The 543,643-nt window shown below is 46.6% G+C and overlaps 3 protein-coding genes and 3 long non-coding RNA genes across 10 annotated transcripts; 2 read left to right on the plus strand and 4 right to left on the minus strand.

Moving 5' to 3' along the window:
- Positions 1-25,795: 25,795 nt before the first annotated feature.
- On the minus strand, positions 25,796-114,101 carry sea (mitochondrial citrate transporter scheggia). Of its 3 annotated transcripts, XR_011511934.1 has the most exons (8): positions 113,849-114,101; positions 113,619-113,776; positions 107,492-107,699; positions 103,822-104,045; positions 74,436-74,656; positions 65,893-65,966; positions 44,105-44,394; positions 25,796-38,540 (listed from the first exon to the last, which is right to left on the minus strand). XR_011511934.1 is itself a non-coding variant. In XM_070533403.1 (7 exons), the coding sequence occupies exons 2-7, from the start codon at positions 113,740-113,742 to the stop codon at positions 44,280-44,282; spliced, it is 966 nt and encodes a 321-aa protein (XP_070389504.1). In that variant the 5' UTR covers positions 113,743-113,776; positions 113,902-114,101; the 3' UTR covers positions 43,008-44,279. The 3 variants fall into 3 exon arrangements, 2 of the variants coding, with proteins under 2 accessions (XP_070389504.1, XP_070389503.1); XM_070533403.1 differs by lacking the exon at positions 25,796-38,540 and having other exon boundaries at positions 43,008-44,394; positions 113,902-114,101; XM_070533402.1 differs by lacking the exon at positions 25,796-38,540 and having other exon boundaries at positions 43,008-44,394.
- Positions 114,102-114,375: 274 nt separating this feature from the next.
- LOC139055847 (sedoheptulokinase-like) lies at positions 114,376-405,235 on the plus strand. Of its 2 annotated transcripts, XM_070533404.1 has the most exons (4): positions 114,377-115,459; positions 288,047-288,222; positions 381,619-381,819; positions 403,793-405,235. In XM_070533404.1, exons 1-4 carry the CDS (start codon positions 114,816-114,818, stop codon positions 404,260-404,262), a joined length of 1,491 nt encoding a protein of 496 aa, XP_070389505.1. In that variant the 5' UTR covers positions 114,377-114,815; the 3' UTR covers positions 404,263-405,235. The 2 variants fall into 2 exon arrangements, with proteins under 2 accessions (XP_070389506.1, XP_070389505.1); XM_070533405.1 differs by lacking the exon at positions 381,619-381,819 and having other exon boundaries at positions 114,376-115,459.
- On the plus strand, positions 133,863-146,921 carry LOC139055849 (uncharacterized). The gene is made up of 4 exons (XR_011511936.1): positions 133,863-134,043; positions 135,538-135,579; positions 138,701-138,905; positions 141,587-146,921. It is a non-coding gene; the product is annotated as an uncharacterized lncRNA (long non-coding RNA).
- LOC139055848 (uncharacterized) lies at positions 161,683-205,318 on the minus strand. Of its 2 annotated transcripts, XR_011511935.1 has the most exons (4): positions 205,004-205,318; positions 204,502-204,753; positions 183,147-183,215; positions 182,737-182,833 (listed from the first exon to the last, which is right to left on the minus strand). XR_011511935.1 is itself a non-coding variant. In XM_070533406.1 (3 exons), exons 1-3 carry the CDS (start codon positions 205,049-205,051, stop codon positions 162,020-162,022), a joined length of 948 nt encoding a protein of 315 aa, XP_070389507.1. In that variant the 5' UTR covers positions 205,052-205,318; the 3' UTR covers positions 161,683-162,019. The 2 variants fall into 2 exon arrangements, 1 of the variants encoding a protein (XP_070389507.1); XM_070533406.1 differs by lacking the exons at positions 182,737-182,833; positions 183,147-183,215 and adding an exon at positions 161,683-162,667.
- LOC139055850 (uncharacterized) lies at positions 167,803-168,735 on the minus strand. The gene is made up of 2 exons (XR_011511938.1): positions 168,249-168,735; positions 167,803-168,184 (listed from the first exon to the last, which is right to left on the minus strand). It is a non-coding gene; the product is annotated as an uncharacterized lncRNA (long non-coding RNA).
- LOC135898229 (uncharacterized) lies at positions 171,784-176,135 on the minus strand. The gene is made up of 2 exons (XR_011511937.1): positions 175,947-176,135; positions 171,784-172,221 (listed from the first exon to the last, which is right to left on the minus strand). It is a non-coding gene; the product is annotated as an uncharacterized lncRNA (long non-coding RNA).
- Positions 405,236-543,643: the final 138,408 nt, after the last annotated feature.

A 543,643-nucleotide genomic window follows, 5' to 3' on the forward strand; every position in this document is an offset into this window, starting at 1 on the left:
AGTTCTTACGGTATAATGGAAAGAGCTCTGACTGAAAAATCAGGGTATCACAAGTGTTGTGCTCGATGGGTACTGCGGCTATTAACATCAGACCACAAGGAGAAACGCCTTGACCGTGTTCGCCAGTTTCTTCAAAAGTGTCAAGAAGTAAGGAAGGATTGTTGGACTCCATTGTTACAGAAAACGAAACATGGGTGTTTCGTCTTCCGTAACAATCGAAACAAAAATCCAAACAGTGGTGTCACCCAGAGTCACCAGAAGTAGTTCAAACAAACTCCTACTGCTGGCAAAGCCATGGCCAGTGTTTTTTGGGATCATAAGGGGATACTGCTGATTGATTTCGTGGAACATGGGACAACAATCAACTCAGACAGTTATTGTGCAACACTAAGAAAACTCAGTTGAGCTATCCAGAACTGCCAGCGAGGATGGCTGGCAGCCGGTGTAATGCTTTGCTGGTGAAGCAGTGCATTGACACGGACACAGTGAAGACACACAAGAAACGACGACACTCGACAAGGTGTATTGGTGCTTCATGACAATGCTCGACCTCATGTCTCCCGTCAAACTCGGGAACTTTCAACAAACTTTGGCTGGAGTGTCATGCCCCATCCACCCTACAATCCAGACCTCGCACCTAGTGATTACCACTTGCTCCCCAAGTTAAAGGAACGTTTCAGTGGCCGTTTCCGGAGCGACAATGAAGTCAAAGAAGAGGTGAAACGCTTCCTTGATGGATTGGTGGCTGAGTTCTATGACATTGGGATACAGAAATTGGAGCACCGCCTACAAAAATGCGTAGAAAGAGATGGCGATTATCTAGAAAAATAGAGCTAAGTTTCATCTTTCCAAGGATATAAATTTCTATGAGAATAAACAATGTTTTCTATTTCTAAAATTGAATGGAACCTTATTTCTGGATCGACCCTCGTATGTTGCTCTTGCTGCTACCCCTGGAGAATTGTGTGTCCGCTCCTAGCATCCTTGCATAAACATGTTCTGAAAGAATTGCTTAATGTACAGCACAGGTAGGCTACTAGTCAGAGAAGGTTAAAGTCCTTGTCAAAAGTTCCGGGCCACTTCAGTTCATCAAGGATGAAGTTCATATACTGTAGCTTGTCTTCCATTCAATGCCCAAAAGAGACAACGGCAGTCTCTTTTCACTCCACACTCGGAGTGCCCGAAGTGTTGCAGCAGCACCATCACACAGCCCAAAGTCAATGTGTTGCCCCCACTGGGAACTTTTTGCCAAAACTGTACATGCAGGAATAGATCAATCCAGATTCACAGAGATCACCAGTTAAAATAGTATACGATAACATTAGGACTAGTAGCGTTGCTCTTTCTCATTATTGAGCAAGTTGAAGGCTTGCTTTGTTTCCCCCCTCAATATTGGGACTTTTCTTAGTGTGTGCAAGCACAGGACAATTATTGACTGATGGCCATTGCCTGATTTATGCCTTGTAGCATCGCCTGAAATTGTAGCAAGTTGAGTGCAGCAGTCCCTGTAAGCTACAAAGTGGCACATCTTCACACCAGTTTCTCAAGTACCACGGAGAAGCAACTTTGAAGGAAGCACTCCTTGTGTATTGCATTGTATCTGCCTGGCGCTGTGCTGTTGACTGATTATTTTCAATGACATCACATTCAGTGTGCAACGATTGTCTAGCCTGGCAAAAACAGATGCAGCACGAGTAATGGCGCATGTCCCATCACTGTTATTCTCACACTACATAGTTCTCGGGCTCGTCAACAGGATGTCCGTTGCTTTGGTGAGCTGCTGCAGTGGACATTATTACACTGTGCAGATGCAAAAATGAACATGTTCCCAACGATGACTGACTAATAATGCAGCATCTGTAAAACAATGTTACTCTTGTGCAAATAATGTGCTCTCGTGTGAGAAAGAATTTTATTATTTTAGGACCACAAGCCAGTGGATCGATCATCGGTTGAGTGGTACAGCCAGTTGAACAGTCGCAAGTCTCTTGCTGTTTGTATGCTGCCGTTGTGCTGGGTATCCTCAGCATGTGCAGAAGTATTCACGATTCTGTGTGTCATGTAGTGTTTAAATGTGGCACTTGATAAATGAAAATATTAAGCCTATGACAGCTGGTTGATTGTGCTTGTAAAACAGCTACTGGATGATACATAGGTGAAGCACAAGTGGTAGAGTCACTTTAGAAGCTCAAATCAGTGTGGCATTATGATGCTGACTTTTCAAAGCTTTTTCTTTGGGGTTTCAGACCCATGTGCTGGACATGAGCCACGCTTGAGTAGCTAGAGGCACAGTGTTTACTTCGAGCCGCTTGGGATTTTCAGTTTTGCTGCAGTTTACTGTAGTATACAGAGCTGCTTAGTGCTAGGCAGCTATCCGTACATTGTCATCAAATGTGTTGTGTCGGCTGTGTCTGGTGCCCAGCACAGGTGCTGTGAACGTCTGCAGGTACATTTAAATTGTTTAATGCTTCTATAGTTTTATGCCAGACGGACCATTTTTCATCCAGGTGGTATAAGCAGCATTTCAGTTGCAATATAAAGGTTGAAGGGGCCTATGCAGCACTTTTTTAATATGTTAAGGTGTCTGGTGTCGTTAACCAAAGGTCATCACCTCACAATTCTTTCAAACAAAATGTCCCTGTTCTTTAATGTGTCTTGAATTAATGGAGTTACAGACTATCAGGTGTTCTCTGTCACAGTTTTGGAGCCTTTTCTTTCATTTTGCCGTTGCTATTAAGTTGGAGGTTTGTAGTCAAGACAACCTAGAGAGTGACAACATCAATCTCCGCCCAGATGAACACATCATCATGCGGAACTTTCTCACTGATGAATTCCATTACAGCACATGATTACTGTGGCAGTGCTTGTGGGGAGGGACAGCGATAGCTTCCCAATAATGATGATTATCATTTGATTTGATTTATTGATTTCCATTTACACACACACCCACATACAGAGGAGTGGTAAATGGAGGTGGATGAGGGATAACAGCTGCACAGACGCGGCTTGAGGTAACCTCACCCCCTGCATGTTATAATGTTCATGTATAATCATCATGTTATAATGTCAATAAACAAAATTTACTTGAAGCTGAAAGAAGTTGGGAGCAAGAAAAAGAAGAAAAAAGCCTCCGTAAACAAAAGTTTTGAGCTTGGCATATTTCACTATGCAAAGAAGAGGTGAGGCGTGCAGACAGGACACAAGAGTAGAGAAGTGGACAACACGAACGCTGTGTTGGAAATTGGCTCTGGAAATTGACATGCCCACCAACTAAGTCATTACAATGTTCTTCTTTTTACTTCTTTATTGCAGAGAAGCAAAAGGTGGTAACTTTAGTAGTGTCCAAAGCCCAAAGTCAACTGTCGTACAAAGACGAGCGCAAGTCAAGAATGAGAAACGAATCAAGAGTATTGCTAAAGTTAGTGACAAACTAAAAAATTCAGTGCAAATAAACCACAGTTTAACTTGCAATTTTTATTGATGCGCCAATAAATTACACTCACTTGGTTCTGAACGAGAAGAAAGGGGGTTAACCGAGAGGCCCGATTTTTTATTAATATTAATACATGCACATTGTGCGTTTATTGTGGACGATGCACGCTGGCGCCCCGAGGAAGACAACGAATGCTCTCTGGCTGTCGGCTGAACTGGCCAGCGCTGCAGTTATCCTTTGTAAATAGGCTCCAGTTCTTAATCCTTGGTTCGCGTAACATTTTGGTGGAGGATGCCCTTCCCCGTCCTCACCATGGAGCTCAGCAGCGTCTGCACCGTCCTGCTTTCAGCCATGGCTGCTTCTACTCCTGTGACCCCGACAACAATGTACGTTACAGTTACCAATCCCTGCGATCCTGGCATATTCTCTGGCCAAGATATCGATGTTGAGGACAGGCTCAGTCTGTATGAGCGCGGTAGCCGAAACAACTGCTGGGGCCCTATCATTATGCTAACAAATGTCCTATTCTACTTGGGTAGAACTCCTCATGTCTGGTTTTGGGCACATGAGGACGAGATCTCCAACTGCGATGCTTTCAAGGAGAAGCTCAGTGACCTCTTTGGAAATCCCACCGGTCGGCAGCTGGCTGCTAGAAAAGAGCTTGCTACCCGAGTTCAGTCTTCTACTGAATCGTATGTCTCGTACATACAAGACGTGCTTGCTCTTTGCCAGAAAGTCGACGAGAAAAAGGCCGAGGTTGACAAAGTCGGCTACATACTCAAAGGTATCACAGACGACGCATTCAGCTTGTTGGTCTTCAACAATGTGTCAGCCATCGACATTATTGTCAAGGAATGCCATTGCTTTGAGCTCTCCAAAAGCCGCCGCATCATTCGACAGTTCTCCTAGCTCCCTAACACGGCTGCGACGTCGTCTTGCATCGACCTTACCGCTTAACCACCCTTAAATGAGCACGTCACACGTATTGTTTGCCGCAAGCTCGAGGCTACAAGTCCTGTGTCGTTCCATCCACGCCCACTTGACCCCACCATTGACTAACCAGCTCCAGTGATCTCTCTCATTCAGGCAGTTGTGCGGCAGGAATCTGCAAACCTAGGTTTTCCTGCTGCCTGCTCCGTCTCCCGACCTGACGCCCAACCGGTGCCGACAGCTAAGCCTCATAGCGATCTGAGGCGTAGCTTCCAGATACCCTTCCAGCTACCACAACCCTACAGAGTGGAGAACTCCTGATGACAAGCCCATTTCCTTCCGTTGCATCGGCATTGGCCACGTCTCTCGCCAATGCCGCTCCTCCTGGACATTGCCGTAGTCAAGCTCCTTTTCCCTGTCTCCTCGCCCATATGCCGACCCATGCCGTTACTCATCTCGCTCTATGCCTCCTTCCTCTGACGTATCTGTCGATGACAGTCGTCCTGCTCGCTCGCTGGTGGTCCCCGTCATCTCAGCCATGCGGCTATTTGTCGCCGACCAATTATGAACCCTCCCGAACGGAAAACTAGACCGTGCAGCTTCTGGGGATAGTGCTGCATTATCTTCGTCGTGTCGAAATCCTCCATTGACGCTCCCAGTGAACCAGAACTCACTTGATGTTCACATTGACTGGAGCCCAGGTGTCCATAATGAGTTGTAACCTCCGTCGTTGACTGAGGAAGGTTCTCACGCCTGCTACTACTCGAGCCGGACGCGTGACCAATGGCAGCACTGTTGACGTCACTGGAATGTGTACTTCCCATATAAGTATCACCGACTGCCACGTTCCTGTTCTTTTTACAGTGCTGACCAATTGTCCCCATGACCTAATCCTCGGACTCGACTTTGTTACTGTGCATTCAGCTTTGTTAGACTGTTCTGCCAGTACCCTTTGCATCTAACTTCCTCTACTCGTGCATATTCGTGCCAAAGTGCTGAACAACTTTTAGTACGACAGCCTTCGTCCTCCTGCGGCCTAAAGCCTTGACTTTCGTTGATTTGCTATCATCTTTTCCTGTGCCTAATGGTGATTATGTCGCCACACATGTTCCTGATGTCCTTTTGATGTGTAATATCATTGTGCCCCACTCTGCTGTCACCATCGCCAAAAACAGGACATGCCTCCCCGTCGTCTATTTTTGCCTGATACAGGAAGTTCTAGACCAAGGCATATCGGTTGCAATGCTGGGTGTTATAGGCGATGACCACGTCGCAACGTTTTCAGTAAACATCTGTTCAGATTCTTCACCATGTCCACAGAATGTCATTTACCCTGACACCACATTTCGTCCCATGGTTGCTGTGGACCTCTGTCTGAACAAGCAACAGCTCTGTGTCCCCTTTGGTTTCCTACCATAACATCTTCGACCTCAACAATCACCAATTAGGCCAGACTTCTATTGTTAAGCATCACATAAATACTGGCAATGCCAGTCCTATTCATCGCCGGCCAAATCGAGTTTCTGCTTCAGCGTGTAAGGTTATTCAAGATGAAGTGAACGAGATGCTTGCCAAAGGCATTGTTGAACCTTCGTCGAGCCCTTGGGCGTCACCAGTGGTGCTTGTTAAAAAGAAAGATGGCACATGGCGTTTCTGTGTAGATTATCGTCATCTAAACCACATTATCGAGGGCCTCGCATTGACTACGCCCTTGATTGTCTCCACGGTGCCAACTACTTTTCATCAATAGACCTGTGGTCTGGTTATTGGCAGTTTTCTGTGGATGAAAAAGACCAAGAGAAGACCGCATTCGTCACTCCTGATGGTCTATATCAATTCAAAATTATGCCATTCAGTCTATGCAACACCCTGGCTACGTTCGAATGTGTGATGGACTCTTTGCTTCAAGGGTTCAAATGGTCAACATGCCTCTGCTACCTAGACGACATTCTCGTATTTTTGCCTACATTTGAGACACCTGGAGTGCTTCTCAGCTGTTCTTCAAGTCTTCCGTGAGGCTGGGCTGCAACTAAATTCGTTGAAGTGTCACTTCGGTCGCTGGCAGATTACAGTGCTGGGCCACCTCGTCTACGCTTCCGGTATTCAACCAGACCCGGAAGAGCCAGTGCTGTCATGTTGTTTCCTGTACCTCAGTGTGTCAGAGATGTCCGAAGTTTTGTGTGACTCTGCTCCTACTTCTGACGCTTAATTAATGACTTCGCAACGATTGCCCGACCACTTACTGATCTTATGAAAAAGGATGTGCCACTTACTAGGGGCCCCGCTCAAACTGCCGCATTTGCCCACCTCACCAACATTCTCACCATGCCACCTACACTGTCCCACTTTGACCCATCCTCTCCTACAGAGGTGCGCACCGATGCTAGTGGTCATGATATCGGAGCCGTCTTAGCTCAGCGCGAACAGGGTCAAGATCATGTTATCGACTATGCTAGCCACCTCCTCAAAGCAGTGGAGCGCAACTATTCAATTACAAATCGTGAATGCCTGGCTCTCGTCTGGGCAGTTTCCAAATTCCGCCCCTACTTGTATGGCATGCACTTCTCTGTAATCATGGACCACCATGCACTCTTCTGGCTATCCTCGCTCAAAGATTTTACTAGCCAGCTTGGTTGCTGGGCTCTGTGGCTGCAAGAATATTCCTATGCAGTAGTCAGGCCAATTACATCAAGACGCAGACTGTTTATCATGCTATCCATTGGACAAACCACCCGTCGACCCTGACCCCAATGCAGATGCTTGCGTTTTCTTCGTTTCTCAGCTGCTACACATTGCAGACGAGCAACGCAAAGATGCCACCTTGCGCGCTATCATTGATGGCTTGGAATCTTCACCTTCCGATTCGTCCCCTCACCTGTTTGTTCTCTGGGATGGTGTATTATACCACCACAATGTATGCCCAGACGGTCCTGCCCTACTCCTCGTCATTCCTAAGCATCTCCCGTCACCTGTTCTCCAAGAACTTCACGATTTACCAACGGCAGGTCACCTTGGTGCCTCCCGCACTTATGACCGGATTCGATGACACTTCTTTTGGCCAGGCCTTTCCCGCTTTGTACGGAAATACATTGCGACGTGCAAGAAATGCCAGCGCCTTCAACCACTTGACATTCCTTCAGAGCTGTTCTTTCACATTGGCTTGAACTTACTTGGCCCTTTCCCTCTATCCATGTCTGGGAACAAGTGGTTAGCTGTGGTGACAGATTATGCCACGCACTGTGCCATCACCAGAGCGCTTCCAACAAGCTGCGCCACAGATGTCGCCGATTTTCTTTTACGTGATGTGATTCTGCAGCATGGTGCTCCACACCAACTGCTCGCTGACCATGGTCAGACATTTCTTTCTGAAGTCATCGCCGACATCCTGCAATCCTGCTCAATCAAGCACAAGTTGACAATGTTTTACCATCCACAAACTAACTGTCTCACGGAGTGTCTGAATCAGACCCTAACAGACATGCTTGCAAAGTATGTCTCGTCCGACCATACTGATTGGGACCTTGCCCTACCTTATGTCACTTTTGCATATAATTCCTTGTGTCATGACACTGTCGGTTATTATCCATTCTTTCTGTTGTTCGGCCAAGAACCCACATTGCCACTGGACGCACCCCTTCCATCCGCTACAGCAGAGACCAGTGAGTATGCACTTAACGCCATTGCCAGAGCAGCCCAAGCATGAGAAATTGCGCGCGCTTGCCTCATGACCTCCCAAGAGAAGCAACAACGTTTGCACGATCACCAACACAGAGACGTCCACTTTTCGCCTGGATCTCTCGTAGTCCTGTGGTCCCTGACTCGTCACGTTAGCCTGTCAGAAAAACTCCTGTCTCACTACACAGGCCCATTTCGACTGCTGCGTGCTGTGACTCCAGTTACGTACGAAATCGCCCCAGTCAGTACCAGTGTCTCATCTGCCCCGAATTCCAGTGACGTTGTGCATGTCGCACGCCTCAAACCATATTACTCTCCTGTTATCACTGATATTTAGACGCACTGGGATGGTGCTTCTGCCGCCGGGGATAATGATACATGCATATTGCGCGTTTCTTGTGGACGATGCATGGGGCGCCCTGACAAAGACAACGAATGCTCTCTGGCTCTCGAGTTGTTGGTTGAACTGGCCAGCGCTGCAGTTGTCCTTTGTAAATAATTTCCAGTTCTTAATCCTTCATTTGCATAACAATATCATAAGAAGCCAACAAAGACACCAAAGACAATACACAAGAAATTAATTCTATTTACTAACTGGAATAAAGAAATTATAAATTAATGGAAATGAAGGTGCATGAAAAAACAACTTGCCACAGGTGAGGAACGATTCGTCTTCGCATTACGCGTGTGGTGGTCTACCAATAGAGCTACCACGGCGCCGCGTTCCCATCCACTTTCCAGGGTATTTATGTGTTTCTACTACAACTAACCCTGGGAGTGTTAGCCAGTGCCACCACTGATAAACTTTGGCGGCGGATGTGGAACATCCTTTCTGACGCAAGCATCACGAGTACGTGACCTTTTTGGCTGCAGGCAACTGGTCAATAAACCCACACGTGCTACCTGAAGGCATCGATGTTGCTGAATTCGAGACCCTCGTTATGTCATAAACGAGAAGAAACAAGGTTAACCGAGGGGCCTGATTTTTATTAATATTATAAGAAGCCAAGGCCAGTACTTGCAAAATGCAAAATTCAATGTAAGGATTGCAAAATGCAATCCTTACAGTGTGGTGACATGACATGAAGTCATGTCACCACACTGTAAGGATTGCATTTTTTGAGCAAGTTGACAGGTTGAGAAAGGCTGGGTACCCGCTCGCTGTGATGCTGGCAACGTGTGCTAGACTAATGAAAGAACTTAACAAGGATAAAGGACAATGCACAAAGAATCAAAGGCAGAAGGATGGAGATTCCAATGTTTCAGTGATTCCGTAAGTGCACGGCCTTTCACACAGACTTAAGAAGGTGGCTGGTAGTTATGAAGTAAAAGTGGTATTTTCGGCAAAAAAACAAGATAGGTAGTGTGTGTTCCAAGGTTAAAAAGAAGTTCGAAAGTAAGGATGATGTACAGAAGGAATGCATGTTAAACATCCGCGCAAGAACCAATTTGTTGCTTGCGCGAAGCACGTTGTTTACCAGATTCCTATGACGTGTGGTCACGTGTACGTAGGGCAGACTGGGAGATGCATTAACACTAGGTTAAGGGAGCACTTGTCTAGCCTGAAAGGTCGCCCTAGTACGCATTTGGCAATGCATTGCCAAGAACATGGTTGCTCCCCTTGTGTTACTAGCACAGACATTTTGTACAGGCATAGGAATCAAACCGCTAGGGAAATCGTGGAAGCATACTGGATTGAACAACAAAAAGAAAAATGCATCAGCCATCCTTCTGTTTCATTGTTAGATAAAGAAAATTCGCTTCTATCATCACACCTTTAACGCATTTTATTGTAAGTGGTTGTTTTTATGCACTTTGCTGTCTTTAGTATGACCGGGTGGCTTCTGTCCACGTCATTATTATTATTTTTTTTCATCACAAGTGTTATATGTAATATTGACGTTGCTCTTTTGACTTGATCGCGCAGATCAGCAGGTATCATATGCGCTCTAGGCGTGCTCTGTTCACTAGATCGCGCAGTTCTGTGGGTATTTAAGTAAGTAGTTCTTCAAAAATAAAACCAGTTGTTAGAAAGCGCTCGTCCTTGTGTTGCCCCTATTCTTCGTCCCTGTTTGTTTGCGCACAAAAAGTATAAATATGAATATGTTCCAACTAGGCCGACTCGCAGTTATCTTATTTCATCCCCAACCTGCATTTCACCTCGCATTGATCATCATCACAAAGTTGGAGTTTTGCAGTGTCGCACTAGAGCTTGTCACGAGTCTTTTCTTCCTAGGACATGTCAAGAATGGAAACACCTTCCCGCCACACTGATTGCAATTGAAGACCGGGCACAATTTCGTACGGCCATAATCAACACCATCGCTTCGGGCTTCACATGTCTACGACTACATCACTTGCTGCCTTCTTTGCTTTCTTTGTTATGTAACTTTTTTTTTTATCCCACTACCCTCTGCAATACCTTGTGGTCTTGAGGGTATAATAAATGAAATGAAATGAAATGAGAAGCCTTTCAGTTTTTAAAACATTAAGTGGCTGGATGGCACACTTTCGCTGTTGCCCCTTGAAGGGCTATATCAATGCGGTATGTTTTTCAATTGAGACTGCAACAAGTAAAGGTAAGATTAGCCGATTTACAGAAGTTCAAGAGTATTGTGCCGCCAAAGTTACTCATCGCTGTTACGCTAGTGGCAGTGAAGGCAATAACAGCGTGCTGTTCGAGTGTAGCAGTCGCGGCATATTGGCTTGTGACAATGCTTGCCAGCACTAAGTTAATGACTACTGTCATTCAAATAACACTGCATTTGTTTTAAGTAGAGTTTCAACATAAAGTATGCCAATACTTTTATGCCAAAGTATGCCAAGACTAAAATTGATGCCCTTACTAATTTTAGGGCACTGCTACTACAAGTCACTGAATTAAGTGGTGTACGTAGTGTGTGGCAAATGCACTTGACAGCTTTAACTGGGACTGAGGATGTCCCAATTACAACTACTACAACTGCTAACATGACACTGACCCTTACAGAAGTAAATATTTATGTATTTAAAAAGCAAAGAAATATCCTACAAACTTTGGCAGAGGACAAGTGGTACTCGGTAGAATGTGCACAAACACAGTGTCATGCATGTGACAGCAGAAATGTACGTACATCTCTACACAGCACAATGAACGAGTTGGTAAGCAGAGAAAAAGCACACTGCCTTGCTACAGGCCATGCCTCACAAGATGCAGCTCTGGGTGCCAGCAACAAGTTTCCACGCCATCTACGATTTGTGCCACAAAGCAGCTGGCTTGCCGGGAAACAAGTTGGAACGCCTTATCTGGCGAGTCGGCGCTGCCGTTTATCATATCTATGTGGTACAGCTCATACTGTGCCATATTTAGCAGTGAGATAGCTGCTAGTGGTGTAGCTAGAAAAAAACTGACTGTTTTACAGCAAAGCTGTATACCTCTACCCCCCCCCCCCCCCCCCAATGCATTTGCTGTGTCCATGGGCAAACACTCAACCAATCACAGTGGGAGACGTGTGCCGCTGGGTTCCTTGCAGCACTACCAGACGGTGCGCTTGAACGCCGTCTGGTAGCTGTGTCAGGAAAAGAAAAGAAAAAAAAACCAAACATGAAGCTCGCCTTCGCTCATAGCGTTCGCCGTAAGTGCTTCCCGGTTGCATAAGCTGCAGTTGCCGGGAAGTGGCAACTGTAGCATATGAAGCAGGGTGTGACATATCTACACTTTGATATGTAAAAGAACAACCTGCCTAGTAACTGATTTCATTTGTGTTCTGACAACGCTATGGAAAGGCCATGTGTAGTTAGGATTCCCAAATAACAGTGTGAACACGATGAACAGAGACGGGAACAGCAACGTCAACATGCACAACAGGTTGTGCTCAGGCTTGGCAGGACCCAGTTGAAGACTAATGTCACATTGGTGGATCGAATCAGGTGATGCCACAGCTTCGCTGGCCAACTACCTTCACAGCGTGGATTGGAGCCCATTTCTTTACATTATGCTAGCAAACAGCCACGAATCATTGTAGCTTAAGCTAGTGAGTTCATCAACTGGGATCAATAGCTTTAAATTGATTAATTAATAGGGTTTAAAACAACTGAGGCATTGGAAGATAAAACAGTAGGAGGAGGTTCTAGATTGTATTTGAAAACACAGGGGTATTCAACAAGTATGTGCACACAAAGCACAGTAGCTGAGCATTACTGCGTTCCACCTTTATTCGAATTCAGTCATCGCAGCTGGGAATTGTTACGTTTCGCCTACGACGCGCGGTAAAGCCAGCGCGGATGCAACGTACGCCGGAGCTTCGTTCAAAGCGGCGGACATTTTGGCCCGTTCGGAGCGGCCGCGACGCATCCCCGCCGAGCGCGTCCCGGCATGTTCAGTGCCACGTGTCTTTGTGTGTGCGTGTGTGTGTGTGCCCACGCTTGTCACAGCGCGGCAGCCGGGGAGAGGAGCTCCCCCAGTGTGAAGCGAGGAGGTCTGACCGGCGCCGGCCCGGCTGATGCGTCACCTCCTTGTCTCTACATGTCTTTCAGTCCGTCCGTGCCTCGCTGTCACGTGGTGTCATCTCGTGACCTTCCTTCTTGCCCGCGACGCCAAGAGTATTGGCGGCGAGTAGTTACGGAGTCGCCATCTATCGGAAGCGCCTCGCTGGCGTAGTATGAGGGATCACGTGGCGCGCTCCTCATAGGATTTGCTGTCAGCGCTCACTGAAAACACCACGCGCGAGCTCTCCCGGACATTTCTGTAAGTACTTTTGAAACGAGATAAGTTTTTTTACTGTCTAAATAATAACCTTGGGCAAACTGGATTTAATACAAACTGACACAGTAAAATATTTAGGCATAACCTTTACAAGCGCGTTAAAATGGAATACCCATATCGAAAATACATGCACGAAGGCCTTCCGAACACTCGGTTTCTTGCGAAGAAAATTAACTGCAGCACCATCCCACGTGAAACTAACAGCATATAGAACTTTATTAAGGCCAATTCTTGAGTATGGTAGCATAGTGTGGAACCCGCACCAGAAAGGACTCTCACAGAAATTAGAAAGCATTCAAAATAAAGCGTTGCGATTTATTTACCATAAGTATTCTCGACACGAAAGCGTAAGTGCTCTTAGAAGCCAGGCAGCACTGCCTACCCTTGTTTGTCGGCGTCGTGTAGCTGCCATGAAATTTCTTTTTATGCTATGTAATGACAAAATTAATATAGATAAGCGAGATTACGTGCAGCCACCACACCGACACTCCAATAGAACCTGTCATAATAAACACATCAGGCAATATATCCGACACAGTGCGACACGTTCAGCTATTCATATTTCCCATGGGCAATTGAAATCTGGAATTCGTTACCAAAGGAAATTGTAGACTCAGATTCTGTGGATGGCTTTGTCGCAAAATTGGAGTCATATTTTGGCTGTTCATGAAAGTAGTTGAGCGCATAGTTTAAAGGTAATGCGTTGGTTGATTGACTGGACACTAGTGCACGTGTGATTGCATTTCAAATGTAAATATATATTGCAATGTGCTGAGTAGTGGTGTTATATAGATCCACAATAACTACAAGAATATTATAAGACAAATATTGCAATTGTTTTGAGTACCTTTTCCCTGATTCATGTGAAACAAAAAAGGGTGTCTTGCGTTGTATACCAGTGCTGTTGTATGGCATTTCATTTGCTTTATATATTTTTTGTTTTTCTTTTTTCCTGTTTTTCCCATGCTCGTGTGTATATTGTACAATCCACTTCCTGTTTGGGCCTGTGCAAAGGCCTACAGTATTGTTAAATAAATAAATAAATAAATAAATAACTGAAAGCACAGAATCGTTTACAGACGCTATGTCTCTTTACCGAATACGTACAGTGAACGCCACTGCGCGCGGTCGCCGCGATGGAGTCTCCTGAACCGGCTTCTTGCGTGAAAGGTAGGCAAACGCTGAGAGCAGAGTATGTGAAATATGTTCTTATAGTGTTTGTATAACTAAATGGAGCGTAATAGAACGAAGCCTCAATGCAGCGATCGCGCAGATTCCCAGCGACCGGCGCGTCGGGATGCTTGTCCGCGCACTGTTTCGCTTTCACCGCGTGCGCGTTTTCGCACCGTGCCATGAGCTTTAGGCCGCAGAATATGAGCATTTGACAGTATACAAGCAACCATTGTTGCGTGGGCGCTATCAGAACTATTCAAAAATAATTTCATTGTAGAGGCTTCGACGCCTACGGGGACGTGATGTGCCGTCGCGACGATTCAATGTTTCTTTCTCCTAAATTCTTGGACGTTTCAATATTACTTCTCGAGTTGCGCCGCACTGTATGTTTATCGGCGTTCACAGCGTGCGATTTCCCGCTGCTTCTCTTTTGGTAATCCAGCGCATTAATCCATAACACAAACATGACCATATGCCATGCTTTTTTAATGTACTTCTTACCACTCCCTTTCCACTCCAGTGAACTTGCCAGTATCTATACCATCGACAAGTTCATAGACCAAACCGTCATGACATTAGTCGGGCAGCGGACTCGGGCGAGCGTCTCAGTACGCGTTTTCCGAACATCGCATACCCGGCGGCGTAGCAGAAATCTTTCTCGCGTCTGTGCTTGCTGCATACCCGAGTTGCAGCCGATGACCGTTTGCCGGTTTTATGTTTCGCGAGCCAAGCTTCACGCAGCTTCTTGTCCTGCGGCTACGTGTGAATAAGGCTGACACCGGGCTCCGCTGCGTAAGTCCGGCACTGCGGCACCGAGCAGTAGCCTACATGTTGTGCGCCTTCAAAGGCAGCCACTACCTATTGAAGTGCTTTCAAGCGTTGTAAAGGAGACACTCGAAGCGGGAAAATCTCACCACTAAATGAGGACCGCAGCGTACGAGGGAATTTAAACTCTCGTTTTCAGCTCGCTTCGGCGCTCCCGAAGCAGCCGACGCGGCCGCTATGTCCACGTGATCCCTCCTAGCACGTCACGCCGACGGTGGCGCTAGGTCATCGCTTGCGGTAGGAGGCACCCTAGCTTGCGGCTCACGCTGCGGCGATTCAGGGGCTACTCCAAGTTGTTGTTGGAGTTCCTCGCGCACGGCGTCGGCAATCGAAGCCACTTGAGGCTGTGATGATGGGAACAGCTTTTGTAGCTCCTCCCGCACGACAGCTCGGATAGTCTCGCGTAGGTCGTCGGCGGCCAGTGACGGAACTCCGGCGTAGTTTGTCGAGGTCGTGCGGCGGTCGAATTGCCGGTTTCGCATCTCGAGTGTCTTCTCGATGCTCGTGGCCTCGCGAAGAAACTCGTCGACGGTCTTCGGAGGGCTTCGTATCATTCCGGCAAAAAGTTCCTCCTTCGCACCACGCATGAGTAGGCGGACTTTCTTCTCCTCGGGCATTTCAGGGTCGGCGTGGCGGAAGAGACGGCTCATTTCCTCCGTGAAGATCGTGGTTGTCTCATTTGGTAGCTGCACCCGGGTTTCTAATAGCGCTTGGGCTCGTTCTCGGCGCACGACGCTTGCGAATGTCTGCAGGAAGCCGCTACGGAAAAGTTCCCAGGTTGTTAAGGCGGCTTCTCGGTTCTCAAACCACGTCCTGGCCGCGTCTTCTAATGCGAAAAAGACATGTCACAGTTTGTCGTCGCTGTTCCAGTTGCTAAACGCGGCGACTCTCTCATACGTCTCAAGCCAGCTTTCCGGGTCCTCGAAAGTTGAACCGCGGAACGTCGGAGGCTCCCTGGGCTGCTGCAGCACGACGGGGGACGCTGGTGCTGCCATTGGGGTGGACTTGGTGGCGATCTTCCTAGTCGTCTCAGGCAAAAGTCCGTGCTCCGGGGGCAGTCCTTGCAGCCTGCGGCTACCTCGCTGGTTGTTGGCGACGTTGGTGTTTTCCGCGTGAGGGCTTGGGTCACGGCTTTGTGTGGGCGTCCGGTACATGAACGCAAAGTACCTCCACGAGATGTGACGTGGTCATGACGTCAAAGAACACAGTAGCAATACTGCGAATGAGAAAACTAACTTTTATTGGGCGAACCTGTGCCCACAAAACAGGCTACACTTATAGCACAACGGTAGCGGCGAACATGCTCGGCAATCGTCGAAAATCTGATCAGCAGGTCAAGCGCGTCGACTTTTATACAGTAGTCATCGAATTTTCCAGACTAATCGTCGGGACCCGCATGCCTTCTACAAAGTTCTACACCATTCGCGTCAAGCGATGAAATCAGATAACCCAAGGTTCGGCGACAACAGACTGCGGATAGAAGCATCGATAACTTTCCAGAAACTTCGGATACATGCAGGCGCGTCCCGCGCTGTGCGATAACATTTGTTAGGCGGCAAAACGTGTCGCCCGATAAAAACAAGTACACGTACGTGTCAATATTACCGTGTGGTGCATGGGAGGGTCTGACGCTGCAGTTGAGAGTGCGCTCCAAGAGGCGCTCGACATCACAGAACACTTCCTACTAGACACGGGCCTGAGTCTGTCACCAACCAAGTCCGAACTTCTATTGTATAGGCCCACCCGACAGGGGGTTACGTGCTCCACACCCTTAGATCAAGTTCCCATAGCCCTCTATACGAAGGACGGACAACAAATCCACAGATTGGATACCATCAGGGTCCTCGGACTCTTGCTGGAATCTCGCGGGGGCAACTCACAGACTATAGCCCACATTACCTCCAAGACGGAGAATATGCTTTGGCTTATCCTCAGGGTCTCGAACCGCAGAGGGGGTTTAAGCGAGAGCAATCTCCTCGTACTCTACTACGCGCTTCTGATGAGCCACGTTAACTATGTAGCCTCCGCGTTACGCTGGTCTAAACGGGATGAGGCCAAAATCGACGCCCTCATGCGCAAAAGCATCAAGCGCGTGCTGGGTTTACCACTCACTACCAGCACCGTGCATCTCATGCAACAGGCATGCACAACACTCTATCAGAGGTGATCGAGGCCCAACGAGTGGCCCAAATGATACGATTCTCATCATCGCGAGCAGGGAGACGCACCCTCGAATCCGTTGGATATATACGGTCACCAGGAAATCACAGAGCGCAACGTGACCCTATCACCCATGGTCCAAGATACGTTCAAGGTAGATCCCATACCACGTAACGTCCACCCTCAATACAATGTAGGGCACCGGGTAGCCAGGGCTCGTTCCCTGTTAAAAGCGGCTGCGGCCACTCCGAACCTGGCATGTTTCGTTGACGCCGCCCAGTACGAGTGCTCTGATCACTATGGCGCAGTTTCGGTTGGCTCCAATGGCACTCTCATTAACTCGGCATCCGGACGTGCCGAAGGTTTCTGCAACAGTCGCCGAGCAGGTTGCCATAGCTATAGCACTGAAAGACCCTCTAAGTCCCAATATCTTTACAGACTCCAGGTCCGCAGCCCGAGCTTTCGCCTCCGGCTCGATCTCAAAGGGGGCGGCAGCCATCCTCGGCAGTGAGGGAATGGGCTGCCGGTTTCCATAGCATCAAATGGTTCCCGGCCCATATGGGAATCAATGTGCACTCTGAGGTTGTTAACGCCAATGAGTTGGCCCATGACTGTCCCCGAGGTCTTACACACCGCGGCGGTTCAGCTGGACTCACGGGTGGCGACTTAGGACTGCACAGGGATTTGCTTTTCACCTTCCATGAAATCTTGGCACATTCTCAACTTGCTTGGCGGGCCTTTCTGCTACCACACCCTAATTAAACTTAGTAGACCACAATCGTTGGCCTTTCGCATGCTTCAAACGGGGTCATTCCCCTCCAGGGGCCGATTCAGTCACTTCGCGCCTAATATAGAACCCCACTGTCCAGACTATGGGGGGGCGTACTGCTCCTCATCCCATATGCTCTGGCAATGCCCTGTGTTACGCAGCTCATCGCTAATCACTCTAACCGACTGGGAGGCAGCCCTTAAGAGCGGGGACCTCTCAGAGCAAATACGGGCTATCCAGAGGGCCTGCGACAGGGCGGAGGACCACAATCTTCCAACGATGTGGGTGCGGCCCGCGACGGCTATGGAGACTCCCTGAAAAGGGCGGTACCCTAACGCCGGTTCCTCAGGACCATTATTAAAGTTCTTTGTCTGTCTGTCTCTCATCCTCGTATCTGAATGGCATATCTAAGATGATAAATATTCTTTGTTTTGGCAACAACTACAAACAGTTATTAGTGCAATTACTTGCAAAGGCTTGCAAAGGTTAAACAAAGTGCTTTATGATAAACAGTGCGCAATTGCCAATTCTGGAAACTAACACAGTTGTCGTTCTGTCACATGGCCACCTCAGGCTCACAGACCACGAGAACATCTGGGAAATACCCATGATATGTTCCCCTTTACTGCCGAAACATGCTGCTATTGCTTTTACTGCATTGCCCACTGAACCTTGACAATGTTTCTCCCCCATGAGCTTGTGTTGCAGCGTGCTTCTTCCCGAAAGGGGGCCACCATTGAGTGTATGAGCCCGTATTATGAAGCTTACTATTACTAACCTTTATCACTGTGCACGTAGGGGACACTCGATTTATCTCAAGATGTGTATCAAAAGAAAGCATGCAAGCAGAAAGGTGCGCAATTTGACTGTGTGCAGCTTGTCTCACCTTCGCTGAAATAAGCAGTTTCGAGGGCTGGTCTCAATGCTTCATGTTTTCAAGGCTGTCGTGACACTGTGAGACACAAAACTACTTTGTACCACACTTGCCGTAGTGCAAACACAAACACCAGTAGCATGTACTGCAATGCAGATGGGCGCATGGGTGCTCCGACGGGAAAGGAGTCCAGTTTACAAACAATCTATGTCTGAAAATGCATACAAAGAATTTCTTCAAATTTTCCTGCCGATCTACAATGACTGCTTTTCAATCATAGATATTTCACCTTGCAAAAAAAAAGAAAAAAAAGAAGCACGCAAGCGATGCATGACAGCTCAACTTATACTAGAAAAAAACGCAAACTATTTGCTAAATTTATGAATGCTGAATGAATTTATGAAACCCTGAAATTCTGGCCCAATTCAAATCTCTATGTAACAAAGTAACGTAGTGATATCTGCTCTGCTAGGAACACCTACTACAATAACTCATCTGACGTAGCCCTCTTATAGGCAAACCGAAAGATAAATGGAGACACTTGAATCTACTATTAAGCAGAGATACTCAAGCTGAGGGACTCGCATGCTTAACCATAGGCGGACAAGAACTATGCAGCTCAGTGTTAGCCGCTGCCTTCAATAAATTCTTTCCCCAGGTTGGTAGAAGCTCTTACAATCCTGACTTTTCCCGTTTTCTGCATGACCGGACACCAGTCATTACTTTTTTGAGCCAAATGATGACAATGAGGTATACTTTACGTTTAGTGCATTACGCAATAGCTTTAGCTTAAATGCATTTAATGTCCAAAGTGGGCCGGTAAAATATGTATTACCCTTTATCATCCCATGTCTAACATTTAACATTGCATTGATCACAGGACAATTTCCCCGCAGATATGCCCCTAGCAAGAGTTGCATTCATTTACAAGAAAGGCGATAGGAATATTTTGAGTAACTATAGGCCTATATCTATCCTTCCATATTTCTCGAAGGGACTGGAACGAATAATTTGCTGATGTTGCCCCAATTTGTTGTTTTAAGTACTCTGTAATTATTGACAATCAGTATGGTTTTACTTGGAATAGATCAATGGAACATGCATCACTTGATAAAAAAAACATATACTAAAAAACTGAATCCCAACTACTTACATGGGGCATAATTCTAGACTTCAGCAAAGCGTATGACACGCTCATCCGCAATGTTTTTTTTGCAAAGATAAAATACTATGGTGTACAGCGGCATGCCCTCAATGTAATTAGATCATGCTTAAACTCCCATTTCCAGTATGTAGCATTTGAAAACTATTCATCTGGAGTCCTGAAAATCAAAACTGGCATCCCACAGGGCAGTTTATTGGGACCTCCCACTCTTTAATATTTATGTCAACGACAGCACTAATATCACCAGCAAAGCAAAATTAATTATATTTGGAGATGACAAATTCCTGTTCTTTTTCGTCCGATAACATTCTGAAAGTAACTGGCACTGCCAATCGGCTTTTTTTTATTATTGGCAAAATGGTCATTGTACAATTTACTAAAAAGTAATGAAGGTAAAACAAGAGCGACAATTTTTCACTTGAGCAAGTACATATCAAATGCACCCCCTCTAGTTTTAAATGGTAGTAATATTGATTATGTTGATGAATTTACTTCTCTTGTGCAGTTGTTACTACTACTATGACATGGGACGCTCACATAAATAAAACTTGGATTACTCTCTCCAGACTTATTAGAATTTTTTCAAGCAACAGGCATAGTTAACCCATCGAGAGTAAGCCAAGCTTATACTACAGTCGAACCCACTTATAACGATACCAGTTTTAACAATACATTGGTTATAACACTGAGAAGCTGCTGCACCATCGACTTTTGTACATTTTCTATTGTGAAATAACCCGCTTACTACAATGCCCCGATGCTGCATTATCGGTTGTAACGATGAAGTCTGGCTGCTGGGTGTTTGAGCCGAAAGGATGTAGTGAAAGGCGAAATCCTTGAAAAGAAAAAAAAAATGAGAACGAGAAATTTTGGTCGCTGCATGATGGGCTGCTGCTCCAACAGCCGCCGCGCGCTCATTTTCCAGCTATCTCCGTGCGGCTCTCTCCTATCGCCCTTCGACCCCTCCGAACACGAATGGGCTGTGCCCATAGCTCTACGCCACCCCACCTTCCAAAACACGAATGGAACGCACCAACTGCAGCCGCAGTGCTCGCAGATTGCTTGCATGTTGCTCGCTGGCTCCTCGTTCCATGCAGTTCTGCGAACAGCTTAATTGCCTGCGTTCTTCTTTGCTGGTTGCGTTGAAGTCGTTGCTGGCCATGCGGTTTCTCAGTTTCGCTTGACTCGCCACCTAAACAGAGGACAGCTGATCCGCCCGCTGATCGTCGGCAATTGCACGACATTGCCTGTGAAAAGAAAGCGCATGGCTATAGATTTGAAAATGAGGTGCTTCTAGCCGATGAGGCGATCATTGCGAGCGCACTTGCATCAGACAGCGATGACAACGATGGCGGCGATGACGCAGTAGGGCACGCTGCCTCAACGTTGTCTTAAAGGAGGCCCTGCAGATGATTCAGTCCCTCTGGGGTTTCGTTTTCGCGATGAACCTTCGGCTGCACAACATGAAACACTTGGATGCCATGGAGAAGGATGCCGGCTAGCTTCGCATAAAGCATGCATGGCTGATGGACATAGGCTTTTCTTGTGCAAGCCAGTGAGAAGTACGTGGCGAGATGCTTGTGGCTATCTCTCCTCGGCATTTCTTCTGGATTTCTCAAGCTGACAGGCTGCCGCGGCAGGCTTCTTGAAATATTTTAAAGGCCCCTTTTGGGGCCGCCAAAGCGATGCCTCGGCGGTGCTTGCATATCGCTTGCCACCCCTGACGCCCATTTGCAGTTGCTATAGCAGTGCCATTCTTTACCGCCAACCGCGGCTTGTTACATGCAATCGGAGTGCCCAGGAAGCAGTTAAAACGAGTGAACACAATCAGCAGCCAGGCGGAGGATGGTATTGGGGAGGGGCACTGGCCTCCCCGCCTATATAGTTTTCTTACATCAGCTCTACGATCCCCCTATTTAAATTTTTTCATGCAACCCGGTTACAATTATGGGTTATAACAATGGAATTTTCATGGCACTTGAATATTGTTATAAGTGGGTTCAACTGTACACTTTTACTCATACCTAAATTAATGCTTTATAGTCTAGGTAAACACCTCTGTTTTGAATGTTAAAAAATTACTTGTTCAAAAAGAAATGCTCCGGATAACTGCCGATACCTCATACGATGCCCCAACACTTCCCCTACACCTGAAATATAGAAGTGTTGGTGCATATAATTTCTTTAAATACAGGTTTGCCTGTTTTTATAAATAAACTATAGCAAAGCATGATGCCTTCCTTAATTGCATAGTGAAACTCACCCCACATATTACGCCATATGACACCAGAAGATGACATACTTATATCTTGCCTCTATGTATAACTATGGTTTCGCTGTGTTGACGTACATATTGCCCAAATGCTTAAGCACTCGATTCTATGAATGCTATACGTTATTTTTTGCTATTTAAGACTCAACGTTACTTAGTTTTTGTTGACCGTATATTCTAGAGCATTTGCCTTATTTTTCATAAATATATTTGTGCCCTGTTTTATGTTAATTCAAATAATTTTCATACTGTGTATTAAATATGCGAGTATTCACGTTTTAATTGCATATGAAGTTCCACGTACCATTGTATAAAGATCTACGCCACTCTTGTAATTGCAATGTCCGAGAGGCTTCATTGCATTACACATATTGTACTCTAGTATTGCTTCACTTCCTTTTTTTTCTCCTGTCATAACTGTCAATGTTGTTAAATGGGTTCAAGAGCCTTGTCAAGCGGTTGTACAGACAGCCTTTTCCTTCTTACTCCAAATTTGTACTGCACACTGTATTGCAAACTGAAATAAAGCTTCGATTAATTGACTGATTGATTGGCAACATTGGAATCCGTCCACTAGGGGAGCAACAGGAGCTGATGTCACGGGCAGGCAATGCTCGTGTCAGAATGCAGAATGCTGTCTTGGCTTATCCACCAAGTCGATTGAATCGAGTGTTGAGGTTGCGCCACCATTCATCGTTTTGCAGCCAAACGAACATACTTGCCTCTGGAGATTATGCTGGAGACCCCTAACCCAAGTGCAAGCATTGTATGCGCTGTCGCTGTTGGGACAGCATGACAGCGGCTGTGTCATTACGCCTCGAGCGTCCACATAATTGCTACTGCAGTAATAAAGAGTACCTTGTTCTGTAGGCCCATTTATCTGTTCCCTCCACAATTCTGAGAATTCGCTGTTCTATGAAATTATGTCTGGAAATTCCTTGAAAATTTCTTGCATGGTACACTGCAGCTCATACCACGAAGTAGGTACATGTATTTATTGATTACACGTTTCGCGCACAAACTATGGGACAATAACATCTAAAGAGACAGACACTAGCACAAACTTTCAAATGAATTCTACCAGCGGGTGGGCTGAAGCCTACACAGACAGGACATGCACCAGATGACTAGTGACAAGAAAAGAACATTAAAACAAACAAGTTGATTGTAAGTGACACTAAAACATGCAACATGCAGTGAAAAAAACCTAGATATGCTCGACACGACAGGCAGAGAGAACACCACAGTCCTAGATCTCTGCACTGGTCATCTTGTAATCATCTTTCACTAGTGTTGCCAGTATTTCATGTAGTACTTCCTTTTATAATGTGTTACAAGTGATTTTTTTCTTTTTTCATTGAGATAGCAGTTATAGGGACATTCTAGGCGAATTTCCGCTGTCGCCGCGTTGTTCCCTACAAAGTCCAAGGGCAATAAGACGGCGGCTGAGCACTGTATGCTGTGGATGTGAGGGGGAAAGTGTGCGAGGGTGAGCAGAGAAGTATGGTGGTTTGATCAACGCCTCCTCTACAGCAGGCCTGTGCACTCTGCTTTGCGACGTCATGCTACTTGGACCGAACTTTCCATTGCCAAGCTCAGCGTGACTGCGGCTTACTTGGGAGCCGTAGTCATGGTGGCGTACTTGGGGCTTACCGCGGCTCACTTGGGAGCATCCTCATCAGATTCTATGGCTGTCGGGCAAGGTAGCATGATGTCATGGATCAAAGCGCACCGGCCTTGTGCTATCTAGGAGGGGTTGCTAGATCTCACCCACGCAAGGGTGAGATCCATCGTGCGCTAGGCAGCAGGAAGGGGGGAGGTTCCACTCTGGCAACTCTGGCCGCAGTTGCATATGCAGCGGCTGCACAGGCCCTATCTTGAGAGTAATCTACGGTGGCTACAAAGTCTAGGTGCACCAAGGACTGATGGCTTCCTTGCCACTTAGTTCACATTGAAGCGAGAGGTAGCACAAAGCTCAATTTGTTCACTACTCCTGCTGCTTTTCCTCAAGCCGGCGTTCTGACAGTCAGTGTCTGTGGTCATCGAGTGATATCGGTTCATGTTTGCATTTGCACACGCGAGACTACGCTTGTTAACCATTTAGCCCCCAATCTATAGCAGTAGTCGTCATGGGAGGTTGTTCCAATATTGCCAATGACGAGTCGCGCTCTTTCAGCCCGACATTGTGCTGCTCCCACTGCCAAAGACTAGTTATTGTTGAGGAAAAGCTGCCCTCAAGAGCAGCCTTTCGCACAAAGAAAATAAAAACTTATTTGGAACATTTAGATACACTTTCTAGCTAGTTCTCCACATAGTCACCGCTGCGATTGAGACATTTGTCGTAGTGTGGTAGCAACATTCCTATACCCTTGGCACAGAAGGCTGTGCTTTCAACCAATTGTGTACGCTGGTCTGCAGCTCGTTGTCCGAGTGAAACTCCTGTCCTCCTAGCCAGCGTTTCATTTGAGCGAAGAGAAGGTAAACAGAGAGAGCAAAGTCCAGGTTGTACGGTGGGTGATCAAACGCTTCTCACTGAAAACACTGCAGGAGCTTCTTTGTTGCAGCTGCACTGTACAGCCGCGCATTGTCACAGGAAGGACAATGCTTGGTGACAACATTCCTCTTGGCTTGTTCAGAATTGCCTTTCTCAGATGTTCTCAGAGCCATGCTGTATGAGGCTGCAGTGACGGTCATGCCACGTTCTAAGAAGTTTACCAAGAGAACACCATTGCTGTCCCAGAACACAGTAGCCATACACTTTCTGCTGGAGAAGGTTCATTTGAATTTCTTTGTTTTTGGAAAATCAGAATCCATCCACTATTGGGATTTCTCTTTTGTTTCCTCAGTTTCGAAACAGACCCATGTGTCGTCCCTTGTGACAATTTTCTTCAAAAAATCATCATGGTAGTGGTGGAGAAACATTAAGGCTGCACCATTCGCTGCGTTTTGTGATTGTCAGTCGGCATCTTGGAAACCTACCTCATGAGAGCTGACCGTGAAATTTTGGGAAATGAATCACTCAACACAGAAATTATGAACCAATGATTTTCTCAAATTGCCCGATCCACCCGCTGAACAAAGTCGTTGGTTGACACTCGTTTCCTGCCCGCCTGCATCACGAACGTCTGTGCATCCTGCTTCAAAGTTACTCAACCATTGCCGCACTTTGCTGTCACTCATTAAAGTTGTACTGTACACAATACTCATTGGTTGAATTTCGTCTGCATTGCACCCATCAACATGCAGAAATCGAAAGGCAGCATGCACTTCACACCTAGCAGGAGACTATTTTTTGAGCTGCGTTTATGCGTGTACTAGGGACACTGTGCAACATATCTGCACACAGCATTATCGGATTTTCACTGTGCTTTTCATTTCGAGATTGACTGGACCTTGAAAAAAAAAAAAAAAGCTTGCAGAAAAAATTTTGACTAAATATAAAACTTAGAGAGTGGTACATTTTTCTGGAATCAATATGGGGGTTAAAGTGTTAATTTAATTAGTAAGCAAATGTTTACAAGTTTATATGGCTGATACAATTACAATCCTTACTTCATATAACTGCCTAATAATTTGCTACTACAATCGAAGCTTTGCCTTTCGGGCAAAAATGACATTCGTGCACATGGAACATGCAGGAATATAAATGCCGACTTTTCTTGTACCTAGCGATGCACACTACTAGCTATTCCCTTCAGCTGTTTTTTGCAAACAAGAGCCCGTCTCAATTCTCATGTCAAAGGATGAGTTATTGACAGACAAGATATAACACCACTTATCTATTATGAGCTTTATTTTCTCGTCAATGCTTAGACACAGCCTTTCTTCTCTTTTGTACACAGCATGGAGACATACACTAGCACAGCAACACCTTGCGAAGTGCACATGCATCATAAGTAGCACATTGTGCACCTGGAGAAGTGTCCACAGATTTATGGACTGCAAAGCATTCCTATCGCCGAACATATCTACAGAGTACACACATAACACTACTACCACCACTAAGCCAACAGTATTTTGGAAAAGCTCTGTAAACCAAGTAACCAAACATCTTAAAAGTGGAGATAGACAACTATTCTGCTATAAATGGTAACAATGACAGATGCAGCAACAACTGCCTTCTCAATGCCGAACACAAAACAGCAGCACCATTAACACAACAAAACATGTCATTCACATGTGTGCACAACACATGTTCGTAACAACAATAATGAAAAAGAAAAATCAGAACAAGTTATTGCATACACAGCTTGTGCAAGGCCCAGAATGTTATTGGCAACCAAGTGACCGTGAATAATACTGCAGTTTTCCACAAAAAACTTCTAGTCCCATCCTGTGTTAAACTGTGCACAAAGCACAAACTAAGCTTGCCGAGAATTCACTATTGCAATCTATTGCTAACAATCAGGACTTGGAAGGTGTCATTGTTGAAATCTTTATGAACGTTTACAATTACAAAAACAATGTTGCACGTCGACCACCAGCACCAAGAGACCATGTTCTGTACAATCGAAAGGGTCATTATATTTCTTGCTACACTTGCAAGGCTTAAAACGAGAGACTAAATTGAACGCAAGGTAGATTTCAATGACAATGCAAAAGAACTAAACATGGAGAAAGGTGATGCATGACAGCACACTCTTGTGTTGTCTTCCTGTCTATGTTACCCTTTCACGTTGTTTATAAAGATAACCCAACCCGCCCAATGTTCAATTGTAAATTGAGTGAGGTTGCCACCTCAAATGTGCGATGTATTCAAGAGGACCATAACAACACAAAGAAAAGTGTGCAGTGTTACTTTTTGAGCTCACTTACGATGCCATTCTTGTAACACATGCTCTATTGTTATGAAAGAAGGCAGCACAATCATGATAATCTGCACTATATGAACGATGCTGTGCATCAGATGATAAATATGTGCAGGCTTGCGACTATTGAACAAGTGTTCAAAATTTACCTTGGTTGACTAGTGAAGTGACATTTGCCCCTTTTCTCCTCATTGCTGTTTGCATGTAATTACAAGCTGTGGTGGCTATCACGTTCGAATGTCCTCCGAGCAGGAGATCACAAGCTGTGTGATTTTCAGCAGCAGCAGCCATGCTACAACAGGAATAGAATGCTAAAACACTGGCGTGCAGACCAAGTTTTCTGTGGCCATTAAGGGAAGAAAAAAATGTTCTGGTGGTCAAAATTAGTACTACAATGTCTCTCACCATCATTTTTATTTGCTTATCCTACTGTCTCGTACAACTTTATAACATTGCCAGAGCACTCTGAAATAATATGCTGAAGAAAAGCTTGTGGTAAGATCAGAAATATTTCTTTTTATTTTATTAAATTTATTGCTTGTTCAAACAAACATTTTCAACCGTGTTTGAAGACAAATTTTTGGTTGCAGGCATTAAAGGGACAATAAAGGCAAATATTAAGCCAACCTAAAGTGATAGATTAGTGCTCAAGAATCTCTAAGGCATCAACATTAATGTGAACAGAGCCTTAATAATAGAGAAATTGGGGTAAATGCAGGACATGGTTAGAGACTCCCCCGGGACATTCAAGCACTTGCCCGATGATGAAAGCACTCCTCAGTTAAATTTTGTCACTAATACTCAACCATTCGTTGCAAGAAACATCCTTGTATTGTATTATAAGATTAAATAAAATGCTACTTGTCCAGTTCTATTTCATTTTTCAGTAAAAAGAACTCTAAAATGACCCTTGACAATGATGCGCTTGATCGAAAGGTTTCATTTTTGCCTGACGCCACGCCGCACACACTTTCACGTTACACTAGTTTCGTTATCGTGTGGTGCTGCGCTGGTTTTGCTGGCTCGCGAAACTCGCACAAGCTGCACGTAGCAGAGAATTCACCTTCCATGTGATGTTGCGGGATGCCTGAATGGTCTATGCCACTTGAGCAAAAAAGCAGCTGCAGCGGCGAATCCACCGCTCTGCCGTGGCTCAACAGCGACGTTTGTCGGGCAGAAGTTTACTCCTCACTGATAGCAGCAAAAGGTGGTGATGGTGTATGTGACGTCACCACACCCCCGGTTGGGTGGTGGGAGATGTGAATTTAGAGAAAGGCATTCGGGCCCTTCAGATGCAATTTTCTCATAAACTAAGTCTTTTCTTGGTGCGAAACAAATGTTGCAAGGTTTCTGTCATGGTATTTAAAAAGCCCACGTCAACTTAGTATTTGCCTTTAGTGTCTCTATAAGTAAACACTGCCAGGAAGCAACATGTGCCGATGCTCGTTATCAGGCTGTCCTCGTGCTGACAATGCCTTTGACAGCACGAAGCCATGCAGAAATGAATGCACCATTTGTGAAACTTGGGTATTTGTGAACAATGATAAAATTAAAAAAAAAAATATGAGGCTGCTGCCACTGACTGCAAAGATGATCAAAGCAGATCTAGAGCAGCTAGGTCTATAGCAGAATTTTTGGAACTGAGTACTTGCTATTAACATGTCCACGGCAGTTAATTCCCCTCGGGCAATTGTGAAAATCTGGATCGGTTTCCTGTTGTGTAGAAAATGTTATCTCCATGAAAAATCAATGAGGTAAAAAATTCTTGTTGCCCCCAAACACAAGAGTGGTGGGCACTATTCATACGAAGGTTGAAGAAGATGCAACATGACTGAACAGAGAGTTGAGACTTGCCAAGGTCTCAAAAAGTGTTCAGTAGCGGAAGTCTAGTAGAAGATGGCCAAGAAACCACCAGCTATCCAGCTTCAACCAATGTCGCAGAAGCAAACATGTGATGCCAACTCTCACCCACTTTTTTTTTAATGGTATGTTGTCAACACATTCTTGGCGCTCTTAAAAGAGTCCACTTTCAGCAAATACTCAGATGTAATGAACAAATCCTACATGACAACCAAATTAATCGCAAGTGGGCTCGACATTAGCTTTTAGCATGAATAGCGGCACAAATTGACAGTTAACGTCCACAAAAAATCAAAAGAATGGCTTATCACATGGGCAACAATCACGGACACAGCTTTAGCCGCGGACACCGGGGCAGCCTTCATGTTAAATGTAGGGTTTGTGTGAAGGAACAAAATTATGAATATGGATTAAGAAGTCTTACCTATTCAATTTAAGTTGCCAGTGGGTAATTTCATGTTCGAAACTGAAATATTTGTTCATATCCGAACATATTGTACAGCAGACATCATCACATAGCAAACGTAATGGCTGCTTATTATGGATGTGAATATTTAGCCACGCCGGCAACTTCTGTTATGAATAATGATTCTGTTGTAAGAGGCACTCCCACTGCATAAAGGCTCCATTTACTGAGAAGATATGTGGAAGAACTGATATTTTTTGTGATAACTAGTAAAGGGTGCTGTATTTTGAGACTGCTCGTAGAAAACACTACGTGGGGAAGTTTAGTGCTACTGCTAACTGCTTTCCCACACGATCATTAATTTTCAGTGTTGCCTAAATACTATATCCCCACAATTACCTCATCCTGTTAGACCACAATGATGCCAGTTTTGATTCATCCCTCCAGCAGAGACTGACATTGTTCAGCAAATGCCTGTAACCTCTCACTCTCACGCAGAAACGTCCCGAGAATGGTGCCTCAAAGCTTCTTGATTTCAAGTTGTCCTTTTTAGGCGAGCACATCCATTGGCAATATGAGCCCTGCACTAAAGAACCCCTGCTGCCTTTTGCATCAGCTCATAGTAAATTCGTTAAACGCGCATTGTTCAAGCATGCTTGAAAAACGCCTCGCTAAAATGCTGTTACCACGCAGTACAAGAGTTTCAACTCGCAGATAGCTTGTTTGAAGGCTGTTGGCTATCCCAGCAGCCACATTGTTTCTGTTTCAGATACGCTGCATTGGAAGCTGCAGTCTTCTGATGCACCTCCCGGCCCACGTGATGCTGTTTGCAGGAATCTAGCAGTCATCCCATACATCTACACCATCTCACATAAACTAAAGGAAATTGGCCAAAGGGCGGGAGTTTCGGTCGTTTTTTCCGTGCCCCACAAGTTATCCCAGTTATGCGCAAAAACCAGCACTGTCAGCAGACAGTCAAAATTTTACAACATTGTACACAGAAAGGGTTTCGTAGAATGCTCAAGAGGAGTAGAGTATAGCATACTTATTTCCTGCAGACAGTGTTGCGGGGGACAAACGGGAAGGTGCTTAAACGCGAGACTACAGGAGCCCAATCAGAAAGTTCAAAAAGGGAGAGAAGGTTTCCTTGAGATCCATTGCTCCCAATGTAAGTGTTAGCCACTCTTTGGAAAACCATACTAGCAAGGCACAAGCAGGAAAACACGAGACTCATCATTGAGTCACCAGCTATCGCAGAAAGCAACTGCGTCAGAAAACAATCCATAGCATTGACCGCTAAAGAATTTGCATTCCTGGGGACTGTCTGTGGGAGACCACCTTAAGCCCTGCTCCGCCATGGTGCGCTCTTGTCTGCTTGTGACAGCCATGTTGTCTTACATCAAGTGCGCAAGAGTATACATTCATAACCTTTTTTTGTAATAAACACCAGTTGGACGCTGCACTTGTCCTTGTCGTCCTTTTGGCTGCCCTGTGTCTACTCTTGCACTAGTCGCTTCAGAAATCCCCACAAAGCCAGTGTATTCAGTGCATCATTTTTGACACACTAAATTTGATGCCTATAATAAGTCCGATTTGTGTGCTAATAACCCAACATAGAGCCCATAATGGCATTTTCGATGTGCTGGAGGGAGTTTTCAGTTGTGGATAGTTTAGCAAATGAATTAATGCACTAATTACTTTTAATCAATTAATTCATTCACTGCTATCTTCGTACCAATATTACTCTCCCTGGTAAGAAATAAATGTGAAGTTTAGCCTTTTTTTTAACCTGAAGTGGTGTGTGGTTCCAATTTTATTTTTGTAACTGCTGTAACTGTTCTGATCACAAAAATTGTAATGAACTGATCGCTTTTTCTCACAAGTTGCCTAGTTTTCTGAAATGTTGCAAATGATATTTTCACATAAATGAGCTACATTCGCCATACATGCTCTACTGAAACATTTTCTTGTACATTGTTTTAAAATGTGGTGAAACAGTAAATTTTATAATCATACTCGATTCTATTCAAAAGTCTGATTATGCAAACAGCCCTATTTAAAACAGGAGCAATAAGGACACATGTTTTCAACAATCATTCACATGTTCCTGCAGATGCAACATCACAGCTTTGCAGAGCAACTCCTACAAATGCATGCAGATTTGTTCCATGCCATTTGACAAAGCACGCCTTTACTACAATTGACTGTCACTATTTCAGACTCCTAAGAACCAGAGCTAGTACTCACAAAAGTCCTACAGTAGACTTCCATTAATTCAACTCCACGATAGCTACAGCATGACAGATGCAGACAAAAGGAATAGAAGGGGACGCAATACAGCACTGGGTAAAGCCACCGAGTTGCCTCATGCAATTACGAGGGACGTTCCAAAAGTAAGTTTTGTCATTTTTTCAAAGAGGAGATGGTACAACAGATGAAACAAACCATTGCCATAAGAATCCACAACCGTTGTTGGTTCAACGACAGAAAGAGCATCAGTTGGGGAGGAATGACACATGCGCAGAGCGCTGAAGAAGAGAGTACCAGCTGAACGGCATGCCCGAAGCTATTCGAGTACAAATCGCAATGGCAGACAGACGTGTGCTGACACCGTTGGTCTCGCCAGTGGAAGTGCGTGCCGTTATCCGGTATGAACGGACATCTGTTCCCTGCATTGAATGCTGCACCCTTGGGATGTCACTTTCAAAACAATGCTGAGGTGCAGCAGGCTGTGCTACAATTCCTTGCATTGCAGGGCACCAAATTTCACTCAAGTGGTTTCTGCAAACTGATTGCACCCTACGACATGTTTGAATGTCGGCAACGACTATGTGAAAAAATGATGCCAAGGTGCTTTTTTTGGGGGGGGGAATAAAGTTTGTGTGAAAATAAAGGATGAAACTTACTTTTGGACTGTCCCTCATAGTTTATGTTGGTTAGTAAGCCATAACATGTGTACCATCGTTGAAACATGCACCATCTGTGATATGAAGGTTACTTTTGATTGTGTATTTGTGTATGCCAGTGGGGGAGGGGGGGTTGCATCATGTGATGCGCGTTATATATTGGATGTTTTCTTCCAAAAAGCTTCAGTTGCTAGTACAGTGCTGTACTGCGTCCCCTTCTATTCCTTTTGTCTACGTCTGTCGTCCTGTAGCTACCATGAAGTTTTACCAACTCGTCCAATTTTCTATTTTATTGAATTCAACGCCAGTCAATTGGGTTTTTCGGTTAATTTGATTTTGACCAAAGGTCCTGGGCCCCCATGCATTTCAATGGGCCAAAAATTTTTATTTCAATCCTAAAATTGGGCTTTGCTGGATAGTTTGAACACGAACAGTCGGCATGCACACGCCCGAGCCCTGTAGTGACCCCTTTACTGGCAGCGTCTGCTTTGGCAGAGCTTGGGGGACAATGAATGCATTGAACACACATCAACACCCACTGAAAACACCTATTTTCAGTCTGCTTAAGGAAAATTTTTAACCAAGAACAGTAGACCACAATGTCTAATTACTGTATTTACCCGATTCTAGCGTACACTTTCTACAGAGCAGCTCTCAGGTGCCTGTTTTGTGGCGAGCGTCGGCATCGTACCTCATAACCAAGCGAATGATGAAAGTGAATGCGCAGTGCAGCGGGAGATGGAAGACTGCAATAGCGAAGAATGTGTGAGGAGCGTATTTGATTTGGGAGCGTATTAGAATCGGGCAAGTACTGCCAAATGAATCAGTGGTGTTCTGACGTTTTCTAATTGTTTTGATGTTTAATTTAACCTGTCGATAATAACTCAATTTCATTGGTCCCGTCAGCATTGATTTGATGGAGGTTGACTGTGGAAGTGTCTAGCTACGCTCTCGCTATTACTTCAATCATCATCATGGCTGGCTTCTGCTTGAAGGTTGGCCAATGAGGAAAGACTCATGTAAGAGAAGCTTTGTGAACATAGGCACTGATTTTTGTATTATCGAAAGTTGATATCTCAAGATATCTGAAGTTGATCAAACAAGTGGTTTAACTAAAATTTTTCAATTTACCTGCATTAATAAAGATTTTGAAGAATTGCAAGTCTCAAGTGTACTTACGTAAAAATACCAAGCAAAGTGGAAAGAATAAAATGAAAGTGGGAAATGCAGATGTTGCAGCACATGCAAATAGAAATGTGCGCAATCGATAGACAGTATCTCACTATGCCATGGCACGTATTAGCAAATTGATTATCATTATAGGTTTGCCTGTGACATCAGGCACCAAATGCTTAAGTTGACAAGCTCTTGGGTATTGGTGGAACTGGCTGCGCATGTTCTGACGACTCGGAGAACATTATGTGGTGCAGCCACGTAGCCAGTTAAGAGAAAATAGAACAGTTGTGCTTCAAAGTGTTGTTTTCACTGGCTTTACTTAACAAAAAATAACAAAAACATAGACGTTTCGCCACCTATGCGGGTGGCATCGTCAGTACACAATGGCAACAAATGAGAAATACATCCTATTTATCTATGAAACTGCCGTAAACATCCGGCAGGGGGCCACGGTTAGAGTTACATGAAGATTGATTACGACGGATGAACCATGATTCTACGAACTTTCTTGGGCCCCATCGGTGTTCCCGTGCTAGTGTGGTTACATTGTTAAAATCAAACATGTGTCCCTTTGATAAACAATGATCTACCAATTCTGTCTTGGCACGTGTAGCATGGGTGGCTTTCGTAGCATCTCTTAGATGTTCCTTGATACGGGTGCGACGTCGCCGCCCTGTCTCGTTTTTGTTAAGTAAAGCCAGTGAAAACAACACTTTGAAGCATGAGTTCCCCTGGCTTTTGGAACATTTTCTCATAGAACAGTTGTACCAAGGTTGCATTAAGGATTCAAGTGAATACAAGTAATCATTGTTATGACAAACCAATCTACGGTAAAACCTCGTTAAACCATACTCGCTTAAACAGTAGTTCCGTTTTAAAGGTAGTAAAGTCAAATCTCCGATTCCGGCCATTGAACATAATGTGTTTTGTGCCCGCATAAACCATACCAGCTTACTGCGTACGCATCAGTTAACACGCAGTGTTTCCACTTTTCGTCGTGCAAACACGGTAGTACGCCGTCCCCATCGGCCGGCCTGGCAGAACAACAAGCCTCAGAGATCAGAACGGTCTCCAGGCGCCTTGTGCGTGAAGTCATATCAACATATTTCAACGCCGTGCCAGAGATCGCTGTGGCGTCATGCAAGCAAGGACTCGCATTATTGCTGAAGCTCGAATTATTAAAAAAAAAAAAACGCCGGGTGCTCAGCGTAGAGGAAAAATTAGACATTGTTCGTGCTATCGAACGTAACACGAAGAAGTCGGTGCTGGCACGCGACAGGGATCTGCTGTTGACTACAGTGTGAGGCATTTGGAATGCGAAAAAGTTGCTTGGCGGCACTGCTGCAACCGCGAAGAGATGTTGGCTGCAAGGTTAGACTTTTGCCATCATTGTCTCTGTTGTTGCCGAAGTGTCGCCTAGCGACATTGATGAAGGCGACACAGGAAGTGACAGCACGGGCGATTCAGGCCCGACAGTGGCAGAAGCTGCGCGTTACGTCAGCCTCATGAATATTGCAATCGTGGCGACGAGAACAGCACCCCGCAAAGAAAAAGGCACCCACGATTCCTGCAACACTACCGAGCCCGTGCACAGAGAATATGCAACGCCAATGAGGAATCGGCCATGCGAGTGTTTGCTGAGAAGCGGGGGCTGGCCAGAAAGCTGGCTCGCAGCTTCAGTAAGTTTGAGGCTGCGGTCATTGCTGTTAGGCCGCCGTGGCATCAAACGAAAATAACTTTTGTAACGCGAAGTGAATAAATACTGCATGTTTCTTCCCCTTTCATTGCATCTCTCCGAGTTCCATTTACGACAGGTAAGTGAGTGATCTCATGCTATTTCAGTTAAGCAGTACAGTAAAAGCTCGTTAATTCGAACCGCAAGGGGAAGCCGCTTCAGTTCGAATTAACGAAAGTTCGAACTAACGAAAGTGAAGGAGAGCAACAGTACACTGCAATTTGGAAGCAGTAGGGCATGTCAGAAATTTGGCGTGTCAGAAAGTGATCAAGTCGAAGCTCTGGGTCCGATTGTGCCACACCACCGATGTCCACCGAAACGAACGTTAGCCGAGGCTTAACACCATCACAATGAATCGTGAGGGCCGATACCTCCTAAGCTGAAAACAGAGGTGCACAGCTGATGAAGACTGCCGAGACAAAAACGCTGAACATGTGAAGGTGGCGAAGGCCCTGATTCGTTGGTTCTTGATTGCAAGCGCAGCTGCGACGTACTTGATTCGCTGTGTTTTGGCGCTTGCCGTGCCATCTCCGCACATTAGCAGCAGTACAAGATTTGCAAAGCCTCCGAGATTCGCAACGGGCTAGAAGTCTCGGAGGTTGCGTAGAACGGAAAGGCGGCAGCCGCCGCTGCCTTCTGGCTGACCCCGCGTCCGTTAGATTTTTTTCCGATTTTGCCTTCTCTCGCCGTTCTCTCCGTTTCAGCGGCAATACAGCCTTGTGTGTAGGCAGTAGGCGTGTTTCTATGGCCGTGTGCCAGGCGAGTGTAGTTCGAATTATCCGTGAGGGAACCTTCTCGCGTTCGAATTAACGAACTTTCTTATACATAGACTTCTGTGGAGCTTGGCCGGACCAAATCGTACAGTTCGAATTATCCATAAATTCGAATTATTGAAGTTCGAATTAACGAGTTTTCACTGTACTACCGTTTAGTACATACTTTTTCCAAGCTCTGGCCAACTATGGTTTAACGAGGTTTCACTGTATTAAATTATTGATTATTATATATTATTGATTATTATTATGAGATTATTGATGATGAGGTGACTCTTGGTTGGCTGTGCTCAAAGTGACACAAAAGGCAATTTTCAGGTGAAGCTATATGGTTTATTATCTCAGTGTCTCCAATGCATCACTTTTATCTATTCATATCAAAGTATTTCTGTTTTTCTCTCTCTTGACAACACTGATTTTGTAAGTGTCAAAATTAAGGGTGTGTGAATACCGAATAGTAGATTTTGAATTGACTATCGAATCTGACCAAGAAACAAGCCGAATGTTGAATCGAATATCAGAAATTCTAACACAAGGTTATAAGCTAAGAAATTTTGTGGAAAAAGAAAAGGAAAAAGATTGTGCTGCACATACTCGGGAGCCTACTCACATTATGAAAAAAGAATGTTAAAAGCTATCAGTAGCTTAGGCACCTACGAATCAAGATGTATAGTACGGCTGACACTTGGAATACAATATTAGTATGCCAGCGTTAACTCTATTCATGTGAGAAGGTCTGGAAAATGTGTGTTCTTTTTTAATGTAGAATGTCTGTAGAGTAGAATCAACTGTTTTTTCTCTATGAAGTTAAAGAAATAGTGAAGTTATGTTGTCTTGAATACCAATGAGGTTTTCAGTTTATTAGCAGGCCGTACTGTGCTTAATGTCAATCTTTAACTGCTTGAAAGTCTTGCTTTCTGGTTTCATTCCAGGAAACTTCTTTTTGTTCAGCTTTATCGCAGGTGGTTTTTGTGGGTTTTCATTAGCTTGTTAAGGCCAATCTGTTCAACAGACGGGATTGTGCATCCACATGGCTCAGCACCGCATCACATGGTCATTGGTGCAGCACGGGTAGACTGCTATCGGTGCCAACGGTATAGAGCAGGCGCTTTTTCACTGGGAACTTTCTCCGCTGCCTGTCGTAGGTTCTCAAATGAAGAATCCCATGGCAAGTTCACACTATGCCACGACTGCCAAAGGTTCTTGCTACTTAACAGCAGTGCGCTTGCATCGAAATAAGACCACTTAATTTGACCTAATCGGGACAACCAAAAACAGTCTTTTTTCTGCTCAAGGGATTTACCTGCAGCACAGCTGCACCCTTTTTTCTCAGCGTCAGCATTGGTGTTTTAATTATAAAAAAGGTACCATAAGTGTGAGCATGATTGTGTACTGATGAAGATGTTACCCTGCTTTCCAACAGTTTCCATGAAGTTCTTCACAAGGAAACAAAACACAACTTGTGATTCGTTTTGGGGTGCCTCAAGAAAGACCAGATGCTGTGTTTTTTTATGTGCAATATTACCAAGTGTTTTAATTCAGTAACCTCCATCTCATGTTCGAATTGCCTTGTGATATGGCACACGCAAACGTTGAAAATTGTCAGTGTGCTTTATTTTTTCATGACCTAGCGATGCAGTTCACTGCGGGAGTTTTGTCTCACTGACAGCTCGCTTGACTGGAGCTATAAAACAATGTGCCATTAACACGCAATGGCCGTCTGTCATTAGCAGAGTGACTAGAAACAGACACACTCCACACAACATGCTTATGCAGTGTTTAGATGGCAAAACAGCCAGGTTACAGCAGACAACATTCGGCCACACTAAAAGCATGTATCAATCAGTCAACCACAAGCATCACTCCCGATGTGGCCTGTTGCAATAACGGAATGTGCTGCAAACAGCAGCCTGACATTTTAAATTTAAGAAATGCAGCAGTACCACACAAAGCTTCGCTGAAAAAAGAAAAAAAAAAGGGACTTCTTTTGACAGGTATATAAAAATATATCTCTTTATAAAGTATAAAACACTAGAACAAGGACTGTTGTGCTGGACACGCAGAGAGGAGAATTAGATGACGCAAACTACCGACTCTTGCCATCACAATAACACAAGTACTGTAATGCCATGCTGCAAGCTCAGGCTCTCTCTTTATACTAAATACCAGCTCACCAAAGTTGTGCAGTAGCAGACTGCAGGGGTGGTGGGAAGATTTACATCAAACAATGTGGGCCTAGCACACGCTGTGTCGCAGTATGTTTGCGTCCTGGTGTACGGCAACTCGGCAACAATTTCATGAAAAAAGAAAACGATGAGCAGTCATCAGAGCGAACTAAATTAAAGATGCGAGTCATGGTGGCTTTCTTGCTGACACGCTTGACAGGAAGCCTCTGCAGCATCAGCCCATGTTGCGCACGACGAAACAAACGTCCACGACCCCAAACGATTGAGTCACATGGAGTGAAGCCACTGCTCTGTATCAAAGGTGCATAAGAAATAACTTTGGCGCTTTGCAATAATTGAGCTGTACAGTAAACTGCACAAGCGAGTGTCAAATTATAAGATAAACCAGCTATCTATACAAGCATCATGGATCTGACGGCAAATATGCACACGACAAGAAAATGTTCATACATCTGGACACAAATATCTCCCTGCACAAGCCTGATGTACCAGTTACAGGAGTGGAATTGCCTTGCATGGTACGAGAGGCAACGTGGTAAGTACTATCTGATACACACACTATGATTGTCAAGCGCAGTATGACTGCACAAAGAACCTTGACAAGCAACTTCCTGTGCAACAGCAGTCCTCGCTCATTGGGTAGGCTATGGAGCATCCTCCAAATGGACACCTGCACAAAAAAAATACACCAACCACAAAGGAACAGGTGAAGTGTCATTACTCTGTCGGCATCATTTTTTTCTGTTTGAGTGGATGTGTGTGCGCGCATGTGTGTGTGCCAGCGTTCCATCTTGACAAATGTGCTTTGAAATGCAAACATATGCACCACAAGAAACCCACAAAAATAAGCATTTATAAAAACAAATGAAACACTAAGCAAACAAATGCTGCTGTACTGCTTGCTGCAACAGAGACAGGACCTAGACTATTTTCGACGCGATCCAGCCCATCTGTTCTTTCACATGTTATCATTGCGGCGTTTTTGCACGTGAACAGGAATAAGTGGAAAGCATCAACACAAAGGCTGCAGATATGTAATATAATATCTTGGAAATCACCGGTGTGTGAAGTGTGACCACATTTGGTTCACACTTTCAAGGAAACTAAATGTGCCAGTGAAAGCACCACTCTCTGCTTCCAGAGTGAGCAAATGTGATTTTCAAAATGCTAAGAGCTCTCCCCATTGTGCTTGCACATGTCACGGCCAGACGATGTTCTAGGATTTACTTCTCACCCACCTTGCATGACGCCATACCATACCAAGTGTTTGTGCCATCCACTAAATGGCAACTGAAAGAATTAAATAACCATGCTACCACCAGCCCTAAAGCCTTGGCAAAACTGCTTTGGTGACATCCACTAGGTACTTATAACAAACAGCCAAAATAAAATTTAATTGCAGTTAGCTTTTAGGAGAGAACATGGTAGTCAATATAAAAAACACTATGCAACAAGAATGTCACGGTATTGGAGAAGGCCTTACAGAAGATCAACCGAGGCAAAACATTCATTAACAAGTGTCATTCATTGTGCAAGTGTCATTCACTCACAATGCTGGTTGTGGCACTTGTCATAAGTAAGCTCAAAGATATTCACACAGAGCACGGCAGACAAGAGTGCTCGATGAAAACTATCATGCCCAGCCGTCCAAGCTGTTCAATTTGTTTGTGGGTAATACTAAAGACAACTGCTAAGTGATTGGGGCATCGAAATGGACACTTCTGTGCTTCTTGACTGATCATACAAAATAACCATCAGCACCAAGGTTGCAACACTACTAGTTTATGTTTGTCTGCCATGGATCAGATAAAATGAGGAAACTCATTTCTGCTGCTGCCCGAGTTGACATAGTGTAGAAATGAAACACAGTGACATCAGCCTCTACTCTCAACCTGAAAACAAAGAAGCAAAGAAGATTGCTTCTGCATGTAGCCTTTTTCTCCTCTCTTACTAACAACCTGGAAATTTTCGAAACACCTTTCTCTAGGTTGCCACCCATTTTGCTTGAGTCTGAAACATGACATAAGCTAGTTAAGACTACAGTGCATAACAATGCAAGACAACTAGCAGCGATGTAAAACCAAAGTGAACAAGTTCTGATGGTTCACAAGTCTCATCATTCAAGCTGGAATGTACACTATGCAGCTCTGAAACAAAGTGCACTCTAAAAAAAAAAAAAAAAAGGTTTTTTTTCCCCCGAAGCTTCTAACAATACAAAAAAATTCAGTTCGTAAAGAACACAACACACAAAAAAGAAGCAATAAAAAAGCAGCCATTGCAAGCATGGAGTGATCAAAAAGCAATGTACAATTTATCCCATACAAACAGTGGCTTATTCCAAAGGATGATATTTAAAGACAAAAGCTAAGCCAAATCCCATTTTACTTGGAATGCTCTAAATGATTGTTAAAAAGAGGAATGCAGAGTGTGGACCATGGCCCTAGAATGTGCAAGCATTGATGTATAAATGAAAATAGTAAAGCAATAATGGCACCCATAGTGACAGAATGAAAGTAGGAATGCAAAAGATCCCCTGCTTCAATAGTGCTATTGCACCCACGCAAGTAAGAGTGATGAAGGTGTCAATAAACTGCCATAAAAAAGAAATACAGTAGAACCCCGCTGTTGCGTTCCTGGGTGCCGCGTTTTCCTGGCTGTAACATCGCTTTCGACTGGTCCTGGCATAGCTCCCACAGTAACCATTGCATCAGGAACCCCGCTGTTGCGTTGCAACTGTCAGACCGTTCCTGCATCATACGGAGTGAACTGCCACTCTGCACCGGCCTGAGTGGCCATGCTGACTTTTCATGTACAGGGGTGGGACTGCCCACCGTCATTCTGGAGCAACTTTTGAAACAAGTAAAATGCCTTTTGGAGCAGCTTGGAGCCCACTAAATTTCATTTTGGAGCAATTTGGAGCAGATAAAATTTCATTCCGAAGCAGATTGGAGCAAGGCAATCTGAATTTTGGTAGAATAATGGAATATGGAATATGACAGCGCACTTCGAGAACACGACGAAACACAGAATAAACTAACACGAAGCGCTTAGGGCAGTGATACGGTGCATGCTTTCCTGTAAAGCGGATAACATCAATGGCACTACGACAAGACTATATACTCCTGCCCCGATGCTCATGCTGATAGCGGAAAATGTTCTCAAATTATGCAGTCCCATCGATGCAGTAACATGATTTCCAAGACGCCATATGTCACCGCCGGCCCAGAGAGCCACTGTCAACCTTGGGCTGGTATAACATAAAACTATTCCCACGTGTTTTTATTGCGATAGTAATTATATGGACAGTCCAGGTGCATTCCTGCCATCAGCATCGCCGTGATGTTTCGCATGAATACCAGGGGCAATAACCTTGTCGCCGCGCGCCATATGCTGCATGTGTGAGTGAAAGCATGCAAAGATGAGCTGGCGATGGCTCAATCACGCATGTGCCAGGGAGGAAAGCGGGGAGGAAGCACGCTTTTGTCACACGCAACGTACCGAAGAGAGGGGGTTTCTACTATGGTGGCTACTGCGCAGGCCCTATTTTGAAAGCGATCTGTGATGGGGACATAGTGCGAGTGCTGATAGATTCATGTGACTGTTTTCGTCGCTTAGTTCTCGTTGAAGCGAGAGCTAGCAATTTGCTCGCTGCTGCTACTGCGCTTTCTCACTCCAGCGTTCTGACAGCAAGTTTTCAGGGTCATCGAGAGAGATGTATTTATATCTGCTTGTGCGTGCATGACGCTACGCTTGTTAATTTAGTTAGTAAGCGAATTTTTAGAAGTTTATACGGCCGATACAGCTACTATCCTTACTTTGTATGGATGTCCACTAACTTGCTATCGCAATTGATGCTTGGCCTTTCGGCCAAAACTGCAACATCTTATTCCAAATCCGGCATTAGCACTTCTTGATAGGTCAAAATGGCTCAGGCCTCACAGCCATATGGGCATAAAAACAGATTGCACTAGTTTTACCTTATACCAGCCCTGGGGACAGAGACGCCTGCTTGCTGAACTTGCTGAAACGTGTGCCTCCCTAATATCGCTCGCAGCGCCCTCAGCCTACTTTTTGTTATTTTGCGCCTCAGCTAGGGAGTGCCGCGCTGCTCAACCCACTCAACCGTATTCTGACGAGCTTTAAATAAGGCCGCCCTGGCCATTCTGACAGCAGCAACAACATCTGGGAGTAGCCCACAGCAAGCGGCTGGCCGCGCGCATACCAGCCGCTTGCCGGAAGCGCCGCAAAGTCCTGTGTTATAAGCGGGAAAATTACGAGAGACTGTGCAGGAGATGCCGTCGGCGCTTTGTGCAGCCTGTGAATGGCTGCACTCGTGTTCGGATAAAAAATTCGCTCGCTGTAAGCAGTCCTTGCCGGGGCATACATCCGAGGCCTTCTGGTGCTGTGTGCACAATTTCAGCCATTTTTCTGTGTTTGGCGCAGCTTGGCGTAAGAATTTGCATTTGTATCAAAATGGCGCAATTAGTGCAGGAGTCCTGCCCCGGTACATAGCTTAGTCTGGTGGCCTGACGATAGGACTGGCCACCCAAAGTGCCTGGCGTGACACCTATGACATGTTTTCAGTTTCCGTCAGCAAAAGCATGGCCTTTCAGATCCATATATGCTATCTAAATATGGTGTCTATGACACATTGTGGGCCTAATGTTGGTTTTGGTGCATACTACGTATATGCCAAAATATGTTCCACATAAAGTCCAAGGGTGATAACACCATTGCCGCACGCCTTATGCTGTATGTGCGAGTTAAAGCATGCGAAGGGAGCCAATGACTGTGGCTCAATCTCGTGAGTGCTAAGGTCGAAAGCGGGGAGGAAGCACGCCGTCTTCCAACACGTGCAAGGCACCGGGGGGAGGGGTGGTGGCATTGTACTTTGGCAGCAGCTGCGTACTGCAGGGTTGCGCAAGCCGTACCTTGAAAGTGATCTGCGCTGGGACCAGAGTGCACCCACGACTCATACCTCTGTGCATACTGCGCTCTCGCTGCTCAGTTTGCATTGAAGCAATAGACAGCACGAAGGTCACTGCACTCGCTGCTGCTGCTACGCTTCCTCATACCAGCGTTCTGACAGTGTGCCTGCAGTCATTGAGTCAGACGTGTTCATGGTTGCCTGCGTGTGCTGGATTCCTGCTGGATGCATGCTTGTTAATTTTGTTAGTAAGCGAATGTTTACAAGTTTATATGGACGATAAAACTACTATCCTTACTTTGTATAGCTGTCTACTAATTTGCTGTTGCAATCGATGCTTTGCCCTTTGGGTGAAACCAACTTTTTTTGAAACGCAAGAATTGAAATTGTGTGCAGTTCACCACTACTCTTATTTCTCAATTTTTGCCATTTCTCAGCTCTTAGATTTTTTGTGGTCCCATGAGAAACATATCAGCGGTGTTCTACTGTAATTAATTCGAAGAACATAGCCAAAGGGAGAAGAAGACATGCATTCTCGAGAAACAAAGAAGAAAATATAGGCACCACAAGAGGCAGAAGAGTTATCAAGGTTGCCAAGATGTTGTAAAATGATCACTCTTGGTAGATGCCAAAGTTAAGCAAACTTGGTACACATTCCTCCGCTTTCTTGAAATAAATTGAAAAAATAAAGAGAAGGCATCAAGTCATCCATGGTCAAATGCACAGGTGATACTTTGACGCAATCTCAAATAATATTTGTGAACTATCTAGACTACTATCCATCAGCTTTTCACAGATGCATCGACTGTTATGCACCAAGGCGAAGTTTACAGTGGTGTGGAAATGCAAAATTTACAAAGTTCTCAAACATCCTGTGAAGGAGCTGCTCAGTGCCCATATGACGAGCAGAAGGTTCCCCTGTCCGAGTGTAGGTGTAGCAGGCAAGCACGGCATATGGGGATTGCTTTGCACCACGAGCAGGTGCCCACAGTACCTGTGCCAAAACTACACGAGGCAGAAGGAGAGCTTTACACTTTTCATCTTTGACAGATGCCACGGACATCAAACAAATATCCGAAGACCATTGTTGAAACCTTGCTTGTTGAACCACACAACCAGAACGTCTTCTCAGATCAGGGCAGATACTGAGATGCAAGAGACAGCATGGAATACTCACAGTTAGCTAAAGAAGTGGACAAAAACAGAAGATAAAGCAGCATTGTACTAACAGCAACACTGCTATCTGCCCTTTGTAATAAACGAACATCTGACTCATCACTGAGTACTTGAAGCAATAAAAAACATACTGTTCATGTTTTCCCAAAGACAATGCAGCTTCATCCCTTCATGTCAGCACCACGAGGTGGATACTGTAACATTATGAGATGGCAACAGGAAGTGACACCAAGACCCCTGCAGTGTCATGTCAGTCAGGCTTGTGCTGTGTGTGAGTGAGTTTGCTCGGAAAGTGAGAAGGGCTGCTTAGCTTGTCGTCCAGATCTTGTTGAAAAGGTCCATGAAGGAGTCGTAGATCATAAATGTGATGGCTACGTCCAGGCAGACACGGCTTAGACGTGGAATTGTGCCCTTGTAGAAGCTGCAGCAAGAAGAAAGGAGAAGAACGCTTAGGGTAACACGTCTATAAAAACAATAGCAACAGTAATGACTTGCTCACTAAACCTGAAAAGCTCCACCAGAGAGTGACTACTGAAATAAGGCTGCAGATGGCACTTTATGAAGACGTCACAATATCACTGCCAAAACTGCTCAGCCGACTGACCGTATTCTTAATTGATAATTTTCACTTTAGCGTAGTGCAATGTTCATTGCAATGTCTAACCAAAATGATGGCGTTCTCTTAGTGCACTTGAGAATAGTACCCAAAATGAAAATGTGGGCCAGGGGACACACTTACCTCTTCATGACCCTGTATAATAGCATTTGCTTCTACTGACATGGCCAACCAATGCATGTGTTGAGAGTAACATAGCCAACAGTTATGAATCAAGAACACAACCACAGATTGTACGTTGTGCATGCACCAAGCTCAGAGGTGGCAAAGCAATGCACTGGGCATGCTGCAACACAGCATGGACAGCTTAGTCTTAGTATGCAAACAAGCTACCATGCTTGTTGCAAAGCATGACGCTTTCTACAAAAATCCCTTGAGAGAACTCCGGCACAGTGATTGTTCATCTACTATGAGAATGATCAGCAGTAGCGGTGTGCGAATAGCAAATAGTGGATTTAGAATCAAATATCAAACTGAATCAAGAAAAAAAAGCAAGCTGTATATCAAATCAAATACCACAACATTTATCAAAGTTTTGTGCTCACAAATACTGTGCTGCACATACCGAGGAGTCTACTTGCATTACATAACAAGAATGTTTCTAGCTATCAATAACTTAGGTACTTTGTATTTGAGACGCATAGTATAGTCTACTCTTGGGGTACACCGAGCTGGTATGCCAGCACTGACAACATCCGTTTGTATACAAAGGCCTGGAAAATATTTTTTTAGCGGTAGAATGTCTGTCGAATAGCATCAAGTGCTTTTAGAGCGCAGCTCTTAGGCCTCTGCTCCTGTGGTGAGCATGGGTGTGCCTCGGCGGCATAACTGAACGAGCGAGCACAGCAGCAAAAGAGCGAACGTGGAGTGCAGCTGGGAATGAAATACGGTGAGAGCAAAGAGAGCTCCAGGAGGAAAGCGGGGGGAAGCCACCCTGAAGCACCACCAGATGGCGCTCACATCAGCACAAGGCCATGGAAAAGAAACCTGCCATGAGTAACGACTGTATGTACCCGCATAATTTTCACCCTCGCATAATTTGTGCACCCCAATATTTAACCAGCTTTAAAAAAAAAAAAAAAAATTGCTTGCATATCCTGCGCTCCCCGCCCCGGCTCGAGCCAGCTCGTCGGCGCGCGCGCACTGAGAGTCTTTGGACGGCCGTGCCCCTCGCCGCGCAGGCGAGCGCAGTCATACACAAGACGGGCTGCGAGTGCGAAGTCCCTTCTTCCGAGTACTTCGTTGTTTTCTCTGGAAGCCCCCGAACTATGGTCCAAAGAATATTATATTCTAGGGACCGTACCCGAACTCGCAAACCTGTTCATGGGTTGTGGGAGCTGCTCAAGCATTTGCCTCCCTCTATCTCCCCTTCTCTGCCGGCATGAGTATAACCTAAACTAACCTAACCTGATGCAACAGTGAGCGAGCAAAGCATCTCGTCCGTTCCTATAAAGACAACCGGCTGTGAAAAGCAAACGCTGCACGGTTAAGCTTGCCGTGACAGCTGATAGGCGAAAACTACCGTCGTTCGTAATCTTCAAGCAGAAGACATTGCCCTAATTGAAGGTTGAAGGCCATATTCACACACGCGCCCAAGGAAAAAGGCTGGATGAATGAAGAACTGATGAATGACTGGCTCGACACTACCTGGGGTAAGCGACCAGGGTCCTTACTGCGACTGCCATCGCTGTTGTTACTCAACAGTTTCAAAGGCCACCTCGTGAACAGGATAAAGGAGAAGTTGCGGGACATGAGGACCAACCTGGCTATTATCCCAGGTGGACTAACATCTCTTCTGCAGCATTTGGATGTCTCCGTAAATAAACCCTTCAAGGACTACGTGCACAAGGTGTACGTGGAATGGATGGCCAGCGGAGAGCATGGGCTCACTCCCATTGGCAGAATAAAGAGACCATCACTAGAGACAGTCTGCGAGTGGATACTCGCAGCGCGCAACCTGGTTTCTCGCAGTATTGTCAAGAGCTTCAAGAAGGCCAACGCGCTCGACGGAACCAAAGACGATTCGCTTTGGGAGGGCGGTGACAGCGGCTGCGACGATGATTCCCAGTCGGCCCTCTCGACCAAGTGATTCTGACTAGACCGTGCATGACCGGATCTGGCTGGTTAAAGTATGTGCTAATTCTGTTAAATAAACAAGTACCCTTCGTTTGTGCTATAATTTATTTTCTTTTTAATGTATATACCCCGCGCGTTACTACATATTGCATGTTATTTCGGATGTGTTCGCGAAATCTCAGCGTAATTTGCGCACCCCTTTCCGGAGCTCCAGAACTGTGAAGAAAGTGTGCAAATTATGTGAGTAAATACGGTACTTAAGAGGAAAAAATGAAATCAGGAAAGAAACAATTTATGATAACTCAAAGGGAAGCTCATTAATTTTCGAAGAGAGATCAGAATGCCTTAGAACACATACTTATAAAGCGAGATATAAGGAGGAAGAAGAAGCATGTGCTTGCTGCGGTAAAGCTAGGGAAACTATGGAGCATGTTTTATTGGAATGTGAAGACGTCTACCCAGCGGTCGATTTAGGCGCCACTGGCCTCCTTGAAGCCCTTGGGTTCAGCAAGAGCAGTGGAAAAGTAAACATGTCCGCAATAGGGATTAGTAAGAGGCGATTGGAGGATTGGTGGAAGTAGGGAAACGAGAAAAAACAGACACACAAAAGCACAGTTTGCAATAGGGGATCAGAAAATTTGGTTGTGGGAGTTCAGTGTTTCTAAAGAAATTTTTTATTGTTTAACCTAGGTAGGACATTAGGCAGTATAATACCAAGAGCTTGGTGGCGCAACCCACTGCCCGGTTCCAAAGGGGACGCTCATAACATCCATCCATCCATTGGGCCGTGCAGGGGAAAGAAAACAAAGAACCAGAAAGCTCGCCTTCCCGCATAGTGTTTGCTGCAAGCATTTCCCAGCAAAGGTTACGGTTACATGAGCTGCAGTTGCCGGGAAGTGGCAAATGGTTGGCCGGTCTATGTCTAGCGCCGCGTTGTGGCCCTGCCAGTTGGTGCTGTGATTGGTGTGATTGTTCAATACAGTAAAACCCAGGTGATATGATCAAAGCCGGTACGAATTTTGGTGGGATATGAATTCATAGCATTCCCCAGGCAAAATACACTGCTTACAATACGGAAAACATTGTCTGTTCCGAACGCATTGCCACGCTGATACAGATCATGCAAATGCATGAGCAACAGTGGTGGCGGTAACCAAACCAGTGGAGTGACCAGTGCAGACAAGCCAGCACAGCTGGGCTGCGAGATCTGGGTGGGATCCACAGTTGCCAAGCAACCAGCTACATCACGCGGTTGCGCAATCTCTCATTGGTCCCTCTGTCGAGCAGACCAGATGATGGTATACGTGCATAAGGGAACGACGGTAGCAAGCGTACGAGAGCATGTCAGCCAGCCAGCCTTCTACAGCCCGCCGGTTCGTGGTCCGAGGGGTGGGACAGGCACGTACTTCCCCCATGCCGTGTTCACCTCAGTTTCTGTTTTCTTTTTTTCTTTTTACACGCAACACTCGTCTTCACTCAGTAGTTCATCACACACGCTTGAATGGTATTTGATCGTCTTGGGAGTTTGATCTATCTATGGCCAGCATGCCACGAAAGCCTCTGTCACTCAAGTAAAGGTTTAAAATCCTTCATGAGGTGGACTAAGATATAAAGAGAAAATGAACTGACCTTGCCAAAGAGTTAGGTTTAGCACCATCCATTTAGTGCATAATTGGTGGTCAGCATGACCAGAAAACAAACAATGTGCTACGATTCAGCGTCAATGCTAAAGAAGCAAAACCTGCACATCATGTGCAGCTTGAGGAAGATTTGTTATCATGGTTCGAAGAGGTGATGGCGGCGGGAGTGAACGTCAGTGGCAAGGTGTAACGCGAGAAGGCTGATGACATCGCACTCTCGCTTGACGTGAGGAATTTCCAAGCATCCGGTAGTTGGGTCCACCGATTTAAGGTGAGACATGGGAGTCGTCTACAAGTCTGCGAGTAGGGAAGCAAAAAAATAAATAAATAAATAAATAAATAATAAGAATGGACGAGGCCATTGCAAACAAATGGATGGGAACCACGCTGCCTTTACTCGTTGCTTGATATGAACCACGTGAGGTGTTCAACGTGGATGAAGCCAGTCTCTTCTATAACTTGCAGCCTGAGAAGAGCTTATGTTTTGAAGGCGAAGTGTGCCAAGGCAGTTAAAAGAGTAAGTAGCGGATTACAGTTTTGTTTTGCTGCAATTCAGACGGTTCTGAAAAGGCACAGCTGACAATTATTGGGTGTTGCTATTGGGTGTTGCAATTACTGGGCCTTGCTGCATCAAAGCTGTTTTGTGAAATGCGGCTTTGGCAAGCCATCTGAACACCATATGCAAGAGCCAGCAGTTGGAATTTAAGATTGAAGTGAGCTCGCAGTTACCTGCCCCAAGGATGATTTTGTCACTGCCAAGGGCGACCTCGTGACTTGTGGTTTGCGTACCATGGAGGCCATTGCCAAAGAGCTTTCCACATCACAGCTCGATGCTTTGACCAGCAAGGAAGAAGACGAGGATCACTGCAGCAACAACGATCGCAGCAGCAACGACGGTTGCGGCAGCAGCCACGACGGGCAACCCATAATGGCCGAAATGCTCCTTGCAGTCAATCGTGCTGAGGTGTGCACTGGCGTGCGAAAACATTCATGAGGTCACGTGTGCCAACTTTTACACCCTCCAGAAGGCGATCATTGACTATTTAGGCAAGAAGAAAATGTAGATGGGTGTTAGAAACCTGTCCTGCTGCCGATAAATTCACCATTTCTTGATTTTGTGTACGTTGCCATCACTATACGACTTTTGGGTGATATGAATATTTTGCACAACCCCGTGAAACCACACTCAAATTTCACATTAGGGAGTATTATAATCTTCAGCATTTTTTCCTTCTGAAGCTGAAGGAATAGGGATGTTCTCCTGAATATAAGGGAGGTTTATCAGTTTAATACAGTAGCTGACCGATTTTCTGGACTTCGTGGGGACCGAGAAATAGTCCGAAAAATCGAACAGTCCAAGAAACTCATTCAACCAAAAAAATTAATGTTAGCCTTATAGCGGCTTAAAAAGAAATCTAATATTGCCCTGTCTCACACTAAGCTTGGGAGCGATCAGGTTTGCTTGGTTTTGCGCAATAGTGACGTCTCCGTATACAGCCGACAAGAGCATCACCGCATTGGCAATTTCCACTGATGAAGTCCGCCATGGAGATCAAAGAAACAAGCCATGTTTCTTCGCACCACTTGGCCCTCGTGAAGGCACAGGAGGTGGCACTGATCACACAAGTGTGAAGCCGCATAAACACACACAAAAGTGCAACGACTCCGAGACGTACCTGCTCAGTGGACACACCACAAGCAAAATAGCAACCGAAACTTCAGAAAAAATATTGTGAGCATTATATTACCCCTTCATCTCCTTCATCTGTATAGATTCATCCTCATGCCCAGCGTCGTCTTTTTCAGTGCGCGAGCTGCGAAATAAACCGTTGCGGCGTAACAGCTGTCTCGCAAGTGGTGGAGGCTGCTTTCGATCCCTTGGTCCTTTACGCCATCGAGTTTCCCTGGAGCTTCATTCAGGCCGCCGCTTGCTCAGGCTTTCCGCCAGGATGCCCCAAGAAGATCCTCCAGGAGCCTCTGGCGTCACCGTCTCTGCACCACTGGCCGTTCCATCATGGACCGTCAGCACGCGGCAGCGCGATCCCACCATGTTTATTGGCCTTCGTAGTGACGGCGTTGATGACTGGCTGGAAAATTATGACCGTGTGAGTGAGTCTAACCGGCGGGATGACATGCACAAGCTTCGCAACGTCGCATTCAACCTGACTGGGCAGCATTCAAACACCAGCTTCGGCAGCTTTTTGGCTCTCCCAACATTTGCTCTGAAATCGCCAAGAAGAAGCTTGATGGACGCACGCAACTTCCCGGGGAAACATACACCTCTTATATCGAGGACATCCTCGCCCTTTGTCGCCGTGTTGACGCCACAATGACGGAGTCTGATCGTGTTCGGCACATCCTAAAAGGCATTGCCCACATCGCATTCAACGCATTGGCGATCAAGAATCCAAATACCATAAACGATGTGATCGCGACTTGCCAACACCTGGACGCACTGCAGGCCATCCGGCTACAACCTGTTGCTGGGGACGCTCCTCCTTCATCGGATACCGACCTGCGTCTGCCGATTCGGACTCTCATACGCGAAGAGCTCCAAGCGTGTGGCTTGCTCAGTCCTCCCGTTCTCCAGCCTCAGCCTTCCGTTCCTGGCCTGCGTGAAATCATCAAAGAGGTGCTATCCTCCATGACCTGCGCTGCAAGCTGTGGCCCTCCTTTGCCATCCATGCTCAAGTTGCGGCTATGCAACCAGCGTTCGCTCGGACAACGCCTCCTGCTCCTGCTACTGGCCTCAACCATCTGGCAACTCTACCACCCCGTCGGACTGCCACGGGATTTTACACTACCAGGCCTATTCCCCGCCCAATTTTTTACTATTGCGGTATTCCGGGACACATATCGCGTTTTTGCTGAACACGACAACAGGACGAACGCCGTGGCTATGATATTTATGAGAGAGACCCGTTGCTTCCTCCAAGTCCTTACCAGCGCCGGCTCTCTCCACGCTCAGTTTCTCCACCTCCCGAGGCACCTCGCAACTATCGTCCAGGTCGCCGCCGCTCGCCCTCCCCTTTCTGACGCTCGACATCACCCCTGCAACCGGCCACCCGCACTCCTGACTACCATTCGGAAAACTAGATGGTGCAGTTTTTGGAGGGAAAGCTGCATGGCTCGCACAGACTACGATTCCTCCAGCGTGCCTGGCCAATACTTTATTCATGTGGGTAGAAGGTGTACCAGTACTAGCATTGCTTGATACAGGAGCAGCTATTTCCATTATTCACGCTGGCTTGTGCGCTCGTCTACGCAAAGTTACCACCACCTTACAGTGGAGCTCTTCTTCGTGGTGCAAATAATGTGATTCGGCCATCAGCGCAATGCACCGTTAGAGTTTCGATCGACGGGATACGCCACCATATCCAGTTCGCAGTATTGACTTCCTGTGCTCACGTGCTTATACTAGGGTGGGACTTTCTCTCTTCGGCGTCTGCTTTCATTTCGCGCCGTCAATGCCTCGTTAACTTGACAGAGACCGACCATTCTGACGACGAGCACGAACCACGCCTTCGCTTACGATCTGCTGACGATTGTATGGTGCCCCCTGGTCGCGAACAACTCCTTGTAGTTAACTCTGACATCGCCGATGGCGACGTTTTAGTTGTACCGTCATCCCATTGCTTATCCAAAGGGATTGCTCTGGCACCCAGCCTTGTTCGCTTTACCAATGGCACGGCCACTTTGGCTGTACTCAACACAACTAACGAGCCAGTTCTGCTTTCTAAAGGCACCGCTCTCATGTGCATCTTGGACACACAGCCTGTCTCTGTGCTTATGACTACTGCTGTTTCACAACCACCCACAGCTATGGATCCGGTCCCTGCTTCTGTTCTCGCTAGTACCATCAGCTCCGATTTAATGCCACAGCAGACGGGGGAGTTACTGGCATTGTTATCCAAGCATAAAGACCCCTTCGACGTACACAAGAAAGACGGCTCAGTGCGCTTTTGCATAGACTACTGTGCCTTGAACAAAATAACCTGCAAAGATGTATATCCGCTGCCCCGAATCAATGATGCGTTAGATTCATTACAAGGCGCGGAGTATTTCTCCAGCCTTGATCTACGCTTCAGATGCTGGCAGATACCCATGCACGAAGCAGACAAAAAGAAAACCGCCTTTGCCACACCTGATGGACTTTATGAATTTAATGTAATGCCGTTCGGCCTGTGTAATGCTCCCACCTCATTTTAGCAAATGATTGACACCGTACTATGAGGCCTAAAGTGGAAGACTTGCTTATGCTCCCTTGATGACATCTTTTCGTCTAGCTTCTATCAGCACTAGCAGCGCCTCGACGAAGTCCTGACATGCCTCTCAGCTGCTGGCCTTCAGCTGAATACAAAAAGTGCCACTTCGCCAACAAAACCATTGAAGTGCTCGGACACCTTGTCAGCAAGGAGGGTCTTCGACCCGTCCCCGACAAGATTACCAGTGTCCTCCGCCTCCCCAGGCCTCATTGCGCCAAAGACTTGCGTAGCTTCCTTGGCCTAGCTTCGTATTTCCGGTGCTTCATACATAACTTTGCCACCATTGCGGCGCCGCTCCATCAACTCCTTCCTTCTGGAGCTCCCTACGTATGGTCGGATGAATGCCAAACTGCTTTTGACCCCCTTAAGCGTGCCCTCACATCCGAACCTGTGCTTTGTCATTTCGACAACACCGCACCCACTCTGCTACATACTGACGCCAGCGGACACAGTATCGGCGCTATTCTGCAACATCAGCAAAATTCTGAAGAACGTGTGGTTGCATACGCAAGTCGCACGCTAACAGCTGCAGAGAAAAATTATATGATTACCGAGCATGAGTGTCTCGCCATCGTTTGGGCCGTCCAAAAATTTCGGCCTTATCTACACGGCCGCCACTTTACTGTCGTTACTGACCACCACGCCTTGTGCTGGTTGGAGACGCTAAAAAAGTGAACAGGACGTCTTAGCCGTTGGATACTTCGTTTACAAGAATACGACTTCGACGTCACCTACAAGTCTGGAAAGAAACACCAGGATGCCAATGCTCTCTCTCGTTGTCCCCTACCACTGTCTTCAAACGCTGCTTGCTTACCACCTTTTGTGAGCAAACCGCAGGGCGTGTCGCCCGCATTCCCTTCGCTCGCTGCTCTCGACCGGCTCCCTTCCAGCCATTCTCATATGTTTGCCTCTAGCCAACGTAATGACTCCTACTGCTACTCCGTTATGGAACGTATTCGCGGATCATCTCGCACACCTAACACTCGGCTCCGTCGGCAGTTGAAGAACTTCAAGATCGAAAATTCGATATTATACCAGTACGTGTTTCATCCCAAAGGACACTGTTGGGTTCCTGTCGTTCCCCGATCACTTCGGGCCCAGATATTGGAGACCTTTCCCGACGATCCCACTGCCGGTCACTTTGGTTTCCATAAAACCTATGTGCGAATTCGCAGCCGCTTCTCTTGGCTTGGACTTGCAACTTGCGGAGCGAAATATGTGGCTTCCTGTTTGCTCTGCCAACACTGCAAACAACTGACCTCACCTCCGGCTGGACAGCTCCAACCTGTCCCGTGTCCTGAAGCTCCTTTCGCAGTCATTGGTATCGACCTCTATGGACTGCTACCCTTAAGCAGTGGTGGTAAACGATGGATCCTCACAGCTGTAGACCACTTGACACGGTACACTGAAACAGCCGCACTATCTTCGGGATCAGCAGAGGAGGTTGCAGCCTTTCTCTTAGAAGCCATCTTTTTACGGCACAGAGCAACATGTGTCCTTTTGAGTGACCGCGGCACGACCTTTCTCTCTAAACTCGACGATGTTCTCCGTGCGTCTAATACCATCCATAAAACGACTTCCAGCTACCACCCTCAAACTAATGGTCTCACAGAGCGCTTCCATCGCGCGCTGTCTGACATGATATCTATGTACATCAACCCTGACCACACCAATTGGGATGTCATTCGACCATTCGTCACTTTCGCATACAACACAGCCGTCCAATGCACTACGGGGTACTCGCCCTTTTTCCTTGTGTATGGTCGCCAACCGCTCACTATTCTTGACGTTTCTTTCTTCAGTGTCCCCGTGCCTTCGTCCACATCAGTGTGTGAGCAGTTTGTTTCGCGCATTGCCCGGTGTCGCGTACGTGCCCGCCTCAACACCGACGCCAGTCAACAAGACCGCAAAATTCACTATGATGCACCTCAACGTGTCGTTTCCCTCCACCCTGGAGACGAAGTGTTACTGTGGACCCCACTTTGCGCTACTGGATTGTGCGAGAAATTTCAGTCCCGTTTTATCGGATCCTACATTGTTTGGGAACAGACTTCACCAGTGAACTATCGTGTCACCAGACTTCGCCAGTGAACTATCGTGTCACTCCAGTTGTTCAGCCTTTGGACGGCCGCTGCCGTGCCACAGAGATTGTGTATGTTTTGCGTTTAAAGCCTTTCATACGGCGTTTCCCGCCATAACCAGCGGCCGGGTTAGCCGCTTCCACACGCGGGGGAAATTGTGTGAGCATTATATGACCCCTTCATCTTCTTCATCTGTATATATTCATCATCATGGCCAATGTCATCTTCTGCAGCGCGCGAGCTGCGAAATAAGCCGTTGCGGCTTAACAGCTGTCTCACAATATATATATATATCCCCATAGTGATTACGATGATAGTACTGACCGAAAAAAGACAGAAAAAAGAAGTGCCGTCCCATGGATTTTTTCGTTAGCAGGGAAAGTGGGCACGGCCTCCAACACTGGACGATGGCGTGCACTCTCTACAGGTTTATTCGATTCAGCTAAGTTTCTCTACACCTTCTGCACCTAGGCCTTCGGTTCACCGAGGTTCAGCGGTGCACCCTGCCCCCCCCCCCTGGCTACAACTCGGGTATGCAGCAAGCACAGACGTGAGGAAGATTTCTGCTACAGCGCCGGGTCTGCGATGTTCGGAAAACGTGCACTGAGACGCTCACCCGAAGTCTGCTGCCCGACTAATGTCATGATGGTTTGGTCTATGAACTTATCGATGCTATAGATACTCGCAAGTTCACTGGAATGGAAAGGGAGCGGTAAGACGCACATTAAAAGAAGGCATGGCATATGGTCATGTTTGTACGTGTTATGAATAAATGCACTGGATTACAAAAAAGAAGCAGCGGGAATCGCACGCTGAGAAAACCGCTAAACATACAGTGCGACGCAACTCGAGAAATAATATGGAAACGTCCAAGAATTTAGAAGAAAAAAAAAAGATTGAATTGTCGCGACGGCACATCACACCATCACACCGTAGGCGTCGAAGTGTCTACAACGAAATTATTTTTGAACAGCTCTGATAGCGCCCACGCAACAATGGTTGCTTGTGTACTGTCAAATGCTCATATGCTGTGGCCTAAAGCTCACAGCACGGTACGAAAACGCGCTCACAGCGAAAGCAAAACATTGTGCGTGGACATGCAGGCAGATGCGCAGTCGGTCGCTGTGAACCCGTGCGATCCATTTATGCCCCATTTGGTTATACAGACAGCCCACTATAAGAACTTATTCCACATAGTTTGCTCTCAGTGTTTGCCTACCTTTCACGCAAGAAGCCGGTTCAGTAGACTCCATCGCGGCAACCGCGCACAGTGGCGTTCACTGTACATATTCGCTAACGAGATATCGTCTCTAAACGATTCTGTGCTTACAGTTTGCCCAAGATTATAATTTCGACAGTGAAAACTTCACTCGTTTTGAGAGTACTTACAGAAATCTCCAGGAGCGCTGCTGCGTGGTGTTTATATTGAGCGCTGTAAGCGAAACCTATAAGGAGCATGCTGAGTTATCCCTCATACTACGCAAGGGAAGCACTTCCGACAGATGGCGACTCCGTAACTCCTCACTCCCAATAGTAAACTGGAACATACTATAGTGGCGCGACAGGAAGGCTGCGCCGCCTTTCTCGATGGTCAGGACTACCACGGACTGCCACTAGGGTTTCGTATGGTGCTACTGTGCCTCTTCCTAGGAACGGCACGTACAGGTGCAACTGCCTGACTCCCGAGTCTCGTGAACTGCTGAGTTGGCAGCCACAAAGTGACGACTGCACGTGTACCGGTGTGTTCTCTCAAATTACTGGAGTGCCTTGCAGACATTTAAGTCCAAAACCAAGAAAGGGGCTGAGAGATGGAATAGCACACTGTGGTATAAAGTTTGTAAACAGGGATGAGGTGCCTCAGAAAGGCTGGCCAACGTTTCGATAGGAGGACCTATCTTCGTCAAAGGCGGCCCCGTCATCCTTGGCATGTTAGTTTTTAAGGGTTAGCGCAGTGACTAGTTTTAGTGCGGCTGGTTATAAAGGCTGAGACTTCAGAGGTAATGAACGCTGTCGTCCGACGTCTGAGTTTGGTTCTAAAGACGAGGGGATAAGAGCGGGGGAGTGGGTACGCAGGGAGAAAAGAAAAGCAGAGAGAGAGAGAAAAAAAAAAAATCAGGGCGACACCAAGACGAAAAAAAAGGAGAGAAAGAACAAGATGGAAAAAAATTAAAGAAAGACGGGGGCATGTGAAGGCGTTGGGGAGGCGAGAGGTAAAGGAGCATTCAGGGGTGTCGTTGGCGGCATGTATGTGTGGCATTAGAAGAACCGGTCAGGCGGTAAGTGCACGAGTAACACAAAAGACAATAATAAAAAAAAGAAAAACATGAGTTGAAAGAGTGACTTGAGTAGCATAGCAGCAATGTGTTGAGTAATTTTGAAGTAGTTAAGATGGCGACGTGGAGTCTGCGGTGCAATTTATAGGGTGACTTGTCTTACAAGGGACATTGCCCCAGTCGCTCAACGTACGTGTCGTCACGGCGGCATCCATAAATGGTGATACCCTGGGTTGAGGCGCCAAAAAAGGCATATTGACTTCGGAATGTGTTGGCGAGGGTGTTTCATAAAATATATAGAAAAAAGGAAAAGAGAGGGGGGGGGGGGGGACCGAAACCTGAATAACAAATAGGAGTGTGACGTGCGCAGAAGCGGGTGGGGGCAAAGTGTACATGGGAGAAGGGGGTCGCACAGTTGATGGGAGAAGGGGGTCGCACAGTTGATATAAACGCAAGAACCTGAAAGAGAATATTAAATTAAGTAGTATGCAATAAATTATTTTTTTTTTGGCTCGAAATGGAAGAGTAGGCAGGGTGTCTACCAAGATGACATATTCAAATTCCCTGAGTTTTCCAGGTTATCCCTGAGTGCCTTTGCGAAATTCCGTGAGTGACGCAAAACTGTTTTATTTCAAGAGGGGCTGAAACCACGTTGCCCGATACGTCACTCTCTAGTAAGCACATGAAAAAAAAAACAAAAAAAAAAACGACTTAATTCAGTTTCAAGACTAAGGAATAGTGTTTATGCTATTCAAAAAGAGAACAGAAAGGAGGGATTAGTAATATGCACAGCCAATAAAATGTCTTCGGAAAAAATTACCAAAAGAGAAATTCCCAGGTGTTGCGTACGTTGTCCCATGCGCGGATTGCGACTACGTGTACATTGGCGAAACTGGTGACTTTGAAAGGCGTCTTAAACAGCACAATTATGACGCCAAAAAAGAAAATGTGAAATCCAGTGCTTTGGCTGAGCATGCGACTTCAAGCGGCCCTGCAATCGACTGGGGGAAGGCAGGTGTCCTTGCCAGGGAAAAAGGGCTATCTCGAAGCCTTTATCTTGAGTCCCTCATGATCCAGACTATGCCACACACTCTGAACAGGAGCGATGGCAATCTGCTGTCAGTGTATGCGCGTTGCCTGCGTCACGTGTTCAAGACTATTTAAGCGAGCTGCTCGAGCACCTTTGTTTATTTTACCTGTGAACAAGGCTCCCGTGAGGGAGCCGAAACGTCTTCTTTTCTTTTAAATCTTTATTTGGTCGGCGAAGTGCCCCGGGTTTTTGTTTACCTTTTAACCAACTGATAGCAAGCTCAGTGGCATGAGGCCCGAACTTTGTCACAATTGAAATTCTCTCTCAACAGCTCGTAGATATAAGGTCAACCTCATCTGTCCTGACATACTCGCAGCCCGCGCATGACGCCTGAGTGTTCTGTTTCACTGCTATAAAGAGTTTATTTTGGTTTGGATGAGGGAAACCTGCATCTCGGCATCAACAAATTCTTTTTTTTTTTACCTCAAGCACCTTCTAAACGCCGGCAGCACGCTTCCTTTCGTGTTCATTCCTCAATGTCTAGGTTCTTTCTGTTCTTGTTCTCCTTCCGCCACTCGTTCGCCCCATGGAACATTTGAAGCATCTTCTTGGTCAGTTGCACAGTCCACGTCCGATTTTTCGAACTCCGCGAAAACGTTCGAAAAATCGGCCAGTTCGAAAAAATAAATGCATGTTATATACTGCCCTTAAGGGCTCAAATTGCCACAGGCGCATTTGAAAACGCTCTGAAGGCCTGTCGGTACACGTATTAGGCATATCGGTGCTCGTACAGTAACAGGAGATACCGGATGGATGCATGCGTGTATAATTAAGGAATACATACTGTGTCCCGTGCCAACGGCCCCTTCCCACTCTTGTCATGCTTCACTTCAATACTTTTGCATATGCTACACCAAGTAACATTTCTGTAAAGAGACGAAGCTGACTTTCGGGAACCGGCATTATGGAACACACCGTGCTTTCCAAGCTTCTAAGCCAATCGTGAGGACCACAAAGGAGCAGTCGGTGCCATTGCTGACAGCAGCGAATCCTTCCAATGAAAAACACGGCACACAACGGCAAGAAGCTTAATAGCGAACGTCGAAGCAGCTAGGTCTAGCGTTGCCGCAGTGGTGTATTACGGCTGCCAGCGGATCTGCGTGCGAGAGCGCCGATTTGAGTTGGCAAGGTAATCAAAACGGCAGCGGTGGTGGCTTTGATTAATGCCGCTTCAGACCTGCGGTCACGGCAAAAAGTCTGGAAAATAGGACGGTGAATTGTTCTTGCATCTGAAATTTCATACGTTCCGATACATTAACTCTATGGGGTACGTGGAGGTGCCGCGAAGCCGTCCAAATTATCGGGCACCCGGAAAGTTGGTCGTTGACTGTGCACTGGAAACTCCTCCAGTCGACCACAGGGCGTCAAAGACGATTCATTACAATTCCTGTCTGTTACTTGAGCCAGCATTACCGCGACTTTCAACCCTTTCAACAAAATTATCGCTAATTTTCTCTGATAGAGGCACAGTTTCCCTGACTTTTCCCTGACTTTTTCCAGACTACTCAAAATCCCTGAGAATTTCTGGTTTTCCCGGTTTTCCCGGTTGGTAGACACCCTGGTAGGTGAGGTTAAAAGTAGGGTTAGCTGGTGGCATAGCGTGTTTTGTGTCTTGGTTGATGATATGAGAATTTCAGATTTAAGTTACCGCTTTTAATGATTCTAAGTTACCACTTGCCAAATTATATCCCCTCGGGTGTAGGCAATTAAACTTGTGTATGAGGTATGATTCCATATATTTCCTTTCACGAGGGAAACGGAAATTTGTGATATATAGAGCCTTGCTTTGTCAAATATATGACCATGTTCATTAAAGTGGCTGGCTACTGCTTTAGGTAAATTGTGTTGTGTGTCCGTGTGGTGACTGTTGAGTCTTGTATGAATTTGTTGTCCAGTCTCACCTATGTATTGTTTGCTACAAGTGGTGTATTCTAGACAGTAGACTACGTTGCTTGATGTGCAGGTGAAAGCCTAAGTTACCTTGTGTGTGTAATTCGAAGCTGTACTTTTTACTGTAGTAGTAGATTGAATATGTTTGCGTGTAGAGCACCTGGGGCGGCCACAGGGACTGGTTCCCAACTTCCTCTTTGTCTTTAGTTTGGCGTGAACAAGAACATCTTTAAAATTATTGTCACGTCTGTAGGCTACTCTGGGAGGGTCCGGAAAAATCTTATTATTAAGTTTCTGGTTGCTGGTGAGAATTGGGTAGTATTTACTGAAGATGTTATTCACGTTTGGGAGTGCATAATGCACTCCCAAACTTGCTTCTGTGCACATCCCCCTCCTATTTGTTATTCCGGTTTCGGTTCCCCCCCCCTCTCTTTTCCTTTTTTTAATATGTTTTTAAAAACACCCTCACCAACACATTCGGAAGTCAATATGCCTTGTTCGGCACCTGAACCCAGGGTATCGCCATTTCTGGATGCCGCTGTAAAGACACCAACGTTGAGCGACTGGGGCAATGCCCCTTGAAAGACCATGCCGCTGCCTTTCAGCCACCCCATACATTGCACCGCAGACTCCTCGTCGCCATCTTAACTACTTCAAGATTACTCGACATATTGCTGCTATGCTACTCAAGTCACTCTTTTAACTCATGTTCTTTTTGTCTTTTGTGTTACTCGTGCACTGACCGCCTGACTGGCTCTTCTAATGCCACAAAAACATGCCGCCAACGACACCCCTGAATGCTCCTTTACCTCTCACCTCCCCAACGCCCTCCCATGCCTCCATCTTTTTTTTTCGTTCTTGTTCTTTCTCTCTTTCTTTTCGTCTTGGTGTCACCCTGGTTTTTATTTCTTTCTGCTTTTCTTTCTTTTTTTTTCTCCCGCCTTCCCACCACTCTCCCACTCTTGTCCCCTCGTCTTGGGAACCACGCTCACAGACGTCGGGCGACAGCTCTCATTATCTCTGAAGTCTCTCCCTTTATAACAACCGCCACCGACAACAACCGCACGTGACGTCACTGCACTAACCCTTTAAAACTAACATGCCGAGGATGACGAGGACGCCTTTGACGAAGATAGGTCCTCCTATAGAAACGTTGGCCAGCCTTTCTGAGGCACCTTATCCCTGTTTACAAACTTTACATTGCAGACATTTAGAATTGCGAGGACATGTAGTTCGCGGCATGCCGAAGTGAAGGACGGACTCGCACTGTTTTACTTCAGGCTGCCGGAGGGGCTACCCTGGCACTCCGTAAGCATCGTTGTTTGCAGCTCCTAGAGAAAATCTCAGTAGAGATTGTGGGATTGTAACCATCGGAGTGATGACAAGCCTCTGACCAAGTCGTCAGTGGCGTGCGAGTACCATTTCGAACCAAGATATACAGGGTGTCCCAGCTAACCTTAGCCACACCTTAAAGATATGCGAATGCCACGTAGCTGGACAGAATCAAGGTAATGTTGTTTGCCGTCGCTTGGAGATACTTAAATAATTTTTTTTAATTTAGCTTAATTAGATAATTTGTCTTAAATAGTCAACTTCTCAAGTTTTATAATTAGATGAAAAATGTCAATGACAAAATTGTACAGCAACATGAAAAACTCCCGATACAGCTATTTGTTGCTCAATATGCGCTACTAAAAATGTTTTTCCGAGCGTGAAAGAAGCCCGCGAATACACGTAAAGTGCCTCGAGTGGTCAGTCGCGCGGCAATTTAGCGTGTATTCGCGGACTTCATCCACTTTCATTTTCTTTAATTTATCATTTCTTTAATTGAATTAGTAAGTACAAGTAATTTCCCGTGTTGTCCTTGGTGTCTTTATTTGTTGGCTTCTTATTCTATGATAAATAAATACCGGGTCCCTCGATTAACCCTCCTTTCTTGTTTATATAGCAAGCCTGCATGACAACCATATTGAATTCATGTCAAACGCGTATGACTATAATAAGCAATTAATTCTGATTGCTGTGTAGCGAAAGTTCTGAGCGCGTGTAGTAAATATGAAAAAGAAATATATATAAAGTAGAACCCCGCTGTTAGGTTCCTCACTGCTGCGTTTTCCCGGCTGCTACGTCGTTTTCATCCGGTCCCGGCATAGCTTCCATAGGATCCAATGTATAAGGAACCCCGCTGTTACGCAGTAGCTGTGAAAACGTTCCCGCATAATGCGTCGCAACCCGAACCTGCCTGGGCTAAAGTAGGCAACACGCTCCAACCGCCATTTTGGCTTTTGACAAGTTTTGACTGGGCTTGGCCGGGCTTGGCTATGGAACGGGCTGCAAGAAGCCGCACGCCAGTTCGAGAGGCCGCCACTAGGTGGCCATTCATGAATAATGCTCTCACTATCATCACTGTGATTACGGTAGCTGCATGGTTTGTTGGACGGGTGGACTCACGGAGGAAGGAAACTCGGGAGAAGCCCTGACGTCACTCTTTGTGAAGCTATAGCTAAAGGGAAGCCGGAAGTTGGCGTTGCTTATGGCGTTGCTCCGCCTATTGGGCCAGCTCTCCTCTTTTTACATTTCTCGCGAAACCACGCCGCGCTGCGTGCAAACGGGCTGCTCAGACGTGCGCGCTGCGCAGCAATACTAAACAATCGTTAGCACGTTAGCATGATTACGTCAAAGAGGGCGAAATTTCCCGCGGATATTCCTTCGTCCATTGCCGTGGCGCGATGACGACGAGGAGCACGAGCCGCATGATGCCGGGGAGTTGCCAAATCCTAGCTTTGGAGAAGCCGTCGCGGCTCTGGACCTCCTCCGCAGGTACGTCGCACCTCACAGCGACGCTGACAGCAATGCGGCCTTCCAGGCTATTGACAAACGTGTGGCAATTTCTAGCGAGCGAAAGAAACGGCAAGCCACCATTCTAGACTTTTTTAAGTCCCAAGCGCACTCTGTGGAAATAAATTGTCTATAGCTGAAGCTGCACTTTTTTCATTCGTTTTCGGAGCTTTCCTCACTGTTGCGTTTTCCCGGCTGTTACGTTTTTTTTCCCTCAGTCCGGTGAAAAACGTATGAACGGGCTTCCACTAGTCAAACCTCGATATAACGAACCTCAATTTAACTAAATTCTCGATATAACGCACTTCTTATTTTTCTCAATCTCTGCCCCATTGAAAACCATGTATTTTTTTTCGCGATTTAACGAGGTCATTTTATACTGTACTTCCGATTTAACAAAGTCCTCGCGCATCGCATGCACATACCAGGAGCCTCCTTGACAGGCAGACGAAAACTTTAGCGGGGCATACAGCGATTTGCATGCGCCCTTTAATGCTCAAATTTTCCAGCTGCGCTTCAATACGTGGAGCAGAACGTGCCGCTGCGCCATCTATCGTGTACAAATGAAACCCGCAGCGGACGCGTTCCTGTAGTGCTAGCCTAAGTGCTTCAGAAGTTCCGGAACGCGTCACGCTATGACGTCACCGGCCTGTTGGAACGGGAAAACGCCAACCGGAAGTAAGTTTACGAACAGCGGTCGTTGGGCACGTTTTCTCAGTTGGTTACCATATTTACAAGATTGTAAGTCGCCCACTTTTTTTTTTTAAATTTGAAGGTCTGAAGTTGGGGGGTTGACTTACAATCGAAACCAAAACATGGCCCCGCCAAAAAAGCGAGACCAACGGAAGCTACAACGTAGTCGCAATTTTATGTTTGCTCTATGGCCCTACCCGTATCTTTTCGCTATCCTGCATGTTCGTTCGCTTTTCGGAAGGGTTTTTCAACATTTTTGAGAGTTTTACAGTGCATGCAACACTCATGGGGGGGGTGTCGATAGTTGATGGAAACGCCGCTGTTCTCATTTGCAGTGGCACCCTCAGAACGGCGCAGCTTGCAGGAAGTATTGGTAGTTCATGGAAGAGCAGACACCGCTCAGGGGATTCTTTCTCTGTTGAAAGGCATTGGCATTGGTTTGACGTGTTCCACTTGACTGCCGGCTATGTGCTACTTCTATGCTTCCCCAGTCGTCATGAGTGCTCCAGGCCCACTAATCGTTTGGCACTCGTTCACAGCAGCGTTCAAGAGGGCTGCCATCCTTTATGCCGAAGAAACAAATCACAAATGGGTGGTGCGAGAGTGGCGACTGCAGCGAAGCGAAATTTTCACCTGTGACGCCAAGTGAGCAATTTCCCACGTGCCAAAGTCTGGATGGTTTCCGGAGCTGTAGGCTAAGCTTGCGGCGTACGTCGCTCAAATGAGTGATCGGTCCCTGCCAGTGAAGTGCGACATAGTCATGAAACAAGCCTGGACCTTCACCTTAATTTTAAGGCCCTGTTCCTGCGCGAGTACAATGATGGTGACGAAAGTATGGTGTACACAACAGATGTCGTTGACTCGTGGCAGCTGCTCTACGATCAGGAAGGTGCTCCAAGCGACGTGACAATCGAGGACTTTGTCTTCAGCGATGCTTGCGCTGTGACAACTGAAGAGCTGGACAATGACGCAATAATCTAGAGTGTCACAGATACAGAAATGCAGGACGACGACTTGGACGAAGAACTCCAGGCGGCAAGCAGCATTGCTACACCGAAGCAAGTCATGGATGCGCTGCATCTCTTACACACGTATGCGGGCGCACATTTGCAAGAGCAAGCCTTAGCAGCGCTGTCAACCTACGAGTGCCTTATAACCTTAACGCTTATTAAAAAGCGGCAGATGAAACTGATGGAGTTCTTCGCTTCCACCTGAGTTGCATAGAATTGCTCTGCGGGAAGTTAAATAAAATATTCCAGAGTTCATGAATCTATGTCGCCACTGCTTTACTGAGCGCAGTATCATCCGATGGCTGCGAGCGTTAAGCGCTCTAATGGTAAGTGGACCCTAAGTGGACCCTAATGGTAAGTGGACCCTAATGGTAATCGCACCCCTAAATTTTGTCATCAAAATTCGATTTTTTTTATTTCCCATGTAATGATCGCACCTTGAACGTGCCGCAGCGATATGTCGTGTGCCAAGTCTAGCTAATAATGATTGTGCCTACCATCTGTCAAATGCTATGCGAACGACTCTTCAAGACAAACCAAGCGGTCTGCACGCACCAAACATTCTTAAGCAGATGCCCCATTTCATTCCACTCATCACATTCCGCACTTCCATGAAAAAAAAAAAAAAAAAAGCTGCAACCAAACTTGCGTTATTATGCGTAGGCTTTATAACGGTTGGGCTCAACAACAACAACAACAACAAAAAATGCACCTTTCGATTCTTCTCGTCTACACTCGTGGGCCCGCAACAAATCGCGAGCAGCAACGACAGCTGCCACGTTTACACTGATACATTAGAAGTGTACCCTATTCATACGCCGATGCTTGTACCACAGCAAAGATATTCGCCCACCCTTAGCGGAAACTTGCCGTATTAGGATAATAGCGAAAACAAATGCCGCAGTTTCTGCAGCATGCCCACCATGTGTTGCTATGTGATTGGCAGCTAAGTGCACCCATCTGTTTCTGTTCCCTCAAAGTAGACATGGCTACGTTATTGCTGCAAACGTGCCGATATTTACGATACTATTCATTACTGATATGGAAGAAACAGTTTCAATGCATGTAATGCACTCACGAAAAGAAAAAATCATGTTCGGCTTGCTCCGCCGGCCGCCATTTATTTTTTTGTGTCCCGCACTACATACAGCGGCAGGTGCCTATTTTTTGACCTGTTGTCATCCCTCACCAAATGCGACATGAAAAACATTTTGTTTTCTTTTTGCGGGAACTTTAACCTGCGTAATGATCGCACCCCTGAAGTAGCGTCAATTTTTTTGGACAAAAAAGTGCTAGCATTATGTGAGTAAATACGGTATTGTAGCTTGCGCAAAGCAATCAGATTTTTTAATTCTCAGTGATATTCAGTTGACACAGCTACATACAAGTTCAACAACCAGAAGCATTTATGGCAAGTATCACAAAAAGGCAAAGAAAAGTAACTTACGCAGGGAAGCCCTCATGCCTGGCAATCTGCAAAATGCAGTCCAACGTATTCTTGTACTTGTGTGCATCTAAGCCCTGCAAGTAGAGTGTGGCGAACAAAGAATGAACAAAGAATTATGAAAATGTGCACTGGTAGGAGATTAAGCTTTACACTCGAGTTACCAGGGGGAATCACTGGCACTGAAATCACACAGTGCCTCTGAATTGGCAGCACAGTAAAACCCAGGTAACCTGATTTTCCCGTAACAGGAAGAAGAAATGTCTTAATTGTACAAATGTTGAATTATTGAATAGACTAAACAAAACAATAAATAAATGTTTAGTTCATCAGCATACCCTTTTGAGCAGCATGTTTTCACAGTACTCACCAGTGTTCAAATGGAACATCAATGCATTTTGCCACAAATTTCAAGGATGCATTTACCAAAGCTGATGGCAAGAGCATGATTTCTGATAATGGATACAATTTCAATGCCAATCGCTATAATTTTGCGAGTTTGACAAGTGCGCTAAAGGGAATGTGCCCGTATGAGAATTGGGAAAATATTGCGAAATGAACCAGGCAGTGTTTTCTTGATCACAATAAATTTGCAAGTTTGACAGGTGCCCTAAAGTGGATGTGCCCGTATGAGAATTGGGAAAATATTGCCAAATGAACCAGGCAGTGTTTTCTTGATCACAATAAATTTGCAAGTTTGACACGTGCCCTAAAGTGAATGTGCCCGTATGAGAATTGGGAAAATATTGCCAAATGAACCAGGCAATGTTTTCTTGATCACAATAAATTTGCTAGTTTGACACGTGCCCTAAAGTGAATGTGCCCATATGAGAATTGGGAAAATATTGCCGAATGAGCCATGCAGTGTTTTCTTGATCACAATAAATTTGCAAGTTTGACATGTGCCCTAAAGTGGATGTGCCCGTATGAGAATTGGGAAAATATTGCGAAATGAACCAGGCAGTGTTTTCTTGATCACAATGAATTTGCAAGTTTGACAAGTGCCCTAAAGTGGATGTGCCCGTATGAGAATTGGGAAAATATTGCCAAATGAACCAGGCAGTGTTTTCTTGATCACAATAAATTTGCAAGTTTGACACGTGCCCTAAAGTGAATGTGCCCGTATGAGAATTGGGAAAATATTGCCAAATGAACCAGGCAGTGTTTTCTTGATCACTATAAATTTGCAAGTTTGACACGTGCCCTAAAGTGAATGTGCCCGTACGAGAATTGGGAAAATATTGCCAAATGAACCAGGCAATGTTTTCTTGATCACAATGAATTTGCAAGTTTGACAGGTGCCCTAAAGTGAATGTGCCCGTATGAGAATTGGGAAAATATTGCCAAATGAACCAGGCAATGTTTTCTTGATCACAATAAATTTGCAAGTTTGACAGGTGCCCTAAAGTGAATGTGCCCGTATGAGAATTGGGAAAATATTGCCAAATGAACCAGGCAGTGTTTTCTTAATCACAATAAATTTCCAAGTTAGACAGGTGCCCTAAAGTGAATGTGCCCGTATGAGAATTGGGAAAATATTGCGAAATTAACCAGGCAGTGCTTTCTTGATCAGAATAAATTTGCAAGTTTGACACGTGCCCTAAAGTGAATGTGCCCGTATGACCATTGGGAAAATATTGCCAAATGAACCATGCAGTGTTTTCTTGATCACTACAATTTTTCAAGTTTGACACGTGCCCTAAAGTGAATGTGCCCATATGAGAATTGTGAAAATATAGCCAAATGAACCAGGCAGTGTTTTCTTGATCACAATAAATTTTCAAGTTTGACAAGTGCCCTGAAGGGCATGTGCCCGTATGAGAATTGGAAAAATACTGCCAAATGAACCAGGCAGTGTTTTGTAACGTTTTTTCTGCATGTCGTTTAATTCTTCCTGTTGGATAACTTAATCAATTTCGTGAGTCTCGTCAAGGTCAAGTTAATGGGAGTCGGCTGTATTTTTTCATATTCTGTTGAATGTTATGCTATACAGTATTTGCTTCGCATTGAATTTCGGTATTTGAATTTTGAATTATTGGGACCGAACCTATATCAATATTGTAATGATGTTAGTAAAACAAGGATATTTATTAAAGGCGAACTTGTGCCCACAAGTAAAAGTCACTGCAGTCGTGCAGAAATCCGCGGCAGTCGCGTTCTCAAGCTGGGCTCGAACAGTCTTCCTCTTCTCACGTGACACCTCGTGCGCGTGGCACATGCGAGCCGGCTCCAACTGGCTGCCCGTGCCACGAAGATCGCTGCCTGTTGTTGCTGAACAACACCACTGTAAGGCGTGCACAGTGCCCAATGCAAAGGGCGCGCAACTTGAATGTCACCAAGTTTGTCGTGGCATTATCTCCCTCCTTACCGCATCGGCCCGATGCGTGAGAGGAAGTAGGGGTTCCTGTGGGCGCTCACTTTTTTTTGTTGTTGTTCATGACCTCTCCTGGTAGGGTTTCATGCGAACAACATGCACAACTTCCGTGGAGTTGCGCCGTCTTGGGCTCTTGTGTCCAGCGGATTTCACTTCGTAAGTGACATCGCTTATACGACGAAGTATTTCGTAAAGGCCGAAGTATCGGCACAGAAGCTTTTCAGACAGTCCCCGGCGTCGCACTGGGGTCCATACCCACACCTTCTCATCGGGCTGGTAATGAGCTTCACTACGCCGCTGGTTGTACCGGCTGGAGTCTATGCGTTGTTGGCGGCGTATTCGGTACCTTGCCATCTGTCGTGCCTCCTCAGCTCGTTGCAAGAAATCATCTAGGTCAGATGAGTTATGGTTTTCTTCATCTAATGGCAACATAGCATCCAAAGTTGTGGATACTGCTCGGCCGAATACAAGTTCAAATGGGGTGACTCGTGTTGTTTCCTGAATGGCCGTATTATATGCGAAGGTGATGTATGGCAAAATTTTGTCCCACAGCCTATGTTCAACGTCGACATACATCGAAAGCATGTCGGTCAGTGTTCTGTTAAGGCGTTCAGTTAAACCGTTTGTCTGAGGGTGGTACGCCGTAGTTTTCCTATGATCAGTATGTGCCATTTGCAACAAGCATTTCATTAGGTCCGCAGTAAAGGCCGTTCCCCGATCGGTAATAACTGTGGGAGCGCCATGCCTGAGCACGATATTGTGGACAAAGAATTTTGCAACTTCGACAGCCGTTGCATTGTACAGGGAATCAGTTTCTGCGTAACGGGTCAGATAATCCGTGGCCACAACTATCCACTTTTTGCCTAAAGATGATGTTGGGAAGGGTCCAAAGGTCCATACCGACTTGTTGGAATGGGGCTTTTGGTGGCTCTATTGGCTGGAGGAGGCTGGCCGGCTTTACGGATGGAGTCTTGCGCCTTTGACACTCGCGACAACTCTTGACGTAGTGCTGCACTGATGCTAATAACTTGGGCCAGTAGTATTTCAGACGAATCCTGGCGACTGTACGGCTCACGCGCATGTGTCCAGACGTCGGCTCATCGTGACATGCACGCAAAATTTCTTCTCGCATAGATGTGGGTACGACAAGTAAAAACTTTGTCTCGCTGTTCTCGAAGTTTCTCTTGTAGAGGACACTTCCTCGCAGACAGAACGAGGATAGTCCCCTAGAGAAAATACGCGGCAGATGAACGTCGAGTCCCTCCAGGCGCTGTATAAGTGGAAGCAATTCCAGGTCACCTCGTTGTTGTTGAGCAATTTGTGACGCGTCAACAATGCCAAGGAACGGGAAATCCTCTTCTTCTGACACAGTTGACTCGAGGGGTGCGCGTGACAAGCAATCGGCATCGCTGTGTTTCCTCCCGGATCGGTATACGACAGTAATGTCATACTCTTGAAGCCGAAGGCTCCATCTTGCTAGTCGTCCGGATGGATCCTCGAGATTCGCCAGCCAGCAAAGCGAATGGTGATCGCTGACTGCTCTGAATGGTCTACCATAGAGGTAGGGCCGAAATTTACATATTGCCCAAATGACTGCAAGGCACTCTTTTTCGGTTGCGGAGTAGTGCCTCTGCTTTCGAGAGCTTACGGCTGGCATAAGCAATTACTTTCTCCTGGCCGTTATTCCACTGCACTAGTATGGCACCGAGGCCGACGCTACTCGCATCGGTGTGAACTTCAGTGTCGGCTGTCTCATCAAAATGGGCAAGGATTGGAGAAGCTTGCAGGCGTTTCCTTAACTCGTCAAAGGCGTCTTGTTGTTCGCTTTTCCACATGAAAGGTTGATCTTCTCTTGTCAGTATTGCAAGGGGCTCAGCAATGTTTGAAAAGTTTTCCACAAATCTTCTGTAGTATGCGTATAAACCCAAGAAACGTCGCACTGACTTTTTATCTGTGGGTGTCGGGAACCTCGCAACAGCTGCTGTCTTTTCGGGATCTGGCCGAACGCCTTCAGCACTGATGACGTGTCCGAGAAACCGAAGTGCATCGAAGCCGAATTGACATTTTTCCGGCTTAACTGTCAAGTCTGCTGCGCAAATAGCTTCTAAATACTAGTCGCAGGCGCTCTAGATGTTGGTCAAATGTGGCGGAAAATACGACTACATCATCCAAATACACTAAGCATGACTGCCATTTCAATCCTGCAAGCACAGAGTCCATCATTCGCTGGAACGTTGCGGGTGCGGAACAGAGAATGGAAGTGCTTTAAATTCGTAGAGGCCATCAGGGGTTACGAATGCTGTCTTTTCATGGTCCCGTTCATCCACCTCTATTTGCCAATATCCACTCTTGAGATCCAGGGAGGAGAAAAACTTTGCACATCGAAGCCGATCTAACGTATTGTCGATACGCAGAAGGGGGTACACATCCCGCTTGGTTAAGCTGTTCAGTTTAGGTAGTCGACGCAGAATCGAAGTGTGTTATCTTTTTTCTTAACCAGCACTACCGGAGACTCGCCCATGGACTGCTGGAAGGCTGAATAACGTCATCTGAAAGCATGCCCTTTACTTGCTTCTTGATGATCTCCCTTTCTTTTGGCGACACTCGATACGGGTGCTGGCATACCGGTCTTGTGGCGTCCTCTGTTATGATTCTGTGCTTCGCAACATACGTGCGCCGTACCTTCGAGGACGTGGAGAAGCAGTCAGAAAAATCCTTTATCAGGGCATATATCCGTTTCTTTCGGGCTTCAGGGAGTCTCGGGTTGACGGTAATTGATCTGTCGACACTGCAGGTTCCTGGCAGGGCAGTTGACGTAGTTAGGCTGCATAATTCGGTCGCTTCACAGAACTCGTGGAAATAGGCAATAGCTGTTCCTTGTGCGATGTGTTGGAATTCATTACCGAAATTTGTAAGTGCGACATTTGCATGGCCATCGCTTAAATGAACGAGGCCCCGAGCCACGCAAATACCTTTGTTGAAAAGGAGCTCTATGTTTCCATCCGCTATGCCTTCGTGGTCGGAAAATCTTTCATTCTCCATAAGAACCATTATACTGCAGTGTGGCGGCACAGTTACATCATCGTCAACAACGCGCAGTGCAGCGAGACGTTGCTCCTCCAATTCTTCCATAGGTACAGCTTGTTTTGTCGAGAAAGATACCCTGGACCTACGTAGGTTAATTATGGCGCCGTTAGCTTGTAGAAAATCCATTCCCAATATAAGTTCCCGTGAACATTCTGGCAGAATAAAGTCAGAAACATAAGTGAAGCCTTTTATTGTAAGTCTTGCGGTGCATCGGCCAAGGGGCGTAATAAGATGGCCGCCTGCCATGCGTATCTGCGCACCAGTCCACTTCGTCACAACTTTTTTAAGGTGCTTCGTCATCTTGAACCTTACTACCGAATAATCAGCGCCGGTGTTGACTAAGGCATTCAGCTCGCATCCGTCTATTATCAACCGCAAATCTGACGTAATCGTTTCGTTCCTGCACCTGTAGACTGGAATTATCTCGTCACCGCACTGGAATCGCGTTGGAGGATCTTCGTAACTCTGGTTATCAGCGGCCTCACCTCCACAGGTCGCTTGCTTCAATTTTCCTGGTGTGGGCTTGGTGAACGACGCCTAGGCAATCTTGGAGACGCGCGTGGGCTAGGCGATCGGTAGCGAATGGGCGGCGGTGCCCGTGGTTGATGTTGGAGAGGAGTAACGGGGCTTTGGCGCGTCGACAAGTATTCTATCTCCGCTGGCCATTCACCAATTCGGGGGCATGGTGCGCTTAAGGGAAAACCCCTTAACCAAACTTGACGGTACAGGCAGAACCTATACAGGTGACCCACTTCTCTGCAAGGGAAACACAAAGGCCTGCGCTCGTGGTCACGCCAGACGCCACTTTTCCGGGGCCTTTGTTCCACAAAACGAGGTGCACTACGTGCTAAAGGCTGATAGGCAGCCGGTGGTTCCAGTAGATGAGGTGCACTGCGTACTGTCGACGGGTAGGGAACGGTCGTCGCAACTGCTCCACTACTGTGTACCGCGGGTTGCCTGAGTACGTCGGCGTACGTTGGGGTGCGCCGCGTCGGCTGTGGCTCACGCTCTGGATCCCGTATGACGTTACCAAATTCGTCCCGGACAAAGTTGATGATAGATAGTGCAGCTGGAGCCTGAGGTATCTGCAACTTGTTGAGCTCTTCCCTGATCACTGACCGGACAAGCTCCCGCAGGGCTTCCAGGTAGTTTGGCAGGCCTCCAGGGAAGACATCGACAGGTGTGCAGCTTGCCTCACGGTTGTATTGCCGAGTCCGCTGTTCCAGCGTCTTTTCGATAGTCGTTGCTTCACATCTGAACTCAGCGACCGTGTGCGGTGGGTTGCGGACGAGAACTGCGAAGAGTTCCTGCTTTACTCCACGCATGAGATGGCGCAGCTTCTTATCTTCACTCATGGTGGGATCAGCACGCTTGAACAGGTGGGACATGTCCTCGATGTTTATCGCCACATTCTTGTTTATGAGCTGGTTCCTGGCTTGAAGTGCGATTTCCGCCTTTCATTACGATCCGTGCTGGCATATGTTGCTAGCAGTTGTCGAAATTCCTCCCAAGAGGTCAAAGAGGGTTCGTGGTTTTCATACCACGTTTTTGCGAAGTCTTCCAAGGCGAAATATACGTTACGGAGCTTCTGTCTTTCATTCCATTCATTAAAGCTCGCCACTCTCTCGAACAGTTCCAACCAATCTTCCACGTCTTCGAACGAGTCACCATGGAATGTTGGCGGCTTGCGAGGTTGGCTTACGACTAGCTGTGCCTGTGTTACCTGGGTAGTCATTGTGGCGGCGTCCGTTGTGGGAGTTTCTCTTGGCAAGAAGAGAAGAGGGCCAAATTCGGGCGAGTCACCTCGAAGACTGCGGCTGGTCCGCTGGTGTACAGGTGTCAGTTCCACGGGATGGACTCGCGGGTTGTCGGGGCTACGCTGACTTTCGTTCGTGGGGCTTCGACTCATACCCCGCACCTCCACCAGAAATGTAACAATGTTAGTAAAACAAGGATATTTATTAAAGGCGAACTTGTGCCCACAAGTAAAAGTCACTGCGGTCGTGCAGAAATCCGCGGCAGTCGCGTTCTCAAACTGGGCTCAAACCGTCTTCCTCTTCTCCTCGCGTGACACCTCGTGCGCGTGGCGCATGCGAGCCGGGTCCAACTGGCTGCTCATGCCACGAAGATCGCTGCCTGTTGTTGCTGAACAACACCACTGTAAGGCGTGCACAGTGCCCAATGCAAAGGGCGTGCAACTTGAATGTCATCAAGTTTGTCGTGGCAATATGAAACTATACAATCGTCAATCTTAGTTTCGGTGACCAAGTCACACTGCCACTGACATAGCTCAGTAACGACGAGCCAAAAACAAAGCTAGCAATGCCCCCATTTAATTTTTCAATTATTGAACTTTCAGATTCTGCACAGTATCTTTCTCAATTTGCCTGATAGTATTCGCACGCATGGTGTTGGAAAATCTTGAAAATGATGCCATTAAGGTTGTCTTCTATATCCTCGATTTACTTGGCGGTGTCATTTCTCGATGACAAAACAGCAACTTCGGTTGCCAACACGCGACAAAGCAGCACTGTTAAGGTCCAACAGCAAAGGGAGTGTCAACGTAATGAAAATTTGCCTAAACCGTTGCAAGAAGTTTGCCGCTCATTGAGCGACCCTGCCCAAGATTACATTACATCCACAGGATAAACTGAGGGCCGTAGAGGTGGCCTGCAGGTCTGCTGGCACAACCACCGGTGATTAGCTGTAGACTACAGCTTGCGTTAAGTTCGTCTGTGCACTTAATGAATGAAATGAGCTAAGCACTGGTGTAGGCAGAAAGCACTGAGCCTAAAACGCCGACGCCATGCAGTTGGCACAATGAAGGTCGCATGCAAAATTAGAACTCATTTTGGACTGGCAGATGTTTTTCATGTTTTTGCGGTCCCTAAGGAGGCTGAAAAATCAGACAATGACTGTAGATAGTGTTGTGCCCTTTGTGTCCTCTGCATTATATTATGTACGACTCTGAATTTAAAAAATCATATGATAGTGCATTGTCCTGTCTGTTTCACCTGTCTTGTCATCTGTGCTGTCTTGCCAAACAACCAAATGGGCCACCTTTTTAAGAATGAAGGGACCTTACCTGCATGCGTGTTTTGACCACATCGATGGGTGTGTTGCCAAAGACGGAGGCGGCTCCGGCAAATGCACCAAACATGCCAACCACCAGCTTGTTGACCGGCTTGTGAGGATCCCCACCTCGGTACCAGTCCTTGAGCGTCTCCATGACGAAGAAACGAATCGCCTGGTTGCTGCCCTGCTTCATGATTGTGGCTGTCACACCTTGATACGTGCCCTTAATGCCTGCAAGAGAAAGGGCACAAACTTGTCAGGCTTACCTGCAATATGAACAAAGGGCCACCAGGTAAAAAGGAATGAAAACTGGGCGACCATGTACGCTAGCTACAAGTCTCTCTGAAAAAAGGCTTGGTTATTTCAACCACATAGCGAGCACATCTGTTGCTTTATCACCTCAATTTTAATGTGTTGGCATTTTTAGGGTACTTCAGGCACTCTCCGCGGGCTAGCTTTTTATTATCTGTCTCTAACCGTTTTCCTGCCTACCTGGGTCACCGAGTAGTCCATGGTCAAATAGGTACCGTAAAAACCGGACTATAGGTTGGACTGGAATATAGGTTGATCCCCCAACTAACGAATTCTAAAAATAAAAAAAATCCTTTTCAATGGCAAAAGTACCGAAAGACACCCTTACCTTGAAACAAATGCGACTCAGCCGGTTGCACAATGGTGACAGTATTGAAACACTGCTCGCATGTGCACCTGGCCAAGTTTTTAACAGTATCGCGCGACCATCGACCCACATGCTTGTCAGCACCTTATTAATGGCACAGAGCGGCGAAACAAACGAAATACGCGCATGTGTACACATGCGCTTACTTTTGCTATTTCGCCGCTCCGTGCCATGATGATAAGGTGCTGACAAACGTGCGGGTCGACAATCGCGCGATACTGTTAAAAATTGGCCGGGTGTACAGCACACAGAAGGGCACGAAGTGCGCAAGCGCTACTTCGAATCAGAGCAATACCTTTGATCAGAGTTGTCCGAACTAGAGTCGAATGACGAGTGCTTCTCGCTGCCCAGTCCAGAGGGGCGCGCAATCTCTACCGCTTTCAAACAGATGCGTTCGGCAGTCACAGGAAGCTATCTTACACGCAGCTCTCGGAGGAACTCCGCAACCTTGCCTTCCAGTTCTGCGGTCTGCCCATGAAATGACGTTTTCTTTTGGTTGCTGCAAGTTGTAACACGTTGCTTCTGCCTCCGACACTACCGAATACTTTTTTCGGATACTCCAAATTCGCGCTGTGCCGCCAGGTTGCTGTGGGCTTCCGCGTACTCAATCGCTTTTTTCTTGAAGGCGACTGAGAATTGCCGTCGGCTCATTTTGAACCAAAATGTGAAAAAGCAACCTTTAACCAATATAACTTTGTGACAATGGAAACACAAAATGCCGGTGATGTCACCGCGCCGCGTTGCTGCTGATGGCGATGGCGGCTGTTTACTTCATCTGCCCATCGTTGCAAGACTTCTGTAGTTTTTCCGCCAATGTCTGGTATATAAGACGAGGGTCGACTTTTCGCAATGGTTTTTTGAAAAAAAGTTCAAACTATATTCCAGTTTTTACGGTAGCTTATTGAGCCGCTGTACTGAGACAACACGGTTCGAAACCTACACCCAGAACAATTTGGTCCACTCAGTATGTGGCATTGTGTACATATGTGCCGCTCTTGAACAAACCTCTTCCACACCGACATGGGTAGCTGAAGATGCAGGACTGGGTATGCTCTTCAATCAAACTCTTTGAAGCCAAATTGGAGCACTAGGTATGTGCCACTTGGTGTGTGGCACTGGGAATGTGCCCCTGCACAATGACAAAAAGATCCCTTAAATTTATCCAATGCTGGAATAAATCTGTAACAAGCATGTGACGCCCCCTCGGGCATAATCTTCATTGGCCTGCCAGGCTTAATAGGCAACATTGGTCACTGCACCAATAAACACCGCCGAGCACAGCTGCTCGGCGGTCAGTCATCGTTCATCACCACCACGCTGCGGAGCGTCTGTCTAAAGGAGGGTGCCACAAACCTTCCCTTGTTCACAAACCCGGGCAGATCGTGACACTGGCTACGAGTACCTACGGATCGTCCCATGCCGCCGGGAGCGGCGAAACACCGGCCCCCGATTGCTGCCGACATGCCGCTGTATGGAAGGCTCAAGCCATTCGAGGGAGATGGGTCCACCTGGCCAGTTTACGAGGAACAAGCCCACGTGTTCTTCCAGGGAAACGACCCACCCGAGGCCAAACAGTGAGACATTTACCTGGCCAGCTGGGGGACCCGCGTCTTCAGTTTCCTGCTCGACCTTCTCAAGCCAGCCATGCTGAATGTTAAGATGCTGGGTGAGCTGCTTGCCATACTGCGCTCACATTTCAACCTGGCACTGTCCACATTAAGAGCGTTTCCGCTTCAACAACTGGAGTCGCCGGGAAGGAAAGACCCTTGGGCAGTTCGTCGCTGCTCTATGAGGGTTAGTGAGTGCCTGAGTTTTCGGGCACCAACTGGACTTGCTGCACCAGGATCGTTTCATCTGCGGCATTAACAACACCGCCATGCAGACGCAACTCCTGGAGCTTCCCGACCCCTCGCTGGACGCCGCCGTGAAGCCAGCGTTGGCAATGGAAGCTGCCGCCAAGGATGCTGGCAAGATTGCCCGTGGGACTGGCTCACCATCGGCGGAAGTGGCAGTCAACAAGTTGGCGACAAAGGGCAGTACCTGCGATCACTGTGGTGTTGCCCACTCCCCCTCACAGTGCTAGTTCTCTCAAGCACAATGCTTCACATGTGGGTAAACTGGGCACCTGGCACGGGTATGCCAAAGGGAGAGGACCAACAGCGAACAGCAGCAGCAGCCTGGTTCAAGCCCAGGTACCACACAAGCCCGCAGCCAGGGTAGCTGTCGTAAGGGTACGCGGTGGGGGCGAGCGGCAGCAGGCTCGAGTTCTTCCGTGGCGAGGCTCCACGTTGTGGCCGAGGACCCGCCAATTTTCGACATGTGGCACCACAGGCTTTGTGTTATCGTTTGTGCCGTCGTATAGGGTCTGTTCTGAAAGTAGTGGGACTGGTTTTTTCCTGGGCGAACGGGCAGACAAGAGGCAGCCTGCGTGCGCAAGATTGGTGAAGAGGGATATTGGGAATGCTGGGAAAAAAATCGGCAGTCGGCTCTCGGCTGTTGAAGAGAGCAGGTCGCTTGTACTGTGAACCTCTGTCAAAATGCCTCGTCACGGAGAATCATGGAGCGCTTACTGGATCAGCGATACGCGATCAAATTTTGTGTAAGGCTTGGTGAAATGGGCAAAGAGACTCACGACGTGATTAAGGAGGCCTACGGTGATGCTGCCATGGATAGATTAGGCGATTTTGAGTGGCACAAGCTGTTCCAAGAAGGTAGGGAAACACTGAAAGATGACGACCGCTCCGCACACCCTTCGACCAGGAAGACCAACGAAAATGCGTCTCGAGTGAAAAATCTACTGAACAATGATCGTAGGATGAGTATCAGAATGAGTGCTGATGACTTGAGCATTCCTCAAGCCCAAGTTCTTGAGATCGTTACAGAAAACTTAGCCATGAGGAAAGCGTGCACAAAATTCGTGCCACGAGTGGTTGTCAGAGGAGCAAAAGGTCAACTGGAAAGCCATCTGCCAGGACTTTCTTCATCATGTGAACGAGGACCCCGACTTTTTGGACAATGTAGTGACCGGTAACAAAACGTAGGTGTTTCATTACAACCCGGAGAGCAAGCGCCAGAGCTCAGAATGGCCCATCCCTTCTTCCCCAAGCCCTAAGAAAGCACAAATGAGCAAATGCAAAAGTCCATGCTCATTTGCTTTTTTGATCGACATGAAGGCATTCACAAAGAGTTCATACCACCCTGACAAACAGTTAATGCAGTTCTTTACGTGGAAGTCCTCAAAAGACTGCGAAAACGCATTGTTCGTGGGTGGACGCCGAGCCATTACCAAGAATTGGCGGCTGCACTGTGACAATGCACCGAGCCACACAGCGTTCTGCATAGTGGAGCATCTTGCACAACACAAGGAGGCAACGCTGCCTCAGCCCCCCCTACAGCCCTGACTTGGCCCCACCAAACTTTTTTCTATTTCCGGGAATAAAATCGACATTCAAGAGGAACCATCATGGATTGGTAGAGGCAGTTCAACAGGACATGATGAGGGAGCTAAACAGCAATCCGGTCCAGGCATTCCTGGAGGCATACTGACACTTGTACTTGTATTTATCAGGCGACACGTTTTGCCGATTAACAATTGTTATCGCACAGCGCGGGACGCGCCTGCATGTATCCGAAGTTGCTGGAAAGTTATCGATGCTTCTATCCGCTGTCTGTTGTCGCCGAACCTTGTGTTATCTGATTTCATCGCTTGACACGAATGGTGTAGAACTTTGTAGAAGGCATGCAGGTCCCAACGATTAGTCTGGAACATTCGATGACTACTGTATAAAAGCCGACGCGCTTGACCCGCTGATCAGATTTTCGCCGATCGCCGACTGTGTTCACTGTTATCGTTGTGCTATAAGTGTAGCCTGTTTTGTGGGCACAGGTTTGCCCAATAAAATTTAGTTTTGTCGTTCACAGTGGTGCTACCGTGTTCTTCAATGTCAGCACTACGTGACATTTGGTGGAGGTGCTTGTACGTTCACGTACCGAACGCCCCCGCAAAGCCGCGATGCAAGCCCGAAGCCCGAGGACAAAACCAACATCGCCCAAGACCAGCGTGCTAGCCGCAGACTGCAAGGACTGCCCCCACAGCACGGACTTCTACCTGAGTCGACAAAGAAGATCGTGGTCAAAACAACCCCAATGGCTGCCCCAGCGTCCCCCGTTATCCTACAACAACCTCGCGACCCACCGACCTTCCACGGAGCAGCGACTGAAGACCCAGAATCCTGGCTGGAGACCTACGAACGAATCGCAACTTTTAACAACTGGGACTCCAACGACAAGCTGCGGCATGTATACTTTGCCTTAAAAGATGCCGCCAGAACGTGGTTTGAGAACCGGGAGTTGACCTTGACGACATGGGACCTCTTCCGTAGCGGCTTTCTGCGCACCTTTACGAGCGTCGTGCGCAAGGAAAGGGCCGAAGCCATGCTGGACGCCCGAGTGCAGCTACCTAAAGAGAACGATGCCATTTTCACGGAAGAAATGAACGCCTCTTCCGCCACGCCGACCCGGATATGACCGAGGAGAAGAAAGTCCGCCTTCTCATGCGTGGTGTGAAGGAAGAACTTTTCGGCGCGATGGTACGAAGCCCACCGAAGACCGTAGAAGAGTTCCTTCGAGAGGCAACCAGCATCGAGAAGACACTCAAAATGCGAAACCCGAAGAGTTCGCTGAACAGCAACGAGGAGACCCGGAGCTAAAAGCCCTAGTCGAGTATTTGGAAGGGCACACCGACGTTGTCCCTAGGGCATTTAAGCGTGGATTGTCTTCGTTCACGCTACAAAACAACCTGCTCGTGAAGAAGAACTTCTCACCAGTCCGTGCCAGCTACCTTTTTGTTGTAGCGTCAGCGCTGCGTCCAGAAATACTGCACGCCCTAAACGACGATCCAACCGCTGGGCACCTCGAATTCTCCCGGACGCTGTCGAGAATACAGGAAAGGTATTACTGGCCTCGTCTGACCGCCGACGTCGCCCATTACGTCAAGACATGCCGAGAGTGTCAGCGACGCAAGACACCACCGACAAGGCCAGCAGGATTACTACAGCCGGTCGAACCTCCTCACCGACCATTCCGGCAGATTGGGATGGATTTGTTGGGGCCGTTTCCGATGTCAACATCCGGGAATAAGTGGATCGTCGTGGCGACGGACTATCTCACCCGCTTTGCTGAAACTAAAGCTCTACCAAAAGGCAGTGCAGCTGAAGTGGCGAAAGTTTTCGTCGAGGACATCGCGCTGCGACATGGTGCCCCAGACGTCCTCATCACTGACAGAGGAACGGCCTTTACAGCGGAGCTCACCCAGGCCATTTTGAAATACAGTCAGACAAGGCACAGGAGGACAACTGCCTACCACCCACAGACGAATGGTCTTACGGAGCGGCTGAATAAGACCCTCGCCGACATGCTAGCAATGTATGTTGACGTCGAACACAAGACCTGGGATGCCGTCCTGCCTTACGTAACATTCGCTTACAATACGGCAGTGCAAGAAACAACACAGATCACGCCGTTCAAGTTGGTCTACGGCAGGAACCCGACGACGACGCTCGACGCCATGCTGCCACGCGTCGCTGACGAGGAGAACCTTGACATCGCTACCTACCTCCAGCGCGCCGAAGAAGCCCGACAGCTCGCCCACCTGCGGATCAAAAACCAGCAGCGTACCGACAGCCGACACTACAACCTCCGACAACGCTTTGTCGAGTACCAGCCCGGTGATCGTGTTTGGGTATGGGCCCCGATACACTGACGAGGACTGAGTGAGAAACTATTGCGACGCTATTTTGGACCCTACAAGGTCATCCGACGTATTGGCGCACTGGACTATGAGGTCGTGCCTGACGGCATTTCACATTCACAGCGACGTCGTGCACGACCTGAAGTGGTCCCCGTGGTGCGTCTTAAACCGTTTTACAGACGCTAACGAATTTTCCTTATATTGTTTTTGTTTTCTTTACTACGAGTGCTTATTTATTACTTTCGTTTGTTTGCAGCATCGGGTCGATGCTTTTTAACAGGGGGGTATTGACACGTGTACTTGTCTTTATCGGGCGACACGTTTTGGCAACTAACAAATGTTATCGCACAGCGCGGGACGCGCCTGCATGTATCCGAAGTTGCTGGAAAGTTATCGATGCTTCTATCCGCTGTCTGTTGTCGCCGAACCTTGTGTTATCTAATTTCATCGCTTGACACGAATGGTGTAGAACTTTGTAGAAGGCATGCGGGTCCCAACGATTAGTCTGGAACATTCGATGACTACTGCATAAAAGCCGACGCGCTTGACCTGCTGATCAGATTTTCGATGATCGCCGACTGTGTTCGCTGCTATCGTTCTGCTATAAGTGTAGCCTGTTTTGTGGGCACAGGTTCGCCCAATAAAATTTAGTTTTGTCGTTCACAGTGGTGCTACTGTGTTCTTCAATGTCACCCATAGAGTTTCACATTACAGTAAAACCTCGTTAAACCGTACCCGCTTAAACAGTAGTTTCGGTTTAAAAGTAGTAAAGTCAATTCCCCGACTCAGCGGCCATTGAACATAATGTATTTTGTATCCGCATTAACCGTACCAGCTTATTGCGTACGCATCGGTTAAAACGTAGCGTTTCCACTTTTCGTCGCGCAAACATGGCGGTGCGTCGTCTCCATCGGGCGGCCCGGCAGAACAACAAGCCTCGGAGATCGGTACAACGGCCTCCAAGCGCCCTGTGCGTTTGCATGTGAAGCCGCATCAACATCAACATCATTTCGACGCCGCATGGACGCCATGCCAGAGAGCGTTGTGGCGTCGTGCAAGCGAGGACTCGCGTCATGTCAAAGCTAGGATAAAAAAGACGCCGGGTGCTCAGCATAGAAGAAAAATTAGACATCGTCCGTGCTACCGAACGTGACACGAAGAAGTCGGCGCTGGACTGCGACATGGATCTGCTGTTGACTACAGTGTGTGGCATTTGGAATGCGAAGTTGCTCGGCAGCGCTGCTGCGACCGCGAAGAGATGTCGGCTACGAGGTTCGACTATTCACCATCGTTGCCGCTGTTGTTGCCGAAGTGTCAACTAGCGACAGTGATGAGGACGACACGGAAATCGACAGCACGGGCTATTCAGGCCCGACAGTGGCAGAAGCTGCGCGTTACGTCAGCCTCGTGAATGCGATCGTCGCAAGAACAGGGGCGCGATAACGTAACTATTCCAAACGAAAAGTTTTCCGAACTCCGGCACCCGGCAATGAAAAAGGCGCCACGGGACTTATGCAGCACTACTGCGCGCGTGCACGGAGAATACGTAACGGCAACGAGGAATCTGTCGTGCCGTGCGAGTGTTTGCCGAGAAGAGGGGGGCTGGCTGAGAAGCTGGCACGCAGCTTCAGTAAGTTTGAGGCCGCTGTCGTCGTGCTAGGCCGCCGTGACATCAAACGAAAATAACACTTACGTCCCGCGAAGTGAATAAATACTGCATGTTTTTTCCCCTTTCATCACACTCTCTCTGAGTTCCGTTATCGACAGGTAAGTGGGCGATCTCATGCTATTTCGCTTAAACAGTACTACCGTTTAGTACGTACTTTTTCCGAGCTCCAGCCAACTACGGTTTAACGAGGTTTCACTGTAGTATACCTAGAGGGAAATCTGGCGCTGAGATCGTTGAACCATCATGGGAATGATGGGAAGTACAGGCTTTGGATTGGCATTGTGATGACTGGCAAACTAGTCTACAAGTATATTTTGATAGTTTTGGTTTTGGTTCAAGCGCAATTGGTATAACCTGCAGTGGGACAGTGCAGCGCAAAGCTCTCCGCCTTTGTTACGCTGCTCGAAGTGGCGATAGCGTGCTGGGCCAGCAACTGGGACGATGCTTGTGTCGCGGTGTGGCGTCGAAGCCGTGACGAGAAAGCGGCGGCATCGTAAACGTTGAAAGAACATGTTTTGAGCGTTTGGACCTTTGTTAAGTGTGTTAGGTTGGCACTGTAGCGTTACGTGCTTTATGAAACTTCAGAATAGGACAAAGAAGGCACTACTGATACAAGACATATACAGTTGTACTTCTAGTGGCTTGACAATCAAATTTTATTGAGGGCTTCATTAAGTGCTCGTTTATGTGCTCATTGAAATGCGTGTTTTAGGACTTTGAGAACACAAACTTACTTGTGGTAGGAAAGGTTGCTGCTTCCTGGCTGTAGTCTAGTGTCGTAAAATGGGTACATGCAAAGCCACGCCGTAACACTTCGGAAGCGGTACGTCAATATAAAATATGATGAAGCATACTCGTAGGAGGCCACAGGCATCCCTGCTAGCAGTGCAGCAGATGTGCTTGAAAGTACTTGAAGACGTTCAGCAATTGTGACAGCTGACGCAACCTTTCGAAAGAGCGAGAGAGTTCGCAAGTGCCTGTCGTCTGCTAGAAAAGTCTCGCGTTTGCAGCGAGCAGGCGTTGCAGTAGACGACACTTGTAGTATTCCGCTCAAGGGCGCAACGCTTTGTCACAATACAACATTTTTATTTCCAGAAATACTTGATGAGTATTTTTATATAAGTACATGCACGGTTGTTTTGCTGTTGCAAAAATAAATAAATAATTATTTTTTGGCGTTAAATTGGGAACAGAATCGCACAAGTATGCATACCCTGGTGTGTCCTGGTGACAAACTATAGTAAACCATGCTTCCAACTCAATGTCATACAAAGTTTATGTAGCGTGTTGTACATTATATAACATACTGCAGAAATAGAATTAGATTTTACGCGATAATATTTGAGTATAGCTTCATTTACTGCGCCAGAAGCAAACGCCACTAGTCTAAAGACCGAAGTCTAATGACCTGTACTTCCCATCGTTCCCATGTAGATTGAGGCAACGCTCATGAGAACCCCTGTAGACACTAGCGCCACATTTCCCTCTAGGGTATTTATTTAGAAACTCTATGACGTCACCACTACGTGACAATACGAAAACTGGAAAACTCGTTGGCAGCAGTGTGTAGATGCAGAAGGGTGCTACTTTAAAAAATTCGAATCGTTTGTGCTATTATCATGAATGAAATTTTTTTAAAAAGTTAGTCCTACTACTTTCAGAACAGACCCTGTACATGCTGGCGGCCGAAGTCTGTGGGCACCCCAATTCCACGGAGCTCGACACAGGGGCTAGCGTGTCAGTAATGGCTGGGAAACTGTTCAAGCGTATATTCCCCGGCATGTCCATCAAGGCTTCGGGTGTGATGCTGTGCAGCTACTCCGAGCAGCTCTCCCAGGTCCAGGGTCAGGCCCAGGTCAGCGTTCGCTTTGGCGACAGGGACGAAACCCTTCCTCTTTACTTAACCAAGGGGTCGTCGCCAACGCTGCTGGGCTGAAATTGGATTCATGCACTGGGCGTTTGCCTGGCAGAGTACTAGGAAGCCAACCTGCATGTGGTGACCGACGTCCCCAGCCTCCTGACCGAGTTCCAGTCCCTGTTCCAGCCAGAGATGGGCACATTCGTTGGCACGACGGCTGGCATCTATGTACTCGAGGGAGCCTGGCCATGTTTTTTCAAGCCTTGCCCACTACAGTTTGCCCTGAAGGACAGGGTCACCCAGGAGCTGCAACGGTTACAGCGAGAGTGCATCCTGGTGCTTGTCAAGACGTCTGAATGGGCCGCTCCCATTGTACCAGTCTTCAAGCAAGACGGCAGTGTCAGGACCTGCGGGGATTTCAAGGTTACCATCAACCTCGTCGCTACCATCGAGAAGTACCCGTTGCCCCGGATTGGATCTCTGGTCAACGTTGTGTGGTGGACAGAAGTTTACCAAGCTTGACCTCGGAGATACTTACCAGCAGCTGGTGCTCCAGGATGCCTCCCGGAAGTATTGTCACAATATCGACAATTTTGGCGCTCTTCCAGTACACGTGCTTACCCTTAAGCGTGGCCTCAGCCCCAGCCATATTTCAGAGGGAGACGGACAACCTCTTCAGGGGCGTGAGGCACATGGCAGTATACTTGGATGACAACCTGTTTACTGGCAGCGACGAGGACCACCTGCAGAACCTGCACAATGTCCTGGCACGACTGCATGACGCTGGTTTCAAGCTCAAGCTAAAAAATTTCCTTGCCCCCAGTGTTGAATACTTGGGACATGTCATCTCCCAGGCTGGCCTAGACCTGGCTCTCAACAAAGTTGATGCTGTGCTCAAGGCGCCTAAGCCCCAGAACAAGAAGGAGCTTCAGAGCTACCTTGGCCTCATAAACTTCTACAGGAGTTTCCTGCCGAGCCTGTCAGAGCATCTACAGCCGCTCAATCATCTGCTTCAAGATGGTCAGGAATGGGTCTGGAAGAAGGAGCAGGACCGGGCCTTTCAGCGCAGCAAGAAGCTAATCGCTAAGGCTCCAGTGCTGATACACTTCGATCCTTCCAAGCCTGTCGTCCTGATCGCAGTTGCGTCGCCGTACGGCATGGGAGCCGTCCTGGCGCACTGCGACAAGGATGGCCGGCAACACTGTCTTTTGCTTCTCGTCGGCTTCATGCTGCAGAGCAACGCTACAGCCAGCTGGACAAGGAAGGCTTGGCCCTCATGTTCGGTGTCGAATGCTTCCACTAGTATCTGTGGGGCCGGAAGTTCGAGGTAGTCCCGACCCACAAGCCGCTGTTGGGGCTGCTGGGGCCTGACAAGGCTGTTTCAGTGCAGGCATCACCTTCAGTGGTATGCTAGGCCTTGAGACTGGCAGCTTACAGTTACCAGCTGGTATACCGTCCGGGAAAGGACCTAGAACCTGCTGATGTCCTGAGCCGCCTGACCCTGCCAGGGGTGTCTGAACCTGCTTAAGTGTTCATGCTGGAGTACCTGGAGGTACTCTCCAGATCTGCGGTATCGCAAGCTAGCAGCCGGGACCAAGTCCTGTCTCAGGTGGTCAAGGCGGTGTCCCGTGGGGATGAATTGGTTTAGCAGGCCTATAGCCACAAGGCTGCGTGGCAGAGCAGTAGGCAGCCCTGCGTGGCAGGGCTGCCTACTGTGGGGTTCCAGGGTGGTGATCCCACAAAGTCTCCAGTCCAGGGTCCTGCAGTTGCTGCACGTGCGTCATCCTGGCGTGGAAAAGACCAAGATGGTGGACCGGTCCCAAGTTTGGTGTCCTGGCCTAGACCAGGACATCGCTCATACAGTTCAGAGCTGCCAAATCTGCCAGGAGCATCAGCGGGTCTCATGTCATGTGGAAATCACTCCCTGACTGTTCCCAAGAGACCTGGTGGCACCTGCATGTGGATTTTGGGGGCCCCTCAAGAGCCGTTACTTCCTGGTGGTGGTGGACGTCTTTTTGAAGTGAGTGGAGGTTCTACCTGTCACCCCTCCATCAGCAGGCGCAACCATTGCAGTGCTACGACAGGTTTTCGCTACCCAGGGGTTGCCGGACGTCATCGTGGCCGACAATGGTCCTGCTTTTGCCAGCGCAGAGTACCTGGCCTGGCTGACGAAGAACGGAATCCGCCAGATGATGGTTCTGCCGTACCACCCTGCTTCAAACGGTGCAGCCGAGCGGGTGGTGCAAACCATCAAGGACAAGCTCAAGAGCCAGACGAGATTTCCGGATGCAGGTTGCCCAGATACTGTTCCAGTACTGCACCACGCCCCACGATGTTCCTGGCCGTGTCTCCTGTGAGCTCCTGCCGGGCCAGATGGTCAAGACACCCTTGGACGTCTTGCATCCGGACCTCCAATCCACAGTGCTCCTGAAGCTGCTGAAGCAGAAGCTGGCTGCTTACTGAGGGTGCCGTCTTGGGCCTTTGCCGGAGTTGGGAGCTCCAGTTTTCCCCAGGAACTTCCGTTCTGGCCCACCCTGGTCTGCCGGACAGGTGGTGTCTCCTTCCAGCGCTTCATCGCTGCTCGTCCGCATGCCAGATGGGGCCACATGGCACAGACAAGCCGACCATGTTAGGCCTCGCATCAGGACCTGGCAAGCACCCTTGACTGCCACTTCAGAGTTCCAGCCTGCATGAGGACTAGCGGCAACAGCAGTCATTTCCAGCGGAGCACCGCCCACCTCTGAGGCGGCAAGAATTGCCAGTGGTGCGGCACCCGTTGGGCCAGTGTCAAGTCCAGCACCACTCACAAGGCCGACCACTGTGGACCCTTCGGACGAAGTGAGGCTGGCTCAGGCAGCACCCGGTGTTGCCACACCCGGCCCGTCAACACCAGTGTCCAGGCGGAGTACTCGACCGCGGAGGCTGCCTAACCGTTACTCGCCTGGATAGCAGACGCCATCGTTTTGGTTGGGAAGGAGGCAGAGCCTCCGTCACAGCCAAAACCATGAAAACTTGAACTTTTTTTGTTGTCGACAAACAAACTGGGGGTAAGGGGGTGTAACAAGCATGTGACGGCCCCTCAAGCATAATCTTCGTTGCCCTGCCAAGCTCGGTAGGCAACATTGGTCCCCGCGCCAATAAACACCGGCGAGCACAGCTGCTCAGCGGTCAGTCATTGTTCATCACCACCACGCTGCGGAGCGTCTGTCTAACGGAGGGTGCCTCGAGCCCTCCCTCGTTCATGAACTCGGGCGGATCATGACAGAATCGAACCCACATAACACAGGTTCCTCAAGGACAGCAACCCAATGCATTAGCAGGCCATGCCACAAATGCACTGGGTATGTGGTGCTGTTCAATGAACGCCTGCAATGCTAGCACTTTGTTGAGCTGCACCATAAATGCACTGTGTATGTGCGACTTTTCTATAAACCTCTGGACAACTTGAGTCACTGAGTATGTGCCATTGAATGTGCGACAAGAAAGGGAACAATTCTCAGTGTTTGCATGCCACGCTTCGCATCTCAGAGGACACGTGCAGACTTCTCGGCAGTGCCACTATATGGTGCAGCGTGTCCAGAAGGAAGCGTGATAGGAGCCAGGCTGCTGCATGACGCGTTTTTAAGTGTTCGCCATGCACCAGCGTGCCACGTATTTTGGAGGCCACATGCAGGCACCACTAGGCCGCTAGGTACCACCGCGTGTTCTAAGGCAAACACAAAAGAGGAGTCCTGGTGCAATACATGCATCATACATAACTCATTCAACGCTAGCAATACATTGTGTCGCTACACTGATTCAATGCCAAACGCATTACCGTCGACAGTCATTGTGAGATGGTGCAAGTGTGCTGGACGGACGGATGCTCTGCCGAACACTTGTCATAGCAATTACACAAACGATCCAGGTTAATTTTCATATCGCTGCTGCCATGATATTCTGCACAAACTGTGAGTGCGATAAGATTGAGCTGGCCACACACCATATGCTGCGGGTGCCACAAAAAGCGTGCAAGGGTGAGCCGAGAAGGATGGTGGCTTGATGCAAATTATTTTCCTGTGCGGCCACAGCTGAAGGTTACACAAACGCGTGTGCATTAGGGGGGAAAAGGACGGGTCTCGATGCATACGCAGCGTGCATGGCTCGCGTGTCTTATGCTGGAGGTTTCACCGCTAAGTGACCATGTAGCAGTTCTGCTGACCACAAAGCCACCAGATTTGCATGTTTGAAGTTGTGCACCCTTTGGGGGCATGTACTGCAGTAATGGACATAAGGAAGTAATGATATAACAAAGTAATCTTGTCTCTCTCTTCAATATGATCATAAGGAGGTCCGAGTGTATTACAACCCAAACAGCTAGTTGTCCTTCATGAAAGCGCCGCTGCAACTTTTTTTACTCCCTTCCCATCGTGAATGCTCTCATCTGGTCCTGTTCCACAAGAAGTTCCAATCTCCTCATCCAGTGTCCAACCTGCTCTTCAATGTCACTAGCACTACTATCGCAAAGCTGGGATTTCAGTGTCACAATAGTCTTTCATTGTCAGCGTTTCACAAGAATGAAACCATCTTATTGAGTGGCTGCTGCTTTCGAACACAAAACACAAATTTTCACAATCTTGAATGAATTTATCAATGTATGCTTAACCTGAAATTTATTTTTACAAATGTGAAACTTCCTTGCTAAACTTATTTTGTAAGAAACTCTTTACCTTTGTAAAGTTCTTGTTTTCTTTTGCTGTCTTTTCTTCTTGCACATTTTTCTTGCTCCTGTTTTCCTGTTATTGCTCACTTCCCTCTGGAATTAATGCAAGACTCAGGGTATAAAAGGTAATTTTTCTACTAAGCTGAACGAAGTGAGGGCCTTTAATTTTTCAAAGATTTCATGCAATCCAGCCCAGTGATGGGGCTATCTTCTACATGCCAAATCAAGAAATTGAAAGTGAGAAATTGCCGTTTACCAAGCTTCGGACAGCGTTCGATGCGCTGTCACACAGTCAAGGCTTCCCATCTCTCAACGACAGCCTCGGCACAGGGGGCAAACCTCAATTGACAGCCGATGAAAGTTCCGCTTTGCTATCAATGGCAATGAGTAGGCACAAACATGGACATTGAGAAGGGATTCTTCTATATAGAGCAGGAGCCTGACCAATATGCCTTCAGTTTTTTCTGCGTTGACATCATTCCTGTCAGCCAAAAAAAGAACATCAAATTGCGGTGCTCTATATGGCAAACCCAACCTAACCGAGTTAGTGACTCCGGGTGTATCCATGACTCCCAGTAAGAATCGCAGCTGGTGGAGCAGACCCGAATTACAGTGTACTAGATAGGGGCAGTGTGTTTAGGCGGTGGAGCGCGCCACGCACCGCTTTGAAGCCGGGAGCGTAGACAGGTCCCAGATGTATGCGGCGGCGCTGCAGTCCCACGAGCTGTACGGACGCATTCTTCGTGTGTTGCGGCCAGTTGCAGCGTGCTTGCCATGTGCTTGCTCAGAAGGGCTCTGAAGGAATTCCTCGAGTTTCTGTCTCGTTGGGAGTCACATGCAAAAGGATTGCCGTTTGTTGGGAGTGTTGGTAGACTGACTTGGAAAGCATATTTAGCGCCGGCAAACTAGAACAGACGGGAACGACACCAGAATGCGCTAACTTCAACTTGATTTTCAAGAAACACCCACCCATTTAACTGTGCATGGGTGAAATAGGTGGGTGTTTCCTGAAAATCAAGTTGTTGAAGTTAGCGCATTGTGGTGTCGTCTCCCTTCTGTCCTTGTTCGCTGGCGCTAAATATGCTTTCCATTGCAAAAAGGACTTTGCGGCTTGAGCCAGTCGACGGCAGATAGGCTCCGTGCGACATTGTGCAGCACTTTGGCTCTGTTAGAATACTTGGAAGGAGAGAGTTTTAAATACCTATTGACATCTAGACTAAGCCAATAAAAGTTGAAGAACTTCTTGTGAGGTAATCGTGCGGATCCAACAACCACCCAACGCCGTCTCATTTTTTTTATTGTTGTGAATTGCCTTTTTATATGTTGGCGAAGGCAATGCAAACAGGGAACACAGAGGTCAGTAAAGATTTGGTATCGCTACTTCACTTACCTGATAATTCTGACAAGGAAGGGGACGTTGCGTCACAATTGACGAGTTAGTTGAAGCTGGAAATTTGACGCTGGTAGAGCAAAGGCTAAACAATCCTCTGGCAGAGCATCGGGCTTATGTGGAGGAAAGGAGCGATGACCACCTCATCTATTATATATGGCAGGGTATGTCACGAAGAAATTTTTTACTCGCAAGAAATGCGAGGACTGCCGCTCTCTTCTTTTGCAGAACTCTAGCGTCAGTAGTAGTCTCAAAATTCCCGAAATTTGTGGCAGGGGAGGATTGCTGTATCACTCCAAGTTGCTTTTCGAAGCACTAAAGAAACTTGAGGGAATGCATTTACAACCTTCTTCAGCAAAGAGGAGCTTTGCAGCGACAGCATAGTTGATGTCATGCTTTAAATTTGGCTATGTTATAGGCTGCAAAATTACATGCCGATGATTTCACATCAGCTCAGCAGTTATGCGTTTTAAAAGGTGTTACTCAGTGAAGAGAAGCCCGACGAAAAAAGAAACTGCAATTTAAAGTTAGCTATACTGTTCTTAGCAAGCTGGTGCGACATATGTACGCTGACCCTTCTTTCTCTTTTTCGTCTGAATGCACAACTTTTTCTGGTGCATTCAAAAACCTAATATCTTGTGAATATAATTAAAAATGAATCAAGTAATTTATTTGCGCATATTGATTCTGCTGTAGGTCTTCATTGTTTCGGTAGGAATGTACTTACACTGTTTTTCCGTGTTTTGGTATACTGTGTGTAGTTTTGCAGAGATCCCTTTTACTTGGCGTCTTTCCTACCTGTTTTATTCCTTCCATAGAAATGTAAGATGTCGGTGTGTCTCACACTTGCACATGAGCCTTACGTTCGGGAGCACTTCATGATGTAAAGAAAAAAAAATTCACGAATAAACTGTGCAAATGTAGTTGCGGGGGGCTTGGAAAACAGAAAGAAAGAACGAGGGACAAATGTTTATCGTGAAAGAAGGTAAATGCCAAGCAGGGAAACTCTTTGGCTTTGGGCTATGTACGTACATGTTGTTTTGCCTTCTCTTCTACAACAGCGGCTGAGGAACTAAGCGCTTGACGTTGGGTCGCGGATGCCACGGGCGTTTTTTTATGAATGCGAACCGCACAAGAAAATGTGTGCACCTGGAATCTGAGTTGGTTGAAATCAATTCGATGTCCTTCACTACGGCGTTACTTGCAGCCGACTTTTCCGTTCGAATAATTTCTGGTTACGTGGCAACGTGGCTCAAAACAAATTTAACGGCTTTATGCCACTATATATACTTCGCTGTGTGCAAAACCTTTGCTGTCAGGTTAATAAATGCGTTGAGCGTTGGGCTAATAATGGGCGCTGAGATGCACTAGGAGTGCACATACAATTCATCTCTTATATGAAGTGAGTTTCAAGGATACATCTTAACATCCGCCGAGCATTTGCACGTCTATTTGATTGCGAGAAAAAATGATTATCAAAATATCAGCATGCTGCGCTGGCGCTGCGCCGTCCGTTCCATACAGCCCATGTTCCTACAGCGCCATCTCGTGCTATCTACATGAAGCGCCTCAGCGGCGAGCGCTTCCTGAACACACTGCCCCTATTCTAGCACACTGCACCTGAATGCTTAGCTCGACCAAGATCAAACTGGCCTTTAAAACCAGCTCCATATCCACAGTTCAATGAGGAACCAGAACTTGACAGGCTACTTGTCTCTTTTCAAGTGCTAAATGAAGTTGACACGCAGATGGACTTAAAGAAGTTCAGTAAATTGTAAAACTTCCTGCGAGCCATTACATGGACATTTTGATTTGGGGATTGATGCAGTCAACTGTTGCGGCTCTACCATGTTCAACACAACTCAGGCCCACATTAGCTACACGTGTACACTCCCTTGATCCAGACCCACCAGATCCAGGCAGTAAGTGATCATGAAACTTCAAGTGCTCAGGCTACTCAGCAAGCAAGTGCAGTAACACCAGGAGCTTGTCAACCACCTGTGGACCCAATGGAAGAGAAACTATTGGGGGCGAGAACTTATGGAGTCGCCATCTGTCAGAAGCGCCTCCCTTGCGTAGTACGAGGGATCGCGCGGCACGCTCCTCATAGGTTTCACTTATGGTGCTCAATAAAAACACCGTGCAGCAGCCTTTCTGGACATTTATGTAAGTACTCTCAAAACGAGGGAAGTTTTTGACTGTCGATATAATAACATTGGGCAAACTGAAAGCACAGAATCGTTTACAGATGCTATCTCTTTACCGAATACATACAGTGAACACCACTGCGCGCGATCACCCCGATGGAGTCTCCCGAACTGGCTTCTTACATGAAAGGTAGGCAAACGCTGAGAGTAAACTATGCGAAATATGTTCTCATTGTGGGTTGTCCATATAATCAAACAGAGCATAACAGAATGAAGCCTCACTGCAGCGATGGCATGCGTTCAAAGCGACTGACTGCGTGTCTGCATGCATGTCCGCGCACAATGTTTTGCTTTTGTTGTGAGCGCGTTTTCGTACCGTGCCGTGAGCTTTAGGCCGCAGCATATGAGCATTTGACAGTACACAAGCAACCATTGTTGCGTGGAGCTATCAGAACTGTTCAAAAATAATTTTGTTATAGTGACTTCGATGCCTAGCTACGGCAACTGTGATGTGCCGTTGCGACAATTCAATCCTTTTTGTCTTCTATATTCTTGGACATTTCAATATTATTTCTCAAGTTGCGTTGCACTGCATGTTTATCGGTCTTCTCAGCGTGCGATTTCCCTCTGCTTCTTTTTCGTAATTCAGCGCATTAATTCATAACACAAACATGACCATATCCCATGCCTTTTTTTAATGTGCATCCTACCGCTCCCTTTCCGTTCCAGTGAACTTGCCAGTATCTAGCATCAACAAGTTCATAGACCAAAGGGTCATGAAATTAGCTGGGCAGCGGGTGCAGGCGAGCGTCTCAGTGCGCATTTTCTGCTACTCGTCAAACATTGCAGTTCCGGCGCAGTAGCAAAAATCTTCCTCGCGTCTGTGCTTGCTGCATATCCAAGTTAGAACCGTTAAACAGCCACCGGCTACAAGTTTCGCGAGCCAAGCTTCATGCAGCTCCTTGTCCTGTGGCTATGTGTGAATAAGGCTCACACCGGGCTCCGTTGCGTACGTCCAGCACCGCAGCACCGTGCAGTAGCCTACCATGCTGCATGCCGCCAAAGACAGCCATTACATATTATAGTACTTTCAACTGCAGAAGGGCAATGGATTGGGCGAGTTGGTGTTCCATGGTAACATTAAAATTCAAGCAGCACTAGACGACAGGACCAGAGAGAGGAGGAGACAAACAGGGCGCTGAACTTGCAACTGATTTATTTGAAGTAAGAAATCAACTTATACGTACAAAACTGGGCACGCATGCGCACAGTCATACATCGATGATCAGATACAAACTCTGGACAGTAAACATACGCACGTGATGTACCTGCCTTGCAATCTACCCTTTATGCAGCAATGCCATTTCTTTCGCTTACAAGATTAAAGATGTTTTGCTAATGCAACTATTAGATTTTCTGATGATATGGAATGCTTCAGCAACTTCTCTGGTAGTGTTGTCACTATGAAAAAATAACAATTGTGTATCGTCAAAGAAAGGTACGCATTTACAAATACTGCAATGCTTTGCCAGGTTAGTGTCTTTTTTGTCCAATGAATTGGCATGCTCCATTGAATTGGAGCATGCCAATTGAGCATGCTCAATGAATTGGTATGCTCGCCCCCAATACTTCCTCGAGCTGCGTGCACTCTAGTTCTACCTGTTACGTCCTTGTAGCAGTCCACAAGCAGAATGGTTAGTTATCATCCAGAACAATGTTTTTGGGCCATGAATGTGTCAGGGACTTCTTGTGTACCGGTGGACGTGATGGGGGAGCGCTTGTAGCGACAGGGTGATGGGGTCAAAGGTTCATTTTCTTTTCAATGAAAAAAATTAGCAACAAATATTGTGGCGTTTTTTTTTTTGTTGTTATCTTGTGCAGATTGGTGCCTCAGTTCTGGGAGCAGGTCCCAGAACCGTGAATGAGTTGAGGCTAAACTGGCAATTAAACACGCAATTAAAAAAAATTCTTAGGGGTGTGCAAATATTAAAATTTTTAACATTCAATTCAAACATAATATAGAGTAATGATGTGCACATGCACTTATTAGCAAGTTGGGTTAATTTGATATGCTGGAACACTGCAATTACATTGTCAATGTTACAAAACTAGACTAGCAAGCCATTAAACTAAAACATTGTGCATTTGGCTCGCGTTAACTTGGAAAATTGAGCAGAAGTTAGATTATGGGGCTTTATGTGCCAAAACCACTTTCCGATTATGAGGCACGCTGTAGTGGGGAATTCCAGAAATTTCGACCACTTGGGGATCTTTAACGTGCACTTAAATCTAAGTACACGGGTCTTTTCGCATTTTGCCTCCATCGAAATATGGCCGCCGTTGCTGGGATTTGATCCTGCGACCTCGTGCTCAGCAGCCCAACACCATAGCCAATGAGCAACCACAGCGGGTGGAAAATTGAATAATTCCGACTAGCTGTCCTCGCCAACTTGTGCATTAATATACCGCATCAAATGCCCGTAAACTTGGAGGCATTTGACCCTGTGCCAGTCGTCCCTCAATGCACTTGCTTTAAAGGAATAAACTCGAAATTAAGACTAACACTCACAAAAAGAAAAAGCAAACCCCTGCTCCTCGCTACTGAGAGGCTGGCTTTTCCACACAGTTTAGACGCTTAGTAGCGAAGTGTGCTTTACAGGCAAAATCTCACCAGCAGAACGAAATTATCACAAAATTCAATAACCTATTTAACAACACCTGCAGATGGGCTCCATGGTGCATTGCAGATAGGTGGAAAATAAGCACACAGGAAGACACACAAACAGCTGAACAAGTCACAGGACAGGCGCTAACCTTGTGTTCTGTGACAGGACGGCTGTTCGTGTGTGTCTTCCCGTGCACTTATTTTCCGTCGAACTGCAGTATATCACAACAATATCCTTAGATTAGATAGAACCAAATGCTAAGAGCCATGTTTGCTCCCACACAGCCAGCAACATATTGACACACGTACTTATCTTTATCGGGCGACCACGTTTCGCCACCTAACAAATGTTATCGCACAGCGCGGGACGCGCCTGCATGCATCCGAAGTTTCTGGAAAGTTATCGATGCTTCTATCCGGTTGTCTGTTGTCGCCGAACCTTCTGCTATCAGATTTCATCGCGTGACGCGAATGGTGTAGAACTTTGTGGAAGGCATGCGGGTCCCAACGATTAGTCTGGAACATTCGACGACTGTTGTATAAAAGCCGACGCGCTTGACCCGCTCATCAGATTTTCGACGATCGCCTACTGTGTTCGCCGCTATCGTTGTGCTATAAGTGTAGCCTGTTTTGTGGGCACAGGTTCGCCCAATAAAAGTTAGTTTTGTTGTTCACACTATTGCTACTGCGTTATTCAACGTCACCACCACGTGACATCTGGTGGAGGTGCTTTACGTTCATGTACAGGACGCCCCCGACAAGCCGTAATTCAAGCCCGGACCGCAAAGACAACACCAGCACCGTCCCGGAACGTCGAGCAAGCCGCCGGCTACAGCAGCTGCCCCCGGAACACGGAATTCTACCAGAGACGACCAAGAAGAGCGTCAGAGAAGTTCATCCAGAGACGACCAAGAATACAGCCCCAATGGCAGCCGGAGCAGCCCCAATAGTTCTGCAGCAGCCCAGGTAGCCACCGACGTTCCGCAGTTCCACATTTGAGGACCCGGAAAGCTGGCTGGAGACGTATGAGAGGGTCGCTAAGTTTAAGAGTTGGGACAGCGACGACAAGCTGCGGCATGTCTATTTCGCATTGGAAGACGCCGCCAGGACGTGGTTTGAGAATCGGGAAGCCACCTTAACGACGTGGGACCTGTTCCGAAGCGGCTTCTTGCAAACGTTTACAAGCGTCGTGCGAAAAGAGCGAGCCCAAGCTCTACTAGAAACCCGAGTGCAGCTGCCAAACGAGACGATCGCGATCTTCACGGAGGAGATGACCCGTCTTTTCCGGCACGCCGACCCGGAAATGTCAGAGGAGAAAAAAGTTCGCTTCCTGATGCGGGGCGTCAAGCAAGAACTTTTCGCCGGACTTTTTCGTAACCCACCGAAGACTGTGGCTGAGTTTTCTGCAGAGGCATCGATGATCGAGAAAACTCTGGAGATGCGCACCCGGCAATATAACCGCCAGGGGCACACGCCGCAGTATGCCATCCAAGGACTGGGTTCGGACGACCTTCAAGAGACCATCAGGGCCATTGTGCGCGAAGAACTGCGCAAGGTCCTGCCTTCGTCGCAGCCTCAAGTAGCTTCCATCGGTGACATCGTGAAAGATGAGGTTCAGCGATCGCTTGGGGTTCCTGAGGTGCAACCTCAATTACCGCAGCCCCAGCCAGAAGCGATGACCTACGCCGCCGTCGCACGCCGTCAAGGTCCCCCTCCGCGACCACGCCAGGGCCCTGCAACGACGCAATTCCGTCGTCTGCCGCTGCCGCCGCCAGCACGCCCACCCGTCGCCCAGTGCACCTACACGAGGAAGACGGACATTTGGCGAGCCCCCGACCACTGCCCGCTCTGCTATCACTGCGGAGAAGCCGGCCATGTGTATCGCCGATGCCCATACCGGGAGATGGGACTGCGAGGTTTCGCCGTCAACGCTTCGCGCCCACAGCAAGGTGAATGCCCTTTCAAGGTGAATGCCCTTTCGACGCGAGAACGCGAAGCTATAAGACAACAAGTCGACGAAATGCTACGCGACGACATCATCCAGCCGTCGAAAAGCCCGTGGGCGTCTCCAGTTGTTTTAGTGAAGAAAAAGGACGGAACCCTACGTTTCTGTGTCGATTATCAACTGAACAAAATCACGAAGAAAGACGTATACCCCCTCCCACGGATAGACGACGCATTGGATCGGCTCTGCAATGCTAAATACTTCTCATCGATGGACCTCAAATCTGGCTACTGGCAAATAGAAGCCGACGAAAGGGATCGCGAAAAGACCGCCTTCATCACACCAGACGGCCTCTTTGAGTTCAAGGTTATGCCATTTGGACTGTGCTCGGCGCCTGCAACGTTCCAGCGCGTGATGGACATGGTTTTAGCAGGATTGAAGTGGCAGACCTGTCTCGTTTACTTGGATGACGTCGTTGTATTCGCCGGAAATTTCGACGAACACCTTAGGCGGCTTGCCACAGTACTAGAGGCCATCAAGTCATCAGGGCTCACTCTGAAGCGAGAAAAGTGCCGCTTCGCTTACGATGAGCTTCTGTTCCTAGGCCACGTCATCAGCAAGTCTGGAGTCCGCCCTGACCCGCAGAAGACAGCTGCCATCGCAAAGTTCCCGCAGCCCACCGACAAGAAGGCAGTGCGTAGATTTCTTGGCATGTGTGCCTACTACAGGCGATTTGTCAAGGACTTTTCGCGCATCGCTGAGCCGCTGACACAGCTAACTAAATGTGACGTCGAGTTCAAGTGGGAAACGCCGCAGGCCAACGCATTTGAAGAACTAAAACGACGTATGCAGTAGCCGCCCGTACTTGCGCACTTCGACGAGCACACCGATACCGAAATCCACACTGACGCCAGTAGCCTAGGCCTCGGTGCCGTCCTAGTCCAGAGAAAAGATGGACATGAACACGTGATAGCTTACGCTAGCCGGTCGTTGTCAAAAGCGGAAGGCAATTATTCTACAACCGAAAAGGAATGCCTCGCCATCATTTGGGCTACAGCGAAATTTCGCCCTTACCTATATGGCAGGCCATTCAAAGTGGTCAGCGACCATCACGCGTTATGTTGGCTAGCTAACTTAAAGGACCCTTCAGGACGGCTGGCACGGTGGAGCCTCAGACTACAAGAATACGACATCACTGTAACATACAAGTCGGGCCGAAAACACTCAGATGCCGATTGCTTATCGCGCGCCCCCATTGACCCACCGCCGCAAGACGACGAGGACGACGACGCCTTCCTTGGAATGATAAGCGCGGAAGACTTCGCCGAACAGCAACGAGGAGACCCGGAGCTAAAAGCCCTAGTCGTGTACTTGGAAGGGCACACCGACGTTGTCCTTAGGGCATTTAAGCGTGGATTGTCTTCGTTCACGCTACAAAGCAACCTGCTCGTGAAGAAGAACTTCTCACCAGTCCGCGCCAGCTACCTTCTTGTTGTACCGTCAGCGCTGCGTCCAGAAATACTGCACGCCCTAAACGACGATCCAACCGCTGGGCACCTCGGATTCTCCCGGACACTCTCGAGAATACAGGAAAGGTATTACTGGCCGCGTCTGACTGCCGACGTCGCCCATTACGTCAAGACATGCCGAGAGTGTCAGCGACGCAAGACACCACCGACAAGGCCAGAAGGTTTACTACAGCCGATCGAACCTCCTTGCTGACCATTCCAGCAGATTGGGATGGATTTGTTGGGGCCGTTTCCGATGTCAACATCCGGGAATAAGTGGATCGTTGTGGTGACGGACTATCTCGCCCGCTTTGCTGAAACTAAAGCTCTACCAAAAGGCAGCGCAGCCGAAGTGGCGAAATTTTTCGTCGAGAACATCCTGCTGCGACATGGTGCCCCAGAAGTGCTCATCACCGACAGAGGAACGGCTTTTACAGCGGAGCTCACCCAAGCCATACTGAAATACAGTCAAACAAGGCACAGGAGGACAACGGCCTACCATCCGCAGACAAATGGTCTTACGGAGCGGCTGAATAAGACCCTCGCCGACATGCTGGCGATGTACGTCGACGTTGAACACAAGACCTGGGATGCCGTCCTGCCGTACGTAACATTCTCTTACAACACGGCGGTGCAAGAAACAGCACTGATCACGCCGTTCAAGCTGGTCTACGGCAGGAACCCGACGACGACGCTCGACGCCACGCTGCCCCATGTCACTGACGAAGAGAATGTTGACGTCGCTAGCTATCTCCAGCGCGCCGAAGAAGCCCGACAGCTCGCCCGCCTGCGAATCAAGAGCCAGCAGAGGACCGACAGCCGACACTACAACCACCGACGACGCTTCGTCGGGTACCAACCTGGCGACCGTGTTTGGGTCTGGACCCTGATACGCCGACGAGGACTCAGTGAGAAACTATTCCGACGCTATTTCGGACCCTACAAGGTCATCCGACGTATTGGCGCTCTGGACTATGAGGTCGTGCCAGACGGCATTTTGCATTCACAGCGGCGCCGCGCGCGATCTGAAGTGGTCCACGTGGCGAGTCTGAAACCCTTTTACGCACGCTGACGAACTTCCTTATTTTGTTTTGTTGTTTTCTTCGCTACGGGTGTTTTCTTTACTTTCGTTTGTATGCAGCATCGGGTCAATGCTTTTTAAGAGGGGGGTATTGACACGCGTACTTATCTTTATCGGGCGACCACGTTTCTCCACCTAACAAATGTTATCGCACAGCGCGGGACGCGCCTGCATGCATCCGAAGTTTCTGGAAAGTTATCGATGCTTCCATCCGGTTGTCTGTTGTCGCCGAACCTTCTGCTATCAGATTTCATCGCGTGACGCGAATGGTGTAGAACTTTGTGGAAGACACGCGGGTCCCAACGATTAGTCTGGAACATTCGACGACTTGTATAAAAGCCGACGCGCTTGACCCGCTGATCAGATTTTCGCCGATCGCCGACTGTGTTCGCCGCTATCGTTGTGCTATAAGTGTAGCCTGTTTTGTGGGCACAGGTTCGCCCAATAAAAGTTAGTTTTGTTGTTCACAGTATTACTACTGTGTTATTCAACGTCACCACCACGTGACAATATTCGATTTGATTCGAATGTTCGTGTCCAACCAAATATCTTTTTTTTTTAGACGAATTGAAGTTCAAAATTTTTCCCTTTTTTTTTTGTGCGGCCTTGGGTTTCGCAGACACCCCAAAATAGCTTCGCGTACCCCCTGGGGTCTGCGGACCCCCATTTGAGAACCACTGATCCGGAAGGCTAACACCTCTATAACTTCGCCATGCAACAACCCATAGAAGTCTTCCCTATCAAGATTGAGCAATACCAGCCTTCTGTAACTCCTGTAGCCTTCCCCAGTAGTTTCACAGCAGTACCGAGGTATGGGAGTATGTAGAAAAAGAATAAACATGCGCAGGCAGGCACTGTGAGAGAAAAGAGGTGGTAACGAGGAGCAGTTCATGGTTGGTCTGGTTCTTTCACTTTGGTCCTAAGGTTTCTTACACAGCTAACAGGGATAGGCGGGCTAGTTGGTGGTCGATATTGGAATGCATCATGTAACCGCAGAAAAACAAGGGACAAAGAAGGAACACACAAGACAGGCGCGGAACTTCAACTAAGATTTACTCCGGGAAATCCCACATTTATACAAGTATCATAATCACACTTGCTATGCATCAGACAGTCATCACTCGACGTTGGCATGCGGGCGTGAGTGCCACAAATTTGCTTGTAAATTTTTGAACTTTTTATCGCTCAATGACACTGAAGAGCTGCTTACGCAGATGCCAGATTGCATTTTTATACAGTAAGCTTCATAAATTTCTCGGCTCAGTTGTGACGCAAACATCTTCAAGACTTTAGTGTTGCGGAACCTAGGCGTGCAATTACGACAGTGGCGACAATGGTCAGCCAGTTTGCCACCCCCTGCCAATCCTACTCCTGCGCGGTGCTCCTGCAGTTTGACGTTTAGACACCGTCCCGTCTGCCCTATGTAGCTATTGCCATAAGGGAGAGGTATCTGGTACACTACCCCAATTCTGCATGGAACGAACCTGTCGACGTGCTTGATACCACATTCATTTCTTTTGTTCTTTCCCCCAGCCCGCCAGTTTTTTGGGCACTGTGAAAACCACCGGTACTTCACATTTTTCAGCCACCTTTTTGAGGCGGTGGGAGATTCGGTGGTTATACGGGATGGCAACAGGTCTACGACGTTGCGGCTCTACGCTTGGGCGGAGCTCTGATGGGCCCCGCGCTTCCTTGTCAAGGGTTTCTAGCACCGAGGTGACCATATCATACTGAAATCCTGCGCTATGCAGTCTTTGCAACTGTAAGAACACGCTATGTTGCATTTCATGCTGGCAGGACTTATCAAGAGCAGCACGCAGGCAGTTTTTTGCAATTCCCCCTTTTTACAAGCTTCGAATGAGCAGACTGGTAGTTTAAAATACCTTTTTTTGATCGAGGCTGATACCTCCAGCACGCATGGGATCCAGCAATAATAATGAAAATGTCCAGGAACTGCAGGCATCCATGTGAAGGCAACTCAAAGGTGAAACTCAACCGAAACGTGCTTTCTCGGAAAATTTCAAGAACACGATTTACTGCAGTTGAACCGCCTCCCTCCCCAACCCCTTTAAAAAAAAAATGGCATAATCGTCAACGTATCTAAAAATCTTAGCCGAGCAGGCTGTGTCAAGGCGTTCAGCAATTCGCTTGTCACAATATGATAAAAATATGTGACTTAGTGAAGGGGCAATACAGGAACCAATGCACACTCCGCGCTTTTGGACGAAGTTCTTTCCTTCGAAATTAACGATGGTCGATGCCAGATAAAAATGAATTTCTAAAATGTCGTCCACACTTTAGCCACATGCGTTCTGAAAGGCCACAGGGCCGTAGTCATCAATGGAATCTCTAATAGCGCATAGCAATATATCTTGTGGAATGGAATAAAATAGGTCAATGACGTCAATGGAAAACGAAAACCATGGTTCCCTCGAGCCTTCATGATCATGAAGAAATGCAATAAGCTCCTCAGAATTCCTTATCATGAACGGGTCCTCAAATCTGAGCAAGCGCAAGTGTTTGCGTACTTGCGTTTCACGAAATGGCAATAATGTTACCTAGAACGTGTGCGCATCACCACTAGTAGGTCGCGTATGTTGTCTCAAGCAAGAAAACAAGCGCGTAGGCGCCAACATGCGATGAGTGATTCCATTTTCCAGGGGCACGCATCCTAGCTATTGAAGCAGATGATGGCTTGTACGCAGCAGATGACGGAAGCGAGAATACTTTTCGACGGAATAATCATACGCTTTGAGATAGCTGCTTTATTTTTAGTGCGGAGGAAAACTGTTTTGCTTTACCGATAACGCTATATTCAGTGCCTTCATTTCAGTTTCTTAGGCGAACCGTCAAGTTGGCATCACATTACGTAAGTAAAACGGGGCCACCAGCGCCATTTTGTTTGCGTCGCGCCTACGTCACGCATCGAAAATGACGGAATGTCCAGAATAGCGCCCTTTGTCTGTTTTGCGCTGTTGATTTCCGAAGCTTAAGCATTCTTCAAGTTTTTTTTTAGGGAGTTTTAAAGGCTCTTGAATTTCCTTTACAAAATCCAGGGGTTATCAAAGATTTCAAGGAGGCATACGAACCCTGCCTGTGAGCGATTACTGCTCTTAACAACTGTATCTTCTAGCAGCTGGCTGGAAAAAAGCTATCGAAGAAAAAGGGCCCCAGTTCTAAACAAAAAGAGGCGCATTTTTTCCTTGGAACATCATATTACACAATTTTATTGTATTTACTTGATTCTAAGCACCCCCTCTTTTTCATGATCACGATGCCCAAAGTGAGGGGAGGTGCTTAGATTAGAAAAATCTAGAATGACGCCCCTCCCTCTTTTCGCTGTGACATCACAACGAGATGGGTGCAAGAAATAACATTTTATTTTGAAAACATTCAAAAGAAAAATCGGTGCAGACAATGAACCCACTGCTTGTGTCGGATGCTCAGTTACTATCACTGCCACTCGAGTTCGTCACACTGCCTGAACAGCCGCTCTCGGTATCCCACAGCAGGTCGTCTTCCATTCTGTCGAAGTGGTTTGTGATTGAGCACTTCTTAAATGATTTGACCACAACGTCCACTTGGACCCGCTTCCAAGCGTCCAAAATCCGCTTTGCAGTGGTTGATGGAGATGCTTTCTGCAGCTTTCGCCGTACAGCCGTACAGTCCGGCTGTACGGCGTAATCGCACTGCAGACGCCATGCCACCTCGGGACTCCGACGGCTCCGGCTTGATGACAGAGTGAGCAAGCGCGCTTGGTGGCCTTGGCTACCCGCTCTTCCTAACGAATGGGGGGGTGCTTAGATTCGCATGCAAACTTTTTTCTCAATTGTTTCGCAAAAATAGAGGGGGGGCGCTTAGAATCGCGAAAATACGGTATATTTACCCGATGATGATGACACTACAGTGATCCTTACTAAGGAGTTACTAGGTGATGGCAACACCATGCGGTGCAGCTGCAAATGTAGCTGGCTTTAAAACTATCGCTATAGAGTGGACTCACCCTCGGTGCGGATAATCTCACGTACACCATGGAAGAAGCCCTTGTACTTTGGGTTGGGGGAGGCCTGGTCATTGATGAACTTCACCTTGACAGTCTCCATGGGCGTGACAGCCAGGATCGCCTCAGAGACGCCTGCACCCAGCCCACACAGCAGCCGCATGTGCGGAGAGAGGTTGCCTCGTGAGTCAACACTACGCTTCTTCAGGGCCTCAAATGCCCCAAACCTGCACATAATTTGCGATGTGTCGGCACAGTGAGCTTGCCAACCCAGTATGCAAGTAGCGTTCCAAAATAGAGATTTCTCTCTAAATACAAGTGATCTAAACACATAAATGCTTTGCATTGAAAGACTTGCTTATCCTCGGAAACCAACTTAATTTGCACCAGATGCAATATACCACTGGAAATACTAAAGACTCCTTGGACAGCCGCATAATGCGTATTTTCATGCAAACCTTTTCGCATTTAGCAGGAAACCTGCAGTGAACAATGATCAAGTCATACATAACTGTTTACTAACTACAAGTAGTGCACACTGCAGTACATTTACGAGCTACTGATGGGTGCTTGTATATATAACAAATCCAAAAAGTTTCAATGGCAACAACATTGGTCTATCTTCGCTGATGTGTTTAAAGCTGCTGTCTCAGTAACAACCTGAATAGTCACCTTCCAAAGAAAACCAAATTAAGTTTGAGGGTATTGCACACGCCAAAAACAAAACTTGATAAGGAAGGCAGTAATGGGGCACCCAAATTAATTAGGGCTATCTGGGGTTCTTTAATGTGCACCTGAATCTGAGTATGTGAGCGGTTTTGCATTTCACACCATGAAAATGCAGCCGCCACAGCCAGCCCATGGAGACAGATTTAAGATTCCTTTGAGAACCTAACAGAAGACATTCTCTCGGCCTTGAAATTTATTGTTGAAAAACATTATGCCCCATCATCGGCAAAAAGAAGTTGTTACTGGTGTCGGCATGGTGGTGTTTGCTTTGTGTGCTGTGTCGAGGTTCCGGTGATCCAACGCGGCATACAGAAACATCACTTCAAGTGTCTAATGGCGCTGACAGTGCCCACGCAGACTGCGCTTGGGAATGCCGGCAAGCGGGTGAGGCTAAGCTTAGGATTTGTCGCCTTCCAATGTGCTTGCTACCGACGCGGAAAATGTTCTGCCGAGACTTGCGCAATGGTTACATTGCGATTCCGGACACCGTCTCATTTGACAGTTTCACAGGTGCTGACACTGCTGTACTGACATGCGCAGAACATTCGTCAGGTTTCTGCTGGACCGCCGGACGATGACCGAGTCGCAAGATGACGCACCATGTGCTATGGCTTCCGTCGCATGCCGAGTGTGTATTAGCAGTGACTGTGCTTTCAGCCGCCTATAGTGACTGTACGACCGCCTCCGAGATTCAGGCTTATTTGATTGCGCGTAAACAGAACAGCATGCAACGGCGCATTCACGATTTCTTTAAGCCTACTGCCGAGCCCGAATAAGTGCGTGAAAATAAAGGGTTTTTTTTTCCCCCTTAATCTGCTTTTTGGACAGCTGTTTATTCGGACATTTTCGCAGTCCCCGTGAGGTCCGAATAAACGGTCGGCGACTGTAGCTTCTTCCTGTTTGGCTTGGGGTCAGCAGAATGCGCGGATGTTTTGCGCGCTCACCAGCACGCTTCGTGGGACCATCCTGCTGAAGGCTTCAGCACGGGACACCGGGATGGATGAACACGATTGTTTGAAGGCGCCACCATTCGTGTAGCTGTACACGCAAACAATTAGGCGTTGGTGTCCAGCATGGGGGTGAACATATTCGCTCAATATCCTGTTGTGGCGAGTCGGACTTCCTTGATTCGTCAGCACCCACTGGCATGTTCTATTAATAGTAATTCAGCTGGCTAGACTGGAGTATAAAAGACATGACAAATGCCTCTTTGGTTGTTTGTACTACTGCGCTGTCGTTCCTTTGTCTCAAAAGCATGTTAGAGACCCCACAACCATTTTAGATGTTGCCACAATTACGATTACCCCTGTCACATCACACTGGCCTTTGGCACCTTCACCACTGTCTTCTTTCACATCCGACTTGTACGATTCATGTGGTTCGTAGTTTTGTCCGATTTGCAAGAACAGTGCACCTTCTTAGCTGAACGTTGATTGTCCAACCAAACCAGCATATCCTCACAACTTGCACAGTAGGAACACTAGTGCACGTTTCCACGCCATTCCAGAAGGCCGAACCAGCTGTGCAAGACGCTGCCACCACTCCAAGCCAATTAAGCATTTACAGCCAAGCACATTGTTGGCGTCCGAGAGATGCACTTTTAGAAATGCAAAACTAACGGCAGTTGCCAATTTATGCGATGCTTGAACATTGAAAATGACAATGCGACAATTTGACCACAGCAGTCTGTAAGTGACGCTCACCTTAGAGATGTCGAATCTTGCAACGGGACTAAAACCAGTTCACCCTTCTTTTACTTTTACTTTGCATTGACCAGATCAATTTTCTAAACGTTCAGTCAGTTTCAGTGTAAAGAAACAGCATCATGTGTTTCACTGCGTGTCGCTTTACTGTAAACATTCAAGGAGACCACAAGTTACCTACCGCAAGTTAGCAGTGAAACTCCTTTTAATAACAGGCCCTTAAGTGTAATAATTAAAAAAAAACTTCAGAACACTTTAGTTCACCCATTTGTCAGGAGTATAAGCTACTTTGAGAGCTGATGTGACCTTGGTGGCATGGTTGTGTGGTTCAGTGAACAAGGGATTAAAAAAATCTCTGCTCGAGGCATGGAGTTTCAGCTGCTTTTGCATGGAGGAATTCGTGCCATTTCTGTCATATCACAGCATCAAGTACAAATGCAAAAGACATGGAAGCGATTTCAGAGACATATGGCACTTGTAGTAGGGACATTGCTGTACTTGCTTAAAAGCACATATAAGACTTGACTGTTCATGGCTAATCCCTAGCCAATGTTCAAAGTTATGCAATGACTTAAGGTCAGTTCACTAACATGTTCAGGTGAATGCTACAATGGTACTTCCATGGCTCTATTTAACTGACTTAATTTTCTAGAACCTTTCGTAACATGAACAGGTTGTGGATTTCGAGAAGTTTGTCACTCCCATCGCAGACAACCTCAGGCACACAATTAGTAAACATTTCAAAATAAGCATTCACAATTCAGAATATTTCTGCCTTTTCTTTTTTTTTGAATCATGGGGTTTTACGGGGATTAATATTGACCACATGGGGTTATTCAAGGTGCACTTAAATATAAGTACACAGGTGCTTTTACATTTTGCCTCCCCCGAAATGTGGCCATTGTGGCCGGGATTTAATCCCACGGCCTCATGCTTAGCAGCGCAACATATAGCCACTAAGCAACCATGGCAGGCAAGTGTTTTTCTTGCATGTGCTTCCTTCAATGCACTCCCATCCTAAGCACACCCTTCCAAGCTTAAATTTCTGCAACCTTTTCAAGAATAGAGACCAAATGTCTGGCTTTTCAGGTGGCCATAGAGGTCAACTTCTAAGCTACTGGCCATTCAACACACCCGTGCCACACAACCCCAGCAGCCCAACTTAAGTCCGGGTCTGTACAAGGGCACAAGTCGTCAGCTTGGCCGAGTTACTGAACTGCCAGCACAAGCGTTATACTTGCCTGACAGCTGACTTTGGCACGGATCCGTAGACAAGCACACTAAGCCCCCGGTAGAGTCCCGATACGCCGTGTGAGCGCACCGTCTGGCGCACTACGTCCGCGATGCCGTTGTACCTAGGCTTTGCTGACCGTTCGTCCAGTTGCAGTTGCGTCTTCACATACTCAGTGGGAAAAGTGATGCAGATCTCAATGCCACCTGTGATGCCGCCTGCAGCCACAAGAGGGTGCACATTACATACTTATTTAAAATTTTATTCTAATTATTAGGTTTCAATAATTATGAACATCCATAGCCTTACTGCAAATGTTGAAACATCCTCGTTTAACATACTCAATCCTGAAATTTTCACATGGTGTTAGAATTGCTCGGGGCCTCTTAGCCTTTGTTGAATCCCAGAAAGTGTCCACGTGTATACGTACTGTTTAAAACAAACCACAAACATGCCATCGAATTTTTTGCTGTCGGCAGTCTAATCTTCAGGGTTTTCCTGGTAACTTTCACAAGCAATTAACAAGGGCAATGAACTCCTTTTTGACACAAACGTATTATTTAGATAAGTGAAATCATTCACAGGAACATGAAAAGGACAGCTGCCTGCCAGTAATGTAACAAACATATCTATACATAACTGAGGTTTTTAGCGCACGAAAAGGGACGAAAGACAGTGGCAAGACGCGAACACAGCGCTACTGTGCCCACGTCTTGCCACTGTCTTTCGTCCCTTTTTGTGTGCCAAAAAACCTCAGTTATGGAATACCAACACGCCCTAACCTAGGCTCTCAAGTTATATATCTATACAAATCCTCATTGGTAGGCATCATTTGCGCTCTTTAAAGGAACCACATGCAACGACAACAAACCAATGTTCTAGGTGATCCCTTGTTTACTTGGTTCTCTGCATTTGTTTTTTTTACCAAGGAATAAAAGTAAATCCGAAATAGCAACGCACATGGGCATGATTGCCGTAAGGTGTGATGCTTTGCCCCATCGTACAAGCCCTAATTAATGTAAATTATTTGTGTTTTGAACATTTTGGTGCCCCTCCTAGACCTTTCGGACCTCTGCACGCACCGTAATTAGGAAAATGTCCTCTCACAGTGAATGTTGCGATGCACAGCAATGTCAGCACTGCGTTCACTAGGTTTCAATAGTGGGCTCAGGTGTCCTGCCAGTGAACGAGTTTGCGAAAGTTGCTCTCAGGGCTTAGTTCTGGGAGATCATTAAAATTCTTTCTTCAAAAAATGCCCATCAGTACTGAAGTAATCCAGCAGAGGGATGCAGTCAGTGAATGACTGACTTTTCCAACAAGGAAGGAAAACAGAGCCGAGTCGCAATACATTAAGCTGATTGTCGTCCTTATATGACTCGAATTTTGCTCCAATGCCCTAGCCCACTGAAACCTCCTGTTGACGGTCTGGTGAAAGCAAGCAGCATGGGGCAGGTTACTATTGAAAAAAAGCAGCGGCAGGTCTGAAGGTACGGAAACCTACCACAAGGCAAACAATGTTATAGCTTTTTATGTTTTTTTACCCGCCCGAGTTGCCATGTGGCGTAACTTTAGTATGAAATCAATATAAGAGAGCAGGCCCGTTTAATGCAGATACTGCAACTGTGACTAATAGGACATGTCGTCCATAATCCGTTGTTCATAGCCTTCAGGTTGGTGCCTATTCAATTTCCCAGCTGTCATGACTTGTTTGGAGACAACGTGTGGAGAGCTGTTCCCAGGATTTGGCATTCAGTGTGCACAGTGAGCGAGCGAAAATGGCCTCAGAAGAGGTCATATTGCAAAAGCTGGCACTCCCTCCTAACTGGAGATGTGTAGTGGCATTTGGGCACACGCATTTTTTCTTGCACTTTACGAAAGGACGGAACTTTGGAGAGAAGTCCGGTTTAAGCTAAATTTCATACAGCTTGTTTGGGATGAAAAACTTAGAATTATCAGGCTTTACAGAAAAGGAAAGATCCTACTATTGAGCTAAAATATATGATGTAATGGGGGCTCCCAACTAATTATGATTACCTAGTGCTCTCTAACATGCACCCTAGCACAGTACATGAGCATTTTTTGCATTCTGCCTCCATCAAAATGGAATGCAGCCATGGTTTTAAAATTTGATCGATAGTTTGCAAAAAAGGGAAGCCACATGCTGAAGCCACCCGTTTTGAGCACTTGTTTTTGCCAGGACAACAATAAAGCCTGTTTGTTGGCTCCAGCGCCAGGCTTCCCTTATTCGCCAGCTACTGATCACTTTTCGAGTGTCTCACTTCTCAAGAACCTGAGTCTTTCTCAGCCTTAAAATGTGGCACTTATGTTGCAATGTCCCATTAATAAAAAATATGCCTGTTACCTTTCCCAATATATGCACTTGGAAATATACATGTTTATTAAAATTTATATTTTGCAAAGGAAATCTCTTGCAAAGTGTATTGCATCGGTGGTAGTCACATTTCCTACTTATGAAACATTGTTTCGTTTGCACAGTATTGCAGAGGTTATGACAAATAGCTGGGTCAGCTGTAACTCTTGAATGCTGATACTCAGGCAGGACCAATAACGAGCATCATTATATGCTAAAAATCAAAGCATTTCAGAGAGCTGTGCTTGAGCTTCCCCATTCATCAACATCACCACACAACACTTCAGTCTTACACCTCATGAATACCGACAATTACATATGTGCAACTTCAAGCTCTTGCTCACATATCCATTACAATTTACGATCTTCTGCCAGGACAGATGTATGTGCTCAATTATTCAAGGCAAGATGCAGCAGCTATATTGCATGTGGTTTGTAAAAACGAAATTCAGAGCCCCACAGTTGCATAAAATTTATGTGTGCATCGAGTAATAATCAACATTGGTCATACAAGGAAATACTGCTGTAGTCAATGCTATAAGGCACGAAAACAGCCCACTTGTCAAAATGCTGGCTCCAGGGACATCCCTTACTTGACCACCATTTATCACTTCGTCTCTGCATTCTTATGAACTGCTGCTTTGTGTGCAGTATTTAAGGTAACTTGCACTTTAATTTGAATAGGCCTGAAGACCTTTGTAAAGGGAATATAATTCACAGTATCATAAATATTGGTGGTCCAGCCATCCTTTCAAGATGACTGGTGACTTTAATGCAATTAGTAATCTATCTTATAATGGATGCATAATTCACCATCATCATCATCATCAGCCTGGTTACGCCCACTGCAGGGCAAAGGCCTCTCCCATACTTCAACAACCCCGGTCATGTACTAAATGTGGTCATGCCGTCCCTGCAAACTCCTTAATCTCATTCGCCTACCTAACTTTCTGCTGCCCCCTGCTACGTTTCCCTTCGATTCCAGTCCGTAACCCTTAATGACCATCGGTTATCTTCCCTCCTCATTACATGTACTGCCCATGCCCATTTCTTTTTCTTGATTTCAATTAAGATGTCACTAACTCACGTTTGTTCCCTCACCCAATCTGCTCTTTTCTTATCCCTTAACGTTACACCCATCATTCTTTCCATAGCTCGTTGTGCCGTCCTCAATTTAAGTAGAACCCTTTTCGTAAGCCTCCAGGTTTCTGCCCCGTATGCGAGTACTGGTAAGACACAGCTGTTATACACTTTTCTCTTGAGGGATAATGGCAACCTGCTGTTCATGATCTGAGAATGCCTGCCAAAAGCACCCCAGCCCATTCTTAGTCTTCCGATTATTTCCGTCTCATGATCTGGAGACATCGTCACTACCTACCCTAAGTAGATGTATTCCCTTACCACTTCCAGTGCCTCGCTACCTATTGTAAATTGCTGCTCTCTTCCGAGGCTCCTAAAGATTACTTTAGTTTTCTGCAGATTAATTTTTATACCCACTCTTATGCTTTGCCGCTCCAGGTCAGTGAGCATGCATTGCAGTTGGTCCCCTGAGTTGCTAAGCAAGGCAATATCATCAGTTAATTGCAAGTTACTAAGGTATTCTCCATTAACTTTTATCCCCAATTCTTCCCAATCCAGGTCTATGAATATCTCCTGTAAACACGCTGTGAATAGCATTGGAGAGATCGTATCTCCACGCCCGTCGCCTTTCTTTATTGGGATTTTGTTACTTTTTTTATGGAGGACTACGGTGGCTGTGGAGCCGCTATAGATATCTTTCAGTATTTTTACATACAGCTTGTCTACACCCCGATTCCGTAATGCCTCCATGACTGCTGCGGTTGACAGAATCAAACGCTTTCTCGTAATGCATAATTGATTATTTCTAATACTGTTATTATGAAAAGTGGCCTCTACCCAGTGCCACATACATACCCAAGTTGGCATCTAGGCGGTTTATTGAAGAGCAGCACACACCCAGTGTTGCATACTCAGTGACCCAAGTTGGTGTAATATGGCTGGTTCTGAACCTGGTTCCTTCGGCACATCAGCCTGATGTGCTACCCTTTTAACCATGAACTACGCAGTGACCCAAGTTGGCGGGAAAGAGGTTAGGCACAGACATACATACGTACACACAGACGTACCGCAAACGGTGTGAACCTCCCAAGGAATGTTAGCTGCATTAACAGTGGTCGACCACACCAGTCACATTCATTCACGACCACACCAGTCACACCAGTCAATTCCTTGTTCGACCACTGTTGATCACTCTAGAGAACAAGCTCTTCCCTAGGTGTTGTCTTTCTATACATCAAACTTTCTTTCACAGAAAATGGACAGCTGTAATTAAGCCCTAGCAAGGAATTTGACAAGTCTGGTCCTGCCTTGTCTCACTTAATATTTTTTTCCCTATCCCACAGCAGCATGCATTTCAAGAGATCAGGTATGTTGGTAGAGCTCTGAAATTTCTGGGAGAGCTATTATATTTTGATCGCACTGCCTGATAGGAAATGAAAAAGAAATATACAGCTGCAGTACAAAGACGCAGGTCAGGTTTCCCGTTCAAGCGAGCATTTTTTTTTTTTTTCGGTCATCGCAAACTTATGATGCGAGTTTCCTGGAGGCCATCTGCCTGCCAGCCGGCCAGCCAGCCCAGGAGCGTCCTCGGCAAGGGCCGAGTTTCGCTACGTGCTGACGCGCGTAAGTGAAGGTGTCGCGAGATACCTTTCCCCCTTTCGTCAGAGAGTGTGACGTCACGAGAAGCACAACAAGCCGCCGTGACGCCTGGCGGAAACCCGGGATCTCGTTATCGTCGCCATCGAGAAAGCAAGGCACGCGCGGTGTCAGTATCGCGATTCGGCTGCACAAAGCAAGCCCCTGGGGTAATATGAGTGCGGGAGACGATACAACGGCAAAGAAAGTGACAAAAAGCAGGCGGAGTGACGGGAAACTAGCTTGCAAGGAAATCAAGGCCGAGAAGTGCGACTTTCAAGGAGCTAGGTACAAATATATTTCGTCGAAGGTCGGAATACTGCCCGAAGGTCACAGCCAAATGACGGTCCTTGTTACGAAACGGCCGGGAAACCTAATAAAAAGATCCAGTGTAACCGGCGCAACCTTCGGCCGATATGAAGAAAATGAGTAGCTCTACAGCGCGCGCACGAGTTCCACAACTGCCGGCGCTTACGCGAGAATTTTCCGCGAGGCCGCACTTTTTCTACAATTAAAACAGCGTCCGCACTCGACGTTCGAACGAGGGTCTCCACACTGGAAAGTCCAGGTTCTCGGAAATTCACGCGAAGCGATCGAGGGGCCAATCAGGGGACTGGAAAGTAAACACGCGCTCAGAACATCGCGCGACCGGACTGGTGCTGATTACGCACACGGACAAGCGGTGCGGATAGACGGTCTGGAGATAAAAACCGAGAATGACTTGCGATAGACATGGCGTGAAAACAAGTAGGCTCCTAGACGGCGGGACGCGATAAAAAGCATCTGAAGTTCACTGTTCTTAAACCGGCCACTGAATGGGCAACCCAATGGGTTCGCCGTCCGATGTCAACTGCCTCTCGAATTGTCATCCCATTCCGCCAAGAATTCTTGGGAATGCAAACCTCATTCAAGCATGTGCGGTGGATCTGGGCAATGCAAAACACCCGAGCTAGACGTCACCGCGGCCAAAGCGGAAAACAATTGGAATACCGAAACTGCGTTCGCGCCAATGTGGGAGCCAAAACGAATTAGTTTTTCGTTTTCTGATTACCTGCGACAATTCCTTTCGTAGTCTTCTGCGACGGCAGAAACGAGGATGCTGCCAAAGCGGCGCCGCTGGTGGCCATGTGCGGCCTTGCGAACGGGCTGCGAAACTTGGCTCTGTCCTTGTCCATGCTTCGCCTTTCGAGTCGCCGCCTCGCCAACCACCTGCAAAGACACGACGAGGCCTTCCCCTCAACGCGCAGAAAAGATAGAACCATATGATAGAACTTTGCTGACCTTATTTGTACGCGAGTTGGAAGTGACGGAACCTCTCAGCGTAATAGACGTACTGTTTAGGGACTCTCCGACCGGCGACCCTGCACCACACGTACAGCTGCTGCACTCACGCGAGCACCTCACCGGATCACCGCCGTTGCGTGCCACACACTACAGGATCATTTGACGACCGCTCAAAGGACGAGCCTCCAGAACGAACCAATCGCGGGGCAGAAACGAACCGGCTGTCTTCTGAAACAACTAGTGAACTATCCCTACGTTTGCCAGAAATGACACCAATATTTTCATCACTGCGGAAGTGGTGGCGCTAAATTGGATAACATCACAAATGTTACATTTTTGCTGTGTTGAACATATATTATAACATATTATAATACCACAATATATATATATATATATATATATATATATATATATATATATATATATATATATATATATATATATATATATATATATACATTTATTCACGTGTTGTTTTCTATTTACGATTTAAACAACTTAGGCGTCAAAATTTTAATAAATAACGATTACGAGCAAGGCGCCGCATTATCCCTGGCGGCAAGCATTGAAGAACTTCGCTATAAAAGCGAGTAGTTGTACTTTACCCTATTTGACAACTTTCACTCGTATGCGAGAGTTCATCTGGTGGCCACTGTGCGCGTGAACGTTGGTTTCGCTTCACTGTTCCTTCGTCGGACACGCCCCCTCGCCCACCGAGAGAAGGGAAAAGAGAGAGCATGAAACCGAAAGCGGAGGGGCGGCGGCGATAACGAGGCAAACTGTCTTCGGCCGGCCGCTCGCTGCGGCAGACGCCAGCGGTGCTACGTGTGCACCCTGCGATCGACGAGTGTGCTCCGCGTACCGTGTTCGGCGCGTGTTTCGGCGTCTTTGGAGCCGCGAAGCCATCGGCGAGCCCGTCAATACAGCACCGAGAAGACGCGATCGTCGTAGCGAGGATACGACTATGGCTTCGGCGTCGCCGGATCGCGCGGTCTCTTCGAAGGGCCTGGTCTTGGGAGTGGACCTGGGCACGACCACGGTCAAGGCGTGCCTCGTATCGTCTGAAGGCGGCTCCGCGGTCTCGTCGCTGTCGCGCGAGACGAAGGCAACCATCGCCAGCGACCTGGGTTCTCTGGGCAGCGAGCAGGACGCGCACAGGATCTGCACCGCGTTGCAGTTCTGCCTGTCGCAGCTGCCCAAGGAACAGCTGGCTCGCGTGACGCGCGTGGCCGTCTCGGGACAGATGCACGGCGTCGTCCTCTGGAGACGCGAGAGCGGCTGGAAGCGCAACGCGTTCGGACGCTTTGACGTGGACGTGGTGAGCGCGCTGTACACTTGGCAGGACGGGCGCTGCTCGGCGAGCTTCCTCGAGTCCCTGCCCAGGCCCCGCTCGCACTTGCGGCTCAGCTCGGGCCACGGCTGCGCGACGCTCTTCTGGCTGCTCAGGCACCGGGCGAGCGAGCTGCTGGAGCGGTTCGACCGCGCGGGCGCCGTGCAAGACTTGGTGGTGGCCATGCTGTGCGGCCTCGACCGGCCGGTCATGTCGACGCAGACGGCTGCGTCGTGGGGCTACTTCGACACCGTCGACGGCCAGTGGAACACCGACCTGTGAGTCTGCATTCTTTCGCGCACCGGTCATCTGCGCTATGCGGTTACGCGCAGCAGTCTGCCGCCTTATCGAATAAAGAGCTCGCTCTCGCCGCTGTTCAGTTTGCTTGCCAGCGCAGGCGATGAGGCGGAAGGTATAGGGCCTTGCGCGTAAACCACTGTCACTCGCTGTACAGTTTTTTTTTCATTACGTTATTTTTCAATTTTACTGTCACGAACAGCTACATCGCGCCTTATATAGAGACAGTTGAATTATTACGAATGCACAATAATTCCTCGTCAAATGCGGCCGTGCACTACTGTCACGCTCACTGGCGACTCGCGCGTGTTTTGACCGAGGTGCTTTCCAAGCTGTAAACGCTTTTCACCGTTGCACGCGAGCTTTATGCGTTTGGCGAAGCCTCAAAAGGCAGCGGTTGCTTTTCAATCGGTGCCGCGCGCGTTCCGTGCCGAAGGCGTGTACTTGGGACAGAAGTTCCCGTCGTACATCGGACACGTGCCCAGGCTTAACGTATGCATCGGGTGGCCGAAGTACTGGAATCTGCACGGAAAGCCGTCTCGTTGCAAGGTGCAGCGCCATGTTTATCTACAACCGGGGCAAAACGTTACCTTTTTGCGCTGACACAAATTTGCGAGCGCGAATAGGGGAACTGCGCATTATGCGTTCTCGAACTTCGAAGGGAGGTTTACGCTTTCCATAGCTTCGTTACGGCAGAATTATTTTGCAGGATGATCACATTTTCTTCTTCCTATTTTTTTTTTATGGGGGGGGGGGGGGAGCTCCGTAAGGTAGTTTTGCATTGTTCACCTAAATAGAAAATGCGTTGAATAAAGGGAAAATCAGACATCCACCCGTTCGTAGCAACTGCTACAAAGGAGCAATTGTAGGAGCAAAGGAGCTTTGTAGCAATTGCTGCGAACGGGTGGATGTCTGATTTTCCCTTTATTCCTTACTTCTCTCCACCTTGCGAGTTTCCGCAGAACTACTACGTCTGAAAATGCGTTATTTGCGGTATTTGACAGTGGAGAATTAAGCTGCGACACGTACCTGCAGTGGTTCCTCCTAGTCGACCATGAAGTTAGGTGAAGGCAAACGACAATGCCAAGTCTATTATTGAAAGACATGTGGACAAAAAGAATCGCGTTTACTGCGAAGCTTGAGTGAATCGAGCGGCTGCAAGTGCGAGATCTTTAATGTTAGAATGAGAGCGCGGATATCAAAGTAGAGCACGAGTGATAAAACGACATTTTACGTTATGTTTGGTAGAAAGCTTCGTGCGATGTGTAGAGGCAGTGGGTATACATTTCGGCGTTCATAAACGGATTGCGCGTGCGTTCATAAAAAAAAGAAAGGAAGGCACTGGAATAAGGTTTGTTGTAGTACGTAGATTCCACACAAAAGTTGTCAAATCAAATAGTGCTCGAACTATAAACGCAGATAAACGGACAATACAGAACGGCGACCATGTGCATGCAGAATCTCTTTGCACGTGGTGATACTGTACGTGGTAATTAGAATAGCCGATATGACGTATAGGCCTGCATGGAGGGCAAACACCGACGCAACGGTCTCTGCGTCTTGCTGCACGTGCCGTGCTTGTGCAGCTAAGTAGTCGCTGCTGACCGCCGAGCTGGCGCACGTCCGCGAGCTGCACCGTGTGCGCTTGCGGGACCGAGGGCGGGACCTCGCAATTGGCGGAGCCATTCATCTCGCTCTGGCCGCGGCTCTTCTTGGCAGCGATCGTGTTGACACGCCCGCAGATTGACGGATGGACGCGAAGCTGCAGCACGCCAGTCCCGCGGAGCAAAGACACGGCTATACACGCCGCGCTGTGTTCTCAAAGTGCGTGATTTGCTGGGCCAGTTGGTTCGTGTCTGAAGCCAAGAACCGGCGAAAACCAAGGACCAGAAGGACGCACACGTGCGCTGTAAATCAAGTCCGGCGACTCCTTCTGGCCCTGCGTCTTGGTTATCGCCGGTTCTTTTTTTTTTTTTTTTTCGCTTGGCGAACGCTATGCAGAACGGCCGAGGAACAAACGTAGGTGGTCTCGTATAGCTCTTAGGGAATTTGTTAAAAGAACAACGAGATATGGATTATGAACAAAAAGGCATTATGCTGTGATTTTGTGTGAAAAATTCATTGCCTACGTTTCCGAGTTCTGAGTTGCTGATTTTTGGCAGTATTGTCAAGCAGGCTGCATGGTTAATTACTGCTGCTTCCGGGGATCAGAGTTTAGGAAGATGTTGTTAGCTTTATTCCTAGAAAAAAGAACTCATTTTTCACGTTCAGTCCGTATAAGCCTGTGCAGATGGCGTGCGTTACTGTGTTGTCTGCATGTAGGCGAAGAACCGCTTGTGGGAATTTGAAGTAACGCTAATTGATGCTTACAGCTATATGCAGAATAAGAAAAGGAATGTACCAATATATATTACCTTTCCCGTTCTACACGTTCAACTCACATGAGCAATTTACTGGTGTTTGTTGCTTGAGGAGTATAAATGACGAATGTGGCGAACTGACAGAGGCTGCTTGGCCCAATTTCACTCAGGGTTCACTTGGCCCAATTTCACTCAACTCCCAGGGTTCTACAAGGAAACATATATACCCAAGAAAGAGGATGGGGAAACGGTGCCGCTGTAGCTCAATTGGTTGAGCATCGCAGGCGAAATGTGAAGGTTGTGGGATCGTTCCCCACCTGCGGCAAGTTGTTTTTTCATACACTTGTCATTTCGATTAATTTATCGTTTGTTTATTTCATTTATTAAGCACAAGTAATTTTCCACATGTTGACCTTGGTGTCGGTGTTTGTTGGCTTCTTATAATATGACTAATAAAAGTCGGGCCCATCGGTTAACCGCCTTTCTTCACGTGAGCAATGTTGTGTAGGGAAGCGGCACCTCCTGCAAGCGACGGGCCATTTTCCCGCAATGGGGGTCGATTTGCTGGGCGGGAGGCTTGAAAATTCAGAGGGCCAGCAGGCACAGCGCCGATCCGCGACGACAGTGCGTCATTTTCGGTCCCGCAGATGTGGCGGATGGAAAATTCGCAGATAAAGGAAAGTTACCGAAGCTCGGGGTCTGCGAGGCACTCGCGCAGCTTTCGGAAGGGAGAGGGGGAGCCCTCGATTGCCCGCACCCGTGGCTCTTGTGGTGGAATGCCGAGAAAATCCAGGGCTTCGACTCTAAAAAATGCATTTCTGGAGATTTGGGACCAGGCCGCGTCCATCCGCTCGCTCAAATAGAAGGCGAATCTGTGCGACATGCAACGAGAATGTCGCTAAGGTGAACGGGTGTCCGCGCGTAACCTTGTCCATGAACCTTTGAAAAGTTTGCGCCGCATTCTTCAAACCGTAAGGCATACGGACAAACTCAAATAGGTCAAACGGAGTAGTGGTTGCAGTCTTCGGAGTGTCGCTGGGTTTGACAGGAATTTGGTGGTACGTGCTCATCAAATTTATTTATTTATTGATACTGCAATCCCACATTTTGGCAGGAGGGTACAAATGTTGAAAACATCACAAAAAAGTCAACCCACAAATACATAGATACATAGGAGTAAATAAACTAATGCAAACTAAAATAGGAGGCATACGTTAAGTACTAAGTTAGACTCGAGGTAAACGAGGTAAGTGAAGGCTGTTGAACTTGGGAGTTAGTAAGCTGGTTAGTAAGCTGGTCCGGACAGGCCGCCATTGGAATATGAACCTGGCAACGTTTAACGCTAGAACGTTATCTAGTGAGGCGAGTGTAGCAGTGCTATTGGAGGAATTAGAGGGCAGTAAATGGGATATAATAGGGCTCAGTGAAGTTACGAGGCCAAAAGAAGCATATACAGTGCTAAAAAGCGGGCACGTCCTGTGCTACCGGGGCTTAGCAGAGAGAAGGGAACTAGGCGTCGGATTCCTGATTAATAAGAATATAGCTGGTAACATACAGGAATTCTATAGCATTAACGAGAGGGTGGCAGGTCTTGTTGTGAAACTTAATAAGAGGTACAAATTGAAGGTCGTACAGGTCTACGCCCCTACATCCAGTCATGATGACCAGGAAGTCGAAAGCTTCTATGAAGACGTGGAATCGGCGATGGGTAGAGTGAAAACTAAATACACTATACTAATGGGTGACTTTAATGCCAAGGTAGGCAAAAAAAAGCAGGCTGGAGACAAGGCAGTGGGGGAATATGGCATAGGCACTAGGAATATCAGGGGGGAGTTATTAGTAGAGTTTGCGGAACAGAATAATATGAGGATAATGAATACCTTCTTCCGCAAGCGGGATAGCCGAAAGTGGACGTGAAGGGGCCCGAACGGCGAGACTAGAAATGAAATAGACTTCATACTCTGCGCTAACCCTGGCATCATACAAGATGTGGACGTGCTCGGCAAGGTGCGCTGCAGTGACCACAGGATGGTAAGAACTCGAATTAGCCTAGACCTGAGAAGGGAACGGAAGAAACTGGTACATCAGAAGCCGATCAATGAGTTAGCGGTAAGAGGGAAAATAGAGGAATTCCAGATCAAGCTTCAGAACAGGTATTCGGCTTTAACTCAGGAAGAGGACCTTAGTGTTGAAGCAATGAACGACAATCTTGTGGACATCATTAAGGAGTGTGCAATGGAAGTCGGTGGTAACTCCGTTAGGCAGGATACCAGTAAACTATCGCAGGAGACGAAAGATCTCATCAAGAAACGCCAATGTATGAAAGCCTCTAACCCTACAGCTAGAATAGAACTGGCAGAACTTTCAAAGTTAATCAACAAGCGTCAGGCACGTACCCAGGATTTTTTTTCGGGGGGGGGCCCACCACCCCCATCATCATCATCATCATCAGCCTGTTTTATGTCCACTGCAGGACGAAGGCCTCTCCCTGCGATCTCCAATTACCCCTGTCCTGCGCCAACCGATTCCAACTGGCGCCCGCGAATTTCCTCATTTCATCGCTCCACCTAGTGTTTTGTCGTCCTCGATTGCGTTTCCCTTCTCTTGGTACCCATTCTGTAAACCTAATGGTGCAACGGTTATCTAACCGGCGCATTACATGACCTGCCCAGGTACATTTTTTCCTCTTGATGTCAATTAGAATATCGTCTATACCCGTTCGCTCTCTGATCCAAACCACTCTCGTTCTATCTTAACGTTATGCCTAGCAGTCTTCGTTCGATCGCTTTTTGCGTGGTCCTTAACTTGCTTTCAAGTCTCTGCCCCATATGCACTGGCAAATGCATTGGCACTGGACATATTTCACTGGCAAAATGCACTGATTGCACACCTTACTTTTCAATAGTAATGGTAAGCTTCCAGTCAGGAGCTGGCAATGTCTGCCGTATGCGATCCAACCTATTTTTATTCTTCTGTGAATTTCCTTCTCATGATCAGGGTTCCCTCTGATTAATTGACCTAGGTAAACGTACGCCTTCACAGTCTCTAGTGGCCGACTGGCCATCCTGATCTCTAGTTCCTTTGCCCGGTTATTAATCATTATCTTCATCTTCTGCATAATAATATTCAACCCCACTCTTACACTCTCTCTGTTAAGGTCTCCAATGATTTGTTGTAACTCGTCTGCATTGTTATTGAATAGAACAATGTCATCGGCAAACCGAAGGTTACTGAGATATTTGCCGTCGATCTTTACTCCTAAGCCTTCCCAGTTTAATAGCTTGAATTCTTCTAAGCACGCAGAAAATAGCTTTGGAGAAATTGTGTCTCCCTGTCTGACCCCTTTCTCTCCAGGTATCTCCCTGCTTTTCTTGTGTAGAATTAAAGTAGCTGTAGACAGTGGCGTAGCCAGAAATTTTGTTCGGGGGGGGGGCTACGCCACGGGCCCAATATATATATATATATATATATATATATATATATATATATATATATATATTTATTGCTGCACGTTGCAGCTCAGCCTCCTCAAGAGGAAGCTTTACCTCGGGTGCTCCTATTTAAGTACATGTAGAAGGGGAATTCGTTTTTCCCTGCAACCACTTCACCAAATTTGAGGAGGTTTGTGGCATTTAAAAGAAAAACTTTAATTCTAGTGACTACTTGCTTCGAATTTTTCATTTAGGAGGTCAATTATTTAATAAAAATTGGCCAAAATTGAAAATTTTCAGCAAACGAAACTATCAAGTTTAAAACTCCGTGACTCAACAATGAAAAATGATATCACAATTCTGTGAATTGCATCTAATAGTACATCTACAGTGGACAAAATAGATATGTTACACATGATTCTCAAAAAAATTTAGTATTGTGGAAATACGGCTTTTGCAGAACCCCTGTACACAACGTAACCAATTCACGTAAGATACAAATTGACACAGCGAACTTGTCCGCTTTGACTGTTATAATAAATGCCGTTTACAGAACCACAATGTCTGTTCTCCATGCATAGCTACTAGTTTGTAAACGTCCTGCTTCTATTTTTTCAAACTTTCGAATTTTCCAAAGTATTTTAAACAAAATTCAGGCCCTACATCGAAGTTCTGTTTCCAACAGACACTAGGATTTAACTTTCTCTCTCAAATGCAACCAATTTCAATAAAATCGATTAGCAGGATTATCTCAGAAAAGCGTTTCTGCGTTTTACAAGTATTTGAATAGGCCGCGTCGGATTGGGCCCGAGCTAAAGCTTCCTCTTATCGAGGGATCAAATACATGAATAATAACTGCATTGTCATTGCCAAAGATGCAGCAAACGAATTCTTGAAAGCTACGCTCTGTAAATACAAGTAAAATACAGTGAAAGCTCGTTAATTCGAACTTCAATAATTCGAATTTATGGATAATTCGAACTGTACGACTTGGTCCGGCCAAGCTCCACAGAAGTCTATGAATAAAAAAGTCCGTTAATTCGAACGCGAGAAGGTTCCCTCACGGATAATTCGAACTACGCTCGCCTGGCACACGGCCAGAGAAACGCGCCTACTGCCTACACACAAGGCTGTATTGCCTCCGAAACGGAGAGAACGGCGAGAGAAGGCAAAATCGGAAAAAATCTAATCGACGCGGGGTCAGCCAGAAGGCAGCGGCGGCTGCCGCCTCTCCGTTCTACGTAACGTCCGAGACTTCTTGCCCATTGCGAATTTCGAAGGCTTTCCAAATCTTGTACAGCTGCTAATGTTGTGCGGAGATGGCACGGCAAGCTCCAAAACACAGCGAATCAAGTACGTCGCAGCTGCGCTTGCAATCAAGAACCAACGAATCAGGGCCTTCGCCACCTTCACATGTTCAGCGTCTTTGTCTCAGCAGTCTTCATCGGTTGTGCACCTCTGTTTTCAGCTTAGGAGGTGTCGGCAGTCGCGATTCATTGTGATGGTGTTAAGCCTCGGCTAACGTTCGTTTCAGTGGACATCGGTGGTGTGGCACAGTCGGACCCAGAGCTTCGACTTGAAGATGGCGTGTGCCCGCGGCACACGCCATCACTTTCTGATACGCCAAATTTCTGACATGCCCTACTGCTTCCAAATCGCAGTGTACTGTTGCCCTCCTTCACTTTCGTTAGTTCGAACTTTCGTTAATTCGAACTGAAGCGGCCTCCCCTCGCGGTTCGAATTAACGAGCTTTTACTGTATGTATTTTTTTCATAAAATATTATACTCGTATGTGCCAAAAATTGTGCCCAACATAACTGACGTCAATGCTTCCATGTTTTTTGTCTATTTATTGAGTAAAGAAAATATCACACGAGCTTTAGAACTACATCAGTTCGAAACCAGGAAAGCAGTGCATGCCGCTGATATGAAAAATTAAAAGGCAATGAACTGAACAAGTTGAGGACAAACATCTTAATGAAACTTTGTCATTCAAGAACCGTGCTTACATTCTTGTATATATGCAATGGCCAGTGAAAAATCTCAATGACGCTGTCGTTTGTTCCAATGTATTACGCAGGAGTAGCTGTCCCTTGTCGTGTATCGTGAGTAATTTCACCGAAGTTATAGTCGCGACAGAGAGCACGTACAAAAAGCAGGAGTTCTGCAAGATATATGAGGGCAAGTCAAATGAATGAGCCAACAACGGGGTACTTTATTTAAAAGTAGTCTTCATGAGAATTTAGACATTTGTCCTATTGACTAACGAGTTGCGTGATTCCCGTCTTATAAAACTCCTTGGGTTGCTGCTTCAAAAAGTCTGTATCTGGTTCCCTTGAGCTGTTTTTTCGGTTGCACCAAAATGTAGAAGTCGCAAGGTGACAGGTCTGAGCTGTATGGCGGATGTTGCAGCGTTTCCCACTTGAACTTTGCCAGTTTTGTATTAACTACATAAGCGAGGTGGGGACAGGCATTGTCATGGAACAAAATGACCCCATTCGTCAATTTTCCACGTTGTTCGTTCTTGATTGCGACACGCTGCCGTTCTGGCGTTTCACAATATCGGAAACAATTGATAGCCTCTCAAGATTTAGCAAATTCTATCAGTAATGGACCCTGTCGATCGAATAAAAAGTCAACAACACCTTTCCAGCGGAAATGATGGCCTTTACGTTATTTGGGCGTGGTAAATTCGAATGTTTCCGCTGTAAGCTTTGCCGTCGTGTTTCAGGCTCGTAGTAGTGGCACCAAGGTTCGTCCCCGATCACAGTTGCAAACAAGAAGTCGTCATGCTCATTGTGATACCCGATCAGATGAGTCAAGGCAGCGCGAAACTTCTCCGTCTTCTCGCGATGGATAAAAATCTTGGGGACCCATTGCGCACCAAAGAGCCGATAACCGAGAAGCTCATGAATTATGGCGTGAACCGAATCGTGACTGATGTTCAGACAGTCTGCCAGTTCATCGATGCTTATCCTCCGTTCTTGTTTCAGCAGCTCATGAACCATTGCAATTGTGTGGGGGGTGATTGCACGATGGTTTTGGCCCGGTCTTGGAATGTCTTTGCAACGTCCTTTGAACCGTTTGCTCCAACGCTTCACAGTGGTCAATGAAATGCAGTGTTCAACGTACACGACAGTCATATGGTGATTAATTTCTGTTTTGCAAACACCTTCAGCTGTCAAAAACTTCGCGACACCGAGTTGTTCAACTTTTGAAGTGTCCATTATGTGACGCAACCATATTCAACCCAGTGTATGAGAGCAATAAAGAACATTTATCTTCACACCTGCGTGTCACTTTTGTAAATGAGACATGCCGTTCTCCTACGCGCATGCCTCGCAGATAATGAACCAAACCATTATTGCGCGGTTAGGGTAGGCTCACTTTCATTTGACTCGCCCTCGTACATTATAAATGCAAAGATACAATGGGATATGCAAATGCGAAAATACGGCTTGATAAAGGACAAAAAAGTGTCACTGGAAACAAAGTTCACTGCATGTATACACAAAACCTCACAACAAGATATTTAAGTATACGTATAAGTCTCTAATGAGTCTATGTATGTAACTGTATAAGTTACCTGTATATAATGCGTCTAATAACTGTATAACTCTAATAACTGTATAATGCGTATATAATACTGTAATAAAGAAGTAACTGTATATAATGCGTCAAACAAGGCAAATAAACATGTTGCAGAATCCTAGATTCACAGAATCCTAGATTCCGCCCCCATTCCATCCACTCCCCCCGATGTATTGCGCGCGACGGAAGGCGGCACGCTTGCTCCCTGCTTTTCTCCTTTGCGCACACAAGACTGAGCCACCATCGCCGGCTCACCCATTCCACCTCCCCTCCTACGCTTTCACTCGCACATACAGCATGCAGCGCGTGGTCACGATGTTATCACCCTTGGACTTTATACGAAACATGAGGGCGATGGCAGGAATGCGCCTGGAGTGTCCATATAATTTCTTTCGCAATAATATAATAAGCGTATCCGGCAACTGAAGCGTCCCGTCGTCCATTACTTTCCGCGAAAGAAGTATCAAAATCGAACTTTCACCATGCGACAATTCGCTGCGCCGCAACAATGTATTTTTTTCTGTGAGGCGGAGGCACCGAAATGAAAAAAAAACGCATAGGAAAGTATGTTGGCCAGAATCTAATGCCTACTTCGGGCACCTAATGGGGCTACGGAAGGAATACCGAAGAAAACATGAGACGCTTGGTCCACTGAGAACCATACGCATACTGCTTAGTATCCTACAGCGGCGAAAGAAGACTTTCCGGAAAGGTTCCGCTCAAGGAATGCGGTGCAATCCTTCGAGTCCCCACAGTTATGGCGGCGAGCGACCATTGTTTTTTTTTTTCTCGTCTGCTAGCCAGAAAGCGTCCAAAACTCTGTCCGGTGAAAATCCACTCGGCCAGAGCAAACCGAACGCGCACCGAAGTGCACCGCACGGTGGTCGGGGCCATACGAGAAAAACGTATGCGCTCTGTTGGCTCTGGCAGTCCGCGGGTAGGGCAGCGAGAACGAAAAAAAAAAAAAAAATTGAAGAGGCTCAATGTGTCCTCGCGAATAAAAGTAAAAGTAGAAAAAATAAATAAGAACGTAGTTACTTTGGCTGGCTTTAGTGTCTTGACATGGATGTTCTGGCGTAGGTTAAAAAAAATGGCTGTGGCTTAGCTAAGGTTAAGCACAGGATGCGAAGCATACTAGCCTTTATTTTAACGCGACAGCGTTAAGGAGCTCGTGTCGCAGAAAATCCGGTGTCGTCGGCGTCGGCTCAGGCGTGCGGCGCTTGCTCAGGCGCACATTTCGTTGTCGCGCCGAACGCTGCGTTGCTCGACGCTCACCGCGTCCGATGCGGGGGCGACGCCGCGAGCGACGGCGCTAGTTGGAGCCCCGTTTCTTTTCTGTCGTGACGTCACAGTGTCACGTGGTTTCAAGGCGACACCGCCGCGCCTGAGGAGCTGGGTTGAGCTCTCGTAATATGCTTCGCATAAAATGTTGATACTTTTTTATGTGGCATGACGGCACAAATGAACCACCCCAACGTTTCGTCTCATTGGACCTCGCTGCCTGCTTTGTCAGCTCGTCTGCTAGTGTGTTGATTTGGCTTGTCTCGTTGTATGTTCCGATGTAAGACTTTAGAAAAGTCAATAGACCTTTGGCGTCAAATGTTTATAACAACATTAAACCCATAAAGTTCCGCAATTGAAAACCTAAAGCACAACTTTGGAAATGTTAATGCACCTTTCACATCAAGAGCTTATGAGATTTATACCCATAAAGTTTCGCAATTGATATCCATGCGCTCCATAGATTCCGTGGCCTCAGTGACATGCCGCGGCGAGCCCGCTCACCATCAAAGCGCCCTTGAAACTTTGTGCTCGGATGGGACTGCTTGGCGTTATGTGACTCCCGGTGTATGGGCATTGCCACAAAATCCAGCCCGAGTTTGCAATCTTCGCGGTTACATGTCTTTTCGAGCGTCAAAATGACATTCTAGACAAAATCCAGTGATTTCCGGCGCCGGGGGTCGCTTTGGTCGGCGGTGCGTGGACAGCACGAAAAAATTTCGGGGGGGGGCTGAAGCCCCATAAGCCCCCCCCCCCCCTGGCTACGCCCCTGGCTGTAGAACCTCTGTACATATTCTAACGCGAAAGACGAGTCAGTAAGACAAGAAACTATTTACAGATTATATTTACAACAACGGTTGATGCGCTGACCGGTTAGATTCACAGCGCGAGCCTAGTTCGTTCTTCCTCCTCTTTTCTGGTGTGATGGTGCCTACGCGCCTCGTTCAAACAAATACCTCACGCATGTAGCAATATTTTCCAAGTTTTTTACGTAAGCGTTCTGTACTCCTTGATTACGTAGTGCCTCTACGATTGCTGGTATCTCTACTGAATCAAATGCCTTTTTCGTAATCTATATAAGCCACATAGAGAGGCTTATTGTATTCTGCAGATTTCGCGATAACCTTATTGATGACATGGATGTGATCCATTGTAAGGTATCTCTTCCTGAAGCCAGCCTGTTCCCTTGGTTGACGAAATCCAGTGTTAACCTTATTCTATTGGAGATTATTTTGGTAAATATTTTATATAATACTGGGAGCAAGCTAATGGTCCCATAATTGTTCAATTCTTTAACGTCTCCTTTTTTGTGGGTTAGTATAATGTCTGCATTCTTCCAGTTTCCTGGGACCCTTGCAGTCGATAGACACTTCGTATAAAGAGCCGCCAGTTTTCCAAGCATTATGTCTCCTCCATCTTTGTTTAAATCGACTGCTATTCCACCTTATCCTCCCGCTCTTCATCGTTTCATGTCTTGCAGGGCCCTTCTGACCTCATCGCTAGCGATAGGAGAGTTTCTGTATCCTGTTCATTACTGTTTCTAAGTGAACTATCGTGACTCCTCTGGGTACTGTATACAGGTCAGCTTAGAATTTTTCCGCTGCTTTTACTATATCTTCGAGATAGCTGATTATATTATCCTTCTTATCTTTTAGTGCATACATCATGGTTTGTCCTATGCCAGGTTTCTTTTTTACTGATTTCAGGCTGCGTTCATCTTTTGCGGCTTCTTCAGTCTTTCTCATGTTATAGTTTCGAATATAAGTTATTTTCGCCTTCTTGATCAGTTTTGACAGTTCCGCGAATTGCGTAACGCTGTGCGGCCGCCAGTCCCATACAACCGCGTAGAGCGCAGGACTCTGCAATTCTAGACGTACTGCGCTCACTGCGAAAGGTTAGAAAAACACCCACATAAGCACAGCAGTGAAGTGGCTACGTGAGGCGGTTCGACCGATAACTGTAGAAGCGTCATTCAAAACAAGTTATTGTTCTCCACTTCCGGCGGCGTTTTCTCTACTTCCTTTTTAAATAAAAAGATGTTGATCCATAAATATTCTCATAAACAACGGTTAACTTTTTTATTATTCGCTTTTGCTTGCAGTTTGGTTGTTGCCTTGGTTTCTCCCCTAGTAGATCGCTTAATTTCTCAACTCCTTGCGATTTTTGTTTCCAGTTGCCAATTTTGCACGAAAAGTGCTATACAGTTAGGGAAAAACAGACGAGGTAACGGGCGACATTCATCTTGCTTATGGGTCTAAGGGCACATTCACACCGGCGACTTGAGGAGGTCGCGCGACCAAGTTGGTCGCTTTGCGACCAGTCGCAAATGGTCGCAAACGGTCGCCTTTCTCGAAAAGCGACCGTTTTGGGCGAGTCGCTCTCTGCGCGATTTTTCAGTCGCGCGACCGTGGTCGCAAAACTGATAAACCAATCAGCGGCGCACCGGAAGTGATCTTTCGTGTGTCTACATCCGGCCTCCTCCGGCGTCGCATTCAAATTCCGCGTAGATTCCGAGAGTTCTCGCTGAGAACGATAATTTCCGGGATTGCGACTTGCGGGTCGCGCTCAGCCGGGCTTGCCGGTGTGAACATCAGTCGCCTTCGGTCGCTTTTTGATTGCGAGTCGCAAACGGTCGCGCGACCTCGTCAAGTCGCCGGTGTGAATGTGCGCCCTAAGGGTTATTGCAGGGTTCCATGATGTACGCTCTTTCACATTATTTCATTTCCCACCTTATCTAACCCATATCACGTGTATATGGTTCCGGGCATCTACCAGCGTCGCGGCGAGCCGTAACTCAAGGAAAAAATGAAGCAAAGGGATAAGTTAAACGCAATTGGCGTTTTCTCCGGCCGCAACTCGTTCCATGAGAGTACAGACCAGCTGAGTAACAGCCGCATCCCTCTCCTTGTCCCAGGATCAGCCTTAACAAAGAAGGTTGAACTAACAAAAGCAACAGCTATGCGCGTGACGGTTGAATAGATGGTGACAACTGAACGCACCTCGAGTTAATCGCGCGGGTGCAGAATCTACGAGAAAACTGTCCTTCACTATACAAGAGATGGCGATAACTACCGCCATCTAAAAGGAGTGAAAAAGGCAGCATAATGCGGACCGATGTACAGCTGTCAAGTCTCAACATTGATCTGGTGGCGCTTTAGGAATGTGTGAGGAGTGGTGGCGTGGGTGGATGGGGGGGGGGGGGGGGGGCATGCCACTTGATTTTGGGGGGGGGGGGAGCCCGGGCCCCCCCGGGCCCCCCCTGGGTACGTGCCTGACAAGCGTGAGACAGCTGATATAAGGAAGTATAATATGGATAGAATTGAACATGCTCTCAGGAACGGAGGAAGCCTAAAAACAGTGAAGAAGAAACTAGGAATTGGCAAGAATCAGATGTATGCGTTAAGAGACAAAGTCGGCAATATCATTACTAATATGGATGAGATAGTACAAGTGGCTGAGGAGTTCTATAGAGATTTATACAGTACCTGTGCCACCCACGACAATAAAGAAAGAGAAAATAGTCTAGAGGAATTCGAAATCCCACAGGTAACGCCGGAAGAAGTAAAGAAAGCCTTGGGAGATATGCAAAGGGGGAAGGCAGCTGGGGAGGATCAGGTAACAGCAGATTTACTGAAGGATGGTGGGCAGATTGTTCTAGAGAAACTGGCCACCCTGTATACGCAATGCCTCATAACGTCGAGCGTACCGGAATCTTGGAAAAACGCTAACATAATCCTAATCCATAAGAAAGGGGACGCCAAAGACTTGAAAAATTATAGACCGATCAGCTTACTGTCCGTTGCCTACAAACTATTTACTAAGGTAATCGCGAATAGAATCAGGAACACCTTAAACTTCTGTCAAGCAAAGGACCAGGCAGGATTCCGTAAAGGCTACTCAACAATAGATCATATTCACACTATCAATCAGGTGATAGAGAAATGTGCGGAATACAACCAACCCTTATATATAGCTTTCATTGATTACGAGAAAGCATTTGATTCTGTCGAAACCTCAGCAGTCATGGAGGCATTACGGAATCAGGGTGTAGACGAGCCATATGTAAAAATACTGAAAAATATCTATAGCGGCTCCATAGCCACCGTAGTCCTCCATAAAGAACGCAACAAAATCCCAATAAAGAAAGGCGTCAGGCAGGGAGATACGATCTCTCCAATGCTATTCACAGCGTGTTTACAGGAGGTATTCAGAGACCTGGATTGGGAAGAAATGGGGATACAAGTTAATGGAAAATACCTTAGTAACTTGCGATTCGCTGATGATATTGCCTTGCTTAGTAACTCAGGGGACCAACTGCAATGCATGCTCACTGACCTGGAGAGGCAAAGCAGAGGAGTGGGTCTAAAAATTAATCTGCAGAAAACTAAAGTAATGTTTAACAGTCTCGGAAGAGAACAGCAGTTTACAATAGGCAGCGAGGCACTGGAAGTCGTAAGGGAATACATCTACTTAGGGCAGGTAGTGACTGCGGATCCGGATCATGAGACAGAAATAATCAGAAGAATAAGAATGGGCTGGGGTGCGTTTGGCAGGCATTCTCAGATCATGAACAGCAGGTTGCCATTATCCCTCAAAAGAAAAGTGTATAATAGCTGTGTCTTACCAGTACTCACCTACGGGGCAGAAACCTGGAGGCTTACGAAAAGGGTTCTACTCAAATTGAGGACGACGCAACGAGCTATGGAAAGAAGAATGATAGGTGTAACGTTAAGGGATAAGAAAAGAGCAGATTGGGTGAGGGAACAAACGCGAGTTAATGACATCTTAGTTGAAATCAAGAAAAAGAAATGGGCATGGGCAGGACATGTAATGAGGAGGGAAGATAACCGATGGTCATTAAGGGTTACGGACTGGATTCCAAGGGAAGGGAAGCGTAGCAGGGGACGGCAGAAAGTTAGGTGGGCGGATGAGATTAAGAAATTTGCAGGGACGGCATGGCCACAATTAGTACATGACCGGGGTTGTTGGAGAAATATGGGAGAGGCCTTTGCCCTGCACCCTTATGAAAATGACTGTTGAAATGTTGTTGGCATATTGTTGACGAACTGTTGACTCAATAGCCTTTCAACAATACCTCAACAATTATTGAAACCACAGAGCACTAATTCAACAGTAAAGTTGTTGGGCAGTTCACAACAAAAAAGTCGTTGACTAAATTCTGTTGGTATAGTGTTGAATAGTATTGAGTATTATTGAGCCATTGTTGAGTAGTTTTCAACAATAAAGTCGTTGACTAAATTCTCTTGATATATTGTTGAATAGTATTGAGTATTATTGAGCCATTGTTGAGTAGTTTCCAACAATAAAGTCGTTGACTATATTCTGTTGATATATTGTTGAATAGTATTGAGTATTATTGAGCTAATGTTGAGTAGTTTTCAACAATAAAGTCGTTGACTAAATTCTCTTGACGTATTGTTGAAAAGTATTGAGTATTGAACCATTGTTGAGTAGTTTCCAACAATAAAGTCGTTGACTAAATGCTGTTAACTTATTGTTGAATAACACTGAGTCACGAGCAATATTGAGTTTCGAAGTACATGTGAAAAACACACGCACATATGTATGTGTGCGTCTTTTGCACATATATGTTGCTTTACTGATCACTTGATCACCATTGCATATATACAGGGTGTTGTTTCACGTTACTTGAACCATAGACGTATATACACGGGTTTCAGCTAACTTTACTCAGAGTTTAAAAATATGCCGATGCACCATAAGACGATGCGACCAAATGCATGTTGCTCACTCTTGTACGTGTCACGCTATTCTTGTATTTTTCCTAAGTAGCTTACTAGTCAAGAAAATTAGCCATTCTGAATGAACAAAGTTAGGCGAAAAATTCCAATTAGAAAGTTCTAGAGCACTTTGCAAAACGTCCGATTAGGCAATTTCTAACTTTCTATCTATTAAGTGTTAGTGTTTTTCAGCTTACTGCGGATGCCCGAGAAATACAAGAAATATCACCTGACATACCCGCTTGCGCGCCGTGCGTGCAGCGCTCCCAAACGAGCATACCATGCAGGGTGTGTTGCCGCTTAAAAGGCGACAGGGCAGTGACGAAGGCGTTGGCTGTGGTATTGATCGCCAGCGACGTGCTTCCCTCGCTGCGGTTCATGATGGCGATAAGCAGACGGGTGTTCACACCGGTTAAATGGTATGTTTTCGTTTGTGCGCAGAAGGCTTAGGAGCCGTGCAATCACGACTCGCAGGCGGGCATGTCACGTGGTGCTTTTTGTATTTTGCGAGCATCCGCAGTAAGCTGGAAAACACTAATACTTAACAGATAAAAAGACAGAAACTGTTTATTCGGACGTGTTGCCAACTGCTCTGCAACTTTCTAATTGGAATTTCTTCGCAACTTCCTTGCTTTAGAAGTTGGTTAATTATCCTTGACTAATTAGCCAATTAAGCAATATATAGAAATAGCGCGACACGCTACATACCAAAGGGAGCAACATGCATTTAGTCGCGTCGTCATAGAGGGCATAGAGTTTACACTCGGCCTAAAGTTAGCAGAAACACCCTGCGTATATATATATATATATATATATATATATATATATATATATATATATATAGTTTGAGAAGACAAACGTCGCTACAAGCAGTGATAAACAACCGATGATTGGACGCATCCTGCATTTCTATCGGCGTCCATTATAAGGGGCCAGTGCCCTGGCTGAGTGTTAGGAAACGGCATTGCATGCCTCCATGTTAAATATGGTCAAGGTGGCGGGGAACGTTAACAAAATTCAAGTCTGGGGTTTGACGGGCCAAAACCACGCTTTGATTATGAGCCGCACCGTAGTAAGAAACTCCACATTTATTTTGACCATCTGGGGTCCTTTAACCTGCACCAAATTTGGTGCAGGTTAAACGCACAGTACGCGGGCGTTTTTGCATTTCAGCCCCATCGAAGTGCAGCCGCCGCCGCCGGCATTAGATTCCAAGCACTCGGGTTAGTAGCGCAACACCTCAGCCGCTATGCCACCACGGCGGGTGCGGCGGAGAAAGGAGTGAACATCGTTTTTACAGAGTAATTTAGCTTAGATGTTACCCGTTAACGCGCTACAGAACGAAACGAAAAGCTTGGCGGATATGTACAACATGGTGCTCATATTTCACATGGAGGCCAAATTCTTCTCTGTGACCTAGACGGGGTGCTGGCGAATGTGTTGGGAATCTGCTCGGCCACCAAGCACAACCTGCGCTGCTATACGTTCTCGGTGACAACTCGCACAGCGCAGAAGCACACGCACAAATGTTTAAAGAATGGGACGACAGACCGCCTGCAGTTTGCCATGACGTCGAAATAAGAAGCACAAACAGCGACGTTTCTGTACTTTTGTGGTCAATAGTTCAGTTCGCATGGTTGCGGCACGCATTACTTTTTTTTTTTTTAAATACAAACGACGAAAACTGTGCGCGGAAACATTAGCACGGCGTTTGCGACGTTTGAATTTGGCGCCTTTTCCCGCGCATGCCATTAGCTCCGGCCGGTGCACTGCGTTACTGCGCCAAAGAAAGTAGTTCATCAAAGAAGTGAAGCAAAAAAACTTTTATACACTTCCAAAGCGCTACAATTTTTCTGTAATAACATGACATTACAGAATTTGTTATCAAATGGTACAATTTATGATAATATAAGCGTGTATTTGTATGAGTGTACATGTATGATTGCGCGTTTGCGCTGTTGAGGCTTGTAGCATTCCGGCGTGATCGTGCATGCCGGTTGTGTGAAAACTTCCTGCGTTTTCTGCGTTCTTTGTGTGCTTCGCTGTGACATCTTTGGAATGTTCCTGCGTGTTGCTCGCTTTTTATGGGCTTGTTGCCTCGAAGATCGCCATGATCGCCTCCGACTCAGCGACATCAAAGGTGAGTTAGTGTTTCGAATTCCCCTTGTTCGTCCGCGCCGCAGGGGAATTTCAGCGCCTGTGCGTGTTTTCCGTGCGCCTCTTTTCTAGTTTTCATTCCTAGCACTATCCTTCCGTTGCCAGAATTGGTTGTACCGCACTAGATTCGTGGTATATAACATGGAGCTTTGTCCTGGTTTAACTTTACACTCCGCTTGTGGTGACGTAAGGCAGCTATGTGGTGCCAGCTAAAACAGGGCATGTTGTACGCCATGATTTCTGATACGGTATTCGAGCACCGATTGAGTTAGCCTTATTAATGAGCGCAAAACAATGCGACGTGAAACCATCCGATCTGTACTGTAATCGGAAGATATTTCGTTTGCGCCACGCTAGTACAAGACGTGGGAGCGAGCTTGTAGCGGCGTGGGGCGGTGGGATCGGCGAAAGTGTATTCTGTTGCGCTGAATTCCCTTCAGGAACGAGTGACTAGGCTGCTATCTGACACGCCGTGCGGCCGATGTTCGCGCGATCGGAAAACACAGAGGAGGCTGTCGCGCAATAATAATAAAGAATTTGAAGGGTGTACATGTGATTCTATGCGATACGTGAGATACAATAGAGGGGGATGCCACAGAGTGCTGCGAAATCATCGAGTTATACGCCTTGCTAACCGCGTGTGTTTTGTTTTCCACCAGTTCGCGCGCATTCAGCTTTCTTTTTTCATCTTCGTTCGACGCCATCGAGTGCTTCGCCCCAAACGGCTTCGCGTAGGCGCTCTTAGCATTCACGGAAAGGCAGATTTCATGTCACTCCAGGTCCTACAACATTCAAAATAACGTAATTTCGTGAAATTGCAGCTTTTCGCACTTCAGTAAGTGATTGATTTAACAAAATTTTAAAATCAGTAGAGGAACGAGATGCCTGGCATATCTGCTTTGTCGTCCCACTGGGTTTCGAGGCGGCATGTATACGTTATCGGCAACATAAACATCAATAATTAGCATTGTTTCTTGTGACCATAGAAGTAGCTAGTTATGTCGAAAAGCTATTTTTGCTTTGAATCCGAGCACTAAATAGTGAACAGATTGAAAGGGGAGCGCATAGTTGTGAACTAAATGACAACGCTTTGCCACAAGCTTGGAATAATGTATTGTCGAAAGAGCAGTTCTGTGAAATTCTTTCTTTGAGAGTAAGCAAAACTTCAGTAGCATCAGGTAGACGGGGAGTAAAAGAATGCAACACTGTGGTTTTATATGAAGGAGCATCCTTTAATATGTGGCCATAACAGTTCACTAGATGCATGGAAATAATTTTTAAAATAATAGAGGAATGTGAAATAAATTATTTGACAAGCTCACACTGCCATTGGCAAGAGCGGCCACACTTTAGTGTATTCAATGACTAGTCATTTGTATCCGTCTATTTATGTCAGCCTAATGGTCCATGTAGCTCTTTTGATTGTTGATTTTGCTGCATTGTGGCTTCACATTTTAATACTGACATCTTTTTTCAGATTCAAAATGAGCTGAGAGACACCCAAGCTGGAATGCTAAAGGTGAATTCTTTGGCCATCCATTCTGTAACGTCACCATGATCAAATACAGTGATGCCGTGAAAATGTATTGCAGGAAGCAGAAAAAACAACATTGCTGATGCAACTGCAAGGCATTTGCTCCAGTGATCAATTGGTGCAGAGTGCCTTCATTAGGAGACATGGTGCCTTTAAGCACTCAACTGAAAGACTGCAACTGCACCGGGACTGGGAGTGAATTTCAGTGTCACTTGTGAACATATTAAAGATAGAATGTGCCTTCTTCAGGGTATATGCCTGATATGGGAGGGGTGTTCAGAAACAGTGTGGACATTAGTGGTCTACGTGAGTGCACATCTTCCTAGTTTCACCTATGTCATGCAGCAGTGCACTGCTAGAGGTATCAAACCAGAGCAGCAGCACCCTTTGAGAAAGTTGGCTGAAGAACGAGCAGTGATCAAAGCTTTCTGCATTTCAAGGGCCAAATTCCAGAAAGATTGATGCCGAGCTGGACGGTGTGAAGTGCCGGTCACCACATACTGTAGCCAGCATGGCATGAATCTCCTTGGCATTATGCCTCGTTAGGATACAGAAATTGCATCACTGCTCATAAAAAAAAATTGGAAATTGGGAGGTTGAGGGGAAGTGGCAGGGCTCCCCTCTGGAGTAGCCAGTGCATGCCCATTGCTATACTGATAATCCTACCTTAATGAGAACCAGTGATGCATGTTAACCTGTTACGCAGCTAAGTGCATTCCTTGTTTTGTATTAAGGGGACACTAATGACACCTTAAATGAATTTAAAATAAAGCATCGTTTTAAATATCTACTTCTGTAAATTTCTTGGTAATTGCTTGATTATTAGAGAAAATAAAGCTCAGCGTTCAATTTTCTGAGTATCGCCCCAAAATCTTCGTGCTGACATCTCATTGTCACATCGTGGATTTCAAGTATTTTTACAAACTTGGGTTGTATTGTTTCAGTAAAAGTTCCTGACGGTTCTTATTTTAAGTTTTTGGAATACAATGAAGAACATCTTTATTTGTAAAAAAAAATTGCTGCACCTGAACAGACATCAAAATCCATGACGTCACAGCAAGCGGGTGTGGTAACTTCAAGGCAGCACTGCCACCAATCTTTCCTCTTGCTGCTTTTACAATTTACTCACCCTCTTGTCATGGTACGAGTGAATCTCTTGAATTGTAGGAAGGTCATTTACAGATACATCTAAAGTAATTTTTCTCTTTAGTGCTTTCTTGCCATAGTTGCTTAGGGGTGTTGGCACAGCGCCGCTAAGCACGAGGTCACATGATCAAACAACCGCATTTTGATGGAGGTGAAATACAAAACTGCCCATGTACCTTGCAGCCTTATTTGGTAAAAATTAATCCAGAGTTCCCCACTATGGCGTGCTTAAAGCCTGTTTCACATGCAAGCGAAAATGCTTGCAAATCCTGCCGCCGCGCCGCAGAAATCAGTTTCAACGGTGGGAGCGGCAAGGTTCGGGCAAGTTGGAATTTCATCGCAGCGGCAGAGCGGCAGCACTGCTTCCGAACGACCCACCTCGACACGTGACCAGCGGAGGATTAGTGCTGGAAAGCCTGCGCATAGGATGATGTTTATTTACTTGGTACACGTGGTACAGGCAACATGCCAAGAGAGCTTATCAACGAATTGTTAAATTGCTAAGCGCAGGATATGTATTTATAAAATAAAAATTTGAGAGGCAGAGACAAAGCTATGTTTATGTTGGTAGTCGCAAACTACCGAAACTGGATGAAAGTCCTGTGTTTTATGCCAGCAACATTGCTTTTCGCAGCAGCGGAAAATGCGCGGCGGCAATGCATATGAAACGAAACTTTGCGATAAGCTTTGCAGCGCCGCGTCGCTGTTCGCTCCATTCGCTGAATCGCTTGCATGTGAAACAAGCTTAAACATCAGATTGTCGTTTTGGCACTTAAAACGCCAAAATTTAATTAATTTAATTTTACTTTAGTGCTCCTTTAAGCGATAGAATTCATGATCTCTGCAAAAACTCATGCTCAAAGTATTTTCCGTAAAGATTAAATAAACAGTAGATATAAGTGTCTATTTATATTTTGAATTCTGTGATACGTGATGACTATTAGTGGTACGAGACAGAATTGTAATACAATGTGTGACGGCACGATGATGCACATCGAGGAAATGACCGAGTCTCCCTAGAGGTCCTTGACATGGACATCAACTGACTGTCCACAAACTTCTGAGTTCACTCCGTGATCTTGTGCAGCCTGTGCTTTGCGAGTAGATTAATTTAATTGAGGTTTAATTTAATTAATTTAATTTACTGTCCTTGCGGCTTATGTACATTTCATACAGTGGAGTGGAATCTCGCATTACTTCTGGAGCACAGCAAGCGAACGTGATGTGTAGTGGTAATCTTAGTAATGATCGACAATCATGTCCCACTTCGAGCTCCTAATGCTGCTTGCCAACACAAGCAGCAGCATCTGCTCAAGATAGCGTGAAAGAGATTCATTGAAAAGTGGCATATGCCCAGGGTCACATACCCAGTCACCCAAGCTGTTCCAACGGTTGGTATTGAACTCTTCCCTCAACATAGCAGCCCAATCTCCCCGTTAGACCATGGCTACATATTCACACAAATGGATGGGACAATCGAGACAAACACCTGAAAATATGAAGTATCCCAAGAATGGTAATCACAATAAATAGTACTAGATGTGCATTAGCGCAAGCTCTTGGACCAGTTGGTGCATGATGAACTTGAAAAAGGGGGGTACCAGCAAAACAAAGGACGCGCACACATGGAAAAGGCGTTAGACAGGGACGAACGCTGGTCCGTCCCAATGTCCGTCCATGTCTAATGCCGTTTCCTTGTGTGCGTGTCATTTGTGTTTCGCTGGTGCTCCCCTTTTTCAAGTACTAGATGTTTGGATACGTTGGTTTATTTTTCTTGTTTGTGCTGGATTGTTTTTCTGAAACATGGGGCATCCAGACAGCATCAGAAGCTTGTAAGAAGTCGAGTTTAGCATTTTAGATTTGCAACAGGTACTTTTGTAATTGATTTGCAGTAGGGCTGTTGTGTGAATGTACTTGAAAGGCTTAAAACTGTTTTGCTAACATTTACTTAAACATGCAGGTTCACATACGCTGTAAGAGTGCACATTGAGAAGGTTATCCTGGCCCAGCTTACCATGGCCTGCCATGGTGGACCAGGAAAGTTTGCAAGGGCCTTGCTTCACCATGTGTTCACAGAGGAGGAGCTCATGGGCCATTTGGGCTTTGGAAATAACACCAAGGGGCAACAGAGGCTCTTGACCCCATCAGGGTCAGTGCTGTTATAGGCAAGTACCATATACCCTTTCCGGTTGCATTTTTACATTCACATTTCTTTTCTAAATTTATGAACTTGCCATTGGCATAACAAACGACTTTCATGTAGCCTGTGTGTGCAGTTGTGTGCTACAATAGCCTACCATTTGGAATGACTGTTCATATGATCTTGAGTGCCTAATGCCGCCATACTCAAATGCTTCCAAATTTAAAAGCTGCCTTCACTGCCGAAAGTTTTTAGCATCTCCACCAAATAAAATGAGCTGCATTTGTGCATTAGCAGTGCTACTTGGCTGTCATTGCAAGGAATAGTTGTCTGTGAAGCACGCTCCAAATCTGTTGGCATGGAGGACATGGTTAAGTAGCCTGAAAGTGTTAATACACGAATTGCGGAGAAGCTATGCTCAAGTGTGGTTACTGCTCAGCTCGAGCAGGAGCACGTTCACCAAATTGCAGAAATCAAAACAAAACAGCTCTCCATGTTCTGAGATGTGAAACAGTAGTTTCACCAATTTTAACAGACCACATCAAATCAAAGTTGCTCCTATCTTGAAGCAGGTCCATGTGATCCGAGACAGCAACCTTTCAGCGGAGGGAACCTGAGTGTTGTGGCAATTTTCTTTTGGTAGTTTCAATCAAAGAAACAACAGGGACCGAGTTGCCAGCTTCACAGTCAACAGTACTATGTTTAGTGGATGCTTACTTATTCTGAGCACCTAACCTATGACTCGTATTTATTAACATGCACTGTATCACTTTGTATTCTAAGATAAGAAAAAAATATTTATGTGGCTTTTCCTCATATACTTCAATAAATGGAGAATAGGCTCTTGGGGCCTAATGTATAAAGCTTCTTACAGACCATCGGACATGTCCACTACTCCCATTCTGAAATTGTTAGAATTGTTTCCTGCTTCCTTACTTCACCTACCTGTTAACATGGTTATGAACCATTGCCAAGTAGATTATGGGCTTAAATTTTTCAAAAAGATGAATGGGCTTTTCTGTCGCTCTTGTTTAGCCCATTGAGGATCACATTTTGGGGAGAAATATGCCTCTAATTTAGGAGTTATATATCTTTTGTAGTGTGCACATACTCAAAACTTTCGACTTGAATAGTGTCCTATTCAATTTAGTCTTTGAATGGTCACTATTTGTAAATGTGAGTATTATTCTAATATTTCGAAACACCAATAAAACATGAGATTTGAGCCAAAGTACGGTAAATTTTCACCTCCAATAACATAGTATAGACGTAAAACGTAAGAACTTGTAAGAATAGCAGACCAGGCTACGTTACTAAAGTAGCTGTACTTTAGAGGCTGTACAGCAATCATTCATGCTTACTGAAGAGTCCTGTGCATGTGAAGAAACTTTTTGCTGCTCCATTTGTGCCTTTAATAAACAGCTCTTCATAACATAACAATGACAGAAACTTGCTAACTTTAAGAATACTAGTATGTGAATCTCATCTTACATTAATTGTGATATCAGCTGTTCATTATTCAGAAGCTATCCAATATTTGATTTGCTTCTGGCATTATTCGGTTCAGTCTCAAAAATCACTTTTCGCTCATCCTTAATATTGTTATTGCAGATTTAAGTTCTTCAGGGCGACTTTCCGAGAAAATAAACTGGTAAATAATTTTTTAAAATAACAATAAAGTGGCAATACCATTTCAGTATTTGCAGTTTTACATGTTTTATTGTTTTATGCAGGATAAAGCAGCATAATTTTTTCTGTAATGAAACTTACGGAAACTTGTGGCAGCACTCCCAAATTAGTGCAATGACAGACACCAAGGAGCTAAGTGAAAAATCAGTTTGGGAGAAACCCAAGGAGCGACAGCACTATAAGAATATTTTCTAGAAGTCTTAGAAGGTTGCTGCACCTCCAGTGGGAGGCTAGGCAACACTTTGTTCTGAAAAGGCAAATTTTTTCAGAACGTTCCATCACAGTGACAGATGTATGGCAGTGAACCCTAAAAGGGTTAAAGAAGTCAGTCCTATGGCATATGACTCTTAAAAGACAGCATTTCTTCGTATCTGTCACATTCTGCATGTGTCATGCTAAGCAGTTTGGCGCACAACTACACGGAATCCTCATTATAACAGTAATTCAGTCGTTGAGGAAGAAAACATACTTCGCTGTAAGCAGTGTCTTCTTTAATGTGGAAAGTCCTAAGTCATTGTAAGGCGAGAAGTACGTTCCGATTGCATGTGAACTCAGGAAACCTAACATCAAATGAAGCTACACTCAATTATAGTGACATGACACTATTGTATTTGGAGCATGGAAAAGCACAGTGAAGTGCTGCACATTTTAATTATGAAACTTACAAGAAATAATTTTAGTTGTCAGTTCAGGTTTATTTATGAACGACATGAATTTTTTTCACCATTTTGTTTATCAGCAAGCAAAGTTCACATCTTTGACATTGAAGATATTCATAAAGTTATATTGCTACAGTGTTTTGTTCCTCTTTGCCCTTTCCTGCATTTGACACTTAGTGGAGTCCTGTGCCACACTAAATAAATTTAAGTGGTCATGCTGTAAAGCTGTACCCATGGAAAATTGGAATAAAGCAACACAAATACATAAATCAATTTCATTGTAACAAGGGCATATTGCATGCCATTCTTTTGCATGTGGAAGTTGCTTTTTAAAACTTATTCTGGCTTGTTTTTGCAGGCTTCACGTGTCGCAAATTTCCTGGTACCAACATGCCCTATGTAAAGAACTCTGGCCTCGCTTCTCGCATGGGACCCTGCCCCTGAAGCAACTGCCCCTGCCCCTTCACCTCTGAAGAGCCCAAGTTGGACAGCTCAAACCAAAACACAAGTGTTGTGCTTTTGTAACTCTCGACATTTTTATGTTTTATGTTAGTCTCCTGAAGGGCCCAATTTGGATTTCTCAAATGAGCATACAAATGTTGTGCCTTCCTATGCCTTGACATTTTTATGTTAATTTTATTTATGTTAATTATGCTAGTCTCCTGAGAAGCCCACATTGGATTGCTCAATCCAGAATACAAGTGCTGTGCTTTGTTATAGTTCACTACATTTTTATGTTAGTTTTTGATATGGTTCCAGTAAGGATAGTGTTTCCTTATTAATATATTTTTTTTGTAGCTTAAGTCATTTCATGCCAAACCACCCAACAATTTTCTCAAGAACTGTTCCATTATGGCAAACCATTTCAAGTTTGCTTGATTTTGAGTAGGTACAACGAGAAAATTTTTGAGAAAATTTGCTTTCATACATACTCTTAAGTAATTCCAGGGCAACCAACCAGCGTTTTTTTGGCCATCACAGATATAGTTGAAGCTCCGAACTCTTGCTCCCCATTTATTTTCCTTCACAAAAATTTTTTTGAATTTTGGCAAAAATTTATTGTTCTTGCCCAGCTAAGCTAGAAGCCACTGATACACGTTTCTTCTGAAAGGGAAATTGTATGATCCAGATATTCAGGTGGTGTTCATGTCAAGAGACTGAAGTGGTGTGACTGCCAAAATTTGCAGTTTGAATTTTCTTCTAACGTAGGGAAATACAGAAGGCACAAAATGAATATAAAATCAGACTGCTTGACTTGGGATAGCAGCAAAATATTTCAAGCCTTGGAGGTTCAGTTGATCAGCTAAAAAAACTGTAACGTTGAAATTTTTTGCAAGCTTCGTGTTGAAGGTAAAAAATTAGCTTTGGTGGTTGGCACAAAAGTATGTCACCCATCATTACACAGCCGTACATGTCTGCTATGCATGTGACATGAAACAAAAAGTGATTATTCTTTAAGTGCGATAAGGTATTTTTTATAATGTTCCTTTGTGGATCACACATACAGCATAAATATAGCATAAATATATGAAGCCATGTCATCTAGCAAGGAAAGGTTGTTAATATATTAGCCACAAGAACTACTCAACAAACTGACTTGCCTTTTTTATCATTACGAAGGCAGGTGACGTCAAGCGCTGCTGCTGCAGTCTCAGCTCGTATTTTTTTAACATGAACGCAAAAAGTGGTCGCCAATGGTGTCTGACCACATCAGACTGAACATGGCACATATGACTTTTATAGATGAGCATGTTCCAGCTCTGAAACAGTGGTAGCAAACAACACCACAAGAATTTGTTCATACTCATGTAGGTTTTCAGTCTTAATTATGAAGGTGTTTTCTACTTGCATCATCATTGGGCTTCAGGGAGCAGGGCACAAAGTGTCCTGCTCCCTCTATGTTGCATTGCAATGTGACATGCCCTTTAGGATGCTTTGTATGAACAATATCAGTGCTCTTTATAGATTTACTGTCTACATAATAGCTGATATTTCTTTTTCTAAACTGCATGAAACATATCTTTTAGCACTGCAGGATTCCCTCACATATTTATTACGTACGAGGTCTGTTAGAAAAGTATTCGACCTTTTTTTGCGAACACCTGATGAATATGAAACAAGCGCGTTTTCATCAGCCGCCCTTGAACCTTTGTGCGCATGCATGAATTTTTTCCCACCTGCCAATAGCGTGAATTGCTGGGACGCAGCGTTTGAATGAGGTAGTACGGTGCTCTCGTCGGTTTTTTATCGCAAGGAAAATGGCAGAGCGACTGGAGCAGTGCTACTGCATCAAATTTTGACAGAAACTGGGCGACAGCCAAGTGGAAACCATCTGGAAGATTCAGAGTGCTTTTGGTGACTGTGCTATGAGCAGCACACAGATTATGGAGTGGTACAACCAGTTTAAAGATGGCCACACATCGGTGGAGAGCGAGCCACGCTCCAGTCGGCCATCAACATGCCGAAATGACCAGGTCATTGCCGAAGTGAACCCCGTGGTGATGCGGGACCGTCGTGTAACTATCCAAGAAATTGCGGAAGAGGTGGGCATCAGCACATTTTATCCACATTCCATTATCACCGAAGATTTGGCCATGAAGAGAGTTGCGCCAAAATTCGTTCACAAGCTGCTCATGGTGGAGCAAAAGCAACTTTGTGTTGAAGTCTCGCAGACATGCTGGATTCCACAAACAGTGACCCCAACTTCATGAACACCATAATCACTTGTGACAAGTCTTGGGTGTATGTTTACGACCTGGAAACCAAATCCCAGTCGTTACAGTGGAAGCATTCCACGTCACCAACCAAAGACTGCTAAGTGTGCAGCAACGTCAAAGTGTTGCTGACTGCTTTCTTTGACTCCCGCAGTGTGGTACACCACGGATACACACCACAGGGTCAAACAATCACTAAAGACTACTACAGGGATGTCCTCCATGGCCTATGTGATGCTGTATGGAGCAAGATACCGAAGCTGTCAACAGGAAATTGGCACATCCTTCAAGACAATGTTTTTCTCGCACTTGATTCAGACTTTTTTGGCGAAAAACCAGACTCCTGTAGTTCGACAGGCTCCTTGCTCTCCTGATATGGCGGCCTGCAACTTCTGGCCGTTTCCCAAAATCAAGGGGCCATTGAAACAAGCATGATTTCAAACAAGAGAAGACATTATGGCTGCAACGACAGCTGAGCTAAAGTCCATTTGGAAAGAAGCCTTCTCGGAATGCTTCTAACAACGGCAGCACCGCTGGGAGAAGTGGCTGGATTCCCAAGGAGACTACTTTGAGGGTGATTAGGTTTCCAACACTTCAGTTATGCCAGTTTTTTTTCTTCAGCCAAAGGTCGGATACTCTTCTAACAGACCTCGTATTGATATTTTATGTGCAATGGCTGTATGGTTTACCTGGCCCACACCAAACACAAGCCTCGTTGCATTAGAGCATGTGTCCCTTAGCAATAAAATGCAGACCCTAACACCGCTTATCTGTCATCTGTGCATACGAAGCCAGCTTTGTCGTCTGCATTCCCGGCCAGCAAGCTGTGCGCACATCAGAGAAAAGTCGGTGCTGACAAAATTTCAAAAAGGAATTTCTCACTTTTAAAAATGACTTTTTTAACTTCACACATGCATAGCAGACATGTAGAGCTATCCAATAATGTATCACATTTTTTCGCCAACTACGAAGGCTGTTTTTTCCTTGAACATGAAGCTTCTTGCAAAAGATTAGAATTTTTTTTTTACAGGCGATCAGCTGAACCTTCAGAGCTTCATATATTTTTCTGCTATACTATGTCACTTGGGCTACCATTCTGTATTTAATTTCTGTCCTGTGAATTTTTTCTTACGAAAAAAAAAAACTAACGGATTGCAATTTGACTCATTTTTGCCGGTGCCAAAAGCAATTGAAGTATGCAAATATTTGAAAAATTGGCTATTTTGGCAGTTGCATCACTTCACCATATTTCCACGCACACCATTTGAAGGCCTCGATCAATACAATGTGCATTTGAAAAAAAGTATTTGAAGCATTTGAAAAAAAAATGAAAAGCTAGAGGACATTTGATGCCTCTAGCTCAGCTGAACAGGAAAACTAAACTGTCACCTAAAATGCTACAAAATATCTGGCAGAAATAAATAAAAGTGGGTAACAAGCTTTGAACTCTAGTAAACATATGGCAATGTTTCAGATTTATGTGCGGTGTGAAAAAAATGCTTGTCGATTCGGCATGGAATTGCATACCTGCAAGTGCATCTGTGCCATTTCCAGAGTCCAGTAAGAACGGCATTTTACATAACTTTGTAAAAATGGTTTATTGCTATCTAAAATACATGAGTAAAATTAATAGGTATAAGTCGGCTTAAATTTAATATGCAACAAAACATCTCCAGTAATGGCAATGATGTGCCTTTCATGTTTGCATAAAACCATATCTTCTGAATTCTTTCGTTATTTTTTGTGGCAGCGAATAAAATTGAAATGGAACTCGCACAAGGAGTAACTTTGCTGTATTCCAGCACATCACTAATAGCTGTCTTTGTTTCATATGAAAATCTGAAGCAGCCAATATGAATAAGTCGCTTGATATGGAATTACCTGCGCAGCAATGTTATCATGGCAGAAAACACAACTGGATCATGCAACAGCAATGCGGCATAATAAACTGCTCCCATAGGCATCACTTATTGTGATTGCCATGTTTCAAAAGTATGTAAGGTTTACTGAAATTGGCACACACCATTCAACCAACAAATAAGGATTGTACAGTGATCCTTTTTCAGTTTTACAGATATTTAAGTTGTCTGCCAGGTAGCATAATTCTTGTTCTTGAGCTGGATTATTCAGAGGTGGACATTACTAGCACAAGAAATGGAAACATTAAACTGATTGTCATAAATTTATTAATTCACTTATAACATCACAGCACATATTTCAGTTTGCAAATTGTAGCCAGTGAGTTTGCAAGACATTCACTTGAAATTAATTTCCAGGATGACACCAGTTTCGATATTTTTCCATAAATGTGAGAGAAATACAAGGGCATTCCGGTTACTTTTGTACTTCGATGCATAGCAGTGCATTTCTACAGCCAGTTTGATGGCATGTGTCTCGTTACTAGTGTCATTCTGGAAATTCATTCTAAGTGCATACACCTTGTAAAATTACCGGCTACAATTCGTAAAAACTTTATTAGGAACCGAGTTTTTGTTAATCAGCTGACTATGGTGTCTTGTTTCTCATGCAAGTAATGTTTGGCACTCTGTATCTAGAATTATGTTAGCTGCAACAGTCAGTCTTCAATAAGTTCCATGAAACTTAAAGATTACCCCCCTGCATATCAGGTCTCAGTTGAGTGCTGTGGGCACAAGCAAATTGTGCCATGGTTATAGTACCACTGGCTACCTAATAGAGAAAGCAAGTACCTTTTTTGAGTGTTCTTATTTGCAGTCATGTCAGTCTGCTTGTACATTTATTTATTTAGGCATTTATTTTTTAAAATTTATTTCTTTTGGGAAATGTGTTTTACTTGAGAGCCACACTGACTACATCTTCAGTATTCAATTTTGTTATGGTGTCAAGCTGCAGGAAGTTTGTACTGTGCGATAGTTTTTAAGAAGTTTCTGATCTCAAACTACAAAGGGTTGTACATTTACAGAGATGTTTGGTTACAAATAAACAGTTCACCTAGAAAAATGGTTTTTGTCTGCATCAGTTCAGCACTCTTGATTTTTCGGAGGACCATTCACTCTGACAATTGAAAAAAGTGGCATAACAGTACTGCTAGCAGTTTTACAATATGGTTTATTACAGGCAATCTAGGAGCATGCTTTTGAGCCCAGGGTGACAGAGGTCTGCGGTACAAAATGCCTGTATTTAAATTTTATCCTTATCCTCTCACAGCAGACGTGCCACCGTGACATCAAAGGTAATTATATGCAACATAGCTCAGCAGTATTTTAAGGTAAGTGCAGGTTTAAACTGCTAAATACCCAGTGGGGCATAAAGGGCTTTCAACGTAATTTGTGTTGATGTTCAACAGATCTGCAACAATGCTTCCATGGGCTTTCAATATTGACGAACTACACATTTCAACAATACCTCCATGGGCTTTCAATTTTGAGGCTCAACATATCTGCAACAATGCTTCAATGGGCTGTCAACATTGACAAACAACACATTTCAACAATACCTCAATGGGCTTTCAATTTTGAGCTTCAACAATGCTTCAATGGGCTTTCAACATTGACAAACTACACATTTCAACAATAGCTCAATGGGCTTTCAACATTGACAAACAACACATCTTCAACACTGCTTCAATGGGCTTTCAAGAGTGAAATACACCATAGTTTCAACGATATGCCAACGATCTTTCAAATTGAGAGGCCACAATGATGTTTCGACAAAATGTCGCGGGCCAATTATCAACACTTGTCAACAATTTCCTCAATGATGTTTCAACAATTCGCCAATGATCTTTCAAGGTCATTTGTTGACGTTGACCAATGATATTTCAATAACCTTTCAACAATTTTTTTTGTAAGGGCAGTGGGCGTAACCAGGCTGATGATGATGATGATGATGAAGCTGGTTGCATTCAGTTATTGTCCGCGGGAAGAAAGAATATTTAAAGGAGTTTTTACGTGTTCGCAACGGAGCAATTGTTAATAGGTGTCTTTGTCTAGTGGCATACCCGGATGAAAAGCTTATTGCGTCTGAAGTGTCTAATTTATAGTGCCCATTAACTATTTGATACATAAATTTTAGCCTAGATGACCGGTTTCTTTGGGTTATTTGTGGCAAGTTTGCTCTGGTTATAAGGGCAGAAACAGAAAAACGTCCAAAGCTGTTATATATGAATCGCACACCCTTTTTCTGTACGCTTTCAATCTTGTTAATATTGGTCCTAGTGAAGGGGTCCCAGATTATGGCTGCATAATCTAATGATGGGAGAATAAGCGCTTTATATGCGGTCGTGCGGACATCAGGAGTAGTATATTTTAAAGCTCTTCGTAAAAAGAACAACTTACAGTTTGCATTCCTTACGACATAATCAATGTGTTTAGTCCAGTCTAAGTTACTTGTTATCCAGAGCCACAGATATTTGTAATGAGGTACTTTGTGAAGAACATTGCTGTTGATAGAATAGATAAAGGCTAATCGATCTTGCTGTATATTTTCGTTGCTGCGAGCCGGGACTGATGTATGTGGGGGAGGGAATATGAATCCGGAGTAGCGATGGTATTCAAAGCTCGGTAATCACCACAAGGCCGCTAGTCGCCACTGTTCTGTTTTGGAGCCAGATGGAGAGAAGACCAACTGCTGGAGGAAGGACGAAAAACGCCGAGCTGAAGCACGTGTTCGAACTCAAGGCGGGACACTCCCAACATTTGTCCAGCGAGCCTCCGTTGAACGGCAGCGACTGGTGGGGGGATGTTATGCGTCACCTTGCGTTTCACGGGCAGTGCATCGCTTCGGGGATTTGTGAGTTGCGGGTACTCAGCGAGTATATTGCCGCAAGTTGAGACCGGCCGAAAGTACGGATGCCAGGTGAGGTGAACTTGGGCCAAGTACATCGAGGGATGTGACCGATCGCGAACACTCGCACCTAGGTTGGAATGGCCGAGGAAGTTCGCTGTCGTCGGCGATCGCAAACGCCCATATCTGTGCAAGCGTCGGAGTCTGATGTCTAGCGTTATTGACCGGAGCCCATACGTCGCGATGGCAGCTGTGTTCTTCACCGCGTGGACTGGGCGTTGCGATCGCGTTTGGCGATCTGCGCCCGTGGCGGGAACGATCGACAGCTTGGTGTCGACGAGGAGGCGGGTGCCGGTGATGCGGTCGACCAGAAAGAATAGGCGGCTTGCGCGATGTCGCATGCGAATGGCCGGTGCGTTTCCCGTCCACGAACAGGGCTGAGCGCAGCGACTTGCTTGTTCGCGAAAGTGACGGTGGTGCCAGCACAACTGGCGGCGCGGCGAGTCTTTCGGTGCGACTGCGAACGGTTGCGCCGAAGTTGCTCGCCAACGTTGCCACCCGTCGTCAGCTTCTCCAATGCACTGGTAAGGGCGGTCGACTGCTTCCTCCAGAAGCGAGAGTCGGTCTACTGGCTCTGAGACTCTCGCAGCGGCGATAGCTAGGTAGCTGTGGCGCAGACGAGCAGTCGCACGTGCGGTCAGCGAGTGCAGCTAGCCGATCGAGACTCGTCGGAACCCCCCAGCACCATGCGTGCGAACTGTGGGAGGCGTTGCAAGAACAGCTCGCGCGAAGCTGGCTCTCGTTTGCGGAGTGCTGACGCAACCGGTGCAGGAGTTGTGACGGTCGGTGGTCGCCGAGTTCCTCGGAGAAGAGCTGTTGAAGCATACTCTGTTGCGATGGCTCGAGGCGCTCCAGGACCGCGCGTTTCAGGTCGTCGTATGCGGTGGCCGAATTTAAGGCGCGAGCAAGTCGTCTATGGGATCGGGGATGTCGGAGGGTAGTGCGGCAAGGACGTTGAAGAAAAGGGACCTCTACTTGTGCAAACCAAACTCGGGGATTCTTGAGCCAAAAGCTGGGAAGCTGAAGCTTTGCAGCGACAAGAGACATAATCGTGGCGTAATCTCTGTCAGCAGGAGTAGGAGCAGCGTTGTCCATTGCTAGTGTTCGTAAAAAATAAAAAATAAACGTAAATATACCTGGTCACCATTTGTTGGGAGCTCGGTTTATTGGAGGCAAGTAAATACACGTCTTGACAAGTTGAGAATGGAGAGTTGACTGGCTTTATTCAAAAGTGAGAGCAGGTTTGCCGAGTGGCACTGGTGGCGCCCCAGTCGGGCAGCCGCTCTCCCTCCCGGCGGGGAAGTGGCGGATTCCCTTCGCCTGACGCCTCTGTTGAATACATGCAGTGCCGAATTTTTTAAATATGCAGGTGCCACGCAGCTGGACCGAACCAAGATAATGTTGTTTGCCGTCGCTTGGAGCAAGTCAAACATTTCATTTTGCATTTACACTAATTACAGAATTAGTTATTAATTAATCAACATCCACCGACACGCCTCGCTCTGACTTCTTTGTGAGAGCCCCCCCCCCCCCCCCCCCCCGCCAAAAGAAGAAATTGTAGCGCTTAGGGAGAGAAAAAGTGATGAGAAGGTTTGCAGTATCACGCAAACAAATAAGGAAGAAATAACGTAACGACAACAGTTGCAAAGTTCAAATACAGATTTTCATTAAGAAAAAAAAAACAAAAAGAAAATACGATCGTAGTTCGCGTCCATTTACTTCTCTTGCACTGATATTCGCTTTCGCGGGTTTTCGTTTGTGCTCCTGCAGATCGCGAGCATGCATGCGCCACGGTGATTAACGCCTGCCCGGTATAGCCGAGTTCACGGCCGCCTGCACACGTGAGATTCCGGGCCTACAAGGCCAGAACCGTTTACAAATCGTTCTATACTCGTATTCTTATGTCGTATTCTATAAATCGAGTATATATTGCAAAGAAATCAAAGAACTTCAGTTTGTCCTAGTTGGTGTTTACTGCATATCACATTGACCGCAAATAAAGACGGGGACAGCGGGAGAGAACACATAAACAACACGGGTGGTGTGTACCGCCCGTGTTGTTTATGTTTACTCTCCCGCTGTCCCCGTCTTTATTTGCGGTCAATATGATATGAAATCAAACAAGTTTTTAGCCAAGAAAGGCCCTCTGGGCTGTACTTGTCGGCGATAAGGTAGCCTCGCCGCTTACGGTATTATCTGACTGAGCTATGTCAAATGCTCGGTTGCCATAGTCGGAAGTGCGAATCCTTCAATAAGTTTTTCTTTCTTTTTTTATTTTGACGATGGTGAGCTTGAAATTAGCCTCCTCCAGTGCACAACATCTGTAGGCTTGGAGTGACGCCTGACACCGGCAAAAGATGCCGAGAGCGAGTGGGGCTATACTAATCCAGGTACAACCAAATTAGGAAGGAAGGCCCACTAAGCTTCAACAAAGACACCCCTCCCCAGAACAGGAATTGGCCTCCCTGGTGCAGTATTCCGCCACCACCCCCCTAATGATTCCTACAATTAACCCATGGCACTCAGGCCTCAGCAGCTGCGGGGCACCTGACTAAGGCGGTGGTCAGACCTGCAACGCAGCAGAGGGTGGTGAGAATCTCTGTGTCCGGAGGACAGGCGGCCCATGGAAACTGTCGACCTTTAATTGCCGTACTCTGTGGAGTGAGGCTAGCTTAGCAGGACTCTTTGAGGAACTACCAGACATTGTTTGGGATATCGTCGGCCTTAGTGAGATTAAAAGAACTGGTGAGGCTTATACATTGCTGAATAACGGACATGTCCTCTGCTTATCTGAGTTCTCCCAGATAAGAACCAATGCAGGGTAGGATTCGACATTCATAAGGACATAGCGGGCAACATTGACAAATTCTACAGCGTTAATGAGAGGGTAGCTGTAGTCGTAATCAAACTTAATAAAAGGTAAAGATTAAAGGTAGTACAAGCATACGTAGTATAAGCAGTATTCATTTTCCCCCAGGACTTGTGAGAAGTGCAACCATCTCCCTACCACTACTGCAGAAATGAGACCATCAACGTTTCAAGAATGCTTTAACTAACAGTAACTAATTAGTTATTTACCTCATGTTATTTTTCGTTGTTTCTTCTTGTTTGCTTGTGCTTACCTGTATCATGTCATTTTACATTGTTTTGCAGTTTGGTGATTTGTATTGATTTGATTTGTTAATTGTATTTATATTATTGTATTAATATTTGTATTTTAGTACTTGTAGTATTGTATTTGTATTGGTACATTGTATAACTCCATGTATAAGTGTATTTTTCACAGAAATGTTTTTTTTTGCCACTCCCCTCTGTAGTGCTCCGGCCCAGAGGGTACAATAAATAAATGAATAAATAAATAAATAAATAAATAAATGAATAAATAAATAAATAAATAAATAAATAAATAAATAAATAAATACGCTCCGACATCCGCTCACGATGATGATGAAGTAGATCAGTTTTATGAAGATGTTGAATTAGCGATGAGAAAAGTACAAACTCACTATACTGTAGTAATGGGCGACTTCAATGCAAAAGTGGGGAAAAAGCAGACTGGTGAGCAAGCAATTGGCAACTACGACGTCGAGTCTAGGAACGCTAGAGGAAAGATGCTGGTAGAATTCGCAGAAAGGAATAGGCTTCGAATAATGAACATTTTTTTCAGAAAGCGTAGCAACAGAAAGTGGACCTGTAAAAGCCCTAATGGTGAAACAAGAAATAACATTCGTACTTTCTGCTGATCCCAGCATAGTGCAGGATGTAGAAGTGTTAGGTAGGGTAAAGGTGCAGTAATCATAGGTTAGTGAGGCCTATGATTTACCTCAATTTGAATAGAGAAAGAGTAAAATTGGTCAAGAAGAAACAGGCAAACCTAGACAAGTAAGAGTAAAAGCAGACAAATTCAGGCTGGTACTTGCAAACAAATGTGCAGCCTTAGAACAAAGAGATGAAGACGGCATAGAGATCATGAATGAAACCGTAACTAGGCTGGCTTCAGAGGCAGCAATTGAAGTGGGAGGCAAGGTACCTAGGCAACCACTAGGCTAGCTCTCCCGAGTAACAAAGGACCTAATAAAGAAACGACAAAAGAATGAAAGTGTCCAACTCAAGAGATAAGATAGAATTCGCGGAACTGTCAAAACTGATAAACAAAGCGAAAATAAGTGATATTCGAAACTATAACGTGAGAAAGACTGAAGAAGCCGTAAAAACATGGACACAGCCTGAAATCAGCGCGAAGGAAACTTGGCATAGGAGAAACCAAGATGGATGCACTGAAAGATAACCAGGGTAATATCATCAACAATCTTGAAGATATAGTAAAAGCAGCAGAAGAATTCTATACTGACCTGTACAGTACCCAGAGGAGTCGGGGTACCTCCATTAGAAACAGTAATGAACAGGTTGCAGAGACTCCTCTTATAACTAGCGATAACGTCAAAAGGGCCTTGCAAGACATGAAATGAGGAAGAGCGGCAGGGGAAGATGGAATAACAGTCGATTTGATCGAAGATGGAGGAGACATAATGCTTTAGGCAAACTGGCGGCTCTTTATACAAAGTGTCTATCGACTGCGAAGGTCCCAGAAAACTGGAAGAATGCAAACATTATACTAATCCACAAGAAGGGAGACATTAAAGAACTGAAAAATTATAGGCCCATTAGCTTACTCCCAGTATTATATAAAAATATTTACCAAAATAATCTCCAGTAGAGTAAGGGCAACACTGGACTCTAGTAAGCCAAGGGAACAGGCTGGCTTCAGGAAGGGATACACTACAACGGATCACATCCATGTCATCAATCAGGTTATCGAGAAATCCGCTGAGCACAATAAGCGCCTCTATTTGGGTATAATAGATTACGAGAAGGCATTTGATTCAGTAGAGATACCAGCAGTCATAGAGGCATTACGTAATCAAGGAGTAGAGACCGCTTACTTTCGTGAAGATCGCGACATTCACATTATATGGGCACCCGCACACTCCTCCCTTCCCGGGAACGAAATAGCGCACAACCTGGCTCGAGAACTGACAGGCCGAGCAGGTGACACGCAACAAATACTGGGAACGGAGAGAGACCGGATGACCAGCTTTAACGAGATCACCAAACACTATAAATTGGGAAGGGCCCATTTCCCCCCGGCACACTCCTCGTTAAATAGACGGCAAGCGACGGCATGGCGCCTCTTACAAACAGATACCTATCCGAACCCGGTGGCCTACCACCGCTACTACCCGGACCTTTACACGGATAGATGTAGATTCTGTGAAGAAAGGGCGGACCTACAACACATGGTATGGGCTTGTCCTCGTACACCCATACAGAATAAAATAATTAAAACCAGAGAGCAGTGGGAGACCGCGTTGCTCAGCTGTGCACCGGAAGACCAACGCAAGGCAATCCAGCAGGCCGAAGATGCCGCCAGGGCCCAAGGGCTCGAGGCCGTCATTTAGGTAGAGGCCTAGGTCTCTAATCTGCTGTGCACAAATAAAGTTTATTCCTCCTCCTCCTCCTCCGCTTACGTAAGTACATTAGAAAATATGTACAGAGGTTCCACAGCTACCTTAATTCTACACAAGAAAAGCAGGACGATTCCTATAAAGAAAGGGGTGAGACAGGGAGACACAATCTCTCCAATGCTATTCACTGCGTGCTTGGAAGAAGTATTCAAGCTATTAAACTGGGAAGGCATAGGAGTGAGGATCGACGGCGAATATCTCGGCAACCTTCGGTTTGCCGATGACATTGTTCTGTTCAGCAAGAATAGGTCACCTGAAGGTCACCTAGGTCGTTTACCTAGTTGACCACTTGCAGAAGTACGACTGCGCATGCGCCAAAACCGGCCGCGGGGCGGCGCTTCGTGAGCGCCGTCTCCGTGGTTGGAAAGCAAACTGCGCTGCTCGGGCGTGACATGCCGGCCAACTGAGTCGCTTTCGGCTGCACGAGCTATTAGTATGAAAATGGAAATAGTAATTTCTTCAGATTTCCGCCCGCGAAGGTTAAAGTGGAGAAGTTTGTGGACGGCAGCGGTGAAGCGGTCGAACCCGGACGGCACGCCGTGGCAGCTAACAGTGCATTCTAGGATCTGTGGCTTATGCAGGCGACTTCTATTCCCTTGTCATCTCCTGCCAGTTCTCCAACGCTGAACAGAAGGCCAGCGACGTGCTGGCAGGGCTCGCTGAGGCTGTAAAATATAAAGAATGCAGTTTTCCTTCGCGCTCGTCACTGAGTGACCCTGAGTATATGCGAGTACGATTAAGCGATTTGTGAAGAACGGCGCTAACAGAGGCGGCCAGTCTATGTACGTCATGTCATTTGTGAGTCTGCGCTCATCTTCTTTTTTTCCGTACATGTCAGTTGTGTTGCGCTCTCTTCCAACATGACTTCGAACCAATTCGTCAAACTATCTGCCTTGATGAGTATTCGCGAGTGAGCGGGAGCGTACTGGCCTGCGGACGCACACGCTGCCCATATTTAAGCTAGTATAACATATAATAAAATAGGTTGGCGTGAGCTTTGAGGCCTTAGCGCTCGCAAAAACAGACTGAATAACCTACCGCGTACACATAGCGCATGCGAAATTCGGGATATGGCTTCGTAAACCACAAGCATGCAACACAGCAGTTTGGTGAAACAGCACGAGATGAATATCAAATTTGCAAGCTAGAACGTGTACTTCTGTTGTTCCATGCAACAACTAAGAGTTCGGGGAATGCGACAGGCATAAAGCACTCATCCGGCCACGCATTCACAGTGCTCTCCGGCAATGTCGCCAATGGCTTTTGTGAATTCCATGCTGTAACTACGTAGATGCCCGACTTCATGGATGGCGTGTACGTAGCTCCTGTGAGGCCAAGTGGAAGGTGCACGGTGTTTACGTTCAGTTTTATGTGCTTAACTTAACCCTATTTTTTTAAAGCCCATCGGCGGTGTGCCTGACAAACGGACGAAATGTTGGCATGAAGATAACCCCACGCATTGTCGCTCATTATCCAGCGCTCTGAGAAGTCAGCTGTCCGTCCCATTTGCAAAAACAGCAAGAGAATGAAGTCCTCTTCAATCATATTTAAGGCAGGTCATATATGACAACTACCAAAGAATGTCGACGCTTTCACAAAACGTAAAAGAAGCTCTGCAAACACAACGTCGCCACTCGATGCCGCCGTACCAAAGCAAGGCTGGAGCCGGGATGTTTTCCAACCAAGCGGCGAGGCGCAAGCTTCCCGTTTTTCGCGCTAGGTGGCGCTCCGACTTCTGCAAGTGGTCAATTAATCACAGGGAACTATGATCACGAGAAGGAAATTTATAGAAGAATAAAAATGGGTTGGATTGCATATGGCAGACATTGTCAGCTCCTGAAAGGAAGCTTACCATTGTCATTGAAAAGGAAGGTGTGCAATCAGTGCATTTTACCAGTGCTGACATATGGGGCAGAGACTTGGCGACTGACAAAGAAACTTGAGAAGAAGTTAAGGACTGCGCAAAGAGTGATGGAACGAAGATTTCTTGGCATAACGTTAAGATACAGGAAGAGAGCGGTGTGGTTCAGAGAGCAAATGGGTGTAGCCGATATTCTAATGGCATTAAGAGAAAAAATGGAGCTGGAGAGACCATGTAATACGCAGGTTAGATAACTGTTGGACCATTAGAGTTACAGAATGGGTACCAAGAGAAGGGAAACGCAGTCGAGGACGTCAGAAGACAAGGTGGAGCAATGAGATTAGGACATTCGCAGGCGCTAGTTGGAATCGGTTGGCGCAGGGCAGCGGTAATTGGAGATCACAGGGAGAGTCCTTCGTCCTGCAGTAGACAGAAAACAGGCTGATGATGATGATGAATCAACATAATGAAATATTATATGCTGAGCAAAAGTGTGAATGAGAAAATTGTAGAGCATCCTGAAATGTTCGCGTTCCAGCTTTCAGTTGCTGAATACGTACTACATAAAAGCTTTTTCCGAGCCGTAAAGGAAGCTCGAGAAACAGTACTTACAAGGTGTTCCAGCTAATTTGAGCCAAGTGTTAAAAAATGAAACATTTGCGGTACGTGTATCAAATTGCCGCAGTATTGTTCTTAGCCATATGGATCACATCATATCTTTTTCAATCCGCCAAGCTGGGTAATTAACAAATTTTGCTTAATTAACTTCCTAAATATTGACTCTAGCATAAGATCTTCAATACAAAAGTTGTAGCGCTTGTTATAAGACATCGGATTACTTGATCTATGCTATAACTTCCCTGTTTATTTCTTTCCAGCCTTTCTGTAAAGCGTGTGAAATTAAAAAAAAGAAAAGAAATACCACGTGACTACCAGCTAATGCGCCGCGCTTTTAGTGTCCTCATATGTAAGTTGAACGAATTAGCAAAGGCTGCTCCGCTCACAGAGATCGGTTGAACAGGCTGTCGGTGATGCCCTTTCTGCTTTTCTCGCAGGCGCCAGTTCAATAAATTGACTGATTATCAGCGAAGATTGCATAATGAGACAGGCTGCACTGGTGGGCCTCCCCTACGATCGCACAGCGGCGTTTACCCTCAAGAAATACGAAAGGCTGTAGAAGGACAGGCAGAAAACAGGAGTGATGAAACACGTTCGCTAAGCTGCTGATATCGTTTGTCACCGCCGCGCCACATTTCTTGCAGAGCTGCCTGCTGGTAGAAGTTGTGCTCTTTCCGCCGGGAGACGACGTCGGTTTCTTCTTCTTCCTCTTTTTTTTTCAAGGAATCGGCGACGCAGGAGATGAAATACCTCGAAAGGCAGTGTATTGAATGTATTGAAGGCAACCGAGATACTTCGAGAAAAGAATGACTTCAACTGAAGCCGGGGAAATGCCCGGATGTTGCTGAACGAAACATGTTCCGCGTGGTTACCGCATGTCCTTCTTTTTAAACATTATAGCAGTTTCTTTTTAAATCAGCCATGCTTCTTTATTGTTGGCTGCGCTGTTGGTGGAAGGATCAAGAGATTTAAGATACTTTCAAGGCCCGAAGGGATTACAGAAAGGAGTGGGCGAACGTAACAAAACATTTGTGCAATATACAAAGACATATTCAACGTGGCGTTTCATGAATGCTGGTTTTGAAGGTGTCGGTATCCAGGATGGCTGCAATGGTGGCGGGAAGGTGGTTCCGATCTTTGCTTGTGCTAGGGATGAATGCATTACTACAAAGTTTAGTACGTGAAGATGGCACACCAACTTTGAAACTGTGGTCAGAGCGAGATGATATGTATGACGGTTGGGTGATAAGCTGTTCTTTCAACAAACGGTTAAGGTGGTAGATTTTATGGAATAGCGAAAGGCGGAAGCATCTACGACGGAAAGAAAGTTCTGGCAAGTGTTGTCTTCATTGAGGTAACGCTAGCATGTCGGGAGTAGTTTGATAAGATGAAACGTGCTGCACGATTTTGAATGGCTTCTATGCTGTTTATGAGTGTAATGTTAGCCGGGTCCCAAATGGCGCATGCGTATTCTAGTTTGGAGCGAACTAATGTTTTGTAGAGAGTTAGTTTCAGTGACGATGGTGCGGATGAGAAGTTGCGGCGCCCAAGATGCGATTGGCATTGCTACATATAATGTCGACATGCATGTGCGAGGAAAGGTTGCGGGTGATGTTTAGTCCAAGGTATTTGTACGACGAGAAAACTGAGAGAGGGCTATTATTTAGAAAATATGTATGCAGATTAGTAGTATTGGTACGCTGTGATACCCGCATGCATTTACATTTGCTTAAGTTAAGCTTCATAGACCACTTGTTACACCATAACAGAACGTTATTAATGTCGTCTTGAAGTTTACGAGAATCATCGAGGTCAGTAATTTTATGATATATAACGCAGTCATCAGCAAAAAGCCTAATAGTTGAAAATTTGACACAGGAAGCAAGATCATTAATATAGATTAGAAAAAGTAGAGGGCCGAGAACCGACCCTTGCGACTCTCCTGACGTTACCGACGACGAATCGTTCGCGATTACGTATTGTGTTCTATTAGCAAGAGAGTTTTTAATCCAGTCAAGTACTAGCGGGTCAATGTTAAGAAGACTAAGTTTATAGATTAGTAGGTTACGCGATACGGTATCGATGGCTGTAGCAAAATCTGTAAAGATGCAGTCGGTGTCAAATCCTAAGTCGGTGTTAGAAAAGAGGTCGTTAGTAAAGCAAGCTAGTTGCGTTTCGCAGGAGAAGGATTTCCTAAAGCCATGCTGACTGCTATTAAAAAAAGAGTTCGTCTCAAGAAAATCAACTATGTGGGAATATATTATGTGCTCCAGGATCTTACAGGGAACGCTGGTTACGGTAGTTACGGTAGTTTTCGGGACAATGTGTGTTACCTGATTTGTGAACAGGAACCACCTTCCCCACCTTCCAGTCGCTTGGTAGTGATGAGCAGTGTAATGATTGTGGGAATATTCTAGAAAGAATAATTGATGAATACAATTCAGTACACTCGAGTATTTTTTAATTGAACCCGCCGACGAAGATATTTTCAAATTACCGATTAGTTTTCTAATGCCCACCCATGCGGTCTATAAGAATTGAATCCATTGGGGTATCATAAACTTTCGTTGAAGGGGGCAAAAGCATAGTTGCAGTGTCATGAAAGCAGAAAGCGAAGACATTATTAAAAATTGTGCAACACTGATCATACTGAACAGGGGTGTTAGACTGGGACAATTGTATTGTGGCCGGTGTATTACCACGAACACCATTCCAGAATTTACGTGGGTTGACATGTAAGTATGATGGTAATGTAATGTTGAAAAAGGTTTGCTTAGCTTGGCAAACGGCGCTACAATATTCATCGTTGATGCGGTGATATAGGGACCAACGAATCGGGTTGTTAGAGTATTTTGCAGAACGAAATAACCGTTTTTTCTTGTTTCGAAGACGGCGCAAGGCGGCCGTAAACCAAGGCGACTGGGGATTACAGTGTACTTTTCGTTGGGGAACATATTTTCGAATTAGGAATAACAGCTTGCACTTATAAAGGGACCAGTTTTCAAGTGTTCGCTGGTCGAAATCTGGCATCACTGCATCCATAAAATGCTCCATTTCTTGCGTAATTGCGGGTATATCAGCTTTGGAATAATCGCAAATTGTCTTAACCTTCTTTGTGTAAGAAAAGCGTGTTTTTAAATCAAACTGCAGCAATGAATGATCACTTATCCCAGTAAGGTAAGTTAAGGAGGAAACTAGGTCGGGGGCAGTAGACAGCACTAGGTCAAGTGTGTTAGAAGATGTTGGAGTGACTCGGGTTGGTTTGTGGACCAGCTGTGTTAAGTTGAAGTCAAAGCACAAATTTAAGAATTCAATGGACTCGGCTGAAGTACGTTTAAAATTAACAGTCAGTTTCCCATATTATATCTGGAAAATTAAAGTCCCCCCCAAAAATTGGAGGACGCTTAAGCTTCGCCTTCAAGAGTGGAACGCGACAGCGTTCCCATCGACCCGCCAAGGGGTGTAAGACAATGCGCTACGGCGCAGGGATCACTTACGAGGCGCCCCGCATCGGACTTTGCGCCCACCTATCACACGGAGAGCGTCGAGCAACGCAGCGTTCGGCGCGGCAACGAAACGTGCGCCTGAGCAAACGGAACGAACCAAAGAACTCGGTGTCTCGGAGGGGGAAACGATCTACGCCAGCCAAATGTCGTGATCGGCACGGGCAGAGAGATAGATAGATAGTAATCTAAAGAAAGGAACGGCGCTTGATTCTGCAACCCGCGTGGGAGCACGGCGAAGCGTCGTCAGGGGAGAGGGAACCGGACCGCGCACAGCCACCTGTCGGGGCAGCGCCGTACATTGAGAGGAGGGGGTCTTCTGTGTTTGCCCCAAGATGGCTCTGCGTGTGCGGTAAGCGCAGAAGAAATGTAGCGAAAACGTACTTCGCTATCGTGTAAATGCGACTTCTGTAAGTTACAGGCTCATAATTACCGATATACACCGCAGTATAACTTTCTACGGCACGTTTTTAAGGCAACACCGCGTTCACTAGACGCGCGTTTGTAGCGCTTTCAAGCATCGAACTCGTGGCTGAGTGGTAAAAAAAAAGAAAAAAAACTCGTGGCTGAGTGGTAGCGTCTCCGTCTCACACTCCGGAGACCCTGGTTCGATTCCCACCAAGCCCATCTTGGAAGTTGCTTTTTATTTATGAAGTGCCTGCCGTGATATATCGCTCATGGTCAACGCCGCGGACGCCGACGCCGACGACACCGGCTTTTCTGCGACACGAGCTCCTTAACGCTATCGCGTTAATAAATAACGGAGAGTTGTGAAACGTAATAATCGATTTGTTAAGGACATCATGGAAATCTGCACAAAATGTAGAGGACAAATTTGGTGGCCTATAACATGCATAGAATATAAAGGGATGGTCTGAAATGCTCACGCGCACACAGACTAATTCTAGGGGTAATGTAATGTCAATAACAGATGAATTTAGGTTGTCTTTGATGGCAATCAAAACGCCCCCTCTTCACCGGATATTGTGGTCGCACCTGTAGATGTTATAAGCACTTTCGCAGTCGAATATTTCACTGTTCTTTACTTTCGCGGAAAGCTAAGTTTCAGTAAAGACAATGAAGTCAGCGGAGCGAGAATCGATAGTTGAAGATAAAGCTGTTCGCTTGTTGGAAACGCTACGTACATTAGTGAAAAGAACAGACACGCTATTGTGACAAGGTCGACTCGAAGATAGCTATGAAGAATGAGAGGAAGGATGGTTAAGACCTGTGGCATCGTTATTTACTTCAGCGGCTAAATCAGAAGAATGAAGTTCGCAGATAGTATCGGTGACAGAAGAATACACATAGGTTTTTTTGTTCATGACTAATTTATTTGTCCGCAAAGAAAATGATTGCCCGCTGGCTTTTCCGAATTCAATTAGTTTCTTTCGAGATTGGCGTGTAGCCCTGCAGAAATCTTCTCCCACCGATACTTTTGTGGCCTTTAGTAGGCCTTGCAGTGACAGAATCTTTTCTCTTGTTTTTAACGATGAAAAGTTGATAATAATGGGGCGAGTCTTGCCGACCACAAAAGAGCCAAGACGATGTGCCCTAGCAATCGCTTCATCAGATATTTCTAATTTTAGATGGTTTTTAATAAGATCGCGCTCGAGGATTTCAGTTTGTGCCCATGTTTCCGAAGCGTTATCAACAACCCCATAAAACAAAAGGTTGTCCCTCCGTGATCGATTCTCCAAGTCGTCAAGCCTTGATTTTAATTCAGAGTTTTCGGTACTAATGGCACTAGTAACTATTTTGGATATGTCCGTGGGAGGCGTGAAAGATTGAAGTGTTTCCACAGATGGTTAGCAATCTGGTTGACAGGTCCGACACTTTGTGCGTGAGGGCTTCTTGGGTTGCTTTAAGTTCCGAAAAGGAACGCATTACGTCTTCATGACGCGACTCAGCTAAATCAGATAAAGCAGCAGTGGCAGCAAGGACTGGGCTAGTTACATCATCAGGCCCAGGATTCATCTCTACATCCCCGCAGAGAAGGAGCAGTTGAGAAACGTGCGCATAACCACAAAAAATGGTATATAACACACTCGGGCACGGCAGGAGCAGCAAAAAGACGTTATTTGAACGCTTGCAATGTAGTGACGGACTGCCACTAACCTGCACATAGAAGAGGGAGACATTAAGCGGCGAGCGCATTTTGGCTGCTCCTCCGTGCCCACTGAAGGCGACTAGGCCGTGCCAGTCCTTTAAGTAGCGGCACCGTTGTGACGTTGCGTGTGACGTGTTGAAGAGGGAGGCGTGGCCGGTCTCGTGACGGTGACGACAGCAGAACCCACATTGCTCGTCTGATGTCGAAGATGGAAGCACTCGTGCTGACGATATCTGGTAATCAGCAGCTTGTGGTACCGAGCCTAGCGATCCGCCAAAGAAAATCTGCACATAGAAGGAGAGAGATAGAGATTCTTGGTTTGGGAAGGAAAAAATGGGGTAAAGTGCAGCGCAGTAACTGTCTCTCACATGAAGACACCTCAACCGCGCTGCACAAGAGGAATAGGGAATTGAAAGAAGGGTGAAAAAATTGGAGGACGCTAAAGCTTCGCCTTCAAGAGTGGAACGCGACAGCGTTCCCATCGACCCGCCAAGGGGTGTAAGACAATGCGCTACGGCGCAGGGATCACTTACGAGGCGCCCCGCATCGGACTTTGCGCCCACCTATCACACGGAGAGCGTCGAGCAACGCAGCGTTCGGCGCGGCAACGAAACGTGCGCCTGAGCAAACGGAACGAACCAAAGAACTCGGTGTCTCGGAGGGGGAAACGATCTACGCCAGCCAAACGTCGTGATCGGCACGGGCAGAGAGATAGATAGATAGTAATCTAAAGAAAGGAACGGCGCTTGATTCTGCAACCCGCGTGGGAGCACGGCGAAGCGTCGTCAGGGGAGAGGGAACCGGACCGCGCACAGCCCCAATGCGCGTATGGCGCGCCACCTGTCGGGGCAGCGCCTTACATTGAGAGGAGGGGGTCTTCTGTGTTTGCCCCAAGATGGCTCTGCGTGTGCGGTAAGCGCAGAAGAAATGTAGCGAAAACGTACTTCGCTATCGTGTAAATGCGACTTCTGTAAGTTACAGGCTCATAATTACCGATATACACCGCAGTATAACTTTCTACGGCACGTTTTTAAGGCAACACCGCGTTCACTAGACGCGCGTTTGTAGCGCTTTCAAGCATCGAACTCGTGGCTGAGTGGTAGCGTCTCCGTCTCACACTCCGGAGACCCTGGTTCGATTCCCACCCAGCCCATCTTGGAAGTTTCTTTTTATTTATGAAGTGCCTGCCGTGATTTATCGCTCACGGTCAACGCCGGGGACGCCGACGCCGACGACACCGGCTTTTCTGCGACACGAGCTCCTTAACGCTATCGCGTTAAAAGACGCGGCGGCCAAAACGGCGTGCGCGGGCAAGTTGGTGGCCTTCGCTGTGGCGCGGCAATGCGCCTAGTCGTGATGGAGCAGTGCTTCTTGCGCGGCGAGAGCCGCGTCACACATTTGACGCATGTTGCCGTCGATGGCTGGGCACTGGACGAGCAGGGCACGGATATTGTAATAAAGATAATTTATAAATATATTGTAAAAAGAAATTTGAAGAAAAGCCTGCAATTTTTTGATTGACGTTTTGCTCTGAGCCTAATATTTCTTGAAGTTGATTGACTAATAATTAATCATGTAATTAGACAAAACACACAAAAAATATGTATGAATTGATCCAAGCAACGGCAGACAACATTACCTTGATTCTGTGCAACTACGTGGCAATCTCATATTTGTAATCTTTGGAGCTAGTTAGGTGGGACACCCAGTATGTGTTGGCGCCCGACTTGAGGATACCGTTCTTCGCGCATCATTTCCCAAACGTCAGGCTATTTTAGTGCCTGATATAACGGCTGCGAAAAGGAATTCATGTAGACAGCTGGGTACGCGTAGCTATTTATCGAAAATGGGTGGTCACGACGACTAAGATATGCAGGCTGGTGGTTCTAAGTGAATGGCCCTATAGTTACGGCTGTGCATTTAAAGGGCCCCTGAAACGGTTCGGACAAATTTTGTAGGCGCGTAGGGTACAGCTTAAGTAGAACATTCGCACCACAATTTAAGTGAAGCGTTACGTATTAATGGAGCTGCAAGCGATTAGAAGTTACCCTCCTCCCTAGCTATGCTTTTCCTCCTCAACTCGCTCGCCGAGCGAGCGGCGCTAAGCTCCGCCTTCACTGGTTCAGCGTCACGATGCGACGTCACATCGCTCACTTCCGGTTGTTTAGGAGCACGCCCCCTCCCGCGCGAGACCTCTCCGCTAGCCGCTTGGCCGTCGACCGAGGGCTATCGAAGCAGCGTGCGTTGCGAGCATTCTGTCGTAGCGCCGAACGTGTCCGGTACTCCGCTAAAAACAGGCAAGCTGGTCATTTCGGCAAATGACTGGAGGCATAAACTCAAGCTGATGAAGGAACTTTAGCGTAGACGTACGTGAGCAGCCTGATCGGTCTGCACGGTCCAGACACTTGCTGGCGCAGCGCTTAACCAGTCAAACAAAGCGCTAACATTGCTCTAACCAAGTGTAAAGCATTTTAAACATTTATATCAACGTGCTGATGATTACACTCCTGCGAAAAATACACACCAGCAGCAAAGAATACACTTCATTGCTGCTACTGTGTATGGTTGAGCTCTGTGCCACCAGGTGGCTGCACCGTGCAGACCGTTCACATTTGCCCTTCTGCTCATCTCGTGGCTCATCCCGGCACAGTCAAGCGGCCAGACCCTGTCCCCTTGCGCTTGCGTTTGCCCTAACACTGGACTCGCGGTTTGCAGGTCGCTAGGTTTGCAGTCCACAAGGCAACAAAGTCGAATCATAGTGCTCGCGAAAAGACTGAGACCGACTCTGACCGCGGAGCTCTCGTCAAAATGGAGTACGTTGTAACACAAGCAGACGACACTTGCTGTGTGCCGGAAGTGCTGAAGTGTACTAAAAAACTATTCTTGTGTATTCTCTTTAAGTTATTTTCTTTTTACAAAAACAAAGTAACTAACATTCCAACTATTACGAGCATCATTTGTTCACCATAAAGTTGGAAAAATTATCGAGCACGCGCCCTGGTCAGCCAATCAGATAGCTCGCCCATGTGACGTAATATGGGTTATTTGCATCATATGGGTAGGGGCGGCTTAAAATTCCGCCGAGCAGTGCGCTGCGATCGGCAGCGATGTGTATTTTTAAAACCTTATAATAAATTACACGCTTTACGCAGAGCACTTATATGCATCAATTAATGATCAGAAGAACCTACTCTAACGACTCGGTACGTTTGTAGAAAATCGCCAAAATCGTTTCAGGGTCCCTTTAAGCATATGATGCGCTTCTGAGTGTAGAAGTGGGTTCCCACACAATGTAGACTGAGAATTTTCTTCCGTGAAACTTCCTCGATGCACTGCGCCGGATTTATGCAAAACAAGTTTACGCGGTGTTCCTGTCCAGCACGGTTAGTTGCTGCCGCCGTGCGCGTCCGTTTGATGTGCGCTGGCCGGCCCCGTTTCGGCGAGGTCGTCGGCTCGCGCCTCTCTCTCGCGCGGCGGCCCGAGGGTGGACAACGTTGCTCCATTTCCACCAGGAGCAGCACTCACTGGTCAGGGTTGCGCTGCTATGACCGCGACACACGAATGCCCCACCTGCGCCAAGTTGCTTTTTCGTCCACTGTCATAATTTCGTTAACTTATCGTTTCTTTATTTCGTTTACTAAGCGCAAGCAATTTCCCCTATGTTGTCTTTGGTGTCACGCTCCCTCGACACACGTCCTGCCTCTTCGAGGAGCGAAGTGCAACTGACGGTGGTGCGGAGCTGGTTCCCTCTTGAAGGCTCTGCCCTTGCACACGCTCTTGAAGGCTCCATAGAGTTACTATACTGACTCTAGAGGACAAGCTACCCATAGGGCCCATGCATTAAAATCGGGAACCTCAAGAGCGCCGCCATGTTGCTACGCGCCGAGGTTGCCAGCTCCTGAGACGCTTGCTAGACTTGGTGACAGTAGTCAGTTTTAATCCGGCAACAGTAGCAGCGTAGCAGCATGGCGTCTCGCTTGAAGTGTTGTGATGTGTGCGTGCAGCCGTGTGTTTGGGCTTCATAAGTCGGTTCTTTATTCTATGTTGCGGGATGGTGTGGGTGTGGTCCATGTTGGCCGTAGAGCTGGCAGTTATGCAACCGAGGGATGATCCTGTTCAAGCTTCTGGCGGTATGCGGTTTTCAGCGGTCACGCCTGTTGCAGGAGTGTCACTCGACGACGTTACGAGCTCGAAGCTGTGGTCAGATTCCTCGTTGGCGTTCCGTAATTATCTTCGCACGGGCGCGGTATGTTGCAAAAGCCGCTTTCGCGATCTATCGTCGTGACGATAGATCGGGTTTTTTATTATTATAAGTAATGATCCAGCTGTAGGGCACATGTAACCGACAAACGGAAGTCTCAGGAGAGCACCTGAGATGGTAGTAGAGCAGGCGGCGCAGGAACTCCAAGGCACCTGAGGGACAGTGGGGGGATCAAAGCTCGAAGCAGAACGGTACGTAGGTTGGGGCCGCCGAGGCAGGTGTGTGCCAGGGAGTGTTCGCACGGACAGCTCCCCTGGCACGCGCAGCCGTGCCTCGCAAGGTCGAGATACTTTAAAGGCACCTGCGCCCATGGTCTTTCTTTTGCCTCGGCGCAGTGAGCACGATTAACGAGAATAATGTGGAGGGCATCCGGTGCAGTCGCGAATGCATCATGACAAATGTAGCTCGCGTCGCCTGGCGTCTGTAGTAATATCAGAGTTGGTTTATTTATTTATTTATTTATTATTACCCTCAGGGCTTACAAGAAGCATTATAGAGGGGAGGGGCATTAGAATATCAGTACATATAAAATATATACAAGGAGAAGTGAAGAACAGTATATGTTGTAAACAGTTATATGTTGTTGTGAACAGTTGTATGAACTGTATGCATAATACGTTTTGTTACGGTACCTCAACGGAATGGGTCTAGAGGACGGTGTTGGTACATTTTTTCGTACCGCCCTAATCCTATACCCCCACTACAAACACACACATACCCCCTTTTTTTTATGTATACATACAATTCCTTGCCATGACGGATCATAGCCTCCTTTATTTTTGAAAAATAGAGGAGGCTATGGACCGATTGACCAGTTCAAGTTGTCAACTTGTAAGTAACTGTCGTAGGAATCACTGTAATAAACATAATTCCACGATCGGATTGTTTACTTTCATTTTTTGTTGTAACACTGAGGACTACATAGAACTTTATTTTGTATATGTGAGAGAAGTATGTGGATATCACGAGCTTAAGCCAATGTGCGATACACAGACAAAGCAGCTGCTACAACATGAACTGCATTGAGGGCCACACAACACATACGTAATTAAAGGTGCAAAATATAGGGGGAAGCTTCAAAATACGCTCTGTAGCACTGCAAAGTATAACATATATTGTATGTGTACAATAAATGTTCAAAAATACGATGCATCAATGTACCATTTGCCTTCAAGTTTATTATGAAGTTCAAGTTTACTGAAGTTTATTATGAGCATATGTACAACAGGGATCAACTAACACACCCGCAGTCGAGGTGGCTGTTCGAGGTGTGCTGGCTGCCTCAGTGTAAGAAAAAGAAATTGGGTAAATATCGACACCAGTGCCACTGCTTCTTGCCTCTGACCTGCACGTGCCTCTGCGGCATCTTTGTGCACAAGTGTGCTGGCGTGGTGAGGCGTAGGAGTCATCCGAGAGAAAGAGTATTGTTTACATGGAGGAGTGGCTGTTCACATTGCCTGTCACTTTCCCTCAAAGGTTTCCTTGGCGACTAGGGTGACACACCCGCAGTCAAGGTGGCTGTTCGAGGTGTGCTGGCTGCCTAAACGAAATAAAAAGAAATTAGATGAATGTCTATACCAGTGCTATTGCTTATTGCCTCTTACCTGCATTTGCCTCCACGGCCTCTTGGTTTGCGGAGTCTGTATGAGGGAGCTGCTGTGGCTAGGCGTAGGCATTGTCTAAGCAAAAAGAAAAGGCCATTTAAATGGGGAATTATGGAAATAAATGCAGTTATGTCTGCTTCTTGCACTCTTCTTGCCTAAAAGTTTTCAAACATAGTGTCCAGAACACACCAGCACTTTGACTGCTTCTGCTTTTTACCTGCAGGTGTTGTTGCGAGATCCTTAGTATGGCTGCGTGCAGCATTGTAACACTTGGTGGAGGCATTTGAAGTGGTAGCCAAAAATATAAAGAATCATCCTTGTCTGCACGAATGCTTTCAATTTCTAAATGCAGTGGTAACTATCACTATTGGTGCAAGGCCCCCCCCACATCTATGCGGCAACTGCCATAGCTCGAAACTGATTTGTTCCTTTATGTTTCACAAGGCATCTGATATGTCCACATTAGATGTGATGTGTTTGTTTTTATTTATCCCAGTGTGGAGAGAGCATCATTAAATGGCTGAAGTACTATAGCGCCAAACAGACGACACAAGAAGAGACACGGACGAGCGCTTATGTCCGTGTCTCTTCTTCTTGTGTCGTCTGTTTGGCGCTATAGTACTTCAGTAATATGCACCAACTAGCCCAACAAAAAGTTCTGCTGAAATATCATTAAATGTTTTGTTTATTTTTGCGTGTCTTGTTTTTTGGTTTATTTCTGAATTCATCATGATGCTAAAGTGACTTATGTAATGGCAATCAGCTTTTGTTTTGCAGAAAAACAATGCATTTCCTGACCCATTGTTTGACATCCCCTCACTCGCATAATTTTGCAGAGTATTCTACCTATATTGACTTGCTTGACCTCCACTAAAGGGTCTTGCATTTTTAAATACGACTCTTTCCTTAAAATCATTAGACACTTCTCATAATTTCTGTACCTTGGGCTTCTGATACTCTGCATTCACTATTTTTGCTTGTTTCTGACTAGAAATGTCTTCTTTAATTTAGAGCTTAAATTTTACCTTTGGAACACACGGAAGGGCTTGCCATTGCATATCTGCATAAAAGGGAAACAGGTTTCATTAAACATTTGCAAAATCCCATTGAAGATTGATGAATGCAGCTTGCAGTGTGATATGACTGAATGAGCCATAAAAGTAACTCATCTCACTTGGTAAATGAAAGCACATATTAGTGTGATGCACAAGATACGTTACACTAACGTGGTGGGTTCTCTTGCTTATAAAGCAAAATAATCGGTGCGCGAGAAAAAAATTATTTTTGCATAACCCTTGTACACACTGACTTAAGGAAAATGAGCTGGAGCTGTCCACATGATGTACTTATTTTACCTGCGAGTATGGTCAACAAAAATGTGTCCCAGCTGCTTAGTGGTATTCCGGATTATGTCAGTATTGCATATGTGCCTGTTGTCGAAAATAATTGAATTTTGAAAGTGCTCGCAGGGATCTGATGTGCATATCTGCAGTTTATGGGTACATGTAAAAGACTCAGCATCAAGTGCAAGTGAACGGTCCCACAGGCCCGGAGTCGATCATGCAAGTAGATTCGCTGCACAAATTTGTGACCAGAAAAGATATGCCACATGAAATGGCATGCAAGGAAGTGTTGGAAATATTGCACAGTTAATAAAACGCCTAAGCTATTAATATGTGGCTTGATGCACTCGTTATGCAAAACGGAGGTGAGGCGTGCAGACAGGAAACAAGAGTAGAGTATTTACAAGCAAACAACACGCGCGCCGCCCACTTCTCTACTCTTGTGTCCTGTCTGCACGCCTCACCTCTATTTTGCATAATGAATCCTTACGAACTAGCTCAGCTTTCTGTCGTTCTAAGTCTCGATGCACTCTATTTCGTCCGCATTAGGCACTCGCCTCTTGATTACTTCGTGGCACAGAAATACTCGGTCATCAGGCTGTTTTTCTGCTGTGGCCTTTGTAGAAGCATGATTGTTCAAAGTGCAACAATTAAACAGATTCTTTGAGTTGCTTGTGGCTTCGCCAGTACAATTCCGGTGCGCTGGTCCGCCTGTCCAGCAATTTCCTACTGAAGGGAAACCTGCAAATAAAAACACCGCTCCGCATGCAGAAAAATGCTCTACTGTGACGCTTCTCGAACGATTGTGATGTACCACAAGAGCTGCCTATTCGCGTGATATTTTCAACAAGGAGATAAATTCGTTTACTTACATGTGAAGGTATATGCCAGACCACTTTGGGCTTCGGTGGCACATAAGGCACGAGTGTGTCATAGCGTCCGATGTCGACGCGCGATCGCATGTCAAACGAAACTACTACGCATCCAAAAAACAGATTCGAAACCGAAATTCGCGTCATCCTTTATTGCATGAATTCGTACATCGTGATTTACATAAGTCACGGACTTAGCGATTGCTTTCTGTAAACTTAATATTAACGTACCACCTTCATAAAGCCATCAGGTATGCGTTTTTAGGTGACAAAGCATAAGGTGACCTGTACTTGTTCTCAGCTCTTTCAATAGTAATTGCGCTGGCCACATTGACCGGTAGCAACAGGGCGGCGCCCTAGAGGTTCCCACTTTTCCGGCCCAGCTTTTCCTCTAGAGTTGTTCTACTAACTCTATGGAAGGCTCTGCAATTAATTGACCAGCTATACCACGTGACTGACTTCCTACAATTCACATACATGCACTATTTTTTGTCTATTTGGCAAGCCTCATCTTAATGTACTGAAAAAAAAATACACTTCGGAAAGCTCTACGTAAGTGGATTTAACCGCGTGTAACTATGAAACTTCGGTGCTGTACTCGTGAGGGTTGTTCTTTCAGACCCAGAGCTGTGGCAGCTGCGCCCTTCGTGCGACTAGTGTCAATTTGCGCCACGCGATGGCTCTGCATACAAATATCTCACTGTAAAAATAATGTCAGCCATCAGTATAGATAACGTGGTATTTCAGTCGCAAAGTGCCGCAACTGTTAGTATTACAGTGCGTGCTTTCAGAATTCCTTTAGAACTAGTGAAATGTGACAGTGCCAGCTGGATTATATATTTGTGGCTTTTGCGGGACGTTAAACTGTAGTACGTACTACACGGTTAAAATAAGAATGAAAAAGAAACGCTGGCATAGGTAGAATGGACTGCCCGTGGGGGTGAATCAGTTGAGAATAATATTTTCAGCTAAAACAAGCAAAATAAGAACGGCTACTTCTTTTCGAGACGTTGTGCGCATCCAAATTTCTCAAGGCGTCCACCCTACAAGTAGCCCGCATGATCACGCGCATCTCACACAGACGCCACGGCATGCGAGAGGAGGACACACTCAAGCTGGTCAGAAGCCTGGTCGTCAGCCGAGTGGCATACAGCCTCCCATACTACAATCCCATCAAGAGTGATATATAACAGGCGGACGTGATTCTACGCAAAGCCTACAGAACCGCACTCCATCTTGCCCACAACACCTTGTTGTGTACTACGTGCGTGCGGGTACGCGCCCAGGTGCGCAGCGTGACGAGCAAGAAGACCAGCGGGCTCCGGAACAGAGAATGCTTTATTCGGAACAGCGCGTGCTTCTTATACACGCTGGCGGTTGCTTATCCGCTTCTGATAACAAACACTGAACGACGCCTGTCGGCGCTATCACATTCCTTCCGCCACAAATTAAGTTCCTTTGCGAAAGTCCTCCGACTCGTAACGAACAGGTCGGTGCCGCTGTCGTGAACTTCTACGTGGTACGGCAGGGGGCTCGGGTGACGTGGGCTGGACGGGTGCCTGGGCTAGGGGCCGTGCTGGTGTGGGGGTCGTGGGCTGAACGGTTGCCTCACCCATTGGCTGACGGTCTCCCTCCATGGGCTGGTCCCGCTCGTGCACACCCGCCGGGACTGCCTGGTGGCCTGCGTACGGCAGGTGCTCTGGAATGGCTGGCTGGGATGACTGGCATGGGGTAGACGTATCTGCGTGCTGAGAATACCTGGCCAAACGCAGATGATCAACGTGAACGAAATGTACTTTGCTCATCGTGTCCACCAAGTACGTGACAGGGCTAATGACCTTCACTATTCGGCCTTCAGTCCACGCTGTTTTCTCCCCTCTGACCGTTTTAACGTAGACGCGGTCCCCTTCCGTGAAGAAGCGCCATGGAGAGCGACCTCGGTCGCGTTGAGCCTTGGACTTTTGTTGCCTCTTTAGCATGTCTTCTTGAAATGATGGCTTTAGCAGCTACAGCTTTGTACGCGGTGCCCTTTTTAGAAACAGTTCGGCTGCTGAGCGGCCCGTTACTGCGCACGGAGTTGTCCGATAGGCAAGCAAAAAATGGTCTAGGCGTTCTCGTAGCGTCCTGTGGCTGCCGGAAGCGCTATCATGGAGTAGTTGCTTACGCAAGGTTTTCTTTACTGTTTGCACACACCTCTCAGCTGCTCCATTAGACTGTGGGTGATAGGGTGGGCTGTACGTGTGACGCACTCCCCATGACTCGAGAAAATCATTGAACTCTCGTGCCGTAAACTGGGGGCTATGATCTGACACTAGCTGTTCCGGCAACCTGTATGCAGCAAAGAGGGTACGAAGCCGTTCAATGGTGTTCAAGGCCGTTGTCGACTTCATGTGAAAGACATCAATCCACTTTGAATAAGAGTCAACACAGAGCAAGAATGAAGCGCCTTCGCACTCGAAAAAATCAACGTGTACTCTTTGCCAGCAGCGAACGGGAAATGGCCAGGGTTCCAAAGGGGCGCGGGGAGCGCTACTCTGCGTTGCCTGGCATATTTTGCAACTTTTCGCGATGGTTTCGATGGCTGCTTCAAGCCCAGGCCACCACACTAGGCCGCGAGCTAACATCTTCATTCGGACTATTCCGGGGTGCCCAGCATGCAGTAATGCCAACACATATTCTTGCAGTTTGGGCGGAGCCACGACCTTGCTACCCCATGTCACGCATCCTTGCTCTAGCGATAGTTCCATTCGTCTGTTGTGGTACGGTCATAGCTCGGCTTCTACTTGCAGTGGCCATCCACTACGCGTAAGTTCAGCAACCTTGCCCAGCACTTTGTCCTGTCTGGTAGCCTTGGCGACATCTCTGGCTGACAGCGGCGTCTTTTCAAAAACTGTCAAACAATCGGCCTCTTCATCCTTTGCTTGACTTGGAAGTGGCAATCTCGATAACGCATCGGGCCCTTCCATTTGGGATCCTTTCCGATACTTAAGCTCGTAACGATATCCCGCCAAGATAAGCGCCCATCGTTGCATGCGCGCAGCGGCCAAAGTTGGTATCGGCTTGCAGGCACCTAGAATGCCGAGTAATGGCTGGTGGTCCGTGAAAAGCGTAAAACGACGGCCGTACAGATAGCGATGAAACTTTTTCAACCCATATATTATGGCCAACGCTTCTCTTTCGATTTGCGAGTACGCGCGTTCCGCTGCCGATAATGTTCGAGAGGCAAACGCAATGGGCCTTTCGTCCCCTTTTGGTTGCACATGCGAAGTCACTGCGCCCAGTCCGTACTGGTATGCATCGCGACTGAGTACAAGTGGTCGCTTTGGTTTGTAGTAGCAGAGTACTGGGCTCGACTTGAGCAGCTTATTTGTTTTGTGGAAAGCAGCAGCGCATTCTTTGGACCAGTGCCACCGCAGGCCTTTCTTTAAAAGGGCGTACAGCGGTGCTGCCACGGTCGCAAAGTTCGACAGGAACTTGGAATAAAAGGTCACCATGCCCAAGAATGATTTCAATTCCGTTGCGTTTGAGGGTTCTGGCGCAGCCGTAATTGCTTTAACTTTTGATCCCAAAGGCTGGATTCCGGCTGCAGATATCCGGTGGCCCAGGTACCGAACTTCCCTTTGAAAAAAACTAGCATTTTTCCTCTTGAAGAGTTACATTGGGGGCCTGAAACCGCTGGAGTACTTGTTCTAGCCGCTCGCGACAGTCCGACGTGGTGGTACCCCCAATGATTACATCACCAATGTAGCATCGTACGTGAGGAATACCACTGAGAATTCTGTCCATAAGCGACTGGAATACTGCCGGAGCGCTTGCAATGCCAAAGGGCATACGCTGGTATTGGGAGAGCCCTTTATGCGTGTTTATCGTCAAGAGTGACTTGGAGTGTTCACACAGCTCTACTTGCTGGTATGCAGAGGCTAGATCCAAAACGCAAAAAACACTCCTCTAAAGCTGCGAACAAGTCTTCTGGTAGCGGAAGCGGGTAATGCTCTGTTTTCAGCACGGGGTTCACAGTGAGCTTATAGTCACCACACAACCGGACGTCTGCCCCTCCGTCCTTTGGCACAGCGACCAAGGGTGTTGCCCAATCGCTCCGTGTTACCCGCTTCACGACGCCGGCTTCCTCCCAAGTATCCAGCTTATTTCCCACTGGTTCCACAAGAGCGAGAGGTACCTTACGTGCTCTGCAGAACACGGGTTTTCTGTCCGGTTTTATTAGTATTTGCGCTTTGAACCGGGAAATCGGTCCTAACTGCTTCGAAAAAACAGGCGCAAATTTCTGTTTCAGCTCAGTGACAATGTCTACTGACTTTATGGCAGCGACTTCGTTCCAATTCACCTTTAGTCGACTCAGCCATGCAGTTTCTTCCCAATAGGCATGACCACTGCTTTCCTGCATCATCGACTATTATCAGGGGAAGGACGCAAGTCTACTTGTTGTATTTTACTTGCACGTCGACCGAACCAAGGACTGGGACAAGCTCGCCCGTGTACGTTCTTAACGGATCAGCCACCGCCTCCAGGGGCAGGTGCGCCCAGTTCTGCTGATAGATTGCCTTTGGCATCACCTTCACTGAGGCGCCCGTGTCTACTTGCATGGTCACGTTGTGGCCCTCTACCTCAACGGTAACATAATACGCGGACTTGTTTCTGGTGATACTACAAATTTGCAAATCATTGTCGGATTCTTCCGTGCAGTCTTCCACCCAATTTAGTTCTTTGCGTGGTTCGGTTCCCCGCCTGCACATTGTCCTGAGATGACCTTGCGTGCCACAGTTGTGGCACTTGTACCTGCGGTATCGACATGTTCTTTCCCAATGGTTGTTTCCACACCGGAAACATTCTATTGGTTCTGTCGCGACTCCTCGCCTGCGGTTCTCTCTGACGGGGCGTTGTTGGCCTGAGAGCTTGCCTATTTGCCTGCTTTCCGCTGTCAGGTCCGTCTGATGAGCTGCTTCCTCAGACTTAATTTGTTGCGACTGCTTCGATGCCATTTCGCGGTTCAGAGATATTTTGCAAGCCCCTTCAAAGGTCAAAACCTCGGCGTCAGCCGCAAACAGCTCCCGCTGGGTGTCCGCGCATCGCAGCCCCGCTGCGAGCCTGTCCCTCAAGGCTTGGTCAAGAAAGTCACCGAATGCGCAACTTCTGGCTAAATTCTTCAGCTGGAGTATGAAGTCTGTCACGCTTTCGTGTTCAACCTGTACGCGGTGGTTGAATCTGCACCGTTCCGCTACGATGGCTTTCCGGGGGCTGTAATGATTCTTCAGAACCGATTTAGCTTCATCGTACGTTTTACTGGACGGCGCATCGAGTACGAGCAGGTTTTTCAGTATTTCGTATGATTTCGGTCCTACGACCGTCAAGAATACGGCTAATTTCTTGCTGTCGGCTACCTCATTTACTTCCACATAGAACTCCAACCGTTCCACGTACGAGTCAAAACTGTCGGTCTTCTCGTCAAAGCAATCGATTCTTCCCACCTTTGACATGTTGCCGTTTCCTCGAGGTTCCGCCGCCCTGGCCTGGTTGCCTGCCGCGCTTGTTGTCAGCATCCGCCACGGTCCCGGGAAGCCACTTGCGTCGATTCCATCCTCGTCGCCATGTGTTGTTTACTACGTACGGGCGGGTACGCGCCCAGGCGCGCAGCGTGACGAGCAAGAAGACCAGCGTGCTCCGGAACAGAGAATGCTTTATTCGGAACAGCGCGTGCTTCTTATACACGCTGGCGGTTGCTTATCCACTTCTGATAACAAACACTGAACGACGCCTGTCGGCGCTGTCACACACCTCAACCGAAAAGCTCCTAGCCTTAGCACTACACAGCACTTTCGAAGAATTGAAAGAGGCGCAACTAGTCTCCCAACAGCGCAGACTACAGCAGACCCCATCTGGCAGGGAGCTCCTGAAGAAACTAGGCTGCGCCGATCAACTTCAAGAGATACAGAGGACCGAAACAATTCCAAAAGAGTATCGCAACACACTAACGTAGCACCCATACCCCGGGACATGGATCCCAACCTACACAAAGCACGCAGAGAAGCGAGGGCTGAATACCTACAAAAGACACTAGCACCCCAAGAAACGACGGTATATGTGGACGAAGCCACATACGCGAGAGCAGCGGGGCAGAGCAACAGCAGCGCGGTAGCAACGGCGATTGATTCGAACCTACGCGAGATCACCAGCACATCACTATAAGGCTGTACGATAGTCGAAACTGAAGAAGCGGCCGTCGCTCTAGCGGCAGCGGAGCGATATCGGTCTAAACGGTCTCTAACAATCCTAACAGACTCATAAACGGCGTGCCACAACTACCTACGCTGCAGAATAGGGCACGGAGCGCTCCGCATACTCCGCTCCGGAGACCACATAACACAACGAGAAACAAAAGAACCAATTAGGCATAAGGTAGTATGGACGCCGGGACACACGGGAGTGGCAGGGAACCAAGAGGCTCTAATGTCCACGATTCTGTGCTTTGGTGTGCTGTAATCAGCCGTGATTTCTAATTACTCCAGACATTTGAATAGGTCAGCTAGTAACTAAACTTCTGCTCTGATATCATACCTATAATGAAACCCATCAATTTTGTGCTGTAATGTTTTCCCTTCTTTTCTGATTTATTTCGAGTTTCGTCCCCGGTCGCCTCAGTAGGTGAACTGGAAGTGCCGCACAAACAAAGAAGGGTGTCACTCGATGCTCGCGCCGCTAAAAAAACGGAAAAGCACGGGGGCGGTGCTTCACCGAAACCTCGGAAGCGAGACTCGCCCTCAGGGAGCACGCGGGCTTCGCCATGGCGGGTCACGTGGACGCTATTAGAAATGATTAGTGAATAGCAGAGACCACAGCCGGGGACTCGCTGAAGGAACCCACGTCAAGGCGCCGCCTTACGTACATTCCTTTTTATAAATTAAGAAGGCGCCGTTGTTATAACCTCTGATGGTGTGAAAAGTTATTAATCTTGATTACTATGTCAGCGCAGCAGTGAAAAATGCAATACATCGCAGAAGTTTTGAATTGTTCAACCAATAATATTACAAGCAAACGCTTTAAAAAAATGACGGACCAAAACACGAAGGCCAACACCACCAGAGAGCGATGCAAGCACTATGAGCGCGCGTTATGAACAAAAGATTTCCATGGCGCCTAACGGCGGGAAAAATGCGGCGATACGCACACCTTTCGGGCGCCATTGCCCATGGCCGCTCATTAGCGTAATTCGCGCGGCTTGTAGCAGCACACATTATGGCGGAAAATCTCTGCAACTGCGACCCACCACAACGTCACGTACCGTCAAATTGACGCGTACGAAACGGCCCTTCCTGCGGCGCTCGTCAACGGATATTCCTTCAGCCAATCAGCAAGCTCACATGGCGGCTATCACGGACCAGCAGCCAAATATTCGCGATATTGCAGGTGCAATGCACGGACGTTTGCACGCTACCGCTCACTTTCCTTTTAAAGCATTAAACTTGCACTAATAGATTGGCTTTTGCCAAGCAGCGACAAGTTCCTCCACGCTTTCCCTGGCGGCTCTCGTCGGCCGCCATGTTCTTCCTAACGCGCATTCTTGCGGAGACAGCTGCAGCATCGAGAAGCGTCCGGAGACTTCCCGGAAACAGCGAGAGGTGTGCGGAAGTCACCTTCGCTGAATATCTGCAGCCGATACAACAGCACAAGCAAGAAAACAAGCGTGCTAGCGCCGTCGAACTCGGCCGCTGGACTGGCCCAGGAAGAACATGGCGGACGGAAGCACGTCACAGCCGGAAGTGGGCGCTGTCCAATAAAGTGCGTCGGCGGCGCCGCGAACGTTTTTGATGCTTAGCATTTTTCGAAAAGCTCGTAAAGGGTCTTTAACTCGCACTAGAGCTGCCAAGGACCAGAAAAAGGTATTAGTCGATGAAGTTTGCGGCTCCACGTCACGTTTCGTCATCTTTACGAAAAGACAAAAGTATTTCTTGCAAAACTTGTGTTTCCAGGCACAAATTTCAAGCAGCGTGACCTCTGCAAAGTCAATCGAGAAAGTCAACATGGAGGATATTGGCGGCCGTGTAACTGCCATGCGTGTCGAGAGTAGAGCCCATCAGTGTAGATATTTGGGCTTATATACTTGGTGTAATATTTCCAAGTTTTTCTTGTGGCGTAAAAAAGCGCTACAAGAAAGCTCCTGTGTGTGTCTGTTTACTCTTCTGCATCCTCGCGTTTTTTTTTGCGCTACAAGAAAAACTTGAAGTTAAGAGAATAGAGCGCCTGGTTGGGCGTGTATTTCGACGGATCGCAGTTCGTGCTGTGAAAGATGCTGCGATCCGCTGCGCAGGTTCGATGTCTTTCTGCTTGCTGGGAGCAAATAGAATGGCTATCATCGCCTATTTGTATTTACTTATTTTCGTTGCAGTAAGCTTACTTTAGGGTCACAAATAGAGCAGATGGAAGAACCGTTCACCGCTGTTGTTCAGCCTATAGCATAACTACTGTAGGCGCACATCGTAGCTGCTATGTGATTTACAAGGCAACCGATGGGAAGGAATTTGTTTCCACTGTACTGTTTGCGCATATTACAAGACTGCAGGAAATGGGCACATTGTTCTCCAGTTGAATGTCAATGTATTCCTCGTGCCTGTAGCGTACTTAGCGCAAGAAATAAAGAGGACAATATGATTCGGATGTCCATGGCAGACGTTCGCGCAACTTTGCTCCGTGTAGGAAGACGCGACGCGACGCAGGAAGCAAAGCGTTGTCTCGACCACGTGAGCGCTCGCACAGCTGTCCTTTGCAAGGGCGATAAGGATTCCTGATGGTGTCGCCCTCGAAAAGGTCCCGCAGCCTGTTTGCACTAGCCAGGCTTTACCTGTTGCGGTCTAGCATTTTGCCTGTCTATACTTCACATTATTCCTCTCTTCATTAAAACATACGCCCGCAACCACCCCGACTGCATCTCTTGCCTACTTTTTTTCCTCCACCATCACTCTAAACCTATCTTGCTGATCTCGACCGCTGACCCGTTAACCGTCCCATCTGCTTTGATTACCAGTTGCTCTGGAAAGGGGACGTTCACTATGCGCTTCCTGCTGGGTGAATGTTTTGTCATTGCAGTTCGGCGAGGAGTGTGCGCGCACTGCTCCGGCAGTATAGGCACATGCCTCGCGCTGTTGAAATGGTGCGGCACGTTTTGGTCCTCCGAGAGTAGGGCTTCAAGTATGAAGGCACCACCACTTATGTTATCGTACAGATATTCCATGCTAATTTATTTCTTGCCGTACTTGCAAATCTGCATTTTTACATTTTATTTTTCATCATTCGCATACAAGCTGCCGTCTTTGTTTCGCCAACTTTCTTTTCGACGAGTCCGGGTTTTCTGTTTACACTTTCAGTATCCTATACTTGGTTGCAGCCTCCTCGAGCTCTTTCTCCATTCCGTGTCCACTAATTCATGGTACAGATATTGCTGCACTTTGGCGCGCATTTCTTTTCATAGACGTTCCCCAGTCTTCCTCCAAAAACAATTTTGTTCTATGCTTCCCTGACTTCAAAAATGACCCATGTCACCGTGCACTTCCCCTGTACATCCTAAGGGAGTTAGTGTTCCTGTATATTATCACGTGGAGGGACGTATGAAGAACACAGTAGCAATACTGTGAAAGACGAAACTAATTTTCATTGGGCGAACCTGTGCCCACAAAAAGAGGCTACACTTAACGAACAGCGACAACGGCGAACACAGTCGGCGATCGTCAAAATCTCATCAGCGGGTCAAGCGCGTCGGCTTTTATACATCAGTCGTCAAATGCTCCAGTGTAATCGCTGGGACCCGCGTGCCTTCCACGAAGTTCTACGTTGTTCGCGTCGCGCGCACATGCGATCAGATTACACAAGGTTCGGTCACAGACAGCGGATGGAAGCATCGATAACATTCCATAAACTTCCGATATATGCAGGCGCGTCCTGCGCTTTGCGATAACATAACCAGGTCCTCATGGCATCTTCCTAGGAGAAGTACACATATCGTAGTTTATGCTCAGAGGTCCAGTTGTTGAAGGTCGAGATCCGACAATATGCTATATTTCTTAAAGACCACGATGACACTCTCGTCTCATCCGGCGGTGTTGCAATCATTGTAGACGGAGGTGTTGCTTGCCGAGAAGTAGAACTTCGTACGCCTCTAGAGGCAGTTGCTATCCGGGGGGTGTTGTTTGATAAGCTGGTCACTATCAGCTCTGTATACATTCCTCCAAATTATCAACTTAATAAAAGCGAATTTCAAAACTACATAGATGAACTTGCCGTGCCGTACATAGTTGTCGGATATTTAAACGCACACAACACTTTGTGGGGAGACTCTCGTTGCGATGCGAGAGGTCGTCTAATTGAAAACTTTGTTTTTTCCTCAGGAGCATATATAGTTAATAAAAAGCAGCCGACGTACCCCAGCGTGGCACATAATACATACTCCTCGATAGATTTAAGCATAGTGTCGAGTACACTAATGCCGTACCTTGAGTGGTCCGTTTTGAAGAACCCGTTTGGAAGCGACCACTTCCCAGTTATATTAAACTTGACCAAACAAGATGAATCCTTGCCACATGCTCTCCGGTCGAAGATCGAGTCGGCTAAGTGGGAACTTTTCCGCGAACTAACATATACAATCCGGGATGAAATCGATTCTTTCAATATAGACGATTATGTGGCGTATATTACATGCCTTATAATTGAGGCTGCGAGAAAATGCATTCGTGAAACTAATGGAATGTCGAATAAGCGTCGTATCCCATGGTGGAACGAAGAATGTAAAAAAGCACGGAAAAACCAAAACAAAGCTTGGGGACGACTTCGCGACTTTCCAACCGCCGAAAACTTGATTAATTTTAAACAAATAAAGGCTCAGGGTAGAAGAACATGTCGACGTGCTAAAAGGGAGAGCTGGGAGAAATACACCTCTGGCATCAATTCCTACACGGACGAGACGAAAGTCTGGACAAGAGTGAATATATAAATTAATAGGCCGGCAGACGCATCCTCTACCCTTGGTAAGCACCCACGGTGATAGCCTGGAGGCTCAGGCGGATTGTCTAGGTTAACAGGAACACAGTAGCAATACTGTGAAAGACGAAACTAACTTTTATTGGGCGAACCTGTGCCCACAAAAAGAGGCTAAAGAACGGCGACAACGGCGAACACAGTCGGTCATCGTCAAAATCTCATCAGCGGGTCGAGCACGTCGGCGTTTATACATCAGTCGTCGAATGCTCCAGAGTAATCACTGGGAGCCACGTGCCTTCCACAAAGTTCTACATTGTTCGCGTCGCGCACACATTCGATCAGTTTGCACAACGTTCGGTCACAGACAGCAGATGGAGGAAGCACGGACAGTATTCCATAAACTTCCGTTACATGCAGGCGCGTCCTGCGCTGTGCGATAACATTTGTTAGGCGGTGAAACGTGTCGCCCGATAAAGACAAACAAGTACACGAGTCAATATGCTCCCGCAGGGAGCAGAGTTGCGCATTGGTTCGCCCTTATGTCCCAGCTATGCAGTGAAGCCACTTCTCGCGCCCGCAGGAGACGAAAGCCGTGCGGTGTTCCATTTGCTTTTTCTGTCTGCCGGTCGCCAACTTCATGCTGCAACTGTTCGCCAGTGCTGAGCAAGGTGGCTCTCTTTAATGCAGGCTACGCTCGAATCATTGGCGTTGTTTGAGGGGGGTAGGATTCCAACCCCCCGAAATTTTTATATGTGTGTACATATATACATGCACATATACAAACACGCGCACGAACCTACATATAGGGGGGTAGGACCCTCCTCCCTCGAAATAAAATCCTGACTACGCCCGTGGCTCGAACAGCTCAAAAGTTCGCGTGCAAGCGCGCACGACCTTGCAACAAAACGCGGTGCAATGTTTGTCACAATGCATATGAAAATGTGAAATGTTTTAAAGAGTGTTTGATTAAAACTCCTCACGCGTATGGCGAACAATTGTATGAGCGCATTTTTGCTGCCGAAACCGGCCGAGTAATTCTCGTCGCCAAGAGAGCTATCGTGTCTGCAGTTATGCCAGTGACCGTTAATCGTGACCGGCATTTATTACTAACCCTCGTTCACAGCAGCAGCATGTTTTCTATGTATGCGGTGCAGACGCGTAGATTTAGACGCACTTGAAATGCTCACAAGCGCGCATTTTATGCAACGCTTACTTTTACGATTTATTCATACCGCAGAATAAACAGGTGCTTCTTAGACGCAAATCTGCGTGTAGCGAAAGATTCAAGATGCAGGAGCTTCTAGATCAAATTTATTTCGTACAAGGGAATGGATGACCAATGGCTGCTAGCAGCAGGACAAGAGCGCTGGTTCTTGCAGCATTGGGGGGCCTAATTGAAAGCAAATGAAAAGGCAATTAGCCATTAAGAGTACGAACAAGTTATTTTTATTGCACTAATCACATCAAGATGGCAAACTTGCAAAGCGATTATTCACACATTGCAGACCGTAGTATTTCAACACATTTTTCTTGATCTCTTCATACTACTCAGAGCAGAAGAACCAGTAGTTGCAGTCACTGTATCAAGTCACTAAAATGATCAAAGGAGGCTTTGGCCACAAAGCTAAGTTACAAAGCCTTGCGACCTATTGCATTAGAGGCAAGGAAAGTTTACGCCATTCAACAATGCATTCAGAACTCACAGGAAAAGATGCTTGGGAGTGCGTCTGGCTCCAGACGTTCTATTTTTTTGCAGGCTATGTGAAGTGGTCCTGCATAAAAGCAGTTTCAGTGATAAGTAAACACAACCGCAGAAGCATGTGCAGTATTTAACAGCTGTGCTTTGTCTAATACCTCGCAGAAGCCCGCGAGTCTTGTAAATATAGAACGAAATAGTGCAGATGGCAACCATCTGTATGTCAATAGGCGATCCTGCATCCCAACATAAGACTGCAGGACATTAAGGTTAATTTACTATAAAACGTCGCTTATTAAACATACAGGCAAAAGTTTACATCCCTCATTTGGACTAAGGCCGATTGAACAAGCAAGCTATTGCGAGTGGTATATGCTGAAGCTATCACGGATATATCATTAGCAGGAGCGTGCGAGGTTTTCGCTTGCTGAAAAATCATGAACACTAGTACATCATTCACCGCTACATGTAAAATCAGAACGCTACCAAAAAGAAAAAAAATCATGAGCCATTCCATTCTGTGAAGGTGGTTGACCGGCGAAGCTGTTTGACATACGACACGGACGTGACATATAATTTTGAACAAAGGTACTAACTCATTTATTGTCTTGATACGTGGTCATCGTGACGAAAGGTACGTGCACTCATTTATTGTCTTGATCGGGGGTCGTTATTTCACTCGCAACTGCAATCATATTGTTTGATAATGTCAAATTGATGCACGTACACCGCTGGGTAGTCGGTTGAGCCGGATCGGTGTGGCATCGTAAGCGATATGTCCGGAAAATCACCGACGACGACAACAGGGGTAGTGCATCGCAGCTAATTCACGTAAAGTGAGTAGCCATGAACCTTAGTGGACTACGAATCGCTTGCTTACGGGGGTATGAGCCATTGCTCACGGGGGTATGAGCCATCGCTCACGGCGGTATGAGCCATTGATGATGACGGTTTCCGACATGCTGTTCTGCATGTTGTACGCGTGATTAAAAAGAAATTAAACATCCTTCGTTTCACTTTGCTGAGGGCTTGTAGCCTCTGCCTTGTGAGGCTAGCCATTGCATTTTTTGCTTGCTTACGGGAGCATGAATGCCTACCGGGATATCAGTCATTGATCACGATAGTTTTGTTCACGGAGAACAAAAATGCACGAAACCCTAGCCACATACAGATTCGCTGTAAAAAAAAAAAAAAACACGCGGACACACACACACACAGAGGAGAGAAAAACCAGGGTGCAGTGGGCAAATTGTATGTGCTAGTATTTACTCTGTTTTAAACACACTCTTGCAGACCCACATAGTCAGAACAATCGTACAAGCCAGACAGCGAATTAGACGAGTTGGTAGGTTTACATTCTTGGCGTATGTGTGCAGCGCGACACAGACGTGTCTTTCATTATTTGTCCCACGCCTGTGTCGCGCTGCACATATACACCAGAAATCGTGCAGGTGAACAACCTCTCATGCCACGCGTACGCATCTCAGCGTTAACAGGGTCGTTACTCGAGATAAATGTTGGAGACAGAAGAAGACGACGAACCTGCTGCTAGCCTGTCTGAGTAGCTCTGCCTACATTTATTGTTATTTTCGTTATTTTTTGGTAATATTACTGGTCAGAACGGTTCAAGACGTCTGTCGACTCGAAAAGGTACCTTCCGTATCGGAGACCGACGGGTGCTGCGCTACCCGCTGCCTCACAAGGTGCTAAAAGGAACCAAGCTGGCACCGATGAGCACCCCACCATGAACTCCCAAGGGCTGACACCGGGTCAGAAACGCCAGCTGGTTTGTACAAGCCAGCCTGACTGCAAGCGACAAGACACTGGTGAATCTAAAGACGAGTCAACTATCATCGAAGACGACAGCGTGGCGAACCCTTCAGACCTAGACATGGACGAGGGTGGTTTTCGAATTGTGAGCCATCGTAAAGACAGGGTGGAGGGCATTCCAGTGTTAATCACTGCAGCATCCGAAAGAGATGATTTAAGGCAAGTAAACCCTATTATCCTGTATTCTGAGCTGGAAACGATTCTCGGTGGAGCACCAGTGAAGAGCCACTTCACAGCACAGGGAGCATTGCTCTTAGCTGTAGGGACAGAAGGACAAGCTAGCGTCCTTCTAGAGACCAAGAATATCGGCGGCATAGTTATATCTCCCCGTGTCCCACACAGTTATATGAAAAACACGTGCATTGTTAGAGGAGTCCTTAAATGGCACTCGGATGAAGAGCTGCTCACCTACCTGAGACCTCAGGGAGTATTCCATGCAAGAAGAATCATCCGTCGGGTCCAAACCTCGTCATCTGAATGGGAGTCAAGGCGCACTAACTTGGTGGTTCTCACATTTGCTCCAAATTCTGAACGCCCGGAGAAGATCAACCTTGGTTTCACCAGACACGAGCTTGTCGACTACGTGGAGACACCACCATGCTGTTTTAAGTGTCAGCGCTTCGGACATATCGCTAAGTACTGTCGTGGGGAACAGAGGTGCAAGCGCTGTGGGGGACCTCATGACTTTAAGACGTGTGCAAGTAAAGACAACTTTGTGTGTACATATTGCGGCGGTGACCATCCTGCTAGCTACTGTCGATGTCCTGCGCGGACAGCTGCTCAGCGAAGAAATAAGTTGTTTGTTCTGGGTCCAAAGAGTGCAAGCGCTCCATCGAACACGAAGAAGACGTCCAGAGTGCCACAACTAACTAGTTTGGAAACAGAGTACGCATCTCATTTCCCGCGTCTCACAACTATAAACGAAGCTATTGAGCCAACGCAAACGGTCACAGCCGCTGAGAAACCTGTTCGAAACGAGTCCGAAAAACGCACCTATGCGGCCGCAGTAAACCGACCGCAAGTATCACTTGGAAACAGTCAGCAGGAAAACTGCCAGCATGTGATACGCGCTTTGTTCACGGCACTACGTTCTCACGTCGCGAAGATGCCTGCTAGTTCAGCGAAGGATATGCTGGAAGCAGTGCTGGCTCTTGAGTCAGTAATACTCTGCTCTACTTCCACATACCCTCAGTAGCATAATGGCAATTTTTCGCCCACTTGGTCCATTCCTTCGTTCAAAAGTGCCCTTAATAATGCAATGGAACTGCGCCGGTATCCTACAGCGTCTTTCTGAACTCAGCCTTTGCCTTCGACACATACCTATACCGATTCTAGCCCTCTCGGAGGCCGGTCTCCCAAATGGAAGGACGATCCCAGGGTACATCACACATAGAAATCCGAGTATACCGTCATTTACAAATGGAAGTGCGACGATATACATCAGGCGAGAAATACCTCACGTCACCTTACCAGTGCAAGACCTTTGTTCTACCTTCTTGGAAGTCGCCGCGGTGCAAGTGTGCCTAGGAAAACGAAAACTCAGTGTGGTGTCGGCGTATATAAGTTCGCGCAGGAAGGTCTCCATGGAGGCGTTTATAAAGGACCTTTGCATTCGTTGTTCCTCTCCTAGAATAATCTGTGGCGACTTTAACGCACATAATTTGCTTTGGGGAGATAAGGCTGCAGATTCCCGAGGCAAGGAACTTGTCGCAGCCGCGGATGCTGCTGACCTATGTATCGCCAACGATGGCAAACCGACTTTCCTCAGAGCACCAGATTCATGGAGTGCCATAGACCTCGTGATCCATTCTACAGACCTTGTCGTATGGTCAACAATGGCCCCAGACAGGATGGGCAGTGACCACTTTCCAATCTTCACCAACATCGCCGGATTTCACACTGCTGGGCGACAATTCTGTGCTGTGACATGCTGGGACACATACAGAGAAGCATTGGATGAATCCCCTGGTGAGCTGTTCGCAGATATGCTGCGGAGCAAAAGAGTGGCTACCTCAGTGTTGAAACTGCCAGATCATTTCCCTACTCCTGATTTGAAACTAAAGAACCTCTGCGCAGCGCGTAGGAGAGCGGAGCGAAAACTAATGAGAAAAACGGGAAATCTATCTGCGAAAACTGAATACAACAGGATAAACGCTGTCATCCGTCGTCACACAAAAAGGTTAAGACGAGTCCAACGGGCTGCTTTCTGTGAGAGTTTATCGGCGTTTACTCCCATGACAAGGATATGGGGAGTAATGAATAGCCTATCCGGAAAGATTTGCCTACACAGGCCATTCGAAGCACTTGCTTTCAGGCAAGGAAAACATTTGCAAACCCTTGCAGAACATTTTGCAGACGTATACACATCTGGCAGATCAGCAGGAATATCGAACCCTCTGTTGTCTGAAGCACTCCATACCATGGATACGCCGTTCACCTTTCGTGAGTTGGACTTGGCGCTTAGCAAATTAAGAAGACGCTGTGCTGTGGGTGCCGATTCGATCAGCAATAAGATGCTGACAAATCTGCCATATGAACAAAAACGAGCCCTTCTGGACATATTTAATCACGTCTGGAGCACAGGAGAGATCCCAGAAGCGTGGAAGACAGCATGGGTGGTGCCAGTGCTCAAGTCCAGAAAGTATCCTGCAAATCTCACCTCATATCGGCTAGTATCGCTAACATCATGCGTATCAAAGTTGATGGAAAGACTAATATGTACGAGGTTAGCATGGTATCTTGAGCAAGGAAATAGACTGCCATCATGTATGACCGGATTTCGTCCACGGTTGAGTGCCCAGGACAGTGTCTTGGATCTACTAAGCCATATAGAGCACCATCGCGTAGACGGCCTTTCCACACTCGCCATCTTTTGAACATTGCCAAGGCATACGACTGTGTGCTTCATACAGGCATCATCAACGGACTCCGAGCCATGGGCGTCTCGGGAAATGCTCTTCGATTGGTCCATGAATTTCTCAGTGATCGATGTGTCCAAGTTAGGCTCGGAAGTATAATGAGTGACAAGCGACTAATTTCCCTCGGCGTCCCACAAGGAAGTGTCCTATCTCCCTTGCTTTTTAACGTTGCCATGGCCAGCCTTCCAGATGCCCTGAAAGTAGGTGGGATTGCAGTTAAAATATCCATCTACGCAGATGACATCTGCATTGGGATCTCGGGGTACCAACAAAAACGTTTGGCACGGATAGCCCAGGCCGCAGTCTCCACTATCGATCGCCACTTATCGACGCTTGGCCTATCTTTATCAGCAGAAAAATCTGCCTTCATGCTTTTCCTGGGAGTGAGACGCAAGTCAACACGTCTGACGCTGACTATCAGAGGGCATTCAATTCTTCGTGCAACTCATGTTCGATTCCTGGGCGTCACCATCGACAACAAGCTACTATGGCGTGGTGCGGTCGAAAGTGTTGTGGCTCCATCAGTGCAAAGAGTCAACGCACTTCGTCGATTGGCAGGTGTACGTTGGGGAAACAATCCTATATCCATGCTTCAACTGAACGCTGCACTGATAACAAGCCGCATTCTCTATCAGCTCCCTCTAATATCACCGTCATCGAGTCAATTCGAGCGCTTGGAGGCAGTGCACAGAAAGGGACTTCGCTTGGCGATGGGAGTTCTAACGGCGGCTTCAAACAAGAAAGTCACTAATGAGGCAGAGTCTTTTCCACTCCGCCTCTTGGCATCTTAGGCCTTGCTGACGCAGCTATTAAGGCTGGGCGAGTCACGCGCTGGCACGGCGCTCACATGTCTATGCGGCGCTGAACGCCTTCCGATTTTTAGGATTGGAATGGCCTAAACGAAGTCGCCTTGAGCCACCATGGTCTTTTCTGGACGTTACCTGCAGCCTCAATGTACCCCACCTACCGACGAAACGCACCATTTCAACTGCCGAAGCAAAGTTTATTGTGCTGGACCACTTGAGCACTGTGTTTCAAAGCCATGTACAAGTGTACACAGATGGTTCGGTGTGCGCACAAACAGATAGCTGTGCAGCGGCATTCTGCATACCATCCCTTGATGTGTCATGGTCTGGCCGACCGGATCGCGTAGTTTCGTCTACAACAGTAGAAAGCGCCGCAATCACCGCGGCATTGCGGAAACTACGGGCCTTTTTTGCACGAGATGTCGTGGTGCTGATAAATTCCAAGTCAGCATTACAGAGATAACATCAGGACCTACCTCTAGAGAAATTTACAAGGCAGTCTCTGGCAATGATTGTCGACCTAACGAGCAAAGGATTTAACGTAAGGTTTCAATGGATTCCATCACACGTAGGAATTGATGGAAACGAGGAAGATGACGCCCTTGCACGCCTAGCGCTGACATGTGTCCCAAAAGTGAAAGCTCCAAAAGCTTTTCACAACCCTAAGGGTGCAATCCGCCTTCACTTTAGAGAGATGCACAATACCCCACACAAATCCTGTGTGACTCATGGATTTACATGCGAACAAGCGACGCTTTTATACCGCATTAGGACCGACTCCGCATACACCCCAGCTTGGTTATTCAAGACTGGGCTTCGCACTTCCCCACTCTGTGTTTTCTGTGGCGACATTGGCGACATCGAACATTTCATTTGGCTATGCCCGCAGTTTGACACAGAAAGAAAAGCGATTGTCGACAACCTACAAAAGAGCGGTCTTACGTACAGGACCTTTGAAGACGTTCAAAGGTCCTGAAGGTTCTTCCTGAATGCCGGAGGGACCGCGGCATTCAGGAAAAGAGCGCAACGACTGCTGATAGCCTTCCTGCGAGACACGGGGCTCATCGACACCTGGTGACACACCCCTGATATCCACTCGAAGGAGGATCAGGTGGAACAATTGCCGGCTATGTATGCCAGGCTAACCCCGCTTGCTTCAATACCACCACCACCACCACCACCGAGATAAATGTTGACTTGCGCGTGAACGAGGCGAACTCACCTCGCATATCTTTCGAAGCCGGCCGGTCTCGGCCCGCACGCAGTAGCCATACTAGTCGCGGGCGCACGTCTGTCTGACGGCGCCGCCTAAAAAGCTGTGCCACCTTCCGTACGGTTTCTGCAGTTTGGTGCACTGCCCCCCGTCGTAATGGAATACTAGTGCCAATATGATGTGTTTTGTTTCACTTCATCAGGGTCTTTGACTTATTATCATCGAATACTGTACCAGCAACCCGGAGCCGATGAGTGAAACGCACGCTCGACGGTCCGCTGATTGCAATGTCGATGGCACTGACGGGAACGATGTGTCGGCGTCGCGCCCGTAAAGTTGGCTTCGCAGTGGCACAGAAGAGCTGTATAAACTTAGAGAAGGGAAACTGTACTTTCCAGAGTGCAACTAAAATAAAAGTAGCGGTGGCAATGTGAACTAAAGTATGCGACCGAGAGATGGCGCTAGCAAAATCAAAAGTAATATTGCGTAAGTGTTGATATTAAGGGTTTCGGGAATGATGCTCAAACAGGTGACATGAATGCCCACATGGAAGATTCAGATGGATGTACCGACAACAACGGGAAGTCAATGCTGGACATTTGTGAGCAACATAACCTCACTATCGTGAATACATGGCCTAAGTGTGAAGGGCAGATCACGTCGGGAAATGGGGAAACCGGCAGTCGACCATGGATTCTACTATCTGATGACAGAAGGAATTCGTGATAAGTTGAGAAAAATGGTCATTGACGTGGTAGGGTATAGCAGCATAGGGAGTAACCATAAACGCATCATTTTGAAAATGGGATATGTAGTTGAGAAAGAGCGCAATGAGTGGAAAATGGCCAGTCCGAATTTGAACGCTTCACAAATAGCAAATATAGCCACTAGAGTGGAGGAAGAACTCTGGAAATGGCCAAGTAAAGAGTGGGGATATAGTGACCTAAGTGTAATAACGACAAAAATACGGAAAGAGAAACAACGTGTTCGTTGGAAAGGAAAAAGAAGAAGCCGAAAAGCTGGTGGAACACGGAGATACGAGAAGCGATCGCCGAGCGACGTAAAGCATCCCGAGAGCAAAGGCAGGCAAAGAAGGCGCAGTTGCCGCAGGATGAAGTAGCCAGTAAATGGTAAATATATCGGGAGAAAAGGTCTACGGTTCAAGTACTGGGACAAGCAAAGACAAGTGGAGAAAGTGAACCTTGGTTGTCAGAAATATGTGAGAAAAAGAATGCCGCACCTAGAGTACTTTGGAACCACATAAAATTATTAGGCACGAAGTCAACAACAATACAACATATCCTAGAGGAAGATGGAAACGGCAAGAGAAACTGGAAGCGCAAGAGGCATTAAATACATCCGGAAATTAACAGCCGAATCTTTCCAAGACAATGACGAGGTTGTATTTGAAGAAAAAAAAAGAGCATGAAAGTTAACCAGATGGAAAAGGAGCTGGTGCTGACAAAGTTCAGCTGGAAGAAAGCCGAAGATAAAATTCCTAAGCGCACAGCCGTAGGGCTAGACGAGGTTCCCGTTAGGCTGAATTATGAACTAGGACCAAAAAGTAAGGAAGCTCTGGTGAAAACAGTGAAAAGAACTTTAAAAGATAGACGAATACCTGACAGTTGGTGACAGAGTAGGATGAATTTAATTTATAAAGGTAAGGGGAAGAAAGATAGAAATAACTCGTCTGTACGAATGAATTCTATCTCTCTTCCCCAGCAATGCAGGCAATCAAAGTAAAGCTGCAAGCATGGGCAGAGAATAATGGCATTTTGGGGGAACTTCAGCATGGCTTCAGAATAGGTAGGTGTTTGGATGATAATTTATTTGTTCTTACTCAGTGTATTGAAATATCAAGAGTAGAAAGCAGACCGGTATATGTGGCCTTTTTAGACACTACAGGGGCCGATGACAACGTACACCGCAACATTTTGTGGGATATTTTGGAAGGGGAAGGCTTAGGCGACGATTGTCTACAGCTTTTGAGATATATCTACCTATAAAATACCGTTTGCGTTGAATGGGAAGGGATAAGGAGCGAGGAGAAAGTTGATATCAACAAGGGGCTAAGGCAGAGGTGCCCTATATCGCCACTGCTGTTTATGATGTACATGGTGAGGATAGAGAGGGCGCTAGAAGGAACTAATATCGGGTCTAATGTCTCACACAAAGCGAACATTGTTTAACTGCGCGAACAAACGGACCACAAAGACAGCATGGGACATGGACGGGCGCAGACTTGCAACTGCTCTTTTTACTCTATATAAATGATATTACTACTTCAATACATCCCAGCGTGCAAATTAGGTTGTTTGCTGACGACTGTGTGCTTTTTAGGGAAATCACTTCAACCAATGATCAAACTGATTTAAATGCTTCTCTAGCTGGCATTACTGATTGGTGCAAAACATGGGGAATGCGGCTTAACGCTGAAAAGACTGTCTTTCTTCGCTTCACTCGTCAGAAAGCTCCATTAACTTTTAGTTACACATTAGGTTCGTTGGCCTTGCAGGAAGTAACAAAATATAAGTATTTGGGCGTCACAATTACTAACAACTTATCATGGAATTTACACATTGATAATATCTGTTCTTCTGCCTTGCGTAAATTATACTTTTTGCGACATAAACTTAGAAATTCCCCACCTAATGTAAGACTGCTTGCTTATTATTCATTAATTAGACCTAAACTTGAATATGCATGTGTTGTTTGGGACCCGTTTACTAAACAAAATATTAAATGTCTCGAAAGGGTACAGAAAAAAGCCGTACGATTCATATATTCTAAATTCTCTCGCTATGATTCACCCTCACGAATAATGCGTGATAATGGCATCGAAGTCCTTCAGCAGAGAAGGCAACACTTAAGAATTCGATTTCTTACCGTGCTTATTAATGGAGACTTATCAATTAATCCTGCATCGTAGTACAACGTCTAGGCTTACTCGACACCATCATCCCAATTCACTAACACCTTATTTTGCACGGACGGATGCATTCAAGTATTCTTTTTTTCCCCGAACTATAACAGACTGGAATAACTCGTTGTTGCCTGTTTCAATTGATTGACTCATTGTATTACTGTTGTGTCTTACCACCTTACTTGATTGAATAATGCATTGTAATATTGCTGTGTTTAACGACCCTGCTTGGACCTGTTTTAGGCCTGCAGTATGAAATAAACAAAAAAATAAAAAAATGTTTATTCCACAACGACCACATATAAATACACCCGCGACATACACCACTGCGCGTGCGCGAAAAAAGGCAAGATAAAAGAAAAGTAAAACCTTGTATAAGCAAAACGCGACCTATCTACGCTCGTCAATAAACCTCATCTCACTGTTGTGTTAATAAACTGAGGTGTCACTGACACATTCTTGTCCCTTCTTTCTAATATGGTACGCCTCGAGTAGCTCTCTGGCTCGGCTATCTCGGCAGCGGCACAAAATCTTTACTTCCTTCATGATCGGCTTGCACGTGCACGCTAAGCAGTGGACAGGCAGGTGTCCATTTGTTTGATTTCTAATTGACAATTCATGCTCACGCAAGCGCACATTCACACACCTTCCTGTTTGGCCTATGTAAACTTTGCCGCATGATAGAGGTATCTGATAAACTACTCCAACACTGCAATCTACGTGGAAAATGATGTGCTTTGTTCCGCACCTTTGGATCCTATCCTTACTTCTTCCTATGCGCGAGCATAGCCCTGCGAGCTTGCCGGGAGCCGAGAACGCTATCTCAACTCCATACCGTTTCACAACCTTTTTTAAGTTGTGGGAAGTCTTGTGTACATAAGGCACAACTTTACGTTTCCTATTTTTGCGCTCCCTTGCGTCTTCAGTAACATTGCCTTCCGTCTTTATCTTCTTAAGCACTGCCTCCACTACTGCTGAAATGACTGATTGCGGGAAACCTGCTTCTTCCAACCTTACAATCTACCTGTCAAAGCTTTCCTGTACTTTGTGCCTGCAGGACTTTCTTAAGGCTGATATGATACACTGGGTGGCTATTGCCCGCTTTACCGTTTTCGAATGAGCCGAATCGTAGGACAATTTCTTTGGGATCTTGGGTTATATTTCCAGCACACATGGTCGTAACAGAGGCTTATAGCGTTGTCTAAAAACTGAACAGTATTATCCTTTGTTAGTTCATGGGTGGATGTCAAAGCTTTGCCAAGGCGCTGAAAAATGTGTAGTACACCTGCGATGGCGTCGTCATATGTGTAACTGGCTTGCTTTTTTAAACGTACAAGAAAATCGTCAACATAACAGAACACGGTAACAACCAGGTCACGATCGATCCCTTCGTTTACCGCTGTGTCAAATTCCGATAAGTAAACATTGCACAATATAGGAGCAACGCAAGATCCCATACATATACCTTGTTTCTGCACGTAATAGTCTTCTTTAAACTGGATGAGGATAGATTTGAGGTAAAACTCAAGCAACGCTAAGTGAGCAGTGTCAGTGAACAGAGAGTGGCAATACAGGGCCAGGAAATACATTGGGTAGAAGAATATAAATACCTTGGTATATGGATAAACGAAGGCAATAGATATATGGAAACACAGGAAAAAACAGTAACAGTGAAGGGGAAGAGAAATGCAGCCATAATGAAGCACAGAGTGCTATTGAGATACAATAGGTACGAGGTGCTCCGAGGTATGTGGAAAGGTGCAATGGTTCCAGGACTTACTTTTGGAAATCCGGTTCTTTGTTTTAAGTCAAGGGTACCATCAGGACTCGATGGTAACCAAAGGCCAGTGGGACGCCTCGCATTGGGCGCTCATGGGAAGACTACAAATGAAGCTGTGCAGGGTGATATGGGCTGGACTAGTTTTGAAGTGACGGAAGCTCGCAGTAAAGTTGAATATGAAGAACGACTGAGGAATATGGAAGAAAGTAAATGCGCTGGGAGAGTATTGAAGTGTCGGTACAGGAAAAACATTGATTCACAGTGGAGGAAAAGGACTAGGAAACTTACCAGCAAGTATGCGGCCTGTAGAGTGGGCAACACAGGAAAAAGAACGTCAAGCGGAAAGTCAGATAGCCTGGACTAATCTTATGCGTGGCGGCAATGGCAAAGAAACTTGCGATGAATAACTTCTTAAGCGGAAGAAACGAAATCAGGAAAGAAACAATTTATGATAACTCAAAGGGAAGCTCATTACTTTTTGAAGCGAGATCGGGATGCCTTAGAACACGCACCTGTAAAGCGAGATAGAAAAAGGAAGAAGAAGCATGTGCTTGCTGCGGTAAAGCTAGGAAAACGATGGAGCATGTATTGTTAAAATGTTAAGACGTCTGCCCAGCGGTCAATTTGGGCACCACTGGCCTCTTTGTAGCCCTTGGATTCACCAAGAGCAGGGAAAAAGTAAAAATATCCGCAATAGAGATTAGTAAGAGGTAATTGGAAGATTGGTGGAAGAGAAGTGGGGAAACGACAAAAAACGGAGACGTACAAAAGCAAAGTTTCCAATACGGGGTCAGAAAGTTTGATTGTTTGAGTTCATAGTGCGTTTTTCTTGTTTTCTTTTTTATCCTAGGTAGGACATTAGGCAGTATAATAGTAAGAGCTTGGCGGTGCAACCCAAAGCCCCTTTCCAAAGGGGACGCTCATAACATCCGTCCATCCATCCTAATATCGTCATTATTACGTAGTGAGCAATACGACCGCTATGGTAGCGGCTCGTGGGGCTCGTCGCGCTGTGCGCTCGCTGGTTTCGGGCGCTTTGTTGCTGCTTTCAGGGCGGCATCCGTGTGCACGGTAGTCTTGCACGACTGCAGTCGGTCGGTTGGTCGGTCGGTCGGTCGGCAGTGCGCCATTGCGTTGGTACCTCTCCTGTTTCCCACACGTGGTTGATGTCTTTCGTGAGCAATGTAATGGATTTCGTGGCAATGTAATGAATGAATGGAAGTCGGTCGGGAACTTCAGTGAGGTCCTGAGGAGTTTTAAGCCGTTAGAGATCCCATGCGGGGGGGAGCTCCTCGGGCCGAAACTGTAGGCGACGCCCAAGTCGGGACGGGAACGTGGTGACCTTCCGCCAGCTCTTGGGCCCTCTGGACGGCCTTGAGCTGGAGTTTGAGGTCCGGGCTTTTGAGGGCTTCTTCCCATTCGGGCTCACTGGAGAGAGGGCCCTTTGGTAACGCGGTACATTGCCATAGCATGTGCGAGAGTTAGCAATAGAGTTCTTGGCAGTCTGGGCAATTTGCCGGGATGTCCGAGTTATAGTGACTCAGTGGGCCTCGTGACAGATACGAGTCTGTTTGTAGCGTTCGAAACGCGGCCGCCTGCGCGCGTTCGAGTTTGGAGTGCGGGAGCGGGTATTTCATTCTGCCTTTTCGATAGTATGAGGTGATTTCGTGATAAGTGAGTAGCGAGTCATTAAACTGAATGTCCAGCCCCTCGGAGACCGTGGGACCGTCGCGGCGGGCAAGTTCTCGCGCATGTTCGTGGGCTGTTTCATTGAGGTTTGGTTTTCGCAGGTGAATGTCTTTCCCCATGTGAGCGGGGAACCAGGAGAGGCGTCGTTTGCTCTCCTTTGAGCTCGCTAGTAGTATGTGCGCCACTTCGTTACATACGTTGCCGCTTTCGTAGGCCCGAATTGCGGCATGCGAGTCCTTGAGGACATGGGTAAATGTGGGGTCTGCCATGGGGATGGCTACGGCTATCTGTTCTGCTTTAGCGCTGGTGGTCGTTTTAACTGGTGCGGATGATCGTAAGGTTCCGTTACCGTCCACGACTGCTATCGCGAAAGTGGATGTGTTGCCGTACTGGGCCGCGTCCACAAATGCGGTGGCTTCACGATCCGCGTCGGTGCGATCGAGAAACGCCTGGGCGCGGGCCTGGCGCCTGCCCACGTTGTGTTGTGGGTGGACGTTTCTGGGAAATGGTGAGACTTTGTAGTTGTCTCTAATTTCGCTCGGTAGGGTAATCGCGTGTTGGAGATAGGGAGATGAGGAGATATTAGCTTCGTTTAGTATTAGTCTACCGGCTTTGGACGAGGATAGGCGTAGTATTTGCGCCATAGTCTGAGCCTCGATCACTTCGTCGATGTTGTTGTGCATGCCTAGCAGGTCAACCTTTGATGTACTTGCTCTTTGTGGAATGCCCAAGACCTGTTTGATGCTCTTGCGAATGAGTGTGTTTAGTTTCGTCTTTTCTATTTGCGTCCAGTTGTGGGCAGAGACGACGTAATTAATGTGGCCCATAAGGAATGCGTGGTATACGCGCAAAAGGTTATCTTCGCAGAGACCCTTCCTGCGCCCCGAGACTCTGTGGATGAGTCTGATCATGTTTTCGGTTTTGGCGGTTAAATGTTTGATCGTGTGTCCATGGCATCTGGTGGTTTCGATTAGGAGCCCAAGAATGCGTATGTGGTCGACTCGCGGAATCTGTTGTCCGTCTCTTGTGTGTAGTGCGATCGGAATTTCGTCTAGAGGTGTTACGTAGCGGACTCCTTGGCAAGACTTGCGAAATAGTAAGAGTTCCGATTTCTTGGAGGATAGTTTCATTCCTGCGTCTAGTAGGTAGTCTTCCGTGGCATCTAGGGCAGACTGTAATGCCTGCTCCATGTCTGCCAAGGAGCCTCCCGGGCTCCAAATGGTGATGTTATCTGCGTATAAAGCGCAGTTTACGTTCGGGATGTCTCGTAGTTTGTCTGCGAGTCCCTTCATCACTATGTTAAATAGTAATTGAGAGATGACAGCCTCGAGGTGTTCCGACGGAGCCCAGCGTGTAAGGGTCCGACTTAAGTTCTGAGACTCGCAGTCGGGCTTCTCTGTCTTTGAGGAAGGAGCGTACGTACTCCTGAAATCTCTGGCCAAGGCCGAGGCCTGCGACAGACTCCAGTACGAAGCGGTGCGAGACGGTATCGAATGCTTTCGTGAGGTCGAGGGTGAGGATGCCTCGAACGTCTCTTGTTTTAACGTCGTAAATCTGTCTCTTTAGGAGTAACATGACATCCTGAGTGCATAGGTGGGGTCGAAACTCTACCATGTTGTATGGGAGGAGTTCGTGTTCCTCAATGTAGCGTGACACTCGGTTGTGAATGACGTGCTCTGCTACTTTACCCACGCATGAAGTAAGAGAGATGGGTCGTAAATGGTCCAGGTTAAGGGGTTTGCCGGGTTTGGGAATGAAGACCACCGTGGCAGTGCGCCATTGCGTTGGTACCTCTCCTGTTTCCCACACGTGGTTGATGTCTTTCGTGAGCAATGTAATGGATTGGTCGTCTAAGTTACGTAACATTCGGTTGGTTACCCCGTCGGGTCCTGAGGCCGACCTGCTGTTTAGGTTTTGTAGCGCCTCTCGGACTTCTGCTTCCGTGAAGGCAGCGTCTAGTTCTGGAGTGGATTCGCACTTTATGCTTGGTAATCGTTGGGGTCGTTATACCCCCCCCCCCCTATAGCATTAACGAGAGGGTGACAGGTCTTGTTGTGAAACTTAATAAGAGGTACAAAATGAAGATTGTACAGGTCTACGCCCCTACATCCAGTCATGCTGACCAGGAAGTCGAAAGCTTCTATGAAGACGTGGAGTCGGCGATGGGTAGAGTGAAAACTAAATACACTATACTAATGGGCGACTTTAATGCCAAGGTAGGCAAGAAGCAGGCTGGAGACAAGGCAGTGCGGGAATATGGCATAGGCACTAGGAATATCAGGGAAGAGTTATTAGTAGAGTTCGCAGAAGAGAATAATATGAGGATAATGAATACCTTCTTCCGCAAGCGGGATAGCCGAAAGTGGACGTGGAGGAGCCCGAACGGCGAGACTAGAAATGAAATAGACTTCATACTCTGCGCTAACCCTGGCATCATACAAGATGTGGACGTGCTCGGCAAGGTGCGCTGCAGTGACCACAGGATGGTAAGAACTCGAATTAGCCTAGACCTGAGAAGGGAACGGAAGAAACTGGTACATAAGAAGCCGATCAATGAGTTAGCGGTAAGAGGGAAAATAGAGGAATTCCAGATCAAGCTACAGAACAGGTATTCGGCTTTAACTCAAGAAGAGGACCGTAGTGTTGAAGCAATGAACGACAATCTTGTGGGCATCATTAAGGAGTGTGCAATGGAAGTCGGTGGTAACTCCGTTAGGCAGGATACCAGTAAACTATCGCAGGAAACGAAAGATCTGATCAAGAAACGCCAATGTATGAAAGCCTCAAACCCTACAGCTAGAATAGAACTGGCAGAACTTTCGAGGTTAATCAACAAGCGTAAGACAGCTGACATAAGGAAGTATAATATGGATGGAATTGAACATGCTCTCAGGAACCGAGGAAGCCTAACAACAGTGAAGAAGGAACTAGGAATTGGCAAGAATCAGATGTATGCGTTAAGAGACAAAGCCGGCAATATCATTTCTAATATGGATGAGATAGTTCAAGTGGCTGAGGAGTTCTATAGAGATTTATACGGTACCAGTGGCACCCGCGACGACAATGGAAGAGAAAATAGTCTAGAGGAATTCGAAATCCCACAGGTAACGCCGGAAGAAGTAAAGAAAGCCTTGGGAGATATGCAAAGGGGGAAGGCAGCTGGGGAGGATCAGGTAACAGCAGATTTTTTGAAGGATGGTGGGCAGATTGTTCTAGAGAAACTGGCCACCCTGTATACGCAATGTCTCATAACGTTGAGCGTACCGGAATCTTGAAAAAACGCTAACATAATCCTGATCCGTAAGAGAGGGGACGCCAAAGACTTGAAAAATTATAGACCGATCAGCTTGCTGTCTGTTGCCTACAAAGTATTTACTAAGTTAATCGCAAATAGAATCAGGAACACCTTAGACTTCTGTCAACCAAAGGACCAGGCAGGATTCCGTAAAGGCTACTCAACAATAGACCATATTCACACTATCAATCAGGTTATAGAGAAATGTGCGGAATATAACCAACCCTTATATATAGCTTTCATTGATTACGAGAAAGCATTTGATTCTGTCGAAACCTCAGCAGTCATGGAGGCATTACGGAATCAGGGTGTAGACGAGCCGTGTGTAAATAGATACTGAAAGATATCTATAGCGGCTCCACAGCCACCGTAGTCCTCCATAAAGAAAGCAACAAAATCCCAATAAAGAAAGGCGTCAGGCAGGGAGATACGATCTCTCCAATCCTATTCACAGCGTGTTTACAGGAGGTATTAAGAGACCTGGATTGGGAAGAAATGGGGATAAAAGTTAATGGAGAATACCTTAGTAACTTGCGATTCGCTGATGATATTGCCTTGCTTAGTAACTCAGGGGACCAACTGCAATGCATGCTCACTGACCTCGAGAGGCAAAGCAGAAGAGTGGGTCTAAAAATTAATCTGCAGAAAACTAAAGTAATGTTTAACAGTCTCGGAAGAGAACAGCAATTTACAATAGGCAGCGAGGCCCTGGAAGTCGTAAGGGAATACATCTACTTAGGGCAGGCAGTGACTGCGGAACCGGATCATGAGACGGAAATAATCAGAAGAATAAGAATGAGCTGGGGTGCGTTTGGCAGACATTCTCAGAGCATGAACAGCAGGTTGCCATTATCCCTCAAGAGAAAAGTGTATAATAGCTGTGTCTTACCAGTACTCACCTACGGGGCAGAAACCTGGAGGCTTACGAAAAGGGTTCTACTCAAATTGAGGACGACGCAACGAGCTATGGAAAGAAGAATGATAGGTGTAACGTTAAGGGATAAGAAAAGAGCAGATTGGGTGAGGGAACAAACGTGAGTTAATGACATCTTAGTTGAAATCAAGAAAAAGAAATGGGCATGGGCAGGACATGTAATGAGGAGGGAAGATAACCGATGGTCATTAAGGGTTACGGACTGGATTCCAAGGGAAGAAAAGCGTAGCAGGGGGCGGCAGAAAGTTAGGTGGGCGGATGAGATTAAGAAGTTTGCAGGGACGGCATGGCAACAATTAGTACATGTCCGGGGTTGTTGGAGAAATATGGGAGAGGCCTTTGCCCTGCAGTGGGCGTAACCAGGCTGCTGCTGCTGCTGCTGATGATGACGGTGATGATGATGATGGTGAAGAATGATTCGATGGTGTCGCAGGCAACCACCGCAGCAGGAAGTACATCCCATTCCCTAATGGTTCGGGGAAAATATGAATTTCTAAAGGCTTCTGTTTTGCAGTAGTAATCGTTAAGCTGCTTAGCGCGGCTAGACCGAGTTGATCGACGAGCTAGAGGCTCGGTATACGTGTCCTTGTCGATGCATAATTTTCCATGACAGAGTAGATACATGTACTTTAATCGTTCTTTAAATCGCCGTTTTTGCAGGGTAACCAGTTCTGCTGTTTCGAGCATAGCACTTGGTGATGCATACCGGCTGAAGGAATTGAATACAAATCTTATCGCCTTTCTCTGAATTTTTTCCACCTGTTTTATGTTAATATTGCTATGTGGATCCCAGACGACGGACCCATACTCAAGAATCGGGCGGACGAAAGTTTTGTAAGCTAGTAGCTTTATCTCATGGGATGAATTTTTTAAGCAGCGCCTCAAGTAACAAAGCTTCTGCATGGCTTTCTTTTCTATGTATGACACGTGCTCATTCCACTTTAAATCCGAGCTGATAACTACACCCAAATATTTATAGCTTGTCACGCGGTCTAAAATTTGCCCATCGATCGAATACTGGTTGTTTAAAAGGTGTCGTTTCCGCGTCACGGTCATCGCTACAGTTTTTTTCGCATTGATTTTCATTTGCCATGTGCTGAACCATGATTGCACTGTAGACAGCGAGGTATTAAACAGCGATTGGTCAGCGGGACTACGGATTTCTTTATATAAAATGCAATCGTCAGCAAACAGTTTTATTTTAACTGGCAATTCCTGTGCAATATCCTTGATGAAAATTAAGAAAAATAGGGGCCCAAGCACTGATCCCTGTGGAATTCCGGATAGTACAGGTCTTGAACGTGAATGTGTTCCGTCTATGTCTACAGTTTGCCGTCTCGAAGTAAGGTATGCTTGAATCTAAGAAAGAAGGGACTCATTTTTAAGTATAGGTTTCAATTTTATCATGAGTTTGGTGTGTGATACCCGGTCAAATGCTTTCTCGAAATCTAAAAAAAATATCAATTTGCCCTTGCTCATCCAGAATAGCTGCGAAATCATGAATGGTTTCTAAAAGCTGAATAGTAGTTGAAAGCCCTTTACGAAATCCGTGCTGCCTGGGGTCAAGAAAACCATGAACTAAAGTTAAGCTGTTAGATGTTTAAAGATGTGTTCAAGAAGTTTGGAAGATGTGCAGAGTATAGAAATGAGTCGATAGGAAGAAAGCAGCGATGAGTCTCCTCCTTTTGGCACTGGAACAATCTTTCCAAACTTCCAGTCATGAGGCAATTCGTATAGTTGTAACGACTTATTAAAAATCACACATAAGAATTTAGAGCACCACTCGGCATACCGGAAGAGGAATGTGTTGGGTATCGCATCGACGCCGGAAAATTTTTTTGTATCAATGTTAAGTAAAAGCTTTAGAACACTTTCTTCCGTTATTATAATATTAATAATAGATGGAATGCTTTGCAATGTCGAAAATATGGGTTTTTCACCGTTATCAACTGTAAATACGGAACAGAAAAAGTTGTCGAGCGATTCTGCAACTTGTAATTTCTCCGACACTGTTTCACCATTAATGCAGAGGGTGGGCATGGTGTTTGATTTTGAAGAAAAATGCCCCCAGAATTTTGCAGGGGACGAAAGGAGAAATTGCTTCATAGCGACATTGTGGTAGTAGTCTTTTGCTTTTTTAATGCTTTGGCTTAAATGAGTGCGCAGCGCTGAAAGTTTGAGCATGTGACTTTCAGAGGGGTGCTTCTGCAGTTGTTTTCTTGTCTTCTTCGCCTTTCGTTCCAAGCGTACATTTCTTTTGTTATCCATGGGCGGGTTTTTCGGACAGTGATTACTTTAGTCGGTACAATGTTATTCACGCATTGCAACACAAGATTTTTAAAGTATTGCCAAAGATCCTCTACTGAGCATAAAGCAGACTGGGAGAGGGAAACAAAGTTGGAAAAAGATAAGTCCAGAGCATCTAATATGCGTACATCATCTGCTCGTGAGAAAACAAGCACTGAGCGCTTTTCATGCTCAACCCCAACGACATGGCCTAAACACATTATAAGACATACCATGCTGTGATCTGATATGCCGTTGACGACGCTAAGTCCCGTAACCTGAGGAAGCCTACTTCTGCTAACTAAAAAAAAAAGATCCAAGATAGATCCTGAGTCGTTATGTAGGCGTGTAGGTTGCTTTACTAATTGCGTTAGGTCATGATACATTAAAAGATCAACAAATGGTTCAGCGATTGGTGCACCTGGCTGGGGAAATTCACCGTCCCATACCACTGATGGAAAATTAAAATCACCGCCCAGTAGTATATTGCCAGCTGAGGCTCTGCATGAGCAGAGAAATTCATTAAGTTGGTCGCTGAAACTGCTGTCTGTGTTAGGAGGGCGGTAAAATCCCCCGATAATGAAAGTTTTGTTAACAGTATGCACTTTTGCCAGGACACATTCAACTCCAGGAATGTCTGCCAACCTTTCTATGTGCAAAGATTCCTGGAAAATGATGGTGACCCCGCCCCCTCCCGAAATTCTATCTTTACGGAAGATATTATAGCCGTTAGATGCTATTTCTTTGTCACTGACATCAGGTTGGAGCCATGATTCTGTAATAATTACAATATGCGGCCTGTACGCAAGGATTATGCTTTCAAGCTCGGAGGACTTGCCCACTATGCTGCGAGCGCTCAAGTTCAAAAACCCGCTTGTGTCATTTTTATCGATTCATTGGTTTGCTGCCGCTGCATTTTCGGGTCTGCTTGAGAGGACCATCTTTCTCTGTTCACTTTCCCAGTTGAACCATTCGCCATCGACCTTAACTTTGTCGTAAACAAGTTTCCCCTTCTTGCCCGCCCTTCTAGCGTCAGAAGCGCTCTGCCATAGCATTTTCCTTTTGTACCTAGTGGCTGCCGAGAAGTCTTCCGAGATTGAAATAGATTTGCCCTTCAATTTGTAAGAATTCTTTAACACACTTATTTTTTCTCCGTGATCGAAAACTTTTACAATTACAGGACGCGTTTTACGGTGCTGTTTTCGTCCTATTCTGTGTATTCTTTCAACTGAATGGGCTTCAACACCTAAAATATCATTAAATATTGTCGCCACACGCGCTGAAGGACCGTTTGTTTCATCATCATCAGGAACACCGAAAATAAGCAGGTTGTTTCGGCGACTCCGGTCCACCAAGTCTATGAGCTTACGCTCCAAGCATATCACAGTTTTTTCAAGGCCAGTGATCTGGCTGGGAAGTTGTTCAATTAAAGAAGCCGATTCTTCAACTGTTTTTAGTTTTGACTTGATTCCGTCAAGTCTCTTCTGAATGTTATTCTGACCATCCCGTAACTGAGCCAAGAGTTCCGCAGTGGTAGGACCGGGATTCGACTCAACATCGCCGCAGAGAATTAACAGGGACAAAAGAAAATCTTTCGCAGCAGAAAGAAATACTTAACAGCTACGAGGGCACGTCAGCTGGATGAAGCACGGATCACTAGTTTCAACTGTAGAAAATTTGTTACTGACCTGCACGTAAAAAAGAAATAGGTTGGCCATATTGCGGATCCGATTGCAGCTGACGTGCCCACTGACTGAGAGCGGGTGCAACGGGGTTACACGCGCATCCGCCGAGGTAGAGTGCGCTGTGCGCCGTGACGTCCAGGCTTCCTTGTAGAAATCCGGTGCGCATGCGTTGCCTCGAGCGCCATGTGTGAAGTTTTCGAAGCTTGTCAATCCTTGCGATATGCTGTCCTTCGTTGCCACACCGAACAGAAGTATCTGCACGTAAAAAAGAAATGGGTTGGCCATATTGCGGATCCGATTCCAGCTGACGACCACTTTGCGGCCCTGCCCGTGTGTTGTTTGTTTTGCGTAGCAACGCCTCTAAGCGTTGCATGCGTTGAATTAGGTCGTTATCCTGAGCTTTGAGTATTTTATTTTCTTCCCTGATGCGTGTACATTCTGCGGAGCATTTACTATTGTCACTGGTATTTTGAGCGGAGGAGGTACTAGACTGATTCCGGCTCACCTTATTGTTGATGGCTTGGTTCTTCTTGCCTGACTGGTTCTTCTGCATCGACCTAGATGTCGAGGTAGAAGGCTACCGCTGCTCTTGCTTCTCTCCTGGATTTGGCCACTCCAAGCGGAATCGGGACCTGGACCTCGACTGGGACTGGGATCGGGACCTGGACCCGGACCTTGACCTGGACTGGGCCCGGGACCTTGAGCGGCTCGCCGAGGACTCCGAGCTTAACCACCGCAGGAGGCTTCACCTTGGCTTTTCTCCATCATTGTCGTCGTCTTCCTTCCTCCTTCCGGGCAGAGGGTGCTTTTTGGTGGTAGTTCTGTTGTTTTTGAGCTTTTGCTTGCACTCGCGAGACCTCGCTTGCACTCGCTTGCACTCGCGTGGCATGGGCTTCGCCGCAGACGGCGCACTTGAGCGAGCACTCGTGGCCGTCCGTCGGGTCATGCGTCCCGCAAGCGAGACAGATTTGGATGTTCGGGGTAGGACAAACGTCCGATCGGTGCCCCATGCTCTGGCACACGTAGCAGATTTATTTTGTGGGCTTGTAGGGGTGGCAGTCGGTCTCCCCTCCGTGGTAGTAGACGTATCGTGGAACTTCATGAGAGCTGAACGTGATAACGGCCGTCTTGGTCGTTCCCAGCATGCAGGCCTGCGCGATTTCCACGTCTTGGGTCCTCAACCTTAGGTGAGTCATAATCTCCTCGGGCGGGGTGTCCGGGTCGATTCCACGAATGACGCCCCGGGCCACTCCGTCCGGTGCCGCAACGTAAGAGTTGACTTCGTAAAGGTTGCCGCCCAACACAATCCGCGTGATCTTGCGTGCAATATCCGCGACCTCCTGATCTGTGGTACTAAATATGATTATGTTGGAACCGGGTCTCAAGCGCACGAGGAAATGCGAATCGTCAACTTTCCCTTCGCAGGCGGCCGAGACGGCTTTCGAGATTTGGTGGTTGGGGAAACTCTTCACCTGAAAGCCTTTCTTCGGTCGAATGATGATTTTGAAGTCGCTACGTGGCAGAGGGGGGGTCGTTGCCTCTTCTTAAAAGAAGGCTTCTTTGATGCCCCAGCACCTGCAGCTGAGTAGGATGTTGATGATGACGCGGTGGCGGGGGAGGGCGATAGCGAAGAGATCACTCTGCCTGCCACGAGCACTTGCTCGCCTCTGGCGAGCTTCTTCTTCATTCTTCGCTTGAGGTGTAAAGACCAATTGGAATAAGGGCACTCCGATGGCGTCCCTTGCGAGAGGTCCTCGTCCATAATGGCAGAGTCGTCATGGCGATCTTCCGAGATGCCGTGGAAGTACATTGTTGGGGTTTCCTGCGACGAAGGCCCGGCGGTAGCTTGAACAATAGCACCGGGGATGGGTGGGGTCGTAATAACAACTCCAGCTTCACTCCCTCCGACAGAAGTAGAAGCGGCCGGCTGGGACCCGGCAATGTGAGCCATAGTGAGTGTCGAGTAACCGTAGCAAGCGTGCAAGCCGAGGCCTACCTCCGCGCTGCCACGTACGGCGGCGGCAGGCTTAACGCGGCAGCGCCACCTCGGAGAGCTTCAAGATCGAAAATAGCAAAATAGTATGCACTCACGGTCTTCAAACTTCTCATGGCCGTTCCGGATGACTTCGCGAAGTTCTTCGGACAAAGACTTCGGTCCTCCGATGTGAATTTCTTACACGAATAATGAAAGTCTACAGAGTCCATGCGAAGCACGTCTACTCCGCTCGGCTCTTCTTCTCCTCTTGTAGCCTAGCGTCGTAGCGTCATGCCCCATAATCATTTTGCGGTTTCAGCACGTAAAACCTGAGCATAGATATTTTACTGCGATAGCAGTTACATGGACGCTCCAAGTATATTCTTGCCGTCGCTGCGCGCCGTATGCTGTGCAGCCGAGTGAAAGCGCGCGCGCGTAACCGGCGGTCGCGGCTCAAGCACAAGGGAGGAAAGCAGGGAGGGAGCGCGGGAGGGCAGCGTTCTACTCCGGCGGCAACTGCGTACTTTGCGTAGTAGCACGCGCCCTATCTTGGAAGCGTTCTGCAGACGGCTCATACCTTTGTGCGTGCAATGTTCTCGCCGCTCAGTTTGCGTTGAAGCGATAGACAGCACGAAGGTCACTTCGCTCGCTGCTGCTGCTGCTGCGCTTCCTCACTCCGGCGTTTTTACAGCCAGTGTCGGCGGTCATTGAGTGTGATGTATTCATTTGTGACTCAGCGGGCTGACAGCGCGCTTGTTAATTTAATTAGCAAGCGGATGTTTCCAAGTTTACACGGCCGGTAACACTACTATCCTTACTTTGTATAGCTGTCTATTAATTTGCTATCGCAATCTATGCTTAGCCTTCCGGGCGAAGCAGCGACTTTTCTTATTGTGCTGGCAGTGGACGCTTCGCGTTCGAGATGTACAATGTACAGTTCACTTTTAGGTAGTTTTTTAAGGATATTTATTTAGTAAATTTTGCGTGATCGATATAGGAAATAGTTCTTATCAGAGTTCGTTATAAGCGGGTTCGTCTGAAAAACAAAGCGGCAGCAGTTATGTTATTTCAGCCGCTGACATGTAAAAACAGCCGTAGGCCCCGCCATGTATATTGCACAGCCTGTGTAGTTCCTTCGGGTACCTGTGGAGATGTCATTGTTTACGCAGCAGTTGTAACACTCGTAAAGTAATAATTCTATAGCAAGCGTACTTTCTTTAACCTAAAGTCGGCATTACCGTAAGGTTGAGTTCTATGTTGGATACTATGAGCTTTTTTGATATGCTGTAAATGTGATGTCACTGCCTAAGGAGAGGATGCTCCACGGTAATGTCGCTAGACAACGCTACCCGAAAAGCGATGTCACCAGAAGCGACCATATGCGTTGATCTGTCGACAACGCGAGCATGCCTGAGTGAAATAGAAAGACTTCCACAACCGTGCGCCGACGGTGAATCGGCATATATTGCCGGGAATGGAAGCTTCTGCAGGCAGCCCATCGTCGCCCAAAGGACACGCGCTGCTGGCCAATGCCCTCGCAGAGCGTGCCCAGAAGACGGGTCACGCTGTAAACTAGGGGAGACCGCGTGTCGGATATGTATAGTTACAAAGGAGAACCTTACAAGAAGGCTCAATATTTAATCTTCATTCATTAAAACCGCAAGTAACACAATCAACACATGATCTGGGACTTCGGAGCACGTGTATTCGCTAACTTTGCGTCGCACGTTCGAAGCTTAAAAAAACCTCCTGCGTTGCCAGCACTGGGAACCAAGGGTACGTCCGGATTTCGAACCATAATTTTGTTTCGACTAGGGTCAGTTCGCTGATCCTTTCCTCAAAACGGTTTTACGGGACCACACGTCATTTCGTCCAACTCGCCACTGCTTCCGCACGCCAACTACGCTACACGCACGCATGGGTCTACGGAATAAAAATTGCAAAGTGCCGCTGAAGAAGAGAGGAAGGCCTGCTAGCTTTGTCACCTATACATATCTGGGGCTGTTAGACCGCCTGGCTACAAGGTATGCATTACTTTGCTATAGCAGCAAAGTGCACATAGCAACAAAGTACTCTGTAAAAACGATGTAATTGCACAATAAAACAGGAAAACAGCGAACGGCGTTAACGATATGCCCTTCAGGTGCTGCTTTCCTGGCAACATTTCTAAATGTTGTTAGCGTGTCCTCAGGAACGAACTGTATATTGTTTCCCGTTTTTTCCTTAATTTTGTCTTGAAACTAAGCAATGTTGCCTTTAGCATCGCACCTGAAAAATCCCTTTTTGTATATGACAATCACAATATATTTGGCTATTTCAGCCTGCTATTTCAATAAGTTGTCGTATACTGCGATTCCAGAACACGCAGAAACTATACGCTTCTTAAAAATGTTATGTTCGAAAGCGTAACAGCACTACACTGCTGCTTAGGCAACGAACAGTTTGGAAATCGCGTTTGGTTTTCGAAATGGCTCGTGGCTTCAAAAGGTATTTCGGCGAGGTACAGGCTCGTCCACTCTTAGGGTGAACACGGCTCACCGTGGCCGCGCTCCGCGGGGCGCCAGTGCGTCCGGCGCGGCGGCGCATCGAAGCGAAGCGGCGCAGGCGCACACGGACCAAGGGGAGGTGCTTCGCGTCGTCTGCTCGCTGGAGCGCGCCGCTCTGGCTTTGCTGTAAAGTACGCTTCGCTAGACCCAGGTGACTGAGCGACCGAGGCGGCGTGGCGGGAAGGCGCACTTCACTTACTGGAGCATTTTCCAGCTGGTTCGGTCTACAGCTTGTGAACAGCCTGCTTAATCAATATACATTAACAGAAACAAGCTTATTACCACATAAATCACTTAGCATGTTTTTATAAGAGATGAGGGTAAAAATGGTCATTTTTTCACGCTCTTTATTGGGCTGGGGCGTAGAGGCGACGCTTGATAGTCGTGTCAGAGACGTCACCCAGCCAGAGGCTGTTATTAATTTCTCGAGCGATAAAGGTCGGGTTTGCAGCAGCCGCCGCAACAATGATCATGTATTCAGCTTCAGTGGTCACTGTTTGCCTGGCTTTACAGGGAGCATCCGCAATTCTTCTATCCTTCTTGTAAGCCTGGACTATTCGATTCACAGTTTTCAGTGGCCTTTTTGTCATCTACGATATAACGTGTTGAGAATAGTTTTGTAGGCACAGATCTACAATGCGTCGTCTTTCTTTTTCCGGTACCCGCGACATGGCCAGTTTCCGAAAGTGCACCGGGGAAATAAAATCCTGCACTGTTACAGCGTTTTTGTCGCCGAAGTGCCCCGGCAACCGACAACCGAACAAAATGCAATTCATCATGCAAGTCGATAGAAATGCGTTTAATGGAAACACCTCTGGTGTCTTTCGCGAAGTAGTGGATGTCACTTCTTAGTTGCTGTCGAAGTAATATTATTGCCCTCCTTAATGGTAAAATCGATGGCAAACATGGTGATGTATGATTGAACAATCGTTTTCTAACTTTCTGTGGAATTCATTGCGGGTTTCGGTCGCTTTTTTAGGTCAATTAAGCACATTCGTTCTAGCATCAAGACATGCGTGAAATGGCGCGCTAGGCTCATCACATGATGACTCCAACGAAGAAGAGCGCGCCTAATAGGTTTCTCGGTAGGCACTACACAGTGCTGTGAGAGTCAAATAAAATGGCACCAGCCTAATAAAGAGCGCGAAGAAATGACTGTATTTTTACCCTCATCACTTATTAAAAACATGTTAAGTGATTTATGTGATGATAAGCTTGTTTCTGTTAATGTATATTGATTAAGCAGGCTGTTCACAAGCTGTAGATCAAACCAGCTGGAAAATGCTCCAGTAAGTGAAGTGCGCCTTCCTGCCACGCCGCCTCGGTCGCTCAGTCACCTGGGTCTAGCGAAGTGTAAAGCAAAGCCAGAGCGGCGCGCTCCAGCGCTGTAGCAGACGACGCGAAGCGCCTCCCCGAGGTCCGTGTGCGCCTGCGCCGCTTAGCTTCGATGCGCCGCCGCGCCGGACGCACTGGCGCCTCGCGGAGCGCGGCCACGGGGAGCCGGAGCCTGTACATTGAGTCGGAATCCCGCACTTATGAAAAAGCGTCTGCTTCATCTTGCTGACAGCTGCGTTGATGCTGCACAAAAATAAGGATGCAGACGGGACGTCAAAGGCGGTCCCGTCAACGAGCACTTATTTCGAACGTGCGAGAGCCTTTGTCTCCTCTTCTCTTTAGTGCTTGATAAGCGCAGTCAGCGAGAAGCTCGCCCAGGTCGGTGTTTAACCACCTCCAATGCAAATCAAAGGTCATACGTTTTCATCCGGGGTTGGTGTCCCGCGTGACACTTACTAATCTGGCATTGTGTGGAAACAGCTCGCTATACGGGTCGGCCGGTGCAATAGTCTTAACATAATGGGCAGTCCCAGCTTGTCCGTTTTTTCACGCGCGAGCAGGATTGTTCAAGACTGCGCTGAAAGGGTTAGCGCGAGGGTCGTAGCTGGCACCAGCGGTGCCGTCGAAGTCGGTCCGCGAGTGGCTTTTGGCCGCATCGCTATCCTAAATCTGCGTCTGCCGACTTCCCTGATGGACGCTTTCCGTTGCACAGCATTGGCGCCGAGAGCAAACGTTTCCACGTTGTGGATCCACTCGACTTTCGCTTAAGTCATCAGGAAATCCAGCGATAACGCAGATGACACTGTTCTTCCTACAGTTTGAAGAGGCAATCTCGCGACTACGTTCGTGACTGTGACGCTTGACATGAGGTCGACGTTGCTATGTCTCAAGCACGCCGAAGAAGGTCGGCAGCTTGTCTTCCCGGCATGTGTCGACAGCTGACGTTGCAATCTGCGACGATGTGGAATACGAACCCGGAGACCTTGTTTGGGTTCGGACACCCATGCGACGAGGACTAAGTGAAAATCAACAACTTCTGTAACGTTATTTGGAGCTGTACAATATGAATTGAAGTATAAAAATAGACTTTGAAGTCGGTGCCGATGGTGCAGCTCAGCCACTGTGACATGGAGCACGACGTGAAGTTTTCAGTGCAGTACACTTCAAACTGTTCTAAGCAGGCTAACGAGCCTTAGTGATTGTTAGCTTGCTAAGAATGATAATCAGTTTATTGATGCTAGCAAAGAGGTATGAATTACAAGTGGCGTATATACAGAAGGAGGTACTGTAGTCAGAAACTGAATTGGCACATCCTGTGTATGATGGAAAGAAATGTTTGAACAAAGCAGTAGTTATAAAACATGAAACTTGCAACTATAAAATCTTGTAAAGCTTCACACGATACAGTTATCTAAATACAACTAGCGGCTGTGAATTAATAAAAACTTGAATCTACAAAGGTACAATGCTTAATAACAAAAAAAGGACAAACGAAAAAGTTTAGGGAAATTAAGGACGCGAGGAACGAAGTGATTGTTAAAAAGAAAAAAATACAGTCCTTAAGAAATCAGTCTGAAGTAGCTAATATGAAACATTTTGGTTCTGTTTGAAACTTGTAAGCTTTCTGCAATTCTAGGGGAAGAAGTATGTATTATTATTATTATTATTATTATTATTATTATTTTTGAACACATATATACAATTAACAGGAAAGGGAAAGCGAGGAGCAGGCTGGCAACTGCCACCGGAAGGGGCACAACGCCTGCCTACTCTTCAGAATGGAGGTGACAGCAACACAGAAATGGAAGAGTGACAAGGCTGAAACATGTGCTGGCTGTTTGTCGTAGTTTGTCCGAACTTACGGTAAAACAAATTTAATACTCTCTCCAAATCCCGTATTGTTAGTATTAAGAAGAGATGTCTTTCGTGTTATGGGTACTGGAACATTATCGTTTGATACCCGGAAGAAAGAGATCGCTAGGATATATTTAAAGGGAAGCTGAAAGGTTTTCCAGTAAAAATGAGTGAAGAGCTGTACGTAATGGTTTTCAACCTTCCGATTCGAATATCGCATCGAAATTGAGCGAAAGAAAGCGCGAACAGTCTTTATTTCGACGAAAAGTGTAGCAGCAGACTCGGGCCAGCTTGCGCGCCTCGTTTGCGCCTGTGATTAGTCGGGTGCCTCGTGACGTCAACAATGGTGTTCGTCAGGACCGACGGCTGCCGCTACACAAGAAACATGGTGCAAGGTGATTTGGCGCTGTTGTTTTGCTGAGACGGTCATGGAAAATTGAGAGAGCTTGCGTTTCTCTGAGGCGTTCGGCGTTGCTCCCTACAAGTACGAGCCGACTGCGAGGAGCCGGCTTCTCGAAGAAGCAAAAGATGCTGGTAGCAAGCAGTGGTTTCGACGGGAACGAAAGCGAAGTGTTAGCATCTGCTTGTGTTAGAAATGTTCTTTGGTGAGTATGTTTTTTTGCAAACCTGCATTCAGCGATCCAGTGAGTTCGTTTCCGGGCAAACAACTGTAGTTATGCTCCTACATGCCTCCTCGGGGAACTTAAGCGGGGATGTGATCGTCGGCATTTGTGCGCTGCCCCAAAGTGGTCGGCTATCTACGCAGACGGTTTACATGCGGCAAAAGTTTTCCGTCTCTTGCAGCACGTGTAGTGACCTTCATCAGCGCGCCATCCGTACGCTACTCGTAACCGAGCCCGTAAACGGCGAATTCCGTCGGCTGCGTGAGACGGCCGATTTCCCTCTGTGCGCGAGATAAGGGGGAGCGCAGCGTCCTAGCGTGCGCTGGCTTTCAAGCACATGCAAATTTTGCACTTGCACTGGGGTTATGGTAGCTGCATGTAAGCTGTTTCACAAAACATGTGCGAATAGAAAATTAACGGCGGTTTGTGACGAAACCTACGTCAAGGCTGGGGGACAAACATGCACCTTCTATTCAGCGTGCTAGCACGAAGGAGCTAGCAGTAAACCAATATCCTGGTTTGGACGAGTTCGTGTATTCATAAGGTCTTCCAAGACCAGTTACCATCCGTCCGCCCGCACCCGTCCCGTCTTTATGTGTTCGTTGCCCCGACCTTTTCGCGCTGCATTTAGAAAGCCTGCTAGCAGCAAGACGTACTCTTACTCATTTACGCATAATTGATAAACTCTGGCAGCAATCGTCGTCACGAAAGTGGTTAGAGCACAGCACTGTTGTTCTTGAGCGCTTGAAATTCTTTCACTTCACAGCAGCCTCCCACTTAGCTGGAAGTTTCTTGTCTTGCGGGAAGTAATGGAACAGCGGAACATCGTCGAGGGGCGGCCGCTGGTGTTCGTGCTACCGCAGGCTGCACAGAACGCCGGCATGATCGGCCCACCACTTCAATTGATACTGCACACGTCAACTACCACTCTACATACACACGAACAAAGGAGTGCAAGGTCGAGCGAAGCAGATTATGACGGCACGTACGCAGAAACAAGCACGGTAAGGCACGGTCGCGGAGACTGCGAAGGAGCGGAACACCAGTGCTGACGTCACTACGCCGTGGTTTCCGGTCTCCACTCGCATCGTCAGCGTCAGCAGCAGCGCGCGACGCTCGACGGGGGGCGGAGCCACAGCGCAATTTTAACCGACGATTACGTTGCTCCTAACTGAAAAATTTTACCTGCATGTTTTATAAGGTTCCCGCATCCGTATATGAGCGTCTTATTGAATTCGACAGACTCCTCAGTTTCCCTTTAACAAAATCGGTTACCCTGAAAGTACTATTTGCTTGCAGTAACTGATTCGCGCCAGTGTCACGTCAGGAAAATGGTCCTATGAGAATTGTTCGATTTTGAAGGCCTTGCAGTAATATTAGGTGACTGTTAAAAATGTCCCATAATAGAACGTTGTAGTTTATATGGGAGCGAAGGAGATTGTAATAAAGCGACATGATAGTATAACGCATGAAGCGCAAGCGCGCTTTGATTAGTACTGTGCTTGTCATCTAATATCACCTCCATTTTTTTTGTTGGCGTTGTTCTTTGATTCCACGATTAGAGCATTGCGTTCACGTACTGTCTCGCTCAAGTAGGTGACTTATCGTGATAATGTCGTGACGTAGAAATACGTCACCTTTTTTTTTGTGTGTGTCCGCACTATACATGTCTTCGCAACGAAGCGTGCATGGCGCGCAGCTCGCAAACATTGTTGGAATTTGTCAGCGTCGAGTTAGTGCAGGCCCTCGTTTTACAACCACATTTAGCGAGTCGCCCAATCGTCTGCTTTCGTTAGCAGGGCGCAGCGTTTACGCCGTCGGTAATCTGGCGACAGCGGTGTGCGAGGCGCTATGTTCTGACGATAATTTGTTATTTTGAAACGAGGGCGCCTGAATTCGGCGCCCTAAAATGATTCCTCGCCGCCTCTGAAACCGCCGCGCTTCGCTCTTTTGGCTCGTGCGCAGCTCTCGCTCCCCAGAGCTCGCCAGCACACGCTCGCCGCGAGACACCAGGGAAGGCCGGAGAGCGCCTTATCGCCGGCGGTCTGGGCACGCCGCCGCGATCCGGAGGCGTGATCCTCCTCTAGGTCGCATCGACGCTGGTCGCAGCAGCCTTCTAAAAACATCTGCTCAGCTTGTTTTCCTAGGTTGCGTCCTTTACTGGATATACTTTTAGACATACAATAGCGTGCTGGCATTCCAAGTTCTAAGCGCTGTCAGAAGTGTGTCTGCACGTATGTAGTCGACGGCCGTTTGCAAAAGCCAATTCCTGCGCAATAAGAGGTGCGTCATGCCGGAAGAAGCCGGTGCTCTGGAGCTTCCGGTATGCGCCTGTGTGCGCGTCGTGGACTGTTCGCATTGCGCGGCTAAGCGTCGTTATCCAGAAATAATAAATGCGGATCAACCTAGATGGAATGCGTGCCTTCTCGTTTCCAGATAGAGCGGTCAACTTATCCCGAGGCCGGATGTTGGTGTGCGCATTTCAGATATACCGCACCGGGCCGAATTCATGCGCTCACGATATGACTGAGTCGAAAAGCCAAACGGACCGGACCCTGTTTAACAGTCTGACTCGGGGACGTTTCTCGTTGTGTGAAAGGTTATTCGCGCACGACAACACCGAGGAGCGGCGTGCTGCTGCATGCGACAGTGCCGCCGCGTCGGTTGTTGCTACACGGTGGGTGCTGTTGACGGTGACGGAATGCGCGGACCTGAGGGACACGCACTGTACTGCACGGCTGTGGCCACCCTTAAATTTGACTTCAGTGCCGCACTATGTTCAAGCACTCTGCCTGCCTCCCCGCGTACGCGGAGGTCTCCCCTCTCCCATTTAGTTAGTGAGACCAACTCTTCTTCACAACTCTGTGAAATAATAACGAAGACGCATGCATCGTTTGTGCAATTAGTCGGCGTGCTCTCTCCTTTCTGTGCCTTGTGCACTTCTTGAAATACTTTAAAAGAGTCGAAGGAAAATTACTTTTACCTGAAAAGTTCGCGTAGGACTTGTCAGATAAGACGGGTACGTCCGCAGGTAATGCCGAGGATTGCCAGACGCTCAGCAGCAGAAAACTCCACACGTCATTTCCCGCGGCAGCCTGAGAGAGGCTGACGCAGGTGCTGCCCGGCTGAGGGGCGTCCGTGAAAGATGTTATAGGCAGTGCATATACACAAACGCACAACTGACATGTGGACGCACAGATACACACATGCGCATAGAATTGCTCCCTTACAAAAATTTTTATAGAAAGTCCATAGACAGTCCATAGACATTTGTCTATGAAGTCTATAGACTGTCTATAGACATTTCTTTAAACTAGTCTATAGACAGTCTATAGACTTATGGCCGCACACTTTTTATAGACTGGTCTATAAAAAGTCTGAGTCTATAGACTGTCTATACACTGTCTATAGACTGTCTGTAGACTTATGGCCATACACTTTATATAGACTAGTCTATAAAAAGTCTGAGTCTATAGATTGTCTATAGACTTTCGATAGACTTATGGCCATACACTTTTTATAGACTAGTCTATAAGAAGTCTAAGTCTATAGACTGTCTATAGACCGTCTATAGACTTATGGCCATACACTTTTTATGGACTATTCTATAAAAAGTCTGAGTCTAGAGTGTCTATGGATTAATTAAAATTCATGTTTGTAGACAGTTGTCTGCATAATGTCTATGGGCAAGTGTATAGGCTTACAGTTCTACTTTTGTAGACTGAAGTCTATGGAATGTCTACAGACAAATGTATATATACTATAGACATTCTATAGACTTCAGTCTACAAAAACAGAACTTTATAATCCAATACACTTTTTTCTATGACATTCTGCATACACTTGCCAACAAACATGCATTTTCATTAATTTATAGACACTCTATAGACACAGACATTTTATAGACAAGTCTACAAAGAGTGTATAAGGCCATAACTCCATAGCGGCTATCTACAAGTTAGTTTACATTTTTCATTACATGCGGTAGCAAAACGTTTGGAATGTATTTCATTTCATTTTATAGATATGAAATGCATGGAAATGCATGGAATGCAGATATTATGCATGTGCACCTGTTCCTTTTCATCTGCACTTATGCATTACCGTTAGTAGATTAATAAAGCTCCTGAACCAGCTGTACTTTCATATATGTTGCATAAACAGAAAGAATTTATATAGTGCTGAATCATGCAGTGCAAAAAATAAAACAAATGCACCGGCAATGCATTAACCGTTTTTATTGCTCGATATAATACATGAATTCCTTAAATTCTTGTTTTATGCTATTATGGAAACAGATTAAATATTTACACTACTCCTTGGCAAGCATGGTCGCCAGGCTGGCCTTGACCTTTGTGTCATTAGTCCCAAAGGTGCTGCAGGTGTATGCTGCAAATAAGTACATGCAGCAATATGAGGCAAAAATAACAGATGTGTATTCTTTGTATGTTCATTAAGCAGCTGAATATATTTACTCAAATCATCTAAGTCAATACTTAATGCGGTTTAATTATGACTAATGGCTGCTTGTCAATACAAATCAGTACCTTTATGCAATGTTCTATTGCATGGTATGGTGAACAATTAAACAGTCACAACTGCTGCTCGTGTCAGCAACAGTATGTTCCCTTTTATGACAAGTTCATATATGATGCATTAATGTACTTATCCCAAATGGTGCCTATATTTATTGTGGAAACGTTACCCAGTTGGGCTGTCTGTACAGTTTTTTTGGCCGGTAGTTAAGTATGCCCGTGCAGAGGGATGTTTTCAGAAGACGTGACTGGAATATTCCCAGTATCATGCCTAAGATTGTAATTTATTTTGCTTAGTACACATTGAAATGTATTTCTCATACTTTTAAATGAATGGGTCATTGGCCATAACTTCAACAGATGGCAGATGGGTTGATTGTATTGATATGGTACCTTAATTTCTTGCAGGTAATGAGGCCTCTTGGGCATGCTAACAGGTTTCCAAGTTAGGTATACCACATGAGCACCCGAAATACCACACGAGCACTTTGTGTCATGGCACGACAGATATGCACCTCCTAGGAAACAGAACTGATAGTATAGTTCGAATGAATTCTATCACAGTAAATTATTTAAGGTGCTTTGAAAGATGAAAATTTTTTCTAGGCTATCGAGGTTAAGGACGTTTAGTTAACGCAAAAAAAAAACATTGAGTAAGAAATGCCTTGTCAGTCTGCTTGACTTTCTTTTTTTTTTCAATAAATAGAACCAATTTCCTTCAATTTTTATGAAGTGAAACGTTTTAAAAATATATTTAACACAGAGACTTTCTGGAAACTTTGACATGTAACAAGACAGCATACCTATGTGGCCAATTTAAAGTTTCCGGATCTTTTTCCAAGCCTTTCCTGGCTGTTTTCATGAAAACTTTCTGGCAATCTATGACGCCTGCAGCTTAAGTGCAATAAAAAATACTATGGTTTAATGCTTGCCAAGTAGTGCCAGTCCATAATATTTAGATAAAACGAATAACACGTCAGTCACTTAACATGTAGTATTAGATGCAACTGACTTGAATCCCTTGTTTAATAAAGCTGACAAGGGCTTCGGCAAGTTCGTAATTGATGGCCACACGAGTACAGCACGGAAGACACAGAGACACGCGTAAAACAAATGCAACAATGTGAGGGAAAACTATACAATGAGTTATTTTTACGGTTCAATAGTAGTTTTCTATATAATTTGCTCTCACCACTTATGCCTCTAGTTAACTTTGTTTACCTATGACTAAAGACTACATGGCAATATTAATCAGTACCATTATGATGTTTCGTGATATTGTAGTATGATAAGCAGTTAGACAACCATAATCGTCGCCGTGTTAGCAACGGTACGTTTCGTTTCAAGACAGGTTCATGTGACACACAGTGTACTCATAAAAATGAAAGAAATGTGAGAATCCCAAACGATTCCTATAATAATAATTGTTGAAACAAAGATACCCTGCTGGACTGTGCACATTTTTCAGGTGTTAATGCAATGTGCCCGTGCCGATCGAACATGCTCAGCATACTGACTGCAGTTTTGAACAATCATTTTTTTTTTCATTTCATTTATTAATACTGTCAGCCTCATTGAGGGGCTATAACAGGAGTGGAAAAAAAAACGGAACTGAACAGCAAAATAAGTAGTACAGTACATATTGAAAACCATAGTTATACATTAGTTAAGAGGAAAAAAAAATATCTCGTGAAATGCACACATAAACAAAAAATGCATCACTCAGAAATCAGAACAGTAATCTTATACAGCAGCAATCTGATCTCATCGCCCTATGCTAGTGCCATAGATGAAATTTTCTAAGTGGCGTAGGAATTCATCTAATGATGTCGACCGAACAGCAGAATCTGGAAGAGAGTTCCAGTCTCTACAAGTTCGGGGAAAATAACTAAACTTGAAACAATTATTTTTTATAGTCGGTAATGGGATAAACTTACTATGACGATGCCTTGATGTTTCATTAGTTTTGATCTCAAAGTAATCCGATTTATTTATTTTGAGATAATTATTGATAATGAGGTAAAGAGTTTTTAGTCTTTCATATCTGGTTCTGGTTTCTAGCATAGGTAGTTGGGCTTGTTGGCAGGGTTCTGTTGGAGAGTGGTTCCGGCGGTATTTATTAAAGATAAACCTTACAGCGAGTCGCTGAATCCTATCAAGCTTGTGACAATTAGTTGCAGTGTGAGGATCCCATATTACTTTAGCATATTCGATTATCGGTCTGACTAGGGTTTTGTAAGCGAGGCACTTTACATCCGGAGTAGCTCTGTGCATAGTGCGTCGCAGGTACCATAGTGTTTTAAAAGCTTTGGAAATGACAATTTCAATGTGGGTGTTCCATCGTAGATCTGATGTAAATGTTATGCCTAGGTATTTATACTGATCGACTCTTTCAAGCATATAACCGTTGATTTGATAACTGAAGTCAAGAACATTTTTCTTTCTAGTTACTGACATGAACACAGACTTTGTAAAGTTTAACTCCATCTGCCAGTCGTTACACCATTTCGCTATTCTTTGCAAGTTTAAATTTAGTTTAATCTGATCATCAACTGTATTTACGGTATTGTACATCACACAGTCGTCTGCAAAAAGTCTTAATGGAACATCAATGTTATTTTGTAAATCATTAATAAAGATCAAAAATCACGTTAACAAAAATTACGTTAACATTTGTAATTTATTTCCGCTTAGAACAGTCTGCATTGTCTCTTTTCTCATACTTCGAGATGAATACATTTGCCACACTTTCAGTAGAATGCGCATGAATGGGGGCGTACTGATCAGGTCACTTATCAACTAAAACATGTTACGATCTCTTAGGTGTGTTAATAAGGGTAGAACAAATGCAATATCCACTGAATTATTTGAATAATCTGTGCGTTATCTACTAAGAAAAGACCACCAAATTGATAATCTGGCTCTTTTTTCTTTTGTACAGCGCATATAGTATGCAGTCTGTCCAAGACGACGGCACTACATGCAACAGTAATGAAAACCGGAACACTTATTGCGCACGACAAGGGCTTCATACCGTGCACGACTGGCACAATGCGAATCTGCGCCAGCAGTTGCCTAGAGCTTAAGAGCACGTAAACTGCATAACCCCGAAGCATCGAAAGGCGCTTAACGCTTTTCATATAGCTCGAAAGATAACTTCTGCTGCTAAACTGTTTAAAAAAGAGACAAAAAACAAATCTTCCAACTACCGTCAAACGCAATGCCTTCAGTCTGAAACGTGTAAAGGTGCTTCCCGGAGCGACTAATTTATTGTGCTCCAATTTTTTCGGCTAAGTTGAGAAGCTGCGAGTGACTGAGCTTATCGCTGGTTGCATGCTCCAAAAGCGTTTGTGGTTGCATATAAATAGATTGGGTGAATCTAGAGATTTTCGCTTGACATTTCTTCAAGTCTCGTGTTTTGCTTGCGGTAACTTCCCAAAATTATTTAGATTGGTTGCCAGAAACCTTAAAAATACTGCTACTTAAAAACAATGCGAAAACGGCAGTGCACACACTGCTGATGCATGCCCCGCAAACACGGCCTTTCATCCGAGTACGTTAGCAGTTATTTAACTATACGTGTCTGTCAGAACATTCTTGATGCTAACACAATTTCGAGATATATACGTAAAGCGTGTCACGAGAATTTCACTACACATGCGGCGCAGCATTCATCGCGGCCGGATCAAGCGCCACGAAATGAGATCTACCACACTGGCTGCCCAACATACACAATCCGCTTAGTGGTAGCTCAATATCAAGTTAAAACATGGTGTAGCTTCCTTCTTTACGCACCTAAACCATTATGCGAAAATCAACAAGCCCGAGCGATCGCTCGCCGTAAAACATTCCGTATAGTAGAAGCGAGAACAAGAGCGCGTTATGAAACCATGTCAACGACAACTCGAGTCGCCTGCGCTACATGCAGCCGCTTCGCGCTACGAAATGCGCTCACATAATCATGAGCTATTGACGCAAAACATCTTTGCTAAAGCTTACCGTTCAGTGTAGTTGACGTGTGATGCCACAAAGATGACACGCATACACAGACACCAACGTTCAGGCGGACACCGCACACCAGTACAACCGTTTACGTGCTCGGCGCGCTCGTTGAGATGGCGCACCGCCGCGCATGCGCAAGATCTCCGAGCGTGCGCAGGAGCTCCGCGCGCGAGGGCGCGCACGCTCGGAGGAGTGTGAGCGCCTTTTCGTCCTTCATTTTTTTTTTTCGCTCTCTCTCTGCGCGCCATGCGCGCCGGAACGGGTGGCTTATTCATCTTTATCACCATTATTCATCTTTTTTCGTGGACGAAGGAAATGCGCTGGCAGGTTGTATGACAAACGCTGTGGGCTATCGTATGAGACTGGAACGCTAACTTGAATGCGCTGTTTGTAAAAGCCATTACAGGGCCCTTCAAACGTTTCAGACGCATTATTGCCAGCGTCGATTAGTAATACAGCGTACTTGTAGCATATCTTCCAGCGTACCACCAAATGTGATGCCCGCACGTATGTTAGTGCTAATTTTCTGTTCCGCTGATAGGTCAAAGCAATCAGTACAGCATTGAGGTACTCATATGCGTGGCTGCCCAGGCATACCGCCGGCGAAATACTGGGTGGGCTCTGATAATTTGGCACCTATTTTAAGTGAATGAGAAACTTTGATGGGTTTATAGTGCAGGATATCAGTCAACAAAAAACCGCCCTATGTTAGTGACGCAGCCGAGGTATGAAGAAAATGTGAAAAGTATCCGAGAATCGGACGACACACAACGCGAACACCACATGCGCGACATCGGTTCATCGCACATTCACAAAGTCCGCGTTGTCAGCTACAAACATTACGAGTGTCCTTGCTGTTAGCTCGATGCCTGTTTGGAATCCACTTGTAGCTGAAGCTGGCGTTCATAACAACTATTATAACAATTGGATCGGCGTTTTGCTTTCTTTATTCTACTGCCGCAAAAGTGATGCGACAACTGTGAAGACTGTCTTGGGATTGCCGAGACCGACTACGTAGATCATATCATGTGGTCAACAAATGCGGAGGTATACACTATGTGTATGATAATGTCTACAAATAGGCTCTACAGCAATCTCAGCAGTATACAACTTCAGTGGCTTATATCAAACGCAGCTACGTATTATCCACCGGTACCTGCGCTTGGTTACAGCGTACACGGGTTGGGCCCAGATTAACGATGTTTGTCTATTGTTAATCTATAGACATGCAATACCACGACAACTCAGAGGCAGACCAGGTGGTGAATTCACCACCTGGTCTGCCGGCTTTCGCGACTTATTCACCACCTTTGCCACATCATCACCATCTGACCTTCACCAGCTGGTCTCGCGAAGTGTACGTCCGGGAAGCAGCCAGGATTAGGGCCTTCGGGTGCCTGGAAGACCTTTGTGACTCGGACGTTGCCTGTTCCGCCGCGATCCTCGTTCGGTGCAGCTGCACCGAATGACGACTAGCAGTCTGCATGGTTTGCCCGCCGCGCCGGGGTTGCACGCGGTGCCGGTCGCGCATGAACCAGTGCCATATCATCGCCTTCGCAGAGGGCGGGGAGTATGGGAACTCGGCATTACATATTATCCGACTTTCTTATATAGACATTCAATACACCAGGAGGGAAAAAGAAATAGAAACCTTAGCCGACTATTATTATTAACTGTCTAATATAGAGAGTCTATAGACAGAGTATGGACAAAAATAAATAGAGACTGTATCGGCTTTCGTCTATAGGTAGTCCATATAGAGGGGAAGCAGACAAAAAAGAAACAAACACTTTACGGAATTTTTTCTATAGACCGTCTATAGACTGCGCGTAGACAAAAAGAAATAAAAACCTTATTGACTTTCGTCTATAGAAAGTGTATAGACAGAGTATATGGACAAAAATAGACAGAGACATGTACCCACTTTCGTCTATAGGTAGTCCATAGAGGGGAAGTAGTCAGAAAAGAAACAAACACCTTATCGACTTTTTTCTATAGACCGTCCATAATCTACGAGTAGACGAAAACAAATAGAAACCTTATCGACTTTCGTCTTTAGAAAGTCTATAGACAAAGTATACCCGCCGTGGTTGCTCAGTGGCTATGGCGTTAGGCTGCTGAGCACGAGGTCGCGGGATCGAATCCCTGCCACGGCGGCCGCATTTCAATGGGGGCGAAATGCGAAAACACCGGTGTACTTAGATTTAGGTGCACGTTAAAGAACCCCAGGTGGTCGAAATTTCCGGAATCTTCCACTACGGCGTGCCTCATAATCAGAAAGTGGTTTTGGCACGTAAAACCCCATAATTTAATTTAATTTTATAGACAAAGTATGGACAAAAATAGATAGAGACCGTAATCCACTTTCGTCTATAAGTAGTCCATAGAGGGGAAGGATACAATAAAGAAACAAACTCCTTATGGACTTTTTTCTATAAACTGTCTATAGACTGCGAGTAGACAAAAGAAATAGAAACCTTATCGCCTTTCGTCTATAGAAAGTCTATAGACAAAGTATGGACAAAAATAGATAGAAGCTGTATCGACTTTCGTCTATAGGTAGTCCATAGAGGGGAAGTAGGCAAAAAAGAGCAAACACCTTATCGACTTTTTTCTATAGACCGTCTATAGACTGCGTATAGACAAAAAGAAATAGAAACTTTATCGACTTTCGTCTATAGACAGTCTACAGACTTTGTATCAACAAAAGTTTAAATCTATAGAAAGGAAAGGTCGTCTATAGGAAGTCTATAGACTTTCTATAGACAGTCTAAAGTCATTTTTGTAAGGGCTCACTGAGTGTCGTTAAGTGCTGTAGCTCCCAGGAAAAACCAGAACCAGTGTCGAGCCCTACGACTCGCAGGTGCTACTTGCGGACAGACCTGAAAGGCGTTTTTCTGTCAGGCGGTTCCACAACAAACCGCGGCGTCCTTATACAAGTCGTTATATATGTGAAATGCTTGTGAGATGCCACAAATGCATACATTTTAGATAGCTCAACCTTCTCCCCATCCTAATTTCACGCATCAAAACGAGAAAGGCTGGCTGATATCTGCGGTGTCTAGGCTTGCCTCGCTGTGCCTCAGCAGCCGCGCGCTGCTTTGAGTTGAACTATTCTCGTATCGGCAGCTCCCGTTCGAGCTAGAGGTTTGACACTGGCGGTCGCTTGTGAGGAAAGGTTTAGACCTCAGGTTATGTTACTCAGCATTACTTTTCGTCGAAAAGAAGCTACCGTAGCCGATTTTCGGGTCACCGGCACGCACGCAATCCCCTCTTGATTGCCACAAGGCGGCGCGACACGTGGATTGCGTGTGAACTCACCGGCCCGAGGGAGGAAAGCAGCTTTCCTTTCTCGGTTCTTTGTTTCTAAGAGTGTAACGTGAAACTTAGCCACCGCGCGCATTCTTTGAAAAACATAAGCAAGTATACTACGTTCTCGGTAGAACCCTTTAAATCCGTAAAACGGTGTAATCATCTACATGCAGAAACAATTTTTTACCGACTCGTTCAAGTTTCTTGCAACAACTTATTTATGTTGTCTAATAAAGCGTCACTCGAGATTGGCGTGACTTTACATCCACAACGAATCCCTTACAATTGGATAAAACATTTCCTTCGCATCGAACGAACAAAGACTTCAGGTACATGGATAACAACAACTTTATCTCTTTGCTTGTGACCTTTTGCGCATTAGTTGCATTGAATTGCAAGTTCGGCAAGTCGGAATGACTTGCCGAACTTGCAGTAAAAAATCTATAAACCGCATACTCAAAAATAGGAGGCAGCATTTCATAGGACGTCTGGAAGAACATCAATTTTCAGAGAAAAACCGAAAGTACATATCAACACTTCTGGCGAACTTGTCTGTATAGTATTAGTACATACAAAATATCACTTCACAGCCTATTGTGGACGATTCTACAGCTGGACAGCTGACTGGAAAAATGTGTCTTTGCACATATATTTTGCAATAAATTGCCTAATGCATTTCTCATTAATAATTTGGCTTGATTGACGGATGGGAAGCATCAGGTAACAGTAAAGCAACCTAATAGAGCTATGCTTCGCCTTGCGGCAAATGTGGGAATCGCTTCTTGAGCATGCAGTGACGTCACGCTTTCGCTCCGTGAATATTTAGAATGCACGAACCTTAAGCCGTGTTATGTACGTATTTTAATTGACTAGTTAAGTGCCTTTAATGATGCCTGAAGACAACGTGAGCATATTCAGGAGTAGGTCTTACAAGTGCCTTGTAGACAGTTAAATTAAGATGGCATAGGGTGTATACGCAGCATTCTGCGTGGAAAACGAAGTTGTTTGAGTTCTTTTGAGCATTTTGGTTTCGATATGCGCAGCCCACTTGAGTTAACCTGAGATCCTGAGATCCGTCGCGGTGGCTCAGCGAATGTGGTGTTGCGCTGCTAAGCGCGAGGTCGGGGCATAGAATCCCGGCTGCCGCTTTTCGATGGGGGCGGAATGCAGAAACGCCCGTGTTCTGTGTATTGCGCGCATGTTAAATTAATCCCCCACTACGGTGTGCCTCTTAATCAACTGGTGGTTTTGGCGCGTGAAATTTCAGGGTTGAATTCTACGTTAACTTTCAGTATTTCAGAGAGCTCGTTTCCTTTTTATCGTTAACCAATTAAGTGCATGTAAATTGCAGATGCATTTCTTTGCGTGACATGGTTGTAGACATTTTCTTGCGTACATTAATTTTACATTCTACGGGTTTTACACCAAGAAGCAATATTGTCAACGAACGCACACAAGTATGAAACAATAATCGGCAAAAAGCCTGAATGTGGCACCTGGCTAGACAAAACAATAAATATAATTTTCATACGTAAAGAAACAAGTTTTGTGACGTGATGAAATTATTGCAACAGTTTTTAAAGACCGTGTCGTCAGAGCAACTTTATTTTTCTTACCCCTAAGTACAGCAAAAAAAAGAATAAAAAACATTGGAAAGGTCGAAACAATTGGAGGTTTGTAATTCGTTTAGATTGTCACAGTGCATGTGAAGTTCTGCCTTTTAAGTACTCGGATAATGCCAGAAGAGTCTGCCTTCAAACGATGGTGCGTTCTGGAAATTGTCTCGGAATGTCATTAATTTGCGAATTTCCTAAAGGGCAAGCGTTTATGCACGACTTAAAGGCATTTCGCTGTTGTTAATAGTTCAGCGATATAAGCCTTGTACAACTGGCCATTAAAAAAAAGAGAAGAGAGAGTGAAAGAAATTCACTGGATAAAGAAATGTGGAAAATATAAGCAGGTCGAGTACAAATGCCCGAATATCTGTGAAGCGAAGGTATAGTGAATCGGTTAACGGAGTACCGTACGGACTTGTGGGAGCACATCTCTGTGGTGGAGCTAAAATGACAAAGATGAATAACATTGGGGTTTATTGACGGCGCCTAGAGCTCGACGTTATGCTTGGCTCATTTCGTGGTGCGCACTCCTGCCAGTAGGCGAGTGTTTGTGCCAGTTATTTATTTTCTATCATACTTTCACATGATGTTATACAGGGTGCCCCACGTAACTTATACAGAGTGTCGCAAGCCTGAAAGAAGCCCGCGAAAATTGCCGGGCGACCTTTTTTTTTCGTTTTGCGGGCTTTCTTTCAGGCTTAGAAAAGAAAAAGAAAAAACGTTTTGTATAGTCCGTATAGGAAGAGAAAGATGGATCGGAAATTTTCCATGATGGCCTAAAATTTTCTGTTTGATAATTTTGATGTGATTGTATCATCTCATTTAATAAATTATGGACTAATTATGTAATTAGACGAAATACAACAACTAGTCCGACTTGCTCCAAGGGACGCCAAACAGCATTACTTCGTTTCTGCCCAGCTACGTGGCAATTGCATGTTTTAGTACGACAGAAAGCTGAGCTAGTTGGTAAGGATTCATTATGCAAAAAAGAAGTGAGGCGTGCAGACAGGACACTAGAGTAGAGAAGTGGACAACATGAACGCCGACTATCAGCTGAAGGGAGCTCTGAGGCGAAAAAAGAAAGAAGACACAAAACTCATCTGCGCATGCTTAGGAATGGTAACACCACGTGTCACTCGGGTACACGTGCCGGTCTACGTGAGAGATAAATGTTAAGGCACTTAATCTCTCCCTTATGTAAAGTAATCGAAGGCTGACTCACGCACGCACTTCCACCATTATAGATATGCCATGCCTCTACCATAAGACGCGTATCTTCATTCTTATGCCTGTACAATATCGCGCATTCATTTAACTCTGGCGCGCAGTTACAATCTTGGCAACGTAGCGAAAGATTAGAAGGCGATCCACCGGTTAACGACCTTTATGTTCATAAAACATAAAAGCTCATAAACATAGCATAAAACATAACATAAAACATAAAACATAAAAGGTTGATAGCTTTCAGTTGATAGTCGGCGTTCGTGTGGTCCACCTCTCTGAACCTCTCTGAAGTGAACAGCACTCGAGATGCAATAATGTCGAAATCAAGGGCGTGCCGCATGCTTCGAACGAAAACGTCGAAGAAATCGCCAAAAAACTAGGACAAGCAGTAGGCATGCCTCTTGAGGACACCGACATTGAAATCTGCCACCGTGTTAAAACATCGGGCAATACTACTGCTCCTAACATTGTCATTCAATTTGCCCAAAGATCATCACGAGACTCGTTCCTAGACAGGGCTAGGAAACAAAAGCTGTCTTCCGATGCCTTGGGATTTTCACCAAGAGTGCCCGTTTATGTAAACGAGAATTTGTGCCCTGCCATGAAGCGCCTATTCGGTGCCGCGAATGAAAAGAGGAAATATTGTAAATGGCAGTATGCGTGGACCAGAAACGGCAAAATATTCGTTCGCAAATCGGCTGGGACGCCTGCTGTTCTCATAAATGGCCTGGATGATTTAAGGAACATCGTGTAGGAAAGCTCAGTTGTTTTTGTGTTTTCCTTTGTGTTTCTGTTTCAGTCATGGGTTTTTTATTAGATGATGTTAACATACTGATGAATGCAAAAAGACCATCGCTGTCATTTTTTCACCAAAATGTTCGTTCATTAGTAAATAAAACTGATGAAATAGAAATGCTCCTGGAAAGCATAAATGTGCCATTCACGGCTATAATGCTTACGGAAACGTGGTACACGAACACGTCACAAGTGTTTTGTCCCCTCGGCTATCAAAGTTTTTATCGAAATCGGGAAGGGAAATGCGGAGGCGGTGTTGCCATTTTTGTTAAGGAGGGCATCACATGTGAAATTATGGACGAGTTCTGTGCTATCAATTCTGATATCGAAGTACTTACACTCCTAAACCGCGACAATCTTTTTTGCGTCATCTACCGGCCAGCCTCCGGCGATTTTACTCGCTTTTTGAATTTCACCGGAAAGCTTTTCAGTCATGTTGCGGATGAAAATTTTAACTTTTTTCTAGGGGGCGACTGCAATGTAGACATGCATACGCACACACGCCTTAAACAACAATTTCAGGACCTGATAATCGCGAACAATTTGAGCAATGTAATTGCAGCGCCAACACGTGTTACTCAGGGAACTGCCACACTGTTAGATATTTTCATCACAAACACTTACTTTGATGATGTAATAGCGGATACTATTGATACAGATATCAGTGACCATTTAGGTATTGTTATGGTAATCAACAATATCTTCCGTTTAGTAAAAAAGAGCACACCAATTCGCTACGTTCAAGACATAACGGCACGTTCTCTGGAAGATTTTCGCAGCTCCATCCATTCGCAGCAGTGGGACACTGTTTCAAATTCAAGCAATAGTGAAAGTGCATATTCCGCTTTCATCATTACATTTAAAAAAATATACCATGAACATTTTCGACTAAAAAAGTTAGAAAAAGCTTCGAAAGCTTGTAAACCTTGGGTTACTTATGTATTATTAAACATGATTAAGCATAAGAATGCGCTGTACGCCCATTTTGTTAAACATAAAAATCCAGCTAGTTTGGAAGAATATAGGTCTTACCGTAATAAACTTACAAGTAAATTGAGAACGGCTAAAAACTTATACCTACAAAATTTATTTTCAAAACCGGCGCCTACGCGATCCGATGTGACATGGAGAAATTTAAACTTTCTGTTAGGCCCTGGTAAACCTCACATTATTCCCGATAACTTTATGCATCAAGGCAAACAGCTATCTGGCGCAGCACTAGCCGATGCGTTTAACGATTTCTTTATCTAACAAGTTAACCCCTGTAGTGATTTACAGAGTAGTCATTATGATGCCCTACCCATTAAAAACAAGAGTGCAAAATCATTTTTCTTCACCCCTACGAATTGTGCTGAGGTTTTTTCTTTTATAAGCTCTGTTAAAAATAGTAAATCGGAGGATACAGATCGTATTGAAATTGGACCTATAAAGCATGTCCTTGACATCATTTGTCCTGTTCTTACTCACATTTACAACTTGATTCTATCGTCTGGCCAATTTCCGAAAGGCATGCTAATTGCTCGAGTGCAGCCTGTGTTTAAAAAAGGTGACAAAAATTTGCTAGGCAATGATCGCCCAATTTAACCCTACCAGTATTCTCGAAAGGCATTGAAAAAATAATTCACGCTAAAATATCATCATATCTTGACAAAAATAATTTGTTAGGCGATTTCCAACATGGCTTTAGGAAGCATCGCTCAACCGAAACAGCTCTTTTAATTCATAAAGAAACCATTCTACAAGCGTTCAACAATAAAATATTACTTATGGGAATATATATAGATTTTTCCAAAGCATTCGATCTTGTAAATCATAAAATCTTACTTTCTAATCTGCTAGCTTATGGTATCCGTGGTATCGCTTTGGAGCTTTTTGAATCTTATTTATCGCATCGAGTACAATATGTAGAGTTGGAAAGGGAAAAGTCCAGTCTTCAGGCTGTAAGAGCTGGAGTGCCTCAGGGAAGCATCCTTGGACCACTCCTGTTCATAATCTTTGTAAACGATATGCCACAAAGTTCAAAACGGGCAAAATTTATTTCTTATGCTGATGATACAGCAATGTTTATCACTGCTACGTCAGAAACTGAACTACAGCTTCAGGGGACCAGAGCGTTAAGACAATTTAAAGATTGGGCCAATGGAAACTGTTTGAGAATAAATGCCAGCAAGACAAAAGTTGTTGTCTATATGCAAAGAGGCAAAAAGTTACGAAGCACAATAAACATGAAAATAGATACGGATCAATTAGAAATTGTTAACACGGTCTCTGTCTTAGGCGTAACATTCGCTAAAGATTTAAGTTGGAATGATCACGTGGAAAATGTAAGTAAAAAGCTATCTTCTGTTGTAGGTATCGTAGGTCGTTTGAAATCCTTTCTTCCTGTTAAAATTAAAATTTTACTTTATAATGCTTTAGTATTGTCAGTTCTGCAATATTGTAACCTCATTTGGGGCACTACTAGCAAGGTAAACCTTACGAAATTGCATTTTCTCCAGAAAAGAGCCGTGCGATACATTGCCAATGTCCCTCGTTTATTTTCTACGGCAAATCTGTTCTCAAAGTTTTAAATCTTGCCTGTATTCTCTTTATACAATTATCGTTTAATTTTGAACTACAGGTCATACTTGAAGTCTAATAACTCTATTGTGTTTAACATGGCTGGCTTAAAAGCTAGCCGTAGCACCCGTGATACTAGGCATAAAGAGGAATGGCACGTACGCACACCTCGGACCAATTACGATAAACAATCATTAACACTTACTGTACCCATTCTACTTAATCAACTCGCACAAGAAGACTTTGATCCTTTATGCAACTCCAATAAAGAAATAAGACTATTTTGTCAGTTATGCCAAATAGACTAGAATGTCAAAATATTTTACAGTCATATTAGCACACCTGTTCATATGTGTAATAGACCTGTGTGCATTGCTTGTGCATATAGTATGTATCTGAATGTGTGTATATATGCATACATGCGAAATTGTATCTGTATATGAGTATGTATGTATTTTGTGTAATTTCATACTAGGTTTTTTCCTTTGTTAAAAGTGCATTTGTTTTCCAATATTACTTTGTTGCAAGTGTTGCATCTTTTGTGATGGTTTCTGCAGTGCTCTGCTGTCAAACGTATAAGAGGGCGGGACCCTCGTCAAGCTGTACCCCAGCTTTTAGTTCTGTCTCCTCTTTTTCAATGTGAAAAGAAATAAAAACGTCATTCATCATTCATACTCTTGTGTCCTGTCGGCACGCCTCACTTCTTTTTTGCATAATGCATGTTTTGAAAATTCGGCACGAGTTTATGTGGGGCACCCTGCATACTAAACATATCGTGGTATGCCAAACCTATTGCTCGACTAACCTACCCGCCCATCAATAAAACTTCTCTGATTAGCGCGCGCGTATTTTCACTACTGGTTGATATTACGGTTTCCGTGTGATACGTTCTTGGAATACGGAGATTACGCACACAGTGGGCAATTTGGGCGGTGTCAATAAAGTATGACGTCAGTGCGTGTTCAAGAGACTATAGTCCTAGTTTAGTGGTCTGGCCTAACTTCAACAACAAGCTTCTGAGTTTAGCTCGCAGGATCCTTAGGCAAAATATCATATCTTCTTGTGCGCTACAGTAATGAAGATGAAGGCCACATCCGTATTCATCATTTGATTTCTCTGTAGGAACAAGTGCCGCTAATTGAAATAGCGAACATGTAAATGTGGTATTTCCAGGGTTCCGTGTTTTGTGATTATTAGAGAAATTGCACATATAGCGAGACATGCTTCGTTGGTTGGGAGCCGCAAAGTGTAAGGCTGATTTCTGCAGGTGTCTGTTGGGCCAAGTTCAGCGGGTCGTTAGCTGCACACGATAAAAAGAATTGCACCTGTTATTTCGCTAAACAAGTTCACGAAAATCTTGGCTGCTTTCGTTCAAAATTTTCGCCCTTGACGCAATCAATCTATATTGAAGTTAGAAACGACAGAAGTTCGAAGGATGCAGAAATTTCGGTTTGCTGGCGCCATGTTGCAAGAAACGGTTACCGCCGACTTATAGCGACAATTAAACGGGACGATCGCAGAGCGATTTGAAAGTTGCTAAAGATAAGTGCAATATTTTGCTTTCATATGAAAACATAAAGCCGTAGATGATTTATTTCGATTTAGCTCTTCTGGGATTTAGCACTGCGTGGTTCTCGGTTCTGTAAAGCAATCGGGAGAACAAATGCACAGCTACTTTGTTTTAGAATGTTTGATACTCGCATCGCGGCGTACAATGGATTTGCAGGAAGTACAGCACACAACTAGCGGGCTTCTGCGGCGTCATTTGATGGCAATTTCTCGGTGACTGTACATTCGCGTCAAAAAGTACAGACGAAGGTCTTTTATTTCTAAATTACTTGCAATTATATTTTGTAACAAAAGCTAGTTTTTTTATGCTCTTCATATTACTGCATTTTCGCCATCCGTCGTACTACCTGAAACTCTTGTAGCATGCAAATATAACGAACCTTAATTCCTTCTTTTATTGAAAAAAATTCTGAAAGGAAACTTGATCAGCGCAGGACAGCTGAACACAAATGTATTATAGTTACCGAACTCTGTCGTATGTACTTGAATATGACGGAGTAAGGCAACCATTCGTTGGCATGCTCCATGTGCATTCGTATAAAAAAGAAAAGCGCTTAGTCATCGCGCATGCCTTTTAACTGAAAGGAGATTGTTTTAGGCGAGTGTAAATATAGTCTCTTGTCGGCGATGAACGTCTCAAAGAGCTCAGCTTCGACTACAGTATCGGTGTGAAGCGATCGCGTCGAAGGACGCCGCCAAGCTCTCTCACCGACGGTCGTCACCGTCCTGCTCCGGAATGCAGCGGGGCTCCACGCCCAGGTGGCGCTGCGCTCGGCACCTGCAGTTGCGTGCCGCGTTTTGCAGACGCCGTGGCGAAAGGCTGTTTCCTCGTTGCGTTAGCCGCGGGCAAGTAAAAAGCTTCGAATGACTGAACAAATAGGTGTGGCCGATATTCTGCTCGATATTAGGATATGGAGCTGGCCGATAATGCAATGCGTAGGGCAGATAACCGGTGATGATTGGGCTTGCGCCATGGAAAGGAGAATACAATGGGAGCCCGCAGAGAAGTAGGTTGTGTGATGAGGTTCAGAAATTTGCAGGCAAATGGTGGGCTCTACTGACGCAAGGCAGGGGTAATGGGAGATCGCTGGGAGAGGCCTTCGTCCTGCAGGGACCACAAGAATAGGCTGGCGAATGGCCAAGGGGCATACCCTGCGGGGACAGCGGTGTTTTCGTCTCAACGTTGGCCTGCAAAATATCTGGATACGGGTGACTGATTCGGAAGACTACCTTTCGCACGTACGATTTCCCGTCACTGGAATGATCGATGCCGTTGGTTGAACACTGTCGCTAACAGCGGAAACGGGGCAGTATGCAAAGTTGGACGCGCGCCTCTTTGTGAAACGTTTTTCACTGGGAGGCAAGAGGGAAATGTGCCTGGTGATATATAAAAAAAAATCAGTTTCAGAATTTGTAAGTTGGGCTTTTAAGCTGTAAAAGATTTGGGCTGTCGTTTTTATATTTTCCTCATAGCCTAAATGTGTACGTTTGACTTTCCATTATTTCCTAGTTTCGTAACACCTCTAAGCTGGCCCTTTTAGCACTTCAAAAATCTCCAAGAAGATGTAAGTTGGTCTTTTCACTCTTCCCTCGTTGCTCAAAGTATGTAAATCTGGCTTTGCAGCACTTCCTAGTTTCCTAAAATGTGTTGAGCTATTCAGCACTGTGCACAACACGCAAGTTCCCTCATTCCCTGCCGAAGAATGTCCCAACCAACACACGGATGGCAGCTCTTGCCTCGAACGGGCGCACGCGCGCAGCATCGTTCAGTGTCGCCCTCATCTTCTGCCGCGCTACGAAGATGGGATTCTGCTGCGCCTGTCCCGTCTCGCTTGCTATGTGTAGTCTTTTTCGGCGCCACAACCCTCTTCTGACGTTTGCAGACCTATTCACAACTGCAAGCTCTCCAGCGTATCAGAGACGTTACTATGGGCTATACCATAAGTTTCATGTGCATAAATCAGCATTCGGAGATATCGAAAGACTGTATATAGCGCTCATGTGATACGTTGGGCATTGCACGGTGCTTTTGGCAGAACGCGCACGTGAATTTCTACCAAACGACGTGAAAAGCATGCCGATGCTGCTCTTTTTAGCACTCGCGCATGGATTTGTGCCAAAACGCGTTTTAAGCATGCACATGCATCTTTTGGTAGACGCGGACGTTGTTTTCTGCAAAACCACAAGATATGCATGCAAATGGTGCTTTTGGCAGAACGCGCACGTGGATTTCTACCAAACGACGTGCTAAGCATGTCGATGCTGCTCTTTTTAGCACCCGCACATGGATTTGTGCCAAAACACTTGTATATAGCGCTCATGTGATACGTTGGGCATTGCAGGGTTAAGGAAACCTGGTTTACGGTTTGCCCCTTCCACAGTGCAGTGAAGGAAACAGGATATCTATCTTCCGGTTAACCTCCCTGCCTTTGTCATCTATTCTGTGTGTGTATATATATATATATATATATATATATATATATATATATAATATATATATATATATATATATATATATGTACTCCTAGCTGTCAAGTATTGCTGGTTCACCCGAGTGTGACTTTACCGCTCGCATGCTACAGACACGAATTTATCATCGCGTGTCAGGAGGAAAACAGACGAATGAAGCGTACTGAACGAGAGTTAACTCTCTTTTGTGGCAAACTTCGGCACTGTATTGAGAAAAGAACGAGTCAGCGGAAGGGATAGCTAGCGACAGCATGGTTGGCAGTCCCCGAATTAAACGACAATAGCGGCCCATACCAAAGCCTGTAGATTTCGCAGCGTAGTAGCAGTGTGATACCGTGATCAGGTCTTCTCCAACAGCGGAGGCTAAACATAGATAGCAGACAAAAGACATAAGACATGACGGGCGCAGAAAAAAGGAAAGGTGGCAAGAATAAAGCAAAGTGCATTTACAATCACAAACGAAGCAATATTTTAACTCATACGGAGCTCGACCAGAATGTCCACTGATGTTCGTTGTGCTGTTAATACGCAATTGAGAATTTACGATCAAATAATTCGACCACCATTCTCAGCTTGCTGGCTGTAAACGGGAGACCCAATAACAACGGCTGTGTCTGTTTGTAGGCAAGCAAGAGGGTCGCTTGCAGCTCGACGCGGTCGATTTACGGCGGACGACATTATAGGCGGACTTCAGGTATTATTCGGAGATCGTGATCTGGCTTGACTATTTGGGGCATGGAGGAAGGAAACTGAGAAGAGGCCCTACCCCCTCCGCGCGCTAGGAGAAAAGTGGGGAGGAAATGACGTAGAAGGTTCTCCTTTGTTTTGCTGTTTTTTATTTCTTTGCTGTAGTGGTCCCGCCTTTCGGGCCACAATGGCGGCTTTGTTATTCTTCTGTGCGCTCACACGTGTTGCTCCGTAGGTTTCGTACCGTGGCAAAGGCGCCGTGCGGGCAGGTTTGCGTTGGTCTCCGTGTTGTGTTGCGCTGCGTTATCTGTACCGTGCTGTACCGGATGTTGCTCTGGCCAGGTGGGACAGGAGGAACTAAAGTTCGTTAAATGAACGCGCATGCAACGCTGTACGCAATGTACCGCGCCACGGCAATGGCAACGGACGAAGGAATATCCGCGGGAAATGTTGCCCTCTTTGGCGGAATCATGCTAACGTGCTAACAATTCTTTTAGTTTGCTGCGGAACGCGCGGGTCCGAGCAGCACAGTTGCGCGCAACGTGGCGTGGTTTCGCGAGAAATGTAAACAAGAGAGGAGAGCTCGCCCGATAGGCGGAGCAACGCCATGAGCAACGACAACTTCCGGCTTCACTTTCGCTTCACAAAGAGTGACGTCAGGGCCTCTCCTGAGTTTCCTTCCTCCGTGACGTGGCATGAGGGATCACATGGACACAGCGGCCGCGTTGGCTACTTCGGAAGCGACGAAGCGGGCTGAAAACGGAAGTTTAAAGTCCCACCTGCGCCGTGGTTCTGATTAAGTGGTGAAGCTTTCCCGCCTTGGGTGTCTGCTTGACAGCATTTGAAAGCACTATAATAGGTAGTGGCTGCCTCTGGAGGCGTGCAGCATGGTAGCCTACTGCTCGGTGCCGCAGTGCCGGACATACGCAACGGCGTCCACGGTGTCAGCCTTATTCACACGCAGCCGCAGGAAAGGAAGCTGCGTGAAGCTTGGCTCGCGAAACTTAGAACCGGCAGACAGCCGCCGGCTACAACTCGAGTGTGCAGCAAGCACAGACGCGAGGAAGATTTCTAATACGGCGTCGGGGCTGCGATGTTCGGTGAGTAGCACAAAGCGCGCACTGAGACGCTCGCCCGCGCGCTGCCCGACTGATGTCATGAGGTTTTGGCCTATGAACTTGCTGATGCTAGATACTGGCAAGTTCACAGTAATGGAAAGGTAACCATCAAAAGTACAGAAAAAGAGGCATGACATATGCTCACGCTTGTGTATAGCATACGAAATGTAGTTATGAAATGTACTAGAATAAATAAACGAAGCAGCGGGTAATTGCTCGCTGAGAAGACCAATAAACATACAGTGCGAGGGAACTTGAGGAATAATGGTATTTAAACGTCCAAGACCTTAGAAAAAAAAAAGATTCAATCATCGCGACGCGACATTCCAAGTCGCCCTGGTAGGTGTAGAAGTCCGTAGTTATAACGAAATTATTTTTTAACAACTCTGACAGTTTCCACGCAACAATGGTAGCTTGTGTGCTGTCAAATGCTCATATGCTGCTGCCTAAAGCTCCCTGCACGATGCGAAAACGCGCTCGCAGCTAAAGGGAAACATTGTGCGCGTACATGAATGCAGGCGCGCCGTCGGTCATCACGAACCCGTGCGATCGCTGCATTGAGGCCTCGTTCTGTTATACTCCATTTAGTTATACAGACAGCCCAGTATAAGAACATATTTCACATGGTTTGTTCACAGCGTTTGCCTGCCTACCTTTTACGCAAGAAGCCTGTTCGAGAGACTCCATCGCGGCGACCGTGCGCAGCAGCGTTCGCTATACATATTCGGTAAAGAGATGGTGTCCCTAAACGATTCTCCACTTTCAGTTTGCCCAAGGTCGTTATATCGACAGTCAAAAACTTCCCTCGTTTTGCGAGCAATTACAGAAATGGCCAGGAGGGCTGCCGCGTGGTGTTTTTAATGAGCGCCGTAAACGAAACCTGCCAGGAGCGCGCCGCGTGATCGCCCATACTGTACGCAAGGGAGGCGCTTCCGGCACATGGCGACTCCGCAAGTCCTCGCCCCCAATATGGTACTTTACTGGAGAAATAAAGAATTGTACGTTGTGTGTAACTTTTTGAATCTTTTTTTTTCTAAGGTCTTGCACGTTTAAGTATCATGCCGAAAGATAAAAATAAATCGTGCTTAACCATGGTTGGAAGCTAGGACGCGGTTTTCGGTACGGTAGTCAGAATAATAAATAATACTTTATTGATGACTTGAGAATCATACAGTGGACGAATCGAGCCTGCCAAAGCCACAGTGGGCTTGAACGGCAGTGCCTGGCAGACAGCGACAGAGCCATCAGTAACACGCTATTAGACAACAGTGAGAAAAAAAAAACAAAAAACACACACACACACACACATGACAGGCTTCCCATCACGCATTAATGTGTGTAAGAGCCTTTCTAAGACCATATTTCGTTTTCACATCTTGTATGCTTTGAGGAGGTAAATTAAACATTGCTGGGACATAATATTTACGAAGTCTTCGACCGTATCTCGTCTTACAGCCGGGTGTAACATAAGGATTCTTTGGTCTCAGGGAACGAACAGGCACATAAGGAATTTTATACTGGCTTATCCAAAAATGTTTTAAGATACGTTTCTAGCAGCAAAGAATTGAAATCAGGTAAAGACAAAGTTTTGAACATATCAGATTTGGGGGAGACATCATAAGCAACATGCTTCAGAATGCCACGAAGGACGGAGTTGACCCGGTTTACCAAATGTTGAGCGCCATGACCATATGTAGATATCCCATACCGGATTACACTGTAGCATAAGGCATGTACTACAAGCTTTCGGACAGACACTGGCACGTAAAATTTTATATTATACAAAACACAAGACACTGCACGAAGTTTTTGACAAATATATGCGAAATGAGAGTTCCAGGATAAATCACTGTCAGAAAAGACACCAAGGTATTTAATTGAACAAGCGTATTGCACAGGGGCACACGAACAGGGATCGCAATGTGATGTGTGCAAATATAATGGGGACGACAGGGTAACTTGCTTGGCAGGGTTGTGGAAACAGATTAGTTGAGTTTTGGACGCACTGATATGGACTACATTATTCTGAAACCAGTCCATCACTTTTGTTGTTGCCATTTGTAAAGAAGAGATGGCGTCAGTGTAACTTCGAGCGTGTGAAACAAGGACAGTGTCACATCACATCACATCACTTTATTACCTTAAAGACCCCGGTTAGGGGGTATTACATAAGGGGCGGGTTTACAAATCAAGGTTACAGAGAGTGATCTTCATGAGAAACAAATGTAGTCAAGTTGTCCGCAAAAGTTCATGAACACGTGATGGCTGCAATGTTCCGCGGAAGGCCATTCCAGTCCACTGCTGTGCGAAGAAAAAATGAGGCTGCAAAAGTAGTGGTGCGAGCACGTGCGCGTGCGATTGAGTGAGGATGGGATGTACGGGGGGATATGCGTGCCGGTGGGATGATATACGGTGCTTGATTGAGCGGACTGTGAAATAATTTGTGGAACAAACAAAGACTGGCGATGCGGCGACACACAGCAAGATTAGCAAGATCAGTTTTACGTTTTAGGGATGATATGCTTATGTCGTATGAATATGAAGAATGGATGAACCTAGTGGCACGATTTTGCACAGATTCTAGTTCGTTTCTTAAGTATGCTTGATGCGGGCTCCAGATGGGTGCTGCATATTCTAGTTTCGATCTGATGAGTGATTTGTACGCGAGAAGTTTTATGTCTGATGGTGCGTGACGCAAATGACGCTTTAAAAAACCGAGGGATCTGTTCGCGGATGATATGATATTGCTGATGTGTGCGTTCCATGAAAGGTCAGGGGATAAGGTGACGCCTAGATATTTGTATGTTTGAACTTGTTCGACAGTGGAGTGGGAGACTAGGTATGAGAATGATAGGGGATTAAGTTTGCGATGAAAGGAAACGAGCTTGCATTTAGTAGGATTAAGCTTCATTAACCAAAGATCACACTACTGTTGTACAAGGTTAAGGTCATGTTGGAGTGTAGTTTGATCAGAAATCTTTGTAATTGTGCGATAGATGACACAGTCGTCGGCAAATAAACGGATATGGGAGGATACATGTGCAGGCAGGTCGTTAATATATATGAGGAATAAGAGGGGTGCGAGTACAGATCCTTGGGGGACGCCGGATGTTACAGGGAGGGAGCTGGAGCGGCTACTTTTAATTGAAACAAACTGGGAGCGTTTGTCGAGAAATGCTATGATCCATGCGAAAACGTTAGGGTGCAAATTCAGCTGGGAGAGTTTTAGTATAAGGCGTTTGTGTGATACTGTATCGAATGCTTTAGCGAAGTCGAGAAAGATTGCATCGGTCTGAAGGTTGAGGTCGAGATTAGAGTGTAGATCATGAAGAAATATGGCAAGTTGGGTTTCACAAGATAAAGATTTACGGAATCCGTGCTGGGAAGGATGAAAAAAATTGTTAGTGTCAAGGAAGTGCATAATGTGAGAGTATATGACGTGTTCCATTATTTTTCATGGGACGCTTGTTAGAGAAATGGGGCGGTAATTTAGCGGGGATTGTTTGTTACCTGATTTGTGGACTGGAATGACCTTGCCCTCTTTCCAGTCGTCTGGTAAGATTCCTGTTTCAAGTGAAAGTGAAAAGAGCATCGAAAAATACACTGCAATAATTTCTTTAGTATTCTTTAACAGTTTTGAGTTAATGTCGTCGACACCAGCCGATGATGAAAGTTTTAATTTGTCAATGAGGGATGAAATGCCAGCGACAAAAATTTCAACAGGGGCCATCATTGGCAGTGTCGCAGTAGGTGGCGTAGGAAGAGGCAAGTCGGCTTCTGCAGTGAACACGGATGAAAACGCGATGTTAAAAGTGTCAGCACAAACAGCGTCGCTCATAATTTCGTCTTTATCGCTTGTAAGTGTGACGTCATGTGTTTGTTGCGGGTTTATGACTTCCCAAAATTTTCTAGGATTAGTTTTTAGAATTTTTGCTAAGTCGTTATGATAAAATGTTTCTCGCGCTTTCCGAATTGCAGTGTAATAAGCGTCTTCCGCAGAATAGTACCTGTCCCATGCGCTCGGAGTTCCATCACATTTCGCAGTACGAAAAAGGCGCTTTTTCTTATTTTCGAGTCTTTTTAAATTTTTACAGAACCATGGTTTATTTTTATTGGCAAGAAAGCTCGCCGTGGGGATGAATTTATTAGTCAGGTCAGTAATTTTGTCTTAAATCACTAGCCAGTTGTCATTGAGGGAACGGGAACCGAAATTGGATTGGAAAACAGGCAGAAAATCTCGTAATTCATTATTAATTGCTTCATAGTTAGCCTTATCGTACAAGTGAATTGTTTTGCGGAAGACGGGACGTGTTTTGGGGACGAAGGTAAAAGTGGTATGAATGACTTTGTGATCGCTTATTTCTCGTAAATATGCGATAGATTTTAAGCTTTCGGGGTTATTCGTTAGTACAAGGTCTAGAATGTTTGAGGATTCACAAGTGACGCGCGTCGGTTCTGTTACTTGTTGGATGAGGCCAAAGTTGAGACAAACGTTGATAAATTCGCTTGCTTCGGTGTTTCCTGAAGTTGGTGAAGCCTGATTGAGCCAATTAATGCTAGGGAAGTTGAAGTCTCCACAAAGGAGGATGTGTGCATTGGGGCGTTTTTTAGTAAGCTGGGATAATATTTCATTAAGTTCGAGGGCGAAATCTGGATCAGTTCGAGGGGGCCTGTAGCATACGCCAAGTATTATTGCTTCGGGAGGGGCACGACACATTACCCATAGCGATTCCAGTTGTGAAGATGTAATGATTAGAGAGCATGATAGTTCTTTGTTAGTGGCGATGAGTACGCCCCCGCCACGTGCATTTTTGCGGTCGTGGCGAAAAATGTTAAAGTTCGGCAAGTCAGCCAGTGCCTCCGTATCTGAAATGTCGTCATTGAGCCATGTTTCTGTTAGTATCAGTATACTACTGCCGGTTGATTGTACTAGATTAGACAGGAGCACGCGTTTCAGAAGAAAACTGCGTATGTTAGTATAAAGTACAGAAAACGAAAGATTCGCTCTTGCGCATTTATGGTGCTGATGGCGTGGTTGCTGACGGCGACATGATCCCTATGATACGGCTTTGACAATTCCTGATGCAGTGTCAAAGATATATCGCTAGGCTCCAATATGCAATGTTTTGTAACGTAATGAAAATGGTACGGATTTGCTCCTAGCAAAGGCAATGAGCTGTTTTCGGGCGGTTCGAACTGGACGCGTGAAGTCTTCCCCAATGCTGAAATTTGTGCCTTTTAGTTTTGGACCGTTTGAGAGGATAGATTCTTTAGTTTTGAAGGATGAAAGCTTCACTATGATGGGTCGTTTGCGGTTAGTGGTGTAACGCCCTAGTCGATGTGCTCGCTCTATATCTTTGGGCTCGACTATAAGACCAAAGCGTTCAAGACAGTGACTTACGATTATTTGCTCCGATTGAACGTATGTTTCCTTCGGGTTAGTGTCAGGAAAACCGTAGAATATTAAATTGTTGCGCCGGGAGCGGTTCTCGAGATCGTCAAGGCGCTCTTCGATGTCGCACATACGATGGGTTAGTTGACCGGTCTTAGTGCTAATGGCGTCAACTTCTGTTCGGAGAGCTAAAAGATTTTTGCAGAGATTTTCTAAGTCTGTGAGGCGGGTGCTTAGATTAGCAATAGTGCAGTTTGTGCTCGTTAGCTGGGTTTTGAGGCTCTGCATCTCAGATGTTAGTGTGGCCTGGCCAGTAGACAATTTTTTTTAGTTCGTCGAGGACGGCTTTTTCAGGACTGGTGTTTGTCTCTATGTCCCCTGATAGCAGTAGCAAGGCGCGTATTACTTCAATACATTCAGAAATAAGTAAAATGCAGCACTGTGGGCTTGGCAGCTGCACCAAAAAGTAATCACTTGATTTTTTAGAAGGAGCTTGATACGAACTACTAACCTGCATGATCAGGATAAACTGGTTAGCGGTCTGTGTGGTGGCACAGCCGCGAAGCCCACAGTGCGCGGTGGACGGTGGTTGCAGCTTTATAGGTTGCGCATATGATGATGTCGACGGCGATACGGTAGCTGGATTAGTTTCGATGATCGACAGCGGGGCTGGAGGCGCTGTCAAACTTCCTGAAGCATGGGCGACAGGGAGGAGGCAGACGCTGGGTTCGCTTCCGTTGGCAGCAGGCACGAAGTTTCCCGAAGTGGCAGAAGAGGCTGCCAATAAGGCAGACACGATCAGGTCGACGATGATGCGGGCGAAAACCTGCATGATCAGGATAAACTGGTTAGCGGTCTGTGTGGTGGCACAGCCGCGAAGCCCACAGTGTGCGGTGGACGGTGGTTGCAGCTTTATAGGTTGCGCAAATGATGATGTTGACGGCGATACGGTAGCTGGATTAGTTTCGATGATCCACAGCGGGGCTGGAGGCGCTGTCAAACTTCCTGAAGCATGGGCGACAGGGAGGAGGCAGACGCTGGGTTCGCTTCCGTTGGCAGCAGGCACGAAGTTTCCCGAAGTGGCAGAAGAGGCTGCCAAGAAGGCAGACACGATCAGGTCGACGATGATGCGGGCGAAAACCTGAATGATCAGGATGAGCTGGTTAGCGGTCTGTGTGGTGGCACAGCCGCGAAGCCCACAGTGCGCGGTGGACGGTGGTTGCAGCTTTATAGGTTGCGCATATGATGATGTCGACGGCGATACGGTAGCTGGATTAGTTTCGATGATCCACAGCGGGGCTGGAGGCGCTGTCAAACTTCCTGAAGCATGGGCGACAGGGAGGAGGCAGACGCTGGGTTCGCTTCCGTTGGCAGCAGGCACGAAGTTTCCCGAAGTGGCAGAAGAGGCTGCCAAGAAGGCAGACACGATCAGGTCGACGATGATGCGGGCGAAAACCTGCATGATCAGGATAAACTGGTTAGCGGTCTGTGTGGTGGCACAGCCGCGAAGCCCACAGTGTGCGGTGGACGGTGGTTGCAGCTTTATAGGTTGCGCATATGATGATGTTGACGGGGATACGGTAGCTGGATTAGTTTCGATGATCGACAGCGGGGCTGGAGGCGCTGTCAAACTTCCTGAAGCATGGGCGACAGGGAGGAGGCAGACGCTGGGTTCGCTTCCGTTGGCAGCAGGCACGAAGTTTCCCGAAGTGGCAGAAGAGGCTGCCAAGAAGGCAGACACGATCAGGTCGACGATGATGCGGGCGAAAACCTGCATGATCAGGATAAACTGGTTAGCGGTCTGTGTGGTAGCACAGCCGCGAAGCCCACAGTGTGCGGTGGACGGTGGTTGCAGCTTTATAGGTTGCGCATATGATGATGTCGACGGGGATACGGTAGCTGGATTAGTTTCGATGATCGACAGCGGGGCTGGAGGCGCTGTCAAACTTCCTGAAGCATGGGCGACAGGGAGGAGGCAGACGCTGGGTTCGCTTCCGTTGGCAGCAGGCACGAAGTTTCCCGAAGTGGCAGAAGAGGCTGCCAAGAAGGCAGACACGATCAGGCCGACGATGATGCGGGCGAAAACCTGCATGATCAGGATAAACTGGTTAGCGGTCTGTGTGGTGGCACAGCCGCGAAGCCCACAGTGTGCGGTGGATGGTGGTTGCAGCTTTATAGGTTGCGCATATGATGATGTCGACGGGGATACGGTAGCTGGATTAGTTTCGATGATCGACAGCGGGGCTGGAGGCGCTGTCAAACTTCCTGAAGCATGGGCGACAGGGAGGAGGCAGACGCTGGGTTCGCTTCCGTTGGCAGCAGGCACGAAGTTTCCCGAAGTGGCAGAAGAGGCTGCCAAGAAGGCAGACACGATCAGGTCGACGATGATGCGGGCGAAAACCTGCATGATCAGGATAAACTGGTTAGCGGTCTGTGTGGTGGCACAGCCGCGAAGCCCACAGTGTGCGGTGGACGGTGGTTGCAGCTTTATAGGTTGCGCATATGATGATGTTGACGGGGATACGGTAGCTGGATTAGTTTCGATGATCGACAGCGGGGCTGGAGGCGCTGTCAAACTTCCTGAAGCATGGGCGACAGGGAGGAGGCAGACGCTGGGTTCGCTTCCGTTGGCAGCAGGCACGAAGTTTCCCGAAGTGGCAGAAGAGGCTGCCAATAAGGCAGACACGATCAGGTCGACGATGATGCGGGCGAAAACCTGCATGATCAGGATAAACTGGTTAGCGGTCTGTGTGGTGGCACAGCCGCGAAGCCCACAGTGTGCGGTGGACGGTGGTTGCAGCTTTATAGGTTGCGCATATGATGATGTCGACGGCGATACGGCAGCTGGATTAGTTTCGATGATCCACAGCGGGGCTGGAGGCGCTGTCAAACTTCCTGAAGCATGGGCGACAGGGAGGAGGCAGACGCTGGGTTCGCTTCCGTTGGCAGCAGGCACGAAGTTTCCCGAAGTGGCAGAAGAGGCTGCCAAGAAGGCAGACACGATCAGGTCGACGATGATGCGGGCGAAAACCTGCATGATCAGGATAAACTGGTTAGCGGTCTGTGTGGTGGCACAGCCGCGAAGCCCACAGTACAATACATTCAGTACATACATGCATTCCATACATACATACATACATACATACATACATACATACATACATACATACATACATACATACATACATACATACATACATACATACATTCAATACATACTTAAATCAGCATACTGATATAATTTGACGTTCACAACATTAGATAAATCGTTAAAATATAAATTAAATAATAACGGACTTAAAATTGAACCTTAGGGGACGCCAGCTTTAATTTCGGTCAGGTTGCTACGAAATTTTCCAATAGACACAAGTTGGTGCCTATGAGATAAGAAGTTTTTCAGAAGGCGCAAAAACGCAACCCGAAAGCCTAGCAAAGAAAGTTTGGTTAGTAGTATACTATGGCAGACGCTGTCAAATGCTTTGCGGACGTCTAGAAACAGTGCACAAGCAATCTGATTGTGTTCAAATGCACAGTTTAGTGTATCGGAAAAATCTTCAAGCAGCAACTGCGTACCCCGATTCGGCACAAAACCATACTGGCTAGGAGATAACACGCCATGATTGCTTAAAAAGATGCTCATTGTCTTGAGCAGCTGTTTTTCCAATATCTGCCCAATGCATGAAAGGATTGAAATAGGCCGGTAGTTTTCGATATTGTTGCGTGCGCCACTTTTAAAAAGAGGAATGACCAGCGCATTTTTCAGATTATCGGGAATGATACCAGTGGTAATAATATTGTTTAAAATTAGTAGTAGCACATCTTTTATTGCTTCGAAAGTTCTGCGCAGCTCTAATATTGAAATACCATCAATTCCTGGAGACTTATTTGGGTTTAGACTGAAAAGAATTGATTTGAGGTCATGTTCCGAAAACATGGGAAGAAGCGCGGATTTTGAAATACTGGTTTGCAATGTGCAAATATCTGGATGAGGTCTCGCTACACCAGACATTTAGAGCGCAGCTCTTTGGCGTCCGTTCCTGGGTTTCGCGTCGTCGTCGGCGTTGTCGTCGGCGTTGTCGTCGGCGTTGTCGTCGGCCTCGTAACCAGCTCGCCGACGAATCTGCTCCGCCGCCGCGCATGCGCGCTGTCGGCTCTCCGGGCGAGGGAGGATGATGGAAGGGAGGAGGAGAGACTGTGGAGGAGGGCTGGCTACACAAATGGCTCTTTGGCGTCCGTTCCTGGGTTTCGCGTCGTCGTTGGCGTTGTCGTCGCCTCGTAACCAGCTCCGCCCCCCTTTCATCCCCCCAGCGCTAGCAGCGACCGACTGATACCGCTTTCGTGAGTCCGCTACCGCACTCACGAAAGACGTCGTGCACTTCCTGCAACTCGCATTAACCGTCCATCGATCCACACCGATGTTAGTAGTGGGGGACTTTAATGTTGACATAAAGACAAACAGCAATTTCCTAACACTTATTCGGGAGAACATCCCGTTCCTCTCGCTCGTAACGCGTCCCACGGCTGTGACAACCTCGCGAGGCACTTGTATAGATCTCGTCTTTGAGAATCAAGCATTGGTGTACCAAGTCGAACATATATCAGTCTATTTCTCCGACCACAAAGCTTCCTTCATGACTGTCAAGAACTGTTAGTGGAGTCTTTGTTAAAGGAATACGTGTGAAAAATAAAAAAAAAATTCTGTGATAGCGCATACATGTGTTGCTCGATTTCTTTGCCTCAATCTATCGAAAAGGTGAAACAGCTTATTTGCTGCGCTCAAATTTCGCATTAGGAAGTAACGTAATCGTCGGTAATTTTTTTGAAAAAAAAATGAGTTAAAATCATTAGCGGTGGCAATATCATTTGAAGAAAAACGAGACAAGAAATCAACATGGCGATTAGCGTTTACATCACCACCTCTACGATTGTTAATTAGGGACCATGTTTTCCTGCTGTCACAACGAGCGTCCGTGAATTTTGCTCGTAAGTTATTACGTTTTGCTAGACGTATCATAGCATTGACCTTATTTCGAAGCTCTTTGAACCGAAGCCGCAAAGCAGCACAATTAGGACTTCTTTTTGTTTGAACCCATAACCAGTCTTTTGCTTGTATTGCCGCGAGTATTTCTGTCGACATCCATTTTTGGTCCAATTTACGTTGTTTGATTTTACAGACCCGTGTAGCTGCAAGCCGGAAATCGGTGAACAGTGTTACAATGTTGTCATAGGCGTTGCCTGGAGCAAGAGTCATCAAAAAGTTATGCCAGTCGTTATTCATTACAAATTTTTCGAAAGCTAAAGGGTCAACAATTGAGATTTGTTTGACTTCGTTTGGAGCGACCAAGTTGGTAGTGTCATCTGTTAGAGAGCAGCAGACCATGTAATGATCAGCAAGTTTCGTTGTAATAACGGCATATTTGACACGTAAGTTATGTGCACGTATATTTATATGATCTATGCAAGATGTGACAAGATGATCAGCAAGGGATTCTTCCAGTGTAGGTTCACAGATCGTGTTTTGTAAGCCCCATTTGGAAATGACGTCCAAATAATTGCCAACTGTCGTTGCTGAAGGGCGTAGCGTATCTATGTTGACATCCCCAATTAGGCAAACATGGTCCATTGACGACATCGAGGCCAGGGCAGCATCAAGCTCATCCAGGAATATACGACCGTTGCAACACGGTGGGCGATAAACCGCAAGCAGAATTAGTGACAAGGAAGGTGCGCAAAGACGCACTGCCACAATTTCAGCTTGGGAAAACGAAAGTCAGCTCAGTTGTCGCCCGTGTGTCCCGGATGAAAACTGCCACGTCTCCTCCCCTTTTAATTGGCCTAGTGTATGAAAAAACTTGGTATCCAATAATTTGATACTGATTGCTGCAGGCGGACGGAATGTTAATCTCGGTAAGCAGGATCGCATCGTAATAGGAGTTCAAAGGAGTAATTAGGGCCTGAAAATGGTCCCAATGTTTTCTAATACTGCGAATGTTGACGTGAACAGCACGGAAAGCGCAACCATTAGGATTAGGAAAGAAACTATGAACCTCGTTTGGATTAGTACATGTCTTGAAGGCAACTTTGTTCATGCTCATGCAATACTCTCGAGATCAGATGCCTTATTGATATACAGAATAGGTGCATCTTCATCCCTCTTAGCCAGTAACCTGCCGTTTTTGGTCCAAACGAATTTGAATTTTGATTCTTTGCCTTTCTGCCTTGCCAGCCGATACAGCTCCCGTTGGGCACGCGAAAGATTATCGTTGAAGTAAAGCCGTGGAAAGGTACTATCTTGCGCAAGTTCACGTAGGATTCCTCGTACAGCGAGCCATTGCTGTTTGGCCGAAACAGTGTGCATTTGCACAAGGACTGCAGGAATGGTACTGCTGCGTGCGGGAAGTCGGTGAACGGCAGAAACATCGGTCAGTTTGAATTCGGAAATGTTTAGCTTCGCCGCCAGTCCTGACAAGAAGGAAGGCAAATCCTCGTTGGGGTTATATTGCAGGCCATGAATCTCAAAATTGCAGCGTCGGCTGTATTGCTCTAATTCGCTAAGTTCATAGCCAACCTTCTCAAGCAGCTCAGCCTGGGCAGCAAACTTAGAGGAGAGCGTATTGTCACGTGGTGGTGACGTTAAGAACACAGTAGCAATACTGTGAAAGGCAAAACTAGATTTTATTGGGCGAACCTATGCCCACAAAACAGGCTACACTTATAGCACAACGAGAGCGGCGAACACAGTCGGCGATCATCAAGAAATCTGATCAGCGGGTCAAGCGCGTCGGCTTTTATAGATCAGTCGTCGAATGTTCCAGATTAACCGATGGGACCCGCGCGTCTTCCACAAAGTTCTACACTATTCGCGTCGCGCATACATGCGATCAGATTAAACAAGTTGCGGTGAAAGACAGTGGACGGAACCATCGATAACATTCAAGAAACTTCGTTTACATGCAGGCGCGTCCTGCGCTGCGCGATAACATTTGTTAGGCGGCCAAACGTGGTCGCCCGATAAAGATAAGTGCACGTGTCATTACCCCCTCTTAAAAAGCATCGACCCGATGCTGCAAACAAACAAAAGTAATAAAAATAAAAGCACTCGTAGCAAAGAAAACAACAAAATAAGGAAGTTCGTCAGCGTCCATAAAAGGGTTTAAGGCGCACCACGTGAACCACTTCAGATCGTGCGCGGCGCCGCTGTGAATGCGAAATGCCATCTGGCACGACCACATAGTCCAGTGCGCCAATACGTCGGATAACCTTGTAGGGTCCGAAATAGCGTCGCAGTAGTTTCTCACTGAGTCCTCGTCGGCGTATCGGGGTCCATACCCAAACACAGTCGCCGGGCTGGTACTCGACGAAGCGTCGTCCTCTGCTGGTTCTTGATCCGCAGGCGGGCGAGCTGTCGAGCTTCTTCGGCGCGCTGGAGATAGGTAGCGACGTCAAGGTTCTCCTCGTCAGTGACGTGCGGCAACATGGCGTCGAGCGTCGTCGTCGGGTTCCTGCTGTAGACCAGTTTAAACGGCGTGATCTTTGTTTCTTGCACCGCCGTGTTGTAAGCGAGTGTTACGTACGGCAGGACGGCATCCCAGGTCTTGTGTTCGACGTCGACGTACATCGCTAGCATGTCGGCGAGTGTCTTATTCAGCCGCTCCGTAGGACCATTCGTCTGCGGGTTGTAGGCCGTTGTTTTCCTGTGCCTTATCTGACTGTACTTCAGAATGGCTTAGGTGAGCTCCGCTGTAAAGGCCGTTCCTCTGTCGGTGATGAGGACTTCTGGGGCGCCATGTCGCAGCAGGATGTTTTCGACAAAGAATTTCGCCACTTCAAATCAAATCAAATCGAAGTTTTATTTCATCTCTCAACAAAGAGAGAAAGGGGGTGGCGGGAAAAAGCTGCATTGCTGCAGCTTGACTAAGCCCGGCCCCCTGTGGTACATTCGACAGTGTGCAGCAGTAGTATACGTATATAACATAAGTCAAAGCACTTAATAGGCAATGTGAAAAAAAAGGTAACATGGACGTACAGGCAGTAAATTTTTTTTTCTGCAGAACAACAACAAAAGAAATTGAGGAAAATAGAATTACATACGAAATAATTTCAGAAAAATAAGCTGTATATACAGCTAAAAATGAACAAAAATTGAATACATCAGATGTATCAAACTTGATATAAATAGACAACATAAGCATATGTGCATACATACACGGATACATACACTGATACTAATGTATACCAATACCAATGTACGTACTAATATGTATACAATAATCCAATACGCCGAGAAAAGTATATAGAGAAAAGTATATAATAGCTGTGTCTTACCAGTGTCTTACCAGTACTCACCTACGGTGCAGAAACCTGGAGGCTTACGAAGAGTTCTACTCAAATTGAGGACGACGCAACGAGCTATGGAAAGAAGAATGATAGGCGTAACGTTAAGGGATAAGAAAAGAGCAGATTGGGTGAGGGAACAAACGCGAGTTAATGACATCTTAGTTGAAATCAAGAAAAAGAAATGGGCATGGGCAGGACATGTAATGAGGAGGGAAGATAACCGATGGTCATTAAGGGTTATGGACTGGATCCCAAGGAAAGGGAAGCGTAGCAGAGGGCGGCAGAAAGTTAGGTGGGCGGATGAGATTAAGAAGTTTGCAGGGACGGCGTGGCCGCAATTAGTACATCACCGGGGTTGTTGGAGAAATATGGGAGAGGCCTTTGCCCTGCAGTGGGCGTAACCATGATGATGATGATGATGATGAATCCAATACAAGTACAGGAATCACACAGCGAGATTTTGCGAGAGGAAATAAGTGAAAAAAGAACGAGGAGACATAGTATCCGGGTTTAATCCACTTGTAGTTAGGGTGTTTAGTAGATCAGCTATGCGGTAGGACATAGATTGATGTCCATAATTAGTACGACAAAAGCTTATTAACCAAATGTTGGTATGTCTCGTGTTATAGGGAATTTCGCGACGATTCAGGTTAAAGAACTTTACATAATCAACATTTCCCCTTCTCAACGTTGTTCTGTACAGGCATGCTAGACGAAATGAATAAATGAATTCAACCGGCATTATTTTGTATTCGTAAAAATATTTAGACGTGTGTTCTTTTGAGGAAAGATTAGCTACAGCACGAATTGCTCGTTTTTGGCATAATTTTACTTTAGCGATGTTTTGTTTTGATGTCGTTGCCCAGACTAGGTGACAGTAATTTAGTGTAGAAAGAAAAAGTGAGTTATATACAATTCGTTTCACAGTGGTGGGCAAGACATGTCGGTGTCTATGTAAAAGTCCCGTTATTCTGTTTAGCTTTCCGCAAAGAGATTCCACATGTTTGTTCCAAATCAGATTTTCTGAAAATATAACTCCTAGTGTTTTAACCTCGTCTAAAATTTTAATTTCCTCACTTTTTAAATACAGCCTGTCTTCAAGATTTAGGGCCTTATTCTTTGGGCGGAACATGTTCGCTTGCGTATTTTTAGCATTAATTCTTAAATACTTTCTATCACACCAATTTGCGATATCCTGGAGCACAATGTTTGCATAATTGACGAGAGTGTCCTGATTTGTGCCCCTGAAAAAAATGGTGGTATCGTCTGCATAGCCTATCCATTTGATGCTTTAAGAGGTCGAAAAACGATCATTCATGTAAACAATGAAAAGAAGTGGTCCGAGAATGCACCCTTGTGGCACACCATTTGGGATAGCTTTTATTTTTGAGTTTGAATGATTATGGCAAACGCACTGACACCGATGTTGCAGATACGAAGACAAAAGCTCGTTTGCGTGACCACGTACTCCGTGCTGTTCAAGCTTAGCTAAAAGTGTAATATGATGAACAGTATCGAATGCTTTCGTGAAATCTAAATATATAACTAAGACTAGTTCTTTTGAATCAAACGCTGTGGCTATAAATTCTTTTTGTGTTAGTAAAGCCAATTCCGTTGATTTGCCTTGGAGAAAACCATACTGTGATGTCGAGATGAGCGAGTGTTTGGCTAAGAAACCATACAATTGCTTGTGTAGGATTTTTTCTAAGCCCTTCGAAAAGACAGGCAAAATGAAAATCGGCCTAAAATTATTTGGGTCGTTTTTATTTCCACCTTTGTGGATTGCTACCACTTTTGCAATTGGCATCTCCTTCGGAAAGCAGCTCTTTTCTAAGCATAAGTTGTAGATTTCAACTAAAATGGGCGCAATTATGTCTATAACAAATTCGACTGGCCTAACTTGCATGTGATTTACATCACGTGATTTGGAATTTTTCAGGCCATAAAACACATTTTTAACTTCATTTTCACTTGTGGGAAAAAACACCATACTACCAGAAAATTGTGCTGTTTTATGAATCGAGGGTATGCCTGTCCTGTTGCAACTTGGAGGCTTTCCAACAGCTATGAAATGATCGTTCAAAACATTTGAAAGATCTGCTCCGCGGACAACGCGGTCGTTCACAAGCATGCTGTTACCATTACAATAATTGGTCTGTTTAATAAGACTGTTTAGTCGCTTCCAGAGCAGAGCCGAGTTGCTCACCACATCGTTAAAATAGGCTTTGTAATACTGTTTTTTCGCGGCGTTTAGTTTAGCGTTGAGCTTATTGCTAAACACCTTGAAGGCCTTAAACTTGTGCTACCTTTCGGTAGCACAAGCGCTACCTTTCGGCAGAGCTTTAGTTTCAGCGAAGCGGGTGAGGTAGTCCGTCGCCGTGACGATCCACTTATTTCCGGTTGTTGACGTCAGAAAGGGTCCCAGCAAGTCCATCCCGATCTGCTGGAATGGTCGGCAAAGAGGCTCGATTGGCTGTAGTAATACGGCTGGCCTTGTCGGCGGTGTCTTGCGTCGCTGACAGTCTCGGCATGTTCTGACATAACGGGCGACGTCGGCGGTCAGGCGCGGCCAATAATACTTTTCTTGTATCCTCGATAGTATCCGGGAAAATCCGAGGTGTCCAGTGGTCGGATCGTCATGTAGGGCGTGCAATACTTCTGGACGAAGTCCTGACGGGACAAGAAGAAGGAAGTTGCGCGGACTGGTGAGGAGTTCTTCTTCACGAGTAGATTGTTTTGAAGCGTGAAGGAAGCTAATCCGTGCTTAAATGCCCTGGGGACAACGTCGGTGTGCCCTTCCAAATATTCGACGAGGCCTTTTAGCTCCGGGTCTGCCCGTTGCTGTTCAGCGAAGTCTTCCGCGCTTATTATTCCAAGGAAGGCGTCGTCATTCTCGTCGTCTTGCGGCGGCGGGTCAATGGGGGCGCGTTATAGGCAGTCGGCATGGGAGTGTTTTCGTCCGGACTTGTCGGTTACAGTGATGTCGTATTCTTGTAGTCTGAGGCTCCACCACGCCAGTCGTCCTGAAGGATCCTTTATATTCGCTAGCCAACACAACGCGTGATGGTCACTGATGACTTTGAATGGCCTGCCATAAAGATAAGGGCGAAATTTAGCTGTCACCCAAACGATGGCGAGGCATTCCTTTTTGGTCGTAGAATAGTTGCCTTCCGCTTTTGACAGTGACCGGCTAGCGTAAGCTATCACCTGTTCGACTCCGTTTCTGCTCTGGACTAGAACGGCACCGAGGCCTAGGCTACTAGCGTCAGTATGGATTTCTGTATCGGCGTACTCGTCGAAGTGCGCAAGTACCGGCAGCGACTGCCTGCGTCGTTTGAGTTCTTCAAATGCGTCGGCCTACGGCGTTTCCCACTTCAACTCAACATCACATTTAGTTAGACGTGTCAATGGCTCGGCGATGCGTGAAAAGTACTTGACAAAGCGCCTGTAGTAGGCACATATGCCAAAGAATCTACGCACTGCCTTCTTGTTGATGGGTTGCGGGAACTGTGCGATTGCAGCTGTCTTCTGCGGGTCAGGGCGGACTCCAGACTTGCTGATGACGTGGCCTAGGAACAGAAGCTCATCGTAAGCGAAGCGGCACTTTTGTGGCTTTAGAGTGAGCCCCGATGACTTGATGGCCTCTATTAGTGTGGCAAGCCGCCTAAGGTGATCGTCGAAATTTCCGGCGAATACAACGACGCCATCCAAGTAAACGAGACAGGTCTGCCACTTCAATCCTGCTAAAACTGTGTCCATCATGCGCTGGAACGTTGCAGGCGCCGAGCACAGTCCAAATGGCATAACCTTGAACTCGTAGAGGCCGTCTGGGGTGATGAAGGCGGTCTTTTCGCGATCTCTTTCGTGGGCTTCTATTTGCCAATAGCTAGACTTGAGGTCCATCGAGGAGAAGTATTTAGCGTTGCAGAGCCGATCCAATGCGTCATGTATCCGTGGGAAGGGGTACACGTCCTTCTTTGTGATCTTGTTCAGACGACGATAATCGACGCAGAAACGTAAGGTTCCGTCCTTTTTCTTCTCCAGGACAACAGGGGATGCCAACGGGCTTTTCGACGGCTGGATGATGTCGTCGCGCAGCATTTCGTCGACTTGTTCTCTTATAGCTTCACGTTCTCGCGGTGAAACTCGGTAAGGGCTCTGGCGGAGTGGTCGAGCGTACTCCTCGGTGATTATGCGATGCTTGGCGACTGATGTTTGTCGAATCCTCGATGACGTCGAAAAGCAGCTTTTGTATCGATGGAGCAGACTTCTGAGCTGCTGTTGCTTAATCATGGGGAGACTTTGATTAATGTCGTAGTCTGGTTCGGGAACCATGGTCGTCGGGGTAGATGCGGCGGAATCCGAGAGGACAAACGCATTACTGGTTTCCAGAATTTCCTCGATGTACGCGATCGCCATGCCCTTGTTGATGTGCTTGAACTCCTGGCTGAAGTTTGTCAGCAACACTTCAGTTTTCCCTCCATGCAGTCGAGCGATCCCTCTTTCGACGCAAATTTCACGCTCTAGCAGTAGACGTTGGTCGCCTTCGATGACACCTTCTACGTCAGCGGGTATTTTGGTGCCAACCGAAATAACAATGCTGGAGCGAGGCGGGATGCTCACTTGATCTTCGAGCACACTCAAGGCGTTGTGACTACGAAGGCTCTCCAGCGGTATCGCTTTATCTTCCGACAGCGTTATTGACTTCGACTTCAGGTCGATGATTGCGCCGTGTTCGTTCAGGAAGTCCATACCGAGAATGACGTCTCGTGAACACTTTTGGAGGATAACGAAGGTGGCAGGGTAAGTCCTGTCATGAATGGTTATTCTTGCCGCGAAGATTTCAGTCGGCGTAATCAGGTGTCCTCCAGCGGTGCGAATTTAGGGCCTTCCCATGCAGCCTTAACCTTCTTCAACTGGGCGGCGATGTGTCCACTCATGACGGAGTAATCAGCCCCTGCGTCCACTAAGGCGGTAACTGCGTGGCCGCCGAGAAGCACGTCGAGGTCGGTGGTTCTTTGTCTGGCGTTGCAGTTAGGTCTTGGCGTCGGATCACGGCTGCGTCGTGTTGAACTGAAGCTGGAACTTCGCGTCGTCATATCGTCTTTCGTCGGTGTAGTCTTGGCTTCCTGACTTCGTCGGGACGGCGGCGGGTCGTTATTATGTCGTCGAGATGATCTCTTCGTCGTCTTCGTCGGCGACGGAGGATCTTCGTCAGTTCGACGAACAGCAACCATACCTCCATCGGTTGCTGCTTTGAGTTTTCCGGATATGGGCTCGTAGAGCGGCCCCGGGCTGGGCCGGTGTATGGTCGGCGCTGCGGCGACAGGTAGCGGCCTGGTGACGGCGAACGGGACGGCCGTCGAGGGCTCCACTGAGTAGCGGCGAGGTAATCGGCGATGTCACGTGGGCGCTCGCCAAGCTGTGGACGCGGCGCGTTGACGGCGAACCCTCTCAGTCCCAAGTCGCGGTATGGGCATCGGCGGTACACATGGCCGGCTTCTCCGCAGTGATAGCAGAGCGGGCGGTGGTCGGGGGCTCGCCAAATGTCCATCTTCTTCGCGTAGGTGCGGTGGGCGACGGGTGGGCGTGCTGGTGGCGGCGGCGGCGGACGACGGCATTGCGGCGTTACAGGGCCCTGGCGCGGTCGCGGAGGGGTGCCTTGACGGCCTGCAATGGCGGCGTAGGTCATCGCTTCTGGCTGGGGCTGTGGTGATTCTGGTTGCACCTCAGGAACTCCAAGCGATCGGTCCACCTCATCTTTCACGAGTTCGGCGATCGAGGCCACTTGAGGCTGCGACGAAGGCAAGACCTTGCGCAGTTCTTCGCGCACAATGGCCCTGATGGTCTCGCGCAGATCGTCCGCGGCCAGTGATTGAATTCCTGCGTAGTGGGTAAAGCTTGCATGGTGGTTGAATTGCCGCTTACGCATTTCGAGTGTCTTCTCGATGCTGGTGGCCTCGCGAAGGAACTCTTCTACGGTCTTCGGTGGGCTTCGTATCATTGCGCCGAAAAGTTCTTCCTTCACACCACGCATGAGAAGGCGGACTTTCTTCTCCTCGGGCATATCCGGGTCGGCGTGGCGGAACAGACGGTTCATTTCTTCCGTGAATATGGCAACGTTCTCGTTAGGTAGCTGCACTCGGACCTCCAGCATGGCTTCGGCCCTTTCCTTGCGCACGACGCTCGGAAAGGTGCGCAGGAAGCCGCTACGGCAGAGGTCCCATGTAGTCGAGGTCGACTCCCGGTTCTCCCCCGCAGGGGCGTCTGCGCAAGCAGGCGTTTGGTGTGTTGCGACACCACGGACCCGAGCACACGAGGGTTGGCCCCTCCCGCGTGTAGCCGTGCGCGGCTTAGCCGTGTCTGGGGAAAAGGGGATCCTGGGGGTTGAGCCGAAGCTGGGTGTTTGGACCTTTAAGGCCCCCCGGCGGAGGCAACACACCCCTTTGTCCTCGGTTTCACATAGACGGCACCCCCGGACTGACCCACCCGGGGGAAACCGGCAGTTGCCTCTTCCTATCCCCCTCTCCATTCTGCGTCTTTTTCTCTTCCTGTCAATCTTTCCTGTCTTCTCGTCTCTTCTGTTTACTTCCGAATTTCCTGGCAGCGAGGGTTAACCTTGTGTGGGTGGCCAACCTTGGGTACTCCAGATTGGGTTATAGCAGCACCGTACAACTGGCGAGGGCTTGTGTTATTCATAGGATCTGCTCCGTCCCCATGTTGGGCTCGGTGGTGGGCGGTTGGCGCTGCTGCCGAACTCAAGACCCCTATATGGCTTCAAGTAAACCACTATCCCTTGATCGCCCTCTGAAAAGAGGGCGCACCGATGCAAGCTTCCAATTCTTTTTGAAGAGCAATGAGGAACATTTCCCTAAGTACCATGTCATACACAGTGAAAGCAACACAAGCGTGCGCAAATTCTCCCCCTTCTTGGTGGCGAAATGCCTTGGAAGCACGATAGGACCTGGATATAAAGCCACAAAGATGTCTAATGGAGACCTACTCCTTGAATTAAAAGATAAAATCCAATATGAGAAAATGAATGACCTGAAATGCATAGGCGATGTAGCGATCACTGTGTCCGCACATCGAACCATGAACACGAGCCGTGGAGTAATCTCTGAAGACGACTTCATGGACCTTAGTAATGAAGAGCTGCTTGAAGGTTTTCAGGATCAAAATGTCATCAAAGTAGAACGAATTCTAATCCGCAGGAATAACGAACAACTTCGAACAAAGCACATTGTACTAACCTTTGGTACCCGTGTGTTGCCTAGTACAGTGGATGCAGGCTATATCAAAGTACGTGTAAGGCCGTACATTCCAAATCCTCGACGGTGCTTTAAGTGCCAGAGGTATGGGCACGGTTCCCAGACATGCCGAGGACGGCAGACTTGCGCGAAATGCAGCTCGAACGATATGCATCAGACACTTGCGACTCATCTCCACATTGCGTGAACTGTGACGGAAGCCATCCAGCTTACTCTAGAACGTGCCCTAAGTGGAAGAAAGAAAAAGAAATCATTACATTAAAGGTCAAAGAAAATATAACATTTCACGAAGCAAGAAAACGTCTGTCATACCTGAATCACACGAGCTTTTCCGAGGTGGTGCGACGGGGGGCAGCGTCACAAATCCCTCGGGAGTCTACCGCGGTCACTGACAGTGGCCCGGTAATCACTCCGCCTGCCCCCCTGGTGGCTGCAGCAAGTGCTGCTCCATCAACATCGAAAGTGGACCTGCCGACTCCAGTCCCGCAGGCCCCAAAGCTAATCCGAACTCCACGGCCTGGGACGCGAGTTTCAGCGCCTAGTTCACGATCCTCCAGCACCTCGGAAAAGGTTATGGAGGTCGATCAAAAATCGCCGGCGTCATCGACGCCGAAAGATCAGCGCTCTCAGGAGCGCGCTAGGAGAGATAAAATTCCTGTAACTACTCAAAGAAAGGGTCCGTTAACCTAAACGGTTACCGCCCTAGTATACATATCCATCTATCTTTACTACGTGCTCTTGAACACAGACAACCAAAAGCTTCCTCGATATGGCTACACAAATAATTCAATGGAATGCCAGGGGCCTATTTCGCAATCTAGATGATATCAAAGATCTACTAGCGGAATATCAGCCACGTCTGTTCTGTGTTCAAGAAACACATTTAAACTCTACGCACCAGAACTTCTTAAAACAGTACATAGTTTTCCGTAAAGATAGAAATAATGGTAATTCTTCTTCTGGCGGTGTGGCAATCACAGTCCAAAAGTCAGTTGCATGCCAGCATGTATCACTCCAAAGTTCATTTGAAGCAGTGGCTGTTCGGGCTATATTGTTTAACCAACTTATAACTATTTGCTCTATATATTTACCGCCTGATGAAAGGTTTGATATTGCTGAATTTGAAAAGCTGATTGACCAGCTTCCCGAACCTTATATAATAATCGGAGACTTCAATGCTCACAGCACATTCTGGGGTGACTCAAGATGTGATGCGATAGGACGGGCAATAGAGAACTTCCTTCTTTCTTCTGGAGCCTGCCTATTTAACAAGGCAGAGCCAACCTTTTACAGTTCCACACACAACACGTTTTCATGTATAGATTTAGCAATAGGGTCAGCGTCACTTCTTCCATACCTGGAATGGAGAGTTATCAGTAATCCATATGGGAGCGATCATTTTCCTACACTCCTAGAAACAACGAAGTGGCACGATGGACCAGCTTACCCCCAAAAGTGGAAAATTCATAGTGCAGACTGGTCAAAGTTCAGAAACATATGTAAACTGTGCTTGGAAGATGTGGACCACCTAGGTGTAGAGGAACTGGCCAGCTACATCACTGAACATATCCTCTGTTCTGCTAAAAACTGTATACCTCAGTCCTGCACAGATAAACCCAATCCGAAGCCGTGGTGGAACAAAGACTGCGAAACTGCAAAGAAACGCCAGAACAAAGCATGGAGTAGATTTTCACACTATCCAACCACAGAAAACCTAATAGAATTTAAGCGCTGCAAAGCAAATGGACGCCGTATCCGCCGAATATCCAAAAGAGAAAGCTGGACACGCTACATATCCTCAATAAACTCATACACGGACGCTAGCAAAGTATATAATAGGGTACGTAAACTAAAAGGACAACGTCCAAATCCTTTTCCTCTCGTCAATAGCTCTGGTGAGTCAATAGAAGTTCAAGCAAACACTCTTGGCGAGCACTTTGAGAGAGTATCAAGTTCAGAAAACTATTCCGAAACTTTCTTAAAGCATAAAAGAATAGCTGAAAATATTCCTCTGCGTCCAAACAAGTCATCAGAAGGGTACAATAGACCGTTAACATTCCATGAACTCAAGCTTGCCCTAGGCTCTTGTGGTAGCTCGGCTCCAGGTTCTGACGCAATAACTTATTAAATAATCAACAATCTGCCTCATGAGACCCTAAACTGCCTGTTAAGCCTAAACAATAAGATATTTGCTACTGGTCAAATACCTTCATCTTGGAAAGAAGCAATAGTCCTACCAATACTCAAACACGGCAAAGACCCTTCCTTAGTTAACAGTTACAGACCTATTGCACTCACTAGCTGCTTACTTAAAGTATTTGAAAAGATGATTAACCGACGCCTTGTCTTCTTTTTGGAATATAATGGTATATTGGACCCTCGCCAATCTGGCTTCCGAAGAGGGAGGTCTACTACCGATAATCTAGTTCTCCTTGAATCATATATACGTGATGCATTTGTACATAGCCAATACTGTCTATCTATATTCTTTGATCTTGAGAAGGCATATGATACTGCCTGGCGATACGGTATTCTGCAAGACCTGTCTTCCTATGGAATTTGTGGTAGTATGCTGAATATTTTGCAAAATTACTTATCTGAAAGGAAGTTCCGCGTTAGAATTGGCAATGTACTATCGCGTACTTTTATTCAAGAAAACGGTGTACCACAGGGAGGAGTGCTAAGTTGCACACTTTTTATAATCAAAATGAACTCTCTCCGCTCTGTTATACCTTCAATGGTATCGTATTCCGTCTACGTGGACGACATCCAAATCAGCTTTAAATCTTGCAACCTGTCCATATGTGAACGCCAGATACAGTTGAGTGTTAATCGGCTCACGAAATGGGCAGACGAAAACGGGTTTCGATTCAATGTAGAAAAGACTTCCTGTGTGCTGTTTTCCAGACGAAGAGCTGTATGTCCTGACCCTTGCATTACCATGCATGGGAGAAACCTGGTAAATAGAAAAGAACAAAAATTTCTTGGTATAATATTCGATAGTAAGCTAACCTTCACGCAGCATATAAAACAGCTGAAGCTGAAATGTCTTAAAACCATGAACCTTTTAAAGATTTTATCCCATCAGTCGGGGGGACAGATAGGTATTGCCTCCTATCTCTTTTTAAAAGCCTTGTGTTGTCACGCATAGACTATGGATGTATTGTTTACCAGTCTGCTTCAAAGACAACACTTAAGCAACTCGATCCTGTCTATCACTTAGGTATCCGCCTAGCTCTTGGTGCCTTTAGGACTAGCCCCGTCCAAAGTCTATACGCAGAATCGGATCAGTGGCCGCTGAATTACCAACGTACATATCTGGGAGTCACCTATGCAATAAGAATCATGTCACTAAAACGCCACCCATGCAAAGCACTCATAAGTGATCAGTCCACAAACCAGTTGTACTTAAACAGGCCTTCACACGCCCCAACGTTCCCGTTGGCAGTAATATCTGTTGCGGAAAAACTCGGAGTACTTTTCACAGATCTACAGGAAAGTGACAATGCTGAACCTATTCCACCCTGGGAACAATGTACAGTTACCTGTGACTTGTCCTTTAGAGAACTGAACAAAAAGAGTTGTCCAAGTGCCCTCATCCAGCAACATTTCTTGGCCCTTGAAGACAAGTATAGGTCAACGGCATTTTTCACTGATGCTTCGAAGTCGGCAACTTCGGTATCATGTGCAGCCCATGGCCCAAACTTCTCCAACGCTAAAACTTTACATAACCATAGCAGCATTTTTACAGCCGAAGCGTATGGTATCCTGATCACTGTTGAATACATAGTGCAGCACAAGATACAAAAGTCCATAATATACACAGATTCCTTAAGTGTTGTCACAGCCCTGTCCTGTGGCAAAACAAGCCGAAACCCTGTATTAAACATGCTCCTTAAACACATTCACCTAGCATATAAACAAAACCTAGCTCTTGTTGTATGCTGGGTGCCAGGACACTCTGGGATTGCAGGCAATGAAATGGCAGACAAGAATGCTGGACAAGCGGCTCATCGGGATATTATTGATGTAAGCTGGGTACCTGGTGTAGATATGGAACCTGCTGTACGAAAGGTGCTTCATAACCATTGGCAAGCTGAGTGGGACAAGCAAGTGGAAAATAAGCTGCACCTGCTTAAACCGCGATTAAGCAAACCTTTCCCACTGAAGCTTGATAGGCACACCGAAGTCGTCCTAGCACGACTCAGAATAGGACACGCTTATGGCACACACAAACACCTATTGACTGCTACTGACCCCCCGACGTGCACACGCTGCGGTGAGAACTTAACCGTCCTACATATCCTCATTCAATGTCCCGAACTTCACCAAGAGCGATTAGCTCATTTTAAGGAACTCTACACACACCATATACCGCCCCATCCCTCGATGTTCTTATCAGAAGATGCACTTTTTTACTTTAAAAGAGTGCTTAATTATCTTGCTCAAGCTAACTTTCTAGATATCATCTCATTCCATGCTAACCATCAGACTGTGCCTCACAGGTGAAGAACAGTCTGATGCACATAAGTATGTCTGAGCTCTTGCACTTCTTGCGTAGGCAAGAATTGTACAGCAAGGGACTCGGGCAATCCGCAACAATTTACCATGTGTCCCTATAACCTATAATTTTAGAATTCATCCACCAGTATTTATAGATTTCTTTTACGTGTAGGCCTCTATACAGCCTCTATTTTAAGTCACAGCACCAAACCCACAATTTTACTAAACAAAAACATATGTCCTGGCGCTCTTTGGCCTTAGATGCCCTTGCGCCATTAAACTCCAATCATCATCATCATCACTCCCGGTTCTCAAACCATGTTCTGGCGGCGTCTTCTAAGGAAAAGTATACGTGCCGCAGTTTGTCGTCGGAGTCCCAGCTGCTAAAACTCGCGATTCGTTCGTAGGTCTCCAGCCAGGATTCTGGATCTTCAGTCGCTGCTCCATGGAAGGTTGGTGGGTCCCGAGGTTGTTGTAGGATAACGGGGTACGCTGGGGCAGCAATTGGGGTTGTTTTGACCACGGTCTTTCTTGTCGACTCAGGCAGAAGTCCGTGCTTTGGGGGCAGTCCTTGCAGTCTGCGGCTAGCACGCTGGTCTTGGGCGATGTTGGTTTTGTCCTCGGGCTTCGGGCTTGGATCACGGCTTTGCGGGGGCGTTTGGTACATGAACGCACTAGCACCTCCACCAGATGCAACATATTGGTGACGTTAAGAACACAGTTGCAATACTGTGAAAGGCAAAACTAGATTTTATTGGGCGAACCTGTGCCCACAAAACAGGCTACACTTATAGCACAACGAGAGTGGCGAACACAGTCGGCGATCGTCGAAAAATCTGATCAGCGGGTCGAGCGCGTCGGCTTTTATAGATCAGTCGTCGAATGTTCCAGATTAACCGATGGGACCCGCGCGTCTTCCACAAAGTTCTACACTATTCGCGTCGCGCATACATGCAATCAGATTAAACAAATTGCGATGAAAGACAGTGGACGGAACCATCGATAACATTCAAGAAACTTCGTTTACATGCAGGCGCGTCCTGCGCTGCACGATAACATTTGTTAGGCGGCCAAACGTGGTCGCCCGATAAAGATAAGTGCACGTGTCAGTACCTACTTGCGTGCCAAGCTCGCCGAGTGCTATGTGGTTCGCAGCTACAGTGGATGACACCAATTCATATTTAACAGCAAGGGAATCGAGCGACCCCTGTAAGAATGAATGCAGCGACGAGGATCCAGCACTTAAAGCCTGTCGTTCACCTTGCCAGTCAAGCCCAACACTATGGAGATATTGGGTGCGCGCCGTTCGGAGCAATTTCGAAGTTCTGGGCTTTGCACATACAGACAGCGCAGGGGAGCTGCGGCATCGGTGTCTGCAGCTTTCTCTTGCTACCAGCAGCTGCCTCATATGAGGGACGTTCCGAAAGTAGGCTTCTTCATATATTTTCACACAGGAACTCTACTGAAAAAAAAACAACAACAACCATGGAATTATGAACTGTACACCTTGCACTATTTTTCTACATAGTCGCCACCGACATTGAGAAATTTGTCTATAGCGTTCAATCATTTGGAAGAAAGCACTCTGGTAAAACTGGGTGCCCTGCGATGCAAGGGTACGTATCACAGCCTGCTCCACCTCAGCATTGCTTTGTAAGTGACGTGCCGAGAGTGCGGCTTTCAGTGCAGAGAACAGGTGCCCATTCCTACCTTTGCATTACTATTATTTACAACGCGCACTAAAAACACGGACAAAGAAGAGAGACGAAACATGAACGCTTCCACGCACTTCCATTGGTGATTACCTTGTGAGCACACGTCTGTCTGCCATCGTGATTTGTACTCGAACAACCTAGGGCACGCCGCTCTGCTGCTACTGTCTCTTCTTCGGTGCTCTGCGCATGCGTAATTCCTCCCCGTTGACGCTCCTTCCGTCGCTGAACCAGCAACGGGCATGGAATCTTATGGCGATTGCTTGCTTCACCTGGTGTACCACCTCTTCTTCTTCTTCAAAAAAAGACGTAACTTACTTTGGGAACGTCCCTCGTCTATACATACGTCATAGTTAGGAGTGAGAGTGCAAGAGAAATGAAGTCTTTTACAGCGCATAAAAACTAGCCTGGCAATATCTAAAAACACGTGTGCCGCATTATCTGGTTGGCACTGTCGTTTTGACTGGAGCTCCTCGCTCGCACTCATGCATCTCGACACCGGTCGCTTAGCGCTTAATGCGCATGCTCTGTGACGTCGTGGCGCCACGGACGTCGAGCTGTAGCTCTCCACGTTCGCATAAAGGCTGTTTCACATGCTGCGACTGCAACGACGAAAATCGGTGCTGTCGCACGCGTCGCAATGCCATTTTTAGAGGGCTCATTTCACATGATTGCGATTTCAACAATGCGACTGGTGCGACGCCCAGGGTTGCTTAGTGCCAGGTTTCGTGACACACGGTGCATAATTCTTTTATTTTAGTGAATAAAACGTTTACACTATAATATTATTGACTTATCTTGATTAGAAGGAAATAATATGTACGTTTACTAATTTAAGAACGTTAGTTAAGATTTGTCTTGGGGTGCGCGGCGGCGGTTTCGTTTGTTCAGTGCGACATCGCGCACGTAAACAGCTGTTCGCAGGTGGTTCAGCCAGCGATTCTTTATTCTATGGTTGAGCGTTGTGTGTTGTCTTATCTACATTCTATGACCGTTTCGTTCTGACTGCGCTACAACAATTCTCAAGATGACCTATCGACAAGTTCATATAGCTACCCTCGCCGTATATGCAGTATTCGGAATTCGGCTGCCACGAAGTTGTGTCAGCCCAGCAAGATCCTCGTGCTACCCGTGCTCGGCGTCAGCTTCTGGAGAATTGATGCGTGTATATTGCCCGTCATTGCGCATATGTGGTCCCTGCTCCTAGCCATATTCTTACGCCAAACGCAACAAGAAGCACCAACCCGAACGCCCGTGTGTGCCCCTGAACGAAGCCTCAAACGATCAGTGTGATTACGACGTGGAATGAAAACTGTGTTGTGAAATTCAACCTTAGCGCTAGCCTGGTTCGTTCATCGCCGTGCTTGCGCTGCGAATATAGATATGGGAGCCCTCTCTAAATATTTCTAAAGGCGCAAAAGCCGACGCATCAAATGTTTCGAATAGTTACCGTTGCTTTTGTAGAAACCTGTAAGTTGTTATATAGCATTCTAAAAGACACGCTTCTCGTCCACTTTGTTGTCCCGTGTTTCGCGCTGGTAGTATACTTGGAACTTCTAACAAGAAGCCCATATTAATACGCGCTATTCATAATGCAGGATCGTAGGCCCACGGCAGGCGCACTTGCCGTAGAATTTTTCAGCTTTCTGCTCAGCCTCGCACGCCTCTCACGGTTAGCCTGTTTTGTGGAAATAAATATTATTATTATATTATTAATGTTATTAGATATTATAGTTTCTTCACTGTAATTTATAGCAATCATCCATATTTCTTAAGCTAGTCATGCGTTTAACCTGTATTAGGTCGACATTGTTATGACATGCTTATGGGAGTCATTTCAAACTAGATTGCTCAGCCAGAGAAAGTACAAGTGCAAGCTTCAATGTTTATTCCCATTTCGTATTCCTAAACAGATTATATTGGCAGAATTTTATGCCTGCTTGCATTTCCTGCAATTCAATGTTCAGAGCTGGAAAAACTGATTCCTTTTCCTGCTGTCGAAAGGCCGCTCCAATGTCGATAGCAAGCTATAATTATTCATTTCGAAAGTGTTAAGCAATGACTATATGTCTAAGCCTATCAATGCGTTTTTGTTCCACGAACCCAATAATGTTTTCTCTCTCCCTCTCATTGACACCCATGGAATGAAACCGTTAACTTTCATAAGTATCAGGATGCAAACATTCTGGAGATTGTCCTGAGCATTTGTCTGCATCCTATAGTGTGCATGTTTGTATTAAGTTCTCGTGTTACAATCGCAGTGATCTACACATATTGTTATATTGCAACAAACTAACTTATTTCACTTTTTTTTCAAATCCACCATGTGGCCATGCAGTAATACCATGGCCCATGCATTAATAAGCAAAAAAGAAAACTGTAGATTCAGTGTACGTGTTGGAATCTATGCAAAGTGAAGTTTCTGTCAAGTGGTCAATTAAATGCTGTTAAAGTAACTGCAATATATACAATTTGTCTTATTTTCAACAATCCAACATGTCATCTTTTGCAAGGTTTGCTTATGCACCGCATAGGTCACAACCTTAATGTCATGTAATCTTTATGCATTACACTGTTCACAAACCATACCGAAACGCAAATGGCAGTTAATGTAGATGCACACTGCGAGACATCAACGCAGTGACGTTTGTTGAGCAAGGAATGGTGCGAGGTGTAGGCAGATGAATGAATGACGTGCTTATGCACTTATTTATATACCTCGCAGGCTGCAAGGTTGGAGTATTATGCAAGGGGGAATGAAAAAGTTGGTACATAAGGAAGAAGGGCACAACATTAAGAAAAAAACCAGCAAAAAAAGCAGTACCAATACATTACACCAACTAGCCCAACGTATTTTACTGGCACAACATTATACAATACTTAACAAACAATAACAGGAAAAGTTACTGCCCATGCACCCTGTACAGACGGTAAACCAGCGAAGCTGAAATGTGCAGCCCCAGTGTTTATCACTGGGTTAATTCGAATGGTTTATTCAAGTCTTTCTATATTGTTGGTTATGTCTGTGTTTCTTAATGAGGTTATGCACATGTTTGGCTTGGGTTTATCACATTGTTTATTTGGAATGCCACACATTGACTTTGCAAGATCACCATCATGGAAAGTGCAATGAGTGGTTCATTGTGTTAATCCAGCGGGTCCATCAAAGTCTTTCTGAATTCTGTTATGCACTTGTGTTTTGTAATGCGTTAATCATAATGTTTATGACTCAGTTATGCACTGTAGTTATGAAGTGACGCACCGGGGCTGCACATTTCATTTAATTAAATACAGGGACACATTTTCGAACCTATTGGGAAGTCTGAGAGAGACTGCTGCACGCGTGCTGTGCTGCTAGAGAGAAACGACGTCACTATCGGTCTAGCCAATGCCCCACCACACCTTTGCTGCGAGATAATAATGACATCATGATCTTGTCTTAACGCCATCCCCCTCTGTGTCCCTTCCCTGCAATAATACGCAGATAAATGTATGTTTGAAATGCATAAGCATTTCTACGTCTATCCAACAAGAAATGTCTCCGTCCATAATGCAAGACGAACGCATTGGCTCACACCCCCTTAAACAATGGCTCATACCGCTACACTAGGGTTTTTGGGATCGAACCATGCGTGTTTCACATAGGCATATACAGCTTCAATGTAAAAAGAATGAACACCTTGCTGCTAGAGACCGAGACAGTCATGAGGTGTATTAACAAATGAAAGTTTATTGAACATGCCGAGTAAATGCTGTTTGACAAGCAATAAATCGAATTTACACAAAAAGCAGAAGCAAGATCTGATGTGTGTCAATACAGATCCCAACAGGAAACGCATCCATCTCTGAAAGTGTAACAGCTGCCATGCTGACACAAGATTCTTCCAGTGTATTTGCATCTACAGCATCCATAATTTCTCTAGGCAGTCGATCTCCACAGAATGCTAGCTTCTTTCTCTACAATGCACTCTCCACATCTGAGCGTGCATTGTAGAGGAAGAAGCTAGCATTCTGTGCAGATCGGCTGCCTAGAGAAGTTACGGCAGCTGTAGATCTAAAAATGCTGGATTAATCTTGTCAGCACAGCCTCCGTTAGAAATGGATGCATTTCCTGTCAGGAAACGCACATGAATTTTTGCTTCTCTTTTTTGTGTATGTTCAGTCTGTTGCTTGTCAGCGAGCATTTACTTGGTGTGTACATTAAACTTTTGCTTGTTAAATCATATCGGTTTTCTTGTCTGTCCTACGTGTTCTCTGGTGCCATTTGCAGCCAGGCTATTCGTTTTTTTTAGACTGCAACAAGTCACTTTAATGGCCCTCATGATACCTTACAAAATTTTTTATTTGGCCAATGTAGCAAGAATGTACAGTGTGAAGCAGTAAGAACAGGGTATGCTAACTTCTAATTAAAAGGTTTATTGTGAAAATGCAGTGATCTATAAAGGTTACCACGAAGTAGTACAGCAATAAAACCTGATAAAGACTAGTGCTTGATGAAACCAAACATAAAAGCAGGAAAGGGAGAAAATACATATAGATATACAAGTCCAGGGAAAAAAACATTGTGATCACCAAGTGTGCATGTGGCTACCTTCCAGGAAACTCATTTTTTTCCCAATGGCATGGAACTGGAAGAATGTGCTTGCATAAGCAAGCGGTCAGTCTGTCTATTGGGATAACAACAGTGTTTCCTGAAAGGTGCTGGCATGCAGGATTGGCAATTGTAATGATTTTTTCCTGCACTTGGAATTTTTGTCTATTTTCTTTCTGTAGCATTTTTATTTATGTTTGGCTGCATCAAGCACCAATCTTTATCTATCCTTCAAAGATGTCTTTCTTTTTGTAAGGAAAACTCGGGGAAGGCAGGAGATGGAAATTCAAGATGATGAGCAACATCAGAACAAGGTGAAAGTAGGAGCCAACGTTTCCACACGTGGACCTTGAAGAAGACAAGTCCACTTGTCGAAACGCTGGCTCCTGCTTTCACCTTGTTCTCGTCTTGCTCATCGTCCTTTTTTTTCTGGTAATTTATATGACTCGCCACATTTTTACAAATGAACCTCAGTTGAAAGTTAGTCCTCATCCATATCTAGTGTCATCGTGTTGATATTGCTTCGCGCTATGCACTCTTGCAACATTTGTGTGTGCGCGCGCACACAGGCGTGGATTTGGATGTGAAATCAGGCCCTGTGGCAGAGGTATCATTCTTCTGTGCAGCCTCGTGAATTCATTAACTATATTGCAACAGAAATGTGATGGACAGGAACGAAATGAACACACAGAGCGCTTCGTTCTTGTCTGTTGTCTATCTGTTGCACTTTAGTTAATAATGAATACACACAAACTCATCTAGTTTTCAGTTATTATGTCGGGCTTATAAGCCTGCTTGTGTCCTGGAATATCTGCATGGCTACGTATCCTGTAATTTAATTTCTGGCCATGTGCTTGCAAGTCGCGTGTCAATCACCTGATTTTCCTGACAATCTTGTGTGATGTGCAGGCACAGACAGTTTCTGGTGAATCCATGCAGGGTGTTGTGCAGGGTGTAATCTGCACTACAAGTGCTGCTTTGATTGCTTTCAGTTCAGCTTTTCTAGGTATAGGATGACCTGGAATGGTACTCACTTATATGGGGTTTAGTTTATGTAGTGTCGTACTACTGTTACACTGCTATTGCCAGATCAGTGTACTATATGTGCCTTATGTTTGCTTGCACCTTCATGATTAGCAACCTCCTCCGTGTGTTTTGCAGTTGCATATAGTCTTCTGGCCTAATTGTTTGCCCCCATATTCCACGGTATGGGCCTGTTGTGTTTCAAGTTCAGGTACTCCCGACGTTGTGTTTCTGAAGGGGGAGGTCTTTGCATCTCATATGCTAGCTGGCATAGTATCTTGGGACGAGGTTCTGAGCTCTTGAGACAAAAAATTTGTGCTGCAGGCTGCAACTCTACTCCGTCTAGGTGCTTGTTTGTTACTTTCTCATAGAGGTCTTCAAGCATGGTACAGCTGGAAAGACCTGTTATTACTACCCGATGCCTGTATTCGATGAGTTGTCTTTTTGTGTGCTGCTGGTTATTCATATCGTACGATACCTTGGACACAAGCACAGCATCTGCGATTTTCTATAGTATCCACTCGTCCACCCCCATTATCTCGAGATTATTCTTTTCACCAGATGTGGAAGTTGCGTCCATGCACTGCATAATTGTTTCACCCACGTGCTGGCTCTGCCGTCATGGGCTTACACTAGCTGAGGATTTGTGGATGTTGACTTGCGGGCATATTTGTCTAGCTATGTGGATCACAATGTGCAATCTGGGGTAGTTCTTGATTCTAGTCTTTCTTTTTTTTCCGACGTTGATATGACCTGACTTATCAGAAAGCGAGAGGCCAGACTGGCCAAGAAAGTCTGCAGTGTTGTCAAGGGCTTGTTGCATCATTCTTGATTTCTGTATAAGATAGCTTTCCCATAGACTGTAATACACCATAGGCTGTAGTGTTTCATGTAGTATGCCCGTGTTGTTGGTGTGTGTGGGCCAAATGTACCTCCAACTCTCACCTGGAATTTTCAGTCTTTCAGAAAGTTACTGTTTAAGTGCTCTACCAGAAATGTTTTTGCTCATCGTTCCTCCTATTAGCGCAGCATGAGGCACTACTGCTGTTAAAAGCCTCTTCACTCTCTTCATTCTTTCATAAGCAGTATTACATAATCTCCTGCAATAAAGTTTCTGCTGCTTATGGCCCACTCATATCTGCCAGAAGGGACAACTCTTGAAAAAGGTTTTCTTTGTGCTATGTGTGCGACATAGCATGAGCATTCATGCCTTGACATTTATAGATCTGTAGAGCCAGCTTCCTGACAGAGTACTTGCTATACCTGATCATGCTTATTTGTGCAGTGCTGTTGAACAATATATATTGATGCAATGAATATTTACACACTAGAATTATCATGAAAGATGGTTGTTTTACAATTCTGCCCTTTGCTTTCTATTGGTGTTAGATTTTGCATAAGCATGCCCCCCTATGCAATAGTATTTTGAAGTGTAAGGGTTCACTAAAAGGTGATGAACTAAATCTAAGTGCAAGAGCTTTTTTTCTCACCTATGACTCCCATCGAAATGCGACTTCCATGGCTGGCAAATCAACCCCTCGCCTTGTGTTAGCAGCAGAATGCTATAGCCACAGTGGCAGGTGAACAAATTGAAGAACAATATTTCTCTCTATAATTTTTTTCTTGCCTGTATGTAAGTAAAGCTTGGAATAAGTTTATCATTGCAAAAAAGCCCAGTTTGTGGTCTTTTATTGAATAAACCACATATTGTGTATAGTTGACTTGCAGAAATTTGTTCTAAAATCCTCGGGTGATATATGTTCTTGCGAGTAGCATGGTAATTGATTACTTATAAAGATAGTAATCGCAGCGGGTATCGTTATATGAGTTTATGCACTAATATATGTGATCGCAAGCTTATTAGAAACTTGCTAGAAACATGTAAGGCATGAATGTTTCTGCACACTTTATCAGCTGTGAACGTGCAAGAACTGCTTGTACTGGCTGACTTCACTGCACAGTTTTGATTTTTCTTCAGCGTGTCCTTTTATACTGTTTTATCCCCACAAGAACAGGCCGTTTGCCTGCTTTTCGCATTGTTGCACGAGTTCTACATAATTGTGCAGGACGGTAGTCACTGTGCCACTATAGCAAGCCATTTATTTATACTGCTAGCTGTACAGTTAATTACCTTGCAGAGCAAGTGTTCATACAGATGCAGTAAGGATACAAAGTCCGCAACATAGTCAATGTTTATTGGTTTCTGTGCAAGAAAAAAAAATTCTCCAGAGAAGAGGTGCAACTTAATGTGCATGTAATATTTTATTCAAGCCACGGATTTAATTAATGCTGTCGTAGCAAATTCATTACGATAGCCTACACTTTTGCTGTGTCAAATTTAATAAGAGGCCAGATAAGCTTTCAAGATGCATCGGGAAATTCATGCTTGAAAACCGACAAGAAAATGCAACTGAACGGTACCGCGTTCAGCACAACGTTGAAACTTCGGGTACTTTGCTGTCTTGTCATTTGCCCTTGCCGAGGTTGAGATAATTCAAGCTGCTCCGTAAGCGCGATTTTTGCATGCTACTCAACAAAAGAAAATTGTGACGACCTCGTCGTCTGCTGGGGATCGAACACCTCCTAGCACTCACAACTCGCAAAGGCGTACGAAGCAAACGTGAAAATGCACTTCATTTGCTGTGTAGCGTGTCAACAAACGCATAGCAATCGGAGAATGCAATCTGCAGTACAAGTTTTTTATTCTCTCTTCGCGTACGTACCGAATTCGACGATCCACGTCTCCGCGCATTGCACTTGTCATGTGAGGCGCCATTTGCCAAACCAAACCCATACAAACCGGCGAAATAGTTCCGTTGACAACTCTCCGCGCAATTTTGACGGAAAATCGCAGCGATCGGTGTGACTGTGCGACCAACCGTTTGGTCGCAGCCGAAAATCGGGGTGTCGGCACTGCGACTGCTAATTTCATCGCAAACGACGGAAATCGCACTTCCGGTGCGACTAAAATTGCATCATGTGAAACAGGCTTAAAGCGAAAGCCAATTCCTGGGTTTCGAAATGCGCGCGAGGCCTCCTTTGTTCAGACGCCGTTAGCAAGATTCGCGGGAATAACATCTTCCGTGAACGTAGTCTGTGCAACTATACGCGTTGTTATGGCTCGTCCTGCCTGGGCCATGGCTTGTAGTGCGAAGTATACCGCCTTACTTGGGCGCCGACTTTACAAGAACATGCCTAGCTAAAAACAATGACAAAGTTAATTTCTCAGCGCGAGAAAGAACGTGACAATAAACGCCAACTTGGGCCGCCTGTTGCCGCTGCTTGCACACATTCAACGTTGCTTCGGATTTGCAAGTAGCCCAAATCAATGACTCCTTGGAATTTGTCAGTGTAACCTCGCAAAAAATTGTGGGGGAACTCATCTCACTATGAAGGTCGATGGCAATGCAATTAGCATTGAAGGAATTAATGTAGCTACTCATTTTATTGCAGATTTTTTCGCGACTTCCAGCTTCGGTTACTTAAATCCTCAATTCTGTGTAACTCAGCGCTGCTTTCTTTGTTCACGCTCTGGTCCTGTTCTGTTCGCTTCACGTTTTTTTTTTGCTCCGCGCTCGACGACTTTTGATGCCGACTTTTTACTTGCCTTTTACTGACTGACTTTTACTTGATTTTCTGTTGCCGAGTTCTGTACTTCTTGGTTCTCGCTTTGCTTCTCTATCTGGGCACCTACGCAATGGCACATACCGTTCTGAAGTATTGGCCAAGCATGTTCACATTCTTGGCCATGGTGACCATGGTGACCATGGTGGATGGAACCCGGCGAAGGTTAGAGCAAGACACCTCGTCTTGATGAAACACTTAATCAGTAGAGCGATAGTACCTCAAACTATTGCCTAAGCAATTATTAAGTCATCGAGTGTAGTGAAACACCTTTCGCAATCACGACCTGCAAAGAGAAAAAAGTTGAAGAAATCGCGGTGGTGTTCCGACCATCCGAAGAAAGGCACAATTTTTGGCAAGTGAATCCAAATCAAGCTGCCTCAGAAATTGTTTCGGCGGCAAAGGAAAGCGTTCAGACGATCCGAGCAAACAGAGACGGCAGTTTTTCAGTGAGTGTTACCTCAGTGGCATTTGAGAAAAACCTGCTTTTACAACATGAATCAGCATGAACAAAAGTTAAGCACTACATACTGGCTTTGTATGCTCGAAGTGTCGGAAAGATTCGACACGTGCCACTTCAATGAGGAACAGCTTCTCGAATTTTCGAAGGATATTGTAGTAATGTCGCCCCGCCGACAAGTAAAATGCTACCGTCTGGTGGATGTTACAGCTGAATCCCGCTCTTTTCACAGTGTAATCTTTCACTTTAGAGATGACAAACCAAGGCCTCAGAGAATCCACTTGGGCTTCACCAGCCATGGTGGTAGAACACCTTGATGCTGCCTTGTTATAACGGTCAGAGGTTTGCATACCTGGCAAAAAGCTGTCGTGGATCACGTCGACGTAAAATCTCCGGGAACCGTGGGCATGTTTAATGCAAGTCTGTGCGACAGCCTAAATGTGCAAGTTGTGCGGGTAATCGGACGGCTTCCTTCTCAGCTAGCACGAGTGATACCTATATTAAAGCCTAGTGAAACTCTTTCTGTCGAGTCTTTTCGTTCTGTGAGTCTAATGAGCTTGTTTATACGAGGTCATGTAGAAAATGATTGACACTAGGCTACAATGGTGGTGTGAGCAAACACAAGCACTTTCCGATCACTTGACAGGATGTCGAAGGCGGTGGTGCACCATGGATGCAATTTTGGATATAGTTACCTATGTTGAACATGAACGAGCTTGGGGTAATTGTTGTATATGCTGCCATCTAGTGAAAGCGGGGAGACAGTTTTCCGTGACTACGCGTGGTCGGCTATCTGGCCGCGCGTGTTCTTCTGCTGGATGTAGAACACGTCTGAGAGACCATTAAACGTGTGCGTATGTGACTCCTCGTCTGGCCGCGTCGTTCTTCCTTCCTGGCTACAACATGGTGTCACAATAGCACTTTTTGAGACATTAAACGTGCGTTCGATACAGTGATCCATGCTCATAATGGTGCGTCCTGCTAGAACTTGAATGGTAGATCTACATTTATTCAAACAAGCGAAGGAAGACAAAGCCACACAAGTAATCCCCCAGGATGCGCAAATGGAATAGGTAGACAGTCAATTCCTACATACGCGGCAAGCTAAAGAAGGTCTCCTGAGGAGATGGAAAACTCGGACACAACAGGACGCTCCGACGCAGGCTAGCTCGGCTTAACAGAGATATAGAAGCATACGCACAACAACTTTGTGACCAACAATGGGAAGGAACATGGACCAATATGGATAATCAATTAGGATTACGCAGAACGTTGACCTTCCTCGCGCTCCTTTTGAATCATGAGGAAAGTAAAGCCACCTGAAGACAAAACATAAACAAAATCTTACATGCCTGAGACAAAACTGAAGTTTTTTATAGATGAGATAGCCACAAGGTATTGATCACGGGCTAAGCCAACAAGTCTCCTAGGTTACACAGGCACCGAAAACAGACAAATTACAGATAACACCACAAACAGACGAACCATGGATAACGCAAGTCGGAACACAAAAGCTATCCTAGGATTGAACCCAAATAACGCTTTTAACAGTGTTAACCACGATACAAACAGAATAAATGGGCTAAGACTAGGCCAGCGGGTATACAATTATATACAAGACTTCCTTACTAACAGAAAAGCATACATTAAGATAGGCGACCTTAGCTCCGAAGAACTACAAATCGGAAGCGCAGGTACGCCCCAAGGATCAGTAATATCACTGAAGCTGTTTAAACTGGCTCTGGTCGTATTACCAGCAACGCTACAGGAAATCGATGGCCTCAATCATACCAACTCCGCTGAAGATATCACCCTCTGGGTGAGCCATGGCAACGATGGACAATTTGAAAATACAATTCAACGTGTAATAGAGGCAGTTGAACAATACCTAGGAGGAACCGGACTGGCGTGTTCGGCTGAGAAATCTGAGCTCCTCATTTATAAACCATTGCGACGTGGCCGAAAACCGCGCACCTATAAGGAACGAAACAATCCGCAAATTCACCTTACTACGGCTTATGGTACGCCCGTACCCAAGGTTCAGAAGATCAGAGTATTGGGCCTCATCACTGAAAGTAGCGGCTACAATGTAGAGACCATACCCAAATTAGACAATATAACATCTCAAATCATGCGGCTACTTAAACGAATAGACAACAAGCTCAGTGGAATGAAAGAAGGCACTCTGAGTATACTAGTCGAGGCGCTCGTAGTAAGCAGAGCGGTATACGTGGCATCGTACCTACGATGATGCTTGCCTGAAAGATACAAATTAGACTGCTTAATCAGAAAAAATCTACAAGCAAGCAGTCGGACTGTCCATCACCACCAGCAATAATATACTGCGGCATCTAGGCCTACACAACACAGTGGATAAGCTAATCGAGGCACAACGCATAGAGCAATACGAACGCCTGTTCAAAACTAAAACAGGTCGGCAAATATTGGGTCGCCGAGGTATAGGGTATCTGTTATAGGAAGATGTGGGCCCAGGCCTCAAACACATAGCACAATTAACACAGAGAGGCTTTAATGACACGGGGACGGGTCTAGGGTAACGTACACGATAACACACGGACGAAGAGGAAGAAAAGGGCCGGAGTATGGGCTGAGGTGGCAGCCATGCGAGCTACCTAAGCTGTCTGGGCTGGCCTTCCGAACGAGCCGAGCAGTTCGTCTACCCAAGGCCGATGTTCCTGGGTGTGCTGGCAGAACAGGCCGGGCTGGGCTTCAACCGGCCTGCTCCACTGCTGGGCGAGCAGCCAACGCAGGCGTGTTCCGGTGCAGCTAAGCTGTCCGAACGGTCTACCCTTTGGCGGGCAGACGTCCCGACCCAGCCGCCACGCGAGTGTCTCGTCGTGTGTTGGGCATCCGCCCCGGCATCCAGCCCGTGCGCTACCCGCTGCTCCAGATTTATCTTTGCGCTTCTTCGTGCCGTGAGTGTCTGATACCGATGCGCTATCGGACGCCTTCCTACATTGACGCTGTGCTTGACTTTACCTAAGCGACAGACACTCATGAAAGGAACCGTGTGTGTTATCGTGTACGTTACCCTAGTCCCGTCCCCGTGTCATTAAGGCCTCTCTGTGTTCATTGTGCCATCCCTCTGTGGTTGAGGCATGGGCCCACGTCTTCCTATCACAATTTTGGCGAGCCTGCCAGAATTTTCAAGCGCACAGGAGACGTGATGGAGATTGATAGGTTGAGAGGGAAAGAGCTAGGAATGGCAGGAGCGGAGTTAAAGCGTTGGATTGATACAGCAATTGTGAGGGAACGCGACCATCGCGCCCACCATCGGGAAGACGTGAAAGCGCTGGCAGAACAAGTGTGTCTACGATTAGAAGCGGAAGAACGAGTACTAAAGCTCAAGATTGAGCTCCAGGAAAAGACTTCTGGCGCACAAAGCCCACAGAGTGACAGAACTACGGAACAGTCGGTTACCAGGGCGGCTCCTGAGCTATTCAGTCCCCATAAGTTGACCCCCCCTTTAACGAAGCCCGGAATGTGTCAGGCGCTTACTTGAAACGTTTTGAACGAGTGGAAACAAGACAGGAATGGCCCCGCGCAATATGGGCACCCTCCCTCAGGCTCTGCCTCACAGGAGAAGCGTTGACGGACATAGGACCGGCTTTACTCAAATGCAGCCCTAGACTACGACCAGCTGAAGGCTACTCTCCTTCAGCGCTTTCGGTGCACCGCTGAGGCATACCGAGAAAAGTTTCGAAACGCAACGCCCGAAGACAATGAGACTGGCCTGCAATATGCAGGTAGAATATCGGGCTACTTTGACCACTGGCTTGAAATGTCCCATATTGAGAGGACTTTCGACTCCCTCGGGGACACCATGGTTGCTGGACAGCTTTTGAGCAGATGTTCTGCGTCATTGCGAATATTCCTGAAAGAAAGGAATTGTAAGACCCTTGTTACGCTGTCAAAGAATGCCGATTGCTTTATAGAGGCACAAAACCTGACCAATCTAGGAAGAGAAAAGTTCTCCAAGGAGGTCCTGCTAGATTGCTCGCAAGACTGAACCTCCAACGGTGATGCCGTGCGCAACTAATTGGTGTTTCCTTTGTGATAAAGCAGAACATCGAGCTTCGGAGTGCTGGTCCCGGACTAAAGAGAACTCTGCAGGTCGCCGATGGTCCGGCAGAAAGGGCCAAGGAGCTGAAACCTCAAGAAGGAAAAATCAAGGACAAGCTTCGTGTATTCTGGCTCCGTCGCAAGTCGAAAAGCCGACAGAAGAGGGTGGCCGATACGTCGTGCTTCAAGGTGGCGAATGGTCCCAATAGTCAACATGACGTTAATGTGACAAGGCCCCAATTGTGACAGTGGAAATCTGCCAGTGGGAAGAGGCTTCCTCGAATCACAACCGGTGTATGCCTTAGGAGACACTGGCTGCAATACCGTGGTCTTGCGACTCTCTTTGGTATCTGAGGACAAAATGATAGGAACAAAAAGCCCAGTGTTCTTGCTGGACCGCACAATCCACTACTTACCGGAAGCGATAGTATATTTAGACAGTTCATTCTTTACAGGCGTCGCGCGAGTTAAATGTATGCGAGGCCCCCTGTAAGATGTGGTATTGGGAAACATTGAAGGTGCCCGTGCACCTAATGACCCGTCCAGTTCATGGTCTCCGCAGAAACATAACAGCGACAAGACGAGTTACCCTGCCAACAGGATGTCATTCACCGCTTAAGCAGAACTACCAGACGTACAGGGCCAAATGTGGTCCGCAGCTAAAAACTCAGCCGCCTTTTCGAGACATACAACAGACGACGAATCGGGTACCGAGCTCGTTGCTGTGACAAAGGAAACGAAGATACGGTCCCTGCCTACACTGCCTGTCCCGCAACCTGCAGTCACTGGAATAGAGCAAGACAAATTAAAAGCTTCACAGAGGGACGATGGGTCTCTGAGGAGGTGCTTCGAAAAGGTCGGCAAGATGATCACGGATGGCCGCGCGAGCGAATATTACTTACAGGATGACATTTTATACAGGAAGCACACAGTGTCAGGTGGGAAAAGACTCGATCAGCTAGTGGTGCCAAAGATGTCAGAGGGATGGGGATGAAGTTGGCTCATGAAGGGGTCCTCGCCGGTCATCAGGGTGTGACGAGAACGGTGGATCGAATCGTTACTGAATTTTACTGGCCAGGGGTCCAAACGGAGACGAAACCGTTTGTTAAATCGTGCGACGTTTGTCAACGAACGGTGCCGCGCCATTTAGTCGGACTCGCTCCACTAGGTACGACGCCTGTAATTGACACGCCCTCTGCTCACGTAGGCATCGATATTATTGGTGCTTAATCCCCAACTTCAGATAAAGGCAACCGTTACACCTTTACTATGGTTGACTTCACCACCAGTTACCCTGACGCTATCGCCCTGCCATCTACCGAGTCGAGAACTGTTGCGGAAAAACTCGTTGAAATGTTTTCCCTAGTGGGCTTACCGCGGGTGATTGTCAGCGACCGCGGACCCCATTTCATGTCAGCTGTAATGAAGGAGTTCAGTCGACTTCTGTCAATTAAGCAATTGCCTACCACGCCTACTACGGCAAATTGACTAGTGGAACGATTCAACGGCTCGCTAAAGCGCGCGCTAGGACCGACGTGCCAAGAGCGACCTAGATATTGGGACCGCTACCTCGGCCTGCTACTCTTCGCGTATCGAGAAGTGCCACATAGGAGCATCGGTTACTCGCCATTTGAATTATTGTATGGGCGCTATGTCCGTGGTCCGATGGCTGTGCTAAATGAATCGTGGATAAATCCCCGTTTGGATAACGACGCGAAATCTTATTAATACATCATGGAACTGCGTCAACGGCTAGAGCGTACGTGCGCCATCGCCACGCAAGGGATCACGAAAGTGAAACAGCAACAGAAAACGTATTATGACAGGAAAGCCAAGATGCGAGAGCTCAATCCCGGAGACAAAGCACTTGTTCTACTGCCTGGTGAAAGGAATAAGTTGATACTCACATGGAAGGGACCTTTCAATGTTGTAGAAAGGAAAAGTTGTAGAAAGTTGTAAAAAAGTTGTAGAAAGTTGTAAAGTTGTAGAAAGTTGTAAAAAGTTGTAGAAAGTTGTAGAAAGGAAAAGGAAAAGGAAAAGCAATGTTGTAGAAAGGAAAGGATTACGTTGTTGACCTTGGGGGCAAGACAGCAGTATTTCACATAAATATTGCTACGGCACAATATGTGCGATCACGAAAGGCCAGCAGTGTGAAGACGACGACGACGATTAGATGCTAGCGCGGGCTGTTGCCTCTTGGCCTAGCGCAGCGTATTTTCCTTGTAAATATATTTGTACATAGCTTTTCATCTGCGTCATCCCACGTAACATATCTGGTGGAGGTGGACGTTCCCTGTACCTCGTCACGGAGCTTCGCAGTGGCCGGTACGTCGAGCCTTCCTTCATGGCTCCCGGCGACGACAACCCGACTCCGCCGGCTCCGACACCTGCTGCCCCTTCGACGACCTACATCACTCTCCCCGCTACCCGTGATCCTGGCGTCTTCTCGGGCCACGATGGGGAAGACGTCGATGACTGGATCAGCCTCTATGAACACGTCAGCCGCAATAACCGGTGGGACCCTACTATTATGCTCGCCAACGTAGTCTTTTACCTCGGTGGCACACCTCGAGTTTGGTATCGCACGCACGAAGATGAGCTCACCAGTTGGGATTCACTTAAGACACAGCTTCGAGACTTGTTCGGCAACCCCTACGGTCATAAACTTGCCGCGCAGAAGGCGCTTTCCGGCCGTGTGCAGACGTCAACAGAGCCCTATGTCACGTACATTCAGGACGTCTTGGCTCTGTGCCGCAAAGTTGACACCCACATGACTGAGTCAGACAAGGTTTCCCACATCCTCAAAGGCATTGCCGATGACGCCTTCAACTTGCTCGTTTGCAACAACGTAGCCACGGTGGATGCTGTTATAAAAGAGTGCCGCCGCCTGGAACTCGCCAAAAGCCGACGTATTGACCAGCAGTTTGCCCGTCTGCCCAACACACCAGCGACATCTTCCTGTGCCGACGCTCCTCGTCCCAACAACACTGCCGATGTTACCAGGATCGTCCGGCGTGAGATCGAGGCCGCCTATCCGGCTGCCTTCGACTCCAGTCCCACCAACACATCTGCAGACACGGTTTCACTGATCCAGGCAGTTGTCCGCCAGGAGTATGAAAACATGGGTCTTCACACCATCTGCTCGGCCCATCGCCCTGCTACCCACCCGGCCCATCGCCCTGATACCCGCCCGGCTTCTTCGATTTCGCCCCGTCCCGCATCTTCTTACCCACCACGTTTCCGCAACCCATCTGAGTGGCGCACTGCTGACGACAAGCCTATTTGTTTCCACTGTCATCGAATCGGGCACATTTCTCGGCACTGTCGTAGTCGCTGGAATTCCCCGATCCGGTCTACTTATACTGCCTACTCTCACCCCTCAGGTGGCCCTTCTCGTCCCTATGCCGCACGCTCCGATAATGCCGCCACTGATTCTCCTGCAACGAACCGCCCCTATTCTCGTTCGCCTTCGCCCCAACGACGACAATCTCGCTCTCCCCAGCCCCGTCGCTCCTATTCGCCGACTCCCTTCGGGCGCCGCTCTCAGCCGGAAAACTAGACGATGCAGCGCCTCGAGGTGACGCTGCATTGCTCCCTACGCCGCCAAATCCTCTACTGACTTTGCCCACTCATCTGAACCTTCTGGACGTGCACGTCGACGGTGTTTCCGTGTCTGCTCTCATAGACACTGGGGCGCATTTGTCCGTAATGAGCGCTGACCTTCGTAACCGGCTCAAGAAAATTATCACGCCCGCCACGACGCCTGTTGTCCGTGTCGCCGATGGCGGAACAGCCCCCGTAATTGGTATGTGTACCGCCCGCGTCTCCTTCGCCGATCGCTCAACAATCGTGCTATTCACAGTCATCGCCCACTGTCCCCACGACATCATCCTCGGCTTAGACTTCCTCTCCGCACATTCTGCTCTCATCGATTGTTCCGCCAGTACTCTCCGCCTTGACCTGCCTGTTCTGGATCCTACTGAACCACACCCCAGTCGCCTCAGTTCCGCCGACTTCGTTCGCTTGCCACCTTCGGCACTGACCTACGTTGACCTAGTGTCATCCCCACCAGTCCCCGACGGTCACTACATCGCGGCTCCTATGCAAGACGTCCTCTTTACACACGGGATCACAGTACCCCATACAGTTTTATCTATTACGGCGAATTGCGTCTGCCTGCCAGTGGTCAACTTTGGCTTGACGACACAAGTGCTGCCACGTGGGATGTCTTTGGCCCAGCTTTGTTCGTTCGAGGATCACTCAGTAGCATCCATTGCAGTAGACGACACTTCATCCGATACTTCTCTACCATCGCAGTCGACAAATTGTTCCATCGCTGACTTACGGAAAATGATTGCGCCCGACTTGCCCTCCGAGCACGCTCGTGAACTCTACCGCGTTCTGTTTGCCTACCACGATATTTTTGACTTTAACGATCGCCCTTTAGCCCAAACTATAGCTGTCAAACATCGCATTAATACCGGCGATGCCCCTCCTATTCATCGCCGCCCGTATCGAGTGTCACCAGCTGAGCGTCAAGTTATTCACGCAGAAGTTCGCAAAATGCTTGCCAAGAACATTATTGAACCGTCATGTAGTCCTTGGGCGTCACCGGTTGTGCTGGTAAAAAAGAAGGATGGCTCATGGCGCTTTTGCGTGGATTATCGGCACCTTAACAGGGTTACCAAATACAAGTGCCTCGCGAGGTTGTCACAGCCGTGGGACGCGTTACGAGCGAGAGGAACGGGATGTTCTCCCGCATAAGTGTTAGGAAATTGCTGTTTGTCTTTATGTCAACATTAAAGTCCCCCACTACTAACATCGGTGTGGATCGATGGACGGTTAATGCGAGTTGCAGGAAGTGCACGACGTCTTTCGTGAGTGCGGTAGCGGACTCACGAAAGCGGTATCAGTCGGTCGCTGCTAGCGCTGGGGGGATGAAAGGGGGGCGGAGCTGGTTATGAGGCCGACGACAACGCGAAACCCAGGAACGGACGCCAAAGAGCCATTTGTGTAGCCAGCCCTCCTCCACAGTCTCTCCTCCTCCCTTCCATCATCCTCCCTCGCCCGGAGAGCCGACAGCGCGCATGCGCGGCGGCGGAGCGCGGCGGCGGAGGCGAGCTGGTTACGAGGCCGACGCCGTCGACGACGACGCCGACGACGACGCGAAACCCAGGAACGGACGCCAAAGAGCTGCGCTCTAAAAAGACGTGTACCCCCTACCTCGGATTGATGACGCCCTTGACTGCCTCTACGGTGCTCGCTATTTCTCCTCTATTGACCTTCGCTCCGGCTATTGGCAGATTGCCGTGGACGATCTCGACCGCGAGAAGACTGCCTTTGTGACACCCGACGGTCTTTATCAATTCAAGGTGATGCCGTTCGGCCTATGTAACGCTCCTGCCACTTTTGAACGCATGATGGACTCCCTTCTTCACGGTTTCAAATGGTCCACGTGCTTGTGCTACTTGGACGACGTTATCGTATTCTCCCCAACGTTCGCTACGCACCTCGAGCGCCTCTCAGCAGTCCTGGACGTTTTTCGGCGAGCCGGTCTGCAACTCAACGCATCGAAGCGCCAATTCGGCCGTCGCCAGATTACCGTCCTTGGACATCTCGTTGACGCGAACGGAGTGCAACCGGACCCAGGCAAGATCTATGCTGTTACGCACTTCCCTGTTCCGACGTGTGTCAAGGATGTGCGCAGCTTCATCGGCCTTTGTTCGTACTTCCGCCGTTTCGTGAGGAATTTCGCCGCCGTAGCACGACCACTAACCGACCTTTTGAAAAAAGACTCTCCTTTCCAGTGGGGCGATAACGAGGCCTCTGCATTCTTTCATCTAATCGACATTCTCACAACGCCTCCCGTTCTGGCCCATTTCGATCCTTCTGCGCCTACCGAAGTCCGTACTGATGCCAGCGGTCACGGAATTGGAGCAGTACTAGCACAACGCCAGCGTGGCCACGACCGTGTTATCGCTTACGCCAGCAGGCTCCTCTCACCCGCGGAGCGCAACTATTCCATCACTGAGCGTGAGTGTCTGGCCCTAGTTTGGGCGGTTGCGAAATTCCGCCCATACTTATATGGCCGATCCTTTTCCGTTGTCACAGACCATCACGCGCTTTGTTGGTTATGCTCATTGAAAGACCCTTCATGAAGACTTGGTCGCTGGGCCTTACGCCTCCAAGAATATTCGTTCTCTGTCACCTACAAATCTGGCCGACTACACAAGGACGCTGACTGCCTGTCTCGCTACCCGGTAGACGAGCCTGACGACGCCGACAGTAGTACCGCCGACGGCATTTTCTCTGCGTCTGCCTTCGCTAACATCGCTGATGAGCAGCACCGAGACCTATCGCTGCGAGTACTCATCGAGCGTCTGCGCTCTACACCTACCGACGCATCCGTTCGCCGATATGTCCTCCAGGGCGGCATTCTGTACCGAAGGAGCTTTCTCCCTGATGGCCCTGATCTTCTTCTTGTCGTGCCTAAACATCTACGACAGGCTGTGCTCTTTGAGATGCATGACGCACCCACTGCAGGACATCTTGGGGTAACCCGCACGTACGACCGCGTCCGCCGCCGCTTCTATTGGCCTGGTCTCGCTCGCTCCGTTCGACGCTATGTTGCTGCCTGTGATCCCTGCCAGCGTCGGAAGACACCTCAGGTGCTACCTGCCGGTCATCTCCAGCCGATCACCGTCCCTGTGGAACCGTTCTTTCGTGTTGGATTAGACCTGCTCGGTCCCTTTCCCACGTCATCCTCTGGGAACAAATGGGTAGCCGTCGCGACTGATTACGCCGCCCGATACGCTATCACTCGGGCTCTCCCTACCAGCTGCGCCACTGACGTCGCGGACTTTCTCTTGCGTGACATTATCTTGCTTCATGGCGCCCCGCGACAGCTGCTTACTGACCGTGGTCGAAAGTTCCTCTCAAAAGTTATCGCTGACACTGTGCGTTCCTGCTCCATTCAACACAAACTGACTACTTCATACCATCCTCAAACCAATGGCCTGACAGAGCGGTTAAACCGTACTCTTACCGATATGCTGGCCAAGTACGTTTCCAAGGACCACCACGACTGGGACATTGCCCTTCCTTACGTAACATTTGCGTACAATTCTTCCCGGCACGACACCGCCGGATTTTCTCCCTTTTATCTCCTGTACGGTCGCGAACCTACCTTGCCCCTAGACACGGCACTTCCAACAAGCGAGTATGCGCGCGACGCCATCGCCCTCGCCGACCATGCACGCCAGCTTGCCCGTGCTCGACTTACGGCCTCACAGACCACTCAGCAGTGTCAGTACAACGCCCGCCATCGTGACGTACAGTTTTCACCTGGTGCGCTCGTGCTCCTGTGGTCGCCCTCTCGTCACGTCGGACTTTCCGAGAAACTTCTTTCGCGATACACAGGGCCCTACCGCGTTCTGCGCCAGGTGACGCCTGTGACCTACGAAATTGCTCCTGTGGGCTCAACCTCGTCCTCTCCTGTGGCATCTAGTGATGTCGTACACGTCAGTAGGCTCAAGGCCTACTACACTGCTTCCGAGTCCGATCTTTAGTCGCTCCGGGACGGCGCTTTTGCAGCCGGGGGTAGTGCTACGGCACAATATCTGCGATCACGAAAGGCCAGCAGTGTGAAGACGACGACGACGATTAGATGCTAGCGCGGGCTGTTGCCTCTTGGCCTAGCGCAGCGTATTTTCCTTGTAAATATATTTGTACATAGCTTTTCATCTGCGTCATCCCACGTAACAATATGTTGAAAAAAATATGAAGAGTGACCCAACAGCGAATTGCTTGAGGTAACAACGACAACAGTGGGTACAGATAACGCGACAGATCTAGAGCTTGAAGAGACAACGCCGCCTTACCCATCACTCGCCTGAACGCAGACATCAAAAGACGTCGCCATTTCGAACCAACTGACTATGGATCAGCGACCCCAAGTTTAAGCTATGCCTACAACCTACGACGATATATTCTCTGATCTACCTGGAAAGACTGGTGTCCTGCAATGTCATGTGAAACTGATTACTACTGCGCCCATACAAGTGCGGCAATAGCCCATGCCATTTGATGTCAAAAATACCGTGGAAAAATGAGTCCAGGACATGCTGTAGTTAGGTATCATATAAAAATCAAAGTCAGCATATCAAGTACCCATTGTCGTGGTCAAAAAAAAAAAAAAAGACGGCACAGTGCGCCTCTGCGTAGACTTTCGACAACTTAATCAAACTCTAGTTCGCGACTCTGAGCCCATTCCTGGAGCAGAGATGATGTTTGCCAAGCTCACTGGAAGTTATTATTTTTCTAAATTTGACTTCACAAAAGGGTACTGGCAAGTACCCTTGGCCCCTGAGTCCAAAGAAGCCATTGCATTTTCATGCGACTCTGGACTATACCAATTTAAGTACATGCCTTTTGGCATTAAGACAGCACGTGCTGTCTTCAACCGATTGGTGACGGAGGTTATCGGAGATATACCCCATGTTTACTATTACTTCGGTGACGTTCATGTGGCCACAGAAACATGGGAAGAGCATTTAAAGACATTAAATTGCTTGTTTCACAGAGTGCGCACAGCCAAAGTAGCCATAAAACCCCAGAAAAGTGAAATCTGCTCCCCAACAACATGCTTTTTGGGGCATGTGGTAGGACAAGGCGTTTTACAGCCCTTGAAGGACACCGCCAACAAGATCCACACTGCTAAACGACATGAAACGAAGGAGGAGCTCAGGGGCTTCTTAGGACATAGGGGATATTACCGGGACTTTATTCCGAACTACGCTGAGCTTACCCATCCACTCATAAATGCATAAATGCCTCTTCGTGCGGTGTCTGCCAATTCAGCCGGTTCGGAGGGACCTTCCGAAGAAGAGCCCTCCGAACCAGCTGAATTGGCAGACACCACACGAAGAGGCATTTATGCGATTAAAGGATCTGTTGTCACAGCAGCCTGTACTAAAGGCTCCAGACTTGAGCAAACACTTTCTGCTACGCACGGACGCCTCTTCGAGAAGTCTCGGAGCAGTTCTTTCGCAAGAACACGACGGGCGTTTGCATCCCGTGTCCTACGCTAGCCGGAAGCTTTTGCCGCGTGAAGCTGCCTGCTCCACTATTGAGAGGGAGTGCCTCGCCATAGTGTGGGCTGTACAGAAATTTCATGTGTACCTTTACGGTAAACCGTTCATCCTGCAGTCCGACCACCAACCGCTGCGATACCTCAATTCGGCGAAGCACGTGAACAGTCGCATACTACGTTGGATTTTACGCCTTATGGATTGCGACTGTCATGTAGAGTATATTCGTGGCTGTGGCAACGTTGCCGCAGACTATCTAAGTAGAATAGCTACGGACCCGGACTAATGTGTCGTGAGAGTTATAGCGTGAACTGTGTGACTCGCGATACTCCGTAGTGCTACCCCCCTCGACTTCTTGAACTTGGGGGGAAATGTGATAAGAGTTTGGACTATTTGAATGGCGCGGCCGAATGCGCGTGACTGCGGTGAGGCGGCGACGGACGAAGGTTTCTGGGCTGAGGCGGCAGCCTTGCGAACTGCCTGAGCTGGCTGCGCTGGCCTTCCGAACGAGCCGAGCAGTTCGTCTAATGAATAAGAAATGGTGAACTTGCATTTTTCAGTAAAACATCTGAATAACGGCACTTTGAAAATAAGCTCACTCTAGAGATGAAGTTGTTTCCTTTTTTGAAGTGAAGAACCAACTTTTAGATATGTCGGCAAGTGACTCAAATGTGACGGTTTTATGAAAACCCCACAACAATGCCAACTATTCGCTTGGAGATTAATTCACACTAATATTAGCTTCTACTTCGCTTGCAACCAAGAGATTGATGTTTGCACAAGCCTACGTAGATTTTCATTGGCGCAAGAAATAAAAAAGCACGAACCAAATAGTGCCTGCAGAAATAATACCACCAGAAACGCACCTCAAAAACTAAAACATGTGTATATGTCGCATATTGGCTTCGCAGAATGCATTTTATTTTGTCGCCCGTCAGTGTTGCCAGATAGCTGTACAGTCGATCTGCGCTATAAAAAAGAAGCTTTCTTGCGCGCATTAATTTTACGAGCTTGCTGTAGGACGCGTATTATAGCTTAGACGCAAATAGTTGGGATGTTTGGTGTCCTGCACCCTCGGGCATGTGTGACTGTAACATTAACGAAGCACTGTGGGCTGAAAGAGTTCCTATCTGGGCAGAGCATAATATTGGTCTACAAAGTGCTAAACTAGAGCTCGTGGGAGCAGCGTACAGCTTTAGTTCTAGCCGTGCTTCGTAAAAGCGGGATCCCCGTGTTCGCAGGCTCCGCGATGCGGGCTTCCCGGTGGACCTGCTGCCGGCCGTGGTCGAGCCGGGCGCCGTGGCCGGCTGCCTGGAGCACCCCTGGTACGGCATCCCCGCGGGCACGCCCGTGCACGCCGCCCTCGGGGACATGCAGTGCTCCGCGCTGTCCGTCGGCGCCGGCGAGGGCGACGCCGGTGGGTGACATGTCCGGAGTCCGAAGCGTTTCTCGAGCGTGAAATTTGACAGTGAATGCACAGAACGTCGAAAATCCGGACAGGAAGAATAGCGGACACCCGGAGTGTAGTCCGCGTAGGTACTGAGTCTTCAGCTGTCGAGAAATGGATGCGGTAAAAAAAGAAAAGGTCTAGAGGTATTTGTGGTTGTCAAGTGCAGCCATACGCGCTTGCTACAAGCACGCATGGTGGTTCTTCAAGTGCCCCTCATTATCGCTGATGCGGCACTGCAATCGGCGTGTGAAACACTCGCTACAGGCCTGTGTCTGTCGCGCAGAAATGATATATCGTGACACAGCGTTTCGCGCTGTGCTGGAAGGCCAAGACGTCCGTCCAGTCCGAAGCGTAGGTGACGTCCGCCGAAGGGTGGTGCCCCAAAGTTCGTGGACGTGCTAGATCGGTGCGAATCGGCAAGGTGTGATTGCAGTGTTGGTTCGAAAAGTCGCAGTTTGCTCCGAAAAGCGAAGCATCTATTTCGATAGCTAATTAGTGGACACGAAGCAAGGATAGTAGTTTTATCGGCCGTATAAACATAGGCATACTTACTAAGCTAACAAGCATAGTGTCACGCGCGCATAAGCAAACATGAACACATCTGAATAGAGGACCGCTTAACCTCGCTGATAACCGATAACTTCCAGGCCTAGTTTGCCGTGCGGCTAATTATGTGCTCCACGCAGAGACGCCAAGTATAGCTGCACGTAATAGCGGTTTCACCGGTGGTCAGTTCACAATATACACTGCAAGGTGTTTAAACCCACCGATTCCCAACTTCGAAGGAAACCGCGCTCTGACTACGAAGCACGCCGTAGTGGGGGACTCCGGATGAATTTAGACCTCCTGGGGTTCGTGCACTTAAATCTAAGCACCACGGGTTTTTTTTTTGTATTTCACCGCCATCGGAATGCGGCCGCCGTGGCCGGGATTTGATCCGTCGACCTCGTGCTTAGCATCGTGACACCAAAGCCACTCAGCAATCACGGCAGGTGCAAATTGATCGACAACTTGAAGCACTGGGACATTGAATATCACAAATCAGTTCTGCCGATGCCCCCTAGGTGGACAGAAGTTCACGAATGGGAGAAATTGTCATCCACCCGAATGCAGCACGAAGCTACAAAGGAAACAAAGAGCCAAGAAAACGCCGCCGTAATACGAAAATTCTGGGTATTACAAGTTGTTCAGCCTACACTTTGGTATAAGTGTAAACCGCACCCGTGAAATGTGGATATTTTCCTTAGCTTGGCGTTTTAACTGAACGAGTGAAAATAGTTTATTTACTTATTTAAGTGCATTCAGTATTACCTCTATTTAACTGGATTGGGCCGTGAATAAGAATACAAAACGCGTCTTATTTGGTATTTACTGGTAATGGCGATAATGCCCTGCAGCTGAGAGGAATTATATGAATATTACGGAAATGGTAACTGCACACTTTTGAAAGGAAGGGTACGTGAAGGGGACTCACATTCTTGAATGTTGAAACGCAGCTTCGAACGTAGGCTCACATTAAAAGCAAAGCGTGTTTGCCAATGAAAGGAAGAGGTTGCATAGAAGACACCCTCCTTGCTCTACGAACAGCAGTAAATGACTGTGGTTGAAACAAGTGGCAGAAATGCTACTTTATAAGGCGCACATATTAAGCATCGCTGTACGTCGCTGCTATTAAGTAAGCCGTCGGTTCTGTTAAGACGAGGTATCTTTATACGCCGATATTCTAAACAATTAACAAATAGAACTTTTGATGAAGTTTCTTGCCACTTTTGGCGATGCAGGCGAAAGTTACAAAAGGTAAAAGCGAATGCATTTTTCTGATATTCTATCCCGGCTGTCGTCCTATTGGTTCATCACAAGGAAAATATTTAGTTTGCACTCGCAACGGTTTATTTCGTTCCAAAGTATTTCCATAGGGCTTATCGAGCTGCCCGCATTTTGCACAGGACAGATCCTGACACTTTGCGAATATAAATTGTTGACAACTCCAACTTCCTTCGTATTGTATTCGCTCTTTTATTTCCTTCTTTTACCTATCGGCACGGAATTCACCGCCACTGGTCAGTGCCAGCGGATAAGAACTCGTAATGTAATTGTAATTCTAAAACAGAAATAAGATTTCACTGAGAAGGATGCGCAAACGTTTAGAAGCAGTGAAAAACATAGCATGTTCGGTTATTTGTCCATTCACCGTAATGGTTATCTAACGCACCAGCGACGCCAACAAGAATAAAAATGAAAGCCGGTGGAGGTCGAGCAACACAGCAAAGAATATGGGCTGCTGTCTTCCGGGATGAAATGCGCAAAACTACAGTGCTTTCAACGGTGACGCGACGCAGAAGTTTTGACATCGACGCACTATAAATAGAAGAAGGCGTTTGCACACTCCTTGATGCACGCTTACAACCAGTTGATGCAGCCCGAAGCTATGGCTGATGACCCTTTGGAAACTCTCGTATGCCACCAAAAAAAAAAAATGTCTGGTTTACGGTTCGGTAAATCATTTAGGAGCTTCCCTTGCATTTTATATTGCTGAATCTCCATTGCACTACTTCTGGAGGCTTGGAGTGACGCCTGACACAGGCGAAAGATGCCAAGAGCGAGTGGGGCTATACTAATTCAGGTACAATAAAATTAGAGATGCCCACTAAGCTGAACAAAGACACTCCCTCATCAGAACAGGAATTGGCCTCCCTGGTGCAGTATTCGGCCACAACCTCCCTGATGATATCTTCAATTACCCAATGACCCTCAGTACCCTGCAGCTGCGGAGCATCTGACCAAGGCGGCAGTCAGACCTGTAACGCAGCAGAGGGTGCTAAGAATCTCTGGATCCGGACAGGCCGCCAATGGAAATTGACCCTTGAAACGTTTAACACCCGAGCCCTCTCGAGTGAGCCTAGCTTATGACTTTTCGAGGAACCATCAGACATTGTTTGGGATATTATCGGCCTTGTGAGATTAGAAGTACTGGTGAGGCTTACACATTGCTGAATAACGGCAAAGTCCTCTGCATAGAGTTATGTAGTGATCCCTTATAAGAAGCAATGCGGGGTAGGATTCCTAATCCATAAGGACATAGCGGGCAACCTTGACGAATTCTACAGTATTAACTAGAGGGTAGCAGTAGTCGTAATCAACCTAATAAGAGGAATAGATTAAAGGTAGTACAAGCCTATGCTCCAACATTCAGTCACGACGATGAGGAAGTAGATCAGTTTTATGAAGATGTTGAATTAGCGATGAGAAAAGTGCACTCGGTGTACGGTAGTAATGGGTGACTTCAATGCAAAAGTGGGGAAAAAGCAGGCGGGTGAACATGGCAACTACATCGTCGATTCTAGAAACGCTTGAGGAGAGATGCTGGTAGAATTCACAGAAAGAAATAAGGCGAGAATATTGAACACCTTTTTCAGGAAACATAGCAACAGAAAGTGGACCTAGAAAAGCCTTAATGGTGAAAAAAAAAATGGAATTAACTTCATACTTTCGGCCGATGCCAGCATACTGCAGGATGTAGAAGTGATAGGTAGGGTAAAGTGCAGGGATCATACGTTAGTGAGGGCTAGGATTCACCTTAATTTGAACAGAGAAAGAATAAAATTGGTCATGAAAAAACAGGTCAACTTAGAGGCAGTAAGGGTAAAACCAGGCAAATTTAGGCTGGTACTTGGAAACAAATATGCAGCCTTAGAATAATAAGATTATGATAATGACATACAGGTAACTAATGAAACCGAAACTAGGCTGGCTTCAGAGGCAGCAATTCAAGTGGGAGGCAAGGTACCAAGGCAACCAGTAGGCAGGTCATCTCAAGTAACAAAGGACATAAAAAAGAAACGAGAAAGAATGAAAGTGTCCAACTCAAGAGATAGATAGAATTCGCGGAACTGTCAAAACTAATCAACAAAGCGAAAATAAGTGTTATTCGAAATTATAACGTGAGAAAGACTAAAGAAGCTGTGAAAAAATGGAAGCAGCCAGAAATCAGTGAGAAGGAAACTTGGCATAGGACAAACCAAGATGTATGCACTGAAAGATAAGCAGGGTAATATCATCAGCAATCTTGAAGATATAATAAAAGCAGCAGAAGAATTCTATAATGACCTGTACAGTACCCAGAGGAGTCGGGATACCTCCATTAGAAACAGTAATGAACAGGTTGCAGAGACTTCTCTTATAACTAACGATGAGGTCAGAAGGGCCTTGCAAGGCATGGAACGGGGGAAAGCGGCAGGAGAGGATGGAATAACAGTCGGCTTAATCAAAGATGGAGAAGGCATAACGCTAGAAAAAGTGGTGGCTCTCTATACAAAGTGTCTATCGACGTCAAGGGTCCCAGAAAACTGCAAGAATAAACATTATACTAATCCACAAAAAGGGAGATGTTAAAGAACTGAAAAATTATGGGCCCATTAGCTTACTTCCAGTATTATATAAAGTATTTGCCAAAATAATCTCCAGTAGAATAAGGGCAACACGACTTTCGTGAACCAAGGGAACAGGCTTTCATCAGGAAAGGATACTCTACAATGGATCACATCCATGTAATTAATCAGGTTATCGAGAAATCGGCAGAGTGCAATAAGCCTCTCTATATGGCTTTCATATATTACGAAAAAGCACTTGATTCAGTAGAGATACCAGCAGTCATATAGGCATTCCGTAATCAAGGAATACAGACCGCCTACGTAAATACCCTGGAAAATATCTGCAGAGATTCCACAGCCACTCTAATTCTGCACATGAAAAGTAGGAAGATACTGTGATGTTATTGGGGCCGGATCACTCCAGAAAAAGGGTGAAGCAGCACGCGAAAGCAAAAAACAAACATCAGACTTGTATTGATGTACACGACACAGATAACGGCACACACACGTGACAATGTCCCAAAATGCCTCATAGGCGACATTCACTATATCTATGGATCGGTGGATTATGATTGGCCTACAGTTCCGGCCGAAGCGTGTGTCGCCGTGTCTGAGACCTCGAACCGATGCCGGCCAGCGGGGTCGGACAACAGTGTCGGCCGGCGGGTCGGACAGCCGTGTAGGACGGCCGGGACGGTCAGCTGGGTCGGACAGCCGGGTTGGACGGCCGAGTCGGACCGCTTCGCGGGGCTCAGGTAGCCGGCTGCAGTCACCGGGTCACGTCCACAGCTGGCGGGGTAGCCCTGTGGCCGCTCACCCGAACGCTCGAGCGCCCCGGTTCCGGACCGCCAGCCCTCCTGGACCAGTGCCCAGCGGAAGAGCGGGGCGAGGTAACCTCCCAGCGGGCGACAGTGTTGCTTCAGGTGTGGCGTATTGGCGCGGTCGGCGATAGCTCCTATGGGCCAGACGCCCAGCGAGGAAGCTGTTTTTCCGTCGACCGCCGAACCTCGCGCACTGCTCACGCCACGGGCCACGGGCCACACTCTCGCGCCACGCTTTTTGAGGCGCCACTGCCGACGCTCCCCCGTCGGCGTCGATGATGATGATGACTCTCTTGAGGGTATTTGCCAAGATTCACTGTCCTCTTCGCCCCCGCACGGCGCACAGTCTTCGTATGTTTATGTTTCCACTCCCGCGTACCATATATTATGACAGATACCTATAAAGAAAAGCGGTCAGACAGAGACACAATCTCTCCAATGCTATTCACTGCGTGCTTGGAAGAAGTATTCAAGCTACTAAACTGGGAAGGTTTAGGAGTAAGGACTGACGACGAATACCTCAGCAACCTTCGGTTTGCCGATGACATTGTTCTATTCAGTAACATTGCGGACGAGTTACAACAAATTATTGAGGATTTTAACAGGGAGAGTGCAAGAGTGGGGTCGAAGATTAATATGCAGAAGACAAAGATAATGATAAATAACCGGGCAAGGGAACAAGAGTTCAAGACCGCAAGTCAGCCTCTGGAGTCTGTGAAGGACTACGTTTACCTAGGTCAACTAATCACAGAAAACCCTCGCAATGAGAAGAAAATTCAGTGAAGAATAAGAATGGGTTGGATCGCAAACGGCAGACATTGTGAGCTCCAGACTGGACGCTCACTGTTGTCATTGAAAAGAAAGGTATACAATCAGTGCATTTTACTGGTGCTGACATATGGTGCAGAAACTTGGAGACTGACAAAGAAGCTTGAGAACAAGTTAAAGACCGCGCAAAGAGCGGTGGAGCGAAGTATGGTAGGCATAACTTTAATAGACAGAAAGAGAGTGGTTTGGATCACATAGCAAACGGGTATAGACATAAAGACATTAAGACAAAAAATGGCGCTGGGCAGGTCATGTAATGCGCAGATTAGAATAACCGTTCCACTATTAGGGTGACATAACAGATACCAAGGGAAGGGAAGAGCAGTAGAGGATGGCAGAAGACTAGGTTCTGCGATGAAATTAAGTAATTTCGGGTGCTAGTTGGAATCGGTTGGTGCAGGCCAGGGGTGAATCGGAGATCGCAGGGAGAGGCCTTCGTCCTGCAGTGAACATAGAGTAGGCTGACGATGATGATGATGATGATGATTTATATTGCTGTGATTTTCTATAAGCGCGCACTCTTAAAAGTATCTTTTCGCGTCTCTGAGAGTCCAGTCCAGAAAACTCACTGGACTGTTCTGACGATTCGCTAAAGCAGTTGGTCGGCTCGCTGCGATAGGAATTACGTTTACGCTCCATGTGCATTTCCGCCGTCGCCGTCGCCGTGAGGCATGAGGTGAGCCGGCAAACGCGGTTGGCGTGCGCGACCGAGGAACGCCGCCTGTGTGCGTGCCCTCTCCTGTGGCAGGCAAGGCAAGGGGAGGTTGAGGCGAGGGAGGAGGGGGCGTTCTTCTCCGGCGGTTTCTTTTGTGTCTCAATGTGGAGACATTGAGTGAAGATGAGTGGAGTGAGTGGAGACAACTGCGGCGTCTACTGCGGCATTGGCCACGCGAATCGTGGAACGCGTAGTAGATGCCTTTGGCGGACGCCGTAGCGACGCGTTGCCGGCGCTCTTGTGCCTTGAAAGCGATCTTCGACGTGGCCAAAATGCCCGTCCAGGTGGGCCTCATCTTCAAAGCGATCTATGATGCTTCCAAAGTACGTGTAGTGCCGGTCGCTTTGTAGCCACTGTGCTTTCGACGTTTCGTACGCGTTGATGCGACAGATAGGCGGAGGTCAATTGGCTCGCGGCTGCTGCCGCGATTCTTATCTCCAGCGTTTTCACAGACAGTTTCCGCTGTCATTGAGCGAGATGTGTTTATCTGTGCGCGCGTGACACCGTGCTGGTTAATTTAGTTAAAACAGGTTGATGGGCTAGTTGGTTTGAATCCATGATAGAATGTGCAAACTCGACTCAACAAGGACGCAGAAAGAAGTAGACACACAAAGACATCAATGTTTCTGTCTATTTCTTTATGTCCTCGTTGAGTCACGCTTCACATTCTGTCATTGTTAATTTAGTTAGTTAGCGAATGTTCACAAGCCGTAGAGCTGTAGCTGTAGCTGTAGAGTTGTAGAGCTGTAGAGTTGTAGAGCTGTAGAGACCCAGAACAACCGGTGTCGTACGCGGTCATATGTACGCAAAACGCCAAGGTGTCCCGCCGTCGGTGCATCGTCAAGTTGTTCGAGAGCGATGGATCGCAGATAACGAGGAAGGACAAGGAGCGACTCAGGGCCGTCAGAGCTGATATTGCGGCGGTAAAAGATGCTGTCGTGTAGAACGAACATGTTGCACGTGGCGTCAGTGCTGCCAAATTGCACTCCGGTGATGATGGAGTGTAAGGATTCGTCGCGTTGTTGTTCAGCGCACATGTCGGTCATGTCAGTAAATGCCATCACGCAGGTCACCGGATCATGTGCAGCAGGCTCAGGGGTATCCAGGGGGTGATGTGAGAGGCAGTAAGCGTCCTTATGCAGACGTCCAGACTCATAGTTGATAAGGAACGAAAATTCCTGGAGCCGCAAAGCCCAGCGAGCAAGCCGTCCTGTCGGGTCCGGGATGCAAAACAGCCAGCAGAGTGCGTGGTGGTCTGTAACGACCGAAAACGTGCGGCCGTACAAATATGGCCGGAACTTGGTGACAGCCCAAACTATAGCCAAGCACTCCCTCTCGGTAATGGAGTAATTTATCTCGGCAGGTGATAGCAGGTGTGGCGTAAGCTATCACGCACTCGGTATCATTCTGTTGGGCGAGAACAGCGCCGATGATATGACCGCTTCCATCAGTGTGGACTTCGCTCGGTGCAGATGAATCAAAGTGGGAAAGTATTGGAGAAGTGGTCAGAAATCCGATGAGAGCAGCGAACGCGTGAGCCTGCTCCGGGCCCTATGAGAATGGCGTGTTCTCCTTTACAACGTCGGCGACGTTCTTGACGAAACGGTGAAAGTAAGAACACAAGCCGACGAAGCAGCGCACGTCAGAAGCAGAACGTGGCACAGGGAAACTGCGTACGGCGCGAACTTTTTCCGGATCTGGTTGTACACCAGATGCGTCAACGAGGTATCCCCACACGGTACTCTGATGGCGCACGAATTGACACTTCGAGGAGTTCGGTTAGAAGCGGGCTTTTCGGAAGACCGCAAGAATGACAGCGAGTCGGGTAAAGTGGCTGCCGAACGTGGGAGAAACAACAATAACGTCGTCAAGGTAACAGAGACAGGTGGTCCAGTTGTAGCCTCGCAGAAGAGAGTCCATCATACGTTCAAATGTCGCAGGAGCACTCCATAGGCCAAAGGGCATGACTTTGAACTTTTATAAGCCATCCGGCGTGATGAAGGCCGCTTGTCGCGGTTCATTTCATCAACTAAAATCTGCCAGTAGCCGGATCGAAGATCCATGGAGGAGAAGTATTTAACTCCGTGCAAGCAGTCTTACGTCATCGATGCGTTTTAGTGGGTAAACGTCTTTTCGCGTGATCTTGTGGCGATAATCGACGCAAAAACGCCAGGTACCATCTTTCTTTTCCACAAGGACGACAGGCGATGCCCAAGGACAGGCTGCAGGTTCGATGACCCCTTCGCGGAGCATTTTGTCCACTTCTGATTGGATGACTCGACGCTCAGCATGCGATACACGATAGGGACGCCTACGAATAGGAGTGGCGTATCTAGTGTTTATACCGTGCTGAACAAGAGATGTTTGGCCTAAACGACTGTCGCCGAAATCAAAGATGTACGGTTCAAGCCAGGCACGTACCCGGGATTTTCTTCAGGATCTCCACCACCACCACCACCACCACCACCACCACCACCACCATCATCATCATCATCATCAGCCTGTTTTATGTTCACTGCAGGGCGAAGACCTCTCCCTGCGATCTCCAATTGCCCCTGTCCTGCGCCAACCGATTCCAACTAGCGCCCGCGAATTTCCTAATTTCATCGCTCCACCTAGTGTTTTGTCGTCCTCGATTGCGTTTCCCTTCTCTTGGTACCCATTCTGTAACTCTAATGGTCCAACGGTTATCTTACCGGCGCATTACATGACCTGCCCAGCTACATTTTTTCCTCTTGATGTCAATTAGAATATCGTCTATACCCGTTCGCTCTCTGATCCAAACCACTCTCTTTCTCTCTTAACGTTATGCCTAGCAATCTTCGTTCGATCACTCTTTGCGTGGTCCTTAACTTGCTCTTAAGTCTCTGCTCCATATCCACTGGCAAAATGCACTGATTGCACACCTTACTTTTCAATAATAATGGTAAGCTTCCAGTCTCCTGAGCTGGCAATGTCTGCCGTATGCGATCCAACCTATTTTTATTCTTCTGTGAATTTCCTTCTCTCTGATCAGGGTTCTCTCTGAACGTACTCCTTCACAGTCTTTAGTGGCCGACTGGCCATCCTGATTTCTTGTTCCTTTGCCCGGCTATTTATCATTATCTTCATGTTCTGCATAATAATATTCAACCCCACTCTTACACTCTCTCTGTTAAGGTCTCCAATCATTTGTTGTAACTCGTCTGCATTGTTGTTGAATAGAACAATGTCATCGGCAAACAGAAGGTTGCTGAGATATTTGCCGTCGATCTTTACTCCTAAGCCTTCCCAGTTTAATAGCTTGAATTCTTCTAAGCACGCAGAAAATAGCTTTGGTGAAATTGTGTCTCCCTGTCTGGCCCCTTTCTCTATAGGTATCTCCCTGCTTTTCTTGTGTAGAATTAAGGTAGCTGTAGAACCTCTGTAGATATTCTAACGCGAAAGACGAGCCAGTAAGACGAGAAACTATTTACAGATTATTTTTACAACAACGGTTGCAGCGCTGGCCAGTTAGATTCACAGTGCGAGCCCAGTTCGTTCTTCCTCCTCTTTTCTGGAGTGATGGCGCCCACGCACCTCGTTCGAACAAACAAATACCACACGCATGTAGCAATATTTTCCAAGCTTTTTACGTAAGCGTTCTGTACTCCTTGATTACGTAGTGCCTCTACGATTGCTGTTATCTCTACTGAATCAAATGCCTTTTCGTAATCTATATAAGCCACATAGAGAGGCTTATTGTACTCTGCAGATTTCGCGATAGCCTGATTGATAACATGGATGTGATCCATTGTAAAATATCTCTTCCTGAAGCCAGCCTGTTCCCTTGGTTGACAAAATCCAGTGTTAACCTTATTCTATTGGAGATTATTTTGGTAAATATTTTGTATAATACTGGGAGCAACCTAATGGTCCCATAATTGTTCAATTCTTTAACGTCTCCTTTTTTGTGGATTAGTATAACGTCTGCATTCTTCCAGTTTTCTGGGACCCTTGCAGTCGATAGACACTTCGTTTAAGGAGCCGCCAGTTTTCCAAGCATTATGTCTCCTCCATCTTTGATTAAATCGGCGGTTATTCCCCCTTCTCCTCCCACTCTTCATCGTTTCATGTCTTGCAGGGCCCTTCTGAACTCATCGCTAGTTATAGAAGAGTTTCTGTATCCTGTTCATTACTGTTTCTAAGTGAATTATCGTGACTCCTCTGGGTACTGTATACAGGTCAGCTTAGAATTTTTCCGCTGCATTTACTATATCTTCGAGATTGCTGATGATATTATCCTGCTTATCTTTTAGTGCATACATCATGGTTTGTCCTATGCCAGGTTTCTTTTTTACTGATTTCAGTCTGCGTTCCTTTTTTTACGGCTTCTTCAGTCTTTCTCATTTTATAGTTTCGAATATCAGTTATTTTCGCCTTGTGGATCAGTTTTGACAGTTCCGCGAATTGCGTAACGCTGCGCGGCCGCCAGTCCCATACAACCGCGTAGAGTGCAGGACTCTGCGATTCTAGACGTACTGCGCTCACCGAGAAAGGTTAGAAAAACACCCACATAAGCACAGCAGAGAAGTGGCTACGTGAGGCGGTTCGACCGATAACTGTAGAAGCGTCATTCAAAACAAGTAATTGTTCTCCACTTCCGGCGGCGTTTTGTCTACTTCCTTTTTAAATAAAAAGATGTTGATCCATAAATATTCTCATAAACAACGGTTAACTTTTTTATTATTCGCTTTTGCTTGCAGTTTGGTTGTTGCCTTGGCTCTCTCGCTTAGTAGATCGCTTAATTTCTCAACTCCTTGCGATTTTTGTTTCCAGTCGCCAATTTTGCACGAAAAGTGCTATACAGTTAGGGAAAAACAGACGAGGTAACGGGCGACAGTCATCTTGCTTATGGGTTTAAGGGTTATTGCAGGGTTTCGTGATGGACGCTCTGTCACATTATTTTACTTCCCATCTTATCTGACCCATATCACGTGTATATGGTTCCGGGCATCTGCCAGCTTCGCGCCGAGCCGTAACTCAAGGAAACAATGAAGCAAAGGGATAAGTTAAACGCAATTGGCGCTTTCTCCGGCCGCTACTCGTTCCATGAGAGTAAAGACCAGCTGAGTAAGAGCCGCATCCCTCTCCTGGTCCCAGGATCAGCCTAAACAAAGAAGGTTGAACTAACAAAAGGAACAGCTATGCGCGTGACGGTTGAATAGATGGTGACAACTGAACGTATCTCGAGTTTATCGCGCGGGTGCGGAATCTACGAGAAAACTGTCCTTTACATTACAAGAGATGCCGATAACTACCGCCATCTAAAAGGAGTGAAAAAGGCAGTATAATGCTGACCGATGAACAGCTGCGAAGTCTCAACATTGATCTGGCGGCGCTTTAGGAATGTGTGAGGAGTGGTGGCGTGGCTGGGGAGAGGGGGGGATACGCCACTTGATTCCGGGCCCCCCCGGGCCCCACCCCCCCCTCCTGGGTACGTGCCTGGTTCAAGCAGAGGCGTATGTCTGTGGCCAGTGCAGAGGTGAGGTCAGGTTCAATCATTTTCGCGAAGTCATCAGTTAAGGAACCGAAGCTGTGAGTTGCAATTGGAGCTAATAAGCCACTCTTGGCATTCATACTGTCAATGTCGAATTCGGAACCACTAGAAACGCTGGCCAAGGACATGCCGCCCTGAAGCACTTGAGGGCACAGGCTGAAATTAAGAAGCGGTTGAACGACGTCATTATTAGTAACCGTAACCAATGCATGCGGAACAGTAACGTTCTGGTTCAAAAGCATGTCGATGATGGGGTGAAGCACATATTCCCCGCCAAGAACCTGTGGCTGGGCGGTCAAACTGACGTAAGTAACTGCCTCGGGTGACATAGGCACATCTTGAAGCAAGCACAAGCGCGGTGGGGTGGTACTCGGAGCATCGGCGAGTTGAGGCAATTCTAAATGAAGAACGCCGATCTCGCAGTCGATGAGAGCAGAATGAGTGGATAAAAAGTCCAGTCCGAGGATAACGTCGTGAGGGCAGTTGTCGATAACAGCGAAGAGAAGAGAAGTAGGGCGGCTGGCTTTAATTAAACGCGCAGTACACATTCCAAGAACAACCAGCACGCCTCCATCGGCCACGCGAACCACTCGGGCAGCTGCTGGGGTAAGGACCTTCTTCAAACGTCTACGTAGGCTAGCACTCATCACAGATACGTGGGCTTGAGTGTCGACGAGTGCTTGGACAGATACGCCGTCTATATTAACGTCAGTTATACCTCTCCTTGTGGGCCCAGACAGAGGATTTGCTGCAGTAGTCGCCAATGCAGCACCACCTCCAAGGGGTGCATTTCTTAGTTGTCCGAAAAGGTGCGGCCAAAATTCACAGGGGCGAAAGGCGACGTGGTTGCGGCGGACGGGAAGATGGGCGACGTGTTAGCGGTGAGCGAGACTGGTGTCTGCGCGGCGATGGTGAGTGACTGTACTACGTTTTCCTAGCAGAGTTGTCGGCGCTGGTAGACGCGGCGGTGGGCGAAACATTGCGGGTATTTCCATCAAAACGGCTAAGGTTGGTTGGCCTGCGAGGTGTTTAGGGCACCGAGTTGTGACAGTATCTGGCGAGATGACCAATGCGGCGACAGGTGACGCATATCGGCTGGTCGTCCGCGGTTCTCCACTCAGTCAGGTTGCGATAACGCGGGGAGAAGCGTCGGAGTGTAGCGAAAATAGTAGACGGGCGTTCGTTGGCTCTGGGATTGGTGACAGCACACACAGACGGTAAGCCAATGTTTTCAAGTTCCTGGCGAACGATGGCTTGTACGGTGGGAATGGAAAATGTGGCGGCATCAGGGCTACGCGAACAGAATGCTGCGGGCGCCATCGCGTCCAATTCACGTCTAACGATTCGCACAACGTCCCCTTATGGCAACGCATGCAGCTGTGCAGGTTGATCTTCAGACGTCGACGTTGCGGCATTATTGTGAAGTCTGGCGAATGGTTGCAAGACGCGTCGGCTTCTGGCCTGCTCGAATTGTCGGCACTCCTTGATAGCATCAACTGTAGAGCAGCTTTTGCACATTAGCAGGTTAAAGGCGTCGTCAGCAATACCGTTGAGCACCTGCCCTACCTTCTCAGCTTCTTTCATGTGGGGATCGGCTTTACGACAAAGTGCCAGCACGTCCTGAATGTACGAGACATAAAACTCCGTGCGGGATGTTACAAGGGAGGCCAGTTCCTGCTTTGCGGCAATTTTACTGCCGGCTGGTTTGGCAAACAACTTTGTAAATCTTTCTTTGCATTGGTTCCAGATAGTTAGCTCTTCTTCGTGGTTTTCGTACAACACCTTTGCCGTGCCTTTTAGGTATAACAACAGGTTAGGTAGCATAAGCGTAAGGTCCCATCTGTTGATTCCACTCACGCTTTTGTGCATGGCCACCCACTCTTCAGCGTCGACGCCATCGGTCCCGCAGAAAGGTCCAGGATCCTCAGGTTGCACAATGACAACCAAAGGTGACAGCGTCGTAGCATGTGACGGTGACGTAGGAGGCGGCAGCGACGTTGATCCGGAGTGCTCACCGTCATTCATTGCGCGGACAGCGATGTCCACTGTGGAGCTTTATTTCCAGCCGTGGTACCCCGCACCTTTCACCAATATATTACGGGGATGTTAGGAGTATAGAAGATTGTATTTACAATATAAATGTATTGCTACGGACCAGTATTTGCGATGACAAAGAGGTGAGCATGGTGAAGAGGACGACGACGATTAGAGGCTAGCGCGGGTTGTTGCCTCTTGGCCAAGTTCGGCGTATTGCCTCGTAAATATACTTGTATATAGCTTTTCGTCGGCGTCTGCCTGCGTAACATATCTGGTGGAGGTGGACGTTTCCTGTACTTGGTCACGGAGCTTCGCAGTGGACAATACGTCGAGCCTTCCTTCATGACTCCCGGCGATGACAACTGGACTCCGCCGGCTCCGACACCTGCTGCCACTTCGACGACCTAGATCACTCTCCCGCTTCCCGTGATCCTGGCGTATTCTCGGGCAAAGATGGGGAAGAGGTCGAGGACTGGATCAGCCTGTACGAACACATAAGCCGCAATGACCGGTGGGACCCTACTATCATGCTCGCCAACGTAGTGTATTACCTCGGTGGCACACCTCGAGTTTTGTTTCGGACGCACGAAGATGGGCTCACCAGTTGGGATTCGCTTAAGCAAAAGCTCCGAGACTTATTCGGCAACCCCTACGGTCACCAACTTGCCGCGCAAAAGGCGCTTTCCGGCCGTGTGCAGACGTCAACAGAGCCCTACGTCACGTACATTCAGGACGTCCTGGCTCTGTGCCGCAAAGTTGACGCACACGTGACTGAGTCCGACAAGGTATCCCACATCTTCAAAGGCATTGCCGATGACGCCTTCAACTTGCTCATTTTTAACAACATGGCGACGGTGGATGCAGCTATAAGAGAGTGCCGCCGCCTGGAACTCCCTAAGAGCCGATGTATCGACCAGCAGTTTGCCCGTCTGCCCAACACCCCAACGACATCTTCCTTTGCCGACGCTTCTCGTCCCAACAACACTGGCGATGTTACCAGAATCGTCCGGCGTGAGAACAAGGCCGCCTATCCGACTGCCTTCGACTCCAGCCCCTCCAATGCACCTGCGGTCACGGTTTCCCTGATCCCGGCAGCTGTCCGCCAGGAGTTCGCAAACATGGGTCTTCACACCATCTGCTCGGCCCCACCCGGCTTCTTAGATTCCGCCCCGTCCCGCATCGTCTTACCCACCCCGTTTCCACAACCCGTCTGAATGGGGCACTGCAGACGACAAGCCGATTTGTTTTCACTGCCATGGAATCGGGCACATTTCTCGGCACTGTCGCAGTCGCTGGAGTTCCCCGAACCGGCCTACTTATACTGCCTACTCTCCACCCCCCCCCCCCCCCCCCAGGTGGCCCTTGTCGTCCCTTGCTGCCCGCTCCGAGTGCGACCACAGATTCTCCTGCGCCGCACCGCGCTATTCTCGTTCGCCTTCGCCCCCACGATGACACTCTCACTTCCCCCGGCCCCGTCGCTCCTATTCGCCGACTCCCTTGGGACGCCGCTCCCAGCCGGAAAACTAGACGATGCAGCGCCTCGAGGTGACGCTGCAATTCTCCCTACGCCGCCAAATCCTCTAATGACGTTGCCCACTCATCTGAAGCTTCTTGACGTGCAAGTCGACGGTGTTTCTGTATCTGCTCTCGTAGACACTGGGACGCATTTGTCGGTAATGAGCGCTGACCTTCGTAACCGCCTGAGGAAAATAATCACGCCCGCCACGACGCCTGTTGTCCGTGTCGCCGATGGCGGAACATACCCTGTAATTGGTATGTGTGCCGCCCGCGTCTCCTTCGCCGATCGCTCCTCTATCGTGCTATTCACAGTCATCGCCCACTGTCCCCACGACATTATCCTCGGCTTAGCCTTCCTCTCCGCACATTCTGCTCTTATCGATTGTTCCGCCAGTACTCTCTGACTTGACCCGCCTGTTCTGGATCCCGCTGAACCGCACCCCAGTGGCTTCAGTTCCGTCGACTTCGTTCGCTTGCCACCTTCGGGACTGACTTACGTTGACTTCGTGTCATGCCCACCAGTCCCCGACGGTCACTACATCGTGGCTCCTATGGAAGACGTCCTCCTTACATACGGGATAACAGTACCTTATACAGTTTTATCTATTACGGCGAATTGCGTCCGCCTGCCAGTGGTCAATTTTGGCTTGACGACACAAGTGCTGCCACGCGGGATGTCTCTGGCCCAGCTTTGTTCGTTCGAGGGTCGCTCAGTAGCACCTATTGCAGTAGACGACAATGCAGCCGATCCTCCTCTACCATTGCAGTCGGCAACTTGTGCCATCGCCGACTTGCAGAAAATGATTGCACCCGACATGCCGTCCGAGCACGCTGGTGAGCTCTACCGCGTTCTGTTTTCCTACCACGATATTTTTTTACATTAACGATCGTCCTTTGGCCCCAACTACACCTGTAAAACATAGCATTAATACCGGCGATGCCCCTCCTATTCATCGCCGCCCGTATCGAGTGTCGCCGGCTGAGCGTCAAGTTGTTAGGAGGCCGCAGCGACGTTGATCCGGAGTGCTCACCGTCATTCATTGCGCGGAACTGTGGAACTCCGTTTCCAGCCGTGGTACCCCGCACCTCTCAGCAATATATTACGGGGATGTTGGGAGTATAGAAGACTGTTTTACAATATATATATATATATATATATATATATATATATTGCTACGGAACAGTATTTGCGATGACAAAGAGGCGAGCAGTGTGAAGACGACGACGACAATTAGAGGCTAGCGCGGGCCTCTTGGCCAAGTGCGGCCTCTTGGCCAAGATGGCCTCTTGGCCAAGTGCGGCGTATTGCCTTGTAAATATGCTTGCACATATCTTTTCATCGGCGTCTTCCTATGTGACAATATACAAAATGCGTCAAAGTAGTTAAGATGGCTGACTACTAACAATACGCAGCAGCCAGCGCGCCGCGATTTTGTTCTTCCTCTCCTGTTTCATCCTTTCGTAACAATATCCTTAGGCGGGCACTGAAAATGAGCTATGTTTCGTGGTTACTCGCATGACTAATGAGCCTGAGACAGCTGCATAAGTTTGAGTATGCCGCCTAGAAGAATGAAATGGCTATTCTTCTGGGCGGCGCCTTTTCTTCGACTTTCCGCTGTCCTCAGCGCACACGCAGGATGCACTCAGGTACACGTGGCATGACGAAGTATCGGCCACCAAGGCTCAGCATGCTGGCAGTGATGTCTTCGCATGTACCTTTGGCAAAACGGAACAAAGCAGCAAAGAGGCGTTTACAGGTTTTTGTTCTTTCACTTCTCACTGTGATGCTGCATTTGCAATTAGAAATCTGTGGAGCGGAGTCACTGTAACGTTCGTTCGTGAAACCTGGCAAGGATTTGGGGAGCGATTGTTACGGCAGGATAAAAGAAGAGAAAGGAAGAAGATCGCCACACGCTGGCTTCTGCGTGTTGTTGCTGCTCGGCCATTTTAACCACATTGACTCTGCTTGTACTCTGCTTGTAATCATAGTTGAATGCACTTCTTATGTTTCACTTGAAAATATGTTGACAAAGCATCTTTTGTAAACCCTCTCCTGCTTGGGCAGCATTGCTGCCTGCAGTATTGTGTAAATAAAATAAATACGTAAATAAATAATTGAAAATACACTCTGTTTATGCTCCTAACATCCCTGTAACAATATAATAAAGTTTGGTGCCATGGGCAGAGGAAACAGGCGACTACTCATCCACTGGAGAGCAATGCTGTCCTTCCCTGAATGCTTGCCTCGAACCTTAATTCTTTCTGAGTTGAAGGTTCTTGCAAGTAGGGAATGCGTCTACTAGGCGAAAAGGTACATCGTCTGTATTAATTGCCGCTGTTAGCGTGTTGGCTGCAGTCACGATATAAAAAGGCATTTGAATAAATGCCCTTTGCTGCGTTTGGCCCGGTAGATGTATATAGAATCATAGTTTGCCTAGTCGTTGCCATTGAGGATCAACGCTTGGTGTCCCTCGTATGGCGCATTATCACTTTTTTGGGAGGGAAGCGGCAGTGCATGACGCTAGACAGCCACTGTATGTAACTAGCGAGACGCGAAGGAACCAGACACAAAGCTACTCGTCGTTCAAACTTCTTCGAAGCGCCCGCCTGCTCTGTTTATTCGTCTTTTTCTACACGCTACCCTCCAGTAGCGTTGTCCAATTCAATCTTGTACAATTTCTGCACTGGCCTTCTTATAAGCTTGCCCTCTTGAGCTTTCACACAGCAGGCTCGGATTATTCCATCTTGGCCAGGGAAGACGTCCACGACTCGTCCCAGTGGCCAAATACCTCTATAGAGATGTTAGATTCCTCGATGAGTACTACGTCATCTACTTGTAGGCTGCTGCTAGGATGCGATGGGTAGAGGTGAAGTACCCGCAGCTCGATGAGGTATTCTTTCTTCTATCGGATCAACAAGTGGTCCGCAAGCTTCTGGCGGTATCGCAACTTCTTGCTGAGGTCACGTCGCGTAGCCTGTGTACTTAGAGCTTCGTCGTCACTGGTGGTTCGCTCTGGAGAGGCAAGAAATGAGCCCCCGACCAGAAAATGAACAGGACATAGTGGAGAGGGCTCTCTAGCGTCCGTATGCGTATAGGTTAAGGGTCTTGAATCGATAACCGCCTCTACCTCCAGCAGTACAGCTTGTTTGTTCGCTGTTGAGCTTGCTCTTCCCCAGCACTTTGCGTAAAGATGACTTGACTGATCGGATAAGTATCTACCACCAGCCGCCCCTCCAAGGCGCAGCTGGCATAATCACTTTCCATTTTATGCGATGCGCCAAGAGCAAAGATGCAAATGGAGAGCTCTTCATGGTGTTCCGAATGTCCCATAGGTCTCGCAATGCTCTCTTAAATGCGAGAGCATTTTCGGAGCACAGTGTTGCGGGCACTCCTCTACGACCCGAAAACCTACGGAATGCTAGTAAGGAGGACCTTGTAGAGATTCCACTCGTAAATTCAAGGTGTACAGCTCTCGTGGTCGCAGATGTGAACAACAGAGTATAAGCTTTGTATGTAACTGCATCATTATCATGTTGCTTTACATATAGTGGGCCTGCAAAATCTAATCCCACAACTTCAAACGGCCGTGATGTGAGAAGCCTGTCTTCAGTCATTGGCGCAAATTTCACCTTTACGGGTTTACCGTTGTATTTTTTACAGAGAAAGTAAGCATTGATGATCCGTTTAACCTCTTGTCGAGCACGTATAACCCAGTAACGCTGTCGAATCTGCATCATAGTGCTTGCCACACCGCCATGTAAAACACTGCAATGGGCCTCAGTAACAAAGGCTGTGAAGGGATGCATTTGCGGTAGAATAACCGGTTGGTTTTAGTCATACGTAGCGTTCATTCTTTCAAGTCGGCCACCAACTAGAAGCTGCCCGCTGTGATCAAGGTAAGGGCGGAGATCGCGCAGTACGGAGTGTTTCTGGACAGTGTCTCTAAGCCGAAGGTGTTCAATGTCATTCGGGAATACTTCGAGCTGGACATGACAGATCCAGAACATTTCAGCCTTGTTTAGCTCCTCTGCCGAAATAGTTCCACCGAGCGACGTTTGAATACGAGGACATTGATCCACAAATCGAAATACCCAGGCGGGGACGCGCAGGAGCTTTTGTAGGTTGCCAAACTTTCTTAAGAGGAAGCTTTAGCTCGTGCCCAACTCCGACGCGGCTTATTCAAATACGTGTAAAGCACAAAAGCTTTTTTTCTGAAATATCCCCTGGACCAATTTTAGTGAAATTTGTTGCGTGTGAGAGAGAGAAAGTTAAATTCTAGTGACTGATGGAAGCGGAATTTCGATTTCGGGGTTGAAAGTTGTTAAAAAGATTTTCAAATATTTGCCCGTTTGAAAAAAATAGAAGCACGAAGTTTACAAATTCATCGCTCTGCAAAAAGAACTGATATTGCTGTTCTGTAAACGGCATCCATTAGATCATTCAAAGCGGACAAATTCGATATGTCATTTTACGTCTTACATGAATTTGTTACGTTGGTTACAAGGGTTCTGCAAAAGTTGTATTTCCCTAATACTACATTTCCTTATATTGACGTGTAACATATTACTTTTGTCCGCTTTATATGTACTATTAGGTACAATTCACAGAATTGTATTATCATTTTTCGTTGTTGAGTTAGAGTTGTAAACATTATAGTTTCGTTCTTGAAAATTTGCGCTTTTTGTGAATTTTGAGAAGAAATATACAACCTAACTCCAAAATTCGAAACCAACAGTCACTAGATTTTAAGTTTTTCTTTTAACTGCAACAAACCTCGTCAAATTTGGTGCAGGGGTTGCCGAGAAAAACGAATTCTCATTTTACTTGTATATAGATAGGAGCACCCGAGCTAAAGCTTCCTCTTAAGACATTCAGGGTGTCCACTATTCTCCGCGCTTGAAGAAGTACATGTTGCGTGTCACACTCTGACTCTTCGTAGATCGATGTGCCCATGTGGGTTTCGTTTGTGGGTTTGGTGGGCTCGGCAGCAGCACATCGGACACAATGGTCAACCCATTCTGCTTTGTCGTGCAGGTTCTAGCTTCCTTGCTATAAATGCAAGCACCGCGTATCTGCGCAGAAGAAGGAATTGCCATGAAGCGCATGGTCATCGACGCATCTGCACGAGACATTGACTGCCCCGTAGACAGCATCTTCCAGCCACTCATTGTGGCTACTACGCCTGCGCCGGCATCAGTGACGTCGCATCATAGGCTTCCACCAGCGGGTATGGGAAGCAGCAGCCTGGCGTTCGGAATCAGTGGGCTCGGCAGCAGCACATCGCACACAATGGGCAACCCATTCTGCTTTGTCGTGCAGGTTCTAGCTTCCTTGCTACAAATGCAAGCACCGCGTATCTGCGCAGAAGAAGGAATTGCCATGCAGCGCCTGGCCATCGACGCATTTGCTCGAGACATTGACTGCCCCGTAGACAGCATTTTCCAGCCACTCATTGTGGCTACTGCGCCTGCGCCGGCATCAGTGACGTCGCATCATAGGCTTCCACCAGCGGGTATAAGATGCAGCAGCCTGGCGTTCGGAATCAGTGGTCTCGGCAGCAGCACATCGGACACAATGATCAACCCATTCTGCTTTGTCGTGCAGGTTAGTGAATACTTACACGCCAAATGTTATCGCAGTTATGACCGTTTCCTACTGCTGCTGCCTTGCCCACTTAGTATAAGAAATTTACTTTTGGATGTATGTTCATTTAGGAAGAGCCTTTTGAGCTGTGGCGACATTGAGTCAAATCCAGGTCCTACTGATAAGGAAATGTTGGAGATGATTCTTTCGGGCCAGAGTAATATGACAGCCTCCATCAACAACATTTTCACAGATCAAGGAAAGATTGAAGCAGATATCGCAGGACTGAACGAAAAGATGAAGTTGTTAGAGGTTCAGTTGGCGTCCTTAAATGAACTAAAAGAGCGAATTGGCGAGTTAAAATCAACAACGACTGAGCTGGAAGATAAAGTGACATACCTGCCAGACGGGGTTGATGAACTAGAAAACAGGAGCCGGAGGAATAACTTGATTATTTTCAGAATAAAAGAAGAGGGCGATGAAACTGCTGAATCTCTTATCGCGAAGGTGAACGAGACGGTGTTCCAAGAAAAACTACATGTTACTGTTAAAGGCATAGAGAGATGCCACAGGCTTGGAAGAAAGAGCAAGAATGGTCGCCCAGTAATCATTAAGTTTTTAGACTACCGCGAAAAACATTCCATCCTAAAAGCTTGCTATAAGCTCAAGGGAACGGACTTTTCGATCACGGAAGACTTTTCTTTCGCCGTTCGAAATATTAGAAATAAGTTTTGGGAAAGCTCTGCGGAAGAGACATCGAATGGAGCTAGGGTCAAGCTTTTTTTTAACAAGCTGTGTGTAGATGGTATGATGTTTGCTTGGGACTCAGCGAACAATGCTCGCTACAAAATTTCTGAAAGAAAGAAATGACCACAAAAGGAAGATAGGAGCACTATAACAATAATTAGTATTAATTGTCGTAGTGTTGTAAACAGTCTCCCATCTGGAAGGTATGCTGTTAACGCATAATCCGGACATAGCTGTGCTAACAGAGACATGGTTAGATGAAGAAATATTTGATTCCGAATTTGTGCCAAGAAACTACAAAGTCTTTCGGAAAGACCGTGACAGAAGAGGTGGCGGAGTGGCTATACTGTTCAAAAGCACATTTCAGATTTTAACACTGCCTGATGTTGCTACAGTTGAAGCTGTCTTCTGTAAAGTATATGCTAACAATTTCCGATATATCCTTGGTGCTACCTATAGGCCTCCCGGTTCCTCTGTCGCTGTCTTAGATGAAGTTAAGAAATATCTTTATTGCTACACGAAACCAGACGATAAGTTAATTTTAGCTGGAGATGTTAACTTACCAAACATAAACTGGGCTACTTTTTCTGTTGCATCTCCGCATGCTGTAGGAGATGCTCTGCTTGATATCATGTTTCATTTCGATCTCTTACAAATCGTGAAGAACCCTACTAGAATCCAACAAGATTCTTCATCAATACTGGATTTATTCTTGGTACGAGGCAATATCAAAGAAAAACTTTCATGCAATGTAGTGGCCGGTATTTCTGATCATCAAGCTGTAATCTTGGTAATAGAAGACATATTATTGGACCGAAAGGGTGATACTCGACACTTTCCGAATTTCGCCCGTGCTGACAATGAATCGATTATTGATATTTTAGATTTTCATTATTATAGTTTTCTGCACAGCACTTGTAGCGTGGATGACCTGTGGCTTGTTTTCAAAAACATTGTTCATGACTGCATTCAGCGTTTTGTACCAGTGATATGCAAGAAGTCAGACAAAAACAATCCCTGGATTACGCGAGAAACGTTGCAATTGCAGCGCAAGCTAAAGCGATTAAACAAAAGAATAAAAAAATCAAGCTCAGTCTTTTTAGAGGCAAAAATTCATGAAGTTTCAGAGAAATTAAAACAGTGCATTCTGAAAGATACAGAAAAATACTACAATAAGCAACTTCCGGCTTTTATAAAAACTCCACCTGAAAAGTGTCGGCGGTCAATTGCACCAGTTTCTCGTTCTACCGATGCATTTATTATAAATGGACAACATGTAAGTGACAATGTCCAGGTTTCAGCAGCATTTAATAACACCTTTAAGAAAGTTTTCACGAAAGATGACGGGCGTCTCCCACCCTTTAGCATGTTCCTTCCTTCCATGCCTAATGTTATAATTTCTAAAGAGGGTGTTTTTAATCTATTGTTAAAACTGGATATTAAGAAATCACCTGGACCACATGATATTCCAAATGCCTTCCTTAAACAGTATGCAGAGTGGTGTTCAAAGTATTTGTGCGCCCTATTTGCTCGATCATTGAAAGAAGGTGTTCTACCGTGTGATTGGAAAACTGCTAGAATTAAGCCTTTGCACAAAAGTGGAGAGAAGACGTGTATTGAAAATTATCGCCCTATTTCATTAACTTCAACAACATGCAAATTATTGGAACACGTCATTCATAAGCATCTAACTAATTTCCTCGACGAGCATAATGTACTGGGAGCTGTTCAACATGGTTTCCGACGAGGGTATTCCACATGCACTCAGCTGGTCGAAACAATCCATGATTTTGCGACAGCAATCAACGAAGGAAAACAAACTGATGTTATCTTTATGGACTTTCGAAAAGCTTTCGATAAGGTATCGCACAAGAAACTACTTCATAAACTCAGTTTTATTATAAATAATAAACAGATATTAACATGGATACAATCGTACCTATCTGATCGCCGTCAGTTTGTCGAACTGCATAAAACTTGCTCCAGTTACGTTCCTGTCGATTCTGGTGTTCCCCAGGGATCCGTCCTCGGCCCCCTACTGCTCTTCTTGTTTATTAATGATATTGTTAAAAACCTGTCAGTACGTGTTAAGTGATATGCGGACGACTGCGTGCTGTATGAGAAAATAAGTTCGACTGAGGATCAAATTAGGCTGAATAATGATTTTGCAAAAATACTTTCTTGGTGTGAGAAGTGGCTAATGTCAATTCACTTTGAAAAAAACCGTATTTATGAGAATAACACTTAAAAAGATCCCTCTTCTATATTACTACACTGCTAATAATAATTTTTTTTCATGAAGTCACAGAATATAAGTATCTAGGTCTATGGATCTCTGATAATCTTTCTTGGACCAGGCATGTCGACTATGTTTCAGCAAACGCTCTCCGAAAGCTTTTTTTCTTACGACGCTCGCTTAAGCTAGCAACCCCTGCTACACGCCTCCTTGCCTACAACACTATTATTAGACCAATCTTGGAATATGCAGTAATTATTTGGGACCCTTTTACAAAGGTAAACATAAATAAACTTGAAAGAATCCAAAAGAAAGCAGTAAGGTTTATATATAACACTTACGGGCGAGCATCAGTCAGTGACCTCCTAAAAAAAAGTGGTTTACCCTCTATTCCTCATAGAAATCGCATAAGTCGCTTAAAGTTTTTCTATCAATAAATTAATAATAATTTCAAAGTTGACACCTCCAATATCCTTATCTATTCCTCGGGGTACCAAACTAGTAATCGCCATTCTCTTTCTATAACACCATTAAATCCGCGAGTTAATTGTTTTAAATATTCCTTTTTTCCAAGGACCATCACTGATTGGAATAACCTCACGGATGATGTTGTCAGACAGACATCATTACATTCATTTCAAGAGCATTTGAATTGATTGTTGTTAATTGACCTTGTCGCTGTATTGTCTTGTTGAATTTCTATGTGTAATTTTGTTCTCTTTGTGTCTGTAATTCTGTATCTTAACACAATGTTTCCCACCTGCTATGATCTTGTGAACAAGATCGCAGTATTCATAAATAAAAAAAATGTCCGAGTCTGTAGGCCCGGTTGATCTTGGCTAGGATAACCATTCAGGTCCCCTCCACCAACTGCGACATGTACAGTCGCGGACAGAATAAAATGGACCACGGGATCTCCGAAAACGTTCAATTCCCGAGCAACCGGTAGCAGTAACCAGTAAAATTGCCCACGACAACGTTGTTAGCATATTCTAGTCGAGGCCCAAAATGCAAATACCAGATTGCGTTGTGAGGTTGCGGAGATATTCAGCTTTTTCATAGATTTTATGGTCCGTTATATTCTGTCCGCGACTGTACGTAGAATATTTAAACACACGCCCCTAGTCATTAAATCTGACGGGTTGTGTTCTCCTGGACAGTAACGCTACAGCAGTGGGTCAGCAATTGCTGCGATTTCAGTCACTCTGTGCTGTACAAACTGACCCCACTTGTTATGGTCACCCCGGATTCAGCTCAGTGTTGGAGTTGGAGTTTATTTCACCACTGTATTTCAGTGTTTCTATATTCATACATGAGCCAAAGATACAATGTGTAGTGTGGAATGCGGGAAAAAAGCTGCGATATAAACGCAGCTTGAGTGGCCCCACATCCCAGCGATACAAGGCAGAAAAGTGACAGCATTCGTAGCCAGGAAAACAAGTAAACAGGCACATAAACACATAGTGAAATTGGCACAATAAGGAATATAATTATATGAAAACAAAAAAATGTAGAAAGATTTGCACTCCTCGAGAAGAAAAGACAAACATCGTCAAAATGCAGCATCTTATGCCGCATTTTTTGCGCCAAGAAAACACCACAAGAAATACATCACGTCACTAAAAAAAGACTCGACATATCCTGTCGCGAAAGAAGGCGCAGTCGCTCTAATGAAAAATTTAACTTGTTTAGTATGTGGGGGAGTGAATGTTTCAGCATTTGGAGACCATAGTTTGTTCGGCATCGCGGAACCTTCGAATAATCGCTCTGTCTAGTAGGTCGAGACGAGGTGCTGCGCTCTAAGCATGGAGGTAAGATTATTATTTCCTTTGTTAAATTCAGTTTTCAAGGACACTAATAAACAATATTCATACATGCTATCAAATCTTAATACTTTGAATTTATTGAATAAAGACGCGGTATCTGCATTATATTTGGTATTTGCTGTACAAAGTAAAGCATTTTTTTGACGCGCGAGTAATTTTTGCTTAGATTGCACGGTGCCAGTGCCCCACACCAAAAGATCATAGCATAGCATAGCATAGCATAGCTGTGAACAAAAAAGCATGTTATAGATAGTTGACGCCTGAGTAGTCGGTAGAAACGATTGACATCTCCTAAGCATGCCTAGTGCCTTACTTAGCTTTTTTCTTACCATTTCACTATGGGAATGCCATAACATATGCTCGTGCAAAATTATTCCCAATGCTTTAGCTGTCGAAGAAAAATTAATCGCGGAATTGTTCAGGTATAGCTTTGAAGTAGCTGTGTACGTTGTTCCCTTCGATCGAAGCAGAACAGCTTTGGTTTTTAAGCAGTTTATTTGTAGGGAGTTTACGGTCGACCATGCATACAAGTCACCTAGTGTCGCGTTTGCTGCTGAAAATAATGTCATTTGCGTCCACACCTGTGAAAAACAAGGAAGTGTCATCCGCATATATGACATATTGGATTGTCTGGTTTATGTTTATAATGTCGTTGACATAAGTAATGAAAAGTAGTGGCCCCAATATACTACCTTGAGGTACACCTTAGCAACGTTTTGCAAGGACGATTGTTCTTTGTTTATACTTGCACACTGTAGCCTATTGCTCAAATAACTGGCAATTAAATTCAGTGCAGTGCCTCGGATGCCGCAATAGGGTAATTTTTGTAAAAGGGTATTGTGATTTATCCGGTCAAAGGCTTTAGAGAAGTCAACAAATATACATAGTGTAAGTTTCCTGTCCTCTATAGTGCCTAATATAATTTCCTTTTGTCGTAGCAATGCTACCTCTGTCGACAGCCCTGACCTAAAACCGTACTGAGCCGGCGTAATTACCGAGTGTTTTGTAAAGAAATTCGATAATCTTATATTAATTTTTTTATGGGCTTTGAAAGCAATGATAGAACGGATATGGGCCTATAGTTTTTTAAATCATGTGTGTCTCCTCCCTTACACAGTACTGTAACATTTGCATGCTTCATACATTGTGAGAAAATACCTGTGCCTAAAATGAGGTTATAAATGTATGTTAAAGGGACGACTAATATATCTATAAAAACAGATTGGAGCGTTCTTTAAACCGTCAATATCTTCTGATTTACTTTTCTTGAGTTTTTTGAAAACACACATAACCTCATATTGATTTGTTGGGGAAAGATAAACCGACGAAGCTACTTGTGAGGTGGAAATGTAATGTAGTGCAGTGGTGTCACTGGCGCTGTCTCCCAATGAAGTAAGGTGATTATTAAATTTCTCAGCCAATGCTTTGCCCCTGTATGTTCGATCCCCTTCAGCTATCTCTTCCACAGTAAAATTAGCTTTATGTATCGTGGTAATGGAATTTAATTTGCTCCACATCTCCTTAACCCCTGCAACACACTCGCACATGCAAGAATAATAATGGCGCTTAGCTATTTTCATAAGTTTAGTTAAATTGTTTCTATACTTCCTAAACGAATCCAATGTGTCTGGATCGCGATTTTTCAAGAATAGTTGGCACATGCCATTTTTGTTATTAATCATTTTTAACAGCTTCTTTGTGACCCATGGTTTCCGTGAACGTTTCGACTTCTTTATTTCTTTATAGGGAAAATATCGCTTGTAGATACGGGAAATTATCTCCATAAAATTTTCGTATGCGGCGTTTGCTAATGAACACGAGAGCACCGCTTCCCAACTTCAAACGTGTGATCCTTGAGTCTGTCCACATGACGCAGGGAAAATGCGTTGAGTCCCACGATGAGCGGATGTATTTTAATAATCTGGCTCCTACTACCGCAGCCAAAAGCTTGAGCTTCGGCAGTGTCAAATTCTTGGTATAAGTGCTCCTCGAGACTTCGCTACTATTAGTGATGTCGATGTATTTCCGCCGTCAGCAACTGTTCTCAAATAGGCACATGCTCCATAGGGCTTCAGGCTGGCGTCGACGAATATATGCAGCTCGGCCTTCTCGACCGCTCCATATAGCACATCTCTCACGCAGCGCGGAATCTTGATGAAGCCCAGCTGGATTGCGTCTGCGCACCATGCTGTCCACGTCGTCTTGATCTCCTCTGGTAACTGGTCATGACTGGCCTAAAACGCACAGTCTGGCCTAAATTCCACAGTCGTTGAAACAAAAGCTTTGCAGTGACAGTGAAAGACGAGAAAATACCAAGAGGGTCGAAAATTCGGGAAGCAGCCTTGAGAAGTGTACGTTTTAGGTCTGGCTACACAGAGGCTAATTATTGGGCTATAGATTTGGAAGAAAATTTGAAGGAATCAGTTTTGGTATCTCATTGCATTTCCAAAACTGCAGTTGATTACCTTGATGTACCTTCCACTTGCTCCTCCTGGTTGTCGAGAATGTTCTGTAGTTGCTGGTTATTGGTCTTCCATTTTCTGACACTCATGCCTGCATCTCGCATAATAGCCTTCGATCGCTGATAGATGGCTCAGACCATCTTCGAATGTCTCTGCACCCACCAGTAAATCGTCTACATAAAAAGACTTCTTCAAAATAGAAGCAAGCGCTTTGTCCTCACTTGCGGTGTCCAAGTGGTGATGAATAGTCGCCATGAGCAAGAAAGGGCTTGATGTTGATCCAAACGGTACCCGGGTCATGCGCCATTCGACAATGTTATTGTTTTGGGTGACGGGAATGGCATCAAACCAGAGAAACCGTAGTACATCTCGGTCGGTCTCCTGTATCTCAATTTGTAAGAATGCCTTCTCGATATCAGAGTTGATGGCGACCGGAAACCATCGAAAACGAAGCAGCACTTGTAGTATCTCGGGGTTGAGGTTCACCCATTTATCCAGGCAGTCATTGTGTGATGGAAAGCCTTGAGCGTGTGACTATCCGTCGAACACGACCCGGAGCCTGGTGGTCAGCGATTCTTCTCGTATAACTTCCCGATATGGCATATAACAGGTGGCCCGATCAATATGAACATTCTTAGGTACCACTTCAGCGTGTCCTAGCTCCAGGTATTGTCGGATGACTGCGTTGTATCGCTCCAATAATCCTTGATTCATTGATAGCCTGTTTGACAATTTTTGTAGATGTGCGAGCGCGATATCATGGTTGCTTCCAAGTAGCTGTTTCTGATCTTCTTTCCAAGACAGCGCCACGGTGTATCTGGCATTTTTCTTGCGAACTGTTCCTCGGAACCGTGCAATGGACTCACGAGAGGAAGGTTCGCCAGAATCTGTGATACCCATTGCTTCGAGCTGCCAGAACGACTAGAATCTGCGAGGTTGTGTCATCGTCAGTAATCGTTTCCACTCGCAGAACGCAGACCATAACGTTAGCGTCGCAGTCAAGAAAGGCTTTTTGGCGATTCGGTCCTTGCAGTGTCCATCCGAATGCCGTGTTGATTGCGACCAGTCCTGGAATTTCTATGCTCCTTGCAACTCCCCCCGTCATGATTTCCCAAAGATGGTCAGCTCCAATCAACAAGTTGAGGCCGTTCTCAGTATCCGCTTCAAGAAAATTATTGTCGTCAGTCAGAAATTTGCCCTCACATTGCAGCTTCGGAATGAAGTTATCAGCTGTCGGTGCAGCAATGTCGTGACAGATCTCTGGAACTATAATTGCTTGAACAATATGGATGTGGGAGCAGTGCTGACTACGCAGTGGTACTTCAACAACCTTTCGTATTTCGGCAGAACTTGGGGATGCGTTGCCAAACGTGTTGAATGAAATTCTGGTTTCTCCCAGTACCTGCAGTTGCAGTTTTACCGCCACATCTTCTGTGATGAATGATCTCTGACTGCCTCCATCCATAACCTCTCTGATATATCTGGACCTGTTATTTTTAACGACAAAAGCGCGAAAAGTCTGCAGGTACACTTCTATGTCCGCCTTTGCGCAAGCGTTTGCGGAATCTCTGTCGCAAAGCATTACTGATTGCGCCGAGACTATCCCTGCTGCGCCACCTGAAGCCACAGCTGGTCTGAAAGTTTCCGCTGTAGTATTTTCCTTTCTGTAGTTCGTGTCTTCCGTAACAAGCTGAGCACGTGAGCTTGACATGACAAGACCGCGTCTGGTGACCTCGTGATTCACATCTATAACAGCGGTTATCCTTAGCTAGCTTCTCTTTTTTGGAAACAACAGATGGATTGGCGTCACAGGCGCGTGTACCGTGCTTCTTAGATCGACAGAACAAACACTCGTTCCAGTTGTATGATGCATTGTGCGGTATGGAAGCGGTGCTGCTCCCTCGAGTTCTCTCAGCACGGTCATCGACACATCGTTGTGACGATGTGTTGCACTGCTCTCGGCTTTCTAACTCAGCACGTGTGAACATGAGCAGCTCTTTTACCTCCGCTTCCGATGTTGCAGCTCCCAGCGCCAACCTCCAAGAGGTTCTTATCAGGCCCATGTTGACGTAAAGTCTGACTTCACTTTCCTCGCGTATATGCAAGAACGATCTCGTATGGCAATGCCTTCTGTAGAATATCTATCAGCATTGCAGAAAAACTGAGAGTGGGTACTTTTAGTGCAGTAAGACAGCGGATATTTAGTTGCGCGGCATCATACAGCTGCCTGAGGCCGCGTACGTCGCTTCCGGACTTTACATGAGGTAGATGGTGAAGCGCTGTCAGGTGGTGCTGCACTATCCTTTGACGATCGCCAAAACGTTCTTCGAGAGGTTCTACGGCATCTGAGTAGCAAGCTTCAGAAGTCGGTAAACCAGCAATGGCCGCTGCCGCTTCCCCGGCAAGATAATGCCGTAAATAGAAAAACTTCGTCGTTATCAATATAGCGTTACTGAGATGAACGGTGTGCTCGAACTGCTCCCAGAAAGCTGCCCATTTGTGAATGTCGCCTTTAACTCTCGGCATATCAAGATTCGGTAGCCTTGGGTCAAGACAACCCCGTCAGGAACTGTCGGGGTTGTCTTCTGAGGAGCAGACTCCGCTGTACTGTCCACGCGTCCGAAAGCGTCGATCTTGCACCGAATCTCGGCAAGCATGCTGATAGCTTGATCGTTATATTCTGCAGCAGTTATGTATTCTGCTTCGAGCTCATCGTCGCCAATGTGCTCTTCGAATGCATCGTTAAGTTTCGAGAACTCGTTGCTAGCAGATAGACGGTCAAAAATACCTGAAAGCTTGGGCTTGTCCACGGTAGGATCTGTAAGTAGCAATTGTGCTTCCTGCAGAATCTTCGTATTCTGTGCTCGTCGAGCCGACCGCTTGGTATTGAGGTGATCCATCCGATTAGCTCTTGATAGATGTCGGGTCTCCACATCGATCGTGAACGATGCGTTATCCAGTTATGCTCGCCGCTCGCAGCGCGAAGCAGTGGCGTAGAGGGAGCTCGGAGACGTGCGATGAAGGTAACGCATCCGCACGGAGGTTTTCGGCACCAAAATGTTTGAAACTAACGAGACGCGAAGAAACCAGATAAAAGGCTGCTCATTGTTCGAACTTCTTCAATTCGCAGTGCCCGCCTGCACCGTTTATTCGTCTTTTAGAGCGCAGCTCTTTGGCGTCCGTTCCTGGGTTTCGCGTCGTCGTCGGCGTTGTCGTCGGCCTCGTAACCAGCTCCGCCCCCCTTTCATCCCCCCAGCGCTAGCAGCGACCGACTGATACCGCTGGATGCCGCTGACGCCGCTAGAGAGTCAAGATAACGTGACTGCATAGAACACCGTCGCCGCCATGCAGAAAGAGGAGGAAAGGGTCCCCCCCCCTGTTCTTGTGTGGCGGATAGGGTGCTCTTCAGTTGCCGACGCGCCGGTTATTTCACGTAGGCCCCGGCACGTCGACGAATACGTGACCACCTTCCCACGGCTAGACCTGGTTCTTAGCGCTGCGGAAGCGAGGGTATCATATTGTTTGTGTCGGCATCGGCGGCGTTGTCCCTGAAACCAACTGCGCAGCTGGGGTTGACTCACTATCGGCGTCAGCGGCATCAGTCAGTCGCTGCTATCTCTTCCCTCCTCCCTTTATCGTGTTGTCCGCTTGCTGCGCGCGCTTCTGCCCCCATCGTTTGCCGCTGGGTGTACACGCCGCCCCCCTCCCCCCTCTTCCTGCGAGTCTCCGGTTGTCAAAGCGCCGGCTCGAACTTAATTCCTTTCTTCGCTCCTCCTCCAATGCAACCCCTGTGCGGTGGCAATCAGAGAGCCAGATCGGTGGCGGCGGATCTGTATATGTGCACCGCCCGAGCCGAAATTGCCGCTGCCGTTCGCCACTGCGAAATTATCTGCCAGTTCTTTCTGAGCCATGAGCGAGACGACCGATGGAAGTCCTCCGTCTGCTGCTGCTGCTGCTGCTAAACGAGCTGCCAGAGCAGAGGCCCAGCGCCGTCGCCGTCAGAATCCAGAGGTGCGTGCCGCCGAAGCAGAAGCTTACCGTCGCCGCCGTCGAGATGATCCAGGAGTACGCGTCGCCGAAGCAGAGGCTAAGCGCCGCCGCCGAGAAGACCCTGCCGTTCGCGCCGCCGAAGCGGAGGCTCATCGCCGCCGTCGAGAGCAACCAGCAGTAAGCGAGGCTGAAGCAGAAGCTCATCGCCGCCGCCGAGAAGACCCTGCAGTTCGCGCCGCCGAAGCGGAGGCTCATCGCCGCCGTCGAGAGCAACCAGCAGTAAGCGAGGCTGAAGCAGAAGCTCATCGCCGCCGCCGAGAAGACCCTGCCGTTCGCACCGCCGAAGCGGAGGCTCATCGCCGCCGTCGAGAGCAACCAGCAGTAAGCGAGGCTGAAGCAGAAGCTCATCGCCGTCGCAGAGAAGACTCTACCGTTCGCGCGGCCGAGGTAAAGACAAACAGCAATTTCCTAACACTTATGCGGGAGAACATCCCGTTCCTCTAGCTCGTAACGCGTCCCACGGCTGTGACAACCTCGCGAGGCACTTGTATAGATCTCGTCTTTGAGAATCAAGCATTGGTGTACCAAGTCGAACATATATCAGTCTATTTCTCCGACCACAAAGCTTCCTTCATGACTGTCAAGAACTGTTAGTGGAGTCTTTGTTAAAGAAATACGTGTGAAAAATAAAAAAATAAAATTCTGTGATAGCGCATACATGTGTTGCTCGATTTCTTTGCCTCAATCTATCGAAAAGGTGAAACAGCTTATTTGCTGCGCTCAAATTTCGCATTAGGAAGTAACGTAATCGTCGGTAATTTTTTCTACAGCCACTATGTATTTAAGCTGTACGTTGCATGCCACCGGTGCATAGCCTAGACCGCTGCATCTGCTAACTAGGCTCGTAGCCGTGGAAAGCTCTGCGAGAGATTATCATGACACCAGGCGGGATCGCTATCGCTGAATACGGAGTAACAAAGTGTGGGTAAGACGTGGTCCATTAAGTAATATTTAAGAATGGTGATAGCCCACAGGAATGGGCACGTGAAGTATCGCGGCCGCAGTATTGTAGCGGTGCCTTTTCCCGTAAAATCCCTTTCCACGTTTTTCCTGTGAGCGGTGCTCCGCCCTCGTACACGATACCAGCCCGACCGTGAACGGTGGGCGATCAGAGTGGGCATCGAATCGAGCGAAAGGCTGTACAGAATCGTGTGACCGTGAGTCCCCTTCTGCGTAGAGCTGACGAGAGAGTGAGATTGAACAAACGTTGAACAATCTGAATAAATGAGGCAGTTCTTTTTTCTTCTCCCAGGGCGGGTAGCCTCCTCAGTCCAGGTGGACATGGGCCTTAGCTGCTTCCCTGGCCTGGTACGCGAGCTTGCGCTGGTCCTCCAAGTCCGTGGACGGGAGCATGGCTTCCCATGATTTTTGGCGGTTTTCATCTATGCTTCAGTCTCCGGTTCTTCGCCGTTGAGCTTCCTGCTGGCGGGGATAGCTACACAAACGCGCGCGCGCGCTCTGTCATGCAGCACGCTAACATCACCATCGGTTTCGTCGGTTGCTTCAACACCAGTCAGTCGTGCGTTGGCTTTGGCCATGTCAGGTCTAACGCAACATATTTTTTGCCTCTTTGTGGAACGCTACAGTACATAGAATCCGGTCTCGCCTAGTGTGGGATCTGCCCAATAAAACAATTCGCAGTTTTGCCCGAAAGGCGAAGCACCGATTGCTAGAGCACATTGCTAGATAGCTGAATAAAGGGTAAATCAGACATCCACCCGTTCGTTGCAATTGCTACGAAGGAAACACAAGATAGCTGTATGAAGTGAGGAGAATAACTTTATCGGGCGTATCAACTTCTGAACATTCGCTTACTAATTAAATTAACATTGATAGAATGTGTAAGTGTGACTCAACGAGGACATAGAAACAGACACACAGAGACACGGCTGTCCTTGCGTGTGTACTTCTTTCTACGTCCTTGTTCAGTCACGCTTACACATTCGATCATGGATTCAAGCCAACTAGCCCGTCAACGTGTTTTAACTAAATTAACCAGCATGGTTTCACACGCGCACAGGTAAACATAAACACATCTCGCTGACAGCGGAAACTGTCTGTGAAAATGCTGGAGATAGGAATCGCGGCAAGCAGCCGCGAGCCTATTGACCTCCGCCCATCTGCCGCTTCAACGCGAACGAAACGTCGAAATAACCAAGCTACCGGCACTACGCGCAGTCTACAAACATCGCCGTTCGCTTTGAAGGTGAAACCTGCGTGGACGCGCACTTCGACCACGTCGCAGATCGCTTTCAAGACACACGAATGTTCGCAACGCGTCCCTACGGCGTCCGCCAAAAACGTCTACTACGGCGTCCACGATTCGCGTGACCAACGCCGCTCTGGACGCCGCATTTGTCTCCACTCTGTATGGAGCGGCCGGCGAGGAGGACATCGAGGTACCCTAACAACCACCGGAGAAAAAATTGGAGGACGCTTAAGCTTCGCCTTCAAGAGTGGAACGCGATAGCGTTCCCGTCGACCCGTCAATGGGGTGTAAGACAATGGGCTACAGGGCAGCCATCACTTACGAGGCGCCCCGCATCAGACGCGGTGAGCGTCGAGCCATATGGTCGAGCAACGCGGCGTTCCGCGCAGCAACGAAACGTGCGCCTGAGCAAGCGGAGCGAACCAAAGAACTCGGTATCCCGGAGGGGGAAATGATGCACGCCAGCCAAACGTCGTGATCGGCATGGGCAGAGAGATAGAGAGATAGTGATTTATAGAAAGGAAGGACGCTTGATTCTTCAGAGGGAGCAAGGCGAAGCGTTGTCAGGGGAGAGAGTCCGAGCCGCGACAGCTCCAATGCGCGCGTGGCGCGCCATCTGTCGGGGCAGCGCCGTACATAGAGAGGAGGAGGTCTTCTGTGTTTGCCGCAAGATGGCTCTCCGTGTGCGGAAAGCGCAAAAAAAAATGCAGCGAAACGCACTTCGCTACTCGTGTAATTGCGACTTCTGTAAGTTACATGTTCATAATTACCGATATACACCACAGTATAACTTTCCACGGCTCGTTTCGAAGGCAACACCGCATTCACTAGAGGCGCGTTTGTACCCTTTGGAAGCATCGAAATCGTGGCTGAGTGGTAGCGTCTCCGTCTCACACTCCGGAGACCCTGGTTCGATTCCCACCCAGCCCATCTTGGAAGTTGCCTTTTATTTATGGAGTGCCTGCCGTGATTTATCGCTCACGGTCAACGCCGACACCGACGCCGACGACACCGGCTTTTCTGCGACACGAGCTCCTTAACGCTGTCGCGTTAAAACGCCCCCTCACCCGCCCTGCCTCGCGCGCCACAGGAGAGGGCACGCATGTGGGCGTCGTTCCTCGCTCGTGCACGCAACATTGAACCGCGTTCGCCGGCTCACCCTCACACGTACCTGGAGTGTCCATATAATTGCTATTTTTTTCTTCTATAGCAATAGCAATTATATGGACACTCCAGGTGCGTTTCCGCCGGCGCCGTCGCCGTCGCCATAGCCTTGACGTTCCGTATGAGTGAGAGCGTGTGAGGGTGATGATAGTGATCTAAGGAAAGGAAAGACGCTTGGTTACCGTCATCACCTTCACACGCTCTCACTCATGCGGAACGTCACGGCTATGGCGACGGCGCCGGCGGAAACGCACCTGGAGTGTCCATATAATTGATATTGCTATAGAAGAAGAAAAAAAATTACAGAAGTGTGATTACAGTCAGTATATTTTAGTTGATAGCCGGATGCACTACCGATATACCCATGTACGCTGACTTACATAAAGCCAATAATTGTAAATGTTGTGCTTTGTGCAGCACCGATTCCTCTTTGAGTAGGATCTGCACAATAGCCTCTGTAGTTTTTAATGTAACGCCTATTTTCAATTCGTTGGAACTATGATACAATTAAACGCTGGATAAACGCTGCCAGTAAGCCCCTGTACAACGCTCAAGCCATTATTTTTTCGGCTATTCCGAGGACTATTAGTGGTGCTTGCTCGTGGCAAATGTTTGGTGGTACCCCGGCAACGTGGGAGCGGCCCGCTTCGGGCTAGGAAAGTAGCCTGACTTAATGGACCGTAATAAAGCTTTTCCATCCATCCATCCATCCATCCATCCATCCATCCATCCATCCATCCATCCATCCATCCATCCATCCATCCATCCATCCATCCATCCATCCATCAATCCATCCATCCATCCATCCATCCATCCATCCATCCATCCATCCATCCATCCATCCATCCATCCATCCATCCATCCATCCATCCATCCATCCATCCATCCATCCATCCATCCATCCGTCCGTCCGTCCGTCCGTCCGTCCGTCCGTCCGTCCGTCCGTCCGTCCGTCCGTCCATCCGTCCATCCATCCATCCATCCATCCATCCATCCATCCACCCACCCACCCACTCGTCCGTCCGTCCGTCCGTCCTTCCTTCCTTCCTTCCTTCCTATACACGAGTGCCTTGTGAATTATTTACCTTTGACTGGTACCTTTCCTAAGACAAGAGAACCGAAGCTAATTGGCCAAGAAGCACAAATATTATAATATTTTCACTCATAAGCTCATTCTTTGAGTCTTTTCATTTGTACTTCCGTTGTACGTTGGCGCATCGTGCGTTTATTGAGAGCTTCTAGCTTATTCGACGCTGTTCATGTTTGAACACTTGTATTTTATTTAGACGTGCATCCATTTGTGGTTATAAAGTACGCACCTTAAGATAACAAAACTCCGAGAAGTCGAAGTCGAATTAATGCCGTCAGGTGTTGAAGCAACCGCTCAAGCGTTCCCTGGACTTATCGTATTGGCAAGAAATATGCTGAGAAATGTCGTTTTCTACATGACTTCTGCCATCCAGCTTATAAAATCAGAAATTTGGACGTTTCCCTTGGAACAAGTATGTTTCATTACTTCTAGTATTTCATTTAACCTCCATTATCCTAGTTTATCAGTCTACTGTATGACGCTACATAGCGTTATTGTGTATAATGCTACTTGTGTCCAAAACCGTTGACTTCTTTTGGGGGCGTGGCTGCATGCTTTCGTCAGCGTCTGAGTTTTGGTTTCGCACGGATGTGGAGATTCATGGCGCTAAATAGGCGAGGGGAATTCGTAATCTAAATGCTGATGTAGCCTGTACAAACCAGTTACTTCAATTTCTTGTTTTGGCTGTCCGCGTCTTAATTGCATGTTTGTCTCTGAAGTCCGCCGCCACATACACTACCGCTCCGAAGAAAGGAAACCGTAATTGGTGGGGAAAGGGGGATAACTGCGGTGAATGACGGTGAGTGTATTTGATCAGCAAATTTTTTTTATTTATTCAATACTGCTCGCCGCCTTTTGGTAGCCAGGGCAGAAGTGGGTACATGACGTTTTACATATTAATGGTCCTTCAAGAAAACAACTGTAACAACTACAACAGAGAACCACATAGGCACACAGTAAGGTTACTGCGAAGCAAATCAGGAACAAACAAAACAAGACACAAACGCGTTACATTAAAATCCGGAAAAACGCATAAAAAAAACCGAGCACACAAAGCTTATTGGCTAGACATGACTGCTGAAAAAAATGCATCGGGTGATGATAACGTGGCTATATCGTAGGGTAACTTGTTCAAGTCTGCTATCGTTCTTGGAAAGAAGGACTGATTGTATGTGTTGGTTCTGCACTGAGGCATTATAATTGTTTTGTCGTGTTTGTGCCTAGTCTGTCGGGTTCTGTTGCAGTGCATGTAAGTATGGAATTCTATTTTGGTACGATCATTAATGATTGCAAATAACATATTCAGACGGTGCATTTTTCCACGAGATTCCAAGGTGGGAAGACCGGGGCGGCTAAGTAGATTAGATATCGACATCTGTCTTCTGTAGGCATGGTGTATAAATCGCAGTGCCTTTCTCTGAACCCGCTCAATACTTTTTACATTCGTTTTAGTGTGCGGATCCCAGATCACGTCTGCATATTCCCGTAGGGGACGCACGAGCGAAGTATAAGCTACAAGTTTTGTTTTAATGGTTGCATGTTTTAACCGGTGTCTTATTAGCCATAGTGTTTTGGATGCCACTGAAACTATGTTTTTTATGTAGGGGCTCCAACTGAGGTTCGAGCTGATCGTTACGCCGAGATACTTAAATTGTTCGACTGGTTCGAGAGAAGCGCTATTAAGTTTGTAAGAATACTTCAGTGGATCTTTCATTCAGGTTAAGGTCATTTGTTTGCATCTCGTGACATTCAATGTCATCGACAAGTTTTGGCACCAATTACTAACAGCACACAAGTAGTTATTTAGAATGAGCTGGTCACCTTCGGGGAGAATTTTGTGATAAATTACGCAGTCATCTGCAAAAAAAAAAAAAAACGGTCCCGCACAGGAGAGTGAAGCTTTAGGTCATCTAAATATATAAGAAAAAGTAGTGGCCCAATGACTGAGCCCTGTGGCACACTTGAAAATACTGGAGCGATGGGTGAACTTGAACTGGATATCTGGACGTACTGTTACCGGTGAAATAAGTATGAATCAAGCCACTGCAAAATTTGTTGATTCTGTAAGATATGTCTAAGTTTTAGCAAAAGTTTACTATGCAGTACGCGGTCGAAGGACTTTTAAGAGTCCAGAACGATGGCATCTATTCGTCCTGCTTTGTCAAGGGTTTTGCAGAAATCATTAGTAGTGTGAATTAACTGTGCCACAGTAGATAACCAGCGACGAAATTCATGTTGAGCTTCAGAAAAAAATTATTGTCTTCCAAGAATGAGACGACCTGTTTAAAAACAAGCTGTTCCATCACTTTACCTGCAGTGCACAACAAGCTAATTGACCTGTAATTAGCAACATGGAACTTGGTACCAGATTTGTGCACAGGAATACCCTTAGCCAGTTTCCAATCACTGGGGACGTCACCTTCTCGTAGACTAGTACGGAAAATAATAAAGAGGAATTTTGCACACCATTCCGCGTATCTGGAAAGAAGCGTGTTCGGAATACAATCTGTGTCAGATGAGTTATTTGTATTCAGGTGTAGAAGGGCGGAAAAAATGCCTTCTTCGCTTATGCTAAGATCAGGTACCTGGGGCGCGATCGGAGATATTTTGTTCGATACGCGTTCTGTTCGGTTGCTGCAACGTCACAGAAAGGCAGTATGCAAAATTATGGTTAACGGGGTGGAGAGAGCAGCCAATCAGGAAGCAGTGACTTCCCCGGAAGTTTACTTCCGTCGTTTGTCGTCTGCTTGCAGACAGTATACTACAAAACGAAATGTTTCTCGTCTTCCAAATGAATGAAATGTTTATCTAAAAAAAATGTATTTTTTCCTCTCAAGCCCGAACACGTTTTCAAATAGTAGTACGTGTGACTACTGCAATTTATAACTATTAGTTTCCTTGCGTCGTCCCTAGGTGGTGTCGCGCACAGCGAGAAGAAAAAATGAAAAGAAACGACGGGAAGGGTGACGCACTTTTCAAGAGGCAGCGACAACATTCCAGTGGCTCGCTGGCACCGATGATGGGGTCGATTTCGCTGAACAACCAACGAATTATTTGTTTCGAGAAACAAAAACGACGCCGGAATTCACTTTCTGCCATTTCTACAAACGCGTTTCGCACCGCCACCCGCTCTCCTCCTTCCTTTAGAAACGCCAGCGCAACAACCTAAGTTCCCAACGGAAGCGCCATTTTCTCGAATTAAACTATGGATTGGATCCAAACGTGCCTTGCCGCAGCCGCCGGTTGCATCCAATCCAATCCACCAGACGCGCCATGCGAAGCCGTATGAGCGTTCCAAACTTCCCAGCTCCCGTCGGGTTCGGCGCCTAGCAGACGAAATGATCGGTGGGAGGATGATTGGCAGGAGCGTGTCGTCATTTTGACGTCACCAAAAACGTCGACGTCGGCACGGAGTAGGCCAATCGCGCGCGCCGGCAACCGAACGAACGCGCCGAACAACCATCTCCGATCGCACCTCTGGAAGCTGGTTGATCTGAAATCGGTAGACGGACCACCACCACGCAGGAACACAGAAGAAAAATAATCGTTGAATGTTGCCGCTATTTGTTGTCTGTCACTAACGTCCACGTCATTTATTGTGAATTTATGTATAGGGTCCTTTTCTAGAGTTAGATGAGTCCAGAATTTTCGCTGGTAATTAATGAGGAAGTTGTACAGTTTTACAATAATGAAATCGAATTTTGATTGCTTTATTTTATTTCTTAGTTGTCTACGAAGTGACGCCACAGTACTGCGTGCAACCCTCGAAATGTTACGGGAAAGTCCTCTTACGCGACGTTTTAGGTGAAATATTTCTCGTGTAATCCATGGAATGTGGCTATGAATTTTCTTTTTCCTCAGCGGAACGTACCGATGATTGCACTTATGTGCCGTACTTTTGCAATCCAACAACAATTCATTCGGACCTGTGTGGCCTTCACTGTACCTTGCAAAAAATTGTCGTATTCTTCTTCAAGAAGATCTAAAATACTCTCGTCTTCAGCGTTATTGAAATCGTAAAATTGTTTTGTTGCTTGGCGTGTGTTTGGTCGTGCCATATTGGTTTTGAAAAGCACGGAATCGTGGCTAGGTTTAATACTCACCGTGAAACCCAGCCTTTCAATAGCATCAGACACAAATACAAGGTCTATAAGTGAGCCCGTGGTAGCAGTAACCCGCGATGGTTCAACCACTACCTGCCTCAAATTAAAAGTAAAAGCAATATCAAATAGCAAATCAGAATGCCGGCATGGAGTTGAGAGGTTCAAGAATTCCCAGTTGATTCTCATCATCATCATCATCATCATCATCATCATCATCATCATCATCATCAGCCTGGTTACGCCCACTGCAGGGCAAAGGCCTCTCCCATACTTCTCCAACAACCCCGGTCATGTACTAATTGTGGCCATGCTGTCCCTGCAAACTTCTTAATCTCATCCGCCCACCTAACTTTCTGCCGCCCCCTGCTACGCTTCCCTTCCCTTGGGATCCAGTCCGTAACCCTTAATGAGCATCGGTTATCCTCCCTCCTCATTACATGTCCTGCCCATGCCCATTTCTTTTTCTTGATTTCAACTAAGGTGTCATTAACTCGTGTTTGTTCCCTCACCCACTCTGCTATTTTCTTATCCCTTAACGTTACACCTATCATTCTTCTTTCCATAGCTCGTTGCGTCGTCCTCAATTTGAGTAGAACCCTTTTCGTAAGCCTCCAGGTTTCTGCTCCGTAGGTGAGTACTGGTAAGACGCAGCTATTATACACTTTCCTCTTGAGGGATAATGGCAACCTGCTGTTCATGATCTGAAAATGCCTGCCAAACGCACCCCAGCCCATTCTTATTCTTCTGATTATTTCTGTCTCATGATCCGGATCTGCCGTCACTACCTGCCCTAGGTAGATGTATTCCCTTACTACTTCCAGTGCCTCGCTGCCTATTGTAAATTGCTGTTCTCTTCCGAGACTGTTAAACATTACTTTAGTTTTCTGCAGATTAATTTTTAAACCCACTCTTCTGCTTTGCCTCTCCAGGTCAGTGAGCATGCATTGCAATTGGTGCCCTGAGTTACTAAGCAAGGCAATATCATCAGCAAATCGCAAGTTACTAAGGTATTCTCCATTAACTTTTATCCCCAATTCTTCCCAATCCAAGTCTCTGAATACCTCCTGTAAACACGCTGTGAATAGCATTGGAGAGATCGTATCTCCCTGTCTGACGCCTTTCTTTATAAGGATTTTGTTGCTTTCTTTATGGAGGACTACGGTAGCTGTGGAGCCGCTATAGATATCTTTCAGTATTTTTACATACGGCTCGTCTACACCCTGATTCCGTAATGCCTCCATGACTGCTGAGGTTTCGACAGAATCAAACGCTTTCTCGTAATCAATGAAAGCTATATATAAGGGTTGGTTATATTCCGCACATTTCTCTATCACCTGATTGATAGTGTGAATATGATCTATTGTTGAGTAGCCTTTACGGAATCCTGCCTGGTCCTTTGCTTGACAGAAGTCTAAGGTGTTCCTGATTCTATTTGCGATTACCTTAGTGAATAGTTTGTAGGCAACGGACAGTAAGCTGATCGGTCTATAATTTTTCAAGTCTTTGGCATCCCCTTTCTTATGGATTAGGATTATGTTAGCGTTCTTCCAAGATTCCGGTACGCTCGAGGTCATGAGGCATTGCGTATACAGTGTGGCCAGTTTCTCTAGAACAATCTGCCCACAATCCTTCAACAAATCTGATGTTACCTGTTCCTCCCCAGCCTCCTTCCCCCTTTGCATATCTCCTAAGGCTTTCTTTACTTCTTCCGGCGTTACCTTTGGGATTTCGAATTCCTCTAGGCTATTTTCTCTTCCATTATCGTCGTGGGTGCCACTGGTACTGTATAAATTTCTATAGAACTCCTCAGCCACTTGAGCAATCTCATCTATATTAGTAACGATATTGCCGGCTTTGTCTCTTAACGCACACATCTGATTTTTGCCTATTCCTAGGTTCTTCTTCACTGTTTTTAGGCTTCCTCCGTTCCTGGGAGCCTGTTCAATTCTATCCATATTATAGTTCCTGATGTCCGCTGTCTTACGCTTGTTGATTAACTTAGAAAGTTCTGCCAGTTCAATTTTAGCTGTAGGGTTAGAGGCTTTCATACATTGGCGTTTCTTGATCAGATCTTTCGTCTCCTGCGATAGCTTACTGATTTCCTGCCTAACGGAGTTGCCACCGACTTCCACTGCACACTCCTTAATGATGCCCACAAGATTGTCGTTCATTGCTTCAACACTAAGGTCCTCTTCCTGAGTTAAAGCCGAGTACCTGTTCTGTAGCTTCATCTGGAATTCCTGTATTTTCCCTCTTACCGCTAACTCATTGATCGGCTTCTGATGTACCAGTTTCTTCCGTTCCCTTCTCAGGTCTAGGCTAATTCGAGTTCTTACCATCCTGTGGTCACTGCAGCGCACCTTGCCGAGCACGTCCACATCTTGTATGATGCCAGGGTTAGCGCAGAGTATGAAGTCTATTTCATTTCTAGTCTCGCCGTTCGGGCTCCTCCACGTCCACTTTCGGCTATCCCGCTTGCTGAAGAAGGTATTCATTATCCTCATATTATTCTGTTCCGCAAACTCTACTAATAACTCTCCCCTGTTATTCCTAGTGCCTATGCCATATTCCCTCACTGCTTTGTCTCCAGCCTGCTTCTTGCCTACCTTGGCATTAAAGTCGCCCATTAGTATAGTGTATTTGGTTTTCACTCTACCCATCGCCGATTCCACGTCTTCATAGAAGCTTTCGACTTTCTTGTCATCATGACTGGATACAGGGGCGTAGACCTGTACAATCTTCTCAAGTCTCAAGCATACCTAGATCTGAATTTGGTGGCCTGTAAACGGCGCTAATAAAGATGCTGTTTTTGCAAGTGTGAAGTCGTATCCAGACCATTTCTATGCTAGTATGGTGTGGTACAAGAGTATAATCTGTTCCTTTGTTTATCACAATGGGTATCCCTACCCCCTCTAGCACTGCGGCCATGGCGGACAATTTCGTGCGTATGAGGTATCACGTCCTTATCGGATATGTTATCATGGAGCCACCTTTCGGTGAGCACTGCAACATCGGGCTCATACGTTAAAAGAAGACCTTCGAAGTCTTCAGTTTTATTCAGGATGCTGCGGGCAATAATGTTCAGAACAGAAATTTCGCTTTGAACTGTGTCTCTATGGCCTAAATTACGACTATTAAGTGGACTCTTTTTTTCTGCAGTTACAGTTAGGCCGTCATTGGGAAGCTAGCGGGGCTATTTTATCTTGAGTGTCGTCCCATTGGAGCAGTTTACTATTAATTTTGATTTTGTCGAATGACAGCATGACCTTTCTTCCTGTGATGCGGCAGCAGCCCAGAGCTTCTTTCGGATTGATTGTACTCGCGGGGAGAAATCTTCCGATATGCTTCAGGCTGTGCCTCTCAGTTTATTACAATTCTTCAAAATATTAGCTTTATCTATGCCATCCATAAGTTTGAATATGACGGACCGGCACCTGCTCTTGGCTGGGCGGCCAATTCTATGAATGCGCTCGATAGCCGCGTTTAGAACCTTTAAAGTGTGTGGGGATGCGCGACTCTCGCGCGTCCCCTGATATGTTTTTCCCGCATGGCGTGTCTCCTGTATTTTGGCTTCGCCGCGTGGCCTGCGTGATGCCCGCGGTGGTCGATGTGGTTGGGGCACAGTGCGAGAGATGGCGCCAGTGTTGCGCTGCTAGTGCCGCCACACGGCAGGGTTACTTGGGGGCGCAGGGGAGAACAGGCTGGCTCTTTCCCGGCGGGTCGGCGAACAGCGTGGACATCCCGCGCGCGTGGCGACCCATGCTTCTGCGAGACCGCCTCGCGTGGCCGCCTTCGAACGCGCCACGATTCGCGTGACCGTCCACGCGAATGACCAGGCGTTGGGATCCAGCATGGGGCGAGCATATTCGCTCGCTTCCGGTCGCGGTGAGTCGGGCTTTTAGATTTGTCGCGCGCCCATCGGTTTTGTGGATAGGAACTCGGCTAGCAGGCATTGATCTATGAAAGGTGCAATAAATGTCCTTGTGATTGTTTGCACTACTGTGTTGTCGTTCCTTTTTCCCACGAGCACGGTGTGAGAACCCCACAAGTGTCAGCTAGAATGCTTTTATACACGACCTGTTCGAGGGGTTGCCGATTTTCTTCGGACGATTCTTTTATGGCATATACAATCAAGTTCTCTCTTCTACTCCTATTCGCAGAGTCGGCTACTTTCAAAGCCAGTTTTCCGACTTCTGACTGAAGCTCGTCTGCACGTGTAATTAGTCACCGTAGCAGAAATACCGTCAAGCTTCTTGTCAATTGAAAACAGCTTAATACTTGTTTCGTTAATCTTGCTGTTAGTAACTTGCACAGTGTATTTGTGTTCACGAACATCATAAATTAGGGTCTGAAGCATCTCTGCAGTAGACGGTCCCGGGTTAGTCTCTACGTCACCACAGGTAGGCAATAGGTTCACAAAGCAATGGTAAATCGTAGTAAGCATATCACTCCATGACCGTGGGCACTGCAGAAGCAAGAGTCACACATTGCCGCTGCGATAGGTGTACGCTAGGCGATAGTCTCTCACCTGAACGAAAAACAGAAAAGGAATCGTGAGCGGCATTGTCGCTGTGCCCCTCCCGCGCCCACTGGCCGGAATCGGCGAAGTGGCCGGACTTTTATGCTGCCAAAACTGTGACATAACCGTGGTGAAATGCCTCCTCAGCCGTGGAGAAATTCATAGTTGTTTCCCCAAGACAGTTCTCTTCAGTTTATTTATTTATTTATTTTCTTTATTTAAAGATACCTTACAGGCCCCTAGATGCATTGTGAAAGGGGGGAGAGTACACTCACAGATTATACATAACTATAATACATATGTGAATATATATACAAGAAATACAGCGTAAGAAATGCGCTAACATGCAGCAAAAAATTGTGCAGAAGACAAACCGGAAGCTTTAGAATGCGGAAGGTCAGTGAACAAGAAATTTTCACAAAGTAAAATATAACCAATAGAATTACAGAGCAAGCGGGGCAATATCTGGCTATAATAAAACAGTATTTGGGGTAGTGGCACAATTATAACAGGAAACTCAACAAAAACTAACATGTTAGGATATGTAGAGTTTGAAAAATGCGTTGCTAGAAGATGCCGGAATGTTTCTTGGTCACTCTCATAAGCGATGGCGTTAGGAAGGTTATTCCAAAGGCGAATGGCTCTTGGAAGAGCGGAGTAGTTAAATGAATTAGTCTTTCCGTAGATACGCATGAAATTGAACTGATTGTACAGCGGTGTGACCTGTAAAGAGAAGGTTCAAGAGGCAGGACTGATGGTGCTGTATTATGGACATATTTATGAAATAATTATAGCAGGGTTATATCACGACGGATCATGCAAGGGCTCTAGTGAGAGGTCGAGTTTAATTTGTGTTGTGCTTTTGGTATAGTCATAACAACGTGAAATAAAACGCGCAGCCCTATTCTGGGTAGATTCGAGTTTTCCAGATCAAGTATTTCTGATGGGGAGACAAGACGGATGCGGCGTATTCAAGCTGAAGCTGAGTTCTTCATACTATATTATTATCTGTTTCCACATGACACTTTTACTAGTTTTTGTAATACCAACATCTTGCTAATACCATTCAAATCGTGGACAATCCCCCGCAGTGGGTACGTGCCATCGAAGAAACATGTTCTATCTTATTCTATCCTATTCTATCCTATCCTAACGTTCCGCCGTACTTTTGTACCGGCCATAACTTCTGAATAGTAAACACGCTCCCACTTATCCTGACATCTCTGCGCGTTTCATTTTTTTTGTGGATTTACTGAGGCACCGCACAAGAGGCAACTCGGGCTGGTCGGTCCTACCATGCTGACAGAAAACTAGGCCGCTGGGTCAAGCACGGCGTTAGGACCCGCGTCGCCGCAACCGTCAGTCGTTTTGGCTCATCCGTGCGATCGTGGCACCTTCTCCGGTAAAGGCGCCGACAGTGTCGACATCGAACAATGGCTTGGCATATACGAACGTGTCGTTGCAAACAACCGGGGAGACCAGTGATGCTCTCAAGTCTTGCCGTCCGCCTCCAGGGACCAGCACACCTCTAATGTGACACACATGGAGAACCAGCTGGGATTTATGTAAGCACAAAAGACGTGACCTGTTTTGCAAGCTCGCAAGGGCGCCGCTGCGAAAGACCTATCCTGTCGGGCTGAGGCAGCTGCACGTTCCATACATCCTTGACGTCCTAGTTCTTTGCCGCCACCTCGATTCCAACATGCCCGACGCTGACAAAGTTTATTCTGAAAGGCATCGTCGATGATGCGTTTAACTCGCTCGTTTGTAAAGACTGCGTGACAGTTGACGAAATTATTCGTGAGTGCAGGTGTTTCGAAGATGCAAAGAGCCGTCGCATCGTCAAACAATAAATGCGCCTTCCCAACACCGACGCATCGTCGTCATTTCTCCCTTCAGTCATCCATTGCGAATATATAGCGTTGTCCGAATCGTGCGGTGCGAAATTGAGGCTGCCATCATCTTTCGTACCTCCCTCGGAGGATACTCAATAGACGATCTCCCTCATACAGGTAGCTGTCCGCAATGAACTCGCAGACGAAGGTATTCAACCCGTGTGCTCCATAACCCGCCCTTCGGTTAGACCTCTTCGTCCACCTCCACCGACGTTTCGACGCTATCGAGATCCGGCCCAATGGCGAACACAATTGATGACAAGCCCATATGTTTCCACTGTAGCGGCGTGGCACACATTTCTCCCTATTGTTCTTATCGTGAGCCCTCGCTTTCACGCTCCACATTTTACTATCGCCAAAACGACAACCTACCATGTGGTGCTCCACGTGACCCCCCGTGCCGTGACCCTTCTGCGTTCACCGAATGCTCGAGCCGCGTCGGTCCCGCTCGCCCCAGCACCGTCGCTTTTCAGCCGTCTGTGCGCGCATGCCCGGTGAACTGGCGAATATAGGCACATAGGCAAAACATGCAAAAGAAATGAAATGTTTCCGCATAAGCTGACAAGAACACATTTGGCATGCAAACAAACAGTTTGAAATATCAGCGTTCTGATGAGCGGTCTCATGCCGCTACGGTGACTTGTTCTATACTGTAAAGCTTCGTACAAGCCTTTGAAAACCTTATACGTATACTTTTTACGTGCCCTGGAAGAACCAAATGTAGCAAGAAGTTGGAATTCTCCTAAAATAGGGACTATGTTGTAGGACATATAGACAAATTGTGTCGCTTCCTTGCAGTGAATTCTTTTTTCTGCCGCTGGAAAGAACTGTAGAAGCGCCGTACGGATGTTTTGCCGCTATTCTTTAAGACGCATGTGACAACAAGTTTAATCATGCATAAGAAGTGAGGCTTGCTCAAGGTCATATGCGGGCGAATTTTTAAAATGCGTGGTTTATTGCAGGATATAAACAATCGCTAATACAACTCATAACAAAACAGTGGCACTCGAATTTTCGTTGTAATCCTTCAGGGTTACTCAAGTATGCGATTTTTTACAGCGAGGCTGTACATGACGGACCTGTATGAATTAGCCGTAAGCGTAGTCTCGTAGCGGGGGGAAGGGAGGGTAGCTGGCTAACGTCCGTAAAATGAGCAAAAAAAGAAAATAGGAAGAGAAACTTAAGATTGCCTACGTGCGGGCATGCGAAAGCGTTGTAGCCGTTTTGGCGAAATGTTTCTTCTGCGCGTTCCTTGTCCGCGCGAGCTCTCGCCTGCGTTTTAAGTGCGCCTCGGTGAGACCCACATGAAAACGCGCTCGCTTGCCCGCGAGTTCATAGCTCGAAGGACCACTGAGTGGCATTGAACAACAAAGCTTTTTATTTTATTTTATACACTCATGACGTGGTGCCACCTCCTACCCATCGGATGCGCCTTCTCGTGCTCAACGACGCACGCATGCGTTTAGTAAGCCAGGTGGCGTGACATGCGCATTAACGCATGCACTAGGCAAACATTTAGTCAGCCAGAAGCGTGGAGCCGCCGTGGCATCGGAAGAAGAGGCTGGTTCGAATGGCCACGTCTGTGATGAGCTCCGCTGGAAATAGCGCATAGGCCTTGGCCCGAGGATCACACCCACTGTCAACTACCGATTCCGGTAATTATAAAGTCGTTCTCCCTCGTCCACCAACTGGCAACACCCTTCTCAATTTCCTGCATGCTGACTTGGCAGGGAGGCTGTGTCGGACCCCGGACATTCGCGATGCATTCCGTTTAGTGCTAAATACCACCGATATCCTCGGCGCAGGAGGAGGATACTAGATGAGCCATTTGTGGTTAGTGACATGTGTTAACAGCATCGCGAAACATAAACTTGTCGACAAAGGCGAGTTGTTGGTGAAGGGCCTCAAGTGTCTTGTCATGGACCCGGAATGTAAGAATATCAAAATGAAGCTTCATTGGCTTCTCCCACACCTCGAACAGAGACGGATTGTTGAAGCGCTAGGGCCACATGACACAGTGCAGTCTATCACGAGAGAAATGTGGCGGTGTGACGGCATGGGGGGCTTGCAAATGACTAATCGAGACGTGGCGTTTACATTGAAGAATGGAGCTTCTGCCAGTAATCTGCCACATCTATTGAGCATATACGGGCACCAGTGCCTCATCTTGGTTCCTGGCCGACCAGTGCTACAGTGCCTCGAGTGCAACAGAGTCGGGCATGTCCGGCGACAATGTAGTACACCGCGCTGCAGTAACTGTCACCGCTACGGTCATCTTGCAGATGCATGCATCTGAACCTACGCTGACAAGCTTTGTGGAAATAAACCAGCTGAGGATGAAACCATCACCGATCATCTAATGAACGTGATTGAAGTTCTGGATGCAACCGGTGAAGCACTCCCTGAGGCTCATTGATAAGAGCAGATTAAGCCTTCACCGGCTGGCAGTAGCCTTAGCCAGAAGCCTGCGAGCGAGGCTGAGACTAAGGTGCCTGACAACGAACCAACTGTGTCATGGGCAAAATCGCCACCAGTTCAAGATCGCCCACCGTCAGTGGAATTTGGATCTATGTGCGAGGCCGCTAAGAAGCGTCTAGCGCCATCAGAGAATCCATCGCCCTCGAAAAAGGAGGCTCGCGTTCCCAAATGGTGAAAGTTGACAAAACCGCTCCGGGAAAGGTCGACTCCTGCAGATGTCCTTTGTGTTAACGTGCACCAAAAGGTACATAGTGCATCACCTCATCATGAAGGGGGTGGTGCACCTCTGGAGCAGCGTTTAAACGCTGCACCTACATGGGTAATCATGGCGGGTGCTCATCCCTTCCATTTTGCTACTTCAGATGTCCGTGGCTTACGCAGTAAGCGACGGCAAGTACAGCTTCTTCATTGGTTACGCAATAGAAAATTAGATATTGCTGCTATCCAAGAAACAAAGATTGAATCTGACGAAAACACAGAAGTAGCTCTATCTCCATTCCTATCTGACTATAGTGTTTGTGTAAGCCATGCAGTAGGCGTTTCCGCGGGTTGCATGTTAGTTGTTAGAAAACATTTACAATGTGATTTGCTACATTTGTTTCCACATAGGGAAGGGCGTCTAATATGATGCGATATTGATATCAGTGGTATGAGCTTTAGATTTGTGTGTGTTTATGCCCCGAACAAGTTACGTGAACGTGAATGCTTCTTATCTCTAGAAAATCATTTCTGTACTGATCGTGCATTGGTCCTCTTTGGGAACTTTAATTGTGAATATAACGCGCAAGATCGTGCGTCATCGAAGCTGACACATGATCTAAGTAGTGATCCGTTGCAACTCTTTTTATGTGATTATCGGCTTGTAGCCATTGGGGAAAAATGAAAAGGCGGGATGTCGCTAAACGCATTTCCAAGGTACCTCGCATGCAAGGCTTTATCGATTTTACGTTTGACTTAGCGCGCTATCTCTTATTTATGGTTACACCGTCCACCCTGTATTCTTTAGTGACCATTGCCTAGTCTCAGCATCATTTGGTAGCCGTCGGTACCAAAGTCGGCGTATGTGCTGGGAGCTATGGAAGTTTAATAACCAATTACTTTCGCGTGACTGTTTCTTAAAGCGTGTTACTCAGCTTATAGCTGATCTGTCATGCCGCAAGGACTTGCCACTCTTTGCTGTGTACGAATCATTCAAACAGGAAGTTAAAATGATAGCTGTCGAAGAATCATCAATATTGGCCTTTGAAGAAGGAATAATTACGAAAGCATTGTATAGCATTCTGAGTGAATTACATGAGCTTGAATGTCTACATCCAGGTCAATATATGTATGATATTCATAGTACGAAGGCGCAGTTACAAAATTTGTGCATATAAAAATTCAGAGGTGCACTAGTGGGTGCGCGAGAGCAGCGTTTCTTGGAAGAACAGCCTTGCAGCAGGTTCCTATGTGATGAGCGCCGACACGCGCTGTCTCAACAAATACTGTATATAGAGTATGGTGGAATCATTGTTAATGTGCCGACTATAATACCTAAAGCGTTTTCCGAACATTGTCAAAACCTTTTTCGAGGCCATAAGCCTTTGGATACAGATGCTGCCAGAAAATTTGTATCGTTGCTGCCCCAGTTAAATCAGGATGATTATGATTATACAAATGAAAACATCGATAATAATGAGGCAACTGCAAGCATAGATTTGTTAACGATAGGCAAAACGCCGGGCCTGCACGGCCTTACTGCCGAATTTTATCAGTGTTTTCATTGTTTCCTCTTATCACCATTATTACTTCAGGTGTACCGTAAGGCCTTGGAAGTAATGCACCTAACGGCCACAAAGTACGACGGGCACACCGTCCTTATAGCCAAAAGTGATAATGAGACTGTAGAGAAAGCGTTTAATTCTGTCGAAACCTGAGCAGTCATGGAGGTATTACGGTATCAGGGTGTACACAAGCCGTATGTAAAAATACTGAAAGATATCTATAGCGGTTCCACAGCCACCGTAGTCCTCGACAAAGCAAGCAACAAAATTCCAATAAAGAAATTTGTCAGGCAGGGAGATATGATATCTCCAATGCTATTCACAGCGTGTTTACAGGAGGTATTCAGAGACCTGGATTGGAAAGAATTCGGGATAAAATTTAATGGAGAATACCTTAGTAACTTGCGATTCGCTGATGATATTGCCTTGCTTAGCAACTCAGGGGACCGATTGTAATGCATGCTCACTGACCTGGAGATGCAAAGCAGAAGAGTCGGTCTAAAAATTAATCTGCAGAAAACTAAAGTTGTGTTTAATAGTCTCGGAAGAGAACAGCAATTTACAATAGGTAGCAAGGCACTGGAAGTGGTAAGGGAAAACATCTACTTAGGGCAGGTAGTGACGGCGGATCCGGATCATGAGACGGAAATAATCAGAAGAATAAGAATGGGCTGGAGTGCGTTTGGCAGGCATTCTCATATCAAGAACAGCAGGTTGCCATTATCCCTCAAGAGAAAACTGTACAATAGCTGTGTCTTACCAGTACTCACATACGGGGCACAAACATCGAGGCTTACGAAAAGGGATCTACTTAAATTGAGGACGACGCAACGAGCTATGGAAAGAAGGATGATGGGTGTAACGTTATAGGATAAGAAAAAAAAGCAGATTGGGCGAGGGAACAAACGCGAGTTAATGATCATCATCATCAGCCTGGTTACGCCCACTGCAGGGCAAAGGCCTCTCCCATATTTCTCCAACAACCCCGGTCATGTACTAATTGTGGCCATGCCGTCCCTGCAAACTTCTTAATCTCATCCGCCCACCTAACTTTCTGCCGTCCCCTACTACGCTTCCCTTCCCTTGGAATCCAGTCCGTAACCCTTAATGACCATCGGTTATCTTCCCTCCTCATTACATGTCCTGCCCATGCCCATTTCTTTTTCTTGATTTCAACTAAGATGTCATTAACTCGCGTTTGTTCCCTCACCCAATTTGCTCTTTTCTTATCCCTTAACGTTACACCTATCATTCTTCTTTCCATAGCTCGTTGCGTCGTCCTCAATTTGAGTAGAACCCTTTTCGTAAGCATCCAGGTTTCTGCCCCGTAGGTGAGTACTGGTAAGACACAGCTATTATACACTTTTCTCTTGAGGGATAATGGCAACCTGCTGTTCATGATCTGGGAATGCCTGCCAAAGGCACCCCAGCCCATTCTTATTCTTCTGATTATTTCTGTCTCATGATCCGGATCCGCAGTCACTACCTGCCCTAAGTAGATGTATTCCCTTACGACTTCCAGTGCCTCGCTGCCTATTGTAAACTGCTGTTCTCTTCCGAGACTGTTAAACATTACTTTAGTTTTCTGCAGAATAATTTTTAGACCCACTCTTCTACTTTGCCTCTCCAGGTCAGTGAGCATGCATTGCAGTTGGTCCCCTGAGTTACTAAGCAAGGCAATATCATCAGCGAATCGCAAGTTACTAAGGTATTCTCCATTAACTTTTATCCCCATTTCTTCCCAATCCAGGTCTCTGAATACCTCCTGTAAACACGCTGTGAATAGCATTGGAGAGATCGTATCTCCCTGCCTGACGCCTTTCTTTATTGGGATTTTGTTGCTTTCTTTATGGAGGACTATGGTGGCTGTGGAGCCGCTATAGATGTTTTTCAGTATTTTTACATATGGCTCGTCTACACCCTGATTCCGTAATGCCTCCATGACTGCTGAGGTTTCGACAGAATCAAATGCTTTCTCGTAATCAATGAAAGCTATATATAAGGGTTGGTTATATTCCGCACATTCCTCTATCACCTGATTGATAGTGTGAATATGATCTATTGTTGAGTAGCCTTTACGGAATCCTGCCTGGTCCTTTGCTTGACAGAAGTCTAAGGTGTTCCTGATTCTATTTGCGATTACCTTAGTAAATAGTTTGTAGGCAACGGACAGTAAGCTGATTGGTCTATAATTTTTCAAGTCTTTGGCGTCCCCTTTCTTATGGATTAGGATTATGTTAGCGTTTTTCCAAGATTCTGGTACGCTCGACGTTATGAGGCATTGCGTATACAGGGTGGCCAGTTTCTCTAGAACAATGTGCCCACCATCCTTCAACAAATCCGCTGTTACCTGATCCTCCCCAGCTGCCTTCCCCCTTTGCATATCTCCCAAGGCTTTCTTTACTTCTTCCGGCGTTACCTGTGGGATTTCGATTTCCTCTAGACTACTTTCTCTTCCATTATCGTCGTGGGTGGCACTGGTACTGTACAAGTCTCTATAGAACTCCTCAGCCACTTGTACTATCTCATCCATATTAGTAATGATATTGCCGGCTTTGTCTCTCAACGCATACATCTGATTCTTGCCAATTCCTAGTTTCTTCTTCACTGTTTTTAGGCTTCCTCCGTTCCTGAGAGCATGTTCAATTCTATCCATATTATACTTCCTTATGTCAGCTGTCTTACGTTTGTTGATTAACTTCGAAAGTTCTGCCAGTTCTATTCTAGCTAACATTGTTTAACTGCGCGAACAAACGAACCACAAAGACAGCGAGGGACAAGGACGGGCGCAGACTTGCAACTAAAGTTTATTCCACGATGTACACATATAAGTACACAGCCGACATGCACCACTGCGCGTGCGCGAAAAAAGATAAACAAAGGTAAAAGAACAGTAAAACCTTGTATAAGCGAAACGCGACCTACCTACGCTCGTCAATGAACCTCATCTCACTGTGATGTAAATAAACTGAGGTGTCACTGACACATTGTTGCCCCTTCTTTCTGATGTGGTACGCCTCGAGTAGCTCTCTGGCTCGGCTATCTCGGCATCGGCACAAAATCTTCACTTCCTTCATTATCGGCTTGCACGTGCACGCCAGGCAGTGGACAGGCAGGTGCCCATTCGTTTTGTTTCTAATAGACAATTCATGTTCACGCAAGCGCACATTCACACACCTTCCTGTTTGGCCTATGTAAACTTTTCCGCATGATAGAGGTATCTGATATACTACTCCAACACAGCAATCTACGTGGGAAATGGAGTGCTTAGTTCCGCACCCTTGGAAGTTATTTTTACTGTTTCCTATGCGCGAACATAGCCTAGCGAGCTTGCCGGGAGCCGAGAACGCTATCTCAACTCCATACCGTTTCAAAACCTTCTTTAAGTTGTGGGAAGTCTTGTGAACATAAGGCACGACCGTCCTTTTCTTATTTTTGCGCTCCCTTGCGTCTTCAGCGTCATTGCCTTCTGTCTTTATCTTCTTGAGCACTGCCTCCACTACTGCTGAAATGACTGATTGCGGGAAACCGGCTTCTTCCAGCCTTACAATCTGCTTGTCAAAGCTTTCCTGTATTTTGTGCGTGCAGGACTTCCTCAAGGCTGATATGATGCACTGGGTGGCTATTGCCCGCTTTACCGTTTTTGAATGAGCCGAATCGTAGGGCAACAATTTCTTTTGGGATCTTGGGTTATACTTCCAGCACACATGGTCGTCACAGAAGCTTATAGCGTTGTCTAAAAACTGAATATTATTATCCTTTGTTAGCTCATGGGTGAATGTTAAACCTTTGCCAAGGCGCTGAAAAATGTGTAGTACACCTGCGATGGCGTCGTCATATGTGTTACTGGCTTGCTTTTTTAAAAGTACAAGAAAATAGTCAACATAACGGAACACGGAAACAACCAGGTCACGATCGATCCCTTCGTTTACCGCTCTGTCAAATTCCGATAAGTAAATATTGCACAAGATAGGTGCAACGCAAGATCCTATACATATACCTTGTTTCTGCACGTAATAGTCTTCTTTAAACTGGATTAAGGTAGATTTGAGGTAAAACTCAAGCAACGCTAAAAACCTATTAACAGTCAAGCCGGTAGAACTCTGAAAAGACACTTCGCCATTAACTTCAATACATTTCTGAACAGCCTGAAACAATGCAGCGTGAGGGATAGAATAAAACAAATCTTCTATGTCAATGGAAAAAGCATGGCCAATATCGTGATTCGACTCTATAAAGCTAGAAACAGCTTCCGAGTTTCTTGTTTCAAACGGGTCGTGCACTTTCAGGTGCGATAAACATTTCTGCAAAAACTTGCTTACTTCGTTCTGCCAAGTTCCTCTTTCACTCACGATAGACCGGAAAGGGATATCTTCTTTGTGTGTCTTGGCCGTAAAAAACACGACCAAGCCGTCACCTCTACTTTTGTTGACTGAGGTAGCCAGTTTGTGCAGTTCCATCTCCTTGCACATAGAAACGGCCTTCGCCTTTGTCCTTGCGGCTTTCACTGGCACAGGCTTGAAGTTCTTTTTCACAGCAGCCGTCGCCTTCTCGTCGAAAAGCCCCGACGGCATTACCACAAAGCCTCCTTCTTTATCCTGTTGTAGCAGTCTGAGGTCGTTCTGTCTAAAAAACCTGACGATTTCCGACGTTGGGTCCTTCCGCTTTGGCCTTTCTTCAGTCTTCTTGACTAAGCACTCCATTTCGCACGTAGATTGCTGTGTTGGAGTAGTATATCAGATACCTCTATCATGCGGAAAAGTTTACATAGGCCAAACAGGAAGGTGTGTGAATGTGCGCTTGCGTGAACATGAATTGTCTATTAGAAACAAAACGAATGGGCACCTGCCTGTCCACTGCCTGGCGTGCACGTGCAAGCCGATAATGAAGGAAGTGAAGATTTTGTGCCGATGCCGAGATAGCCGAGCCAGAGAGCTACTCGAGGCGTACCACATCAGAAAGAAGGGGCAACAATGTGTCAGTGACACCTCAGTTTATTTACATCACAGTGAGATGAGGTTTATTGACGAGCGTAGGTAGGTCGCGTTTCGCTTATACAAGGTTTTACTGTTCTTTTACCTTTGTTTATCTTTTTTCGCGCACGCGCAGTGGTGCATGTCGGCTGTGTACTTATATGTGTACATCGTGGAATAAACTTTAGTTGCAAGTCTGCGCCCGTCCTTGTCCCTCGCTGTCTTTGTGGTTCGTTTGCTCGCGCAGTTAAACAATGTTCGCTAATACCTACCAACTCGCCCAACAACAAGTTCTACTAAACTATTCTAGCTGTAGGGTTAGAGGCTTTCATACATTGGCGTTTCTTGATCAGATCTTTCGTTTCCTGCGATAGTTTACTGGTATCCTGCCTAACGGAGTTACCACCGACTTCCATTGCACACTCCTTAATGATGTCCACAAGATTGTCGTTCATTGCTCCAACACTAAGGTCCTCTTCATGACTTAAAGCCGAATACCTGTTCTGTAGCTTGATCTGGAATTGCTCTATTTTCCCTCTTACCGCTAACTCATTGATCGGCTTCTTATGTACCAGTTTCTTCCGTTCCCTTCTCAGGTCTAGGCTAAATCGAGTTCTTACCATCCTGTGGTCACTGCAGCGCACCTTGCCGAGCACGTCCGCATCTTTTATGATGCCAGGGTTAGCGCAGAGTAAGAGGTCTATTTCATTTCTAGTCTCACCGTTCGGGCCCCTCCACGTCCACTTTCGGCTATCCCGTTTGCGGAAGAATGTATTCATTATCCTCATAATATTCTGTTCCGCAAAGTCTACCAATAACTCCCCCCTGATATTCCTAGTGCCTATGCCATATTCCCCCACTGCCTTGTCTCCAGCCTGCTTTTTGCCTACCTTGGCATTAAAGTCACCCATTAGTATAGTGTATTTAGTTTTCACTCTACCCATCGCCGATTCCACGTCTTCATAGAAGCTTTCGACTTCCTGGTCATCATGACTGGATGTAGGGGCGTAGACCTGTACAATCTTCATTTTGTACCTCTTATTAAGTTTCACAACAAGACCTGCCACCCTCTCGTTAATGCTATAGAATTCCTGTATGTTACCAGCTATTTTCTTATTAATCAGGAATCCGACGCCTAGTTCCCTTCTCTCTTCTAAGCCCCGGTAGCACAGGACGTGCCCGCTTTTTAGCACTGTATATGCTTCTTTTGGCCTCCTAACTTCGCTGAGCCCTATTATATCCCATTTACTGCCCTCTAATTCCTCCAATAGCACTGCTAGACTCGCCTCACTAGATAACGTTCTAGCGTTAAACGTTGCCAGGTTCATATTCCAATGGCGGCCTGTCCGGAGCCAGTGATTCTTAGCACCCTCTGCAGCGTCGCAGGTCTGACCGCCGCCGTGGTCAGTTGCTTCGCAGCTGCTGGGGACTGAGGGCCGGGGTTTGATTGTGTTGTTCATATAGGAGGTTGTGGCCATGTACTGCACCAGGGTGGCCAATCCTGCTCTGGTGAGGGAGTGCGTTACCGGTTCTGGTCACCGGGATCAGGCCACACTCCAGGCCTGTTTAGGCAATTTTATCAACACGCGGATTATTTTTTTTAATAACCCGTGGAAAATTGCCGGCACCGGGATTCGAACCACGGACGTCTTGCAGGCGAGGCGGGTGTTCTACCTCTACGCCACCGCTGCAACCCTAATGACAGTTAATGACATCTTAGTTGAAATCAAGAAAAAGAAATGGGTATGGGCAGGACATGTAATGAGGAGGAAAGATAACCGGTGGTCATTAATGGTTACGGACTGGACTCCAAGGGAAGGGAAGCATAGCAGGGGGCAGCAGAAAGTTAGGTGGGCGGATGAGATTAAGAAGTTTGCATGGACGACATGGCCACAATTAGTACATGACCGGGGTTGTTGGAGAAGTATGGGAGAGGCCTTTGCCCTGCAGTGGGCGTAACCAGGCTGCTGCTGCTGCTGCTGATGATGATGAGACTAAATTGCAAGAAGTGGATGGATATCGGCCTATCTTCTGATGCAATGTGGATTATGAAATTTTTGCAAAGGTACTAGCTAACCGTTTACAACTCGTAATAAGATCTCTGGTCGGTTACCATCAAACATGTGGCATCAGGGCCCGGTCCATTCAAACGAACATTCATGTTGTGAGATCGCTGCCAGAGTGTGTAGCTTAGGGGAATGGGCACGTAGCAACGATACGGCTAGATCTGGCTAAGGGGTTTGACAGGGTGAATCACTCCTTCCTGTTTACTGTACTAGAGCATATAAATATCAGATCCCTGCTCCTTAGTTTTGTCAGACTATGTTATGCTAATGGGTCAACGAGGCTGATAGGGAATGGCTCTCTCTCCGTTCCGATTAGGCTTGTATCATCAGTAAGACAAGGATGCTCTTTGTCACTGCTTCTGTTCTGCTTGTATTTAGAGCCACTTTGTAAGAGCATTCTAAAAGAACAAAGTTTCCAAGGGTTTAAATTACCGACTAATGAGTTTCGGTTTCTTGCGCATGCAGACGACGTGGCCTTTTTTGTACTGATAAAAAGAGTGTAAAGACTGCTCTTACAATTACAGAATATTTTGGTGCGGCTTCTGGTGCAAGCGTTAACTTTGAAAAAAGTACACGTTTTTGGCTTGTATTATGGGCCACAATGCCATCACATTACTCAGACATTCAATGGAAACAAAGATTTGCGTTATTTAGGTTGACTCTCTCAGAGTATAGAAATAGCAACGCTCATTGGTCCGGAGAAGTAGGCAAAATGCAACGGAAAGTAAATTCATGGCGAGGGCGGAATTTCTCAATGTTCGGTCGTGCTGAAGTGTGCAACGTGTTTTTAGCTTCCCGTCTTATGTATGTGCTGCAAGTACTGCACTGCTCACGACTTCGCAATCAGGCACTGCATCACGTATTTGCAACATTTAGTTGGAGTTCGAGTTGTAAATCGATTGAAGCGGGTTCGATCGATCCCGCTTGAACGTGGTGGTCTAGGATTTGTCATCACTTCGTCAGGGAAGTGGTTTCTCGCCTGTTTTTCTTTCCAGAGTAGGAATTCAGCTGAAACCCGATGAGGTGAACTAAGGTGCGAACGTTGGCAAGTGTTGGAAAGAGGCCAAGTAGGCCCTGTGGCCGACGCCAGCGTCCGGAAAATTTCAGGCGACTGCACACATAAGCCAGATGCCTGGTCGTTAGTCGTTACATGGTAAGTCGGGGTAAAAATTATGGGCGCGGACTGTGTCACATGAGAGACAATATGATCTGTGGTGCCTTTCTTCGACGGCTGGCACCGCGCGATGAGGATGCAAATAACTTGTGTCACGTGCCGACTGTCACCTTCTGTGAACTGCTAAGATTCCTCAATGATGTCCTTGACAATCGCAAAACTCTTGAATACAAGTCTGACGGATTCTGCGCTATGCCCTTGAGCCATACGGGGGCAGCCTTTTTGGCTTTCAATATCTGCTTGTCAACATTGCAGCTGTGTTTTAAAGGTGGAATGGCAGCATGGCCGACAAGGTAGAGAGCAGAGAAATCTCGCATGTAATACAGCACAATATATTAAACAGCAGTTGTACTTCACACATATGGACAACCATGACGGGACAGTATTTCAACAACTGCAAGCAACCTATATATCATACCCAAACGTGTACCTGGCCCACTGGCATGTAAATGTGACGTATTATTGTGAGCAGCTTCGGCGATAGCATCCTAACGGACGACTACACTAAGACAGATTGCATAACTCTTGTGTAGTGCCTTTTACCTAAAGGTGCCAAACCAACTTGTTGATATGCCGAGCTTAATACTTAAGCAGATCTTTTCTCGATTTGCAGCTGCTTCGCTAGTCCATGAGGGCCGATAGGAAACTTGCATGAAAAATGGTGCCGGGCACTTTAATAAAACCGATTGGTCAAAATCATAAGCTGTCCACAATGGTGTCCCTCCTAGAAGCTGTGCGATGTTTCGACGTTGTTACCAACAAGCACAGAATGTGTTCAAAATGAAAAAAAAAGCTGCCGCGGAGTGCTTTCGACGATTTTCCTATAGCCCGTTGACTTCGTAGCAAAAATTGAGTCACTTAAGCATCCCAGCGTGAATTAAATGCGAATGCAAAAGGACTTGTCTAAGTTATCCCTTTAAATTTAAACTCCGCGTTAATAACCTTAATGCATCTTGCTCTAATTTGTACCAACCTTAATCCACTTTCATTCACGTTCATCCAATTTTGGGAGTGGGCTAGGAACGAAGCCGTGGCTGTTCATCGTGGGATTTCGCAGGGCCAGCCGCAGCATGTCCAGTGCCGTGAACGTGCCTTCATCACTTGGTCATGTTCGTTTTGGTACCTGGTCTGTGGTACCTGGTACCGTCGGACCGTAACGTACGCCGGATTTTTCGCTTCACGGGGCATATGGGGATTTTGCATTAAAAAAATTAAGAACCATGGCGCCGTTTGTGGAAGCCTCTGAAAAGCCCAGAATCAATCGTCACTCTGTCGTGTCGCGATTCCGCGCTCATAGAGTGACAAGTCTTTACCAGCCGACGAGCGGCTACACTTTATCAAGAACACCGATAACGTCGGTGGGACAATCTTTGTAGTGACATTCATTGCGCAGGGGCAGCTTTCAGTTCTTTCATTTTTTTGTTGTTGAACTCATCCCAACGTCACCGCGGGAAGTTTTAAAAGATTAAGGTCAGTATGCCACGTGGTGGCACCTATGCAAACTCAACCCTGATGTCCAGAATACTGGACATGTAATCATTTCTTTCAAAGTCGTTCAAAAATATTATAAAAACTTAGAGCGCTCTAAACACAAAGGACGCAGACAATAAAACACACACCACACTTGCTCACTCAAACAATTACGGGCTTTACTCGCCAAAACCACTTTCTGATTATGAGGCACGCCGTAGTGGAGGGTTCCGGAAATTTCGGCCACCTGGGGTTCTCTAACGTGTACCTAAATCTAAGTACACGGGTGTTTTCGCATTTCGCCCCCCATCGAAATGCGGCCGCCGTGACCGGGATTCGATCCCGTAACCTCGTGCTCAGCACCCCAACACCATAGCCACTGAGCAACCACGGCGGGCACGCGCTCACTCACAGCTGATGTTTAATGCACGACTGGAAAAATACATATATAGAAGATGAACGCATCGCACATGTCAAGACGATGTACAAAACCAGCATACGGGCATGTGTTAACATCGTTTATAAAGTTGAATTCTTTATCGTGTAATAGTGGGGATGGTTGGCGTACACACAGTTTTTTTTATTTCATTTCATTTATTATACCCTCAAGACCACAAGGTATTACAGAGGGGAGTGGGGTAGAAAAAAGTTACATAAAGAAAACAAAGAAGGCAGCAAGTGATGTAGTGATAGACATGTGAAGCCCGACGCGATGGTGTTGATTATGGCCGTACGAAATTGTGCCTGGTCTTCAATAGCAATCAAAGCGGCGGGAAGGTGGTTCCATTCTTGACACGTCCTAGGAAGATAAGACTCATGACAAGCTCTAGTGCGACACTGCAAAACTCCAACTTTGTCATGATGATCGATGCGAGGAGAAATGTAGGTTGGGGATGAAATAAGATTATCGAGCAGATATGAATTATGGAAGTATATTTTAGGAAACAAAGCCAGGCTAGAGCATTTGCGACGAGCAGAAAGTGGTGGAAGGTGGAGGAAGGTTTTCATAGAAGTTACGCTAGCCGTGCGGTTATTATTGCTTAGGATGAAACGTGAGGCATTATTTTGAACACGTTCGAGAGACTGGATTAGTGTCTCAGCATATGGGTCCCAAATTGATGAAGCGTATTTCATTTTACTCCTAATTAGCGTCTTGTACAAAATTAACTTTAATGATGACGTAGCGGGAGAGAAGTTTCGACGGATATAACCTAACATGCAATTACTTTTATTGATTAAGCTATCGATGTGTAAAGACCAGGAAAGAGTAAAGGTTAAATGGACACCTAGGTATTTGTAGGATGTAACTTCTTCCGTGGCAGTATTATTAAGTTAATAGGTTAGATAAGGAAGTTCGCGGCGGGTTACACGCATGGTTTTGCACTTAGACGGGTTTAGTTTCATTAACCGCAAGTCAGTGGGGGAATATGTCATAGGCACTAGGAATAGCAGGGGAGAGTTATTCGTAGACTTTGCAGAACAGAATAATATACGGATCATGAATACCTTCTTCCGCAAGCGGGATAGCTGAAAAAGGACGTGGAGGAGCCCGAGTGGCGAGACTAGAAATAAAATAGACATTATACTCTGCGCGAACCCTGGCATCATACATGATGTAGACGTGCTCGGCAAGGTACGCTGCAGTGACCATAGGATGGTAAGAACTCAAATTAGCCTAGACCTGAAGAGGGAACAGAAGAAACTGGTACATAAGAAGCCGATCAATGAGTTACCGGTAAGGGGGAAAATAGAGGAATTCCGCATCAAGCTACAGAACAGGTATTCGGCTTTAACTCGGGAAGATGACCTTAGTTTTGAAGCAATGAACGACAACCTTATGGGCATCATTAAGGAGTGTGCAATAGAAGTGGGTGGTAATTCCGTTAGACAGGATACAAGTAAGCTATCGCAGGAGACAAAAGAACGGATCAAGAAACGCCAATGTATGTAATACTCTAACCCTATAGCTAGAATAGAACTGGCAGAACTTTGCAAGTTAATCAACAAGCGTAAGACATCTGAAATAAGGAAATATATTATGGATCGAATTAAACATGCTCTCAGGAACGGAGGAAGCCTAAAAGCAGGGAAGAAACTAGGAATAGGCAAGAATCAGAAGAATGCTTTAGGAGACAAAGCCGGAAATATCATTACTAATATGGATGAGATAGTTCAAGCAGCTGGAGTTCTACAGAGATTTATACAGTACCAGGGCCACCCACAACAATAATGGAAGAGAGAATAGTGTAGAGGAATTTGAAATCCCACAGGTAACGCCGGAAGAAGTAAAGAAAGCCTCGGGAGCTATGCAAAGGGGGAAGGCAACTGGGGAGGATCAGGTAACAGGAGGTTTGTTTAAGGATAATGGGCAGATTGTTCTAGAAAAGCTGGCCACCCTGAATATGCACTGCCTCATGACCTCGAGTGTGCCGGAATCTTGGAAGAACGCTAACATTATCCTAATCTATGGGACGCCACGGACTTGAAAAATTATAGACCGATCAGCTTACTGTCCGTTGCCTACAAAATATTTACTAAGGTAATAGAAAATAGAATCAAGAACACCTTAGACTTCTGCCAAGCATAGGATCATGAAGGATTCCGTAAAGGCTACTCAACAATAGACCATATTCACACTATCAATCAGGTGATAAAAAAATGTGCCGAATATAACCAACCCTTATATATAGCTTTAATTGATTACGAGAAAGCGTTTGATGAAGTCGAAAACTCAGCAGTCATGGAGGCATTACGGAATCGGGATGCAGACGAGCCGTATGTAAAAATACTGAAAGATATCTATAGCGGCTCCACAGCCACCGTAGTCCTCCATAAAGAAAGCAACAAAATCCCAATAAAGAAAGGTGTCAGGCAGGGACATACGATCTCTCCAATGCTATTCGCAGCGTGTTTGCAGGAGGTATTCAGAGACCTGGATTGGGAAGAATTGGGGATAAGAGTTAATGGAGAATACCTTAGGAACTTGCGATTCGCTGATAATGTCGCCTTGCCTAGTAACTGAGAGGACCAATTGCAATGCATGCTCACTGACCTGGAGGGGCAAAGCAGAAGAGTGGGTATAAAAATTAATCTGCAGAAAAACTAAAGTAATGTTTAACAGTCTGGGAAGAGAACAGCAGTTTACGATAGGTAGCGAGGCACTGGAAGTGGTAACACTGGTAAGGGAATACATCTACTGAGGGCAGGTAATGACCGCGGATCCGGATCATGGGAGTGAAATCATCAGAAGAATAAGAATGGGCTGGGGTGGGTTTGGCAGGCATTCTCAGATCATGAACAGAAGGTTGCCATTATCCCTCAAGAGAAAAGTGTACAATAGCTGTGTGTTACCAGTACTCACGTACGGGGCAGATACCTGGAGGACGACTTGAGGACTTGAGGACGACTCAACGAGCTATGGAAAGGAGAATGATGGGTGTAACGTTAAGGGATAAGAAAAGAGCAGATTGGGCGAGGGAACAAACTCGAGTTAATGTCATCTTAGTTGAAATCAAGAAAAATAAATGGGCATGGGCAGGACATGTAATGCGGAGAGAAGATAACCGATGGTCATTAAGGGTTACGGACTGGATTCCATGGGACGGGAAGCGTACCAGGGGGCGGGAGAAGGTTAGGTGGGCGGATGAGATTAAGAAGTTTGCAGAGACGACATGGCCACAATTAGTACATGACCGGGGTTGTTGGAGAAGTATGGGAGAGGCCTTTGCCCTGCAGTGGGCGCGACCAGGCTGCTGCTGCTGCTGATGATGATGATGGTGAGAGGATGGCGCGCCGTTTAATGAATTTCTGTGTTCTCTGAGGCGTACCTTGACACGTTTGCTTGTTTGGCCAATGTGCGTGTGACAACAGCGTAAAGGAATTTTCTATACTACTCTTGAGACGCAATCGACAAAATGGTCAACATGTTTCTTGCTGCATTTTCTATCCCCAAACGACGTAGCCTGTGCCCTTCTGTGCAGAGTAGAGCAAATGCGACTAAGCCTGTGTGGTGCAGAAAATGCCACTCGAATACCACAACACTCGGCCACATTTTTCAGAGCTTGTCGAATTTTGTGTAGGTAAGGAATAACTGCACATTTTTCGTTTCACTCATGTTGAACAGAAGGACGACGCCCGCATGTTCCTTGGTTTGCAATGCGCACGAGATTTTCACAAACTGATGCGATGATGGTGGTGCATAGGGTTCAACTTGTGCACGCAAGTTTTTTCCAAGCCCGCGTGTAATCATTACAGAACAATTCCGCCTTTTACAATTTTCTTTGAGTGTCCCGATGCGAAATCTAAAATCAGTTTTGCAGATCCTGGATTTGCACCGGCAGCAAACATGAACCGCGCCAGAATTCATGCACATGTCAAGAAACGGCAATCCATTATTACTCGGCAGCTCGGAGGTGAAAGTTAGACCCATGTCTTCTTTTTCAAAGCAGTCAACAGTGTCTTCATTTCTCTGTGCCGCACGTAATTTGCCAGTAAAAATCAAGTGATCGTCGCCGTATCCGAAGACTGACACACGCGCCAAGTATCGGCCCTACAAAAGAACCTATACAAACGCCTGATTTCTGCATATACAGTTTTCCGTGCCAAACCACGAAGGTAGATTTTAAGTAGAAGGCCAAAATTTCTTAAGCAGACTGAACCGAAACACCACATCTATTCCTAAGGGCGCCGTTAGATTCTACAATACAATCTTCAATGCTGCTTAACATTTTGTGGTGCGGCAAGGAATAACCCAGATAAACTACGTCAGTGGTGAAGGCTGTGAAAATTAATGAAGTTATATGGTTTTGCGTGCCAAAACCACTTTCTGATTATGAGGCACGCCGTAGTGGAGGTCTCCGGAAATTTCGACCACTTGGGTTTCTTTAACGTGCACCTAAATCTAGGTACACGGGTTTTTTCGCATTTCGCCCCCATCGAAACGCGGCCGCCATGGCTGGGATTCGATCCCGCGACCTCGTGCTCAGCAGCCCAACACCATAGCCACTGAGCAACCACGGCGGCTGTGAAACCAGCAAGGCCATTCCTGCTAAGCTACTCTACAATAACGCCGGAGCTAGCATAAAAAGGGGCTGTTATGGTTAACGCAGAAAGCTGTTTCATAGGATACTTATTCACGCCTAGCTGCGAGGTGTCTTTTTCCGACACAATTGTTCTAAAGGGCATTACTGGTTTGTGCCTTTAATTAGTCAAAAATATTTCTACCTCTACACCTTTCGCTTTGTCAGATCTCGAGCCAAGCTTTTCTCAATTACGCGTTTTTAACAGACGTTTCGCTCTCGTTGTTACCTCCTTGCTTTTCACCGAAACTGGGGCGCTATAACGTAAAAGTATTCCAAACTTTTCTATTCCAATTCTGCAATAAGCGCTCCGCGATTGGTCAAAAACTTTTTTGAACCACCCCCAGTTCACCTGTCTGTCATGCGACGTCACGAGAACCACGATAGCTCGCCATCTGATATGACGAGCACACACTGATTATGCACGATTTGACTGAACAAAAGAAAAACAGTTACTTCTGATTCGACGCCTTTTCGCCATTAGCCGACGGCTATTGCTCCAATGGTTTCGGGCTGCACCCACTACACCTGCCTGTCCCGCGACGTCACAAAACCGCAAAACCTAACCGCGTCAAAGTGACGTGTACGTGTTAAAGGTGAATTAGTATGACAAACAAAACTTAACTTTCTTCTGAATAGCCGCAGGCGTCTCGGGCAGCGGCACGTCGCTCAGGTGTTATAGGACGCGTCCCTCGGATGGTGCTTGCCTCTTCTTGACTGGAAGTTGCGGCGGTTTCGTAGACTTTCCGTCATCTGGTCCGGGGTCTTACGCCAGTCCGTTGCGGGTGCCTAACCGTTATGGCGCAAGAGCTTGGAATGCAGGTTCTTCTTTTTGAGGCGGACGAACCGGAAAAAGTATAGAGGTAGCCTTTGAAGGTTGGTCTGCTTGGTGGACTCCCGTCACCACCCACTTGGCTGACGCTTTCGTACCTAGCTGTTCAAGAACATTAGGCGCAACGAATTCCCATTTCCGGAATATATGTTGCGTATGAAAAAAGTCGTTTACCAGAGATTTCAATGGCGGGCAAGGTCAAAGCATGTACAATCTATACGCCGGGTCTGTCCATGTTGGGGGCTATCGGGTCTTTCCGCTCGTCCCGTCCGGAATACGCTTTTTCTTTCATCGAAATGTGGCCTGCATTTTCCTCACAGCGTTATTTGATGGGCCCGTGCCCCTCAAGGTTTTTTGGTTGCGCAATCAAGAGTATCTCGTGTAACAATTTCTTTCCCGAAAGTTTGAACAAGTAATGCTGAACAGTCAAAGGAGGAGGAAGTACATTTCTCACTGATAGGTTGTTGCGTCACTTTATCTATGGCATTGGAAGTTTGTCATTTGGGTTGTAGTGAATGGTTATACTGCGCTATCCTTTAAAATATTTTCTGTTTGGAGACATTATAAAAGAATACCGAGTGAAATACACAAAACAAAAGAAGGAAGAAATCTATCAGGCCCGAAACTCTCACTACCCCTTATCTCTGCAGTGATCCAGCCAATTTCTGAACGTGTACAGTGTGCAACACCTGACGTCCGCTATTTTTTCGTACCGCAAGGCTCAAAGGACAAAGTCGTTCTCGTCGATGAACCCCTTCTGCATTTTGGTGCGTGGGGATCCCGGCTTGTAAAAGGGATACGAGTCTCCCGTGCCTCTGTCTCCACGCTGGTCACGTGTGGCACATGGTGGCGCTTCGGCAACACAGCTGGCCAAGCGCCGCACTTACACTGATGGACGCGCACAGCATGGTCATGGCGGCAGCGGTGGAGAGAAGCGCAGAGTGCCTCGTACTGTGCATGTGCATACTATAAGCTACTATAAGTTTTCAGTTACATCTCTTGTCATCGCACGTCTAGTTAGAGCTCTGTGGTCGGCCTCTATAAATATTTTAGGGCCCTAAGGGTTAGGGTGTTACCAGTGTGACAAAAACACCCTTAAGGGTGTAAACATTTTTGCAGTGTATTCACATGGAATCAACACCATACTTTCTGTTTTCAAGTAAACTATATAAAAAGAAGCTACGCATAATGAAATGCGTGAATCGTGAATGTATTCGCTGTCACTTCAGGAGTGACTGCTCATGCTTTTGTATACAGATCGCGTTCAATATTTTTGTTACGTATTTCATATGCTTTCCATTTCTTGTGTATGTTTCCACTTTATGTACAGGGTGGTCCATTATGAAAGGGAACACGCAAGCGCGTGGACTGTGCTTTGCGGAGGCTGCTTAGAGCGCCAGCAACAGGCAGCAACGGGAAGCAAGTCCACTTGTACTCTCGTCAGTTGCCGGCCAAAATAACCAGACATGCCTGATAGGCAAGTGGCTGCTGGACTGCGTCTCTCGCCAGCTGGATACGCAAGAGGTGGGGCCTGCAACGCAGCGTCTGCTGCTAGCAAGCCGTGCTCCGTACGCTGGCATATTGGATACGTAAAAGTATCAACATGTGCCGGCTGCTTGATAGGCACTGTCAGCACGTTTTAATGCGTAAGCATTCTTTGGCGCGTACCGCAGCAAGATCTGTCTGCCACGCGAAAAGTGTAATGCCTTGTATCTACACGAAAACGCGTAATATGCCAAGTTACAACGTGTAATCATTATATAGTGTAAATGTAGATTACTGGTAGCCTCATAAGCGATCAGGAACAATTAAACAAAAATTGATTAGACAGAATAACCATAGAGATATATAGGGTCCACAGAAAATTCATGGGGAAGCCTATAGTAGGAGTGGGCCAACTTGAAATTTGGGGGTGGGCCAACATGAAATTTTGGTGTAGGCCTGCATAAAATTTGGAGTGGCCAAACTTAAATTTCGCGGTGCGTCAACTTGAAGTTTTGGGGTGAGCCTACATAAGTTTTGCGCTGGGCTAACGGATATTAGATGGTGGGCCAACTTAAATTTGGCAGTGGACCACTTTTACAATCCCAATACCGTTTCTGGTTACTTTCTTGCAGTAGGGAGCTCTGGCTCCCCACTTCCCCCATAGCGCCAATAAAGCTCACCTGATTCGGAGTGGTTTAGGAGAAAAGTGCACTCAGGTGAAACTTTAGCTTAGGTAAACAAACGTAATTATTTTGTTAATGAATTATTCAAAGTTAGGGATTTTTATAATGGTGGTGTTTGTTTAATTACTTAGCTAATTAGCCTTAGTAATGTTATGACGGGGACGTTTGTATCTGTAATGAATAATTAATAATACTTAATGAGGTCTTACTCATCTCAAGCTGCCGTTAATTATTATTGATTAAGCTCAGCTGATTTAACCTTTGTAACTCTTGATTACTCTAATAATTTAAAACAAATTCAAATTATCCACGTCATTCCTAGTTACCGTTAATTAATCATCGTTGCGCTTAACTTATATTATCGCAACTAATCTTGTTAGTCTTTGTTAACCTTAATTACACTTATACCTCTCAGTATTCACTATATCTAGTCATAATCATAAATCTGAATACTCATACGTAGTCAGAAGGCATTTATATATACATATACCTCCATAAGACCTCATGTTTGCACTGCATTGTGACACGCTTTACAGACAAACGGACGGATGGATGGACGGAGTTCGAGGGAAGTAGCCCCAGAATGCTTACGCATTAATGCAGTTGCGCCGGGAGTACATAATAGCGACCGGGCATATGCTGGCGCTTCCACGTTTTCAGTGCGCTTGCGTACCCAACGCGGTTTGCTAGCAGCAGACGTGGAACGCAGGCACCGCTCCTTGCGCAGCCGTTGTCCGAGGCGGCGGGTTCCGGCTAATCCTAGCAGGCGCCTGCCCATCGGCCAAGCCTGGTTATTCTGGCCACCTATAGATGACGACACAAGCGGACGTGCTTCTCCTTGCTGCCACTTGCTGGCGCTCTAAGTAACCTCCGTATAGAGTTACTGTATATACCTGTGGTAGCATATACAGTAACTCTACCTCCGTAGAGCACAGGCACGCGCTCGCGTGTTCCCTTTCATAACGGACCGCCCTGTACCATGCTGACCCTGTGTGCTTGAGTGTTTTGTGCACAGGGAACCGGTCGGGTAAGACGACTGACCCTTAGTCAGGCATTCGTGCCTTTTTGTCAGCCTCCTTAACAGATTACACTGGAAGCAAAGCGCGCAAAGGACGATCCACAAGGACTAGGCAGGACAAGCGCTTGTCCTGTCTAGTCTTTGTGGATCATCCTTTGCGCGCTATCTTTCCAGTGTAACTATGTTTTACCAACCAGCCCAAGCCTATACTCTTCTGAAGATCTTTAACAGATATTCTTTGAATTTTTTTCAAAATAAGCATTCATTCATTCATTCATTCATTCATTCATTCATTCATTCATTCATTCATTCATTCATTCATTCATTCATTCATTCAAATCGCTCGATGCACGGGCCAGGCGCCTTTTCTGCCACTGGTGCTAGCGATTACAAAGGCCACTCAAGTGGGAACAGGAGTACTATTGATCCCAAATAACTGTATTGTTCCGAAATTCCTGCTAGCTGGTTTACTCTTCCAGAGTTCCTTGTTTTTGTGATGTTGGGCTGATTCATGCCGTCAAGTATCCTGAGGGGAAATTTCTGCAGATAATCTTGTTTGAATTTGTTAAAATGACTGCTGTGTGCATTCATTTGCTTATAGCTTCTTTAATTCTCGTGAGGTATGCTTCAATGCAGCTGCGGTATCACCGTCGATTGGGAATACAACTGCTGTTTGTATTGCAGATTATTGTGTAAGAAAAAAAATACATAGCAGTAAAGAAATGTGCTGGAACAGGATAAACGCAAGCGAAAATTATACAAATGGGATTATGTACATGGCTCGTTACAATATTGTTTGAAGCCCTTTGGCGTTTCAGCAATCAGCAGTGTCAGCGACGAATTTTCGAAATAATAGCTTCCTCTTCTTCCTCCTCTTCGTGGTGTGTGTCTCTTCTTTGTGTATCGTCAAACTGTTGCGCATTCCAACCTCCAATATGCTATACCAACACGCCCAGTCGTCAACCTTGGCAAGTTTCCTCTTGAAATAGTTATTTGCTTTCAGCTGGCTTTGTGCCCTATATAATCATTTGTTTCTTTGTAGGCAGTAGACATTTTCGCATCATCTTGATGAGAGCTACGAATTCGAGAAGTGTTTTATGCGCACCATTATTACGTGATCAGATAATATCAGCAATTTTACAATCCGTGGAAAATAAGAATCGAATTAAGCAGTTTAACATTTTTTAATTGTTTCGTTGGAACTTTATAAGTTTGAAGCGAATAAATTAAAATATCAGGCCGTCTCTCGAGAACAAGGATGGTTGACATTAGGGGATACAAACGTCGTTTCCCTATAGAGTGAACGTCGAAGTCATTTTTGAGCTTCAAACAATCGCCTCAGGCACAAAACTTTCATAGGAACTTTGGGCATGTAAAATAGTACTGCCAGCGCTTCAGTTAATAGAGAGTTATAGCTGAGCGAGCTAGCATGCCACTGCGCATGTTGTGCCGCGCATGCGCACTGGCATCTGCGCTGGCCTGCTGGTACCGCTGGCCTGCTAGCTCGCTGAGCTATAACTCTCCAATATCGTGACCTGTGGCGAGAGTTTCATCAGTGGCACGACCGTTACAAGGTGTGATAAAACGGAGTGAAAACAAATTATCATCTGCAGCTCAGCGGAAGTCGGCGATGAGTTGATGGAAATTACATTGACGAAAGCACCACGGCCAGAGCGCGGCTCAAGCAACGACTAGGCACGTAGCTCATTCCGCACGCAGCGCATGTGCAAACACGGCTGTTGACATTACTCACCGGCGCGCGCTACAAACCCATAGCTTGCATTATAATCAGCGTGCCGACGCGGCCTTTTGTGCACTAAAGCTACATGCACAGTCCACTTGATGTTAGGTCATTCTAAGGGCCATTCTAACAGGTCCTAATGGCATCTCTACAATGAGGCTCCCACACGTCCGATTCAGCTGCCGGAATCACCGTGCGTGCGTAGGAACCGCTGACGCTCGCAACGAACACGTGACTCGATGTAATCAGTGTGAAATTTATTTTCTTCAGCGGTTGATGTTCACTTATATCCCGTAAATGTAAGGAAGACGTCGGAATTGTTAGTAAAGTGAGAGTGATCCCACATTCCCTTAAATTGTCAGTGGTGGCTTTGATCACCAGAGCAGGATTGGCCACCCAGGTACAGTACTTGGCCACAACCTCCTATATGAATACAACAACCAAACCTCGGCCCTCAGTACCCAGCAGCTGCGAAGCAACTGACCACGGCGGCGGTCAGACCTGTGTTGCAGCAGAGGGTGCTAAAATCCCTGGATCCGGAGAGGCCGCCATTGGAATCTGAACCTGGCAACGTTTAACGCTAGAACCTTATGTAATGAGGTGAGTCTAGCACTGCTACTGGAGGAATAAGAGGGCAGTAAGTGGGATATAATAGGGCTCAGTGAAGTTAGGAGGACAAAAGAAGCATATACAGTCCTAAAAAGCAGGCACGTCCTGTGCTACCGGGGCTTAGCGGAGAGGCGAGAACTTGTAGTCGGATTCCTGATTAATAAGAATATAGCTGGTGCCATACAGGAATTCTATAGCATTAACGAGAGGGTGGAAGGTCTCGTGAAACTTAATAAGAGGTACAAATTGAAAATCGTACAGGTCTACGCCGCTACATCTAGTCATGATGACCAGGAAGTCGAAAGCTTCTATGAAGACGTGGAATCGGCGATGGGTAAAGTCAAAATATTATACACTATACTGAAGGGCGCCTTCAATTCCAAGGTAGGCAAGAAGCAGGCTGGAAACAAGGCAGTGAGAGAATATGGCATAGGCACTAGGAATAGCAGGGGAGAGATATCAGTGGAGTTTGCGGAAGAGAATAATATGCGGATAATGAATACCTTCTTCCGCAAGCGGGATAGCCGAAAAAGGACGTGGAGGAGCCCGAGTGGCGAGACTAGAAATAAAATAGACATTATACTCTGCGCGAACCCTGGCATCATACATGATGTAGACGTGCTCGGCAAGGTACGCTGCAGTGACCATAGGGTGGTAAGAACTCGAATTAGCCTAGACCTGAGGAGGGAACGGAAGAAACTAGTACATAAGAAGCCGATCAATGAGTTAGCAGTAAGAGGGAAAATAGAGGAATTCCAGATCAAGCTACAAACCAGGTATTCAGCTTTAACTCAGGAAGAGGGCCTTAGTGTTGAAGCAATGAACGACAACCTTATGGCCATCATTAAGGAGTGTGCAATAGAAGTGGGTGGTAACTCTGTTAGACACGATACCAGTAAGCTATCGCAGGAGACGAAAGAACGGATCAAGAAACGCCAATGCATATAAGACTCTAACCCTACAGCTAGAATAGAACTGGCAGAACTTTGCAAGTTAATCAACAAGCGTAAGACATCTGACATAAGGAAATATAATATGGATAGAATTAAACATGCTCTCAGGAACGGAGGAAGCCTAAAAGCAAAGAAGAAACTAGGAATAGGCAAGAATCAGATGAATGCTTTAGGAGACAAAGCCGGCAATATCATTGGTAATATGGATGAGATAGTTCAAGCAGCTGAGTTCTACAGAGATTTATACAGTACCAGTGGCACCCACAACGATAATGGAAGAGAGAATAGTGTAGAGGAATTGGAAATCCCACAGGTAACGCCGGAAGAAGTAAAGAAAGCCTTGGGAGCTATGCAAAGGGGAAGGCAGCTGGGGAGGATCAGGTAACAGCAGATTTGTTGAAGGATGGTGGGCAGATTGGTGGTGGTGCAGATGACCTCGAGCGTACCGGAATCTTGGAAGAACGCTAACATACTCCTAATCCATAAGAAAGGCGACGCGAAAGACTTGAAAAATTATAGACCGATCAGCTTACTGTCCGATGCCTACAACCTATTTACTAAGGTAATCGCAAATAGAATGAGGAACACCTTAGACTTCTGTCAAGCGAAGGACCAGGCAGGATTCCGTAAAGGCTAATCAACAATAGACCATACTCACACTACCAATCAGGTGATAGAAAAATGTGCGGAATATAACCAACCCTTATAAATAGCTTTAATTGATTACGAGAAAGCGTTTGATTCTGTCGAAACCTCAGCAGTCATGGAGGCATTACGGAATCGGGGTGTAGACGAGCCGTATGTAAAAATACTGAAAGATATCTATAGCGGCTCCACAGCCACCGTAGTCCTCGACAAAGCAAGCAACAAAATTCCAATAAAGAAAGTTGTCAGGCAGGGAGATTTGATCTCTCCATTGCTATTCACAGCGTGTTTACAGGAGGTATTCAGAGACCTGGATTGCGAAGAATTGGGGTAAACGTTAGCGGAGAATACCTTAGTAACTTGCGATTCGCTGATGATATTTCCTTGCTTAGTAGCTCAGGGGACCAATTGCAATGCATGCTCACTGACCTGGAGATGCAAAGCAGAAGAGTCGGTCTAAAAATTAATCTGCAGAAAACTAAAGTTGTGTTTAATAGTCTCGGAAGAGAACAGCAATTTACAATAGGTAGTAAGGCACTGGAAGTGGTAAGGGAATACATCTACTTAGGGCAGGTAGTTACGGCAGATGCGGATCATGAGACGAAAATAATCAGAAGAATAAGAATGGGCTGGGGTGCGTTTGGCAGGCATTCTCAGATCATGAACAGCAGGTTGCCATTATCCCTCAAGAGAAAAGTGTATAATAGCTGTGTCTTACCAGTACTCACCTACTGGGCAGAAACCTGGAAGCTTACGAAAAGGGTTCTACTTAAATTGAGGACGACGCAACGATCTATGGAAAGAAGAACAATGGCTGCAACGTTAAGGGATAAGAAAAGAGCAGATTGGGTGAGGGAACAAACACGAGGTAATGACATCTTAGTTGAAGTCAAGAAAAAGAAATGGGCATGGGCAGGACATGTAATGAGGAGGGAAGATAACCGATGCTCATTAAGGGTTACGGACTGGATTCCAAGGGAAGGGAAGCGTAGCAGGGGGCGGCAGAAAGTTGCGTGGGCGGACGAGGTTAAGTTTGCAGGGACGACATGGCCACAATTAGTAGATGACCGGGGTTGTTGGATAAGTATGGGATAGGCCTTTGCTCTACAGTGGGTGTAACCAGGCTGATTATTATTATTATTATTATTATTATTATTATTATTATTATTATTATTATTATTATTATTATTATTATTATTATTATTATTATTATTCAGATACCTGGATTGGGAAGAATTGGGGATAAGAGTCAATGGAGAATACCTTAGTAACTTGCGATTCGCTGATGTTATTGCCTTGCTTAGTAAGTCATGGGACCAATCGCAATGCATGCCCATTGACCTGGAGAGGTAAAGCAGAAGAGTGGGGCTAAAAATTAATCTGCAGAAAGTTAAACTAGTGTTTAACAGGGTCGGAAGAGAACGCCAATTTACAATAAGTAGCGAGGCACTGGAAATGGTAAGGGAGAACATCTACTTAGGGCAGGTAGTGACGGCGGGTCCGGATCATGAGACGGAAATAATCAGAGGAATAAGAATGGACTGGAGTGCGTTTGGCAGGCATTGTCAGATCATGAACAGCAGGTTGTCATTATCCCTCAAATGAAAAGTGTATAATAGCTGTGTTTTACCAGTACTCACCTACGGGGCTGAAAACTGGAGGTTGTCTGGTTCTTGATCTATAACCAGTAGTGGATTTTAGTCATGCTGCATTACCGTGCATAAATGCACCTGTGTGCAGAGTAAGCCTTTCCATACCTAATATGTATACGGCATGGCTGACACTTGTTAGTATTTAACTACAGTCCGCTAGCCTTATTTGGTTGGTTATTTCGCCGTAGTGGTCCCAAATCGACATGTTTCGACAGTTTCGATTTCGACATCGACGTTGCAGCTTCAGTTCAACACGACGCAGCCGTGATCCGACGCCAAGACCTAACTGCAACGCCAGACAAAGAACCACCGACCTCGACGTGCTTCTCGACGGCCACGCAGTTACCGCCTTAGTGTACACAGGGGCCGATTACTCCGTAATGAGTGGACACATCGCCGCCCAGCTGAAGAATGTTAAAACTGCATGGGAAGGCCCTCAAATTCGTACCGCTGGAGGACACATAATCACGCCGACTGGAATCTTACTTACCGTTCATGACCGGACTTACCTTGGACCTCCACCAGATGTCATGTGATAATGACTGAAGAAAGCAGCTAAACTGAGAGAGACGAAACTAGCGTTTTATTGGGTGAACTTGTGCCCTCAAAAACAGGGTGCACTCAAGGAACGGCGACAGCGGCGAACACGCTCGGCGATCGTCGAAAATCTGATGAGCGGGTCAAGCGCGTCGGCTTTTGTACGCCCGTCGTCGAATGTTCCAGAGTAATCGCTGGGACCCGCGTGCCTTCCACAAACTTCTACATTATTCCCGTCGAGTACACACGCGATCAGATCACGCAAGTTTCGGTCACAGACAGCGGATGGAAGCATCGATAACATTCCAGAAACTTCCGATACATGCAGGCGCGTCCTGCGCTGTGGGATAACATTTGTTAGGCGGTGAAACGTGTCGCCCGTTAAAGACAAACAAGTATACGTGTCAATATATGACAGTGCGAGTAAGAGAGAAATAGCATTTAGGGCAGAAAGCTGGGCTAGTTGGTGGTTATTCGTATAAGGGGACATTGCACTAGCTTGTAAAAAAGGACATGGACAGGAGCATGAAAAAAGACACACTGAACGCTAGACATCAACTGGCTTTATTCTCAGGAGGACACAAATACTTATGCAAAAGGACCCGTGCTACATTATGAGTTCCGTCAGTTGTGCCGGTGCCGTGAGTTGTGCTCACGGCACCGGATAAACACGGGAATCTTTGCAAAGGTGTCAGTGGCGCCAATTGCAGAAAACCGCCCTGCCCAATTAAGCATGAACTGCCCTATGTGGAGTGCAGGACAAATGTGGTGTACAGAATTCCGCTGTCATGCGGAAGTTGCTACATCGGCGAAACTGGCCGGTGTATCAACGTTCGTCTAATGGTATCTTCGACTGGTCGCCTGTACGCCCCGAAGCAGAGTCGGGTAGATCGGGCGTTTCCCGCGCTCAAAGATAGAGGACAAGCGCGGAAGCCGAACGTGCGACTCGCTCTCGGAGGAGGAAATAGCCGATGCGAAACCACGTGACTACTGCCAACATCCGATGATTCGCCTATCCAAAGCTCCCGGCGCTTCCGGAAAAACCGGCGGACGTGCCGGCGGGACGAGCGTTCGTCGAGACGCCAGCATGCAGTGGCCTAGGTTGCCAAGGTTACGGTGGACCGTCGCCAACAGCAGCGACGCGGCGCTGCGATGACGTTTCAATCTCGATGACTGCTCCGACGACAGGGCTCGGAGCGCCTCAGAGCGCTCCAAGATGGAGGAGAGCAATCGAGAAGAACCAGCCGAACGCAGGGCGCGCACCCTCTTTCAACCAGCCGAAGACAACGCCGCTCGCGAGAGCGCTCCAGAGCGCTCAGAAACGACCAGCCGAAGATAGCATAAGGGAGCACGAGCTGCTTGCGGACGGACCACCGGGATCTGGGCAATTGGCGGCGCATTGCAAGCGCTGCGAGAATGAATGCGTGCCGCTCTTTGATAAGACTCAAGTGATTACTTCTAGCACAGATCAGAGAGAGCGTGAAATTCTTGAGGCCTTCCTTATTCATCGGCAAGAACAGGCCTGCGTCAGCAAACCTGACGCATTTTAAACGGCAAAAGAAATAAAATTTTGCGCAATAAGGTGCCATTACGCGTGCGCTTCAGGAATTGATCATGTAACACGTGTCTTTTTGCATATGTGTTTGTGTCCTCCTGAGAATAAAGCCAGTTGATGTCTAGCGTTCGGTGACTTTTTTCATGTCCCTGTACGTCTCCTTTTTTACGCGCTGGTGCAATGTCCCTTTATACGAAGAGAAAAGGTGACGGGAAAAACTCGTTTTCACCCCACCACGTCAGATGTGCACAATGCCCTCTGGAGCTCCCTGGCCGTCGGCACTTTAGCCGCTTGATAGCTGTAATTACCCATGACTCCCCTCAAAAACATTGCAGAAACTGCAGCGCTTCCCTTTCTACTAACGTGCGAGACCGGAGGGTGCGCAGATAGCACTGTAGAGGGAAGAAGGAGAGCCAGTTCCAATATAAGAGGAGGAAGGTGAGGTGAGAAGGCAAGGAAAGCCCGCTACTATACGACAGCGGTTGCGGGGAAAGAGGATAAGCTTAAGTTGAAGATACGGTATTGCTAGAGGTCGTGGATTTGATCCCATTCGCGGCAGCCGCATTTAGACGGGGGCGAAATAGAAAACTCACGTGCCCTTAGATTTTGGGCCATGTGGATGAACATCACGGTTTCAAAATTAATCCGGAGTCTGCCACTACGGCTTGCCTCGTAATCCGATTGTGGTTTTGAAACGTACAGCCCCAGAATCCAATTCAAGCCTAATACTTCTGCCACAATGCGATGTGCCATGTGAGGAAATTAGAACGCTCAACCCTCCCAGAAGTTATAAAATATGGCGCACAACAACGCCTCAAGCAAACACCTCTCCCTATGTGTTCTGTGTACTCCACAGACAAACAGCAGTGGTGCACACAAGGTAGTGTTTAGCACCAACTAACCACTCTCGTTTTAGCCTAAACGTTGAAGAAATTAAGCTTTAGCCGTCAACATCATTTTATAGATTTCTCGAAGGCATTTGACACCGTTTTACATTCTAAACTTATTGCTAAACCTAATGCTGTACTGAATAATCCTCATTTAGTTAACTGGATTTTAAGCTTTCTCTCATTTCGATCCCAGTTCGTCTCTTACAGTTCCACTGACTCCACTACTGTTGATGTGACATCAGGTGGGCCCCAAGGCTCCGTCCTAGGGCCGCTTTTTTTTTACTATATATAAACGATTTGCCACTTCACTGCTCTTGAACAACCGTCTTTATGCTGATGACTGCGGTCTATATGAAGTGATTAACTCTTTTAATGATCATTATCGCCTTCAAGAGTCGTTTTCTAGGTTTTGCGATTGGTGCAACGCTTGGCAAATGAACATTAATTTCAATAAAACCGTTCTGATGTCTTTCTGCAACAAATCTTCCCCCTCCCTTTTTAGTTACTCGTTCAATGGCCGTGCTGTAGATAAGGTTTCTGAGTATAAGTATATTGGTGTGATTTTTACGCATAACATGTCATGATCCAAACACATTGATTACATATGCAATAAAGCACTAAAAAAATTAGGTTACTCACCCGCCGTGGTTGCTCAGTGGCTATGGTGTTGGGCTGCTGAGCACGAGGTCGCGGGATCGAATCCCGGCCACGGCGGCCGCATTTCGATGGGGGCGAAATGCGAAAACACCCGTGTGCTTAGATTTAGGTGCACGTTAAAGAACCCCAGGTGGTCAAAATTTCCGGAGTCCTCCACTACGGCGTGCCTCATAATCAGAAAGTGGTTTTGGCACGTAAAACCCCAAATATTATTATTAAATTAGGTTACTTGAGGCGAACGCTGACCCGATCTCCTAAAGACACAAAGTTACTAATGTATAAATCTCTAATCCGCCCTGTTCTTGATTATGCATCTGTAGTTTCGAGCCCGCATAAACAGTTAGAGATTAATAAGCTAGAAGCAATACAGAAAAAAAGCTATGCGATTTATATGTCATCGTTACGATCGCGACTTTTCGCCCGCTTCAACACTTTCTTCCTTGAACCTAAACACGCTGTCTTCTCGTCGCCGTGTCGAATCATTAAAATTCTTGCATTGCACTGTAATTTCTTCGGTTAGGCTCTCAAATGATAATCACATTAACTTCGCGCCAGGATCATCAACGAGAAGACATCCTGACCTAAACTTGATACCCAACTACGCACGTACTAACATGTTCAAATTCAGCTTTTTTCCCCGCTCAATCGAAGACTGGAATTCATTACCTGGGTCCATTCGCTCATGCTCATCCCGAATTTTCGCAACCGCCATCTTAGATGCATAATCATGCTCACCCATGCCCGGCAGCATTTGTATAACTTCTTTTGTATTTTCCTTTCGTCAGTGCTCTTTTGTAAAAGGGTTCTCTTGTGTTTACCGCTGTACACTCCAATGCATTTTCCGTACTTTTTCTCAACCGACTCCTGCTATAGCGCGAATTGCGCTGCAGTAGGCCGCCACTGGAATCTGAACCTGGCAACGTTTAATGTTAGAACGTTATCTAGTGAGGCGAGTCTAGCAGTGTTATTGGAGAAATTAGAGGGTAGTAAATGGGATATAATAGGGCTCAGTGAGGGTAGGAGGGCAAAAGAAGCATATACAATGCTAAAAAGCGACCACGTACTGTGCTAACGGGGCTTAGCGGAGAGATGAGAACTAGGAGTCGGATTCCTGATTAATAAGGAAATAGCTGGTAACATAAAGGAATTCTATAGCATTAACGAGAGGGTGGCAGGTCTTGTTGTGAAACTTAATAAGAGGTACAAAATGAAGATTGTACAGGTCTACGCCCCTACATCCAGTCATGATGACCAGGAAGTCGAAAGCTTCTATGAAGACGTGGAATCGGCGATGGGTAAAGTCAAAACAAAATACACTATACTGATGGGCGCCTTCCATGCCAGGGTAGGCAAGAAGCAGGCTGGCGACAAGTCCGTGGGGGAATATGGCATAGGCTCTACGAATAGCAGAGGAGAGTTATTAGTAGAGTTTGCAGAACAGAATCATCATCATCAACATCAGCCTAGTTACGGCCACTGCAGGGCAAAGGCCTCTCCCATACTTCTCCAACTACCCCGGTCATGTACTAATTGTGGCCATGTTGTCCTTGCAAACGTCGTAATGTCATCCGCCCACCTAACTTTCTGCCGCCCCCTGCTACGCTTCCCTTCCCTTGGAATCCAGTCCGTAACCCTTAATGAGCATCGGTTATCTTCCCTCCTCATTACATGTCCTGCCCATGCCCCTTTCTTTTTCTTGACTTCAACTAAGATGTCATTACCTCGCGTTTGTTCCCTCACCCAATCTGCTCTTTTCTTATCCCTTAACGTTGCAGCCATTGTTCTTCTTTCCATAGATCGTTGCGTCGTCCTCAATTTAAGTAGAACCCTTTTCGTAAGCTTCCAGGTTTCTGCCCAGTAGGTGAGTACTGGTAAGACACAGCTATTATACACTTTCCTTTTGAGGGATAGTGGCAAACTGCTGTTCATGATTTGAGAATGCCTGCCAAACGCACCCCAGCCCATTCTTATTCTTCTGGTTATTTCAGTCTCATGATCCCGATCCGTGGTCACTACCTGCCCTACGTAGATGTATTCCCTTACCACTTCCAGTGCTTCGCTACCTATCGTAAACTGCTGTTCTCTTCCGAGACCCTTAAACAATACTTTAGTTTTCTGCAGATTAATTTTCAGACCCACCCTTCTGCTTTGCCTCTCCAGGTCAGTGAGCATGCATTGCAATTGGTCTCCTGAGTTACTAAGCAAGGCAATATCATCAGCGAATCGCAGGTTGCTAAGGTATTCTCCATCAACTTTTATCCCCAATTCTTCCCACTCCAGGCCTCTGAATACCTCCTGTAAACATGCTGTGAATAGCATTGGAGATATCGTATCTCCCTGTCTGACGCCTTTCTTTATAGGGATTTTGTTGCTTTCTTTGTGGAGGACTACGGTGGCTGTGGAGCCGCTATAGATATCTTCCACTATTTTTACATATGGCTCATCTACATCCTGATTCCGTAATGCCTCCATGACTGCTGAGGTTTCCACTGAATCAAACGCTTTCTCGTAATCAATGAAAGCTATATATAAGGGTTGGTTATATTCTGCACATTTCTCTATCACTTGATTGATAGTGTGAATATGGTCTATTGTTGAGTAGCCTTTACGGAATCCTGCCTAGTCCTTAGGTTGACAGAAGTCTAAGGTGTTCCTGATTCTATTTGCGATTACCTTAGTAAATACCTTGTAGGCAACGGACAGTAAGCTGATCGGTCTATAATTTTTCAAGTCTTTGGCGTCCCCTTTCTTATGGATTAGGATTATGTTAGCCTTCTTCTAAGATTCCGGTACGCTCGAGGTTATGAGGCATTGCGTATACAGGGTGGCCAGTTTCTCTAGAACAATCTGACCACCATTTTTCAACAAATCTGCTGTTACCTGATCCTCCCCAGCTGCCTTCCCCCTTTGCATAGCTCCTAAGGCTTTCTGTACTTCTGGCGTTACCTGTAGGATTTCGAATTCCTCTAGACAATTCTCTCTTCCACTATCGTCGTGGGTGCCACTGGTACTGTATAAATCTCTATAGAACTCCTCAGCCACTTGAACTATCTCATGCATATTAGTAACGATATTGCCGGCTTTGTCTCTTAACGCACACATCTGATTTTTGCCTATTCCTAGTTTCTTCTTCACTGCTTTTAGGCTTCCTCCGTTCCTGGGAGCCTGTTCAATTCTATCCATATTATAGTTCCTGATGTCCGCTGTCTTACGCTTGTTGATTAACTTGCAAAGTTCTGCCAGTTCTATTGTAGCTGTAGGGTTAGAGTCTTATATACATTGGCGTTTCTTGATCAGATCTTTCGTCCCCTGCGATAGCTTACTGATTTCCTGTCTAACGGCGTTACCACCGACTTCTATTGCGCACTCCTTAATGATGCCCATGAGATTGTCGTTCATTGCTTCAACACTAAGGTCCTCTTCCTGAGTTGAGGCCGAATACCTGTTCTGTAGCTTGATCCGGAATTCCTGTAGTTTCCCTCTTACCGCTAACTCATTGATTTGCTTCTTGTGTACCAGTTTCTTCCGTTCCCTCCTCAAGTCTAGGCTAATTCGAGTTCTTACGATCCTATGCTCACTGCAGCGTACCTTGCCGAACACGTCTACATCTTGTATGATGCCAGGGTTTGCGCAGAGTATGACGTCGATTTCATTTCTAGTCTCACCATTCGGGCTCCTCCACGTCCACTTTCGACTAAACCGCTTGCGGAAAAAGGTATTCATTATCCGCATATTATTCTGTTCTGCAAACTCTACTAATAATTCTCCTCTGCTATTCCTAGAGCCTATGCCATATTCCCCCACTGACTTGTCTCCAGCCTGCTTCTTGCCTACCCTGGCATTGAAGTCGCCCATCAGTATAGTGTATTTTGTTTTGACTTTACCCTTCACTTCACTTCACTTTATTTCCTTAAAGACCCTCATGGGAGGGTATTACATAAGGGGTGGGACACATATAGGTTAACAACAGTAAACAGAAAAATGTTGAACGAGTTATACAAACAAAAATGATTATTGTGATGCAAGCGCACGCGTAATTTGGTTAAGGAACATAGATGGGCATGTGATGGCAGCAAGTTTTTGGGGAAGGTCGTTCCAGTCGCAAGCAGTCCGGGGGAAGAATGACGAAGCAAAAGTTTTTGTGTGTGCTCGTGGTCGAGACACCTGCTGCTGATGTCCGGTGCGAAGAGAGAAACGTGGTGGGGGAGGGCAGGTGTAGGGTTCCTGTGATAGCGCGGAATAAAAGAATTTATGAAATAAGCTCAAACTAGAAATGTGGCGACGAAGTGCAAGAGTAGGTAGGTTGGACTGCGATTTCAGAGATGATATGCTGATATCAAAAGAGTACGAGGAATGAATGAATCTAGTTGCCCTGTTTTGAACTGATTCAAGTGAATTAGCAAGGTATACTTGTTTCGGGGACCAGATGGGCGATGCGTATTCTAATTTTGATCGAACTAGTGATTTGTATGCGAGTAGCTTAACATGCAGGGGGGCAGAGTGGAGATGACGCTTTAAGAAGCCAAGCGTTTTGTTAGCAGATGAAATAATATTCGCGATATGGCTATTCCACGTAAGATCATGGCTAAGATGAACACCGAGATATTTATATGATTGGACAGGGTCGATAGGAACGTTAGAGATAGTGTAGGGAAACAGGAGAGGATTACTGTGACGGTGGAAAGATATATATTTGCATTTGTTTATATTAAGTGTCATTAGCCAGTCGTTGCACCAGTTTTCTACCAGATTTAGGTTATTTTGTAGGGATTGTTGGTTAAAGGTGTCAGTAACTGTTTTGTAAATAACGCAATCGTCGGCAAACATCCGAATATGGCAATCTAATTTCTGAGGTAGGTCGTTAATATAAATTAAAAACAAAAGAGGCCCAAGGACGGATCCTTGGGGTACCCCTGAGGAAACTGGTAGTAAGTTAGACATTTGTTTATTAATGATGACTGATTGGGAGCGGTGAGTCAAGAATTCTTTTATCCATGCTAGTATGTCACAATGCAAGTTTAGGCTGGAAAGTTTCAGAAATAGGCGGTTATGGGGTACCTTGTCAAATGCCTTAGCAATGTCGAGGAAGATTGCGTCGGTTTGGAGATTAGCGTCAAGGTTGGCATGCAGGTCATGAACGAAAATGGCTAGTTGAGTCTCACAGGAGTAACCTTTGCGAAAACCATGCTGTGATGAGTGAAAGAAATTATTTGAGTCCAGAAACTGCATTGTTAAAGAGTAAATGACGTGTTCTATGAGCTTGCAGGGTATGCTGGTAAGTGATATGGGGCGGTAGTTAAGTGGTGAATCTTTTTTACCCGACTTGTTAACTGGGACGACCTTCCCCACTTTCCAGTCGTGGGGCATGATACCTGTAGAAATGGACTGCGAAAATAGCAAGCATAAAAACTTGGTAGACGTGTGGCGAGTGTTTTTTAAGACCTTTGTGTTGATTTCATCAATGCCGGTAGATGAAGAAAGTTTTAACTTATCTATAAGAAGGGATATGCCGGTTTCTGAGAATGTAACGGCTGGCATTGCAATTGTGGGGTCACTGGCTGTCATGAGGGGTGGTGGTTTTTGTTCTTTTGTGAATACAGATGCGAAGGCAGAATTAAATATGTTAGCGCACTCAACGTCTGAAATCACACGTCCAGAATCGTCAGTCAGGGTAACAACACGCGAAGATTGGGGGTTTAAAAGCTGCCAGAATTTAGTGGGGTTATCTGTAAGTATGTTTGGCAAATCAATGTGGTAAAAGGAATGTTTAGCGTTTTTTACTGCGACCAAATACGCCTCTTCAGCAGCGTAATATTTTTCCCATGCGCAGTCGGTTCTGCTCAGTTTAGCACTACGGAAAAGGCGTTTCTTTTTATTTTCTAATCTTCGCAGTGCCTTGCTGAACCATGGCTTGTGGTGGTTAGCGCGAAAGCTGCATTTGGGAATATATTTTTTAGTCAATTCATTCATTTTATGTTTAAACATTGACCAATTTGTGTGGATGTCTTGTTCGTCAAATGACCCCTGATATGATGGAAAAAAGGCCTCTAATTCCGTGTTGAAGGCCTCATAGTTTCCTTTGTTGTAGAGAGAAATTGTTTTTTGGCAAGTTGCTTTTGTTATTGGGGTGAAGTTAAAGCATGCATGAATGACTTTATGATCGCTGATTTCACGGAGATAAGTAATAGTGTTCAGGCTGTCGGGGTGGCTAGATAGTATGAGGTCAAGAATGTTAGCAGTATCTCCGGCGATGCGTGTAGGCTGGGTGACTAGTTGGGCTAGGTTAAAAGTTAAGCAGACATCCATAAATTCACGGGATTCATCCTGTCTAAATATAGGATAATTAGGGGCACACCAATCTATGCCAGGATAGTTAAAATCCCCAAAAAGAAGAATGTGTGCCTTAGGGTGTCTAGTTTTAAGTTCGTTTAAAATGTTGTGAAGTTTACGGGGGAATTCGGGGCTATTGTGAGGGGGTCTATAACAAACGCCAATTAATATAGATACTGGTGTGGCGCGACAAAGGAGCCATAATATTTCGAGGTCTGATGAGATGTTTATGTGGGAACACTGTAGCTTATTGCTTGTAGCAATAAGGACGCCGCCCCCTCGAGAGTTTGTGCGATCAGTGCGGAAAAGATTAAAGTTAGGTAGGTTACAAAGAACTTCAGCGTCACTTATGTTATCAGTCAGCCAGGTCTCTGTCAAGATGAGCAGGTTGCTGCCCGTTGAAGACACGAGGCTGGACACAAGATCGCTCTTTGGAAGCAGGCTGCGTATGTTCGTGTAGATAACCGAGAGGCAAATATTCTCTCGAGGGGCGGTATCGCACAGATTAGGTTTGTGACGATGGCGAGGTAAGCGCTATGCTATTTCCGTAACCGTTTCTGTGGCGGCATCGAAAGTGTAACGTTTCTTTCCGAGAAACAAAGTCTTGTATCGCAGGGAGAACGGTCCGGTTTTTGCTTTTGCAAATGCGACGAGGTGTTTGCGTGCTTTACGAACTGGAAGGGAAAAGTCTTCTCCAATGCTAAAATTGGTGCCCTTTAACTTGGGCCCGTTTGAGAGGACAGTTTCTTTTGTTTTATAGGACAAAAATTTAACTATAATCGGCCGCTGACGGCCATCTTCGTAGCGGCCCAGACGATGTGCACGCTCAATTTGACATGGGTCCAAGGTTATGCGTAATTTGTCACGACAATGGCGGATTAGCAATTCTTCCGATTCAACCAACGTTTCGCGCGAATTAGAATCCGAGAGGCCATAAAATATCAAATTGTTGCGGCGTGACCTATTTTCGGCGTCATCTAACCGAGCTTCAAGGTTAGTAACAAGAGCAGCAGTCTTAGCGGATACAGATTGGGCAGACTGCAGATCAATTTTGAGAGTTGAAATACCCTGGAAAACACTTTCTAGATCTGCTACGCGCTTGCTCAAATCAGAAATAGTTGTGTCAATAGAACGCATCTGATGTTTAAGGTCCTGTACATCGGTTATTATTTGGTACTGGCCGGTTGACAACGTCTCCAGCTTAGCAAGAACACGGTCCAATTTGTCAGGACCAGGGTTCGTCTCTATATCGCCCGACAAGAGCAGGAGGGATTTCATAACGCCAAAACATTCACCAGTGACACAAATGCAACACTGCAGGCTCGGCAGCTGTACCAGACAGTAGTTGTTAGTTTTTTTAGCGAAAAGGCAGCATGGTTTACTGACCTGCATTGCGAAAGTCAGTGGATGAGAAGGCTGTGTCATGGCACAGCCACCGAGCCCACAAAGCGCAGGCGGGAAGCGGTGCTCTTTATACGCTGGCAGGAACGATGTTGTCGCTGTCGATTGCGCTTTCCATCCGATGTCGAGGATCCAGTGGGGGAGCGTGGCTTTCGTCGACGCTTCCGAGGCGCTCAAAACAAGGGCTCCGTAGTTCCCGTTGCAGAAAGGCATTTCCAGCAGTGGTACGACGACCGAGGAAACGTTGAAGAATGCTGGCAAGACGTAGGCGAAGGTAGTCACGAGTACCTGCATTGCGAAAGTCAGTGGATGAGAAGGCTGTGTCATGGCACAGCCACCGAGCCCACCCATAGCCGATTCCACGTCTTCATAAAAGCTTTCGACTTCCTGGTCATCATGACTGCATGTAGGGACACAGACTTGTACCACCTTCAATTTGTACCTCATATTAAGTTTCACAAGACCTGCCATCCTCTCGTTAATGCTATAGAATTACTGTATGTTACCAGCTATTTCCTTATTAATCAGGAATCCGACTCCTAGTTCTCGTCTCTCCGCTAAGCCCCGGTAACACAGTACATGCCCGCTTTTTAGCACTGTATATGCTTCTTTTGTCCTCCTACCCTCACTGAGCCCTATTATATCCAATTTACTACCCTCTAATTCCTCCAATAACACTGCTAGACTCGCCTCACTAGATAGCGTGCTAACGTTAAACGTTGCCAGGTTCAGATTCCAATGGCGGCCTGTCCGGAGCCAGGTATTCTTAGCACCCTTTGCAGCGTCACAGATCTGACCGCCGCCGTGGTCAGTTGCTTCGCGGCTGCTGGGGACTGAGGGCCGGGGTTTGATTGTTGTATTCATATAGGTGGTTGTGGCCAAGTACTGCACCAGGGTGGCCAATCCTGCTCTGTTGAGAGAGTGCGTTACCGGTTCTGGTCACCGGGATCAGGCCGCACTCCAGGCCTGTTTGTGCGATTTTCTCAACACACGGTTTGTTTTTGTATTTTCCGATGGAGAATTGCGCGGCACCGGGATTTGAATCTCGGTCCTCCTGCACTGGAGACGGATACTCTACCGTCCCCGCAGGAGTTAAATTAAAAATTAAATTATGGGGTTTTACGTGACAAAAGCACCTTCTGATTATGCACGCCGTAGTGGAGGACTCCGAAAATTTCGACCACCTGGGGTTCTTTAACGTGCACCTAATTCTAAGTACACAGGTGTTTTCGCATTTCGCCCCCATTGAAATGCGGCCGCCGTGGCCGGGGTCGGATCCCGCGACCTCGTGCTCAGCAGTCTAACACCATAACCACTGAGCAACCATGGCGGCTCCCGCCGGAGTTGTACGCCTCATTTAACCTACAGTGTTGCGCTATTTGATCAGTCAATGTGGACCAATCTGAGCTCGGTTATACCGCATGGATGGCACTCGGCTAGAGAACCTGGTATTTATGACCTGCACATGTGTGGCCACACACAATTGAGGATATATAATTTTTTTAGGAAGGTTTCCGTACAACAGAACAGAATAATATGCGGATAATGAATACCTTCTTCCGCAAGCGGGTTAGCCGAAAGTGGACGTGGAGGACCCGAAATGGTGAGACTGGAAATGAAATCGACTTCATACTCTGCGCGAACCCTGACATCATACATGATGTAGACGTGCTCGGCAAGGTACCCTGCAGTGACCATAGGATGGTATGAACTCGAATTAGCCTAGACTTGAGGAGGAAACGGAAGAAACTGGTACACAAGAAGTCAATCAATGAGTTAGCGGTAAGAGGGAAACTAGAGGAATACCGGATCAAGCTACAGAACAGGTATTCGGCTTTAACTCAGGAAGAGGACGTTAGTGTTGAAGCAATGAACGACAATCTCATGGGCATCATTAAGGAGTGCGCAATAGAAGTTGGTGGTAACGCCGTTAGGCGGGAAACCAGTAAGCTATCGCAGGAGACGAAAGATCTGATCAAGAAACGCCAATGTATGAAAGTCTCTAACCCTACAGCTAGAATAGAACTGGCAGAACTTTCTAAGTTAATCAAGAAGCGTAAGACAGTGGACATCAGGAACTATAATATAGATAGAATTGAACAGGCTCTCAGGAACGGAGGAAGCCTAAAAATACTGAAGAAGAAACTAGGAATAGGCAAGAATCAAAGAATCAGATGTGTGCGTTAAGAGACAAAGCCGGCAATATCGTTACTAATATGGATTAGATAGTTCAAGTGGCTGAGGAGTTCTATAGAGATTTATACAGTACCAGTGGCACCCACGACTATAGTGGAAGAGAGAATAGCCTAGAGGAATTCGAAATCCCACAAGTAACGCCGGAAGTAACGCCGGAAGAAGTAAAGAAAGCCTTGGGAGCTATGCAAAGGGGGAGGGCAGCTGGGGAGGATCAGGTAACAGCAGATTTGTTGAAGGATGGTGGTCAGATTGTTCTAAAGAAACTGGCCACCCTGTATACGCAATGCCTCATAACCTCGAGCGTACCGGAATCTTGGAAGAACGCCACCATAATCCTAATCCATAAGAAAGGGGCGCCAAAGACTTGAAAAATTATAGACCGATGAGCTTACTGTCCGTTGCCTACAAAGTATTTACTAAGGTAATCGCAAATAGAATGAGGAACACCTTAGACTTCTGTCAACCAAAGGAACAGGCAGGATTCCGTAAAGGCTACTCAACGATAGACCATATTCACACTATCAATCAAGTGATAGAAAAATGTGCAGAATATAACCAACCCTTATATATAGCTTTCATTGATTACGAGAAAGCGTTTGATTCAGTCGAAACCTCAGCAGTCATGGAGGCATTACGGAATCAGGGTGTAGATGAGCCATATGTAAAAATACTGGAAGATATCTACAGCGGCTCCACAGCCACCGTAGTCCTCCACAAAGAAAGCAACAAAATCCCAATAAAGAAAGGCGTCAGACAGGGAGATACGATCTCTCCAATGCTATTCACAGCGTGTTTACAGGAGGTATTCAGAGACCTGGAGTGGGAAGAATTGGGGATAAAAGTTGGGAGAATACCTTAGCAACTTGCGATTGGCTGAGGATATTGCCTTGGTTAGTAACTCAGGAGACCAATTGTAATGCATGCTCACTGACCTGGAGAGGGAAAGCATAAGGGTGGGTCTGAAAATTAATCTGCAGAAAACTAAAGTATTGTTTAACAGTCTCGGAAGAGAACAGCAGTTTACGATAGGTAGCGAGGCACTGGAAGTGGTAAGGGAATGCATCTACTTCGGGCATGTAGTGACCACGGAACCGGATCATGAGACTGAAATAACCAGAAGAATAAGAATGGGCTGGGGTGCGTTTGGCAGGCATTCTCAAATAATGAACAGCAGGTTGCCACTATCCCTCAAAAGGAAAGTGTATAACAGCTGTGTGTTACCAGTACTCACATATGGGGCTGAAACCTGGAGACTTACGAAAAGGGTTCTGCTGAAGTTGAGGACGACGCAACGAGCTATGGAAAAAAGACTGATGGGTATAACGTTAAGGGATTAGAAAAGAGCCAATTGGATGAGGCAACAAACGCGGGTAAATGACATCTTAGTTGAAATCAAGAAAAACAGATGGGCATGGGCTGCATATGTAATGAGGAGGGGAGATAACCGATGGTCATTAAGGGACTGAGGTGAAACAGCGCGAAAAAGACGAGGACACAAGGACACAAATACCACAGACAAGCGCTGACTGCCAACTGGAAGTTTATTTGAAAATCACCGGACATTTATACCTTCCTCAGCATAGGGATGCACACATCATTCGCAAAAAAACATCCGCAAATCATCATTTTAATCTTTCTTCCAAAAATCTTATTTCTTTACCCGACAAGGCAAGAGAGGGAGTGCTTACACATTTATCGCCTTCCTTTCTTATATGAAAGGCCTCTACTATTCCCCTTTCCTTCTTACTCTTTCCTTTCCCTATGAATTTAGTCTTTTCAAAAATGGGGGTGCATTGACACTTGCTACAGTGTCCAGCTAAATGACTCCCATAGCCATTCTTTAGGTTAGTGCTGTGCTGACGCGCTCTTTCATTGAAGCACTGTCCCGTTTGACCTATATAAGATTTCCCACAGCTTAGCGGTATTTGATAGATGACATTGCGCCTGCACTCAGTGAAACGAGTTCTATTATTAGTGGTGCACAGGTGCCTTTCGCGCTTGCTCATGCGATTGCATATCGAGGACAACTTACACGGGGCACCGAAAACCAAATTGATATTATGTCTATTGGAAACTTTCTTCAGATTGTGAGACAGCTTGTGTAGGTATGGCACCACGTGCACTAGTCTTTTGTCTTTGGTTTCTTCTCGGGAAGCATCGGAACTTCTTTTCTCTTTTTGCAAAATGGCTTCGCACACTGAAGTGATCACAGAACTGGGAAAGCCTGCGTTCTGTAGTCGCGAAATCTGATTTAAAAAACTATGATCGCACTCATGCTCACATGACTTATTAAGTGCTGCTTTAATGCACGTTGTTGCTATGCCTCTCTTAATCAATTTTGAGTGTGCGCTGTCGTAACGCAACAAGGTTTTCTTAGATCTGGCTGTTTCACCTCAGTTCTAAGTATGAACCAACTAGCCCTCATCAAGATCTTACTATTCATTAAGGGTTACGGACTGGATTCCAAGGGAAGGGAAGCGTAGCAGGGGGCGGCAGAAAGTTAGGTGGGCGGATGACATTAAGACGTTTGCAGGGACAACATGGCCACAATTAGTACATGACCGGGGTAGTTGGAGAAGTATGGGGGAGGCCTTTACCCTGCAGTGGGCGTAACTAGGCTGATGATGATGTGTAAATAACTAAATAACTAAATAAATAAATAAATAAAAATAAATAAATAAGTAAATCCGCGCTAATTATCGTCGCTCAAAGCATCCAGCACGGAAAGCTTCGCTTACATCGATTCCCACAGTGCGTGCGATCTGCATACATGTCTGTAAATAACTTTTTTGTTTCTCATCATTCATACATCCTGTCTTTCCTTCCTCACCGTTGGCTTCGTTGAAAATTTTTCGGTGCTGGTTCACGGATATGCTGCAGAGCATGTCGCGTCTACCAATCGTAGCGGGCAAGCCATGGTCATTGTGTGCATCTGGTTATACATTGAGGCCATACATTCGTGAGAAAAACTGGCGTACATGCCTTTTCAACTCGCTTGAGGCATTTCGTAGTGATCTAACCGTTTAGGAACTCGTCCATCAGAGTGTCGCTACGACATTTCAAGATCTACCGGCTCTCGCGAAGACACTTGCTGCAAGCCAGACAGTCCCATGCGAACGGACGTTCCACACTGTTCGCTGCTACAAGAACATCTGCTCGGCTTTCTTGAAAGCAGACGATTCGAGGAGACCATCTGGTTTCTCACCCGTTCGCTTCTTGTGCGTTCCACTAGCGAGGAGAAGGGCTCGCACCCGTAATGCGACAATTATTGCGCAGACGTAGTCAAGAACGCATGCCCGATTTCCAGATTACGCGGACACTATCGCGCTCAGCATTGGTCCACTCATTGGGGCACTTACTAATCAGCAACGCAGCCCGGCCTCGCGTCCATTTCTCCGGCGCACGCTCAGCCACCGCTGACGGCGTGTGGCGAGTGGCCCTCCTTGCACCTATTTTCCCCATTCCTCCTTTTCCCGCTCTCGCAGTGCTGAACATGAGCACGTCGGCGCAGCTGTCGTTCCTATTGGAGCCGTCGTTCGTGCCACGAGCCAGCGTTGAGACCGGTGGTGCCCTGGAGGCCTTTCCTTACTTTGGCGGCCGTTATTTGGCTGTGGCCGCCTCCCTCAACGGTGGCAACGTGCTTGCCATATTCGTTCGCATGCTACAGCAATGGATGCATCAGCTAGGTGAGTCTTCGTTTGCGTACGCTTTAGTTGCATTAAGGTGAGCGTTGTGATTCAGGCGGTCACGCTAACGCCTTGAGACGCCGATCAATGTGCTAAAAAATTACGTCTAGCGCAATTCTTGCGTCTTAAGAATCATTAAGAGCCGCCCTGGTAGCTCAATGGCTATGACGTTTGGCACGATGTCTCGGGTGCGATCCCGGCGCGTGGCAGCCACGTTCCCATGGGGGCGGAACGCAGGAACGCTCATGTGCTGTGCTCATGGTGCACGTCCAAGGACCCAAGCTAGCCGAAATTATTCCGCAGGCCTCCACTACCGCGTACCTCATAAACACTGTGCACTTTTCGAATGCCTCAGGTCCGGGAGCAAGTTCGATTATTTCACGTGTCGTGTGTTATATCGAAAAATAATTTGGAAATTTGCTTGTTGTGAATCGTTACTGTCAGATTTGGCCTAAAATTTGCCTGGCCCATCGCATCCTACCTCTATCTAATCTACACTAAATCTCTTTCTACTGGCGTGCTGCCCGAGGACTGGGAAATGGCACATGTAGTTCCGGTTCATAAGGGTGGTCCAAAAAAATACGCAAATAATTATAGGCCTATCTCTTTAACGTCCATTTCCTGTAAAATATTAGAGCATATTTTGTACAAAGAAATAATGAAACATGTATTACAACACAGATTATTAATTGATAATCAACATGGTCTTTCGCGATGGACTGTCCTGCACAACACAGCTAATTCAATACTATCGCGACTTAGTGGCTGATGTGGATGAGAACGGGCGAACAGATTGTGTCTTCTTATATTTTCAAAAGGCGTTTGACACGGTTGATCACTCATTGCTCCTTCAAAAACTTCATGAGGCAAATGGTAATCAAGAAGTGTGCGACTGGATTGTCAATTACTTGTTGCAGCGTCGGCAATGCGTAATACTGAGCGGCGCTATTTCTCCTTGGATCGAGGTCACATCGGGTATTCCTCAAGGGTCTGTTTTAGGGCCGCTATTGTTTCTAGTTTATATTAACGATATTCCTGCCGGGATGTCTTCGCGTTTACGCTTGTTTGTCGACGACTGCGTAGTGTATAGAAAAATAAAAGATGAACAGGAGTGCATCGATATGCAGGCTGATCTTACTAACATTGTCTCATGGTGTGAGAAGGGGAAAATGCAACTAAATTAAAAAAATGTGTTCATATGTCTTTCACGAAAAAAAGGAAAATAATAGAAAGCAATTCTTTTTTGAACACTGATATTATTGACCAGTAATCTATGTATAAATATTTGGGTGTGACGTTTTTAAGTGATTGTTCTTGGAACGCACATGTGAGTAATGTAGTTGCAAATGCTGCCAGAGCGCTAAATTTTATTCAGCGAAATGTGATATTTCCACCTTTTGCCCCCCAAAATACTGCTTATATTTCATTCGTTCGCCCGATCTTGGAGTACGCGTGTTATGTTTGGGACCCTCGCGGAAAAACCTTGTTCGACCAAATCGAGACAGAGCGGCAAGGTTCGGCTGTACAAGCGAGAGCTGCACTGCAATGAAAAGTGAGCTCGGATGGGAAGCGCTCTCGTCTCGCCGAAGAAAACTGCGTCTAAAATGCTATTTAGCATATATAATAACAAAACCGAAATTAATAGAGACACTTATTTTAAACCACCGCACAATGTATCTAAGAGAACAGATCATGACTTTAAAATTTGAGAATACTGAACTAGAAAGAACCTTTGCGCTAATTCATTTTTTGCCCAAACTGTAACAGAGTGGAAGTTATTATCTTGTGACCAAGTGTGCTGTGCGAATGAAATTGTGTTTTTTTCGAAGTTGTAACCCCCCTGCTCGCACGCCCCCGGGCAAAGGGCGGTATCTCTGAATAAAGAATAAATAGAAAAATAGCCTTCTACTTGACCATGTACATGCTCTCGCAGCAGCAACCACATGGATGCATTCTAACATTTGCACTGCGAGGCATTCATGTCAAATGCAGACCGGTTTTTCCTGTCGGGTAAGTGACCGTTTTCGTGGGCTGATCCAAAAGGCATTGTAGTCTAACATAGCACCTTAGATATCTAGGACTGTTTTTATAGTGCAGCTGCTATTAAGAGCTGAGATGGTCCTCAATGGAACTCAGACCAATTAGAGCGCCGATGAAACACTGTGTAATCACTTATAGCTTGACACACCTGGGGTCCTATAGCTTAAGACTATTTCAATTTGTTTTTATTGTAATCTCTGTCGTCAAATTTACGTAACCGCCGATGCAAGCATCGGGCGGTGACTATTAGCGTTGTTTGAACAGGCCTATGAGACGCTCTGCTGGTTCGTTTATTTATTTATTTAAAGATGTCCTTACAGGTATCGTATGAGGCATTGGGTAAGGGGGGCGTTACAGTAGGTTTAAAAGAGTATATCGGGCATATAACAAAACATAATAGACATAGATTAATAATAGTTACAGCTCTTTGCTTTCAAATCGAACCTCATTGCCTCACTTGATAGGTTTTTGTTATCTAATTGGCTGACCAAGTGGAGAGGGTTTGGGTGGGCCAGGCTAGCCTCGGCGACATGCCCGCTTCTTGCTTAACTTTCAGCGTTGGCAGAAAAAATCGCGCTGGCGTCGAACGGAAGGGCAAAAATGGAGCTAAAACGAATCCGCAGAAGAGAATCTGGCAGAGCGACGTCGTGTACGTGCTGAAAGGGCTCCACAGCGTTATACTGTCACACGAAAAAATAATTACACGCAAATAAAATCATTCTTCCCGGCAGCTCCGAGTGGTCCGTGATATATAGCGATCGGCGGGCAGCCATCTTCTATTAATTTCTGAACGGGATAGTTTCCGGATTTTTAGAAAAAAAAAGCAGCATTGTTCGGCACATTGTTCGGAATTGCCAGCCACGCAGTGTTGAGAGCCGGCTGCGCATTCCAGAGAAGAGGGCTCGCCAGTGTGCGCTACTCAGCTTTCCGTGGCGCTTCCGTTGAGTCGGCGTCCGTGTACGGTTACTTGTCAGAAGTGGACAGTGGAGGAGTCGTCCTGGTCAGAGTGTTGAGCCGAAACGTTTTTGATCAGGAATGGCCCGAAATGACTGAGGAATGACTGATGACTGATCATGATCATGATGACTGATGAATGACTGATCAGGAATGACTGAGCGAAAAGGCCAGCGCTTGTCGTCTGTAGCAGCGAAACGGCACCGAAACTCGCGTTGGCTGCGAGCTGCGCCCCTACGGCGTCGGGTGAGCGGAGGGGGCACTCTCGCACCCGGCACGAGTGCTCCTCCACGACGCCTCCTCGATGGCTGTGGCTTGATCACTTCGATCGAAATTTCCGCTGTCAAGCCCGGCACGACGAAAGCGGCGACTTCAAAATTACCGCGTCTTACTCGGAAGCATGCCCGTTAGATTCTACAGCAGTCGGGAAAGGTTGTTGCTGCCTTAGCGCGCCAGTTGTTGCGTGAGGGGACAGGGCATCACCGCGGCGGTGGCATGCGGCGCTGGTACCGCAGGCCGCTGCTACTTGCTGGCCCTGGAATTAAGTAGATGTGAATGCTTTTGCATTCACAACACATAAGTGCTTGTTTGTCCTCGGATGTTTCGTTGTGATTTTCGTTCCGGTTAAGCGAAAACGGTTCAGTTCCAGTTCAACTCCGGGGCAAAAATATAGCTGTTCAAACCGAATTCAACCAGTTCAAGTTCATCGCAAGCTGTACAGAATTATTACGCTTGTTATTCTTCAGGCAGCGCGTAGTTAGTACTTATAGTAACAAAATAATTAGGAACATCCGACACCAATGCTGGAATCTATGTGACGCGAAGCTTAAGTGAGAAAAAACAGAAAAAATGCGGAAAGTGGGACCACTAGCCTGCTACTCTCCTCTGCAGAGCAATGAGAAAGAGGGAAAAAGTGGTGTAAGGAGTCAATTCTGAGAATAGGCAGTGCAGGATGCATGTGCGTACGCGTTTTTGTCCAAAGAGCCCATTCACAGGCTTGAATCTAAGTGGTCGTTAAGTAAAAATTCTGAAAGAGCTTGGATGGCTCGCTTTGTTGAGCTTATGCCCGATCAAGCGCCCAGTATATATATGGTTTTCTTCAAAGTTCAGCACGCAGGACCCGACGTAACATACGCAGGAAAGAGACGACGAACTTTTTGGAAGACTTCTTTTACTTAACGTTTTCGGCTGGTGGACCAGCCTTCGTCAGAGTAAGGAGTACAGAGTACTGTACTCTGACGAAGGCTGGTCCACCAGCCGAAAACGTTAAGTGAAAGAAGTCTTCCAAAAAGTTCGTCGTCTCTTTCCTGCGTATATATATATATATATATATATATATATATATATATATATATATATATATATATATACATATATATATATATATATATATATATATATATATATATATATATATATATATATATATATATATATATATATATATATATTTATATATATATAAGCTTCTTTAACGGCCTTTGAATCGGTGCTAACGAAGAGGTCGACGCCACGCCTGCCGTTCAGAGTCATATGCCGGCAACAAGCAATAAGTATGTGCTCCATTTTCTCAGTAACATTGCACGTGTCACAATCTGGCAAGTCAACAGATCGCATGCGATGCGAATATTCTCGCGTAAAGTGTCACGACTATACTCGCGCAGGATTGCCGCACGGTCACGTTGCATGCTACACGGCGTCCGAAATGTCATATGGGGATCGAACATACAACTTTGTTGCGATGTTTTCTTATGCCCATTGTCCTGCGGTGGCTATCCGCACAGCTTCTGTGAGAAAATAAGTGCAGTCCGGCCTTTAAAAATGTCAATGTGACAAGCATGCTGTCCCATAGCGACATTGTGACTGTTGGGACAGCAAAATCATGCCAGTATATAATGTGGTGTGCTTTTTTTGAACTACAGTGTAGTGTTCGCAACGACTGAAGCCAGAAAGTAGTGATATGTTTGCCCCGTGATACTTTCACTTGTGATAGCTATAGTGAAGCGGTTGACACAAATGCGACGGGGGCACATAGCTGCCAATTAAGATTTTATCTTAACTTCCTCCGATTTAAGTGCTTATTTGAGGTGGACATGATTGTTTAGAGCTTGTTTAAGATAATGCGCTAGTGGTTTTACAATTCTTTATTTGCGTGCAGCTTAGAGCAGATCTATGCACCCCGACACGATACGTCGAAAACCGTAATTACGGTGCTGATACTTCTAAAATCGCGGGAAGAGGGTGTTTAATTAAAATGTCGTAGCATACACTCTAAAAACAGAGGGAGTTCCGGGCACTCTCTTTGAGGGTCTATCTGCTTGCCCCATATTTCACTGTCCTTTAAAGAGTAGATCGACCCTTTTTGAGAGAGAGTAGAATAACTCCTCCTGGCAGAGTTTTATTACTCCACCGCAAGCGAGTGCTAGTACTATTCCGCAGAGTGCTAATACTCTCCACACAAGGGTAGTAGTACTCCTCCAGACTGAGTGCTTCTACTCCTCGAAACCGAGTACTTCTACTCCTTCAAGCCGAGTATTTCTACTCCCCCAAACAGAGTGCTTGTATTCCAGAAGAGGGTGCTAGTACTCTTCCCAATAGTGTGAAAGCACGATGTAGTGCCCTGGTCACGTAAGAAGGGATTCGCAATACTTACATGTGCAGAATATTTTATTCCTTCATAAGCGGCTCCTGAGCCTATGCTTGATGAACTGGATGTAATCTGTAGTGGCCGAGTTACTCAAATGAAACATTTTCTTTCCTAAAAGGTCAGAATCTTCATTGATCAGTCACAAGACAAACTGAATAATAACTTGAGAAACATACTGACAAACACATAAAATGAGATTGCAATGATGCCCACGAACTTTACAACACATCTTGTATATAAATGTAAACAAGTATAAGTATAAATATAAACATAAGTATATTCTCCAAGGTTTCATCAGTTTTACTGTGTATAGATATCCTTTATTGTTAATTGGCTCCACCTTCTCAAAAATATACAATGTTAAAGTTAAACATAGAACAAACGTGTGCAAACTTACAAAGTGTTGACACTATGATCGAAGAGAAATATGCGCGACATTACGTTCCAGCAAACACATTTCTGGCACAAAATGAATGCACTTATATGGCAGAGGTTACCAGATGAGCTGCTAAGCATGGGGCTGGTAACGCAGATAAATTGTTCAAGAAACTTTTTTTGTGTGCCATATCCTATTCAGCAGCTCATTTGATAATGTCCTGTACAGCGTATGGGAGTTCCTGACTGAGAGTACAATGCATTTAGAAATGTGTTGTATATTCTCATGTGAGGCCGCAGGTCTACCTAGCTTTGCTTATATTTCACATAAAGTTATTGATGTATGGGCTGCACCCCATTGTTACTAAGAGTGTCTTGTCGTGGTTCTGCTGCAATACTCTGCCCGGTCTCAAGGCGGTACAAAGGCGTATCACATTTCTTATTCGGTTGGCCTCATCGCGAAAGTAGTTTCCTGGTGCTGTTAGGATTGTTCCGTTACTTTCTCATAAATAAATTAAATGTACAATATTATCTAGTGTGCAGCACATGAGTATAGAACTGCAAGGAGCATTGGCATTAAAATCTTGCGCATCAAATTTCTTCTCATATATGGTAGCTTTTCATTCCCATTACGGTAAGAATGCTGTATTTCTGAGGTGCAGCTTGCATAATTTCATGGTCGATTATTGTGACAAGTTGAAAATGCAATCTAACTAAAGCATACCATAGCTTCAGATGTGAACCAAAATGAGATGTGATGAATATGTTGCCTCAAAGGCGACATAAGCATAAGTACAGGCAGGGAACTGCACGAAAAAGACAAACAAAGAAGCAAATAATCAATTGGGAAAGGCACCATCCTGTTTCACATATCCCTTCCATGTACGTGGATTTTAAATGCGGCAATGCATACTTGCACAATGGACGAACTACTTGAAACCAAAGCTTTTTTCCTACTGAAGTGGCTAAAATGCGCTGAAGAAAAATTATCGCGCTTCGCAAAATCTTATATTTGTCTCAAAACAAGCACATATGTGTTAGGAAGATTAATACATTGCCTCACTGTGCACTCTATCTTAAGTCCGGAAATTTACCATGGGTAAGAATGCTTTATTTTATTTTGCCTTATAAAAGTTATGACTGCAGAAGCCATCAAATTAAGACACTTTTGCTTGATTAACACTATATGTTCACATCCGCCAATGGATGAACATGTGTTCCACTCAGATGTTCTCAGTTCTTTGCATTGAACACATTTCTGCCTCCACTGCATACTTGGTAGGCAAGAAGATTGAGTCACCCTAATCAAAATATCAAATACCTTCCAGAAGCTATCTAATGACTATTTCACAGCAGAAACCGCAGTTTTACGTTTTAAAAATAATTTTCAATTGCAAGTGATTCTGTGGCTTCTAAAAAAGATGTAAGGTGCACACCACGGTGTACACAGTTAAAGGCCTTAATTGCTCCCTGCTTTCACTTCGGGAAGCACAAGCGGTTTTAATAAACTGGTTTCGTGGAACTGAGGTTAAACAGCGCGAAAAAGACAAGGACACAAGGAAATAAATACCGAAGACAAGCGCTGACTGCCAACTGGATGTTTATTTGAAATTCACCGGGCATTTATGCCCATGCGCACACCAGTCGCAAAAACACCTAAAAATGAGCATAATCTTTCATCCAAAAATGTTATTTTTTTTCCCCGACAAGGCAAGATAGGGCGTGCTTACACATTTATCTCCCTCCTTTCTAATGTGATAAGCCTCTACTATTTCCCTTTCCCTCTTGCCTCTTCCTATGAATTTTGTCTTTTCAAATATGGGGGTGCAGTGACACTTGTTACAGTGTCCAGCTAAATGACTCTCATAGCCATTCTTTAGGTTATTACCCCCATATTTGAAAAAAAAAATCATACAGAAAGTAAAAGGTAAGAGGGAAAGGGAAATAGTAGAGGCTTATCACATTAGAAACGAAGGAGATAGATGTGTAAGCACTCCCTCTTTTGCCCTGTCGGGAAAAGAAATAGCATTTTTGGATGAAAGATCATAATGTTGCTGATTTGCAAATGTTCTTGCGACTGGTGTGCGCATGCTTATGCTCAAAAAAGGTATATATGTCTGGTGAACTTCAAAAAGACTTCCAGTTGGCAGTCAGCGCTTGTCTGTGGTATTTGTTTCCTTGTGTCCTTTCCTTGTCTTTTTCGCGTTGTTTAACCTCAGTTCTAAGTAGGAACCAACTAGCGCTCATCAAGATCTTACTAATGGTTTCGTGAGCATGCAAGTAAATGATGACGACTTCTTAAACGTGGGATACTCTGCCCCCAAAGCTTCCCCTTTCTGGAACCTAAGAGGAAGTCAAAGAGGAAGCCATACTTATAAAATTAGGTGTAAGAAATTGATCAAAGGGCAGACATGAAAATATGTCTACTTCATGTCAGTATTTAAAATACAGAATGACAGTGGTTTGTATTTGCACCCTTGCATTCACGTGCTGTTAAATTATGTAAGCACCTAACCAAGCATGAGCTGTTACTTTTTATAGTGAACAGAGGCACCCTGCTCATTGCAAGTATGTATTATGTCACTAAGCAAATATGCAATTTCATTGTATCACTATTTTTTAATCACATGCATATATCTTTGAGAGGCAAGACAAAAAGCAGTCATTTCTCACAAAACTAATCAGCTTTTTTAAAACGCATCTCTAAGTTTTCAATGACACTTGCCCCTATGTGTTTGCCTCCAGAGAGCATACTTGATCTTGAATTTCCCATCAGAGACATTGCATAAGTATGCCATGTTAAGATGACTGCCTAAAGCATGTGAGAATTTTGATCTTGGTGTGACATACTGTATTTTGAAAGTTTTGTTGACATTTAGGGTGCGATCTTGTACGCGTTCCAAAATAGAACGGAGGCGGTTCGTTCCACCAAGCCAAATACGATTTGTCAATTTGAACCGTGCCGAACGCCATGACGTCAATTGCGGCGTGATATCTGCTATCAATCATTCCTTGCCGTCTGCTATCGGACGAACGGAACGGAACATACCGCCTATTTCGTGACGTAAAGAACGAACCGCCTCCGTTCCATTTTGGAACGCGTACAAGATCGCACCTTTAGTGAAATGGCACAACCAATATACCCACATTCTAGTTTTCTCGTCCAAATATCCTGGCAATGTATTTCGATTGTTTGGCGTTCGCTCCTCTGCACTACGTGGAGTCGCGCTGGGCTGGCTCTTTGGCATCCTTGTGTCCTTGCAGCTGCCTTCTTGCGTTATATGAAGCGGGTGTCTGAAAAAATATCGTGCGCAAAAGTCAAAACGAGGACATGGTGTAAAACAACATCAAGACAGTTAACTAATAAGGTCACGGCACTAAAAGAAAATCTTAGCTCTTAATCTTCCTACTGAAATACATGCGAAACATCTAAATGACTGCAACAGTCAACTGCTAAACTAACTTAAATTTTTATATTTAAAGAAAAAAGCATCACCGGTGGGCATCACCGGTGGTTCTCGTCACAAAAAAAGATGGTTCCATTCGGTTCTGCGTCGATTATCGCCGTCTCAATAAGATAACGCGCAAGGACGTCTACCCTCTACCGCGCATTGACGACGCTCTGGATAGCTTGCAAAGCGCTAAATTCTTCTCTTCGTGGACGACGCTGAAGCATGTCGTCCACGTGCTCACTGATCACCTGACGCTCGTTGGCGGATACGCGGTACCGGCGCTGCCGCAATGGCGCGTTGGAGCCAGTGTCGATGTGGTGGCTGACGCTTGACGAGCGACACAGAGTAGGCTGAGCGACATAAAAAGAAGAGCGGAACTGGGCAAGCAGGTGAAGAAGCTGGGAGCGCTGCTGGGAAGTAAGGTCATCGGCAATGAAAGGTGTGAATAACTCAGGTGATGGCGTAGCAGAAGTGGAAAGTGCACAGAAGTCGGTGAGCTCTGCATACGAAGCATCCGGCACGTCGGTTATAAACATGCCATCAATAGGCTGAACATGGCCAAGTGCTTCGCCGCGAAGAGCCATCAGGGCTGTAAGAAGCGGATTGCAGACAACGATGGCGCTGAAACCGGCTGAAATGTCAAGCGCGGCGAAAGGCAGGGGAACGTCTTTGCGGGTCATGAAGAGTTCTGAAGAAGTGAAGAGGAGAGCGCCTTCAGAGACAGCGCCACACAAGACGCGAACAACGGCAGACGAGTACGGCGGTATGGCGATGTCTTCTCCAAGAACTAGCTTAGCGGGAAGAGAAGTGGCGCCGACGAGGGGCACGTCACACAGAGGCGATAATTCGACTTCAGCACGTGCACAATTGATGACGGCGTTATTTCGCGAAAGAAAGTCCCACCCAAGTATCATGTCGTGAGAACAGGACTGGAGAACCACAAACTCCACAATATAGAGAATGCCCTGAATGACAACTCTAGCTGTGCATGCTGCTGAAGGCTGAACTGGCTGGGCGCTTTCTGTGCAAAGAGAAAACCCAGAAAATGGCGTCGTAACTTTTCGTAAAGCACGAGAGAGGCGTTCGTTTAGGACAGACACGGCTGCTCCAGGATCAATTAGCACAACGGTAGGGACGCCGTCAACAGTAAGATCGACAAGGTTCGAAGGCGACAATGGAGGACTTGTAAAGATTGATGGCGTCGCAATTCTTGCCTCCTGAACTGCGGCGCTTAGTTTTCCTCTTGCGTGGGTGAAGGGCGCCGACGCATGGGGGACAACGAGCGGCGACGCGGGGAAGGCGAACGACGTGTAAGGACCGGGCGCTCGGCTGCTGGCCTGTTCGACTGCCGACTAAAATAAGTGTCGTGGAAAGGCTGCACGTTGGCGTAGGGAGGCGACTGCACAAACTCATCAGAGTGCAGCATGCGGTGGCGGCAGAGTCGTGCAACGTGGCCGGGAATACCGCAGGCATAACATATGGGCCTGTTGTCTTGCGTGCGCCAAGGATTAGTAAAGGCAGGAGCAGGTCGATGAACGGGACTATGAACGGGTGGTGGCGGCCGAGGATGTAGCGCAACGAGTGGTTGACAAGGGGGCTGCGCGGCGACGGATGCGTAAGTAAGTGGCGCGGCGGCAGGGTACTGCTGATGCTGCATTGGTAGAGCCTCAGCAACTTGGTCTTCAATAACCCGCCGGAGCGTAGGAGCGAGCTGTGTAGGAGGCTGTTGTGGCAGCGGCTGCTGTAGCTCAGCGAAGCGTACCAGAGAAAGCTGACGTACAACTTCCTCCCGCACGAAAGCTTGGATTTGTGTGAGCAAGGAGGAACGATCAGAGAAGGCTGTCATGGAAGAGAGGGCCTCGTCAGCCACTGAGTGGCGCCTAGTCAACTCGCGCTGCCTTCTCAACTCATCGTAGCTTTGGCACAAGTTTATGAGCTCTGCTACGGTGCGCGGGCTCTTGGCGATCAACATTTGGAAAATATCATCCGCAATGCCCTTCAATATGTGCTTCAATTTGTCATTTTCGGGCATAGACGCATCCACTCGTTTGCATAGGTCGAGAACCTCTTCAATATAACAGGTGAATGTTTCACCGGGTTGTTGCGCTCGCTCTCGTATCTGCTGCTCGGCGGGCAACTTGTGGACGGCAGGGCGACCGAAAACTGCAGCGAAACTGGTCTTTAACGCAGACCAGGACTGAAAGTCGGCTTCGTGATTTTTAAACCACAGGTGAGCCACTCCCGGAAGGTAGAATATGACGGCATTTAACTTGGCAGTATCGTCCCATCGATTGTGCAAGCTCACCCGTTCGTACGTGGCGAACCAGTCATTGACGTCCTGTTCATCCGTACCGCTGAAAACCGCTGTATGGCGTTGCGGGACAGCGCCAGAGCAGGCAACGGGGGGTGGCGGCGGCGTCGGCTGGGGAGAGTCAGGCATGACGGGAGGCAGAGTCCGAGATCGGAGTTCCAGGGTGAGTGAGTGAGAGACGAAACTTTGTTGTGAACGCCTGCAGAACGGTTAGCCTTCCCCTGTTAGGGAGGCGTTACCGTGACGCGGCCATGACGTCGTCGCGGCGTGTGGCGCCTCTACTTCGGCCGCGGCCGCACTATTCCCTTTCGTCGTCCGCGCCTGCCGCTCTTTTGGGGTGGCAGCCTCCCTCCGGTGTCGCTCTGTCGTTGCCTTTCGAGGGCCGCCGAGATCTGCTGGACGGCCTGGGTTTGTACATCTTGGTCATAGCATCTCGTTGCAGCCTCGAGCCGCGGCGGGATCGTTGTAATTGTTGCAGCTTCATGCGGATTCTTAGCACAGTCCCAAAGGATGTGAGCTGCAGTGGCTCTTTCCTTTCGGCACACACAACACAGATCACTTTCATAAACACTTGGACACACGTGCCTCATCAGCACCGGGGTGAATAACGACCCCGTTTGAAGTTGTCGGTATGAAACCGCCCCCTTACGGGTCAAGCCAGGATGAGGTGGCGGCATAGTCCTTCGCTCTAATCGGTACCATTTCACCATTTCATTGTAGGAAGTCATTTTGTCCTTGGTTTCTCACCACCACGATGGGTCGGCTGTAGTAGCAGCGGCACGGTTGGTTAGTCCTCGCGCCGCCGCGTTCGCCGTCTCGTTGTGGTTGGCGTTGCCGCGAGCCGACACATCACTGCCCATGTGGGCCGGAAACCACTTTATCACCACACACCGACTTTCACTCGCGAGATTGACCACACGCAACGCACGCGCGGCTTCACCACACACCCTTGCTCTGGCGTAATTTTATGCGAAGCATACTACTAGAGCTCAACCCAGCTCCTCAGGCGCGGCGGTGTCGCCTTCAATACCACGTGACGCCGTGACGTCACGACAGAGGAGAAACGGGGCTCCAACTCGCACCGTCGCTCGCGGCGTCGCGGCGGTATATAAGCAGCTGCGCTTGCCTCTGTTAGACACTCACGAGGTGAGATGCCTCCTGGAGACAGAGCTGCTCGTTGGAATGAGAAGCGAAGGTTGCGGCGTGCTACAGAGACTGTTTCTAGGTGGCTTTGCTACGGCGCAGTGACTACGCGCCCCGCATCGGACGCGGTGAGCGTCGAGCAACGCAGCGTTCGGCGCGACAACGAAATGTGCGCCTGAGCAAGCGCCGCACGCCTGAGCCGACGCCGACGACACCGGCTTTTCTGCGACACGAGCTCCTTAACGCTGTCGCGTTAAAATAAGGCTAGTATGCTTCGCATCCTGGGCTTAACCTTAGCTAAGCCACAGCCATTGTTTCACTGCCGTCCTAGAATCACAGAGCACAGTCGTGCACTCGGGGTCGGCGATGGCCAAAGCAATGGCCACCTCCTCGGCTTGATGCGCCCCCGAGTCCGCACACTCGCCGCTGTTCTCGTTGCACCTGTAGATGCCCCGACGACTGCAGCGACGAATGCCTTTCTGTCATGTGGATACTCTGCCGCGTCCACAAACACGGCACCCCTGTCTTTGGCATGGAGATCGATGAGCGCCTTGGCCCTCGCCGCCCGCCGCTCTTTGTGGAACTCAGGGTTCATATTTTTTGGCACCGGACAAAAACGGGCAAGACAATAACGGACAAGAACGGGCAGACAAGTACTGCGTGACCTAGGGCTGGGACTAAAGGACAGGGGACCCGAAAATACACAAGTGCCTGTACCGGACGCAATTAGTTCCAGGGTGTAGATGTTCTTGAGTTTACCCCGCACCTCCACCAATTGTAATGGGTGCACTGAACAGTTCCGAGGGTAGCGTCTCTTCGTAACCGAGGAGGCAGGCGACGCAGAACAGGAACAGCTGGTTGCCTGAACGGCTCACACTCGTGCCAAGCACTGGCGATCGGGCTGGCCCACTGGTTGCGCAGCAGGCATGGAAGAGACGATCTGGCTGGCCTTGTTCTTGTGCTCTTCTTCTTCATTACAGAATGATCAACAGATCATCCTCGTTCAGCACCAATGTTACAATAGTCCTACTAGTACAGTAAACTCTCAGTTGTACGAACGTCGATTTATCGAATATTTCAGAATAACGAACTTTTTAAAAATCCCCGGCAGTTTTCGTATAGATTCTATGCAAAAATGTTTCACTTAAACGAATTTCGGAACAATCAATATTTCAGTTTAACGAAGTTTTGCGCCCTGCACTGCAGGCGCAACCGATGCCCGCCCTCATCAAACCGCCGCTCCAGCCGCAATGTAACGTCGCTGGCGCTACAGCGCCCTTGGGGCAAAGCGGCGGCGCGGAATACGAACGGCAACGAGGCATGGCCTCCGAGATCGCCCGTTCAAAACGAGCAATCATGTAATCTCGGAGGCCATGAACAAGGTAACATCGCTGGCGCTTACAACGCCGCCAGAGCAAAGCGGGGATCTATCACACGACAAAGCACGTGGTGTGTGATTTTCTGGAGAATCTGGAGATTGTTTCCAATGTTCGTCCTGAAGAAGAAGAGTGCGACGAAGAAGAGGCAACTGCCGAGCCAGTTTGAAGCCCTATATCTCTAGCTGACTGTTGAGCTGACTGTTGACTCCGGTTTGCTGTTGAGACTGTCTCAACAGCAAGCTGTGCCAGAAGAATTGTACAAAAACATTGACTCTTTGGACAGTTTTGTTACTTCCTGTGCATTAAAAGTACAAGTGCAGAAGAAGATTACAGATTTTTTTCTAAGTGAGAAAGGCAGCATTATAACTGCTATGAACCTTGTGCGTGTTGATATGTACTAATTCCATTTCACACATTCCTAACACTATGGATGCCATGTCTTTTGCTCCATGAATTGCACGTCAAACTTTTGACTCTGCATGCCATGTCTCATGTTGGTCTAGTGAATATTCAGTTTAGTGAACTTTCAGTTAAAGGGACCCTGAAACGCTTTTGACGATTTTCTACAAACGTATTGAGTCGTTAGAGTAGGTCCTTCTGATCATTAATTGACACATCTAAGTGCTCTGCGTAAAGCGTGTAATTTATTATAAGGTTTTAAAAATGCACATCGCTGCCGATCGCAGCGCACTGCTCGGCGGAATTTTAAGCCGCCCCTACCCATATGACCGAAATAAACCATATGACGTCAGTGGGCCGAGCTATCCGATTGGCTGACCAGGGCGCGTGATCGATAATTTTTCCAACTTTATGGTAAACAAATGATCCTCGTAATAGTTGGAATGTTAGTTAATTTGTTTTTATAAAGAGAAAGTAGCAGAAAGAGAATGCACAAGAACAATTTTTCAGTATACTTAAGCACTTCCGGCACACAGCAAGTGTCGTCTGCTTGTGTTACAACGTACTCCATTTTGACGAGAGCTCCGCGGTCAGAGTTGGTCTCAGTCTTTTCGCGAGCACTATGATTCGACTTAGTTGCCTTGTGGACTGCAAACGTAGCGACTGGCAATATGTCAAGCTGTGACATCGTGTCCCTCTGCAGGGCAGCGTACGAGCGAACTGGCTGCTGCGCATCGGACTGCCGCTATCCGATCGGCGCCAGGATTTGTACGTTTATGGCCGTCACTTTACACCGGAAGATTACTAACGCACTAGCGTTTCGCGAGTCCCGTATTAGGGCAAACGTAAGCGCAAGGGGACAGGGTCTGGCAGCTTGACTGTGCCGTAACGGGATGAGCCGAGATGAGCAGAAGGGCAAAGGTGAATGGTCTGCATGGTGCAGCCACCTGGTGGCATAGAGCTCAATCAACACAGTAGCAGCAACGAAGCCTATTCTTTTTTGCTGCTCGTGCGTATTTTTCGCAGGAGTGTAATCATCAGCACGTTGTTTTTATAAATGTTTAAAATGTTTTACACTTGGCTAGAGCAATATTAGCGCTTTGTTTGTCTGGTTAAGCGCTGCGCCAACAAGTGTCTGGACCGTGCAGACCGATCAGGCCGCTCACGTACGTCTGTGCCAAAGTTCCTTCATCAGCTTGAGTTTATGCCTCCAGTCATTTGCCGATATGACCAGCTTGCCTGTGGCTAACGGAATACCAGGCACGTTCGGCTCTACGACAGAATGCTCGCAACGCACGCTGCTCCGATAGCTCTTGCTTGGGGTCGACAGCCAAGCGGCTAGCGGAGAGGTTTCGCGCGGGCGGGGGCGGGCTTCAAAACAACCGGAAGTTGACGATGTGACGTCGCATCGTGACGCAGGACCAGTGAAGGCGGAGCTTAGCCCCGCTCGCTCGGCGAACGAGTTGAGGAGGAAAAGCATGGCTGGGGAGGAGGGTAACTTCTAATCGCTTGTAGCTCCATTAATACGTAACGCCTCACTTAAATTGTGGTGCGAATGTTCTACTTAAGCTGTACCCTACGCGTCTACAAAATTTGTCCGAACCGTTTCAGGGGCCCTTTAAGTGAACTATTTCCTCCGGTCCCTTGAAGCTCACTCAAGTGAGAGTTCACTGTAAATAGAATATTGTTCATTGTCAGATGTCATAAGGGTGTCATTAGTCTGGTGTGTCGCAAACACCACTTGTGACACACCCTGATCACGTGCCCAGTGTGCCCCCCCTCCCCCCCGTACCATTTCTGGTTGTGCCGCTGCTCAAGCCATATTTGAGGATATCCGCAAACATGATGCTCAGTAGCGATGAAAATATAGTGCTCCAGTTCAATGGATATGACTGGATGCGCGTATAAGAAGAGGCAACACGGCTTGTTATGGCAAGCTTGCCCACATTTCAATACTAACAAGAAACAGTTCACTGCGGCCTGCATCTAAGCGTACTAAAAGGCACGAAATTATTTTCATTCATGAGTTGCGCAATGGAGTTCATTTCTGACAGACTCGACTGCAGCTGCAGTTTGAAATCTAGCATTTTAGATTATTGAAGGTAAAAGTTGCAGTTAAACCACAGTTATTAGTTTATTAGACCAACTCTTGGTCGAAACGAAATTAAAGCAACGTTTTATTTTGATACTTTATTTCTCCACTAAATATATTAAAAGATTTAACACTTATGATCTTCCACGCCGTAGCAAAGTGCACACATTACGCTTGTAACTCCAGAGGAAGGGTGATTTAGCTGTTCATATGACATAACTCTGAAGCGCCAACTCATATTAGCAAATGCAGAGGCATGTCCAAAACAGTTAGCCTATGCAAAACACCCCCGCACTTGTAATTCCACACAGCAGCCGTTATATTCGATGCCGATGCATAACTCGCTGCTTGACAATTCACAGAGTTCGTACACATAAGCAACCTTTAAGATTCGCACCGTGCTCGAAAACTGCAACACAAGACATAAGATCAGGCATATAATCACACCATTTTATTACATTAGCAAAAACAGTTCAGTCTTAGGGCTAAACCCCACGAGAGCGATATTGTGCGCGACATTGACGAGCGACAAAACGGGTCGTCGCTTGAACAGATCGCTCGGTTCTGGAAATCTAGAATTCGTCGTTCATCTCCCGGAAGTGCTATGAGCGACAAGCCAATAGCGCGAAGCCTGAACTGGATGTACATCACTCAGATATTACCGATTGCCGCACGGAACCAGCAAACGATTGAATTTTTATAGGTGCAAGAATAAGAACGTAGTAGCTCTGCGGAAACCCGCAAGGTGGAGAGAAGTAATGAACAAATGGAAAATCAGACATCTACCCGTTCGTAGCAATTGCTACAAAGGAAACCCAACGGGTTCCTCGAAAGAAAAGCCTCATAGTTGAATAAAAATTGGTCCTGGTTTAGGACTCGAACCCGGAACCACCGCCTTTCCGGAGCAGCCGCTCTACCATCTGAGCTAACCAGGCGGCTAGCAGATGGCAGGGCGAAGTCGAATTTGTCGACAACACGAAGCAAAGGCAAGAGTTTGACGTAGTAGTTCTGCGGAAACCCGCAAGGTGGAGAGAAGTAATCAATAAAGGGAAAATCAGACATGACATCGACATGAACGGGTGAATCAGAATCAGACATCCACCCGTTCGTAGCAATTGCTACGAACGGGTGGATGTCTGATTTTCCCTTTATTCATTACTTCTCTCCACCTTGCCGGTTTCCGCAGAACTACTACGTCAAACTCTTGCCTTTGCTTCGTGTTGTCGACAAATTCGACTTCGCCCTGTCATCTGCTAGCCGCCTGGTTAGCTCAGATGGTAGAGCGGCTGCTCCGGAAAGCCGGTGGTCCCGGGTTCGAGTTCCGGACCAGGACGAATTTTTCTTCAACTATGAGGCTTTTCTTTCGAGGAACCCGTGTGTGTTTCCTTTGTAGCAATTGCTACGAACGGGTGGATGTCTGATTTTCCCTTTATTCAAGAATAATAACCTACTGCAGGACCTTCAGAAATATTTTATGCTGCTTTTTTACAGTAAAATACACGCACTTAAATTACTAAAGCATGCGTCACGCTAGTTTCGACGCGTATTTGAAGCCCTCATACCGGCAACACCGGGAAGACATCGCCCAAAATCGTCGCCCGCACGGAGTACGACTTGTAGGCGACGAGCGAACGCGACAGCCTTCTCCATCGCATAGCTTGTCGCCGTCGTACGCAAGGTCGCTTATATGGGGTTTATACTTTATTCAGAATAAAACATGAATTCCTCATGCGTTTTTCAGTAAGTTCAAGATAACGCGCCCAACTGACCTATTCCAGCATGCAGCTGGATGCCTGCGGCAAGGTTTCTAACTAGCACTGGCGCTGCACGTAACTTCAGTGGTCGCAGATTACCCATGGGCGAAAGACATGGTCAATCGCGCCGCTAATCTATAACGAAAAAATGCCGCCAGGAAAATGACGCCTTCTGTTATGTGACTCCTTATTTCAACAGCGTTCCGTACACAGTAGACTGCCAAAGTGAATAAATTCAGACACACAAAACGCATGCTAAGGACGCTTCGCATAGTCGGAATCATGGGCCTTTACGGACTCCTGCCTGGTCCATGTCAAGCAAAGGACCAGGCAGGATTCCGTAAATGCTACTCAACAATAGATCATATTCACACTATCAATCAGGTGATAGAGAAATGTGCGGAATATACCCAACCCTTATATATAGCTTTCATTGATTACGAGAAAGCGTTTGATTCTGTCGAAACCTCAGCAGTCATGGAGGCATTACGGAATCAGGGTGTAGACGAGCCGTATATAAAAATACTGAAAGATATCTATAGCGGCTCCACAGCCACCGTAGTCCTCCATAAAGCAAGCAACAAAATCCCAATAAAGAAAGGCGTCAGGCAGGGAGATACGATATCTCCAATGCTATTCACAGCGTGTTTACAAGAGGTATTCAGAGGGCTGGATTGGGAAGAATTAGGGATAAAAGTTAATGGAGAATACCATAGTAACTTGCGATTCGCTGATGATATTACCTTGCTTAGTAACTCAGGGGACCAATTGCAATGCATGCTCACTAACCTGGAGAGGCAAAGCAGAAGAGTGGGTCTAAAAATTAATCTGCAGAAAACTAAAGTAATGCTTAACAGTCTTGGAAGAGAACAGCAATTTACAATAGGCAGCGAGGCACTTGAAGTGGTAAGGGAATACATCTACTTAGGGCAGGTAGTGACGGCGGATCCGGATCATGAGACGGAAATAATCAGACGAATAAGAATGGGCTGGGGTGCATTTGGCAAGCATTCTCAGATAATGAACAGCAGGTTGCCATTATCCCTCAAGAGCAAAGTATATAATAGATGTGTCTTAGCAGTACTCACCTACGGGGCAGAAACCTGGAGGCTTACGAAAAGGGTTCTACTCAAATTGAGGACGACGCAACGAGCTATGGAAAGAAGAATGATAGGTGTAACGTTAAGGGATAAGAAAAGAGCAGATTGGGTGAGGGAACAAACGCGAGTTAATGACATCTTAGTTGAAATCAAGAAAAAGAAATGGGCATGGGCAGGACATGTAATGAGGAGGGAAGATAACCGATGGTCATTAAGGGTTACGGACTGGATCTCAAGGGAAGGGACGCGTAGCAGGGGGCGGCAGAAAGTTAGGTGGGCGGATGAGATTAAGAAGTTTGCAGGCACGGCATGGCCACAATTAGTAGATGACCGGGGTTGTTGGAGAAGTATGGGAGAGGCCTTTGCCCTGCAGTGGGCGTAACCAGGCTGATGATGATGATGATGATGATGATGATGATGAACAAACCATTTTAAGCGTTCTCTCGCCTCAGGCCTTATTGAACATACCATGGTTCAGGCACCGTTTGCGATTTTCAAAGCTCTTATGAGTAACGGCAAGTGATCAAATCACATATAGTTATCGCGACGACTGGTTTTTTCGATTGACATAGAGGCACAGGGTGCTAGCCTAGTCCGTTGTCAATCGCGTCGGCTAAGCGCCGCGACGACTGCCTGGCGATAGCAAGTCCCATACGCAAGATGTGCACCTAAGTTAGAATTCACTTACGTGGAAGATTGTTGTTATGTCCAACGAATGACGACGAACGACTGTCGTGTTTTCGCGACGACGCGAGATGGCTGATGCACGATCTTCCTTGAATGGCCTTGGTTGCAGCTCGCTGGACGGATCACCTTTCTCCAATGCTGTGCTTTTCCGCGATGTCGTGCGCGCGCGCGGTAAGGCAACTCCGAGTGAAAAAGTAGAGCGCTGGCTCCGCGTTCCTTTGAACTGTCGCTGCCTTTTCGCTTAGACGTAAAACAGTGTGTTCTTTGCTCAGCGTGCGTGAGTGATACATCGCCATGTTCGGGGCCAGACTCCTACAGTCGAAGCAAAAGCTTGCGCTACGTTTTGTTCTCTATTGCCCCAAGAGTAGAACGGGCATTCTATTCTCTTTCAGAAGGACAAAGTGAAAAGCACATTTCACTTTCTCCTTGCTGACAGAGTGACCAATGCATTTCACTCCACTCTACATTTTGCGAGAGTAAAACAGCGCTTTGAAGAGTAAATAGGTCCGTTCACTCCTGCGATACCCTCCCTAGTTTTTAGAGTGTAGTTGAGTTTGAAGTGCAGGCAATGTAAGGATGAAAAGCTACAGAAAAGATGGCCAACGAAAACCGAAAGCCGCTATTCTTTATTTTCAGTTTCACCTCGGAGTGCAGAAAAAAAAAGAGTAATATCGCTACGTTCCGATTGGACGGAAAATAACGTTCTTTTTTCCGGTTTTCAATTCTGTTCCAGTTCAATATCCTGATCCTACTTCTCATTTATGGTTGGCTGGCGCGACCCATAGCTTTAGCTGCACTAGCCGAAATTGGTGAGATAAAATATTCGCTAAAAATTAAATTTTGCGGTTTAACGTGCCAAAACCACTTTCTGATTATGACGCACGCCATAATGGAGGACTCCGGAAATTCTGACCACCTGGGGTTCTTTGACGTGCACCTAAATCTAAGTACACCGGTGTTTTCGCATTTCGCCCCCGCCGCAACGCAGCCGCCGTGGCCGGGATAAAAAGTATTCGTTAACAACTGAAAAACAGCATGTGGCGATTTGTGCTATAGCTATTAGCTATAGCGCACGTCTGACCTTTATTAACGACTCCACTGTTGACAGGCACTATGAGCATGCACATTGTTCGGGCAGATCGCACTGTCGCGTGTGTTAATTCGTTAATTATCAATTAATTATCAGCTATACTCGTTGCGGCATGAAAGTCATAACGATATGAAGAAACTGCAGTATAGAAAAGCGCTCTTTCCTGTCCTGCCTTTTTGTTTTACAGCGAAGCTGGTAAGGGTTAGTTTCCGGATCTTTTCCGTGTGTAGACACAAAACTCCCCATACGTGGTACGATCCCGGAGATAGGGCAATGGCGGGCCGGCCCGCGACGAAGATGAAGCAGGCGTTAAGCACTCCCCATATGTGGGCCGATCCCGAAGATAGTGCAATGCCGGGCAGACCCGCGGCGGAGGTTCGCCATTAAGGGGTACACAGCTTCGCTGGTCTTCCTTCTGCACCGAGTGGAAATATTTTTTTTTTTCAAATATTTTCGCGTCTTTTGCAACGTAATATTATTCTTGTCTGGAAACTGGGGCAGTAACCTAGGTACCCTCTTTCAGTCTAGCCCGATACTAACTATCACTCAGGTACGGGAATTCCCGAGAGCGCCATCTGGGAACGGCTTCTCGCGGCTGGAGCGGACGAACGGAGCGCCACCTCAGCCAACGCCCAGTCGGCCGACGCGACGACCCCGCCCTCACCGGACCTGGTGGTGACACCGACGGTGTTCGGCGAGCGCCACATGCCGGCCGCCCGCGGGTCCGTGTCCGGAATCGGGCCACAGTCGGCGCTCAGCCTGGGCGCGGTGCTGCGGGCCCTCTGTCAGGGCCTCGCGCGCAACCTGCACGCCATGATGCCCCGCGAGATGCTGGAACGAGCGGGCGTCCGCCGAATCGTTGGCACGGGCAAAGCCTTGACACGCAACGCGTGCCTGAAGCAAGCCGTCCACGACGTTTACGGCATTCCCCTCGAGCTGGGCGGCAAGGGCGACGCGGCGCTGGGCGCTGCGCTGGCGGTGCTCGCCCATGCAGAGCGCGGCCACGCTACTGGCACCTAATCGAGGTCGCAGGCACGAGCGGATGGCGTAGCTTTCTTGTTGCACAGGTACAGCGTTGAATGACGAATCCTCCCCGTAAAGCGCAGTTAAGACGCCCAGAACTGGTCACCGCTGTGTCGCATACGTCCTCTTTGCCTGTCGTAATGTTTCAGTCATTTCGCAGTGTACCTTCGAAATTAGCTACTGTGGCCTTCTGCGCAGTATCAGAAGGGTTACTTTTCTGCAGAGCTTATAATCCCAGTGAGGGCTTGTCGGTAGTTTTCATGGTGACTTCTGTAATAGTTATCTAAATATTACGAGAAAGTTTAGTAGGCCGGCAATCTTATTGGTGCAAAGTGAGTAGCGCTGGCGCGGTTTAAGTGTGCGTTGCGTCTAAAATTCTCCAAACGTCTGTGAGCAACGCCATATACCTGCTGCGATCAATGCTGCTCTTCATATAGATGAATTGGGGTTCTTTCTCATAGCCCTGCGGATTGATATCATTGTTAAAGTTTGGTTTCTGGCGTGCTTTAGGATAGCACATATACCTTGTTTGTGATCTGTCTGATTCTATGGAAGTAGTGTGCATGCAGGATACCCTAAGCTGCGCCGGGAGATATTTTGCTAGCCAATACATTGCCAAATTCTCTTGTCACTGAACAGTGGAAGTGTTCCAGCATCGCCGTCAATTACATCGAATGTGTCTATTGGCGTTGTGAAAACATCCATCATGTTTAAAAATATGATGAATTGATGAAATAACACAACCTTTGTGATTTGCCAGTTTGTCAATTGTGTACTTGAGGGTGGTGGTGGAGAACTGTAGCATGAGTGCATTGACAATAGGTTACGGCTCCTCAGGGTGACAAAGAAGTGAAATGAGTGCTTGGAGCTACAAAACATGTTTTCGATGTGTACGTTCATATTGGCATTGCGAGCTTGTTTTGTAACTGTCGTTTTGCCTTTCTTTGACTAGAGTATATGCGAAACCCTAGCTGTTTGACTCACATTTTGCCCCAACTTGGTTATGTTGTTTTTGAGAGAAAACTTATACTCTTCATATTGTTTTCTCGACCATTCTAGAGAAGCGCACACTTACCAAATTGCAAATTATAGGAACAAAGGTTTTGAGACGCCATGTTACCTCTATGAAATAATGCTGCTGGGAGTGAATGATGGGACAAGCAAGGCTGCTGAATGCAAAGTTACTGTGAGGCAAACGTAGGAGTGATATGTTGAACGTTCGTGTATATTTATAAATCTGTAGTGCACGAAACATGTAAGAAACACGAATAGGAACCGAAGTTGTTTCTGGGGAGCATAGTACGTGCCGCAGTTGCTGTAAAATTGGTGCTCAAGCATAATGTAAAGCGCGTGCGCCAAGTGTGTTGTATAATGATAGTTTGAGCAAGTTCTGGTGCCAAATTGATTACCTATAGGCACTGATACCTGTGTCAGTTTAAAAATTTTGTACTATTGCAGGATTGTTGTTTGGTAGTCTCATTACGTTTTTCAAAGTTATAAAAATAAATAAATCTTGTAGAATATGGTGCCAGTCGACAATCAGCGGTGCGCTGATTGTCGACTTTGTTGGCGCTGTGAAAAGAAAAGCACTGCAACGCACAAAGTACGTAACGTGCACTTGAGGTACAGAAATGACACTGCGGTTTGCCACTTCCAGCTCCTTCTTTTACCCTGATGATTACAACTTGCAGACTACACGATAGAAGCGTGGGCCTCTTGGCTAAGCATTCCTCTTGACATGCCCACAACCAAAAGTATTTCACTCAGGTATAGCGGTGTTTCGCGCAGCGCATGAATAGATTAGAGCACGGCGCTCTTTCTCTCCTGTGCTTCTCCTAAACTCATTCATGCACTGCGCAAAACACCGCTATAAACTCGTTCCAACTCGCCCAAGCTTCCACCCTTGTTCACCAAGGCTTATTTTATTCATGAATAAAGAAGGGGGTTTTGTTGCGCCAGACCATGTGTTTTGTAGTAAGGCAAACGATTTCTTATTTGGTATTTTTGTCATTTCCATCGCCGCTCTGGCACAGCGGTTAGGTGCTCCGCTGCTGAGCACGAGGTCGCGGGTGCGATTTCCGTCCACAGCGACAGCATTGCGATCGAGGCGAAACGCAGAAACGCTCGCTTACTTAGATTTAGGTACACGGCAAAGAACTCCAGGTGATCAAAATTGACGTGCGCGCATTTTGCTATTCCGGGGCGCCTCAAAACCCTTGTATGAGGCGTAAGCGTTGATGATGTAGCATGCGCATGATGATAATAACTAATGTCGTTGACTCTGCAGCTGGGTAGACATACGTGCTTGTCGTCTCTCTCTAAAATGCTAAAAAATGGCATGAATACCACCACCTCCACTAGAACACTCTTGCTTAGAAGCTTTGAATCGCAACAGACTCATTTTCCCTCACCCGATTAAATGTCTTGCCCTTACCAAGGTTATTTTTTATGTGACAAGCCAGTCGAGAAGACTGGCATGTCGCTACCATTCTCCTAATCAAGCTCCCTTCGACTATATTCTTCGCCTTGTGTCCCTGCTGCAGAAGGGTTGAAATCTGGGCCAGTTGGTACATAATTGAACGAAAAAACCAGTCAAAAACACAAAGGACAAGAGGAGAGGTTCACACCACAACGACTGTCGTTGTCCAGTCGTTGTGGTGTGAACCTCTCCTCTTGTCCTTTGTGTTTTTGACTGGTTTTTTCGTTCGCTGCTGCAGTCTGGAATAGAATTTGACAAATGCATTAAGTCTTCACTCTCGGCAATCTGCAGGGAAGACTATTGTCCCACGAGTTACCAACGCTCTTGTACTCGTGGCAATGTTTTTGGCTTGTCTACTTGTCTAGCATATAATTTTCCTCAGCACAGATGACTCTGATAAGCATTCCTAGTCGTCCGTATGACCAATGCGTTCCTGCGTTTCTTAACGCCCTATGCCGCGGAAAGGGTGTGAACTTCAGAATCCTTGCTGATCCTGCGCGGTGCACCCAGGAAGGAGCACCTTAGCCACATTTCGCACTCCCTTACAGAATACAAGTAAAAAGTGTGCAATCAAATAATAATCAAATGAACACCACTTAATGCCTTGTCCGTTCCCCTGGTTTCGGCGCGCTGGATAGTAACTTTACCCCCTTCACTGCTTTTCTTTATTTATTTCTTTTTATGCTATCCCGTTATACCTATCGGCACGGGAGGGGCCCTTTTTCTTTCTTTTCTTTTTTTGTATGCTTTTGCCCCGCATAAACGTATGTCCCTTAATGTAATGCACCACTCTGTGTATATAGAACACTTCCACTAATTCTCGCTTCTTCTGGACTTAATTTCGACGGTAACTGTCTGCCTGTCTTGAGAAAAAAAGTCTCAGTTTCGCGTGACAAACTAGGCATCGATTGCGATAGCATACTAAAGAACAGCTAGCTATACGAAGTAAGAATAATAATTTTATCGGCCGTATCAACTTGTAAACATAGACAGCAATAAATTACGAATAATGGTGTGACGCGCGCACAAGCAAACATGAACACATATCTCATTCGATGACCGCGGAAACTCGCTGCAAAGCTCAGCTATGCCAGGATACACGTAGCGTAAAGGTATGGTTACTCTGGTTAATCTCTTGCCTTGCTTGCTAACCTCAGCTTATCCGGCTATGGCCTTGTACACAAGTGTGTCCAAACGGATTGTTCACAAGGTGCGAGAGGAAGAGTGTAGACGCACTCGCACTTTCACCGAGTTTCATAGCATGTTCAGTGCACCGACGAGTCTTGGGATCGTCTGTGGCACCCTCTTGCTCCTGCCGCTGTTGTTGGGAGGCCACAGCACGGCGTTGAGCTTCTTGGCCACGTCCTTTCGCTAGGCGTTCTTCGCGTTGCTCCGGTGTCTCGACCGCACGTTTTGCCTTGGCAGGCTCGTTCTTTCGACGCTCGACGGCCAACTGCCAAGCGACAATCTCGGGGTCTGAAGAATTCAGGTTTTCCAGTCTTTTGAGCCGACTAGCAGCGGCTCGACTCTCCTTAGCCTCCATGTCGTGCGCGCTGCATGAATCGTCTCCGTCACGCATTTATACGCACGGTGCTTCCTCCTCGCGCATGCGCAGTGGCGCGCGGTGCCGCAATCGTAAATGCAGCAGCGGGCGCACACCCACTAACAAGGCGCCGGCGCGTCTGCGGAGACTGCGACCAGGCCCCGCCACTCTCAAGTTCAACAAATGGCCACAGAGGGCGAAAAATCAATCGAGGCGTGTTTCAGCATAAGCGCGTAAGTGGAGCTACTGTAATTTGGTCGAATACCTTAATTTGTGCTTTTTCTGCGAGGGGCGCTAAACATGCTGAATTTTTTACTTTACACAAACCATGGACATAAACAATCGAGGTGTCTAAGGATGCTCTTTTACCTCAGGCAAATAGACAGTTGATATTTTTAAGATTTGATTGTTGAAGCTGCTTTTTAGTCATAGCATCAAGGTTTTTGTACTTGATTAACCACCGACAGCCGACAGCCTATTGGTATCGATGTGTTTCCTGGCCGTTGGCGTTCGAATACTACGGCGGTAAAACATTTTCGAAAGCATGCTGGTTTCGTCTGCGAGTCATTACATAGACGTAAAGAGGTCTACTCTTGGCAAAAAATAGTGCCTCATTTTGTTTAGGCGTTGATTATCATAATGAATGCGGCGGAGGTTAAGGGAGTACGCTTGAAGGTACGTTTTTATGCCGTTGATCTCCATAACACCGTAAGTACGCAAACCGATGTCACAGAACACCCGATGCATCATTGTGTGTTCTCCGTCATCGCTTGTTTGCTGTACGTTTACTAATTCTTAATTTCTTCTTCAAGTGTTGTAGCCTCCTTTTGTCCTTGTTCTCTTCTGCTTCACTTACAGTATGTCGTTCCGTCAGCTGTAATGCGCAGTTGCAAAACCAACACGTTTGATAAGACGCAGTGGTTATCATAATTTCACTACACATGTATTAAGCTGGCACATATGGTTCAGATACAGATACCTGTATGCGGACTTGCACGACGTTGATGCGGAGATTAGGATAATTATGACACCCGTAAGGAAGAGGCAGCTGATGGCCGTAAGCTGTTGCGTTCTTTCCGCCAAATACCCGGCGTGGTAGTGCTGTAAAGATGCTGTATAAGTGTGACACGCGGTGACAGGGAAATTATTATACTTAGCAGCCGACCGCACGTTTTGTAGCTTAGGTCGTCTTTCTTGTGCGTTTGTGCTACCCTTATTAATGAGCCATCTCTTGACTATGTTGTTGACTATGTAACCGCGTTTGTGTGGATGCGTAGACGTGTGCTTTTTGTTGTACTTGTAAAGTGCAAATGAAATATTTTCAGGCTTACTCAATCTTTGGTGTCGTGTGCGTTTATTAGTCGAGGCCATCGTGCCACCTGGAAACCGCATTCTGTGAGTAGCCCTTCACGAAATGCAACAGCTGGAGCGCGGCGGCCCTACTCGGGGTAACGGCGGCATAATAAACGAAAAACCGCTCGGGATGCCCTTAAAAGTCAGTTCAGAGTGTGCCTTAACTCGATGTTACTCAGCACTACATGTATTCTGCTGCGCCTCGATCGTGCTCCCGCCAGTTTGGTTGCTGTGTGGCAAACGTAGCGCCTACATATATATGTAGGCGCTACGTTTGCCACACACCAACTAAGCTGGCGGGAGCACGATCGAGGCGCAGCAGCCAGGAACCCAGTAAAGCCACAGAACACCTGGTAAAGCGGCCACAATACTGTGCAAAACCCCGTTTCCGTTTCCTGTTGTACAGCGCCACCTGTGGTCGCATACTTTAGTTCACGACGCCACCGCTACGCTTATTTCCGTAGCACTGTGGAAGGTACAGTTTCCCTTCTCTAAGTTTGTATACACCAGAACACCGTGAATTCAAAGGGCGCCGCCATATTGATGAGCGCCGGTCGCGCCATCTATCCCAAGCGCCACGAAGTAGCAGGCCTGGGCTGCCACGCCGGGAGATGCGACCCGGCGCGAAAGCGAAACTTGGGCTTTTTAGCTGGGCGGAAGGCGTGTTTCGCGTTTTTTCTAACCTGTCATTTTCGCTGTCTGGATTCAATCAAACTTCAAGACCTCGTGCAATTCCACAATGGACACACTGAGTGCTGTGCAGACTGCAGAAGCGAATACATCGGGTAGGTACGCTATTACGTTTGTACAAACCGCGCGCTATATGCTAGAACACCTGTGAGCTTTTTGGCACGTAACCTGTGAAGGAATTTACAGCACTGTGTTGGTGCCATATATTATTAAAGCACGCAGAACACTGTCATCTGCACTTTCAGTTTGGTCTTGTTTGTAATGGTCTCTACTGGGTTGGCCGCGCTTGGCAACTACCTGGCGAGGTCGTTTGACCGCCTGGTTAGCAGACGCCTGCCCTTCACCACCTGCACACTGAAAACAAAATAGATGTTATCGTAAGAAGGGCTGTAGTTCTTTCCTACGCCATCACTTTTGCGAAGATATAAAGTCCTCTCAAAATTAAATAGAAAATACACCAGGCCAATTGTATCGTGCAACCACTTAAGAGTACAACATTCAGAACAAAAGCCTACAGCACTCGAACAAGCAGCATATAATGCTAAACCTGCACTTATTGGAAAATGAGGTACTACAGTAGTTATAATGTTCAACTACATGAGCAGTCAAAGCCCGTATAACAGGACGAGCATGACAGATGCAGGTGTTGTACAGTTGCACAAACCATGACAGGGCACGTAAAATTACCATCCCTACTTAAAGCTGCATCATCAGGACCCCTTTGGTACAAGACAACAACCGCACCTGCATTCCAAGAAATTAGCCCCACCAACTGCAGCTACCTGGTACCAGACCTGTTTCGCTTGTGCGAGGCCATCGGATTGTTGGCGCTCCCTTAGAAAAGAAAACAGTAAAAAAAAACTAGTGAGAACGATCAAAATTTTTTTACAAAAAACAAGAATAATTAAGCACCTTATTTTCCTCGCCATATGAATGGAAATATTTTGCGCTTTGCCCCGCATAACAGCCCGCACGCAGTTTAGAGCTCAGGAGGCTCAAATGAATTCGTTACGAATGACACCTGCAACACCAGCTCGTAAAGGTAGGTGCGCTGCAAGAACACCTTCGGCGACGAGTAGTCGTCGTTTAAGTTTTTGTGGACGCATGCTACGTGACGAGCAGACTTCGGTTTACTTTCATTAGCAATAACGCTCACCAGCAAGGCCTACAACTTGTCGTTCACGCTTAATGGTCAATCCGTGCACCAGCTGCAAGTATCGCTAACCGCAAACTCAACTGTTCCGCTTAACCGTCGGGAGCTCTGCCTGAATGAAAACACGAAAAGGCTTGCCTTTTTGTTATAGCCAAGGCGAAGCACCGGCGCGGGATTCTGCTCTAGTGGCTTGTTGCCCAGAAAGTGCTCGGAGCAAACCTGCGTGTTACACGTATTACGTTTGTAGGGCGCAAAGTTGAACGTGGCACCAAAATATACACAGATCGAATACTCACTCGTGCATTTTCACTGGGTTGGTAGTTCTTCCTATTCACTGCAGCAATCCACCGGTGGCGCAGCTTGGCATTCTTCGTTGCGGATGGAAATCGGCGCAGGATGAAAACACCGCACCGGCACGATTCCCTACGTGTGTTGTGCTCTTCGCAAACAGCGCTAAGCAACCTGCTCCTTTTCCGCTGGTTGTTTTGGCATCCAAACACGACGCAATGATGCCCAGATGACTTCTTCTGCTTTGGATCCGTGTGAACGGGCACATTTCCGCACTTTGGAGCCCTAGAGCTGGCGCTTGCCATGTATACTGGTCGCCGGCGAACACACTTTGGCAGCCCAGTACAAAACGGCGCCGGTCGACCGGGCAACCCGGGTGCGAGAGTATGCGTTCGGTTAGTCTGGGTGCGGGACTAGCGTGTTCTGGTCTATAGGTGTTCTGTGCTGCGACGTCGCACCTCTGGAATGCGCCGCAGTCGGTGGCGGCGAGGGCGACGCAGCTGCGCCTCTCGTGACGTCACGCGGCTCTCGCGCATGCGCATTATGGCAGGCGCAGAAGTCCGATCAAGTCGCGCCTCAGAATTGCTGCAAGTGTTTATATGCGCAGCAAGGTGCGCTCCTGTAGCTACATTTTTGTTTACTTTTTGCGCATGTTCCCTGAGTCGCTCATTGACGCAACGCCCTGTCTGGCCAACGTATGTCTTGCCACATGAAAGTGGAATGCCATAAACCACGCCGACAGCGCACGACATGTATGAGGCACCATGACGAATTTGGCATCCTCCTCTGCTCTCTCCGCAGGTGCGGGAGCATAGCTTTGAAAGCTTGTTTGACGCAGAAATTGCCATAGGCACACCATGCCTGCAAGCAACTTTTTTGAATTGATGGGTCACCTTATGCATATAAGGGACCACCGCAGGCCTTCGCGTTTCACGTTCGGTGGCCGGCCTTTTTGTGGTTTTTCTTCTCTGATTCAGAGCTTCAAGCACAGCAGTCAAAAGCGACATAGGGAACGCATCTGCCAAAAGTCGGCTGATCTGAACGTAATTCTTGGCAAAAGCAAGAATGAGCGTGCGCGGCTTGCCTTAGAGGCCTACCACATAAAAAGACAACGCAATAATTGCATCAGTGATACATCTTTGCCCCTGCACCCATCAGAATTTGAACTCCTACGTTTTCGTATGCGATAAGTTGGCAGATGTCAGTTATGTATTCTCTGCGCCTGCGCGGTTGTGTGGCCTAGGTATTTATATGCATCGACGACGAAGAAATAAAGAAGTTGTTAGTCAGCGCCAGTGTGTGTCGTATCTTCCTTCTGTGGTTCGTCTTAGGTGTTTGCGCTGTAACGTCAAGTTCAGGATTTCGGTGCGGGTCGTTTTGAAGTTACGTTTAGTAGTAAGGCCGCGGTTAATCGCTTCTCAGCTGATGCCGCTTTGAAGGTTCGAGATATCGAGGTTCGGTTCGAGTATCGAGGTGTTCGTGTGGAGATGGTCAGGGTTTTTGGCTACCCCGCGGATCGTCCAGGCCACGCTCTTGTCACCGAGCTAGAGGTCTCTGGAAAGGTTCACGGGATCTCCGAAGAGTGCGTGCCCGGGTTCTTTGCGATCGGTACAGGGAACCGGCGCGTTCGGATAGAGATGGCGCGGCCCGTTCCTAACTTTCTTCTTGTAGGAGAGCGTGTCGTCCAGTGCGAGTACGAGGGAGTCGTTTGATTGTGCCGTAGATGTAACCTGGCAGGACACCACGCGGCCGTGTGCGACACGCCGAAGTGCGCGCGCTGCGAGCACTTCGGCCACGTGGCCTGCGACGAGGCGTGTGTATACTATATGGCGGAGACCACGTGGTCTCGGCGTGTAGTGTACGCACCTAGTCGTCCGTAGCCGCGAGGCCAGACCAGCAAGAATCTGCAGTGTAGGACGTGAATGCTTCGCCGGTAGCTAGTACAGTAGATGCCTCGGAGGATGAGAACAGCCGGGCTTCCTTGAGTGCATAGAGTTACTATACTGACTCTAGAGAACAAGCTACCCATAGGGCCCATGCATTGAAATCGGGAACTGCAAGAGCGCCGCCATGTTGCTACGCGCCGAGGTTGCCAGTTCCTGAGACGCTTGCTAGACTTGGTGACAGTAATCAGTTTTAATCTGGCAACAGTAGCAGCGTAGCAGCATGGCGTCTCGCTTGTGGTGATGTGGTGTGCGTGCAGCCGTGTGTTTGGGGCTTTATAAGTTGGTTCTAAATTCTATGTTGCGGGATGGTGTGGGTGTGGTCCATGTTGGCCGTGCAGGTGGCAGTTATGCAAGCGAAGGATGATCCTGTTGAAGTTTCCGGCGGTATGCGGTTTTCAGCGATCACACCTGTAGCAGGAGTGTCACTCGACGAGGTTACGAGTTAGGAGCTCGAAGCTGTGATGAGATTCCTCGTTGGCGTTCCGTAATTCTCTTCGCACGGGTGCGGTATGTTGCAGAAGCTGCTGTCGCGATCTATCGTCGCGACGATAGATCGTTCTTTTTTTTTTATTACAAGTAGTGAACCAGCTGTACGGCCCATGTAATCGACAAACGGAAGTCTCAGGAGAGCTTTTAAGATTATAAAGCAGGCGGCGCAGGAACTCCCGGGCACCCAAGGGACAGTTGGGTCATCAAAGCTCGAAGCAGAATGGTACGTAGGTTGGGGCCGCCGAGGCAGGTGTGTACCAGGGAGTGTTCGCACGGACAGCTCTCCGGGCACGCGCAGCGGTGCCTCGCGAGGTCCAGATACCTTAAAGGCACCTGCGCCCATGATCTTTATTTTGCCTCGGTGCAGTGAGCACGATTAACCAGAATAATATTAGGGTGGTTGCTTGGGCTAGTTGGTAATTCATACATACACATTCATACACAGCGCTGTACAATGTACAGCGCTGTGTATGTCATCTATCGCTGTCCTTGTCCTTTGCGCTGTACGTTATTTTTGATCAGAATAATATGGAGGGAATCCGGTGCAGTCGCGAATGCGAGTCATGCCAAATGTAGGTCGCGTCGCCTGGCGTGTGTAGTAATATCACAGTTATGTATAAACTTTATGCATAATACGCTTTGTTACGGTATCTTAAAGGAATGGGTCTAAAGGACGGTGTAGGTACGTTTTTTCGTACCGCCCTAATCCTATACCCCCCCTCAAACACACACACATACCCGCCAAGGTTGAGGACTGAGCGTGTTGGTATAGCATATTAGATGATTGATTGTGCAACATTTGGACGACACACACAGAAGAGAAACACACACTACAGAGCGCACTGTGGTGTGTGTTTCTCTTCTGTGTGTGTCGTCAAAATATTGCGCAATCAAACCTCTAAAAAAAAACACATACCCCCTTTTTTTCCTATATGTATACATGCAATTCCTTACCACGACGGATTGACCAGTTCAAGTTGTCAACTTGTCAATAACTGTCATAGGAATTACTTAAATAAACACAGTTCTACGATCGGATTACTTACTTTTATTTCTTTATTGCAACGCTGAGGACTACATAGAACTTTATTTTGTATATGTGAGAGAAGTATAGGCCTTTTGCACATTTGGATATCACAAGCTTAATCCAACGTGCAATGCACAGACAAAGCAGGTGCTACAAGAGGAACTGCATTGAGGGCCACACAACACATACGTAATTAATGGTGCAAAATATAGAGGGAAGCTTCAAAATACGCTCTGTAGCACTGCAAAGTTTAACATATTGTACGTGTACACTAAATGTTCAAAAAAGCAATGCATCAATGCCCAATTTGCCTTCAAGTTTATTGTCAAGTTCAAGTTTACTGAAGTTTATTATGAGCATATGTACAACAAGAATCTGCTGACATACCCGCAGTCAAGGTGGCTGTTCGAGGTGTGCTGGCTGCTTCAGGGTAAGAAAAAGAAAGAAATTGGGTGAATGTCAACACCAGTGCCACTGCTTCTTGATTCTGACCTGCACGTGCCTCCACGATATCTTTGTTGGTGGAGTCTGCACAGGTGAGTTGCCGTGGCGAGGTGTAGGAGTCATCCGAGAGTAAGAGCGTCGTTTACATAGAAAAGTGGCTGTTCACATTGCCTGACGCTCTCCCTCAAATGCTTCCTTGGCGACTAGGGTGACATACCCGCAGTCAAGGTGGCTGTTCGAGGTGTGCTGGCTAGCTAAATATAAGAAAAGAAAAAAAAAGAAATTGGATGAATGTCAATACTGGTGCTATTGCTTCTTGACTCCTACCTGCATTTGCCTCCATGGCCTCTTGGCTTGTGGAGTCTGCATGAAGGAGTTACTGTGGCTAGGCGTAGGTATTGTCTAAGCAAAAAGAAAAGGTCATTCAAGTGGGAAATTATGGAAATAAATTCAGTTCTTATGTCTGCTTCTTGCACTCCTTTGCCTGAACGTTTTCAAACATGGTGTCCAGAATACACCAGCACTTTGACTGCTTTTGCTTTTTACCTGTAGGTGTTGCTGTGAGATCCTTAGCATTGCTGCATGCAGCATTGTGACACTTGGTGAAGGCATTTGAAGTGGTATCAAAAAATATAAAAAATCATCCTTGTCTGCATAATACTTTCAATTTCTAAATGCAGTGGAAACTATCGCTATTGGTGCACGGCCCTCCACATCTATGCGGTGTTAGATATGGAGCTGTTTCCTGCGCCTGCTTCGAGTTCCCCCGGACCACATCGAATCGCAGCACATTCCAGAGGAGTGGACGAGCCAACAAGTTTGTAAGCCGCGGTAGCTATTCTCTGCTTGACTCTTCCAGAAAGCGAGGGGATGGCACGGCATTGTTGGAAGTGAAGTGGGTGCCAAACCAAGACGGCGGTAATGCGCCGTGACTGCCAGACGTGCCGGGAAGGCCCAAGCGTACATATTCATCGCCTTTGAAGAAGACAATTGCTACCGCTGAGGAGCCGAGCCACCGGGAGCAGGTGGGCCCTTGTACAATGGAGCATGAGCGCCCCCTCTCCTTCTCCACCTTAGAAGAAGTGGATTGCCACTCTGCGAGGCAAGACCGCAGGGGGATCAAGTGATCAAGAGAGGAGGACCAGGCGCCGACTCTCTTCGCCGGGTATGACACCATCGCACGGGCGCCTACCATTGGCTGAAAGTGGCGTCATCGAAGCGGACTCTCCCATTGGTCGAACATGACGTGACTTCCAGTGCTCGAAGGGTTTATAAGAAGCCTTCCGAGAGAGACCAGATGATTCCCTGATTCCCTGATTCACCTCTCTCGAACTTCTTGCCGCGGGCCGCAGCGTCCGAGTTGCTGCCGGCCCGTAATGACTGTACAAGTGTTACTTGACGCTCACCTCTCTGTATATAATGTAAAATAAATACTCCCAAGTTTTGTTTTCACCCCGAATTCCGTCCCTCAACCCCTACATCTGGTTGGCAGCGGTGAGATCGCCTCCGAATGCATCAGCTGGTGGCAGCGCTACGGATAAACCTTCAACGAGAAAGATCCTAAGGAACCGGGAAGAGCGAAGAAGAGAGAGCCTTCGTCGAAAGAGGTCCGATGAAACTGGGAGTAGCGAAGAAGGAGCGAGCCTTCGACCCAGGGAGTCCGGAGGAACCGGGAACAGCGGACGAATGAACCGGATGGCAGGGTGCTGCAACCGTAAGTGAGCGCGTGGTTTTTTTCCTTATGATTCGCCAGACTCAAATGTTGTGTGTTCATTTTGATAGTTCTGGGAATCGGGAGTTTGTTGCATTGTGTGTTTGCACAAATTAATTAAGGAAAACAGTTTTAACCACCTGTCGGGGCAGCTGCCATGGATCTTAGAAGGTTGACGAGGTTAGACTTGTTGTTGGTGTGCGACGATTTGGGAGTTGAGGCGGACGAACGGATGAAAACGCCAGCTATCATAAAGGTGATTAACGATAGTGGCAATGATGGCAAAAGCATTGAGCTTGCTTGGGAGGTGATACAGGAACCACTGGAGCGGGCGCGTCGTGAACGTTTGCGAGAGCGTCGTGAACTTAGGAGTGAGCGGAAGCGTGAAGAACGCGAGAATGAACGGAAGCATGAGCTTCAAGAACTTACTCTTAGGTGTGAGCGTCACGAACGTGAGAATCAACGCGAACGTGAGCGTGAGCAAAAGTATGAGAGAGAGAAGGCAGCACTGATCAAAGAGATACAGTATTGTGATCAGTTAATGGCACAGAGACAACGGCTGTCTGAGAATTCTGTAGATAGTACAGAGCGAAAGAATGAGGAAGCATCTAGCAGATTTTCGCCAGAAGCCGACGAAAAGAGTAGTGCCTGTGAGATTGGCTGCAGATTCATAAGTGAAGGGAAAAGGCTAGCTGCTAACGATGCCTTAGTGGCAACAGAGGCCGTTAAAGGCCGTAGTGAGAGCGACGAGGTGCTGTTCCAACAGATGACTGTGGAGACAGCTAGGCCAGCTGCGAACAAATTGGCACAGTTACCGAGCGTGTGCGTCGCTGGTAATGTTAGCGAGGTTGCTAGCGAAGAAAAGGGTACTGCTGACCCGACAGAAGCGAGCACCCATGTCAGGTCAGATCTGCGTGCAGAAGTGAAGTGCGAACTGAGCGATGCAGTTGAGGGTCATTCTCAGGACTGCGAGCTGCGTAGCTCAAGAGAATACAACTGCATTGTTCAGGGATCAGTGCGGCTCTCCGCCAGTCTAGATAGCCTAGATAGGGATGGTTCAGTTAATAATCATTCGGACTGTGCGCGTGCGACAGCGATCGATACCGACGGGCTGTGTGCCGATGCACAGCGTGAGCTGGGCAATGTAGCAGAGGGCAGTTCGCAAGAGTGCGAGTTGTCTAACTCGAGTAAAGCCTGCTGCATTGTTCCAGAGTCGGTTGAGCTGTCCGCCAGTCGAGGCAGAGAGAGTGTTGATTTAAATGAGAATCACTCAGACTGTGCGGGTAAGAGACCGATCCGGGCCGTCGAAATGTGTGCCGGCCAGCACGAGGCACGAGAAGGCGACATGAAAGCGAGTGCAAAGAGAAAGCGCTGTAAAAAGAAGCGCGGTAGAGACCGAAAGACGGTAACAAATGTAGCGCCGCCAAAGATGGCGAGAAACCCAAATGGGCAGGGCGCGAGGAGAAGAAAGGTGCGGTCGTTATTGACGATATTGATGCACCCAAAATGTTCAAACTACCGGTCCAAGGGGGACCGCGAAGCATATTCTACACGGACGCGGACAAAGGGCACGAGGCTGTTAAACTCCTCGTCGTTCCGTAGTTCTTTTCAAAGCTCAGCGTGCAGTTCGAAGAAACGCAAGGTGGCAGGACGAGACCAGGTGGGGAGTAGCGACGCGGTCAATCGAGTTTGTGAGGAAAGCGGGGCGCCAGGACGCAAATTGGCAGGAGACCGTAACGTCTTGGGGGAGCTGATAGTAAATCAGCCCTTTTGTAGTTCCTCGGCAGCCAGAGTAGCTTTGAAACCGCGACCACCCCGGGTTCGACTCAAAGTATGAGTCAGTCAAAAACGTTTGAAACGGGAGGCCAAGAGCCCTTCCGTAGAAATGAAGTGTGTTGTTTTTATTTTTGAGCATCGGAAAATTTCGCGATTTGAGACTAGGTTTTCTTTCAATATGTAAAGGTATGAGCTTTGTTTGTGTTTTCGTTTGAGAAGCTCGAGATTTGAAAGATGCGTTTTAAGTAAACATGTAGTCTCGCGAGATGCTCATTAATAAGGAGATAGGCTTTTTTTGTGTGTGTGTGAGTAACCTGAGGGTCAAGGTTATCGTCGAAAGGCCTATGGTAAAGCGCGTGTGTTATTTAACCTTCTTTCTTTTTAAGTGTTGAATTTTCTAAGGTTAAGCGCGTAGATTTTCAGTGAGTGCATGATTTGCACTCAGAAGCGTTCTTAGTTCCATAAACGCATGTCCTGTGTGGACGGAAGGAAGCAGATTTATGACTGGGTTGCTCGTGTGTGTTGAGGGCAGCCGTATTCTGACTTCTCTGATAAGTATGCGTGGAACGAGTTATTAAATGACGCATTATTTTAAGGGTTCTGCGGAGTGTGTAAGTCCCGCAAGTTTAATTGTTCGTTTATGTCACGTGTCCTGTAGGACTTTCAGGGAAGAAACGTGAGTAAGCGTAAATGAAAAGTTTGCCTACGACACAAGTATGCGATTTGGATAGTGACCACAAGGCTAGCGCGCTTGTGATTACGCACTTGTGAGCTTGACCAGATTGTTCAGTGGCACCAATACGTGCGATAAGTACGCCACTGCGATAGATTGGAAACATGCTGTTCGTGTAGTAAGGCCACTTAAGTTATGTTCGGCTGTTTTCATTTGTTGTTTGCATCGTCAACGACCCTTTTGTTTTGCAACAACAATAGTACTCTGGTCTTGTCGGCAATCGAGGAGAAATGGATAGCTGTTTGGAAGGGTGGTTGGAACTGCTTTGTCAAAATTGGGAAAATAAAAGATCAGGGTTCATTTTGACTCAGTAATAGCCTGGCGAGTCAGGGGTGAAGAGCCTGCGCTTACACGTGGGGCAGCGCTGTGTTGTTTTGTTTGTTTGACGTCTGTTCTCCAGGGCCAAGGATCCCGAAGTTCGTCAAACGAGGCTTGACCCCAGTACCCTGCAGCTTCTATCAGCGTTCCTCATGGCCAGTGAATTGAGTTCACCGGCCATTCAGAACAACCGGGGCGAGGACGAGCTGTTAGATATGGAGCTGTTTCCTGCGCCTGCTTCGAGTTCCCCCGGACCACATCGAATCGCAGCACATTCCAGAGGAGCGGACGAGCCAACAAGTTTGTAAGCCGCGGTAGCTATTCTCTGCTTGACTCTTCCAGAAAGCGAGGGGATAGCACGGCATTGTTGGAAGTGAAGTGGGTGCCAAACCAAGACGGCGGTAATGCGCCGTGACTGCCAGACGTGCCGGGAAGGCCCAAGCGTACCTCTTCATCGCCTTTGAAGAAGACAATTGCTACCGCTGAGGAGCCGAGCCACCGGGGAGCAGGTGGGCCCTTGTACAATGGAGCATGAGCGCCCCCTCTCCTTCTCCACCTTAGAAGAAGTGGATTGCCACTCTGCGAGGCAAGACCGCAGGGGGATCAAGTGATCAAGAGAGGAGGACCAGGCGCCGACTCTCTTCGCCGGGTATGACACCATCGCACGGGCGCCTACCATTGGCTGAAAGTGGCGTCATCGGAGCGGACTCTCCCATTGGTCGAACATGACGTGACTTCCAGTGCTCGAAGGGTTTATAAGAAGCCTTCCGAGAGAGACCAGAGGATTCCCTGATTCCCTGATTCACCTCTCTCGAACTTCTTGCCGCGGGCCGCAGCGTCCGAGTTGCTGCCGGCCCGTAATGACTGTACAAGTGTTACTTGACGCTCACCTCTCTGTATATAACGTAAAATAAATACTCCCAAGTTTGGTTTTCATCCCGACGTCCGTCCTCCAACCCCTACAGCGGCAAGTGCCATAAGCTCGAAAGTGAATTTCAATTTTTCCTTTAGTGTTTCACAAGGCGTCTGATATGCCCACATTAGATGTGATCCGTTTTTTTTATTTATCTCACTGTGGAAAAAGCATCATTGTTTTTTATTTGTGCGTGTCTTGTTTTTTGGTTTCTTTCGGAATTTATCAAGCAGCAGTCTCATGATGCTAAAGTGACTTATGTAATGACAATCACCAGCTTTTGTTTTGCAGAAAAACAATGCATTTCCTGACCCATTGTTTGTCATCCCATAGCTCGCATAATTTCGCAGAGTACTCTATCTATATTGACTTGCTTGACCTCCAGTACAAAAGTCTTGCATTTTCAAATACCATTCTTTCCTTGATATCATTTGACACTTCTCATATATATTTGTGTATCTTGGGGCTTCTGATATTACGCATTCACCACTTTTGCTTGTTGTTTCTGACTAGAAATGTCTTCTTTAATTCACAGCTTAAATTTTACCATTGGAACACACAGAAGGGCTTGCGATTGCATATCTGCATAACAGGGAAACTTGTTTCATTAAACATTTGCAATATCCAATAGACGATTCATGAATGCAGCTTGCAGTGTGATTTGACTGAATGAGCCATAAAAGTAACTCATCTCACTTGGTAAATTAAAGCACATGTTAGTGTGGTGTACAACATATGTTACACTAACGTGATGGGTTCTGTTGCTTATACGTACAGCAAAATAATCGGTGCGCGAGAAAAAAGTTATCAGTGTGCACAAGGGGTATCCCATGTGCACACTGATTTAAGAAAACTGAGCTGGAGCTCTCTACATGATCTACTTATTTTACCTGCGAGTACACTCAACAAAAATGTGTCCCAGCTGCTCAGTGGTACTTGAGATTATGTTAGTGTTGCATATGTGCGTGTTGCCTAAAATAATTGAATTTTGAAAATGCTCGTATGGATCTAATGTGCATATCTGCAGTTTATGGATGCAAGTAAAAGACTCAGCATCAAGTGCAAGTGAACGGTCCAACAGGCCCAGAGTCGATCATGCAAATAGATTCGCTGCACGAATTTGTGGCCAGAAAAGATGTGCCACATCAAATGGCATGCAAGCAACTGTTGAAAATATTGCACAGTTAATAAAACGCCTACGCGATTAATATGTGGGTTCATGTACTCGGTTTCGTCCGTATTAGACACTCGCCTCTTGATTGCTTCTTGGCACAGAAATACTCGGAATCGGGCTGTTTTTCTGCTGTGGCCTTTGTAGAAGCATGATTGTTCAAAGTGCAACAATTAGCCATATTCTATGACTTGCTTGTGGATTCGCCAGTACAATTCCGGTGCGCTGGTCCTCCTGTGCAGCAATTTCCTACTGAACGGAAGCCTGCAAATAAAAACACCGCTCCGCATGTAAAAAGAATGCTCTATGGTGACGCTTCTCAAACGATTGTGATGCATCACAAGCGCTGTCTACTCGCAGGATGTCCTGGCCACGATGATACATTCGTTTACTTACATGTGAAGGTATATGACAGAGCACTTCGGGGCTTTGGTGGCACGAATGTGTCATAGCGTCCGATGTTGACGCGCGATCGCATATCAAACCTAAACTATACGAAACTACTACGCATTCAAAAAACAAAGATTCGGAACTGAAATTCATGTCCTCCTTTATTGCATCAATGCGTACATCCTGGTTTACATAAGTCACGCACTTAGAAAGCGCTTTCTGTAAACTTGATATTAACGCATCACCTTCACACAGCCATAAGGTATGCGATTTTAAAACACAAAGCATAAGGTGACCTGTGCTTGCTTTCATCTCTTTCAATAGAAACTGCGCTGGCCACATTGGCCAGTAGCAACAGGGCGGCGCCCTAGAGGTTCCCACTTTTTCGGGCCAGCTTTTCCTCTAGAGTTGGTATTGGCGGCGAGGAGTTACGTAGTCGCCATCTACCGGAAGCGCCTGGCTGGCGTTGTATGAGGGATCACGTGGCGCGCTCCCCATAGGTTTTGCTGTCAGCGCTCACTGAAAACACCACGCACGAGCTCTCCCGCACATTTCTGTAAGTAGTTTTGAAACGAGAGAAGTTTTTTACTGTCTAAATGATAATCATGGGCAAACTGAAAGCACAGAATCGTATACAGACGCTATCTCTTTACCAGTGAACGCCACTGCGCGCGGTCGCCGCGATGGAGTCTCCCGAATGGGCTTCTTGCGTGAAGGGTAGGTAAACGCTGAGAGCAATGTATGTGAAATATGTTCTTATAGTGTTTGTGTAATTGAATAGAGCGTAATAGAACGAAGCCTCAATGCAGCGATCGCACAGATTCGCAGTGACCGACTGCGCGTCTGCATGCTTGTCCGCGCACTGTTTCGCTTTCACCGCGTGCGCGTTTTCGCACCGTGCCATGAGCTTTAGGCCACAGAATATGAGCATTTGACAGTATACAAGCAACCATTGCTGCGTGGACGCTATCAGAGTTGTTCAAAAATAATTTCATTGTAGAGACTTTAACAGGGACTGTGATGTGCCGTCGCAACGATTCAATCTTTTTTGTCCTCTTCTAAATTCTTGGACGTTTCAATATTGTTTCTCGAGCTGCGTCGCACTGTATGTTTATCGGTGTTCTCAGAGTGCGATTTCCCGCTGCTTCTTTCTTGTAATCCAGTGCATTAATTCATAACACAAACATGACCATATGCCATGATTTTTTTAATGTGCTTCTTACCGCTCCCTTTTCACTCCAGTGAACTAGCCAGTATCTATAGCATCGACAAGTTCATAGACCAAACCGTCATGACATTAGTCGGGCATCGGACTCGGGCGAGCGTCCCAGTGTGCGTTTGCCGAACATCGCAGACCCGGCACCGTAGCAGAAATCTTCCTCACGTGTGTGCTTGCTGCATGCCCGAGTTGTAGCCGATGACTGTTTGCCAGTTTTAAGTTTCGCGAGCCAAGCTTCAGGCAGCTTCTTGTCCTGTGGCTACGTGTGATAAGGCTGACACCGGGCTCCGTTGCGTACGTCCGGCACTGCGGCACCGAGCAGTAGCCTACCATGTTGCGCTCCTTCAAAGGCAGCCACTACCTATTGTGGTGCTTTCAAGCGTTGTAAAGGAGACACACGAAGCGGGAAAATCTCGCTACTAAATGAGGAACGCAGCGTACGACGGAATTTACTCTCGTTTTCAGCTCGCTTCGGCGCTGTCGAAGCAGCCGACGCGGCCGCTATGCCCACGTGATCCCTAATAGCACGTCACGCCGACGGTGGCGCCAGCTTTTCCAGTGGTGGAGCTCGAGGCCCATATTAAATCTATGCTTGAGTGTGGTCGCCACCGACGGCGGCGATTATTCCGTGGATTCCGCCGCGAACCTTCTCCTTTCTGTCACGGGCGTGCAAAGGCGGGGGAGGGGTGAGGGGGTTGACGCGAGGACCGTTGCCGCCTCATGGTTGATGCGCCGCCCGCTGCGCCGGCCGCGCCCTCTGGAGGGTCGGAGCCGCTGACTTCCACGACCGGCGTTGTTCGTCGGTCCAGCAGGAAGCGTAAAAAACAGCGCGGTCACCGCGCTGGCTCTGCTGCTTGGGACGCGGCCGTGCAGCGCACGTCGGGTTCGGACGACGGTGGGTCCCAAGGTTCGGAGCCTGGCGCCCCTGAATACAAGCTCACTGCCGGCGACCAGTCAGATTCAGACGCCGATAATGACATCCCTTCGGACATGGTGGATTCCACTCCGTCTGTGCATTGTATAGGGGTTCGATGCGACTACTCCGAACTGTCAGACAGATACTGTGATTCTACTAATGAGGGGTCTCCAATTTCGGAGACTCCCTCATAAGTATTTCCAGCACATATATCTTCTGCGGCTAGTATTACGTAATACTAGCGTGTGCTTTCTTTCTTTCTCTACCTTTTTCTTGTTTCCTTTGCTTTAATTAGCTTTCTGCTAAATTTCTCTGTCCCCAATATGGCTCCTTCCATTACTGTAGCTTCCTTTAGTTGTAGAGGCTTGTCCCGAGCTTCCAAACAGTTCGAGGTTGTCAACTTGGCTGAATCCAAAATGGTAGACATTCTCGTACTCCAAGAAACTTATGTCCATAGGCTAGGCCAGATCAGCCACTTTGACAGGATGTTTCGCACCAGGTCTTTCTGGAGTTATGGCAAGTCGGGCAGCCGGGTTACGGCCATCGTTTTGATGCCGAATTTCGACGGCCTCGTTATTCGTCATGCCAGGGATGCTGAGTGCCGTATCTTGTCATTGGATCTTGGTTGTGGCATTCGAATAGTTAATGTCTATGCTCTAGCCCAATCTAGAGATCAGAGAGAGTTTTTCGCTACATTGGAACCCTACTTGGTAGGTCCCTCTCGGCTAATTCTTGTAGGCGACTTCAACTGTGTGTTATAACAGGTTGATCGCGTCTCGCGTAGAGGGACTCCAAAACATCAAGATAAGCGTGGAAATGTCGTACTGTGAGAGCTCGTCGACGGGCTGGGACTGGTCGACGCTTGGCGCGTGCTTCGCCCTTGACAGCCAGGAGTGACTTGGACAGGAAGGGGCATGCCAAGCTGCATCGATCGTTTTTACATCTCGTCGTAACTGGCTTTCAGTATACATTCTACTTGGTTGATTCCTTCTGCTCTTGGCGACCGCAGCTTCCTATTCTGCGGTTTGCGCATTCTAGCTTAGTCTCGCAAGGGAAGAGACAGTGCCGCCTAAACCCACGTCTCCTAAAAGGCAGGAGGGCAAACGCAGAGGTATAATCCATTCTTTTTCGACGGCTGCACAACAAAGAGAATCTAGGTGGCACAGAAAGGGATGACGTGAAGGTCAGGGTGCGTGAGAGCTTCAGGTATTGGGGCAAGCGTCGAGCGCGCGAAAAGCGTAAGGAGATTAAAATCGTCTCTGACGCGATACTCCTGTTCACGAGGCCACTGCCCGGCGGGCCTGGTGTTGCTCTGGCGCTGGCCTCACTCTGAAAGGAGTTTCGGATTCTCCTGCAGCGACGCTGGGATGGATTGAGGGCGACAACCCGAGCTGAGCAGTGGGAAATGGAAGCGTAGTGCAGAAGAAACGTCCTATCAACGTCCTAGGCAGCTTTCAAGGAAGAGCACAACTGTCTCTTCCCTTGTAGATCCAAGTGGATGGTAGCATAGTCGATTCACCAGATGGAGTTCTTGCACTGGCGAGCCAGTTTTACATGACTTCTTACAACAAACCAGTTGCCCCTCCAGCTGTCTTTCCTTTTGCTTCACCAGCTGAGCCGCCACAAGTGTGTGACTCAGCCATAGATGAGGACGGGCTATTTTCGGCTTTGAAGTCTATGAAGCATAATCGCAAGTCCAGGATCCGATAGTCTGACAGTCGAATTTTATGTCAAGTTTTAGGCACTGTTAGGGAAGCCGTTGACATCACTGGTGAACAGGCTACTCAGTGAAGGGACTTTGTCAACGTCTCAACGAGAGGAGCTAGTCACTCTCCTTTGTAAGGACGAGTCGAGAAGCTCCGATCTGAGAGCATGGCGCCCAATCACGCTTGTGAACTGCGATTATAAGCTCATAGCAAAGTGCCTGTGTATGCGACTGACGCCAGTACTCAACACTGTTTTGGGTACATATCAGGCATGTTGTGTGCAGGGGTGCTCCACTCAGCTTCACTGTTTAGCAGTGAGAGACCTTCTCCTGTGGGCAAATACAAGGAAACTTCCAGGTATTCTTTGCTCCTTCAATCAGGAGAAGGCTTTCGACATCATTAGCCATAAGTACCTTTTCCGTGTTCTGGAAGAGGCTGGTTTTAGTGTGGGTTTTCAATGTGGGTCGGCGTTCATTGTGGGTCATGGTGTACGGCAGGGGGACCCTCTCACACCTGCTTTCTACGTGCTCGCTTTTGAACTGCTACTGCAGAGGTTGTCCTGTGACAGTAGAATCGGCAGGTTACTCCTCCCACCAGGTTCCCCTCCGGTTGCACTCTATGCCTCTATGGATGACTTGTCCATTGTCGTCCTGGACGAGGCATCAGCTTGCAGCGTCTTGGAGGTCATGGACAGTTACTGCGAGGCGAGCGGTGCATGGTTGAATAGGTCGAAAAGCGCAGCCATGTGCCTAAACTCCACTCCGTACAGTCCGCAGTGCGTTCATGGTCTCGCATTATAGGCTGCGCATTATAGGTTTCCAATTCGAACCAGACTCTCCGGAAAACTGGCAACAGGTTAAGGAGAAGATTGAAACCAGGATTCAGGAATTCAGCGCGTTGTCATGCCCTTTGACTGCCCGAGCAAGAATTCTTCGCTCACTTTTGTTTTCTTTCCTGACGTATTTGGCGTGTGTGTCTCCTGTTCCAACCCGAACTAAGCTTATCTTGGAGAGGGTGCTCTTTCAGTTCCTCTGGAAGGAGACAACTGGTTGTGTAGCTAGGCAGGAGCTCAATTTGCCCAGGGAGGACTGGGAATTCGCGAACTGGACATCTTGGCTACTGCACTACAGGTGGAGCCAGGTCGCTCTTAACTCGGATATGCTCCTAACTCGAAGCTTAACTTCCTTTTTGCTTAGCACCCGGCTCCGCTTGTTTTCGCAGAGTACATTTTCCCACTGTGTGCCTCGCTCAGGTTCCCCGTCCACCATTTATGCGGCGGCTCCGCAAGGTTCACTCCGGCATCGACGCAGTTTCAACTCCAATCCAAGAACTAGTCGATATCCTCACCCCAGGTCTCCCCCGCCTTGCCAAAGCTGCGATCTGTCCCTCCACAGGCCAAACTGGAAACTCATTACGGCCAGTTTCCTCGATGCTAGGCGAGCTACGTTCATGTACCGCCTGGTGCGAGGGTGCCTGCCATCGAGTTACAGGCGCTTCACAGCCGCCCCGGCTCGTGGAGTGTGCCCCTTTTGTGGCGGTCGTGAGAGCTCTGTTTATACCTTTATTCAGTGCTTGCTTCCTGCAGCTCTTCTCCAAAGGATTGCTAATCTCTTTAAGCTCCCAGGCGTTCCATATCAGACGGTTCGATTTTTGCACCCTCTGCCTAATCAGGCGATCAACCAGTTCGTGCTTCTTTTTGTCGAGTGCTCATACCATGTTTGGCTGGCACGCTGTTATGCGGTTTTCGAGGGACGGCCACCGGGCCTTCACGAATTGCTTGCGAAAGCGCGGAAGGTCCCACCTCACTCGAGAGCGGCATTGTTTGGGCGACAATAAGTTTCTCGAAGTGTGGGCTCGTCCTGCCGGGATTTTTGATCGGCCGTGTGTGCCATTCGATTTACGGCGGTTTGTTTGGCTCAGGGGAACCCAGAGCCGGAACTGGTTGTGGCGCACCCTCGAGTGGTAGCACTACTCCGCGGGTGGCTTTGGTGCTCTCCATGGTTGTATGCCTTGACCTTTTTTGCATCAAGGCAGTCCGAGGGTCAGTCAGGCTTGTGTCCTGTAAGACGGACATGGCTGTTTGTGTGTTGAGTGCAGTAACTCCAGTCAGGCTTGTGTCCTGTGAGACCGACATGGTTGTTTGTGTGTTAAGTGCAGTAACTCAGTTGCGCTGCACCACAGCAGCCCCCTTGTCAGGGAAGGACCTCAGGCCCTAACCGAAGCCCCCCGCCCAGTCAGCGCATGTAGAGGAGGTGCGCCGGGGTGAATGTACTGGATGATTTTATTTATTTATTTATTTATGTATTTATTTATCTATTTATTTATTTATTATACCCTCAAGGTACGGTTGTACATCGCAGAGGGGAGGGGTCAAGGTAAATACATAGGCAAATCACACAGCAGTTGATTATAGAAAAAAAATTATAAGTACAAAGAAGCAGAAACTTTTGAAGAAAGCGTCAACGCTAAATAAGTGGAAGTCAATAATTAATGAAAAAAACAAGGAAAAATGAGGAAGGAAGGCAACAACAGGGCCAAAACATCGCAAGACATGGTATACAAAATAATAAGAACGGTAAATAGAAAGCGTGGCAAAAATACATGGCGTAGCAAAAGAAAGAAAGGAAAGAAAGAAAAGAACATACCATATAAAAATATAAGCCATAATTTAAAATTATCTTCCCATCTGACAACGGCGCCTATATCAACTTGCCCGAATGTTCTAGTTGCAGTGCCCGTATTACGACTCTGGCCTTTGTTTCAATGTCACGTGAAGGTCACCGGCAATGGGAGCTTGAAGCAGTTCATGCTGCATATCTTTTTTATGGAACATAGACGAGTGATACTGTTTGGTGCTACTTGGCGCCACACACACACACATACACACACACACACACACACACACACACACACACACACACACACACACACACACACACACACACACACACGCGCGCGCGCACACGCACACACATACACACACGCGCGCACGCACGCACGCACGCACGCACGCACACATACACACGCACGCACGCACGCACGCACACACACACACACACACACACGCACACACTACTGGGCCTGCTCGTGCGGAGATTGCGACGCTCGTCATGGAATGGTTCAAAGGTTGAATCATTGTTTCGTTATATAGTAAGTTAGGCAGGGCACACGTGAAAGATGCTGTTACAAACCATACCGCAAATCAAGTGGTATAGCCAGACATTACGGAATTCATAGCCTGCAATGCGCAGTGTGGAAAACCTAGTGCATGCTATTTTCCTGCAAAGCTGTCAAGGGGGTGCGCAAAAGTGAAACGTTGGCGAGATAATTCATGGTGGCGTTTTGCGTAGCCCACAAATAGCTTTAGGAGAAAATAGTATACTTATTATAGTATAAATACTAGTTTTCCCTAACGCCACACCACCATGAACTGTTAAGAGGAGTTTCACAAGTGTTTTCTTGCGGAGTCGTGATTCACGTTGTTGATGTAAACGCCGTGCAACAAGCGTCGAAGCCTATAATTTGCCTTAGAACATCAGGAGCGCCTACACGTTGCACAGCTACCTTTGTTTTGCCTTCCTCGCCCCTTTGATGAGTCGCAGCTGCAGAAACTACTTGAACTGCAGCGGCTGCTGCACTCATAGAGACTCCATGAAGAGGCTTCCTCGGCTTCGCCGCGACGGCCCCTTGCTCTTTCCCAGAGTACTCCAAATCATCTACCGGCGCTTGACGTTTCTTTCACGCCTCATTCATTCCAGTATCTTCGGCCGGATGAAACTGGTCCCGTAATGGAGGTGATTAGGTACAAGCTGCACAACGGTCCTTTTCACGGTTGATCACTGTATGCTCTTCAATAGCATTTGCTGGAGCTGTACCCGCAGCTGGCGATACTTGCACTTCCTCAGTCCAGTGGTCTTCAGCAGGCGCTCTATCAGGGGCATATACGACCTCACCTACGTCCATGAGGCGGTTAACGATGGTGTCATCGTCCACTGGTCAACTACAACGAAGTTTGTCAGCATACGTGCCAACTAATGCCTCTCCATTACGAGCACGACGGCGGCGCTTCACGCAGCGAGGTGTCTTTTTACATGCCCTATACTCTGTCGCATGCAAGACACAAGGGATGTGACGTCCGGGAATAGGCGTTGATGTTCGAAGATCGTCAGGAGATGAGGAAGGGAACTGATAGAGAGACTTTCAGCGTAAAATTCACATCGCAGTTCGTCATCTGCGAACTCTCCCTGCTCTTGAAAAACCACATTTATCAGGTTAGGAACTGCACCATGCCGTATGGTTCCCTCAACAATACGTTTCTGTTCCAGGTGAGCAAAAAGGCAGGAAGGCTTCATTTTTATCTTCCCGATTTCTGCGTCAATGACGAGGCACTTTATTTTCAAATACTGCAGCCCTATTCAGGGCTGTTGCAGGAGTGCAGCACAAGTATAGGAAACGGACAAAAATGCAGTTGAGCATAAATAAAAAAGGACAGCAATCGTATCGCACCAGTGTTTCTACAAAATTTGACGGTGTCTATTCACGAACAGAACCGGCTGACTCTTTCCAGCAGTCATCAATTCTCGGGAAATAACTGTGTTTGAACATGTTAGTGTGCGCAAGCAAAGACTTTAGCTTGAGGCTGCTACAGCATCTGGTTGGAAAAGCACTGGCATACGTGATGCAATCATCAGCGCATATTCGACAAGACGAGTGAATAATTGAATGTAATACCTTCATGGAATCCATATGCCGCCTTCTGCATAGAAGACATAAATGTAAGGAATTATTGCGGACAAGGGCGAAAAATCACGATCGCAGCGATGACAAATGAAAGCAACAGCCCTCCTTTGTAGTCGGGAGAGACCGAGAACGTGTTTGTCGAACTTCTAACCGGAAAACAGAAGAACCCTACTTTATTCCGTCTAAATTTATACAGCTCACCCAGGAAAAGGAAGGTGAGGTTAAAGGCTCTGCTTCGCAAGGCCCTCAAAATTTCAAGCAACCAGCCACTGTTGATAGTGGGGGACTTTAATTCACGTCACCAGGAATGGGGGTACCCGCACCAAAGCCCGAAAGGCAGGCAGCTGTGGGAAGATACGCATGACATAGGGCTCACTCTGCACACGGACCCTGAGAGTCCAACGAGGGTGGGCAATAGCGTTAGTAAGGATACATCTCCAGATCTGACATTCTCGAAAAACATTAAAGATCTAGAATGGCATAATTCGGATAAAAATTTTGGCGCCGACCACTACATAATCGTTTCCATACTGAAAGAGGGCCTTCAAACGCGCAGGGCTCGCGCGCCGGCCGTCGTTGAATGGGGTAAGTTTAGAGATATTAGGAGAGCGCAGGAACTGGGGCCCATCAGAAACATCGAGGAATGGACGACGGCGCTCAAATCGGACGTAAGAGAGACGACAAAAACGCTCGAAGGGGATAACGCGCCAGAGATAGCGGACAGCCGTCATCTGCATATGTGAGAAGCTAAGCAAAGCATGGAGCGTCGTCTCAAAAGTCAGAAATGAAACCGCCACCACAGAAGAAGGATTGCTAGGCATAGTAAGGAAATCGAAGATTATACTTTTACATTATGCGAACAAAATTGGGCCAACAAGTGTGAGGAAATGGAGGAGAGCATGAACCTCTCCAAGACGTGGAACATCCTCCGGCACTTGTTGGACCCCGCAAGCTCGAAAACTCAATCCGGTAAAAGATTGACAAAAACTAGGCACGTGTTTGTAGGGAACGATGATTATTTCATGAAGAAATTAATTGAGACGTTCGTGGGGGAAACATCGCGAGCTCCACTTCCCGACTATGGTGGAGCACCTAACGATGCGTTGGACGCCCCCATCACAGAAGCGGAAGGGAGGGCAGAGATTGTAAGACTCGGAACGAAATCGGCTCCGGGCCCTGACGGGGTAACGGACAAAATGCTAAGGAACTTAGACGATAATTCCATTAGTTATCTAACGAAGTACATGCAGGAATGTTGGGATAAAGGCGAGCTCCCACAACAGTGGAAGACGGCAAGCATTATTTTAATACCGAAATCCGGGAAGCCTCCGCAATTGGAAAACTTACGGCCAATTTCCTTAACTTCATGCTTGGGGAATTTGATGGAGCGCGTCGTCCAGACCAGACTGATGGGCTTCATGGAGCAGGGCGATCTGTGGCCACATGAGATGGTCGGGTTCCGACCTCGCTTGTGTAAACAGGACTTCACGCTCCAAATCAAACATGATATTGATACAAGGCAGAAACATTTAAACAACGTGCGCAGGTTCGTGCGCCCCCTCAAGACGACAACGGCGTATTGAAGGAAAAGACGACGAAATAATGGCACGTGTTTTCGCCGCACGCACTCGCATCGCAGGTGGCCGTTGTCGGCGTCTACAAGAAGAAGACGAGGTGAAGCGACGCTCGAGAGAGAAGAAGAAGGCCTTCCTGATCTCCCGTTTAGAACGTGGCAGTGCTTTTTATTTACCCCAGGGCACAAGTTCGCCCACAATAAATAGTTGTATCTGGATTCCCTTAACTGTCCGTTACAATATATTAGACTCCAGGTCTAAAGATGCAAAAGAAATTCTGGGACTGGACCTCACGAAGGCTTTCGACAACGTAAAGCATGAGGCGGTCCTGGAAGGGCTGAACAAGATTATTGCAGGTACCAGGACATATCGATACATCAGGGACTTCCTGACGGGAAGAACTGCCTGCATGAGGTTTCAAACGCTGGAATCCCCCACAATTGAGCTAGGGAGTAAGGGTACGCCCCAGGGATCAGTGCTGTCCCCCCAACTCTTCAACGTGGCTATGATAGAACTCTCCGAGCAATTCACAAAGCTCGAAGGATTAAAATTTAGTGTATATGTGGATGATATCACCGTCTGGGTCAATCGGGGAAGTGATTCAGCCATCGAAAGCCTGCTCCAGGCCGCCACCGACATCATAGTCGATTACGCTGCCGAGAGAGGCCTAGCATGCTCGCCGCAGAAATCAGAATTATTTATATACAATCCGAAACACTTAAGGTGCAAGGCACCGTCGGAGATCAAAATTAATGTGGCGGGTAAGGAGGTACCAATAGTCGAGCAAATTAGAATCTTGTTCCTGATTCTCCAGTCACACGGCCACAATGGTGAGACCGTCAAGAGGCTGCAGAATCACGCAATACAGACCCTGAGCCTAATTAGGCGGGTGGCCAGCAAAGGCCGAGGGCTAAAGGAGAAAAATTTAATTAAACTAATACAGGCGTACATATTCAGCCGGGTGAGTTATGCAACGCCATATCTCGATTTGAAAGTGGTGGAAAGAGAAAAGATTGATTCTCTAATGAGAAAATTCGTAAAAGGAGCGCTTGCACTGCCCATGTGCACATCAACAGAGAGACTGATGGCTCTAGGAGTGCACAACACATGGGCAGAACTGGCGGAAGCGGTGCGAACCTCTCAAATTGAGAGACTTAGCATCACGAGGACAGGAAGAGCCATATTGGCCAAAGTTGGAATAAATCCGGACAGAGGCCCCACCCAAAAGGTGGAAGTAGATAGGGAAGTGAGAAAAAATCTGTATATCCCCCCCCCCCCTGCCAAAAAACATGCACCCGGAACATAATATAATTATGGGGTTTTACGTGCCAAAACCACTTTCTGATTATGAGGCACGCCGTAGTGGAGGACTCCGGAAATTTTGACCACCTGGGGTTCTTTAACGTGCACCTAAATCTAAGCACACGGGTGTTTTCGCATTTCGCCCCCATCTAAATGCGGCCGCCGTGGCCGGGATTCGATCCCGCGACCTCGTGCTCAGCAGCCCAACACCATAGCCACTGAGCAACCATGGCGGGTGCACCCGGAACATAGCAAAGGCAGGAGGCATAAATGAGCCGAAGCATTAAAAATTAGATTCGGTAAAATTTCGGAACATGAGGTGGCCTATGTAGACGCGGCGGGAGGTAGCGGCAGTTTTACGGTGGCAACGGCCGTCAGCGGCCGGGGTATTCCCGTGACCGCTGTCACTCTGGGCGGGTGCAGCATAGAAGTTGCCGAGGAAATTGCGATCGCATTAGCTTGCGCTGGAACGGACGCGAAATTTGTGATCAGTGACAGCAAAACTGCCATACAAAATTTTAGCAAGGGAAGGATCTCGCCCTTAGCGGCCAGAATCCTAGGCCAGAGAAAGTTAGATAGAAAAATCCAAATAATTTGGACTCCGGCGCATGAAGCCGTCCCCGGCAACGAGGCGGCCCACGAGCTGGCTCGAGATCTCTACCGCCGAGCCGCTACGGGGCCCCTCGCTGACCGAGGGAGCGGAGAGTGCATGCTAAAATATGGGGAGATCACGCAGCATTATAGATTGGCTCGTAGACTGGTATCCTCGCCAGACCCAAAATTAAACAACAGACAAGCAGTCGTGTGGAGACGACTGCAAACTTATACCAAATATGGCGAACCACATGTTCCCCGAGGCCAGGAGCGATAGATGTAATCTTTGTGGGGCGAGAGGGACCCTCGACCTCATAATATGGGAATGTCCGTACTCTCCCGGGGGAACGCATAAAATAGGTAGTAGAGACACCTGGGAGACCCTGCTGCGCAGCTCGGACTCTGAGCTCCAGCTCCGGCTCGTCCAACTGGCTGAAGAGGCTGCTGGGAACCAAGACCTCCCAGCCTTCATCTCAGGCGGCGGCACTCGCCTCCTGACCTGCGTGTCGGGCGGTGGGTAGATCACCTTATCCGTTGGACAATAAAGTTTATTCTATCTTGTGCCGATTCAACTTTGTTAATGTCGCACACTTTATATGGGTTCCATAATGAAGCGTACTCTAATACAGGACGAATGAGTGTTTTATTTATTGGTAATTTAGTGTTTTTTCGTGATTTAGATTATTTTCGTCCTAAAACCCAATTTTCTTAGTGAATCAGAAGAAAGGTGGTTAACCCAGAAGCTCGATTTTTATTAATTCATATCATAAGAAGCCAACAAACTAAGACACCAAGGACAACACAGTGGAAATACCTGTACTTACTAATTGAAATAAAGAAATTATAAATTATTGTAATTGAAACTGGATGAAAAAACAACTTGCCGCAGGTGGGGAACGATCCCACGTCTTCGCATAAAGCGTGCGATGCTGTAGCGCTACCGCGGTGCCGTCTTGCCATCAACTTTCTGGGGTATTTATGTGCTACTACTAGAACTAACCCTGGGAGTGTTAGCCAGTGCCATCACTTGCAAACCTTGGCGGTGGATGTGGAACATCCTTTCTGCCGCAGGCGTCCCGATTACGTGATCTATTTGGGTGAAGGCAAGTGGTCAATAAACCCACACGTGCTACCGGAATGCATCAATGTTGCTGGATACGAGACCGATTGTTATGTAATTTTCTTAGTGCTATAGATATAATGTGATCAATATGCTGTGACGACTGTGTCTTGTCTGTGAAGATAATCCCAAGGTATTTGTACACCTGTGCCCGGGGAACTATTGTGTTATTGAAAGTGTACGCACTCTGTGAAGGAAAATGACTGTTCGTAAACGACAGTACTACGGATTTCTTAAATTTAGTGCGCATCTGCCAATCTGTACACCAGGGGCAAAATCTGTTGAAAGCATTGTAAAGTAAGGTGTGATCACTAGAAGAAATTACCTGGTATAGGACGCAATCGGTGGCATACAGACGGACTTTTGACAATATTGCTGGGAAGGTCACTATAAGTATTATATATAACAAGGGTCCCAGAAGAGAGCTCTGCAGAATGCTTGATGTTACATATACAGTTGAGGACGAAGTGCAATTAAATGAAGCGAATAGAGAGCGAGAGTTATGTGAGGTAGCTATCCAGTCCAGCAGTCAACAATTATTTAAAATTACGTTTAGTTTACTTAGTAGCCCGTTGTGTATAACCAAGTTAAAAGCTTTGGAAAAGTGCACAAATAACGCATCAATATGATTGCCAATATCAAGATTGCTAGCAATGTTGTGAGAAAATTGCACCAGTTGTGTTGTTGTGCTGAAGCCGCGATGAAATTCATGTTGTATGTTGGAGAGAAGGTTCTCCTATTCAAGTTATTCTGCCATACGCTTGCGTATGATATGCTTCAGTCGCTTACCGGAATTGGAGGTAAGTGACGTAGGTATATGGGTTGGTATGGTGAAATTTTATTCTGGTTCTTGGGAACTCGCGTCAGCAGCAGTGGGCCTCTCCCGCGTCGGTAGAGGAAGGCCGAGCTTCTTTGCTATGTCGTGGGCCCGATGGACAGCCCATAGCTGTGCTTCAAGATCAGGGCTGCTTAGGGCAGCTTCCCATTTGGACGACGTGACGCTGTCGAGTAACGCGGGGCACCGCCTGAGCATGCGTTCTAAGTTGGCTACGTCTGCACATTAGCTCGCAAATATTGATTGACTGTATCTCTGGATTGATTACGCGTGACAGGGCGGGTTTAGGGTGTACCCCGACCTGAAGTAACCTGAGTGTTAATGCCTGTGGTCTACGTAGTTTTCTATGTGGCGGAAGATATCGTATCCATCCCATATAAAAATATTTGGTAAGTTAGTTATGTGAGGAGGGAGGGTCCCGATTGTCCATAACCTCAGCGCCTCGCTACCCTGTAGCTACGCGGTCGGTGAGTCCTCAGGCAGCTCTATGGGCTGATTCATTATTGCTTGGCAGGGTGCCCTCGATCTGCTCCATATGTGCGGGGAGCCAGATTATCGGGTATGGCTTGATGTCCTTGTCCCGCAGAATCCGCAGGACGTGCTCCGAAACGGTGGCCTTGGCGAACGCTCAGACAGCCGGCTTCGAGTCACTGTAGATTGTGGTCCTTCTGTCGTCTAGCAGGGTCAGGGCTATCGCCACCTCGGGCCGAATTCATTCGAACCGTCGTCGAGTTCGTGATTTTCTCATCGTGATTGATGCCCACCGCTACGAATGCAGTCCCGTCGGAGTACCGGGCAGTATGAACAAAACAGCAATCCCGAGCCCGTTCCCTAGCCTCGACTAGGAGAGCCTTGGCCATACCTCGTCTCCGACCCACGTTATGTCCGGGATTAACGTTGCATGGAATTGAAACGACGAGAATGCCTTTCTGAGGTTCCCGAGAGACACCGCAAAAGTGAGACTCGATTTTCGCCGGAGGAACCCTCAGGTCCCGCAAAATGCTCCTACTCGCTTGGATGGTGGACAAGCGCATGGAGCCCTCTCCTGCACTTCCGCAACCTGTTCTAGCAAGCTGTGCATGCCGACACGCATCAGTATCTCCGAACTTGTGTGCAGGGGAGCCCGATAGCCCTCTTGATAGTCTTCCTGATCAATGTGCTGAGCTTGTCCCTGTCCGACCTTTGTGAATTGTGCATGGCCGCCACGTAGGTAAAATGACACATCACAAAGGCGGGTACCAGTCTCACGAGATTGTCCTCTCCAAGATACTGCTGCCGGTTGGCAACTCTACGTATCAGTCTGATGGCATTATCCGTTCTCATGGCTAGTTTAGACACCGTCAGGTTATTGGAGCCGTTCGATTCGATCGTCATACCCAGGACCCAGAAGGAGTCCACCCTGGGGATGAGACCACCCTCACTTGCCTGTAGAGTGATGTCGACGTGCTCTACCGGCTTCCAACCCTTCAGTTTGGGTCTCCTTCGTCTTGGTCTGTAAAGGAGAAGTTCTGATTTCCGCGGTGAACACCGAAGACGGGTCCTCTTGAGATATTCCGTGATCTCGATGGCCTCCTGCAACGTACCTCCACTCGTCCATCACTGCCTCCTATACACTAAATGGTGGCGTGGTCTGCATATGTTGAGTGATTAATACCGTCGACTTTGGAGGGTCTCCTCGAGAGATCGATCATGGCAAGGTTAAAAAGTGTTGGAGATATTACAGACCCCTGTGGCGCCCATTTGCAAGCCAAGCTAACCGAGTCAATGACTTGATCTTTCTTCAGCTTCGTGGCATTCTGCGTGGACAGTCCAGGCTGAAAGCCTATGATATTGTGTTGGTAAATATCTCGTTCTTCCAGGTATTGCGTGACCCTGTTTAAGATTGCGTGTTGCCAACGCACAAAGTGAGTGAAATCAGTCGCTGGTTGTCGAGACTGGGGGGCTTGCCCAGCTTAGGGATGAGGATGGCGGCAGCCCTCCTCCACACCTTCGGTACTCTTCCGTCTTTCCACATCTGGTTGTTGACGTCCATCAGGTATTTCCCCGACTTGTCGTTCTAGTTACTCAATGCCTTGCTTGTAACTCTATCCGGACCCGGGGTCGACCTGCCGTTTCTATTGTGCAGGGCCCGCCGAATCCCCTCGACACCAAACTCCGCATCCAGTTCCGAATTCACGACGCCTCCATATTCTAGGACGGGGGCGTTGGACCGGAGGCTACCGGCAAATACTTCTTGATCAACACTGCCATCACCTCCTCGTCCGCGGATTCTTGAGAAACTGGCCACCCTGTATACGCAATCACTCATAACCTCGAGCGTACCGGAATCTTGGAAGCACGCTAACATAATCCAAATCCATAGGAAAGGGGACGCCAAAGACTTGAAAAAATATAGACTGATCAGCTTACTGTCAGTTGCCTACAAACTATTTACTAAGGTAATCGTAAACAGAATCAGCAACACCTTTGGTTTCTGTCAAGCAAAGGACCAGGCAAGATTCCGTAAAGGCTACTCAACAATAGGCCATATCCACACTATCAATCAGGTGATATAGAAATGTGCGGAATATAACCAACCCTTATATATAGCTTTCATTGATTACGAGAAAGTGTTTCATTCTGTCGAGACCTCAGCAGTCATGGAGGCATTACGGAATCAGGGTGTAGATAAGCCGTATGTAAAAATAATGAACGATATCTATAGCGGCTCTACAGCCACCGTAGTCCTTCATAAAGAAAGCAACAAAATCCCAATAAAAAAAGCGTCAGGCCGGGAGATAAGATCTCTCCAATGCTATTTATTCACAGCGTGTTTACAGGAGGTATTCAGAGGCCTGGATTGGGAAGAATTGGGGATAAAAGTTAATGGAGAATACCTTAGTAACTTGCGATTCGCTGATGATATTGCCTTGCTTAGTAACTCAGGGGACCAATTGCAATGCATGCTCACTGACCTGGAGAGGCAGAGCACAAGAGTGGGTCTTAAAATTAATCTGCAGGAAGCTAAAGTAATGTTTAACAGTCTCGGAAGAGAACAGCAATTTACAATAGGTAGCGAGGCGCTGGAAATGGTAAGGGAGAACATCTACTTAGGGCAGGTAGTGACGGCGCATCCGGATCATGAGACGGAAATAATTAGAATAAGAATGGACTGAAGTGCGTTTGGCAGGCATTCTCAGATCATGAACAGCAGGTTGCCATTATCCCTCAAGAGAAAAGTGTATAATAGCTGTGTCTTACCAGTACTCACCTACGGGGCAGAAACCTGGAGGCTTACGAAAAGTGTTCTACTCAAATTCAGGACGACGCAACGAGCTATGGAAAGAAGACTGATGGGTGTAACGTTAAGGGATAAGAAAAGAGCAGAGTGGGTGAGGGAACAAATGCGAGTTAATGACATCTTAGTTGAAATCAAGAAAAATAAATGGGCATGGGCAGGACATGTAATGATAAGGGAAGATAACCGATGGTCATTAAATGTTACGAACTGGATTCCAAGGGAAGGGAAGCGTAGCAGGGGGTGGCAGAAAGTTAGGTGGGCGGATGAGATTAAGAAATTTGCAGGGACGACGTGGCCACAAATAGTACATGACCGGGGTTGTTGGAGAGCCCTGCAGTAGGCGTAACCAGGCTGCTGCTGCTGCTGCTGATGATGATGATGATGAAGCCATCCTTTCTGGGCAGGTGGAAGCGCTGGCAGCTTAATCAAAGGCTCCACAAGAAGATTGCCGAGGTCAACAGAAGCATCCAAGAGCACTGCAAGGTCCTTTCCAGACAGAAGTGAGACGATGTGGCTCGATTGACGTCCAGATGCGCAGCGCGGGGTCCGTGATCCACGGGGCAAGGCAGGGCAAACCGCGTGATCCATCTGTTGCGGGAGTGACATTGCAATCGTTGTCTGGCTATGAAAACACGCTTTGATAGTGACGAATAAACATTTACGCTATTTGCCTGCTGTCTGTAACGAAAATGTTGCCCAATGTCACCTGCTCGATTCGTCGATGGCCCTTGTGCCCCAAGAACTGCTAAAATTTTCGTGGGCTTTCCAATGCAAAACGTCCAAGTGTTTCAGTAAAATAACGTTCTCGGGACTCTCGCATTTCGTACTCAAAGGCAGTTTTTAGTTTTTGAAGCACCTTGTCTTCAGCGCACTTTAATTCCCTGCGACGCTTTAGCCTACGTTTTATCTGGAGCAGCTCTCTGGTGATCCAAGGGCTCTCACGACCAACCTTTTTCAGCCTGTTTGGAGTAAAGTTTTCTATGCTGTGGTGACACCAAGATTTAAACTTGGTCGATAATATGTCAATGTCATGATCAGAAAAAAGATAAGATCATCATCATCATCATCATCAGCCTGGTCACGCCCACTGCAGGGCAAAGGCCTCTCCCATGTTTCTCCAACAACCCCGGTCATGTACTAATTGTGGCCATGCCGTCCCTGCAAACTTCTCAATCTCATCCGCCCACCTAACTTTCTGCCGCCCCGTGCTACGCTTCCCTTCCCTTGGAATCCAGTCCATAACCCTTAATGACCATCGGTTATCTTCCCTCCTCATTACATGTCCTGCCCATGCCCATTTCTTTTTCTTTATTTCAACTAAGATGTCATTAACTCGCGTTTGTTCCCTCACCCAATCTGCTCTTTTCTTATCCCTTAACGTTACACCTATCATTCTTCTTTCCATAGCTCGTTGCGTCGTCCTCAATTTGAGTAGAACCCTTTTCGTAAGCCTCCAGGTTTCTGCCCCGTAGGTGAGTACTGGTAAGACACAGCTATTAAACACTTTTCTTTTGAGGGATAATGGCAACCTGCTGTTCATGATCTGAGAATGCCTGCCAAACGCACTCCAGTCCATTCTTATTCTTCTGATTATTTCCGTCTGATGATCCGGATCTGCAGTCACTAGCTGTCCTAAGTAGATATATTCCCTTACCTCTTCCAGTGTCTGACTACCTATCTTAAACTGCTGTTCTCTTCCGAGACTGTTAAACATTACTTTAGTTTTCTGCAGATTAATTTTTAGACCCACCCTTCGGCTTCGCCTTTCCAGGTCAGTGAGCATGCATTGCAGTTGGTCACCTGAGTTACTAAGCAAGGCAATATCATCAGCGAATCGCAATTTACGGAGGTATTCTCCATTACCTCTTATCCTAATTCTTCCCAATCCAAGTCTCTGAATACCTCCTGTAAACACGCTGTGAATAGCATTGGAGAGATCGTATCTGCCTGCGTGACGCCTTACTTTATTGGTATTTTGTTGCTTTCTTTGTAGAGGACTATGGTGGCTGTGGAGCCGCTATAGATATCTTTTAGTATTTTTACATGCGGCTCATCTACACCCTGATTCCGTAATGCCTCCATGACTGCTGAGGTCTCGACAGAATCAAACGCTTTCTCGTAATCAATGAAAGCTATATATAAGGGTTGGTTATATTCCGCACATTTCTCTATCACCTGATGGACAGTGTGAATATGGTCTATTGTGGAGTAGCCTTTACGGAATCTTGCCTGGTCCTTTGCTTGTCAGAAGTCTAAGGTGTTCCTGATTGTATTTGCGATTACCTTAGTAAATACTTTGTAGGCAACGGACAGTAAGCTGACCGGTCTATAATTTTTCAGGTCTTTGGCGTCCCCTTTCTTATGGATTAGTATTATGTTAGCGTGCTTCCAAGATTCCGTTACGCTCGAGGTTATGAGGCATTGCGTATACAGGGTGGCCAGTTTCTCTAGAACAATATGCCCAGCATCCTTCAGCAAATCTACTGTTACCTGATCCTCCCCAGCTGCCTACCCCCTTTGCATAGCTCCCAAGGCTTTCTTTACTTCTTCCGGCGTTACCTGTGGGATTTCGAATTCCTCTAGACTATTCTCTCTTCCATTATCGTCGTGGGTGCCTCTGGTACTGTATAAATCTCTATAGAACTCCTCAGCCACTTGAACTATCTCATCCATATGATATTGCCGGCTTTGTCTCTTAACGCATACATCTGATTCTTGCCAATTCCTAGTTTCTTCTTCACTGCTTTTAGGCTTCCTGCGTTCCTGAGGGCATGTTTAATTTTATCCATACTATACTTCCTTATGTCAGCTGTCTTACGCTTGTTGATTAACTTGTAAAGTTCTGCCAGTTGTATTCTAGCTGTAGGGTTAGAGGCTTTCTTACATTGGCGTTTCTTGATCAGATCTTTCGTCTCCTGCGATAGCTTACTGGTATCCTGTCTATTGGAGTTACCGCGGACTTCTATTGCGCACTCCTTAATGATGCCCACAAGATTGTCATTCATTGCTTCAACACTAAGGTCCTCTTCCTGAGTTAAAGCTGAATACCTGTTGCGTAGCTTGATTTGGAATTCCTCTATTTTCCCTCTTACCGCTAACTCATTGATCGGCTTTACACACTTTACACCGGAAGATTACTGACGCAATAGCGCTTCGCGAGTCCGGTGTTAGGGTAAACGCAAGCGCAAGGGCACAGGGCCTGGCCGCTTGACCATGTCGTTTCACGGGATGAGCAGAAGCACCAACGTGAGTGGTCTGCACTGTGCAGCCACCTGATGGCACAGAGCTCAACCACACACAGTAGCAGTAACGAAATGCTCGCAACGCACGCTGCTTTAATAGCTTGGGCTCGACTGCCAAGCAGCTGGCGGGAGAGTTTGGAGAGGCTTCGCCCGCCCGCTTCTAGAGAACCGCACGTCGACGGCGTGTCATCATGACGCGGAGCCAGTGTAGTAGGTGCCCCGATCACTCGGCGAACGACTTCAGGAGAAAATGCGTGACTACAGAGGAGGGTAACTTGTAATCGTCCGTAGCTCTCTTAATATGAGACGTTTCACACAAATTGTGGTGCGAATGAATAACTTTACCAGTGCCCTACGCGTCTACAACATTTTCCCAAATGGTTTCAGGGGTCTTTTAAGAGATACGTACAGCAGACAGGTAGATTACGTCTGATAATATTTAAGAAGTCCTTAAAAACTGGTAAAGTACCGACATATTGGCTTCTCGCTCGTGTTTTTCCGGTTTTTAAGAAGGGTAGCCAGGTACAAATGAGTAATTATTGATCAGTTTCCCTTACGTGTATTTCTTGCAAGGTGTTGGAACATATTCTGGTAAAATATTTAACCAACTTTTTCGACAAACACAATATCATACGCAATGCACAGCATGGATTCAGACGAGGCTTCTCTACTAACAAGCAAATAATAGACACCATTAATGAATTTGCTAACGTTCTAGATATGAATGGGCAGGTGGACATAATATTTTGGACTTCTTGAAAGCTTTTGATAGGGTGTCTCACAATGAGCTAATCGTGAATATGAAAACAATTGGTGTACTTTCCAAAATCATTAACTGGGTTATAACTTATTTGAGTATTAGAAAACAACATGTAGATACAGACAGATCATGCTCTGGAAATTTGGATGTTTGCTCGGGAGTACCCCAAGGATCTGTAATAGGACCGCTCTTGTTTAACATCTATATCAATGAGATGGCAGACTTGTGAAATCATCTGTTTCAGTTAAATTATTTGCCGACGACTGTGTCCTCTTTAAAACCATAAATTCTGTTTCTGACCAGCTTGAGTTGAACATGACTCTAAAATTACTGGCAGAATGGTGTGCTAAATTTGATATGATTATTAATTTTGAAAAAAAAAAAGAACAGTACAGAGAGTGTCTTACTAATAAAAGAAACAAAGTGGTGTTTTCGTATAACATAAACGGTTGCATGATCAAACAAGTAGAGGAATATAAGTGTTTAGGAATTACGATTACGCCCACACTTAAATGGACCGCGCACACTGATAACGTATGCTCTACAGCTCGTAAAAAATAAGGCTTCATAAAACGCAAATTAAGAAGACCGTCAAACCAATTAAGAAACAAGGTGTACAAAGCCATAGTTAGGCCTTCTCTAGAGTACGCAAGTATTGTCGGGGACCCTCACGCAGCGGCAGATATAGAAAAAATAGAAAGCAAAGATTAGCGGCTCGTTTTATATATAGCTGCTATAAACGCCGGGACTCCCCGTCTGCTATGTTGCAGAAAGCAAAGCTGGAATGCTTAGACGAACGCAGAAGAATTGCTAGAATTAAGTTTATTAACCACTTATCTTTCTCGAAACTAGGCATTGATCCCCCAAAATACATAACTAAACAATCATTTGAAAAATCTCTTAATAAACATCAACACTTTATTGAACCTATTTTTGATAGTACAAATGTTTATGAGTATTCGTTTTTCCCCAATAGAATCGCAGATTGGAATGCACTGCCCACATTATTCTCTCCTCCTTGCCCCTTATGAGTGACTTGGACCCTCCAACGCAGTGTCTGTGACGTGCTATGTTGTTAAGGTTTGCGCGTCGCTTCTGTTTTATGGCTTTTTCCTATGCGTGCAATATCTCGTTCAGTTTTGTATAAACATGCATTGTCCACTTATTAGTGTCTTTTTGTAAATACGCGTGCTTTTTTTTCAAGGTCGAATATTTTTGTCATTCTTGTATTCTACCTCTCCTGCTCGGACCGCATTCGGTCCGCGCTATGTGATAAGTAATAAAAATAAATAAATTGTGCCATTCCGGCGCGTGGGACTCCTAGCGTTCTCGGCATCCCAGCTGCCGTTTCCCCGCTGGTCTCACGCCTTCGGGCACCTGCTCACGTACCTGGAGGACATGGGGCTGTCGTGTAAATTGTGAACGCGCCGCCTGGCTACCGCTGGCAGTGGTACCTACCGGGCTCTGCGATCGCCTCGACCTTCTCACTTTTCTTTCTTTTTTATGTCGCCCCTTCCCCAAGGCTCTGAGTCATGCTCCCTAAAGAGCTGCAGAAAATAGTCCCTCTTCACAATCACGCACTCTTTCTCTGCGTCGCCCTCCCAGACGCTAGGCCCCTAGTAGGCCGGCCTCGGGTGCGGCGCTACACAATGGCGACGAGGACTGCGAAGAAACTGCCGTGACTCAAATGTCGTCAGTCCATTTACTTAGTGAGCAAATGACGTTACCTATTTACCGTCACTTTACTAATTGCTCGCATGACTCCGGAGCATGACCCAATGCTTCAGCTGGCGTCGACCTAGGCCTTTTCTGTTCGTCTACGTCCATCTTTGCGACGCCATATTGCTTTCTCCTTATGGCTTCCTTAGTTGTCTTTCTGCTTGCAACGCTCAAGCATGACGTTTCTCTTCTCAAACCTCGACTTACCTGGTACGGCTTAATTAGATGGCAGAGATGGAAAGAAAGCTTCCAGGCACACCTAAAGGCAGCCGGCCTGAGCGGATGGGAGGACGAGCGTCGGCGCTCATCAGCATCTTTGGCAGGTAAGGCCAGCAGAAAAAATTGGAGGACGCTTAAGCCTCGCTTTCAAGAGTGGAATGTGACAGCGTTCCCGTCGACCCGCCAAGGGGTGTAAGGCAATGGGCTACGGCGCAGCGACTACGCGCCCCGCATCGGACGCGGTGAGCATCGAGCAACGCAGCCTTCGGCGCGGCAACGAAATGTGCGCCAGTGCAAGCGACGCACGCCTGAGCCTTAGAAACAGCTCGTTTCTAAGGCAACGCCGCATTCACTAGAGGAGCTTTTGTACCGCTTTCATAGAGAAAGAAATTTCAACAAGAGCGGACACTCCCATAGAGCTACAGTGTACTAGAATAGGGGCAGTGTGTTCAGGAAGCCCTCGCCGCTGAGGCGCTTCATGTAGATAGCACGAGATGGCGCTGTAGGAACATGGGCTGTACGGAACGTACGGCGCAGCGCCAGCACTGCATGCTGATATTTTGATAATCATTTTCTGTCGCAATCAAATAGACGTGCAAATCATCGGCGGGTGTTAAGATGCATCCCCGAAACTCACTTCAAATAAGAGTTGAATTGTATGTGCACTCCTAGCGCATCTCAACACCCATTCGACACCTTTATTAACCTAACAGCAAAGGTTCTGCAGACACCGAAGTAGTGGCGTAAAGCCGTTAAATTTGTTTTGAGCCACGCTGCCACGTAACTAGAAATTATTCGAACGGAAAAGTCGGCTGCAAATAACGCCGTAGTTAAGGACATCGAATTGATTTAAACTAACTCGGATTCCAGGTGCGCACATTTTCTTTTGCGGTTCGCATTCATAAAAAAGCGGCCGCGGCAGCCGCGAGCCAACGTCAAGCGCTTAGTTCCTCAGCCGCTCTTGGTAGGAGAGAAGGCAAAACAATATGTACGTACATAGCCCAAAGCCAAAGAGCTTCCCTGCTTGTCATTTACCTTCTTTCGCGATAAACATTTGTCCCTCTTTCTTTCATTCGGTTTCGCGAGCGCCCCGCAACTACATTTGCACAGTTTATTCGTGATTTTTTTTTATTTACATCATGAAGTGTTCCCGAACGTCAGGCTCATGTGCGAGTATGAGACACACCGACATCCTACATTCCTATGGAACGAATAAAACAGGTAGGAATGACGCCAAGTAAAAGGGATCTCTGCAAAACTACACACAGCATGCCAAAAACACAGAAAAACAGTGCAAGTACATTCCTACCCAAACAACGGAGACCTACAGCGGAATTATAATGCGCAAATAAATTACTTAATTCATTTTATTATATTCACAAAGTTAGCTTTTTGAATGCACCAGAAGAAGTTGTGCATTCAGAAGAAAAACACAGAGAACTGTCCGCATACATATGTTGCACCAGCCTGCTAAGAACAGTGCAGCTAACTATAAAGTGCAATTTCTTTTTTCGCGGTGCTTCTCTTCACTAGCTGATTAACACCTTTAACGTGAAAGTGCAGCCTTGTTAAGACATAAAGACGCACAACTGTTGATGTGAAATTATCAGCATGTAATTTTAAGCTATATATATAGCCAAATTTAAAGCTTTCACTAGAATCATGACATCAACTATGCTGTCGCTGCAAAGCTCCTTTTCGCTGAAGAAGGTTGTAAATAGATTCCCTCAAGTTTCTTTAGTACTTCGAAAAGCAACTTGGAGGGATACAGCAATCCACCCTTGTCACAAATGTCATGAATTTTGAGGCTGCTACTGACACTAGAGTTCTGCAAAAGAAGAGAGCGGCAGTCCTCACAGTTCTCGCGAATAAAAAATTTCTGCGCGACATACCCTGCCATATATAATGGATGAGGCGGTCATCACTCCTTTCCTCCACATAAGCCCGATGCTCTGCCGGAGTATTGTTTAGCCTTTGCTCTACCAGCGTCAGATTTCCAGCTTAATCTAACTCGTCAGTTGTTACGCAACGTCCCCCTCCTTGTCAGAATTATCAAGTGAGTGAAGTAGCGATACCAAATATTTACTGACTTCTGTGTTCCCTGTTTGCATCGCCTTCGGCAATATAAAAACGCAATACACAACAATAAAAAATTGAGACGGCGTTGAGTGATCGTTGGATCCGCACGACTACGACACAAGAAGTTCTCCAACTTTTATTGGCTTAGTCTAGATGTCAATAGGTATTTAAAACCCTCTCCTTCCAAGTATTCTAACAGAGCCAAAGTGCTGCACAATGTGACACGGAGCCTATCTGCCGTCGACTGGCTCAAGCCGCAAAGTCCTTTTGCAATGGAAAGCATATTTAGCGCCAGCGAAGAAGGACATAAGGGAGACTAAACCACAATGCGCTAACTTCAACAGCTTGATTTTCAGGAAACACCCACCTATTTAACCCATGCACAGTTAAAGAGGCGGGTGTTTACTGAAAATGAAGTTGAAGTTAGCGCATTGTGGTGTCGTTTCCCTTCTGTCCTAGTTCGCTGGCGCTAAATATGATTTCCAAGTCAGGCTACCAACATGCCCAACAAATGGCAATCCTTTTGCATGTGACTCCCAACGAGACAGAAACTCGAGGAATTCCTTCAGAGCCCTTCAGAGCAAGCACATGGCAAGCACGCTGCAACTGGCCGCAACACACGGAGAACGCGTCCGTACAGCCCGTGCGACTGCAGCGCCGCCGCATACATCCGAGACCTGTCTACGCTCCCCGCTTCAAAGCGGTGCGTGGCGCGCGGCGCCGTCTGAACACACTGCCCCTATCTAGTACACTGTAATAGAGCCCAGCGGCCGAATTGACTGTAGCACACCAAGCGGATGTTGTTGACTCCTTCCGGTTCCGGTTTTGGGCGCGCGCGTTTTGAACACCAGTTGGTACACGCCGCGCCGGCTCCGCTGCTCGGCGCGGCATTTTTTTTTTCGTTTCTGCTGAACCTCGCGTGGCCTTGGCGTGGAATCGTTTCCTTATTAAGTAAAAATGATTGCGATTGACCTTTACAAGACTGCACCGAAACTGTCAGGTGCAATTTCATAAAGAAAACGAAAGACGTCTTCTGAAATGATGAAATGTTTATTTTGCTCGATATAAATGCTCGTTCCGGGCTTCTGCATTCATCCAAAGTTGTGGCACCAGGTAAGCAGCAGTCGTTGCCGTACGATGCTCCACCGGATGCCATCAGCTGAAAGAAAGTAAATTACAAGCATGTATCATTTTGGTATATTGACCTAACAGGAGTATTTCGTGTAGAGGCGAAACGTGCGTAAGTGGTGAATGAGCGGCATTACAGATAAATTCACTTTTACGTACATTTCGCAGCAAAGACTCCCCCCCAACAATGCCATAAAATCTCAACATCCGATTTTCAAGCACCCCTCCTTTCCCGGGCATTATTTCCTGCACTTTAAGTGCACAAATACACGGGTGACTGCGCGTTTCCAAAACAACTTGGCCTCAGTCGACACGATGGTACGCCATGTACACACACAGGCTCAGCCAGACCATGTTACACGCTCGCAGAATGCCTTCTAATCGCACTCAAGTCAGACTCGTGGGTGCAAAGCCTGTTTTCAGTCGCTCAGAATACGTAAATGTCATGTTCTTGAGCTCCTCCGTGTTATCTTTTACGCGTCCTGCCGGCGCATGCAACACTCCCGTGTTATCACTCTCGGCAATCGCTCGTCGCGTTTTCGAGAAGCGTGAGTACCGAAATAAGGTGTATGTTGTTGCAGGGCTATAAAATGCGCCACAAGCTTGTCCCACTAAAATTCAGCACACGCGAAACTAACTATGGCCGGCTTGCTTTTTTGCTAACACCTTCACAACCCCAGGCGCGGCGAGCAAGCCTCAAGATATCCCAAAAGTTACCAGATAAATTACAATACTTTTTCGGGTCAGAGAACGCGTCACGAACTTCCACCAGTAAGATCCAGTACACGCGAAACTAACTGCGGGACACAGCCGAGCTGCTTTTCGCTGCGTCAATAAGCCGGGCGCGGCAACCGTGCTTCTCATCATCATCATCAGCCTGGTTATGCCCACTGCAGGGCAAAGGCCTCTCCCACATTTCTCCAACAACCCCGGTCATGTACTAATTGTGGCCATGCCGTCCCTGCAAATTTCTTAATCTCATCCGCCCACCTAACTTTCTGCCGTCCCCTGCTACGCTTCCCTTCCCTTGGAATCCAGTCCGTAACCCTTAATGACCATCGGTTATCTTCCCTCCTCATTACATGTCCTGCCCATGCCCATTTCTTTTTCTTTATTTCAACTAAGATGTCATTAACTCGCGTTTGTTCCTTCACCCAATCTGCTCTTTTCTTATCCCTTAACGTTAGACCTATCATTCTTCTTTCCATAGCTCGTTGCGTCGTCCTCAATTTGAGTAGAACCCTTTTCGTAAGCCTCCAGGTTTCTGCCCCGTAGGTGAGTACTGGTAAGACACAGCTATTAAACACTTTTCTTTTGAGGGATAATGGCAACCTGCTGTTCATGATCTGAGAATGCCTGCCAAACGCACCCCAGCCCATTCTTATTCTTCTGATTATTTCTGTCTCATGATCCGGATCCGCAGTCACTACCTGCCCTAAGTAGATGTATTCCCTTACGACTTCCAGTGCCTCGCTGCCTATTGCAAACTGCTGTTCTCTTCCGAGACTGTTAAACGTTACTTTAGTTTTCTGTAGATTAATTTTTAGACCCACTCTTCTGCTTTGCCTCTCCAGGTCAGTGAGCATGCATTGCAGTTGGTCCCCTGAGTTACTAAGCAAGGCAATATCATCAGCGAATCGCAAGTTACTAAGATATTCTCCATTAACTTTTATCCCCATTTCTTCCCAATCCAGGTCTCTGAATACCTCCTGTAAACACGCTGTGAATAGCATTGGAGAGATCGTATCTCCCTGCCTAACGCCTTTCTTTATTGGGATTTTGTTGCTTTCTTTATGGAGGACTACGGTGGCTGTGGAGCCGCTATAGATATTTTTCAGTATTTTTACATATGGCTCGTCTACACCCTGGTTCCGTAATGCCTCCATGACTGCTCAGGTTTCGACAGAATCAAATGCTTTCACGTAATCAATGAAAGCTATATATAAGGGTTGGTTGTATTCCGCACATTTCTCTATCACCTGATTGATAGTGTGAATATGATCTATTCTTGAGTAGCCTTTACGGAATCCTGCCTGGTCCTTTGCTTGACAGAAGTCTAAGGTGTTCCTGATTCTATTTGCGATTACCTTAGTAAATTGTTTGTAGGCAACGGACAGTAAGCTGATCGGTCTATAATTTTTCAAGTCTTTGGCGTCCCCTTTCTTATGGATTAGGATTATGTTAGCGTTTTTCCAAGATTCCGGTATGCTCGACGTTATGAGGCATTGCGTATACAAGGTGGCCAGTTTCTCTAGAACAATCTGCCCACCATCCTTCAGTAAATCTGCTGTTACCTGATCCTCCCCAGCTGCCTTCCCCCTTTGCATATCTCTCAAGGCTTTCTTTACTTCTTCCGGCGTTACCTGTGGGATTTCGAATTCCTTTATACTATTTTCTCTTTCATTATTGTCGTGGGTGGCACTGGTACTGTATAAATCTCTATAGAACTCCTCAGCCACTTGTACTATCTCATCCATATTAGTAATGATATTGCCGGCTTTGTCTCTTAACGCATATATCTGATTCTTGCCAATTCCTAGTTTCTTCTTCACTGTTTTTAGGCTTCCTCCGTTCCTGACAGCATGTTCAATTCTATCCATATTGTACTTCCTTATGTCAGCTGTCTTACGCTTGTTGATTAACTTCGAAAGTTCTGCCAGTTCTATTCTAGCTGTAGGGTTAGAGGCTTTCATACATTGGCGTTTCTTGATGAGATCTTTCGTCTCCTGCGATAGTTTACTGGTATCCTGCCTAACGGAGTTACCACCGACTTCCATTGCACATTCCTTAATGATGTCCACAAGATTGTCGTTCATTGCTTCAACACTAAGGTCCTCTTCCTGAGTTAAAGCCGAATACCTGTTCTGAAGCTTGATCTGGAATTCCTCTATTTTCCCTCTTACCGCTAACTCATTGATCGGCTTCTTAAGTACCAGTTTCTTCCGTTCCCTTCTCAGGTCTAGGCTAATTCGAGTTCTTACCATCCTGTAGTCACTGCAGCGCACCTTGCCGAGCACGTCCACATCTTGTATGATGCCAGGGTTAGCGCAGAGTATGAAGTCTATTTCATTTCTAGTCTCGCCGTTCGGGCCCCTCCACGTCAACTTTCGGCTATCCCGCTTGCGGAAGAAGGTATTCATTATCCTCATATTATTCTGTTCCGCAAACTCTACTAATAACTCCCCCCTGATATTCCTAGTGCCTATGCCATATTCCCCCACTGCCTTGTCTCCAGCCTGCTTTTTGCCTACCTTGGCATTAAAGTCACCCATTAGTATAGTGTATTTAGTTTTCACTCTACCCATCGCCGATTCCACGTCTTCATAGAAGCTTTCGACTTCCTGGTCATTATGACTGGATGTAGGGGCGTAGACCTGTACAATTTTCATTTTGTATCTCTTATTAAGTTTCACAACAAGACCTGCCAACCTCTCGTTAATGCTATAGAATTCCTGTATGTTACAAGCTATATTCTTATTAATCAGGAATCCGACGCCTAGTTCCCTTCTCTCTGCTAAGCCCCGGTAGCACAGGACGTGCCCGCTTTTTAGCACTGTATATGCTTCTTTTGGCCTCCTAACTTCACTGAGCCCTATTATATCCCATTTACTGCCCTCTAATTTCTCCAATAGCACTGCTAGACTCGCCTCACTAGATAACGTTCTAGCGTTAAACGTTGCCTGGTTCATATTCCAATGGCGGCCTGTCCGGAGCCAGTGATTCTTAGCACCCTCTGCAGCGTCGCAGGTCTGACCGCCGCCGTGGTCAGTTGCTTCGCAGCTGCTGGGGACTGAGGGCCGGGGTTTGATTGTGTTGTTCATATAGGAGGTTGTGGCCATGTACTGCACCAGGGTGGCCAATCCTGCTCTGGTAAGGGAGTGCGTTACCGGTTCTGGTCACCGGGATCAGGCCACACTCCAGGCCTGTTTATGCAATTTTATCAACACGCGGAACCGTGCTTCTAAACTACCCCAAATATAACGACGCTAGTTACAATAATGTTGGGGACCACAGAATGCGCGAAAACTTGTCTGTCTTAGGCGCTACGACGTAGTACACGCATGTACACGCGCAAATGCGTCACACGGCCGAGCCGGTTTTCGCTTACTGCGTCAATAAGCCGGGCGCGGCAAGCGTGCCCAAAAACTACCGAAATAAGTTACAGTAATGTTGGGGCTCATAGAAAGCGTCGCAAACATCTCCCAGGTCGAGGCATTAACTCAAATTAAATGCGCCAGGACGGCGGAGCTGCTTTTCGCTAACTGCGCCACTCGAACTAAGCCTAAGTGTGCTTAAAAAGCGCCGCACACTGTCAAACACTATTTCTCACGTTGCCGTAGTGCAGTAGAGCCGTGTCGAAATGCAGACGATACGCAAGAAAAGCATAGAGAAGGCCGGGAGCCCAAAAACATGGGCTATATCCAAAACAGACGGGTCGCCGAGCACGCGAGCTTCGCACGTACGACCGGCCTCGCTCACTCCTGCGGCTTGTCTGGCGCATGACGTATGCACGCGCGTCTGGCGTGCCGCTAGCTTGTTGCTAGGCAACGCAACAAAAAGTTGCAAAGTATAAGTTCATTTACACGCAAAACTTTTTCACATTTAGTGGGAAGGAATAAAAAAATAAAACGTTGTCTGGAAGTTTATTTCACATTCTTTTTTTTCTGATGCTCACGTCAACTAACTGATGTTGTTGAAACTAGGCGTGACGTGCTTCCTGTTGCCAGTTTTTGAAGAGTGTCACCTCTTGTTGAATTTCTTTCTCTATGCCGCTTTGAAGCACCGAACTCGTGGCTGAGTCCATTCCACCTCCGGCTTTCAAGCGAAACGGACGCGGGATGGCTTGCTCCCATGGAGCGGTTTCGGCGGCCCAGGCGGGCCGCGGTAACAGGTTTTTTGCTTCTACTGCCGAAGATTATCAGGTTATTCTGCCCAATCTGCCATCCGGACGCATCGTCGCGAACACCGTTTTCACGCACGGCGACCCAAGAGCTCGGCCCTACCGTGTCGAAGACTACCGGGACACTTTGGCCAATCTAGGTGCGCTCCCCGACGTTTTGGCGTTGGGGGCGTATCAGATGAACCACGTGTGGGCTGTAACAATGACGAGTGCTGCCGCCGCTCAGAAATTGCTCACCGCTGTCAACGTGAAGGTAAAAGATCGCCCATGTTTGCTCATCGATCCAAACAACCGAGAGGTTCGCTTAAAGCTGCACTGGTTGCTGCAAGGCGTGTCCGACGAAGACATTCGTGTGGCCCTGACACCCTACGGGAAAGTGTTGGAGGTGACGCGGGAGAAGTGGCGTGTGCAAGGCGTCACTGAAAAGGGCTCGACGACTCGCTCAGTTGGACTGCAATTGCATGGCGACGTCAAAGTCAACGACATTCCACACCACCTCTAGATAGCCGGAGAGCTGACTCTCGTCGTTGTTCCAGGCCGCGCTCCGGTCTGTCTGCGCTGCAAGAGCACCGGGCACATACGTCGGGACTGCAAAGTACCTCGATGCAGTCGTTGTCGCCGCTTTGGCCATGAGGACGCGGATTGCCCAAAGACGTATGCCAGCGTGACCGGACCAGTCTAGGCAAACGATGCATTGGACCATCTTATGGATGAGGCAGACTCCGAGGAAACAGCAGGAGTGTGCCGAAACCCGACTACCCAAGAGGGTACCCCGAACACTCCACAGTACGCCCTCCTTGAAGCTCCAGGGAAGCCCGAAGCCGGGCTTCTGCATGAAGCCGTGGAGGATCGGAGTAAGAAAGCTGCTCCAAGTAGTACCGGCCACACTTTTTCCGGCGGAGCTTTAGAGACTACACCCGAGGCAGTGCCGATGACAGGCATCGATAGCGACAGTGCCAGTGCGACCGCAAAGCGGCCCCACGAAGCAGGCGAAAAGGAGAAGGGGCCCAGCGCCCTCGCAACGGACGAGCCGCCTGCGAAAACGACTCCCGTGCGGCGTCTTTCCCATCGGCTTAGGCCGAACACTTCGACGGAGCGCAAGACGGCGGAAACGCCGCCTTTCCCTCCCTGAGGACTGCACCGTGACAAGGCACCCAGGAAAAAAGCGCAGTAGTGAGGTGAGCGTCGTGCCCCCGGGTTCTCACCGCCTCGCAATGATGTCTATAGATAGGTCATTTCGTGTGGCCACTTTAAACGTACGTGGGCTTGCCTCAAGGAGGAAGCAAAGTCAACTCTATCGACTAGTTAGCGAACATGACCTGGACATTCTAGCAGTACAGGAGACGAAAGTTGAGGGCGACGACGAAACCGGGGCCATGGTGCGTCAATTCTTAGCTCGATACTGTGTTATAGTGAGCCATGCTGTGGGAACTTCTTCCGGGTGCGCTTTGTTCATCCGACATAGTCTTGGAGCAAAAGTAGAAGCTGTGACGTCATGCCCGTCAGGCCGGCTTATTGTCTGCGATTTTTTATTATCGTCATTGGAATGGCGTGTTATTTGTTTGTACGCGCCGACTGTCGCTGAGGAAAGACGCAGATTTTTCGATCAGCTAAAACAGTATACCCAGTGTAATAGGCTCCTCATCATTGCCGGTGATTTTAACTGTGTTCTTTCAGCCCGTGATAAAACTAGCGCCCGACCGTACAAGGATGCAAGCACCATTGCCCTAAGCAATATGATAAGGGACGATGGTTTGGAAGACGTGGCTGAGTGTCTCGGTGGTGGGAGGACTACGCAGTACACCCACTTTCAGGCAGCCAGCCACGCCCGTCTTGACAGAGTGTATGTGAGCCTTGATTTGATACCCTTTTGTAAGGAGTACCACGTGAGGGCACTTTCATTCAGTGATCACTGTTTGGTCAGCTTTTTAGTAGCAAGCACGAAAGAAAAGAAAAAGGGCTTCGAGTGGCAACTATGGAAATTTAATTCGAAATTACTGAGCGACGAAATGTTTACAGCGGATGTAACGAAGCAAGTTGAAGAAATGAAAGCTGTTGATAACACGACATCTGGTGAAAAATGGGAGAACTTCAAGCAGGTGGTTAAAATCAAGGCTTTAGAGCGTGCGAGTGCTATATGCAGAGAAAAGAGAGCAGAAGAAAAACAGATGCGCAGGAATTTAGAAAAATTGATCAGTGAGGAATGTAGGATGCCCGGCATGTTCATGGACGATATTCGCGCACTGAAACATAAAATAGAACAGCTCGATATCGAAAGATACCGCGGTGCTTTGGTGCGGGCAAGGGCTGAAAGGCTGATAATGGGAGAAGTACCGTCGAAAAGAGCGTTAGGCTCAGAAAAGTGGCATGCGCGCCGCAATCAGATAGCGGAAATCGAATATTGCGGAAAAGTTAGCGACGCAGCAGAAGATATCGAGCGTGCTTTTTTCGAGCACTACAGTGGTTTATTCACTTACTGCGCAGTCGACATTGATCGTTTTAAAAAGGACTTTTTGTCGTTGATGCCAAGGCTAGATGAAAGTACGAAAGAAACATTGGAGGAACCAATTTCGGAAGAGGAAGTGAAAAGTGCTATTGAAAGTATGCATCCGGGGAAGTCCCCTGGCCCTGATGGTCTAACCTCAGCCTTTTATAAATATTTCAAAGGTGCGATCTCACCAGCCTTAGCGGATGTATATAACGAAGCATTCCAGCTCAAAGTACCACCCCCGTCCTTCTCATCTTCCCACACTATTCTTATACCCAAGTCAGAAGATCCCGCTGCATTGCGAAGAGTAACTTCTTACCGCCCAATTTGTCTCACTAACGGAGACTATAAGATAATGATGAAAATTTTAGCAAAGAGGTTGCAGACTGTCATTGCGAAGCTTGTGGGGCCGCATCAAACGTGTGGCATTAAAGGCCGAACTATCTTCTCAAATATACACGTAGCACGCAGTATCCTCGAATGTTGCGATGCCATGGGTGAACGAGTGGCAATGCTCCAAATTGATCTCGAGAAAGTGTTTGACCGGGTGCCTCATGACATCCTTTTGTGCATTCTAGATTATGTGAATTTGGGTAGAATAATTAGAGAGGGGGTTGCCATGGCGTACCGGGACTGCTCGACGCGGCTCATTGTCAACAGGGCGTTGGGAGCGCGAATCCAAGTTAAGCGGTCGGTGCGTCAGGGCTGCCCTCTCTCGCCGCTGTTGTTTTGCTTGTATATAGAGTCGTTTTGTTTGAGTGTCATGGAGAATGACTGTGTCTGCGGGTTTAAACTGCACGAGGTTGAAGTCCGCCTGTTGGCTTATGCAGACTATATTGCTGTGTTCTGCACTGATTTGGATAGTATAACACAAGCTGTCAAATGTGTTAAAAGTTTTTGTGCTGTGAGCGGCAGCGCGGTAAACTGGGGTAAGTGCCTGGGATTCTGGCATGGGGATTGGCGGGCGACCCCACACACTTTTGCCAACATGAGTTTCGTTACGACTCCGGTGAAATACTTGGGTGTTCCCCTTCAGTGCTACAAAGACAGTGAGTCGTACTGGAGGAGTGAAGTGGATAAGCTGCGGGACACAGTAAACAAATGGAATGGCTGGAATTGGTCTATGTTTTCCAGAGCCACAATTTGCAACATATTCTTAGTGAGCAAACTTTGGTACATCCTCCAGGTCTTGCATTGCTCAAGGGTAAACATCCAAAAAATTCACGGGGTGCTCGCAGTGTTTCTGTGGGCATCGTCTTGGGAGAGATCAATTCGCACCAATTTGTTTCTTCGAGTTCGAAATGGAGGACTTGGATTGTCACATTTGTTTTTGAGACAGGTAGTCAATCGTTTTTTTTTCTTCAGGGACGCAAGAAACCCGTTTTTATACACTGTCTGCCAACTTCGCCTGGGCAAACACTTGCCCGAAATGGTTGTTTCAGCCGGCAGTTTGCCAGGGGGTGTTTATGGTTTTCTGCGTGAAGTTATGGCTTCATGCAGGTTTTTGTCAGCGCGTTTTTCACTTCAATACTTGAGTGACGTTAACCGGAAAAAACTGTACAGGGACCTGCGTGATGTTGTTCTTCCCGTGCCTTTATATCGGTCTCTCTACAGAGCTAGCCATGGGCACAATGTTCTGAAGCGCGTTAAAGCGATGCCAGTACCGTCAGGCGCTAAGATGTTCTTTTTTTAATTGCACTCCGGAACGCTGACTGTCAAACCGTGGCTGGCTGAAAGAGGTTTCTTTGTTCCTTGGGGCACTCATTGTACAATTTGCAAGCAGGAGGAGACAATTGAACATGTTTTTCTGCATTGTTGGGATGCCGTTTTCCTCTGGGATGTGCTCCAGCGCACAATCAAAAAGGATTTCCCCCTAGATGCGTATGGGATTCGCTACTTGCCAATAGAAAGTGATGATGGTACCCCATATGATGTGATCATGCTTATGGCCCTGCATAGCATTTGGAAATGTAGAATTGCGGTAAGGCATGCCGATCTCGATGCAAGAGTGTCTCGCCAGTATTTCAAAGAAAGCATACGGAACTTTGTAGAGGAACAAAAGTTGCTGGAGTGCATCCCAGAGTGGTTGCCATGAGTGGAATTATTATTGTCGATAAGGAAATTTTAGCACAATCGCAGCCGCACAAGTTCTGCGGTCTTTTTGAACATATTGTGAGTGTGCCTTTTGATTATTTGTGGATGTGTAATTTTTATCCGGGCCAACGACCGGCAATAAAGAAAAAAAAAACTCGTGGCTGAGTGGTAGCGCCTCCGTCTCACACTCCGGAGACCCTGGTTCGATTCCCACCCAGCCCATCTTGCAAGTTGTTTTTTATTCATGAAGTGGTTGCTGGGATTTATCGCTCACGACCAACGCCGCCGACGCCGACACCGACGCCGACGACACCGGCTTTTCTGCGACACGAGCTCCTTAACGCTGTCGCGTTAATACGTCGCAGCTGGAGAGCAAGCTTTAGCGCAAACAGCAAATACAAGTGCAACAGGGGGACGAAATACGCCCAGTAAGTCTACAACGGAAGCAACGGCTACGACAAGTGAGTGCGAGTACCTATTCAAACCCTTGGGTCAGCTCTTCTAGGAGACTGCAAATGCTTTGGTGGAGCCACATCTGTTCACCAGCCGAAAGCAGTTGCCGGGTGAGAGTTTCATGAAGTACGTCACGGCCGTCAAGGAGAAATATCTCGCTTGCAAAGCTGGCACTGCGTATGATGACCGGATCCTATATGAGATAATTTAGAGCAACCACCTCACATGTCAGAAGCAAATTACTGTCTATGAGCGAAGATCTAACCTAGGATAAAGTCGAAGAAATTGATCGAGAGTAGGAAGCACTGCAGAAAGGCAGCCAAGCGTTCGGTGACACCGAGAACGTTCATCGCCAAGCATTTGGTAACGCCGATAGCGTTCAGCGCGTCTGAGTGGCGCAAGATAGCGGTTCGGTGGCGCGGTGCCCGGGTCAAAATGGTCGTGACCTCTCTCCCGACAGAATTGAACGGCATACCCAAGATGAGTTCGCGTGCTCACACGCATGCCCGACGGATTCGATCCATGTATTGTCGGTCAAATGGAAATCATTCGAGTTCTACGGATCAAATTGGTCAATGTTACCGGTGTGGTGGCATTGGACACTTAGCCTCTTCACGAAATCGTCTGGCCAGAAACAAGACTTACAACTTCCGCCGCATCAAGGGACGCCTGGCTAAATTAGAACTTCTTGCTGGGCTAGTTGGTGCATTGCTTTGAAGAACCAAGTTACGCATTCAAAAAAGACATCACAGGAAAAGGCGACGAAGACGGAAAGAGCGCATTTGTAAAGGTGAAGGCTGAAGATTCATACAAGGGCCCTCGGTGCTGGTCAGGTAGTTTAAAAAATCCGTCACGTGATTCCTCAAAACCTGGCTAATGTTTGTCGAAAGAAGAAACAATGCGCATCGTCAGTTCAGGGTGCTGCTCCACTGCAAGGAGAATCCGCCGAAACGGCATCAATTGTCTCCGTGAACACAAATTCCCTTCCGAGCACAAGGGACGTAGCGAGGGGGGGGGGGGGCTTATGGGGCTTCACCCCCCCCCCCCCGAAACTTTTTCGTGCTGTCCATGCACCGCCCACTCAAAGAATCCCCGGTGCGGGAAATCATTCTGAATTTTCTCTAGAATGTCTTTTTCACGCTCCAAAAGGCATTTCAGCGCGAACCTTGCGAACTCGGGCTTGATTTCGCGGCAGCGCCCATGCACCCGGAGTCACGTAACGCCAAGCAGCCCCATCCGAGCACGAAGTTTCAAGGGCGTTTTGATGGCGAGCGGGCTCGCCACGGCATCTTGCGAAGGCCGCGGAATCTACGCAGCGCGTGGATGTCAATTCCGAAATTGATGGGCATAAAGTTCTCATAAACTTTTGATGTGAAAGGTTCACTGACATTTCCAAAGTTGTGCTTTAGATTTTGAATTGCGGAACATTATGGGTTTGATGTTACTATAAATATTGGATGCCAAAGGTGCATTGACTTTTCTAAAGTCTTACATCAGACCATTCAAGGAGACAAGCCAAATAGAAACAATCGCGATACTCACGATTCGGTGCCCCAGCCCCACAAAAGAAAAAAAAAAGACGTTGTGGCGCAGCGAATTGTCGTATGGTGAAAGTTCGATTTTGTTACTTCTTCTTTTGCGAACAGTAATGGGCCACGGGACGCTTCAGTTGCCGGATAGTCTTATTATATAGTATTGCGATAGCAATTATATGGACACTCCAGGCGCATTCCTGCCGTCGCCGTCGCCCTCATGTTACGTATAAAGTCCAAGGGCGATAACATCGTGACCGCGCGCCACATGCTGTATCTGCGAGTGAAAGCGTGGGGAGGGGGATGGGGGGCTGGAATGAGTGAGACCACGATGGTGGCTCAGTCATGTGTGCGCAAAAAAGAAAAGCGGGGAGCAAGCGCGCCGCCTTCCATCGCACGCGATACATAGGGAGGAGGGGGGGGGAGGAGTGGATGGAATCGGGGTGGGATCTAGGATTCTGTGAATCTCTGATTGCGCAACATGTTCATTTGCCTTGTTTGACGCATTGTATACAGTGACTTTTTCGTAGATATGTAGATTTATTGGAGACTTATACGTATATTTAAATATCTTGTTGCGGGGTCTTGTGTATACGTGCAGTGAACTTTGTTTCCAGTGACACTTTCTTGCCTTTTGTCAAGCTCTATCTTCGCATTTGTATATTCCATTGTATCTTCGAATTTCTAATGTACGAAGGCGAGTAAAATGAAAGTGAGCCAGCCCACCCCGCGCAATAATTGTTCGGGCCATTATCTGCGAGGCATGCACGTGACACAGAGGCATCTCTATTACAAAAGTGACACGCAGGTGTGAGTATCAAGGCTGTTTAATGCTCTCATTCACTGGGTTAAACATGGTTGCGCGGCATAATGGACGCTCTAGAAGCTGGCCAGCGTGGTGCCCTGAGGTTTTTGACAGCTGAAGATGTTTACCAAAAAGAAATTAGTCGCCGTATGGCTGCCGTGTGCGTTGAATATTGCATTAATTGGCCACTGTGAAGCGTTCGAGCAAACAATTCAAAGAAGGACGTGAAAGTTGCAAAGTCGATCCAAGACCGGGCCAAAGCCATTGTGCAATCACCCCTAAAAATTGCAAAGGCTAATGAGACAAGAAAGGAAGATAAGCATCGATGAACTGGCAGAGCCTGCGAACATCAGTCACGGTTCGGTTCATGCCATTATTCATGAAGATCTCGGTTATCCGCTCTTGTGTGTGCAATGGTTGCCAAAAATTTTGAACTATGGCCAGAAGACGAAGTTCAGCGCTGCCTTGACTCATCTGATCCGGTATCACAATAAGGGTGACGACTTCTTGTCTCCAACTGTAATGGGGGACGAACCATGGTGCCAGTTCTACGAACCTGAAACACGACAGCAAAGCTTACAGTGGAAACATTCGAATTCACCACTCCCAAGAAAGGAAAGGCTGTCATTTCTGCCGCAAAGGTGTTGTTGACTTTCTTTTTATGCGAAGCATATTACAAGAGCTCAACCCAGCTCCTCAGGCGCGGCGGTGTCGCCTTCAATACCACGTGACACCGTGACGTCACGACAGAGGAGAAACGGGGCTCCAACTCGCGCCGTCGCTCGCCTCGAGCTCCACCACTGGAAAAGCTGGCGCCACCGTCGGCGTGACGTGCTAGGAGGGATCACGTGGACATAGCGGCCGCGTCGGCTGCTTCGGGAGCGCCGAAGCAAGCTGAAAACGAGTTTAAATTCCCTCGTACGCTGCGGTCCTCATTTAGTGGCGAAATTTTCCCGCTTCGAGTGTCTCCTTTACAACGCTTGAAAGCACTACAATAGGTAGTGGCTGCCTTTGAAGGCGCGCAACATGGTAGGCTACTGCTCGGTGCCGCAGGGCCGAACGCACGCAACGGAGGCCGGTGTCAGCTTTATTCACACGTAGCCGCAGGACAAGAAGCTGCGTGAAGCTTGGCTCGTGAAACATAAAACGGGCAAACAGTCATCGGCTACAACTCCGGTATGCAGCAAGCACAGACGCGAGGAAGATTTCTGCTACGGCGCCGGGTCTGTAATGTTCGGAAAACGCGCACTGAGACGCTCGCCCGAGTCCGCTGCCCGACTAATGTCATGACGGTTTGGTCTATGAACTTGTCGATGCTATAGATACTGGCAAGTTCAGTGGAGTGGAAAGGCAACGGTAAGAAGCACATTTAAAAAAAGCATGGCATACGGTCATGTTTGTGTTATGAATTAATGCACTGGATTACAAAAAAGGAGCAGCGGGAAATTGCACGCTGAGAACACCGATAAACATACAGTGCGACGCAACTCGAGAAATAATATTGAAAGGTCAAAGAATTTAGAAGAAAAAAAAAGATTTAATCGTCGTGACGGCATATCACAGTCCCCGTAGGCGTCGAAGTCTCTACAATGAAATTATTTTTGAACAGCTCTGATAGCCCCCACGCAACAATGGTTGCTTGCATACTGTCAAATGCTCATATTCTGCGGCCTAAAGCTCATGACACGGTGCGAAAGCGCGGGCGCGGAGAAAGCGAAACAGTGCGCGGACAAGCATGCAGACGCGCTGTCGGTCGCTGCGAATCTACGCGATCGCTGCATTGAGGCTTCGTTCTATTACGCTCCATTTAGTTATACAAACACTATAAGAACTTATTTCACATAGCTTGCTCTCAGCGTTCACCTACCTTTCACGCAAGAAGCCGGTTCGGGAGACTCCATCGCAGCTACCGCGCGCAGTGGCGTTCACTGGTAAAGAGATAGCGTCTGTAAACGATTGTGTACTTTCAGCAATGCCTCCTTTACTAGATGCCAGCCGCGTTGTCCGTAAACTCGGTTCCTGGCCCTCTCCCTTTACTCTCCTCCGCGAAAAGGCAACGAGCGCCGCTTGTGGCGGACGTCTGCGTCACGTGCTGCGGCCTCGGAGATTACCATGGCGTCTGTTGCCATCTCGGAGGTCCGCATCCGCCGGAAGTTGAAAAGGCAACGAGCGCCGCCTCACGAAATTTATGCTGAACTAACTTCTACTAAGCGTGGCCTTCGCAATCGGCTCCGGCGGCGCGCCGTTGCTGCGAATCGCGGAGGCCACGAACTAAGGGAACCGCCGCCGCAATGGGAAAGCGAGCAACGCGGCTGGCATCTAGTAAAGGAGGCATTGCTTTCAGTTTGCCCATAATTATTATTTAGACAGTAAAAAACTTCTCTCGTTTCGAAAGTACTTACAGAAATGTCCGGGAGAGCTCGCGCGTGGTGTTTTCAGTCAGCGCTGACAGCAAAACCTATGAGGAGCGCGCCGCGTGATCCCTCATACTACGCCAGCGAGGCGCTTCCGCTAGATGGCGACTCCGTAACTCCTCGCCGCCAATATAAGCAGCTGCGCTTGCCTCTGCTAGACACTCACGAAGTGAGATGCCTCCTGGAGACAGAGCTGCTCGTTGGAATGAGAAGCGCAGGTTGCGGCGTGCTACAGAGACTGATTTTCTAGGTGGTTTTGGCTCAACTCTTGCAAGATGGGCTGGGTGGGAATCGAACCAGGGTCTCCGGAGTGTGAGACGGAGACGCTACCACTGAGCCACGAGTACTTTTTTTTTTGTCTTTATTACCGACATGGCAACAAGGCTACAAAACAAGACATTTTAACAATAGACAACGGTCACGACAACATCTCTGCCATTGGTTGGCAGTCACAGGGCTAAAATCGCTTAAAATTCGCTAGCTCAGTCATCACACTGAGCCATGTTGGTTTTTCTTTTTGCAAATTATACATTTCCTTAATATGACAAATGCTTTCAATGAAGTATTCTCTAACAGGCCGGGCATTTACTTCGGCATGTCTCGCGGCCATTCTAGTTTTCCATAAGCTATGTAAGGACACCAGCATGAACATGTCATAGGGTACTTTGTCTTCATTTAGAGTAGGCAAGAAACGAATCCCATATGGTGTAATCGGCAAGTCCTTCTTTAGTGTTCTCTGTAATATGTCCCAATGGAACACAGCATCCCAGCAGTCTAGAAAAATGTGTTCTATTGTTTCGGGTTTCCGGCATAGTAAACAGTTGACGCTCCAAGGCACGGAAAGACCTTTTTCATCTAGCCACGGTTTCACAGGTAAAGTATTGGTGTGGAGCTGGAAAAAGAAGGACTTTACCGATGGGCGTACTGGCATTCGTTTTACTCTTTTTAGTACGTCCTTTTCAGGTCCAATGCAGAACATCGAGCGATACAATGGCACCGGCAACATTGTGTCTACCAGGTCCTTATATAAGCGCTTTCGTGGTACCCTACTTAGGTATTCCATGGAGAACCGAACCTTTAACAGCTGAAACGCCAAGACTACCTCTTTTAGGAAACCACGCGCTCTGCCTTGACTGCACCGATGTGACGATACAATAAACTCAGGTATAGCTTCGCTCAGCCTTGTCTGAAACATAGTTAATAAAAATGGGTCATTTTGGTCCCGTAAGAAAACAAACCGCGACACAATCTGCCTAATGAACAAGTGTGCCAGACCTAATCCTCCATTTTTAACCGAACGAAAGAGATTAGTGCGACTGGTGCGCTCCCAGCTTGAACCCCATACAAACACTGCGAGTACTCTGTGTAAACGTTGTATGTTAGCCCTTGACATGCACAACGCTTGGAGCACGTAAAAAAATTTGGCAACGGCAAACAGGTTGCACACTGTTGCACGAGCAAACATAGAGAAATTGCGGCCTCCCCATTTAAGTGTACCTTCACGAACCCTTTCAGTTTCGGCATTCCAGTAATCAACGGCGTCACGGTAGTGCTCAAGCGGCACCCCCAGGTACTTTGCCGGCGTGACTGTCCAGCGGATATTTGCAAACGTACTCGGATGGTCTTCCCAGTTGCCGATCCATACCCCTAGGGATTTATCAAAGTTGATAGCACTGCCTGTCATTCTGCAGTATGATAAAGCCTCTGCGACCGTGATTTCGATGCTTTTTTTATCCCGACAAAACAACGCGATGTCATCCGCGTATGCCAGCACTTTCACCTCCGCGGACTGCACTCTGAAACCCGATATTCTATTGTCATTCTTGATTTTCCTACAAAGCGGCTCTAGGTAAATTGCGAATAAAAGAGGCGACAAGCCACACCCCTGGCGCACAGATGACCGGACACTAAAGGATTTGGTAACCTCCTTGTTTATAATGAGGCTGGCGGTACAGTCTTGATAGCACATCTTTACCCCATCCAAGATGAAATCCCCTACCTTTATGTGTTCTAGAATACTGAAAAGAATTTTATGGGCCACACGGTCGAAAGCCTTCTGCATATCTAACTGTAACATGGCACAGTGTTCACCTAGGTCATTACAGTATTCTAAGATGCTTCTGGCAATATGAATGTTTGTGTAGATAGACCTTCCTTTAATGCCGCATGTTTGATGCGACCCTACTATTCTGGTCACCACTCCCTGTAATCGCTTTCCCAGCACTCTTGTAAATATCTTATAGTCTACATTCATTAGTGATATCGGCCGGTAAGCGTCAACAGCTAACAATTTTTCTGGGTCCTCTGATTTCGGTATCAGGACTACGTGCGATGTCCGAAAAGAAGGGGGAACCTGTTTCTGCGCATAGGCCTCCTTAAACAACCGTAACAGGATCTCACTGACATCACTTTTGAAGGCTTTATAAAAGGCCGCTCCGAGTCCATCAGGTCCCGGAGACTTGCCTACAACTAAATCATCTATGGCTCCTTCCACTTCGGTGATGCTCAGAGGCCACTCCAGACGCTTTTGAATGTCTTCCTCTAATTGCGGCATGTTTGACAAAAAGTCCGTCTTGAATTCTTCTGTGACGTCTTTAACAGTCCCGAATAATTTGCTATAATAATCAAGAAACGCCTCTTCAATTTTTTGAGGTTGGCTCGTGATCTCGTTCTCGTATTGAATCATTCTGATTTCATTTCGCCTCGCGTATGCCTTTTCGTCAGATAAGGCTCGTTTAGTCGGTGTCTCACCTAGCCAAGCCCTTTCAGCTCGTGCCCTTATAACTGCTCCTTTGAACTTCTCTTCTTCGATAAGCTCAAGCTGACTTTTCAGTTCTCTTATCTCCTTTGTTCGGCTCCCGGGTCTCTCGCTTTCCACGGTGTACAAAAAATCAAGCTCACGTTGCATTTCATTTTCTTTTTTCCTTTTAACGAATTTCTCTTTACTGGATTCTTCTATAGCACTGATCTTGACTCCTTGTTTAAAGTTCTCCCATAAGTCTAGCACGTTGCCATCTTCGGCTTCGATCAAATTATCTAACTTTTGCTTCACGCTTTCGCAAAAGGATTCGTTCATTAATAGCCCATCGTTGAACTTCCACAACTTCCAGTTAAACTTCGATTTTCTTTTTGTGGTACCTACACTAAAAGTTACAAGGCTGTGATCGCTGAACGAGACGTGTTTCACACTATAGCTGCCACACATCGGAACAAGCTCCAGTGCGACATACCCTCTATCTAGCCTTGCGTGACTTTGCCCTTGAAAATGTGTGAATGCAGGCGTGCCGGTAGTACACAGGAAATTACCGACGTCATCCAGATTAGATTCTTGAAATAGTGTGTTTAAAAGTAAAGCACTTTTGTCACGCACTGGGAGGTTTTTCACTCGATCGGCCGCGTAACATACACAATTAAAATCTCCTAGCAATACGACTTTCCTGTCACACTGTAAATGCTGATTTACTGTTTCAAAGAAAGGCACACGCTCACTTTCAGTGTTTGGGGCGTAGACACATATCACGCGCCAACCTACATTCAGAAAGGAAAAATCCACAAAAACCAGTCTTCCACTTTCAGAGCCACGAGTACGACGCTTCAAAGCGGTACAAAAGCGCCTCTAGTGAATGCGGTGTTGCCTTAGAAACGAGCTGTTTCTGAGGCTCAGGCGTGCGTCGCTTGCTCAGGCGCACATTTCGTTGCCACGCCGAACGCTGCGTTGCTCGACGCTCACCGCGTCCAATGCGGGGCGCGTAGTCGCTGCGCCGTAGCCCATTGTCTTACACCCCTTGGCGGGTCGACGGGAACGCTGTCGCGTTCCACTCTTGAAGGCGAACCAGAGTAACGCATGAGTTGTTTCTTCGTCTAGCCGAACCAAATATGGCCAAGCAACAGCAGTTCACCAGGCTAAACAATGGTTCAACAACTAAAATAAAGGCTAGTATGCTTCGCATCCTGGGCTTAACTTTAGCTAAGCCACAGCCATTTTTTTTTCGATCGTAAGGCGCCATTACTGATAGAATTTGCTAAATCCTGAAAGACTATCAATTTGTTTCGTTATTGTAAAACGTAAGATCGGCTGCATGTAACAATCAAGAACAAACTACGTGGAAAATTGACGAACGGGGTCATCTTGTTCCACGACAATGCCGTCCCCACGTCGCTGATGTGGTTAATACAAAACTGGCAATGTTCAAGTGGGAAACGCTGAAACATCCGCCATACAGCTCAGACCTGTCGCCTTGCGACTTCCGCTTTTTGGAGCATTTGAAAAAACAGCTTAAGGGAACCAGATTCGTGTCGGATGGTGACGTGAAAGAGTCATTTGCAGACTCTTTGAAGCAGCAACCCAAGAAGTTTAATGAGACGAGAATCACGTGACTCGTTAGACAACGGGGCAAATGTCTAAATGATAATGGAGGCTACCTTTAAATGAGGTACCCCGTTTCTCATATATTCGTACTGGCTGACTTTCGTTTGACTCGCCGTCGTTTATTTTGCAGAATTCCCGCTTTTTATACGTGCTCTCTGTTGCGGCTATAATTTCGGTGCGATCAGTCACGATACACGACCTGTGACAGCTGCTCCTGCGTAATACATTGGAACAAATGACAGCGTCATTGAGATTTCTCACTGGCCGTTGCATATGTACAAGAATCTAAACAAGGTTCTTGAATGACAAAGTTTCATTACAATATTTGTCCTCAACTTTTTAATTTCATGGCCTTTACATTTTTCATATCAGCGGCATGCACTGCCCTGCTGGTTTCGAACTGATAGAGTTCTAAAGTACATGTAATATTTTATTTACTTATTTAATAGAGAAAGAAACATGGAAGCATTGATATAGGTTATTTAAGGCACAATTTCTGGCACATACAAGTATATTCTTTTGTGAAAAATACATATTTTACTTGTTTTGACAGTGCGTAGCGTTCAAGAATTCGTTTGCAGCATCTTTAGCAATGACAGTGCAATTATTATTCATGTATTTGATCCCCAAACAAATTGTTTAAGAGGAAGCTTTCGCTCGCGCCCAACTCCGACGCGGCTTATTGAAATACATGTAAAACGCAGAAACGCTTTTCTGTGATAACCCCCGCATCGCTTTTATTGAAATTTGTTGCATTTGAGAGAGAAAGTTAAATTCTAGTGTCTGTTGGAAGCGGAATTTCGATTTAGGGCATGAACATTGTTTAAATATTTCGAAAAACTCGAAAGTTCATCCCCCCCCCCCAAAAAAATAGAAGCACGACGTTTACAAACTAATAGCTCTGCATCAAGCACACATGTCGCTGTTCAGTAAACGGCATCTATTATAACAGTCAAAGCGGACAAATTTGGTGTGTCAATTCGTATCTTACGTGAATTGGTTACGTTGTGTACAAGGATTCAACGAAAGCCGTATGTCCATAATGCTAATTTTTTTGAGATTCACGTCTAACATAGAAATTTTGTCCGCTGTAGATGTACTATTCGGTGCAATTCACAGAATTGTGATATAATTTTTCATTGCTGAGTTACACAGTTTGCTAAACTTGATAGTTTAGATGTCTGCATATTTGCGATATTGGTGAATTTTTAATAAAGAATTGACAACCTAAATGAAAAATTTAAAACCAACAGTCACTAGAATTTAAGTTTTTCTTTTAAATGCAACCAACCTCGTCAAATTTGGTGCACTGGTTGCCGAGAAAAACGAATTCTCCTTCTACATGTATTTAGATACGAGCATCCGAGCTAAAGCTTCCTCTTAAGGAGGAGACCGAGCTACAATGTGAGCGCCCCCCCCCCCCCCCCGAACGAAACGAAATTTCTGGCTACGTCACTGGTAGCAATCCAGTTGTCGTTGGTCACGACCAGTGGCGTAGCCAGAAATTTCGGTCGGGGGGGGGGGGGGGGTAGGCTCTTGTTGAAGCTAGGCCTCCACCTCATCGAATTTGTCGGGAGATCAAATACAGCAATAATAACTGCATTGCCATTGCCGAAGATGCCGCAAACGAATTCTTGAACGCTGCGCAATGTCAAGACAAGTAAAATATGCAGGGACGTAGCCAGGAGGGCGGAGGGGGGGGGGGGGGGCTTAAGGGGCCTCAGCCTCTCCCGCCGAAATTTTTTCCTGCTGTCATGTGCTGCCGACCAACACAACCCCCGGCGCCGGAAATCGTGCTGAATTTTGTCTAGAATGTCCTTTTACATGCTCGGAAAGACATTTCAGCGCGAACATTGCGAAATCGGGCTTGATTTCGCGGCAACGCCCATGCACCGGGAGTCACATATCGTAAAGCAAAGAACCCCATCCGAGCACAGTTTCAAGGGTGTTTTGATGGCGAGCGGGCTCGTCGCAGCAACTCGCGGAGGCCATGGAATCTATGGAGGGCCTCATTTCGACGCCTAATCTGCGAATCTACGACTAATTTCGTTTTCGGAAACATCTTTAGCGCTCAAAAACCTCACGACGCCACGCTGTTCAATTCTTAGAGTGTCTATTATGTCAGGCAACAATGTTCAACCGACTGTACGAGAGCATTAAAAACCTTTATCCTCGCACCTGCATGTCGCTTTTGTAAGTGAGAGATGCCTCTGTGCTACACGCATGCTTCGCACATAATGAACCAAACCATTATTGCGCGGGATGGGTTTGCTCACTTTCATTTGACTTGCCCTCGTGCATTAGAAATGCGAAGGCACAACAGAATATACAAATGTGAAGTTACAGCTTGATCAAAGGCAAAAAATTCTCACTGGAAACAAAGTTCACTGCACGTATAAACATACGTATAAGTCTTTAGTAAATTAACTAATTTAAGAAAAAGTCACTGTATATAACGCGTCAAACAAGGCAAATCAAAATGCTGCACAACCATAAATTCACAGATCTCAGCCCCCTCTCCCTCCATTCCCCGTGCTGTATCGCGCGCGACAGGAGGCGGCGCGCTTCCTTCCCTGCTTTTCTCCCTTGCGCACACAAGACCGAGTCACCATCGTCGACTCACCCATGCCACCCTCCGCCCCAACGCTTTCACTAGCACATACAGCATGCGGCGCGCGGTCACGATGTTATCACCCTTGGATTTTATACGGAACATGAGGGTGACGGCGACGTCAAGAATGCGCCTGGAGTGACCATATAACTTCTATCGCAATAATATAATAAGAGTATCCGGCAGCTGAAGCCTCCCGTGGCCCGTTACTTAACGAAAAGAAGTAACGAAATTGAACTCTCACCATGCGGGAATTTGCTGTTCCGCAACAATGTCTTTCTTTCTTTAGTGGGGTAGAGGCACGCAAAAGAAAACAGAAACGCAAGGAAAGCATGTTGGCCACAATGGAATGCCTACTCTGGGCACCTAATGTGGCTAGTTAAGGAATATCTAAGAAAACGTCAGACGCTTGAGGCACAGAGGACCATACACATACTTCTCGGTGTCTTACACCGACGAGACAAAATTCTCCGGAGAGCTTGTGCTCAAGCGAACGCGTTGCAATCCGTCGAGTCCCTACAGTGATAGATGCGAGCGACAATGTATTGTTTCGTTTTCTCGTCTGCTAGCCAGAAAGGGCCCAAAGCTCTGCCACACGAAAATCCACTCGGCCAGAGAAAAACGAACGCGCTTTGAAATGCACCTAGCGGCGGCAGGGGCAACAGGAGAAAAAAGCATGCGCTCGGGCTGTTTCCGGCAGCTCGGGGGTAGCGAGAACAAAGAAAAAAGAAGCGGCTCAATATGTCCTCGCGTATAAAAGTCAAAGTATAAAAAAAATAAGAACGTGGTTACCTTTGCAGATTTTAGTGTCCGACATGAATGCTTTGGCGCAGGTGAAAAAGAATGTTGATGTTCTTTTCTGTGACATGACGGCACAAATGAACCACCACAACGCTTCGGCTCATCAGACTTCACTGCATGCTTTGTCAAGTTGTGTGATAGTGTATTTATTTGGCTTGTCTCGTTGTATGGTCTGATGTACGACTTTGTAAAAGTCAGTGCACATTTGGCGTTAAATGGTTATGACAACATTAAACCCGCAAAGTTCCGGAATTTAAAATCTTAAGCACGACTTTGGAAATATCAATGCACCTTTCGCATCAAAAGGTTATGACAGTTTTATACCCAAAAAGTTTTAGAATTGAAATACGTGCGCTCCGTAGATTCTGCGGCCTGCGCGAGATGCTGCGACGAGCCCGCTCGCCATCAACACGCCCTTGAAACTATGCTCGGATGGGGCTCCTTGCGTTACGATATGCGAGTCCTGGTGCATGGGCGTGGCCGCGAATTCCAGCTCGATTTCGCAGTGTTTTCGCTGAAATGTCTTTTCGAGCATGTAAAAGGACATTCTAGACAAAATGCAGCATGATTTCCGGCGCCGGTGGTTGTTTTTGTCGGCGGCACATGACAGCACGAAAAAATTTCGGGTGGTGGGTGACTGAAGCCCCATAAGCGCCCCCCTCCGCCCCCCCGGCTACTCCCCTGGCCACGACATACATATGCAGATACTACTGGATACTGCAGCTGTTGCCTCTCTCGTGACAAAGGAGGACTTTAACAAATATTTCGAGCAGAACTACCCACTTATGAAAACTTATGTTAACGTCAGGACAGATGGTCGACAACAGGGGAAAACAAACCAACGTCACATGCTAAGCGACTTCTCATGAAACTTCACTATTGGGCCTCGACGCTATCCAAAAACTGGGGCTCGACGGCACCACTTTAATGTGTCGATTGGCCACACATTTACCTTCGCAGCTTCATGCAGGCGTACAGGAAAGGTACGCCTGCAGGCAGTTGGCGAGCTGGCGCTCGATGCTGACACGTTGATGAGCGATGGCGAGCTGGGGCTCGTTAACCCATTAGACCATCAACGTCCTACACATGTCTAGCAGAGAACCGAAACGGGACATTCGAACGTCCCTGGGACATATCTAAGGAGCTTCTAAATCATTCTTGGATATCCATGGGATCGTCCCACACACGCGAATTGTCGTTCATAGAAACGTCCCACGAACGTCATAATGGGGTATTCAGACGCTCACGAGATGTTTAAATATGGATTATTTTTATGTGTAATCCCATGTATTTCCTAAGGTGAATTTTCTCGGCAAGTGGGACGCTTCCCGGACATATTGCGTTACCAATCGTCCAACGTACGTTTGTGGGGCATTTGGTTGTGGATTTAGGACATCCACACGGCATCCATATTGATTATAAGTTACCATAATTGGGACGTTCCTCAGGATGTGATCTAGCAGTGCAGCAATCGTGCTACATTTTACATAAAATTAACAAACTAAGCTTGGCCTGGTTTTGTGTTGGCTTGTGGGGCAATGATGAAAAGGAACTACAAGGCTCCTTGAAGATCCATCCCAGCTGTGCAATAAGGCGACCAAACATGTTTGTCATGCAAAAGCTGAAGTATTTAACAGGGATAAGCGGGCTAGTTGGTGGTCGTTATTGGAATGCATCATGTAACCGCACAAAAACAAGGGACAAAGAAGGAACACACAAGACAGGCGCGGAAGTACCAGTAGACAGGCCAGGAATAAAGTCCACCGTACCTCAAAGCACGTTAAAAGCAGGCTGAAGTCTAGTTAAGCATTGTGCACATAATTCCCTGCTACTCAAAGCTAATAAAATACATGCAAATTGATAAAAATGCAATAATTCAAAGCATACAAACATTCAAACTATACTTATTTTTGATTACAGGAACGAAGCTACAGAACTAATTTCTGCAGGCTGTTGAATCATTTGGCAATCTCATTAAAATACAGCATTTATTTCAATAAAACAGTTTCAGGAAGTCCACGAGTTCAACTCTCAAATGCACGCAGCAGTTTTCAGTAAAGCCCTTCAATGCAAACAAATAAAATTCAACAATTTCGTCATGCAAGCTCAGCCATTAGGAGTTATTTATGGCGCACCACGGTTAGTAAAAGTGCGGATGAGTTAAACTTAGTCAGGGTTTCGACGAAAATCTGTCTGGTCAGGCATTGAAGTGAAAAACTTTTGCAGTCAATGACCAAGTCAAACGAACAGAAAGCCGTTTGGGAACCCATACGGGTTCCGAAATATCATTCTTTTAGTTTGACTTGGTCAGTGACGGCTAACCTTTTTTCACTGCAGTGTCTGACCAGACGAATTTTTCTCGAAATCATGACTACGTGTGCTACAGGAGTGCTTACGGACAAGACGTATTTACTAAAATACATGCCACTACTCGTCTTGTTCGCGTCATTTTGAACAAGGAACCCGTACAGCTTCCGAAACGCCTTTCTTTTCGTTTGACTTTGTCAGTGATTGCATGAATTAAACTGTTTACAAATGCACTTTGAGTAGCAAGAACATTTAAGAATTCGCAGTGGGGCCACTACAGAAGTTATCACGAGCATTACTGTGGGCTCACTTCCATGGTCGCAGGCACATCAATGGAAAATTTGCTAAGCAGTTCATATATGTGAGGCACTTTAAGTCGCGAGAGCCTTTCCCAAAGCCATATTCCGTAGTTACACACACTAACACGAGTTATGCTAAACATGTCACAACTACTTTAGGCATTAACGAAATTACCTGAGACTGGACATTGGTACCCGTGACTAAAAATTCACGGGTACCAATCAGACAGCCTCGGCGAAAATAACCAGAGGCAGAGCGTGGCTGTTCTTCCATGGCTGTTCAGTGGTCACATATAGACACAAACAGCTACTATATGATCATCCATTCAGCGCAGATGCCGTGTGCATCTATAGCATGTTTTGATCAAAGTTACTAAAGCTAAAATTTACACTTTCTTGTAGTGACGAGACAATTTCAGTTGAGCTAATAATTTGCAGATGCACCTCGGCCAGTAAAAGGGTATGGGGTGCAAAGGAATTTAGTAGGAGGGCTTACTCCAACAGTCACGGGCACATAAATGCGATATTTGCTGGAAAGTTGACAGGTGTCATAGCCATGAAGGAAGCTACTCCAGAGTTTCTGCAGGGTTGCTGCAGTGGTCGCACACACTAAAAGTACTAAAGATTTGATAGATACACTGGCCAATCATAAAATTACTAAAGGATCACTTAGGCAGTTGCAAACACGAACATTACTGGAGAGCTCACAGATACAAATGTAGTTACAAGGCACTTGCTTCGGCACGAAACCAAACTGGTTTCACAGGTACTAGAAGCTACAAGGTACTTGCTGCACTTGAGTGGTAACAAATACAAATTCACCGCAAGTGTTCACAGGCTCGAAAGCTTCTAAGCAAGTTTACAGAAGCTGAATGCGACCTTTCCGTGGTCGCAACCAAATATTGCTGAAGCCGTCGCAGGTACCTTGGCGACTACACAATTAACTAAAGGCTTGCAGCGTGCTCGCTTCAGTAGTCATAGGCAGAAGAATACATTGTATGAGTTCACCTGTACGAAAAGCTAACAGAGGATTTGTATGGCTTTACTTCATCGACCATACATAAACACAAGTTCATGCTAAAAATTCACGGGTACCAATCAGACAGCCTCGATGGAAGTAACCAGAGGCAGAGCGTTCTTCTATGGCAAGATACAAATATTTAAGAAAAGATGACAGGTATCTTGGCGATTAAACATTTTGCAAAGGCTCACTGCTAGCTGGCTCAGTGGTCGCAGAGAACTACATTGCAGTTAACATGTACTAAGAAATTTATTTGGGCATTTCTGTGGACTTGCGTGAACAGTCACATAGACAAAAATTAACCCAGAGTTCACAGGTAAATCGCCCCATAAGGAAGTTACCGCACACTGGGTGCAGTCTTTCATTCAGGGTTGCATATGCAGGAGAGGTCACAGGTACGCTACATAATTTACTAGTCATCCTGCAGTGTCAGTTCCAGTGGTCGCCGACACGAACGTGCGCAGTTAAAATCAGAGGTACTAAAGCAGATTTCCGAGGGCTTGTTTAATTTCTATTTTTTTCTTTATTAATACTGTAAACCCTCGCTTGAGGGTTGTTACAGGGAGGGAAAATAGCAGAACACAAGCAAAGTTGACATTTCATAGCATCAGGTTGGGTGCTCACGATACAAAATATCAATCAAGCAGTCAAATTTGTGCACGTCCGTCTGATCTACATCAGGTAAGGCATTCCACATTTCAATGATATCCGGGAAAAAAGAATAACGAAAAACATCAACACGTGTGTTATAAGGCTTGACGGCTCTGCTGTGGCTTATTATCTCGCTACGATTTGCAGGGAACTGGACATATATTTGCTTTTTTATCTTCAAAACGCTTTGAATTATCTGAAAAAAAATCTTGAGACTGGATTTTTTCCCTTTGGGTTTCCAGCAACTCGAGCCTACAGGAACGCAGAATTGTTGTTACCGAGTCCGTCCTTCGGTACCTTGAAGCAATAAAACGGGCAGCCATTCTCTTAATTCTTTCTAGTTTGTCTATTAAAAGTTTTTCATGGGGGCGCCAGACAACGCAAGCGTATGCTAAAGATGGACGTATGAGAGTTTTATAAGCAATTAGTTTGGCATCCTTCGTTGCATATTCCAGCTTTTTCTTCAGTGAATACAGTTTTTGTGAAGCCGTCGAGCACAGGTTATCGATATGTTTACGCCAGTCTAAATTATGTGAAATTGTGCCCATAAATACTTGAATGTATCTACATTTCTTAGTTTGTTGCTTGTAATATAAAAAAAATGGTTCCACACTTTTTTTGTTAGTGACATGTGTAAAAGTCGATCTGTTGTGATTGATTTCCATGTCCCATTTTTTACACCAAAGGTGAAGGGAATGAAGAACCCGGTTAATTCTGATTTGGTCGTCAATGTGTGTTACCGTAGAATAAATTAAACAGTCGTTAGCAAAAAGCTTCAATTTCACAGGGAACTCGACAATCTCTGTGATGTTAATATAAACCAAGAACAGCAGCGGGGCCAAAACAGGCCCCTGGGGAACACCAGAAAGCACTTCAAACGCAAGAGACAAGCACTCGGCCACACGCACAACCTGCCTGCGATTGTGTAGGTAGGCATCAATCCATTTTAGAATAGTGTCATTTATTCCTGTTTTATGCAACTTGAAAAGTAATTTATTGTGTTAAACTTTGTCGAAGGCTTTGGCAATGTCTACGCAGATGACGTCAATTTGTTCTTGGGCGTCTATAGCTGAAGTAAAATCATGAATAGTTTCTATGAGCCGGGTTACTGTGGACAGTCCATTTCGGAAACCTTGTTGGTGCTGATAAAAAAGTCATTATTTTCAAGAAAAACGAGAATATGCTTACTTATGATATGCTCTAAGACTTTACAACAGACGCTAGTCAGGGAAACTGGGCGACAGTTATTTATTAGCAATCGCTTACCGCTTTTAAGAACAGGAGTTATGACTGCGCAACCCCAGTCTTGTGGCAACGAGTGATTTCGAGGTTTTATTTCAGAAAAATGACACCCACTCCGCGTATCGCACAGGGTTGGAATTCCATCCGGCGCGCTAGCCTTCTTAGAATCTAAACGTAGCAGTCAGTTAAACACGCCTACTCGAGCGACGACAGCATTTTCCCATTCCCACACGAAGACGGCAGACAGGCGTCTGCGCAACTGCTGCGAGGCGCTGAAAAAACTGATTGGAAGAAATTATTAAAATGACTCGCAATCTTTGCTTTTTGCGTTACTATTAAATTGTTAACTTGGATCTTGTTTATTTGTTCATTTTTGTCATTCAGATAAAGCCAGAATTTTTGCGGTGATGTTTTCACAAAGGTATTTAATGTATGGTTAAAGAACTGCTCTTTTGATTCCTTCAGAGCCGTTTTCAATGCCCTTCGAAATTTCGACACCTCGGCGGAGATCACGACTCCGCCCCTCGGGCGTCTGCGCCTGCTCGAGCTGCTGCCGCCGCACGACTCCATTGCTTGCCGCATCGCGATGCAATAAGTTCCGAGTTTTCCCCTAAGTGTGAAACTGACTGTACACGCTTCTATTTGCCTTTAAGAAGATCGGTACGCTTGACGATTATTTTGATGGCTGCAATGCGGCGAAAGGGCAGCGTCTGCGTAGCCATCTAAGTGACGCTGAGCAGGTAATTGGAAACGACATCGTATGTGCCGCCGGAAAAATCGTCAGCACATACGATGCGGCACATACATACGGCACCTACGAGCTAAAGTCATTTTTGCAGTTTCTCACATTATGTTTGCTACAAATCCATGTTGTCTCTGATGGCGACAACGGACTTCCATCAACACTGTGCGGAAATAAACAAAACACATCGCTGCATAGCACAAGTACGACACGCGCACACAACTTTAATTAGTACGTCTCCTACAATATGGAATAGAGGCAGAAATGTAGATAGCTTGGCCATTTTTTTAACATTGCTCAAGAGACGGAAGTTGAAAGTATTAGTAATCCTTCCTGCTTCAGCAATGCCGGCACGACCAAGACACGGGCGTGTATAGTCCAGTAACTCGATCGATCTGTGCAGTGGTGATGCGAGAATGAACTACGGTCATGTTCAGTGCATCGTGCACATATGCAATTTCTCGGCACGCATGAACTTCGTCCGCTGCTAGCGCATACAATAGAAATGGTTTCCATTCTTGGGCAGCGCACACACAAACAAAACGCGAGAAAGAAGACAGGACAAGCGCTCGTCGAACAAATGAAAGTTTTTGTATGAATAAAAGGATTATGTACCGAGTAAATATTAAATCGATGTGGGTTACATATAAAAACCGTCATACACTCAGGAGTGATCAATAAACGAGCTCGCTTCGTTTGCCAGTTGTTTACTTAGCTCGGCGCACCGCAGTAATCCATGTCTGTCGTCTGTTTTTTTCGTACCGTTTTCTTGTGAATCGACAGAATTTCACTCGTGTCATCAACCCTTTCGTGTTGACATTGCTGTCGCGACAGTTAACAACACAGTAATTTCCGGTCGTCCGAAGAGGCGCCGTCGCAACAAGAGACGTTTCGCGCGCAGCGCGAACTGAACGCGCGCGCCACCATGAAGGGAAGCGGCGCCGGAAACCTACACCCGTTGGAGAGGAAATCGTTCCGCCAGGGGAGAAACGAGCGCTGGTGTCTAGGATGAAATAGTGTTCCTGTATATGCTCCCGCAGGGATCCCTGCGGGAGCATATACAGGAACACTAGGATGAAACTTGGCGTGCGGTCGTCCATGGCATAGAGTTTCCTACAAGTCCATGGCGCGTGCGTATACTTGTCGTACAAAAATCCCTCACGTGACCTGATCCTAGGTGCCTAGGGACAGCATCGTTTAGGGATTTTTGAGAAGGCGCGATGCTGGCGCCGAGCGACGCCGTGGCGTGTTCGTCCTCGGCGTGATCGTTCTCTGGAACGCGCGTTGTTCAGCATTGCTCATGTGATCGTGCATGCGTTGCTTGTGTGTTGGTTGTAGGTTCTGTGTTACTTGGCGGAAAACCGTGAATAGTGGCGGTGCGGCAGTGCGGCTTTGGCCTCGGTGAGCTCTGGCACTACAGAATCTGCGTTGTGTGACCTGTACTTTCTTGAGCACCCGGCGGTGGTGACAATTGAAATATCGAAGTGGCCTAGCGCCTCGGCAGCGAAGTTCTACGAACCGCGATGTGGCATCGCCGTGTCCGACTTTGCTTAACGGACATCGAGGGATGTGCTGCTCGCTGCAAGTCATGTAATGCAACTGCGTCGACCGCCCACTGCTCAGCGCTGAATGTGTGTTTGGTGTACTGTGCTTGAAACGAGTGGTGCAGCCGTGCAGCGGGGGTGGCGGAGGAGCAGAGTGGCTTAGGGTTTGCGCATTCACAGACATGTGCTCCCGTCTTGGCCTCATCAGCGGCTGTCGCGGGACTGTGGTGTGCTAGCTCCTTGCCTAGTATGAAGTTTACGACGCTAACACACAGCATGTTCACGTTTTTCCGCGCTATATGTCATTTGCATGACGGCCGAGTTGAAAACGAGACATATGTCTGTGTTCTTTGCGTTTGTGTGTTGGAAGTTACTTTCTATTGTGAAAGTTCTGGGAGTCTTATTACGCAAGGAGTGCGAACGTAAACATGAACACATATGTGTGTCTGAAATTTTGAATTACCCATAATACCCTTTACGACTGATAAGTGGGCTACACGGCCTGTGTGAATCAGCTACCGCATGTTGCGACGCTCTTCCGTGTGGTAGACTGATGCATGGTGCGTGTTTATTTCTGGACCCCAAGTAACCACGGATATCCGGGCGACGTCCGACGGACGTCCTTTCTGGATATTCGGGATGTCCGTGGGATATCCATGAATGTCCGACGTACGTCCGAGGGACGTCCCTGGGGAATCCAAAGGTAATCGCTTTGGCATCCGTAGTAGGTCCGACGCGGACATCCAGCACGGACATTCAGGGGACGTTCAGGATATATATATATATATGTATATATAAATATATGTATTCATATATATATATTTATTCATATATGTGTGTGTGTGTGTGTGTGTGTGTGTGTGTGTGTGTCTTCCCGGGGATATTCCAGATATACACATGCCTTGAAGCGACAATAGTGCCCGGGACACAGTCAAGCACCGGACCATTATATATATTACATTGGTCTAACGCTTGAATGCATTCTTGTTTTAAATAAACGAGAAATGAACTTACACCAACTTCCAAATACAATTAAACGTTTATTGTCACCTTATACATATACATAAAAAGACCAATAAGCAGATATATGCGTGCTGTTCAAAGAACAAATAAATACACGGATAAAGAAGAAAACTTGCAATTTCAATAGCACAACAACAAGGTAGAGAACAGCAGAACAAAAATACTTATTGCCCACTCTGCTTTGACATTTGAGTTTGCAGCATGGAATAAAAAGAAAGAGCAAAAACACATCAATTAGCATTATTAAGCAGCGAAAGCAACAGAAATGACATAAAGGAATTAATCTTGACTACATCACTTCACTAGCACTCTGCGACACGGGCACAAAAAATGACATTAACTGGCTAATGCCTTAAACTTTAATGTCATTCGCGGGGTGCCACACGGACATGCTTAATGGTATTGCAGCTTAAATGTTATTCGCGACGTAGTGCGTTCTCGTAAGTCAACTTGCCGTCAAATGCGTACTCTCGTTCCCAATGTCTCCACATTCTGACGTGGCTAAACGAACTATTAGTGAAGAACAATCAATATATTCTTCACTTTCTTTAAACAATAGCTCTTTCTCGTGGCGTAGTGCGTTCTTACAATTATTAAAACTCACTTGGTCATCGAATGCGTACTCTCGTTTACAATGTCCCCGCCGTGGCCGTAGTGACCATATTCTCACGATATTAAACAAACTTGTATAAAAACAACTAATATATTCTTCACTTTTTTAAAAGGAGCTTTTTATTTTCGTAGAGATCAGCAGGCGATCTTGCCGCTACTGACGGCTACAGCTCTGATCATGAGCGCATTAGCCAGGAGAAGCTGTTTGCCAGGAGAATCAAAGGGCGCCGATGAAGAGTCCGCGGTAGCTAAAGCAAACGTAGACTCCGGGGTCCTGCTTACCAGAAAACCCGCATTGACTTGTGCGTACACCTCTCCTAAGGGATCCTGTTCCGTTCTCACAGCGAAGTGAACCATCCGAAGCGTCACGTAGAGTATATCCATCAGGGAAGCAAGGCACATTGTCCTTAGTGCGCGTAGTGTCACAACCACCGTCCTGAACTTCCGATGTCGCCTCGGTGCAGCGACCAGCATCACAAGGCGTGCAAATGTTTGCAGGGACAGCCCGAACGCACATGTTAATGCATGCGTGCGGGGTATGCGCGCCACTGCACAGTTCTAGAGTTGCGAATTCTCGAGCTGTTGATTGCTGGCTGCCGGTGCGAGATCCGAAGTCCTCGAATATCGTCTTTGTTTCCAGCGACGCTCTTTTTCGCGCGTGCGGCTTCTCCCGCAGTCTAGGTATCCTGGCACCTGTGAAGAAAACACATTTCAATACCCAAACGAATTAAAAAAGAAATCGATGTAGCTGTCATACCTTGGTAGCTGAGTAGGAGACTTCGGCAGGCACGGAAGGTGACAAACGCTGCTCCGCTGCCCTTAAAACGATCGCAGAATGAAAAACGGCGTGGCGACGATGGCTAGAGCTTGGATTGGATTGGATGACTGCAGCGTTCTGCTTTGCCAAGGTTGTAACACTTCCACGTGCATCTACGCAAACATAAATAGGTTTTTAAAATATTCTATTATTACACAGTGAAATATTTACTTATTCTGGGAATATTCGGTATCTGATTTTCAAGTTTTTAGTTTCTGCTAAAGCTGTCGGCGCCAGAAAAACATAGCCTTTGAGATTACTGTCAATGCATGGCGGCTCTGACGCATTATAGCTTTCGTAATCGCTTTCAACGCACGCAGCCACCAAAAGCGTAGCCTTTGAGATTTGTTTTTGTTACCTATAATGATATTATTCTATGCACAATTGAACACTGCAGACAACTTCCTGTTTTAAGAAACCAGCCAAAAACAGGCGCACACAGGAAACATACGAGAAGACAGGAAAGAGGTTGGAAGAGGCCTGTCTTGTGTATGGTTCCTGTGTCCGTCTTTTTTTTTGCTGTTTTTTTCTTAATACAATGCACCAACTAGCCCAACAACGTGTTTTACTTCCTGTTTCAATGATAAACCTGAACCTACATGTTCGGAGGTCAGGACCAAAACTCTATGATCAGGAACTTTTCATAATGAGGGATAACTTGAGTGCTTGGCTCTAGGTCGAATAAGTGGCTTCAAATGGGCGCTTATATATTCTGCTAGTCATCCACAAGCATTTTTTTTAAAGTAAACTACAAATTGTTTGTATGACCCACCGATAGAAAAAAAAATCGTATTTTAATACTGCGATGTTAAAGTGGGCAGAATTGATATCAAGTTGGAAATATATTTATTTTGCTTTGAAAAAAGAATGAACTGTGTCCGATAGAGAACAAAAATAAACAAATATAATATGAACAAACTAAAATTTCCGGCAATATATTTATGCTAGTTTATATATAACTCACTAGTGTATATCCTGGGCATGCCTATTTATGGACAGCCAGCGGACGTTCAAAATGGGATGTCCCATGGACATCCCGGTGGGATGTCCTTCGGACATCCAAACAGGATATGGACTTCTCCTGTACGTCCCACGGACGTCCGTGTTGGATATCCGGATGGATGGACGTTGGGACTTATGGTGGACGTCCCACGGATATCCGTGGTTACTTGGGACTGTTGCAAAAACCATTTGTTTATTCACTCAATACAAATGTACGACTTCTTCGCCGCAGTACATTTTAGTTACGCGGTGAAGCATACTAAAAGTAGGAGGGGGCCGCTATCAGCCAGCATAGTATGTCCACTTAGGCGACCTGAGAGGCGGCGGGTTCGCGAGTGTATGATTAAAGAACTCTTATTATGTCCTGACAGTGGAGATCATTAACTGTAGCACCAAAGTAGTGTACCACTACCAGAACAAAGGCATGTAGCATGCCCATCTCAATTCTTGTGCTTATGCCAGTCTTTTTTACAGCAATAGCTGCTATGGGCTAACTCCCCTGGTTGTTCTGATGTCTACTGGTGTTGACACTGGAATTCCCGAATTTCTTGCTAGAATATTGCAGATAAGGTTCTCATTGTTGCGAGGATTCAAACATACGGTCAAAAGAGTGGCAGTCCACAATTCTACATTTCAGCCACTCTGCTGAAGGTACAGTCGTAGTGAGTGCTGATCCCGGAGAGCGTGACCTAACCGACAGGTGCCATGATTGGCTAACACCTGCTCAATGTCTGCGTACTGTATATAGAGCTAGCATACACACCTTCAAATTCTTGCACATCACCTTCCCACTTGTGAAGGCAGTCCTATCTTAAATTTTCTTCTTACATGTGATGACAGTGATTGGGTGCATCTGCTTCATTAATCTTCTTCTAGTGCTTGGCTTCTCAGATTTACTGAATGGAGCTGTTTGTGTCTTGTTTTCCTCAAGCAAAGCGCCAGACCTAGAAATGGGTAGCCCAAATATAGATTTGAGAAAATCAAAACGAATTCAGCAGTAAAAAGATAAAGGGTTGTTTTGGTGTAGATCAGTGGCTGAGTCCGGATATGAAAGAGGAGGAAGAAAAGCCGAGTCTTTCCACTTCAACACTGTGAGGCACAACTCCCACAAGTAAATACGACTCTTACTTATTTTACTTTTTTAAGGAGATTACCGACTTGCATTGGCAAGTGTTCACTTCAACAAACACTGCATGAACTAAGCTTCCTGCGCATATTTCACCAGCTACTGCATCATTGTTTCACATTATGAGTGAAACTGCAATTTTCTTTATGCCACAACTTGTCCAATATTGTGTTTTGCAGTAGGATGTTAGCAGTGCTGTTAAGGTACTTAAATACTCATGAATAGTAGTAGAGAGAAAAAAAGTTAGAAATCAGTGGCTTTTTGTGTGTAGATTATGCATACACCTGGCGCTCTTATGGTCATTTCTTCCCTATCCGCTAAACCATTCTAAACAAAAAAGTTTATACACAATTATTTATACGCAGACCACAACTAAACCACAGGTATCGTTGGTAAACAAAGTATATTTATTTGGGGACATTTTCTGCAGCCCTGCTATTGGGTTCTCCTTCCTTTTGAGCTGTGCAGGTTCATTAAGAAGTGATGATACAGTTTGACTATTTTAATCGTTGAAAGACTTAGCGAAACCTTTTTCAGGTTGTTTTTTCTTTGTTTCAGACCCTGCACATTGCATTTTAAGGCGTGTTTTCTGTGTTTGTTGCTTTTTCTTTATGGGTAGGGCATGTCAACAATTTTTACACCATTTCAAGTATGTGGTGCCATAGATTGTTCTTAGATGGTCTTGCCCTTTCATTCTGTACAATATGATGTCGTTTTTTTGTGTCCAAGGCCGTTTTACAGCATGATTGTAGCATTTGGCTAAGTTTTGCCTCTGTCACCCAAGCTTGAAAGATTGCTACCCACTGCTGGTGGCATGACACATGTGACATTTTTTTTTTCAATAAAAGGAAGTCTGTCACCTATCCTGTGCACTCGTTGTATTTTGTCTCTTTGAATTGCAATTTGTTGCCTATATTTGCTCTTTTGTTGCATTTCAGATTAGGAATGGCTATCATAATTGACATTTAACCATATTGCACACAACGTGGATGATGTGTAATTGCAATATATGGCCACCATAAATATATTAGAAGTTAATAATTCAAGAATAGTGCCTTTGCATGGTGGTGCAGCCATGAATTGTGGCTATAAGGTACCAGCGCTGCAGATAGCACTGCTTGTGCAGAATATAGTTCAACACTACTACTTTCAAACATCATTGTTTTTATCTGCATTTGTATAGCTCCAGTTTCTGTGAACACACATCTGGTGGAAGAGTGGCTTGCACCTGCAGTTCGGTCAAATGAATAGCCAAATTTCTGCCTGTGTTCATGTTATTAGCATTTTAGTAAGGGCAGTCGTTTTTATAGTAGCCTCTTTGCCCAGTGTAGAAGCCGCTGCAGGGTGTCAGGATCTCATACACATCTTCAGCTTTGCAGGGGACACAGCATCTGGCACATAGTTTGTCACAGGCCATGTATTCGGGGCAAGTTGAGTTCATTTACTAGCAAAGGGAGAACCATGCTTGTTGGATATCAAGTAAACTGCTTGTATACTCAGTGGCCTTCTTCATTTCGTGTGACATATATGGTTATAGCGACCCTTGTTTTAAGCACTTCTTGTCCAGCAGCGGTCGTTTGCTTTTGAAACACTGAGGGTAGCTTTCAGCAAACTGGACTGGAATAACACTGAAAAACCTGCAGATGTTAGTTGTCGCACTTATCATACGAAGGTTCGTACAGTATGATGAGGGCATCTATAAATGAGGGTGTTCCTCAAGGCCTTGTAGCACATGTCACGAGTTTGGAGCAACATGATGTATAGCACTTTTTTGATTGCATGCTATGGGTTTAGCAAGTGCGGCCATGGTTGAATTAAGTGCAAGGTCAAGAAAACAGATATCTTTGAGCAGCACCCTGGTAAAGGATACTCTGGGAAAACTAGTGGGAAGCCTGTTGAACATCTGGTTGACCCACTTGCTGGCTCCATCAGGCAAAGTATGATAAAGAGAAGGAAGCCATCAACACATCAGAAGGTTTTTACATATAAACACTGTGCTAAGGTCATAACATGCCAACAAGTCTTAGTGCGCAGGCTATGCATGACCAACTACATATGCCTTCTGTTCGGACGTTGCTCATTGTAACTAACCAGGATGGAGTGGACAAAAAAAGAACAGCAGCTCCATTAATTTGGTTTCACTGGTATCAACAGTGTTTTGTAAGTGTACATTGCCATACTCCCCAATGCTTTCTTGGGTGACATCAGCAAGGAACAGCTTGAGGCAAGGGGTAATAGACGTCTTTACAAGCTAAAAATGCGTGCATGCATGGAAAGCACATTGTGTCCAAAAAGTGGGAACTTCACAGGGGCAGTGGAGAAGGAACATATTATTAACAGTGGGCAAAGACAAGCTACTAAACACCCAACACTGTTGCCATGTAAGGACCTCTGAAACAATCCCTCTTAAAGAGGAAATCATCGTTGTGCTTTCATAAAGAGGGCAGGTGGGCAAAGCCCCTTCAGTAATTCTGCCAGCTTCAAAAGCCCACTTTGCACATCCTGAATGCTTCTTTCTTAGGACTTTGCTAGGTGCAAGCATTCTACTGTCCAAAAGCTGTCATTGAGAGCACTGTTGGTTTGGTGGCAATACAGTTCAGAAGCGATTGCAACAAACCTCCCTTCCTAGTTGGCCTGGATGCTCACGGTGCTTATGAAGCAGCACCATGAGGCAAGCAAGGTGAACGGATGCCTCCAAACCCTTGTACACTTATCACACTGTTCTGTTAGTAACAACCACGAAACTCGAAACCAACAAGCTCAAGTTCGACACTCGCATGGTTACTGCGGAGGATCCATAAAAAGCACAAAAAAATTGGAGGACGCTTAAGCTTCGCCTTCAAGAGTGGGACGCGACAGCGTTCCCGTCGACCCGCCAAGGGGTATAAGACAATGCGCTACGGCACAGCAATCACTTACGATGCGCCCCGCATCGGACTTAGCGCCCACCTATCACGCGGTGAACGTCGAGCAACGCAGCGTTCGGCGCGACAACGAAACGTGCGCCTGAGCGAACGAAACGAACCAAAGAACTCGGTGTCTCGGAGGGAAAACGATCTGCGCCAGCCAAACGTCGTGATCGGCACGCGCAGAGAGATAGATAGTAATCTAAACCGGAAGCACGGCGAAGCGTCGTCAGGGGAGAGGGAGTCCCGCGACGCGCCTGGCAGCGGTCCCAATGCGCGCGCGGCGCGCCTCCTGTCGGGGCAGCGCCGTACATTGAGAGGAGGGGGTCTTCTGTGTTTGCCGCAAGATGGCTCTGCATGTGCGGAAAGCGCAAAAGAAATGCAGCGGAAACGCACTTCGCAACTCGTGTAATTGTGACTTCTGTACGTTACATGTTCATAATTACCGATATACACCGCAGTATAACTTTCCACGGCTGGTTTCGAAGGCAACACCGCATTCACTAGAGGCGCGTTTGCACCGCTTGGAAGCATCGAACTCGTGGCTGAGCATTATTAGGGGCGTATGGGGCTCTTGCATTGCCCAGGGGGCGCTGCGAAAAAAGGTGCTAAAAAGCGCCCTCTGTCCTAAAATGGGTCGTACCAAGCTCGGTCGTCTGCTTCGGAAAGCACGTTTACAATATGGACCCGCCACTTTCGGTTGTGTTGTATCACGGCCTGCAGCGAATATCCGGTGCCGAAGATTTTTTCAGGGGTGGCACGCTGCGTAAGGGCAAGAAATTATGCAGTACCGAATACCTGTATGCCGTTCAAGAATTAAGCGGCGAAGTTTTAGCGCGGTGTCAATCGCAAGTGAAGCGAGTCGCGTACGAAGTGGAACTTCAGGTTAGGTTTGCACGCTGCTAGATTCAGGCGCACAAACGCGAGGAAATGCTTGATATAAATGAATCCACAGCAGCGATAAGCAGACATCATGTGTACGGAACTGCTCGAGCACACGACCGTACGTGCCGCGAAGGCAGCGGTCTTTCGACATGCCGCGAAACGGCGGGCCTCCTGCAATCTTTGTTGACTGCATGCCGCTAAACAAGTAGTTATGCCTGCGTTGTCGTAGCGGCCATCTGTCCCTTTTAGTAACTGCTAATAAGTGATGCAATGCATATGAGCTCGCACGTACGTGCGAATCGCGCTGCAGCGCGAGCTCGTGCGCTGCTCGCTTGACGTAGCTTTTAATGACAGCGCTCGAACATCGATCTGCTGTAATCATTACTACCTTGCTGCGCTGCCTCAACATGCTGACTTGAGGTCAAGTATGAGCACATTTAACTCTAACCTGTGCTGCTCGTAGTGGGGCAGTGAATTGTCACCGAATCAGCCCGGCCATTTGTGGTCATTTACGCACACCTGGTCACTTAACCACTTCGCATCGGTCGAATTGTTAATTGTCGCTGTGGCCGGGTCTCGAATTGTGAATTACCAGCCATGCCTGCTGCTATGTCGGTGTGCTGTCGGGACTGTAGGTGCAAAAGGCCGAAATTTAGAACGCAGATAATCAAGCAAGCTTCAAGACAGGCGATGGCGCGAAGTTTCGCTTACTCAGCGCGACGAACTGCAGCTATGCAGCGCGCCCGACGCTCCACTTCGTGAGGCCTTGAAGGAAAACGGTAGAATCTGATGTTGGGATTCAGGCCTTCTTGTTCATGGCAGCCCACGACGCAGAAGTAATGACGGTGACGCCTTCTCGAGGCTGGGCTAGGTCTCTCCGGATCGGCGTCACCGATTCCGTCTGCTCCCAGCATTACGTCCCACGGCACACGGAGAGCCCGTTTTCGTTAAACTATAGGCTGCGGCGAGCTCGCAGCGTGGTCGGCATGGTCTGCGAGAAGCGACGAGCTTTTTCGCACTCGCAACAGGGCAGAAAAAAGTGCGAATCGACGCAAAACTCGGTCTAGAAACGTGCTTCGCCACAGCCAGGGCTCAGTACAACCCAAGCTGGTACGACCCAGATGTCGTTTCCCGCGCCGCCACCAGGCGCCGCTACTATACCTCAAACTCCAGCGCAAGACGCCCATACACAAACCGCCCGCCACAGCAATCCAGAAAAAGAAAAATCACAAATAAGCAAACGCCCCCCTTCACATGAAGTAACTTGTTGCTCTATTATCCCAATGCTATTTCCAATAAACAAAAGGCAGCCCCCAGAAGTACCACTCGCGTGGCAAACGCATACATTGTACTTATTTCTGAAAATTTCAACCAAACGAGCCGTTTTTTCTTCAGATTCAATTTTTGTTTCTTGTACAGCCATCAAATCAATGTCTTTTTCTAGTAACATGCGACTTATCTGACACTGTCTTCGCCTCTGCGACAACCCTCTGACGTTTAATGTCGCCAAACGAAGCGGACTGGTGAGGTTAATAGCGTCTGCCATTGTTTTAGTTAGATTTAGGGTACGCCCCTACACAATTTTTCTTAGGAAACATACGGACTCTGGTATGCAGTGATGCTCATTGAACATGGCCCTCCCTTTCGAGCCGACGACTGCCAACCCACGTAGTCGCAGGCCCGTTCCCGATCAAAGATCGGGTTTTGGAAGTTCTTCCCGGGACACAACCTCCGCTAAGGCGGAGGTGGCCCGTGTAGCAGCCGTCTGTCTGGCGGCTCGTTGAGTTTGACCTTCAACGTCGACCTTCGGCCTGTCTGGGTTTTCTGTGGCGGTCTTTCGGTACCCGCGCCGTCGGTGTCTTGGCTGAGGTCCTCAACATCGTCGCGCAACCGTTTTCCGGCACCTTTAGCGTTGGAAGTTGGAAGTTTAGCGTTGGAAGAACGTGAACAATTTTTCGTTTATCTGAGGTCTTTCTTGCGGTGTGAAAGACACGTTCTAATGTTTGGCGACTTCAATTGTGTATGCCGGCCGATAGATCGATCGAAAAAGCAACTTAGCCACGATAAAAGTGCCGCACTTCTGCATGAAATTTTGTGTGATGTTGATCTAGAGGATGTTGGGAGTGTTCTTGGTTCTTACAGTCATGTGCAATATACGCATTTTCAAGGAGACAGCCACTCAAGGTTAGACCGCATCTATGTTCCTGTTCACTTAGTTCCACTACTTTCTGAATATGGTGTGGAATGTGTCAGTTTCAGCGATCATTGTTTGGTAACGGTTACGATAGGTATGAAAAAGAAAGAACAGAAATTTAATTGGCACCTATGGAAACTTAATGACAACCTTATGCAAGATGAAGTATTTCTTAAAAGAATAAAAGAGAAATTAGACGCTGTTCTCCTTGAGGATGCAAAAAATGTTGTAGAAGCTTGGGAGATGTTCAAAACCGAAGCGAAAACAATTGCTTTAGAGAGAGCATGCGTGTTGCGGCAGAAACAAAAGCAAGAAGAAAAGCAACTGCAATGCACGTTGGCATACCTGTTGAACATGGAAAGCGGCGGGGCTGGTATATTTGCACATGATATTAAACAAATTAAAGCGAAACTTGAAGTGATCGATGAAGAGAGATATCGTGGAGCGGTTTTAAGAGCACGCGCTGAACGCGTATGGCTGGGTGAAACGCCCACCAAGCGAGCTTTAAGTGAAGAGAAGAGGTACGCTATGACCAAGGAAGTAAAAGAAATCGTTTTTCAAGGGCAGCTTACAAATGACGGGGAAATGATAGAACGTGCTTTCGTTGACTACTATAGCACCCTGCTAAGCAAGAGGACAAGCGAGATCTCTGCGTTTAAGAGTGAATATTTACCTCTTATGCCGAAAATTGATGGTCAACTCAAGGATGCCCTTGAGAGGCCGATTTCTGTAGCAGAAATTGAAAAGGCTATAGATGACCTTAGTGTAAGGAAATCGCCTGGACCGGATGGACTTGGGGCAGCGATATATAAAATTTTCAAGGTTGAAATGGCTGAGGCTCTGCACCGCGTCATAACCAAGTGTTACGAACAAAAATGGACGCCTCCTTCTTTCCGACAGACACACGTAGTACTGATACCTAAATCAACAGACCCCATTAAACTTCAATCCGTAGAGACCTACCGGCCAATAAGCTTAGCAAATATTGACTATAAAGTATTTATGAAGGTGCTCGCCCATCGCCTTCAAAGTGTAGTCAAATCCCTAGTAGGTACACATCAGACATGCGGTATAAAAGGCAGGACTATATTCACAAATATACATATAGCGCGAAGCATACTTGAATGTTGCGATACGATGGGAGATCATGTAGCTATGCTACAACTAGATTTGGCCAAAGCTTTTGACAGGGTGTCCCACGAAATCCTGTTTATACTTCTTGAATATGTTAATGTCGGATCAGTCATTTTGGACGGGGTAAAAATGATGTATGATGGTTGTACCACAAACTTAATCATTAACAACAAACTGAGCAGGCGGATTGCAGTAATGTCTAGCATAAAGCAAGGCTGTCCGACCTCAGCCTTGCTCTTTGCACTTTATTTAGAACCTTTCTGTTTAAAGTTACTACATAACCATAATATTCGCGGGTACACATTTTTTGGTAGAGAAATAAAAGTTTTAGCTTATGCCGACGACATAGCAGTGTTCTGTCGTGATAAACAGAGCATTGCAGAAGCTGTGAGGGAAGCCCAAGCTTTTTGCAAGGCTTCCGGTAGTGCCATAAGTTGGTCAAAATGTTTAGGGCTTTGGCACGGGAATTGGCCAGATGCACCAGAGGTCTTTTGCAAAATGCAATGGAGTGTATTACCCGGCACTTATCTTGGGGTTCCACTCAGTGCCTACCGTGAGCCAATCGAATACTGGACGAGCGAGAGAGACGGAATGAAAGAGCAAACTAACAAATGGGGAGGCCACAACTTTTCGATGTTTGCTAGGGCCAAAGTATGTAATATCTTTTTAGTAGCTAAAGTGTTCTACGTCCTGCAGGTGCTATGCATGAGCCGATCTTCAATTCAAAAAATACACAGAGTGTTTGCAGAGTTTATTTGGGGTTCGGTGTGGGAACGCACGAGCAGAAGTAATTTGTTTCACACATTGCGCAGTGGGGGACTTGGTTTAACGCATTTGTTTTTCAAGCAACTTGTATCGAGATTTGTCTTTTTCCGCGACCAAAGCGATGGGTTTCTGCGGACGGTAATCCAAGTGAGATTGCGCGACGCTTTGCCCGATTTTGTTGTATCGTCGCACGCAATCAAACCGATGGCACTAAAGGGCTATCTGCGTGAAGTTTCCATGGCGATACGTCTTCTAAACGCTCGTTTTTCGAAAGACTACTTGTTTGCAGTGTCACGAAAACAATTGTATAAGGATCTTGTTGAAGTGTTTATACCTACACCAGTGTATCGTTCTATGTATTACTTAGGGCCTGAACGAGATGTTTTCAAGCGAGTCAATAATATGCCTGTACGAGCTAACACAAAATCATTCTTTTTCAAACTGCATACCGGCACACTGCCTGTTAAGCCATGGCTAAGAAGCAAGGGCTTGTTTGTCCCATGGTCAGACAACTGTCTTATATGTAACAAGGAAGAAACTGTCAAACATATTTTTCTTGACTGCCACGATGCCCGCTTTCTTTGGGACATCCTGCAAAGAACATTAAAAAAGGAGCTTCCTATCACTGCGTTCGGAATAAGGTTTTTGCCATGTGCTGAACCTGACGGTGTGCCGGTGGACATGTTGATGCTATTGTGTATGCAAAGTGTGTGGCGAACTCGTATGGCTGTACGCAATGCTGATGTTGATGCAAGGCCAGCAATGTATTATTTTACCGAGAATGTTAATTATACAAGCGAAGTGTTGAAACTGCTAAGTGATCCGCCAAATTGGCTTTCAGTGTTGGACAGTTTGGCTTCGATGAAGCCATTTTAACATGACACATCAGTCTTAGTAAAGACTAGACTTTTTAACATTCGGATTTATTTGACAATATTTGTATGTACTTGCCAAGCCGGTAATAAAGAAAAAAAAAACTCGTGGCTGAGTGGTAGCGTCTCTGTCTCACACTCCGGAGACCTGGGTTCGATTCCCACCGGGCCAATGTTGGAAGTTGCTTTTTATTTATGAAGAGCCTGCCGTGATTTATCGCTCACGGTCAACGCCGCCGACGCCGACACCCGACGCCGACGACACCGGCTTTTCTGCGACACGAGCTCCTTAACGCTATCGCGTTAAAACAGAAAACTCAAGGGAAAGGATAAAGCACCATTTAACACTTAGTATTGCTGCAGCCCACCCCCTTATTTTATTTTGTCTGGTCGTGCTACATCTTTTTACTATAGATAGGGTTAGGTTAGGTTCCCAATCAGTGTCCAATTTTTATATACACTATGTGCTGGTTCAAAGAGGCTCAAAACACTGCAATGGAAGCTTCAAGTAGAAAAGGTGCCTGAAAGAAAAAAAAAGCTGTGCTGCAACCATCTCGGCAAAATCTTGTCCCTTTAATAAAAATTGTGCTTCCATATTAACTTGAGCCCTCCAGTTTAGAGTAAAGTACCAGTGCACTTACCAACAATGAATCAATTCTTTATTTATTTCTTTATTCAATACTGCAAGCCTTGTACAGGTCCAAGCAGGGTGGTTTAAATGGCAACAAAACAATAATAACAAAGTTTTAAAAAACCATCAAAGTGTGGCGAAAGGCAATAAATAATCATTCCAGTTGGTTACAGTGCGTAGGAAAAATGAAAACTTGAATAAATCTGTTCGCGCAAAATACAGCGTCAGGGAATTAGGATGATGGTGGCGTGTATGCCTTGACGTTGAAAGTGACAGATGTGGAGAATGGTTAATAGCTAGATCTTGATTCCAAAGCAAGAAAAGAAATTGCAAGCGTAAATTTTTTCTTCGTTGTTCAAGACATGGGATGATTCTCGAAGAGCATGTGCAGTCCAGCCAAAAGCAGGGGCAAGAATCCGCATTGTGCTCCTGCATTGAAGGTGAATAACACGTACCTTCATGGCAAATGTGCTTTAGTAAGCTTCCCTGCAATTTGAAATTGTAATGTACAAAGGATTGTCAATGAAGCTTACCACGAGCACAGACGCACTTGCAAATTATGTCACAATTGAAAATAATGAGCACAGTGTAAACCTATGCGCCCTTTCCACTATTAGTATGCTTTACTGCACGATGCTTATTTACACCCCTGTATTGCGGTGTAGCAAGCTACGAAAGAAACTTTGCATAACTAGGTCTTTTAGGATTATCTTTCTCGCAATACACTAATATTTCGCGGTGAAGCCTAAGCAATGAACTGCGGTGAATCATACTAAAAGTGAAAAGGGGCCACTGTCACTGGACATAATAAGTGTTCTTTAATCATACACTCGCGAACCCGCCGCCTCTCACGTCGCCTAAATGGACATACTATGCTGGCTGATAGCGGCCCCCTCCCACTTTAAGTATGCTTCACAGCGTAACTAAAATGTACTGCGACGAAGAAGATCGTACATTTGTATTGAGTGAATAAATAAATGGTTTTTCAACAGTACAGAAATAAACGCGCACCATGCATCAGTCTAACACACGGAAAAGCGTCGCAACATACGGTAGCTGATTCACACAGGCCGTGTAGCCCTTTATCAGTCGTAAAGGGTATTATGGGTAATTCAATATTTCAGACACACATATGTGTTTATGTTAACTTTCGCACTCCTTGCGTAATAAGACTCGCAGAACTTCCACAATAGAAAGGAATTTACAACACACAAACGCAAAGAACACAGACATATGTCTCGTTTTCCACTCGGCCGTCATGCAAATGACATATAGCGCGGAAAAACGGGAACATGCTGTGTGTTAGCGTCGTAAACTTCATACTAGGCAAGGAGCCAGCACACCACAGTCCCGCGACAGCCGCTGATGAGACCAAGACGGGAGCACATATCTGTGAATGCGCAAACCCTAAGCCACTCTGCTACTCCGCCACCCCCGCTGCACGGCTGCACCACTCGTTTCAAGCACAGTACACCGAACACACATACAGCGCTGAACGTGGTCGACGCAGTTGCATTTACATGACTTGCAGTGAGCAGCACGTCCCTCGATGTCCGTTAAGCAAAGTCGGACACAGCGACGCCACATCGCGGTTCGTAGAACTTCGCTGCCGAGGCGCTAGGCCACTTCGATATTTCAATTGTCACCCCCGCCGGGCTCTCAAGAAAGCACGGGTCACACAACGCAGATTCTGTAGTGCCAGAGCTCACCTAGGCCAAAGCCGCACTGCCATACCGCCACTACTCACGGCTTTCCGCCAAGTAACACAGAACCTACAAGCAACGCACGCACGATCACATGAGCAATGTTGAACAACACGTGGTCCAGAGAAAGATCACGCCGAGGACGAACACGCCACGGCGTCGCTCGGCGCCAGCATCGCGCCTTCTCAAAAATCAATAAACGATGCTGTCACTAGGCACCTAGGATCAGGTCACATGAGGGATTTTTGTACGACAAATAGACGCACGCGTCCATGGCAACCTCTGCAACACCAGACGTTCATTTGAGGGATCGCCACCCGTTTGTGCGCAGGCGCGAGTAAGAGGGCGCGAGAGAGAAAAGCTGGAGGTTCTTTCTCCTTAAATATGGCTCTTCTGAGGCACTACGGAGGAGGTTTCTGGGCGTGTGTTGTAGGCATTTCTCCCTAGGCGTGCCCGCATTGCGCAGTGGGGTCGAGTTTATTGCCGCTGTTGTACTTTTGGACGAAGGTTCAATCCCTAGCGCTGCCACCAGTAGTTGGATTTTCCTTGGACGAAGGTTCATCCTTAGCGCCAGTTGTTGGATCTGGAGAACAATCCCAATTGCTGTCCCCCAGATATTGGACCTTGCCGTTGAGTGCGGGAGTTGGCCGAAGTTGAGGAGGACTTTGAGATGAAAACTGGAGGTTTATTTGCATTATTTACAGTGAGAGTACAAAACAAATAACAGTCATAATGTCATTACGGGCCGGCAGCAACTCGGACGCTGCGGCCCGTGGCAAGAAGCTCGAAAAAAATGAATGAAGGAATCCTCGGAGTCACGTCACGTTCAGCCAATCGGCGAGCCCGCTCAGGTGACACCATTTTCGGCCAATCGGCGAGCCCGCTCAGGTGTCGTCATTTTCGGCCAATGGTAGGCGCCCCTGCGATCGTGTCACACCCGGCGCACAGGGTCGCTCCTTGTGCCCCAGTCGTTCGAGTGCTTGCTTCTCTCTGCGGTATTGCCATCCTAACTTGCAAGCGCCGTCACAATAGGCGGAAGGGGGCGACATTTCAATGCTAGAAAGCAGCTTTGCTCGGGCCCTGCGTTACCTGGAACCGTGCCAGGCTCCCGCTACACTTTCGGGAAGAGTCAAGCAGTGAATAGCTCCACCTGCGGCGCACGAGGTGGGGACGCCAACTCGTTTGCACGTGCCGCGCCTCGGGAACGGGGTAGATGTGCTTCTGCGCTCCCTAATTAGCTGTGGCGCGATTCGATGTGGTCTGGTGAACTCGGAGGAGGCTCAGGAAAAGGTCGCGTATCTAACAGCTCCTCCTCGCCCCGGAAGTTTTGAATGACCGGTGAAATCAATTCGCTGGCCATGAGGAACGCTGAAAGAACCTGCAGGTGTCGAGCCTCGCTTGACAAACTTCGGGACCCTGGGCTCTACAGAACGTACGTCAAAAAAACAAAACAACACAGCGCTGCACCACGTGTAAGCTGAGGCTCTTCACCCCTGACTCGCCAGGCTATTACCGAGTCAAAATGAACCCTGACCTTTTATTTCCCCAATTTTGACAAAGCAGTTCCAACCGCCTTTCCAAACCGCTATCCATTTCTCCCTGAATGCTGACAAGGCCAGAGTGACATTGTTGTTTCAAAACAAAGGGCCGTTGTCGTTGCAAACAAAAAATGAAAACAGCCGAACATAACTTAAGTGGCCTAATTTCGCGAACAGCCTGTTCTCACCCTAGCGCAGTGGCGTACTTACCTCACGTACTGTTGCCACTGAACAGCCTGGCCATCTTCATAAGTACGTAATCACAAGCGCGCTAGCCTTGTGGTCACTATTCAAAACGCGTACTTGCGTCGTAGGCAAGCTTTTCGTTACGCTTACTCACGCTTCTTCCTTTAGTCCCCCGCAGGACACGTAACCTAAACAAGAACTTTGCGTAACTTTCGCACTCCGTAGAACCCTTAAAAATGCGTTTGCTAATAACTCGTTCCATGCACGCTCATAGAGAAGTCAGAATATGGCTGCCCTAAACACACACGAGTAACCCAGTCGTTAACAATCTGCTTCCCTCCGTCCGCACAAGGACACACGCTTCTCAGTGCAAATCACGCACTTACTGAAAACCTACGCGCTTAACCTTAGAAAATAAAAAAAAAACACTTATAAAAAAAGCAGGTTAAATAACACACATGCGCGTTACCATAGGGATTTCATCGATAACCTTGACACTCAGGTTACTCACACGCACACACATACATTCGCACACGCACACACATACGCACACACATACGCACACGCACACGCACACACAAAAGAAAGCCTGTCTACTGATTAATGAACAACTCGCGAAACTACATGTTTACATAAAACGCACCTTTCCAATCTTGGAGCTTCTCGAACAAAAGCACAAACGAAGCTCATATTTTACATATTGAAAGAAACTCTAATCTTAAATCGCGAAATTTTCAAATGCTAAAAAAAGACACGTTTCACTTCAACGGAAGCTCTCTTGGCCTCCCGTTCCAAACGTTTTTGACTGACTCATACTTTTGAGCCGCACTCGAGATGGTCGTGGTTCGAAAGCTATTGTGGCCACCGAGGAACAACAAAAGGGCTGAATCACTATCAGCTCGTCCAATACGTTACAGTCCCCTGCCAATTTGCATCCTGGCACCACGCTTACCTCACGAACTCGGCTGACCGCGTCGCGATTCCCTACCATCTCGTCTCGTCCTGCCACCTTGCGCTCCTTCGCACTGCATGCTGCACCCCGAAAAGAACGGCGGAACGAAGAGGAACGTAATTGCCCCGTGCCCTTCGTCCGCGTCCGTGCAGAACATGCTTCTCGGTCTCTTTTCGACCGGTGGCTTGAACGTGCTTGATGCGCACATGTCAACGGCGATCGCACCTTTCTTCGCGCCCTGCCTTTTTTCGCCTGTCGCCGTCTTTGGCTTCGCTTCATTAGCCACCGCATTCCGATCTTTGCGGCGCTTCTTTCTGCGGCACTTGGAATGTCCTTTCATGCCGTTCTCTGGCGCTTCGTGCTGGCCGGTACACATCTCTTCGGCCCAGATCGGTCTCTTACCCGCACAGTCTGAATAATCCTTAACTAAATCATCCCTCTCTTGGCTACCTAGACTGGCGGAGAGCTGAACCGATCCCTGAACAATGCAGTTTTCTTCTCTTGAGCTACGCAGCTCGCAATCCTGAGAGCTGCCCTTAGCTGCATCGTGCAGCTGGCACCTTACTTCGGCACGCAGATCTGACTCGACATGGGTGCTCGTGTCTGTCGGGTCAACAGTACCCTGTACCTCGCTAAAGACCTCGATACCATGAGATGCGACGCACACGCGTGGTTACTGTGCCAATTTGTTCGCAGCTGGCCTAGCTGTCTCGACAGTCCTCTGTTGGCAGAGCACCTCGTCGCTCTCACTGCGGCCTAAAACGGCCTCTGTTGCCACTATGGCATCGTTAGGAGCTAGCCTTTTCCGTTCGCCTATGAATGGGCCGCTAATCTCACAGGCACTACTTTTCTCGTCGGCTTTTGGTGAAAATGCGCTAGATACTTCCTCATTCTTTTGGTTTGCACTACCTACAAAATTTTCAGACAGCCGTTGTCTCTGTGCCTTTAACTGCTCAAAATATTGTATCTGTTTTTCCAATGCTGCCTTCTCTTCCTCGTGCTTTTGCATACGTTCGTGACTCTCACGCTTACGTTCACGACGCTCACGCTCCCGTGGTTCTTGCATCACCTCCCAAGCAATGTCAATGCTTTCATGATCATTGCCACTATATTGAATTGCCTTTATGATAGCTGGCTTTTTCATCTGTTCGTCCGCCTCAACTCCCAAATCGTCGCACACCAATAACAAGCCTAACCTCGTCAACCTTCTAAAATCCATGGCAGCTGCCCCGACTGGTGGTTATCCCTTACAAAAATGACTTTAGACAGTCTATAGAAAGTCTATAGACTTCTTATAGACGACCTTTCCTTTCTATAGATTTGGACTTTTGTTGATACAAAGTCTGTAGACTGTCTATGGACGAAAGTCGATAAAGTTGCTATTTCTTTTTGTCTATACGCAGTCTATAGACGGTCCATAGAAAAAAGTCGATAAGGTGTTTGCTCTTTTTTGCCTACTTCCCTTCTATGGACTACCTATAGACGAAAGTCGATACAGTTTCTATCTATTTTTGTCCATACTTTGTCTATAGACTTTCTGTAGACGAAAGTCGATAAGGTTTCTATTTCTTTTGTCTACTCGCAGTCTATAGACAGTTTATGGAAAAAAGTCGATAAGGAGTTTGCTTCTTTATTGTATCCTTCCCCACTATGGACTACCTATAGACGAAAGTGGATTACGGTCTCTATCTATTTTTGACCATACTTTGTCTATAAAATTAAATTAAATTATGGGGTTTTACGTGCCAAAACTACTTTCTGATTATGAGGCACGCCGTAGTGGAGGATTCCGGAAATTTCGACCACCTGGGGTTCTTTAACGTGCAACTAAATCTAAGTACACCGGTGTTTTCGCATTTCGCCCCCATCGAAATGCGGCCGCCGTGGCCGGGATTCGATCCCGCGACCTCGTGCTCAGCAGCCTAACACCATAGCCACTGAGCAACCACGGCGGGTATACTTTGTCTATAGACTTTCTATAGACAAAAGTCGATAAGGTTTCTATTTCTTTTTGTCTACTCGCAGTCTATAGACAGTCTATAGAAAAAAGTCGATAAGGTGTTTTTTTTTGTATCCTTCCCCTCTATGGACTACCTATAGACGAAAGTGGATACGGTCTCTATCTATTTTTGTCCATACTTTGTCTACAGACTTTCTAAAGACGAAAGTCGATAAGGTTTCTATTTGTTTTCGTCTACTCGTAGATTATGGACGGTCTATAGAAAAAAGTCGATAAGGTGTTTCTTTTCTGTCTACTTCCCCTCTATGGACTACCTATAGACGAAAGTGGGTACATGTCTCTGTCTATTTTTGTCCATATACTCCGTCTATAGACTTTCTATAGACGAAAGTCAATAAGCTTTTTATTTCTTTTTGTCTACGCGCAGTCTATAGACGGTCTATAGAAAAAATTCCGTAAAGTGTTTGTTTCTTTTTTGTCTGCTTCCCCTCTATATGGACTACCTATAGACGAAAGCCGATACAGTCTCTATTTATTTTTGTCCGTACTCTGTCTATAGACTCTCTATATTAGACAGTTAATAATAATAGTCGGCTAAGGTTTCTATTTCTTTTTCTCTCCTGGTGTATTGAATGTCTATATAAGAAAGTCGATAATATGTAATGCCGAGTTCCCATACTCCCCGCCCTCTGCGAAGGCGATGATATGGCACTGGTTCATGCGCGACCAGCACCGCGTGCAACCCCGGCGCGGCGGGCAAACCGTGCAGACTGCTAGTCGTCATTCGGTGCAGCTGCACCGAACGAGGATCGCGGCGGAACAGGCAACGTCCGAGTCACAAAGGTCTTCCAGGCACCCGAAGGCCCTAAACCTGGCTGCTTCCCGGACGTACACTTCGCGAGACCAGCTGGTGAAGGTCAGATGGTGACGACGTGGCAAAGGTGGTTAATAAGTCACGAAAGCTGGCAGACCAGGTGGTGAACTCACCACCTGGTCTGCCTCTGAGTTGTCGTGGTATTGCATGTCTATAGATTAACAATAGACAAACATCGTTAATCTGGGCCCAACCCGTGTACGCTGTAACCAAGCGCAGGTACCGGTGGATAATACGTAGCTGCGTTTGATATAAGCCACTGAAGTTGTATACTGCTGAGATTGCTGTAGAGCCTATTTGTAGACATTAGTATACACATAGTGTATACCTCCGCATTTGTTGACCACATGATATGATCTACGTAGTCGGTCTCGGCAATCCCAAGACAGTCTTCACAGTTGTCGCATCACATTTGCGGCAGTAGAATAAAGAAAGCAAAACGCCGATCCAATTGTTATAATAGTTGTTATGAACGCCAGCTTCAGCTACAAGTGGATTCCAAACAGGCATCGAGCTAACAGCAAGGACAATCGTACTGTTTGTAGCTGACAACGCGGACTTTGTGAATGTGCGATGAACCGATGTCGCGCATGTGGTGTTCGCGTTGTGTGTCGTCGGATTCTCGGATACTATTCACATTTTCTTCATACCTCGGCTGCGTCACTAACATCGGGCGGTTTTTTGTTGACTGATATCCTGCACTATAAACCCATCAAAGTTTCTCATTCACTTAAAATAGGTGCCAAATTATCAGAGCCCACCCAGTATTTCGCCGGCGGTATGCCTGGGCAGCCACGCATATGAGTACCTCAACGCTGTACTGATTGCTTTGACCTATCAGCGGAACAGAAAATTAGCACTAACATACGTGCGGGCATCACATTTGGTGGTACGCTGGAAGATATGCTACAAGTACGCTGTATTACTAATCGACGCTGGCAATAATGCGTTTGAAACGTTTGAAGGGCCCTGTAATGGCTTTTACAAACAGCGCATTCAAGTTAGCGTTCCAGTCTCATACGATAGCCCACAGCGTTTGTCATACAACCTGCCAGCGCATTTCCTTCGTCCACGAAAAAAGATGAATAATGGTGATAAAGATGAATAAGCCACCCGTTCCGGCGCGCATGGCGCGCAGAGAGAGAGCGAAAAAAAAAAATGAAGGACGAAAAGGCGCTCACACTCCTCCGAGCGTGCGCGCCCTCGCGCGCGGAGCTCCTGCGCACGCTCGGAGATCTTGCGCATGCGCGGCGGTGCGCCATCTCAACGAGCGCGCCGAGCACGTAAACGGTTGTACTGGTGTGCGGTGTCCGCCTGAACGTTGGTGTCTGTGTATGCGTGTCATCTTTGTGGCATCACACGTCAACTACACTGAACGGTAAGTTTTAGCAAAGATGTTTTGCGTCAATAGCTCATGATTATGTGAGCGCATTTCGTAGCGCGAAGCGGCTGCATGTAGCGCAGGCGACTCGAGTTGTCGTTGACATGGTTTCATAACGCGCTCTTGTTCTCGCTTCTACTATACGGAATGTTTTACGGCGAGCGATCGCTCGGGCTTGTTGATTTTCGCATAATGGTTTAGGTGCGTAAAGAAGGAAGCTACACCATGTTTTAACTTGATATTGAGCTACCACTAAGCGGATTGTGTATGTTGGGCAGCCAGTGTGGTAGATCTCATTTCGTGGCGCTTGATCCGGCCGCGATGAATGCTGCGCCGCATGTGTAGTGAAATTCTCGTGACACGCTTTACGTATATATCTCGAAATTGTGTTAGCATCAATAATGTTCTGACAGAGACGTATAGTTAAATAACTGCTAACGTACTCGGATGAAAGGCCGTGTTTGCGGGGCATGCATCAGCAGTGTGTGCACTGCCGTTTTCGCATTGTTTAAAAGTAGCAGTATTTTTAAGGTTTCTGGCAACCAATCTAAATAATTTTGGGAAGTTACCGCAAGCAAAACACGAGACTTGAAGAAATGTCAAGCGAAAATCTCTAGATTCACCCAATCTATTTATATGCAACCACAAACGCTTTTGGAGCATGCAACCTGCGATAAGCTCAGTCACTCGCAGCTTCGCAACTTAGCCGAAAAAATTGGAGCACAATAAATTAGTCGCTCCGGGAAGCACCTTTACACGTTTCAGACTGAAGGCATTGCGTTTGACGCTAGTTGGAAGATTTGTTTTTTGTCTCTTTTTAAACAGTTTAGCAGCAGAAGTTATCTTTCGAGCTATATGAAAAGCGTTAAGCGCCTTTCGATGCTTCGGCGTTATGCAGTTTACGTGCTCTTAATCTCTAGGCAGCTGCTGGCGCAGATTCGCATTGTGCCAGTCGTGCACGGTATGAAGCCCTTGTCGTGCGCAATAAGTGTTCCGGTTTTCATTACTGTTGCATGTAGTGCCGTCGTCTTGGACAGACTGCATACTATATGCGCTGTACAAAAGAAAAAAGAGCCAGATTATCAATTTGGTGGTCTTTTCTAAGTAGATAACGCACAGATTATTCAAATAATTCAGTGGACATTGCATTTGTTCTACCCTTATTAACACACCTAAGAGATCGTAACATGTTTTAGTTGATAAGTAACCTGATCAGTACGCCCCCATCAATGTGCATTCTACTGAAAGTGTGGCAAATGTATTCATCTCGAAGTATGAGAAAAGAGACAATGCAGACTGTTCTAAGCGGAAATAAATTGCAAATGTTAACGTGATTGTTCAAAACTGCAGTCAGTATGCTGAGCATGTTCGATCGGCACGGGCACATTGCATTAACACCTGAAAAATGTGCACAGTCCAGCAGGGTATCTTTGTTTCAACAATTATTATTATAGGAATCGTTTGGTCTTCTCACATTTCTTTTATTTTTGTAAGTACCCTGTGTGTCACATGAACCTGTCTTGAAACGAAACGTACCGTTGCTAACACCGGCGACCATTATGGTTGTCTAACTGCTTATCATACTGTAATATAACGAAACATCATAATGGTACTGATTAATATTGCCATGTAGTCTTTAGTCATAGGTAAACAAAGTTAACTAGAGGCATAAGTGGTGAGAGCAAATTATATAGAAAACTACTATTGAACCGTAAAAATAACTCATTGTATAGTTTTCCCTCACATTGTTGCATTTGTTTTACGCGTGTCTCTGTGTCTTCCGTGCTGTACTCGTGTGGCCATCAATTACGAACTTGCCGAAGGCCTTGTCAGCTTTATTAAACAAGGGATTCAAGCCAGTTGCATCTAATACTACATGTTAAGTGACTGACGTGTTATTCGTTTTATCTAAATATTATGAACTGGCACTACTTGGCAAGCATTAAACCATAGTATTTTTTATTGCACTTAACCTGCAGGCGTCATTGATTGCCAGAAAATTTGAGAAAACAGCCAGGAAAGGCTTGGAAAAAGATCGGGAAACTTTAAACTGGCCACATAGGTATGCTGTCTTGTTACATGTCAAAGTTTCCAGAGAGTCTCTGTGTTAAATATATTTTTAAAACGTTTCACTTCATGAAAAGTGAGGGAAATTGGTTCTATATATTGAAAAAAAAGAAAGTCAAGCAGACTGACAAGGCATTTCTTACTCAATATGTTTTTTTTGCGTTAACTAAACGTCCTTTACCTCGATAGCCTAGAAAAAAATTTTCATCTTTCAAAGCACCTTAAATAATTTACTGTGATAGAATTCATTCGAACTATACTATCAGTTCTGTTTCCTAGGAGGTGCATATCTGTCGTGCCATGACACAAAGTGCTCGTGTGGTATTTCGGGTGCTCATGTGGTATACCTAACTTAGAAACCTGTTAGCATGCCCAAGAGGCCTCATTACCTGCAAGAAATTAAGGTACCATATCAATACAATCAACCCATCTGCCATCTGTTGAAGTTATGGCCAATGACCCACTCATTTAAAAGTTTGAGAAATACATTTAAATGTGTACTAAGCAAAATAAATTACAATCTTAGGCATGATACTGGGAATATTCCAGTCACGTCTTCTGAAAACATCCCTCTGCACGGGCATACTTAACTACCAGCCAAAAAAACTGTGCAGACAGCCCAACTGGGTAACGTTTCCGCAATAAATATAGGGACCATTTGGGATAAGTACATTAATGCATCATATATGAACTTGTCATAAAAGGGAACATACTGTTGCTGACACGAGCAGCAGTTGTGACTGTTTAATTGTTCACCATACCATGCAATAGAACATTGCATAAAGGTACTGATTTGTATTGACAAGCAGCCATTAGTCATAGTTAAACCGCATTAAGTATTGACTTAGATGGTTTGAGTAAATATATTGAGCTGCTTAATGAACATACAAAGAATACACATCTGTTATTTTTGCCTCATATTGCTGCATGTATTTATTTGCAGCATACACCTGCAGCACCTTTGGGACTAATGACACAAAGGTCAAGGCCAGCCTGGCGACCATGCTTGCCAAGGAGTAGTGTAAATATTTAATCTGTTTCCATAATAGCATAAGACAAGAATTTAAGGAATTCATGTATTATATCGAGCAATAAAAACGGTTAATGCATTGCCGGTGCATTTGTTTTATTTTTTGCACTGCATGATTCAGCACTATATAAATTCTTTCTGTTTATGCAACATATATGCAAGTACAGCTGGTTCAGTAGCTTTATTAATCTACTAACGGTAATGCATAAGTGCAGATGAAAAGGAACAAGTGCACATGCATAATATCTGCATTCCATGCATTTCATATCTATAAAATGAAATGAAATACATTCAAAACGTCTTGCTACCGCATGTAATGAAAAATGTAAACTAACTTGTAGATAGCCACTATGGAGTTATGGCCTTATACACTCTTTGTAGACTTGTCTATAAAATGTCTGTGTCTATAGAGTGTCTATAAATTAATGAAAATGCATGTTTGTTGGCAAGTGTATGCAGAATGTCATAGAAAAAAGTGTATTGGATTATAAAGTTCTGTTTTTGTAGACTGAAGTCTATAGAATGTCCATAGTATATATACATTTGTCTGTAGACATTCCATAGACTTCAGTCTACAAAAGTAGAACTGTAAGCCTATACACTTGCCCATAGACATTATGCAGACAACTGTCTACAAACATGAATTTTAATTAATCCATAGACACTCTAGACTCAGACTTTTTATAGACTAGTCCATAAAAAGTGCATGGCCATAAGTCTATAGACGGTCTATAGACAGTCTATAGACTCAGACTTCTTATAGACTAGTCTATAAAAAGTGTATGGCCATAAGTCTATCGAAAGTCTATAGACAATCTATAGACTCAGACTTTTTATAGACTAGTCTATAAAAAGTGTATAACCATAAGTCTACAGACAGTCTATAGACAGTGTATAGACAGTCTATAGACTCAGACTTTTTATAGACTAGTCTATAAAAAGTGTGCGGCCATAAGTCTATAGACTGTCTATAGACTAGTCTAAAGAAATGTCTATAGACAGTCTATAAACTCAGAATTTTTGTAGACCAGTCTATAAACAGTGTATGGCCATAAATCTATAGACTGTCTATAGACCAGTCTAAAGAAATGTCTACAGACAGTCTATAGACTTCATAGACAAATGTCTATGGACTGTCTATGGACTTTCTATAAAAATTTTTGTAAGGGTAGAACTGTTTTCCTTAATTAATTTGTGCAAACACACAATATGCAACAAATTCCGGATTCCTAGAAATATCAAAATAAACACACAACATTTGAAGTCTGGCGAATCAAAAGGAAAAGAACCACGCGCTCACTTACGGTTGCAGCACCCTGCCATCTGGTTCATTGGTCCGCTGTTCCCGGTTCCTCAGGACTCTCTGGGTCGAAGGCTCGCTCTTCTTCACTGTTCCCAGTTCCTCAGGACTACTTTGGACGAATTAAGGCTCTCTCTTCTTCGCTGTTCCAAGTTCCTCGGGACTCCTTTTGGACGAAGGCTCTTTTTCGCTGTTCCGGGTTCTTAGGGATTTCTCTCGACGAAGGTTCATCCGTAGCGCTGCCACCAGTTGTGTTTTTGGACGAAGGTTCAATCCCTAGCGCTGCCACCAGTTGTTGGATCTTCCTTGGACGAAGGTTCATCCCTAGCACTGCCACCAGTTGTTGGATCTGGAAGGCAATCACAATTGCTGTCCCCCAGATATTGGACCTTGCCGTTGAGTGCGGGAGTTGGCCGAAGTTGAGGAGGACTTTGAGATGAAAACTGGAGGTTTATTTACATTATATACAGTGAGAGTACAAAACAAATAAAAGTCATAAAGTCATTACGGGCCGGCAGCAACTCGGACGTTGCGGCCCGTGGCAAGAAGCTCGAAAAAAATGAATGAAGGAATCCTCGGAGTCACGTCACGTTCGGCCAATCGGCGAGCCCGCTCAGGTGACGCCATTTTCGGCCAATCGGCGAGCCCGCTCAGGTGTCGTCATTTTCGGCCAATGGTAGGCGCCCCTGCGATTGTGTCACACCCGGCGCACAGGGTCGCTCCTTGTGCCCCAGTCGTTCGAGTGCTTGCTTCTCTCTGCGGTATTGCCATCCTAACTTGCAAGCGCCGTCACAATAGGCGGAAGGGGGCGACATTTCAATGCTAGAAAGCAGCTTTGCTCGGGCCCTGCGTTACCTGGAACCGTGCCAGGCTCCCGCTACACTTTCGGGAAGAGTCAAGCAGTGAATAGCTCCACCTGCGGCGCACGAGGTGGGGACGCCAACTCGTTCGCACGTGCCGCGCCTCGGGAACGGGGTAGATGTGCTTCTGCGCTCCCTAATTAGCTGTGGCGCGATTCGATGTGGTCTGGTGAACTCGGAGGAGGCTCAGGAAAAGGTCCCGTATCTAACACCACTCAGACGCTGGCTGCCGGCATGGTAAAATAGGTGAAGCAACAGGCAGGGACGCCCGATTAGGCGACCGCTGTGTCGGAGAGACTGTGTCGCACCTGCGCCGCTCGTGCTAAGTTAGTCGTGGCGGATCATAACTTTCGACCGTAGTAGAGCCAGGGCCGCATATATTGAAAATCTAGAAGGCAGAGCGCCTTAGCAACCACGGTTGCACGCAAGTGGGTGAAAGGCCGCCGGTGACGATGACTCACTCAGTCCCAGCGCCGCAGGCGCGAGAATGTTTGTCCCACGTACCTTCAGAGGCAATGTTCTGACTGGAGTTGCAGAAGTCGCGAGGCGTGCTCAACTTATCGTCATGAGTTGGGGGCTGGACGTAATTATATTTATTCCATCGTGTGTTTTACTAATTGTAACAACGTGTCTATATTTCGCATTGTTGGCGGCGCCTCCACGACACCAAAGCGGTAACAGGAACACCAAAGCTTGAACCAATGGTAACAATAAAATTCAAACAGGTCTAGACGACAGGACCAGAACGAGGAGGAGACAAACACGACGCTTATTTACAACTGATTTCTTTGAAGTAAGAAGTCTATATTTATGCGTACAAAACTGGGCACGCATACGCCCGGTCATACATCGATGATCAGATACAAACTCCGGACAGCCAACATACGCACGCGATGTATCTGCCTTGCAATGCAATCTACCCTTTATGCAGCAATGCCATTTTGTTCGCTGTCAAGAATAAAGATGTTTTGCTAACGCAACTATTAGATTTTCTGATGATATGGAATGCGTCAGCGACTTCTCTGGTAGTCTTGTCACTATGAAAAAATAACAATTTTGTATCGTCAAAGAAAGGTACGCATTTACAAATACTGCAATGCTTTGCCAGGTTAGTGTCTTTTTTGTCCATAGAATTGGCATGCTGCATTAGTCTAATATTGATGCAACGGCCTGTCTGGCCTATGTAAGTTAGACCACAAGATAAAGGAATTTGATGGACAGCGCATTTCTTGCAACTGATGTACTTATTGACATGTTTTACCTTGCATGCAGCATTCCGTTTAAAGCCTTCCTGCTTCCTCTGAACTGATGCCCCTAATTTACCCAGCTTCATCGGAGCAGAAAATACGACCCTCACACCATACTTGGCCCCTACCCTCTTAAAACGATGTGACAACGCGTGCTCATAAGGCATGACAACAACTTTTTTCCCCGCAACATTTTCTTTGGGCTGTTCCGAACATTTCAGCGCTTTTATAATCTTATTAGCACCAGCCACAATTACAGAATCTGGAAAACCGCGGACAAACACGGAAAAGCACCGTGTTTCTCTCCTCCTCTTTCTGGTCCTGTCGTCTAGCGCTGTTTGAATTTTGTTGTTACCATGGAACACCAACTCGCCCAATCCGCTGCCCTTCTGCAGTTTATTGCTTGAACCCAGACTGCTCCGTGGGTTGGGGCTCGCCGAGGCCTGCGCGTGGCAGAGGGGTAAAAGATCGGCTGTCCGCGATAGCGGACAACCAGTTTTTTTATGCGAACGCCCCCTGGCACGCTTCGGCCTCCGCGGCGTCAAACCACGGGCCACCCTGTTTCCAGCTTTGATCCCCCCGCAACCCCTTGGTGCCCTGGAGATCGTGCGCCGCCTGCTTTATTATAACCCCAGGTGCTCTCCTGAGGCCTCCGTTTGCCGGTTACATGTGCCTTCCTGGAGGAGTGCTTGTAAAAAATCCAATCTATCGTCGCGACGAAAAAAGCGACCCGCGACTTATGCAACACAAGTGGCAACCTTGCCTTCAGACACAGCGATCACCAACTCCGTGCTCACTGGCTCACCGCGCGGGCAGCCAGCGGCGGAGTGTAAACAAACTCGACCGCACTCCGCATTGCCGGAATGTCTAGGGGACAAACGCATACAACACGCGCTAAGAAACCTCCTCCGTAGTTAAACGCCCTAATCTCCCAAAGTAGCGCTATTCACTTCCCTCCTCCTCCGCTTGGCGTGGCCTCGACGGTGGCGCCGCTGGTGGTGGGCCTGCCGTAGCAGACGACGGCTAACACGCTACGGGAAGCAATCCGCCGAAAAGCTTGTTCGAGCCCTGCGGAGCAGTTTTAGAGCGCAGCTCTTTGGCGTCCGTTCCTGGGTTTCGCGTCGTCGTCGGCGTTGTCGTCGGCCTCGTAACCAGCTCCGCCCCCCTTTCATCCCCCAGCGCTAGCAGTGACCGACTGATACCGCTGGATGCCGCTGACGCCGCTAGAGAGTCAAGATAACGTGACTGCATAGAACACCGTCGCCGCCATGCAGAAAGAGGAGGAAAGGGTCCCCCCCCCCTGTTCTTGTGTGGCGGATAGGGTGCTCTTCAGTTGCCGACGCGCCGGTTATTTCACGTAGGCCCCGGCACGTCGACGAATACGTGACCACCTTCCCACGGCTAGACCTGGTTCTTAGCGCTGCGGAAGCGAGGGTATCATATTGTTTGTGTCGGCATCGGCGGCGTTGTCCCTGAAACCAACTCCGCAGCTGGGGTTGACTCACTATCGGCGTCAGCGGCATCAGTCAGTCGCTGCTATCTCTTCCCTCCTCCCTTTATCGTGTTGTCCGCTTGCTGCGCGCGCTTCTGCCCCCATCGTTTGCCGCTGGGTGTACACGCCGCCCCCCTCCCCCCTCTTCCTGCGAGTCTCCGGTTGTCAAAGCGCCGGCTCGAACTTAATTCCTTTCTTCGAGTCCTCCAATGCAACCCCTGTGCGGTGGCAATCAGAGAGCCAGATCGGTGGCGGCGGATCTGTATATGTGCACCGCCCGAGCCGAAATTGCCGCTGCCGTTCGCCACTGCGAAATTATCTTCCAGTTCTTTCTGAGCCATGAGCGAGACGACCGATGGAAGTCCTCCGTCTGCTGCTGCTGCTGCTGCTGCTAAACGAGCTGCCAGAGCAGAGGCCCAGCGCCGTCGCCGTCAGAATCTAGAGGTGCGTGCCGCCGAAGCAGAAGCTTACCGTCGCCGCCGTCGAGATGATCCAGGAGTACGCGTCGCCGAAGCAGAGGCTAAGCGCCGCCGCCGAGAAGACCCTGCCGCTTGCGCCGCCGAAGCGGAGGCTCATCGCCGCCGTCGAGAGCAACCAGCAGTAAGCGAGGCTGAAGCAGAAGCTCATCGTCGAAATGTTTGGCACGTCACATGAAGTTGGCGAACTGTGCGCCGCAAAGTTGCCCAACGGCTTGCTGGTAGTAGCTGCCTACTTCGCCCCTACCGCACTCACGAAAGACGTCGTGCACTTCCTGCAACTCGCATTAACCGTCCATCGATCCACACCGATGTTAGTAGTGGGGGACTTTAATGTTGACACAAAGACAAACAGCAATTTCCTAACACTTATGCGGGAGAACATCCCGTTCCTCTCGCTCGTAACGCGTCCCACGGCTGTGACAACCTCGCGAGGCACTTGTATAGATCTCGTCTTTAAGAATCAAGCACATGTACCAAGTCGAACATATATCAGTCTATTTCTCCGACCACAAAGCTTCCTTCATGACTGTCAAGAACTGTTAGTGGAGTCTTCGTTAAAGGAATACGTGTGAAAAATAAAAAAAAAATTCTGCGATAGCGCATACATGTGTTGCTCGATTTCTTTGCCTCAATCTATCGAAAAGGTGAAACAGCTTATTTGCTGCGCTCAAATTTCGCATTAGGAAGTAACGTAATCGTCGGTAATTTTTTCAATACAGATGTTGCTTCGTCAGTCGGTAACTGGCCTTAAATATGTCGTGTTGGAATTGTGGAAGAAACAGAGAAAAGCACTATTATTCAAGGCATATTTAAGGCATAAAGTGCGCGCACGGTGAGAGTTCGTGTTGCTGAAACACGATGCAAGCATGCGGTGTGCTCAAACAAGCGCGCAATTACCGAAGTTTCAGGTTTCGACAGCGTGAAAGTATGTCTACGTGGTTTCGTAGGTTCATTTACGTACGTGCAGGATACTTTTGTTCGGCCGGCGCATGAGAGATTCTGACTGTCTGCAGCCAGCGACGCCTGGCAACAGGGCCGCTTTTTTCATTGCGGGATGCTTTGGTAATCGTGACGATAGATTGTTTTTTTTTTTTTTTTTACAAGTACTGCTCCAGGAGGGCACATGTAACGGCTAACGGAGGCTTCTGAAGAGCACGTGACACTACAATAAAGCAGGCGGCGCAGGCAGCGTTCGCATACAAAATTGGCTGTCTGCTGTAGCGGACAGCCTATCTTATGCTCCCTCGGCATGCACAGGCTTTGGCGAGCCCCATCCAGCCCTGGCTCTAGCTTTGGTACTCTCGTTGCAGCTTTGGTGCCCTGGAGGCGCCGTCAATAGTACGTAATGATGATACGTTGTTACAACTACTAAATACAATATATTGAAGAAATACAATGCGCTGAGGCGCCAACTTCGCGCGCCCGCGCGAGAATTATGAAACGCTGCACGAGAAATTTACCGGCCCACCTACGATTCTACGATCCAAGTGCACGTTAAACATCCCCTGCCGACCTAGATAAAGTTATCCGGAGCCATGCACTACGACCTCCATCAGAGCTTTAGTCGCTTCGGGACATTAAAAACGTTAATCACCACAAACCGAATCAATACATGCGGGCGTACATTCAAAGCTACAAGACTGCATCCATAAGTCATAGTGAGCCTTGTAAAAGCATCGAGAATGTGCTAACTTCTGGTGGAGCTCAAAACACACCCCGGATAAAGTCGCTTCTATGTCACCGGACAGCTGCAGATGCGTGCACTTTCACCCCAAGACGAAACTACGTGAAGTTGAAGTTTATTCACATGAAAAAACATAGGTACATAAATGTAATATACGGACGAGGGTCCCAAAGTAATGATACTGAAAACGGGACCCTCGGTTAGTAACTATAACAGAATTGTGACATAGTTGGCAGCATAACAGTGGATAGCATAATAGCATTAGTTTCAAGAAAATCAAATGATAACGAAAAGAAGAAAAACCAAACAAACTATGCTATAATCGATATAGTGTAACAAATATAACAACGGGAGTGACAAAATTTATACAATTGTTAAAGGCAAAAAGCAAAAAAAAAGAACGAACTAAGAGGGATAAAAACATGTGGCGCAATGTGAACACTGCAAAAAATAAAGAATGGGTGATACTTATTACTTAGGTAACTATGAAAATACAAGTATTTATTAGGAAAGATTATCAGAGGTTAGCAAAAAATCTTTTAGCGAAGCTTTGAAACGCTGAAATGTAGGTAGTATTTTAAGCAAAGCAGGCAAACGATTCCAAAGTGTAATGGTAGCGAATGTAGATGTTTTTTTACCATAGTTAGTACGAACTGATGGCAACAGAAAATTATAAATAGAAGCGAACCTAATAGGGTTTGTATTTCTAACGGAGCTGCTTTGAATATATCGAAAGGTCAGCTGGGAATCAAGCAATTTATAAAACAAAATTGCTAAATTGCAGTTGAATAATCTTTTTAATTTTTTTATATCACTATAACCCTAAAGGCCCTCTAGGGAGGGTATTACATAGGGTAAATGTTACATAGGTGAGGTGAACAGTGCGTAAATGTAATTACAATGGAAAAACAAAACTGGGAAAAAATTAATTACAGTGCATCAACGTACAAACACAAAAAATAATGATAGTTATCAGTACAGCAACTCTAAATGATTTGCACAAAATGTGACACTGTCGTGGAAACTTTGGTTAACGGCGCATTAAAAAAAAGAAAAAAAATGTTTACAAATCAGAGAGTCAGACGTGATATATTATGTATTCATGGTACTGCGTAGAGCGTCTGTAAATTTTGAGGCATTTGTTTCGGTGACAATGTGTGATAGCAGATTATTCCATTCTTTCACGGTGTGAGGTATAAATGACTGACCAAATCGAGGGAATGACACATTATGCTTTTTACTTTGCAAGAATGATCCCGACGCGGAAAGATGGCTGAGGGTTCACACATGAAATCGTTATGAAGAGATACGTGATAGTAAAGCTTATGGAATAGTGTTAAACGAGATATATTACGGCGAAGTGACAAGGCTTCAAGCTCGGCGCGATTTTTCATTGTTGTTACACTGGTTTCTCATGAATAATCTGAAAAGTTGAAGCGTACAGCATGGTTCTGCAGGGCTTCTAAGTCAGTTATTAGGTATGCCTGATGGGGATCCCATATGGCTGACGCGTACTCTATTTTAGGCCGTATTAGTGTTGTGTATGCCAATTTGCGTAAGTGTATGGGAGCATGTTTGAGGTTATGTTCAAGGAAACCAAGCGAACGGTTTGCAGAAGCGAGGATATGGTTAACGTGATTATTCCACGTCAAGTTAGGGGTTAAGCGTACGCCAAGATATTTGTAGCTGGAAACTTGATCAACAAGGCTGTTGTTTAAGATGTAAGATGTTGATGTTCGGGGCACCTGATTAGTAAAGGACATGAATTTAGTTTTAGTAAGATTTAGAGGCATTAGCCAAGTTGAACACCATACGTTTATTGCGTTTAGGTCAGATTGAAGAATGTCTTGATCATAGTTAGAGTTAATATTATGATATATGACGCAATGATCAGCAAATAGTCTGATATTGGATTTGATGCCGTCTGGTAGATCATTAATATAAATTAGAAAAAGTAGTAGCCCAGGTACACTTCCCTGTGGTACACCAGATGTTACGGGGACTAGAGATGAGTTGTGATTGTTAACCGATGTAAATTGCATCCTGTTAGAAAGAAAGTCTTTTATCCATGTGACAACAGTAGTGTCAATGTTCAGCTGTGTAAGTTTGTGAATAAGTCGACGATGAGGGACACGGTCTAATGCTTTTGAATAATCTAAGAAAACGGCATTTACTTGAAATCCGGTGTCTATTTATGAACGTATGTCGTGAATAAAACCAGCGAGCTGAGTGTCACATGAATAGCCTCTGCGAAAACCGTGCTGTTGCTTAAATATGAGGTTATGTTCTTCAAGGTAGTTAATGACCTGGGAATGTATAATATGTTCGATTAATTTACAAATGTTACTTGGTAAAGAAATTGGTAGATAGTTAAGCGGTGAAGAACGATCCTCAGATTTAAAAAATGGCACTACCTTAGCCACCTTCCAATCCTGAGGGATAACGCCTGTTGATAGTGATTGTGAAAATAAGGCGGACAGTATTGGGAAGATGCTTGGGGTAATATTTTTTAGAATTGTTTTATTTAAGCCAGTGTTATCAGCGGAAGATGAAATCTTAAGATTAGTGAGGAGAGAATAAATTCCAGGATCGGTAATTATTATTTCCGGCATAAACGAATCAGTGCGAGTCATGGTGGCTAACGGTTCCAAACATTCGCGCGTAAATACCGATGAAAAAGTTTCGTTCAGTAGTTGGGAACGATCAGTGTCAGTTATCGCTGCGCCGTCATGATCAGTAAGGACGATGTCAGAATTATGCTTGGGATTAATGACACGCCAAAAGCGCCGAGTGTTAGTTCTTAACATGGATGACAGGTCCCGTTTATAGAATTGACTGCGCGTGGCTTTGAGTAAACTTTGGTTTTCTTCGTCACATGCCTTGTACCGACGCCAGGATTTAGATAATCTATTTCTGTCAGCTTGCCTGAATAATCTTTTTTTCTTGTTATTTAGGCGACGAAGGTTCAGCGAAAACCAAGGAGCAGTGTTATCGGATTTTATGGTAATGACCGGGATGTATTTATCTATGAGATTAGTGAGTGCATTTTTAAGTGGTAACCAGTTTTCTTCTGCTGTCCGCGACAAGTAATCTCTCAGAAAGTCGATAGAAAAAAGCGATAGTTCATTGTTAATATGATCAAAGTTAGCTCTTTTGTAGCACCTAATCTGCTTGAGATAATTTGCCTTTTGATAGGTGAAGAAACAAAGCGACCAGTTAAAACATCATGATCGGATAGACCAGTAATATGAGTTATTTCAGGACATATATCTTGATTGTTCGTTAAGATCAAATCAAGAATATTAGAAGAGTGTGCAGAACATCGTGTCGGGCTTCAAATTAATTGGGTTAGGCTGAAATCTAAACAACACTGGAAGAACGCATGCGACTCTGACTGTGTGCTACAAGTTGACTGTGTGGACCATGCTATGTCTGGGAAATTAAAATCACCAAAAATGATTACATTAGAGTGTGGAAAGCGATGAGTAAGTTCAGTAAAAATGCGATGAAATTCTGCTGTGAACACATGAGTGGGGTCCGGTGGGCGATAAAAGACACCAATAATTACGTTACTTGATCTGAATTTAAAACAAGTTACTACGCATTCAAGGAAAGTGCTAATAACCACGGGCACTACGATATACTGTCTGTTTATTGCATGGAGGACACCACCACCTCGACGATTTTTCCTATCGCAACGAAAGATATTAAAATCAGCTTCACAAAGGAATATCTTTTCATTAGGAGTAGCATCGTTCAACCAAGTTTCAGTTAATGCTATTACTGTTGCCGACGTTGAGTCGATTAGTGAAGATAGTGCGACATTTTTAGACATAACGCTTCTAATGTTAGTGTATAAAAAGCAGCAACCGTCCTCAGTATTAATCGTACTATTTGTTAATGTTTGTGGTGTTTGTGGAACCTTAGGTGAAGTTGAAAGGTTGGCACCATCTCAAACTGGAGACACAACCGGGGAAACGAGCTTCGCACAATTTGCTTGAGTGTCCCATATGTACACTTACTTGTTAAATTTTAGTTGGTAAAGACAAGGCTTACACGGTCTTTTTCTTTCTTTATGGTTTTAGAGAACTGCCAAAGTTTACGCCTTTTATCGCGAACCGCCTCAAAGTAATCACGAGAAATGCCAAAGTTAGTATCTTTCAGCTTGTGGACATTACTAAGCACTGTTTCGATTTTTTTTCATTGAAAAACTTCACAATAATTGGTCGAGTGCGTGCACTTGAAAATCGTCCGAGGCGGTGCGCACGTGCGATTGAAGCTGTTGATACTCCCAGTTGATCTTTGCAGAATTTAGTTACTATTTGCTCGGATGTTTCCCAGTCTTCCGAATCGCCCGTGTCATGTATGCCATAAAAGAGGAGATTAGAGCACCTTGAGCGGTTTTCCAAATCGTCTATTTTATCGTGCATCATCGATATATCACGCTCGCTGGTGCTGCTGCAAGACTGAGGCGACAATCCTGATGCAAATTTTGATTCTAAATCCTGGATTTGATTTTGCAATTTGGCTAGATTAACGTCTTGGCTTGAGATTGGTCTCTCTGAGGAAAGTGACTCAAGTTTACCTTCAACTTCATGTACGCGTTTAGTTAGTACTTCAAGGTCATTTCTTAGTCCAATGTGTATGTGTAACACTTTGTTCACTGATTCCAACAAGTTAGAATTACTCGCTTCCAAGCGTTGTACGGCACTGAATACCATGTCAAGTTTTTCTTCTTGTGCTTTCGTCATTGCACCAGGATTCGCTTCAATGTCTCCGCCTAGCAATAACAGGCGCCAAAGATACAGTGCTGTACGCGCAAACTGCTTGATACCGTTGGACATATCAGGGGGCCACGACACCGCAATGAGACAAGGATTGTTGCTACGATAACATGAAGCTTCAAGGTAACTAACCTGTACGAGTGCAAACTGTGAGCGAAACATTCCAACTGCGGTGGCGTGGCCCGAAGTGTGGAAGAAGGGTGCGTGGTTATATGCAGGCAGGTCAGCTGACATGGTTCCGAGTTGCCAGCAGAGTGGATGACTATCAATGAGGTTTGTCGGCGCGACATCTGGTGGATCCCGGCCGCTTTTTGTAGAAAATGGCTCGCTGCTTGAGAACTGGTTGTGGTAGCAGCATTCGCTCAGCCGAGGCCGAGCCAGTGGTGCCGGTGGCGTGTAACAGGACTGGCCAAGCAACGCCTTGAACAGGACCTGTACGAGTGCAAACTGTGAGCGAAACATTCCAACTTTATACATAGAATTTTGTACTGCTCAAGCAGGCCGATAGCATTAGAGCGCGGTGAACTGTGGGTGATGATACGGATTGCTCGATTTTGTATATGCTGAACTGAAGACAAACGACATAGATATGTATTACCCCAAACGATTAACCCGTAGTTAGTGGGTGAATGAATGAACGCAAAGTAGAGTGAAAGCAAAGCATAAGGAGAAAAATAGTGTCGTGCCTTGATAAGTGCACGGATACCAAAAGCGCACTTCAGCTTGACTGATGTGCAGGTGAAACTTCAGATGGCTGTCTAAGATAACGCCCAGAAATGAAACGGAGTCGCTAATGGGAATAGAATGATTGCCTAAGGTTAACTAAGGAGGAATAATTAGTAATTTTTGGTGCGAATGGAATACTAAACATTTCGTTTTAGATGGATTAATGACTTGATCGTTGTCACTACACCAATTCATTAGGTGGTCAAGAGTTTTATTTAGTTTGATTACAAGAGAAGAGATACACTTATCAGCTATAGATATAGTTGTATCGTCAGCATATAGAACGTAATGACTTAAGTCAGTGACGTCTGGCATATCATTAATGTAAAGAGAAAAATGCAAAGGCCCCAATATTGAGCCTTGTGGTACCCCTTGGTTAAATTTTTTTAGAACTGGAAAAAGTTTCACACGCATAAACAATAAATTCCCTATCAGACAAATAACTTTTTAAGAAGGCCAGGGCAGGACCAGTTATTCCATATGCTTCCAGTGTACTAAATAAAATCATGGGATTAATAGTATCAAATGCCTTAGTAAGGTCTAAGAAAACTGAACCAACGAATTCATTATTGTCAAGACTATTCTTAATAAAATCAGTTAAGCAAAGTAGAGCTAAGTTGGTGGAGCTTGCAGACCGAAAAACGAACTGGCAGGATTTAGTTATATGGAATTTTTCCAGATACTTGCTTAATCTGATCAAAACAAATTTGTCAATTATTTTGCTTAGGGAAGAAAGAATCGAAACTGGACGGTAATTTGAAAATAATTTTTTATTACCTTTTTTAAAAACTGGGATAACCTTTGCACGCTTTAGCAATGGCGGAAATACACCAGATTTAAAGATGAGGTTAATTACTACGCTCAGGGGTTCACATATGGCATCAGCAACTAGCTTTAGGTGGCGCACTGCAATACCATCTAATCCTGGACTTGTGTTACGAAGATTACGCATAATAGAAAGCACTTCATGCGGCGTGACAGGATGAAGGAAAAATGAATGGCTCAGGCGTTCTATTTTAGGATGAAAAGTTGTTAGTTTGTTTACCTCGGGCAATGTGAAATGATCAGAAAAAGCGTTTGCTATCTGAGGAGGCTGACAAAAAGTAAGATTGTCGCGTACAATTTTAGAGATAAACTTAGGCGGCTCATTGTTGAAGAAGTCATTCAGCAACTGCCATTGTTTTTAGGGTTGTTTTTATTCTGCAAGAATGCTGTTTCATAGTAAAGTCTTTTGGCTTCTCTGAGAGTCCTGTTAAGAACGTTGCAGTATATTTTGTACCGATTTCTCAGAGAACAGTTAAATGGTTGTCTTTTAGTCTTCTTATACAAATTATCTTTTTTGCGCAAACTCTTCAGCAGACCATCTGACATCCAAGGATTATTGGGGCGTTTAAATCAATTTTTACAGGGCACAGTTCGAGAGCGAGTACTGAAAGCTTTAGTGAATAAATTGCAGAAGAAATTAAGAGTTTCTATAGGGTCTTCAATAAAATTGAGATCTGAGCAGTCACTGGAGCTGATGGTAGAAATTAATTTATCTGTGTCGAGTAGTGTGGCGATGTAAGAGGTGGCAATGTTGGCCAAACGTGTTTCGAAGATTGCAAAAACCGGGAAGTGATCAGTGAGGTCAGTGTTGACAACGACCGCCGAAATGGGCACGTCTAGGTTTGTTAACACATGATCAAATAGTGAATGAGAACCCTCACCAACGCATCTTGTAGGCGATGTAATGAGGGATTCAAGGTCGTAGCTACTGAAGCAGTCAGCGCAGGCTGTATACATGCTAGAATTAACATCCAGCAAGTTGATGTTTATATCTCCCACAATCATTACACTCTTACGTGAAACAAAGAGAGCACATTCGAAAAAAAAGTCAACTTCAACGCGCTAAAAACCACGCAGAGCATGAACACATACACTTTTTCGAAACGGAAGGTGTCAACTAGGCTAAAAAGAAGAGGTTGTGTGGAGCCGTGGCACTTACTTCACGAAGCCGTGCGTTCTTTTCCACTTCCTCAAAGTCAACCCGCCCGATCCTGTTAATCCACACTTTTCTTTGTGCGTTGCGCCCGCCGGATGTCAAAGCAAAAAGCTTTTTGCCCTCGCCGTGTCTGTTGCGGCAACTGAAGGCGCAGCAGCACGGCAGGTCAATTAAGTTCTCGGCCCCAACACATTCTATTACGCTAACGCATTCCGTCAGTCCGCCTGCCGTACTTTCGTGGCGCAGGCCCAACAATGGAGGTCGGAGCGCGCTGGAAAGAAAAAAAATATACAAAAGCGCGGCGCCTGCTTCCACGGGACACAAATTGGCCAATGGGGGAGCGGAGGAGGCTGGGAAGACAGGAGGTGTGGAAGAGGAAGCACCAGGGTGAGCGGGGTGGCGGAAAGATCTAAGAATGGCGCTACTTTTGAAAAATTGAGGGGTTTTACTCCGTAGTGCCTAGGCAGAGAGCAAAAGCCCCCAGAGCTTCTCTCCTTACGCCCGCTCTTACTCGCGCCTGCGCACAAGCGGCTGGCGATCCCTCAAATGAACCTCTCTCTCGTCTTATTCCACGGAGGAAGGAAACTAAGGAGAGGCCCTACCCCCTCCGCGTGCTAGGAGAAAAGTGTGGCGGAAATGACGTAGTAGGTTCTCATTTTTTTGCTGCTTTTTAATTTTTTTGTTGTTGTATGGCCACGCCTTTTGGGCCGCAATGGCGGCGTTGTTCTGATTTTGAGCGCTCACACTTGTTGCACTGGTAGGTTTCGTGCCGTGGCAAAGGCGCTGTGTGGGCGGGTTTGCGTTAGTCACCGTGTCTTGTTGCGCTGTGTTACCTGCACCATGCTCTGCCGGATGTTGCGCGAGCGTGCGCGGAACCACGCGCAGCGCGGCGTGGTTTCGCGAAAGATGTAAACAAGAGAGGAGGGTGGCACAAAAGGCGGAGCATCGCCATGAGGAACCCCCATTTACGGCTTCACTTTTGCTTCCCAAAGAGTGACATCAGGGCCTCTCCTTAGTTTCCTTCCTCCGTGTCTTATTGCAACGGCTGCAACCCCTGCCGTAGAACAGAGCAGTGACTGCCTTTACCCACTCGAATCGCCACTGTCTGTTTCATGCACGCGCACGCTTTGCGCTCATTTGCGCATTTTCGGTCACATGACTTAACGCCGCCGTCTTATTGGATCTCTTCGCCCGTCTCTTGAAGCTCGGAATGCCTTAAGATTGCTGGATTGAGGCGCTCCGCGCTCTCACATCCACAGTTCGCGCGCTTTCTCTGAACGGGGTGGTTGTGTATTGTGCTCATAAGATCCAGAGCGACAATTTGTCAGTTCCAGGTGACATGTTCGGAGAGCGTAGGACACGATTGATTCGGTTACACCTTGTGGTACACTCTAAGAACAGTTTACACCCTTTGGAGTGCCCCTTCTGCCACACAACGATAATCGTCATCTGCCTTGATGCGTTTCCTTTCTTTAACACTGCGAGCCCGGTACTTTCTAGTAACGAACGGCATGCACGTTATCAGCATGATAGCATTTCCTGTCGGCAATGCTATCATGCTGATAACGCGCGTGCCATTCGTTACTGGAAAGTACCGGGCTCGCAGCGTTAAAGAAAGGAAACGCATCAAGGCAGATGGCGATGATCTTTGTGTGGCAGAAGGGGCACTCCAAACTGTTCTTAGAGTGTAGATGGTTACGCGCAGTTGTTCCGGCGCTCTGCCTGTCGCTTTGTGACGTTTCCTCCCGATATGCTTGTGCAATTTCCGTCGTTCATTGCAACTTCTCCATTTATCCTCTGCATTGGAAGTTTGATACTGAGGGTAGCAGCTTCACGTTGCTGGCTGATACGTCTTTTCGGAAGAGCGTGCGCCAAAGGCGGCCATGGAAGAGACAACATTCTGCAATATGATCTCGTAGTACGTCTTGCATTGCGTGTATTGGTCCCACATATGGCCGATATGGGACATCCAGGTGAAAATATCCTTCGGACATCCATAGGATTAAAGAGAGAGAGAGAGAACTAAACTTTTATTTTCGGAAACAGTAAACTGAGTCAGAACTCGGTTCACCCTAGGTTGGAGGAATCCTTATTCCAAGAACCCTCTGGCTTGGGCTGCCTCCTTGGCCAGGGCGACGAGACTGCGTTAGTCGTCCAGGTCAGAGGAAAGCTTGGCCTCCCACGTTTCAGTTGTATGGATCTGCGGTGACTTGGGGCGCTCTTTTTGTGCTTCTATGGGGCTGCTTTCTTTGGAGTCGTCTTGTGGAGCTTGTGAAGTAGGGTCTGCGGATGTGTCACGCAGTGGGCAATCCTGGACCATGTGTTGGAGGGTGTCTGGAACGTCGCAATGGGGGCATGTGTTCGAGTACTGCATAGGATACAGACTGTGCATGATTATCCCGTGTACGTAGGTGTTGGTCAGGGGCGTAGCCAGGGGGGGGGGGGCTTATGGGGCTAAATGTTTTTGTGGTGTCATGCGCCGCCAACCAAAACAACTCCCGGCGCCGGAAATCATGCTAGATTTGGTCTAGAATGTCCTTTTCACGCTCGAAAAGACATTTTAGCGCGAACATGGCGAAAGCGGGATGGATTTCGCGCCATCGCCCATGCATCGGGTCTCGCATACCGTAACGCAAGGAGCCCCACTGAACACAAAGTTTCAAGGGGGTGTTTGATGGCGAGCATGCTCGTCGCAGCATCTCGCGGGGCTGCGGAATCTACGGAGTACTTGAATTTCAATTCCGAAACTTTATGGGTATAAAGTTCTCATAATCTTTTGATGCAAAAGGTGCACTGACATTTCCAAAGTCGTGCTTTAGATTTTCAATTCCGGAACCTTGTGGCTCTAATGCTGTTGTATACATTTTACGCCAAAGCTGCATTGACTTTTCTAAAGTCGTACATCGGACCATACAAAAAGACACGCCAGATCAACACGCTGTCACACAAGTTCACAAAGCATGCAGCAGGGTCCGATGAGAGGACATTTGTGCCGTCATGTCACAGAAAGGAATATCAACATCTTTTTCCCCTGCGTCAAATCCTCCCTGTTAAGACACTAAAGCCAGCAAAGGTAACCAAGTTCTTATTTATTTTTCTATTTGGACCTTTAGCATGAAAAATAACAATGTCAGTGAAAGGCTCAGCTGCCGCGCAAAGGGCATCAGGGAAATCAGTTGACCAGTCCACTGACGGGACGTTGAAATCACCAGCAAGCAAAACATTCTTGCCCTGTATGCCAGTTGTACACAAAAATTCATTCAGAGCGTCGAAGAATGCGTCACAATGTGGTGGGCGGTAAAAACCACCAATTATAAGATGGAAATCATCCAAAAACACTTTCGCGATGACGCATTCAGTGCCGGCAATATCAGGTAACCTTTGTACTTGCAAACAGTCTTGAAACAACAAAGCGACTCCGCCTCCGCGGGAATCTCGATCTTTCCTGTATATTTTGTACCCTGGTGGTGTTATCTCGAAGTCCAGGATGCCAGAGTGCAACCAAGTTTCAGTTATTATCATTACATGTGGCTCATGCGCCACTGCAATGCTATGCAAGTCGGAAAGATTATTTACAATGCTGCTTGCGTTTAAATTAAGGCATCGGAAGCTTTTTTGAGTGCCCGAAGAAGTTCACTGTTTCTTCCTAGGTTTTTTGGTGGGTGCTAAAACAGGAATTCTTTTCATTTCAGTAGCGTCCCACGTATACATTTCTCCGTTTATAACGATTTTGTCATGCACAAGCCTCACTTTTTCGCCGCCCTTTCTGATATTTGCCGTGCTTTCCCATAGATGCCTTCTTATTTGCCTAGTTTCTGCAGAAAAGTCTTCTGCAATCGAGATTTCTTTTCCTTTTAGCTTAGAGCAGTTTCTGAGCACTTTAATCTTTTCACGGTGCCCAATGAGTTTGAGCACAACTGGCCTATTTTTGTTTCGCTTCTTTTGTCCGATTCGGTGAATTCTTTCGACTGTTTACACCTTTACACCGAGCATATTCTCAAATATTTCGGAAACCACAGAATTTGTTAGCGATTGAAACATTCCATCAGGACGTTCCGGTAAACCGAACACGAGAAGATTATTGCGCCTGCTCCTGTCCTCGAGGTCGATCAATTTACTTTGCAAGGTATTTATGGTTGTCTCAAGACTAGAAATCTTGGCCGTAAGTTCTGTAAATGTTACTGTGGAATGTTCGACCTTGGATTCGATAGTGTCAAGTCTTGCTTGCATGGTTTTTTGACCATCAAGTATTTGACGCAATAGCTCCTCTGTGCTCGGCTCGGGGTTCGATTCTATGTCACCGCAAAGCATGAGCAATGAAAATGCAACGTCTTGCACAAGAGAACATAACCCGTTTAAACAAGTGGGGCACGTCAGCTGGATGAAACAACGGTTGCTAGTTTTGATAGTCGAGTAGCTCTTACTAACCTGCACAAAATACAGAAACGGGTTCATGCTTGTTGGGGAGCCGCTGACGTGCCCACTGAAGAAGCTGTCGTGCATCCCTCTTCTTATAGTCCTCGGCTCCGATGACGTCGAACTGGGGGGCGGATGCTCCTGGTCACTGCTGCCGCTGAGGTAACAAAGAAGCCCATCTGCGCAGGCGCTTCCAGTAGTGTCTGCCGATCGGGTGGTGCCCTTTTCCGTTACTGTAGGTGCGCCGGTCAGTCCAGCCGAGCCGAGAAGTGCAATCTGCACAAAATACAGAAACGGGTTCATGCTTGTTGGGGAGCCGCTGACGTGCCCACTGAAGAAGCTGTCGTGCATCCCTCTTCTTATAGTCCTCGGCTCCGATGACGTCGAACTGGGGGGCGGATGCTCCTGGTCACTGCTGCCGCCGAGGTAACAAAGAAGCCCATCTGCGCAGGCGCTTCCAGTAGTGTCTGCCGATCGGGTGGTGCCCTTTCCCGTTACTGTAGGTGCGCCGGTCAGTCCAGCCGAGCCGAGAAGTGCAATCTGCACAAAATACAGAAACGGGTTCATGCTTGTTGGGGAGCCGCTGACGTGCCCACTCAAACAATGTTAGGTTAATGTTCATTTGCCACTCTAAGCACCAAGTCGCTATTGCTGATAAAGATGAATTTAGGATCGTCTGATCTGCCTCGCTGTGAATTTCATGATAAAGTACGCAGTCATCTGCAAACAGTCGAATTTTAACTGGTATATTATTCACTATATCATTGATAAAAACTAGAAAGAACAGAGGGCCCAAGACTGATCCCTGTGGGATTCCAGATTGTACATCGGATAAGTCTGATTTCGCATCATCAACAACGACTGTCTGTCGCCTGCCCGTAAGATACGCCTCAATCCAGTGAAGTAGTTGCTCGTTTTTGAGAATAGGTTTTAACTTTGATAACAACTTCTGGTGGGACACACGGTCGAATGCTTTCTCAAAATCTAAGAATACCATGTCAATGTGGCCTTGGCCGTCTAGTGCTGCCGCGATTTCATGCACTGTTTTTAATAGTTGTGTTACAGTGGATTTCCCACGACGGAAGCCGTGTGGGAAATCTAACAAAAACAGTTAACAAAAAACACTCTAAACACTCTAACAAAAACAGTATCAATGATCATTACACGCAAAAAGAAGCCATTACCCTTTGTGTACAGCATTAATGGCCATAACTTATCCTCTGTTACAGAATATAAATACCTAGGTTTAGTAATTACGTCGGACCTTAGGTGGAATAGTCATGTAGCTCACATTAAAAAGAAAGCCATGAATAAGCTCGGATACCTGAGGAGGACCTTGGCTAAATCTACATGTAATATAAAATTATTAGCATACAAGACTTTCATCAGACCATTGTTAGAGTACGCTACCCCTGTCTGGGATCCTTACACCCAAGCAAGCATCAATATGATTGAAATGATACAGCGGAAATCAGTCAGGTTTATTTTTAATTCCTACCGCCGTCATACATCAGCTAGCGCTCTTTTACAGCAGGCGAACCTGGAAACCCTAGAGGCAAGACGGTATCGAGACAGGCTCAAAATGTTATATTTAATTCATCGGGAACATGTAAAACTAAATAAAAAATTGTACATTACCCCTTGTAGCCGGCGCCCAACGCGTTCATCACATTCATTCAGGTTAGACGAGTATTCGCACCATACCACATTATTTAAGCAGTCCTTTTTCCCCCGAACCATCCATGACTGGAACGCCCTGCCTGAAAACGTTCTTCAAAGCTCCACCATATCGTCCTTCATGCACGAACTCATTAATCTATGAACCGAAACGTTTCCCCCGATTTCTATCCTAATCCATACACTATGTGACATAGATCATATCATGTTAAGGGCACCGTTAATTTCTTTGTGTGTGTGTGTATAAGCCATTGTGTAAATATGTGCTGTATTGCAGAATTCTTTGATATCTTCCTTCCTTTTTATTGTTGTTTCTTTCTTTTGCATTGTACCAAGATGACGCTTTGCTTGTTTCCACCTTTTTTTCTTTCTCTATTTTTTTCTTTCTTGTGTTTCCCATGTTATTGACTCTTAAAGCCTATATGTATATCCCACTCCTGCCAAGGGCCTCTAAAGCAGGCTGGCAGTACGGAATAAATAATAATAATAATCGCGAGGACACATTAAGCCTCTTTTTCTCCTCTTTTTTTTTTGTTCTCGCTACCCGCGGGCTGCGGATCTAGCTAGAGCGCATGCGTTTTTTCTCGTGCTGCTTGGACCACCGCGAGGCGCACTTCGACTAGGGTGTCTAGACCTATCTAGACACCATACTTCGACGGCGCGTTCGTTTTTTTCTGGCCAACTGGATTTTCGGCTGGCAGAGTTTTGGACGCTTTCTGGCTAGCAGACGAGAAAAATAAACAATGCATTGTCGCTCGTCGCCAGCACTGCGGGGACTTGACGGATTGCAACGCATTCGCTTGAGCGCAACCTCTCCGTAAAATTTTGTCTCACCGGTGTAGGATACCGATCAGTATGCGCGTGGTTCTCGGTGGACCAAGCGTCTCACGTTTTCTTTGATATTCCTTCGGTAGCCACACTAGCTGCCCAAAGTAGGCATTCCATTGTAGCCAAGGTGCTTTCCGTTGCGTTATTTTATTTTGGCGCCCCCACCCCACAAAAGAAAAGACATTGTTGCAGCGCAGCGAATGGTCGCATGGTGAAAGTTAGATTTTGTTGCTTCTTTTGCAAAAAGTAATGAGCCAGTGGACGCTCCAGTTGCCCGAAACTCTTATTATATTATTGCGGTAGCAGCTATATGGAGACTCCAGTCGCATTCCTGCCGTCGCCGTCGCCCTCTTGTTCCGTATAAAGTCCAAGGGCGATAATATCGTGACCGCGCGCCGCATGCTGTATGTGCGAGTGAAAGCGTAGGGGGGGGGGGCGGCATGGGTGAGCAGATGATGGTGACTCAGTCACCAAGGGAGAAAAGGGGGAAAAGCAGGGAGGAAGGGCGCCGCCTTCCGTCGCGCGCGATACATCAGGGCAGTGGAGGGAGGGGAGGGGGGCTGTGATCTTTGAATCTGTGGTTGCACAACATATATTTTTTTTTTTGCCGTGTTGGACGCACCATATATCGTGACTTTTTCTTAGATGCGTAGATTTATTGGAGACTTATACATATATTTAAATATCTTGTTGCGAGGTTTTGTGCATATGCGCAGTGAACTTCGTTTCCAGTGACACTATTTCGCCCTTTATTAAACTGTATCTTCACTTTTGTATATTCCGTTGTATCTTCGCATTTCTAATGTATGGGGGTGAGTTAACTGAAAGTAAGCCGACCCGCCCCGCGCAATAATGGTTCGGTTCATTATTTGCGCGGCATGCGGATAGCACATAGGCATCTCATTTACAAAAGTGACATACAGGGGTAAGGATAAATGTTATTTAATGCTCCCATACCCTGGGTTGAACATAGTAGCGTGACCTAATGGACACTCCAAAAGTTGAACAGCATGGTGTGGTGGCGTTTTTGACAGATGACGATGTTTCCTAAAAAGAAATTAGTCGCCGTATGGCTGGCGTGTGCGTTGTACATTGCACTTCAATGGCCACTGTGAAGCGTTGGGGCAAACAGTTCAAAGAAGGACGTGAAGGCTGCAAAGACGATCCATGGCTGGGCCAAAGCCACCGCAATCACCCCCGGCAAAGGTTGATTAGACAAGAACGGAGGGCAAGCTTCGATGAATTGGCAGGGCGTGTGAACATCAGACACGGTTCGGGTCACACCATAATTCATGAACATCTCCGTTATTGGCTCTTGTGTACGCAATGGATGGCCAAGATTTTGAACCATCGCCAGAAGACGGAAAAGTTAAGCGCTGCATTGACCCATCTAATCTGGTATGACGATGAGGGTGACGACCTTTTGTCTGCAAATGTGACCGGGGACAAATCATGGTGCCGCTACTACTAGCCTAAAGTACTACGGCAAAGCTTACACTGGAAACATTTCAATTCACCCCTTCTAAGGAAAGCAAAGGCCTTCATTTCTGCCGGAAAGTTGTTGACTTCTTTTTTCGATTGTCAGGGGCCATTATTGATCGAATTTGCTAAACCTGGAGAGACTATCAATTGTTTCCGATATTCTGAAACGTCTTATCGGTTGCGTGTCAAAATCAAGAACAAACGACGTGGAAAATTTAGCAATGGGATCGTCTTGCTTCCCGACATTTCCCGACCCCACGTCGCTGATGGGGTTGTTACAAAACTGGCAAAATTCAAGTGGGAAACGCTGCAACATCCGCCATACAGCCCAGACCTGTCGCCTTGCGACTTCCACATTTGGAAGCATTTGAAAAAACTGCTCAAGGAAACCTGATTCGTGTCGGACGATGACTAAGAGCCAGTTACAGATTTTCGAAGCAGCAACCCAAGGAGTTTTATCAGACGGGAATTACGCGACTGGTTAGTCACTGGGACAAATGTCTAAATGCTCATGGAGACAATTTTAAATAATGTACCCCGTTGGTATTGTGTTCGCATTAGTTCACTTTGATTTGACTCGCCCTCGTATATCTTACAGAACTCCTGCTTTTTATATGTGCACTCTGTTTCGACTATAATTTTGGAGCAATTACTCGCAATCCACGACCGGTGACAGCTGCTCCTGCGCAATACATTCTAATAAAGAACAGCCTCATTTAGATTTTTCCCTGGTCGTTGCATATGTACAAAAATGTAAACAAGGTTATTGAAGGACACAGAGAGAGAGAGAGAGAGATGCAAATGAGAGACAGGCCAAGGCAAACAAATTTTCATTGAAATATTTGTTATCAACTTGTACATGTCATAACCTTTACATTTTTCATCTCAGAGGCATGCACTGCTTTGCTTGTTTCAAGCTGATATAGTTGTAAAGTTCGCGTGACATTTACTTTACTTATTAATTATACAGAAAACATGGAAGCATTGATATGAGTTATTTCGGGCACAATTTTGAGAACTAGGAGTATATTCTTTTATGAAAAAGTACTGTTACGTTTCGCCTACGACGCGCGGTAAAGCCAGCGCGGATGCAACGTACGCCGGAGCTTCGTTCCAAGCGGCGGACATTTTGGCCCGTTCGGAGCGGCCGCGAGCGCGCCCCGCCGAGCGCGTCCCGGCATGTTCAGTGCCACGTGTCTTTGTGTGTGCGCGTGTGTGTGTGTGCCCACGCTTGTCAAAGCGCGGCAGCCGGGGAGAGGAGCTCCCCCAGTGTGAAGCGAGGAGGTCTGTCCGGCGCCGGCCCGGCTGATGCGTCACCTCCTTGTCCCAACGTGTCTATCAGTCCGTCCGTCGCCGCTGTCACGTGGTGTCGTCCCATGACCTTCCCTCTTGCTCTCAACTCCGAGAGTATAAGAGCAGCTGCCCCCGGACGCCAGGAGAGAGGCTCCGATTTCTTCTGTTGAGTAACGTGCTCTCCCGTCTCTCTACTTCGGTCGACCTGACCGCCCGCTCTTTGCGATGCTAGAATAAACAAGTTGTTCTGTTAGCAGTCACCTCATGCTTTGCTGGGACCTTCGGATGCTTCCAGTGTGCCCCAGGCCGCCAGGCCAACGCTACCCTTGGGGCTTGCGGCCCAGTTGCAATAACGGGCGTCAGCACTGAGGTTACAACAGCTGGTGGCCGCGCTGAGATTCCAACAGCCGGTGCCATCGGTGCGGTTCAAACAGTACATATTTTACTTGTCTTGACAGTGCGTAGTCTTCAAGAATTCGTTTACAGCATCTTTGGCAATGGCAACGCAGTTATTATTAATGTTTATTGTATTTCAACCCTCGGCTAAGTCTATAAGGAGCAGGCCGAGTGACAAAATGAGCCCCCCCCCCCCCCGAACGAAATTTCTGGCTACGCCACTGTGTTGGTCTGTAGGCGGAGCAGGATGACTTCTTCCTCTTTGCTCCGATTCTTGTGTGGTGAAGCGTACGTTCTTCTGCTGAGTCGGTGGTGTTGCAGAAGCTCCGAGTACTTTAGGGAGATGTCATCAACATTGATGGCTGGCCTGTTGTGGGATGGCAGGAAAGCCCGGCTGGTATGCTCGCGGGCAGCGGCGTGTGCCGCCTCATTTCCTGTCATGCCCTGATGCCCTGGAACCCAGTTGATGTGGGTGTCAGGGAGCGGGGCACGTGCGATGTGATTTCTTAGTATTTTGAGCGTGGTTTCTGATACGCGTCCTTCTTGATAATTGCGAGCTGCTGCTTGGGAGTCTGTTAGTATTACTGCTACTTCAGGGCAAGTTATTATTGCCAGAGCGATTGCCGTTTCCTCTGCAGTCTCAGGGGCTCTTGCTCAGCTGGTGACAGCTGCAAGTTCTTTGCCGTGGTGATCCGTGACGCTTAGGGCAAAGGCGTTTCGTTTAATATACCGGGCAGCATCGGTGTACCTCGTATCAGGGTTTCTCCCGTATTTCTTGCTGAGTGCGTGGATTTTGCTTTGCCGACGCTCCTTATGATAAGTTGGATGCATACTGCGCAGTATACTTGCAACGCTGATTCAGTCCCGGACTGCAGGTGGGATTCTTGCTTTCGGGTCTGTGTCTGCAATGAAGCTTTCACTGTAGTTGAGGTAGCGCAAAACTGCACGTCCGGTGGGTGTGTACTTGAGCCGCTCTAGTTGGCTGATCTCATGAGCCTCGAAAAGCTCATCCCACGTATTGTGGACGCCGCGCTTGAGGAGTTTCTCCGTTGATGCCATGGGTGGGAGGGTCAAAGCTACTTTGATTGCTTTTCGAATGACAACATTGAGTTTCTTGATTTCTGCCGGCTTGAGCGTCAAGTAGGGAGTTCAGTAGGTGATGCGGCTAGTTAAGAGAGCTTGAATTATGCTTAGTGTGTCGTGCTTCTTGAGTCCGCTTCTTTGGTTTGTGATCCTCTTGACGAGGCGCGTAACTTGTGACAGTGTGCGTTGGAGACGCGGGAGAGTGGCCGCCCCTGATCTGTCCTTGTGGATGTGAAGTCCAAGTGCGCGAAGAGAGTCTACTATAAGATCTTGGTTCCGTTGAGCGAGACGCTAGGATCGGGTTCGATATAGTTAGGTGGTCTTCCTCGTGTCCGTGCTCTCAGGACGAGAGGCTCCGACTTTTCAGGTGCGCATTGGAGACCGAAGTCTCGGAGGTATCTTTCGATAGTATCGATGGCTTCTTGTAGATTGTGTTCTTGTTGTCCAGTAGTAGGTGCTTTGGTCCAGAGCGTGACGTCGTCGGCGTAAAGGGCATGGCATAGGTTTGCCATGGCGTTCAGTTGTTTCGGTAGCTTGATCATTGCGATATTGAAAAGGAGGGGTGAAATAACTGATCATTGTGGGGTTCCTTTGTTGGGTAGCCGAAATTTATCGTTGCGGAGGTGGCAGACGCCTATTATTGCTGTTCGGTATGTCAAAAAGCTGCTGATGTACTTATAGATCCGGGCTCCGCAGCCTGTATCTTCGAGGTTGCGGAGAATGGCTTCGTGGCTCACGTTGTCGAATGCGCCCTTTACGTCGATTGCCAGGATTGATGATTTGCGTCTGTTATCGAGGTAATCCAGGGAGTCTTCTTTGAGGAGCAGGAGTACGTCCTGCGTGGACAGATGCTGTCGGAATCCGAACATGGTGTACGGCAAGTGTCCGTTGTCGTCGAGGTATGTTGTTAACCGGTCATGCACCATGTGCTCGAGGAGTTTGCCCAAGCAAAATATGAAGGAAATGGGACGGAAGTTTTCGCCGCGAAGGGGTTTGTTGGGTTTGGGGATCATGGTGACCTCCGAATGCTTCCAGGCTGCTGGTAGGTCCCCCTCTTCCCAGCAGTCGTTGTAGTACTGTAGTAGTGCTGTAGTGACAGATTGCAGGAGGTTGCGTAGGAGCTTATTAGTTATTCTGTCCTGGCCGGGACGCGTGCTTCTATTGAGTTTGGCTAAGGCTGCGTGGAGCTCTGCCTGGGTGAAGGGTCGATCGAGATCTGGGTTTGGTGCACCGTCGTACGTCTTTCCGCTCGCTGATGAAGTGGGCTTGGTGCTGCTAAGTTTTTGCTGAAGCTCACGAAGGAGATCATGCTCCGATCCAGCACGATTGTGGATCAGTCTGCGCAGATCTTGCCTCTGTTGCGTTTTGGTGCGATCGCTTGCTAAGAGAGCGCGTAGGAGATGCCAGGTTTTCTTGGTGCTGAGTGTCCCTTGTAGGCTGTCACAAAAGGTGTGCCAATTTCACCTGCTCCGCGTAAACTTTGGCCTGTATGGTGAGAAGGGAGATTCGTTGCTTAAGTTTTCTATTGAGCTTTTGTCTCGTCAACCTCTTCAAGAGGCTTCTTTTGGCCTCCCAGAGAGGAAAGAGATGCGGGTCGACTGCGGGGGTGTTGATGCTTAGCTGGATGCTCATGGTGTGGTTTTCTGCGGTGATGAGAAGGCCCTTGAGCCAATAGTCAATGTCGTCGATTGTTGTGTTGCCGCTGAGGTTGTCTCTGAAGGACTTCCAGTCTGTTAGTCGAACAACTCCAGTCTTGGATGGCTTCCAGTTATGCGCGATGTCAAGTTGGATAATGTGGTGGTCGCTTCCGAGCGTCTCTGAGAGACCACTTCACTCGGCCCAGTGGATGTTCGCTGTGAACGTAAGGTCCAGGTTTGTGTCCCTGGAGACACTGTTCCCGACTTTCGTGGCCTGCAATGGGTCGTTCCAGAGAGTCAGCCTGTGTTGTTGAGCAGTGTCGTGCAGTCGTGCTCCCTTCTTGGTGGTGTTTGGATAAGCCCATGCTGTATGTGGGGCGTTCAAGTCTCCCATTATGACAACTTGATGGCATTTTGTGCGTTTCCCGAGTTCATGGACAAAGTGGTCGAATTCCGCAAGTTGATCACGAGGAGGGCTGTATATGCTGGCGATAAAGAGGCTTTGCTGCGTTTTCCTGTCTGGTATGATCTGCACTAGGGTGTGCTCGATGGGGATGCCTTCTATTTCGTGTTCCTGCGTTGGGAGAGTTTTCTTGGTAAGGATGGCTGTGCATTGAGTTTGTGCATGAGTGGTGTATCTTTGAAGTCGGACGTTGTGGGTATTGGTTTCCTGTGGGGCAATCACATCAGGGTGGTTTAGTTTGACGAGTTCTTGTAGGTTTGCGTACCGCGGACGGAAGGATCGACAGTTCCATTGCCAAATGCGCAGAGTATTTTGCGGGCTCTTTGTTGTGGTTTTAGGTGTCGCCATTAGAGGCTGTTCAGCTTCACAGGCAGCTTCATGGTTGGGTGAGATCGAGTGGGAGGCATTGCGACTGTTCGTGTGAGCCTTATTTCTACCCTGCTCGGTCGTGTTCAGAAGGCTGTCGACGTAGGACAAGTAGTCAACACAAAATGGTACTGATCCATCCTTCTTCTGCACTAAAATGATGTGTGATGACCAAGAACTGGTGGAGGGACGTATGACGTTTCTTTTCAGCATATCGGCGACGTTCTCCTCGATGATTCTGCGTTTGGTCAAAGAGACTCGGGAGGGGCGAAATGCGTACAGTTGTCTGGCCATCGGTGTCGATACGATGGGACGCAACGGAGGCCTGTCCGACTGACGAAGCATTCGTATCAAATGGGGCCTGATGCTTCGTGAGCAATTGTAGCAATGCTTCACTCTGAGCAGCAGGTCAGCAGGGTCAGGGTAATGTCAGGACATATATCAGGGAAGCAAGGGCAGATGAAGCAGATTTACCCTGTTGAGGAAAAGCTTGCGAGCCGGCAAGAGGGAGCAGGGAGACTGGTTTGGTGTGCACATAACAGGTCACTGCAGAGCCTTGAGGTAGGAGGATTGGCTCAGTGGTCGTGTTTAAAGCGATGATTGATGCAGAGCTTTCTTTGAATCGCACCAGGTGGGAAGCGAAGACGGTCCCACGGGAAAGACAGCGGCCGTAAGGAGTGATGAACACGTCGCATTGGTGACGTCCATAGAATAGAGAGTTATGATTTTCTCGTGGCCGGGAGGCAGTACAGAATCGGCAGCAACGGGAAAATGCAGTTGTGACTCATCGGCACTCCCGCTGCAATGAACTATCTCGGTCATATGGACTACACGTTGACGGCAAGAAATTAAAGCGGATGCTGATGAGAGGAAGTCCCAACCCAAAATTAGTTCATGAGCGTACAGGAATAAAATCGCGAACCTAATGTGATGACGGATACCATCAATGAAGACGCGTGCTGTACATTGGGCTGATGGCCGAGGGCTTGCTCCATTAGCCTCAATCAAGGATGATCCTACATAAGGCGTCTTCACTTTCCGCAGACGAGAGCCCAGGTCCGCACGCATAACAAATATAGTAGCTCCGGTGTCAATCAGAGCTAGCAAACGCACACCCTCCACAGACAGCAATAACATGTTCGAAGGACGTTCAGGAGGACTTGGAACACTTCGCGGAGATACAGTTTTCCCTCCAAAACCTGCACTGTTTAGTTTTCCGGTCGCTGGACATGTAGTTGGGAGACAGGCCGAAGTGGCGAAAACGGAACGTCGGAGCAGCGACGGAGAGCGTCTCGAGACACGTGCCTTGTTGGCGGTGTTGGAGCAGTCGGCCGGAGATGGAGATCGGCGAACGGGAGGATTATCGTCATAAGTGCGGTAGACGTGATGAGGTGGCTTATCACGTTCAGAGGCTGCGTAACCACGGCGTTGATTTTGCTGGCGGCGTCGGCAAAAGCGGGAGATATGTCCTCGAAAGCCGCAGTAATAGCAGATAGGCCTCGACGAACGCCAGGCAGAGTAGTAAGGCGGGTTCGGAGCTCGGACGACTAAAGGGGCCAGGTGATCGTGAACAGGCGCAGACGGTGTGATTGTAGACGGTGCGGCTTGCATTGCAGCAGCCTGGGCTTAAGAAGCCGGTTGTGAGCAAGGAGAAGCGTTGGCATGGTTGGTGTTCCGCAGGGAGGCCAATTCCTCCTTAATGATGTCAGGAGAAGTCAGGAGAAGCAGGTCAGGAGCGCAAGTCAGGAGAAGCAGGTTGGATGTGAGCACTGCTGCAAGGGGGGTGAGCCATGCGTTTGCAATTCCTCGCGAATTATGGCTTGAATGATAGAGCGGAGCTCAATACTGTTTGCAAGGAGGTTGTCGGAAATGTCCGGCTGCAAGCGGATTGATCGCAGGGCGGTGAGGCGCTGACAGACCGAGACGACGTCCGACACCGTCGAAGGGTTTTGAGCGGCGAGTGGTTTGAAGGCAGACCCTATAACCTTAAGAAGGTGCCGCACGTGGTCAGTTTTTGGCATGACACTGTCGACACGGCGGCAAAGCGCGAGGATGTCCTCAATGTACGAGGTATACGATTCGCCATAAAGCTTGACGCGCTCAGACAGCCTCTTTTTCGCAACTTCGGAACGGACCGTGGGTGTGCCAAAATCCGCTGTAGCTGCACCTTGAAAGACGACCAATCACGGAAGTCCCTCTCGTGATTCAGGAACCATGTCTCGGCTACTTGGGAGACGTAAAATGGTAAGTTTTTTAACTTCGATGTTACGTTCCAGTTGTACTCGCTGACACGATCGTAGTTGTCGAGCCAGTCTTCAACGTCCTCACCAGGCAAGCCAGAGAATATTTCAGGATCGCGATACCGGTTGTTTGCAGGGCTGGAAGTGGGGGTTGCTGGCACTTGAACCGAGCTTATGGACGCTGCGGGCTGGTCTTGCGACATGGCGGCCTCTTGGCCTAAGCGGCGTCCCGAGCGTAGCTCCATGAGAGATCTTGAAGAACAGTGAGGTCGAAGGGATCTTAAAGCGCCTCCACCACTTGAAAGACCATGGTTGAGACGACGCTTTATCCCAAGAAGGAAAAATGGCGGAAGAAGAAGACGAAGCCGGAGGGAGCGGATGCACATCACGTCGGCTCCGTATTCCACGAATGTTCTTCTAGTGCAAATCGCCAAAAAGTCACCCGCTATTGCACGCCAGCGGACTCAGCTCGTTCCCAGGAACAAGTGGATACCGAAAGCCAGGTGGGATTCCCATTTTTCAAGCCTCTACGACAGTATTTTGGCCGGACCTCGTGGCGAGAGAGCCGCGAGGCCACGCGCCGGGGCCGGCTTCCTCAACAATTGCCGATCATTTTCTCAATGATGGAAGTCACCGTAGAGGGGCGCAGCATATCCCAGGAAGAAATGGATACAAGCAAGGGATGGAAGGAGGTCAGACACAGAAGATCAGACCGGCGAACCTCCCAACGCCGCGAGAGCACCTTGTCGCCGACGCGGCTCGGCAAGCGCAACAACAACCCATGGAAAGGCAGGCTAGAGCAAATACGCAAGGCAAGCAGAATGCCACATTTGCCAAGAGGGGATTACAAGATTGTGATCAGACCGCGTGGAGGACTCAAATTATCCGAGCACGGTATAGTTCCCCTCACAGCTGCGGTACAAGATGCGGCAGGTATTCCTCGAGACGAAAGGGAGGAGGACATTGTCTGCCCCAACAACTATCAAAATATTCTCATCGTCAGTACCTCGGATCAAGAGCGTGCAAACAAATATCAGGAAGTAGCACGTATCAAGATTCAAGACAAGTTTTACGAGAGCAATGCTTACGAGACAGCGCCTGACATGACGGCCAAAGGCGTCATCAGAGGAATCCCACTCGACGAGGGCCCAAGAGACATCACAGCAGCGGTGGTTACGAGTAAAAACCCAACGGCGATAGCAACAAAGAGACTCAGTAATACTACCACAGTGATTGTGCTCTTTGAAGGACACAAAGTGCTCACGTACGTCCGATACAGGGCAGCGCTACTCTTGCTACCCTTGCTACCTGCTACCCTGCTACCTGCCATCCTTGCTCACTGTACAGGAAACAAGTGGGTATCTGTCACCAATGTAACAGACTTGGACACAGAGGAGATGTATGACCCAACCCTGACAACAAGATTTGTGCGGGATGTGGAACATCAAACCCAGATAAAGACCACAGGTGCCAACCTAAATGTCAGTTATGAGGCGAGGACCATCCGACCGCAGACAAGACGTGCAAAGCCAAATTCAAAAAGCCCTTCATCGTTAAACAGAGACAATGGCACAGACTGCAACGAGAACGACAAGAAGAACATGAGGACGCTATCTCAAGAGAAGACAGAGCAGAGACTCGCGGAACGCCTTGCCTCCTAAACGCCAGGGAACGACGCTCCAGGTCGAGAACAAGGTCTCCATCCACCACCAGATCCTTATCCCGGTCCGGCTCCAGGACACCGGGGACACGATCCAGATCCAGGTCCAGAACTAAGCCATCCTCTTCAGCAAACCAGACTAACACGGTGAGCTGGGCAGACGTGGTCGATGGCGTGCGCCCGGGGGCTGGTGGGGAGACTGCCATTAATAACGAGATCAAGCAACTAAAACACGAGAACGCGCAGCTGAGGATTTTGCTAGCACGTATGAGCGATGAAATCAAAATTCTCAAGGAAGGAAAAAACCAAATAAATCAGGTAACTCCCACTCCACACGCGAGCACGAAAGAGCCATTTGAAATCCCGGACAATAAGATGGACGAAGGGGATGAGCCCCCTCCACTCAAACGCAAGGCCCAAGCCATCAATGATAAAGAAGATAACGCAGTGGTAGATAAAGCATTAGCCGATATTCAAAAGAGCCTAGCAGAAATACAAAAGTCCAATGAAAAACGGGACGAAATGATGAATCAAATGGCTAAGGCAATAGCAGTAATTATGAGTAGATTAGATATCCTAGAGGCAAACCAGTCACCAGGTAATGGACTCCCCTCCGTTGCGTCAGAAGCACCACAATCCTTACCCACTTCACAACCACATAATTATATAAGATCAGCTTCTCTCCAACCTCCCGTCTCCCTCCCATGGTCGCACCCGAAATAAGGCGCGCTAAAGAAGGGTTCAGGATATGGCAGTGGAATTGTAGAAGTTACGAAAACAAAAAGTCAGTTTTGCAGCAGTATTTGAAAGACAAGGATACACCGGACGTCATAATTCTGCAGGAAACACACGGGATTGCAAAGCTAGCAGGATACAGATCTTTTGGCTATGCCGAAGGGGACACCAGGGCATTAACTACGCTGGTAAAAAGAAACATAACTTGCATGCAGCACAACACAGGCATAACGCACATTGACAATATTCTATTGGAACGCATCCCACAAAAAAAGACAGGACGTAGCTAGTTAAGTTTTGTTTGTTCTTTTCTCCTTGAAGTCGACCAAAGTGTCTTCAAGGTGTTTATCGGCGTTGATGAAGCAGGAGGCAGGTTGGAGGTAACAAAACTTGAAGATATATTGTAACGGAAATATTTACACAGTCAAATACAGAGTTAGCAAAAGAACACTGATACAAAACACACAAGTAAACAGCGCCTTACTCTTCTACTCTCTCTTAAGTTAGAGCCTAGGACAACTGTCACTACATACGACCAACCGAGTCTCACTGTTCTACCACTAAGTGGTTACGGCCCAGACTAGCGTTGCATCGTACGGAGTCTTACTGTTCTATCAGGTTTAGTGATTACAGCCTAGACTGAGGAACAAGCACCTCGTCTCGATTGTTATAGGGGAAAGAGACAAAGAAAAAGGGCGGTAGGGTCGTTAGCCCATCCCACGGAAGCAATTGCCAATGAGAGTTGACAGTTTCTTAAGCCACAACCCAAAGGAATGGGCTTACTCTCAAAAGTGAATCTATTGGAAAACCACCCTGTTTTCCCTCTTCCCACATCTTCTTCTCCCCCTCCTATTTCCACGTGGTCAGTGACGGCCTCGGCAAACACGCCAGGCATGCACGATTTATTGAGGCCATCTCGCACCTCAGCGGCGTTTCTAGCCAGCAAGGGGGCTCGGGCGCTGGTGTCCCAACACCGCGTACCGTAGTCCCCCTCAAGGTTGTTCCTGGTAGAAAAATAATGACCGCTGGCGGCATCCGGACTCGGGTGCTCTTAAAACGACGTTCTCCGAACGCGGCCTCCGCATGCGCACCGCGCCCCTCTCTACGGCGCGCACTGCATGTTCGCACTGCACTGCGCTCAAAACAAGATGCACGTGGCTGCCGCCCGAATGCGTAGGGGCGTGAACCCCCCGCTCCGTACGCGCCAGACGTGGTCAACATTGCTAGCAGCTGCGTCTCTAATTAGCAGGGGACTCAAGAGCCGGCGCCACAACGTCGCGTATACAACCGTCCCACTCGAGGTTTGTCCGCGTGGCCCTATTATGACCATCGGCGGAATGTCAACACAGCCCGCGTAAAAGCATTTTCTCCGAATCCGTTTTCCGCCTCTGCACCGCGCCCCCCGCGGCGGCGCGCGCCTCGGCGCATCACCCGACACCACGCGGGCCGTCCGACCCCTCAAAAACAGAAACGGTTGCTGCCCGACGCGCTGGGGGGTGGACGCTTCCCCATTCACAAAACGCATGGGCAACTCGCGGCACTGCAAAAGTATATACAAAACAATCATGCAGCCCTACGCCGTCCATTCTGCCTGTTCGAGAGATGAGCGGCCTAACAGTAGCTTATTTATTCTCAACATTTCTAGTAACCCCATGCTACATAAACAAAAATTCAAGAACCTGTTCCAGAAAACACTCAGACTTGCTGGAGAAAATCCGGTAGTTATAGGAGGAGACTTTAATGCCCCACACACCACGTGGGGATACTTATATACCAGAGCAAAAGGAAGAGACTTATGGAACGACTCGCAAGAATTAGGCCTCACGCTCGTCACAGACCCCGCCACTCCAACCAGAGTAGGCATGGCGCTAAACAGGGACGCAACCCCAGACCTAACCTTTACCAAGAATATTGAAAAGGCGACGTGGCACAACACACTGGAAGATTTGGGTAGTGACCACCGCATATTGGAGTTACACGTCAGAGAAGGGCCGAATAGACCCAAGGAACGACAGATCAAATTAGTAGACTAGGAACTGTTTCGTAGAACGCGAGAGAAGACACAACAACGATCAATCGCAGACATAGAACAATGGACTAAGGAGCTCAGTGATGACGTCAAAGCTGCCACAAAAATAGCACCACCTGAATCTAACTTGGATAAATGCGACAGCAGACTTCTCCACATGTGGGAAGCTAAGCAGTCGCTTCCGAATAGACTTAGCGGTCAGAAGCATAACAGAAAGTTAAGAAAGCGCATAGCACTCCTCAACAAAAAAATGGAAGAACATGCTAAGCAATTGACCAAACAACAATAGGACGAGATATGTAATTCCATGGACGGACAATTAAGCACCGGCAAAACCTGGCACATGCTCAGATTCCTGCTTGACCATGACAATAAGAAGAAAAATCACATGCAAGCCATTAATAAGTTAATACACGCATATGAGGGTACAGAAGAGGAATTTCTCAATGAATTACAGCATAAATACTTAAAACAGGCACCCCCTTGCATCTATCCTACCTACAACGGGAATACAAACGCAAAATTAGATGAGGAACTCACGGAGGCAGAAATCCGCGCGGCCCTACAAAAGTTAAATACCAAATCTGCCCCAGGCCCGGACGGTATAACCAACAAGACTCTCAGGAACCTGGATGATGAATCGATAGCCAAACTAACAGAATACATAAACGAGTGTTGGGTAAAGGGAGAAGTGCCAGCTCAATGGAAGAAAGCGACGATAACGCTTATTCCAAAACCTGGTAAGAAGCTTGAGATAGACAACCTCAGACCAATCTCCCTAACATCCTGCGTCGGAAAATTAATGGAACATGTAATTTTAAACAGAGTAGACAACTTCTTAGAGGATAATAAGATATACCCAGATACAATGATAGGATTTCGCAAAAATCTTTCGACACAAGATGTGATGCTCCAACTTAAGCATCAGATAATCGATTATAACACGCGCTCGACAAGGGCCATCTTGGGCCTTGATCTTAAAAAAGCTTTCGATAATGCCAACCACGCAACCATATTGGAAAACATCGAACGAATAGGACTAGGGCAACGGACGTATAACTACATCAAGAGCTTCCTATCAGATAGGAAAGCAGTCATCTCCGTCGGAGGGCTCAAGTCGCCCGAGATCGACATAGGGGGGGGGGGGGGCGGCACGCCGCAAGGCGCTGTCATCTCGCCGATGCTGATTAATCTCGTCTTGATGGGACTCCCCGAAAAATTAAATCACATAGAGTCCCTGAATCACACAATCTACGCGGACGATATTACTATCTGGACCTGTGATGGCAGCGACGGATCAATAGAACAACGACTCCAGACTGCAATTAACACAGTAGAGGAACACCTCATAGGAACAGGCCTCACATGCTCTGCAGAGAAATCTGAACTTCTATTGTACCGCCCCACACTTAGAGGCAGGCCTCCCAGAGGATACCACAGAAACAAGTCTCATGAGGAAATCAAGCTACACACCAAGAACGGGCGGAATATCCCAATAGTCAACCAGCTCAAAGTGCTGGGTCGGGTAATCGAGAACAAAGGCACAAATAGGGAAACCGTAATGAAGTTAGACACAAAGGTAACAAACACCATGAGATTAATCAAACGAATTACTAACAAGCACCAAGGTATGAAGGAAGAAAGTATCATACGGCTGATACAATCATTCGTAATCAGTCAGATCACATACATAGCAGCCTTCCACAATTGGTTTGCAGCTGAAAAGCGTAAAATTAACAACATGATAAAAAAAGCATACAAACTAGCGCTAGGGATTCCCATCAGTACGAGCGCGGATCTCTTGCTAAAGTTAGGACTTCACAACACACTGGACAAACTCATAGAAGCACAACAAACATCTCAAGCAGAGCGACTAACCAAAACGGGACGGCATATACTAAGCAAATTAGGAATGAATTATCACAATCTATACGGGGAAAAGATGACGATAACGAAAGAAATTCGTGACAAACTCCTAGTACCAAATATACCCAAGAACATGCATCCAGGTTACAACGATGGCAGACGCAAGAGTAGAGCAGAGAAAATTATCCGAAGCTTTGGGTCAGACGACAGAGCAACCTTCGTAGACGCGGCTGAATACCCAGACAGAAATAGCTATGTAGCAGTAATCGTAGATCACACCCAAAAACCCCTTACAAGCGTATCAGTTAATACGAAACATTCCGAGACCGCAGAGGAGGTAGCCATTGCACTAGCATTGGTCTCCACGAATGCTCAGTACATCATTAGCGATTCTCAAGCGGCCATTAGAAATTATGCAAAAGGTAGGATCTCTCCTGAGGCATGGCATATCATCAGAGTCAATGAAGCAAAGTTCTCCAATGCAGAGAAGAACGGCAGGCAATTGATCTGGTTCCCAGCGCATACGACTCCAGACATTCCCGCAGTCAACCTCAACGAGGTAGCACACCGCGAAGCTCGAGGTCTTACTCGCCGAGCTGAGCAAAGAGTGACTTCCATCGGTCAGGAGAACGCGGAGGAGGAAATCTGGAGAGAAAAAGACATATTAACAAGATTTAGTGACATTACCAAATTCTATCAAAATCGGAGGCGAGTATTACCACCGCCTCACACTAAACTGAACAGAGCTGAGTCCGTTACTTGGAGGCGACTACAAACAGAAGTTTATACGAGTCCCGTGGAACTAAAAACTTTCTACCCCGATATATACGAGAGCGATATGTGCAAGCTATGCGAGTCTGTTAGAGCCACCCTTCAACACATGTTGTGGGGATGTGAAATATATCAAAATAAAATGGCAGTCTCCCCAGAAAATCTACGGGCGCGGTGGTCGACCGTGCTGCTCAGCTCAGAACTCCAAGACCAACTTTGGGCCGTCCAGCGAGCCAAGGAAGCCACACGGGAGCAGCAGCTCCCAGTGGCCATCTAGGCGGCCCCAGGCCCGGGCCTCTCAATTGCCGGATTCCAAATAAAGTTATCGCATCGCAAAAATGGCGCCGATGCCAAAACGAACACGAACCGATGATTGATGATGACTTTGTACAGATGGAGATGAAGTGCGCATAAAAGCTTACAATATATATATATATATATATATATATATATATATATATAATGTCAGACAAAGGTACACGAAACATGTCAAGTTTGCTTGAGTCTTCCAGGCCTTAGAAACACTGGCAGCAATTCAGTAGCGCGCAACACGCATGTGGTGCTTCCTCACGGGCCGAGAGTCGTGCTGCAATTGCAGTGCGGCCGTCAGAGATTGTTTCTGTGACATATAGCGGCGGCAGACTGAAAGTGCATAATGCAGTTGCTCAAGGGCATGTCACACAGGCGAGTCTGTCCACTGATGCTAGCATTAATTGGATGAAAGTTAAATTGCTTCTCATCTTTCAGATCGGAGCAACTGCGGTTCCCTTGGAACAGATGATGACCGTGGAGCAAGCAGCAGTGAGTACATGCCTGTCAGTCTGTTCTTCGTCCAAGGATGCAGACGTGTTGCGAAAAGAAACCTGCTGAATGGAAGAAGCTCGTCAGAAACAGGAGACATTTAGCCAGGAAGAAATCGTACACGTCACTCCAAGAACACGGTAGCTGGCAGTTGCTGGGCCTCGTGGTAAATGCGAGCTTTTAAGAAGCTTAGTCGGAGCGCGTTTTTCTAATTTATATCGCAGAAGATATAAATGGGCTTCATTGGGCATGGGAGCAGCGGTACGATGCGGTTCACCAAAGTCTTTTGTTTTT

This window comes from Dermacentor albipictus, chromosome 2, assembly GCF_038994185.2.
Source record: "Dermacentor albipictus isolate Rhodes 1998 colony chromosome 2, USDA_Dalb.pri_finalv2, whole genome shotgun sequence".
Classification (NCBI taxonomy): Eukaryota; Metazoa; Arthropoda; class Arachnida; order Ixodida; family Ixodidae; genus Dermacentor; species Dermacentor albipictus.

Excerpts from the sequence above, each read along its gene's own strand:
- sea (XM_070533403.1), bottom strand. The coding sequence starts at position 113,742 with ATGGACAAGGACAGAGCCAAGTTTCGCAGCCCGTTCGCAAGGCCGCAC. Across the intron at positions 107,700-113,618 it reads TACGAAAGGAATTGTCGCAG|GCGGCATCACAGGTGGCATT; the intron begins GTAATCAGAAAA and ends TTGTGGCTGCAG. Across the intron at positions 44,395-65,892 it reads AGGCATGAGGGCTTCCCTGC|CTTCTACAAGGGCACAATTC; the intron begins GTAAGTTACTTT and ends TTCTTGCTGCAG.
- LOC139055847 (XM_070533404.1), top strand. The coding sequence starts at position 114,816 with ATGGCTTCGGCGTCGCCGGATCGCGCGGTCTCTTCGAAGGGCCTGGTC. Across the intron at positions 115,460-288,046 it reads GGCCAGTGGAACACCGACCT|GCTCCGCGATGCGGGCTTCC; the intron begins GTGAGTCTGCAT and ends CCGTGTTCGCAG. Across the intron at positions 381,820-403,792 it reads GCAATGGATGCATCAGCTAG|GTACGGGAATTCCCGAGAGC; the intron begins GTGAGTCTTCGT and ends ACTATCACTCAG.
- LOC139055848 (XM_070533406.1), bottom strand. The coding sequence starts at position 205,051 with ATGCAGAAGAACCAGTCAGGCAAGAAGAACCAAGCCATCAACAATAAG. Across the intron at positions 204,754-205,003 it reads ACCAAGCCATCAACAATAAG|ATACTTCTGTTCGGTGTGGC; the intron begins GTGAGCCGGAAT and ends TTTTACGTGCAG. Across the intron at positions 162,668-204,501 it reads TATTTCTTTTTTACGTGCAG|ATTTTCTTTGGCGGATCGCT; the intron begins GTCAGTAACAAA and ends TTCTATGTGCAG.